Source organism: Spermophilus citellus (assembly GCF_964194105.1).
Source record: "Spermophilus citellus genome assembly, chromosome: 6".
NCBI lineage: Eukaryota > Metazoa > Chordata > Mammalia > Rodentia > Sciuridae > Spermophilus > Spermophilus citellus.
In genome coordinates, this window is record NC_138187.1 from 125,361,503 (window position 1) to 125,938,218 (window position 576,716).

General features: G+C 40.2%; 2 protein-coding genes across 4 annotated transcripts in view; one reads left to right on the plus strand and one right to left on the minus strand.

Annotated features, from left to right (window-relative positions):
* The first annotated feature begins 83,707 nt into the window (after positions 1–83,707).
* On the plus strand, positions 83,708–455,099 carry KCNH1 (potassium voltage-gated channel subfamily H member 1). 2 transcript variants are annotated; one of them, XM_081298846.1, is made up of 11 exons: positions 83,708–83,964; positions 107,815–107,938; positions 110,796–110,902; positions 122,179–122,307; positions 130,041–130,159; positions 165,681–166,154; positions 233,948–234,377; positions 339,881–340,080; positions 345,201–345,453; positions 365,630–365,826; positions 452,478–455,099. In XM_081298846.1, the coding sequence occupies exons 1-11, from the start codon at positions 83,886–83,888 to the stop codon at positions 453,333–453,335; spliced, it is 2,970 nt and encodes a 989-aa protein (XP_081154972.1). In that variant the 5' UTR covers positions 83,708–83,885; the 3' UTR covers positions 453,336–455,099. The 2 variants fall into 2 exon arrangements, with proteins under 2 accessions (XP_081154972.1, XP_081154973.1); XM_081298847.1 differs by having other exon boundaries at positions 165,681–166,073.
* Positions 455,100–460,685: 5,586 nt separating this feature from the next.
* Positions 460,686–576,716, minus strand: part of HHAT (hedgehog acyltransferase) — a 311,192-nt gene continuing 195,161 nt past the window's right edge. For both annotated transcript variants that reach the window (XM_081298856.1, XM_081298857.1), the window contains 3 exons: positions 539,011–539,212; positions 502,484–502,628; positions 460,686–462,069 (listed from right to left, as the gene is read on the minus strand). In XM_081298856.1, coding sequence (XP_081154982.1) covers positions 461,978–462,069; positions 502,484–502,628; positions 539,011–539,212 — 439 coding nt within the window. In that variant the 3' untranslated portion in view covers positions 460,686–461,977. The remainder of the gene's footprint in view (positions 462,070–502,483; positions 502,629–539,010; positions 539,213–576,716) is intronic.

A 576,716-nucleotide genomic window follows, 5' to 3' on the forward strand; every position in this document is an offset into this window, starting at 1 on the left:
GTTTGGAAGCGCTGCCTCTTTTTCTGTTTCCTGAAATAAATTGGAGGGTATGTGTATTAGTTCTTCTTTAAAGGTCTTGCAGAACTCTGCTGTGTATCCATCCAGTCCTAGGCTTTTCTTGGTTGGAAGACTTTTGATGGCATCTTCTATTTTGTCACTTGAAATTGATCTGTTTAAATTGTGTTTATCATCCTGATTCAATTTGGGCAAATTATATGACTCTAGAAATTTGTTGAGGCCCTCAATATTTTTTATTTTATTGGAGTACACGTTTTCATTCTGTAGTGTCTATTGTGATATTTCCTTTTTCATTATGTATGTTAATAATTTGAGTTTTCTCTCTCCTTCTTTTTGTTAGCATGGCTAATGGTCTGTCAATTTTATTTATTTTTTTAAAGAACCAACTTTTTGTTCTGTCAATTTTTTCAATTGTGTCTTTTGTTTTAATTTCATCGATTTCAGCTCTCATTTTAATTATTTTCTGTCTTCTACTGCTTTTGGTGTTGATTTGTTCTTCTTTTTTCTAGGGTTTGGAGACATAATGCTAAGTCATTTATTTGTTGACTTTTTCTTCTTTTAAGGAATGAACTTCATGCAATGAATTTTTCTCTTAGAACTGCTTTCATAGTGTCCCAGAGATTTCGATATGTTTTATCTGTGTTCTCATTCACCTCTAATTTTTTTTAAATCTCCTCCTTGATGTCTTCTGCAATCTATTGTTCATTCAGTATCATATTATTTAGTCTCCAGACATTGGAGTGGATTTTATTTCTTATTTTATCATTTATTTCTAATTTCATTCCTTTATGATCTGATAGAATGCAGGGTAGTATCTCTACTTTTTTATATTTGCTAAGAGTTGCTTTGTAGCATAGCGTATGGTCTATTTTAGAGAAGAATCCATATGCTGCTGAGAAGAAAGTGTATTCACTCATTGAAGGATGAAATATTCTATATATGTTAGTAAGCCAAAGTTATTGATTGTATTATTGAATTCTATAGTTTCTTTGTTCAGGTTTTGTTTGGAAGATCTATCTAGTGATTAAAGAGGTGTGTTAAAGTGACCCAAAATTACTGTGTTGTGGTCTATTTGATTCTTGAACTTGAGAAGAGTTTGTTTGATGAACATAGATGCTCCACTGTTTGGGGCATATATATTTATAATTGTCAAGTCTTGTTGGTGTATGGCTCCCTTGAGCAGTATGTAGTGTCCTTCTTTATCTTTTTTGATTGACTTTAGCTTGAAGTCTACTTTATTTCATATGAGGATGGAAACCCCTGCTTGCTTCTGCAGTCCGTGTGAGTAGTATGATTTTTCCTAACCCTTCACCTTCAGTCTGTGGATGTCTTTTTCTATGAGATAAGTCTCTTGGAGATAGCATATTGTTGGGTCTTTTTTTTTTTTTTATCCAATATGCTAGTCTATATCTTTTGATTGGTGAGTTTAGGCCATTAACATTCAGGGTTATTATTGAGGCATGATTTGTATTCCCCAGCCACTTTTGTTTATTTTTGGTATTTAATGTGACTTGGTTTCTCCTCTGATTAGATTTTCCTTTAGTGTAATACCTCCTTCAGCTGATTTTCATCATTGTTTTTTATTTCCTCTTCATGGAATATTTTACTGAGGATGTTTTATAGTGCAGGCTTTCTAGTTGTAAATTCTTTTAACTTTTGTTTATCATGGAAGGTTTTTATTTCAACATCAAATCTAAAGCTTAGTTTTGCTGGATATAAGATTCTTGGTTGGCATCCATTTTCTTTGAGAGCTTGGTATATGTTGTTCCACAATCTCCTGGCTTTGAGGTTCTGGGTTGAAAAATCTGCTGGGATACGAATTGGTCTCCCCCTCTGTGTAATCTGATTCCTCTCTCTTGTGGCTTTTAAGATTCTATCTTTATTCTGTATGCTAGGCATTTTTATTATAATGTGCCATGGTGTAGATCTGTTGTAATTTTGTACATTTCATGTCCTGAAAGCCTCTTATATTTGGTTTTCCTATTCATTCTTCATGCTTGGGAAAATTTCTGATATTATCTCATTAAATAGATTGTACATTCCTTTGGTTTGAAACTCTGTGCCTTTCCTCTATCCCAATAACTCTTAGATTTGGTCTTTTGATGCTGTCCCATAATTCTTGAATGTTCTGATTACAATCTTCACTGTGTGATCAACTTTATTTTCCAGTTTGTATACTTTGTCTTCATTATCTGATATTCTTTCTTCCAGTTGATCTAGTCTGTTGGTTATGCTTTCTATTGAGTTTTTAAATTTGATTTATTGTATCCTTTATTTCAAGAATTTCTGACTCGCTTTTTTTTCAGAGTCTCTATGTCTCTCTTGAAGTAATCTTTTGCTACCTGTATTTGCTCTCTTATCTCCTTGTTGGAGAGATCAATTTTTTAAGAGAGAGAGAGAAAGAGAGAGAGAGAGAGAGAGAGAGAGAGAGAGAGAGAGAGAGAGAATTTTTTAATATTTATTTTTTAGTTTTCTGTGGACACAACACCTTTTATTTTTTATGTGGTGCTGAGGATCGAACCCAGCGCCCTGCACATGCCAGGTGAGCGTGCTACTGCTTGAGCCACATCCCCAGCCCCTCAATTTTTGCCTGTATTTGCTTATTTATATCATTCTTTAATTCACAGATCATTTTAATTATGAATCTTCTGAACACCTTCTCTGACATTTCATCAACTTTGCTGTCCATGGGTTATTATTGCTTATTTAATAGCAAATATTATCAATTGCTTTCTATGTGCCTAGTACTATTCTTAAAAATATCTCTGTTTTTGTGGAGGTTATATCTTAGAAGTAGTGGACAATGAATAATAAAATATAAATACTGCATGATCTCACTTATAGGTGAAATCTAAAAAACATGAAGTTGTAGAAATAGAGAGCACAGAAGGGGTTACCAAGGGCTTTGGGTGAGGTGTGGAAGTTGGGGAAATGTTGGTCATAGGATTCTATTACTGTAGTGAAACACCTGAGACTGGGTAACTTTCTAAAGAAATGAGTTTTATTTACCTTACAGTCCTGGAGGTTCAAGGGCCCACATCTGGTAATGGCCTTCCAGACTTCATGCTGAGAGAGACATGGCAAAAATCAAGGAACGATATGTGTGTGTGTGTGTGTGTGTGTGTGTGTATACATCCTCTGGTCTCTCTTTCTCTCTTCTTCCATAGCCACTTGTATTCAGTTACAGGGCTCTACCTGATGAACTTATATATCTTATTCACCTCCCAAAGGCCTTTCTCTAAACACACAAACACACGTACACACGTATACACACACTTTGAAACAACATGTGTATATGATAAATACATACAATTTTTATTCAATTAAAAAGCGAATTTCAATTATTATAACATAGGATTATATTACATTATATTAGAAGGTGGTATGTTCTATAGAAAGAAATTAAAGGTAAGGCATGAAAGAAATTAAGAAATTAAAGGTACTGAGAGTGCTGGGGGGTGGATGGGTTCAAATACTAGATATGGTGTTCAAAGACTTTTAGCCGTAATACATTTTAACTTATTTTTATAAGAAACTAGGCAAAAGTAGTGAGGAAGTGTTATATAACAAAATTACAGACACTGAAAACAATTTGTTGATACAATATGGCAACAAAAACATTGGGTCTAATTTCATAGTTGTATAAACTCCTCTGAAGCATGTCAATCACATTCCTATAAACCCTGTTACATGAGTAATTCTATTTGAAAAATTTGGTAGATTTTAAGCATATAAAACAATACCCCATTAAATGAGGTCAGAAGAGGATTTTCTAAAGGTTTCTTCAAAAATTTTGAAGAATAATGTTCTTGTTCAAGAGCAAGTATTTATGAGGCCTTGATAATGCAATATAGAATCCTTGAAAAGGGAAATTCTTTTAAAATACCAATTATTCCCCTTTTCTAGGTTTTCTACACCATATTATCTTTGGTACTCTGGTAAGACTGATGTGGAAGGACTTTGAAACAAGAAGAAAATCTTCCCAATCTTGAACTTGAGGTGCTTCTTAAGTATCAAATCTGCAGGGGATTGTTCAAGAACACAAAAGCTACCTCATTTGCCTGTTCTTATGCATTTTAATGTATTGTATTCTAAGATTAAAGAAAAAAATTTTAAAAGCTTTTGACTTATGATTAAACTGTTTTGGTGGTGTTTTCCCATAAACATTTTATAACCCAGAGAGTTATGTAAGGATGTTGCTATTAGAAAAGTGTGTCAAGCTTCGGAAAGCATTCTTCCAAAATCTTAAAGCTGAACTGGATGCTTCCAGGTTTTAATATATTTCTGTGGTTAAATGGACACCGCAGTAGGGGGCATCAAAGATATGGCAAATTTGTACCTAGAAAAATAATTATATTTTTGTATTGAATAATAAATTTTACAAAGAGAATAAATTTACACTTTGAATAGCAAAAGCAAAACAGTCTGCAAAGAACTTTTACCACTTCCAGACCCAAGTTGTGTTTTTTTTTGCAAACATCTTCATGACTCCTTTGCCTATTATTCTGGATCTTCAGAAGTTTCTTCATTGAATGGGTACTTTAAGCACCATAAGGCATGCATTAACTTTAGAGATTATCAGTCAAGAATCTTAGAACTACAGGTTGTGTTTCTAAGATACCTTTTTCTGAAGAGGAGAGATTGTGGTCATTGACATGAAAAACACAGAAAACAGAGAATCACAAGAATGAAAGAATCCAACCAAATTTATGAATGAAGTGATGATCTGGCTCCTGCCTGCCTATTCAACCTCATACTGTTTCATATACAATCTGTATTAGGAGTAAGTTGTGTCAGAAGTAAACACAACTAATGTATTTTTATTGATCCTGAAAAGGAGAATGCCTGAATTCTCTTTTGGCCCACCCCAGAATCTGCAGTCTTGATAAGTTTATCCACTTAATGGACCTTAATTTTATTTTCTATAATCATAGATCTATAGAAAACATTATGTTTGGACCTTATGCGTAAATCATTCTTCATAAGTAGAATCTATTTTTTTTTTAGAGAGAGAGAGAGAGAGAGAGAGAGAGAGAGAGAATTTTAATATTTATTTTTTGGTTTTTGGCGGACACAACATCTTTGTTTTTGTATGTGGTGCTGAGGATCAAACCCTGGCCGCACGCATGCCGGGCGAGCGCGCTACCGCTTGAGCCACATCCCCAGCCCCATAAGTAGAACCTTATTTACTTACAAAAATAAAAGAAAAAAAACCCAGCATTTATAACTTATCCAGTTTACAAAGATAACATTTATGCAAGAGTAGAAAATACTAAAATACTAAAATGCTTTAATTATGAATTATCCTATTCCCATTTTCATGTTGGCTTTCTCTTTCTCTTTTGATATTTAAAATTTTTATTAGAGCCTTATATAGAGTAGTAGTTGGGTTCATCTAGACAAATTCATACATGATGGAATCAGATCTCCATTTTTGTTCCCCCTCTTTAAGCTTTGTTTGTACTCATGACGACTGCAGTGCTAACTATAGTGATCTGAAATTTCAGTGTAGCTTTGATTTACATTTTCCTAATTGCTAATGATGTTTAACATATTTTCATATATTTGTTGGCTATATGTATTCTTTTGAGAAGTGTATTTAATTATTTGGTTTACTTGCCTATTTATTAATTGGGTTATTTGTTGTCATTTTGTTAATTTTTTTATTTCTTTATATATTCTGAATATTAATCCTCTGTTAGAAGAATAGTTAGCAAAGATTTTTTTCCCATTCTGTAGGTTCTCTCTTCAGATTCTTAATTGTTTCTTTAATTGTGCAGAAACTTTTTGATGCCATTTCATTTATTAACTCTTGGCGTTATTTCATGAGCTTTTGGGGTCCTATTAAGAAAGTCATTGCCTGTGCTTATATGTTGTAGTGTTGACTCTATATTTTCTTCTAGGAGTTGCATAGTTTCTGGTCTAATTCCTAGGTATTATTCCGTTTTGAGTTAACTTTTGTTCAGGGTGAGAGATAAAGATCTAGGAAAACCAATTTACCAAGCACAATATATGTGCTTCAATATATGTTTTGGTAACTTTGTCAAGGATCAAGTAACTGTAAATGTGTGGGTTTGTCTTTGTGTCTTCTATTCTGTACCATTGTTCTATGTGCCTGTTCTTATACCGGTACCATGCAGTTTTTTTGTTTTTGTTCATACTGGGGATTGAATTCAGGGGAACTCGACCACATCCCCAGCCCTATTTTGTATTTTATTTAGAGACAGGGTCTCACTGAATTTCTAAGCACCTTGCTTTTGCTGAAGCTGGCTTTGAACTTGTCATCCTCCTGCCTTAGTCTATCAAGCCACCGGGATTACAGGCATGAGCCACCACACCCAACTTCAGTACCATGTAGTTTTTAATACCATAGCTCTGTAATATAATTTAAAATAAGGTGTTGAGAATGTTAGGTATTGTCCAGCATTGCCTTTAAAATAATAATAATTTATTTATTTTAATTAGGTATATATGATAGCAGAATGAATTTTGATTCATTGTACACAATTGCAGCACAACTTTTCATTTCTCTGGTTATACATGATGTAGCATCACTCCATATGCGCAGTCATATGTGTACCTGGGGTAATGATGTCCATCTCATTTCACCATCTTTCCTGCCCCTTTCCCCCTTCCTCATCACTCCTTCCCATTTCCTCCATGTTTCCCATGCTCCCCTGTTATGGATTGGCATCCACTTATCAGAGACAACATTCAGTCTTTTGGGGATTGGCTTACTTTGCTTAGCATGATATTCTCCAACTCCATTTATTTATCTGCAAATGCCATAATTTTATTCTCTTTTAATGCTGAGTAATATTCCATTGTGTATATATCCCACAGTTTCTTTATCCATTCATCTATTGAAGGGCATCTAGGTTGCTTCCACAGTTTATTGTGAATTGAGCTACTATAAACATTGATGTGGTTGCATTACTATAGTATGCTGATTTTAAGTCCTTTGGGTATAGACCAAGAATTATTTTGACTAGAATTATTTTCACTATTCTAGGTCTTCTATTCCTCCAAATGAGTTTTAGGACTGTTTGTTTTCTAGTTCTGTGAAGAATGTCATTGGTATATTGATGGGCATTCCACTGAATCTGGGTAGTATGGGCATTTTAACAATATTAATTCTATCTATCCATGAACATGGGAGGTCTGTTGATCTTCTTCAGTTTTTTTTCTTCAATGCTCTGTAGTTTTCATGTAGAGATCTTTCACCCCTTTGGTCAGACTTATTCTAGGTATTTAATTTTTTGAGCCTTTTGTGAATGGAATTGTTTACCTGATTTCTTTCTCAGCAGATACATTGTTCGTGTATAGAAAAGCTATTAATTTTTGTATGTTGATTTTGTAACCTGCTACTTTTCTGAGTTTATTAGCTCTAGCTAATAAACTTCTAGTGGAGCTTTTTGAATTTTATAATATAGGATCACTGCAAACAGAGGTAATTTCACTTCTTTATTTTCCTTTTAAATCTCTTTTGTTTCCTTGACTAATTCCTCTGATTGGAATTTCTGGTACTATGTTGAGTAGGATTGCTGAGAGTGGATATCCTTGTTGTGTTTTAGATTTTAAAATATGATTTCCATGAAGTTAGCTTTGGATTTGTCAGAGCTTTATGATGAGGAGGTAAGTATCTTCTGTCCATAATTTCTTCAATGTTTTTTTTTTTAATCATGAATGGATGGTGAATTCTGTCAATGACCTTCTCTGCACCTACTGAGAGGATTATGTGAATTTTTTCCCTAATTTGATTTATATGGTGAATTACATTTGATGATTTTACATTTAATAATTTGCATATGTTAAATCATCCTCACAGCCCTGGTGTAAAACCAACTTGATCATAATATACAATCTTCTTAATATGTCATTGAATATGATTTTCCAATATTTTATTAAAGATGTTTGCATCTAAGTTTATCAGGTATGTTGGTCTGTAGTTTTCTTTCCTTGACTTGTCCTTATTTGATTTTGGTGTGAGGGTGATACTAGCTTCATTGAATGAATTTGGAGGTGTTCCACCCATTTTCATTTCATGGAATAAATTATGGAGCATTGGCATTAGTTCTTCTTTAAAGGTCTGGTAGAATTCAGCTAGGAATTCCTCTGACCCAGGGCTTTTCTTTATTGAAAGGCTTTTTTTTTTTAAGAGAGAGTGAGAGAGGAGAGAGAGAGAGAGAGAGAGAGAGAGAGAGAGAGAGAGAAGAGAATTTTATTTTTAATATTTATTTTTTAGTTCTCGGCAGACACAACATCTTCGTTGGTGTGTGGTGCTGAGGATCGAACCCGGGCCGCACGCATGCCAGGCGAGCGCGCTACCGCTTGAGCCACATCCCCAGCCCTGAAAGGCTTTTTATTACTACCTCAATTTCATTGTTGTTTATTGGTATGTTTAGGTTTTCTATGTCCTCCTTATTCAAATTTGGCAGGTCATGTGTGTTCAGAAATCTATCGATTTCTTTTAGATTTTCCAATTTATTGGAGTATAAGTTTTCAAAATAGTACCTGATGATTCCCTGGTTTTCTTTAATGTTTTCTTCTAATTTTAATAATTTTGGGGTCTTCTCTCTTTTTCTTTTGGTTAGTTTGACTAAGGACTTATAAATCTTGTTTATTTTTTCAAAAAACGAACTCTTTGTTTCATTCTTACTTTGTTTTATATTTTTATTCATAATTTTAGTGATTTTTACCCTGACATTAATTATTTCCTTCATCCTATTGATTTTAGAATTGGTTTGTTCTTTTTTCAAAGGTCTTGAGATGTGTCATTAAGTTGTTTATTTGGGATCTTTCTGATTTTATTATGTAGGCACTCACAGCCAAACTTCTTACAATCACCTTCATATTATTCAGAGGTTCTGATATGTTATATCACAATCTCATTTGATTCTAAGTGTTTTAAAATTTCTCTCCTGATTTCTTCTATCACCAATTCATCATTCAAAAGTGTATTGTTCAGTCTCCATTTGTTTACATAATTTATATAGTGATTTTGGTGTTGCTTTCTAATTTTATTCTATTGTGATCACATCAGATGCAAAGATTTATATCAATTTTTTGGTGCTTGCTAAGAGGTCTTTTGTGGCCTAAAATATGGTCCATTTTGGAGAAGGTTCCATGAGCTACTGAGAAAAAAGTATATTTGATGTTGTTGGATAGTCTATATATATCTGTTAAGGGCATTTGATTTATAAAATTTTTCAAATCCAAAGAGCCTATACTGAGTTTATGTCTGGATGACCTATATATTGGTAAGAGAGGTGTGTTATAATTACCTACTATTATTGTATTGGGATCTGAGTCTTTTTAAAAAATTTTTAAATTTTTTTAGGTCTTTGTTTTTTTTCTTTAATTCAAGTCATATCTCTTTTATGTAATTAGGTGTGGCCATATATGGTGCATAAATATTTACTATCATCTTATCTTTTTGTTGGATTGCTTCTATTACCAGTGTTAAATGAACTTCTTTGCTTCTTCTGATTGAAGTCTGTTTGTCAGATATGCAAGTAGCTGCTTCTGCTTGCTTTCTGGCTCCATGTGCAAGCTATATCATTTTCTATTCTTTAACTTTTAGCCTGTGGTATCTTTGCTTGTAATATGAGCCTCTTGCAAAAATATAGGTGGGTCTTGTTTTTTAATCCATTTTACCAGCTTATGTCATTAATTGGAGAGTTGAGACCACTTTCATTCAATGTGATTATAGAGAGATGTTTATGAATTCCTGCTATTTTGACTAATTACAAATGTTTAATTTGGTCCTGTCCCTCATTTGCTTAGCTACTCTTCAAATGAGATTTGTTCATTTTTGAGCTTTGGGTTTAGTTTTTTATTTCTTTGATGTGAAGTTTTATTTCAAGTATTTCTCTCTAGTGCTGGCTTCATAGTGAGGAATTCCTTTAGTTTCTGCTTATCTTAGATGGTTTTGTTTCTTCTTTCATTCTGAAAAAATAGGTTTTCTGGATATAGAAATCTTGGTTGACAGTTATTTTCTTTCAGGACTTAGAACACATCATTCCAAGATGTCATGGCTTTTAGAGTTTGTGCTTAGAAGTCAGAAGTTATTTTATTGTCTTGCCTCTAAATGTGGCCTGATATTTTTCTCTTGAGGTTTTAAAAATTCTATCCTGTTCTCTACATTAAGGATTTTAAGTATAATGTGTTTCAGAGAGGTTCTTTTTTGATCTTGTCCCTGGGGGTTCTGAATACCTCCTGTATCTGGATGTCCATCTCATCCTCAATCTTTGAAAAATTCTTCCTTATTATTTTCCTGAAGAGATTATTCATTCTATTAGCCTACCTCTCTCTTTCATTTTCTTTAACATTTTCTTTTCTTTAATACTATCTGAATGTTCAAGGCTGGCCACTGTGTCTTTCAGTTCTGAGATTATGTCTTCAGCATGGTCTACTCTATTAGAAAGACTTTCAACAGTACACTTTCATTTCAAAGATTTCTGTTAAATTCTTTTTCAATATCTCTATCTCCTTATTGAATTTCTTCTTCATATTCTGTACTGACTTCATTAATTAATTCAGTTGTTTTTCTCTATTCTCTTAACATTCATTGATCATTTTATCATCTTTTCTTTAACTGATATTTTATCTATTTCAATATCTTTTGGGTCAGTTGCTTGTGAATTATGAACTTTAGGAGGTGCTGTGTAACCTTGTTTTTTTATATTTCTTGAATTCCCATGTTGGGTTTTATGCATCTGTTGGGATGAATTTCTCTTCCACTCTATGCATGGATCATTTTAGGCATGGTCTTCTCTTGCCAATATATCATAGAGTGACATATATTGAGTCCTCTCACAGTTGTGGTATCTACAATCTTTGTGCTAATTAATTAATTAATTATTTCTCTCTTCCTCTCTCTTTGTCTCTGTAGGAATGGGTGTCTGTGAGTGGGACCTGAGAACCCACTCTAGCCAGGAACTTATGGCTGGCCATTATTTGGGAGAGTTTTGTTTCTTCTATTCCTGTATTAAAATATCAATGAAGTTTTCGTGTGTTTAGTTTGTCTATGAAGCAAGACGTGTCTCTTGGCTCAGTTTAGTTCAGCAGCAGAGTCTCTACCCCGTGATCTTGTAGTGCCCCTTTCCACAATCTCATATAAAATGGTGAAATAAACAATAACAACGAAAGCAATCAATATACAACATTAAAATAAAAACCAGATACCTACTATGACATCTATAACCATAAGTACCACACAAAGAGGAATGCTGGGGTCATCAATTACCAATAGCAAAAAAAAAAAAAAAATTGAGCTAAGTTGGGCAGTAAAGTAAATCACAGGTGTCATCTATGCCATCCATAGTACAATAATTGCAACTAAATGAATGGTGGGGCAGGAGTTATATAAACCAAACAGTTCTTAAAGATGGTAAAAAAATAAGGGAAAATAAATTATGATAGGAAGGCAAAAAAAAGTTTAGAATGTTCAAAATACAAATAGAATGGAGAGAGAGAGAGAGAGAGAGAGAGAGAGAGAGAGAGAGAGAGAGATTAAATGATAGCTGGGAGGACAGAGGAGGAAAAAGAAAAAAGTAAAGTGAGAATGAGATAAGAAAATTTGGCTACTAGTGAGTGGAAGAACAAAAGAGAAAAATAAAGATAATAGAAACAAACAAAACCAAAAGAAACAAGCCAAAAACTCTAGCCCTTAAAAGACCAGGAAAAATAATTATTATAAGAATGAGAAAAAACTCAAGCATGTGTATGCACATACATTCACAAACAAGTCAGCACAGCAAGAACACACATATGCACACACAAAAAAAGAAAAGAAAAGAAAAAAAAAGAAAAGAAAGAAAGGAAGACAGAAAAGAAAAAGAAGAAAAAAGATTCTTATTGAAAAAAATGAAAGAATTGTCTCCACTGAGATGCTCTAAACTGTTGATGAGGATGGATGGATGGTCACTGCCTATGCCTGACCATCCTTCATTCTATTTCTTCTTGGGGCTATTTATGAGAAAGAGAGAGAGAGAGAAAGGGAGGGAGGGATGCTAACCTCTTCCTCTTTGGGGCACCACGATGCCAGTTGGAGGGTCCTAAGTCTGAAGCTGATTGAAATAGTTGTCAGCTTCCCTTCTCACCAGTATAAGGTAGGATGGAATAGAAAGTATTATCAATTGCAATTTCATCTGCACACACCAGATCCATGCATTCCCAGGCTGGGACTGCCGCAGAGTTCTGTGAGAGAAGTTCTGGTCTCTAGGATTTAGGTCTAATCAGGCCATAAGGATTTTTTGGGGGAGGGTAGTATCTGCTCTGAAGAGATTATATCAACACATCCCTAGGGGCAGGAAGATGCTGACCTCTTTTGGAAGTCTGGATCTCATTGGATAGGGAAGTCAACCTTCCACAGGTCTGCTGCCCATGAGTAGTCTTTGGAGGCTTAGTCCCTGAATATATTTGCACTTATCCATTCAGTTTCCTGACCCTCTTCAGCTGGTCACATGAGCTGCTAGACTCAAAGGGAAAGTGAGTTGCATGCCCCTCTGTATTTCTGACTTGAATTCACATGGATACAATCTGCTCTGTGGCTGTTTTATTCATATTCTGCTAGGCACACCCTAGGCCACATGGTAGGCACTTGCCAAGACACTATGGCTATGCTTTCTATGATCTCCTGGACTCCTACAGCAGGAAGCTGCCGCTTGACCTCCTTGCAACGGCTCCTGCTTCAGCTCTCTGCTTACCAGTTGACAAATACGGAGCACTTTTCGGGCATCAGTTCATTATGCAGCCTTGAGATTAGCTAAGTTCAGGCTGCTTTTCTGATCTGCAAGTTTTTCTGTGCCAAATTTGTTCTTTTTGTTTTTCTCTCTGTTTGTCTTATTCCCACTTCTCTGCTGAGAACCAGTGTCACTGCTGTTGCGGTAACTGGCTTGGCTACAATCTACTCTTCCTTGTTTTGTGTTTAATGTGCCCACATTTTTGAGTCTCTGAAATCTCTGAAGAGATTCTGATTGCATGATATTGAATTTTGGTGAATTCCCTCTTTCACCAAACTTCACCGAGAAGCATTTCTTCTAGTGCTTGGATTCTGAGTCATACAGCAATTATCATGCAGCCTTATTTTAATGTGCCATCTTGAATCTTTGCAAAGTTTCTGTTTTTTAAAACTTCTCTAGTTAACAATTGTGCTAATTAGCTTTGTGTTTTTATAACAAGTACTTGACATAATCAAGCAATAAAAAGGTTTATTTTTGCTCAAAATTTTAGAAGTTTCAGTACATGATTTGTTAGTCCTAAAATTTTTTAAAGATTTAAAATTTTTTAAAACCTTTTTGTTTTCCCTCTAAGATAGGGTCTTGCTATATTGAAGTGGCACCCTGTTTCTCCACAGAAAAGTTTTAACTGGGCTTCTCCAGAAATCTTCACCATGGCTGATTTTGGGACTGTCAGCAAAAGAGTCTCTGCAAAAGAGTTCAATGTAGATAAACTTTCTATTTTTGTGTCACCCTGTTTTATTTGGCCACTGGCCGGGAAGATACCAGCTCTCCAGGTACCTTACTAGTTTTTCACAAATGTATCCAGTATAGTAGTTTGTAGAAATGTGCAAACAAGGCCTCTGGCCTTGAGCTGGGCTTCATAGAGATGTCTACATTTTTAAAATAAGTTACCAATTGGGCTCCATGGTAACAGCTGGCAGGGGGAGGAAAAAAGGGGGATAAGAAGCTCTCTCCTTCTCAGGTATTGTCCTTGAAGGGTTAACCTGCCCAAAACAGTGAAAGAAAAAACTGCTTTTATGTGAACTTCTGTAGACTGTGAACTTCTGAGCCCCTTCCCTTAGATGCTGGGTATAAAACTCTGAAACTACCTGAACTCAGGGTTCAGAGGATTAATTGATTACAGCAAAAGCTGTGCCCTCTAAACCTGGCTGCAGCCAAATAAAACTATTTCCTGCTATCTTAGGTGCCTTGCCTCGTTTGTCCCTACAACAATAGAGCCCAGGCTGTCTTCAAACTTGGAGTCCTCCTGCCTTTACCTCCCAAGTATCTAAGATTAATTACAGCTGTGTGCCATCTCACTTTGGTGTCCTATTGCTCTGGGGATGTGGTGAGGTAGCATAGCACAGCAGGGATGTGAAGAGGAACACAATTGCTCACTTCATGACTGAGAAATAAAAGAGGGCAAGAGAAGAGACTGGGTTCTCACACCCCCTTCAAAAGCACATCGTCAATGACCCAAAGACTTCCCACTAGGCCTTGCCTCTGAAATGAGCTACCACCTGCCAACTGCACTACTTTGGGGAATGAGCCTTTAATACATGGGCCTTTGGGAGACATTAAGATCTACACTATAGGAGTGATTTATTATTGTTGTTCATCTTTCCCTTCTTTCCTTTTTCCCTCCCTCTCTTTCTCCCTTTTTACCTTCATTTTCTTTCTTTTCTTGCCTATTTCTTCCCTCCCTTTCTCTTTCCTTCCCTTCTGATTTCCCCTTTTCCCTTCCTTCCTTCATAGCAGTTCTTTCTTGTTTAGAGCCCTAAAACATTTACCAATCTTATGCGTTTCTATCACTTCTTTCTGGGCTCATTTTCATTTTACCAAAGAACATCTGCTAGTTGTTTTTTTTTTTTCACCAGGAACTTATTTGTACTGAACTTTTGTAGTTTTTTTATAACTGAAAATGCTTTTATTTTACAGTTATTCTGGAAAAATGATACATTAAAGTCTTTTTCTTCTTGTACCTATTTTTGTCATCAATGTCACATATCTTAATTCTACTTAGGTTGAACCCATATTTTAGCTTCTGTAAGATATTATCATTGTTTGATAGTCAGTATTCCTTTAGTTTAATTATATATCTGATTCTTTTATTCATTTTTTTTAGTGGAAGAAAAGTTTATTTTGGGGCTCATGTTTCAGAAGTCTCAATTCATAGATGGTTGAATCCATTGCTCTGGGCCCAAAGCAAGGCCCATACCATCATGATAGAAGATTGTGGTGGAAGAAAGCAACTGGAAACATGGCATCAGGAAGGGGAGAGAGAGAGAGAGAGAGAGAGAGAGAGAGAGAGAGAGAGAGAGAGCGCACTTCTCATACCACAGACAAAATATAAACCCCAAAGGCACATCCCCAGTGACCCAACTCCTCCAACTACATCCTAACTGCTACAGTTACCACTAAGTTAATCCCTATCAGGGGATTAATGCACTGATTAGGTCAAACCTCTTATAACCAAATCATTCACCTCTAAACTTTCTTACATTGTCTCACACATGAGCTTCTTGGGAACACTTCATATCTAAATCATCACATTCTATCCTTGGCCCCCAAAAGCTCATGCTCCTCTCATAATGCAAAATGCGTTTAGCCTATTTCCAAAAGTTTCCATAGTCTTAACATTTCCAGGGTTTCCCAAAAGTCCAATGTTGAACCATGACGCAAGAAAAGACCACTGACTCCAATTTTAAATAAAGTTAAAGCAGGCTTGTGTTGTGTACACAAAAGCTGCCAGTTACTGTCTCACCCAAAACCCAGGCCAGAGAACAGCCCCCCAGCTCTCTAGGGAAAAAGGTTTTATAGCACAAAAAGTTGCAAAGGGGGCTGTCTTGAGAACTTACAGCTAACAGGATTTTGACAAGCATAATACAAAGGCAGATAGCAGGTTAATGATCTACATGGCATGATGTTTTAAGGTAGAGAGTAAATTCAGATCCGAACATCAGAGTCTATGAGGCACCGCCCAGGTTTCAGAGAGGGTTGTTGTCTGGTCAGGGGGAGCCAGGATTTATGAGGTGCCCCTAAGGTTTTAGAGAGGGTTGTTATCTGGTCAAGGAAACCCGAGGCATGGGTGAGTTCAGAGCATGGGCAGGAATACCAAACAAGTTTAGAAATCTCAGTAATTTATAGTAAAACAGAAATTAACTTTTCATGACTTTGTGAGGAGATGGCTCCCAATCTTAAGAGGAAATTAGGCTGGGTTCATCATCCAAGCCCAAAGTCTCCTCTGAGACTGAAGGCAAAAGCTCAGCATGAGCCCCTGTGAAAATCAATACCAACTTACGTACATTCAATATATAAATGCACAGAGTAAACATTTCCATTCCAAATTGGAGAAATGGGGGCATGCAAAGAAGAGATGGGACCAAAGCAAGACTGAAATCCATCTGGGAAAACAAGTTCTGTAGATCCATGACCAGCATCTGGGGCATGTGGTACCCTAATGTTCTCTCTAAGGGCTTGTATAGCTCTGCCCCCATGACTTTGCTGGTTGTAGCTCAAATGGCTTGTCTTTGCTCAAGTCCTGGAGTTTTCCTCAGCATACCTCCCATGGTACTGCCATCTTTTTAATCTTGGGGGTCTCCACTGCACTTTCAGCTTCTTTCTCACATTTCCATGTATCACCCTCTTGGGTGGCTGTAGGAACTCTGACTCTGTTGCACTCTACCTGGCCTTCTAGGCCTTCCTTTGAAATCTAGGTGGAAGCCTTCATGACCCTAGAACTCCAGTATCATGCAATCCTGCAAAACCAGCACCACATAGTTGCTGCCAAGGTCTGCTGCCATCTGGAGCAGTAGCCAATCCTCCAGGAACCATGGCTTGCATCAGCTTCTGAGTGCCTGGCCATCTGAGCAGGGTGAAACAACTTCCTAGTCTGCTCTGTACAAGTAGGTTGACCCACTGGTCTCTGATCAAAGGAATTTTTACTTTTAAATTCTTCAGCCTGAGATGGATATAGTCTTGCCAATTCCTGAGATGCCCTTAAGCCATCTTTTTCATTGTCTCTGTGCAAGGTCCTTAAGATTTCTTTAATGGTTGCATTGTCTTTAACAACAAGGTCTTCCTTAGTCCCAGTTTTACACAGAGTTTTCTGGGAAAACTACAAGTTTCTCAAATCTTTCTGCTCCTAATTATCACAATAAACTTGGCTAAAGACTGCCAGCAATATCCATGCCACTGCTTGAATGCTATGCTGCCTAGAAATTTCTTCCACCAGATTAAGGAGTTTATTGCCTTTAAATTCAGCCTCACAGAATGTATCAGGACATAGACAAAATGCAGACAACTTCTTAGCCTGACTTAACGTGAATGGCCTCTAGTCTAATCTTTAATAGAGTCTTCTTTTTCTTCTGAAACCTTATGATCCCTGTCTTTACTGTCTACAGTCCTATCAGCATTCTGGTCTTCTGAACTCCCATCAGAATTACCCATTAATGTCCACTTACAACATTCTAAAGCTTTTGCAGTTTTCATCACTAAATGTTTCAAAAATCCTCCCACAAATTCCCAAAGCTCCAAAGCTTCTAAAACATGTGGTCAGGTTAATCACAGCAACAACCCCATTTCTCAGTACCTTTATTTGTTATAGTTAGCTGTTTTACTGCCATGACTAAAAGACCAGAGAAAAACAATTAGAGGAAGAAAAGTTTATTTTGGAACTCATGATTTCAGAGGTCTCAGCCCATAGATGGCTGACTCCATTACCCTGGGTCCAATGCAAGGCAGAACATCATGGTGGAAGAGCACGGTGGAGGAAAGCAGCTGGGAATATGGCATCAGAAGGCAGAGAGCGAGAGCGAGAGCGAGAGCGAGAGCGAGAGAGAGAGCGAGAGAGAGAGAGAGAGAGAGAACACTACCCATTTCTTAATTCTTTTTAAAAAATATATCTTTATTTTATTTTTATGTGGTGCTGAGGATTAAACGCAGTGCCTCCCTCATGCTAGGCAAGCACTCTACCACTTGAGCCACATCCCCAGCCCCATTTCTTAATTCTTTATACCTTGAGTTACTGAGCTTAATTAGGGAATATTTTTCTTTTTTTTTTTTCTGGAAACCTCTTGAGTATTTGGTGGCTATAGATCTGCTGGCATTAGCTTTCCCACAGATTTTTTTTATGTGTATGCAAATGTCTTTCTTTCACCTTTTACCTTCGAAGTGTGTTTTAACTGAGTAGGTTGACTGTTATTCTCTTTCAGAACTTTAAAGATTTTATTCCATTGTTTCTGGCTTCCATATTTTTTGTTGAAGACTCACCTATCAGTTTCAGTGTTACTTTTTAAAACATATGCAACTTTCCCTCTTTTCAAATGATTTTAAGATCTTTTCTTTCTCTTTAATTTTTAATATTTTTACTATGATGTATTTAGATACAATTTTCTTTGTTTTTATTCTACTTGGGGTTATTAAAGCTTGTTGAATCTGTGACTTATTGTGTTTCAACAATTTTGGAAAATTCTCAGTACTATCTCTTCAAATATTATGTTGCCTATTTATTATGTTGCCTATTTTTTTTTCCTTCCTGCCGCAGTCTGGCTGGGCACAAATCACAAGCCACTCAAGCAGGAACAAACTTTATTTCCAAACTCCCCCGAACGCTACCCACGCGGCCTTCCCAGCACACACCACACCACCTGGAACTCCTTCCACCGGAACTTCACCAACCAACTCGAACTCCCCAGGAATTCCCGAGAGAACTCCAAAGTAGTGGGCACCAGAGTCAGACAGTAAAGGTCTAATATACAATTGAATACACAGCCTGTTTCAATCCAGCATCATCCAGTCACAGCAATTATAGACAGCTTAACTTAATATCATCATCTTACCTTACTTCTGGCAAAATGCCAGGGGCCATTCCGACTGGCTGTGGCTCTCAGCACCTTCCCCTCTAGGACATCACCTATCATTTACAAATAAGTAAATATTTTGACTTAAAAAAACTGTATCTTATAAATCCATCCTACAAATTTCTTTTTTTTTTACCTTTGTGTTTCAGTCTTCTGACATATTATTCACTTCACTAGTCATCTCTTCTGCTGTTTATAATTTTTTGTTAATCCTACATATTACTGACATTTTATTTTTAATTTTAGGATTTATAATATATATATCCCAATCATCTAGAACAATTCTTTATGTTTTTAACTATTTTTTTTACCTTGATATGGGAATGCTATCAATCAAATTATTTTAAATTATTTACATGATAACTTCAAAATTTGAGTTGTGTGAGAATCACTTTCTACTTTTCTACTGCTTGTTTTTATTTTGCTTCTCCATTATTTAGTTTAGTGCAGTTTTAATTGAATGCTGAGCATTGTATATGGAACTATTTCAAAATACTGGATACTACACTTCCTCCAAAGGGGATTACATTTTCTACTTGTCAGCATTTAACTGGGGACAGATAACGTTGGTTCCTATCAATCTTTGTAAGGGATGGTATAATAATTTTATGTTCTTTAACCTATATTCACTTATAGATTTCTACTTACAACTTGGAATATTGTTCAATATTCCAACTCTGTTTCAAGTTCTGAACTCCAATTTCTGCCAATTGAGCTCCATGAGATTTCCCAAATCTCTCTTTATCTTTTAAACATCTTAACAATTGTGGGTTTTTGCTTGTTTGTTTTTACTGTTACTATTCCATCTGCTTCTTTTATTCTCTAGATATTTTGGATTCCTGGAGGTAAAGTTTTTGCAAAATGTCGTAGTCATTTCTCTGTGAGCTTTTTTCCCTTCAGGATCTTGGCTGCTCTATTTGTCTTGAACCCCAATTTTTCTCTCCTCATCACCATGAGGTTATTTAAAGCTCTTGAGGAGTGCTTTCTGTTGTGCCTCTACCTCCCATTAGGAAATGGAAAACATCCTGATAGGAGAAATTTGTGGGGAATATCTGGTATATTCCAATATGTTTCCCTGTCATTGGGGTCCTTGACTTCCCTGTCTGGCCACTTGGTTATTTTTTTTAATATCTTCAAATAACCATCTTTTAAAAAATCTTATCTAACTTTATAGTTGCTCTTGATAAAAGCACTAGATTGATAAGAGCTTCTTTTTTTAAAAAAACCATTTAAGTGAAGAAGTCTAAAGATTAGTGTATTATTTTTTCATTACTGTAATAAGATACTGACACAGGCTATCTTTATAGGGAAAGAGGTTTATTTAGCCCACAGTTTTGTGGTTTCAAGAATATGATGTTTGCATTGGCTTGATTCTGGTGATGACCCCTTGGTGAGTGATGGAGAATGATGAATGGCAATGATGGGGGAATATGTTAGAAGTGGTCACATATCCATCCAGGAAGAGGAAAGAGGATGTGAGTGGTCAGGCTTGCTTCTTTTGTAACAATCCTCTCATGAGAATTGAAGGGATTGAAGGAGAACTCCCCCAAAATCACACATGAACTACTTCATGCCCCCAATGACCTAAGAGACCACCTCCTAAGAGTTCCACTACCCCCCTAGAGACTAAGACTTTAATCACAGTGGACCCTAGAGGGACACTCAAACCATACTCAAAACACAATAATTATATAGCCTTTTGATGTTAAAAGAACTATGCCATTTCCAGTTGCTATTTATTAGACATCCTTAGCATCTTCTAGTTATACCAAATAGTAGATGAGTTTCAAAATTGTTCTTAAAGCATCTCTTTTGCCCTCTCCACTTGTGGGATAATCTCATAACTGCTCATTATGTATCTATCTCTTTCAATGCATCAGTCCCAACAGAAGAATTTTGATTAGTCATAAAATAAGAAGGCCCAAATAGATAACTAATCTATATACAGATATATAAAATATAAATACAGCTCCTCCTTAAGTAAAGAATGTTGAACCATAAGCTCACCTTGTGCCTACTGAAAATTAGGGCAGTAGACTGCTTTGATGCATTTTTGTTCTTAAGTAACTCAGGACCTACCTTCTATAGCATAGTCTTCAGTGCTTATTATAACAATGACTTTTCAAAATGTAATTGATAAATCTCTGCATTTTCCACTAGAATATATTGATCACAATTTTAAATACTTTTTGTGATTTGGCATCAATGTGGTTATCCATGATTCACTGTTTGTCCGTCTTGTTCCAGACATCAGGCATGTGGTGATAAACAGCAGACACATGGTTGTTCTAGTTTGTTTTAAAAATGACATTTCCCAAAGAGATGAGGCAAGGTAGAGCTCAACCCCTGAATACTTCCAGGCTGCTGTGCTATCTTAATTGACAGTTGTGCTATGTTCTCCCTCACTAATGCTTCTGAAATTGTATGGTTTTTAGGGTCAAGTACTTCCACATTTCATACTGCTATTCTGTTTTTGATGGGGATAATGTCTTCTTTCTTATTGGCACCTCTCTTCTCCATGGTAACTTCTTGAAACAGCCAGAATGAGGTAACATTTTTTTTTCTTTTCCTCTCTGTTCAGCCACTCCTGCCTGGTTGCTAAGGGAAACCAGATAAGTAAGTATTAAGTGTAATATTAATTCAAATATGCTGTGTATAGATAAAGTGCATGACTTTTAGGACATCTGTTTTGAACTAGCTTCAGGCTCTTTTTGCAATTACTGTTGGATTTTTATCAAGGTAACCGATGCTCCAGAGTTGAGGTTTCTAGAATGGAACATCAGAAGAAGGAGTCCAGACAAGGTTGTTGGAGAAACTGGGGGCAGGGTAAAGCATCATGGAATATTTAAAATTGTCCCGATTTTTCAACTATAACATGAACAAGTAAGCACAGACCTAAAGGCATATTTCACTCACTGTTAGAATCTTCTTCTGTGAATTCCCACATTGTCAAAAGTTAGAGGTAAAGAAAGCCACTCATTGAATACAGTACCATTACTTTGTCCTGCCTATCCTTCCACTTAAAGGAGCTCATCCATGTATTCCTGGCTTCTCAACTTCCCACTGTCTTTACTTCTGTGATTTTGATTTGCTTTTTCACATTTTGTTAGCTAATTTCTTCTTTAGTGCCAACATTCTATTTTTTCTATTTTCTGCTCTGTGTTGCTGGACTCCACAAGCCACTTTCTTTATTTTCCTGCCAGCTGCTTCCTTTTAGGTTGGCAATATGGCTGTCAGAAGAAGATTAGAAGGCTGGAGGAAAAAGGACTTGCTCCTTCCTCTTTATTGTCATCAAGGCAAATGGTTCTTCAACTTGACAGTGAAAATTGGTTGCTGTAGCACCAATGTTGCTGTTTGCTGTTTTCCCTTATTACCTTACTGTGCCAACTCAGAGATACTGATGCCAGCTGACCAGTATCCGTCTTGGAAGGACTGTTCCTCTCCATAAGGTTCCCATTTCAAGCCTCAACATTTTATAGTTATCAATATCTCCCTATTGCTCCCCCGGCCCTCAGATTACTACTTGCTTCTGACCGTGACAATCTTTGTGAAAATGTTGTAAGGACAAACAAGGCAAGGCACCGAAGATAGCAGGAAACAGTTTTATTTGGCTACAGCCAGGTCCAGAGGGTACAGCTTTTGCTGTAATCAATTAATCCCCTGAACCCCAAGTTCAGGGAGTTTCAGAGTTTTATACCCAGCGTGTAAGGGGAGGGGCTCAGAAGTTCACAGTCTGCAGAAGTTCACACAAAAGCAGCTTTTTCTTTTACTGTTCTGGGCAAGTTAACTCTTCAAGGACAACACCTGAGAAGGGGAGAGCTTCATCTCCCCTTTCTTTCCTCCCCCTGCCAGCTGTTACCATGGGCCCATCTGTAACTTATCTTAAAAATGTAGGCATCTCTGTGAAGCCCAGCTCAAGGCCAAAGGCCTTGTTTGCACAATTCTAACAAAGTACTATACTGGATACGTTTGTGAAAAACTAGTAAGGGGGTGTCCAGCACCTGGAGTGCTGGTATCTTCTTGGCCAGTGGCCAAGTAAGCAGGGCGACATGAAAATAGAAAGTTTATCTACAATGGACTCTTTTGCAGAGACTCTTTTGCTGACAGTCTTAAATCAGCCATGGTGAAGAGGGCTTTTCTGTGGAGAAAGGGGGTGCCACTTCAATACCTTAGCTTCTGTGTTTGAATTTTTAGTTCTCAATCCTTTCATAATCCTTTATGTGAAATTCTATCTGAAATAATTTTGGTAGTTCCTCTTTTACCTGGATCTGGACTGACACACGTGTGCCACCTTATCGTTTCTGAAAGAGGTACCAAGGTATACTAAAAGTACATGCAAGATGGCCAATATCTGTCTACTATATCACCTAATATTGGAAGTGCATGTCCTATTAGTTTTGCTGTATTCTATTAATTAGAAGCAAGTCACTAGGTTTAAATCACATTCACGGAGAGAGGATTGTACAAGGATATGAGCCAAAGTGTGGTCACTGTCAAGAACTGCCTACGCAGCTTGACTGGGATATATCTAGACATGGCTTTCTGTTATTTTTCCTTATTGAGTTTTCTTGAATCTGTTAATATATGTCTTTCACCATACTTGGAAAGTTTTGTTGCCATAAATTTCTTACACATTTTATTCTACCACATTCACTCTTTTTTTCCTTCTGGGATTCCTATTGCCTGTGTGTCAACCCTGTTGATATTATCCCTCAGGTTCCTAAAAAATCTGTTAATTTATAATTTCTCCCTTCTGTTTTCAGATAGGATAATTTCCATTGATCTAATTTGAAATTAACTAACTCTTTCCTGTCTTATCTTTGTGCTGTAAAGTCCACCCAGTGATTTTTTTTAAATTTTAGATATTCTTTTTAGTTCTAAAATTTCCACTTAAAGCATACAACAATGTTGTAAATGTTATGGCTTATTTCTCAAAATTCTTAAGTATAGCAGTATCCTCTAAAAATAGAAGTGGTTGGACCTCATACAACCTCTGCAAAGACTACTACTTAGAAGGTATCCAACAAATGTTGTTGATTTGAATGAAATTATAATGTAAGGGACCAGCGAACAACGGAGGAAGAGACCACCAAGAGACCGTCTCATGCAACAGCAAAAGGGGTTTATTGAAGATCCAGCGCGCTGGGGCTCTGTGCTCACTCAAGGAGGGAAAGCAGCCCAGAGCCCCGAGAACAACTTGAGCAGGGTTTATATACATTTGTTTAGAAAGGGCAGGGACTTTACATACATCATAGTCCCCTTTAACAAATCACCATGTACCACGGGAAAATCAAACAACAACTCTTAATCATGATTAGTACATTCATTGGTGGGAAGAGGTCGGGCGGGGGTGATAGGTCACTCCTAAAGCAGGGTATACATTCAAACTGATTGGTTTAGGCCCCGGGGTGCATACGTGCTGAGCTGCACGGGGGTCCGGGTTGTTAAGCAACTAAGTGGTCAGGGTTAAGCAGCTAAGTGGTCAGGGGGGATTTCGACACACATCTAATGGGCAGTTCCGGGAATTGTCTTAACAGCTACAGGAGTTTCAGGCTTTTAGTGTAGCTTAGAAACTTAACAATACCTGGTCCTTTACATTTTAACTTCAGTTTCTTTTACTCTTTCAATAACAAAGGAAGCAAAATCAACTTCAAGACATAGAAAGCCAAAGGTAGGGAGAAAGAAACACTAGTCATCTGGTGGCTTATTTTCATAAGTCAGACACATTGATAAAATTGATCAGTGGAATACCAAGAAAAGGTGTGCATCCTAATTCATAGATGAGGAAGGTTTTACCTGTGTGGCAGAGAGACTGTAATGTGGCTTCCATGATCTTCTACCTTTAATGACTTTGTGTAGTTCCTTCTCTTGAATGTGGATGGAATTTGTGACTTGCCTTTAGCCAATGGAATAAGACAAAGGTGATGGGATGTCACTCCTGTGTTTATATTATATTATATTAAAGACCGAATTGCCAATAGACTCACTTTAGAGGTTCTCCTTTTGGGCTTGGTGAAGTAAATGATAATATTGGGGACACCTGCATGGCAAAGAAACACAGGTGAACTCTAACCTCTAGTTAGCAAAAAGTTGTGGCCCTTACTCTTATGGGCACAAGTAAATGAATGCTGCCAATCATATGAATAAGCTAGAAAGCAAGTTTTTCCTCAGTTGAGCCTTTCAATGAAAACACAGCCCACATAACACCTTGATTGTAGCCTCTCAAAGAATCTAGCTAATCCATTCCCCTAGACTCCTGACCCACAGAAACTATGGGTTTCAACAACATGTGTGTTGTTTACAGCCACTAAATTTGTGTATTTTTTAAAGCAGCAATAGAAAACCAGCATAATCTGCACAGTTACAAAATTTTGCTACCTTTTATTTTGTTGAGAGTGATTTTTCTGAGCTAATTTATGAATTTTGGGGGGGGGGACATAGTTCAGCCCATAATAATAATTTTATGGTGCAGCTTAAAGATTACTTCCCTGGGGAAGGAAGTCTTTTATGACCCTGAGAAATATTTGCATCCTTCTCTCATATGCATGTGTATCAGCCTGCACTTCTCCTTTATGATGTTTATTTGTAATATTATCCCATTTTTGTAAAAACAAACCATGACAACTCTCTTTTACATATATATTTTGCAGGTTTATGTGTAGTTATATGGTATTATGGTTTGGATATGAGATATCCTCCCAAAGCTGATGTGTGACACAATGCAGGAATGTTCACAGGTGAAATGATTAATTGTGAGAGCTATGAACTAATCATTGGATCAATCAATTTGATGGATTAATAATTTGAAAGGGCAACTGTACTGAGTGGTAACTGTGGGCAGGTAGGGTGTGGCTCGAGGAAATAAACCTCTGGGTGTGTGCCTTTGAGATCTATATTTTGTCTCTGGTGCCTCAATCACCGTCTCTGCTTCCTGGCTGACCTGAACTGAGTAGCTTTGCTCTGCTGTATCCTCATGCTATGATGTTCTGCTTCACCTCGCACCCAGAGCAAAGGGATCAGCTGATCATGGACCGAACCTCTGAAATCCTGAGCCCCAAATGATTTTTTCCTCTTTAAAATTGTTCTCGTCAGATATTTTGGTCACAGTGACTTAAAGCTAACTAACACATATGGATATGGAGAAAATTAAAGAAAGATAAAACCTAGATTCGCAACATCAGTTACATGGGCATTGGAGGGGAGGATATGGCAAGGAGAGTAGGAAAGATGTAGCAAGCAAACAAAATTCAACAATAAAGAACTTGCAAGCACAAGGTGTTCATGCAACACAACATTTATATGTGGAGAATATAATGCAATGTATTATTTTAAAGCTGTTTTCATTGCCTAGCTATTGTGTAACAAAGACTTGCAAACTCTCAGTTCCATAGAACAATAAGCATTTATTTAGCTTCCACATCTGTGGGTTGACTGGGCTGGCATGGAAGGCTTTGCTCCACATGGCTCTCATCCTGGAATCGGCAGGCTGTCTCACAGGCTCTTCAATGGAATGGCAGAAACTTAAGAGGTCAAATGGAAACCTGAGTGACAGCTCGAAACCTAGGTTTGAAACTGGCATGTTATCATGTCCAGTGATTGCTTCAAATCACTACCACCAACAAACAGTTTCCAGGCTCTTCATGTTATGTGATTGTGTGGCCTTAGCAGCTAAATGAATAAGCGAGAAAGCTTGTTAGCATTTAGCAGCCATACAAAATGCAGATCTATCCTAAAGGCAAACCAGCTATGTACTTTTTGAGGAGACTGATTTTATTTGTAAGTGAAATTTCATATTTGGTAAAATTTTTGTCTAGGCTTCCCTTCATGAAGAATTTTTTTCTGATAGCCTTCAAAAACCTCTATGTAACATGAAGCAAACTTTCCTAAACTAAAAATGCAAGCTTTCCCTCTGACACCCAGGTATTGGCTCCATGAACCTGGAGGCACATGCCCTAGATACAGATATGGAATAATTTGCTGGCTTTGCGTTTTTAAGAATTATTTGATTCTTTTTACACTTGCTACTTAATGGCTAAGGTTTGAGCTTGTTTTTCCTCCAGTTAAGAACAGGGTCATGGACTGGGGATGTGGCTCAAGCAGTGGCGCGCTCGCCTGGCATGCATGCGGCCCGGGTTCGATCCTCAGCACCACATACCAACAAAGATGTTGTGTCCGCCGATAACTAAAAAATGAATATTAAAAAAAATTTTTTCTCTCTCTCTCTTTCTCTTTCTCTCTTTCTCTCTCTCTTAAAAAAAAAAAAAAGAAACAGGGTCATGCTGTTTGGAACAGAGGAGGAGACAAGCCTGTTCTTCACAGTCTGGCTAAGGAAATGGAGAAAATGTTGTTCAGAATTTGGGGGTCTTGAGGACATGGAAAAGACCTACAATACTTGGATAAACAGGAAGGGAAATTTGTAGAAAGAAAGTGGAAGCAAACCAAGGAGGCTACAGGCCCTCTGACAAGTATGTCAGGTTTATCTCAACGTGGAGAAAAAAATCAAATTAAGACACTTAACAATCTGGACCGTGTTCAAAATTTCTCTTAATTACAGCCAAAGAAGTTTGGAATTTACAGAGATCCAAGGTAAAGTAATTTCCCCCTCCTATTTCTTAGGGGCGAAATGTGCTGGGAAAAATTAGTCAAAGTAAATTAAAAGTAGAAGAATACATATTGCTTATCCTCTTGCCCATTTCAAGGACTGGAAAATTCCATCTCTACCCACTGCATCTTAAATATCTCTTTCTCATACCCTGGCTGTAAAAGATAAACATAAAGTCCTGTCAGGTATAAAGAATCGCACAAATTTGACCAAGTTGTTCCTTGTGTCAATAATTAGAAGCGCCAAGAAGAAAATGCAGAGCAAATAAAAATGTGATTAGAATTACAAATGAAAACAATTACCAAACACTGACCAGAGTTTGGTTCTGTTGAAACGTGCTGACTCTGGCCTGAGGGAATGCCACCATGTTGTGGCTAGCCCCAGAGAGTTCCAACGTGGCCCTCCTTCTCCTTCTCTTGATTTCTCTACCTCTTATTCTTTTCTCCCAGCATGCTATTCATCATTATACTAAAGTGGTGATTTCTTTAACAAACAACAACAAAACGTCCAGACTTCCCACAATATGCCATATAAAACCCAAGGTAACAACACTGCCTTCACTTCTTGAGGAACAGACATTCAATCACATAAAATCTTATTTCTCTTTAGATAGTTTTGGAGAATATTTTCATGTCCAAATTTACTCAGCAGTTTTTCAAAATCAGCTACACATTCAATTGCAGTTTGAACTGGTAAAGTGCTTTTAAAATGCTTTAAATTTATTTGACACTAAGATGTAATACCCATGTTCAATAAATGGGTTCAATTTGTGTTCAGATTTGGATTATTTCAATTTTGTTTCAGTGTCAGCCTATTTAATTGAAATAATTCTTAAACCACTTGTGGAAATAAAAGAATGAGTCCAGTCACATAATTTAATTTTTTCTAACATACTAGCATTTTGTCCTTGCTGAGAAAAGAGTTGTCTTTTTGTCCAAAAGAAAAGAAGATCTGAAAGTGGTTCAATGGTTCAATGGTTCTTATGTGCTAAAAAGATATGAACACATGAAAATGTATTATATTGTTATATTGTGTACATATATGAATATGTAACAATGAATCCCACTACTATGTATAATTATAATGCACCAATAAAATATTTAAAAGAACACTAATATAGCCTATCACACAAGGGATTAAAAAGGAAGCAGAATGTTGTGAGAAATTTTCCTTCCCCTTTCATGATAATTTTAACAATATATTAAATTGCATTTTTACTCCAGTCCCCAAGACAATGACAGAGGGAGAGATGACAGAAGGAAAGAAAAGGTTCAGGTCAGAGAACCATTCTGGAACGGTTTGACGACTGTTTGACTGTTTAAAAGTATTTAGTTAGGTGACATCATCATTTCTATCATTCTTCTTAAGTTCAAGTCCTTGAATACTTCTTGTTTCTCAAACAACCAAAGTTTGTTTTAACTTCAGAGAAGTTCAGGGAATTTTTTTAATGTTAAAAATCTTAATCAAAACTCTTTTATAAGTTACAGAATAATTCAGATTGTTCTCATTTGCTTTAAGAGGGCAAATAATCATGTAATAAACTGAATGTATCCCCATCCCTTAAATTTGTATATTGCAGCTCTAACTCTGAATATGATGGAGATGGGACCTCTGTGAAGTGTCAGGACCTTAACTGAATTATGGGTCTTGAACTGTCCTGTGACAGAAGCCTCTCTTTGGAATCTCGATGTGAAGGCCTGGATTTGGGACTGCCCAGTGATGATGGACCTTGATTTGAGACTGCCCAGTGATGGTGCTGCCCTGTTCAATAGGAGGTTCTGTGTTAGCCATGGAGCTATTCAATTCTTGAGGTTCAGGGGGCCAGCTGCTCTGGGGTAGGAAGTTATGGATGCAAGCTGTAAACATAATCATAATCGGACTGCTCATACTCATGACCTTGGTTCTGCTTACCTTGGAGAAACTTTCTCATAATAAATCCTTTTGATGTTTATATCTATATAATAAACAAGCTGGGCTTATTATGTGTCACTGCCTCCCTACAGGGTTGTTAGTGAACCACCAGGACCTAGCTTTTTCTCATTTGTGTGTCTGTCTGTCTTTTCTCCATCCCCTCACCACCGGGTCCAGGAACCTGAATTAACGGCCATGCAGGTCACAGCAGTGAAATAATTAGTTTTAGATTAGGTCATGAGGGTGGTGCCTTCCTAATGGGATTCCTATCCTTATAATAAGAGGAAGAGAGAGAACAGAGCTCTTTCTTTCTCCATCATGTAAGGACAGGCGCTGCAAGTCTGGAAGAAGGTCCCTAGAGAAAGTGAATCTTATAGCACTTGGTCTTAGACTTCTTAACCTCCAGAATTGGAAGAAATATATATCTGTTGTTTAAGTCACCTAGTCTATGTAATTTTGTTGTGGTAACTGGTACTGATTAATACAAATAGGTTAAAAGGAATAGAAGTCATGGGATGTACAGAGCAACACTAAAAGCCAGTGGTGAGGCACATAGAGTATAAAGATAGAATAAGTACAGGTCAATCAGCTGGTCTCATGATAACCAGATTTAAGAGTAGTATTTGAGTAGTACTTCTATTTCTTCTATTCTACTTGCATAATTGATTTTCAACCTTTACTGGAATACTTGGTTATATTCTACCACATATAATAAGGAAACAAGATAAAATATAAAATTTTGGATTTAATTTTTTTAACTTTTATCACTTTGACTTCTTATGTGGTATGTCACTGTAATTTGCTCTATATTTATCCTTCTCTGAATTTGTTGGTCTTATTGGACCTTTAGACTAACATTTTCCACCAAATTTGGGAGATTCTAAGTCTTTGTTCATCTTTTTTTTTTTTTTTTTCTCCCTGTCCCATTCTCTCTCTTCTCTTATTCTGGGACTCCTGTTACCTTGGCCCCTAGTTTTCTGAAATGGTTCCGTTTTTTTCTTAATGTTGAATACTTTTCTTTGTTTTCTTTTGAATTCCCTTATTTTTTCTTGTGCTATCTCAAAGTTACTATTGAGTCCATTAGTGAATTATCATCCTACTTTTCTCTCTAGAATTTATATTTTTTTTCTTTTTAAAAAATGTTTTCCATTTGCCTGTTGAGATTCTCTACCTGCTCAGATTTTGAGAAAGATTTTCCTTTAATTCTTTGAATGTGTTTTTTTAAATTAATTCTTCATAATAACTACTTTGAAATCTTTGATTTCCATGTACAACATCTAGGGCCACTTGGAGCCACTGCCTATTTACCTTTTTTGTTCCCAAGTCTGAGTCATGTTTTCCTGTTTCTTTGCATAGTTAGTAATTTGGGGTTGAAAACTGAATGCTATAGGTAATACACTATAGCAACTCTGACTAATTTTATGCTCTTTTGATGATTGCTGGCTTTTTTATTTTAATAGTTAAAGTGCTTGGACTAAAACAGGAATTGTCGCATCAGTACCTCCCATGAATTCAAAATTTACTGGTTTTCCAGGAATATGGGAAGATTTATGCTTAGGTTTTGATATCTGTACTTCTAGGGTTATGCTATTAAACTCTTTCTCAGGGAACTCTCTCCTGTTTCATATGGAGGAGGTACAGTCTCAGTTTTCTACTTTTGGATATATGGAGTATAGGGAATATTTAAGACCAAACCACCAAAAATTTTCAATTCTTACTCATTTCTAGACTTTCAAATGTAAACTTGCCTCTCATTTCCACCTCCTTCTGGTCCCATTTGAATACCTGTAAGTAGATGATTAAAAAAAATATTTCATCCAGATTCCATAATTGCTATCTGTGGAAGGAGTTGCTTGAACACTTTACCTTATAAATATGAGTAACCAGACTTTCAATACTATTTTTTTTAAATTGTAGTTGTAGATGGACAGCATGCCTTTATTTTATTTGTGCGTGTGTGTGTGTGTTTTTAATGTGGTGTTGAGGATCGTACCGGTGCCTCCCATGTGCAAGGCGAGTGCTCTGCCACTGAGCTACAGCCAGTAGGGAAGAAAGAAAGAAGTGAAGGACACATGGGACGAGGACTTATTTTAAGGCACCAGAAGTTTGAGTTCATCAATTCAGGGGCTGTGTTCTCCCTTCTTTCATACTCAGCATTTACTGTGGATTGATTTTATATTGGGCATTTTTTAATGAAAAATTTTTTAGTTGCCAATGGACGTTTATTTTATTTATTGATACGTGGTGCTGAGGATTGAATCTGGTGCCTCACATATGCTAGGCAAGTGCTCTGCCACTGAGCCACCACCCCAGCCCTATATTGGGCATTTTGCAAGACATCACAGCTATTGACACTGACCTCTACCCTTGGGGCAGTCTGGAAGTCACAGGGATAATGTAGGTATGTACAAAGTTTTCCTATTTCTGGGTATATAGACAATTTTCTGTCTCACTGTGTTTGTTCCCATTTAGATCCAATTACTCTTCCCTTTTATCCCTATCTGTTTCAATCTCTCATCAATAAAAATTTGTCTTTTATTTCCATAGCACTTAACCCAGTGTAAGCAGCATAGCAGTCCTGTCCTTAAATCTCAGCAAAGGGTCCCCCTGCTTGGGCCTGTGGCTCAGAGGGCTCTGTTTATCACAAACACAAAAATACAAATTTATTGAGGAACTGATGGTCAGGGTGTCTCTCATGAGATGGTCTCAGCCATGGAGCAGCATGACCTATGATTCTAAACCTTTTCAGACCAACAGCATTCATCTCCTCATTCCTGCCCTAAGTCCTCAAAATAAAAGGTGACCATGTCTGAGTGCTGTGAAGGTTGTAGACTGTACCGCTGCCAACATCAGAAGCAAACATTATTTATGAGAGAAGGATTTGAATAGTAGAAATACTTAGGTAAGAAAATAATCAAATTAATTTGCCAATTGTTTCCTCTCAGTGTTAGAGTCTGTAAACAAGTCAGGATGGCACCTAGCAAATGTTAGAGTCTGTAAACAAGTCTGGATGGCGCCTGGCATTTTGCCAGAGGGAGTGGTTTGTGAAGTAACACCAGCAAGCCATTAAGTGTGGAGATTTCTTATTGGTTGACTGATGTATCTAGTTTATGTTAATTAAGATAAGCTGTGTGGAATGTATATATACCCCTCCTGTCCTACAATAAATGGCTCCTACTCCTGCTATATCAATGTACACAAGTTCTTCATCACCCCCCGGTTATTTTGCTGCAGCCAGACTGCGGCATCTCAGATACTATGAATATATTTTGCATAATAAATGATCAAATACCAATGCTGTCTTGCCAGTGTCCATTTTCCTGCAGGCTCTCAATAGTTGAACATATCATTTGGGAAATATTTTGCAATAGTGAATGTGTCACAATGTTCTTATATTTATCTTTATGCAGGTCTTTATGTAACATGTATAAAGTGTGATACTGATTCTGTACATAAAATCTTGGATATAGATATTGATTTAAACTATGAAAATTATTATATGATAATGATTTATATGATGAATTTTGAATATTCTGTAATACTTTTATAATTATAATAATCTATCATATGATATATTAAAATGTTCGAACATGACTGTTATGGTTTAGATATGAGGTGTCCCCCAAAAGTTTATGAGTGAGACAATACAAGAAAGTTTAGAGATAAAATGATTGGGTTATGAGAGGCTTAACTCAATCAATAGATTAATCCTTGATATGGATTACAGTGGCAGGCAGGGCTTGGCTGGAGAAGGTAGGTCACTGGGGGCATGACTCTGGGGTCATGTTCCTGGCAAGCAGAGTTCATTCTATTTCCTTGTTGCCATGTCCTGAGCTGCTTTCTTCTGTCACGGTCCCTTGCCATGATGTTCTGCCTCACTTCAGGCCCAGAGCAATGGAGTCGGGAGTCATCTAGGACACAGACCTCTGAAATTGTGAGCCCTATATAAACTTTTCCTTCTCTAAAATTGTTCTTGTTGGGTCTTTTAGTCACAGCAATGAAAAAGCTGACAAAAGCAATGACACATAAAATTCAGTTAGTTTCTGAATAGTTTATTGTTTAGGGATTTTTATCTTAGTTTCTGTTGTCTCACTAAAATTTCAATTTACTAATTGAAATTGATAAAAACCAATTTTCAGAAAAAACTTGTATAGGGACTTCTGTGGGCCAAGAAAGGTTATTTAGTTTGGAATTACTTGAAGTAGAAGTAAATATGTGAAAAATCTTGATTACAACCATGCAATTTGTGATTTTGCTAAAATGAAAGCTAGAGAAGTAAAATTTACAGAATGAATGTAATTAATGAATTATCTCTGCTTTTTTCTGGTGACTCATCTAGTTAACACTGGCTCATCAGCAGAACACTGAGACAAAAATAATTATAATTAAATTTAATTATCTTTGGTATTTAACTGACTTGTGATTATAAAAAATAGTTTTATACATTTTATACTCCTCTAGACAGAGTAGGCACAGTATCAGTAAGGGGGAACTGATTACAAACAGAGGGATTGATCAAAAAGTAAAGATATTAAAACAAGAGGGAGTTAAGACTTTTATTGTCTACTAGGGAGACCACTGGAATGAACCAATTCTCAGACTGGACTTGGTTGTATTTATGTGCATTCATGGATTTCAGTAAGTATGACAAATCAAATCTGTGTGTGTGTAAGACAACCTTGTAGTAGAAACTCCCACTATTAGCAATGAGCACACATTTCAGTCAGGTTTTGAAATGTCATTTTCTAATAAAAACAATTAGGGATTTCTGAAACTATGATTATTCCAGGGCTGGGACAAAACTTTTGGAATATCTTGTTGAACAGAAAGCAGAATAGTTCTCTATGATGATCAGACCATGTCAAAAGGACAGAGAAGCCAACTTGAAGGAGTTCCCATTGGTCCTAGTGAGCATTGGATAAGTAATGGCACTGAACAGTTAAGGGATTGTAACCCACTGAATGTAACAGGAAGTCATGAGTCCTTGTTAATATGAATTAATAAGTGGAATGTCTGATAATAATGGTTATTTCCATTGTTTCAAAAATGACTCCATATAAAATAATAATTAATTACAAAGAGAAGAGTACATTTGTCGTGGAGAAATCTGCCAGATACATCAAATTATTAGAGCTGATTTTATTAGTAATGGAACAAATTTAAATGTACCATCTGATAGAATGCAATGAGAACACACAATTATTTTTGCTAAGGATGTGCAACCTGAATTTAATTATGAGAAAACATCATACAACTCCAAATTGAGAGACATTAAAAAAAATAACTGGTCTGTAATCTCCAACACTGTGAAGGCCATGAAAATTAAGAAAAGACTGAAGAATTGATCCTGGCTAAAGGAGACCAGAGACAGAACAACTAAATGCAATATATGCTTCTAAACGGTATCCTTAAAGGATTTAATGGGACCATTGAGATCTAAGAATTAAATTGTAGTGTAGTGAAAGTGTTCACTTTCTGATTTTTATGATTATATTATGAGTCTACAGAAGAATGTTCTTATTTATAGGAAACACAATAAAGTATTTGGGGAGTAATGAAATATCAAGTTGACCAATGTCTCAGATGGTTCAGGAAGAAAAGTTCTCTGACTTCTGTTTGAAGATTTTTGGTAAATTTGAGATTGTTCCAAAATAAAAAGTTATAAATGTAAAATATCAAAAATAATCCTTTAAATTGGATAATTATAATTATGAAAATGAATAGAAAATAACAAATTGGTTTGGGCCAACTAACCTTTATACTTCCAAGAGTGTAACTTACATAGGAAAACCCAGTTGTTCTAATGAAATAGCAGAAATCTAAAAGGTACCAAGTTTCAGATGGTCAGGAGAAATAAGTTCTAGAGATCTAAATTTAATTTATTTTTTCTTTGTGCATCATAATTATATATAAAAGTGGGATTCATTATGTCATATGGGTAACAAACAACTAATTTCATCAGTTTCATTCCCTAGTACCTTCCCTTTCCCTTCCCACCTCCATCCCTCCTTCATTCACTTGCTCTACTCTATTATCTCCCTTCTACTGTTATTATTATTTTAATTAGATTAATTTAATATGCTTAAATTAATAATGCTTAATTTAATAAGCATGCTTCCTTAGCTACAAGGTTAATAGAATTGTGACTTTACTTCTTCTTCTTTTTTCTTTGGGGATAGCAGGAGGGTAAGCTGAACAGGAAAGGGAAATTCAATATAATAATATGATTCATTGTGTTATATCCATACATGGGCATAGCATAGTTTGGTACTTTTCATTCCCCAGTATGTTCTCTCTTGATCTTCTTCCTTTACTGGTTTCTGGAGATCTATTAACAGCATGGTGACTATGGTTTATAATAATATACCATATATTTAAGAGCTGCTGAGTGTAGATTTTAAATAGCTCATCCTCAAAATAAGCATGTGATATGATAGATATGTTGATCAGTTTGAATTTATCTATGTCCATATAGCTCTATATTAAAAAATCATGTTGGACCCCATCAGTACATATAATAATAAAGAAACAGTGGGTGAAATACAAGAAATCATGTGCTTCATAAGTGATAAATAAGCACCAAGTACCAAAAGTAAGGAGAAGCCAATAGACTATGTAAATACTGAGGAGGACTCAGTACAAAGGTTGGAAGTAAACTGCTGAGGAAAGTATATTTCTACTCAAGAGCAAGTGGCTACATTTTTAATTGATTCATGTTGGCTCTGTCATTTTTTAAAAATATATATTTTCTTTGTCGTAGGTAGACACAATATCTTTATTTTAATTATTTATTTTTACGTGGTGCTAAGTGCTTCACATGTGCTAGGCAAGCGCTCTACTGCTGAGCCACATCCCCAGTCTCTGGCTCTGTCATTTCTGTGAGATCTGTACAAGTTACTTACTCACCCTGTGCCTCCGTTTCCTCATTGTAAAGATAACAGTACTTACCTCATGGGTGGACTCAGATGGATTAATTTATGTAAGACTCTTAGAACACAGCCTGGGGCAGAAAAAGTGCTACATGTGTGTCAGTTAGGTTGTTGTTGTTGTTATTTATTATTATTATTATTATTATTATTATTATTATTATTAGTTGTTCAAAACATTACAAAGCTCTTGACATATCATATTTCATACATTTGATTCAAGTGGATTATGAACTCCCATTTTTACCCCCGTGTACAAATTGCAGAATCACATGACTCATCAACAGTACAGTTAGCATTTTCAGATATTATAATGTTAATGTGGTGGTTGGTTTCTGTACCAAGAGTCCGGAGAAACTTTCCCTGCTATGCAAATTGCCTGCATTACTTTCCAGTGTGTGTTCCTTAAGATCTTCAATGGCAGAGTCAAGACTCACTAGGCCTCACTCCAGTTTTTCATCCTAACCCTAGAATCCCACTTTCAGAGCTGGAAACCCTTGGCCGGTATACTTCGAATGTATCTTCTATTTTCCGGCAAGGGTTTCATTGTTTTCTTTCACTTGACTCTGTCATTAGGATATTTACCCCTTCTCTACTTCCTTTTAAAATGAATCAAACTGTTTGGGACTATTGATTCACTCTGCCTCTCTCTGTATCCCAAAGAGTCTATTTATCTTGTTTCATTTTGAAGTCAATAAAGTATCTTCAATGCCTCTGGAATAGATATAATTTTGCATTTTATTTGATGTTTTGTGTTTTCAATAACTTCTCAATTTTCAGTCCCCTAAAACCTATGATTATAGAGCACATTGCCTAGTGACCCCAGAAGGCTTATGTGATTTTCTTAGGATCATGAGGAAAATTCTAAGCTTTCCTTTGTGCTATCAATCAATACTTAGACTTCAGATATTGTTTGTTTGCATCTGTTTATAGGACTCTTTGGGGAAACTCTTTTATGATCTGTGACTCATTTATTTATGCATTTTATTGCCATGTCACCGTGAAGAGCAGATGGCAATAAATAAATTTTGACTTGATTTAAGGACTTGAATTTCCCTTGTGTTTATAGATTGTCATTTTTAATGCTGCTGTCTCATCTTAAGTTGCTCACTTGTGAACTTCTGAGAATATATAATACAAGTCTGTGTTTTTTTAAAACTAATCTAACACTTATGCCTAAATGTATATGCCAGTAGATAAAATGTAAACTTCAGAGTTAGCTAGGCTTAACAGGTGGCTCTTCAAGAAGTAGTTCATAGTAGTTGTATGAGTTTGGGCAAATTTTGGCATCTGAAAAATATGGACTGTTGTCTCTCCAAAAAAAGCACGAGGAAAAAGATAAAATAAATCACTGGCAAACAAATCTAAGCATATTAGACTTACCGTAATAAAGCTAAACATAACCTTGACAGAGATTTAGTAATATCTCAGAAGGGGTTAGGCAGGGGAGGATATATAAAGGGTTTGGGGCTAGGGCTGAGTAAATTTAAAGTGAAGGATTTGTTGGGATTAGGCAGAAATTATGACATAATAGCTGTGGAGAGCAGGCTGAATTATTTCATACCACATAGAACATCAGCTTTCATGTTTGTCTCATCCTGAGTTACTCCATTTTATAAAGCAGTGGTTTTCCTTTAGCTACTCTATTTTGAGTACAAATGCTAAGGCAGAACGACTTGGTAACTTTTCTAGGCAAATAGATAATCACCAGATGTTGGACATATAGAAGTCATTGAAAAGAAAAACCCATATGTGCACAGCACAAACACAAGGCATAAACTGATAAATAAATGAATCTTTTGAATTAAAAAACAGACACATGGGATGCATGGATTTATCAAACCCATATCAGAAAAACCAGGCCTATGAGCTTATCAAAAACATCAGAACCCAAATGCAACCCCCTGATCTCAAACACCAAAAGGAAGGGCATCTAACATGGTGGTATGACATGGTGGCATGACATGGTGGCACACTGTGATTGGTCATCTTGTCAGAACCCCTGGTGAACTCTTCAAGAGGTCCACAGAACTCCCAACTTGGTTTCTAGGGCTTTGGCTCAGCTCCATCTCCTTGCTTGACTTGGCCCACTTTGAGATTGCCTGCTGTTTGGGCTTTCACCTTGAACAAGTTCTGAGCCTTGAACAGTTCCACATCTTGAATAGCTCTGCTCCTTGAACAAACTTCACTCCTCCAACATGTTCTTTGGCTGCTTCTGCCTCATCTGACCATCTGCAGTGACTCTTTTGCATCTCTACCAGCTCTTTGCCTTTTTTTTTCGTTGTGACTCTAAACCCTGTGGCTGTTAACCCCGAGCCACTCTGTAACTTATATATCATGGTGTAAAAATGTAATGTATGATACGAATGTTATAGATATTAACAATTAAGATTGCAATAAAATAAAAGAAATTGAGATTGCCCAAGTCATGGCACCAAGTGAACCATGAATACTTGGTGAATTAATATCGATGAAATTGATGTAGTTTGTGAATGTATTTTTATTCACTAAATTCTGACACAAATGTGTCCAGTCTGTGTTCATGGCATAGTTTGCTAATAACAGTGGGCTCAAGTGAGGCCAGCATGTACTTAATCTTGGAATTAAACTATTTTATTTGGCTCATGTTCTCATATTCCAGGATCAAGTAGCTAGGTTATTTTTGCTTGTTGTCAGTATTAGTTAATACACAGGTATGTCCAGTCCAAGACTGTTTAACACAGCCATAGGAATTTTATTAATTTCAGTCCTCAGTGACGGTATTTTGTTGTGGGATTATTGTGGGAAGAAATAGAATACTATGTAAAAATGAGAAATGCAGTGAGTAAGTGCTCATTTAAAAAAATTTCTTTGCAGTTGTAGATGGACAGCATATCTTTACTTTATTTGTTTATTCTTATGTGGTGCTGAGGATGGAACCCAGTGCGGACAAGTGCTCTGCCACTGAGCTACAACCCCAGTGCTCATTAAAATGTTAGTTTCTTTTCTCTCCTAGCCTAGCTGCTCCTCAACCCTTATTTAATGTGGGGATCTCCATATTAATAACATCTATGCAGTGGCAGTGCTTGCACTGGTGAAATGAGTTAATGGAAATCAAAAGGTAAAATTTAAAAAATCACAACCAAAATACTTTGTAATGTTTTAATACCAGTCTATGCCCACGAAACTGGTTTCTTCTAAACACAACTAATTAACTTATTGTTTTACTAAATGTGAACTTTCCCAGTAACTACTACTAGAAGAAGTAAGCAACAGGTAAGTTCTGGGAACTTGAATAACTAAGGGAAGTACTTAGATTTTCACCCCAAATATTTAGGTAAAATATTCAACTTTGTTAACTCTTTTTTTTTTATTGGTTGTTCACAACATTACAAAGCTCTTGACATATCATATTTCATACATTAGAATCAAGTGGGTTATGAACTCCCATTTTTACCCAAATACAGATTGCAGAATCACATCGGTTACACATCACATTTTTACATACTGCCATATTAGTGACTGTTGTATTCTGCTACCTTTCCTATCCTCTACTATCCCCCCCTCCCCTCCCCTCCCATCTTCTCTCTCTACCCCATCTACTGTAATTCATTTCCCTCCATGTTTGTTATCCCATTCCCCTCATAAACTCTTATATGTAATTTTGTATAACAATGAGGGTCTCCCTCCATTTCCATGTGATTTCCCTTTTTTTCTCCCTTTCCCTCCCACCTCATGTCTCTGTTTAATGTTAATCTTTTCTTCCTGCTCTTCCTCCATGTTCTGTTCTTAGTTGCTCTCATTATATCAAAGAAGACATTTGGTATTTGTTTTTTAGGGATTGGCTAGCTTCACTAAGCATAATCTGCTCTAGTGCCATCCATTTCCCTACAAATTCCATGATTTTGTCATTTTTTAGTGCTGCGTAATACTCCATGGTGTATAAATGCCACATTTTTTTTATCCATTCATCTATTGAAGGGCATCTGGGTTGATTCCACAGTCTAGCAATTGTGAATTGTGCTGCTATGAACATCGATGTGGCAGTATCCCTGTAGTGTGCTCTTTTAAGGTCTTCAGGAAATAGTCCGAGAAGGGCAATAGCTGGGTCAAATGGTGGTTCCATTCCCAGCTTTCCCAGGAATCTCCATACTGCTTTCCAAATTGGCTGCACCAGTTTGCAGTCCCACCAGCAGTGTACAAGGGTACCCTTTTCCCCACATCCTCGCCAGCACTCATTGTTGTTTGACTTCATCATGGCTGCCAATCTTACTGGGGTGAGGTGGTATCTTAGGGTGATTTTGATTTGCATTTCCTTGACTGCTAGAGATGGTGAGCATTTTTTCATGTACTTGTTGATTGATTGTATGTCCTCCTCTGTGAAGTGTTTGTTCATGTCCTTGGCCCATTTGTTGATTGGGTTGTTTGTTTTCTTATTGTCTAATTTTTTGAGTTCTTTGTATACTCTGGATATTAGGGCTCTATCTGAAGTGTGAGGAGTAAAAATTTGTTCCCAGGATGTAGGCTCCCTATTTACCTCTCTTATTGTTTCTCTTGCTGAGAAAAAACTTTTCAGTTTAAGAAAGTCCCATTTGTTGATTCTTGTTATTAACTCTTGTGCTATGGGTGTCCTATTAAGGAATTTGGGGCCCGACCCCACAATATGTAGATTGGAGCCAACTTTTTCTTCTATCAGACAGAGAGTCTCTGATTTGATATCTAGCTCCTTGATCCACTTTGAGTTGACTTTTGTGCATGGCGAGAGGAGGGGATTCAGTTTCATTTTGTTGCATATGGATTTCCAGTTTTCCCAACACCATTTGTTGAAGATGCTATCCTTTCTCCATTGCATGTTTTTAGCTCCTTTATCAAATATAAGACAGTTGTAGCTTTGTGGATTAGTCTCTGTGTCCTCTATTCTATACCATTGGTCCACCCGCCTGTTCTGGTACCAGTACCATGCTGTTTTTATTACTATTGCTCTGTAATATAGTTTGAAATCTGGTATCGCTATACCACCTGATTCACACTTCCTGCTTAGAATTGTTTTTGCTATTCTGGGTCTTTTATTTTTCCATATGAATTTCACGATTGCTTTATCTATTTCTACAAGAAATGCCATTGGGATTTTGATTGGCATTGCATTAAACCTATAGAGAACTTTTGGTAATATCGCCATTTTGATGATGTTAGTTCTGCCTATCCATGAACAAGGTATATTTTTCCATCTTCTAAGATCTTCTACTTCTCTCTTTAGGGTTCTGTGGTTTTCATTGTATAGGTCTTTCACCTCTTTTGTTAGGTTGATTCCCAAGTATTTTATTTTTTTTGAGGATATTGTGAATGGAGTGTTTTTCCTCATTTCCGTTTCAGAAGTTTTGTCGCTGATATGCAGAAATGCCTTTGATTTATGTGTGTTGATTTTATATCCTGCCACTTTGCTGAATTCAGTTATTAGTTCTAGTAGTTTTTTTGTAGACCCTTTTGGGTCTTCTAGGTATAGAATCATGTCATCCGCAAATAGTGATAATTTAAGTTCTTCTTTTCCTATTTTTATGCCTTTAATTTCTTTCGTCTGTCTAATTGCTCTGGCCAGTGTTTCAAGAACTATATTGAATAGAAGTGGTGAGAGAGGGCATCCCTGTCTTGTTCCAAATTTTAGAGGGAATGCCTTCAATTTTTCTCCATTCAGAATGATGCTAGCCTGAGGCTTAGCATAGATAGCTTTTACAATGTTGAGGTAAGTTCCTGTTATCCCTAGTTTTTCTAATGTTTTGAACATAAAGGGATGCTGTACTTTGTCGAATGCTTTCTTTGCGTCTATCGAGATGATCATATGGTTCTTATCTTTAAGTCTATTGAAGTGGTGAATAACATTTATTGATTTCCGTATATTGAACCAGCCTTGCATCCCAGGGATGAATCCTACTTGATCATGGTGCACAATTTTTTTGATGTGCCTTTGTATCCGATTCGCCAGAATTTTATTGAGGATTTTTGTATCTAGGTTCATCAGAGATATTGGTCTGTAGTTTTTTTTCTTTGAGGTGTCTTTGACTGGTTTCTGAATCAGGGTGATGTTGGCCTCATAGAATGAATTTGGCAGAGCTCCCTCTTTTTCTATTTCCTGAAATAACTTGAAAAGTATTGGTATTAATTCATCTTTAAAGGTTTTGTAAAACTCCGCTGTATACCCATCCAGTCCTGGGCTTTTCTTGGTTGGAAGTCTTTGATTGCTTCTTCTATTTCATCTATTGATATTGGTCTGTTTAAGTTGTGAGTATCCTCCTGACTCAGTCTGGGCAAATCATATGACTTAAGGAATTTATCGATGTCTTCATTATCTTCTATTTTATTGGAATATAGGTTTTCAAAATAATTTCTAGTTGTCTTCTGTATTTCTGTAGCATCTGTTGTGATATTGCCTTTTTCATCCTGTATGTTAGTAATTTGAGTTCTCTTTCTTCTTCTCTTTGTTAGTATGGCTAGGGGTCTGTCGATCTTATTTATTTTTTCAAAGAACCAACTTTTTGTTTTGTTAATATTTTCAATAGTTTCTTTTGTTTCAGTTTCATTGATTTCTGCTCTGATTTTAATTAATTCTTGCCTTCTGCTACATTTGCTGTTGTTTTGCTCTTCCTTTTCTAGGGATTTGAGATGAAGTGTGAGCTCATTTATTTGTTGGTTTTTCCTTTTTTTGAGGAATGACCTCCAGGCGATGAATTTCCCTCTTAAAACTGCTTTCATTGTGTCCCATAGATTCCGATATGTTGTGTCTGTATTTTCATTTATCTCTAAGAATTTTTTTATTTCCTCCTTTATGTCTTCTGTAACCCATTGATCATTCAGTAACGTATTGTTCATTTTCCATGTGATGTAGGATTTTTCCTTCCTTCTTTTATCATTGATTTCCAGTTTCATTCCATTATGATCTGATAAAGTGCATGGTATTACCTCCACCCCTTTATATTTACTGAGGGTTGCCCTATGGCATAATATATGATCTATTTTTGAGAAGGATCCATGTGCTGCTGAGAAAAAAGTATATCCACTTGATGATGGTTGATATATTCTATATATGTCAGTTAAGTCTAGGTTATTGATTGTGATATTGAGGTCAATAGTTTCTTTATTCAACTTTTGTTTGGAGGATCTGTCCAATGGTGAGAGAGGTGTGTTGAAGTCACCCATGATTATTGTGTTGTGGTCTATTTGATTCTTGAACTTGAGGAGAGTTTATTTTATGAACGTCGCAGCGCCATTATTTGGTGCATAAATATTGATAATTGTTATGTCTTGTTGATGAATGGTTCCTTTTAACAGTATATAATGTCCTTCTTTATCCCTTTTGATTAACTTAGTCTTGAAGTCGATTTTATTCGATATGAGAATGGCCACCCCTGCTTGCTTACGAGGACCGTGTGCATGGTATATTTTTTCCCAACCTTTTACCTTGAGCCTGTGTATGTCTTTTCCAATCAGATGTGTCTCCTGGAGGCAGCATATTGTTGGATTTGTTTTTTTAATCCATGTTACCAGCCTATGTCTCTTTATTGGATAGTTTAAGCCATTAACGTTTAGAGTTACTATTGATATATGGTTTGTACTTCCTGCCATGTTTGATTATTTATCTCTTTTTTTTTTTCTAATTTAGTTTGTTTCTCCATGATTAGCTTTCCCCCGTCCTCTGTCTTTACTGAGGCACTTCCCACTGATGGTTTTGGTTATTGTTTTTCATTTCTTCCTCGTGTAGAGTTTTGCTCAAGACGCTTTGCAATGCTGGTTTTCTGGCTACAAATTCTTTTAGCTTTTGTTTATCATGAAAGATTTTTATTTCGTTGTCGTATCTGAAGCTTAATTTTGCTGGATACAGAATTCTTGGTTGGCATCCACTGTCTTTCAGTGTTTGAAATATGTTCCAGGATCTTCTCGCTTTTAGCGTCTGTGATGAAAAATCCGTTGTTAACCTTATTGGTTTACCCCTAAATGTAATCTGCCTCTTTTCTCTTGTAGCTTTTAATATTTTCTCTTTGTTCTGTATATTGGATATCTTCATAACAATGTGTCTTGGCATTGGTCTACTGTGATTTTGTGTGCTCGGTGTCCTGTATGCATCTACAATTTGTATATCTGTTTCCTTTTTTATTTCTGGAAAGTTTTCTGTAATTATTTCATTCAGCAAGTTACTCATTCCCTTGGCATGAATCTCTGTGCCTTCCTCTATCCCGATGACTCGTAAGTTTGGTTTTTTTAAGTTATCCCAAATATCTTGGATGTTTTTCTCATGATTTTTTACCAGCCTATCTGAGTTGGCTAGACTCTTTTCAAGATGATATATTTTATCTTCATTATCTGACGTTCTGGCTTCTACTTGCTCCACTCTGTTAGTGATACTCTCGATTGAGTTTTTAATTTGGTTTATCGTTTACTTCATTTCTAGAATTATTGTTTGATTTTTTTTATAATCTCTATCTCCTGATAAAGATGCTTAACTTCTTCTTTTATCTGTTTATGTAATTCATTTTCAATGTGATCTTTAAGGTTCCTTTCCATCTGTCTAAGGTGTTCCTTGAGTTCTTTATATGGCCATTTTTCTGATGACTCCAGGTCCTCCTGAATATTTAGGCTGTCCTTCATTGTTTGTACTCCTTTTCTTCCTTGCTTTTTTATGCTCATGATACTTCTTGTTCTGTTTGACTGCTGAGTTACTGTTTACTCTTATAAATTTATTTGATGCTTGGGAGGAGAGGTATTAGAAGGGAAGGGAAGAAGTCACTAAAGAGAGTGAGTGTAGGCAGGTAGAATTCAAGAAAGGGGGAATAAGAAAATTGAAAAGAAATGAAAAGACAAAAGAAAAAAAGTGAAAAGAAAGAAAGAAAAAACGAAAAAATAAAAATTTAACCCCCCCAAAAAATTATAATGATAATAAACAAATGGAAATTAAAGTTTAAAAAATAATAGTAATAATAATAGAATAAAAAGAATTAAAAAATTGAAACCATTAATAAGAAAGTTGAAGAGCAACAACAACATCAACAACAAAAAGTGAAAATAAAATTAAAAAATACCAATAATAATCATTAAAAAAATCATAATAATAAATGCAGTCATAGAGCTCAATTAACTTCTCTTCCAGTAGGTGGGAACTGGGCCAGGCTTCTCTTCTTGATGGGTGGGAACCAATCACTGTTCCTCAGCTCTTCTTCCCAGACTGTGCGGGTCTCCAATCCTGAGTGCCTAGGGCCTTCTCTTGTGGTTCCTCAAGCCAGGCCCTGCTCACCTGTGAAGCTCGCCACAATACTGGCTACACGCTGGGTCTGCTGCTCCTGGGAGCCCTGTTTCCATGGATGCCTGCCTGGGCACACTCTTTCTGTTTGCCTCCCTCAGACCCTAAGTTTGTAGGGCTTGGGGCTGAGGACCCCCAGCGAATTTGTTTGCCCTCAGGTAGCAACTCCCCTGGTAGCTGGTGCAAGGGACCTCTGTTGTCAGCAGAGGGATACCCTGGGTCTGACTATCGTGCTCAGTTGGCTTTTACCTCTGTGAGTTCAGGTGGGCCGACTAGTTATTTCAGTGGGATCATTAGTGCTGAGTCACTAGAAGCAGGCGAACCAGAACTAGAATGCAGCCCAATCCGGGCTCGGTGTGTTCTGAGAGGGGCAGACTGTTCACCTGGGATCCCCTTCAGCTCAACAGTGCCTAGTGGTCCTGAGCGAACAGTATTTTGACAGTTTACTTCTCCCTATGCTCGCGCAGCTGAAGGGGTTAGAGACTTGATCTCTCTGCGTCCGCCGCCATGTTGGATCACTTAGACTTTAAATTGTCACTCATCTTATCAGCTGTTCCATTTTACTCGGCAGCTCACTTGCGCGGTGAAGAGTCTGCTCTATGGTGCTCCGCGGGAAGCGGCGGTGGCGGCGGCGGCGGCGGCGTGGTGGCGGCCCAGCTGTGGCCTTCGGGACCCCCAGGGAGGGGGTGCGGGCTGGGGGAGGGGAGGCAGTGCCTCGGGGCCCGCGCGGGCCGGGTACTGGACACCGGGAGAGCGGGTGGGGTGGGGGAAAGAAATTGAGATCTAGATTTAGGGACTGAGCGTGGGAGGAGAGACGGCGGGGGAGGAGCAAAGTGCAAAGGCGGAGAGGAGAAGGAGAAGGGGCCGAGGGAGCTGGGCAGCTCGGGGGCTGCAGCCTTACTGCTCGTGCTGAAGTTGTGATGGACTCACTCCACCTTGGCTGGAGTCGTGGCGGATTCACTCCACCTAGGCCCCTTTCTTGACACGGTGCTGAGTCTTTGTCGACAGATCTCCTTTAATGATCTTTACTTCATCTTTTAAGATGCGGCAACATACGCTGCGGGCGCGGCGGCGCAGAGCACAGAGCGGCTTACTCACTTCCCGCCGCCATCTTCTCCCTCAACTTTGTTAACTCTTGTGAGGAATAAAAGTTACCCAAATTAATTAAGGGACATTATTTAAAGACAATAAGGTATTCTAAACATGCCACAAAGTTAGAATAAAGTGGAAGGCATGAAGATGAGGTTTCTTTAGGGATTTTTCTCCTATTGGAACTTTTATCTTGCTTCTGTTAGAAAACCATTTCAGAAACTGCTCTGAAAGTAGCCAAATATAATTAGCCAATTGTCTACTTTTATTGATAAAATGGTTCAATAAAAGCTAAAATAATGTTCTATCCCCACTACCCGCTCCACACATACACTCTTCAGTATCTCTACAAACTCTTTGCCTTTGTTTTTAATTCTGACCCTAAACTAAACCCTGTGGTCTTAAGGACATTCCCAACCCAGAATTCCTGTAATTTCAGAAGAGCTTTCAGTCCTCTGAGAGCCATTCATAAACATCAGGTGCAATCGTTTGGATGTTTTTCTTTTCTGCTACCCATTCCAGTGTCAGTGAATCCAAGCAGGTCCCATCTGGTTGAAAGCATGCTTCGTTAGCTGCAAGGTTAATAGAATTGTGACTTTTCTTCTTCTTTTTTTCTTTAGGGATAGCAGGAGGGTAAGATGAACAGGAAAGGGAAGTTCAATACAATAAAATTCTATTCATATTTTAGAAACTAGAACTTCCTTTATTCATTCATATGCACCCGGTGTAAGGATTGAGGTCTTAGCTGACAACTGGTTATAAAAACCTTACTGAGAAATGTCTGAGTTTCTATAGAATTTAAAGATTCAGACTGATCTATTTTAGCTTATAGGCAGGAGCTAATTCTTATGGCTAATTCTTAGGCCTTTCTTACTCTTTCATGTGCATTGGCCTGATATAGCTGCCATTTATTGGCAGCTGCTATGTGCTGAGAAGAAATTCACCACTTTCTGTACTCTCATTTAATTCTCATTACAATATGGAGACCTGTGATCTTCATATCACAGAAGAAGGAACTGAGGCTTGGAGAGATGAAATAAACTCACCAACATTTAGACACCAAGTAAATTGCAGAGGCAGCCCAGGGACTCAGGCTTGTTAACTCTAAAACATGCCCCCTGGAGGCAAAACAGAAGAGTGATCAAGCCTGTGGATTTTGAGCCCTGCTGCCTGACTTCAACCCCAGCTGTGTAACCTTGGGCAAGTTGTGGAACTTCTCTTTGTCTCAGTTACTTCATCCAAATGATGAGGCTGTTAATGCAATTAAAAATGGGCAAAAGATCTGAACAGATGCCATATAAGCATCTTAAAAGACACTAATGGCCATTAGGGAGTTCCAAACTAAAACAACACTTCTATTAGAATAGTGAAAATCCAAAACATTGACAATACCAAATACTGGTGAGGACGTAGAACATCAAGACCACTAATTCATTGCTGGTGGGACTGCAAAGCTGTACAGCCATTTTGGAAGTTTGGCAGTTTCTTATTAAGCTGAACATATTTTTACCATATGATTTAGCAATCATGCTCTTTGGTAGGTACCCAAATGAGTTAAAAACTTATGTTTACCCAAAAACTTGCCCAGAATGTTCACATCAGCTTTATTCATAATTGCCAAAACCTAGAAGAAACCAGTATGTCCTTCAATAAGTGAGTGGATAAAGAAACATGTATATCCAGACAATAGAATATTATTCATGAAAAGACATAAAGGAACATTAATTTAAATTGTTAACCCCATTTTGTAGAGCAGGAAAGGAGGGTACAGAGAGTTCCTTTTATTTGTCCAAAGTCACACATCATTTCCAACCCAAAGTTCAGTCTTCCCTGTGCAAAATAGGGCAAATGTCTGGATCACCTACAGAGAAGAAATAGAGATGAAGAAGATGAAGATGAGGAGGAGGAAGAGAAGGAGTAGGAGGACAATGACCATGATAATTACTGTCCAGTAATTGGTAGATTTAATGCATTTAATTTAAAGCAGACTTAATGCATTTCACTTAATAAAATGTCTTTAAGAAAGAAGGCATTATGAAAAGGATACACATTGAAGGATTTCAACCACATGACATTCTATAAAATACAAATTATTAATAATGTAAAAACATCAGCGGTTGCAAACACAAACTATTAAGAAAGTAAAACCATCAAGATTTAAATGTGTGAGGGAGAGGGAGTAAGTGGAGTAGGTGGAGCATGAGGGATTTTGGGGACAGTGAAACTATTTTGTATGATACCGTGATGATGGATACATGTCACCATGTATTTGTCAAAACCCAAAGAACTGTACAGCACAGTGCAACTCTAATGTAGACTATTGACTTTGGTTAATAACAATGTGTCAATATTGGTTCATCAATTATAATTAAAGTACAACACTAACGCAAGATGTTCATAATAGGAGAAATTGTAGATGTAGTAAGGTTGGGGATAGGAAAAGGAAGGTGTGTGGGAACTGTCGTACTTTCAACAAAATTTTTCTGTAAACCTAAAACATGTTTAAAAATAAAGTCTACTAAAGGTGATCAAGACATTTGCCCTATTTTGCACAGGGCAGCCTGAACTTTTGGTTGAAAATGATGTATGACTTTGGACAAATAAAAGGAGCTCTCTGTACCCTCATTTCCTTCTCTATAAAATGGGATTAACAATTGCAACTCTTAGATTTTTGTGCAGATTTAATGAGCTAATCTATATGAAGCATTCAGTTCAGTGCCTGGCATGCAAATGTACACTAAATATTAGTTACTTTAACCAAGAGCTTGTTTCTATATTCTCTCAGCCCTTTGCACCACACAGGGCCCTGCCCAAGTACACCATCTATTTTTTTGTAAATTTTTCTTTTCCTTGTTTTCTTTTTATCTGAGTCTTTGAGCATCTTTTAGCTTTATATCTCTGGCCTTTGTATGGCCACAGCACTTGAATATCTGCAAACAAATACATTAATAGAGTTGTAGAACTGAGCCCTGGACATGCTTCTCCAGCAAGGAGATGTTTAGCGTTTAGTGTTGTGAAAGTGTTTAAGTTATAGGTCTTACATGCAATATAAATGGTAAGCAGTAAACTTACTTTCCTGAGGGTCCTCCTCCCTTTCAATCAAATATGTCTGGGGCTTTGTTTTGTTTTGGCTTCTTGGTTTTTTCTAACAGTTGAGCACTTTTCCTATACAACTCACTCACCACTTCTCCCCAGCTTTACTACGTGTACTACATACTACTTTGTACGTCAGCCATTGATGATCCCAGTGGTCTCGCCTCATACCTCCATGGTTGACTTTGAATTTGAAAAGTATCCTTTCTGCTAAGCTCCCTTTATCAAAACATGTTTGTCAATAGTTTAATTTCACAGTCTGATATGAATTCTAAATTTCAAATAACCCCAAATCTTTTAGAGAACAGAATTATAAGTATTACCATCAAGTTTTTTTTTCTAGGATGATCTATTATCTATCTAAATACCTATAAAAATATGTATTGTTTTGAGTGTTCTTATGAATTCTACAGATATGAAATTAAATATAAAAATTGAATATTCTCAAAACAAGCAGTCACTATTTTATGAGTGCATAAAGTTCGAAGTATTCAGGTATAGATTTTCTAAGAATCAATAAAAACAGTTTAAACAATAACAGAAAAAAATCTATTGCCTTGCATTTTTGTACTGGATAATTATGACTAATGTTACTATATGAAAATTGGGCTCAAGTTATTCTGAACTGAAATATATGTTTATTTTGTGCATATACACATAAAAGATATGGTATTATGATTAGTTATTATTCTTAGGTTGAAAAAATTTATGTCTTATCACAAGTAAATTAAATCATAGATGCTTATCGGTCCTCTTTATTTAGGAATCTTTAAAAGTTCTCAAATAAGAATCTTAATCTTTTAAGGTAGCCTGGAGGATCTTATAGTTTATCAATATTGATGGTGGAAAAAATCCTCAAAGGAGAGACCACTCCCTCTGTGTAGTTGATCAATTAGTCTGAAAATGGTCAACCCTGTTATTGAGTCAATAGACTATTGATTGACTATCTCAGCTTCTATTCTATTGGAAACCAATATAGTTTAAAAAAAATTTTTTTAGTTGTAGATGGACACAATACTATTATTATTATTATTATTATTATTATTATTATTATTATTATTATTTTATATGGTACTGGGGATTGAACCCAGTGCTTCACATATGCTAGGCAAGTGTTCTACCACTGAGCCACAATCCCAGCCACACCAATAGGGTTTTTAAACAATGCTGTAATTTTTTTTTTTTTCTGTAAAAGGAGGCACTTTTTTTCTTTTGCAGGGTTAGGGATTGAACCTAGGGCCTTGTGCATGCTAGGCAAGAATTCTACCACTGAACTACATTCCCAGCAAAGAAAGGCACTTCTGAGAATGGAAGAGGTATATGTTTAGTAATTTAAATTTCTTCAAAACATTAGAAGTTTACTCTACCCATGGTGTCTTGCACACAATAGGTTTTGTATACTTATGACAGGGGAGAGGGGAACACTGCAGGGCCAGGAATGATGGCAATATTGAAGATGAAAAGATTAAGACCCTAAACATTCAAATTACTTATATTTTTGGAGCTGGGGATTGAACCATAAGCCTTGTGCATGCTAAGCACATATTCTGCTGAATTATACCCTCAGTCCTCAAATGATTTTTCTATAGCTTATGTGAACCATGTCTGTCTGTCTGATTTCCCTACTCTTACTGTACCTCCTGCAAAGATGTAAATATCCCCTAACTTCCCTGAGTTTTCAACCATTAGGTTACTGCCAGTTGGTCCTACCATCTCTAGGCTTGGCTCATTCCAACATAGTCTTTATTTCGCAGCTGAAGTGATCATTTTAAAATGCAGATTTAATTCTATGACTTTTTTCCTTAAAATTCTTTGTGATTACCAAGGACGGTGGCTTATGCTTGTGATCCCAGTGGCTCAGGAAGCTGAGGCAGGAGGATTGCAAATTTGAGAACAGCCTCAGCAACTTAGTGAGGCCCTAAGCAACATAGTGAGACCCTGTCTCAAAATAAAAAATAAAAAGATCTGGGGATGTAACTCAGTAGTAAAGTGCCCCTGGTTCAATCTCTGGTACAAAAAAAAAAATTCTCTGTGGTCTTCTGTTCTCTTGGATAGGGTAAAAATTTAAACATGATAATAAGGTTGAACACGATCCCTCTTTTAACATCCACAAATATATCTCTACCCATGCCTCTTCTCATACTCTTAGACTAAGCTATACCACATCTTTTTCCTCCAGTAGTAGGGATGAATATGGGGTCTCACAATGCTCCGCAAGTGCTCTACCATTGACCTACACCCCCAGCCCACTATAACACATTTTGACCTTCTTTTTCCTCAACCTGTGATGTAACCTTCCCAACAACTGACGCTTAAAATGAGCAATTTATTTGGGTCTGAATTAAGTTCTCATTTCTACCCCATGAAACCCTACATTTCTGTTCTTGTTCTTCTTACCCATTTTCTCAATTTTGCATCATAGATCTAGAATCTGTGATGGCAAAGCCAGACACTATGTGATCTTTCTGGGGGTGCTGGGAAGTGGACAATCAGAAAGCACACAGAAGGAACAATCCTGCATTAATAACTTTTGTCCCCAGCACATATGTGACAGGGATTCCTATTCTAGCTAAAACCAAACCTGTTTGTCTTTCTTAAGACCTTGTATAGCCTCATGGTTCCTACAATGGATAAGAAGCTGTATTACATGGCATGCCAGATTCTCTGGTCTAAGAATCTAGACTTTATTCCTGGGTATCCCATCTTTTTCTTCCTAGGCTTACTATCATGTTTCTCTTGTGTTTCAAATTGTCTGATCTCAGGTAGCTGTAAGACTTGATGGAAAATATCAGTTGGAGAGGCAGTTGAATTCCTGTCAATTTGTCATTTCTGAAGTACTACCATCAGAGGTGTGCTGGTAAATGTGTAACAATCAGTCTTCTGGGGAGGAGGGAAAAGTCCTTATTTGCAATGTTTATTTGTTTCTGTGGTGTAAATACTTTTGCTACAGCTGATCTCAAACTACCAACTTGTGGTAGCCCACTAATACACAGCATTTCCATTGGAAGATGTCTTGGTCCAATTTCTGTTACTATAACAAAATGCCTGAGACCAGGGAACTTCTAGCTTCTGATATTCTATTTGTCTTATGGTTCCACAGAACAGGAAGTCCAAAAGTTTGGTACTACCATCTGCTTGACATTTGATGAAAACCTTCTTTGTTTCATCATTATGCAGAATCACCAGAGTAGACAGAATAGGTATGCTAACTTGGTTCTCTCCTCCTTTTCTTATAAAGCCATTGATACCATCATAACTTATTTAATCTTAATTACATCTCAAAAGCCTCACCTCCAACTATTAGATTATGAATTTTGGAATTAAGTTTGCAACATATGAACTCCTGAAAACCACATTCAAACCAAAGCATCAGCTAAAATAGATGCTAATAATCCCAAGAAGTTACCTAATAGTAAAGTAGTAAAAAAAAAGTTATGTCTAGCAAAAATAGTAAAGTTGTAAAATAATTGGGAAGTGGTGAGTTTATGTAGTTATCTTTATTTTAAATATAATTTAGTTATAATTTAATTTAATTTTGAATAATGACTGGATTTAACAACTGGCTCACAAAATTTCTGAAAATTTAACAATGAACTCTCATAAGTTAGTATGAATGAGCTCCAATATATCACTAAACACAATTTTCTCCCTTGTGAATAAATGTTCTATTCACGTTGAGACTTGGCAAATACAAAATTCACCCTCCTGAATGTGTCTCTAGGAAATTAACTTGTGTGTAAAGGTAGAGTTATCAGATACTGAAACTATTGGATGAAAATATAAAAGCTTAAGAGATATTACACTGGGCTGGGGATGTGGCTCAAGCGGTAGCGTGCTCGCCTGGCATGCGTGCGGCCCGGGTTCGATCCTCAGCACCACATACCAACAAAGATGTTGTGTCCGCCGAGAACTAAAATAAATAAATAAATTCTCTCTCTCTCTCTCTCTCTCTCTCTCTCTCTCTCTCTCCTCTCTCACTCTCTCTTAAAAAAAAAAAAGAGATATTACACTGATCCTTACTTGTTGTCAGGCTATTTCTTGTTTCTTCCAGTACAACTTTTCTCATGAAAGGAACACATGCCAAGTTAATAATGTATGGGGACATGTATCCATGGGTTTATAGCGTTATTCAAATACAGTCTGCTGACCTACAGCTTTTCATCAACTGGGATATTGCTAGAAATGAAGAAGCTCAAGTACCGAGCAGAATCCTGAACCAGAATCTATATTGCAACAAGATCCCCAGATGATCCAAAGGCACAATACATTTTGAGATGCATTGACAGACTAAATGAAGGCTTGAGGCCAGTTGAGTCCAAGTCTAGAACAACACTTCAGCATAGCACTCTTTGCAGTGCTAGAAATGTTCCAATATCTGTGCTGCCCCAAACATTGGCCAGTAATTACATATGGTAATTGAGATCATGAAATATGGCCAGTGCCTGAGAAAGGTATTAAGATTTAAGCATTAAGCAGAGTGTTTATTAATGGGTGTGTTTGAAGAAATTATCTAGACTGGATAAAGAACCATCCAAGAAGTTAAAAAGAATAGTGCCCAGTACCAGCACAGTCCAGGAATAGTACCTCGTCCTATAATTCAGTCTGGAAAATCTCATAATTAATGGAGCATTTGGTAAAATACTTGGACTGGTTTTGCCTTACTAGTGGGAAATAGTTAAGTCTGATTAAGTGCTGGTCTCACCTAACAAATCTTGAAAGCAAGACCCAATAAGACTAAACTAAACCCAATAAGATGTCTGCATCCTAGAAAACGTTCAAGAATGCTTATAGGAATAAAAGAATACACAATACCCATCATGTCTGGTACCCAAAGATTTCTTGCAAAGAAGCAAGAAAGTCAATCCTCCTTCAAAAAATCAGTCAGGCATAGTTAGCCAGATGTTAGACACAAAATGACATAGATTTTAGAATTAGCAGTCAAGGATACTAAAAGTCCTTGTAAATATTCTCTATACATTCAAAAAGTTAGATGTGGATAAGAAGACATATTAAAAATTTCCAAGCCAAACTTCTAGAAATGAAAACTACAATGTCTGAGAGGAAAGATACCATGAATAATATTAACAGTAGGTTATAAATACATAAGAAAAAATGAACCTGAACACTTACCAATAGTAATTGTTCAAAATAGCACCTATAATAACAGCTACTTGGAAAGTTGAAGCAGGAGGATCACTCAAATCCAGAAGTTTTATCCAGCCTGGGCAACATAGCAAAACTCTGTCTCAAAAATGAACAAACAAACAAAAAAGGAAACTTTTAAAAATAAACAAAAAGTGATTTTTTTAAAATTAAAAGAACAGTGAGTTGTGGAACAATTTCAGGCACAATTATATGTTTAGTTGAATTCCATGGAGTAGGGTGAAAAACAGAAAAAATTGAATAAAATAATGGCCAAATATTTTCTAAATGTGATGATATCCATGAATCTACAGGTCTAAGTTGCTCAAGGAATCCCAAATTCAAGAAACATAAAGAAAGATACATTAATTCACATCATAATCAAATCTCTAAAAATGATAGAAAATCTTCCAAGTATCCAGACACAAAAGACACATGAACAGAAAAACAATGATATAGACAGTCCCAGATTTATCATCAGAAACAATTGAAATAAGAAGAGTATGCAGTAATCTTTAAAACACACACACAAAAAAACAAACAAAACTTGTCACCTGGGGTTTTATACCTAGCAAAATTACCTTTCAAAAATGAAGGCAAAATGAAGACCTTCTCAGATATTTAAAAACTTAAAGAATTAATTACTAGAAGACCCTCACTACAAGAAAGGTTAAAGAACATCTTTTTTGTAGAAGGTAAATGTTACCAGGTAGAAAAGCAAAGTAGACAATAAATTCAAACACTGTTATGGTTTTACATAGTGTTTAAATCTACTTAAAAGATATCTTACACTTAAACAAACAAACTCCCAGTGTATGGTGGAGTTTATAACATACATATGAGATAGTCATCTCTTAATATCTTTGTGGATACCACAATTTGTGGATGCTCAAGCCCTTTGTATAAAATGATGTAGAGTTTGCATAAAACCTATGCACACACTCCTGTTTACTTTAAATCATCTCTAGATTACTTTTAATCTATAATAGAATGTATATGTAAATAGTTGTCATACTCTGTTGTTTAGGAAATAATGACAAGGAAAAATTCAGTACAGATGCAATTAAAAATATTCTTGACTTGAAGTGGATTGAACCTATGCATGCAGAAATCACAGGTGTGGAGGGCTGACTCTGTATCATAATAGGAAGAAATCATATCAATTCTATGAAAACTCTTCCAGAAAGTTGCTGAGGATGGATTATTTCTCAATCATTTTAGGAGGCCAGCATTACTCTAATTCAAAAATCAGACAAAGACAGTAAAAGAAAAGAAAACTGACAGGTTATTATCCCTACGTATAGACAAGCAAAATTTCTAAAATCTCTTTTTTTTTTTAATTTTTATTGTTGGTTGTTCAAAACATTACATAGTTCTTGATATATCATATTTCACACTTTGATTCAAGTGGGTTATGAACTCCTATTTTTACCCCGTATACAGATTGCAGAATCACATCGGTTAGACATCCATTGATTTACATATTGCCGTACTAGTGTCTATTGTATTCTGCTGCCTTTCCTATCCTCTACTATCCCCCCTCCCCTCCCCTCCCCTCCCCTCTTCTCTCTCTACCCCCTCTACTGTAATTCATTTCTCCCCCTTGTATTTTTCCCTTTCCCCTCACTTCCTCTTGTATGTAATCTTGTATACCCCTGAGGGTCTCCTTCCATTTCCATGCAATTTCCCTTCTCTCTCCCTTTCCCTCCCACCTCTCATCCCTGTTTAATGTTAATCTTCTTCTCATGCTCTTCGTCCCTACTCTGTTCTTAGTTACTCTCCTTGTATCAATGAAGACATTTGGCATTTGTTTTTTAGGGAGTGGCTAGCTTCACTTAGCATAATCTGCTCTAATGCCATCCATTTCCCTGCAAATTCTATGATTTTGTCATTTTTTAATGCAGAGTAATACTCCATTGTGTATAAATGCCACATTTTTTTATCCATTCGTCTATTGAAGGGCATCTAGGTTGGTTCCACAGTCTTGCTATTGTGAATTGTGCTGCTATGAACATCGATGTAGCAGTGTCCCTGTAGTATGCTCTTTTTAGGTCTTTAGGGAATAGACCCAGAAGGGGAATAGCTGGGTCAAATGGTGGTTCCATTCCCAGCTTTCCAAGAAATCTCCATACTGCTTTCCAAATTGGCTGCACCAATTTGCAGTCCCACCAGCAACGTACAAATGTACCCTTTTCCCCACATCCTCGCCAGCACTTGTTGTTGTTTGACTTCCTAATGGCTGCCAATCTTACTGGAGTGAGATGGTATCTTAGGGTGGTTTTGATTTGCATTTCTCTGACTGCTGGAGATGGTGAGCATTTTTTCATGTACTTGTTGATTGATTGTATGTCCTCCTCTGAGAAGTGTCTGTTCAGGTCCTTGGCCCATTTGTTGATTGGGTTATTTGTTATCTTATTGTCTAATTTTTTGAGTTCTTTGTATACTCTGGATATTAGGGCTCTATCTGAAGTGTGAGGAGTAAAGATTTGTTCCCAGGATGTAGGCTCCCTGTTTACCTCTCTTATTGTTTCTTTTGCTGAGAAAAAACTTTTTAGTTTGAGTAAGTCCCATTTGTTGATTCTTGTTATTAACTCTTGTGCTATGGGTGTCCTATTGAGGAATTTGGGGCCCGACCCCACAGTATGTAGATCGTAGCCAACTTTTTCTTCTATCAGACGCCGTGTCTCTGATTTGATATCAAGCTTCTTGATCCATTTTGAGTTAACTTTTGTGCATGGCGAGAGAAAGGGATTCAGTTTCATTTTGTTGCATATGGATTTCCAGTTTTCCCAACACCATTTGTTGAAGATGCTATCCTTCCTCCATTGCATGCTTTTAGCCCCTTTATCAAATATAAGATAGTTGTAGTTTTGTGGATTGGTTTCTGTATCCTCTATTCTGTTCCATTGGTCCACCCGCCTGTTTTGGTACCAGTACCATGCTGTTTTTGTTACTATTGCTCTGTAGTATAGTTTGAAGTCTGGTATCGCTATACCGCCTGATTCACACTTCCTGCTTAGCATTGTTTTTGCTATTCTGGGTCTTTTATTTTTCCATATGAATTTCATGATTGCTTTCTCTATTTCTACAAGAAATGCTGTTGGGATTTTGATTGGCATTGCATTAAACCTATAGAGAACTTTTGGTAATATCGCCATTTTGATGATGTTAGTTCTATCTATCCATGAACAGGGTATATTTTTCCATCTTCTAAGATCTTCTATCTCTCTCTTTAGGGTTCTGTAGTTTTCATTGTATAAGTCTTTCACCTCTTTTGTTAGGTTGATTCCCAAGTATTTTATTTTTTTTGAGGATATTGTGAATGGAGTGGTTGTCCTCATTTCCATTCAGAGGATTTGTCGCTGATATACAGGAATGCCCTTGATTTATGCGTGTTGATTTTATATCCTGAAACTCTGCTGAATTCATTTATTAGCTCTAATAGTTTCTTTGTAGACCTTTTTGGGTCTGCTAGGTATAGAATCATGTCATCTACAAATAGTGATAATTTGAGTTCTTCTTTTCCTATTTTTATGCCTTTAATTTCTTTCATCTATCTAATTGCTCTGGCCAGTGTTTCTAGAACTATGTTGAACAGAAGTGGTGAGAGAGGGCATCCCTGTCTTGTTCCAGATTTTAGAGGGAATGCCTTCAATTTTTCTCCATTCAGAATGATGCTAGCCTGAGGCTTAGCATAGATTGCTTTTACAATATTGAGGTATGTTCCTGTTATCCCTAGTTTTTCTAGAGTTTTGAACATAAAGGGATGCTGTACTTTGTCGAATGCTTTTTCCGCATCTATCGAGATGATCATATGGTTCTTATTTTTAAGTCTATTGATGTGGTGAATAACATTTATTGATTTCCATATATTGAACCAGCCTTGCATCCCAGGGATGAATCCTACTTGATCATGGTGTACAATTTTTTTGATATGTTTTTGTATCCAATTCGCCAGAATTTTATTGAGGATTTTTGCATCCAGGTTCATTAGAGATATTGGTCTGTAGTTTTCTTTCTTTGAAGTGTCTTTGTCTGGTTTAGGAATCAGGGTGATGTTGGCCTCGTAGAATGAATTTGGAAGTTCTCCCTCTTTTTCTATTTCCTGAAATAGCTTGAAAAGTATTGGTATTAGTTCCTCTTTAAAGGTTTTGTAAAACTCTGCTGTATACCCATCCAGTCCTGGGCTTTTCTTAGTTGGTAGTCTTTTGATGGTTTCTTTTATTTCCTCAATTGATATTGGTCTGTTTAGGTTGTCTATATCCTCCTGACTCAATCTGGGCAGATCATATGACTTAAGAAATTTATCGATGCCTTCACTATCTTCTATTTTATTGGAGTATAAGGATTCAAAATAATTTCTGATTATCTTCTGTATTTCTGAAGTGTCTGTTGTGATATTGCCTTTTTCATCCCGTATGCTAGTAATTTGAGTTCTCTCTCTTCTTCTCTTCATTAGCATGGCTAAGGGCCTGTTGGTTTTATTTATTTTTTCGAAGAACCAACTTTTAGTTTTGTCAATTTTTTCAATTGTTTCTTTTGTTTCGATTTCATTAATTTCAGCTCTGATTTTAATTATTTCTTGCCTTCTACTTCTTTTGCTGTTGTTTTGCTGTTCTTTTTCTAGGATTTTGAGATGAAGTATGAGATCATTTATTTGTTGGTTTTTTCTTTTTTTTAAGGAATGAACTCCAAGCAATGAATTTTCCTCTTAGAACTGCTTTCAATGTGTCCCATAGACTCCGATATGTTGTGTCTGTGTTTTCATTTATCTCTAAGAATTTTTTAATTTCCTCCTTGATGTCTTCTATATCCCATTGTTCATTCAGTAACCTATTGTTCATTCTCCAAGTGATGCATGATTTTTCCTTCCTTCTTTTATCATTGATTTTCAGTTTCATTCCATTATGATCAGATAAGATGCATGGTATTATCTCTATTCCTTTGTATTGTCTAAGAGTTGCCCTGTGACATAATATATGATCTATTTTTGAGAAGGATCCATGTGCTGCTGAGAAAAAAGTGTAACTGCTTGATGTTGGGTAGTATATTCTATATATGTCAGTTAAGTCTAGGGTTATTAATTGTGTTATTGAGTTCTATAGTTTCCTTATTCAACTTTTGTTTGGAAGATTTGTCCAGTGGTGAGAGAGGTGTGTTGAAGTCTCCCATGATTATTGTATGGTGGTCTATTAGACTCTTGAACTTGAGAAGAGTTTGTTTGATGAACATAGCTGCACTGTTTTTTGGAGCCTATATATTTATGATTGTTATGTCTTGTTGGTGTATGGTTCCCTTGAGCAGTATGTAGTGTCCCTCTTTATCCCTTTTGATTAACTTTGGCTTGAAATCTATTTTATTTGATATGAGTATGGACACTCCTGCTTGTTTCCGAAGTCCATATGAGTGATATGATTTTTCCCAACCTTTCACCTTCAGTCTATGTATGTCTTTTTCTATCAAATGCGTCTCCTGTAGGCAGCATATTGTTGAGTCTTGTTTTGTGATCCATTCTACTAGCCTGTGTCTCTTAATCGGTGAGTTTAAGCCATTAACATTTAGGGTTATTATTGAGATATGGGTTGTTCTTCCAGCCATATTTGTTTATTTATGTTACTAAACATGTTTTGTTTTCCTCTTTGATTATTTTTCCCCCCTTTACTGTACTACCTCCCACTGTTGGTTTTCATTGTTATTTTCCACTTCCTCTTCCTGTAATATTTTGCCGAGGATGTTTTGAAGAGATGGTTTTCTAGCTGCAAATTCTTTTAACTTTTGTTTATCGTGGAAGGTTTTAATTTCATCTTCCATCCTGAAGCTTAATTTCGCTGGATACACGATTCTTGGTTGGAACCCATTTTCTTTCAGTGTTTGAAATATGTTATTCCAGGATCTTCTAGCTTTCAGAGTCTGTGTTGAGAGATCAGCTGTCATCCTGATTGGTTTACCCCTAAATATAATTTGCTTCCTTTCTCTTGTAGCTTTTAAAATTCTCTCCTTATTCTGTATATTGGGCATCTTCATTATAATGTGTCTAGGTGTGGATCTCTTATGATTTTGCACATTCGGCGTCTTGTAGGTTTCTAGGATTTGGGATTCTGTCTCATTCTTCAAGTCTGGGAAGTTTTCTCGTATTATTTCATTGAATAGATTGCTCATTCCTTTGGTTTGGACCTCTATACCTTCCTGTATCCCAATGACTCTTAAGTTTGGTCTCTTTATGTTATTCCATATTTCTTGGATGTTCTGCTCATGGTTTCTTAACAGTCTTGCTGAGCTGTCTATGTTCTTTTGAAGTTGAAATACTTTGTCTTCATTGTCTGATGTTCTATCTTCTAAGTGTTCTACTCTGCTGGTAGTATTCTTAATTGAGTTTTTAAGTTGGTTTGTTGCTTCCTGCATTTCTAGTATTTCTGTTTGTTTTTTATAACCTCTATCTCTCTGTATAGTTGATCTTTTGCTTCTTGGATTTGTTTATGTAATTCATTGTCAAAGTCATCTTTCATTGTCTAATTTTGCTGTCTAAAGTCTTCCTTGAGACTCGAGATCATCTGAAGCATGTATATCCTGAATTCTTTATCTGACATTCCATCTGCTGCAGCTACTACCTCTTCTAAAGTTGAGTTGACCTGCATTGCTTGTGGTCCTTTCTTTCCTTGTCTTTTCATACTGCTCGCGTTTCTTTCTGCTTGGTGAAACTGTTGTGTTATTGAATTTTCCCCTTATATATTTATATTGCTCTTGTATAGTTGAAAAGTCTCCCTTGCAGGGGCGGGTGGTGGCTGTGCTCCTCCTCCAATTGGGGGTGATCTGTCTACCATGCTGACGGGCCGCTGGGCCTGTTCTGCCGGTCGGTCGCAGGTCTGCCTACCTTGCGGGCGCAGGCGGCGGCTCTGCTCTGCCCTTACTCCAATTTTGGTGACGTGTCTACCATGCCACCGGGTCACTGGGCCTGTTCCGGGTGCGGGAGGCGGCTCTGCTCTGCCCCTACTCCAATTGGAGTGACGTGACTACCACGCCAGCGGGCTTCTGGGCCTGTTCCGGGCGCAGGCGGCAGCTCTGGTATGCCCCTACTTCAATTGGGGTGACGTGACTACTATGCCAGCAGGTCGCTGGGACTGTTCCGGGTCTCTAAAATCTCTTAAAAATATTCTTTATATTACCGTATCTTTAGCTTACCTTATCTCTGCCAATATTAATATTATTTCCTAGCTGGTTTCTCTGCCTCCCTTTTATTACTCCTATTCCTTTTATATACCCTTGCCAAGTCAATGTTTCTTAAACATGCTTTAATCATGCCATTGTGCTATAGAAAAAATTTCTGATACCTTAATGCAGACTAAATAGATAAAAAGTGGTAGAATTACTGCAGAAAAAAAATTGAAAATCTCTCTTCTATCAGGCCACTAGATAGTGTCCAAGGGTGATAGATGTAGAAAAGGTCATGGGATGATCTCTGGCTCTTCTTTCTAACATTTGCTCTTTTACAAGAAACTTACCTGTAAGAATCTTAGTTTACATTTAGTGATAATGTACTATGTAAGTGCTTTGCATATATTATCTCATCTGTAAGATGAGGATTATAATAGTATCTGCCTCACAAGAGTTTTTATCTTTTTTATTTGTATATGACAGCAGAATGCATTACAATAAGTATTGTAATATCAAGCAAAATTTTTCATATCTATGGTTGTATACAAAGTATATTCACACCAATTCGTGTCTTCATACATGTACTTTGGATAATAATATCTATTACATTCCACCATCATTTCTAACCCCATGCCCCCTCCATTCCCCTACTACCCCTCTGCCCTATCTAGAGTTCGTCTGTTCCTCCCATGCTCCCTTCCCTACCCCACTATGAATCAGCCTGCTTATATAAAAGAAAGCATTCAGCATTTGTTTTTTTGGGATTGGCTAACTTCACTTAGCAATATCTTCTCTAACTCCATCCATTTACCTGAAAATGCCATGATTTCTAACAAGAGTTTTATGGAGATTAAAAGGTACATATAAAGTGCTTTACATAGTGTGGCAGATATTAAATGTAATAAGGTATTATTGTTTTTAAGTGCTTAAACATTCTTGTTGTTTAATTTTTATTATTCTTTTAATAAAGTTATTGTTATTAACTCTCACTTACAGATTTTTTAAAAAAAGAGTCATGGAGAGGTTAAAAGCTTGTCCAGGATCACACAATCAGTAAGGCATAGAGCATGGTCTAAACTGGATTTTGTTTAAACTCAAAACTCACGTTCTCAACTTCAGTGTTATACTGACTCCAAAAGGAGATTGGATTTTCTTTTTTTGCTCTTTAATACAAGTCACCTGGATCTATCAGTGTCTCAGTGCAAGTTCATCCTCAAAAAGTGTTTGTGGATGATAAGAAAGATGGCTCTTCCCTGAACCATTTCTGAGAAAATGTCAATGTTCTCTAAAAAAGTGTTCACACATCATTTCCTATTTGCCATGTGTTAATGTTAATAAGATTTCTTAAATGCTCTCAATATTTGAGAAGCTAATTTTAGGCTTTCCCTTTGCTAGAAATTTGAAGTATGAAACAATGAATCAGTGATCCAAACCATTATTTGGTCTCTTGTCACTCTGTCAGTCACAGCATTGTATTCTGTGCTGGATGAGTTTATTTTTAATGTCCCATATATAATAATTTTTCCCATTTATAATTTGCAACACTCTTCCATTGCTCTCCCAACCCTGAATCAGTGTTTAGTTATCATTCTTTTCATCTCTGAGCATGTCTATCTTGGCACACAAGTTACCTCTGTGGCTCTCTATCACTTCCAAGACAAAAATTGAAATTCTTCATGGTTGGTTTATGTAACCCATTTGTAAGCTGTAGAGCTGCCCACTGGGAGCTAAATAAGGTCACCTCAAACCCTAGGAAACTTGAATTCCTCTCTAAGATTTCTGTGTCTCTGTGGGGAGCATGTTTTGCATCACACCCTTCTTTTGGGCTCAGGTTTTCGTGGGTAGTGCGTTTGTAGCAACTCATGCGAAATTCTGTTCTTTTTTAAATCTCCAAATACTTATGGAATCTCCTAGAATTTGCCCATAAAATTAACTGACACAAAACTAATTTTGGAAGCGTTTACATTGCACCAATGCAAATGACTTCAAATTGAGCATTAGGCATCCTTTTTTTTTTTTTTTTGAAATGCTTTTTAACTGCTCTAATTCTGAAATTTCTTACTAGCTCTTTACTTTACATGGTCTTCAACTGCACATTATATTCCTGATTTTCCTTTTCCTTCCCTATTCAGGAATTAAGACTTTTTTTTTTCTTTTAGGAAGATCATTTTAGCCATTTCCTAAAATTTTTATTTTAGTCCCTGATGAAATTCATGTCTTGTCACCAACAGCAAAGAGCATTCAAAGTATTGCCTCAAAAAATATAGTAACCTCCCTGAGAGAAACTCTGATACCAGCTGTTAAAATAATTCATATTTTGCTTCCATTACATCACAGTGCCATTTTGATCTAACTTTTCCTTAAAATTCTAGCCTTACTTCCTGCAATACTTTGACTCTTAATGTCCTTTGAAGACCCCTGTGTTGAAGATTTGGCCCTCTGTTAGTGGCACCATTGGGAGGTGATAGAATCTTTAGGAGATAGGGCCTGGTGGAAGGAAGTTAGGAGTATGTTATTTTTTTTTAAATTAATTTTTCTTTTACTTATATATGACAGCAGAATGCAATATAATTCTTATTACATGTATCGAGCACAATTTTTCATATCTATGGTTGTATACAAAGTATATTCACACCAATTCGTGTCTTCATACATGTACTTTGGATAATAATGTCCATCACATTCGACCATCATTTCTGACCCCATGCCCCTTTCCTTCCCCTCCCACCCCTCTGCCCTATTTAGAGTTCATCTATTCCTCCCATGCTCCTGCTTCCTATCCTACTATGAATCAGCCTCCTTATATCAGAGAAAACATTCGGCATTTGGTTATTTGGGATTGACTAACTTCACTTAACTTTATCTTCTGTAACTCCATCCATTTACCTGCAAGTGCCATGATTTTATTCTCTTTTATTGCTGAGTAATATTCTATTGTGTATATATGCCACATTTTTAAAATCCATTAATCTATTGAAGGGCATCTAGGTTGGTTCCACAGTTTAGCTATTGTGAATTGTGCTGCTATAAACATTGATGTGGCTGTGTTCCTGTAGTATGCTGTTTTTAAGTCCTTTGGGAATAGACCAAAGAGAAGGATTGCTGGGTCAAATGGTGGTTCCATTCCCAATTTTCCAAAGAATCTCCATACTGCTTTCCATATCGGCTGCACCAATTTGCAGTCCCACCAGCAATGTATGAGTGTACCTTTTCCCCCACATCCTTGCCAATACTTACTGTTGTTTGTCTTCATAGTAGCTGTCATTCTGACTGGAGTGAGATGAAATCTTAGAGTGGTTTTAATTTGCATTTTTCTAATTGCTAGCAATGATGAACTTTTTTTTGGTATATTTGTTGATTGATTGTATATCATCTTCTGAGAAGTGTCTGTTCAGGTCCTTGGCCCAATTATTGATTGAGTTATTTGGTTTTTTTTGGTGTTTGATCTTTGAGTTCTTTATATATCCTAGAGATTAGTGCTCTATCTGTTGTGTTAGGGGTAAAGATTTGCTCCCAAGATATAGGCTCTCTATTCACCTCACAGTGAATATTATTATTTCGTTTGCTGAGAAGAAACGTTTTAGTTTGAGTCCATCCCATTTATTGATTCTTGATTTTAATTCTTGTGCCAAAGGGGTCTTATTAAGGAAGTTGGGGCCTAATTCCACATGATGGAAATTAGGGCCTACTTTTTCTTCTACTAGACACAGGGTCTCTGGTTTTATTCCAAAGTCCTTGATCCATTTTGAGTTGAGAGATAGGGGTTTAATTTCATTTTGTTGCATATGGATTTCCAGTTTTCCCAGCACCATTTGTTGAAGAGTCTATCTTTTGTCCAATGCATGTTTTTTGGCACCTTTGTCTAATATAAGATAATTGTAATTTTGTGGGTTAGTCTGTGACCTCTATTCTGTACTATTTGTCTACCAGTCTGTTTTGGTGCCAATACCATGCTGTTTTTGTTACTATTGCTCTGTAGTATAGTTTAGGTCTGATATATTGATGCCACATGCTTCACTTTTACTGCTAAGGATTGCTTTAGCTATTCTGGGTCTCTTATTTTTCCAATGAATTTTATAATTGCTTTTTTTTCTATTTCTATGAGGAATATCATTAGGATTTTGATTGAAATTGCTTTAAATCTGTATAGTGCTTTTGGAAGTATGGTCATTTTGATAATATTAATTCTGCCTATCCAAGAGCAAGGTAGATCTTTCCATCTTCTAAGGTCTTGTTTGATTTCTTTCTTTAGAGTCCTGTAGTTTTCATGGTACAGATCTTTAACCTCTTTTGTTAAGTTGATTTCCAAGTATTTTTTTGGGGGGAGGGCTATTGTAAATGGCATAGTTTTCCTCATTTCCCTTTCTGAAGATTTGTCACTGATATACTGAAATGCCTTTGAAGTATAGGTGTTGATTTTATATCCTGCAGGAGTATGTTCTTGGTAGGGATATTGGGACCCCAGCCTCTTCTTGTTCTCCTCTTTCTCTGCCTCTTAGCTGCTATAAGGTGAGCAGTTTCCTCAGTCACATGCTCCCATTATCATGTGCTCTCTTGTCAAAGGCCTGAAAGCAATGAAACCAACAGAGCATGGATTGAAACCTCTGAAATTATGACTGAAAACACACCTTTCCTCTTCTTAAGTTGTTTATCTTAGCTATTTTGTTATAGTGACAGAAAGCTAATGCCTTCCCACTACTTCTGTACCTCTTCTCTTGCCAACACACCATGTTCTTTCCAATGACTATATTTTCAATAATTCCTTCCACCCATTTCCCATAAAAGGACACATTAAAAAAACTCATGCATCTTGTACAAATGTAGACTAAACACAAGTCAAAGATTATATTTAATTTATTAATTAATGAGTTAACTAGTAAAATGCTATGAAAAAAAAAAGTTCAAAGGAGAATCCAAAAGCAGCACATGCAGAGGCTACTTAGGCCATCAGGGATACTTACATAAATAATCTCCTCAAAAATGCAAAACTGATGACTTCAACATTAGGAAAAGGAAATCAACTGAATCATCATCAGAAAAAAATCCATTAGTATGTCCATTAATATACTGGAAAAGAATAGTTTGTATTATTACTGGTTGTCTACAACTTATGGAGTTTGAAAGGCAAACTATAGAATCAGATGCCTTGGAAGTTATGTGCTAGACACTGACTAATTAATTAATTAATTAATTGGTACTGGGGATTGAACTCAGGGGCACTCAATCATTGAGCCACATCCTCAGGTCTATTTTGTATTTTATTTACAGACAGGGGCTCACTGAGTTGCTTAGTGCCTCACTGGTGCTGAGTCTGGCTTTGAATTCATGATCCTCCTGTCTCAGCCTCCTGAGCTGCTGGGATTACAGGCATGTGTCACCATGCCCAGCTCACAATTTTTTTTATACTCTCTCTTCTACCATCACCTGCTCTTCTTTTTCTGCTTAATTTCTTCATTCTGCTTCCCAGAGCTTAACTCTTTTCTTTGTAGGTCTGTTTAATAAACTATGAGCAATTTGTACAGGCAGCATCAATCTACACTGTGAGTTTCAAAATGTCAAGAGAAAATGTCAAAATTTCTTCCCCTTTTTGAATAAAATAGGGAAAAAATTTTCTTATGTTCAGGCTTCTAGGACTTCTAACTTTTTATTCAGCAGGGCTTGGAAACGAACTTCAGCTGTACAATTTCTAAATATGTTTTTCCATATTTAATAGCTCTTCTAATAATCATTTCTTTATTAGAATCATTCATAGGCCAATTGAATAATTCGTTCTATGTAATTCTTACTAAAAGAGAACTTATAAGTGACATGCTAGGTAGCAATTGTTAAGGTTTAAATATGACATTTCTCCCCAAAGCTCATGTGTAAGACAATGCAAGAAAGTTTAGAACAAAATGATTAGGTTATGATATCTTTAACCTAATCATTGCTTTAATCCCCCCATATGGATTAACTGGGCTATAACTGTATGCAGGTCAGGTGTGGTTGGAAGAGCTAGGTCATTGGGGTCATGATTTTGGAGGTTTATATTTTGTCCCTGGTGAGCAGAGCTAACTCTGCTTCCTGATTGTCATATCCTGAGTTGCTTTCCTTCTCCACACCCCTCTACCACGATGTTCTGCCTCCTTGGGCCCAAAGGTCTCTATGAATTGAGACCTCTGAAACGTGAGCCAAATAAACTTCCTAAATAAAATTCCTCCTCTGTCTTTCTTGTCAGGTCTTTTTGTCACAGCAGCAAAAATTCTGAGTAAAACAGCAACATAAGGGCCTGTAAATTCAGGGACATTATTTTTAGGAAAGATTGCCTTAGCAAATAGACAAAGTGGTGTTTGATGAGAGGAGGCAAGCAGATCAAGAATGGTGGAGAGAGAAATCTTGTGATAATAAGAACATGTGTAGGGTTACCAAATCAAAGCCATCCAAACACTTTTATAGTCATTCCCCAGTGATTTAAAAGCACAAGGAGGAATTAGTATTGATTTCCAGATCTTTCCCAATATTAGGTACAGAGAGGGAGGTCCTCTGGTGCACTTCTCTTGCATTTTCTGTTTGCAATTGGACAAACATTTGTGTAGTTCAGGTTATACAAACTGCTGCTCACAAGGCCATGGAGGATTCAGAATCCTTGGCATGGGGAGGAGGAGGAGGACACTGCCTGGGGTAGGCACTATAGTATGCACAGAGCCAAACTGGGTGGGTAGGTCTGTCCTTAGGTTTGTCCTGCAGTAGACACCCTCAAGGCCGCTGCCTCCTCTTCTCTTATAAGACCTCTGCTACAACTTCCTGGGAGACTAAAGGGAGAGGAAAAGACTTTAGATAAACTCCTAGAATTCTTGGTTTTTCTAGATTCTTTTCTCACAGTGCCCCTTCCCTCCGAAGTCCCTGAATTTCAGGCAGTTTAGTTGTATGTACTTTTTACTTTCAGAACAGAAAAGGGAAATAGTATGGCATAAAGTGTGTAATTGAAACTAAATAAAAAAATAAAGTAACAATAATGTGCCAGACATCCCTCTTAATGCTTTACATTTATTAATTTATTTAATCACTCTTTATTACAATCAAGTGAGGAGATAATAAATCATCTCCATTTTATAGATGTGTTGATTATATAAAATTATACATGCTATCGCCTGTTATTCAGTTATTTAGCCCCGTAAAGCTGTAATCCATTAAAAATGAAGAAACAAATAACCCAATCAATAAATGGGCTAAGGAAGTGAACAGATACTTCACAGAAGAAGAAATACAATTGATCAACAAATACATGAAAAAATGTTCAACATCTCTAGCAATTAGAGAAAAGCAAATCAAAACTACACTGATATTCCATCTCACTCCAGTCAGAATGGCAATTATCAAGAATACAAGCAACAATAAATGTTGGTGAGGCTGTGGGGGAAAAGATACACCGATACATTGCTTGTGGGAATGTAAATTGGTGCAACTACTCAGAAAACTTGGAATGGATCCACCATTTCACTTAGCTATCCCACTCCTTTGTTTATACTCAAAGGACTTAAAATCAGTATACTACAGTGATTCAGCCACGTAAATATTTATAGCAGATGAATTTACTACAGCTAAAATATGGAACCAACCTACATGCCCTTCAATAGATGAATGGATAAAGAAAATGTGGTAAACATACACAATGGACTGTTACTCAGCCATAAAAAGAATGAATTTATAGCATTTGCTGGTAAATGGATGGAACTGGAAAATATCATGCTAAGTGAAATAAGCCAATCCCCCTAAACCAATGGCTGAATGTTTTCTCTGATATGCAAATGCCAACTTCACAATGGAAGGAGGCAGGGTTAGGGAAGAATAGAAGTACATTGGATTAGAAAAAGGGAAATGAAGGGAAGGGAGGGGGGAATGGAAATAAGAAAGATAGTAGGCTGAATCAGACATTACTATCCTATGTGCATATATGATTATACAACCAATGTAATTCTACACCAGAAGAATGAGAAGTTATACTACATATATGTATAATATGTCAAAATACATTGTATTATCATGTATAACTAACTAGAACAAATTAAAAAAATGAATACTCAATACAAATTATAGTCATAGCTAATTCTAAACCTTAGCAGTAGAGAAGAGGTGCCCCTGTTTCTGGTTAAGTGAGTCAACTCTTGCCCTCAAACCCAAAGCATCCCATCCATTCCCCCAATCTTCTTTCAATTCCTGAGGGAATAAATTTCACCTTTGAAGGCTGACCATGTTGTCCTATAGCTAACCACACCCTGAAATGTGGATTTAACATTTGACTATTCAAATCAGAGTGAATCTTCTAACTCCCTAGAGATCCTGTTAAACCTATTCATCTATTTTCTTATTTGTTGACCTAGTCATGAACTTCTCTGGCATAAAGCCATACTAACAGGTCCTTAAATGACTCTGTGTGCCTCACATTTGATGAGGACCTTTGGCTGATATAGGAAATGTTAATTAGCTTTCTGTCACTATAACAAATACCTGAGATCATTCACAAAAAAAGAAAAAGTTAATTTTGGCTCACTGTTTTAGAAGTTCTATTTCAAGATCAGGTAGACCCATTGCTCTGGGTCCCTGGATGATGCACCGCATGGCAATTTGGGGAACATATGATGGAATAAACTGTTTATCTCTTGGCCAGGAAGCAAAAGAGAGGTGGGGGAAAGTGCTTGGGTCCCACAATCCCTTTCAAGGACACAGTTCTGATGGTTCCACCACCTTCCAATAGTCCTACCCTGGTGACAAAGATTTTAACACATGGACCTTTAAGGGACAATAAAGACCTAACCTATACCTTAAGGGGATAAGGGAACTCTAAAATATATTGGGGAGTTATTTGAAGCTGAATACAATAAAATAATGAGCCCCAAGCCTGGTTTTTGTGATTACTGAAGATATTTCTTGCTTCCCCCCAAAACATATTAGAACTATCATTCTTCCTTAAGGATAATAACAGCTAACACTATATTGGGCTTGAGTGGTGGCAAGCAATATTCTAATTACTTTGAATATAACCAAATTTGAGAGAAGGGAAATTGTATGGAAATGGTAGGAGACCCTCAATGTTACACAAAATTACATATAAGAGGTTTTGAGGGGAAAGGGGGGAAACAACAAGGGAGAGAACTGAACAACAGCAGATGAGGTAGAGAGGGAAGATGGGAGGGGAGGGGAGGGGAGGGGGGATAGTAGGGGATAGGAAAGGTAGCAGAATACAACAGTCACTAATATGGCATTATGTAAAAATGTGAATGTGTAACCAATGTGATCCTGCAATTTGTATTTGGGGTAAAAATGAGAGTTCATAAACCACTTGAATCAAATGTGCAAAAGATGATATGTCATGAGTTTTGTAATGTTTTGAACAACCAATAAAAAAAAAGAATATAACCAAATTTAACTCTTACTATAACCTATGTAAGGAAATGGGTTTGACTTGTTTCCTTTTCATGTCTAGTTGAGTCTCACGTGTGTGTAGCTGAGTAGTGGGACCTGAGTACTCACACTCAGTGGTGAGTGTAGGCAATGGAGGCCCAGTTTTTTTTTGCCATGGGGCATGGGACTCATACTGAAAGAAATGAGCACAACGCAGAAATGCATTTAAAAGATGCCGAGAAAGTATAAATATGAATCATAACACCACAGAGATTGTTCTAGTTAGCTTTTGTGTTTCTGTGACCAAAATACCTGACAGCAACTTAGAGGAGGAAAAGTTTATTTGAGCATCACGTTTCTGAGGTCTCATTCCACAGTTGGTTGACTTTATTGCTCTGAGCCCAAGGTGAGGCAGCACACTGTGGGAAAAGAGCCCAGTGGAGGAAAGCTGCTAAGTTGGTGGTAGGTCCAGGAAGGAAAGAAAGGGAGAGAGAGAGAGAGAGAGAGAGAGAGAGAGAGCAGCGAGGGAGAGATGTGTGTGTATGTGTGTGTGCACGCGCAGGAAGGGACCACAGGGAAGAAAGGGATAACAGGGAAGATGCACCATTCCAGAGCATGCTTCCAGTGACCTACCTCTCTAGCTATGTCCTACCTACCTATAGTTACCATCCATTCTGTCCATTCAAATAAGGATGGACTGATCATGTTACAGTTCTTAAAATCTAACCATTTTACCTCTGGACCTTCCTGCATTACCACAGGAACTTTGGGAGGATACCTCACATCCAAGCCATAACAGAGACACTGCAGATAAGTAAGAATGTGGGATCCAGAACTGAAGAGAAAAGTATATTTTAAATGCGGCCAAGATGTCCAGTAATATAAGGACTGAAAAATATTCATTGATTTCAGGGCTATGGAGATCCTTGGTGTCAAGCATTTCAGTGGAGTAATGGAAGGAGAAACAGACTGAAGAAACAAAAGGATATGAATAAATATAAATAGTGAGCTCAAGCAGTTATTTAAACATTATCAGTGAGGAAGAGGAGAAATGTAGGATAGCAACTGGTAGTTAGAGAGATAGGAAGAAGTTTTAAAATATAACATGAAAGGTTCAGTACAGAGGAAATGTTGAAGATGCAGGCTGAAGAAGGCATAGTGTTCCTTTCCAGGAAGATATGGGATTCAGAGAGCACTACTCTTTCAAAAGATGGAAGACATGAGAGTCTCATAGTAATTGTGTTTGTTGGTAGATGGAATTCCCATCATTGTCTTTTGTTTCTTGGAAAGTGGGGCACAAAATTAAAGTTGGGAAAGTGAAAATTAAGGAAGAAGGTTTCAAATGATGAAGAGTGAAAAATCAAGCTGACTGAGCATCAAGACTCTGTGGGGGTAGGAAATCCTAAGGCACAGCAATGCCAATGGCTCGTTTTACCATTTCCTCTAGTGTGGTGTAGCTGCCTGGATGCAGGCACAGAGAGATAGTGTGTTCAAGGTTGTGAAAAGATGGAGAAGCAAGAGAGTTTAAGATACTGATTAGAGAGTTCCTAAAATGTCAAACTGTCATCTAAGATGGATAACTTGGAGAATGAAGGTGACCTAATCTCAGAAGTAAAGAATGAAGGTCAAAGTGTGAAGGATTAGATGAATTCAGGGGCCTGAATACCCTAATGGTACAGAAAAATATTTGTGGTGGACAATGGTTGAATAATTGTATTAGAAAGATTGACATTTAAGGTCAAAAGTAGATATGGTAAGCTTCTGCAATGATTCTTGCCTCCTGACATTCATGTTCTTACATAATCCCTTCCTTCTGAGTATGGACTTGATTTTTATCTCTATTTTTTCATTTTTTTATTGGTGCATTGTAACTAAACATAATGGTGGGGTTCATTGTTACATATTCATACTTACACAGGATTTAACAATATAAGTTGTCAATGTATATAGCAATAAAGTATCATTTCCAAGTATTTCCCCTTTCCCTCCCCTCCTCCTTCCCCATGGTAGACTTGATTTTTTTTTTAAATTTGTTTTAGTTGTAGATGGACACAATACCTTTATTTTTATTTATTTATTTTTATGTGGTGCTGAGGATCGAACCCAGTGTCTCATATGTGCTAGGAAACTCTCTACCACTGATCTACAACCCCAACCCCTGGTCTTGATTTTTAATTAACAGAATATAGCACAAATAATGGGGATGAGATTTCACTTCTGAGATTAGGTCACAGAAAGACTGTGGCTCCCATCTTGGACACACTCTTGAGATCTCATGCACTCTATAGGGTTCCAGCAGCCATATTGGTAATAACCAGCATGGTAAGAAGTGGGAGGAGGTTTCAGCCTAGTGGCCTATGAGGATTTAAATCTTGCCAAAAGCAATCTGGAGGAGTTTAGACTCACTTTCTCTGCCAGTGGAGCCTACAGCTTCAGTCAACAGCTTGATTGCAATCTCAGAAACATCTGTACCAAAGCACCGAGGGCTAATTGCTTATGAATTCTTGACCCAAGTAAACAGCAAGTTAATAAATACTGGTTTGTTTTAAAGCTGCTAAATTGTGTGGTAATTTGTTATGCTGCAACTAATAGGATTTTTCAAAGAACTAATTAGATACTTCAATATTTTGTTAAAAGACAAAAAAGGTCTTTCAAACAAAAATCACTTTAGATTGAAAAAGACTAACATTTCATAGGTTCCAGTTCTATAAGTGATCTGAGGAAGTCCACTAGAAAAGACAATGTCAGAGGACCTTTCAGGAGGGCTAAAAAGCAACAGAGATAGCCCCATAATAAAATAGCACCCCTCCCAAGATTCCATACTGTAAAGTAATGTTGGTTGCTCATATTTCCTGTAATGATTATACCTGCTATAAGTCATTCTCCTTTAGTTCCATAATGAAATGATTAAAGTTGAGTGAAAAATATCTATGTTCTAACAGAAGAATTATCTGTCTGTTAATCTATCTAGGGGTAGTGAGGATAGCTACATCCCCAGCCATTTTTATTTTTCTTTTGAGATCGGGTCTTGCTAAGTTGCCCAGGCTGGTCTTGAACTTGAAATCCTCATACCTCAGTCTTCCCAGTTGTTGGGATTACAGGTGTATGCCACCATACCCCACTTATTTATTATTATTTTTGTTAGTCTCACCCAACCAGGGTTTAGCTCCTTAAAGGCAGAGACATTTTATTATTGTTTTTTTAGCCTCTTGAAAAGGTCCTTTGACATTTTCTTTGCTCCTCTCTAAAGGAATGTCTGCCTATCTGTCCAGGCAGAATACTGGCTATCATTTTGACTTTTGATCTGAGATTTTTGTATCCAGCCGACGTGGCTTAGCCACCAAGCTGTGTAGCCAGGCCACTGGTCTCTGTTGAGAAGCTGCCTCAGAGTGGTGGAGCACAGAGTGGCGACCCAGGTGAGCTGGAGGGTAAGTTGCAAGCACAGGGCTGCGGCCTTGTGGAGCCCACCATGCTGGAGCCCACCATGCTGGCATGTGCCTGAGGCCAGGTTGGCCTGAGGGACCCCCAAGGTGCACCAACCTGTTATTCCAGCGCATTGCACACAGCTGCTCCAAGCAGCACTACAGCTCTAGACACCCCCTCCCCCACCAAGCATGTACAATTCACTGACCTCAACCCTGGGGCTTCCAGAAGAAGGGAGAAAATGGACGTAAGATAAACCTGAATGGAATTCAAAGTTAACCAATAGAGTTCATACTTTTCTAAACCCCAATTAGCATAATTTTGGACCAACAGCATTGGTACTTTTATCAAACCCTGATTAGCATAAGTTTGGACCAACAGAGTTGACCCAGGTACTGTATAAACCCCCAGACTAGCATAGCCAAATGGCAACCCTTCTTGGGTCCCCTCTTCCCTCAAATGGGAGTTCTGTTCCTGTTTCTATTCTTTAATAAATCCTACTCTCACACTCACTCATCACAGTCTGTGAATTTCGTTCTTTGAATTCATAATTTAGAGTAAATAATAAGAAATGGATGGTGAGCTGCTGGGTTCTGCTACAGTGCTGGAGGCATGGCTCACCAAGATAATAAATACTAACAGCTGCAATCCTTCTTGGCTGCAGAGGCCTGTGGCTTGTGCAGACTCTACCTTCCAGCAGAAGGAAAGAACGAAGTTTCATCTCAGTTCCACAGGAATGCATGCACCAAATTCTGCTGATTCCATTTCAATTATGACTCTTACATTCATTCAATTCCTTTTTATTTTCCCTACTATTGTCTCAGCATAGGCTTTGCCTTCCTTATTCAGCTTCCTTGGTTAATCTTCCCATATGCCCAGGGACCCCAGGGCCATCAGAGATATTTTTATAAAATACAAACCATGTCATGCACTTTTAAAAGCTTTACCAGATAATTCACAGAATACACCCTAAAGTCATCATGACAACATGACTCTCCTTGACTTGGTCTTGATTGGTTTTCTATCTTCTCCTCCTCACCTTACATGGGCAGACAGTGTCAGATCACGCTGTTCATGTCATTGGTTTTTCAGTGCTGCCTCACTTTTGGTCTTTGAAGATTCCCCTTCATTTTACTTGAACTCAGCTATTCATTTAAATGTCTCTCTGTATGTATATGTATCACCATCCTTTTATCCAAGTAGGAGGGTTTTTATTTGATTTGAAATAGTCCCTGAATTCAAAATTCTTTTATATATTTTTCCACTTTTATTTTAAATATTTATGTCATCGTGTTCCAAATGAGATTCTTTTAAACTCCCGAAGATGGATTTTTTTATCTAATTAATAATTTAAGCAAATTTAATCCATTTACATTTATCATGATCATTGATATATTTGTGTTTATTTCTGTCATTTTAAATGTATTTTCTAGCTACCACATTTATTCTTTATATCTGCTTTTCTCTTTTCATGGCTTATTTTGGCTTAATTGTGTTTTCTTTATCTCCCTCCCCCCGTCTCATTTAGAAGTTATAAACTTTTCTAACAAGGCTTAAAATTTATTAGTGTTGTTATTTTAAGACAAGGACTATAGAATTCTTCTATATCCATCATTCATTTTACTATTGTCTAGCAGTTTAGTATTACCATATTTTTTCCAACATTCCTCTGATACATCTCTTATTGTCCTCATTATTCCTGAGTAAATATTCATTGAAATTCACTGATAGGTTTTTATCAGTTTCTCTGTTCATCATTGTGTTATGTACTCCATTTCTCTCTTCTAGGTTCATTTATTTTTTTCTATTAAGGCATATTGTTAAATAGTTCTTTTAGCAAATGTCCACATCTGAAAATGCCTTTATTTCATGTTTCTTTTTGACAGTTTAGATGAATAGGGAGAAAAATTCAAAAATTTGAAAGAATTGTGCAGTGAACACATGCCAACTATTTAGATATAGTAATTGTTAACTTTGGGCTGCTTTCGTTTTATCACACATGTGTCTACTGTACTTAAAAAGTTTTTTTTGCAAAATAAGTTGTCGACCTCCATATACTTCACCTCTGAACATTTGACTTGCACACTACAGAGTTCTGTAAGTATTTAGAAACTTATAGAATAAAATAAAATGTATATTATACACAAAACTTAAATGTATCATTTTATGAGTTTTGACAAGCACATACACTTTTATAACCCATACTCTTATGAAGACGGAGAATTACTTTTCTCCAAAAAGTTCCATGAAGCCTCTTCACAGGCAATCCCTAGTATCGTATCCTCTCTGAGAGTCTAACATGGCTTCAATTTCTTTTTCACTATAACTGTATCTAATTGTTCTATAATTTAGTATGAGCAGAATTAAACACCAAGTTCTTTTTTGTTTAATGATTTTTCACTCAGTATAATTGTCTTTTAGATTCATCTATGATGATTGCATTTATCCATAGTTTGTTCCACTTTGTTATCGCATAGTATTCTAGTGAAAGATTGTGCTGCAGTCCATGTATTAATTCTGTGGAAATGGACACATGCTATTTTCAATTTTTAACTATTCTGAATGAAGACAAAAAGAACATTCTTAAACAAGTCTTTTTGTGAATGTATGTGGAATTTGTGGTTTGTAAAGTGGGTGAATGTTAGCTTTTGTAAGAAACTGCCATGCTATTTTCCAAAGTGATTTTTAAAAAATATTTTTTAGTTATAGTGAACACAATGTCTTTATTTTACTTTACGTGGTGCTGAGGATCAAACCCAGTGCCTCATGCATGCTAGGTGAGCACTCTACCTCTGAGCCACAACCCCAGCCCCCAAAGTGGTTTTTAATCATTTTACAACAATATAGGAGGGTTCTGAGGGCTCCACAACCTGGTCAACATTTTGTGTTGTTAATTGTACTAACTTTAGTCATTCTATTGTGTATATATGGGAGCTTGTTGTGTATTCCAGTGTTTTCTGACTCTTTTGTTCATGTTGAGATGTTTAGTGTCAGTATAATTTTCACTTATTTGTAGATAATCTGTTTTTTTTCCAATGGTAGCTTTTAAGATTTTCTCCTTTCCTTTCATAAGTTTTAGGTCTTTCTTTGTTAGTTTTTATCCTCCCTATCAATTTGAGAATTAATTAATTATTGAAAATTCTGTCACATCATCCCTTCAAATATCATTTCTTCCCAATTCCATGGTTTTTATTTTTAGAGAATTCTTTTTAGACACATACGGAGCTTCTTGTTTTACTGGCTGTGTTATCATTTACATTTCTTTTTTTATTTCTCTGGAATATGCTGTGTATAATTTCCTCTCCAGTTAATTAGATCTGATTTACTATTTAATATACATGGACAGTTTTTTGTTTCTATAAACATTTTTTAAATTCTTTGATTTTTTCCAGAATGTTCTTTTTTTTTATCATGGTTTCACCTTAAGAGTACTATTTCTTTCTTATTCTCTGAATATTTAATAATATTCTCTTTGAGCAGTCTCTTTGCAATTGCTCCAGCATACATTATTCCTCAGTTATCCTTTATTTCTAATTTGTTAGGAAGTTTCATTTATGGTATTGATTTTTTTTTTTTTTGGTATAACTTGTAATTCTGTCTGTATGCTCAGTATTGGGAGGAATTTTCTGTCAGGGTCTTCAGGTGTACTGGTTGGCATAAGGTTCCCCTATGGGCCAGTTCCTTATTGTTTCTGAAAGGGTGTTATGAGGCTTCTGTATTAATATCTCGGCACAGTGTTCCCAGAAAATGAAGGTAGTTGAAAAAAGTCTATCCCATATTTGTGGAATGCTTAGTCTAGAGTTGCTTATTTTGAAGGTTAACTCTCTCTGCTCATATTCTGGGCAGGCTAAGGGCTCTACTGGTAGATCCTATTTTTCCAGGCTCTTGGCTCCCTCAGGGATCTGGTTCTAGGCTCTCTCCCATGCTTGAGGCCTGTATCCTCAGCACACATCATCACACAAACTCTAAACCCTCAGCCCCTAAAAGGAATTCCTATTTGAAATATTCTTTCCCCCCCAACCAACACCACGGACTGGCCCTAACTGCTGTGGACTTCTTATTTATTTATTTTGACATCTGAAATTTCCCTGTTTGCTTTTGAGCTTGGAAATACATTTAAAACATTTTAAAATAATTTATCTGGCATTTCTATGCTTGGGGTAAAAGACAATACTTAATTGCACCTTAGGTCAGTCTACCATTTTATTTGACTGTTTCTATTTAAGCTTTAAATCCATTGTATTTTGGTTTCCTGCCCCATTTCACTGAAAACGTTTCTGCTATGATCTCAACTCGCCAAGTAGTCATGAAAGCCAATGAGCCTTTTCCAGTGTTTATCTTTATAGTGTCCAACATATGATGCTACTCTTCACTTCTCCCCCTCTAAGCTTCTACAGAAACACTTCTCCCAGGTCTTCCACTTCAGAACTTTTTCTTGGTCTCCTTTGAAAACGACAAAGTGATCATTTCTAATCTCTGGCTCCATACAGAAGTTTTTTTGGGGGGCTAGACATGTCTGTCCAACTGCCTACTTAATATTTCTCTGCAACCTCCTTCAGATACAAGACAGAATACAATTTTCCCCAAATCTGTTGTAAGAATTGAAGAACAGAGTGACATCATTATTGATCATGCACTTCTAAGTCCAGAGAAATTCTACACAAATAGAGAATAGTGGTTTGGATATGGCAATGAGGACGCAAGTGTATTCTTTATTTTATTTTATTTTTTTTATTTTTATTTTTTTATTGGTTGTTCACAACATTACAAAGCTCTTGACATATCATATTTCATACATTAGATTGAAGTGGGTTATGAACCCCCAATTTTACCCCAAATGCAGATTGCAGAATCACGTCGGTTACACATCCACAATTTTACATAATGCCCTATTAGTAATTGTTGTATTCTGCTACCTTTCCTATCCCCTACTATCCCCTCTCCCCTCCCCTCCCATCTTCTCTCTCTACCCCATCTACTGTAATTCATTTCTCTCCTTGTTTATTTTCCCATTCCCCTCACAACCTCTTATATGTAATTTTGTATAGCAATGAGGGTCTCCCTTCATTTCCATGCAATTACCCTTTTCTCTCCCTTTCCCTCCCATCTCATGTCTCTGTTTAATGTTACTCTTTTCTTCCTACTCTTCCTCCCTGCTCTGTTCATAGTTGCTCTCATTATATCAAAGAAGACATTTGGTATTTGTTTTTTAGGGATTGGCTAGCTTCACTAAGCATAATCTGCTCTAGTGCCATCCATTCTCATCTCATCTTCTGACTTCTATGTACATGGACCATGGCAGAATAAATATCTTCCAAAGAACCAGGATCCCCAAGACCCCAAGACCTTAGGGAAGAACCAAGTCTCAGTTAAGAGGAGACTGGAAAGTCTTCAGTGAAGAGGTCAAATTTAATTATAGTTTATTTACATAAAAAACAAGATTAGGCAGCACAATGGAGAGATGAATGCAGTCAAAATGAAAGAAATCACAAAGAAAATAATTATCCACAAAGTATTCTGTTCAGTTTCTTGAGAGCAGGTGCCAATCACAACCCATTTTTTTCTTCCTTAGAACTTATCAAGCATGCTAGAGCATGCTTGACTGTGCATTTTTTAATCATAAAATGAAGCTTTATAAATGACTTTTAATTATTTTACACTAGGGGGAGGAATATGGTAAATGATCCTTTTCTCTTTTGATAACAGGAAGTGAGAAAGGACGATAATTGCTTTGGGCACTTAGGAAGGAAATAATCAGATTCTACAAACACTTAAAGATGTCTATTGGGTTAGCCACACTGGCTGGAACACTCACATGGTGCATCCTTTCCCCTGTCATCAAATTTATGGGCTAGAATTCCCACTGAGGAGATTCATTCCCTTTCCCCAGCATTTGTGAGCATTGTCTGTAATGCAGAACGGGGTTTTCCAACGGATATAGTTTGCCTGACACACTTCTTATAAGCCTATTAGAAGTTAATTAAAAAAACTACATGTAATAAACAATAAATCAGTGAAAAGGTTGTAGAAACGGAAATTTCCCATGCTGTGAATTCCTCCACTTTTAGATATGTCACTCCTGATGGTTGAGTATTGAAATCACCGCTTTGTCCAGTTTCTCTTCCTCTTATGTGGTTAAGGAGGAAAAGCCCTGTCCTGCCCCTTCTGGTTCCCTGGTCTTTTAGGACTCAGTAGCAATTCTCCTATATGTCTTGGGGGTTCTTGGTTTTCTAAAATCTCTCACCCACACCTCGTGGTCTTCATGACAGAAAAAATGCAGTTTCTGTTGTATGATACCACTTGCCCCTTCTGGTGGGTAGCATTGTCATCATCTTCTTGTGATAAGATTTTCTTTTTGCTGAGTAGATTTTTTTTATGTCTTCTCTTGGACTCTTTCCCCAGCTGATCTACAGACATCCATCTCTGTCTTTTCTCTGCATCTGCATTCTGCATCCATCGTTATCTACACCTTTTGTGAACTCACTCGTTGTAGCACAGTTTCATTACATTCATGAGAACAAAGATGGTTCAAGTTTGTCTTTACTTCAAGAAGCCCACAATCTATTGTACGACACAGTCATAAGTGGGTGTAGTGCTGAGGGAAACGAGAAGAGAAGCCCAGAAAATTTCTGCAGCTTTTCTTTCAGACTCTGCATCTTTCTAGGTGGAAGCTCTAGGTACTTACAGAAGTCCAACTGCAACTCTGGTGAATTATTTATAGCCATCCCTTTGATGAAAATGACTGTCATACGAAAGCACAGGACCTCTCAGCAGGCTTACCAAGGTACACTCTATACTGTGAATCCTTCACAAATGTGTTACCAAATTTTGACAAATTTGTAAGATGAAAATGTTCTCTCAGTGTCTTAAGTTACAGGGATAGATCCCAGACAGAAGTTCAAGTTCAGGAAGCGCTGAGATTGAATGTAGAGGAGGGAACAGAAGGTGGCAAGTAAGAGATGAGAAGCACAGCATCCTGCAAAACCAGCACCTGGAACGATGGAGTGTTCACTGGAATGTGTGCAAGCTGTTCCTGTAAATCTCCATGAGAACAGGGATGGAGAAGAATGTGATTCTATTCATAAGGTGAGATACATTGAGGTGAGCTCAGGGAATGGGGGAATGGCTGGAGGTTACACAGAGTTCAGGTTGAGAACCACAGTATTACTACATTTGAAAAGGAAGGCATCTCCTTGACCCTTTTGCTTATCCAGTACTACGAAGGTGTAAAGTATCCAACATATGACGAGGCTTTCACATCTCTCATTTCAAGCAATTATCATCTGTTTTTTTAAATCTAAGCCATAGTATGTAGGAACTCATTAAAATCTAAGTTTTATTAACTCTTTATGACAACTACCCAACTGCCATTCTTTATCTTCCTTTCATAAACAGGATTATGAAGTTGCTGATAAGTTTTTAATATCATCCTGAAAAATATCCCCTCGGGCATAGATAACACAACCTTAAGAGCCTTATTCAAGTCAACCTAAACAAATAAAGCGGATAGACACCAAATCAGCTGAACTCTGCACCAAATACATTTCAGAGTCAAATTCTATTCAACCATCCAGTTATCTTGCTTGTAATAGAACAAAAGACCACTAGAGGGAGCTAGGGTTTAAGAAATCACAGCTCTAAACTGGGTGCCTGGTATGATGGGTAGAACGTTATCCTAGGGAAGAAGAGTAGCATCACTTTCATTTCAAAGTCCTATACCAGCTGTACCTAACTGCTATCAGCAGTCATCTGCTTACAAGTAGACAAAGGATGATATTTGTAATGGCCCAATTTATTTGGTCACTCCAGTGATGATGTCCGACCTTGGTATAGTACTTTGAAACTTAAGAGTGCTGTTCCCTATGCAATCTCCTTTGTTCTTCACAGCATCTCTGTGAGATGGCTGGGAAGGAATTCTTCGATTTTTGAGATTGGCAAACTGAGGCAGAATGTCTTTGCAGTACATTGGGATACATCAGGATGGAAAACCCAGACAACTGAGCTTACAGGGTCAGTTTTGCCCTTTTTACATTTTCCTGTGGACTATTGACACAGTCTAGAAGTAACTAGTAAACTATCAACTCATCACGCATGCGGAGCATAGTTTAGTCTCCTGTCACACCCACTCATACAGTAAAAAGGCAGGCTATGTGCAAGTAGAAATCCCCCCAAATAAATGAACAAAGGATGATTGTCTTGGCTCCTGTCCAGAAACTTCAGGCACATGTGAAGGGGGTAGGTGTGAAGACCAGCACCTGCCTTGTTCTGTGCACGGTGAACTGCCCTTCAAGCGAAGGCTATGCTTGATGAATGGATGCCGAACAAAGTTTGTGAAGCTGCCCTCAAGCATCTACCCTCCCAGACAAATCCATTGCTTTGATGTTTGTCAGGCAGTTTGTTTCTGTTTCCTACTGACTGTAAGAAGTTGTGTTTTAACTACTTATGTTATGTAATGCTCATGAACTTTCTTGGTCTTTTGGTAAATTATTTGCTGGATAAGAATGGGCCCAAGATCGGTCAGTCAGGAAACTTATTGTCAGGATGCGGCTTGTGTACAGATAGTAAAGACAGCTCAAGACACCTGTGCTGAAGCTGTCAGTCACTTTGCAAGTCTGCCCTCTTCCAATATGATTTCTTTGAATACGGGCAAAACACTGGCTTGAGAATCAATGTGGAGGAAACTCACAAATCCAAATCGGGCTAACAAACCCAGTGGGAGGGCAGGGAGGTGTTCCAAGAGCCTCGGAGGTTCCAAGCCTCCTGTCTGAAACAGCAAAGAAAGTTATATCATGGTGTTCCCCTAGACTCTTAGGGACTTTTTATGGAGTGAATTTATCCAGAAAGCTGCTCACGACGTCCTCCTCTCCACCTAGGGTCTTGGACATATTTCCCAACTGTGCCCAGAGGGTGCCGCTGCCGTCCCAGCCTTAGTCCACTGCTGCGGGTCGCTCCTCGGCCTCGAAGGGAGCCCACTTCGGTCTCCCGCAGGCCGTTGGGCGAACGCGCGCCCGGTAGGGGGCGCCGCCGGCCCGGGCGCCGCGGCTCCCTCCGCCCACCCGAAGGCGGTTGCAGGGAGCGGAGCCCCGCGCGAGTGCACTGCGAGGCGGGCCGCAGGGAGGGAGGTACCGAGAGGGCGCGAGGGTGGCAGCCGGAGCGAGCCGCCGCCCCTGCCCGCCCGGGGCCCCGTGGGGCGCATGGGGTGCTTCGGGTCCGGATCGCTTGCGGGTCTTGCGCCCTGCTGCCTGCTGCGGTGAGAAGCCGCGTCGGGACGTCCCCAGACCCCGAGCTGCCGGGAGGATGACCATGGCCGGGGGCAGGAGGGGACTGGTGGCCCCGCAAAACACGTTTCTGGAGAATATTGTCCGGCGGTCCAATGGTAAGAGGTGCATTCAGATTTCGGTTTCCCAGATTTTTTTTTTTTTTGTTTTAATCGATGCCTTTATCACCGACGCCTCCCGCTGCACCGTGCCAGCAGACGCAGCAGAACCCCGGAGCTCTGCACCGCCACAGCGCGGGCGCCCGGGGCTGCCACCCGGAGGCAGGGGAAGGTGGGCAGGGCGGGGCGGTGTCCGATGCGCCCCATCCCAAGGGCAGAGAATCTAGGGGACACCTTTTGGGCCTTTCTAGTTTCCTCTCTGTCTTCATCGCCAAAAAAGCGTGACAGTTGATAAGCAAAGTACTGGGAAAAGTGACTGGAAGCTGGACGCAGCAGGAGCGGCAGCGCATCAGTACTGCCTACCACTCCGCGAAGGCTCTCGGAGCTGCTATCCGAGGTGCCTCCTTTCTCCCCTGGAGAGCCAGCAGTAAAGACGGGCAACTCTGGGTTCTGGCCCCTTCCGGATGGGAGGATGCAGCTGTCTCCACCTTCCGTCCCTGCAGTTGAAAAGTCTGAGGTGTAGGGATGTGGGGAGTTGGGACGTGCTGTCAGGGTTGCCTGATTCTGTCCTTTTGCCCACGCACCCTTTTCGAGGTGAAAGATCATGACGGTTCAGTGGTTTTGCTGGATTGAGGTGGGAAGTAGAGGGCACAGGAATAAAGCGGGCTAAGTGGCCACACAGGTACAAATCTCACATTTATTCTCTTCTAAACCCACAACAGTGTTTCATGCTCACCTGTCAATCCCCAAATTCACCAAGCCTATCTTTGGATCCATTACCCAATAAACCTGTACTCAGCACTCGTCTGTTTCCCTATGGTTAAGATGGACAGTGGCTTGAAGCTCCGGGAGGTGAGATTCCTAGGAGCAGGGATGGAAAGGGAACGGATTTCATATGCCTTTTGGACACGCAGCTGAGTGACCTGGGCTCAAGCACTTGCGGAGTCCTGGCTTTTGGAAGGTGCCGCATACACCTGTTCATCAAACAGCTACAACGAGAGGCAGCCAAGCCCCAGATGCTTGCTCTTTGCAGACGCTTGGACCCCTCTCCTTCCAGAGACAGATGCTATTCTACTAAGACTGAGGAACTAACTCAGGAAATGGGTTTTAATAAAGTGCAAGTATCACAGTTTCTGAGCCTTAGTATTTAAAACTATGTGTTTCTATTTGGATTTAGTTAGGGATTCATTCAGGGGAAGAGCATGAAAAGTGAACTTCTGCTACTAATAAATATTCTTTTATTAAAAAGTTATTTAAGTTCATCTTACAAGAAAAAAGTATGAACTGGGATAGCAGGCATCATGCATTACTTAAGTTTTTTTTTTTTTTGGAAACAATCATTCCTTTATTGTGTGCCTCTTAGGAGTAAGAATATTAAAGAGTGTTTCAGATAGCCCCCTTCCCTTCAAGATCTTCTCCAGTCAAACAGACTCAGAGGCTTTTTGAGCAAGGTCACAATCATTACTTGGGAATGTAATTACTGTATGAACAGTCACAATGAACTGTTCTGACATAAAGCTGGAAGTGTACATGGGTTTTTAAATAAAATCATCATTTAAGAGTCACTGTTATTGCCACTGTTAGGGAGTGTGGAGACAATTTGCAGGTGGGAGATTCCATTGTCAGTGATATCAACTTACATTTAAATATCAATGACAATTCCACCTTTTGGTGGAGAGGTAGTATCCTGTAAGTTGGAAAGCTCAGTATCTAATGTATATTATCTTAGGTTGTGAATAGGAGGAAGAGAATCCTACATGCAAGTCTCAGGGATCCTTGGGTTTGTAGGAGGACCTTGAGAAACCTGAGCTAAGCAGGCAGAATAGCTTCTAGTTTGCTGGCTCTAGAGCCCCTTCTGGGTAAGCATGTCAATAGAGGCAGCCGCTGGGGAATATTTTTAGCGCTGGCATTTTCATCTCAGCACCAGCTCCAACAGCTTGATTTCAATTAACCAACCAGACCAACAACATCAACAACAAAAACAAATCATCTTGGACCAGTTGGTTGAACTTTTAAAATGCTCTATTATTTCAGAAGAAGAAATGCTGATCTTGAAAAGTGGGATTTATATTTTTAGTGATCCGTTTCATAATATTCCCTGAACCCAAATGGACAAAAATGTGAACTCTCAGAAATATCACAATATCTGCATGCATTACGTTGTTTTACTGTGATGGCAAAGGTCTATTTAAAAAATATTGATTGTCTCTTCCTAAAATCCACCTGCTTATTTTTGGACACGACAGCATTTAAATAGCATTTTATCTTTAAATAGCAATACCTCATAATCGTTCTGTTAGGTATTCGTCCCAGTGGTCCTGTATTATATTATTGTTCCTCTTTTACAGATCAGAAAACTGAGCCCTAGACATATTAAGTGACTTATTCAAAGTGGCAGGGCAGATAGTTCCTGAAGCTGGTGTCCTTTAGAGAATATCATTCATACATCTTGTAGCAACATTATTACCTAGCCCTTAGGCCTTGGTCCATGGAACTATTTTTATCATCCTTAAAATATCTACTCATATTATATACTAATGGATAATAGAACTGGCCTTGTTTGGGGATGATTTTAATATCTAGTGTCTGAATATCATTGAACTATGAGATGGACCTTAGATACTATCTAGTATTTTCTTTCTTTTATATTCCTGTATCCATAAAGAAATTGCTGCAAGCAACTTTCCTAAAATATTTAATGGCAGAACTGGTCAGGCCCAGTCTCCTCCACTGCAGAGTCACATTCTCTCTAGTATGCCACACATCAGCATTCCTTGTATTACCATTATTTCCCTCAAGAAACATCATTCCCCAGTGGAGATTAAATAAAATGTTATAACAATAGGAACAAGATCCATTTTGGCTAACAGCCACACTACCCAATCAGACTAATAGGGCAAAGGAGAGGCCAATTATATTTCAAGGAATTGCAGTCTCCCCACCTTCCTCAGTGGCTTAGCAGAAGGCATGGGTGGGAGGAGCCATACTCCACACCTGTGTGCTCCTTCATGGAGTCCCAACTCACTTTTTTTTTGTAGTTGTTGATAGACCTTTATTATATATTTACTTATATGTTGTGCTGAGAATCGAACCCAGTTCCTCACACATGCCAGGCAAGTGTACTACCGCTGAGCCACAGCCTTAGCCCCCAACCCAACTTTTCATAGGCTGTCACGTTTGATCCTCATGAATCAGCAGAGGAGGAGCAGTGTCTCCAGGTTAGAGCTTATCGAGCTAGAATCTTCAGATTAAGTGATTCATATACAGTTAGCAAGAGGTAGTTAGAAAAAGATATTTAGAGGCAGATCAGGACTAGCCAGCATTTGTTATGGGCTTACCATTCAACAAAGATTTATTGAGCATATTTTATTGAACTCTGGAGATATAGTAAAAAACAAGAAACCCACCTTACTATTAGTAAGTCACATCCTAGTGAATCTTGGTCCAAGGTCCTTCCTCATATTCCACAGTGTTGAATGGCTGTGGCTCTTATTTAGGCCTATCATTGTACATTTTTAAGATGCTTACTGGTCTTACAGGCACTAAACCTAGTTTAGGTTTCTTTGGTACATTTTGAGTATGATTCAAAGAAAAGATTTGATCGTTATGTGTTTTTTTTTTTTGATTGTCATAAGTAGTCAGCAGGAATAATCAATACCCTATATTCTATCTGATTTTGCTTATAATCATATCATTGATCATTTCAAATCCTATTTGCCTTGTTGCCACATAGGCAAAACCAGTCTGCTTTGCTTGATCTTCATGATTGGAAAGTGTTGTTCTGAAATGTTTTTTGATGATTGCTTAAATCTGCAGGCACTCGTCACAATGCTTGTTGAAGTAAATAGGAGATATGTCTTAGAAAGGCTAGCAGACCTTGGTGCCAGGAAACTGCAAAAATATTACTCTAAATGGTCTAATTCTAGGCAGAACATATGTTTTAGTGTTCAGGAACCTATATCAAACAATCGTAGGTGCCAGTAAGAATCCATGAACGTTAACAGAAGTGAAATGCAGTACATTTTGGTACAGATTTATGTACATGTATAATATACAGATTGCTAAGTCAGCTGTGTTTTTGTATAGTGTTAAGTTGGTTCAGGTTGTTGATATAATTAGTTAGCAAACAGGATGAGAACCGTGGGTAATGTTGTGTCTCCTCAGAGATGTGTTGAGCCATGGTAATATTTATAAAACAGAAAACTGGTTAAAATACATGGGCTCTGAAAGGGGAATGGATGATAATCTGGGTTATTAACAGCTCAACAGTGCTTGCTTTTTCTTGCAATTGTTCTTAGGGTAACCTTCAGCTACCTTTCTTTGAAAGTGTCAAAAAGTTGAATCTAATGATCAATATTAGCAGAAGGATAGAGAAGATGAAGCCTTGTGATTTAACATAAGGCAATAAAGCTTCTGAACTTCATGACTTTTTTTTAAATCAAATCCATCTATTTAAATCATCTATTTCTAAAGAATACATGTGTTTGAGAGATATTGAGGATAAATGGAATCCTTCATTTTTTTTTTGATACCAGATCTTCATTTATGGCTGGACTTTCTATTTGGCTCTTGTCCCTTGAGCATGACCTTGAAGTTCCTCCGTTCTTTCCTTCTCTTTTATTTTTGGTTGATGATGGCTTGAAAATAAACATTTAAAATCTACTTCAGTTATTTATTTCAAGGAACTCTATTTATAAGGTGAGTATTTTCTTTATACATTTAGGACATTGGGACCATTTTTTGTTTTGTGTTTGTTTCTTTAAGTGGCCACAGCTATTACTGGTGAGGATGAGAAATAGAACCACAGAATCTTAGGGCTGAAGAGACATTCTGTACAACTCCTCTTTGAATCTTCTCTGGAACATCCCTCTCAGTGGTTATCCAGCCCATGCTTGATTAGCTTCAGGGAATGGGCTCTCATTTCTTATAAAGGAATATTCTGATTTTAAGCAACTATATAGTTTATTTTGTTTTCTTTCTTTCTACTCCTCTTTTGTTGCTTTTGCTTGATCTCGTGAAAATCTGCGCTCTAACAGCAACCACTCACTCAAGATTCATGCTTTGGAACAAATCTAGCTAGAACTTTGTTTTTCATTTTTTTTTAAATTTCTAAATTTGTTTTAATTAGTTATACATGATAGTAGAATGGATTTAGCACTTTGATATATCATACATAGATTGAATAAAATTTCTCACTTTTCTGAGTGTACATGTTGCAGAATCATATTGGTCATGTAGTCACATATATACATAGAGTAATAATGTCTGTTTCATTCTACTATCTTTCCTAGCCCCACAACCCCTCCTCTTCTCTCCCATCGCTTCCCTCTACCTAATCTAAGGTTGCTATTCTTCCATTGTGCCCCCCCCCCTTATTGTGAATTAGCATCCACATATTAAACATTTACTGGCAAATGCCAAAATTTTACTTTTCTTTAAAGCTGAGTAATATTCCATTGAGTATATACACCACATTTTCTTTATCCATTCATCTATTGAAGGACAACTAGGTTGGTTCCATCGTCTAGCTATTGTGAATTGAGCTGCTATAAACATTGATGTGGCTGTGTCACTATAGTATGCTGATTTTTAAGTCCTTTGGGTATAAACCAAGAAGGGGGATAGCTTTTTTGGTAATTCTATAAATTATCTTGTCTGGACTACATCTTTATTTTTAAACCTTTTAATTGGTTTAATAAGGTAAATAGAAAATCACATAAAACAAATTTTGTACAGCCCCCACCCTCTACCCCATTCCCGTGAAGTGTATTACCATGTCACTACCACCTTTATCATGAGACAGAATCTTGCCAGCACTCCAGAAGTCCCCAGGATCCTTCCGAATCCCTTGTTTCCCTCCCAGATGGAGCCATCTCCTGGTTCTATGGCCATCATTTCCTGCTTTTACTCATATTTTTACCACTTTGTTGTGCATTTGTGAATACTACAACTTATTGTTTGTGTTTTGAAGTGCTATGAGTACGGGACCATACGATATGTATTCTTTTGTGGGTCAGCAATTTCTCCACGTGTTCATCTGTCCTGTCGATCGACGTTCATGGCTACATAACACTTTATGGTATGACTACTTCACATATTTTTCTTTTCTATTTTGATGGTGATGCCTATGTGGTTCATTTCCAGTTTTGTGCCAAGAAAGCTGCTAGAGACATTCTCCTATGTGTTTTGGGGGTCACATGGGCACACATTTCTCTTGGAGATATACCTAGGGTGTATATATGTTTAACTGTGGTAGATCCTGCCAAACAGTTTTCCAATTTTTTTTAATCAATTTATAATCCACCCCAGCAGTGTGAGTTCTTATCACTCCACATCCTCATCAACATTTAATATTCTCTACTTAAAAAAAATAGTGACATTGACCAAGCAATCCAGTAATTAATGAAAAAGAGTCATTTAGGGTTGTATTACTAGTGAGCACATGATCAAAATGAAATGAAAACTAGCTCCTGTCCTTTGGGAAGCATCAGCATTTAGTGATGTTTAAATATTCTCGATGTTTGAGCATTCTTACACATGATTATGAATGACATGAGAGACTTATACCCTTAGAATTATGTGCAAAGGGCACATACAAGGTTTTTTGTTTTGTTTTTTTTAATGTGTGTGTTTAGGAGAAGCCAGTAAACTCTGGGGACAGAGATTATGCAAGAATCAGAGCTGAAAGGGCAAAGGAACTAGAAAGTGCATGATTTATCTTTATTTCAGTGAAAGAAATAAAACAAAATGATTGAAGGAAGGGCACAGATCCAGTGGAAAAATAAAAAAAAATCAAAGGAAAATTAAAACAAAAAGCAAAAGCTAACTTATAAAAGGTTCAGTCTTATAAGCATGGTGGACCTTCTATAAGCCCTGTTCTGTGCTTGAGAATATCAAGATGATTGAGACTTTGTGACCTTGGGCCTCTCTGGGAAATCCATGGTGAAGAGAAAATCACACTGTAAATCTCTCCAAAGATTTAAGAGATGCTATACTGACTCAATCCTTACTGCGTAGTTTTCCCTTATAAACATCTCACCCAAAATTATTCTTTGATTTTATATCTGTGTCTTTTTTTTGTATGAAGTTGGTTAGGAGATGACAAAATCCCAGAAGTTATTTAAAAGAAGATTGAAGAAGATTTGAAGCTTGGTTTTGATGTGCTTGAAGTGTCCTTTTGAAACCTCATTCTCTGGGGTATTCCACTACTCTGTCTTTTGGCATACTGTGGCTCACCCATCACTGTGGAGTTTTAGTGTATCTTAGAGGTTGGAATTTGTCTGATACTCTACTTGTTCTCTATGCAAGTGCAGTCTTGCTGAGTAGATATCAGTCTGGCCAACTTAAGCATCTCTCTTGGTTCTTATGGTCTCTGCTCCAACAATCAAGCACTCCTATTAATGAAAAAAAAAACTACTTAAGATTCTTCTGATTAGATATTACAGAGTTATGCCAATAGTCAGTTTGCTTACTCACACAATGATTATTCATTATGTAAATTAAAATGACAACTCTTTGATTACTCCTATGTTGCTTAAAACTGATGTTCTGAAATTAACTGTGTCAATCCTATCATTATTAATGTAATTATTAAGTGTGAGTACCTCAAAACCATCATTTCTCATAGTCCTTTAAAGGCTCTGCAGCGATATCTGGTGCTTTTGTAAAGAACAGCAATGGCCTCTCCTTTCCTCCTTCTTTCCTTAAAGCAGTGCTATGTGCATCCTCCACTGGCATTCTCAGTGTGTTGGAGTCAGCATTGGAAAGATGGTACCATATCAGCCAACTGACTGATATTTATTGCCTGCTTAACTTCAGCTTTTATTGTGAGTGGATTTGGAAAATGTATATTAGACCAGAATTTAACAACTATAGTAAAAAAAAATGAAGTTAATTTGAGTGATAAGACTTCTCATTTCAATTAAATGAATTTTTTAAGTTTTTATTTTACTTTGGTTGCCTTCTACAATCATTGGGACTGAATTGATGAGCATTGTGTGCTGCTCTCATCAGTGTTCTGTTTTGAGCCAGTGTTCTGTATATCTTCTGTGCGAAGCGTTAGGACCGATCTCTTTTCTTTTCCACCCTGCTTTGTGTCCTGGGAAGCCACTCTGTAGACATTAGATCACTAGGCACCACTGTTTCATGGGCTGGCTTCATTTAATCGAGGTATGGCATGAGATGGGAGGGAAGATCCCTCCCTGTGTGGTCCCTGGAGCCTGGTTGTTTTCCCTTGATTACAGATTGTATATTCAGCTCACTTTTTTTTTTTTTGGATTTGGATAGGATTGGCAGGCTTCAAGCTTCCTGCTGTTACTAGCTCCAGGATCCTGTACTATACCTTCAGGTTTTCCAGAAGTGGTGTGCCTCTTGAGAAGGACCAAGACTTCAAAGAGACTCCACCTTGGTAGCCTGAAATTGGACATGGTGGGAATATTTACACATTAGAAATTAGCAAATGCTGCACATCCGATCTGTTTCCTCCGGAGAGTGAGTTTACTAACATACTACTACCCATGTCTTACTCATGCCTTTGTAAATAGTTTTTTTATTCATTACTTTTCAAATCACCCGTGTGTCTTATTTTCCTGCCTCGACTGTCAGTTACTTGTACTCTGGATTAAAATAGTTTCTCAGTCGTTTGTCTACACCAGTGTCAATCAAGAGGATGGAATTGGTGAGGGATGTGCACTCAGGTTCTCCTTTCAACACAAAAAAACCACCTGAGTTCTGCCTGACAGAGGCAGTGCACGTTACCGTGGCCTCATTACAAGCTGAGTGATGTGCTTTCATGTTCCTTTTCATCTTTTATTAGTTTCATAATATCAGAAGTCGTGAAATCCCATAAAGAAATAGAGAGTTTGTCAATGACATTGGAAGTCCACTAATACTAGTTATAACCACCAATTATCATTATTAGTTCTAATCAGGATCTTGGATAAATTAAATAGATTTTTCTCACCTGTGTACCAGGCAGTGTGCCAAAAGTTTTATGTATGTCTTCTCCTCTGATTTTCCCTATAACTCTCTTTTGTGGGTACTTTTATTATTCCCATTTTATAAGGGCAGAAACTGGATTTGAAGAGATTAAATAAATTGTCCTTAGGTCAATTTCTAGTAGTAGAATTTCTAGAAACTTTACGGTAGAAATATAAATTCTCAGGCCTTACTTCAGATCTAGTGAATCAGAAACTCCGGGGATAGGCCCAATTTTCCATGTTTTAGTAAGTTGCCCCGGCCATTCTGATGGACATTACTATTGGAGATCGTGGGTGGACGGAGGAGTGGGTGTGTGTAGGAGTGTGAGTGAACTTTTTCTCTTCTATTGAATTTCATTTGTTTCCCAGTTTTGGTCAATATCCCATTTCTGTCTCAGGTAGTACCTAGCACTGCCATGTCTCAAGTCTCCTGGAACTTGCTAGGCTAATTAATTATTCTCTGCTTTGGCCTAAAATCATGCATGGTGTCCTCTGCCACACATTATCCCCCATCTACCTTTCATTTTTCGGAAACCGATTGAGCTTCTGTCTGCTGGTAGCTTCCTTCTCTTTGTTTCGGTGGGTCTGTTCCTTTTAACTTTTTAGCTGTCATTTGAGAATGGAGAATGAATATGTATGTTTCATCTCCTATTTTGAAATGATAACTGATAATTTTTGAAGGAAGGGGAGGTCCTACATTTCAGTCATGTTCCTTCTGTCACCTGACTAGAACAACCCGAGTTATGTTCCATTTGACCCAATGTCTTTGAGGGTGTATGTGTGTTTGTTACTTTCCTAATTTAAAACACCTCATCTCATCAACTTTTGAACCCCTGCTTCTCACTTGTCCTAGTGATGCCTGCTCTTTGGATTTTCTTGTTTCTTCTTCTTTCTCCTTATCCCCCTGTAGAGGTAGGAAAGACGGTGATTGCTTTCCCGTCTATCATAAAGTATCATCACCAACACTCCTATAAAAAAAGAAAAGGTTAACAAGAGAAAATCTGAATAAATTCATTAATGTGCATGTGTACATGGGAGCCATAAAAAACAAAAAAGTCAAAGAAAGGGCCAGATGGTTGAAGCTTAAATACTCTTTTCACAGGGAGCGGGGATGTGAGAGTGAGGGCTGTAGACAATTTTAGAAGGGTAAGAATAAATGATTTTTAGAGAAAATAAAAAGTCCAGGGAATACACAGTGGTCTGAGACAAAGTTTCTATGGGCTATGGATACGCTGTTTGATTTTATAGTCTTTTTCCCTGAGATATGAGTTTAATCTTCCTTGGTTAATGACATTTCAGTAAGAAGATTTAAAGGTAATTGTGTTCCTCTTTGGCAGATCCAGTCTTTAGGAAAATAAGAGAATGTCAGAGAAAGTTTCTTCCTGCACTTTACATAAAAAGAGGATCATAAAGGGTTGAGAGACTGGGGGTGGAGGGCTGGACATGGTGGTGGGGGCAAAGTCAGAGAGACATTGGTTCTGAGACTGTTCCTCTAGCTCCATGTGTCAGATCACTCCAGTCCAAGGTGCTGTTTTCTGAGCCCCAATATGGTTCTGGCTTGTGGTCTCTCTCTCCCCTCAGTCTCTGATGGACCCTCCCTGGTGGTCTCACACTCTTGCTGGATCTTGCTCTTGGTTTCTTGTTCTTGAGAGCCTATTCTTTAGTTCTGGGTCAAGCTTTTGCCTGCTCTGTTGGACTCTCCCCTCTTCCCATGCCTATGTGCCTCCACTCTCTCACTCTTTCCTTCCTTCTCTCCATCTGTCTCTGCCTGTCGCTGCCTGGGTTGCTCTCTGCCTTTTGCCTGTGTTGCTCTTTGCCACTGTCAGCCATCTATCTTCATCACTCTCAGTCTGTGGATGCTGATTGCCTCTGTCACTGTCCATCTGTCCCTATTCACTATCTGTCCCTGCATCTATATATTTCTGCCTCAGCTTTCTGTCCAGTTCTCCCTTCACCTGGCCTCCATAGTTGCTCCTCTGTGTATCTGTCTGAGCTCCCCATATCCCTCTCAAGACCACCTTTCTGTTTGTTCCCCAGCAAACAGAGTGATGAGTGATGTCTGCTCCACTCTATAGACCTCTCAGACTTAATGTCTTATTTTTTGCTCTGGAGAGAGAATCTACTCAAACCATGATGATGTTGTTTGACCAATAGTCCACTCCTGGTTTAGTCTTCTGTGGCAGGGCCTGGGTGGGAGAAGAGGGATAAAGAGCTATTTTATATGTAGAGTGGGGTGGATAAAGCTAGACAGGCATTTGGGCTTTGCTTTCCAATGGACTGGTGTGTCTCCTGCATTCCTTCCAGGTCTGGGACAAAGTAGATACTCAAATATTTGTTGTATTAAACTGAGCTACTCAGAGATTCCTTCCATCCATGCTAATGGGATATTCTGTGTTACCAAGAATTTTTTTTAAGTAACACACAGAAGCAAATGTAAAGCTATATGCAGAAAAAAAATCTTTTTTAGTATTAGCTAATATTTTTATAATGCCTATTTTGAATCACTTTCTTTTTTCACTTCTGGAAATGAATTATTTGTGTTATTCAATGATGATCTAAGACTTTTTGGTCAATGTGTCTATAATATCTATAGATATGTGTTAAGAAGTTATTATGACTGTGAAACTGAGAATAGAACACCTGATGGGTGAAACTATTGAACTACTTTTTAACCATCAACCACATATACCGATGATTCTTGGCAGTAATTCAATATATCACTGACTTCTTATTTTTTAAGTGAAATATCATTCAGTAATAAAAAAGTTTGTGTATTTCTAACACATTTTCATTCTTTTCCATACTGCTTGCAAAACCAATTCATCTATTTTACTGTTTTTAAATTTTTTATTTGATGCTGAATGAAGATGAAGTCATGCTTTTGAAACCATGTACTTAGGGGTAACCACCCAGGAAATGAAGTGTTTGAGTTTGCTTTTGAAATTGAAATCTCTCTCCCTATTGTAATTTACTAACTTAATAAAAATGTATTTCTGTAGGATATTAAAATCACAGACAAAGCAAATAACTATTGAAATCTCTTGGGAGTTCAGTTTGTTTTGTGCAAAGATTGGGCCCTTGACAATTTAGAAAAGTCATTTTCATGGAATTTTATTGTCCAAAAACACAAGAGAGCCACAAAATGACTTTGGCTGATATTAAGATTTTAGACCTTTTATTTAGGTGTAGCATACTGATTTAGCTTCTTTGTTTCTCATTCTGTCCTCTCCATTCTTCTAAATATTACCAATCTGATCTGCCTTTTTAAAAGTAATTTCTGGTATGGATTTTATTTAGGTTTAGATAAATCAAAATATTGTTTCCTGGTTTTTGTTTAGTGCTTATATCTGTAATTCTTGTTCTCATTTATCTAACTCATTATCTTTCTAATGTTCCATTGTTCTGTGAGAAAAGGAAACTGTATTTTTATTCAAACTTGCTTTTTGTAAGAGCACTGATAGCTTTTGAAATCTATAACATTATGAAACATCAAGAAGATGTGCTGTCCTCTAGGTAAAATATCTCAAGTTATTACAAGTGTATTGTGAAATATTTACTGCAGCCCTCTAAATAAGTGTTGCCAGGGAATAATACATTTGTGTGAACAGCTTGCTGAATGTTGCTTTATCTGTGTAATTGCCCAAACTGAGTCACTTCCCTAAGTCATTGCTTTAGTTAGTTTCTCCTTTGTTATTTGTGGTAATTATGATGAAAAGTAATTTTCTAATAATTTCTTTTTAGAATATCTCTGTATTACACTTTATGGGCAAATGGTAGGTTTGGGATGATTTTATCATGCATGAATACTGTGGTGGAGTTTGGTTCATGTCCCATCAGCTGAAGAAAACTTTTCATGAGAGGGGAAGGGGACTCTTTTCAATTTTTAAAGAATGTTTGTTTTATTCTCTGAACTAGAGGAAAACTGTGTGGGCTGGGGAAAGTTGAATTTAGGAAATCTTACATGTAATTGCATGCACTCTTGTTGCTCTGGACCCTTGGGGAGTAAAAAGGCATCAGAAGGAGGCAGGGGAATTGGCTCATTTTCATCAAAGACCTAGAGACCCTGGGAATTTTCAGATGAGAGCCAATGAATAAATCATGGCAAGGGCATTGGGGTTGAGTCTGCACATTTTTAACTGAACAATGTATTAGAGACTTGGTCAGTTTGTAAAATATAAATCTGGAGGCAGGTTTGGTGCTTCAGAATGGCCTATTGGCTGAATGGAAGTTACACTTTCTGCTTGCAAAAGACACAGTCTCCAGACCCATGGGTTCACATACAGTATAACAACTATTTTCCTAGTGTTTACATTGTATTAGTCATAAGTAATCTAGAGATGATTGAAGCATATGGGAAGATGAGTGCAGGTTATATGCAAATAAAACACCAGTTTAAGGGATCTGAACATCTGTGGGGTTAATGGAATCAATCCTTTGTGGGCACGAAGGTAATACTGTGCATATATTAAGAGAAGATTTACTGGCAGGGTTGTGGTAGCACATACCCGTAATCATAGTGACTCGTAAGTGACTCTTAGTTATTCAGGGGGCTAAGGCAGGAGGATTGCAAGTTCAAGGCAAGTCTTGGCAACCTACTGAGTCCTGAAGCAACTTTGTGAGATCCTATCTCAAAACAAAAAATAAAAAGGGCTGGGGATGTAGCTCAGTGGTAAAATGCCCCTGGGTTCAATCCCCAGTACAAAAAAATTAAATAAATAAAAGCAGATTTCTTGGATGGACTTAACTGTTTCTAAAGACACATTTAGGTGTTTTCAGTGTCTATGAATGGACCAATATGTGATTGATTTCTACTAAACAATCCTTTGACAATGTTGTACATTTTTACGTTAATATTGCATATCACATCATGCTCCAAGTCCAAACAAGTCCACTGAACAGAAGCCTGATACAACATGGTTTGCTTGAAATGTGAATATTGTTTTTAAAAGGTCTTTCTGCTATTTTTGAACTGACTCTAGCATTTACAGAAGTGGTATTTCAGGGTAATGATTGGTTGATGACTCCATATGGGCCTGCAGGTAGCAGAAGCATCATCTGATTTGATCTTTGTCATGAGCCCAGCTATTTAGAGAGTCAGATTTATTGCTTCCAAAAGTATAGAGATCTACTTTAGCATCCTTCCCCACCACCCTAGACCCACAGAGCCAAAGTGACTTACCCACACAGCTTAGAGACAGCACTCTAGCTGTCAACTCTGTTGTCCAATTTGTCAACTCCATTGTTCTTTCAAATGATGCTCTGGGAACCCTAGAGGTTGCTGGGAAAGGGAAGGGTGGATTATGGTGTTTGTTAACTATCATTCTTCTATTTCTTCCATTGAGGACTAGATTCCTTGATTCTCCATGTAATCTCATGACCTCTTTTTTACTAGGTGACCTGTGCTTACAGAGTCTCCACATGGCCTCATCAGTAGCATAGCTGGACTTGTCACATGACAGCTCAGGGCTCCCAAGAATGCAAAAGCAGAAGCCACTGGACATTGAGGCTTAGACCTGGGATTGGCACAGCATCAATTCTACAGCGGAAACAAATCACAGACACATCCAAATTCAAGGGGGAAAGCTCTACTCAAGGGCATAAATGTGAGGAGGCAGGTTTCCGGGGGGCTACCAATGTTAATTTCAACTGTTTTATAGTGATGCTTCGATTATACCAGTTATCATAGAATAAGGACCTGAAACATGTAAGGGGATGCTCTCTTCTAAAAAATATGTTTTAAAAAATGAGAAATAAAGTGAAAAAGGCTTGAACCACACTAGCAGAGCCTGGAAAGGATATTGCCTCTTCCTCTGGAGGTATTCATGAAGAGTCTCACCAGTGTGACTTGGCAGTGCCAGGAGTCAGGAAACTGGGTGACCCCTTAAAACCTTCAGGGTCTTGGAGCTCTGATCCTTGTTAATGTGTTGGAGACCATTTTGATCTCATTCCTATTTACTAGGCTAAAGGAGTCAAATGAGGGTGAAAAGTACAATACTATCTTTATTACTGGTTAGAGATAAACTGTCTTAGAGAACAGGGCAGGGTCCAGAGCCTAGACTTGCTTCTAGACTAGCTTCTAGACTAACAGTTACTGACCTAATTCTAGAGCAAGAAGCCAGAGCTGGCAGAGGTCTGGCAGGCCTGTCATAAGTAGGTTCTGAGTACCACAAGGAGACAGGTAGCTCACATGCTCTTTTTCTCTCCACCCTGAGGCACAGGCAAGTCCAAGAGATCAAGACACATACAGTGGATTCTTAGTGCTATTGAGTAACTACTGACAGCTCCATCAATGTGATTATGAAGGTAGACATGAGGGGGATAAAGAGAGGGATCAAAAGCATCTATGCCAGGGGCTGGGATTGTGGCTCAGTGGTAAAGCGTTTGCGTAGCATGTGTAAGGCACTGGGTTCGATCCTTAGCACCACATAAAAATAAGTAAATAAATAAAAGTATTGTGTCCATCTGCCGCAGTCTGGCTGGGCACAATTCAGGAGCCACTTGTCAAAAGAAACTAACTTTATTTTTAGAACCACACATGCCAAACAAAACAGCTCCTCAGGAAAAAACCCTCAGAGGCCAACTGCCACCACCGGCTTCCCACAAGCCTCTCACCCCTGCACAAGCCTCTCCACCTCCCACAATCCTCCTGCTCTTGAGGCCTATTGGCTGGGTCATGTGGGCGGAGCCAAAGAAGTCCCCCAATGAGCAGCTCCGTGGTCTGAAAGGGCAGGGAAACAGCTCAATGAGCATCACCACAGAGGAGCCAATCAGCTAGATGTTGCTGGGGCCGCTGTGAGCCAATCATCAGCTGGCATTCTGAAAGGCGGAGAAACAGCCCAATGAACATCACCACAGAGGAGCCAATCAGCTAGATGTTGCTGGGGCTGCTGTGAGCCAATCATCAGCTGGCAGTCTGAAAGGGTGGGGAAACAGCTCAATGAGCATCTCCAATGAGCATCACCACAGAGGAGCCAATCAGCTAGATGTTGCTGGGGCCGCTGTGAGCCAATCATCAGCCAGCAGCTGGAAGTTTGCTGGCAGCTGGAAGTTTGCTGGGGCCCCTTTGGCTGTGGCTCTCAACATCCATCTACAAAAAAAAAGCATCTAGGCCAACAACTTCATCTTTCCTGGGGTGGGTGGACACCACTTCTTCTCAGTGGAAACTCTAGATGTTGAAAGATGGGCATTGTCCTTGTAAACATCAAAATAGAGCTCTACAGCAGAACTCTATTCTGAAAAACCTAGAGTACTACCAGGGAGTTTGAGATAGTTGCAGAATTTATAAGTTGTGGTCCTGCTGGTTCCATTAAAGGTTACTACAGAAGTTACACTTAAGAGAATTGGCACTGTTTTTTTTTTTCATTAAAAAACAAAAACAAAAAACTTTTGTGATGCTGGGGATTGAACCCAGGACTTAGTTAATTTTATGTGTCAACTTGACTGGGTTATAGGTTGCCCAGGTAATGGGTGTTTCTATGAGGGTGTTTTAAGATAACATTTTTAATTCCCTTATGCATTTTAGGATTGTTTTTTTATTTTTGTAAAAAATGCTGTTGGGATTTATATAGGGATTGCATTCAATCTGTAGATTATTTTGGGTAGTATAGACATTTTAACAATGTTAATTCTTCCAATCCATGGGCACTGTTCATCTTTCCATTTATCTGTGTGGGAAATTATGGTTTTTGATGTTTTTTTTCAAGCAGTGGGTTGCTTTCCTAATTAAGTTTTGCTTGGCTTCAAATTAAGTTTCCATTTACTGAGTGTGGGAAATAGTAAATAATCCCAGAGTCATTTATGTTTGGATGTGGAGTGCATGTCTGCATTTGGCTAGAAACTGTCACTTTACCAGAGCTCTCGTGTTTGGCAATCTCAACCACTGGGAATATGGCCAGCCACCTGGAGGAATTGAGAAGCCTTGGCTAAGCACCGTGGCTTGCATGGAGTCCTTGCACAGAACCTATACACTTTTTTCAGGAGATTCCCACTTTCTGGGTCTGTCTATTCTTACAACAGGCAGGTTTCTAGACTCATTTGGGTTTGCTTTTTAATTTTATTTATTTAATCTTAATTCTGCTCCTGCCACACTAATCAACAGGGGGAAGCTGATTAAGGAGGACTTCCCATTTGGTGGTTTCTCAAGCTCTTGCAGTTGAAATTATTTTAGGGGTAACTTGGTTTCTTGTGGTTTCAGATTTCAGTTCTACTCATGGCATTGCTTCTCCCCAGGTTGACGTGTGTGGTAGAAGCAAGTTATACTTGTATGGACTCTGGAGCCTCAGATCTGAGTATCTGGAAATTGTCCCTATTCTGCTGGCCACTGGGGTCCAAGTTTGTCATGGTGAACCTACCTTCTCTTCTCTTGAACAGAACATGGTATCTGACCCACTCCCACCTGCTGCTGGTTCTGTACCTAGGCTCCCACTGGCCCTAAGGCTCGTCTCTAACATTTGCCTTTCCCCTTTCCCCTGGTTGATCCTAGGCTTTGGCAGTTTGACTGCAGCCCTTAGCTGTAGGGTCAGCTTCATGGGTTGTAATAACCATCTGTTGATGCAACCTCAACAACCGTAGGGAAAATGGGAACTTCTGCGTCATGTCCAGACCTCAAGGGAATGGAAAATGAAACCAGTCTCAGGAGTGCTCAGGTGGTCAGTTTGCTGTGCAGTAGCTTTAGGTCACCCAATATGATGTTCTGTCCCACCCGGAGTTTCAAAGAGGGAGCTAGGCACAAATTCTCCCCTCTTCTCTTTCCCTCTTTCCTTCTACTTGTGTGGAAGGAGGAAGGATCTAGAAATAGGTCAGTACATTTCATTTAGAAAGTAAAAGGGGATAGTTTTCAAGTGAAGGAGGACACCAAACATTGAGAAGACAGGGAAACCCAAGGAGGAACAATTGCTTGTACCCACCTCTATATTTACTGAAGGCATTGATGTATATCACATGGTAGAATTATAATATATGAGAACAATAATGGGACTGCTGGCTCATTGATTAAAGGTCTTATTATATACTTTGTCCTAAGGCAGATAAATCACAGAAATGGTCTGATTTTAGCACTTAATGGAAGAAGAAGGAGATCCTGTGATATAAAGATTAAAATCATAAATTTTGAAGTCAAATGGACCCAGGTTCAAGTTTCAACTCTATCCTGATATAACTGCCTATTCTGCATCCTTAGAGACTCAGTTTCCCCTTAAGTAAAATGATGAAATCTCTGCTATTTTGATCACCAAAGTAATACCATCTCATAAAAATTGTTGTAAAGGTTAAAAAAATCTAAATATATGAATTAATATATTAGTACAGTACTAAATACAGAGTAAATATCAATAAATGGTACCTGTTCTCAGGAATGCCTGAAAGATTACCTGGATTAAATACTTCAATTCTTACTTCACCAAAAGCCACATATTCTCAAGTTATCTCTTCTTATAATCTTGGCCATATCTCTAAAGAACACACATTTCTGCTATTTCTCTATTTGTCATTTTAGATATCACCTGTGGACTTCTGTTAGTTTAACTGAGGCTTTAGCTCACTTAATCTTACTCCCTTTCCTCTCCTGATAATAGAATTATATTACTCTCTTATTATCTCTGCAGCTTTAGTAAAATATTTATATCTTTCTTTTTATCTTAAAAAATATCTAGGCACCATCTCACGATTGTTCTCTTTTCTTTCTTTAAACTTTTATCATCTGTATTTTTACCATGTTAGGCTGATGAGGTTATGTTCATTACTTATGATAATTCAATGACCTATACTATGACTATGTGTTGGTTTTAAAAAATTCCAACAATGTGTGATTTGGTTTCTCTTCTTGTATGCTTTTTGTTTTTCTTCATGTTTTATATTTCTTTTCCTGTCATTGGCAACCCCCACCCCACTGTCCACCCCAAATGCACACCATTATTGCCTTTTTACATTGTTCCAAATCATCAGGAGCATCATCATATACTAGCCTACTTTACGCCTTGATAACTCTCTTTTGAAGCTTCTCTTCTCTGAACTACGTATATTAAATACTTTCTATTATCTTCCTTTTCTACTTTGACATTTGAAGCCACTTTTTTCCCAGTTCCCTTGTGTCTTATTTCTTGGAAAAAACAAAAAACAAAAAACAAAACCAAACAAAACACTTTTTCATTTTGCTGGTATACATCCTCAAGTAACTTTCTAAGAAAGAATGTGTGGAAAATAAATTCTCCAAATATTTGCATATCTGAAAATATCTTTATTTCCTGAATTTTTTCCCTCTCTCTCTTTCTTTCTCTCTCTCTTTTTTTGCTGTACATGTTAGGGTTCCTCTTGCTTATCATATTGAATAAATTTTTAGGTCTTATTTTTTCCCTCTATGCCTTGTCTCTTTCTCTTTCTGACCTACTTTTGGCTAGACTTTAGGTTTTAACATTTATGTTGAATTTTAAATTTCTACTTATTTTTAATTTATGAGAGCCCTTTATTCTGTAAGGGCTCTTTCCCTCATATTGGGTTTTTTTTTTTTTTTTTTTTTTTGTGGATGTAATACTTCTGGAATCTCTCAAGGAGACCAATTAGGGATGTTGGTCTTTAAAGTTCTTTTTCCTCTGTTACTCCTGCTTCTTTCACAGTGATTTATGTTGGCTCATATTTTATCATATTCTCATTTTTATGTTTTTTTAAGATCTTTGTAATCTGTTTACTTTTATTTTACTGGGGTCTACGATATCAAGACAATAAACACATCTAGAAATAGGTCAGTACACAACATTTTAGGAAGTCAAAGGTGAATAGTTTTCAAGTGAAGGAAAAGACAAAGCATGGAGAAGATAGTCAGGAAAACCCAGAGAACAATTGCTTCTACCCATATCTATATTTCCTGAGGGAACGTCTGTATTTCCTGTGATCAAACAGTTACTTGTAACTGGCTGTTTTTCCCTCTTACACATAGATAATATCAGTGGAGAATTAGCCATGAAAAAGTTCGCTCAGTTTCCCCTCCTATGTGTAGGTGTTCTGAGGGAATTTAATCACTATATTAGGAGTCAACAACAACAAAAAAAGATGGTTGAACTGACTAGAATTCATTTGCACTCAGGGATCATTTGGTGAATTTTGTATTTCTTTTTAAGGTTTAGTTGTTCATTTCAGGAAATGTGAGTTACTCGGGGAGAGAATACCAACATAAAGATTCTTCTGCCTCCATCATAAACTGGAAGCTTTGACATTCCAGACTCTTCCCAGCCTGGAGAAGCTCACTTCCCACCATCTTCCTACCTGTGCTCTCATCTGAAATGTTTGAATGAATCTTACTGTCCTCGTAGGCTAGAGCAAGTTAAATGTTGTCTGCTCTTATAAAAAGTCCTTTGCCTCCCTCAGAGTTAGTTGTTTTCTGACCCGTTTCTTTAGTTAGATGTGCACATGTCTTTTTGTCCCGTGAAGTTCCTGGAGTGCAGAGATCATGTCTTATCAATCTGTATAAACCCAGGGTCTTGCATTATACTGGGGTTCTAGTGGGTACTCCAGAAGTATCTATGTATATGTGGATCAGATAGTGGAAAGGGCTGGTTATAGATTTCTATTAAAGTTGTATTATAAAAATAGTAGGTTTACAGGTTCACTCCTTGAGGTTGTATTTTATATTCCTTTTAAATAGATCAAGAATGGACTACTCTCAAGAATGTACCACTGTATTTAGTTTCTCCTCCTCCCTGACCCTTCTCTGCAAGGTCCTGGCTCATATGACCTTTAGGCCCCTCTCCTTGTCTTCTTCACTAGTAGGTAAAAAAGTCTTCTGTCTCCTGTGCTGATTGTGTGAAGGGTAATTATTTTTCAAAACCTGATTAATCAATAAATAAATTCATCTATGAAGGGTGGAGAAGCCTGTTTGACCCAGACATAGTCACCTCCCGAGATAGTCAGGGATGGTTACCCATATTGTGAATAAATTATAAATGCTGTCCTTGAACAAAATTAGACACTCCATCACAATACCAGACCTTAAATTATGCTACAGAGCTATAGTAACAAAATGGCTCAGTATTGGCACCAAAATAGGCATGAAGACCAATGGTACAGATAGAAGACACAGAGACAAATCCACATAAATAGAGTTACCTCATACTAAACAAAGGCACCAAAAACATACATTGGAGAAAAGACAGCCTCTTCAACAAGTGGTGCTGGGAGAACTGGAAATCCATATATAGCAAAATAAAATTAACCTCCCATCTATCACCCTGCATAAAAGTCAACTCAAAGTAGATCAAGGATGTGGGCATTAGATGAGAAACACTGCACCTACTAGAAGAAAAAGTAGACTCAACTATCTATTATGTCTGCTTTGGAATCTAAAGCACAAGAAATGAAATCAAGCTGGGCGGGATGGTACACACCTATAATCCCAGTGACTTAGGAGGCTGAGGCAGGAGGATCACAAGTTCAAAGCCAGCCTCAGCAAAAATTGAGGCACTTAGCAACTCAGTGAGACCCTGTCTCTAAGTAAAATACAAAATAGGGCTGGGGATGTGGCTCAGTGGTCGAGTGCCTCAGAGTTCAATCCCTGGTGCTCCCCACCCCCACAAAAGAAAAGAAGTAAAATCAAGAATCAATAAATGGGATGGTATCAAACTAAAACGCTTCTTCACAGCAAAGAAAACAATCAAGAATGTGAAGAGAGAGCCTACAGAATTGGAGAAAATCTGTACCACCTGCACCTCAAATAGAGAACAAATCTCCAGAATATATAAAGAACCCAAAAAACTTAACACCCAAAACTACAAGTAACCCTATCAATAAATGGGCTAAGGAACTGAAACAGATATTTCACGTAAGAATAAATATGATCGGTTAACAAATATATGAAAAAATGTTTAACATGTCTAGGAATTAGAGAAATGCATATCAAAACTACACTGAGATTTCATTTCACTCCCGTCAGAATGGAAATTATCAAGAATACAAGTAACAATAAATGTTAGCGAGGATGTGGGGAAAAATGTACACTCATACATTGCTGGTAGGATTGCAAACTGGTGTAACCACTATGGAAAGCAGAATGGAGATTCCTCAGAAAACGTGGGATGGAACCACCATTTGACCCAGCTCTTCCACTCCTTGGTTTATACCCAAAGGATTTAAAATCAGTATACTACAGTGAATCAGCTACAGCAATGTTTATAGCAGCTTACTTCACAATAGCTAAGCTATTGAACCAACCAAGGTGCCCTTCAACAGATGAATGGATAAAGAAAATGTGACATATATACACAATGGAATATTACTTATCCATAAAAAGAATGGAATTATGACATTTGCCAGTAAATGGATAGAACTGCAGACTATTAGGCTAAGTGAAATAAGCCACCCCCCCAAAACCAAATGCTGAAAGTTCTCTCTGATATGTAGATGCTAACACACAATAAGGTGGGGGATGGAAAAATAGAAATTCATTGGATTAGATAAAGGTGAATGAAGGGAAGGGAAGGGAAATGGGAATAGGAAAGACAGAATGAATCAGATATAACTTTCCTATGTTCATATACGAATACGTGACCACTGTAACTTCACATCATGTACAACCACAAGAATGGGAAGTTATATATACTCCATATATGTATAATATGTCAAAATACATTCTACTGTCATGCATATCAAAAAAGAACAAATATAAAAATTGGCCTCTCAATTGGATAAGGGACTATTATTTCACTCTACATAGTGAACAGACACCACACACACACCACACAGACACACACACACACACACACCACACAGACACAGACACACACACACACACACCAATATGTACACTCTCCAATTATAACAAAAAAGAGTATGTATTATTTCTTTTTGGGAGGTGAAGGTGGGTGGTATTCTGTAGAGAGGAGGGAGCCAAGCTAAAACAGTGATTGCAAGTAAGTTTCAGGTGTTATTTAGTTAATTTAAATTCTTGAAAAGGATGGTTGATTTTCTGAGCATAAAAAAAATTGAATACTTTTGGTCTTCAAAAATGTCAGAAGTAATGACCTAGCCTGCCAGCTAGGTCTGTCCTACTTAATTGTTCCATCACCCACACCATGTGGAACACCCATGAAAACTTAAATTGAGCAACAAATACGACATCATGGTAACTTTGAAATAATTATGATGTTTGCAGAATTGAAAACTTGGTACTTACCCTCCTAAGTGAGTGGCAGGCTGGTGCTCTGCGAAAAAAGCACCAAGGTCCAGCTTAATGACCACAAAATTTCAAAATCAGTGAGAAGGAATTATGGTTTGAGCATCTTGATCTCCCTCTATGAGGGAGGTCTGAACACACTTCCCCACAGGGGGGAGGTTCCTGTACAGTGTGTGTGTGTGTGTGTGTGTGTGTGTGTTCCCGGAGAGAGTGCTCAGTATCCTTCCTCTGCCTTCTAAGAAGGTCCTCTCAGAATAGGGAAATGCTTGTCATGGTCAATACAGCCAATTTGTACCTTTTGGCCAAGAGACTCACAGGGCTAAGAGGCTGGACAGAGCCCAGAAGAAATTACTTTTGGGTTTTCTTCTGCTCTATATTATTGGTATGCTTTCACTTGGATGAAAAATTAGGACTTGAGTATGTATCATAGGAATCCGCTGGATTTCTGCAGGGCTCATTGGTCGGTGGGTTAAGTATGCTTCCTTTACTAAGCTGTTCCTGAAGTACAGTAATCTTAGCATTTGCATCCAAAGAATCAGTTCTAAAGCATTGTTCGTTCATATCATAAGGCCATATTACTGTTCAAGAGACTATTTTTTTAAGGGAAGTAGAAATACCTGGATTGGTTGACATTATTTACATTCCTTACTGAATCTCAGCTAATATCTTGCCTCACATGCCCTTTTCCTTTTTTCTTTCCTTTTATTTTAACAGATACTAATTTTGTGTTGGGGAATGCCCAGATAGTGGACTGGCCTATCGTGTACAGCAATGATGGATTTTGCAAGCTGTCTGGTTACCACAGGGCAGAAGTGATGCAAAAAAGCAGTACCTGCAGGTATTTATGTTTGGGCTTTGTTTTGGTGGATGATCTATCATGGTGTCTTTTGGAAAGATAAAATGGCTTTCTCAGTTTTGGAATTACCTTAACCTCATTTAGTTGTTTTTTTTAAAATTTTTTTAGTTGTAGATGTATACATCTATTTTTTTAGTTGTAGATGTATACATCTACAACTAAAATAAATAAAACACCTTTATTTTATTTATTTTTATGTGACGCTGAGGATCAAACCCAGTGCCTCACACTTGCTAGGCAAGCACTCTACCACTGAGCCACAACCCCAGCAGCCCTCATTCCATTTTTATTGAGGAGTTTTTATTGCAGCATGTTCTCTCATTCATGAATGTGCTAGGAAAATCAAAGAATATGTTCAACATGGTCCCTACAACTGACAAATTTGCCATCACTCAGTAAGACAGGGAGAAACTTAGAAAAGCTCAGAAAAACCATTTTATCTATTAAAAATGTGAACTCAAAAGCTTATGAAGTTTCATATTGAATAAATGTGAAAGTTAGACTATCAAATAAAATTAAATGAAAATGAAAAGAAAATTTAGATGATTGAATTAATGTTTAAGAATTTATGAACATTTTAGAGAAGAGTAATTTATAATGTTGGAGACAAAAGCCTTTTTAATAGAGTTTTTTTTTCTCAGCTCAAATTCTTTGTTTCAGAAAAAGAGAAGAGAACCAATATTTTGTGCCTTTGTAATTTGTACTGTTAGATCGCTCTTAGCAAATTGTGCTAATAGCAAATCTTGTGTATTTGAGCACTACCTTTGGGCCTGGGCATTGAGAAAGCTCTTTTAAAACATTTTCAAGGTGTTGAGCTGGGCATGGAGCCTGGATCTTGCCAGACATTCCTCTGCTGAGCCCTGGCAAGGTCTTGCTTGGTGCAGCATGGCCTCTGGCTCCTCTTTCTTCTCCTTCTTCAGCCTTTTCTCATCAGTGGTGTTTGCATGAAGTGGAATCATTTTTCCAAACCTGCCAAATTAAGAAATAAACTCATCTATGGAGGGTGGTAAAGCCTGCCTGGTCAGACATACTTGTCTGTTCTCAGGGGTTACATTTTCATGTATTAAATCAGACAAATAACAAGTTTGGTGAAAACATTAAATGTTTGGAAACATTTTAATTTTCTTAAATTTTATACTGTGACGACTGAGCAATGGAAAATTTAAGATTTTTTTCCCTACTGTTCAGAGGTTTAGAAATTATGACTCGAAATGCAATAGAATGCTGTTATATTCTTTCTGTGATGGTTTCCTCTTAAGTACCTATATATCTGCATACCTTCATCTACATTGCATCTGTACTTCATGTATATAATCAATAAATTGAGAAGATTACCTTCATTTTTTTGGTGTAAATTGAACAGCTTTTCCTTACCTTTCTTTCTTCTTATTGGGGATTACACTTTCAAAAAATCAAATAAAATATCTTGCTAATTTAGCAAACTTTTATACATAATTCAAAACAATTTATTTAATTACCTGGCTGGTCCCTTCTATAGGAATAAATAAACCTCTGTGCTAGCTATATTCCTAATAACTCAGGAACCTCTTTGGCTTATTTCCTATATGGTAGATATTTGCAATCTAATGTTCAGGTAAGGGAAACTTACATCTACCCTGCTTGAAAGAGTACCTAAGACTAGTAAAAACTGGGTGTAATTACAGCATTTCATCTATATGAAGACTCAATTTTGCAGTAATTTATGTTACTTTGGGAAGGAAATTGCTAGCATATATACTATCATTTCACTTAAATGATGATCATATATCTAGAAAATTAACTCAGAAAGAGAAAAAAGAGAAAATCTCTTGTTCTCAGGTAGGGCTAATTTAGTATTGATCTATTCTTCTTTTAAAAGATAGTTTAACAAAGTTAGTATTCTCTTTTCTTGGTATGTAGGAAAAGAGAACAACTTAAAAACAGAGACTTATATATGCAACAAAATGAAATTAAACCCGTATCTCTCAACATGCACAAAACTCACCTCAAAATGGATCAAGGACCTAGGAATAAAACCAGAGACCCTGTGTCTAATAGAAAAAAAAAAAGTAGGCCCTAATTTCCATCATGTGGGATTAGGCCCCAACTTCCTTAATAAGACTCCTATAGTGCAAGAATTAAAATTAAGAATCAATAAATGGGGGATGGATTCAAACTAAAAAGTTTCTTCTCAGCAGAAGAAACAATCTGTAAGGTGAATAGACAGCCTACATCTTGGGAGCAAATTTTACCGCTCACACATTAGATAGAGCACTAATCTCTAGGGTATATAAAGAACTCTAAAAGCTAAGCACCAAGAAAACCCCCCAAAAACAACAACAAAAAAACCCCCAAAACCAAAAAACAAATATCCCAATTAATAAATGGGCCAAGGACCTGAAAAGACACTTCTCAGAAGATGATATACAACAAATATATGAAAAAATGTTCATCATTGCTAGCAATTAGAGAAATGCAAATCAGAATCACTCTAAGATTTCATCTCACTCCAGTCAGACTGGCAGCTATGATGAAGACAAACAACAATAAGTGTTGGTGAGGATGTGGGGGAAAAGGCACACTCATACATTGCTGGTGGGACTGCAAATTGGTGCAGCCAATATGGAAAGCAGTATGGAGATTTCTTGGAAAATTGGGAATGGAACCACCATTTGACCCAGCTATCCCTTTCCTTGGTCTAAATCACTAAGTCTTTTTAATCCAACAAATGTTTTTGCATACATGTGCACATCACAGTGCCTAGCACAGAGCTGGGGTACAGAACAGATATTTAACATGTGCTCATAGAATAATAAATACCTGTTGATTTGCTAACTGGAGTTCTTTGGTTGATTTGCAGTTTTATGTATGGGGAGCTGACTGATAAAGACACAATTGAAAAGGTGCGGCAAACCTTTGAGAACTATGAGATGAATTCCTTTGAAATTCTGATGTACAAGAAGAACAGTGAGTATTCAAACCATTCTCAACCATATCTTTATGTGCTTGAAATAGCAAAATCTCTCCTTCTCCTCTATTGCTGTCTTGGTTTTTCTTCTTTCCCATCAAGTGAATGCAATTACTTGAAATCATTGTATATATTGGGATAAATATATGATTGATCAGTTATACTTCTCCTCACAGGAACATTTGATGAAGTTCTTGTCATTAACCTGTTAAGACTTCTTCATCTATTTTGCTGACAAGAGTTAGTGTTCTTCGTATGAGTTCCCTTATGGTGAGATGCTGGCTTAAGGCTCTTGTAGACTAAGCTTAAAGTGGGAGGGACATGGTAGGACAGAAACTGTTCAATTTATCTTTGTTTCTATCTTCCATAGTGCCTGTAGAGCAGTAATAACTTCACTAGAGGCCCAGTCAAGTTTCTGAATAAAATTTTGTTCTTCTCAGGGCCTTAGGAGATAGGTATTAATAATAATCCATTGTTTATTTGTGTTTGTTTTGGTTACTATTGTTTCCATCAAGTGTGTTAACGAGATTTCTAGGTCAATAGCCTAGAAACTTGCTTTTCTCTTAAGAAATTTCTTGTCAAGAGATATAGCTATGTTAATTTGCATGGAAAGTGATCACATGGTCCTAGCAGGCCTTCAGAGATGTTGAATGGTGCTTTGTTTCTGTTTTAAAACACTATTTTGTTTGTAGAGTCTTGTTTTTATATATAGGGTTGACTGGTAGGTTTTTGATTCAGTAGAACATCCCAGAATGGCCCAGATGGGCACAAGGATAAGTGTTTATTTGGTGGTATACTCAGGTCTCAGTGATTCTTCACTCTGGAAAGCAAAGGGCACGTGTTGCTTTTATCTGGAAGGAGCTGGGACTCTTTTGTCCTGTCTGGACTGTTGGAGCAACGGAGAGGACTGTTTGCTTGGTGGCCTGTGCAGATATTGATCTGAAAAATGAACCATGGCCTTCAATAGATTCAAGGGGGCTGTTCCCACAGCTTTCATTCTGCTCTAGCTTTTCCCCCCAGCCAGTAGATCTTGTTTCTATCCCACTTTTAGCTATAACAGGAAAGAGGGGAAAGATGGGGAGGAGCTCCATACCGGTCTTTCCCCTTGGGTGAGCACAGCTCAAGCAGCAGCTCTCACCAGGAGCACCTGGCAGCAGCCTTCTCATGGGCAGATGTGGTCTGCATGTGTGTCCTGAGCTGAATAAGCTGGTGGTTTTCTACACTGCAGCTCCATGTACTGCACAGTAGGACTTTCCCCACGACACAGAACACTGATTGGATAGGTGTATCACATAAAGAATACCTTGCATGTACATTTTACTTGAGAGTTCTCAAGCTTTATTAGACTATGCATTCTAACTATAACTCGCCCAGATTCTGACTATATGTATTTGGCACAAAAAGAGAGAGGGAAACATAGTTTAAATTGCATTAGTGGTCTGGGGTTGTGGCTCAATGGTAGAGTGCTTGCCTAGCACACGTGAGGCCCTAGCTTCGATCCTTAGCACCATGTAAAAATGAAGTAAAGATATTGTGTTCACCTACAATTAAAAAATAAATAAATATTAAAAAAATAAATTGCATTAGTGATTTTACTTGCCATTTCTTGTGGTGAGTATGAGTAAGAGATGGGAAAAGGGAACCTTCCATACTCCATCTGTCCTTGGAGCTGAAGGACCTGTATGATGAGTGTCTTACTGTACTGAAAATGAGTGTGAAATTGAAAGTTCTGTATTTCATATAGACATGAACTATCTATGTAAGCCAGCTAGTTCATGAACTATCCACATAAGCCAATTAGTCCAACTTATGGGTTACTGAAGAGTCGACATCTCTCCTCTCCCTGGAGGTTGTGGTAGGTTTATTGAGTGGTAAGTGACGACCTCCAAAGTGGCACATTGACCTGGGCACAGGACTCTATGGATATTAAGATGTTTTAAGAGTAATTATGGTTATACCCATTTTTAAAATATAGCCTTTAATTTTAGAAATTAAACTTTATGTAAGGTATGATTTGATCCTATTTTAACATTATTGATTCTCTAAGCCCTGTGAAGTAGGTATGGTGAAAGTTAAATTTTTCGTCTGAGGTCATGTAGTGCTGGGGCCTGACGTTCAGTGTTCACTCCGTGCCCTTTCTTCCCAGTCTAATTGTGGGACAAGGCAGGCCACCACATATAGTTATAAAGGCTACCCCCTGCCTGGGGCCAACAAGAAATCAGCTTGTCATTTGCTTGCTGAGTCTTCTACATGCCCTGGTCTGAAATTGCATCTATGGTAGGAAGGAGTTTCTCTGTGATTTACACAGAGACATCTACTGGGCCAACAGAAGTTCCATACAAGGTTAACCCTGTACATAACGCCTTGGGCAAGAAATTGAGGATATGAGACATGAAAATAAGGAAATGATTTCTTTCTAGGAGTATGATCACTGTCCCCCAACCCCCTCCAAGTCCCACCCTCTCCTGAGAAATTTAGAAACTTTACATTATTTGTTAAGCCTGGGAGTTATACAGTTGCACTGGACTCTTGTTTCTTTCAACAGCTTTTTATTGACCAGCTACATCAAATACGGGCCTTGCTGCTAGGGATACAGGTATGAAAAGAGATGCAATGTCTGCTCTTGCAGCATTTGTAGGGGTGGTGGCAGTCTCCACAACACAGAGCCATAAATATTTTGATGGAGACACTACGTAGGTGGGTCCCTTAACCCTAACTTAGGAGGTCAGGGAAGGAAGTCTTCTTAGAAGACATGAAATCATTGCAGAAATTGAAGGGAAGATGGGAGTTGGGCAAAGAACAGGGCAAGGAATATCCCTGGCTAGTTAAATGCATGTGTAGAGGACAGCAAGGGAGAGAAGGAGGACTGAGGGCTCCAGAGTTGCAGAGCAATGCTTCTCAGATTTGACCTACACAGGGACTCACCTGTGAATAGAAATGCAAATGTCTATGCAGCGAGTCTGAAGAAGGGTGTGAGGTTCTGCTCCCAGGCGATGCTGATGCTACTAGTCTACAGTCACACTCTTGAGGAGCCAGGACAGAAAGCAACTCCAGTGAAGACTGACTTCCTTGACTACTTGATGTGTACCTTTCGTGACTCTCTCTCTTGTATCTAGTGCGGTGCCTGACACTTAGAAAGTGCTCCATCAAAATTCATGGAGTAAATACATACATACATAAGTGAGGGGAAACTAGTGATATCCAAGAAGTTAGGAAGGGTCAAGTTACTGTTTTTAGAATCTGTATCAAGAGCAGTAGTGATGGGCAAGATGGTAGGGGTGCCAGGTTTCGAGGGGTCATGAGATTTTATTTTAGAAAGATGGCGCCAGTTAGATGGTAGGATTAGACAGGAGTTAGAGGAGTCATTAGGAGTTACCTGGTGACAAGATGACTGTGGCCAAGTCAGTGGAAGAGACATGAAGTGGAGAGCTGTCCCAGGGGGACAATGAGAAGAGATGGGGAGTAGGGACTTTTTGGTGGTTCCCAGGGACTGGCTCTTCCCTCATTGCTGAGCCCCAGGCAGACGCCAGGAAGTGGGAACCCAGGACTTCCAATTAGGAAACCATTTTCTGGCCTGAGGCAAATCATGCTGCTATCTAGTGACCAGCTTGAAGGCAACTGTGAATGTTGAGTGAGTTTGAAAGGAACCCAAGAGTTACCAAGAATCAGATGAATGGAAAAAAAAAATTACATGATTTAAAGTGAGGGCACTGAGCCAAGGCCTGAGCAGAGGGTGGGCCTTCTCTGCCCAACACCACCACCAGAGGAGGAGCGAAGGGGAGTAGGAATGGGTCCTCAGAGGGGAGGAGGGCCTTGTGTTTCCCTTCACCTCTGTGGAGGAGAGTTTGCTTCTGCTTTCAAACTTCTAGTTTATCAATAGAGTGAAACTTTCAGCCCTTTAAAGCAGCGTTGATTCCCATGAGGGAAAAGTCTATACTGTTGAGACTTTAAGAAGTAAAATGTTTCCATCTAAAATAATGTTTATTTTGCTCTCTTTTTAAATTAATGCATTTTTATCATGGAGGACACCCCAAAGAAAAGAACCCAAAAAACTCAGAGAAATACTATTATAATATGAATTTCTTGACGTGTTTCCCCATTACTTTTTGGCTGAGATTTGGACATGTATACACAATTAAAAATCATAGATTTATTTATCTTTTGTTGCAAAATATTTCCATTAAATTTCTTATAAAATAATTTAGAAAGAATTTTCTTACAGCTTCCTCTATTGCTGGACACTTATGAGGCTTTAAGTTTTCATTATTAAAAACAATTCTAGCCAGGTGTGGTGGGTCACATCTATAATCCCAGGAACTCAGAAGGCTGAGGCAGGAGGACCATGAGTCCAAAGCCAGCCTCCAGCAATTTAGTGAGGTCCTAAGCCACTCATAGAGAACTTGTCTCAAAGTAGAAAATAAAAAGGACTGCGGATGTGACTCAGTGGTTAAGTACCCCTGGGTTCAGTCCCTGGTACCAAAAAACAAAAACAAAACAAAAAACAATGCTTAACTAAATGTCAAAGGTATTTCATTGACATTGTGAAATAATTCCTAGAGGTTGAGAATTGCTGCATCAAAGACACAGGTTCCTGAGACATTTTATCAAGCAGCTGTCCATTTCCAAGTTCACATGCAGAATGGGTCTGGCTCACGGCACCTCACTGGTTTGAATAGTATAATTTTTAAATTATCAAATTGCCCACAGTTAACTTTTTTTGTTCAATAAGTTTTTAATGCTAATGAGATTGGAATATTTTTTTCTTCTTTCCAATCCATTTAAGATTACTTTTTAAAATGTTAATTGTTTAGATTCTTTGTCATATGTTCTGTTTTAATACAAGTGATTTTCTTATGGGTTTTTTATAAGCTCTTAATAATTTGTTTTTATTCCCCTCCCCATTTTCATTCTTTAGTATTTTCAAGGACATTCTTTAGTATTTACAAAGGTCTTTTATTGATAAACATTGATGTTTGTCCAACATTTTGGGTGAGTTGGGAGTAGTAGCAAATGGTTTCATGATGTGATGTGGAATGAGTATGTGGGAAAGTACTATGTATCTTGAAAGATGGATTATTTGATAGGTTCCTATCTATTGGTCAGTTGAAAACCCGTCATTTCTGTAAGTTACTTACCTCATATTCAGTAGGCTATATGACTTTCTTACACTGCTGCCAGACATCATTAATGAACTAATTCAGTGAATATTTATGGGATCACTCTTGTACCTGATAATTAGTTTTCTATTTTCTTTATCTTTTTTTAGTTGTAAATGGGCACAATATTTTTATTTATTTATTTTTACTTGGTGCTGAGGATCAAACCCAGTGCCTCACACGTGTGAGGTAAGCACTCTGCCACTGAGCTACAGCCCTAGCCCGGGTATTCCATTTTCCAACAAGAAAATCAAAAAGTATCTGGCCTGATAAAAGCAGCATACCCTCTGGACAATACTCTCTGCATTCTATTCGAATGGCTGGAGGCCTAGCATTTGGGAGCTCTGGTCAGCTTCCCAGTAAGAGAAGCCCAGGGAAAGGCAGCTCACAGCAGTTCTGCTGAGCCAGTACCTAGTGGAGAATCTTTTGGCCACCTGCTTATTGATCACCTTGACACTGGGTTAGACCCTCTGGGGTTCGGAGATACAGACATGAGCAACTGCCTCTACCTTTGAGGAGATTGCAGACTAACTGTGGGGACAAATCTAACAGGTATAGCAACCATATTTGCCTATTTTCCTAGTGGCTTGTCTTTTATCTATTCTGTAGGAGTCGTTTGTATAAAATGGATATTGGTCCAAAATCATACACATATTGAAAAATATTTTCCCCATTAACATTTTTTTCTTTTAACATTGTTTTTAAACAGAAGCTTTTTAATCACATAGAAGGTCAAAACTCTAATGGCAGTATTTTCCTTTATGGTTCTGAGTTTTATATAATACTTCGGAAGCTCTTCTCCTTACGTAAGCAATAAAAATGCTCTTCCTTTTTTTCCTTCTATACCACAATAGCTGTGTTAAAATGTTTAGGGCTAATGCCATTTGAAATTTGTTTTCATATATCATGTGAATTTTGCATTCTGACTTAATTTATTTTCCACATTGTTTAGGCAGTTGTCCTGATACTGTTTACTAAATAACACAGTCCTTCCTTTCTGATTTGAAATGGCCTCTTCTTTATATGCAAATTCTCATCTAAACATTGGTTTATTTCCATCCCCTCATTTTCCAGGAATTTTTTTGTAGTTTATTATCTATTTGAATTTGGTTCAGAGACTTGTCCACTTGGGTTCTCTGTATGCATAATGGGGACGATATTGTAGTAGCTATTTCACCTTAGAAGAGTTGTGAGAAGTAAGACACAATGTGTAAATCTTTAATAAATATTATTTTTTGTTGTTGTTGTTTGTTTTGGGAACAGTTCCAGTAACTCTGAAATGCTGTAATAGTCCCTGTCATTATTTTTTTTCTAAAAATTTCAAAGATTTCTTGGCCATGCTCACACCTTAATTTTTCTATTTATGTTGAATTTCAATTCATCAAACTCTGAGAAAAACATGAAAGCCCAATAAAGATTTCAAATGATAGTGCATTAGATTTATATATTAAATGGGGAAAGTTTGACATCTTAGAAAATTGAATCTTTTCATCTACAATGTAACATTTATTTAGGTTTTGTTTTATGCTCTTTAATTACATTGAGGCTGAAGAATTGATTTTCTCAGCTTTCTCCTTACTATCCTTGGGACTGGCTCTCTTCTCTCAGAACAGGCAGAGGCAGCTTCAGAATTTCATTAACACTTTGAGATATTGTTTCTTTCTAAGTCATTCAAACAGCCTTGTGAGGGGGAGATGGGGCATTTTGATCTCTTAGATGAGGATTATAAAAGGAAGGAACAAAGGAAAGTAATAGTTTCAAACACCTATGTATCAAATGTTTATATTTTTAATTAATCTTAGGTAGGTCTACTATCCCTATTTTTCATACAAGGAAACTGATGTTGAGAGAAGTGAAATCAGTGTGGCCACGGCACACAATTAATGAAGGGAAAGAGCTCAAACCCTGGAATTGGGACCTCCTGATCAGATGTTCTAAAAGACAGTGGCCACTACTCCCCTGCTTGTGCTGTCTCGTCCTCTGCATTTGTCTTTTATCTAAATAAAGTTGATTCCAGACAAATTGGTCTGGTTTTGGGGGCAAGCTGCCCTTCCCAAGTTTAGTTTTTGAACCTATCAGAATGGCAGTGCTTCCCAGGAGTCAACCAAGAGTGCTTGTCTTTCTGTTTCATTGAACATGGTCTGGGTGCCCAGAGGCCTAGTTGTGGACAGTACCTAGCAGGAACCCTGGGTAGAAGGAAAATTGACAAAGGTCCCCAGTTTTCTCATGCACTTGAGTCTTGCTGTTATTATTATTATTATTATTATTATTATTATTATTATTATTATTTTGGTACCAGGGATTGAACCCAGGAGCCACATCCCCAGCCCTTTTTAAACATATTTTACTTAGAGACAGGGTCTCACTGAGTTGTTTAGAGCCTTGCTAAGCCACTGAGGCTGGCTTTGAACTTGCAATCCTCCTGCCTCAACTTCCGGAGCCTCTGGGATTGCATGTGTTCACGGCACCCCGTGGGAACTTCCGTTATTAATAAGGGATGAGAATGAGAGTGACTAGGAACAGGTGTTTGATCTGGACTTTCCTTCCCACTAGGCATCCTCAGCCAGGAAAGAGCCTTTCTCCTAGCACAGCTGCCCTGGCCGTCAGCAGGGGTGTCTGATGCCCTATTGTTCCTGAGTATGTACACTGCAAGGGTCCATCACTTGCCCTTTTGTCATTTTTGCAGAAACAAGGTATCAAATGCTTGTCTTTCTATTTTTCACAGTGGACACTTGAGTGAGGAGGCAGAATTTTAATCTCCTCCCCGATTCTTCTTATGTATGTATGTGAATGTACATTTATTGCCTCTCTAATATTTCAATGGAATGGCTCCTGCTGCAGGATCCTGGCTCTGAGAAGGACCCTGGGAGGCCACCTGTCCCAGTGTCTGCTGGCTTCAGTTTCACTTGAAGAAACTGTTTCATATATTGAGACTTTGAGTAATATTTCATTAGATAAAAATACTTTTTTAAGAGGGAAGGAATTCCAGAGGTGCACATATATGTATTCTGCTTACTTTCCTAGATTGTTTGGATGGTGATAATTTGGGGTGAAGGCAGATCTGAATGACTGTGAGGACACTGGAAATAGGATTTATGTCTTGGAAACTCAGCAAGTATTTCTAGAGCACCCATCCTGCCAAGGATGTTGAACAGCTCCATAATGGCACTCCCTGGAGTTGAGCAATGCAATGACCTCACATGACCCTGTGTATAACTAACTATATTAGATGCCCTTTGATAGGGGTACAAGGTGGTAAGAGAGAAAATAGTTCAGGACTCTGCTCTTGGAGTGGATTATGATATATTTAAAGAAACAGTCCCTAGGTGTTAAGTTTGTTTTTTTTTTTTGCGGGGGGAGGGTCGTCAATACATAGGAGCACCCTGCACATGTCAGAACCCATCAGGATCAGGCAAACAGAGGTTGAAATATCACTTTTGTGACAAATAAAGCTGATCCTGGAGAGCACAGTTTATATCTATGAGCAAGAGAGTTTCTAAAAGTGAACCCTTCAATCTTAATTACCCACCTGTCTCAGGTAGCACTGGAGAACTGCAGGCTTCTCCTCCCACTAGCTATCACCGCTGCCCCTTGCTTTTCCCCCTAACATGTATAGCATGGGGGAGCATGCTGTTCTGAGTTACATGTCCAGTTCTTTCCAAGTCCACGGGAAAAGACTTGAGTGTTACATTCAAAGATGTCCCCCGCCCTCCACAGGGAAATACCCTATCAAAGAAAAGGAAATTCCTACCCTCAACAAGCCCCCTTGATGAACTCAAATTGAACTCTATGGCAATACATACCAATTTTATGAATTTTGGGTACTAGATATATTTTTAGACATGAAAGTGGAATGATCAGAGTAGTACATGTTTAATCAGGGAACATTCCTGGAAAAGGCAATGGGCACACTTTCATGGAGAGAGGCATACAATGTGAACAGATTGACCTGTTGAACTGGGTAGAGTTCGTGATGAACTTGAACTGTGGAAAAATGAAAAAGGCCTGCTAAAATGGCTAATATGGTGGCGTTCAAGATCTCAGAGATGTGGGTTAGCATCATCGACTGCAATAGCTGAAATATGAAGATTTAGATGGAATAGTTCCAACTGAACAAGTTCCTGGGCATCTGGCCAGATGGTGTGGTGTCACGCAGTAGATGGGCCATCTGACTTCATCTGAGAAGGGGACGGTACTGGGGACTTTAGCAAGATGACGCTCTTGGTATTAGACATGATGAGTGGTGCTTCTCTCATTGGACTTGTTACTAGTTTGATAAATTAGAAGTGTTTTCATCTGAAAAATAACTACCTAAAAATTTTTGAAACAAAAAGAAAATGGTTTTCTGGTTTGTTTCCTTTTTGTTTTACCAGCTAGGATACAACTGAAAGCTGTGAGTGTGTGGGCTCAATTGCCATGATGCTTTCTTTTGGGCTTTCTGTTGCTTTTTTGAAAATGGTTTAAAATCCCACAGATTCTGAGGAGGGGACTGGGAGAAATAATAACAGACCTTCCAAGAACAGTAAATAATTCAAAGGTCATATGTTTTGTTTTTGATCTTGAAATGCCATGTGTAATTTTTATATGGTAGATTTTTTCTTTCAAAACATGTTTTTCTTACAATGACATTACAGTCTCTTGGTTGTCACAGAACCCCTAGTAACTGACAGCTAAAATTATGCAAAGAAAAATGAAAGAAGATTTAAGGCAACCATGAATGAATACACACACACACACACACACACACACACAATCAAGATTTAAGAGAATACATTTCCATTGGATCTATTTTCTGCCTCTTTATACATTTTAGGGTTATTCATACTTCCTTATGAATAAATGGTATATCCAAATCTGTAAGCTAGTTATAGTCAGAGAAGTTCAGGAAACCTTCAGGGTGTCTATTTTCATCTCCAAGATTCAATGAGTTGTCTGTTCTGTATCTCATACTATGAAATAATCTATGGGAAATGTTAGCACAATGCCTGGAACACAGGAAACTCTCTAACACTTAACATCATGGGGAAATATTACTAGGCTTTAATTTGAAAATTGAAATAAATAGTATGTCAGATATTATCTCTTGTATACAAATTCAACAAATAGTTACTAATTTCATCTTATATGCCAGATGCTATTTTGGGAACTTGGATGCAGGAATTAGATAGGGAGGAACATACCACGGCTCTGTGTCTTATTTAATTGAGTATCACAGAATATATTGGTGCTTCTTGCTGTGTTGTCCTCTATGGATAGAAAGGGTTTATTTTTCCTATTTTTTTTTTGAAGCAAGAGAAGCACTATGAAGATACTTGATCATAGCTACCTGACAGAGTGCCTGTCTAAGAAGTCAGTGAAATGAACTCTGCCCATCTCCTTCTATGGCTATGGGCATAAAGAAGAAGAGATTGTTTATCCCCATATTAGCTCAGGAACAAGGATTGAATTTTCAACATTCACTAAGGCACTAATATGATCATAGTCCAACTTGTAATCTTTCCTTTCTGGGAGACTTTGCTAGGGAAATCATCATGGTCTTCCTTTCCTTCTTCAATTTCTTGTCACTTGCCATCATAGTGAACCTTTGGGATTTTTATTTTAGGGAGAAGAACTTAGAAATATAGTTTCTAACCCGTGATTGAATAATGTGAGCAAAGTTGATGGATTTGCAAACTGGACTTTGACCCTGGGGCCCCTTAGCAATGGACAGAGTTTGAAATTCAAGTTTGTAGGGTCTGCAGGCCATGGTTGGCAATACCCTTCTTGGCCTGCACTCTTTAATGTCTCCTATGTGGTCTAAGGTAAGTAGTTAGGTCTCCTTACTAAGTTTCTTCTCTATGATCAGATGAGGTTTTCAACCTATTTCCTGTTTTACAAGGGTTAAGAGATTTGTACTTACAAAGTTATTTGACCAGAAGAAAATCCCCACTGTGTTGTCACTAAGAAAGATTTTATTCCAGCAAGGAAAGAATTAATGGTGTAATACATCAGTACCTGAAGGAATGAGACCATTTAAAAAATGAATTAATATTTGTACCTATTTATTCCTAAGTCTTTGCTTCCATAGTCCCTCAAATGAGAATGCAAATTACTGACCAACCTTTTAATATTCCTTTCAGGGACACCTGTGTGGTTCTTTGTGAAAATTGCTCCAATTCGAAACGAACAGGATAAAGTGGTTTTATTTCTTTGCACTTTCAGTGACATAACTGCTTTCAAACAGCCGATTGAGGATGATTCATGTAAAGGTTTGTAATTCTGATTTGTACAAATACATTTATACCTTTCTTTATTTTCTCGCCTTGAGTGTAACTTTTGCTACAGAGAATTTGAGGTTGTCAAGGCAATCTCTGCACAAAGATCAAGATTTAAACTTTAATTTGTGTCTAGTAAAGTACTGTGCCATTCTACAATGTATTGGGGAAAGAAAGAGAGAGGAAAAATTGTTTCAAGTGAAGTATTTGATCAATTTCATACCTTCTAGAATGAACTCTTTCCGATTATGATTAGACAGAAGAAAGCAATTGACAAACCCAGTATCATCAGAATCTTTTTAGGTTTTAACATGACAAATGTCAGTCAACCAAATGGGACAGTCCAAGTCTATATTCTGATTTATATACAGATTTCCTTAGATTTGACTGAATTCTAGCACTTTAGGATTGTTGCACCTGATGTTAGCACATCTTTACTTCTGTGATCAATTGAATTAAGTCTGTGGCCAGTTAATTCATTTTGGAACATGGCATTATGAGGTCAGGGTGTTGAGGAACGTTTTCAAAGGGGTCATTAAATCAGCTCGAGACCACAGATTTTGTTTATATTGTATGCATGGGTTGTTTGAATTACGTTGGAGGCCTAGAAAAGGAGATGGCCGATTTTTTGAAACCATCTTATCCCTGAAGAGGTCCAGCTCATGGGATCAACAAAAGATATCATGCTGTTCCCACAGGCTTGGGATCAGGGAGTGCTATAGCACCTCCCTCCTCCACAGCTCGCACTGGAGGTAACCAACAGACTGGAAGCTATTTCATGTGACGGGACTACCTGACTCTATGGTTGATTTTCCAGCTCTACCTGAAAACTCTTCTCCTGTGGTCTCCTGAGCTGAGCAGAGGGATGAGAGTCAAGCATCAAACTGGGGCATATTATTCTGGATATGGCAGTAGTCTCATTGTTAAGTGGGCATTACAGGAGGAAATAAAAAAACATTATGTGGATATTCTTTCAGGGCCTGAGAGCATTTAAAATTCTGGCACATTTAGACACTCACATTTGTGGAGTTGGGAGCATAATACTGTGTATACCAATGTATCCTTAAAAAAAAAAAACCTGTCAGCTCAATGAATCAATTTCTACTTGCCTCTTGTTTTTAGGACTCTAGCAAATGCAAAATCTCTCAACCAGTGTCTCCATCTCCATTTTCCTGTAGGTTTGTGGTTGCCCAATTTCTAGTTTCTGATTTGAATATTCCTCAGTACATTAAGTACTAAGTGGTCATAGACTCACTTATTGTTATCATGTCACCAAATAGAAAGACTGTTTGCTTTTTTTAACCTGATAAGCTCATAAATAATTGTTTAAAGGCAATCTGATATTTTGACATTTAATTTTGCAAGTTTTCTCTTAAAAATTTAAAATATGTGATTTGGCCAAGTCAAAGTGCTTTCTTTTCATCCCTGCTGGAACATTTTTAAGTGATGTGTAGGTATTATTTAATAGAAAAGGCATATCTTATGGAGAATACTACTTACCTTCCATGTGAGTGTCTACATTTGATTCTCATAAAACCTGAAAGAAGTGATATAAATCAGAGTGATATAGTGAGACTCACTTAGGTTTATTTTCCAGGAATCATATACTCTACCTCATTTAACCTGTCTCAGTGATGCATTTTGTTGATTTTAAGAATCTTGATACACTCATTCAAGCATATGCACATACACATGCATTTATTCTACTCCCTATTAGCCAAGGTATTTTTTTATTTTTTTGGTCAGCTATTCTTTCTGCAATGAGCTAACATGAGTAACATGATTTCATTTGTAAATATGTTAGAATACACACACACACACACACACACACACACACACACACACACCCCTTGCTAGTGGATCATGCTTAGTGACTCCTCAAAGCCATGACTTTGTAAGCCTGTCCATATGGAAGGCCATGGCAGATGTGTCCAGGCCCTCCCACTTGTCATGTCACTGTGCCCCTGGCCAACACTGATTTGTTGGTTTGTTTAGGACAAACCCAAATTTTATATTAGCCTGTTTATGATGGAAGAGCATGATAATTCGCCAGGCCTTCTTAGTTGTAAGTCCATAAAATTTAGTTCTGGCTGAAAGAATCAACTCTAGATGGAAAATATGCTGCCATGTGGCAGGACTGTGATTGTTCTGGCTTGACATTTCTTCTTGGATGTGCTCTTCGTGGTTCATTTCCAGCTGACCCAGCTGGGTTTTCAGCACACCACCTCAGTCAGCATTAAGAGACTTAAGAGTCTTGCTGACCCATGCTTATTTAAAATTCACTTTAGGATGGACGGGAAGGGTGGATAATCTAAAACCACAGAGAATTCCCAAATAATTGCTCTTTGGCATAGATGCAAGAGGTGGTTTTCTACCATCAGGTTGGTCCTTTAAGTCAATTGGGCTCATATTATCTTGAAAATGCCTTTGTTTTCTTTGATTATATAGTGCCTAACTTTGGGGGTGGGGGAGGGTGAGTGCATCCTGATAGTGTTGTAAGAAACCAGTTTGTGCCTAACATTTTCCCGTAAACAACCCACAGAGGGGTAAAATATGTGATATGGAGAGTAAGATATTTTAGCATCTGATGCAAAGTCATTCCACTTCTATCCAGAGCCTCCGTTGCTGGTAGTGGGCCTTGGGAATGCTTTCTGAGCCCTCTCTTTGTTGATGGTTGTATCAGTTCTCAGAATGCTTTTTGTGAGCTACCCAGGTCCCTGAATTCTTCATCCTTCCTTTGCTGCCCACCTTTTGACTAATTCCCTTACTCTCTAACAGTGCCCATGGATGGTGTGGAACAGGAAATGAAAGTCAAGCTAGGGTTGCTGTTTGGTAACAGGTGGGAATTCCTGGCCAAAATGAGAATCTGTGATGCTCTGGGGGTTTCATTATTCCCTACTTTCTGCTTTTTCTTTTTTGGAGGTCAATGGGGAGTGAGCTGCAAGATGGTGTTCTCTGTCCCACTCTCCCTTCTGAACCAAAGGCCTGACAATTGAATAGAAGAGAATCAGAGCTTTCCCCCTGTTGCTCACCAAAGGAGGTCTTCCCTCTTGTTTTCTCTCTTAATCCACCAAATAATTTCAGAGTTAAGCTATGTTTACTTTTACATTCAGAGTTAAACTTGATGCAAACACGGACAACAAATGGAGTGTAAAACTCCAGAGGAGATTTTTTAAGGGCTGAAGATTTAGAATATGTGAGGATGTGGGTTCTGGCAGCTGCTGTGGCTGCCAGCCCTTCTCCATGTGTCTTCAAGTGGGATATTTATGAGACACTCTTGGGAAAGACACAGAGTAATTGTTAAAAGTTACAGCCTCTCCGCCTTCAGTACTAACATTTTATCTGTCTGCCTTTAGGGTGGTGGAAAAGTGATGAATTAGTGGCGGCTATTTGAAGAAGCCTTCCTAGGTTTTGGCATATTTGCACATTGACAGGGAAAAGACCATGAGAGACTTAAGGACATTAGTCTGAGGTCCACACTGGTTTTATATCTGGTCTAGTGTCTACTGCTTTCTGCTGGATGTTGGATTATGACTTCAGTTTCTCTAAGATAATCTGCAACTCTAAATCTCAGGACAAACCTGGCTTCCATCTTTTCTGGGATCCCCAGACTTGCTCTCTTAGAAGCTAGAACTCTAACTTATCCCAGACCTTCCTCTTCTGGCCTAGAGAGTATATAGGGTTTATGGGATAAAGTAACCTAGTGGGTAGCTCACCCAAGTTGAAATGCAATAGCATTTCAAGGGGTCAAGGGGTCAAGGCAAAGGGAACAGTCCTGCTTCCTGAGGATGGGAGACAGGACCCAGGAAATACCTTAGCTAGATTGCACACCGTGTTCTCCTCCTCCTGTCCTTCTTCTTCTTTCACTCTTCCTCTTCCCTTCATGCCCACCCCGTCTCATCTTTCCTGATCATGCAATGGTTTCAGTCTTCCCATAGCACCCACAGCCTTGCCCATGCCTAACTCTCTCATGACATTTGACAGAGTTGCAAGAACCCTGGGCCAGGAGTTTCTTCATTTGAGCTTGATTGAGTGTTGAATTCCCAAAGGGGATGCTCTAGGAGGAGTGGGTGCAGAAATGCCCGAGAAAGAGGGAGGCACAGAAATACTTCTTAAAACTTTAATAGAGTTTTTGAAAAAGGCTGGTATCCTTTGTAATTCATATCTGTTGGAAGCCCAGACAGAAGTAGGGCAATGAGAAAAAAAAAACTGGTTCCCTGTCTACATTTATTCAGTACACACATTTCTGAGTGTCACTTGGGCATCTATCCTTGTGCTTGGTGCTGGATATAAGGAAATGTCTCAGGTAGAGTCCCTATTCATTTGGAGACCACTTGGAGGATGGACAGCCAGGTTAGCAAATAAGGATGATGAATGATAATCAATGGTCTAATAGAAGTCTGTCTAAGGCAAGTTGGGGGGTACAACAGAGGGAGTGGACAGCTGTGCTGGGGGAGGCCAGTGTCTGGGAAAGACTTTTTTGGGGGGGAGAGTACATCTGCTGCCTTATTTTCCTTTTGGAATATGAATATGATCATCTGCCTTGCTGCAAGTGTGGTCATCTGAGCAGGGTTCCCATTGGATTATCCCTTCCCAACTGGCTCTTTGGACCATAGGAGGTTCCCTTTCTCTAGGGATGATTCCTCTGATGGTTCTGTTTCAAAGGCACCTTGGTCTAACTTGTATATATTATCTTTCACCAAACCTGTTTGCTTCTCCTCCTGTGTTTTTAATGTCATCTAATGGCTGTTACCCCAATCACCCCAACCAGAAATTTAGGGATCGCCTCATCTCTCACTCTCCAAACATTGTCTACAAATGTTGTTCACCAAGTTGTATTCATTGTGCCTCTGTCACTGCTCTTGTATCTCTCCTTGTCCCCCAGCTCATACAACAGCATTGGCCCAGCCCTGTATGACCTCTGGCCTGGAGTCCTGCCTGTCTTCTGTTAACCTTTTTTAAAAAGTCCAGTGTCCACTCTGCAGTTCTGTCCTTTTAGAATGCACGCCTCTCCCCCCTCGTATTTAAACTCCTTCAGTGGTCCCCCTTGGATTTCAGAACATAGTTCAAAGTTTTAAACTTATCTTCCAGGTTCTTAACTGCCTGTGTTCTTCCTGACCTGGCCCCTGAAAACCTCTTTAGCATCACTTGAGACCCCTCTCTCAACCTCCCATGCCGTATAAGCTGTGTCCTTTTACCCAGTCATGTAGAATGTCTTACTCTTCACTAGCATCTTGCTCTATTTTATGATTTCTTGTTTTTGTAGGTGTTGTTCTTTTGTGTGGAAATTCCTTTCATAGTGGAGTCCACCTAGCTCCTGCTGGTCTTCCAAAGTTTTCCTCTAGTGTTATCTCACCCCAGAAGCCTTCCTCTACTCTCCAGCCTGGATTAGATATGCCTTCCCTGGACAATCCTGTCCATGCTGTCTCTGCTATTGAACTTTGTCGTCAGTCTTTCCTACTAAAGTACATGGTGCCTGAGGCCTGAATTTATCTTATTCGTCTTATTGTCTCCAGTTACCTAGCATTGTGCTTGATACATAATAATTATGTTTATAGAATCAGTTCATGAATGAATGAATCTGTTCTTCCACCTGGTTAGGCATGATGGCTAACCATAGTCCAAAGCTGGGTGCAGGCTACACACCTGTAAACCCAGTGCCTTGGGAGGCTGAGGCAGGAGAATTGCAAGGTTGAGACTTGCCTCAGCAACTTAGAGAGATCCAGTGTCAAAATAAAATAAAAAAGGGCTAGGGATGTAGCTGAGTGGTAGAGTGCTTGCATAACATGCATGAGGCCTTGGGTTCAATCCCTAGTACTACAAGAAAAAGGAAGGAAGGAACAAATGAATGAATGAACGAATGAATGAACTATAGTCCAGAAAGAGAACTTGGGAGAGAACTTCTTTGTTTCTTTGTTATCCTGCTTGTCCTGGGTAGAAACATATTGGAAATTTCACACTGCCCATCCATTTCCCATCCAGCCCACACTCACTTTCCCATGCACTCCACTCAGCCAGCTAAGAGCCAGCTCCTTAAAGCACCATGTTCTTGGAAAGAGAATAAGGCTGTGCCAAAGAGAATGGGCTATGTTGAGTCCAGGAAAATGCCCAGAGGTACAGGAATCTTTTTTCCATAACTTTGTGGTAGTTCAACTGATAGTCCAGGGCCCTGAGTTCCCTGCCAGGAGAGATCTGGTATGTCTGTCCTGCTACCTCCTTCTCATCATTATTCCCACAGCGTGGGTTGCTGTGGTGGTGATCATGGTGTTAGAGTAGGTACAGAGCCCAGGCAAATGTTTTCATGAGTAATTGTTTCTACCTGATTAAAAAATATGCTTTCTTCTCTTCCTGAAAAGCTTTGAAGGACTCAGTTCCAACTTCATTTTGAGCTTGACTCTGAAAGAGATTTTTTGAAAATTCCTAGTCCATGCTTCCCACAAGCACAGTTCCAGGAGAGCATTAATAAATGGCAAATTTGGGAGAGATGTCATAGACCCCTGCAGAGTTTGGGCTGTCCTCTCCTGTTAGCATTAATGAGATCCCCACAGCCCAACTGCTATGCACCTCTTTTCAAAGTGACACTAGGAGTCCTCCATTTCTGCTTCATGGCATCAGAGTAGATGAAAGATTTTATTAAAACCCAGTACTTCTGGAATGAGATTAAAAAAAAAAAACAGTTGACTTAGTTATCTTGCTACACATTGGCAAATATTTACCCGGATCATGATTCTTAAAAACCATTCTTCTCCTTAATTCCATTGTCATCTGGATTCTGTCTTGGAAAGGCACTCCAGGGTAAAATTTGGAAGGTGATATTTCTGCTGGAAGGTGCTGAATGTTTCTAAACTCCTAAAAAAATGCCTAGTTCTGCTTTTAGCTGTCTTGCAAAAATAGTTGCATGCTCTGTTTACTTGCTGTACATTACACATTTGGGTTTTTGGAGCTCCTGAAACTCAGGCTTGGTCTTGAGATCTCTGACAGGTTTTCAGAGGTCTCACAGGATAACTGCTATGGTTATAACCTTAATACAGATGGATTGCTGGGTCTTAGAATGAATGGTTATCTTTGGGGGCCTCTGACAGCAGTGATCACTGACAGATTTTCAGAAGAGACCTGTCATTGACCATCCTTCCTTCTTCCCCAAGCTGACTAAAACTGGTCAGATTTTTTTCCCCACCTACTCAGGAGTTGAATTCGTTTTTTATTCCCCTGGTCTTGGAGAAGACCATGGAATGACCTTATGATTGACTTGTTCATTTAAAACCCCAAATCAGCTCCGTTTTTTTTTTCAAAATTAGACAGTATGGAGATTGGTACAGGCTGAGCCAATCTGCCAAGTCAGAGAAACTTCTGGAAGGCCTGATGTGAGCTGGTGGAAAAGCCTTAGGCCAGAGTGGAGAGATCTGAATTCTACACTTTCTCATTGTCTGGGTGCCCTGTGTCATTTTCCCCCCATTTGAGAAAGGTACTAAGACATACCTTAGCAACTTCTCAAACTTGTGATTAGGATAAGGTGAAAATTCATGGTAAAAGTAAATTGCTACACAAATCTGAGAATGTCAAGGTGCTTTTACGAGCAGCCAGTCTTGCTTGCAGGGATGAAGAGTGACTCATGGGAATTCAGAGGACATTGTGGGTGTGTTTCTGACAGTGTCACTGGTGATGTGAATGTCTGTGCTCCTTCAGGACATGGTTGAGCCTGTCTTTTTGCTCTTTCACATGTTCAGGCTGGGGGAAGTTTGCTCGGCTGACCAGAGCACTGACAAGCAGCAGGGGTGTCCTGCAGCAGCTGGCTCCCAGTGTGCAAAAGGGTGAGAACGTCCACAAGCACTCCCGCCTGGCAGAGGTAAGGGGAGTGGGAACTCTTCTCTAGTCACACTTCTTAGGGGCGTCTGGGCTAAGGAAATAGCACAAAGCTAGTATGCTGGCTTGGAGGGGGACCTTTGGGACTCCCAGAATTTTATTGTGGCTGGGCTTCACAATGTATGACTTTGGGTAAGTGACCTAACTTGTTTGAGCTTCCTACTTTCTCATATGTAAAACCAGGCCAGAGATGGCTGTATGCCAACTCACATGAGATGATAGTTGTCAATTTTTTTTATAAGTGTCAAACATTTTTGAAGGCAGAAAAAAGGAGGCAGAAGTATTTCCATATTCATGAAAGAGTTTTAACTCATAAACCACATGATGTTATTATTATAGTTGTTATTTGAGCAATACTTATGCTATTATAGGAAAAGAAGATATAATAATCAAAAAAGAAGAAAATAAAAGCCACCTGTAACCTTACTGACCTCATAGCATTGTTACATTTGTGTGTGTGTGTGTGTGTGTGTGCATTTATCTCTTTCCTTTGAGTATATCCTGTTTCCTAAGGACAAAGAAATTAGTTTTTTCACATGTTAATGCTTACGGTGTTGAGATGCATCTGAAAATCAATGTGCACATTGAATGAGGTCATGGTATCTTTTCTTCACTTTATATAATCAATAACCTCTTTCCAGGTTACTAAATATACTTAAAATCATTGCTTTTAATTTTTTTTGTAGTTGTAGATGAACAGCATGCCTTTATTTTATTTGTTCATTTTTTTGTGGTGCTAAGGATCAAACCCAATGCCTTTCATGTGCTAGGCAAGCACTCTGTAACTAGGCTACAGCCCCAGCCCCTAAAATGGTTGTTTTGATAACATTTGGAGAAAGGAAACTTTGTGGTGGGGTTATTTTCCTTGTTTGCTGGGACCAGTGAGAGTCTGGGAAGCCTGGAGAAGGTGTTTGATGAGGCTTAATGCAGCCATCACTATAATTTGCCATTGGTGGTGCCTGGTCTTCATTTTTCAAATGAGACCTGGGTGGAACCCCTTAGGGGTTTTAAATCCTTCACACAGAGAACCTTCATCTTACCCTTATGTAATAACATCATCTGTCCTTCTGTCTGGGGGATTTCTAGTTGGCCCTTGATGCATGGTTGGGTGGTGCAGCCTTTTCTGACCTGACTTCTGGCCCCCAGATTGTTCAGAGAAGAACTCCTGACATGACATGGCCACACAGCAGGTGCTTTTTTGTGGAGTGAATGGCAGCGAGTGAACTATGTTAGACCTCCTTGCAGCAGCCAGGAACTTTGGTCAACAGTGGGATGAGCATTAATTTATATCATGTTAAGAGAGAAGTACATTAGAATGATGGCAGTATGAGTTTTTTGGTCACGATGTGGGCCCAGTTTATAATAGATGCTGAAAGAGGCCTTTCAACTCACAGTCTGTACTTTCCCTGCTTCTTATTGTGGTTAATAATTGACCTTCTCTCTGGCTTCTTTCCCCTTGCTTACTCTCATCCTGCCACACTGGCCTTTTTGCTATTCTTTTGTCTACACATTGGCCTTACTCCTCCCACAGATATCTGCATGACTTCTCCTTTATTGCAAGCCTTTGCCAAAATATTGTTTCCTCTATGTAGTCACCTGTACTAGTCAGGGTTCTATCAGAGAAGCAGCCAGTGGAATATTTATAGGTGAATTCCTTCTTCCTCAGGAAAACCCAGTTCTGCTTCTTTAGGCCTTTCAAATAATTGGATGAGATACTCAGATGGCAGATGATATTCTTTCTCCCCTGAAAGTCAAGTGATGATAGATGTTAATCACATCTATGAAATAACTTCACAGGAACATGTAGGTTAGTGTTTGCTTGACAATTGCTTATCATGACCTGGCCAAGTTGACATATGAAACATCGAATTTTACCCTTTGTCAACTTCCTACCCTTACATGTTTCCTGAAGCCATATAATATAGTCAGTCTCAAGGTCATACTTCTGCCTTGCATGATATGGTTATCCTACATACAAAGGAAAACATGCCAACCCATTCACAGAAAAGGAGGCAAAGTCCTTGGTGATCGCTCTTTTCCTTCAGAACTTAAATACTGTGATATAAAGTTAAGTATTATCAATACATCTTTTATCATATAATAAAGGGATATGAAAGAAGATAATATTACCACAAAATAAGAAACACACCTCCTAATCTTCTTCTTAGCCGGTTGAGTTTTTTTTTTCCACTCCAGACTTTCTAATGTGCTGTACATTCATTTTATTTATCGTGTTTGTTGTTTACAGGCAAACCGTAGGCACTTAGAACCATGAATGGCCAATAGTATAGTTGCTTGGTTTATTTTATTTTTTAATTGATCGAATTCATGAAAGAAAGGAAATGATCTTAGTGTTTTTGCCTACTTGTCTGGCTTAAGTAATTGTTCATTGATTCAAATATGAGGCAAAAATCTAGGTCTCATCCCAGGCGTAAGCTTTAGTTAGCCTGGGTAAGGCTTATGGATTTTATTGATCTTTTCAGAGAACAAGATTTTATTTATGTTGATTTTCTCTATTGATTTCCTATTTTCAATTTCATTGCTTTCTGCTCCAATTTTTGTTACTTAATTGTAGTCTGCTTACTTTGGATTTACTTTGATTTTCTCTTTTTAGTTTCTTAAAGTAGAAGCTTAGATTATTGATTTTTAAATTTTTCTTCTCTTCTCATACATACATTCAATACTAGATATTTACCTTCTCACACTGTTTTCACTGAATACCACAAATTTTAATAAGTTGTATCTTTCTTTTCATTTAGTTAAAATATTTTTTAGTTTCTCTTGAGATTTCCTCTTCAACCCAGGCATTATTTAGAAGTGTGTTGTTTAATTGCCGAGTCTTTCTGGATTCTCTAGCTGTTTTCTCTGATTTTTAGCTGAATCCCATCATGGTCTGACAGCAGTGTTACAATTTTTATTCTTTTTTAAGGTGTGTTTTATGGCCCAGAATGTGCTGTATCATGGAGAATAATCTATGTGAGCTCAAGAGAATGTGTATTCTCTGTCCCTATAACAAAGTATCTGAGACAATTAACTAATAAAGAGAAAAGGTTTATTTTGGAGTCATGGTTCTAGAGCTTCCAGTCCATGAAGGGACAGATCCACTGGTTCTAGGCCTCTGGTGGAGGTGCTGGATGGCAATGTTGGGGATCACAGGCTGAGAAAATGGCTTACCTCATAGCCAGGAAGCAAAAGAGAATGAGAGAGGGTCTGGAGTCCCCTTCAAAGGCACACCTGCAATGACTGGAAGATCTCCCACTAGCCCTACCTCCTAAAGATTCCACTGATTTACAGTAGCACCAGGATGTTGACACATGAACCTTCAAGATCCAAGCTATTTGAGCTCTTGTGGTATGAACTTGACTGTATGTGTTTATATGTCCAGTTGCTTGATGGTGTTATTGGGTTAAACAATGTCCTTACTTATTTTCTACCTTCTGGATCAGTCCATTTCTGAGAGAGGGATGTTGAAGTCTCCAACTGTAATAATGAAGTCATCTATTTCTCCTTGCAGTTTTGCCTCCCATGTTTTTTTTTTTGAGGTTTTTAATTATTTTTATTTTAATTTTTTTATTGGTTGTTCACAACATTACAAAGCTCTTGACATATCATATTTCATACATTAGATTGAAGTGGGTTATGAACCCCCAATTTTACCCCAAATGCAGATTGCAGAATCACATCGGTTACACATCCACAATTTTACATAATGCCCTATTAGTAACTGTTGTATTCTGCTACCTTTCCTATCCCCTACTATCGCCCCTCCCCTCTCCTCCCAACTTCTCTCTCTATCCCATCTACTGTAATTCATTTCTCTCCTTGTTTATTTTCCTATTCCCCTCACAACCTCTTATATGTAATTTTGTATAGCAATGAGGGTGTCCCTTCATTTCCATGCAATTTCCCTTTTCTCTCCCTTTCCCTCCCATCTCATGTCTCTGTTTAATGTTAATCTTTTCTTCCTACTCTTCCTCCCTGCTCTGTTCATAGTTGCTCTCATTATATCAAAGAAGACATTTGGTATTTGTTTTTTAGGGATTGGCTAGCTTCACTAAGCATAATCTGCTCTAGTGCTATCCATTTCCCTGCAAATTCTATGATTTTGTCATTTTTTATTGCTGCATAGTACTCCATTGTGTATAGATGCCACATTTTTTTTATCCATTCATCTATTGAAGGGCATCTGGGTTGGTTCCACAGTCTAGCAATTGTGAATTGTGCTGCTATGAACATCGATGTGGCAGTATCCCTGTAGCATGCTCTTTTAAGGTCTTCAGGGAATAGTCCGAGAAGGGCAATAGCAGGGTCAAATGGTGGTTCCATTCCCATCTTTCCCAGGAATCTCCAAACTGCTTTCCAAATTGGCCGCACCAATTTGCAGTCCCACCAGCAATGTACAAGTGTACCCTTTTCTCCACATCCTCGCCAGCACTTGTTGTTGTTTGACTTCATAGTGGCTGCCAATCTTACTGGAGTGAGATGGTATCTTAGGGTGGTTTTGATTTGCATTTCTCTGACTGCTAGAGATGGAGAGCATTTTTTCATGTACTTGTTGATTGATTGTATGTCCTCCTCTGAGAAGTGTCTGTTCAGGTCCTTGGCCCATTTGTTGATTGGGTTATTTGTTATCTTATTGTCTAATTTTTTGAGTTCTTTGTATACTCTGGATATTAGGGCTCTATCTGAAGTGTGAGGAGTAAAAATTTGTTCCCAGGATGTAGGCTCCCTATTTACCTCTCTTATTGTTTCTTTTGCTGAGAAAAAACTTTTAAGTTTAATTAAGTCCCATTTGTTGATTCTAGTTGTTAACTCTTGTGCTATGGGTGTCCTATTAAGGAATTTGGAGCCCGACCCCATAATCTGTAGATCGTAGCCAACTTTTTCTTCTATCAGACGCAGAGTCTCTGATTTGATATCAAGCTCCTTGATCCATTTTGAGTTAACTTTTGTGCATGGCGAGAGAAAGGGATTCAGTTTCATTTTGTTGCATATGGATTTCCAGTTTTCCCAGCACCATTTGTTGAAGATGCTATCCTTCCTCCATTGCATGCTTTTAGCCCCTTTATCAAATATAAGATAGTTGTAACTTTGTGGATTAGTCTCTGTGTCCTCTATTCTATACCATTGGTCCACCCGCCTGTTTTGGTACCAGTACCAGGCTGTTTTTGTCACTATTGCTCTGTAATATAGTTTGAAATCTGGTATCGCTATACCGCCTGATTCACACTTCCTGCTTAGAATTGCTTTTGCTATTCTGGGTCTTTTATTTTTCCATATGAATTTCATGATTGCTTTATCTATTTCTACAAGAAATGCCGTTGGGATTTTGATTGGCATTGCATTAAATCTATAGAGAACTTTTGGTAATATCGCCATTTTGATGATGTTAGTTCTGCCTATCCATGAACAGGGTATATTTTTCCATCTTCTAAGATCTTCTTCTACTTCTCTCTTTAGGGTTCTGTAGTTTTCATTGTATAAATCTTTCACCTCTTTTGTTAGGTTGATTCCCAAGTATTTTATTTTTTTTTGAGGATATTGTGAATGGAGTGTTTTTCCTCATTTCCATTTCAGAAGTTTTGTCGCTGATCTACAGAAATGCCTTTGATTTATGCGTGTTGATTTTATATCCTGCCACTTTGCTGAATTCATTTATTAGTTCTAGTAGTTTCTTTGTAGACCCTTTTGGGTCTTCTAGGTATAGAATCATGTCATCTGCAAATAGTGATAATTTAAGTTCTTCTTTTCCAATTTTTATGCCTTTAATTTCTTTCATCTGTCTAATTGCTCTGGCCAGTGTTTCGAGAACTATATTGAATAGAAGTGGAGATAGAGGGCATCCCTGTCTTGTTCCGGATTTTAGAGGGAATGCCTTCAACTTTTGTCCATTCAGAATGATGCTAGCCTGAGGCTTAGCATAGATAGCTTTTACAATGTCAAGGTAAGTTCCTGTTATCCCTAGTTTTTCTAATGTTTTGAACATAAAGGGATGCTATACTTTGTCGAATGCTTTCTCTGCATCTATCGAGATGATCATATGGTTCTTATCTTTAAGTCTATTGATGTGGTGAATAACATTTATTGATTTCCGTATGTTGAACCATCCTTGCATCCCAGGGATGAATCCTACTTGATCATGGTGCACAATTTTTTTGATGTGTTTTTGTATTCGATTCGCCAGAATTTTATTGAGGATTTTTGCATCTAGGTTCATTAGAGATATTGGTCTGTAGTTTTCTTTCTTTGAGGTGTCTTTGTCTGGTTTCGGAATCAGGGTGATGTTGGCCTCATAGAATGAATTTGGAAGAGCTCCCTCTTTTTCTATTTCCTGAAATAACTTGAAAAGTATTGGTATTAATTCTTCTTTAAAGGTTTTGTAAAACTCCGCTGTATACCCATCCGGTCCTGGGCTTTTCTTGGTTGGTAGTCTTTTGATGGCTTCTTCAATTTCATCCATTGATATTGGTCTGTTCAGATTTTGTGTATCCTCCTGACTCAGTCTGGGCAAATCATATGACTTAAGAAATTTATCGATGTCTTCACTATCCTCTATTTTATTGGAATATAGGTTTTCAAAATAATTTCTAATTGTCTTCTGTATTTCTGTAGCATCTGTTGTGATATTGCCTTTTTCATCCCGTATGTTAGTAATTTGAGTTCTCTCTCTTCTTCTCTTCGTTAGCATGGCTAAAGGTCTGTCGATCTTATTTATTTTTTCGAAGAACCAACTTTTAGTTTTGTTAATTTTTTCAATAGTTTCTTTTGTTTCAATTTCATTGATTTCCGCTCTGATTTTAATTATTTCTTGCCTTCTGCTACATTTGCTGTTGTTTTGCTCTTCCTTTTCTAGGGCTTTGAGTTGGAGTGTGAGCTCATTTATTTGTTGGTTTTTTCTTTTTTTGAGGAATGACCACCAGGCGATGAATTTCCCTCTTAAAACTGCTTTCATTGTGTCCCATAGATTCCGATATGTTGTGTCTGTATTTTCGTTTATCTCTAAGAATTTTTTGATTTCCTCCTTTATGTCTTCTGTAACCCATTGATCATTCAGTAACATATTGTTCATTTTCCATGTGATGTAGGATTTTTCCTTCCTTCTTTTATCATTGATTTCCAGTTTCATTCCATTATGATCAGATAAGATGCATGGTATTATCTCCACCCCTTTATATTTACTGAGGGTTGCCCTATGGCATAATATATGGTCTATTTTTGAGAAGGATCCATGTGCTGCTGAGAAAAAAGTATAGCCATTTGATGATGGTTGATATATTCTATATAAGTCAGTTAAGTCTAGGTTATTGATTGTGGTATTGAGTTCTATAGTTTCTTTATTCAACTTTTGTTTGGAGGATCTGTCCAATGGTGAGAGAGGTGTGTTGAAGTCTCCCATAATTATTGTGTTGTGGTCTATTTGATTCTTGAATTTGAGGAGAATTTGTTTTATGAGTGTCGCAGCACCATTATTTGGTGCGTAAATATTGATAATTGTTATGTCTTGTTGGTGAATGGTTCCTTTTAACAGTATATAATGACCTTCTTTATCCCTTTTGATTAACTTAGTCTTGAAGTCGATTTTATTCGATATGAGGATGGCCACCCCTGCTTGCTTACGAGGACCGTGTGCGTGGTATATTTTTTCCCATCCTTTCACCTTGAGCCTGTGTATGTCTTTTCCAATCAGATGTGTCTCCTGGAGGCAGCATATTGTTGGATTTGTTTTTTTAATCCATGATACCAGCCTATGTCGCTTTATTGGAGAGTTTAAGCCATTAACTTTCAGAGTTACTATTGATATATGGTTTGAACTTCCATCCATGTTTGATTGTTTATCCTTTTTTTAAAAAAAATTTTAGTTTGTTTCTCCATGGTTGTCTTACCCCTCGCCCTCTGTCTTTACTGAGGCACTTCCCACTGATGGTTTTGGTTATTGTTTTTCATTTCTTCCTCGTGTAGTGTTTTGCTCCAAATGCTTTGCAATGCTGGTTTTCTGGCTGCAAATTCTTTTAACTTTTGTTTATCATGAAAGATTTTTATTTCGTTGTCATACCTGAAGCTTAATTTTGCTGGATACAGAATTCTTGGTTGGCATCCATTGTCTTTCAGTGTTTGAAATACATTGTTTCATGACCTTCTTGCTTTCAGTGTCTGTGATGAAAAATGCGTTGTTAACCTTATTGGGTTACCCCTGAATGTAATCTGTCTCCTTTCTCTTGTAGCTTTTAATATTTTCTCTTTGTTCTGTATATTGGATATCTTCATAACAATGTGTCTTGGCGTTGGTCTACTGTGATTTTGTGTGCTCGGTGTCCTGTATGCATCTTCAATTTGTATATCTGTTTCCTTTTTTATTTCTGGAAAGTTTTCTGTAATTATTTCATTCAGTAGGTTACTCATTCCCTTGGTTTGAATCTCTGTACCTTCTTCTATCCCGATGACTCATAAGTTTGGTTTTTTAATGTTATCCCATAACTCTTGGATGTTTTTCTCATGATTTTTTACCAGCCTTTCTGAGTTGGCTAGACTCTTTTCAAGATGATATATTTTGTCTTCATTATCTGACGTTCTGGCTTCTACTTGCTCCACTCTGTTAGTGATACTCTCAATTGAGTTTTTAATTTGGTTTATCATTTCCTTCATTTCTAGAATTATTGTTTGATTATTTTTTATAATCTCTATCTCCTGATAAAGATGCTTAACTTCTTCTTTTATCTGTTTATGAAATTCATTCTCAATGTGTTCTTTCGCTGCTTGAATTTGCTGTCTTGTATCCTCTTTAAGGTTCCATTCCATCTGTCTAAGGTGTTCCTTGAGTTCTTTATATGACCATTTTTCTGATGACTCTAGGTCCTCCTGAATATTTAGGCTGTCCTGCATTGTTTGTACTGCTTTTCTTCCTTGTTTTTTAAAGCTGCTCATGTTACTTCTTGTTCTGTTTGACTGCTGCGTTACTGTTTACTCCTATAAATTAATTTGATGCTTGGGAGGAAAGGTATTTGAAGGGAAGGGAAGAAGTCTCTAAAGAGAATGAGAGTAGGCAGGTAGAATTCAAGGAAGGGGGGATAAGAAAAATGAAAAGACTAAAGAAGAAAAAAATAGGAACTGAAAAAAGAAAAAAATTTAAAAAAATAATAATAATTAAAAAAAATTAAAATTAAAATTAAAATTAGTAGAAAAAAAATTAAAAAAATATTTTGTAAAAAAAATTAATAAAACAACAATAAAGAAAAATGAAAATGAAAGAAAAACCCAAATCAAAAAAAAGAGAAAAGAAAAAAAAAAAAACCTAATAAATGCCGTCTTACGAGTTTGATTAACTTCTCTTCCAGTAGGTAGCGCTGTGCCCACCAGGCCAAGTTTCTCCTGTCAATACACGGGAACCAATCACTGTGCAGCAGCTCCTCCCAGACAGGGCTAGTCTCTAGTCCTGAGTGTCTAGGGCCTCCTCTTGTGTCTAGTCACTTCCCGCTTTTTCTCTAGCCAGGCCCCTCTCACTACAATACTGGCTACACGCCAGATCTGCTGCTCCCAGGAGCCCTGTTTTCATGAACGACTGGGCACACTCTTCCAGTTTGCCATTCCCTCAAACCCTAAGTTTGTAGAGTTTGGGGCTGAGAATCCTCAGCGGATTTTACTTGCCCTCCGGTATCCACTTCCCCGTAGCTGGTGCAAGAGACCTCAGCAGTCAGCCCTGGTGGGAGCGGTAGTTCCGCGCTGCGGGTCCCGCACAACCTCTGATTCCCTCGGGCTGGCTGTAGCACTCACGGGAGAGCTGGGAGGGGCCCTTACGGGAGAGCTGGGAGGGGCCCTTAAGGTTTCCCCGATGTGTGGAGAGGGAAGGCTAGGGGATCACACACCTGTAGCTGCAGGTTTCAATGAAGTTATCTCCTCCGAAGCAGTCTGATGACGTCAGTTTTCTGCCATAGTGGTGTCTCTTGCAAATGGCGACAGTTCGTTTCCCTTTGCCGGGCGACCAATGCAACGGGTGGGTCCTTACTGTCTCTCCCAAGCCCCGTTTCAACCTGTGGCCACTACTTATGAAGGCTCGGTAGGCATTTACCTTCGTAGGATGAGAAGGGCTGACCAGTTGTTTCAGCCGGATGGATTAATGCTGAGTCATAGCTGTTTGTCTGCGGGAAGCAGGTGACTGGGTGTTTGAATTCAGCCGATCAGGGCTCAGTGCGTGTTCTCGGATCACTTGGATTTTAAATTGTCACTCATCTTATCCGCTGTTTCATTTAACTCGGCAGCTCACTTGCGCGGTGAAGAGTCTACTCTATGGTGCTCCGCTGGAGGCGGCGGCGGCGGCGGCGGCGGCGGCGGAGGCGGCCTTCGGGACCCCTGGGGAGGGGGTGCGGGTTGGGGGAGGGGAGGCGGCGCCTCGGGGCCGCGCGGGCCGGGTACCGGAGCGGGCGGGGTGGGGGAAAGAAATTGAGATCTAGATTTAGAGACTGAGCTTGGGAGGAGAGACAGCTGGGGAGAAGCAAAGCGGAGAGGCGGAGAGGAGAAGGAGATGGGGCAGATAGAGCCGTGCAGCCTGCCTCCCATGTTTTGATGATCTGTTGTTAGGTGCCTACGCATTAAGTATTCTTTAGGTCTTCATGGAGACTTGTCTCCGTATTATTATAAGGCCCCTCTTTCTCCTTGATCAGTGTACTTGCTCTAAGTCTGGTCTGCTGGATATTAACAGACATACTTTTGCTTTCTTTTGATTAGTATTAGCATGTTTCTTTCTCTATTTCTTTACTTTTAATGTCTATGTGTCTTCATATTGAAGTGGATATCTGTTGACAACATATGGTTAGATCTTATTTTTTTCACACATTCTGAAAAAAGTATCTTTTTAAAAATTGGTTATTTAGGCCATTGAAGTTTAAAGTGACTGTTGATATGTATTATGTTAATATTTATGATATTTGTTACTGTTTTCTATTAATTGCCATTGGTCTTTGTTCCTGTTTTATTGTCCACTATTTTTTTAATAAAGAATAGCCAAAGCAATCCTTAGCAATCCCCCCTTTTTTTGGGGGGTGGGGGGTACCAGAGGTTGAACTCAGGAGCACTCAACCACTGAGCCACATCCCCCTCCCTATTTTGTATTTTATTTAGAGACAGGATTTCACTGAATTACTTAGCACCTCACTTTTGCTGAGGCTGGCTTTGAACTCACATTTCTCCTGTCTCAGCTTCCAGAGCTGCTGGGACTACATGTGTACACCATCATGCCTGGCCCTGCTTTGGTTTTTATTGAGCATTTTTTATTTTATTTTTGCCCTTAAGCTATGCTTTACTTCCTCCTCATTATCCTTTTTTTTTTTTTGGTAGTTCCCCCTGAGTTTGCAACATTCATTTTCAACTAGTTCATATCCACATTCAAATAACTGTGTCATGGGCAGTGAAAACACCTTATAAAAAATATCCCTCCATCCTGCTGCTTGTATCATTCTTTCATTCATTCCACTTACACATGAGCCATACATTTATGCACACAATCAAACACGTTGTTGCTACTATTATTTTGATCAAATTAATCGATTAGATCCATTAAGAATTAGAAAAATTAAAATGATTATTTTACCTTCCCTTATTCCTTCTCTAATGGTCTTCCTATCTTTATATACATCTGTGCCTGATCTGTATCATTTCCTTTTTTCTGAAGAACTTCTTTTGCTATTCCTTCCAAGTAGTTCTACTGGCCACAATTCTCTCTCAATTTTGTTTCAATTTTTGTCTCAATATTTGTTGGAAGGTCTTTAATTTTCTTTCACTTTTAGGAGGATGAATTTCACAGGGTGCAGAATCTCTAGGCTGTTTTCTTTTTCTGTTTGAACACTTTAAATATTTCAGTTCATTGTCATCTTCTTGGTTTCTGAGGAGGCATCAGGTATACTTCTTACTGTTTCTTTCCTGTAGATTAGGTGATATTTCCTCCTCTGATTTTTTTCAGTATGTTTTATTATGCCGGGTTTCTGTTCTCGTGACTAAAAGGCTCAGGGGTCACTCCAGTTGAACTGGGATGACTGGACTGAGCAAAATAACCACAGAAGAGACACAAATACTTTTTTCTTTGGGGTTGCTGTGACGGCTCCTCTGACCATAAGGGTCCACAGGAAGAGAGAGAAAGAGAGCGCATGCACGCGCTGACCCCTTTTATTGAGGAGAAGCTATTCAAATGAGGCAAAGGGTCAGGTTTCATGGGGCTGTGTCTATCTTCATGATTTCAACTGTCAGCAGGTTGACTGACATCTGGGTAGGCCACACCCAAGGGCACAGTAAGAGGAGGGGACACACACAAGGCACTTCCATGAAAGATTCTACCCTAAATAGGGCAAGGGGTTATATTACAAAGGGACAGGTGAGCACAGCTTCACCCATGGGGCTGTAGCAAGACACACCCATGCACGAGACACCAACTCTGGAACTCAAGAAGGGTGGGGAAAGCTCTGCCACATTTCTTCGACTGAGTGCCTTAGCACCTAGCTGGGGAGTGTGACTCAGTCACGTGTAAGGTTGGTCTCCCACATTATTAGCTTTGATTTTTCTGCAGTTTTAATATTATATGCCCAGGTTTGTTTTGCTTTGTTTTTGTGGCATTTATCCTGGTTGGTATTCTTTCTGGTTTTGGGATCTGAGGTTTGGTGGCTGACATTGATGTGGATTAATTCTCAGTGATTTAGCTTTGAGTGCTTCTTCTGTTTCTTTATTCTCCTCCTGGTAGTCCCACTATATATATATTTACACCTTGCACATTTGTCCCACCAGTTTTGGATATTCCATTCTTATTCTTTTTCAGTTTTTCCCCGTCTTTGCTTTTCAGTTTTGGAGAGTTGAATCTTCATATCCTGAAGCTTGGAGCTTCTTCCTTTGCCAAGTCCCATCTACTAAAAAGTCCATCAAAGACATTCTTCATTTCTGTTATAGTATTCTTAAGGTTTAGTATTTCCTTTTGGTTCTTATAATTTCCATCTCTGTTTACGTTACCCATCTGTCCTCACTTGCTGCCTGCTTTATCCATTAGAACCCTTAGCACATTAATCATAGTTGTTTTAAATTCCCAGTCTGATAACTCAGGCCTCCTCTCCATGTCTGGGTCTTTTTATGGTGCTCATTCTCCTCCTTCAGGTGATGCCTTTTGCCTTTCAATGTGCCTTGTGGGTTTTGGTTGAAAGCAGTACATGATGTATTAGGAAATTGGAACTCAGGCAAATAGGCCTTTAGTAATGTGGTGATCAGATAGGGGCATGGGAAATGTTCTGTAGCCCTTGTCAGCAAGTCTCAATTCTTATGAGCCTGTGCTCTGGGCTGTGACTGTCAAATGCACATTCCTCAGTCTGCATTTCTGTCTCTCCCTAACCCCTTAGGAGGGACAGGATGACTAGAGGTGCTAGAGTTGGTTATTTTCCTTACGTAAGGTCAGCTGAGCTCTGATAAAACACCAGCAGGTTTAGGCCCTGAGAAGAGTTTTCCTGAGGTCTGCCTTTTTAAGAAGAAAATGCTGGCATATTTCAAAATTGCTTCTTTTCCTTACCTGTGCCAGAAGCACAAGGGAATTTTTCTCAGCCCTTCACTGTGAGAGACTGGTAGAGCCCCTGGAGGTAAAAGTCACAGAAGCACAGGGGCCTGCATGACTGGTCCCCTGGAGTTTTAAACTCTGGGACCTGTCCACACAGCCTACAGCAATTCTCCTGTTACAATTGTATTTACCTTATTCCCTCCTGTGGAGATTTCTTCTCTGAAAAATTATGTATTCACCTGTCTGCATTTTCAATGGGAAAGTCATCAGTTTGCTCTGTAACCTCATTTTCCTGGTGGATTTAAGAAAACCTGTTGATTTTTCAGATTGTTCAGCTTTTCGCTGTGTTGTAGTTCAGAGGATGACTTCCAAGCTCCTTCCATGGAAGTGGGCTAGGAAATTTTAAACAGAAAAAGCCGTTTTTCATCCATAACTTTACAGTCAGTACTCTGCTTATTTTTTTCTCATTGGCAAGTGCCATTGGTTGGGGTAATAAGAATGGAAATGAAGACTGGGTAAGAGAATGGAAGGGTCTGTGAACCTCTCACCTCTGGGCGAAAGAAGGTTGATACAAAGCACAAGTGTGCTGAAAATAGCAGTTTTGCATTTAAAAGTATGGCATGTGTATTTTTAAGGCCAATTTATTTCTTGATGAACTGTTCCTCTCTTCTGAGCTTGGGCAATAAGGCTTTGGTCCTCACTATAGTCTTCATATCTCCCTCCTGGATGATTCTAGAAAAGAAGGAAGCACTAACTGTGTGCCTAATCTCTTGCTTCTCATCTTCTCTAATCCTCTAAATAACTTGTAGTGGTTTTACAGAGAGGGAAACTGAGTCATGGGAAAGCTCACTGGCTTGAGGTCACCTGGCAATAAGTGCTTGACTGTAGATTAAGAACCAGGTTTATCTGACTTTAAACCTGTTTCCTCTTGGGGTGATTCCTTCTGGACAGTGTCCCTTCTCACCAGCTGTCTTCTATGGCTTATACCAGGGTGACTGGGTTTTCTGGTTTTAGATCTGTAAGGGCCTGCGATCACCCTCATTTTGGGATAAGAAACCAAATTTACTTTCTGGTCTTAAAAATAACTTATGTCAGCACCTAAGTCAGGCTGGAGGCCCCTTGTCGTGAGTTGAGTTTCCGGGGAAGCAGACACTGAGTAACATGGGGAAGGAAGCAGCACTGGGCAGGGGGAGCTTAGAGCACTATGGAGATCCCAGAGAGGCTCTGCCATTGGACAGGACAGAGAACTCTGGAGCAAGGACTGCCAGCCAGATGGGTCCACGAAGGGCAGAAATAGCTCTTAAACACCTTCCTGCTCAGTCGCTGGCCAGTGCTCGCTGGAAGCCTGGCTTTCCATCTCTTGGGGCATTAACAGCTGGAGGCTGTCAGCTAGCCGCATTCCCTGAAGTTGGGCAGAGAATCTTTCTTGAAGGGGGATCTGAAGGGCACAGCCCTGAGTTCACTGTAATCTGCTGCTGTAGCCTATTTCTTCCTTTTCAAGGAAAGCTGCAGTCTGAAGCAGAGAGCTGCAGCCCTGCTTGGCAGGAGTCACTGTGGCCTCCATGCAGAAGTTATCTAGGGTTTGGTGTGCCTGGGCCCACTCTGTGCGGCTAGCCTCTTTCTCCAGTGACCTCCATGGGGACGATGTGGAAGGGAACCCATCTTTTCCCATCACATGGTTTCTGACGTCTTCCCTGTGAGGAAGCTGTTAAGATGTAATCTGAGATAAGTGATTTTGATAGCTGAAGTACACATACATCCATTTAGGAGTGTGTGTGTGTGTGTGTGTGTGTGTGTGTGTGTGTGTTAGGGAGAGTGAGTGGTACCTAGATTATGACTCATGAATGAGAAAACATATCTGGCAAATACTGTATATGCTGCCATTTTCACATAGGTGACCGGAGTAGTGGGGCTGAAATAGCATTAAAGGTGACAAGCTATTTGGCAACTTGGCTGTGTGATTTAAGGCAAGTCAGTTCACCTCTAAGGGCTTCTCTTGTTTTCTCTTGCTTCTCTTCGAGCAGAAAGTCCATATGAAAATAATATGTACTCGTAGATTTATGACAAGTGAAGGAGATTCTGAATTTGCACACTGTGGCTTATCGTAAATGCTCCACAATATTAGATGTTGACTTTTGGCTTTTTATATCCCTTCTTGGAAAAATTCTCAATTTCGGAAATAAATCCATTTCTTTGTCGGACTCTGAAGCTTCAAGGTATATAAATAAATGTTGAAATGCCCATTGTTTCTTGGAAGTAACTATTTTTAAACAGTGTATACATTTTATTACAAGTGTTTGTACTTTTTCACATTGTTACTTATATATTAATACAGAAAATAAAATTTTTATATTGTTTAATACAAATAAAAATATGTTTATTGTATACAACATGTTTCAAAAATGTATATATACAGTAGATTGGTTAAATCAAGTGAACTAAAATGATAGTTACTACTCTCATTGTTTTGTGGTGAGAATACTTAAAATCTACTCCCCAAGGACCTCCCCTCCAATGAATCTGCTCTCCTAACAATTTTTGAGAACATAGTACATTGTTATTAATTATAAGTTACCATGTTGTAAGATAGATGCCTCCAATTTATTCCTCCTGTCTAACAGAAATTTTGTATCCTCTGACCAATAACTCCCAATTTCTCCACCTTATAGCCCTTCTCTACTTCTATGAATCTGATTATTTTTTGATTCTTCAAGATCATGCAGTATTTCTCTTTCTATGCTTGGTTTATTTCACTAAATATATTTTCTAGGTTCATCCATTTTGTTGCATATGACAGAATTTCTGTCTTTAAAAGGATATTTCATTAAATAGTATTTCAGTGTATATGTGTGTTTGTATCCATACCCCACATTTTCATAATTCATACATCCATTATAGGACATTTAGGTTAATTCCATATCTTATTGTGAATAATACTGCAATTAACACAGGAAGGCACATCTCTTTGACATATTGATTTCATTTCCTTTGGATGTATATACGGGGGTGCAATTGCTGAATCATATGGTAATTCTGTTTTTAATTTTTTGAGAAAACTCCATATTGTTTTTGGTAATGGGTATAATAAGCGCATTCCCACCAGCAAAGTGCAGGATTCTCTTTTCTTTACATCCTCTTCAACACTTGTTACCTTTCATCTTTTTTATTACAATCATTCTAATATACGTGAGGCACTATCATTGTGATTTTAATTTGCATTTCTCTATGAATTAGTGATTTTGAGCTTTTTGTTTTCAAATATTTGTTGGTCATTTTTGTATCTTCTTTTGATAAATGTCTTTTCAGGTCATCTCTTCATCTTTAAGTGGGTTGTATTTTTACTATTGAGTTGTATGAGTTCCTTAGATATTTTGGATATTAGCTTCTTATCAGATGTATTGTTTGCATATATGTTCCAAACCATAGAAGTCTTCATTTCATTGATTGTTTTATTGACTGTGCAGAATACAACACAGCATTTTGCATTGTAATTTTTGCATGACTATATCCAAACCTACTTTGCTATGCCTCAATAATGGACATCTAAATTGTTACCAATCTTTGGTTATTATAATAATGCTCGAGTAAACTTCTTGGTAGGTCTGTTCTTGGTTTTAATATAGAAACTATTCTAATGTTTAGAGTGGTAGAGAGCACTGTAACACACATCTATTTTTAAAATCCTTTATAGAAATTGTAAATGTTTGACACTTTCTCACTATGAATTTTTTTTCTTTAAATTAAAAAATTATGGGTAAAGATGAAGTGCTCTTAGAATTTCTTCCCAGAAGCAAATACTACTCTGAAGTTGTGTGTCACCTTTATTATGATATTTTTATGCTTATTTATTTACAAAATATATTAATATAATTGATATGTGATTTTCTTATATATTTGAACAAATGATGTCATACCATGATATCGACAATGTATATTTTACGCTCAATATTGATTTAAAAAAAACTTTTAACATTTTGAGTACTATATACTCAGAGGTAGTTGCAAAACTAGTAGAATGTACTGTACCCTTTACCCAGTTTGTTTCAATAGTAACATCTCATGTTACTAGATGCAGTACAATATCACAACCAGGAAATTGACAAGTATAGAATATTTTTAATTAAACTAAAAACATATTCAGATTTAATTAGTTTATGCATGCACCCATTTGTGTGTGGGAGTGTAGTCCTATGTACTTTTCTTTCTTCCTTTGTTTGCTTTTCTTTTTGGTGTTGGGTATTGAACACAGGTCCTCACACATGCTAAGTATGCCCTCTACCATTGAGCTATACCTCCAGCTCTGCAATTTCATTTCCTGTGTAGGTTTGTGTAAACATCACCACAATCAAGATACATATTTGAGCTGGGCATGGTGATGCACACCTGCAATCCCAGCGACTTGGGAGGCTGAGGTAGGAGGCTCAAAAATTTGAGGCCAGCCTGGGCAACTGAGAGAGAAGCTTTCTCAAAATTAAAAAAAAAAAAAGTTAAAAAGGGGTGGGGATGTGGCTCAGAGATAGAGCACTTGCCAACATGCATCAAATACTGTGTTCAATCTCTAGTACCTCAGAAACAAAACTAAACAAAATGAGATTTGTTTCATTACTAACATGGAATTCCCTTATTCAATCCATTTGTAGTCATGCCTACATCCCTATCCATGGTTCTAGAAAGCATTAATTTATTGTATAATTCTGTCAATTTGAGAATGTTATATAAGTGGGATTGTATGAAATGAACCCTTCAAAATAGCCTTTTCAGTATGCTCTTAATCTAGATAGATGCTCTTAACATCTATCCAGGTTGTTCCATACAATGATGGCTCATTCTTTTTTTCTATTAGATGGTTAGATCAATTTATTTAACCATCTACCCTTAAATGGACTATATGAGTTGTTTCCAATTTTTGACTACACAAATAAAGCTACTATGAACATACAGATTCTTGTGTGAACATATGTTTTCATTTTTCTGGGATAAATGCCCATGAGTGTGATAGCTGAATTTTGTGTGTGTATGCATACATGTAAATGTATATTTAGTTTTATAAGAAAACTGCCAAACTTATTTTCAGTTGTAGTTGGCCATATCATTTATTTGCATTTCCACCAGTAATGTATGTGGGATCTAGTTTCTTCATAACCTTGCTAGCATTTGGCATTCCACTCTAATACGTACGTAGAGATATATCTTCATGGTCTTAATATACATTTAAGTAATGGATAAAAAGTTGAACATCTTTACATGATCTTATTTTCAAACCATATTTCCTCTTTGGTGAAATTCCAGTTCATATAAAAAATATATTGTTAACACTCTTATCAGCAGTGTATAAGAAGACTATCCATCTTCTATTATCACTTGGTGGTATTAGAATTCTAAAGTTTTCCCAATCTTGTGAATGATAGAGAGCTAGAGTTCATATCATTTATCTGGTTGGAAACCCCAAGGCCAAAACCTTTACAGAAAAGTGAGACTTTATGGTATGCAGCATTGATAAACTCAACCACTACCTTCAGATGCTTAATCACCTGAACCCAGTGGTCTTGCATCAAAAACCATAATTGTGGATAAGTCCATCCTGGCAACTAAATACTGAGAGGCAGTGAAAGTCTGCCTAAATTTCTAGAGCAAAAAAAAAAAAAAAAGACAAGGTGTTAATGGATATAAACAAGGCATTATTTTTGAAGAACAGGAAGACTTACAAGAGAACTAAATAAATTTTCTAGAAATGAAAATTACAGACATTTAAAACAAACAACAACAACAAATAACAAAGTAAAAATAATCACGAACAGATTAAACAAAAGAAATTACTGTCAACCTAAAATTAAATACTCAACTAAGCTATAATTTAAGAGAGAAAGAAGAACAAAGACAAATTTAGACATGTAAACTAAAGGAATTTATTATCTTCAGATTCTTTTAAGGAAAGATATATTTACGAGAGATATATACTCATGGATATATAAATGAAATTATCTATTAAATATAAAAGAGAAAAATAATAATGGCCAGTGGGATAGTTAAAAATAAGGAAAAGCTAAAATGCCAAATAGTCTATAGATAGAAGTGCTTAAGAATTAAAGTATTCCAAGGTCCTTTTTTTAAAAAAAATATTTTTTAGTCATAGATGGACACAATACCTTTATTTATTTATTTATTTATTTATTTATTTATTTATTTATTTATTATGTGGTGCTGAGGATTGAACCCAGTGCCTCACATGTGCTAGGCAAGCGCTTTACCACTGAGCTATAGCTCCAGCCCCAAGATCTTCGTTTTATTCTGGGGGCAGTTAAAGTGATTACCTTTAAGACAGGTATACATGTTAAAAATATACAAATGTGAATCAATAAGAGAATGAAAATCAAATGCATGTCTTTCCAACCAATAGAGAGAAATGGAATTGTGTAGAAATCAAGGAAGAAAAGGAGGGAAGAAGGGAGATGTAAACAGGAAAAAAAAAACCCATAATAGATACCAGAAAGAAGTTTAAACATATCAGAAATGACAGTAAATATAAGCAAACTAAACTCTTTTGCTAAAGGTAGATAATCTCACCCAGTAGCTCATTTTACCTGTCATGATGAGTCTTTGAACACATGACTGTCTGGACATGGACAGCAAGGCAGTGGCCATAGGTCCTACGATTGCAGTTAATGGTGGTGTTTTGGATGACCACCTCAAGGTATGTTGAAAGTGAGCTTGAAAAGTGTTTGGAGATGGCCTTCCTGTTGCCTTCTAGCCCTGAAGACTGCTCATGACTGGTCACTGTATATGCACATAGGGGTCATGCAGTTCTATCAGGTCATTCCTCTCTTGTTTGAGGGATGGGGTTTTGTGTGTGTCTGGGAAGGGGAGTTGTTTTCTACTTTTTTCCCTAGGAGGGTTGTTTTGTGTACATGCTTATTATATTTTAGTTAATTTCACTGACTTAAATTAGAAAGGAGGGAACTCAAATGTTCAATGGATGCTGGGAGTGAACTCCACATTTGATTTTGGTGAAAAAGTCATAAAGTCAGTTAATTTAAGGATTTTCTACAGCCTGCCCTCCTTCCCTCCCTTCCTTCCTTCTTTTCTATTTTCTTTTCTTTTTTTCTCCCCCTTAGAGACAGGATGATGTAGTGGAAAGAGAGAGAGATTTGGAGTCAGATTGACCCAAATCCTCCTCCAAAACTCCCCAACATTCCAGCTGTGTGACTATAAAAGTTACTTAGCCTCCCTAATCTTTCCTTATCTTCATGAAATAAGGATATTACCTACCCTAAAAGACTCTTGTAAGGATTCGTGGTTCTTTAAATGACAAGTCTGATCTAATTACTCCCTGCTTCAAAATCTCTTAATGTCTTCTTATTGTCGTTGGATAAATTTAAATTTTACGTGTTGATACAAGACTGAACCCACCTCTCCGGCTCATCCCAGCTTCTCTGGCAGCCCTGTCCTCTGCCCCAAAGCCAGCCAGGCAGTGCTCACACTTGTCAAACTCTCACTTGCCTTTGGCCCTTGGAACATGCCCTCTCTTAGCCTGGTAGTTCTTGCTTGATCTCTTGGCTGGGGTACTTCCTGCTCATTCTTCAAGTCTTGACACAGATCTCACACTTATTTTCAAGGCCTTTGCAGCTGTCCGTGTCTATCGCAGGCCAGTGAGGCATCCCTTTCAGAAGCTCTTTTTTTCCAAGTGTGGTTTCCTCTTTGAGTGCTTCTGACACCAGGAATGCTTTGTTTTATCTCTGCCTTCTCTAGGGGATGAAAATTCCATGCAGGTGGGCTGGTGTCTCTCTTGCTTACTCTTATCTTTGCATGGAACACCATGCTAACATGGGGTAAGTGCTTGGCAAATGTTCATTAAATGAAAGGAAAAATATGAAGCTAGCACTTAGTTCATAGCCTGAGGCAAGGTCCTTAGTAAATTTTGTTTTTTCCTTTCACATTAACCCCTTCTTCCCCTCCTGGCAGTTGCCTGTCATGATCATGGATAATGGAAAACCATTTGTGACTGATTTGATAATGATGGTAACATTTCTAGGACTCAGCTGCACCTCTAATTCTTAATAGTCCTAAATTTTAAAAATGTAGTAATGGAAAATGTCAAAACAAGAAGTTAAAAGGATAATACAGCTGAAATACTTCTTAGCCAAATTGGAACAAACTAAGATTGTTGCCCAATTATATTTCAAGAAGAGATTTTTATTTGTGAAGGTATCATGTGAGTTCGTGCTCAACTATAGCAAAGTATATGGCTTAATACTTTTAATTGCTTCCCCCTGTCTTAATTTTTTTCCATTAAAGAACAAGTGCATCATGGAAAAAGTCCTAAAAATAGTACCTGCCCGGTTTTTATGGAGAATGGTGTTTATGACAGAAATTAAGCAGTTGTTTAGCTTGGGATGTCTGAAGCCCCAAATCAGGCTTTGTTTTGTGGCTAGAGCTCCACCCATCTGGTAACATCAAGCTCTTTCTTTCCCTTTGAATACGAGGACGGAATTTGTCCTCATTTTGTAGTCACAAAAACCCAAGTCAATTTTAACCCAGCGAGTTTGTGAAAGTTGTACTGACTAATGGAAAGAAATGAATATTCAGGTGCCAAGGTGGGTATGGTTGGAGCAAAGGATTTAGAGAATCAAGGTTTCTCTTCACCCACTGAGGGATGGTGTGTGAGGCTATTGTAGGTAATGGTGACTAGGGTGTTTTTGGAGAGTGTTTCTTCTGTGCCTTTAAATGACCAAGGTAGCCAATTTGGTAGGTGGATTGGTTAGTGTGTGTTTTTGTGTGTGTGTGTGTTGGGGGGTACTCTTAAAGAGGAAGTTTTCTGAGTTTGACTCCTGCTTTCTTCTGCTGCTGGTACCCAAGGTGGTACTCCCTAGAGATGATGATCTTGATGCTTCTGACTCCTCCCATTCTTGTTAGGGCCCATTCTGGCCATAGTGGCTTGGGTAAGTCTTTAAGCTTCCAGGAAGACTTCTGAGTTTGCTCACAGTTTTGTCCAGTGCTATCGCCCAGTTCAAGCCTGCATCTTCTCTTTCCTGGAATCCTGCAGTAGTCTCCTGTCAGACCTCCTTGTCTCCAGACTTACCTCTTCCAATCCTTCCTCCACATTGCTGCCTGGTTGGCTTCACCAAGAGATCAAACTATGGACCTCCTTTCTCTAAAATTCTTATCTGTGCACCAAGGGTATATCATTTCATTTCACTTCATTTCCCAATATTATATTTTCTAGTCCACCCCTACACAACAAAACCTCACCTCCCTTCCCCGCCCCTATGCTTCTGCCACACTTGAACATCTGTTTGCCAAAAATGTCCTGTGTGGAACTTGTGGGTCTTGAGGCTTTTCCTTCAAGGGGAAGCTTGACAATAGCCTCAGTCCTAAGTCTATTTGGACCACCTAAGGCAATTCATTTTCTCTTATCCTCTGCTGTCAAAGTACTTTTGTATATGCATTTCTTCCCATTTGTTGCTTTATATGTTAGTGATTTGTTTATACATCTCTCTCCTATTCTAAACTATGGGTTCCTTGTGGTCAAATTTTAGTGTCCAACAAACATTTAATCAATGGCTGTTTTTATTAGAATAAGAGCCCTTAAAATCTGTGGGGTACAAATAAATGCATTTAAACGGTCCCCATTTCTTTTTAGGTCACTTTAGTTTTGCTGTTCTTGACCCCTGATCCTTGGGAAAAGCCAAGGACTTCCCATATCACCCAGTGTGACTGAAAGAATGGATTCCTGGAGGACTCCAGGCTCCATGAACTGATAGCCAGAGCCTTTCTGATTCTCATCTGGAATTTCCTGAATTCTGCCTCAGCATTTACAAGAATATGAATATGCACTCATATCTATATTCTGAATTGGTCTTCATTGTATCTCTCTAATGTTGGTGGTATTGCCTTCATTTTTCAGGTGGAGAAGTTGAGGCATATAGAGACCTAACAATGAAACCAAAGTTAAGGGTCTGCCAGATTGAGCCTGTGGAACCTGTATCTTGATCAACTCGGTGTTTGCAGCCGTCTCTAATGATTTCCCCAGACAGCCCTCATTTTCTGCCAGCCTCCCACCTTCTGTCTCTCACACATTTACATGACACATATGCCCGTAGTCACATTTTTTAATCCACTTTTTATTGTCTTGTGTATACATTGCTTACTACACACTTACTTTTGTGTTGAAATGTGTTTGTTTACTACACACTTACCTACCTGTGTTGAAATGAGCTTAGGATGTTCTTGTGGTGCAGTATAACTTTCACAATTTAGACCTGTACTCTCCAGTATGCTAATTACTAGCCCAGTGCCACTATTGAGCAACTGAGATGTGGCTTGTCTGAATTGAGAGGTTTTAAATACACATCGAATTTACAACTTCCTATGAAATAAAGAAGGTAAAAAGCATCTTTATGTGTTAAAATCATATTTTGGATATATTGGGTTAAATAATTGGGTTAAATATTATTATAATTAATTTTACCTGTTTCCTCTTCTTATATGGTTACTAGAAAATTTGTGTGGCTCACATCATATTTCCATTGGATAGTGCTGGTTTAGAGTGTAGGCTTTTGAATTAGACTTGGATTTGAATTTTAGCTTCACCATATAATTAGATTTGTGGTTTGGGGGCAATTTACCCCCTCTGGAATAATTTTTCTTTTTCTATAAAATGAAGACCACTATCTACCTCACATTATTGTGTTAGGACTAAACTGTATTTTATATGTAAAGTACCACGGCCAGAGTCTGGCATGGGAGCATAAGGGTTAGAAGTAGGGCCTGCAGTTAAACTTGTCAAGGGTTTTAATACTGGATGCACCACTTAAAAACCTTTGTCCTTCTAAGTCTTAGAAAGGTAAGGTTTACAGCAAGGGAGAAACGGCAAAGTATACAAAGTATACAAAGTATACAAAGTCAAAGTATACAAAGCTTCAAAGTCTTCAAAGGTTAAAGTCTTACCTTTCTAAGACTTAGTTGCTTATTATAAAATGGGAATGATAATAGTAGGTATCACATGGAATCATGAGTTAAGTGAACTAAGGTGTATAAAGGGCTTATTAATTCAGAACGGGACATACAGTAAGCACCCCATAAATGATAACCAATAACATTGTACCCCATTCCTAAGAAATAGCATCTGTTAGAAACTTTCCTGATGTTAAGTGGTCTATGTGGACTCTGTTTTTTATTTTTACTTCTTTATGGAAGTAAATATAATTCTAATATGGCCCTAACACATAACATATCCTCCCTTGTCCATATCATGCTTATTATGGTGTGCTAAGAACATTCCTGATATTACAGATTTGTTACACATTATACTAATGGATTAAAATCAGGGTCTTAAAAAGATATCTACATGCCCATGTTCTTTACAGCGTTGTCTACAATAGCCAAGACATGAAAGCGACCTAACTATCCACTGATGGCTAAACTGATAAAGAAAATTATATAGACATACATTCAGTAGAATAATATTAAAATAGAGTCAAATTCTTCTATTTGCAATAGCACAGATGAACCTGAAAGGTTATTATGCTAAGTGAAATAAACCAGACAGAGAAGGACTAAATTACATGATAGCACTTACATGAAGAATATAAAATGGTCAGATTCATAGAAGCAGACAGTAGAGAGGTGGCTGCTCGGGGCTATAGCAAGGGAGAAATGGCAGGCATAAGTCAAAGTTATAAAGTTACAAATCTTCAGTTATAACAAGAAAAAGTCCTAGAGATATAGTATACAACACAGTGTCTATGGTTATCAACCCTATATTGATACTTAAAAGTGTAGGAGAGGATGGTGCGTAAGATAGAGTCATAAAAATGAGCTGCAGAATAGTGAATGGAGCCTGAGTTATGTTTACTTGGTGACAGAGAGTACAGAATTCCCTCATGTAATCGTTCTGGAGGTTTTCTTAAAGAGAGATCTGAGCTTCACATTTAGTGGCACCAGAACTGGAGAGGCATTAAAAAAGCCAAGCAAAGAGAGTGTTTTAAGAAAGAAAAAGTACTAAAATATATTAAATGTATGGAATAGTCCAATGGATTTAATAACATTGAGATCATTGGTAACCTGGACAAGAGCTATTTTATTAGGGGGTGGGAGTGGCTCATTCAGGAGGCAGTAGCCAGGTTGAGGTGTGAGGGGAAAAAGTGGAGATATTGTGTTTCAACTTCTCTTTCAAAAGTCTTAAAGGGAAATAGCAAAAGAAACTGTAGCAAGAAAGGGAAGTTGATTTATCTCTAAAGATGCTGATGGGATGATGCCTGGTCCAAGGAGAGGTTGAAGGGAAGAGAAGAGGGAGTCATAGGTAAGGACTGGGTGTAAAGTACTCCAGGGGGTGGAAGAAGGATGAGAGGAACTGGCCTTGGATGGAAGAGGACACTTCCTCTATTGAAACAGGATGAGGTAGGTGGGTGAGGATGGAGGTCAATTTGTAGATACATGACCATTGGAAGAGGCAGGAGTATTGCTGTGGTTCTGTCTTTTCAGTGATTCATAAGGCAGAAACATGAACTAAAAGTGAGGTGTAGTAGAAAATATTTAAGAACTTAAAGTTAAGACTATGGTCTCTCATCTACCTTAGCAAAAATCACTTTGCATGGTGACAGCCACTCGATTCATAAGTGTTTCTGGGTAGTCATAGTTTGATCTTACCTCTTTTATAACCTTACTAGGTATGGTTTTGGGACTGGGATTGGTACTCTTAAAGGTGACAGGCCCTGGCCAATGTGGCTCATTCAGGACTTTGAGAAGTCCTGAAGAAGGTCCACAGTGCAAGATGGTGCCTTCAACTAGTTCATAAGATGACAGGATGGCATGTTGCCATCGTTCATGGGTTTTATAGATAAGAAACAGTTTATTAAGAATTAGTATACAATAGAAGAAAAGCATTGAATCATAAAACTGCATTTGGACTTAAGGTCCTGTTTGTTATCTTGGATTTGGCTGTGAGCAAATCATTTACATTCTGGGTCTATTTTCCCAATCTGCAATATAAGCAAAATGCCAACCTTTTCCGCTCACGAGATGTGCTGATGTGTGTCAGGTAGCCCGCACAGATGGATTAGTGGTGAGACCTGGAGTCTTGGAGCTGGCAGCCCGCCTTCCACTCCCAGATTCTCTGCTTACTCACCCCTTGCATGACTCAGGGTGAGTCACTTCACCTCCATTATTCTGAGCCTCCCTTTTCCCATCTGTAGATAGATCTCCCTCACAGGGTGATCATAAGGATTCAAAAATGCAATAGAGGATTTTGGAAATAAAAATACCAGAGAAATGTGATTGACTAGTCAGTCTGATTTTCCTGCTCTTCCTCAAGGGAAAAATCCTAACCCTATTTTCTTTCCAGAAGCAGTGTTCAAAATGAGCATTCAATAAAGGCCTATAATGAGCACTTCCTGTGGGCAGATCCTGGCATGGGGTGTTGCATGGGGAGACAAGGGAGAGAGTGACATCATGCTAGGAGGAGTAGCATCTGCCTTTAGGGGGACTCCCAATCTGGCCGGGGAAAAGGACAGACACGAGCCCTCTCTTAGGAAGTACATCCCAAAGGGCTACTAGCTTTCTACTTCTGCAAGCTTCTGTTGCACAAGACTGACCAAAGGAAGAAACTAGAAGTATACATGATCATACTGATAATGGTAGAAAAGAGGTGGGAAAGAATACTCTGTAGTGGTTACCAGGACGACCAGACCAGCTTATTTTCCATGAGCACCCACTCTGCACCCTGGGTGAAGCCCAGTTGCACTGCAAGCTTTTGAGGCATCACCATACAGCTAACCCAGGGCACAGCTAAAATGGTTGGATGAGGTCTGTACTCTCTATTTTGACTCTGTACCCTGATATTCCCTCTTTTTGGAGGAAACTAATCAGTTTCCAGATAAGAATATACTGAAGAACCCTGAGAATGCTTTTGCTCCTGAAGGTGGCAGTCATAGAGCTCATCAAAGGGATCCTGGTACCTGACTTCCTAGTCTGAATCCATTCCCATACTCACTTCTGAGAAGGATGGGGGGGGTCAGTCTCATGGGAATCTTTCTGATCAATAAGAATAATTTGTCATTTATCACTGTACTACAAAAAGGCTATCACTGCCAGATAGTTAACTGGATGCAAAATACTCTTTGGGTCAGGGAATTTTTCTTAAGAATATTGATTTTCTGTAACGAAGTACTCACTGTGCAGAATTTCCATCTTGTTTCTGTTTTCCATAGTGTCATGATAACTACTAAGAGTTCATATCAGAGTGATGTGTACATATATAGGGTCTTAAATCAGACTCTAAAATCTTGATTTTATAGGAATCATTCGTAGACTTTTACATAAAGACTTGGAAAGAGAATGTCTCTTTTACTGATCAAATGTCCCAGTATCAATCTACTTCTATAAAGTTGATGCCCTGTGTTTTAAACTTAAGATGCTGCAACCCAGAGATAGGAAAAGAGAAAATGAATACACATTCCCATCAATCTCCCCTTTTTTTAGCTTAGCACCTTGGTTAATTTCTCTTTGAGTACATGTTGTAGAAATAGCAGCTGGAAGTCAACATGGCATTTTTGAGAGATAGGAAGAACTCTATTGACTCAGGCCTTCCCTCAGGCAGGGCCTAATAGTGTCCTAGAAAGAATCAGAATGGGAAATCCATTTAGAAATAATTATGGATTACATCAGATTGTCACAGTTACAACCATTTTTCTCTGAAAGGGCATTTCCTCCTCAGGGTTTGTTAGCAAGAACTATGGATCCCTAGGCAGCTTTGGTTCATAATCAGCAGGTGGTTTCTTACTGGTATATTCTTTGGAGTTCTTGCTGAATAGTCTTATAGATTCTTTAGAGATTTTGCTGAATAGTCTTATCACCCAGGCTGGATTTTGCAAACATATAATAAATTCCTAAAAAATACTCACCTCTCTTTTCCAGCTGCCTTTCCTTTGAATGCTCAGGACTCCTTCATCACAATATTTGGAATTCATCTATATTTGGTTTATTTTTATTATTTTAAAATTATTTTTTAAATGAAAAACAGGAAGGATAAAATTCAGAGATAATGAGTGTATTATCTTTGGGGGTCTTTTTCACATTTTTTCTCTTTCCATGTTTTTTGATGAGAGCTGATAGCTTGCCTTGCCCCTCATCTTCTTGAGGAACGTACTCAACATTATAGTTGTACATAATCATGGGATTTGTTGTTACATATTAATACATGCATGTAACATACCAATATAATTTGACCAATATCACTCCCCAGCACTCTCTTGTTCCGTCTCCACTTCCCAACCCCTGGTCCCTTTCCTCTGTTGATCTCCCTTCAATTCTCATGAGATCCCCACCCTCTACTTTTCTTTTTTCCTCTCTAGCTTCCACACATGAGAGAAAACATATGACCCTTGACATTCTGAATTTGGCTTATTTCACTTGACCTAATGGTCTCTAGTTCCATCCATGTTTCTGCAAATGACGTAATTTTATTTATTTTTTTTTATGGTTGAATAAAATTAAGTATGTGACTTGGGTTGGTGGTTGTTTTTTTTCAGTCTCTGGAGATCCCGCCAGGTGATTGTCTGTATCAATAGTTTATATCTTTTTTATTTCTGAACAGTGTTCTTTGGTATACATGTATCACAGTTTGTTTAACTATTCATCTACTGAGGGTGTTTGAGTTGTTTCCAGTTTTTTGTCTATTATGAATAAAGCTTCTATAAATATGCACATACAGTTTTTATGTGATTGTAAGTTTTCATTTTTTTCTGAATAAGTGCCTAGAAGTAAAATTGCTGGGTCATATGGTAATTGCATGTTTAGTGTAATAAACTGCCAAACTCTTTCACAGTAGTTGTGCCATTTTACATTCCTAGGGATCTAGTTTATCAGCATTTGGTATTGTCAATACTATTTTTATATTTTAGCCATTCCAATAGGTCTATAGTAATATCTCAGTTTTAATTTGTTTCCCTAATGGCTAATGATGTTTAACATTTTTTTAGGTGCTTATTTGCCATTCATGTATTTTTTTGAGTGGAATGTTTTGTTCATGCCTTTTACTCATTTTCTAATTGAATTTTTCTTCTTTATTGCTGAGTTTTGTGATTATATTTTGTAGAGTATGTGTTCTAAATACTGTTTGTTGGTTTGCAGATATGTCTGTTCTAGTCAGCATTTTTGTTGCTGTGGCTAAAAGATGCAATCAGAACAATTGTAGAGGAGGAATAGTTTATTTGTGGGCTCATGGGTTCAGAGGTCTTAATCTATAGAAGGCTGGTTCCATTCCTTGGGGCTCAAGGTGAGGCAGAACATCATGGCAGAAGAGTGTGGTGGAGGAAAGTGGCTCTCACGATGATCAGTGTCGGAGACCAGCTCCAACAGGGGGTCTCAGGAGACGAACGGATGGCGAGGAGTCGGCGAAAGAGGGGGTGGAGAAACAACACAGACACCAAAGTGAAGGTGTTGATCCCAATCTTTACTTGTGAAGTTGATCATATATACTTTTCATTTTGGCAGGCTCACAGTACTTTGTGGTTACAAAACAGGAATCATTATTCAAAGAAACAAAATATTACCTAGCTACAATTAGAATAGAAGAATGTATCTTGGCTTATGCATAAGCAAGCATTTGTACTTTCAGTTCGAGTTTTGCTTTGAGCTGTTTCTGCTTAGTTAACTTCTAATAATAGTTACAAATGTCCCAAACTATTGGCCTATACCTTGACTATTCTTTCTTGACTTACTGACTGGAACCGGTGCCATGGTTACGGCAAGTGGTTGACTTGTTATTACTTTTAATCAAACAAAACTAAGAGCACAAACCATTGTGCACAGGAACAAGAACAAGTTGGCCAGTACTAAGCACTAATCTGTCTTCTTAACATTAATTTTTCTTCTCTAGATTTTAATTTAATTTCTCAAAAACTTCCTTGACAGGAGTACAGGGAGTTTTTCATTAGACATTAACAATTTACACTCCACAGCTGAATCATTGCATTTAGAGCAAACAGATCTATGCTTTAGAAGTAATTGCATTAATTGGGAAAGTCATGTTTTTTCCTTCATACTTAATGGTCATATGAGAAATCGCAACTATACTTATTAAAGGAATACAAAAACAAATCAGCCCATTCCCAGAAACATACTGTGCTCCTCCAGAGGATGGACGCCTTGCGCCATCCACCTCAGTAGGGCCTTGCCATTGCCTGAGTCAGGAGAGGGGCGCAGCAGATCAGGAAGCTGAGAGAAACTCCGCTCACCAGTTACAAAATATATACCCCAAAGGCATGCCCCCAATGACCCACCTCCTCCAGCCACACCATACCCACCATACCCACCATCAGTTTCCACTCAATTAATCCCCATCAAGGGATTGATTCACTAATTGAATTAAAGCTCTCATAATTCTATCATTTCTCCTCTAAACCTTGCATTGTTTCACACATGAGCTTTTTGAGGGAAACCCCAAATCCAAAACAATAACAATTTCTTTCCAATCATAGTTTGTCTTTTGCAGAGTAAAAGTTTTACATTTTAATGGAGTCAAATTTGTCAGTTTTTCCTTATATGGATTGAGTTTGGGGCATCAAATCTAAAAACACTTTCCACAGACCTAGATCCTGAAGATTTTCTCCTACATTTTTTTTCTAAAGTTTTATGCTTTGCCTTTAAATCCACAGTCCATTTTTTAGTTAATTTTTACATACGGTGTTAGACTTAGACTTAGAGGTTCTTCCAGGCTATAAGCATAGTGTCTCCTTTTCTTTATCTTTATTTTAATCAACATTTTATTATTTTCTGCATTCACATCCTGTTCATGTTCTATGTATTTAAACCTAAGAATTTTTAAAAATGGTTATCAATGTATAATTTTTGTGTGAAATTCTATTATATAGAAATACGATGATTTTCATTTTTATCTTGCACTCCATGACCTTGCTGAACTCACCTATTTTAGGAGTTTCTATGTAGATTCTTAGGGATGTTCTATGTAGACCATTGTGTTGTTGGCTAATGGGGAGGGTTTAATTTCTTAATTTCTGATCTGGATGCCTTTTATTTCCTTCCTGGTTTATTGCAATGGCAGCCCAGTGTTGAATAAGAGTGATGAGAGCTGGTAGCTTGCCTTGCCCCTCATCTTTGTGAGGAATGTACTCAGTCTTCACCATGAAGTATAATGTTAGCTACAGGATTTTTCTGTAGATACTCTCTGACAAGCTTAGGAAATTTGCCTCTGTTCCTCTACATTTCCCTTTCACTACTGCTTTAGCTGTATCCTACACATTTCGATATGTGGAATTTTCATTTTCTTGAATTCAATCTATTTTAAAATTTCTCTTGACACTTTCTCTTTGGCCCAGGGGTTATTAAGAAGTGCACTTGGTTTTCAAGCATTTGGATATTTTCCTGTTATCTTTCTTTGATTGATTTCCAGTTTGATTCCATTGTAGTTGGAGAACACAGTCTGTATGATGTTCATTCTGTTAAATTTGTTGAGGTTTGTTTTATGGGTCACCATATGGTCTGTCCTGAGTGATGTTCTATGTGCCCTTGAGAAGAATGTGTATTCTGTTCCTGTTGAGGAGAACATTCTAGAAATGTCAATTAAGTCCTCTCTGGTTGAATTCATACCCTTGCTGATCTTCTATCTAGTTGTTGAGAGAGGTGTATTGTGTGTCTGTTTCTCCTTTCAGTTCAATCAGTTTTTGCTTCACATATTTTGTAATTCCTGTTTGTACAGACACATTAGGATTCCTGCTTCTTTTTAGTGGGTGGATCCTTTTATCACTATGAGTTGTACCTTCTTGTCTCTGTTGTACAGATAATTTCAATTACAGAACAACAATTGCAGAACAATTTCAATGGTTTTATCTTTGAGTTCACTGGTTCTTTCCTTTATCCCCTCTATTTTGCTATTGAGCTTACCCATTAGATTTTTTTTCTATTGGTTCTAAAACTTCCATTTGGTTCTTCTTTTTATCTTCTCTCTCTCTCTCTCTTTTTGCTGAAGTTGTTTTTCTTCATTTTTTTTTTAATGCTGTCCACAGTTGCTTGTTACAGCATTTTTATGATGGCTGTTTAAAAGTCTGTGATTGGATATTTCTGATATCTCTATCATTTTAGTATTGGCATCTATTTATTATCTATGCTTTATTCAGTTTGATATTTCCTTGTTTTTTTTTTGCATAATGATCATTTTTAAATTGAAATCTGGGCATTTTAAGCATCATGTTTTGAAACTCTGGATCCTACTTAGAGTTTTCATTGTAGTTGACTTTCTTTAACACTTATATGTCAGAGGCCACCTAGATTTCTGCCAGGTTGGGGTAAAAGAACACATTTTCCTCTCAGCCTCTTGGGACACCTGAGAGGGTGCTCCTTCTTGTGCTAGGTGGGAGCGGGAGCTCCAGCTCCCCACTAAGCTCACACTGATCCTCCCTGGGTTGTAGGGGACTAGGGGTGGTCTCATTACTGCTGGGTCCTAGTGGAAGTCCAGGCTCCTGGCTGGTCCTTCTCTGGGGCTTCATTGTAGCCTTGAGAAAGAGGAAGTCAGGTTTTCTAGACAGAGAACTTAGTGGGAGTGGGCCCACAACTTTTTCCTGTAGTGGATAGCTTTAATAGAGTGATTATTATCTAAAAGCTTTCTGTCTGGAGGCCATAACTTTCCTAGACTTTTGACTGGGGAGAATTTTTTTTTTAACCTTGTACTGGGGATTGAACCCAGACCTCTCACCTCCCACATGCTAGGCAAGCACTTTACCACTGAGCTATATCTCCAGCCCTTTTTACTGCAAGACAGGGTCTTCCTAAGTTGCTGAGTTGCTCAGACTGGCCTCCAGTTTCAGTTCTGATCTTCCTGCCTCAGCCTCTCTGGTAGGAGAAGGGACTTTTTGGTGGGCCTCTTTATCTCTACACACCCGTATCTTCATGGTCCTTGATTCTTTACCACCAAGTCTGGGAATATATGAGCCAAAGAGGAATCCTAGGGAACTCACTGCTGTGCTGTACCTAGCGGGTTTGCTTTCTTTTCTTCAATTTTCTGAGTCTTTTACATTTGTTTTATAGGCAGTGTCCAGGGCTTCTCCTTGTACTTGACTACTCCATCTTTTCAGAAGCAGATGTCCTACTTGGTTGTTATTCTTTGCTTTATTTTTAGAGGCCAATCTTCTTTCCTGCCTGAGGTCTTGGGGCCTGGCCTTCCTTGATTACACTTGTGTAAGTTCCTTTTCATGGGGAAGGGAAATTAAAATCCCCAGGCCTAGAAAAGCTGTGTGTGTTCGTGGAAGAGGTAGAAAGAGAACCCCTACCTGAAGATGCACGTGGTTACTCTGCATTTTTAGCTTTCCTTTGTCTCTTTTAAGGGCTGGGGTCAACCATAGGGAAAAGAGGGATGTTTATGTTTACTTAATGGCCTTCAACCTCTAGAGGTAAAAGGAAGTGGCTATGATGACATAAGATGGGGTCTCACCCTGAGATTCGCAGGAATCTGTCAGTGGCACAGAGGAGCGGCTAAGGACTCTTTTCTAGCTTGGCCTGTTCTCCGAAGGCGCTGCTTTTTGCCTCTGACTAGTTGATGGGAAAGGCCATCCATGAGCTTGTCGTAGAGCCAAACTTTTCCTTGCACAGTCTGCTGTCTTATAAGCCTGGGTTACTCAGAGAAACCTAATGAACCTTGATGTGGAACAGCATGAGTTTTGAAGCTAGATGGAGTTTGGGCTCCTGACTCCATCATTTGCTAGCTCTGTGTCTTTAGAGTTCATTCATTTACCTAAAACAACCCAGGGTACCTCCGCTGGGCTGGCCACTATTGCTGAGCTTGTGGCATATGGTGGTGGATTTGCTTCATTGTTCTTTTCTTCTCTTTTTAGCGACGAGGGGATCCAGCTGACTTCACTTCAAAAATATTTCCAAAATTTTTTTATTACTCCATATTTCCCTCAGTTTATTATAGGTACCCGGATTCTCTTCCCTTATCTAGGGTGACTTTTTAAAAAATACACCGGATTATTATCCCCTTGCATAAGACGCTCAATTTACATCCAGCTGATCTGAGAATAAAATCCAGTCCCTCCCCACAGCCAACCAGGGTCTGCATGATTTGGGTTGTACTTTCCTCGCTGGGCAACTCTAGCATCTCCAGTTTCCCCCAGCTTCCTCAGTGCCCTTCATCCACATGGGCTTTCTCTCTCTTCTTTTTAAATTTTAATTTTTATTGGCATATTATAATTATACATAAGAGTGGGATTCATTATGCCATATTCACGCACATACATACATAATTTGATCCACCTCATTCCCCGGTGCCTTCCCTTTCCCTCCCTTTCTCTCTCCCCACACTAGCCTTCTTTCTTTTCCTGAAAACATCAAGCTTGCTCCATTCTGAGTCATTACACCCTGGATGCTGTCTGCCTGGGATAATTTTTCCATACAACTTTGAATGGCTGGTTCTTTATGAGCAGTCGGGTTTCTCCCAGCCCTCCTCCTCAGCCACATTTGATCAATTTTCTGTTTTTTCCCCTCCCTCGCCTCTTATTTAGCTCAGAGCACAATATGAAACAACCTTTGATTTGTTTACTAGACTGAGCAGGGATTGGGTTGTTGTCTTCATTGCCATATGTCCAGGGCCTAGACCAGTTCTTGGCACAGAGCAATAAATATCTGATGAATCGAGTTGCTTGATTCTCTAGAGCCTCAGTTGCTCACCTGTCACACAGAGCAATGAACTAAAACAAGCTTGTATTTTTGTATCTTGGATTGATGAGATAATAAATCCACATGAAATATTTGGTATGCTTCTCAGTTCACGATAAGCCAAGTAATAGTTTCTCATTGTTTCGATACGATCATTTCTGTTATCATGTTCACGTACATTCTCCCATCCTCCTCTAGCAACTGTTATTGTAGCTAATGATCCATACAGAGTATTCTGTGCATTTTTCAGTGACATATGCTGACTGGTTAGATGCTTGAAATTAAATTCTAACTTAGTACTCTCTTGGTCCTATTTCTCATACAGGTCCTGCAGCTGGGCTCAGATATCCTTCCCCAATACAAGCAAGAGGCACCAAAGACTCCCCCTCACATCATCTTACACTATTGTGTTTTTAAAACCACGTGGGATTGGATCATCTTGATCTTGACCTTCTACACAGCCATCTTAGTCCCTTACAACGTCTCCTTTAAAACCAGGCAGAACAATGTGGCCTGGCTGGTTGTGGACAGCATCGTGGATGTCATTTTTTTGGTGGACATTGTGCTGAATTTTCATACCACCTTTGTTGGACCAGCGGGGGAGGTGATTTCTGACCCCAAACTTATCCGAATGAACTACCTGAAGACATGGTTTGTGATTGACCTTCTGTCCTGTTTGCCATATGACGTCATCAACGCTTTTGAGAACGTGGATGAGGTTAGTGCCTTTATGGGTGATCCAGGGAAGATTGGTTTTGCTGATCAGATTCCACCACCACTGGAGGGGAGAGAGAGTCAGGTACATCCCTCAAATCTCAGACCTTGTTGTCATGTCTTTAAAGCTGAATTAAATGTGGGTGGTCAACAAAAGAGTAATGAAATGGGTGGGAACTAGCATGACTGATGTCCACACCGGAGGGAGCATGCTGGGTAGCTATCCTTGCCTGCTGTTCCTATCCTTTGGAAGCTTGGAGGCCCTGCATGTCAGCGAATGGGTGTGGACGAGACCAAAGGCTTACTCTTTCTCCACGAGGAGTCAAGGCCACTGGCTGGGGAAGGTGAGGCTGCAGAAGCAGTCATGCATGACCACTGCACTGGTGAATCTTCCTCTTGGTTTTGAATGTGGAATGTCTACCTATTGATCACTCGAATTGTGGGAACTTTTTCTTTCATTTGCTTCTGATCTTTGGCTATTTCACAGACAATTAACTTGTGGTAACAGATATTGTTGTCACTCAATTTTTGTTTGTTTGTTTGTTTGTTGTTTTTGTTTTTCTCTGTCTCTCTCTTTGGTAAATGTTGGAATGATTTCTTTTTCCCTAAAATGAGTTTTGGAGGTGACCATTTGCTGGGGTAGTCAGGTTAAGAGTAAGTGGTTAAGAGTAGTGTTTTGAGATGGTTAATTTTGCAGGCAATGGAAGGACTCTAAAGAAAATAAAGACCTTATAAACGTGTTGGAATTAGGATGTGACTGAACAGTCATTGTCTGAATGAATGGGTGCCTGGGACAGTTTCAGCAAAAAGCAACTAACTGCTAGGATGGTTAGGAATGACTGTCTCCTTTGAAAAAGCAAAGGATGAAAAGGCAAAGGATGTCAAGTTATTGCAAAGAAAAACGCCATATTCTTATCTAGTTGGTGCTTTGTGGGAATTACTCCTGTTCTTATACCTCGTTGACACTCCAGATGGAATAAGATAAGGCAGTTCATTTGATTAACCTTCAGCCTTGTGCAGCTACTCAGGGCTCTTGTTGTATCAGATACAGAAGTTCACAAGGATTAACTGGGTAATGCAGGCCCACTCTTAGGGTCAACAGACTTGTGTTGCAGTCTTGGGACAGTTTAAAGGAACAGATTGCTCCCTGCTGGGATATGAAGACCTAGCAAGTAAATCTGTATCACACTGGTAGCATAGTGATGCCCCTCTGCCTTCAGATGAGTACGAATGGTTGCTGAGGATACCAGCCCCTTCCTCTGGAAGAACTTACCAACTGACCACTTCTCTTTGCAGGGAAGAGTAGCTCTTCTTGCAAAATGATGCCAAGTATGATCTGGGAAGATAAGAACTTGGATGCTCAGATGCTCTAGATTCAGAACAATCCCTGTGCCTGTCTGTGTGCTGTGTCTTAATATACTTTAAAATCCCTAGGACTAATTCTCTGGGTGGATTTTGCAAGGGATTAAATGAGTCAAGACTGATCGTTTACAACAGCAGAATCATCTGTAAAGTGAATGTTGGGATTCTTAAATGTGAATTTTAGTAGATGTTTGGAATGTTTTTCTCTGAAATCACTTTAGGAAATTTTATGTTAGTGAGGAAAATATGATCATTTTGGCTTAGGTAATTCACAAGAATTCTCTTAATCTGAAAGAGCTTCTCATACACATATGAGAAATAAAATTTAACTTTAAAAAAGTACTTGAGTTTGTGAAATAAATCATTTGTAGCAACGACACTGAAAATTTGCAGATAAATAGAACAGTTCTTCAGCTTGCATGGATTCTCATTAAGAATTGGCAGAGTTATAAACACATATGTAAATGCGCTAGATAACTTGATAGGTTGGTAGAGCAGACAGCTTGTCTTAAGGGACAGTGAATGTTGGGGGGGGGGGAACTCCTTGAGTTGTGAGTACCCTTGATGGTGATTTCTGAATTCTAGACTCATGAAATAGACTAGTAATAGGGGAAAAAAAGCTCCATTTTCTATGTCTTTTTTATTGGTAAAAGGTTTGGCATCCAAGCTCCTGATATTACTTCTTGACCAAAAATAAAAATATTAATTGAAAGGGTTACAGTTCTGATTGATTTTATATCTGGTGATATCTTTTAAAGCTTTGACTGACACCTATAATAATGCCCTTTCATAACAATCGTGGTGATGTGTAAAGAAACTGAAAATGTGGTTTCTTATCTTCTTGGTATTATCACCTATTAGGACTCTGGGGCCCTGGTGCATGTTATTGAACTTCTCTGGATCACAGTTTTCCTGTTTAGATCTTGGGAATGATCTTCAGGAGCTGCCTGAAAGGTGTAGTGGTTGGGCAGTGGATTAGTTGAGCTCCCTGTCAGCTGTAAAGGCTCAAGTCTGGTGTGTTCCAAGTCTCACCTGCATTAGTCCCACCTCCAGAAACTGAGTGTAAAAACAAGAGACTTTGCCCCTGACCTTCCTGGTGGGAGGAAGATGAGTGTGGCAAGGTTCTTAGCAGGTGGTGAATAGACCCGAGGGAGCTCAGAGCCTGATGGAGGTCTTCTAGTTCAACCTTCTCAGCTCACAAGTAAGAAAACAGACTGAGAGGGGACTTGACTCACTCAAGGTTTCATAATAAATCATATAATCACAGTAATAATGAGTCCCCTTCTGATTCTTCTCTATTCTAAATAATTACAGATTTGGTAAAATTGGAGCAAAACACTTATGAAGTGAGTCAAAAGTGACCAGGAAGCTTCCGATGTGTGTGTGACTCACCCTTTGGCATGGCGGCATGTGGTGGGAAAGTGGGGCACTGGGTATGGTGGTGGAGAGGAGGCAGCTGCATTTTCCCCAAGGCAGCTGTGTGGGGTGAGATGGCAGTTTCAGATGCTTGAGGAGGGTCAGAGCTGCTGGTTTTCAGGTGCAGTCCTTTTATGAAAAGGCATCATTAAATTAGTGGGGATAAAGGGCTGGTGGGGGTTAGAGGAGTTTGGGGAGGACATGAAGAGCACCCCACCTCTTGAACCTGAATGGAACTTGGAAAAAGCCTAGAGAAGTCCACTTAATAGGAGGATCAATGGCTTAGTGGTTCATATTCATCCCCTGCTCTTTGACTCTTACCCACAGTCAAAGTTGTGGAGTTGCATATCTAAGATGGTAGCTGCTTCTGCTCTAGATTCTTTCTCTGGGAGAGTGTGGGGAGAAATAAGAAACTGTTGACTCATTTCTCAAAAAATGCACAGAGCTTACTTGTCCCTGGTATCCTCCCAATTATACCAAAGGGCTGCATGCCCACGGAGACCACCAAAGAAGACAGGAAAGAGCAGTGGTGACTTTGCCATCTGTGCGTGTGTGGAGTGGGGGTGGGCACTCTTGAAGAAAAAAGATTGGATCCACCTTGGACCTGGGTCAAGAAAGAACAAGGATAAATTGCTGACACCTGCCATCATGAACTCAGCCCAATGGCTATCACCCAGCACCATGATTTAAGCCACACAACATTCCCTGTGGCTCAACTTGTTTCACTTATGTAGATGGTCTCCATTTGCGTCATTCTCCAGTCTGTTGGTAATAATCTGTTTTGGAGGCTGTTTGGGAGTATGTTTGCACATTAGTTAAACTGGTTAGAGGACAAAAAGGTCTGGAAACTGAGTGAACCAAAGCTTGGGATGGGAATGTTGAAGCAAAAGCTAAATTAGTTTCTTTCCAGTGTTTAGGGGATTATTGGCCTAAGATGCTTCATGGATTAAAGATAGAATTATTAGGAAGCCTTGTTGCTTATTGCTATTGGAGTGTGGAAGTGCAAAGGGGAGAATAGGGACAGTCATGCTATCTGCTGGGTCACAATTCTAGTTCCTTAGAGCCTGGTCACAATTCTAGTTCCTTAGCTAAGAAACTTTTCTGCGCCTGGCTCTGACATCAGACAGCAGCACAGACTGTCAGTGCTGGTCCTCCCCAAGACCCCTCTGTCACAGGAGATGCTCACCTTAGAGCGGGAGATGGGCAAGGCATGCGAATAACTAGGAATACCTCTGACAGCAGCAAGTGACTGCCATACTGTTAGCTTCCCCACCTCTACTCTGCATGGCCATAAAGAAATTGTATGGAAACAGGAGGAAGATGATGTGTCATCCAGTTCCACCTTGTACAAGTCACTCCACCTTGCTGGACTTGGTTTGCCTCACCTGTATGGTGAGTGCATCTCAGCTCTAACCTCCTGTGGCTCTAGGACAGGCATTGTCATGTTCTGCAGGTGAAAGGAAAGGAACAGGTTGTCATTTTGCCTGGTGGCAGCTGTTCTGAGGTGGTGAAACTGGCCTGGGGGTCTCCTGGTTCCCCCTCTTTTTTGGAGGGGCAGTGATGCTGGGGATTGAACCCAGGGCCTCTCACTTGCTAGGCAAGTGCTCTACCCACCTACAGACTATGATCTCCTGACTCCCAAGCCTGTGCTTTTTCCTGTAGATTCTGCTGCTTTTCCAGAGAACCTGAGGGCTGAGGAAACCAAACTCTGCATTTCAGTCACTGGGCCCCTTGTCAGTTCCTCCAATCACTGCTTTCTGGAAGCTACATAGGACCAATTTCCTACTGTAAAAAATGATCTCCCCCTTGCACCCAGGCCTGACGCAGTGGTGCATGTCAGTAATCCCAGCAACTCAGGAGCCTGAGGCAGGAGGATTGCAACTTTGAGACTAGCTTCAGCAGTTGAGCTAGGACCTATCTCAAAATTTAAAAAATTTTTAAAAAGGTTGGGGATGTAGTTCAGTGGTGAAGCACCTTTGGGCTCAATACCCTGGTCACTTCCCTGCTTCTGTGCACACACATGGCCAAGTCTGATCTTGACTCAGGTGTCTGGGCAGAGCACAGCACTTCCGGTCTTCCATCTGAACCTCTGCTTGAAGGAGAGATGCATCATCTCCACAGTCTTTTACACCATGAGCCCAAGTCAGGAAGAAGAAGAATCATCAATCAGTCAATCAAAGGAAAAGTTCCAGGCGGCATTCCCAGCAGCGGCATTGCTAACATCTCTGAAACCAGACTTTAGCCACTGGCCATTGCCAGCAAGTCACAATCATCAAGAGAGAAGCATGCCCATCAGCATTTCCTGCCACTAACGAGACCTGAGGATGAAAACTACAGTGTGTCTGTTTTTACCAAATTAATTGGGTGGCAGAAATACTAAGTACACACAAGATAAAGAGGAAAAAATATGAGACTGCAAGATAAAGAGGAAAAAATATGAGACTACAAGAGTAGGATTCAGTTTTGCTGTCCACAGAACCTCCAGACATAGCAACTTGTGTGAAAAGTCATTGGTTTTTATCCAGGAATTATGATTCTGGGGTGTATATCCAGGGTCTCCCCTCTCCTCCACTGTTAATGTCCAAGGGACTCATAGGAGAAGAAAAAATTCAGGATAAGGCCTGCACTGATCAGGACTGAAAAAAAAAAACAGTGCTACTGAGTAATGATTTCTTTTCTTTTATCTTTTTTTTATTTAATTTTTTAATTTTTTTTGTGTGTGTAGAGATTGAACCCAGGCTGCTCAATATCCCAGCCCTTTTGATTTTTTTACTTTTGAGACAAAGTCTTGCCAGGTTGTTGAACTTTAGCTAACAATAATGTATCCATACTGGCTCATCAATTATATATAACAAATGTCCACACTAATATAACACATTAATGATAGGTGTGTTTGGGGACTGTCTCTGTAGGTCCTATTCCTTTTTTTTTCTATAAAGTAAAATTGCCCTAAAAGGAGTCTATTTATTAACAAAACCCCAATTGCTATATGAGACCCAAGGATTGCCTGTGTTGTTGGAACTCTGAGAAAGAAAAGCCTGGATCACCTCATGACTTTCAGCTGGACAACAGAGAAGTCACCTGTGTGAAACTTGAAACAGCCATCTACCTAAAAGAAACCACAGGTGAAGGCAGGCAACCCTGAGTTAACAGAACGAGCAGTGCTGCACGTGGGCCCAGTTTGCATTGAGCACTGGTGATAAGAAAGCCCCGAAGAGCAGGGGATTGGGAACTCAGAAGAGCCTCGAGCTGAGACCGCTTGCAAGGGAGAGATGAGCAAGCTGGGTAACTGGACTCTGGAGTCGCTGTTGACCTCTACCCTCATCAGCCATCCCTGTACACATGCACCAGTGACCTCGGTGAGTCACTCAGGCTGCCCACCCAAACCGCTCACCCCTCGGGTTTGAGGGAGGTCCACCAATGCAAGGGGGGTGAAGGGGCCGTGCCAGAGATGTGGTCAATGGTGCTGCTGCCCCTCTGCTGGTAAAGCTGACTGGAACTTTCATTTATCAGTCTCCTTCCTGACCTGTGCTCACCGTGTGAGGGATGGGGCAGGGATGCACCTCTCCTTCAAGCAGAGGTTCGGATGAAAGACCTGGGCTTAGGTATCCTGTGCCTGCACAGGTGCCAAGTCATGATTTGGGATGTGTATCTACGGGAGCAGGAGAAGGGCCAGGGTGAGCATTTTTATAAGTAAGAAATTGACTCTGTGAGAGTTCCAGAAAGCAATGATTTACTATGAAACTGTGGTTCCAGAGTTAAGGAAAAATCGTAAAACATGATGCTTGGAGGTTATGCAAGGGTTCTACCCTTCAGAACAAAAGATTCAGCTGCTGTGCCAGTTCCCCTGTGCCATCACACCTCCCTTCTTTCCCAGACGCCTTTCTGGACAACCCAAGTTCTACATCTCTCTCGATTCTCCACCAGCGTTTCTTGGCATCTCTCCTGTGTTGGTCCTTCTTTAAAGACAAAACAAAACAAAACAAAACAAAAAAAAAACAACAAAAAATATCGTTGATTTAGATGAGGGGGAGGGGATACCGCTTTCCAAGGAGCTTCAGTCCAGCGTGGGCCACTAATCATGGGCCCTGGCAGAGAACATGAAGGATGCATTCCAGGGACCAGCTGAGGTTGTTGAGGCATTCAACAGGGAGAACTGAGACTAGTAGGAGCATCCAGGGAGGCTGTCTCCAGCTGTCTCCAGTCTGGTGATGAGAAGGGAGGAAAGAACGTGGGGAAGGGCCCTGCTCTTAGGAACCACAAGGGGTTCATTGTGCCCAAAGCAGAGTGTTGGGAAGGGGCAGGAAGCAGGATTCACTGATTAAAAAATCCCAACATCTTACCAAGGAGTTTATATTTTATTATGTGGGCAGAAAGAAACCTTCAAGGGCTTTCATTCAGGGCATGACATCTGATTTGGGGTTTTGAGGATGTACCCAGGCAGCAGTGATGAGAAGGAGCTTAGAAAATGACACACGTCCCCACTTTCTTTCCTCCTGCTGACATCTACTAGCACCCCGAATGCCTCTCCCTAACTCCGGCTCCTCGGCCCCTCAGCCTTAATGCCTGGCCAACACCCCCTCTCCAATTGGACCCCATTCTCTACCTCCCCTGGGCTGCACCAAGTGCCTGAAAGTGCCCGGAGAGCTGCAGCACCATGCACACCCTGCCCCCTTTGTCTTCTGAGGCCTGTGTGCATTTTCCCGGGCTCACGGGCAGGGCAAGCCTTCAGACCCTTTCCTAGTTCCTCAAACTGACCACACCTGGCCACAGCCGCCCCCCTCCCTTTTCTTCTCCTTTACCAACAAAAGAGGAAGGATATAAAGAGCTTCCACATACTCCCACCACCAAGTCCACTCTCTGCCCTGAGTGGACCCCACACACTCTAATCCCCTCCCTGTCAGGGGGTCAGCTTCAGTGCCCAGGCCACGTCCTCTCACCCACTCAAGGACTGTGCCCGTGTTTCCCTTCTCTGCACCATCAAGGAATATACCCAACCTTTGTAAAACCCTCTCGACTTGATCCAGCTCGGGCCTCCTTTTCCTGCTTCTCTTTGCTAAAATAGACCCAGGGAGAGTTTTCTCCATCTATTTACTTTCTTGAACCTGCTTTTAAGTTTCATTCTTGTCATTCTATTGAAACTAACTGCTCCAATCAAGGATACCTGGGACGTGCCCACTGCCAAATCCAATGGTTAAATCTCGGTTCTCATCTGACTATACCCATCAGCAGGGTATAGACCTGGGAGCCTGTCATCTCGAATACAGAAAAATCCAAAATTATGGCCCAGGGGATTCTCAGTAGTCCATCCCTTGGCCACCTTGTCTGGAGCATGTTGGCCTCAGGTCACTTGCTGTTCATTCTTCTTAAAATATTCTTCCCCTATAAGTCCACCTGTCTTTCTTCTTGTTTCATGAAGTGTCTGTTCAACGTCCCCAGATAGGAGTGACTTTCCCAGACCAACCTACCTAAAATCTCATTATTTAAAAAAAAATTTTTATAGCTCTCCTCATGTCTGATATTGTTAATCTCTCCATTATAATTTTGAAACTTAAAAAAATCAAGTATTAAATATGTATAATTAAGTGCAATAAAATGCATTAATCTTGGGTACATAGCTTAATTTTTATAGATGAGTATTTACACGTAATCGCTTCGTGAAAAAAATGTTGCTGTGTTTATTAAGGTACTATATTATATCAGCTATCTAATGCTGTGTAACAAACCACCCCAAAACTTAGTGATTGAATACAATAATCATTTTGTTGCTCTTTTGTTGAAATTTGGGTGTGGCTCATCTGAGAAGCTCTTCTGTTGACTGTTAGGTTTCTTTTTTTTATTGATTATTTAAAGCATTACATAGCTCATGATATATCATCTTTCATACATTTGATTCAAATTGTGTTTTTTTTTTAAAGAGAGTGAGAGAGGAGAGAGAGAGAGAGAGAATTTTTAATATTTATTTTCTAGTTCTCGGCGAACACAACATCTTTGTTGGTATGTGGTGCTGAGAATCGAACCCGGGCCGCACGCATGCCAGGCGAGCGCGCTACCGCTTGAGCCACATCCCCAGCCCTCAAATTGTGTTTTGAACTCCCATTTTCACCCCAAATACAGATTGCAGAATCACATCTGTTACATATTCACATTTTTACATAATACCATATTAGTGACTGTTGTATTCTGCTACCTTTCCTATCCCCTACTATCCCCCCTTCCCTCCCCTCCCCTCCCATCTTCCCTCTCTACCTCCCCTGCTGTTGTTCAATTCTCTCCCTTTTTTCCCTCCCCCTTGCCCCTCATAACCTCTTATAATTTTATGTATCATTGAAGGTCTCCTACTATTTCCATGTGCTTTCCCTTCTCTCTCCGTTTCTCTCCCCCCATTCGTCTTTGCTTACTGTAGTCTTTTCCTCATGCTCTTCCTTCCACACAATTCACAATAGCTAGACTGTGGAACCAATCTAGATGCCCCTCAATAGATGAATGGATAAAAAAATGTGGCATCTATACACAATGGAGTATTATGCAGCACTAAGAAATGACAAAATCATAGAATTTGCAGGGAAATTGATGGCATTAGAGCACATTATGCTAAGCGAAGCTAGCCAAGCCCTAAAAAACAAATGCCAAATGTCTGCTTTGATATAAAGAGAACAACTAAGAACAGAATAGGTTTCTTGTAATTGGAATAAGATAGTATGTCTTTTGGTGACTGACTTAATGTGTTCAAGGTTCATCTGTGTTATAATGTGTCAGAATTTCCTTTCTAAAGAATATTCCATTGTGTGTATATGTGTATGTGTAAAAATGTTATTCTTCCATCAGAGATGAAAACTTAGGTTACTTTTACCTTTTGGCTATTGTGAATGATGATGCTATGGACATTGGTGAACAAATATCTATTTATGATATCTATTTAAGATATTAACCCTACAGAGGTTCCAGTTTCTCCACATTGTTCCCAACACTTGTTCTTTTCTTTATATGGCCATCCTAACACATCCATAAAGTCATCATAATTAATATGATGTGGTATTTTATTTCCTTAGAAAAACATTCCCAGAGTTTTAAGACCATTTTCTTTCCTAGTCTTTCTTCTTTCTCATCCATCATCTAGATAGCGGCAGAACCATACACTCCGAGGTAGGAAAATGAGGCACTGGAAATTATAGAAGCCTGTGGAAGAGAAAGTTGCAACAAAGGAATGATTGCTGAGGGGTCCTATAGGACTTACACATACTGGGGAAACTTCTGAGTGCTTCTGGTCCTGGGGGATTGTGGGAGGCTTCCCTGAAGCAAAGCTTGTTTAGGAAGCTATGGAGAGAGGGGCGGGACTTTGAGGGGTGGGAAGGACTTCATGAGAGCAGGAAAGGTGAGGCACAAACGGGAATTTTCTTGGTTTTGTCCTTTGAAAGAAGACCAATGTTAGTGAAAAATATCTGGACCTGTTGGCTAATGAATCTCGACTCATGTAAAACTTGAGAGAAGGGGATAGGAACTCATCACTTGCTCCAAACGAAGGGCCCACTGATTGGGAGACTGTGTCGGAGATCTTGTGATTTCTTCCTATATTGTGTTATGTTTAACTGGATCTGTACATGTTAACTTAGTATTTCAGACTATGGGAGGAATATTCTGTTCCAATGATATGCTTCCAAGTATAGGCAGAACTGGCAAATATAAGAGCCTTTGGATAATATTCTAAAAAATGTTTTGACCTCATTTTTTTTAAGATTTTCATGTTATCTGTAAGATATTTTAAGAAAATATAGATGCAGAAATAGACACAGTGCTTATGATTTTTATCTTTGCTGGCATTTTGGCCTATGTCATCCCAGTTCTTCCCGCCACCCCCGGCCTTGGAACATGTGCATATATATCTTACATATTTTAATGAGATTATGCTGTATATAGTGAGTTGTAGCCCATTATATCTAAACAATAGGTTTGAAGTTTTACAAGAATTTAAATGATTACATAATAGTCCATTATGAGGATATCATAATTTAGTGTTTGACATTTAGTTTTATTTTTATATAATATTATAATAAATGATGGCACAGAATCTTTGTAAATCTGTGTCACATTCCTGATTATTTCTTTCCCTTTTTCTTCTGCAGTATAACACATGGGAAAATACTCGAATGTGCTGCTCAGTGAATTCTTAAAAAGCAAGTGTTGTCTATGTGGCCATCATGCAGATCAGGGAATAGAACATAACCACTCCTCTTACATCCCTCATCTCTCTTAATCCCCCTTCCTCTACCCCAAAGTAGCTATTATTCTAACTCTAGTTTTCTCTTGCCTACTTCTGAATTTTATAGAAGTGAAATAAGACAAGGTAATCCTTTTATATTGTGTGCAGTGCTACTTGAGAAAGACATGCTTTTCAGTAAGTATGTTAGATGTCAGTTCATTGTTGTATAATCTCTTGTATGAACAAACTTTAATTCAATCTACTGTTGATATTCACTTAGGTTACATTTTCTGTTACTTACTCTCTGAAAACCCTCATTTTTATTGGAAAGAGTGGACTTGCTGGCCATAGGTATTATGTGCGTTATTTGGTAAACACTGGCAGGCCGGTGTTTACAATGGTTGTGCTGAGTTGTTGCACGAAGTGGTCACAGTATGCTTTACTTCCTCCACAACATTGATGTGTTCAGTTTGTTTTGTTCCACCTAATAAAACAAATTTGTAGTGGTTTCTTTTTGTAGTTTATGTTTCCCTGATGCCTAAAAAGATCAAGCATCTTTTCGTAGATTTTTGTTGGGGGCAGTCATTTTTGGTTATTGTCTTTATTGAAGTGCCTGTAAGGTTCTGCTTCTCTCTACAATAGCTATTCTTTTAAAAATTGATTTTTAGAAGTCTTCTGTATTGTCTGGAAATGAGCCCTTTGGGGGTTATATGCTGTAAATACCCTTTTTTCCTTGCTGTGTCTTTCTCCTTTCCTCCTAAGAGTGCCTTTTTGATGTACCCTTTTGATTTTATTAGAGCAGCTTAAACTTTTCACTTAAATGCCTCTGTGTCTTGTTTAAATTTCATACTCAAAGTTTAAGATATTTTCCTGTATTGTCTTCCCAAAGTTCGACTGTTTTCTAGTCACAGATCTGAAATCCACTTGGAACCAATTATCATTTATAGTGTAGGGTAGAGATCAAATTTCATTTTTTTTTATCCTGCATGGATAGGGATATCAGGTTGACCTAGAGCCTTTATTAGAAAACACCATTCATTCTTGTCTGTAGTCCAACATTTTGCACATTAAGTGTCTTGATAGACATGGAACTTTACCTGGACTTGGTTTGTGTTTTTGTTCCTGCCTCAATATCACATTGTCTGAATTAATGCGGTTTTGTAATAAGTTTTAACACTGGTTTTAATTTTTAAATATTTGACAGAATTTACCAGTAAGGCAATTTGGGCTTGGAAATTTCTATTTCAAGGAGACTTTAAATTATGGATTTAATTCATTTAATAATCAAAGATTCATGAACATTTTCTGTTTCCGGAGTCAATTTTAGTGAGCTGTATTTTTCTATTGCATTTAAATTTTTATTATTGGTGTCAGTTGTTTGTAAATTATATTATCATTAATCATATTCTTTTATCATATCTATGGCATATGAAGTAGTACTTGACATTTTTAATTTCTGATATTGGTCAATTCTTTTGTCTTCTTATTCTTTATTCCTCTTTCCCTAATTAATATCCCTAGGATATTTATTATTAAATGCTTTTAAAGAAATGACTTTTGGAATCTTGGAATTTTCATAATTTCATAAAGTGATTTATCCCCCCCCCCCCAATAATCACTTTCTGGTGATTTGGATCTTTCTTTTTTTTTTAAACCCAGGGGCACTTAACTACTGAGCCATATCGCCAGCCCTTTTAAAAAATATTTAGAGACAAGGTCTTGATGAATTGCGGCGTTGCTGAGGCCAGCTTTGAACTTGTGATCCTCCTGCCTTAGCATCCCAAGACACTAGAATCATTTGAATCTTAATGTTATAAAATGTGTCTAGTAAAAATTTTCATTTAAAGCTACATTAACTTTTTAAATGTTCCCTTGGTACTTTTTTTTTCCATTCATACTATATTATTATGTTTTGAAAATTTCTCAGCAGCCTATTTTTAATTTCATCTGATATATTTGCCTTTCATTGGAGGGATATAATTCATAACCTTTAGTACATATAATGTGATCTTTTGGCTTGTACCTTCTACCTTGCTATTTGCTCTTATTTGTTTCACTTATCTTTTTGGTACTTTTGTCTTTGGGGATTATTTTGTATTATTCCACCTCTTATTAACCTTTTGCTTTCTTACTATTGTTTAGTGGACACTCTGTGCATGTACTTTTCAACTCCTAATGTAAATTAGTGCTGGTGCCTCTTCCCAGATTTTAGAACATTAAAATTTCTTCTTACCTGCCTTTTTAATGTTATTGGTGTCAAGTATATGTGTGTCTGAATGACACATTCATTATTTTTTTCAGCCAATACTCATTTATGTCTATTAACCTGGGCATTGTTCCTCTTCCCATCTTTCTTGAAACTTCCATCTGGTAAGCTTTTCTTTCTGCCTGGAGAGCACTCTTTAGTATTCAGTCTGCTGGTGATGAATTCTCTTATGTTGTTTGTCTGAAAGTATCTTTATTCAGTCTTTATTTAAAACTTAGAATGTGCATGGCTTTTCAGATTTTTTTTACAATGACTTGTGTTGACCCATTTGGTTGAGAGCCACTGTCCTCATCCATTTCTCATTTTGAATAAAGAAACCAACCAATGAAGTAACTTCCCCTAGGTCACTCCATAGTGGAAGACCTGTTCGTCCTTCAGTATTAGATATTTATATTTCAGCTAATTCTTATTTGAGCATATTTTGTGTCAGGCACTGGGGCACTGAGCTAAATGCTAGGAGTAAAGTAATGAAACATAGCCCAGCAGAAACTAGAAGGGCATAGGGAAACAAACGGGTTTCTAATTATACTGACCATAATTTTAAGTAGAGCCCATTCCTTATTACCAAGCTGCATTAGTCAGCTTTCTCTCATTATAACAAATCAACTCAGAAGAAGAAGAGTTTAATGGCACTCTTAAGATTCTGTTCTTCTGCTCATTCTTCTAACATTTCATGATAATACACTTGGGTATGGCCACCATCTGTCGGGAACCTTGTGGGTAAGAGATACTTTAAAAAGAGATGGTTGATTAGGTGTGAAGGGACTTAGGGGGCTATCACTTAAAACTGAAGCAGAGGCAGTGTGAAGAAAGCGACTGAGAAGGAACTGTCATCTATGGTTAAAGGATACAGGCTGGCTATGGTGACCTGTGGGAGGCAGCTGAGGAAATAAATACCCTGATCTTTTTCTCCTTCTTCTTGGCTTTTCTTAGAAACCTGGGACGCTGAGCACTAAGGGCTGCCTACTAAGCTCCACCTCCTAAAAATTTCTCCCAGTTCCCAATGGTGCTACCTTGGGAGGGGTGGGGGGCAAGCATTTAATACAGGGCTTTAGGGAATACTCCCCCTGTAAAAGCTCTTGTATTTTTTAAAGTTAGAATTGTCATTTTGTTTATTTTACTCTTGATCAAGAATTTAAGGAAAGGACTTTTATCTTGTCACTTATCTTGTTATTAAAGATAACTCCATAATCTAGAGTCTCTGATCTCATCCTATTGTATTTTTCCCATTTCTATTATGTTTCTTACAGATTGCCTGATCTCTTCATGTGCTGATCGTTTTTGATTGTGTACTAGAAAATCTGTGAAATTATAGAATTATTTTGGGGGTAAAGGCATTATTTTTCAGAAAACATTTAAATTTTGATGGGTAGTTGAGAACACTAGCAACCATACCCACCTGAATACATCTTCATGCTTGAGGTGATCTGAAGCTGTATTTCAAAAAAAAATTTTTTTTCTGGTTCACTTTGCTCTAAAAATGGTCATGGTGGGTCTAACTAAGAGCAAGATTACCAGGATGATTTTCTTTGATAGACTCCAGACTTTTACCAGTGTTCCCCTAAACTTTTTCAGAAGCAATGCTCAGATCATTATTAGCCTTTTAGCTGCCTGTGTGAAATTGGTAAATACTCCATGGGAAAAACTGCTCCAAAGCTGGACTCACTCTGGGTTTCCATCATCGCCTGGATTTTTGGCTCCATAATTCTTTGCCTTGCTACCTCCCTGATGCATTCAAGCTGATTTTTAAAAAAATCTGCCTAGAATTTGTAGACCCTCTCAATGGAAGAGTTCATCCAAATTTATTAGTCCACTATTACCAGAAGACTAATTATTTTGTCGGGAAAAATCATTAGAAGTAGAATTAATGAGGCAGTGGAAATGCACGTTATAAAGGATTTGATCCATACCATTTATTTATCAGTAAGATTGTAAAAGTTTGCTAAGGTTTATGCAAACTTATACCTCACCAATATTAGATATTAAATTAGCAATTTTGACAATTAATAGATAAAAATTGGAATCTCATTGGATTTTCTTTCAACTATCATTTAGATTGAGTTTGTGTTCTCCATAACCATATGACCTTAAGCAATTAAATTTAACATCTCTGTGCTCAGTTACTCATCTGGATTATTGGGATATGATTATATCCACCTCATGGGATTGAGATAAAAATGAAATGCATAAATCCTGATGAAGTGAGCAGAGAAGTAACTGATACATCAAAATCTCTCAGTAAATGTTAGCTTTATTTTCATTAATATTTATCTGTTTTCCACTAATGATCAATGGTATTAAGGTCTTTACTCATGCAATTCTTAATTAACAGATCTGTTTCTCAAAATCTTAATCATCCTTTATGGATTAGTTCAGATGTTCCTTCCCTTGTGATACTTTTTTTTTTAATTTCTCTGAACCATGTGTAATGTATTTTCCTATTCAAACTCCCAAAGACTATTATTTACCCTTGGATTATAGACTCATTCTATCTTGTACTACAGATAGGCAGTCTATTATTTACAACTCCAAAATCAAAATACCGAGGAATGAGTTTCTATAACCCATTTGAGCAAAATTTCCATTGACCTGAATGTCCTTAGAGAAACCCTATCTGACCTAATGTATACTTCTTAGTGTCTTCATGTATGTCACTTATTTGAATATTTGTACACTTATATGCAAAGAATATTAATGTTCTTGGGGATAAAGTGCTGTCCAACCCTTCTTAGGGGTATTTGGTCATATGATTTATGGACCTTATTACCTGTCCAAACTATGAAACTTATGGGCCTGAAGGGCTTTGGGTAAGGTGTATTGGGCCAGTTTAGATAGATGTGTGTACTGTAAATGCAGAAAATATGCCTTCATCCTCATCTAACTTGTCCAGTTTTATTCTTATAAGGTACGGGTGTGTGTGTGTGTGTGTGTGTGTTAATGGAATAAACTTGGGAGAGGAGGAATAATATTTATTACTTAGGTATTTAATTTGATGAACAGTAATTAATCAAGAAAACTTGAGAGCACTGGCCTGGAAATAGGGGGAATGTTTTGTACACTGTTAGAAATATTTTGGTAGGTATTTGCTAATATTGACTCAGTGGCATACGATTATCTGAACTGAGATTTCTGTGATTCTTTTTTTTTCCCCATGTGGTCACAAGATGGCTGTTCCATTTTTAGCCATCAAGTTCATGTTCAAAATAGAAAAGGGAAAATGGCAAGAGGCAAAAAAGGTGTGGTTCCTGAACTTGTTCCCTTAAGGATTTTTCTGAAGCCTGTGCGATGGCTTGTGCACATATCTGATGGGTCAGAATTGTGTCGTGTTGTCACCCCTCTCTGTAAGAGAATGAAGGAAATGCAATTTTTAGATTTTTACATTAGGGCACAATATACCAGAGTCCCTAGTAAGAAAGAAGGGAAAAGTGGATATTGGGTAGACAACTAGCACTCTTGGCTAATATTTTTTGAGAATTTAAGGTATATAAAATGCTTATCACTTATTACATACTAATATCTTGAACTCCCCATAAGAATCTTATGGATTTGGCAGTTTGTCATCCTATTTCATATATAAGGAAAGTGAGGGTCAGAGAGGTTGACCATTTGTCCCAGGTTACACTAATGGTTTTAGAGTAGGATCTGCATACAATCTGTTTTTGGTTCTAGATTACATTTTTCAACCAGTGTGCTACGCATCTAATGGAGTATGACATTGAACAATTAGGTAGAAGCCAGACTGGGAAGGGCTTTAACTATAAGAAATAAGAGTAGATTAAACCCTGACCCACATCATTATCTTCTAAGTGATTTCCGTTATGTGTCTGTGGTAACCAGGCCCACTGATTCATGCTATGAAACTTTTCTCTCATTTGTTGAACTCGGTGCTTTTCCTAGAAAGAACTTGGAAAGGGTCTGCAGGGATGGTGCCTTGTCCTTGAAGCCTCTCAGCCCAACAGGGACACTTTTCTGCATTTCTGTGCTCTTCTGTGCACACAAAACCAACATATCTTTATAGTGGTATAATCTCCTTATATGGTTAATTATAGCCAAACCAAATTTGGAGAGAAGGGATTGTATCTTACTGCTTTGTGATTGGTGGTACTTGGCACAACTTCTGGATAGCAAGGCACTCAAGTATGGATAGAATGAGGAAAACGATGAATAGGAGAATCAATATCACGCAATTCAGGATGGTAAGGAAAAAAACAGGTATTCATAAAGTATGTTTTTGTTTCAATTAAAATGCTAGACAATTGGTGGTATCATTTGGGTATGATTAATACCAGCTGTTCATAAATGGTGGCTTGGTATGTTTGTAGAGACTATCAGTGATTCTGTTTTGAGTTAATACTATGCTTTTATTTTATTGCCTTTTAGAGTTTAGAAAAGACTTTCTTATCTAATATTAAGATAGTTAATGTGTGTACAGTGCTATTTACTGTTTTTATATATCTTCTTTATGAACCTCACAAAATCCCTATAAATACAGGTTTGTATGTAACGCCTCCTGACTCTTGATGGAGTCTGAGAAGAGAAGATGTTGGTGACTGAAGGACAGACACATCTTGCCCTTTTTTCCCCCTAGAGGTTCCAGTAGTGTAACCAGGGGGAAATTGGCATCAAGGGTGGTACATCTACACAAGTCAAACCTGTTGATAAGACATAAGGTTTGAGGATTAGCTCATGTTTTAGCATATTGGTTAGGAGAGGAGAGCTCTGAACATTGATGTCAGGCTTTTGTAAGAACTAAATAATTTAAGCCTTCCTTATAAAGGAGTATTTTTGCTGTGTGTGCTGTTACTTTCTTAATATATTTTTTTTTTTGTACTAAGCATGGAATCCAGGGGAGCTTTACCACTGAGCTACATCCCCAGACATTTTTGTTTTATTTCACAGAGTTGCTTAGGGCCTCACTAAGTTGCTGAGATTGGCTTTGAACTTGGAATCCTCCTGCCCCTGTCCCCTGAGTCACTGGGATTACACACATGAGCCACTACACCAGATTTTTTATTTTTAAATTTGAGATAAAAGGGTCTTGCCAAGTTGCTGAGACTGGCTTTGAACTTGCAGTCCTCCTGCCTCAGTCTCCTGAGTCACTGGGATTATAAATGTGCACCCTTATTCCTAGCAATACATTGATAAAATGTTGAAGACAAGGTGGTACTTGCTGCTTATTAACTGACAGCACAAATGTCATTGTAAACACACTAGGAAATAGAATGTAGGGAGGTGTTTCAGGATGAATGAGAAACTCCAATGATTTCAGATAGTCAAGAAAAGTTCTTTAGAATTCTCTCCCACTTAAAATTCCATGACTACTTTTGCTCCTCGTCGCTATCCTTTTATACATTAATCAGAATAACACACCAAAATAGTGCATGCATTTATAATTTTGAAATTACGTGAATGTATTGGGGGACAGATGCAAGCAGAAAGGGCTGAGCAACTTTCAGTGAGCTGGAGAAATGTGTTGACTTCACAATTAGACCTTGGCCATGTGGGGGGAACCTAGTGGGGACCTGAAGGCAGGACTGGCTGGCTGCAGAGACATGGATGGAGGTGCTGAAGATGAGCTTGTCCCTTCCTGGTGGTCCAAGGATGTATGCATGAAAGTATTGAAAATAGTGTGTATTTAGATGTGTTGTAAGCAAATGGCAGATTCATTTGGGGCTAATGCAAATCTGCATTAAGAGGAAGCATAAAGAAACAAACAGAAAATAAAGAGTTCCAAGCAAGGAGACTTCTCTAAGTTTATAAAGAAATCTGTTTCTATTAAAATGTATAAAAGTGAAAAGATTCTATTTAAATAGAAAAGGCAATAAAACAGCATGGTAACACTTAGAGGAAAGAATGGAACTTTGTAAATAACTTCAATTTATGTGTTTTATAGACCCTCTTAGTTGTGTCTCAATCCAATAGAAGTGTTAAAAGGAAAACCAATAACTAGATTGGAGGAGATAGTAAATGTGGATATGTTTCGTGTCTCTGGAAAAAGTATGGCGGAAGTATGTTACCTCACCCCTGTGTTTTTTCAGTGGCTACTCATTGAACAACACCAGAAATGGAGCTCTGTATACGGTGTCCTGGGAATTCTAGAGAAAACAGTTTCTTCAGATTGAGGATTTTGAACCAGGTCTGGAAGGTCTAGTCAGAAATCAGCAGGTGGGATCATTGCCAGGTAGAATTGTCATGTAGTCAAATAACAGCACCTTTATACTTTGACCAGTGGACTCCCTTGGCACTCTCCTTCACAGTCAGACCTTCTCTGAGTACTTAGAGCCTATACCATTCTCCCAAATCTGAATTTACATTTACTGAGCTCCAGAGAGGTGAAGTGTAAAACTAGAAGGATAAACTTGACTCCTAGCTCTTTGTGCATTGTTCTGTTGCCTGTCTTTATGCTGTAGTGGGGGATAACAATTATGTGATTAAAAAAATAGGTACCATTTATTGGGCATTTACCCTGTACCAGGCAGATACTGGGCTTAGTGCTTTAATGCTTATCTAATTCTTTTCTTCACAACTCGATGAAGACGATTTAGGCCATTTTATAGAGGAGGTGATTTCCTGCTAGGATGTAAAGCTGATATTTTCATGGTTGGACTTCAAAGCCCTGCTCTTGGGGTTGGAAGTATAGCTCAAAGGTAGAGTGCTCTCCTAGTATGCCCAAGGTCCTGCGTTCGATCCTCAGTACCACTACTAGTAATGTGTGCAAACGCATGCACACACATGTGCACACACACACAACATGTTGATCCTGGCTTCGTAGATTCTGTGGTTGGTATTTATCTTCTATGTTGATAGGTCAAGCAGAACATGGAAACTTTAGGCCCTGGAGAACCTCTTACATGTCCTACATTGTACCCTAAATGTTGATGAAATGAATGAATGAGTGCAAGTGCTTGCAAAGTACTCCGAGAACAAAGAGAAAGGAGTTATTAAATCTGAGTATGAGCACCATGGGAGATTCCATGGTGGAAGTGGCAGATGGGCTGTGCCCTGAGGGAAAAGACGTGTTTTAACAGATGATACCACATCAAGCAGATTTTCTCCACTGCTCTGATTAGGATGATTCTCAATTAAAATACCAATGATCCATTAAAAACTTTAATGTCAATATTTCTGGTGACTTGGGTGGTTCTTAGACTCTGAAATCTGATGACTTAGTTCATTTGAATGCTAGACTTCCTTGAGCCAGGGTTTGAGGAGTTTAAAATGTGGAAGATGTGTACAGATGTTAAGATTTTTAAGCTTTTCGGAGGAAATGAGTGACTGTATAAAAGATGCACTTGCACTCATTCATTCATTTCATCAACATTTAGGGTACAATGTAGGACATGTAAGAGGTTCTCCAGGGCCTAAAGTTTCCAAGTTCTGCTTGACCTATCAACAGAGAAGATAAATAGCAACCACAGAATCTACAAAGCCACAATCAACATGTTGTGTGTGTGTGTGCGCATGTGTGTGCATGCATTTGCACACATTACTCTAAAAGACTGCTCATGTTTGAGAATCAGCTGAAGACCTGTATGTTGAGGCTGGTCCCTCTGAGAAGAGTCAGAAATTCCAAAAGATAAGAAGTATCATGAGGTAGCAGTGAGGAATGACCTTCGAAGTTGAGCAAATAGTATAGCCAAGATCTGGATGTGTGAGCATGCGCTGTGGAGTTCAGAGCGTGGTGTGCCCTGTGTGGCTGGAATGGTGTTGAAGAAAGAAGTGGGAGGTGAGGCCTGAATGTGTGATGGGAAGACGGTGGAGGGCTCTGAGTTCAGTCTTTCTTGATGTTGGTATGCGTGATATTCATTTTGACTTCTGTAACCAAGAGTGAGTATCTAGCCCAGGGTCTCACATAGGATTGATTTTTATCATATTCAGTAGAGACCAAAATAGGGAGTCCCTCTCTTGCCTATTTTCCCATAGTTCTTGCTGGTATGGCAGAAACAGATTATTCAGACTAGGTGGAGTTCTGAGTAAACTCCATTTTATAATGGTTTAGCATTTAATCTTTTATTATATCCCATTTGCATATGAAATTTAATTTTTGATTCTCATAGTCAAAATGAGTATAATACCAGTTGGAACCAGTATGCTATCACTGAGTTTCTAATATGTGCTAGGTGCTTAGCCAATGTTTTATAAACATCACATTGAATCCTCACAACTGTGCAAAGCGGTTGTCATTATTTTGCTGATGAGGAAACACAAGCTTAGAAAGGTTAAGTAATCTACGCTCAACTTCCAGGGCCCTTTAGGGGTAGAGCTGGGTTTAGAAACAAGCTCTGCTGCTTTCCCATCTTATTGATGGGAACCTGAGATCAAGAGTGAGTACTTAGTCTAGGGTCACACTGGGAATGATGAAGCAGTAGCTTGTTCAGGTGGTTCTAAATCTTCACTTGACCTGTGGACACGAGGCTAAAGTCACCCTAGCATAATACTTATTTTATAGCATAAATAAGCCCATCTGAAATGTTGCAATAATCATTCTTCTTCATTTGCTCCAAAGATCCATGGTCCTCTGTCCCTCAGTAGTTGGGACTTATAGCCCCCAGCATTGGCAGCTTAGTCATTCTATCGTCTTCTCGTATTTATAACTGAATTCTCCCATCCTCACTGTGTAAATCTGTAGAGACAGGCTGTTTATAAAGGGCACTTTGACAAGTCTGTAACTCCAGCCTGATTTGAGATGCTGCTATAATTAGTTATAGGTTGGCATTAGCTAAACTGAATATAATCCATCATGCTTATTAGATGTGCTGGGGAGATATACACCCTGAAGGATCAGCAGCAGGAAGGCCATATTAAATATAGATGAGCTGAGTATTTGCCTAGGCAATACATGTGCAAGGCAGGACAGTGTGTTCATCACACAATAGCTCCTCTGCTGTGGCACAGAAGAAACAGTAGAAGAGAAGGCACTTAGAATCTTTAAAAATAAAATTGAGCTAGTTACAAAGTGTCCCTTCTAAAAACCAAATAATAGTAAAGCATGAGAGTGGAAACAGAATAAGTGGCTCATTAACTAATTACTAAAGGGTTTTTTTTCTCCTTAAGGTTGTTAGAACATTCTCCAGGCACAGGTGCCTTGATACCTGTAGACTAATTCTTGTAGGCCCAAGTGGTTTTTACTGTATTTGGGAACTTTGTTTTCAAACTCTTATTAAAGTACTATGCATGAGATACTCTAGATCATAATTGCATGACATCATTCATTTAAAACATTGTTTTTTATTTTTTGATGAACATTTTTTTTAACTTGTGGTACTGAGAATCGAACCCAGTGCCTCACACATGCTAGGCAAGTGCTCTACCACTGAGCCACAACCCCAGCCCAGCATCATTCACTTTTATTTCCCAGCATGAAAACAAACTTTCATTAAGAACCTGATTTTAATAGGCACCAGTATACTTGGGATGTGGTTGCTCTTTTGACTCTGTATTTTGCAGGTTAGACCCTTGAAGACAGCATTAATGTGCCTGGCTCACAACATGTCAGAATCAACTGTGTACTGGCTATAACAAGAAAATTCAGATAGGTTTGAGTATTTCTATCCACAAAATTAGTATTTGGTGTTTTATTTTTGTTTCGTAAAACATTGGAAGTTTATTTTAAAAATTCTTTCATCAGCACAAGTTAATGTATCTAAGAGTCCTGAGACTGGAAGTGAATAATCCTTTGGGGGAGAAGATGCATTGAAAAATCTCAAGTCTTGGCCCATTGTACTTTCTTTTGTTATTGTGGAGCCAGCCCATAGACACAGAAATACTTAGAGAATGTAAAAATGTCACTGTTTGGCCAAACTCATTCCTGTAAAAGCAACCTAAATTGTATGAGAAGAGCATCAAAAATGGAAAAAGAACAACAGAGCTTAATTTACTGTTGGACATTGTGCCACCTTGATTTTTATTCTCCATCTCACCTTGTGGCTGAAAGCTAAGAAGAGATACATTGACCTTCTCTTGTTTTCATTTAACCATAAGCAGGTCAGTTTTCAAGCCAAGATGGAGACAGATAGAACTCGTTGTCCAGTGCCACCCCTGCACTGAATGAAATATATTTGCTTTATTGAATGTTGATTCTAATCTCAGGCAGCACCAAGTAAGAAACAGTTTCCACCTAATTCTTCCATTTTTATTCTTCTAGATAGAATTGAATTCTAGAAATGATTTTCTTTTTCCTGCACTATATTAGACATGGGTTCTGCTTTCCTCCTGGGTCTCATATATTAAATAGAAAAATATTTGTGTAGAGGGCTTATTGCTTTTCTGTTCTCACAGAATCCAATTCCAATTCTGGTTCCACAAATTAATCATTATGATCATTTATTATGTCTTGAGGAAACACTTTTGGATATGTTACTTCTAAATATTTAGCCCGTCATTAGGAGATGGATTTCCTAGGTTCATTGAAATAAGCCATCACCTATCTTATGTTACTGTGGTTAGCTTATTTTAGATTCATCTGAATTTTAAAATAGTTCCGGCATGGCTGACAATAATAAAACATTAATTTTCATGCCCTTTTATTAGCTGTTATTTAATTTTGTTCTCAACATCCCTTTTTGGATGTTGAAAAAGAAGGGGATTAGGAGTGATTGACTTACTTAGTCTCATAGCTAGTAGGACTCAAGATCAGATTTCTTGACCCCTAGACAAAAGTTTTTAATTCTTTCCTGATTTCTTGAGCCCCTTTTTTTTTGGAGTTGATGAATTTTGCTTTTGGCACCCACCTTCAAACCATACCTCCTGCCCCCACTATCTATATACCAGTCTTGTGCACACTTGTGCCCACATTAATGTGTTTATTCATATGCATTCCTCTGGCCCTCTCTCGCCTCCATGAGACTTTGAAAGTTTTGGTTCTTTACTGTCTCTAAACATCTCCACTTCTAGAATGAATGCAGCTTGAATAAAGGAAATGATAAGGAATAAATCTTAATTTTCTGCAAAGTTCTGCCCAAGTCATCGGAATGCTGGCTCCATTTCTGCTTCGTTTCAACAGTACAGATGGACTTTGGGCAATTGGAGCATAATTATAGAGGAAAGCCTGGTGTCACATTATGTAATTCTTAATTCAGATGGTATTGAGAACTAACCAACCAAAAGATTCTTATATTGAAAAAGTTTCCCCTGTATTAATGACCTGATTCACTGGGGACAGACAGTCACTCCTACTCAATCATTAAGAAAGCCAAACACTGATGAGTTATTTTTTCATGCTGGTGATTTTCTTCATGTAGCCATAGTTGTGATAAGAGATGATTCATTTTTTTTTGTTTGTTGTATGACTCATTCATGGACTGAGAAGCCCCTTGGATTTGATGTAGTTCTCAAAGCAATTTTCTCTCTCATGCTTGCTTCCTTTGACTGACAGGCAGTTCCCTGGCAGTTGAGTCCAAGATGGTGAATGTCTAGAGAAGACACGGTTTAGACTCCCTATCTGTTTCTGTGTGGCCTGAATATGCTGTAAGCACTGTAAGCACAGTAAGGCTAGATCCTTACTGGCTTTATTTTGGTGACTTTGGCCTGTTACACCCATTCATGGAATGGAATTGTTCCAGAGAGCCAAAGAATTAGAAGAGTCCCCATTCTGGAATATTCATAAAACCTCCCCACTCTCAAGATTTGGGGCATTTTTGGCATTGTCATTGTGGGGCGTGCATAGGACCAGGCTCTGGAGCTAGAGGACTGAGGCACTCTCTGTGACTAAGCAGTATCTTGAACTTGTTGTAGATGCACACATAAATATACATCTAAACACACACATTGCCTAATACATTGTGACATCTCTTCTCCTGGCTGCTTCTGTTGCTTCTCAGTATGTATCAGGTATCTTCCTGGCTGGAGAGCCTAGGAGTAGTGATGGAGAGACTATCTCCCTGCTACTGTTCATACCATATTCATAATTCAGGTCTGGCAAGCAATCTTTTTGGCCTTAGATTGCATCATAAAGTGATGCAAATTTATCAACTTTCACCAACATATTTTGTTACCATTGCAGCTTCTTATTTTACAAAACTTTCACCCAATCATCTCCTATACTATTTGCTTTCTGGTAGTGCTTTGGAGGGTAAGGACACCAGGCTCTCAATGTACTGCCTGTAAATCTCATGTTGGTGTTATTTCTGGGAAGATGTCATAGGTGGCAAGTCCTCTCATCAATGTGTCCGTTCCTGTGAACACCCATTATAGAAGGTGGTCTTTTCTGACTGTGGGCTCTTACCTGGTCTGTGTGATGGCTGTCTCGACATGTCTTGACTTGCATCTGGGGATCAGGTTTATGTTGGAGTTCATATACCTTGTCCAGCTTCCAAGTTCATGAAGTACTCATTTAGCAATTGTTTCAAACAATGCCTGTGCTAAATCTTTCCAACCACAAAGGAGGCCATTTCAAGGGTAAATGACCTGGGCGTAGTGGCACATATCTAAAAACCCAGAGACTTGGGAGATGGAGGCAGGAGGATCACAGATTCAGTCAGGACCAGCCTTGGCAACTTAGACCCTGTCCAAGTTCACAGACAAAACACAACAAACCCTGGAAAAAAAAAAAAAAACAAAAAGGAAAAACCCCAAACAAAAACGGAGTAAATGATATGGGAGAAATATATTCCAAAAGTAGACTAAATATGCTCCTTCCTTCAGAGCATATTTAGTCTACATTTTTGAATTTTTTTATATGTCCATAATATCAAATGAAAGTGATAAATTTAAAATATGAGCTGTCTCAGTAAGGAGGTTGATAAAACATCAACTCTTAACCTGGACAAATTGACAAAAATAACAATTTCGGTGCTCTAGAAATTACCCAGAGTTGTACAGCAATCTGGGGAGCCTTTATACTTAAAGAGCTTCAGAACTTGCAGTAAGAACAGAACTAGTCTCTGAAGTTCTTGCTGGGACTTCTCTCACATCCCTTCCCTAGAAGCTGAGTTGGCATGGAGGTGCTGGCTGGGCAAAGCAGGCTGTGAAGACCAGCACCTGTGCTGCTGATCTGACTTAATTTGATGTGTGTGATGCCCACACTCAACAGTATTCTGGGTGGAAGTGATGATCTCAATAGTAGGGTGCATGGGGAAGGCCACCACCTCCACCATCCTGAGGTTGCCAGGATGATTAAGGGAAGCACATCCTGAGTGATGCTAACAAACACTGGGAGGGGGGTTCAAGCTGGTTATACCTTCCTGGTCAATGTTGAGGCCATTTGCATATGCAGAGGGGATACTAAAGGACATAATAGAGGGTGCAGGCAGGCCTCCAAAAGCTCCAGCTTTGAACACTTTCCACCCACATAGATTCATTGGCCAAGGGTGAACATCTTATGGGCTTGAAGTGTTTGATTATATTATCTATCAATGACTAATTGCTATCCTTTGTAGACTTCAGAATCCAGCCTTGAAAATAGAATAATAGTTAAAAAAACATCAGCAAGAGATAAAATATTTACACATATCTGGAGACAGATTTCATGGATTTAGCTGAGGCAAGTTGTTAAAGAGCAATTGTAACCTTCAAAGGGAAAAATCATATCCAGAGTCACTACAGTATGCTATCGATAATGTCTAGGCATACAATGGAATGAAGTGTGACCCATATTCGGGAAATAAGGGCCATCAATACAAACTGTTTCTCAGTGCCCTTAAGACAGTGGGTTTGATAGACAAAGGCTTCAAGGAAGTTACTATAAATATATTCAAAGAGCTACATGCGTCTATGTTTGAAGAACTGAAGGAGAGTATAACAATGACTCAACTTGGAATTAAAAATTATAAAACGGAAGCAAATAAAAATTCTAGAGTTAAAGGATAACTGAAGTGAAAATTTCACTTTAGGGACTAAATCATAGATGAAAGATGGCAGAAGAATTGAATTTCAAGGCAGATTAATACAAATTATATAACCTGAAGAACAGAGAAAACAAATATTGAAGAAAAAGAGCAAAAGACAAATTATGAAAAGCTGCAAGAGAAAATGACTAACAGGCTTATGGATTTAATTGGAGGCAGACTTTTCAACTGAAATAATGGAGGCCAAAAAACAATAGAATGGCCTATTGAAAGTGCTGAAATTAAAAACAAACTGTTCAACCAAGAATTGACTATCAAAACTTTCCTTCATAAATGAAAGAAAGATGAAGACATTCCATATAAACAAGACCAGGAGAATTGGTTGCTGGTAGACATGCCTTATAAGGTCTATGAAATCTTTTGAGAATGAAAGGGGATTATACTAGATTAAACCCAAATCCCTAGGAAGAAATGAAGTCCCTTCATTCATTCATAAATGGTAAAAATAGGGCTAAGAAAAAAGAGCTTAAGTATATCATTTTATTATTTATTTTAATGTCTTTAAAAGACATTGTATAAAGCATTTATAATACATTGATTGATAATGTAGCTGGAACACAGATGACAATATAAGAGCACATAATCTTTTTAAAACAGGAAAACCTAAAACCTGTGGAACTAGTATTACTGATATCTTTGTTGTTTTTTGTACAATAACTACTATCCCTTAAGGATAAAGACAAAAAACACAACAAAATATTAGCAAACCAAACATGGTAATACATAAAAAGAATTATTCAAGACCAAAAAGGATTTATCCCAGGAATACATGGTTGATTTAATATCCCAAAATTAATATGCTATATTAACAGAATAAAGGACAAAATCCACATGATCATCTCAATGCAGAAAAGACCTTTAATAAAACGCAATGCTTTATTCATGATAAAAAAAAACTGCCAACACACTAGAAACAGTAATGGAACCTCCTTCTCAACCTGCTAAAGATCATTACAAATCACCTACAGCTACGTTATGATGGTGAAAGATGGAATAGAATGCTTAATTCTAAGATTGTAGAATGGGTCATAGATCACTGAACTGTAGGCTTGTACAAAAATGGTATTCATTTCTGGGGAGGTTGTAATGAAACTGATACTCACACTTAGAAAACTTATCAACCTTTGTAAAAATGATAAATGTTAAGATAAACATTGATTAATGCAAAGTTTTTTCTTTTTTAAAATATTTATTTGGAAAGAATTGAAGGAAAATAATCTTAATGCATGGCATGCTCCTTTCAGTATTAGCTTTAATTTTCTAAATTGACAGAATTGTATGTATTATGTAACACGTGTTTTGAATTATGTAAACAATATGGAATGAGTAAATTTAGCTAATTAATGCATACATCACCTGTCATCATTTTGGATATTCTGAGTTGAAGGACCGATGTGACTTCGAGGTTGAGATAGCCAAAGATCAGAATAAAATTAATATATAGAAGTTCGGAGAGAAGTTGGGCTGAAAGGGTAGATATGGGAATCATATATATATATATATATATATATATATATATGTGTGTATATGTGTGTGTGTATATGTGTGTGTGTATATGTGTGTGTGTATATGTGTGTGTGTATATGTGTGTGTGTATATGTGTGTGTGTGTGTGTGTGTGTGTGTACGTGTGTGTGTACGTGTGTGTGTACGTGTGTGTGTACGTGTGTGTGTACGTGTGTGTGTACGTGTGTGTGTGTGTGTACGTGTGTGTGTGTGTGTACGTGTGTGTGTGTACGTGTGTGTGTGTACGTGTGTACGTGTGTACGTGTGTACGTGTGTACGTGTGTATACGTGTGTATACGTGTGTGTGTGTGTATACGTGTGTGTGTGTGTGTATACGTGTGTGTGTGTGTATACGTGTGTGTGTGTGTGTATACGTGTGTGTGTGTGTATACGTGTGTGTGTGTATACGTGTGTGTATATACGTATATGTGTGTGTGTGTGTGTGTGTGTGTATGTATATATATATATATGTGCTAGAGAATGAGGAGGAGTTGACTGGGGGAGTTGTGCATTTGAGGAGAGCAGATGAAGTGGAATGATGGATGTTTTAAGGTCAAAGTGTAGAGAAGTAGATGGGAGTGGGCAGTCAGTCTGTCTTACTGTTCTTTCGAGGCATTTGACAGTAAACGAAGATGAGACAACACTCAAGTTAGTGTTTACTCAAGCAAGACAGTGGGGAAGACTTTGGGCTGAAACTCTCCTGTTGCTTAGAGGGCCGCCTAGACTCACCACTGCTGTGAATGCATTCCAACCCCCTCTGACTTGAACACACACTTGCCTGGCAGATATAGACCTCTTCCAATGAAGCACACACGATTCTATTGTGTTCTGGGACTGAAATGATTGTCTCTCTCATGATAATTTTCTACTGCAGTGAGAAATGAATTTTAAAAATCAGTCTCTCATTTTTTGGCTTCTTACAATGATTGTCTTCATCAGAAAACAAACTGGGGGCTGGGGATGTGGCTCAAGCGGTAGTGCGCTCGCCTGGCATGCGTGCGGCCCGGGTTCGATCCTCAGCACCACATACCAACAAAGATGTTGTGTCCACCGAAAACTAAAAAATAAATATTAAAAATTCTCTCTCTCTCTCTCTCTCTCTCTCTCTTTAAAAAAAAAAACTGGATTGACAATTTTGATAGCTTCTTTGTTAAGAGCAGGGTTTTCTTGTTTTTTTCTTTTAATCACAGTGTTTAAATAAGACTTCTAAAAGGTAACTTTAGGGCAACTGAAATCATTAAAGAGGTGGTGAGGTTTACAGATGAGGACCACTGATCAAAGGATTAAAACTCCTTATTCTGGTGTTGTGAAGGGGGAACATGACAGAATGAAAGTTTAAATTGACAAAAGCTCAGAGAAAATGTAATTGGATCCATAATTCTTAGGTGGGAGAATGAGGCAGCCTTTTAGAGGATAGTGGCTGCCTCCTAGGGTCTTTGTAAGGATTTAGAAATACTGTATATAAACATGCTTTGTAATCCATAAAGCACTATTCAAATGATATGATTGGAACTTGGTGATGTTTTGGGTAAAAAATGACAAACATGAAAGAAACTGCTTTAAAGTTGGATAGGAAGCCAACAAAGCAAAATAAAAGCTTTATCTGCTTACAGCACGTCACAGGTGTTTACTCCTGAGTAGAGTTCCAAGGACTGCTGTGTCATTTAGTATCTTTTGGCCTCTGAAGGTAATCTACCCACATGTTCCTCATAACCTCTTTTTGTTAGACACAATGACAGATACTAAATCCACCAATTCTGTCAACATTTTAAAATTCTTTTTAGATATACCTGACAATAGAATGTATTTTGACATTATACATACATGGAGTATAAGTTATTCTAATTTAGGATCCCATTCTTGTGGTTGAACATGGAGTTACAATGGCTGTGTATTGCTATATGAACATAGGAAAGTTATGTCCGATTCATTATCTTTCCTATTCCCTTCCATTTCACGTATGGCATTTTAAAAGCTCCTTTAAATAATAATACATTACTAGAAAACGCATTCAGGTAATATAACATGTGTAAATATTTAACTCTCCAGGCATTAGAAAAAAGTTCTAATTTGTAGAATTTGCCAGTTTCCATAGTATACATGCTTTGTCCATAGCTGACTTCAGCCTACCAGCATGACTACATGGACTATCAGAAAGAGATGCACAGTGGCATAGTATTGTATACTGTTGTCACCATCCAGATGATAGAAATTACCAGAGAACATGGATAATTGTAAATGGAGTAAAACAAAGTAATGTGTTTTGAGTATTTATCTTTGAAGAGAAGAAAAAACCCCTGAATTGTCCAAAAGCCATTACTAATTACAGGAGTAGTTAACAAACTTTTCACAAAGAAAATATAAAGGGCTGTGGTCATAACTTCAGTTGTAGAGCTCTTGACTAGCATACCCAAGGCCCTAGGTTCAATTCCTTGTATGGAGTGGGGATGGGGGGAAAATACATGAGTACCAGGTGATTTTATAAATGATATAAAACCTTCAAATCATATCTCATTAGAGCCTTAAGAGTATTTTTTCTATTCTCTAAAAGTCATTCTGTAAGACCAGCTAAATCCCACTATCAAAACACATAAGGATTGTATACAAAAATAAAATGAAAAAAACTCATGACCAAATAAGAATACATGAGTGCTTCAGTGTTGTACAGAAAAGGAAGTCTGTCATAACTGGGTTTATTCTAAGCAGGCATAGGTAGCTTACTATTAGAAAACTTAAATCTACTTTATTATATTAGATGAAAGGAGATAATCCATAAGATTATCTTTAAAATGCAAAAAAGACTTTTTATTAAAAGCCAGCCCTTTTCCCAATTAAAAAAAACTACTATTAGCAAATTGGAAACAGAAGCAGATGTTCTTAATTTGATAATATCTACTGAAAACCTCTGCAAATATTATTCTCATCATGAATGTTTTAGAAACTTAAAAAAAAAAATGGAAACGAGCTGGGTACAGTGGCACATACCTGCAACCCTGTTGACTCTGGGGGGCAAGGCAGGAAGATTGAAAATTTTGAGACCAACCTGGGCAACTTAGTGGGGCCCTGTTTCAAAATATAAAGAGCTGGGGAATGTAACTCAGTTGTGGAACACCCTAATGTTTAATCTCCCATACCACAAAAAATAAAAAAAAAATGAGACAGTGAGGTTGATTGTCACAGCTTCAAATCAACATTTTCCTAGAAGTTTTTTAACCACTACAGTAAGAGTAAAAGAAATATATACAGTATAACAGTTGGGAAGGGCGAGATGAAATAAGAAATTAGAATATTCTCTAACAGATTGAAGCTAGTCATAGCAGCACGATTCTTGGAACTATGTTGTGTTGATGCAGGATAGATGGATTGAGTGATAGAACTGAACAGACTCAGCCCCACAGGGGGAAATCTGATAAAGAACAAAGGTGGCTTCACAGGTCATTGGGGAAAGGGAGGACTACTTAGTAAGTGGTTCTGGGACACCCATGATTTGTATGGATATAAACAATTCTTATGCTGCACATAAAAATAAAAACTCCAGGTAAATGAAAATGTAAAAACTTTTACAAGAAGATGGAGGAAAATCTGCTATAGTTAGCTTTTTTAGTAATCACAAAAGGGCATAAGAGATTGCTGTATTTGACCAAATTAAAACTACAAATTAAGTTTGTATTCAGCCAGGCAGAAAGGATCAGCCCCTCTGAGTGAGAATATGAAACTAGGAGTACTGATGGGCTAAAGTGGAGCAGCAAGAGATGAGACCTGCAAAGTGTCCCCTTGCACCTTCAGCTGGGGACCAATCAGTGCAAATAAGTGAGGATGCTACTGTTGTGGGGAAAGAACCACCCAAGAGGAGTAGAGGAAGCAATACTCAGAACTCACATAGGGCTAGAAATGTTCCCACCAGCACATGTGGAAAATCTTCATAATTTGGTAGCGTGTACTCAGAAGGATTCTGCCTAGCACTGGGGCAAAATTAGCCCTCTGCTAAAATTACTGTGATTCTGCCTAGCAACTCTTAAAAGCAATACCAGAAAGGATAAAGTATGTCTAGCAAAATTATCAATATCCCAGAATGAAGTTCAATAATTAGAGAAATTCCAAAGTATTCAGAACTTAATAAAGCAAATTTATAGTTGTCTGGCATCACATAAAAAATTGTCCTACAAAGAAGTAGGAAAATATGATGTAATATGAGGGGGGGAAAATCCAATCTGGCAAATCTAACCCAGAAGTGATAACAGAAGATAAAATAAGGAGACAAGACATTCAAACAATTATAACTGTAGTATTCCATATGTTCAAGAAATAAAAGACTGAGCAATGTTAAGAGGAGTCACGAAAGATATAAAAAACTGTATCTAACTTCTTGGGATGAAAATTGATATAAAGTAGAAAAACATGCTGGGTGGATTTAAAAGTAGATTTGTGTTTTTAGAAGAAAGATTAGTAATCTTAGCTGGGTGTAGGGGACACGCCTGTAATTTCAGCTACTCCAGAAGCTGGGGGAAAGGGGATCACAAATTAAAGGAAAACAAAAAACTAGGGAAATGTCACTTGGTGGTCGAGTTCCCCTGGGTTCAATCCCTAGTAGTGAAAAAAACAGTCGTGGACATTTCAACAAACTGTCCATAATGAAACTCAGGGTGGGGGAATACTTAGAACAAGAAAATTCTGCTTTTTGGAAGGTACTGTTAAAAGATAAGCATTCTACTAGAGAGAAAGTATTTGAAAATCACATATTTAATAAGTGTTCTTAACCAAAATCTACAAAGAACTCTTCACACCCAATAAGAAAATATCCAATCAGAAAGAAAAGAGATTTTAACAGACACCTCATTGAGCAGATATAAAGGGGCCAAATAGGCACATGAAAAGGTATTCGATGTCATTGGTTGTTAAGAAATGACATCCGCCAGGTGTGGTGGTGCATGTCTGTAATCCTAATGGCGCAGGGGGCTGAGGAACGAAGACTGCAAGTTTGAGACCAGTCTCAGCAATTTAACTAGGCCCTAAGTAACTCAGATTGTCTTAAAACAATACAGGGCTGGGATTATGGCTCAGCGGTTAAGCATTTGTGTTAAATGCTAGTACTAAAATAAAAACAAAGGGCTGGGTATAACTCGGGGCTAAAGCTTCCATGGGTTCAATCCCCAATACTGCCCCCTGCAAAAAAAAGATTAGGAATGAAGCTCAGTAGTAAAGTAGCAAAGTTCCCCTGGGTTCTCAGTACCACAAAAACAAAACACATGAAAATAAAAAAATAGGTCTGGGGGTATAGCTCAGTGGACAGTGCCCTTGGATGAAATGTCACTCTCTCGGATGTGGTGATGGTTTAATGCATATGCAAAAGTTATTCTGCCTCAGTAAAATTTTAAGTAAAGCAAAAAAAAATTAAGGCAAAAGAGTTAGAAATGCATAATTTATGATAGTAGTTACTTTGGAGGAGGCTTGGAAGGAGCACAGAGGTGATGGTTGCTAGGATTGGTAATAACCTACTTCTTAGGGGAGGGGGGGTTCATCATTTTTATGTGACGCGTAAAAAAAAATTTGTTTTATGTACATGAATATTAAATGTTGCTGGCAATAAAAAGAAATTCCTGGCATCTTCTGCCGAGTTAGAGTCAGAAAAGCATGGCCTATGAGGAAGACTACAGGTAGTTCAACATATGCAGAGCTGAGAGTGCAAGAGGTCGGCAGCAAAATTGAATGAATCATGCCCTACAGGGTTGTGAAGTGGGCAAGCTAAGAAGTCTCAGCTATAGGTTAGGCTGAGATTAGAAACCATAAATTTCCAGTAAGAACAATTGGCTGTTTGATTTTTCTCTAAGACTTTTGGGAGCATAGACTGTAAAGATAAATGTACTGAATGTTGAAAATGGTGGTTAGAGGGCGATGGAAATGATGAAATTCCAGCTCAGATCTCTGTGTGCTCCCCTCCCCTCTTTGGTTGTCTCTTCCAAAAAGCTATAAGTAAGCTCCACAGTGATGTGACTAGTGCTCATGTCCACTCTATTCCCATGCATGGGTCAGTGCGTGTATTAAGCAGTGCATCCACGTCTGTTGGCTGCTGCTTGTAAGATAAGGTTTTATGGGGAGTGGAGTTACATCACCAACAGTCATAAGCCAGGCTAGATGTTTAAGACTTTGCCAGCATATGATGAAGTAGTAAAATGAGCACATTTTGTAAGAGGGTAATAAGCCAGTGGAAAACAAAAGATATGCTTGTGTATTTTGGAGTTTCGAGGATTGATGAAGTTAGAATAAAGTCATGAGGGAGTAGGGAGGGGCTTGTAACTGGATGAGGACATCTGTGTTTGAGATTTTTACAAATAGTACAAGCCTGTGAAGTGAAAAGTCCTAGACATTTCTGGGGCAGTGGGTGCTGCGGTGGAAGAGGATGTGCTTAGGTATTGAGAGGCAGAACTGAAGAAAATTACACAGGAAGTTGCTCTAAACTGATGACTGGAGCTGAACCCAAAGCAAGTGTCCTCATCGTGGCCGAAGATAGAGAGGGCTAGAGAGATCCAAAACAGGTGACTTAAACCTCAAAGAAGGGGCTTTTGCAAGAGGGAAGAAAAATAGTGTTCTAGAAAAGGCAGCAATATGTGGCGTATAGATAGCTGTTTGCATTTAACAGGGTGCGGGGGAGATGGCTTGAGTTCAGCAGGGTTATTCTGTTTGTAATGAGGTGGATTTTTGGCTCTAATCCTTGTCCTGAACCTCATATCTCTCTTTATATATGATGCACAGTCAATAGCTATAATGTGGATCTGACATTTGAATAAAATTAAAATCACACTGTTACAGGAAAAGCATCTACTGGATTTTATCCTGTTACCAATACATTTTCCCATGCCTGAGGATAGCTTATCCTATCAACCCCTAGAATCATGACCAGAAGGGTACCTAGAAAGAAACGCTTCTGCTGGGCAGCTTCGTAAACTCGGCTCAACAAGTAACTGGCAGATGGATAGCTTCCATTAGGTCAACTCCAGAGAAGCACCTTCTCGGCAGCTCTGCCCTGTTTTATAAATTACATATGCTGCAGGTTCAAAGGCTCTGAGCCTCAGCAGCATGCTCTTTGGCAGGTTAGCATAAGTGTCTCCATTTTATTCTTGCCTCTGGATCCCATGCTGTACAAACCCTATTGCATTTTGTTTTTCTGGCTGCACTGAGGCTTTCATTCCCATGCCCCACCCCCCTTTATATAATGCACCTGTATAGAGGATGTCAATATCGGTGGAGTCCTGTCAGTCCTGGACAACAGGGTATGTCCAGCCTGGCTCCTGGACCCCCTTCTGTGCTATTTGAGTCTGCAGAGAGTCTTACTGCACCTTTAGGATGAGACTTTCTAGAAAAACTTTCCTTCCTTCCCTTGTCATTAAGAATAACTCTTTATTGGCCTAATCTTTTTATGTCACTTATAGCACTTTACACATTCATGTATTATCTTGCTAAACCTTTTCACTCCAAGGTTTTTTTCCTTCATCTTCTAGAAGGTGAGTTCCATAAAGGAGGAGATCATTTGATTTGCTTAACATTGAATCTCCAGGTCCTAGCACAAGGCCTGGCACATGAGGCCACTCAATAAGCAGTTGTCTCAAGTCAGTGGTTGTTATCCTTTCCTACATCTTTATCAAAAGGAGGATAACAGTACCAACTCCGTAGAGTTATTGTGACAAATAGGTTGGGATGATACATGCAGAGCCCTTAGCACAGTATCTGCCACAGGAATTATTAGTCCCAATAAATGGCAGGTGGTGATTGGACACATTCTGGGGCCCTTGTTCAGGGTTGTCTTGGAGATATTTGAACTCTTGAGAAATGAGCAGCCACTTCCAGCTTCCCACTTGCCCTCCCCTTTCCTGAGCAGTAGGTGGCACTCTGGAGGGTGAGCACAAGGGCTCTGTTAGCTGGCACTAAGGGAACAGGCACATGGGGAAGACGCTGACCTCCTGTTTATACATCTGTTTTTGTTCTCCTTGTGTCTGTGCGGCTTGGCAAGAATTTCCTCATTGGATGCGTTTGATTAAAGCAGGTTTCACATTGTTAGTTTGCCTTTCTTCCATTCTTCCTTTTTAAAATCCTCCTTATACCCAGCCCATTGAGTCACAGTGTCTTTGTATAATGTTATCTCATAGTGTTGCAAAGGCCTGTAATTGGGGTGAGTGGCTGTGTGCACAGAATATAATTGCTTTTGCAGCAGCTTGAAATGTGCCAAAATAATGACCAGATGAACCATTATAATGGGCAGTATAGCTAATTGTGGCAGATCTTCAGAGAGCACTATCATAGCATTACTAAAACGAACAGCAGAAGCTTGGACTATTTGCTAGTGTACCCCTTCAGTACCTGAGTTGACTTATTTACTCCACTAGCATTTCTGAGGTGTTGTGTCATACCCAGGCTGCACGGAGGTGCTATGGGAGGCACATAAATAGTAGAAGGCACAAGTACTGCCTTTGATCCTGCCATCTTTGAGGGAGAGAGAAGGTACCCTGGGATGGAAGTGGGGGTGTTGGGTTTAAAGTTGTTTTACCAAGCAAAAGGGTGACCTGTATGGAATGTGGTTGGTTGGAGAATACTGCTTAGAAGAGGTAAGCTTAGGGTTTGGTCTTGAGGAAAGTGGGAATATAAGAGTTGAGAGCTAAGGCATTAGAAAGGAATCTAACGTGACAAAGTTAAAGAACAAGTATGCCAAGTGGTAGAGTCTCCAAGGAAACAAGGAGCCTAGAGATTTCAGGAGCTGTGACTTCTGTTACGTGGAGTTTGCAGAAAACATGAGAGCCAGAAGACTCGTGTATGAAACTGAACTTAGTTTTGAATGGTTGTAGTATACTCCAGGGAATTCCTGGCATTCCCCTTTCTCCCTTTTTATGTAAAAATAATTTAATAGTATAAAGAACTAAGACATGGTGGCACATGTAAAAATAATATAATAGTATAAATAACTAGACATGGTAGCACATGCCTATAATTCCAGCAACTCGGGAAGCTGAGACAGGATTGCAAGTTTGAGGCCTGCCTCAGCAATTTAGTGAGATCCTATCTTAAAATTTAAACATAAATAAATAAAAAGGACTGGAGATGTAGCTCAGAGGGAAAGCACCTCTGGGTTCAATCCCTAGTACCTAAAATAATAGTATTAGAGGATTATAATAAAAGAGAATTGTTCATTGCACATCACTCTAACCCAGGGGTCAGACAGCTATGGCCTGCCTAGAGGCTGAATCTGGCCTAACATTTGTTTTTGTACAGACTATTAACTAAGAACTAAGAACACTTTTTTTTCTTTTACATTTTAAAATAGTTGAAGAAAATCAAGAGTATTTTGTGACACATGAAAGTGATATCAAATTCAAATTTTAGTGTCCATAATGAAGTTTTATTTAGAACACAGGCATTTCCATCATTTATATCTTGTCTAGGGCCACTTTGGGCCACAATGGCAGAGCTGAGTCACTGTGCAAGAGACTGTACAGCCACCAAAGCCTAAAATATTTAATGTCTGACTCTATACAGAAAATACTTGCTGACCCTTGCCCTAGTCCAATCATTTTTCATTTCTTCCTATTTTCTTCCAGTCCTTACCTAGAATGTACACATAATTTATGTAGCTAGGCACACTTTTGTATACCATTTTTTTTTCATTGAGTCATAAACCTTTTCCTATTAGTAATCAAAATTATAATTTTAATGAGCTTGTATTTATATAGTGCTTTGAATGTAAAAGCTTCTTTATATCCATTGTCTTGGATGGCTATCACTACAACCCCCAGATAAGACAAAGTCCAGTTTGATGGGATTTTCACAGTGACTAAGATCAGAGTGAGCAAGTAAAGTCAGGGTTTCTTCAAGACCCTTTTTCATTTTACTTTACTGATAGTTTATGTTAACTTGGGGAAAGATTATACAGTTATTTTTAATTATTGTGGGATATATAGCCTGTTTTCTATCAGTTCATCCTTTTACTAGTTGTGTCTCAGTGAACTGTGTGCATTTGACGAATTTACATTTTATTTATTTTAAAGGGAGAAATTTAGACTGAACATTTACTTTTCACACAGAAGCATTGGTATGAATGGGGAAGGTTGAGCTATAAATGGGGGAGGAGGAATAACTCTAGGACAAGAGGTCTTGCCCTTGTTCAGAAGCTGCCTCCTTAGAGGCCAATCTAATTGTCAACATCATTTAGCAATTATTTGTGAGGTGCCTGTTCAAGCTAGGCATATGGGGATAAGTAACTTCTGGGGTCTTAGTATTGAAACAGAGTCCCTGTCCTGAAAAAGCTAATAGTTGCTGATGTAAAATAATGACCCTGCCTTAAAGGAAATAAGAAAATAGTTTATTCTGAACCAAATATGAATGACCATAACCTGGATACCTGGCTTTAACTTACACTGAATGACAAATTGAGCCATGGAAGAGGTTACATGAATTTTCTTAGTCACAGAACAAAAAGTCACAAATCACCAGTCACATTGGTGATAACATCAGAACATCAGGCAGGTGGGCTATAGCAAGTCATAGTGATCTCTTGTATAGCTTTCAGATGTCATAGCATCTTAACTTTAGGGTTGGTAGAGGCTAGAGGTCTTCTAGATAAGCTTCTCAGTGTGTAAAGCTTATCTATTAGTTAGAAGAATGTTAGTTCAAACACAAAATTAAGCTAAATGGTTATTAAAGGGCCAAAGATGGCCCAAGATCATTTTGGCTCTGGACTTTGAAATTTCATCTCTCCACAATTACAGTATTCTAGTCAGCCAGGGTTAAATGCTGTACAGGATCTTCAGTATAGTTGTGGTTTCTGCAGAGAACTTCACAGTTCCCCCATTGACTGAGCACCACACTGTATACATGTGGAGGACAAAAGTTGCTTTATGTCCCATCAGGCTCCGAAGTTTCATGGATAGGATCTGATAAAGATGTGTCCAAGTAGGCAGGAAAATGGTCTTCAGAAGAGGAAGGGAGATAGTTGTTAAAGCCATATTTGGGTATTACCAAGATTCTTGTCGGGGAGGTACAATCACATTACACTCAATATCTTCTTGAATATTTTTTTGGCAACAAAATCATTTCTTCATGTACCAAATATTGCTCATAATTGGGATAGAAACAAAAGGCTAGACTTACAAGAATTTGGGATTCCACAGGTTTTATAATCCTGGAAACTTGGATGCTGAGGTAGGAGGATGGCAATTTCAAGGCTAACCTCAGCCACACTATTTGCCCAGGTTGGCCTTGAACTTATGATCGTTCTGCCTCAGCCCCCAGATTCACTGGGACTAGGCAAGCAGGACTACACCCAGCTCATAATTTTAGGAGTTTCCCATCATTTTATTTCCTTGTGAAATAATGTCCCCTTATGTCTATTTTTCCCCCCAAAATTAATTCTTTTTAAAGAATATCTTCATTTACAGCAAGTAAAACTTGTCCTAAAATTTTGAGTCTCCAAAATTCCTAGTCTAAACCTCCAGTGAGGTCTCTTGGTTCTAATATTTAACCAATTTTGGTAAACTTGCCATGAATATTGTTGCCATGGAGACTATACAATAGGGCCCTGCCTGTCTAAAACCTAGAATTTTTCTTATCTAAAATGTACCATATAACGAGAGAATTATTTTCTGAGGGTTGCATAGAATTTGAAGCTTTCCAAGTGTAAAGACTTGGTTTAAATCGGGCGATTTGGGTAAGCAGTCATACAAAAGCATGCTTAATAGAAAAACATAATATCATCAGCATTTGTAGTTTCACTAAAAGTCATTAAGTTTAGCACTATTCTCATCATTTAAGGAAATGTACCAAAGCAAATTTCATATTTCAGACAATATACAAAGGTATTCAGGACTATAAGAAATGTTTGTTTGAGGGGTTTGGGGGCTCATTTACTTGGGGTTCCTGATTGTTGACATAGTTAAAGATGAGTATCACTCAGTTTTTCAGAACTCCAAGTAATCGGTGTCCTTATATCTGAATTTGGACACGTTTGAAGTAAAAAACGTGAACCCAAGAGTTTATCTCCTGAAATTTTGTGGAACAAGATGCTAACTTTTACTTGACAAGGAGAATCCTACAAAAATTTTTTTGTGGTTTCTCTTCCAACAGATGAAATAATCTAATTTTTGGTCTATTGTATTAGTTTTTCACCTCTGACAAAATGTCTGAGAAAATTCAACTTAGAAGAGGAAAGCTTTATTTTGGCTCATGGTTTTAGAGGTTTGGGTTAATGGTCAGCTGATGAGGTAACACTTCTTGGCAGAAGGCTGTAGCAGAGCAAAGCTGCTAACCTCATGGCTGCCAGGAAATAGGATGGGGCCCGAGACAAGAATAGGTCCCAAGGGCATACCCCTAGGAACATACTCCCTTGAACTAATTGCCACCCGCTGCAATTTCTACCAACTCCCAATGGTCTATTCACTACAAATCCATCAATGGATTAATCCACTGAGGCAGAGTCCTCATGATCCAACTGCTTCTTTGAACATTGCTGCATCCAAGGAGTCATGATCAAAATCATGACTCATATTTATTCAATCCTTTGATTCTTAGGTGATCTCTGTGGAAAAAATCTGGAGTTCCTTGTTGAGATCAACTTTGTGTGTTCCACAAGTAATGGGTATTATCTCAGAGCATTCAGCCAGCCTTTTTATTAGAAATTATACTTCTGTACAATTTTGATGGTTATCTGGTACAAAGTTTTTTAAAAAGAATAAAAACTAATAAGGGCAAAACAAGACCTGATTTGTGTAATTTTGAACCCCAAAACATATTTTTCTTATAAGAATATAATTTTTTTTTACCAAAGATAATCGAAGAAAAACTCATTTGTAAGGTGAGTTTAGTTTTTTTCAGAAAACTAAGAAAAACTGGATGGCAAAAGACTTAGAATGGCTACGATTAATGACTATTTATTATTGGCAGCAAAATGTGGTTATTATGTAGCACATAATAATTTGACATTAGGATTATGACTGACATCAGGGATGTCATATGACTTTGGAATATATATTAATAGTGTATTTATATAAACATAGGTCTAATGTGTCTTTTGGACTTCCAAGGGGCCTCTGGAAATACCAATGTCAGTTCTAGACAAAAAAGACTTAATTTCAGAATTTGTCAAATGTATAAAAATTTTAAAGCATTTTGTTAAATAAGTCATTGTGAAATAAAGTGAAACAAACTTTAAGGATAGGAGCATGAGAAATAATAGACTGTTCTAGATAAATTTCCTAATAAAATAAAGAAAATCTTCTCACAATTTCCTATTAAAGAGCAGATCACTACTCTAGGAAAACTCCTTGTCATTTAAACACAGATGATCAAACTTTAGTTTTGTGTCAGTGTACCTTTGGTAACTCTTCAGCCTCTGAAAAATGTATCAGCAACTTTCATCAACTTTATCACATGTAAAATCTTCCACAAGTTACTTTTCTTTTTTTTTAAATATTCCTTTACCAGATGTTTTGACAACTTTCTAAATCTTTCACAACTGGTGTGAACCCTTAGTTTTTACTAAACTTTGCTATTTTGGAGCCATAGTTATCTTTAGGGCCCCTCCCCACCAAATCTTTTTCCCTCAACACATTCTCATAATCTAACTTTTTAAAAAATATTTCCTTTTCCTCAGAGTTGTTGTTTTTCCCTTTCTATTTTTAGTTTTGGTTGTCAATTTTTAGCAATTAGGTAGACTAATGATTTTTTAAAAGTATATGCCTTCAGTAGGGCGCAGCTGTGCTTGCCTGTAATCTCAGCAGCTTGGGAGGCTGAGACAAGAGGATCTCCAGTTCAAAGCCAGGCTAACTCTCACTGCCAATCAATCAGTAAGACCCTGTCTCTAAATAAAATACAAAAAGGTTGGGGATGTGGCTCAGTGGTCAAGTGCCCCTGAGTTCAACCCCTGGTATCAAACAAAGCATGTGCTTTCTCACAACCGAGTTTTAAGGTGTGGAAATGGATCCAAATACATTTAATGTAGTTAATAAGCTAAATAAATGCTGCTTGTTCTGTGATACTGAGGGTTTGTAAGACTTTGTTACATAATAGCTAGACAATGAGAAAGACTTTAAAAATACTAAATTGAATTACATGATCCAGATATACATGGTTATTTCATGAACACCATGTGTTTGCAAGGTTTTTTGTTGATTTGTTTACTACATCTTTCCTAATCTACTTACCATTCCCTTCCATCCAGTCCCCATGTAGTCAATGTTCCCAATCTATTTACCTTACTCCATTTCCATGTGTGTTAGCTTTTCATTTTTATGATCAAAATGGCTGACAAGAACAATTTAGAGGAGGAAATGTTTATTTGGGGCTCATGGTTTCAGAGATTCAGTCCATAGTCACCCAGCTTCATTGCTCTGGGCCTGAGTAGGCAGAACATCATGGTGGAAGGGTATAGTGGAGGAAGGCTGCTCAGCTCATGGCAAGCTGGAATGAGAGGGAAAGGGGTGGAGAGAGAGAAAAGGCAGGGATGAATATAATCCCTACAGTTCCCTACCAGTAATCCATTCAAATTATGAATCCATTAAGTGGATTAATCCACTGATTAGATTGCAGCTCTCATAATTTAATCATTTCATCTCTGATTATTGCTGCATTGTTTATCACATGAGTTTATTGGAGCACACCTCAATCCAAGCAAACCATTACATAATAAAGGCAAAATGTCAAAGTTTATAGACCTTAAACCTGTTTAATAACTGATGTTTTAACATTTTAGTTTAACCAAGACATCTAATGACTATTACAGAATTTAGTGAAACATAACCTTAAGATTTTAGGTTATTGAAGATTTTTGAAGCTCTGAGGAATTCATTTGTAAATGTTTATCCCATTTGCATTTACCTAGTCTCAACCATTGAGTAGCTCATGGAAATTTTTATTTATTATAAATAGTCATACATGACAGTAGAATGCATTTTTGATACATCATACATAAATGGAGTATAAATTCTCATTCTTCTGATTGTACATGATATAGAATCATACCAGTCATGTAATCATATATGCACACAGGGTCATAGTCTGATTCATCCTACTATCCCTCCTACCCCCATACCCTCTTCTCTCCCTTCACTCCCCTCTGTCTAATCCCAAGTACCTCTATCCTTCCCTAGCCCCCCACTATTGTGATTTAGCATCTGCATATCAGAGAAAACATTCAGCCTTAGTTCATGGAAATTTTGAGACATAATAAAAAAGCTAGTTAGTTTCCATATAACCTTTTCTTTTTCTTAACAGCATATTGATGTTAGGCAGTCTTTACCTAGAAAGAGTTCTATAATGTTAAATGGATATTTTATTGGTTAAAAGACAGCTGCCCTTCCTTCCTTCCTTCCTTCCTTCCCTCCCTCCCTCCTTCCCTCCTTCCCTCCTTCCCTCCTCCCTGCCTCTCTTCCTCTCTTCCTTTCTTTTTCTTTCTCAAACCCAGGGGCAGCCTAACACTGAGCTACATCCCAGCCCATTATTTTTAGATAAGGTCTAAGTTGCCCAGGCTAGCCTCCAAATTTTGATCCTCCTGTCTCAGCTTCCTGAGTAGCTGCAATTGCAGGTATGTGCCATTGTGCCAGGCTCACAGCTGCTTTTCATTAAACCAATATTAAGTAGGTTTTAAGACTTTGTCAAGTCATATAAACCTTGATAAGCATTTAAGGTCATTTTTTAAAAAATTGAGTGCTAATTTATTTCTAGGTCAATTTGTTGCCAATTAAATATGAAAACATGAGCACATGTGTAAATGTAGCACACAACACATACATACAAAAACACATACATAAAAATAGAAAACAAAGATTTTTTATTGTTCTCATTTAGATTCATTATTTGACAGCTTTCAAAGTTTGGGGGTTTTATAATTTTTTTTTTTTAAATTCTGGATCTGCTCACCTTCTCCACATCCCTAAGCAATCCTTAACCCTAAATTTGTACTTCCAAAGGTATGACATGGTCGAAAAGAAGGCAGAAAATTTACATCTTGAAGACCTGAACAGAATCTGAACACCATTTGAGGAAGGCTAAATAAAAACTTCAGTTAACTCATGTGATAAATAATGCAGCAATATTCAGAGATAAAATGATGAGATCACAGCTCTATAATCACTGGATTAATCCATTTAAGGGATTTATAATTTGAATGGATTGCTGGGTGCAAATCGTAGGGATTATATTTTGTTCCTGCCTTAGGACCAAAAGGGCCCTAAGATGTTATCATAAACTAAATCAGAGTACAGGAAATATACCACATTTTTCTCTATCTATTTATCAATTGATGGGCATCTAGATTGGTTTCATAATTTGGCTATTGTGGATTGTCTGCTATAAATATTGGTATGTATCACTATAATATGCTGATTTGAGATTTTCTGGATAAATACCAAGGAGTGGGATAGCTAGGTCATATGATGGTTCTATTCCTCGTCTTTTGAGGAACCTTCATACTGCTTTCCAAAGTGGTTGTACTAATTTGTAGTCCCACCAACAGTGTATAAGTGTACTTTTCTTCCCACATCCTCATCAGCAATTATGGTTATTTGTATTCTTGATTGTTGTCATTCTGACTGGGGTGAGATGAAATCTCAGTGTAGTTTTGATTTGCATCTCCCTGATTGCTAAGAATGTTGAACATTTTTTTCCCACATATTTGTTAGCCATTTGTATTTTCCTTTTGAAAAATGTCTCTTTAGATATTTCACTCTATTTAGCCATTAAAAAGAATGAAATTATGTTATTTGTTGGTAAATGGATGGAACTGGAGAATGTCAGGCTAAGTGAAATAAGCCAGACTCAAAAAGTCAAAGGTTGAATGTTTTCTCTCATGTGGAAGCTAGCGAGAAAATAAGAATTAAAAAAAAAATATCGGGAAAGTAGAAGGGAGAATAGTAGAACAGAAGAAGGGCACCAAGGGGCAAGGTAGGTGAGGAGGCAAAGGGGAAGAACTGGGGAATAAAGTTGAACAAATTATGCTATGTGCATGTATGAATATATCAATGCATTCCCATTTTATATATACTGTACCAATTACAACCAAGTAAATGGAAGGGAGACCAGTAGAGGAAGGAGTCATGGGGAGGAAAGAGAAGAGAGAAGGGAATTGAAATGGAGAAAAACATGTTACATGCATTTATGACTATGTCAAAATGAACTCCACTCTTATATAACTATCGCACTTAAAAATTAAAAACAATTAAAGCATTGAATTCTTGAACTAAATAGTACAAGAGAAATTCCTGCCAAGCAATAGTGGAGTGGCTGGGGAACTCCCACCATCTATTCCTAGTAATTCCAGGAGCAGTTTACCCCGATGGGCTTGAATTAAAATCTGTGAATATTGTCTTTAGGACCATTTTCAGTCCATTTATCTCTTGATCCCAAAGAATATTGGTGCCAAGTATTACAAAAGAATGTTTTTTCTTTTCATTGATTCACTGTTGAAAGTTGCCCCAATTTTAGAGAATGTAACCCAGAAAACATGGGGACCAAATTAACATTTCTCATTGCATCGACATTTAGACATGACTGGTCCAAAGTGTGTGTGTGTGTGTGTGTGTGTGTGTGTGTTTAAGTAATTACTTTTTGTTTCAATGACCAAGGCCCCTAGTTCATGCAAGAAGGCCAAATTAGGAATAGTAAATGTTCCTCATTGAGGGAAACATAAAGCCAAGTCATCCTAAAAATTTCCAGTTTTTTTCTAAGTACTTATAAGTTGCAGCTTCATAATCATTAAACATAAAGCCAACTTGTACCAATTGACCATTTTTCTCCAAATATTTCCTCCTATAATGGAGGAGTGGCAAGATGAAGACTAAATATCTCAAGCAGTCGTTCTGAGAAAGGTTCTACAACAGCAAAGGATATCCAAATTTATCAGCTCAGAATGCATCAAAGATCAACCAAATAGAGGAGTTGATCTAGATTGTAGACACAAAGTACCCATTTTGTGCCTGGCACCAATCTAGGCAACTCCTTTGGTGCAAATGGATCATTCCTGGAGTCCCAGGTTGAGCATGAAAATTGATTATGTAAAATAACTCTGCTTTAAAGGAAATAAGAAAATAGTTGGTTCTGAGTTAAATGAGTGACCCTGGTCCAGGTACTTGGATTCAAGTTACACTGAATGACAAGTTACACCATGGAAGAGGTTACATGAATTTTTAAAGTCACAGAACAAAAGAAAGTCATAAATCAATAAATCTGTCAATCACATTGGTGGGAACATTGGATAGGTGTGCTACAGTAAAGCTAGGTGATCAATTCTGTAGTTTTCAGATGTCTTAGCTTTAAGATTGGAGGCTAGAGGGAATTCTAAGCTTAACTATACGTTCTGAAAAGCTTATTAGTTATAAGAATGTTATGTCAGATACAAAAATTAGGCTAAAAAGTTATTGAAGGGCCAGAGATAGTCCAAGATCAATTTAGCTCTATACTTCTCCATAATCATGAAGTCCTAGTCAGTCTGCAGAATTTTTAGTATAGATGCATCTTTTGCAGAGAATTGCAGTTCACATTGCTATGTATGGGGTGGTGAAGGGATAAAAAGTCAGGCTATGGCATGGTGGTGACTTCACAGCATAGGTTTGGGCTGGTACCTGGGCATTGGGGCTACTCTAGCTGAGAGGTCAAGGAAGAATTTTGAAATGAAGGATAAGTGGGGAGTTGGCCAGGTGAAAAGTGGGAGGAGATTGAGAAGAGACATTTCAGTCATGGGGACCAGCCCACATGAAGGAAGTGGTAAGACAGACCAGGACACATTTGAGAATTCAAGTCACCAAGTGAGCAGGTCTGAGAGAAGAAAGGAAGAAGGTAAGGGCCCATCCTAAAGGTGGGGAGGTGGGTGAGAATAGCACAGGTAGAGCATAGAGCATAAATTTGCTCCTTTGTTTATTCTGTCTCTTGTTCTGTCACTGAAGCCCCAGACAGTATATCTGCATCTGAGGTTGGATGAGTAATACAGGAGTTTCCAAAACCAGACCTGTCTCAGTGACTCTCTGCCTCCCAAACAGTGCCCTGGTTTTTATAACAGTGAAGCAAATGGAAAAGGATTTCCTATTCTGAAACATGATTTCTGCCTCTGGACTTTCGATAGGGAGGGGATGGGCATCTTGCCTCCTGAGGCCAGCCAGCATGCCTCTAGGCTGCCAAGACAACAGCTGTCCCCCAAATTCTCCAGAAAGTACAAATCATGCCTCTGGCCACAAGAACATGCTTGGACCTACAGAGGTATAAAGTCTGGCTTTCAGGGTGCTATTTCTAAGATGTTTGCAAAATTATTTTAAGAAGGCAGAGTAGGGTACTCTTGATGAAAGAGCTTCATGAACTGTTAAGCGGCAGGTAGATGCTGTGTATTCATGAAAGTCTGTGGCAGTGGCAGCATTCTGGGTGCTGAGGATAGGGCTATGCCCAGCAGTACAGTGTTTATATTCTAGTGTGCCCAAGGTCACAACATAAAACCTCTAGTGTGTTAATGGGCCAGATGCTTGGTTAAAAAAAAAAAATGAACCAGAGAAAGGGGAAAGGGTCTGTTGGGTTGAGGGTTGTAATTGAAGTGGAATGTCAGGAAAGGCCTCTTTGGAGAAGGTGACATTCGAGAAACAACCCAAAGTGAGTGAATGAGGGATATTGGAAGATCCTACTGGAAGGATTTTGGCCTTCATCCCTAGAGGACGCCCTTGGAAGGGCCTTTGTTAGGACTTTTTCTCTTGCACTGCTGTGGCCTGGTAGCCATTCGGAGCCAGGCAGCTTGAGTTTGAACCTGGCTTTGCCATGTACTCATTTTGTCATCTTGTATGTGTTACTTAACCTTTCTGTGCCAGTTTCCTTTGTAAAATGGAGGCAATAGTAATTCCTACCTTTCAGGAGATGATTTAAGTGAGGTCATGATTACAACACATGCTTTCAATGTGTTTGGCACATGGAAAACACTAACAGTTTATTTAAAAAAAAAATTTTTTTTAAGTACTATGGCCTAGGGACCCAAACAGGTATTTGTGGACCAATGGTTGTAGCAGTATTATTTACAGTGGTCAAAAGGTAGGGACAACTCAAGGGTCCATGGAAAGATGAATGAATAAGAAGTGTGGAATATATACACAATGAAAAATACTCATCCACAAAGAGAATAAAATTTAGACACATGTGATAGCACATTTTCAGGGTTCATCTGTATTATGTAGAATAACCAGATAGAAAAAGACATACTATAATCCATTTTCATAAGATACCTAGAATAGACCAATTCATAGAGACAAAGTAGATTCAAGGGTACCAGGGGTGAGGGAGGAGAGAATGGAGAGTTATCATTTCACAAATACCGAGTTTCAGTTTGGGAAGATGAGAATGTTCTGGAGGTGGTGATGGTTGTACTTTAGCATGAGTGTTGGGCTGGGGATTGTAGCTATGTGGTAGTGAAGTGGCACCCCCTTTCTCCACAGAAAAGACTTAACTTCTCCAGAAGTCTTCACCCAGACTGATTTTAGGACTGTCAACAAAAGAGTCTCTGCAGAAGATTTCAGTGTAGATAGACTTCCTATTTTCGTGTTGCCCTGTTTTACTTGGCCACTGGCCAAGAAGATAACAGCCCACTCCGGGTGCTAGACACTCCTGAACTAGGTTTTCACAAACATTTCCAATATAGTACGTTGAAGAAAATGTGCAAATAAGACCTCTGGCCTTGAACTGGGCTTCACAGAGATGTGTACATTTTTAAAATAAGTTACCAACTGGACTCCATGGTAACAACTGGCAGGGGGAGGAAAGAAAGGGGAGAAGCTCTCCCCTTCTCAGGTGTTGTCCTTGAAGGGTTAACTTGCCCAAAACAGTGAAAGAAAAAGCTGTTTTTATGTGAACTTCTGCAGACCGCACTTCTGAGCCCCTCCCCTAACTTGCTGAGTATAAAACTCAAACTACCCGAACTCGGTTCAGAGGATTAATTTATTACAGCAAAAGGTGAGTCCTCTGAACCTGGCTGCAGCCAAAGAAAACTGTTTCCTGCTATCTTCAGTGCCTTGCCTCTTTTGTCCCTACAACAATAGAGCACTTGCCTAGCATGCATGAGGCCCTGAGTAACACACAAATAATGTGAATGGACTTAATGCCACTGAAATACATGCTTAAAATAGTCATTCCTTGTGTATTTTAATGCAATAAGACATAGTGCAGCATGGTTATCTAGATTTGGCATATGGAATGAGGTGCAGTCTGGGAACCAAGGCTTTTGACTCAGTGTGTCATTTGATGCTGTGTCTGAAATGAGTCACCTCTGTCCTTATCTGTAAGATGGAGTTTATGGGCTAGGTGATCTCTGGGGTCCCCTCCTGATCCCAAGTTGTGTGATCCCAGAACTTCTGAACCAAGGTTTATGTCCTCAACCTCCATTTAGATCTGGGCTATTTAGCTGTCCCACCCGTTGGCAGCTTTCTTTGGCCATCTGCTTTCTGGCCTGGGGAACTGCGGCTGTTTGCTTGCCTCGAGGGCCTTTGCAGCTGATGATTCTGTTCTGTACAAATATGGGATCATATTTTAGTGTCACCAGGAAGGGATTTAAATTGCTATCCATAAATGCATCATGACTTTAAAAAACATTTTTTTAAAAACATCACCATTACCACAAGCACTCATTTGTAGAACTTTTAAACTTTCCAAACACTGTCTTTATGAATTATTTTGCTAGTGCCTCATCACTGTTCTGGGAGTGAGTTGAGAATTGGGGGACGTGAGTGGCCTTAGCAAGTCCTCTGACTTGCAGGTCAGTCTCCTTCCCTCTTTGGGCATCAGTGGCCTTGTCTGAGGTTGGGCTGAGAGTCCTGGGAGTCTCCTAGTGCCTACTTACTTCAGATGTGAAGTGATTTGGATAATAAACAGCACTGAAAGCTGAGGCAAGCTTCTTGGGCTTGGTATGTGGGGGTAAACCCACATCCACTGAGTCCTCAAATGAACATAAGGTACTGCCCTAGCTAGTCCAAGGAGGCCACTTTGCCTGTCTGCAGGTCACCTTTAAAGAGCTCAGAGTTCTCAGTATGCACAAAAACAGCAGGGATGAAAGCTAAGCTTTTTTTTGTGCATTTGTCTTTGGAAATGGATGGAGGTATATCTTTATTCTACCACAGTTTTAAAATTGTTTTCAATTCTGCTACCTGCTATATACACATAGCCTGCTCACTGCTTAGAAAGACAGACTTATCAGTTCTCTTTTACTATAGTCAGGTTGACTTCAGGAGAGTATTTCCTGAATGATTGGGAGAGCAGGAGGCTGGTTTGGCTTATATCTTGGGAACAGTCTTGGAGACTTTGATTTCTTTCTTTTTTTTTTTTTTTTTTGAGAGAGAGAGAGAGAGAGAGAGAGAGAATTTTTAATATTTATTTTTTAGTTCTCGGCGGACACAACATCTTTGATTGTATGTGGTGCTGAGGATCGAACCCGGGCCGCACGCATGCCAGGCGAGCGCGCTACGCTTGAGCCACATCCCCAGCCCGAGACTTTGATTTCATTGCTCACTTTTAAAAGTCTGATTGTAATCAACACACAATTTATTTCCTGTGGCTGCTTCTTTAATGGTTAGTTCATTAAAAATCCATATTTGTATAAAATGTAGAGAACTGTGATATTTATCCTATAGAGAGTTGTGAGAATTAAGTGAATGAATACATGTAAGACTAATAGGACAGGCTGGCATATTGCAAGCGCTGCATAAATTCTTGTTGTGATTGTTAACTTAGCAGGATTAGGTTGACAGGTCAAGGTCTATTTTACAACTTTTCCATTAAAAATAACAAGTGTTGGTGAGGATGTGGGGGGGGTGGAAGGCATACTCATACGTGGCTGGTGGGACTGCAAATTGGTGCAACCAATCTGGAAAGCAGTATGGAGATTCCTTTGAAAACTGAGAATGTAACCACCATTTGACCCAGCTATCTCTCTCCTCAGTTTATACCCAAAGGAATTAAAAATGGCATACTACAGTGACACAGCTACATCAGTGTTTGTAGCAGCACAATTCACAATAGCTAAATTGTGGAACCAACCTAGATGCCCTTCAATAGATGAATGGATAAAGAAATTGTGGTGTATATACACAATGGAATATTACTCAGCATTAAAAGAGAATAAAATCATGGCATTTGCATGGATGGAGTTGGAGAATATCATGCTAAGTGAAGTTAGCCAATACCCCAAAACCAAAGGCCAAATGTTTTCTCTGATATGTGGATGCTGACCCATAATGGGGGTGGCGGGGGAACATGGGAGGAATGGAGAAACTTTAGATAGGGCAAAGGGGAGGGAAGGGAATGGAGGGGGCACATAGGGGCTGGGAAAAATTGTGGAATGAGATGGACATCATTACCCTAAGTACAGGTATGAAGACACAAATGATGTGACTCTACTTACAATCAGAGAAATGAAAAATTGTGCTCTATACGTGTATTATGAATTGAAATTCATTCTGCTGTCATTTATAACAAATCAATTTTTTAAAAAAACTTTAAAGTGGTGTTATTTTAATAATTTCTAATCATTATGGTCAATGATCTTTTAAGGCAAAATTAGAAATGCAAAAACTTTGGGATAAATTGTATTGTTGATTTCCCTTTCAGACATTCTGGGTTTCTTGATACCCTTATCAAAATCAGATTAAGCTATTCCTTCCCTGCAGGGCTGTGTGTGTCCAGAAGCACAAGTCCAGGATTTCTGTCCACTTTCCTGCAGCTTACACAGCTGCTTTAGTTGAATTTGCTTTGTTGATCATTGCTTGGTTTGCAACTTTTCATAAGGGGGGCATTATATTCCCTCTTGATTAATCCTTATCTAGAGATGCCTACTTTCTGATAATTCAGCTCTTTTCACTGAGAAAGTAGGGAAGTAGTTTCTACTTTTGTGACTCCTCTTTTTTAGCTTATTTTATTTTTTAGCAGAAAGAGAATAAGGTAGCCAACACACTTGGGTACCAACAGTTAAGTAAGTGTTAAACTTATATACAGGCATTTCCCCAAGGTGAAGAAATGAATCTCAGGGGCTGGGAATTCTACTGGTCACAGAGCTAACCAAAGTACATCAGATGGGACCTGGCCCTAAGCCTGTGGATTGAAACCTATGTAAGACTCCTCACATTGGCCTTGTTTTTCTAACCAGAATATAATTTCTTCATATCAAATTCCCCAAAGTTGTAGCTATTGATTATTTTCCTCCACACAGAATGGTGACTCTCTTGACTTCTATTTCCAGAAACTTTAGAACTGTGTATTTACTGGAAGCCTCTTAAAGGTGCCATAATTTCTCTTCAGGACATTTACAGAGACTTATCCTCAGAAGGCCAGATGGCAGGACAGTGGAACTCTGTCCATGCCAGTTGCTCCAGGGAATGGAAGAGTCTGGAGTGATTGGTAGGCTCATCACCATTCACTGCCAAGGGAGGAGGAACGGCCCTCAAGAGCTTTAAATCTGCTTGTGAAGATTGGATAGTTAAAACTGAACAGCATGAAAGACAAAACACTGGCCCTTTTCCTAGTGCTAGGACCATGCTGAAAGTCTTTTTTTTCCCCAATCCCTTTCTCAATTATGCCAAGAACTGTCGTGGTGTACACATGGCATCCTCCATCAGAGCCTGCTTTGGTTTCCCTGTGGTCCCTGAGAGGTGTGCCCAGTGGTTTGACGAGTTCCTTTCTCCAGGGTGCCCTGCCACCCAGGGCTTTGTTTTTTTCCCCCTACAGGTGAGCTAGTCCCTGGGCATTAGGAATAGATAGCACTCTGCCCATAAAACCCAGGGGTTTGAGCTATTGACCGTGTCTGGTTCCTCAAATTCCAGGGGATCTTTTCCACGTCTAAATTGGCTGCTTGAACCTTCCCTCTTCATCTTCCAGCCTCCCTTTGGAGGCCTGTACAACAAATTCCTGGTGCTTGTTAGAAGCCTACACATTTAAGGGCTTCTAAAAAGCTTCGTCTTGGGTAAGGATGAGACTGGTGGTTTATGTTAGAGAGAGAGAACGCGAGAGAGTTTTAAAGCCACGTCAGACAGCACAGAAATTTGTGCATATCTTCTGTTTTAAATAGTGTTAGCTTGGTATGGAGGCAAAAGCCTGTAATCCCAGCAATTCAGGAGGCTGAGGCATGAAGATTGCAAGTTTGAGGCCAGACTGGACAACTAAATGAGATCCTGCCTCAAATAAAAAGGGCAGGGGTTGAGCTTAGTGGTAGAGTACCCCTGGGTTCAATCCCCAGTACCTAAATAAATAGTGTTATTGCTGTGACCAGGAGATATTAACTCCTCCCTTGCTTATTTAAATTTTACTAATCAAAGTAATGCTTTCCTAATGTCCATGTGGTTTTGTAGCAAGAGCTTAAGCCAGGGGAGTGATAAGTGGACCAATATTGTACTTTGGTTCCAATGCCAAAAATACCTACAGACCTGACCCTCATGAAAGTTATTGGGATTTTAACCTATGCTAGACCTTGACCTGCTGTCTTCTCTGAGAACTTAAATCAAATTAGCCTAAAGTAGATTAAGGGCACAGCTAACCCTGTTTCAATGTCACAGCTGTAGATATAATGTGATTTGACTCTCTCCCTCAGTTTGAGAGAAAATGCATTCAAAACCACTTGGATTCATTTCACTTTTTTGGAAGAAGAAAACCCTGAGATTAGTATTCTGAGATGATGGAGTTTGATAAAACCTGATTCTTTATTCCTTATCCTTGGGAATGTTTCTGGCCACTATAAAGATTTTAATTTTCAGAAAAGCCTGATAGTTACATCATCACTGAATGCAGTTTACTTTGTCATTTGAATTGTAAACAAAAAGAAAGTAGATGATTTTTAAGCAATTAATTTGAACCTTCCCTCAATGATTGTTTTCTATGGATACTGCGGATGTGCCTGTGGATAACATCATTGGCTTAAACAAATGGAAGGTTGAGATTCCATTTTTTTTTTTTTTAATGTAAAGCTCCCCTTACATGCAGTAACCCAACCTTTGTGGTCAACTAGACTTGTTAAATGAGAAGAAAACTCCCTTTTTATATAGCCACAGGATTTGCACGCATTCAATTCTACAGTCATAGCTAGCTTAGGTTTGATGCTGGGTTGTGGTTCATGGACTGTTGCTCTCTGGTCTGATTGTAGGCAAGGTGAGGGCAGGGGGGTGAGAGTTCCTTGCTTTGCCATCACTGGTAGCTCTCGGCTCTTTCTGTCCTAGGTTTTCAGGAAGTGATTGCTGAATTGAATTAAACAAGCCTAAAGTAAAATGTTGAAACAATGAAAGGGAAGCAAATTATATTTACGATTCAGTGAGTGACTTCCAATACAATCTGGTAAGCCCATTGACTCCATTATGCAGTTGAAATGGCCCTGCAGTTCTCAGAGTGGTGGGATCTTCATGGAACATTGGTCCTTGAAGCCATCTCTGTTTTAAAGATAACAAACAAGTCAATTTCTGTTAATAAAGTAGTAAATCCTGGATCAGTGGTCTTCGGAGAAAACGGAACCAACAGAATATAGATTGATATCACAGAATCTATTAGATTGGCCCACAGGATCACAAAGACTAAAAAAAAAAATTCCATGATGGCTGTCTGCAAGCTAGAGGGTCAGGGAAGCTAGTAGCATGGCTCCATCCAAGAAATGGGAAGCCTCAGAATGAGACTGATGTGGCCCCATCTGAGGCTGAAGACCTGAGAGGTGCCCCACCTAAGTCCTCTGGCACAACTCCATGTCCTAAGGTTGGAGAACCTGAGATTGATGCCCAAAGGGCAGAAGCAGAAAGTTCACCTGCTAGGTAAAGAAGAGCGAGAAAGAAAAAAGAGGCAAGTTTCCCAGCTCTGCTTCATTCATTCCCTTTGAGCCCCCCACTCATTGGCTGGTACTGTCCACATTCAGGATGGGTCTTTTCCACTCAGTTTGCTGATCCACATGCCAGTTCTCTCTGGAAACAACCTCACAGACATACCCAGAATTATGCTCTACCAGTTTTCTGGTCATCCCTCCAGCTAATCAAGTTGACATCCCAAATTAACCATCACAATCCTAATAACAAGATCACTGGACTTACTACCAACACAACTTCTTGTCAGTTACCATTCAACAAACACTTAAGGAGCATATGCAAGGAGCTAAAAACATCAAAGATTAGAGGTGGAGTCTTTAGAATGAAGGGCCAAATACATAAGCTTGGAAGTCAGTAGATCTGGGTTCAAATTCCAGTTCTGCCATTTTCACCTGTGCAATTCTGGACAAATGATACAGGGAATTGGTTTCTTCATCTGTAAATTGGGTATATGATACAACCTCAAAAGGTTATAATGATTGAGAGAAAAGTCACATAGTCCTTATTGTGCCTGGTGTTTAGGAAGTACTTGCTCCATGTTAATTATTCTCATTGAAGATGCTTCCTGACCTCAAGGGCCTTCAGTCTAACCTAAAGACGATGCCGTTTCTGCCTCAGATGTTTTGAACTTGCGGATCCTTTTGTCGGGAACACACTTCCCTTAGATGTTCTCACAGCCCTCATTCTCCTCTCCACTGGGCCTTGGCTTAAATGCTAACATCTCTGTCAATCTCTATTGGCTAACTCCAGCTTCCTGGCATTCTTTATTTTCTGCCCAAATTTTCAGCTTACAACATGGTATTTATGTTACTTATTATAATTACATTTATTGTCTATCTCCCTCAACTGAATGAAATTTCTAGAAGGATGAGAATTTTGGTCATGTTTCTCACTGGTATATTATCAGTGCTTAAAACTGCGTGTGTCTCTTATTGGGTATTATTAGCTCACTGAGTATTTATTGAAAGAATAAAGATCCATAGGAGCTGAGAGGAAGGGACACTAAGCTCTACCTGTGTGTGTCAGGGGAGGCTTCACAGTGAGGTGACTGTTTTGACTTTTGGACTAGTAGTTCTCAACATTTCTTCACATGCAGGATTGTGTTCCTGGGTGTGTGACCAATGCATCACAGTTTCTAAGATGCTGCCATATGTGTGCTCCTTTCACTACAGGCCCCAAACGCAAATTAAAGTGGAAGAATGATACTACTACTTGGATGAGGTTGAATCCACTCTAACATTTATTTTAAAAGGTAAACTGATTGCATACTTGATGCAGGGATAGTTTTAGTGATAAGTACCTTGTAACTCATGTGACCACCGGGGCCCTAAGGAATGTTTTGTGGATGGAAGGGAGTTTTCCAGGCAGATTTCTAGAAGGATTGTGTTTGAGGTAAAGGAAATGGCATGAGTGAAGATGAGAGGGCACAGCATGACCATGGGAATCTCAAGGAAGTTGGTTTGCCTACAACAGAGGATGCCCGGGAGGGGAGCAGGAGGCATGAAGCTTTGGAGGGACCAAATTACAAAGGACCTTGTTGGCTAATCTAATTGAATTTTATCCAGAAGGCTAATGGATGATGTGTCCTAGTGGTTCAGAAATGGTGCAAGATATGGAAACTTGGACCTGGTGACAGTAGGAACAAAAATCAGGCGAGTGAAAGTCTTGCCTGCATGTTCACTAGGCTGAGGTTTAGGAATGATAATAAGCTTTAGGTATACTTCAAAGTTGGGTTTTATCTTTTCCTATGAGGGCACTTTAACTCCAAAGAAGACATGGTCAGCCAAGAGTTAATTTTTCATAGCTCTGTCTCGCCCTGTACAAACATCTCTGCCTTGACATAAGGAGGAGCTGCTGGAGCTGTTGAGACAATACACAGGTGGGAAGTGAACGAGAGCACAAATCCTGGCAAGAGACAATTTGCCATTTTGATGGCTCCTCAATAGTTTTTACCCTCTATGTTGTTTGTCCTGGGAGAGTCATGGCAGGAGCATCCTGGCTTGCTATGCACCTGGCCTCTGAAGCTGATATGTTGGTTGAGCAGAATGGATGAGGCACGACCAAGCTTTGAATACCTAACAAGCCGAGTTAGGTGGGAGATCAGAGGCAAAGGAAAACAACAAAACATCATATACTGTATCTTTTAATGGCTGTCAGGCCATGAGTAAAGGCGTAGGGTGCATTTGCTCTCTGTCCCTGTGGTAGTCCCGGATGAGTAGGGATCTGTTGTATTTTTAAGTTTTTATTTATAACTTATTTTTTAAGATTAAAGAAGCAATAAATTCACGTGGCATTATGTTCAAAACAGCAAAAATTTCCCTTCCAGGGGCTAATCGATATCTGATATTTTATATGTATTTCTAGAGATAGACAAGAACATGTTTATTCCCTGTTTGTATCCAAATGGCAGCAAAATCGACCATTAGTATACTTACATACCCTATTATCACCCTTTTTTTTTTATTGGTTGTTCACAACGTTACAAAGCACTTGACATATCATACTTCATACATTAGACTGAAGTGGGTTATGAACTCCCAATTTTACCCCAAATGCAGATTGCAGAGTCACATCGGTTACACATCCACACTTTTACATAATGCCCTATTGGTAATTGTTGTACTCTGCTCCCTTTCCTATCCCCCACTATCCCCCCTCCCCTCCCCTCCCTTTTACTCTCTCTACCCCATCTACTGTAATCCTTCTTAACAGACCATTCAGCTGAGAAATGCTTGCATAACCAACTAGAATGATGACACCTTTATTTTTTTAAATTTTTTTATTTTTTTTCTTATTATTGGTTGTTCAAAACATTACATAGTTCTTGATATATCATATTTCACACTTTGATTCAAGTGGGTTATGAACTCCCATTTTTACCCCGTATATACAGATTGCAGAATCACATCAGTTACACTTCCATTGATTTACATATTGCCATACTCGTGTCTGTTGTATTCTGCTGCCTTTCCTATCCTCTACTATCCCCCCTCCCCTCCCCTCCCCACCCCTCTTCTCTCTCTACCCCCTCTACTGTAATTCATTTCTCCCCCTTGTATTATTTTTCCCTTTCCCCTCACTTCCTCTTGTATGTAATTTTGTATACCCCTGAGGGTCTCCTTCCATTTCCATGCAATTTCCCTTCTCTCTCCCTTTCCCTCCCACCTCTCATCCCTGTTTAATGTTAATCTTCTTCTCATGCTCTTCGTCCCTACTCTGTTCTTAGTTACTCTCCTTATATCAAATTTTGGCATTTGTTTTTTAGGGATTGGCTAGCTTCACTTAGCATAATCTGCTCTAATGCCATCCATTTCCCTCCAAATTCTATGATTTTCATTTTTTAATGAAGAGTAATACTCCATTGTGTATAAATGCCACATTTTTTAAATCCATTCGTCTATTGAAGGGCATCTAGGTTGCTTCCACAGTCTTGCTATTGTGAATTGTGCTGCTATGAACATCGATGTAGCAGCGTCCCTGTAGCATGCTCTTTTTAGGTCTTTAGGGAATAGACCCAGAAGGGGAATAGCTGGGTCAAATGGTGGTTCCATTCCCAGCTTTCCAAGAAATCTCCATACTGCTTTCCAAATTGGCTGCACCAATTTGCAGTCCCACCAACAATGTACAAGTGTACCCTTTTCCCCACATCCTCGCCAGCACTTGTTGTTGTTTGACTTCCTAATGGCTGCCAATCTTACTGGAGTGAGATGGTATCTTAGGGTGGTTTTGATTTGCATTTCTCTGACTGCTGGAGATGGTGAGCATTTTTCATGTACTTGTTGATTGATTGTATGTCCTCCTCTGAGAAGTGTCTGTTCAGGTCCTTGGCCCATTTGTTGATTGGGTTATTTGTTATCTTGTTGTCTAATTTTTTGAGTTCTTTGTATACTCTGGATATTAGGGCTCTATCTGAAGTGTGAGGAGTAAAGATTTGTTCCCAGGACGTAGGCTCCCTATTTACCTCTCTTATTGTTTCTTTTGCTGAGAAAAAACTTTTTAGTTTGAGTAAGTCCCATTTGTTGATTCTAGTTATTAACTCTTGCGATATGGGTGTCCTATTGAGGAATTTGGGGCCCGACCCCACAGTATGTAGATTGTAGCCAACTTTTTCTTCTATCGGATGCCATGTCTCTGATTTGATATCAAGCTCCTTGATCCATTTTGAGTTAACTTTTGTGCATGGCGAGAGAAAGGGATTCAGTTTCATTTTGTTGCATATGGATTTCCAGTTTTCCCAGCACCATTTGTTGAAGATGCTGTCCTTCCTCCATTGCATGCTTTTAGTCCCTTTATCAAATATAAGAAAGTTGTAATTTTGTGGATTGGTTTCTGTGTCCTCTATTCTGTACCATTGGTCCACCTGCCTGTTTTGGTACCAGTACCATGCTGTTTTTGTTACTATTGCTCTGTAGTATAGTTTGAAATCTGGTATCGCTATACTGCCTGATTCACACTTCCTGCTTAGCATTGTTTTTGCTATTCTGGGTCTTTTATTTTTCCATATGAATTTCATGATTGCTTTCTCTATTTCTATAAGAAATGCCGTTGGGATTTTGATTGGCATTGCATTAAACCTATAGAGAACTTTTGGTAATATCGCCATTTTGATGAAGTTAGTTCTGCCTATCCATGAACAGGGTATATTTTTCCATCTTCTAAGATCATCTTCTATTTCTCTCTTGAGGGTTCTGTAGTTTTCATTGTATAAGTTTTTCACCTCTTTTGTTAGGTTGATTCCCAAGTATTTTCACTTGAGACCCAGAGAGCCTTCTCTGAGTGAGGGAATAGGAGATGGACTGAGGGTTAAAAGTGCCAGACCCATGGGCATACCAGTGACATTCCTTAGAGGACTTAGGGTAAGAGGAAGGTCTAGTTGGAAAGATTTATAGGTCATTAATGAATAAATGGTGGTTAGGATCACCTTAATGGATGCAGCTACCCAGGGAAATGAGAAAAGTTGAAAAGAGAAGGCTAGAACCAAAGCCTTAGGGAATAATTAGATGCAATAAAAGTTGCTCAGAGGGTCAAGGGAGAAATCTCCATTCCACTTTGTTTTGGTAGTCAGTGCTCAATTCTGGCCAATAGAAGGGAAAAGAATGTTTTCAAAAGGATGTTAAGTACTTACAGAACTTTTGGAAAGACCAGGAAAACTTTTAGAGGCTATGTGGCCAAGAACAATGTCCAAACTCTTATTGCAGAACTAATCTCATTAATATTTCCACTGATGATACCACTGGACATGGGTCAAGATCCCACCATCAGTGGACTGGGTACTACTTGCATGGCTGCCACCGGCTGCCTCTGGGAACTGGTGATGCTGCTATGCTTTAGCAGAAAGAATGTTTGTTTGTTTTTGCCAACATTTATTATTATTTGTATTCTTCCATTTTTTACTGTTCAGTGACTGATATGGGTGTCTCAATGGGTCAGATGCTAGTACTATAGCAGCATGGGCGGCTAGAGAAGCAAGTATTCTGGCATACCTGACTTTTGTGGTTGGAGATTGGAAAGGCACGTAGACACTGTGACCACACAGATTGTCAAAAGTACATTAACAGGTGTCAAATGCTAAAGGTACAACAATTAGAAGGTCATTGGTAACCTTAGGAAGAGTAGATTTGGGGGAATGGTGGAAGTGGACATCTGATTGCAGTAGATTGAGGAATGAGTGGGAGATGAGCAAACTGAGCTTCATGTTGATTCTGGTTTCAGTTTGTGATTAATAGGAAATTGGATGGGACAAATGTGGCAGGTGGGCAGGTAGTAAGGTTGTTGGGGTATTGGGGGGAGAGTACCTGAAGTGCTGGACCAACACAGGATCTACTGTGATGGGAAAGGAAGTGGAGTCGGGAGAGTGTTGATGGTGGAAAAGAAGAGATGAGGAACAGGAATACCAAAGGAAGGCCAAAGAATAGCTAGTAGGGGATGGTGGGAGAGAATGGGAGGAATTAAGAGGTAGAGTGTTTTCTAGTCTAGGGATGATGTGGAGTAATTGTGGAAGGTCATGGCCATGAGGTCAAAGAGCAGAGAGTTGAATAGTGTTTTCCCCACTGACTTTGCAGTTATCGAAGCTGATGATTGGAGATAGATTGGAGACCCAGGCACAATGATCCAAGAAATGAAAGACAGGAGCCAAGGACTCGATGAACAAGAAAACTAATGAAAATGTTAAGACCAAATTCTGACATAGTTCCAAGCATTTAATAGGTATTACATATCAATCAGATTTCAATAATGAGTTGGTGGTATTGCTGGATAGCACAAATCTTGAAAGGGGAGACTTTTTCATTTGAAATAAGCTTACTAATATTTTTCTTAGTTATACCTAACATTATGATTCATTTTGACATAAGTATAAAAGCATGGAATATAATTTGCTCTAATTCAGTCCCCAGTATTTCCTCTTTCTCTCTCCTCTTCCTCATATTCTCTTCCCTCTATTCAACTGATCTTTCTGCTATTATAGTTGTTGTTTTTAGGTTAGTGTCTTGTGGATATATATAATGGTGAGATTCACTGTGGTATATTCATATGTAGATAGGAAAGTTAGGTCAGGTTCATTCCATTCTTCTTCTCTTATCCCTTCCCTCCACTCTTCCCCTTCATCTAGTCCAATGATCTTCTCTTTTGATGGAATTCATACCCCTCTTTTCCTTTCTTTTTCTCTCCCTTTCTCTTTGTCTCCCTTATTTTGGATTAACTTCTGCATATCAGAAAATATTTGACCTTTGACCTCTTGGGTCTGGCTTACTTAGTATAATAGTATCCAGTTTCACCCATTTACCAGAAAATGCCATAGTTGCATTCTTCTTTAGGCTGAGTAATACTCCATTGAGAATATTTACCACATTTTCTTTATCCATTCCTCTGATGAAGGGTGCCTAGGTTCATTTCATAGCTTGGCTATTGTGCATTGTGCTGCTATAACATTGATGTGGCTGTATCCCTATCGAATGCTGATTTTAGATCTTTTGGATATATACTGAGGAGTCTGATAGCTGGGCCATATGGTGGTTCCATTCTTCCAACAGTTGCAGAGTTTCTGCTCTAATTCCTAGGTGTTTGATCCACTTTTGAGTTTACCTTAGTGCAGGGTGACAGGTTAGGGGTCAAGTTTCATTCTTACGAGTTTCCAGTTTTTCCACCACCATTTGTTAAACAGGTTATCTTTTTCTCCATGTATGTATTTTTTTTCTTTTTTGGCATGTTTGTTTAGTATCAGATAACTATTCATGTTATCTCTGTGTCTTCTATTCCATTGGTCTTCATGTCTGTTTTGGTGACAGTCCCATGCTGTTTTTGTTGCTTTAGCTCTGTAGGATTATTTGAGATCGGGTATTGTGATGCCTGCAGCATCACTTTTTGCTCAGGATTGCTTTGGCTATTCTGAGTCTTATTTTTCCAAATGAATCTTAGAACTAGAAAAAGCACAGAATTTAAAAATTTCTGTGAAGAATGCCATTGGTATTTTGATAGGGATTGCATAGAATCTGCATAATGCTTCTTGGTAGTATGGCCATTTTAATTACATTGGTTCTGCCTATCCAAGAGCATGGGAAGTCTTTTCCATCTTCTAAGCAGGTGAGATATTTTTGTGAATACCAAATAGCATATGTTTGGAAGATACAAGTGTGAAACTACTCTTAACCCTGGAGAATAAGACAGAGAAATGGAGAAAGTAGGATGCTAGGAAAAATCCAGATTTCAACTAAAGGATGAAGATGGAGGGGAACAACCCACAGAGATAGAGATGCTGAGGCTTAGAATTTTCCTCCATGTGAAGATGGATTCTAACGGACCTCAGGGGAAAGAATGAAAAGGAGACTTTTAGTTGAAGAAGGATACAGAAAAATGGCCATAAATAAAGTGGGCTTGAAAACAAGTTTTTTTTTTTTTTTAAATCTTTAAAAGGCTACCTGCGGAATTTGCTAGGCAAGCCATTGTATCCTGATATAGACCTGGAAACCTGGTGGAACTATGTAAGAACCTGAAAGTTCTTTTCAATTACACATTGTCATCCATCTCTGACTTTTATGTCCATATGTATGGCAGGAGGGAAAAAAAGAAGAGCAGAGAATCAATGAATCTGGTTAGATGAGAAGGCAAGGTAAAGTCAAATTTAAGTGATTTGTTTAGGCTGAACAATTAGGTGAAACTCTAGTAGTTTGCACACGAATAATCCTGATGACTGCTAAGTGTCCATTTGATTTGAATTGCATCAGTATTATTAGAAGCAAAAGCTTTCCCTCCAGCTATAGTTGTTGGCTTTCAGGGATGAAGCTCAGCAGTATAGAGTCTCACTGTCCCTTCATCCATGTCCACCTGACTGGAAATTCTTGGTTCTTCATAATTCAAGGTTGTGATATCTGGAACTATTTGAAATGTGAGATGAGTTTTCTGATGCAAGAAATCTCTGAGGAAATGTAATTTTTTTCCTACCATATGGTGCTGTCATGTTTTCAGTGTACCAAAAAAAAAAAAAAAAGTTTGGAGTATTTTATTTATTGCATCTGCTTAACTTCAGGAAAGTAATGGGAAAACCCCAAAATTAATAGCTTGAAATGCTTTTAAAGAGCTAGAATTCCAGCTGTTAATAAAAGAGAACTTATGCAATCACTGTGTAATAGTTATCAGGGTAGACAGACACCACAGTGAAAAAGTTCTCGTTTTATATTTTTCCAGAACCTCCTTAAAATGAGAAAGAATTCTCTAATAACTCTTTATTTCAGTTTAGAAAATGTTCAAGATTTTTTCTGGAAAGACACTGTGCTCTAGACCTTGTGTGGGTATCTTAATTTTGGGGGGCTTCCAAACCAAATGACCACAAACCAGGTTTTCATGCAATAGAATCTGTCTCCTCACCATTCTGGAGGCTGCAAGTCTGAAATGAAGGTACCAGCAGACTGGGGGAGAATATGTTGCACACCTTTCTTTTTTCTCTTTCAACTATTTCTTTTTGTGGTTCTGGGGATTGACCCCAAGGATGCTCTATCCTCAGCCCTTTTTATTTTTTGAGATGGGACTTCACTAAGTTGCCCAGGCTGGCCTTGAACTTGTGATCCTCCTACCTCAGTGTTCCATGTGTGCCACCATGCCCAGTAACTGCATGCATTTTTCTTCTGATGATGCCAGCAATCCTTGGCATTCCAAGCCTTGAAAACACATCACCCCAACTCTGTACCTGCATCTGTAACATGCTCTTCTCTTTCTGTGTCCATCTCATCTCTTATAAAGACACCAGTCATGCTGAATTGATGGTTCACTCAACTCCAGTATGACCTTAAATAACGATACTCACAATGACCCCATTTCCAAATGAAATCACATTTTGAGATTCTGGGAATGAAATCACATTTTGAGATTCTAGTTCAGTTCAATACAGTGGGCTTCTAAAATTAATAGCAAGTGACTTCTGCCTTTAGGAAGATGTGGTTCCTGAATGTAGTTGGGGAAATGGGTACAGGAAACCATCATGAAAAGCAGTGTGTTCAAGTGGTTATGGGTACAGAACAGTAGACACAGGGAGTCGGTAAGAGATTGTGACTACACGGTAGTCACTGAAGGCTTCAGGGTGCAGTTGGTGACAAGCCTGTAGGATGACTTGTATTAGCTGGCAGTAACAGGACAGCAAAGCATTCTGGGATAAGGGGTTAGTCTGAGCCGGTGCAGTGATGCCTTAGTGTACCCACAATGTAGAATGCTCTGTGTGTCTGGAGGGTGTGGCTAGAGGACAGCATGACCTCTGAGTAGTGGTTTTGGGTACCAAGGTGGTCACTGGGAAGGGATAGAGAAGGGACGAGGGATGAATTTAGAAGGAGGTGAGGTAAAGTGATGGGGGCCTCTTCATTTATTTCCATGAAGTACCATCACAGAATGGGATCTCTGAGAGGCAGTGGGAGTGGCCAAGGGGAAAGGTCAAGGAGAGATAGGATGATCATTCCTTCAGGGATTCTGGAAGACAGAAATGTCACTGAGTTGAATAGGGGTGAATAAAAATGACAAGGCAGTTTTTGCTCTGGTGCCAAGTTCTGTTTCGGAGCTGAACTGCTTTGAAAGATGACTTCAGGGACCATCTTAGGAGGAGGTGGAGGGTAGGTGGCTGCTTACATGACGTTTGATTTCTGAGTCATCAGAAAGGCTCAGTTGCCTCCCAAAATATCTCCTTCATCTAGACACTGGGTACTGGTAATTCTACTACTGGAAGTTGGTTTCCTTAGGTTTTCCCCTCTGTTGCAATGCAAATGTCCTCTGGAGAGGGAATACCCATTCACCTTCATCTGTCTGAAGGGATTTTCTCGGCCTTTCTCTTTTTTAAAAAATAATTAATTGTCAATGGACCTTTATTTGTATGCAGTGCTGAGAAACAAACCCAGTGCACATGGTAGGCAGGCGCTCTCCCACTGAGCCACCACTTCAGCCCCTCTCAGCCTTTCTGTATGGTAGAAATTTGAGAAAAGCACATGGAGGGAAAAGGAAAGGAGACCATGGAAAGGATAGTGGACACACTGGTGGTAAACTTAGCCAAGGTAGCTGACCCTAAGGACGTACTCCCTTGGTCAAGAAAAATCCATTATGATTCTTACATCCAGCTGTTTCTTGCTCTGTGTTGGATAAGAAATGATTAGTTTTAAGTTATATGGCAACAACACTGTGTATTTGTTTTTGTTTTTTTAAAGGGTAATAAATCCCACCTCTCCCACCCTCACTTCAACAAAAATACTTTTTGCGGCAACCTGATTTCTGGTCTGTATTGGCAAGGCTATGCTACGTGAGATTGTGTTCATATGACAAAAGGGCTCTGTGCTTGTTGGAGAATGCTAATACTGTTTCAGTGGCTTATTGAGAGGTTTCCTTCTGGTTCACCACATTATAATCCAAGTGGATTGGGGGAAGGGGCCTTCCACATAGTCCTTCTGGATCTAGGTTCCTTGCAGGCTGTAATTCCACCATCTTCCATAGGTAGCTTCAAGGTCATAATGAGCCTTACCTCTAAGGCATGATGGGGGAAAGAGAAAGCATGCCTTTGCCTGCAAGTGACACATAAGTCATCTCACTTTTCATTGGTAGGATCTTGTCCCATGGTCACCCAGATGGAAGGTGACTGGGTAATGTCATTTCACTATGTGCCCAGAGAGAGGAAATGGCCTTGGAGAGTAAGAATACACAGATGCATCAGAAAGCATTTATCTGTTTTCCTTCTGACTGTGATGTAACTTGACCTTTGTGGGGGACAGGTTGTCATTAAATGACAGTGAATGAGAGAATAGCAGTGACCTAGAAACTGTCTGGTGTTTAGGATGGTAGAAAGTCATTCAATCCTCTTGGTGAAGGACATCATCCTTCCTTGGATTTTTGCCACTTAAAGGAGGACAAAGTCTTAAAAAAAAAAAGTCTGTTTTCTTATTTTTTTTTAAGTGGAATTTTGAAAAAGTTGAACTTTCCCCTGTATACATCTTGGATTTTCCTTAGAATAGGAGTTTTGGGGTTTTGAGTAGGTGTGGCTTCTGTAATATGTTTCATTTCCCTTTAGAGATGAGAGGATGTTAGTGTTTGGAGGAGAAGAAGAAACCTTGTAGTATATTCCCTTCACTGTCCAGACAAGGGAACCGAGAGGTAATGGAAGGGTCTACATTTACAGTATATATGGTCTCAAACGCCGTTTTCCAGATTTTTGCTCTGATGGCGTTTTTCACCACCACCATACTTTCATAGAAGGCTGTTGAACAGACCTGGCCTGGTGCGATTCATAAACACCAGTTCAAAAGGGAAGAGGATTGACCAGCTAAATCCAGGAGTCTCCCTGTAGCACTGTTTCCTCAGTTGATAATGTTTTAGTAGATGGTGTTTGATTATACAACCCCTAACCTGAAAGAAATGACAGTCTTTCAAGAATTTATAACTTTTCTCAGAAAACAATCTTAGTGCTTCTCAGCTCTTTAATTTATTTTAAATTTCCATGGTTTTTAAATACCTTTTTACTCATTATAAAAGTCATGATATAGAAAATAAGTGTATAAAAGTCTAACAAATATATACCAATATGTTTAAAAAATTACCTGTAATTTCATAACCTGACAATACAGCAATAACGACTGTTAAATTTTTTTGTGTGTTTCTTGACCATTTTGTAACCCATATTTATATGCCTGTGCACAATGGAATGTGAAATACAAATGTTGTGCAACCCTTAAAAATTGTTTAAAAATAAGTAATGATATAAAGATACTCCCTTATATTTGTATACTTTGGCACAACATAATTCCTATTAATTTGCTTTTTAAAGAAAGAAGGAAAAAGTTAAGAGAAATCTCCATACCATACTCTTGGGAATAAAATTATGATTTTAATTTTTAAGGGTTGCATAATATTGTATCTCATGAAAATACACTATGCTTAAAATAATGGCCCAAGTGGGGAGGAGGGGAGGGGCCGTATCTTCCATCCTGACCCTGTGTTCCTCTTCTCACAGGGCATCAGCAGCCTCTTCAGCTCTCTGAAAGTTGTTCGGCTGCTACGTCTTGGGCGGGTAGCCCGTAAGTTGGACCACTACATTGAATATGGAGCTGCCGTGCTGGTCCTGCTGGTGTGTGTGTTTGGGCTGGCTGCACACTGGATGGCCTGCATTTGGTACAGCATTGGGGACTATGAGATCTTTGACGAGGACACCAAGACGATCCGCAACAACAGCTGGCTCTACCAATTGGCAATGGACATTGGCACTCCTTACCAGTTTAATGGGTCTGGCTCAGGGAAGTGGGAAGGTGGTCCCAGCAAGAACTCTGTCTACATCTCCTCGTTGTATTTCACCATGACCAGCCTCACTAGCGTGGGCTTTGGGAATATTGCCCCATCCACAGACATTGAGAAGATCTTTGCAGTGGCTATCATGATGATTGGCTGTAAGTATGGCAGTGCTGGGATGGCGGGGTGGGACATAACTTTGGGCCATCGCTTCTGTTAGCTGGAAATAGGGCAGTGGCTCTTGTGCCAGCAGAATGGAGAGAGTTAAAATAAGGGACAGAGTTTTGTTGTTGTTGTTATTGGTGGTGTTGTTTTTAAAGACTAGCTTTATAGTTTTCATGATAATTAAACATGCTCACTGAAAAAAGTTTAGAAAATATAAGAGTATGAAGTAGAATGTGAGGACTATCCATAATTCTAGCTCTCGGATAAAGATAACTGTAACTTTTTGATGCCTTTCCTTAGACTACTTTCTGTATAAATCTGAACACATAGATACCAATTTTTATAAAGTTAAAATGAGATCGTGTTACTTGAATGCTTTAAATTTTCCTGTTGTAGAAATCTTCCCAAGACATTTTTCTTCTTAATAAGAGGTATATAACATGTTTTGCCATATACAGTGAACCATAGTGAAGCAAATTAACATATTCATCTTCTTGCTTAGTTACTCACCTTTTTTATTCAGTGAGAGTTCTTGAAATCTACTCTTAACCAGTTCTAACATTCAATATGGAATTAATTATTCTTATGTTATACATGTCAATTTGAACATAGCTCTAGTTCTACACAGCCCAATAGAATGAGAAGAATGTGAAAAAAGAATATAAAATGTCTCATTAATTCTTTGATGTTTATATGTTTAATGAATAATACTTTTGATATATTAGGTTAAATGAAATATTCTACAATAATTTTTTTATCCTTTTAAGTGTGGCTCCTGGGAAAATTTTTAAATCTTACTCCTTTTGGACAATGCTAATCTAGACCAACATTTTGGATATCTGCTAATGGTTGATAAATTTTCCAACTCAAAACAACAAAACAAAAATAAAACCACACAAGTAAAAGAAAGGTATGGGGGAAGTCCTTGTTTAATTGAGAAGGGAGAGATTAATGGAGTAACATGCCTGATCTGAAAAATAATCCTAGTTCTTGGGGCAGGTATTTAAATCTGAGTAACTAGCCCACTGACCATTGTGTAGCTATTCCTATTGTGGAGTATGAAAGTCACCTTGGGCTGCAGATAGCAATGAAGTCCCTTCATTAAAGGGAGTCTTAGGTAGGACGGCCCCAAGTGGGCCAGAAACTGCAAACTTGAGCAGATTGGACTCGCTCTGAAACCACCAGGCACACCCTGCCAATGCTTCAGTGACAGATTGGGTCATGGGAGAGGACAGCCCCAGTGAAGCATCAGTTTGGACAGTGTTCTGGTTACACTGAAGGACTTGGGGGCTCTGGTTCTGCTTTTGCTTGCTGTGCTCTGTTATGGTGGAGTTGACGAATTAACTGTTAAATCAACCAGAAGAAAATCTGAGGCTTCAGTTTATCCAGCTGACCGGAGATGGAGCATCTACTCTGGGAGTGGATTTTGTTACCCAGATTGTCACATTTGCTGCTTGTCACCTCCTTTCTGGCAACTGCCTCATCATGTCTAAGGGAGTCCTTTCATCAAAGCCCTCTGTGCAGGCAGAGTTTGCCTGAGCATATTTACAGAATGTGTCTAAAGGGGTAATGGATTGTGGGAAGCAGGAAGTGTCTGCCAGTGGAGCTTTGGGTTTGCTCCTTACTTTAAAAGGGGTTTTAATAGAGATGATTGCCTGGCCATGGGAAGCAGTGTTAAGGATCTGTGGGTGGCTAATTGTTTTGGTTTAATTAGAACTTGAGGTACTTTCTCATGTTGTAGGAAAGAATTAAAGACCTTTACTCTTCTAAAAGGGTTTCAGCCTTAAAAGCTGTGAGCCCTGGCTAAGAAACGGGTGCAGTCTTGGGGTGTGTGTATGTGTGTATGTGTGTGTCTCCAAAAGTGCTGGGATCCAGCTTAAGGCCTTATGCGTGCTAAGCATGGGCTCTACCACTGAGCAACACCCCTCACCTGCTGGTGGCATTCTTATGAGCCTTGGAGTATCCAGTAATCAACAAGATGCAGTATGCTTGGGAAAAGATTTCCTTCTCTTAGTGGGGAGATGAAACACTTTGTCAACTTGCACAGCTCATTATATCTGTTACAGAGAATTTGCCGAAAGTGTTCAGTTAGAAAATAGGCCCTGTTTCACGGCTCCCCCAAAGGCTTTCAAATACCAATCTCTCTGCAACTTCTTACCTAGAAGAAAGCAGCTCTGGTGGCATATAATCAGAATAAGCAATTTATTTTTCTTCCCAAAACCAATCTTCTATGAAGAGCATAATTTCTTGGGTATCCAGGGAGAACCTCAATTATTACCATTTTTTGTCTTTTCTCACCTTCTCAGAGTCAGGTGACATTTGCATTTCTTAATGTTTTTAAAAAGTGTAATACACAGGTAGTCACCTCTGCATTATGCAGCCATGCGTGACATTTAGTTAAGCATGGGCTATTTAACACTGTTTCCTGCTATTTGTCAGGCACTATGCTAAGGGCACTCCGTGGTTTCTATTGCTTATGACAACTGTGTACATTAGAGATTATTATCTTTGTTTTATACGGAAATGGACGCTCAGAGAAATTGACACAATTTCCCAAGGATGTGGGGCTGTGGTCAAGAGTGAGGATTCAGATCCAGACCCCTCTTGTGAAGGTGATGGGGTAACAGTGCAGATGTTGTGATGTGATGGAGTAGTTTAATAAGGCAGGTTCTGACTACCTCTCCATGTTTACTCCCTGACATATTGAAAATTCTCTCTTTAAACTTTAGCAAGCCAGCAGCTTCTGCAGTGGAAAGTTTTTCTATGCTTGTTTGTAGTTGTTGTCGTTTTAATTTAAGAACAAGATTATGTTACAGTCTCAGGGGACCAGGTGCTTAGGAAACCAGCCATTTTTCAGCAACCTGTCACTTACGGTTACAGCTGTTCCACTTCTCGTGTGACACACGTCTGACAAATTCTTGTGCTAACAAGAAAGTTATTGCACTCTGTGTAATGAGTGGTAATTATCCTTGTAAACTCATATTCTCAACAGCCTTTGTTCAGGACAACTGCTGATGTCTTGTTGGGTGTACGGGCTTCTTCTATCTTGCTTTGCCTGTGTGTACACATGTGAACACTTACCTGCTTCCTCATGGCACTGAACTATACCAGAATGGGGATCTCTAGCCATGGGGAATATTGGCTGCAGCCTGCCTTTACCCTGAGCTCTGTGCTGCCTCCATCCAAGGTCACCCCAGCAGCCTTTACAAAGTGGAAAAAAGACAAAAAAAAAAAAAAAAAAAAAACAGTGGACTTCTAAAATAGTGGTTACATTGTGATTTTTTTTTTCCCTCTGTGCTTTGAATTTTACATGCCCTGATAATAGTATGTCTTGCCTATTTGGTTACAGTGTATTAGCCATAATATAGATTATCCAAGCTTTCCTTTACTTCTCTTCACTGCAGTCAACATCTCATTACAACTGGGTTCATTCTCCAGAGGATGCCAGGAACTAAAAAAAAAAAAAAAAAAAAAAAAAAAAAAAAACCAAAAAACTAAATATTTGCAAGCTAGTCCACCTTGCTCAATTCTAATTTAAAAAAAAAATTGCATTAGGAAGAGGTGAAAACTATTGGCTAAAATAATTTTTTGCAGTTAGCCATGGGGGTAGGTGTTCTGTGGTGTCTCCAACTGTCTGGTTTTATTTCTGAGTCCTAGTATTAGGTCTTGGCCTTGACCAGGGGCAAGATAGCCCTTGCTCTGGCCTTCCTGCCCTCCCGACATAGGTCTGTGATGGTCTACAGTGGTCACCCTGGGATGTGGTGAATGGACGTACGTTTTTTTCCACATAAATCTCTCCTGCGTGTTATACCCTGAGACACATCTGACAGAGACTGTCCCCCATTCAACAGGCACATGCTGATTGCCTCACAATTATTGCTCTGAGTCTTCAGGTTGGTGGTGGATGTGGGTGGGAGGAACAAAGACAGGCCCTTATGGTCCACCAGTCAGTGATAAAGGTCTGGAAGTAGAGTCTTTATCCAATGTGGCTGAGCCTTGCCCCGCCTTTGAAGGATCCCTCAAAGGACGAAGAATGGTCAGAGGAAGAGCCCCTTTATCTGGAGGTCTCAGTCTGGGTAGAGACCTGGTGCTGTCTTGGGCAGCTCCCCAGGAGAACTTGATGGTGAAGAGACAGTTGCCATTTTCTAAATATGCGCTTGCACTTTTCTGCTTCTCTTCTCATAATGTCATTGCTGTCATCCTGTCATTTCAAGTAAGCTGCATTCATTCCTCTCCCTCTGATAATGGCAGGTGGTCTAGACACTGCACTCCCGCTCCACACGCTCTCCACCCTCAGGCCTCACGGGTGGCCTCCTGCCTCAGCCCTACACAATACCTGTTCCCACTCTGCCTCCACCTCGGCTCCTTAAAATCCTGGCTCAGTGCCAGTGCTGAGGGATTCTGATGAACATCTGCTCAGTCCTGCAGAGCTCCTCCTCCTCTTCCACCTGCTGGGCCAGATCCTATCCTGATGAAGGTTTCTGTCGCCCTACCCCCAAGCCTGGGAGCACCCAGACAGCAAAAGGGCTCACCCTTAATGGCTTCCTTTTATCACCTTCTGTTCTGGGGGAAGGGACATTAGTAACCTACACCTATGGATGTTTGACCCCACTACTTCACCCATTTATAACCTAACAGAGTCCTTTATGAAGCTTTTCATCTTGGATTGTCACTTGCATTCAAATACGGGGCTTCCCCCACCTCTAAATGACCTTACTCAAACATCTCTTATTTCTTTCCATCTCACCTTTGCTGAATATCCCTTCTTGCATTAGGTACTAGTTTTTCTAAAATGACATGGGTCACAACTCCCAGGAAAGAGGAAATGTAAGAATGCTCTTAGAAGACTTCAAACACTTTATGGACTCTTAGTTAAATATTAATTGGCTTATTGATTCTGAGTAATTGAGAAGGCCCTGGAATTTTGGAAGGGGTCTTCAGGGCTATCGAGAGAGCTTTATTATGGGAGATTGGTTTTTGCCTCTAAACAGACCCAAAATGTTTCCTAAAAGTTTAAGTTTCATCTGGATTCCTTACAGTCTTCAGAAGCCCTGCCTTCTCTGCTGTATTCACACATGAATTCCATATTGGGATCCCATATGGCTGTTCCAGCTTCAGCCATATGTTCTTTTTTTTCCCCTTCTTTTCCAGAAAGTAGAAGGGGAAAGGGAAGCCTGGCCACATGCCTTCTCTTGAAGAACAAGACTAGGAAGTTGGTTGTTAGTTTTGTTCACATCTTATAGGCTGGAACTGGGTCACCTGGCCACATCTCATTGCAAAGCAGGCTGGGAAATGGGGGCTTTACTTTGGGTGGTCATGTGCCCAGGTAGAAGTACAGTAATTTAGAAAGGAGAACAGATGCTGGCAGGTGGCCAGCAGTGTCTGCCTCAGCTCTCCTCCTCCTCATCTGTCCTCAGTTGATACCAGCAATACATGAAGCCCCCCACCAGGCACACCGTTTTGGAGTTAGTGGAGAGACTTTGACCCCAGTTCTAGATCTACTCCACCCTTTAGTTTTGGTGGACTGAAGGCAAGAGGCTATCCTGACAATCTTACAGGGTGGGAAGTAAAAATGAAATAATGGCGTATGACAGCTGTTTGAAAAGATGATAATTTTACGTTGAGTTGAAAAGGTCATGATTTTTTAGTGTCTTTAATGATAATAATTGCTCTTCCCAGTTAATTTTTTTCTTTCCTTAGAAAAAAAGAAAATAATAATTGCAGCTCTCTTCTCAGGAGCAGGGGAATGCTATTTGATTTCATTTTTGGTTTGTTTATTTTGGGAAATGGGGCAGTGTTCAGAATTCTGAGAGAAATTAGCACTCATTTCTCATTTATTCTTAGAGTTCTTTTCTAGCCAGCAAATCAGCTTGTTTTTCCTCTAGAACCATTTTTTTCTTTTTTAAAAAGTTTTGCCTGCCATAGTGCATTTTAGTTGATGTCCCCATCTTTGGCACAAACTTGGACTACCTTCTGTCTTCCACATCCCTTCTTCCTCTTCTCCAGAAAACTAATCCTGGATACTCCCACCATGTCCCTTGGTTTTATTAAGCTTTTATTGTGTTGACGGGCCCTGTGTTACTTCTTTATGAACATTCTCATGATATCATAGTTACTTTTCTCACCTGATTTATATTTCATCCAGCTCCAGTAAGACACTAGACCCCCAGATCTTCCTCTTCTCTTTTGTGCCTAGGCACATTCTGAAAGATTGTGGGAATGAGGATGGCTTTGTTACCCATCAGTTCTTGTTGCCTTATATATCTCTACCCCTGATTAGTGCTTTGACCTTTGGTAGCTTCTCCAACTGAATATGGAGGTACCATTTGGGGATGGAAAATAAGATGACATAAAGCACCCAACAGTGATTTCAAGCAATAGCAGTGCTGTCCCTGCTCTGTTTCCTCTCTTGAGCACATTTATAAGGCTCCACAATGATGTTTCTTAACCATTTTAGTCCTGTAGGTACAATCTAAGAGAACTTGAACTCGCATGAAATATAAGATGTGTTTTAGTATTTAATGTGCAGGTCATTAAATATAGCTGGATTTGATGTTCCATAGATATTAAGCATTAAAAAAATGGCTGGGCTTGGTGGCACACACCTGTAATCATGTGATTTGGGAGGCTGAGGCAGGAGTATTACAAGTTGGAGGCGAGCCTGAGCTACTTGGCGAGACTCTCAGCAATGTAGGGAGATTGGGGATGTAGCTCAGTGGTAAAGTGTCCCTGGGTTCACTCCCTAGTACCAAAACAATAAATAAATACTTTGAAAACAGTATGAGAGCAGAGAAGGATAGGAGAAGTTCTTAAGTGAGAAGTTGTGTCATGTGGCTGGGGAGGCACCCCAGTTGTCGCTGTCCAGGCCTGACTAGCAGGATTTTCACTGGGCAGGACAGGATATGAGAGTGACAGGAGAGCTCCCCCTAAAGAGGAGAGAAGGGACTAGAAACAGTCCTGAACTAGCACCAGAGACTGCTGGGTGTTAATTTTCACTACCCAACAACCCTACCTGCAGGTAGGTTTTCTTATCCCTGTTTTATAGGTAAGAAAACTGAGTTCAGAGACACAAAAGAACTTTTCCCAGATTGCCATTTAAGAGGGGGATGAACTGGGTTTTCACCCCAGTTTCATCTGTCTTCATGCTGTTGCTTCCCTTACTGATTATTTCGGGATGTGGCAGTGGAAAAATATGTTCTTTGTGATGATGTGCATGTTGGGTGCGGGAGGGGTGGAGAAGCTGGGAGTGAAGGGAGAGGGCTGTGGAGAGACAGCAGGGAGGGATTGCTTTTCCTGGGAGATAGTTCTATTATTTTGGATTACAATTATGGCGAAAAAAAATCTGATTGCATGTGCTGTAGGAAGACATCACCCTTGTTTGTAGTGGGATTTCTGCACTGGGTGAAGGAATTTACAAGCTTTGGATGTTAGGAAGCTGACGGTGGCATACAAGTGATGAGGTGTATTGTCTCTGATATCACAGGTACCCGTGTTATCTGCAAAATCCCTTTCCTTTTTTAAAAATTTTTTCCATTACATTAAAATGTGAAAACAGATGTTACAATCCAGTTGTTTCTACTTCTATATTTATTACCTCCTTTAAAATGTATAGTACTCTTTGGGCAGGGGATATTCCCCCATTTTACTGACTGGTGTGAATTGACAAAGGCCACACAGCTAGGAAGAAGTAGATCTGGGCTCATCTTTCCCAGCTGAGTGCTCTTGTTCTTAGAGGTCACTGTGGTGGCCATTGGTGTGGGTAGCCAGAGACCACAGGTTCTGCCACTGGATCTTAGGAGCTGCTCCCTTCTTGGGATGCCCTTAAACTCTGATGGGAAGGGGTGAAAATGTGGGCCAAGAGTGGCTAAAGTCTCCATCCCTACTTTCATCAGCGGAACTTGATTACTCACAGTTCACAGCTCTTCAGCTGCTTTTTGGCAAGCATTTATTGTGGTTCTCAACTGACAGTCGAACAAAAACAGACAGCTAAAGAGAAGTCAGACAGGAGAGAAACTTTCCCGTCTTCAAAACTGGAGGAAAAAGGAAACCTTATCGGGGACATCGTTTCTTTTTCTTTTTTTCTTTTTCCATACTGGGGACTGGGCTCAGAGAACTCTACCATTCAGCTATGTCCCCCGCCCTTGTTCATATTGAGACAGGGTCTTGGTAAATTGCAGAGGCTGGACTCAAACTTGTGGTCCTCTTGCCTCAACCTCCCAAGTCACAGGAATTACAAGTGTATGCCTCTGTGCCTGCTTAGGGATATAGTTTCTAAAAGCACATGAACCAGTCTGGTCCCTGAGAAAACAACTGTTGAATTTACCTGCAGTTCTCCAGAATCTCAATCAACAGTTCACCTGAGTTATCTGAGTGCCGCCCACGTACCAGGCATGAGTGAGCACTGAGGGTGGAACAGTGAGTGGGTTAATAGGTGAGATGTGTCTCCATGAAGGAGAGGATGGTTGTTACGGGGACATGTGCAGGAGACCCCTCCCCCAGGCAGAGGACGAAGGAAGAGGTCGGGGAGTACATACTCCAACTATTAGAAAAGAGCCTGGGCTGGGCATAGAGAGCCTCCCTGACATGTTCCCTCGAGCTGGACTCCATGGGGCCACGTGAACCAGTGCTGTACATGGTCCACCGTGAGCTCAATCAATAGTAAAGGCATGGAGGAAGGGAGGAAAAACGAGATATAATCCCTTTCTCTTTTTGCTTACAATCTGGTTTGGGAAATGCAGAGGCAAACAGGAAAAAACCCTGTGAAGCTGGAGAGCACTAAATGTTTGTGGAATAAGCTTTCAGACTTCCAGGAAGACGGTGATCCTTTCTGTAATGTGAAGGGGAAGGCGTCACAAAAGATCTTATTTGTCTAGTGAATAATGTATAGGATTCGCATCACTCACACAGATGAGTAGGTAGGAAAAGCATTACGGCTGATGGAGGGTGGAACCTACAGAGTGTGCAGAACACATTCTCATTCAACTCTAACACCCCTATGTTGGAGGTGTTATCCCAGTTTTATAGGTGAGGAACTGAAGAGCAGAGAGGTGAATTATTTTTCCCCCGAGTCAATGTTCCTGTGAATGATGGGGCCAGAGTGCAAGCCTAGATTTCTGACCCCTGAGCTCATCAACTTTCTACCAGTCTGTGCTGCATCCCCAGTTTTCAGCAGGAGTGAGGATGTCTCTGGGCCCAAAGGCAGCAGAGAAAACCATCCCCACTTCCTTTCGGCCAAGCAGTTCGAAGAAAGTAAGATGTGCTGATCAAACCGCTGAGCACCTGCTTTGAGCTTCCTGGCTTATCAGTCCCGTAGACTTCTTCCTACAGTGGGCTACTGCTTGGTGACCAACTGTGGACCCTCTATCATATGACAAGGGACAAGTGCCACAGTAAAAATTTGCTATTTTTTTTTCTTCTTTTGGAAGACCCATATCTCAATCTTATAGTCTTTCATTTAGAAGAGTCGCTGGGAAGCAGACTTTACTTTTCATCTTCAAGATTTGGGGATTTTATCACTCAGTTTAATAGGACCAACAGAGCCACAATTTATAATATTGGTTGGCTTGTTTTCATCAAAGATTGACCCCTCTCCTGGCCAGTCCCCCCTTTCAATTGATGCTCCCCAGGAGGAAACTGACCAGATGAGGAAGAGGATTTATGGAAGCCATCTCTACTGCCAACAAAACCAGTCAAACTGCATAGATGGCTGAGGTGAGGTCAGGAGTAAGATTTCCATTTCTGAAATCACAGACCATGGAAAGTCCATGGGAGCAAAGCAGAGAAGCACGGGTGTGAATTGTGCTCTGTGACTCAACAGGTGAACGAAAGACGTGCTTTCAGGGGCACCTCTGAAGGTAAAGGCTGTTCCTTCTCAGAACATTTGTCACTGCCAGGCATCCAGGCCAGAGCCACAGATGGCCTACTACTTGACATTGATGCCCTGTTTTTTTTTTTTTTTCATCACCTTTTGTTTGTGGTGTTTGCTCATTAATTTGATTGAATCCTTTAACAGTTCTCCCAAGGACTTTGGGAGGTGTTGGGTGAGGGTTTGAAGGTAAAGAGTTGTCATGTGCAAAGATAGTAACAAGGCTTAGGGACAGCACAGAGCTTTGTATAACACAAGCTTCGTTGTGTGTGGAGTAAACATCAAGAAGACAGTCTTGTGGCAAGGACGCTGCAAAATGAAGCACTCTTGGGGCCAACTCCATAAATCCTCACCTGACAGTGACTGTGCAGACTCAAAAAATGTTTCCATTTTCACTTTTCCCCATTGTGGTCCTCTGTGCATGCGTGAGAGAGAATAATTTTAGCTCTCAACAGCTAGAGGTCTGGCTCTGAATCATAGCTATGTGGTGATAAAAAACCCACCATTGCCTCAAGAAAGCTTGGCAGGGAGAGAGGTCTTGGTAGGAAGAGCAAAAATGAAAGAGGAGGAGGCTTTGAAAGAAAATCAAATATTTGAAAAATCATCAGTGAGCTCTGCAGAACTACAGGTACACCTGTTTGCAGGCTAACCTTGGTCAGATGGTCACAAGGACGGCCCTTTGTTTCCCTTTAGGGGAAAGGCTATGAGACAAGGGGCTGGGCTAGAGTGGGGGTGGCAGAGCCAGAGATGGTATTCCTTCTTGATCGTGACTGCATCACTGAAGGCCTGGACCCCTGCTTAGAGGTCTCCAGGTTTGACATGAGGGCAGCAGAGGGCACCATTGAAGAAATTACAGTGAACTCTAAGGAATCCTTACAAAGCCAGGCCCAAATGGGCAAATTATTATTATTATTGTATACATGATAGGCAAGCGCTTACCGCTGAGCTCCATCCCAGTTCCCAAGTGTGCAAATTAGCAGAGGACAGCAGCCTGACCACAGTCCTGCAGAGAACACAGTGACGGGGGCTGTTGGACCATGGAGCTGCCCACAGGGCCAAGCCCTGCAAGCAGGAAGGCGGAGAACACACAGAAGCCACAGGTTCTCCCCTGGCTGCCTTTTTGATTCTATCCCTCCTGGGAAGCTCAGGTGTTTAATTACTCTGAGCTGTGATCACATGCAGGCGCAGGAGGCCTTGGCTAGAATCCAGGTGCTTAACAAGTGAAAGGGAGGCAGGGTTTCAGAGCAGAGGCCTTTGGGATCACAGAATGTGTGGTTTAAAGCCTTTTGTCTCCACTTCCCTCTCTTCCTTCCGCAAATACTGATTAAACTTGCTAGGTGCCAACCACTTAGCAATGGTGTGTGGACAGATGAGTAATCAGACATTCTTTTTCTGAGATAATTAACCAGATCTCCAGTAGTCTCATGGGCACTCGCAAAGCTTTGGGATTGAGAACCCCAAAATCATTTTATGGGTTGTCCTGTGAATCATTTTCCTAGTGTTCTCTGCTTCTGCAGTTGGCTTTTTTGCACCCAACTACATGACCTGACATTTATCCAAACGTGTCTCCTATTTTCCTTCACTTCACCGATCTGGGAACACAGACATGGAATGGAGACATAGTAGCAGGAACAAAATGGCAAGATCATTACAACCCCACTCATGGTTTAAGAAGTTATCAATGGTCTTAGGTTGACTTGGCGGTGATCAGAGCTGCCTGTTCTTCCATGGGGTAGCATCTGGTCTCCATTCTTGGCCATTCCTGACACATACCATGTGGCTCCTCAGTTGCACTATGATCCTATTCTGCTGGGAGGGATCATTCTCTCCTTCAAAATGCCAATGTTACTCCTTTCATGTGACTCACAGTGACGTGCAGAACCTCGTACTTTGCCCAATGTGTGATTAAATGTCTTCTTCCACCTGTGCTGAGCTCTGGCCCTGGAGCAGACAGCATCCCATCATGCTACTGGTGATAGAACACGTTTGCTTTGATTCCTTATTTGTGGTCCTTTTTCATAGTCCCTGACTTGAGTTTGGACCCAATAGATGCCATTTTCAATGCTATACTCACTCTTCCTTCCCTGAGCCTCTCACAGAATCTCAGCCAGTGACAAAGTTCCTAGCAAAGGAACAAGTATCTATGCACGGGAAAACCACATTTCTACCATCCTCTGCTTTGGCAATTGGCTCTGTGGGCCCAACTCCATGGTTCCCTGTAGAGTGGGCTCTTCCCCACTGGGTACAACTTCTTGGCACTTACGCAGGGCTTTTGTTCCCTAACCACATGAAGGTATAATCCTGTGAAGTGGCCATTAATTCCCACAAACCACTCTTATCTGAGTGGTTCCTGGGGCCTCTCATTAAATAAATTTTCGCCTTTTTTGCTTCTCTGTGCTTGCATATAGCATCAACCAAGTCATAGTTTTAACTTTATTTTTATGATTATTTGATTGTCAGATATATGATTTGCAAGCATTTTCTTCCATTCTGTGGGTGGATTGCCTTTGCACTTTCTTAATGGTGTCTTCTGAGGCACAGACGTTTGAAATTTTGAAGAAGTTCAGTTTCTTTTGTTGCTTGTGCTTTTAGTGTCATTACTTAAGGATTTAGATCTTTGATCTACCTTCTTGGTTATGACCTCCCCAACCTCGAGTCACCCATGACTTTGAGGGGAGCATGGCACTGTTTTGAAGTGTTCTGGCCCAATTTCATTGTGTCTTCACATCATATCATATAAAAGCAGTGCCTGTTCTAGACCCACCCTTCCTCTCCACTCACTTCAGAAATTTGGAGAGTGGGACTTGCTGAATGTATCAGAGAATCAGAGTGAACATGAGAGAAAGCACTGAATTATTAGATGTATAATTCATAAATCCTTGACTTTCTTATGGATGCAAAATTTTGACATTTAAAAAAAAATTTACCCATCAAGTATCTCATTTCCAAGTTGTAAAGAAGACATAAGAAATGGTTATGAATATCTCTTAATTTTTCTGATATATTCCTGAAAGCTAGAGCCAAGACTATTGTGTGGAATGCCAATAAGTACCACTCCCCAATGGGTGCTCCTAAGAATTAAAGGTGTGGGCAGAGTCTGGAAGAAGCCATGCTGTGTTGAACAGTGATCTCTGACCCCACGGCCTCCTGACAGCTCCTCTGGCTTTCCATCTGCCATGATGCCCTGACAGTCGGGCATGGCTGTTGCTTGTCCCATATGGAGTCACGAACCTGCTTTTCCTTTAGGCCCCAGAAACCTGGTGGTTTCTTATCTCCGTACTTAGAAACTGAACATGAGGTTTGGGGCAGGGAGAAGACTCGCGTAAAGTCGCATAATGACCTTTCCCTCCTAGCTGGCTGAAAATGGAATGATGAATTCTGGGCATTCAGGCATGACTTCATTTGTCACCTCTTTGCCCCTTCAACCAGCCTCTCCCCAGAGACCCTGAAACCAACTAGTGAAAGAGGGAGAGCAGCAGTGTGCCTATGAGGTCTGATGTGAGAGAAGCAAGGCCTTCCGCTGGGCTGAGTGGGTTGGATTTAGTAACCATGTAAAACCTGATACACTGCTTTGCACAAGCACAGCGTTTCATCCACTCTCTGCCCCTCATAGTAACACGGCTGAAGTGAGGCTCAGCGGTTGACTGACTTTCCTGACATGACAGGACTACTAAGTAGAAGAACTAGAACTCACACCCGAGTCCTCAGAAGTGTTCCTTTGGCAGCCCACCGCTGCCCCTTTGGGAACCCCACTGGGAACAAGGCCTGTTCCTCCCCATTCTTTCCTCACTGAGATGAGAGACGCAGCACTCGCACAGAACTCTCCTGCTCTAAACTGTCAATGTGAACAGTTAATCGTGGGCAGTTGTCTCAGTCCCCTGGAGTCGGGGCTGTGTGTCAAGAATCAAGTTCAAACAACTTCCCATATGGAACCAACGCGCGGCTCCGGAGGTGTCTACAGGAGAGACACTCCAATCCTGATCAGACTAAGGGAGGAGAATTAGCTTCTGTCTGTATCGAAGCTCAGCAGTGCCCAGATGTCATGCTTTTGTATTAGGATTAGTAATGATGGCATTAATGATATTAAGATGTGTTGTACATTCACTAAGGCCACATACTCTTAACTCATATGTAAGAGTAACTCATACTATTATCATCCCTATTTTACAGTAAGAAAACTGAAGCATAGATGATTGGAGGCCAGAATCTAATTATCTAGGAAGAGAAGGAGCTGCAATACATAGATCCCAGCTCTGTGCTGCAGGCCTCCCTGTGTCCTAACCCCTGCAGTTCAGAGGTGGCTCATGTCCCCACCTCTGATGGTATAGGGAATTGTGACAGAGTGAGGTGGGTAGACCCTCTGATGAAAACAGGCAGTAGAGATAATCTCCGTTCTCTTTGTGTTCCCTTTACTTCTTATTATCTGTGTAACTCTGGAAAATTCCCAAAGCCAGGTGCTACCTTCTGAGCTCCAGCTTCCCCATCTGTAAGATGGAGATGATGCTATCTGCCTGGCAGGGTGGCTGCAAAGCTCTTTCCTGATGTCTGTGAAACCCCTGGCAGGCGCCTGACACATAATATGTGCTGAATAAATAACTGTTATCACTCCACTTCCTCTTTCTTTCTGTGCCCCAACCCAGACGGAGATGCAGGTGTTGTGTGGTGAGCACTGCCTAGAAGTTGTATGACCCCAGTCCTTCTTTCAAAATTGGTGTGGAGCCCATGAAGTACAAGAAGGTGGCCATCCCCCACGAAGCCTGGGCTCCAGCACCACCTCCTTTTGTCATGAAATGCAGGCATCCTTTACCTCAAAGAGAATTTCTACACATCCTCCACTGAGTATATTCACTCTCCTCACCACCTTCCAACCCTCTGGAGATGGAGGTTCTGCTGCAGGGACTGGGGGGGGGGGGAGGGGGGCTGGGGTGCAAGCTCATGGCCTCTGCAGGGTCAGAAGTCCAAAAAGGATACTCTGCTTTTCTGTTGTGATAGAGGCTTCTGATGAGCTGGTCTCCTTGTGGGGCTCTTTCTGCTGCTGCTTTCTCCTTGAATCCACTTCTTGCAAAGTATTTACATTGTTATTTATTCTCCAGTTGAATGTGCTCACATTTATAACTTAATAACCTTAATTATGCATATTAGTGAGACAAGTACCTGTGTTGCATTGCGCTGTCTGCTAGGAGGCCACAGGTTGGACTTATCAGTACACACTTCCTTGACAGGGACTTAAAGAAATCATACAACAGGAGAATGACTAAGGTACAATGTATTGCAGCACACTGTCCTCGGAGGTCGTTGTGCTTGGTGTGGCTGTGCTCTCTCAGGGTGAGGGTAGGAAGGAGACAGCAAGCATTTGGAGAGGGGTCAGTTCTTTTTCTTTTTTTAAAATTACTTACACATGACAGTAGGATGCATTTTGACATATTGTACACAAATGGAGCACAACTTCTTCCTCTGGATAAACATGGTGCAGAGTCACACTGTAGTATAGTCATACGTATATATAGGGTAATAATGTCTGTCTCATTCTACCATCCCCCCACACCTCTGCCAAATCCAAAGTCCCTCCATTCTTCCCTATCCCCTCCTCCTCCATTATAGATCAGCATCCGCTTATCAGAGAAAACATTTGGCCTTTGCTTTTTTGGCTTATTTCACTTGGCATGAGAGTCTCCAGTTCTATCCATTTACCTGCAAATGCCATAATTTTATTTACGGCTCAGTAATATTCAATTGTGTATATATACCACGTTTTCTTCCTCCATTCAACTGTTGAAGGGCATCTCGGTTGGTTCCATAGTTTAGCTATTGTGAATTGAGCTCCTATAAACATTGATGTGGCTAAGTCACTGAGGTATGTTGATTTTAAGTCTTTTGGGTATAGACCGAGGAGTGGGATAGCTAGGTCAAATGGTAGTTCTGTTCCAAATTTTCTGAGGAATCTCCATATGGCTTTCCAGAGTGGTTGCACCAATTTGCAGTCCCACCAGCAATGTATGAGTGTGCCTTTCTCACCACATTCTTGCCAACACTTATTGCTTGTATTCTTGATAATTATCATTCTGACTAACGTGAGATGAAATCTCAGTTTTTATTTGCATTTCTCAAATTGCTAGAGATGTTGAACATTTTTCCATATATTTATTGAACAATTATATTTGAAGTGTCTGTTCAGTTCCTTAGCCCATTTATTGTTTGGGTTATTTATTTATTATGTTCTGTGTCTGCCCACAAGGAACAGTTTTGCTTTTTCTGTGCCTCTGTGCTTCACCACCCAGAAATGAGAAAAATCACTTTCACTTCTGTCTTCCTGGGATACAGACAGATGGGGATAGTTTTGAGATCTGATCTATAACTTTTGGCCAGGACTTTCTCGGAAGGACTTCAGTGGGAAAAGCCACGGGAGTTGACTTGAGGTGTTATTCCAACGGGAAGGTGAGCGGGGTGTTAATTTCTTGGTCATGGTATTCCTTGTTTTCTAAATGTTTATTGAATGCTGACAGTGTGCAAAGCACATTGTAGTAAATAAGTCATTTTTACTCCACGTCTGCATATCTGCAAAAAGTTTTTGCTATTTGTTGATGTAATGAAATACTATATCCACCCTCCATGCTTAGCATAGATGGTAGGGATATTGCTGAATTATTAAAGTGAAGACAAATCTTCTTCCTAACAGTGCATCTATAGGAAAGCAGGGGACTGTCACCACATGCGGACATAATCCTGTGGTGCCATCAGTCCTTCCCAAATCCTCCCAGAGAGGTTATCAATTTTCTCCCTGTGGTTGCTGAATATATTTTATTCATTCATTTAACAAAAGATTGAGCTGCTAAATGCTGAGAATAAATGAAATGAAAAACTTGCCAAGAGGCAGCAGTCTAGAAAGGGAGAGTACACGATTTTCATACAGTGTGGGAAGACATAAGGCTACAGTAAAATATGGTTTTCTAAGGGAAGAATGGGAAAAGTTGCCCAAACCAGTCCTAGGGGGGGCCAAAGAATAATGGATGATTATTGTGACCTGGAGGCAAAATAGAAGTTAACCAGATGGAAGGAGGAGGGGAGGTGATGGAGGCAGAGCAAAGATGGGGTGCATTAGAAGAGCATGAGAGGAGATCACAGAGCTGAAATGGGGGATGAGAGCAACTAGCAAGAATCAAGGCTCAAGCAGGAAGTAGTGGTGACTTTTGAAGGGACACATGTGCTCAAGAGCTTGCACTTTCTCCTGGGAGCAGGAGGAGGTATCTAAAGATTTTTAAGCAGGGAATATGAATAGTAGAAATTGGAGGAAAGTGAAATGGGGGGTGGGTAGAAAGAGCAGGGAGTTCTGGTATATTTTAGTGGAAAAACTATACTGTGAGCTAAAGCAGTGGTATCAAGGACAGAAAGAACTGGAGAAATCCCAAAAATATTTAAAAAGTAGATGGACAGCTTTTGGCAACATCCTGCCTGGGGTTGGGGACATAATGTGTCACTGCACCATGGAGAGCCCACTTCACTGTGGGCTTCCTTCCCAGCCGGGCAGGTAGATGCAGCATTCTTAACAATGCCTGAAAGCACCACTCTCTGCCATATGGTGGGTCTGTGGGCGGCTGGGCAGCCACCGTGGGGAACAGACGGGCAGGCCAGCCGTGACGATGAACGAGCACATCTCCTGAAGCCAAGTCTTCCCTTTCAGACCTCAGACAGAGCCACTTCTCTCCCACCACCACTGTGAGCACAGAGGTGCAAGGGCCAGGGGGTCACCTGATGGTATTTTTGGCCATGTTTACTCATGCAGAGAAATATCACGGTCAACGGCAGAGCACCAGCTTTATCTTCTTTTTCATGCAGTGCCCTTTGCTTGAGCTCCTCGGGGGGCAAACGGAAGAAACACTCTGTCCTGATGGAATTATTTGACTAGAGGAACAATTGGTCAGATCCCAATAATTTCCCTCCAGCCATCACCACAGTTATATTTTGCCTGCTCTGCAGAGCTGGGGACCACCTGCTGCTGGTGAGGGTGTGTGTGTGGGGTGCTTTTCCCCCTCCTACCCTCCATCTGTTGCTTTGTCTATGGTGATGTTTCCTCAGGGTTGATCCATGGTGGCCTCCCCTGCATTCACCCTACCCTTGGGACCACCTTGGAAAGGGTACAGCTCAGGGTCTGAACCAGGGACACAATAAAGTCAGCCTTCAGTGCTGTGGAGTGCAGGGTTTGGACCTTCCCTTTGTTCTCTGAAGGCTGGAGATTTGGAGGTCCAAGTGCTCAGATAAGCAGTAACTTCAGAAGAATGATTATTTTTATTAGGGGCTCTGAGGGCTTTGCTGCAGGCTGGGCTTACCTTTGTATTCCTTACCCACCTTGTCCCCATCCTCCTCTTCCTCCACACGAGAGCCTCCCGTCTTCCTCCCCATGGGAATGACCACACTAAACCTGCCTGTTATAGTTTGGATCTTAAATGTTGCCCAAAGTTCTTGTGTTAAAGGTGTGGTCCCCGTCCTGGAGCACTATTGGGAGGCCATAGAACCCTTATGAGATGGCGCCTAGGGGAAGGAAGTGAGGTCACTAGGGCTGTGATATTGGGACTTGAAGGGGATATTGGGACTCCTACACCTTCCTGTTTGTGTGTCTCTTTTTTCTTTTTTGTTTATAAACTTCCTGGCTGCCTCATAGTGAATAAGCCTCCTCTGCCATGTGCTCTCACCATGATGCGCTGCACTGCCACAGCCCCAAAGCAGCAGGGCTGAGTAGCCCTGGACTGAAACCTTTGAAACAGCCCAGGTAAACCCTTCCTCCTTTTGAGTTGATTGACGGTTATTTTGTCACTGGGATGGAAAGCAGCCTCGCACACTTCCTGATCTCCAAGCATGGCCTTCTCTTCTGCTGGCTTTTCACCTTCCTTTCCCCACTTTCTCCGGGACAGTCTCTCACTCTCCTTTTGCTGAATTGCCCAGGGTCTCCATTCTGAGCTGCAGAATTATTGCCCAGTGGTTTCACGGGGTTCTGCAGGCACCATCCTCCCTCTCCTCTCAGCCAGGTTTTGGCCCCTGCTGCTTTGGTCTCAGTCTCTCCCCTGAGGAAGGAGACGGTGTTCAATTCTGTGGCTCTGAACCAGTCTGTCATGGAGCCTCTTGCCCCTGTTACTTGTGGAGGAAACTGCTCCAGGAGAAAGAGGCTCCTCCCTTCTTGATCTTCTGTATGACTCAGGGGCTGCTGTTGGTGCAGCTAAAAGTACCAGTGGGTGCAATTTGTTTTGAAAAACTCTTGGTCCGATTCATCCCCACCCGCTCCTACCCACAGTCCCAGTGCCCAAACTTGGAGCTTCCTTGAAGTCACTAGAAATAGAAATGGTTATGTCTACTTTAGAATTCTCTTGGAGCTTAGGGAGAAGGGTAGGTGGGGTAGGGTGTATCTGCCTGCCCCTGTTAAACAGCCTTGCTGAAATGCACTTCCAGCTTTTCCAGACTGGGGAACCCACAAAAATGTCTGATCAGAATGCTTGGTTCTGACTTTAGCCCCCCCCCCATCCTGTGGGGGGCTGAGACCTTATTGTGAGCCAGAGAGGAGCAGAAGTGTCTGTCTTGAGAACCTAATAGATGGTGGACAGGACATGTCTTGAAGGCCTGATTTGGGACCCTGGTTCCTTGAGTTGCAAACATTCTGCGCTCTCCCTTCTTCTTTGATGACTTTTGTGTGTGTGTGTTCGTCTGAGAGACTTCACCCTAATATATAGGAAGTCAAATTAGGGGTCCCTGTCTCCATAGGTCAGAAATTGGGGGAGAGGACCCTGGCCCTTGTAGGGGCTTTGCTAGAGTCCTCTGTAGAACCACCCAGACTCAGGGTCATTGGCAGAAGGAGACCCAGGACCCTCTCTCTGAGGTGCATGCCTCTTGACCAATTTTATTTGTCTTATGATATTATTTTGTCTTTATCTGGCAACATTCTTTCCAAGCCTCTAAGCATCACTGAGGTTTTAAAATGCACAGAGCTGTCTATGTGAACTGTGCTTCTTCATATATTCATTAATCATATATGAATGGAATCCTGTGTTCCCAGAGTTGGGCCAGGCTGTGGGGGGACCCAGAGATGAATCTGAGAGCCTGTGCTTAAAGAGTTTATAATCTAATGGTCTAGTAAATGACTCTAAAGCAAAACTGGCATGATGAATGCTGCAGAAAGTCTCTGGATAAAGAGCCACAGGAGTTTAGAGAATGAAAAGGGACTTGCAAGAAGAAATATCTCCTACAATTTTATGAGCAGACTTCTGAAAATACATGTTGATGGTAGCTGCTCCTCCAAGGTTTATTACTGTCATTACTGGTAAAGCAGGGATTAATTCATAGTTTCTGTGTTATTTGTGGTACATCTGAAGGCTCAGGGTAATTTTGAATATGAGGGATGAGCACTGATCTGTCCATCTGGCCAATGGATATATACCATGAACCTTAAGCAGTCAGAAGAGGAGTTAGTGGTCCTATCTGTTTGGAATTGGCTCATTTTGTGGGCTTAGGATGCATTTAAGCAAAGTAACTCACAAACGTGGATGGAATGCCAGTAAGTAGGACAAGTGGGTCCAGAACAGCTGAGCTGGACTGGTACAATGAATGAAGCTGTGCACAAGAGGCATAGAAAGGTATTTTGAAAGTGAGGCATGACTTTCAAAGGCCAAGGATCCCAAGCCACAGGAGATGCAATCCCAGCCCCAAGTAGCTCAGCATCCAAGTAACTATCAGATTCCCTCATGTAAAACATAACGGGTATAAGGCACAGTGTGAGGCTCCTCTATCACAGGATCAAGAAGTTGACACGAACCCCCAAAGTAGCTCATTCTCTTGACTTCCTTAACCTTCTCAGTAGCACCATCAGATGCTCAGCTACTAAGCCCCAACATCAGCCCTTGGGACTCTTTATCCTTTTTGTACCATCTCTTCCCTGGAGAGCTTATCTTCATGAGATCTCTGGTGTCTCACACTCTTCAGGCCCCTGTTAACATGTCCTTGTTCCTGGTTCACAACACACTCTTGGGAGTTCTGCAAGAGCCTCCTAATTTGGATTCCCCATGACTTGTTTTTCCCTCTTCCCACCATCCCAAACATCTCTCTCTGAAATGACCATTTGCTGCCCTGTGGAGAATAACTTGGAGGCGGAGAGTTGTGTGAAGAGGATGTGGTTGCCCAGGTGAGAGCTGAGGGGAGGTCTGACAATAGTGGTGGTAATGGGCATGGAGAGAGGTGGGAAGATCCAGGATGGACTTTGGAGGCAGACTCAATAGGACAAGGTAATAGGTTGGCTGTGGAAGGGTTAGGGAGAAAGGGCTTGTGATACTAGTGCCTTCCATGGAGCTGGGTAAATGGAAGTGAGCCAGGTGTGGAAATGGGGCAAGCGTACCAACATGAGCTCAGGTTCAAATATGTTGAGTTTGAGCTATCCAAGAGATGTAAGTGGTGAATTGGTTTATTGGACTAGGGCTAAGGGAGACTTTTGGCTCAGAGATATATCTAGAGGTCAGTGACATGTGACATCTCAGATCAAAATATTAAGTGTGTACGGTTATCAGAGGTCTTGGATGGGTATATGTGTGTTTTATTCTGCTAGATAGTATGAGCTATGCATTGGCTATAACAGAATACTAGAGCAGGGGCCTCTTTCTATCTGAATAGGTTGAGGATGAGGAAGAGAATAGTGGAGAACAAGGCACCATGTGGGTTAAAATGAAAAAGACCTTCAGGAATGGGGACTCAATTCTCTACCATAATCTACAAAGATGACTGTGACCCTTTCGTTGGTCCAATAGAAGGACAATTCTGTGAGCCAATCACATATAATCTTAGCTCCATTGTGACCTTAGCCTAGTGTTTGCATATTAGAATTAGTAATGTGGCTAATGACACGGATCCTCCATCAGCACTACCCACTGCCCTAGTTATTATTCCTGCCTCTGCCCAGAGTCCTGTTCAGAAAGTCTCTGAATAAACCCAAGTGCTTCACACCTCCCACAGCTGCCCCTGGCCCACCAGGCCTCACAAAACATATTTGCCCTTTCAAAGTGAAAACGTAATCTTGGCTTACCTAGATTCAGTAGTCCAAAGATGTCTATAGCTGGAAATAAAGAAACAAAAGAACTTCTAAGTGCCTTCCTGCCCAGACAATTTTGGGAACAGCTTCAGCTCAAGTCCTGATTGGAGCAGCAGGGATGATTGGTGCCAGATGCTCTGTTGCCTTCCAAGCTTCTTGGGACATGACTAGGGACCGTTCTGAGCAAGCCCCATTTCATCCATATCCTGCTGTATTTTTGAGCTGCTTTATGTTTGTGTAATTATTTGTTATAAGTGTGTCTCTGCTGTTCTACTCTCCCACTCTGTGTTAAAGGGAAGGAACTCGGTCTCCCTTGGTTACTACTGCATTCTTGGGGCATGGTATCCTGCCTCGCAGGCATTTAACATTAAAAAATAATGCTCATTTACTACCTGTGTCTAAGTTTCTTCCTTTATAGTGAGTCTTCTCTACTTATGAGAGGTGTGTTTGTGTGTGTGTGTGTGTGTGTGTGTGTGTGTGTGTGAAATCTGGCTTTAACACATAGCTTTGTGGTGTTGGCTTTGTGAGGACAAGGCAGTGGTATAAACAGCATTAGAGATACAGACTTGAGTTCTGTTCTGCTCACATAATAGCTTTGTGACCTTGGGCAAGCTGCTTAACCTCTGAGTCCCATTTGTCTAATCTGCAAAATGGAGACAAGAAGATGAAGTCACAATATAAATTCCCTAGTACAGTGTCTGGACTGCCAATTATTGGGAAACATAAACACATTTTAAGAGTTCCTTTCTCATTGTTCTTGTAGATTAGCAGTTCTCAAATTTTTTATTATCAAGACTCCTTTTAAACATTATCAAAACTCCCAAAGAACTTCAGTTTGTACGAACTTTTGTTTGCATATATATCAAAAAGACAGAAATTTTTAAAAAATATATATTTTGTTTATTTGTAGTTGGACACAATACCTTTATTTTATTTGTTTATTTTCATGTGGTGCTGAGGATCAAACCCAGTGCCTCATACTTGCGAGGCAAGGGCCCTACCACTGAGCTACATTCCCAGCCCCAAAAGGCAGAAATTTCAAAAGTAGCTGTTAATCACTCTAATGAACTCACTGCATGTTGGCTTTAACCATATTTTCAAAAATAATTCATGTCAAGACATTTTGTAAACCTCTCTAATGCTACCTTATAGATGATGTGACGGCTGGAATCTTGTGTCTATCTTTTGTCACTGTGATATCACACACCATGTGGCCACCAGAAGCTCTACTCACTGTGCAGTTTTGAAAATGAGCGAGAAAGAAGAATGTCTTAGTTCAAAATTATTTTTGTAATTATGCTAAGGATCCACCTGAAGGGATCTCGGGGACTCTCTGTTCCCTGGTCACATGTTGAAACATGTACAGGGTTCCACAGATAAGAGTCATGTTTGTATATGCGGGACTCATCTGAGCAAGGCAATCAGTAAGACTGACAGCCTTCACGAGTCGAGCCCTGGAAGGCACCATCAGAATCTCAGAGCCCAGGCATCTTCAGTTCATTTGTCGTTCCCCAACATTTAGGTGGCAGCTGGCTCTGTGAGGTGCTGCCTTTTTACCTTCATCCTCTCCATTATCTCCACCTGAGTCCAGGTGCTCATTACTCCACCTGAATGTCGACCCCAGGATTTTGCTCTTTGGTGTGACAATGTGACATAGGAGAAAGCATTCTGGAGTCATCCAGGCTGATTCATTTATGGTGAGGATCCCTGGTAAAAGGTGATTGACAAGACCCCCTCTCTTGGGGGGGTTTGTAGTTCTAAATGAGAGAATGATGCTACATACCTGCGTGTAGCAGCCACCAGCTCGCAGTGGGTCTCGAGTAGATAGTTCTTTCCTATGCTATGCAGGTAAAATTGCCAGTTGACCCTGTGGCCACCACTGAACACTCTCTTCTCAACCCTCATGGTGACAAAAACGAATACCACATGCATTTACCACTCACTTGTAGGTTGCATTGTTTCTTATCTTTTGTGTCTTGTTTCTGAAGACTGTAAGCTACTCAAGGCCAAAACCACACCTCTGAATATTTCTGTACCTTCCGTGGACCGAATATTATAAATATTTCTTGTGCTGTCTAAAAGAATTAGAGGATGCATATTCTGCCCTTGCCAGATGAACAGCTTAAATGGGATGACATATTTGTCAAGGAAATAGTCATTCTTACAAAGTGATATTATGAACAAGTAACAATCGTCAGGCGGATCGTTCCATTGACAACAGACACCTGCCACAAACACATCTGTTTAACAAAGGAGATTTCTAAGTCGTTGCTAATGGCAAGCACATTTTGAACATTTTTCAATATAATGCAACTCAGAGGGAAAAAATGAACATAGTGCCTTAGAGGTGTTTAGACAGGCATCAGACTAAGCCAGCGGTTATTGAGAAAGGCAGCTGAAAGGTGGTCCTGGCCAGCCACAGCATAATCACACTCCTACTCTTTCAGGGGCCTGGCCATCTCTTAGAGAAGACCATTTTTCTTACTGCACACTGTGCCCCTTTCTGGTCTTGGAGCATAGGATCACCCTCTCCCTGCATTGGCATCTCCACTTTCTCTGTAACATAAGCCCCTTTAAACTGTTCAGAATGGCATGAAACAAAGGTTCAGGAAAAGAAGTTGTTGTAGTTGGGTTTTGCTCTTCTGAGTACCATTGCCCCTCCCCCACATACTCCCAAAGGCAAGTGAATAAGCAGGGCCTGGTGCCTACTTTGAGCAGGGAAGGGAAAGCCTTAGTAGCAGTAATACAAATCCTAATTCAAATTAGGATCCTAGTTACTTATCTTACAGCATATGAAAATCACTATCGGGCTCTTGTCTAATTCATATTCCACAGGAGCCTGTAGGAGCTGCTGGGATATAGGGCTGGTATGTCATTGTCACATGTCCAAGATACACAGTTGATTTTCTTACCTACTCCGGCAGGGCACTGAAGAGTGTTTGAGACCAAGGTAGACTCTAAAGTGGATCCTATCGGTGTTAGTCTATCTTCTATTATAACGAAATACCTGAGGCTCAACACTTAATAAAGAAAAGAGGTTTATTTGGCTTACAGTTCTGAAGAGTTGAGACTTTGATGCTAGCTTCTCCTCAACTCTGGTGAAGACTTCGTGGTGAGTGGCATCAGAGTGGTGGGAGTAGATGCAGAAGAGATCCCAGGACAAGATGAGAAGCATGAGAATAGGGAGGAGCCAGGCTTGTTTTTATAACAACTGATAATCTGGGGGAACTACTCTCCTACCAGACCTGACCCATTCTACAAGTCCAAAATCCCTTTGAGGACAGTCAATGACCCAGTCACCTCCCACTAGGCCCCACTTCTTAAAGATTTCACTATCTCAACACTTCCACCCAGGGAACCAGGCCTCCAGCACTTGAACGTTCAGGGGACACACCCAGACACCATCCAAACCCCTCAGTGCCATCCAACCTTCTGATGAGTTTATAACCAACCAGTCAGCATGGGTAACTACTTATCTTGATTTTAAAGACTTTTGAGCTAAATGCTCTACCATCGCCCACACCTAGTTTGTCTTCAATCCATTCAGATTCATCTCCTCCTAGAAAGAGGATCTCTCCACTATGTTTTGCTGTAGGAAGGTCAGACTGGCAGACTCCTTCTCTTAGTGGTTCTTCTCTGACTTGAAGACCAACCCCTTACCATCCTCCAGTTCTGATCTCTGTGGTCAGGTGTTTTTCAAGACACCCAGGGGATAGTTAACCTAGTGCTGGCTCAGTGGAAGTGTTTCCGATTCCGTAGTGAGGAGGATGCCATTTAAAGATGTGGAGCTTAGTCACAGGCAACAGTTTGTTTGCCAAGTGCAAATAAACTTGTTTAGAAATGCTGCAGGGACATGCTCTGAGGGGAACCTTATTCTACTGCTGTTTGCTGGAAGAAGCCAGAAAAAGATGGCATTTTGTTATATACAGATACTCGCCACCCCCTCCGTGAGGCAATAGCAAGGAAAGGTTACCTTTCTCCTTTTCCTTTCTTTTTCTCTTTTATTCCTTGTTCTTTCCTCCTCACTCCCTCATTTCCTCTTTGTTTCTTAACTTCTCTGTTTCAGGTTAGTGTGAATTCTTTTTTTTTTATTGGTTGTTCAAAACATTACATAGTTCTTGATATATCATATTTCACACTTTGATTCAAGTGGGTTATGAACTCCCATTTTTACCCCGTATACAGATTGCAGAGTCACATCAGTTACACTTCCACTGATTTACATATTGCCATACTAGTGTCTGATGTATTCTGCTGCCTTTCCTATCCGCTACTATCCCCCCTCCCCTCCCCTCCCCTCCACTCTTCTCTCTCTACCCCCTCTACTGTAATTCATTTCTCCCCCTTGTATTATTTTTCCCTTTCCCCTCACTTCCTCTTGTATGTAATTTTGTATAACCCTAAGGGTCTCCTTCCATTTCCAAGAAATTTCCCTTCTCTCTCCCTGTCCCTCCCACCTCTCATCCCTGTTTAATGTTAGTCAGTCATCTTCTCATGCTCTTCTTCCCTACTCTGTTCTTAGTTACTCTCCTTATATCAAAGAAGACATTTGGCATTTGTTTTTTAGGGATTGGCTAGCTTCACTTAGCATAATCTGCTCTAATGCCATCCATTTCCCTACAAATTCTATGATTTTGTCATTTTTTAATGCAGAGTAATACTCCATTGTGTATAAATGCCACTTTTTTTATCCATTTGTCTATTGAAGGGCATCTAGGTTGCTTCCACAGTCTTGCTATTGTGAATTGTGCTGCTATGAACATCGATGTAGCAGTGTCCCTGTAGCATGCTCTTTTTAGGTCTTTAGGGAATAGACCCAGAAGGGGAATAGCTGGATCAAATGGTGGTTCCATTCTCAGCTTTCCAAGAAATCTCCATACTGCTTTCCAAATTGGTTGCACCAATTTGCAGTCCCACCAACAATGTACAAGTGTACCCTTTTCCCCACATCCTCGCCAGCACTTGTTGTTGTTTGACTTCATAATGGCTGCCAATCTTACTGGAGTGAGATGATATCTTAGGGTGGTTTTGATTTGCGTTTCTCTGACTGCTAGCGATGGTGAGCATTTTTTCATGTACTTGTTAATTGATTGTATGTCCTCCTCTGAGAAGTGTCTGTTTAGGTCCTTGGCCCATTTGTTGATTGGGTTATTTGTTATCTTATTATCTAATTTTTTGAGTTCTTTGTATACTCTGGATATTAGGGCTCTATCTGAAGTGTGAGGAGTAAAGATTTGTTCCCATGATGTAGGCTCCCTATTTACCTCTCTTATTGTTTCTTTTGCTGAGGAAAAAAACTTTTTAGTTTGAGCAAGTCCCATTTGTTGATTCTAGATATTAATTCTTGTGCTATGGGTGTCCTATTGAGGAATTTGGAGCCTGACCCCGCAGTATGTAGGTCGTAGCCAACTTTTTCTTCTATCAGATGCCTTGTCTCTGGTTTGATATCAAGCTCCTTGATCCATTTTGAATTAACTTTTGTGCATGGCGAGAGAAAGGGATTCAGTTTCATTTTGTTGCATATGGATTTCCAGTTTTCCCAGCACCATTTGTTGAAGATGCTATCCTTCCTCCATTGCATGCTTTTAGCCCCTTTATCAAATATAAGAAAGTTGTAGTTTTGTGGGTTGGTTTCTGTGTCCTCTATTCTGTACCATTGGTCCACCCACCTGTTTTGGTACCAATACCATGCTGTTTTTGTTACTATTGCTCTGTAGTATAGTTTGAAGTCTGGTATCGCTATACTGCCTGATTCACACTTCCTGCTTAGCATTGTTTTTGCTATTCTTGGTCTTTTATTTTTCCATATGAATTTCATGATTGCTTTATCTATTTCTACAAGAAATGCCATTGGGATTTTGATTGGCATTGCATTAAACCTATAGAGAACTTTTGGTAATATCGCCATTTTGATAATGTTAGTTCTGCCTATCCATGAACAGGGTATATTTTTCCATCTTCTAAGATCTTCTTCTACTTCTCTCTTTAGGGTTCTGTAGTTTTCATTGTATAAGTCTTTTACCTCTTTTGTTAGGTTGATTCCCAAGTATTCTATTATTTTTGAGGATATTGTGAATGGAGTGGTTGTCCTCATTTCCATTTCAGAGGGTTTGTCGCTGATATACAGGAATGCCTTTGATTTATGCGTGTTGATTTTATATCCTGCCACTTTGCTGAATTCATTTATTAGCTCTAATAGTTTCTTTGTAGACCCTTTTGGGTCTGCTAGGTATAGAATCATGTCATCTACAAATAGTGATAATTTAAGTTCTTCTTTTCCTATTTTTATGCCTTTAATTTCTTTCGTCTAATTGCTCTGGCCAGTGTTTCGAGGACTATGTTGAACAGAAGTGGTGAGAGAGGGCATCCCTGTCTTGTTCCAGATTTTAGAGGGAATGCCTTCAATTTTTCTCCATTCAGAATGATGCTAGCCTGGGGCTTAGCGTAGATTGCTTTTACAATGTTGAGGTATGTTCCTGTTATCCCTATTTTTTCGAGAGTTTTGAACAAAAAGGGATGCTGTGCTTTGTCAAATGCTTTTTCTGCATCTATCGAGATGATCATATGGCTCTTATTTTTAAGTCTATTGATGTGGTGAATAACATTTATTGATTTCCGTATATTGAACCAGCCTTGCATCCCAGGGATGAATCCTACTTGATCATGGTGTACAATTTTTTTGATATGATTTTGTATCCGATTCGCCAGAATTTTATTGAGGATTTTTGTGTATAGGTTCATTAGAGATATAGGTCTGTAGTTTTCTTTCTTTGAAGTGTCTTTGTCTGGTTTAGGAATCAGGGTGATGTTGGCCTCGTAGAATGAATTTGGAAGTTCTCCCTCTTTTTCTATTTCCTGAAATAGCTTGAAAAGTATTGGTATTAGTTCCTCTTTAAAGGTTTTGTAAAACTCTGCTGTATACCCATCCGGTCCTGGGCTTTTCTTAGTTGGTAATCTTTTGATGGTTTCTTCTATTTCCTCAATTGATATTGGTCTGTTTAGGTTTTCTATATCCTCCTGTTTCAATCTGGGCAGATCATATGACTTAAGAAATTTATCGATGCCTTCACTATCTTCTATTTTATTGGAGTATAAGGATTCAAAATAATTTCTGATTCTTCGGCAGCACATATACTAAAATTGGAACGATACAGAGAAGATTAGCATGGCCCCTGCGCAAGGATGACACGAAAATTCGTGAAGCGTTCCATATTTTTAGAAGATCCTGGAATAACATATTTCAAACACTGAAAGAAAATGGGTTCCAACCAAGAATTGTGTATCCAGCAAAATTAAGCTTCAAGATGGAAGATGAAATTAAAACCTTCCACGAAAACAAAAGTTAAAGGAATTTGCAGCTAGAAAACCATCTCTCCAAAAAATCCTCAGCAAAACATTACAGGAAGAGGAAATGGAAAATAAGAATGAAAACCAACAGTGGGAGGTAGGACAGTAAAGGGGGGAAAATAATCAAAGAGGAAAACAAACCATGTTCAGTAACATAAATAAACAAATATGGCTGGAAGGATAACCCATATCTCAATAATAACCCTAAATGTTAATAGCTTAAACTTGCCAATTAAGAGACACAGGCTAGTAGAATGGATCACAAAACATGACCCAACAATATGCTGCCTACAGGAGATGCATTTGATAGGAAAAGACATACATAGACTGAAGGTGAAAGGTTGGGAAAAATCATATCACTCATATGGACTTCAGAAACAAGCAGGAGTGTCCATACTCATATAGAATAAAATAGATTTCAAGCCAAAGTTAATCAAAAGGGATAAAGAGGGACACTACATACTGCTCAAGGGAACCATACACCAACAAGACATAACAATCATAAATATATATGCCCCCAAAAATGGTGCAGCTATGCTCATCAAACAAACTCTTCTCAAGTTCAAGAGTCTAATAGACCACCATACAATAATCATGGGAGACTTCAACACACCTCTCTCACCACTAGTGTGAATTCTATAGAAGGCTGAACTTTCCCCTGGGATGCTGGACTCCAGAAACCCAGAATGTCCCCATATCAGGTTGTTAGAGATTCCATCTAACCTTTTGGAAAAGGCCACCATTTTTATCCTGATATCCTTGATTCATATATTAAAAAATAGAAAATAATAAATAAATTCAATTACTCAGATTTAGTCCAGGAAATTCATCTTACTCTCTGGAAGGTTCTGCTCCTCAGTGTATAGTAGAAACCAGAAAAACAAAGGGCGAGAACCCTCCAGTCTCCTTGTCTTTGATGAAGGAGGGATCCCAGACTGAGGTGACACCAACTTTATCAGTTACCTGTGGTTTGGGGTCTTTCAGATGAGGGTGTTAAAATTAAGAACTAGGAAAACTAGTTCTGGATTTGTCATTGAATTGTTTTAAATTTTAGTTCCCTTGTGTAAAATGGGAGAGCAAGTTCCTATCTCAATATCTAGGAGTAGGGAGGCTTCGTTTGTAGCAAAGCTCCTTCATATTGGAGGTTCTTATCATATACCTACTCAGATAAACAATGGCCATGACAATCTTTGACATCCTAAATTATCTAGAATCTCTGGTGATGGTCTGAAGTGTTGCTGCAGGATTGCTTGTCTGGTGATCTTCATGTAAATCTCAGCCACATAGTGTGGTTAGGATGTGTGCATGTACCTTCATGGGATGTGATTCTGATGGAAGAGTGAAGGCAGAGATAAATGGTCCTGCTAATTTAGAAACTGTGAGAACCAAGGAGGAATGAAAATCTGGGAGACAAGGAGCCCCTGCCCTTGGTTTTTAATAGTCACCTCTTTGGTTTAGGTCATCTCTCTTTTCTGCTCTCCAACTTTTGTCCCTTTCCTATATTTGGCAGTCCTAGTGTCTTTGTCTCCAGACTCCTTTTGATAATTTCTCTGTGTGGGTAGATAATTATGGGCCAGAGAAGCCTTCTATTCCAAAGTGTTCTATATACAGATGAGACATGGTATCTCATCTCTTGTCTTCCTTCTCCACTTAGATACCAGGAGAGCTGCTTCTGCCTAGGTATGGATGCATTAGAGCACTTCATACTTCATAAAGAGATAAGCCAGGCGTAGGTGGTCCCTTACAGTCCTGAGGTGCTATAAATAAGCAGTGGTTCCCTCTTGCCACCCTCATTGTGATCTAGGTAATAGAAAATTGAAGCCTAGAGCTGTGATTCTGAATTAACCTTTGTTATGGTTTAGATATTAGGTGTCCCCAAAAACCTCATGTGTGGACAATGCAAGAAAGTTTAGAGATGAAAAGATTGGATTATAAGAGGTGTAGCCTAATCAGGACATTAATCCCCTGGTGGGGGTTAATTTGGTGGTAGCTATAGATAGGTAGGGAGTGGCTGAAGGAGGTGTCACTGGGGTGGGGGGGGCATACCTTTGGGGTTTATATTTTGTTCTGGTGAGGAGAGTTCTCTCTTTTTGATTGTCATGTCCTGAACTGATTTCCTCTAACACATGCTTCCTCTATGATCTGCTTCACCTTGAGTGAGACCTCTGAGAAGTTAAGCCCCAAGACATTTCCCTCCTCTAAAATTGTTCTTGTCTAGTCTTTTACTCACAGCAGTGAAAAAGATGATTTAAAAAACCACTTTCAATTATCATGTGTTTACATCGTATGCTAAGCACATGTGAGGATATAATAAAACATGAACTCTATCTTTAATGGAGTTCAGAGTCCAGTAGAAAGATAGACATATAAAGTATTAAAATGCAGTGTGATTAATCCCACCAAGATTAAGAGAGATTAAATTTACCTTCTTGCACAAATTGAAACAAAAAAACAGATAAGATATATGAAACAATGCTTTCAAGATGTTGATCATCGGGCTATAAAGGATAGTGATTCCTGAAGCACAAAGAGTAAATGAAGATAGCTCTGTGGCTGCCCCAGTTTACTGCCTTAGGATATTTTCCAGGATGTGAGGGAGGGTTAAACCAGGCAGAGGCCTAGGAGATGGAGGTGAGAGTGTGGGGTAGATAGAAGCAGCTAGATTTCATAGAATAGATTGTCAAACAAGTGGGGGCTATGCAGAGAGAGAACAATATAGATATGCAGAGGATCTCCTACAAGTTTTAATAGACTACTAATCATATGTGAATGAAGAAAATACTCAAGGCTAGGGAGGGGAAACACTGAAAAGTTTTAGAGAAAACAATGCTTGCTGGTCACAAAGGGCTAATGAGAGTTCTAGCTCCCACAAGGTAGACTGGATTCATGGAGCACATGAGTTCTCAGATGAGTCTTTTCCTTAGAAGTGGGGAATTAGCCCTAAACCAAATGTTGCTCTGATCTGACTTATAAAACCTTTTTAGCTTTGAGTATTTTTTTAGGAATAAAAAAAAAATGCAGTATCCCAAAATAAAAATTCACAGTGTTAGACATTCAATTAAAAAAAAAATCACCAGTTGTGCAAAGAGGGAGGAAAATACCAGGCATGACAAGGAGAAAAATCAGTCAATCAAAGTGGGCTCAGAACTGACACTGATGTTAGAATTAGCAAAGCCTTGTAGTTAGATATTATAACTATATTCCATGCGTTCTGATAGTTAAGATATGAGAAGTTTTTGCTTTTTTTTAAAAAAAAAAATCCAAATCAAACTTAGAGATGAAAAGAACAATGTCCAAGATAAAAACTGCACTGGATAGGATTAATGGCAGCACTAGATCTTGCAATAGAAAAGATGAATGAACTTTAAGACATAGCAATAGAAACTATCAAATGAAACAGAAAAGAATTTTAAAAATAAACAGAGCATCAGTGAGCCATGACACAACTTGAGGGCATTATTATACATGTAACTGGACTCCCTGAAGGATACGAGAATGGTAGGGAGCAAACATAATGTTTGAAGAAAAAACAGCAGCAAAGTTTCCAAACTCAATGAAAATTCTCAATTTGCAGATGGAAGAGCTCCACAAATTCCAAGCATAAGAAACATAAAAGGAAATCAAATTGCTCAAAACCAGTGATAAAAAGTAAATAGTGATGCTATAAGTAAGTAACTCTTGTGCTCAGGCCACCCTGTCCCACCTCCAACCCTGATGAGATGTGTGATGCTCAAGACTCTACCTCTGTCCCTGTGGTTAACACCCAGGTAAAGCTGGGGCCTGCTTCCATTCCCACCAGCACCCGGCCTTCCTCAGCTCCAACCTTTCCTTAACTTACTCAAATTCCAGTCATTCCTTTCTAAAGACTCCTGGTTCCAGATTTCAGATAAATATCTCCTGGCCCTGGTGCTTGTCTACTTCTGGCATGTCCACCTGTATTTCAGCAAGTATGGTGATAGGTGACAGACAGATGGGAGTGATGAGAACACAGATCAAAGGAATAATTCTATAACATGCGCCCACTGTGCTGACCTCTACATGCTTTCTTTTCCGAGGAGCAATGTACCTGCAGCCCTGCCTGGATTTAAGTAAACAGAATATGTCACATTCTTCAGCAAGCTACCTGTTATCTTCAGGAGAAATGTAGGCCCCAAATAATCTTGACAAGAGGAACCCAAGTTACCCTGAAGGGGGGGAGACTTTGGTGTGTCTTTTCAAAGACCAGATCTTGAAACTCAGGGAGATGAGAATAATTTTTCTTAACCATAAAATCTAAGAATTTGTGATTAAGAATCCAATTAGAACCAGTCAGCATGGGCCAATGTGACCTAGAGTTGCCATGCAGAGGGTATTTGAAAGTCTGATGTCATCCTGCTTTATGCCAAGAGGTAGACCTCGACAGGACTCTCAAGAAACTTCTCTGGGATCCCCAGTAAAACTGGAGTGCTAAAGAGGCATTATGTCCCTCTTTTTCTTAGAGGACCTACTCTCTCCCTTGAAGCTGTCCCCTCTCCCTTTTCTTATCTCTTCAATAAACTTGTTGCATGTTACTCTGAGCAACATGTCTGAAATACTTCTACCTTGATCACAAGAATCAAGATTTTAAAGGGTGAGGGGCAGAAGGCAGGTCTTCGCACTGTCTCCATTTCCCAGAAGACCCCAGCCCTGTAATAATAAGGGGTGGGGGAAGGGGGGAAACTTCAAAAGCTACCATAGAATTAAATATGTCACATACCAAGACATGAAGACATTAGATTTCTTATTTGAAACAATGGAAGTAGATGACAATGGAACACCTTTTTTAAAGTAGTGAAAATATTGTTTTGGGGGAGGGCTTCCTATCAACCAGAGTTCTATACCTGTCAAACATCTTTCAAAAACAAAGGTGAAATAAATACATTTCAGTCAAACAAAAACTGAAAACAAAAAAGTATCACAAACATATCAGCACTATTTAAAAAAAAATTGTAAATAGTCCCTCCAACAAAGAGAAAATGGGAGTGGGTGAAAATACAGGTCTCTGGTAAAGGACTATAGAGCACCAGAAGTGGCTGCCCCTCTGCCTGAACTTTCTACTTTGTGGCTGAGTACTTCCTCAGTCACCTCAGAGGACTGCTACTTTCGCCCAACCCCTGATTGAAATCCACCTGCCTCCCAAAGCACCTTGATGACTTGACATTGAATTCACCATACTGACATGGTTGTCTGCTCATTTATCTGACGCCTCTAGGAATTTGAGCCTCCTGAGAGCAGAGAACTTGGAAGGACTACACTGATAATTGGCAGTGATCAGCAAATGTTTATTGGGTAGTTCAATGTTCTGAATCAAGGCATAGCAGTGGTGATAATTGCATTTGCCTCAGTTTTTTGTCTTAAGACTCATGATAAGGCGATCAAGGGGCAGTAGAATTCACTTCGTTGTGGTGCAGACTTTAGCCAATCTGTTTCCTTTTGCCCTAAGTTCAACTGTATTGTGATTTACTTCATATTACTGTTTAAACTGAGTCGCACATTTTTACATAAATATATTTTTAAAAACGCAGCAGGACTAGTGCTGTGATGGAGGCATAAGTGGGGAACTGTTGGTGGAGGTGATGACTGTCCCTGAGGGATAGGAAGGCTTTGCTACTGTTTGCATGAATAAGTGACAGGAAGAAGGAATATGATGTCCTCAAGCAGCTCTGAGGCATTTTCTCAGGCAGAGAAATGGGGAAGGCTCTGTCTCTAGAGGGTATTGCACATGCCAAAGCAATAAAGCTTGTTTGCAAATAAGTTTCAGGCTTTGAGGGTAGAGTAAGTGTGTGACTGTGGGCAGGATGTAAGGAGTTTACCATCAAAAGACACTCTAGGTGACAGTACTGATCTATCAGTAGATCTATCAGATATGTAGTGCCTGTGGAAACCAAATGGGAAAAGTGTAGCTTCAGATATTAAATTGAGAACCTGCCTCTCAGAGGCTGAGTAACTGCCTAAGCCAAGTAATTGAACTTTGGCTCCCAGCTGGGCCTGGGACTGTAAATTTCACTCACAGTAGGCCAGTGACTGTCCTCTTTCCCTCTGCCCAGTGTCTCCTCCAGAAGGGGTCGAAGACATGTATCCAAATATGCCATGAAGACTCAGGCCAGGAACTGTGGTACAAACTGGCACGAATGCTTGGCAGAGAGCAAGGAAATTTGAGAAGAAGCCTCCAACAAATCTTCCCAGAAGTTTGGTAGGGGAGAAACTACTTCCCTGAAGCAAATATGGGGCCGGGCCAGGCCTGGGAATTAAGGGCAGGAATGGTATGTGCAGATAGATTACCGGGTTGCTGCTCCTCTTCTCCCTCCAAAGTCTGTGGAGTGATCCTAAAGGTGAGGAAAGATCATTCCAGAATCTGAAGCCAGGTTTGGTTTTTGAGCTCCATGGCTTTACAAGTTGTGTGTCCTTGGATTCTTCAACTATAAAACAGAACTGGAAAGAACAGCTCTGCCTGCCTCATGGGATTCATGCTGGCTTCAGGTCATAGGTGTGGTCGTGCTTTGCAAACCCTCAGGCACAACACAGGTGCAAGAATGTGGAGAAGAGGGTGGGGGTCCTTATGTTGATGGAGGAAAAGATGGCTGAGATGGGGCCTGGTCCTCACCTGCTTTTTGAGTGAGGTTTGCTAAGGGTCCTGTCTCTTCTAAAGGCTAATGGCCCTGCCTCTGTGTATGCCTGGGGGTATAACAGTTTCTGTGCTCTCTGCTGATCCCCAGATCTTTTTCTTTTTCTACCTCTCCCTAAATCTGCTATAGGTACCCAAGAGCACAGCTTCAAGCTTAGTGGCCTGAAAAAGGTTGAAAAGGTGCCTAGAGCGTGGGCCAGAAGGAGGTTAAATGAGGCCCTGGTTTAATCATCTATGTTTAATTCTTTGTTGAACCTTGTTTAGTCATTCATCAGAGCAACACATTTATTTCCACTGAATACCTTGCATTTCAAACTGTGCAGTAGATTCTCTTTTTTCTGGATGGTCCAACCTCCACCAACCTCACTTGGCATTGATGAAACTGGTTTCTCAAAACAGGACATCATAATCCTATGAATTTGCATAGCTCTTTCTTTATATGTTACAAAACCGTTCACAATGCCCTCTTTAATCCTTTCAACAATGTGAAGTCTATAATTTATGTGCACTTCAAATCAGGTTGGCTGGGGTGGTACAAAGAGATTAAGCAATTTGTTCAAGGTTGCACAGATAGTCTGGATTCAAACCTAGTTTCTGAATCTAGACTCCCAGTGCTATCCCATAATAGAACATAAAGCACATTATGCCTTGTCCATGAAGACTGCCAATAGTTTGGGGGACATGTGCTTTGTGATGGTTGTCTGGGGCCAAGAATGTTTTCATAGAGACATTTTCCCTGCCCAGATCTGGCCAGCAAGGACCAACATAGTGAGGCAGACAGACTAGGTCAGCCTTGAGCAGGTTGCCCAGTAGAGAAGAGCTCTTCTCTGTGGGAAGCAAATCCCGAGAGCATCCTTTGTCTCCATTAGCATGCATCCACAGCTCTGAGACGCTGAGCTTACCACCTATGACTAAATTCATTTACATTCATTCCTCTGAAATGCCTGGACCACCCATTGGAAGCTTTTCTAAATGCTTCCTTCCCCCAACATCATTTGGAGCACTTGTTTCTGGTCTATTGACTTTGTAATTTATGAAGAGAATGAGGTGACTTCATTTTTAGGGCAAGACTTATTCATTATATCCCCACCATGGCTACAGGAGCTTATCACTCAATCTTCTGTAATGCATTTCTCCTAGACACTGGTGGTAGCATGCTTCAGTCTTTTTCACAGTTTCTGTGTTTTCCTGGGTATTAATGACTCCATTTTGCAGAGTGATAATGTGGTGTTGCTTTTTCTTTTCAGGGCTGAAAAGGTTTAGAGATTTAGCCTGATGTGACTTCTAATTAGGACATAGTTTAGATGCAGGCATCGATTGCCTCTTTCCAAACAAAGAGAAACACCTCAGTCGTCTTCTAGCAAGCGCACACAGTCTGAAAAGGGAATGATTTTTCCCTCCTACTCCTCATCCTCCTTATGTTTGTGTTTTCCTCCCCCTCTGGGCTGCTCACGATTATACCAAAAGCTTCTCTGACTCAGAGCAAAGCAGCCAGAAAATTCCTTGTCTAGTCCTGAAAGTTCTGTACTTGGAGGTAAGGAAGGTGGGGGGAGTGGGTTTGTCTTCTGAGCCCTGCCAAAATCTGCAAGCCTCTCTGAGCTCCAGACTCCCGAGGGCTGTTTTCAATCCTGCAATCTGGGGAATGAGGTTAGATGTTGTCCAGGGTGAGATGATTCCTTCCAGAGTGATCTTTTTCTGAAGCTATCCTGTGATTCTGTCTTCCCTCAGTAAGATTTTTAACTTCTTTTTGTGATACACAGATGAGGATGAGCTTTTCCAAGGCACCATTTTGTAAGTATTGATTACCTGCTTGTTCTGTGCCCATGACGACATATGCCAATGAAAACCATCTCCTTTGTCATCTCTTTATAAAATTTTCAACAAAACATCTTAATAGCACTTGTTTTCCAAGTGATTTTGAGGTTAACAACAAAATCAAGTGTAAGCTACAGAGATTTCCATGTGTCTCCTACTTCACACGTACATGGCCTCCCTCACTCCCAACATCCCACCAGAAGGCAAAGTTGTTAGTAGATATTTTTATGTCTCTATAGTTTAGCCTTTTGCAGAATGTCATATGGTTAGAATCATATAGGAAGTAGCATTTATATTTTGACTTCATTCACATAATGTATATCTAATTTTGACTATGAACTTTTATGGCTTGATAGCTCACTTATTTTTAGCACTCTACAATGTCCTATTATCCAAATATATCACAGTTGTCCATTCACCTATTGAAGGACATCTTATTTGTTCTTCAAAGTCTTGGTAATTACAAATAAAGCTATTATAAACATCTATGTGCAAGTTTTTATGTGAGCATAAGTTTTCAATTCATGGGTATTTAATACCAAGAAACATGATTGCTGGGTTATATGGTAAGAATATGTTCAGCATTTTGAAAAACCATCAAATTGTCTTTAAAACTGGATATTCCATTTTGCATTCCCACCAAGGATGCTCCACATCCTTATCAGCATTTGTTGTGATCAGTTCTAGATTTTGACCAAACAGATATATAGTGGTGGTATCTCATGCTTGTTTTAATTAACATATCCCTAATGATAATGATGTGGAATATTTTTCATATGCTTATTTTCCATCTGTTTATACCTTTCTCTAAGGTGGCCATTATAGTCTTTGGCTATTTTTGTTGTTGTTGTTGTTATCATGGATTGAACACTTGGGGGCACTGAACCACTGAGCCACATCCCCAGCCCTTTTTATATTTCACTAAGTTGCTTAGGGCCTCACTAAATTGCTGAGGCTGGCTTTGAATTTGATATCCTCCTGCCTCAGCCTCCTGAGCCGCTGTGATTCCAGGCACATTTAAAATTGGGTTATTTGTGTTCTTGTTGTTCAATGTTAGGGGTTCTCATATATTTCTCATATCTTTTGTCTGCTATGTCTTTTGAAAATATTCTTTCCCAATCTGTGGCATGTTGTTTTAATTAACTTTTTTGCCACTGTAACTAAAGACCCGACCAATTGTATGAAGAAATTTTATTTGGGGGCTCACAGTTTCAGAGGTCTCAATCCATAGACATCAGGCTCCATTTCTTGGGGCTCAAGGGGAGGCTAAATCATGGCAGAAGAGTGTGGCCGAGGGAAGTGGCTCACATGATGATCTCAGTATTAAGCATAATGTAGCAATAGGTTTTTTATGTAGGTATTTTGTTATGATGATCAGAAAGCAGAGAGAGTGTTCTCCACTTACTAGATACAAACATATACCCCACAGCCATACCCACAATGCCCCTCTTCCTCTATCCACACGCACCTGCCTTCAATTGCCATTCAATCCCATTAGGTGATCAGTTCATCAATTAAGGCTTGTTAACCCAATCATTTATCCTCCAAATCATCTTGCATTGTCTCACACGTGAGCTTTGGATACCTCACATTCAAACCACAACACTTGTGTTCTCATATTTTTTTCCACAGTATCTTTTGAAGAGCAGAATATTTTACTGAAATTCAGCTTATCAGTTATTTCTTTTATGAATGTAGTTTCAGTGTTGCAACTAAATCAAGATCATCTATATTTGTCTCCTATATTCTGGGAATTGGATAGTTTTGTGTTACATTTCATTCAGTTGGGAATACATTGAGTTAATTTTTTGAAGAGTGCAAGGTCTGACTCAATCCAGTTTTTCTATGTCGCTATCCACTTGATGAAGTACTATTTGTTGAAAAGATTGTTATTCCATGGTATTGCCTTTGCTCTTTTTTTTTCAGAGATCAGTTGAATATATTCATGTTGGTCTATTTCTGGGTTCTCTATTCTGTTGCAATGATCTATTTGTATATTCTTTTGCCAATAGTGATTACTATAGCTTTATACTGAGTTTTAAAGTTGTGTAATGTTAATCCTCTAATTATTATTCTCCTTAATACTGTGTTGGCCATTGTGGATCTTTTACCTGTCTATTTAAACTTTAGAATCAATTGGTCGATATCCCCAAAATAACTGGAAAAAATTATAGAATTTTGATTGAAATTGCATTGAATCTATAGACTGACACCTTGACAATATAGATGCTCCTTAACTTATGATGGGGTTACATCTTGATAAACCCATCCTATGTTGAAAGTCATAAGTGAAAATGCATTTAATACACCTAATCTACCAAGCATCAAGCTTAGTCTAGTCTACCTTAAACACTCAGAACACTTAATTGACTATAGTTGATTAAAATCATCTGACTCAAAGCCTTTTTTAATTGTAAAGTGTTTAATATATCATGTAATTTAATGAATTCTGAGAAAAAACAATGTTATGAGTATGGTTTGTATCATAATAAAGTAAAAAAATCATAAATTGAAACATTATAAATTAGGCACTATTTGTATTGTACCATCCATGAATATGAACATCTCTCCATTATTTAGCTCTTATTTTAGAGTTTTGTAGTAGTCTTGTACACATTTTGTTATTTATGCCTAAGTATTTTATTTTGGAGGACTAACATAAAATATATTGTTTTTAATTCCAAATTATGCTTTTTCATTTCTGACACAAATAGGGAAGCAATTAATTTTTTTTGTATATTAACCTTGTATTTTGTGGTCCTACTATAATTACCTATTATTTCCAGAAAGCTTTTTTTGTTGTTGATTCCTACAGATTTTCTACATAAACAATTGTGACATCTACAAAAAAGACAGTTTGATTTCTTATTTCCCAATTTTTTTTTTTTTTCAGTAGCAGGGATTGAACCCGTGGGGGCTTAACCACTGAGTCACATCCCCAACCCTTTTTATATTTTATGTAGAGACAGGGTCTCACTGATTTGCTAAGTGCCTTGATAATCTGCTGAGGCTGGCTTTGAACTTGCAGTCCTCCTGCCTCAGCCTCCAGAGTTGCTGGGATTAAAAGCGTGGGCCACCAAGCCCAGCTCTTCCTTCTCAATCTTTAAACTTCCTTTTCTTATGAATTATCTAGGACTTCTGATATGATGTTGCAAAGTGGTGGTGGTAAGGGACATTCTTGCCTTGCTCTTGATCTTGGTGAGAAAGCTTTGTTCTCACCATTAAGTATAATGTTAGCTATAGGTTTTTTATGTAGGTATTTTATTTTCAAGTTGTGGAAATTCTTCTCTATTCCTAGTTTTCTGGAAGTTTTTATCATGAAGTGGGGTATCATGTGCTTTTCCTACATCTATTGAAATAAGCATGTGGTCTGTTGATCTGATGGATTAGAATTAGTTGGGTTTTAGATGTTGAACCAAACTTGCATACCTGGAATGAATCTCTTGGCTTATAATTCTTTTTGTACATTGCTAAATTCAATTTGCTAGATTTTTAGGAAATTTGCATATATATTACTGAGAAATATTGGTGTGCAGTTTTCTTTTCTCTAATGTTTTTGTCTGGTTTAGGTATAAGCATAATGCTGGCCTTGTAGAATGAGTTCAGAAATATTCCTTCTATCTTCTGAAAGATTTTGTAGAGAACTGATATTTTTTTTTTGAATGATTCGCTTTTTATCTCTCATGGGGTAATATTAAAAATGTGCATAACACAGTATATCTGTAACTGTTTCATTCTTTTTTTTTTTTGTATTTGCAGTCTACTTGAGAACTGATATAACTTTTTAAACATTTGGTGGAATTCACCAGTGATTATATATGGGCCTGGTGCTATTTCAGATTATTTATTGTTTCTCCAGTTTTTTAACATTTGTCCAGTTTCTTAAAAGGATATAAGATTCATTTATTTCTTTTTTTCTGTACCCAGGGTCACTCTACCACTGCACTACCTCCCCACTCTTATTTATTATTGCTTACTTTGAGACAGGGTCTTGCTAAGTTACCCAGGCTAGTGTTGTACTTGTGGTCCTCCTGCCTCAGCTTCCCAACCAAATAGTTCTTATGTGAGTTTTAGCATATTGTCTTTCAAGGAATTGGTCCATTTATCTAGATGCCCAGAGTATTCCTTTATTATCCTTTTAATAAAATCTGAAGTGATGCATTCTCTTTCATTTTTGATATTAATTTGTGTCCTTTGTCTTTTTGTCTGAGTGTGATAGGAGGTTTATCAATTTTACTGATGTGTTCAAACAACCAGCTTCTGGTCTTGTGAATTTCTCTATTGATTTTTAATTGTTATCTGCTCTAAGTTTTAAAATATTTTTTAAATTTTACATGTTTATGGGGGTATAGGGTGATTTGATACATGTATACAATGTGAAATGATCAAATCATTGTATTCAGCATGTTTATCTTGAACTATTTATTATTTCTTTGGAAAGCTCTGAACTCATTTCTTCTAGTTCTTCATACTATTTGTAATAAATTGTTGCAAATGATAGTCACTGTACTGTGCTATCAAACAGTAGAACTTATTCCTCCTATGTAACCTATCATCCAACATCCTTCTATTTTTTTCTCTCCCCAACCCATGCAAGCCTCTGGTGACCACTATTATACTTTCTTCTATGAAATCAATTTTTTAAGCCTCCACATATGAGTGAGATCAGGTAGTATTCATCTTTCTGTGTCTGGTTTATTTCACTTAACATAATATTCTCCAGTGTCATCCATGCTTCTAAAAGTGACAGGATTTCATTCTTTTTTTATGGCTAATATTCCTGTGTGTGGCCTACCCTTTCCTCCTCTCTCCTTCCCCTCCAATTCTAGGAATGGAACTCAGGGCCTTGTACGTGGTGGGCAAAAGCTCTACCCCTGAGTTATATGCCCAGCCCTTCCTATTTTTTGATTTGACACAGGGTCTTGATAAGTTTCCCAGGCTGGTCTCAAATTGATGATCCTCTTCCCTCAGCCTCCTGAGTAGTTGAAATGACAGATAAGTGCCATCATACCCATTATTTGTATGCTTTAAGTTTCTCCTTGAGCATTATTTTTATTGCATTCCATCAATTTTGAAAAATTTTGTTTTCATTTTCATTTAGTTCAAAGTATCTTACAATTTCTCTGGGGACTTCTTGTTTTATGTAGAATTGTATTGTTTAATCACCAAGCATTTTTAAATTTTCTAGCTATATTTTTTATGATTTCTATTTCAATTCCCTTTTTTCTGAGCACAGACGCTGTATGATTTCTGTTCTTTTAAATTTGTACAGGTGTTTTTTTTTTTTTTTTTTTTTGGTGGTCTTGACTGTGATCTGTTTTAGTGAATGTTCCATGTGAGTCGGAGAAGAATTTGTATTCTGCTGGTGTAGGGTGAAGTAGTCTATATATGTCCATTACATTCAGGTGATTGATGGTGTTATTGAGTTCAACTGTGTCCTTACTGATTTTTTTTTTTACCTCCTGGATCTTTCCATTTTTAACAGAGGGGTGTTAAAGTCTCCAGCTATAATAATGGATTGATTAATCTATTTCTCCTTTCAGTTCTATGAGTTTTTTTCCCTCACGTACTTTAACACTCTATGATTAGGTGCATACATACTGTTATGTCTTCTTGGAGAATTGACCCACTTGTAATTGTGTCATTTGAAACCTCTGTTTAGCACACTATCTAAAGGACTTCCTCCAGCTGTAAACTTAGTAAAGTCCAAAGATGGCCAACAAATAGAAATAGATGAGGAAAATATTGAATTCATACTCTGAGTTACAATTCAGGAAGAGAACTAAGTGCCTTCATTATTTATGAATTTAATTAGTTTCTTGTATTTGTATGTTTGGCTTACCTTGGTAATGACAGGAGGAAAGAGATCATTCATGATTACTTATGTGGCAGGCCTTTTACTGGAAATACAATAATAATGAGCAAGAAAGGCATGATTCCTGCCATCTAGAGTAAATGGTCTGGTGGAGAAAACAGAAAATTAAATAATCATTCCCAGTGGTAAGAGATCTTTGAGCATGAGATGTAGACATCTTTTATATCTTTTTTTTTTCAGAGGGTATACAGTAATATAAACGTAGTGGTTTCATTATACAGTAAATATATTGAATAAATTGTGCAAGATAATTTGGTGATAAAATAGGAGCAGACATGGGGAGGAAGTTTTGGATGGTGATAGGTTCCATCATTGTCAGTGTTGTTGATGCAGAAGCCTACAGGCTCTGATGTAGGTGTGGAAAATGGTACACCCTGTGACTTCAAGTTGAAGGAAATGCATCCTGAGCCCCGCCATCTAAAGGCTTCAAGAACCTTCCAGATTCCTGAGGTCACAGCTTCATCCATCTTTCTCCATGGGAGCTGGGACTTGGAGAAGCCTGACTGGTTTGCACACCTGTGATAGTCCTGTGAGATTGCACTCAGTGTCCTGATTAAAACTTCTGCCACCAGATCTTCCACCCTCCCTGCCCGTTTCTTTTTCTGCATATAAATACCACATAATTACAGGTCTAATTAGGCATAACATAGCTAAATTTCTAGAAAGTTTTCTGCCTCTAAAGTATATAGTACTTCTAACAAACAAGTCACTTATCCTGATGGGTGAACTGCAGAAATAAGGCTTCGTATCTCTCTTTCTCTCTCCCCAATCTTTATCACTTTATTTTTTTTTTCAATTCTGGGGAGAAGCTGCATCCTAAATTGGCTTAGATCTCTCTCAAAAAAGGGAGTCATTATGAACTCATCTCTAAGGCTGAGAGCTAGGGTTAAATGCTGGGGAAGTCATGGTGGAGTTAGTGAGCTGACATGCTTAATCCATTTTGAGTTGGTTTTTACTGTGACCCACTATAAATCACGCTGCATTTGGCTGTGCATTTAGAGGGGCATGATGGCACTGACACTAAGGATACTGAGTGATTCCACATGAGAGGACCATATGTCCTTCATTGAATATAAAGCTGGGCACTTTATGTTCCTCATTGCTTTAGTGTACCTTCAAAGAATCGGGAAGGCCCTGGTTTCCTTCTTCAGGAAGGTCCTTAATGTTGACATTAAGGACCACCCCTTTTTGTGCCTTTCAAGACAAGGAATAAAAATCAAAGGTTCCACAGAGACAAAAGAGCCTTAGGGGACCTCAGTAGTTTTGAGGAGAAAAATAAAGAGAAGATTTCAGTTTTCCCAATAGACCAAGTTATCCCTGGTCATTCCAGTAAAACTTCAAGGAACATGTCATAACCCGTCCTCATTACAGCAGAGAAAGGAATTGAATCCTAAGATGATGGATATTTCTTGTTATTTTATTTATTTATTTTGGTACCAGGATTGAACTCAGGGTCACTGAACCACTAAGCCATATCCCTATCCCTATTTTGAATTTTATTTAGAGACAGGGTCTTAGTGAGTTGCTTAGTTTCTCACCGTTGCTGAGACTGGCTTTGAACTCAAGATCCTCCTGCCTCAGCCTCCTGAGTCACTGGGATTATAGGCATGTGCCAGTGGATATTTCTTATTTTAAACAATTAAATTCCAACAGTGTCTGTCAACTGAAATGAGGAAGATAGAAGAATAGCTTTAGAAGAATAGCTTTAGTTAGTGATTCATGAGGGGATCAGGTTTAGATCTGTTAAGTTTGATATACCAAAGGTGTAATCTGATATACCAATCTGTTTTGTACTACTACAGCCATACCTAATATTTTAATTAACATAGATTTTAATTTATTTTAATTATCAGGTCAGTTATCTTTTAAACTTTGTCTTAATTATTCATATAATATTATCTATGTATTTGATTTTAAAATTAGGTTAAGTGCCCTAGAAACTCATGGGAGTTTTCTTGGAATCAGTTTTAATACACACAGCAATTTAAGAAGAATAGAGATTTTAATACTATTGTTAATAATAACTATTTCTCCATTTACTCAAGAATTTAAAAAGACTTTCTAAGGCCAAGGTTTGATAATTTTCTCCATACATATTCTGCACATTTTCAGTCGAAATATTTTCAAATTAAAAATAAAACTTAAAATATAACATTGTGTATATTTATCATGTATAACATGTTTTGAGGTAGATAAATACTGTGAAATGGTTAACTGTTGCTAATTGACAAATGCATTACCTCACACAGTTGTCCTTTTCATGGTGATATCATCCACTTTGTATTTTTTAAGAATGCAATGTACCGTTGTTAACTATAGTTACCCTGCTCAACCACAGATCTCTTGAATTGATTCTTCCTTCCTGTCCCATCCTCTACCCTATCAATTCCAGGTTCTGGTAACCACTATTTTACTCTCTACTTTCATGAGATTAACTTTTTTAGATTTCATGTATGAGGGAAATCATGCACTATTTGTCTGTTTCTGGCTTATTTCATTTACAGCCTCCAAATTTCATCCATGTTGTCACAAATGACAAAATTTCCTTCATTTTAAACACCAAATACTATTGTACTCCATTGTGTATAAATAGTACATTTTCTTTATCTGTTCATTTATTGATGGACATTTAGGTTGATTGCATATTACATCTACAACTTACATCTACAATTGAGTACCATATGTAGGCAAAAATGCAGACAAAGAATGACTACGTAATGTAAGTTGGATATTCCTTGAGGCCAGATAAGACTTATAGAAGTTTGAGTTCTGGTCAGAGTGGAGGATCCTTATTGAGGGCATGTGAACCAATTCCACTACAGCTACAGCTTATTAAGAGGACTAAATAATCCCTAACATCTACTTGCTAAAATTTTCAGAAAGCTTTAAAAGGATCAAGCTTATATGCAAGTAAATTGATACTTTATAGACACAGTGTGCTCATCAGAGGACAACAAAATCCAACATTCAACAACAGAAGCTTAATGTTCAGCATGCGGCCCCAAATTACTAGGCATTCATAAAAGCAGAAGAATGTGATTCATAACTAGGATAAAAGTTAGTAGTTTTTAGAAACAAACCCAAAACGACAGAAAACAGGATTAACAGATAAGGTCCTTAAAAAAACAGCTATTATAAAAATGCATGTAATTAGAGTTGCAGGAGTAGGGCATAGGAAAAAGCTAAAAACTTTCCAAACTTTGTGAAAATTATAAACTGACAGACCCAAGCATCTCAACAGTCCCTAGAAGAAAAAACACACAAACACAAATCATACCAACATGTTCAAACTCAAATTATTGAAAACAATTGATAGAGACATATTTGAGGACAAGAAAAATATTGTTCAGAGATAGGGATATATTTGTTACAGAGGAACAGATGATAATTCTCACACATTAGAAATTTTTTAAGTCACAAGAATGACATCTTTAAAATGCTGAAACAAAAATGATAAACTATCAATCTGAAACTCTAAATCCACCGAAGTCATTCAAAAACCTGATTTAAAAAAAAAATTTTTCAGATAAACAAAAGCTGACCAAATACTATTTTAATTTAAATTCAACTGATACCTAAAAATCAAAAATTATGCATATAAATGGGATAGCATGTAATACTTCAACACATGTATACACTGTGCTATGTTTGAGTCAGGTTATACATGTCTATCTCCTCAGAAGGAGATATTTCAAAATGATTTCTCCTGATTTTTTAAAATACATAGTTCATTATTGTCATTGTTATCACCTTCTTGCTTCTACCTAAGTTGGTACCCACGGATCAACCTCTCCTCATCTTTTTCCCTCTTCCTTCTCTGGCCTCTGGTAATTATCATTCTACTCTTAACTTCTATGTGATCAACGTGTTTTAGATTCCACATGAGGACTGACAGAATTCTTTGCTAGCAGACTTGAAATGCAAGTTACTCGGATGCAAGGAAAATAATCACTTAGATCTACACAAATGAAGGAAAGTATCACCGGGGGAGCCAATGTGACAGATTTTGCATTTTATGATTCCATTCATGAAACAGTCTCGAAAAAACAATTATTGAAATAGAGACCACTTGATGTTGCCAGGAGTCGAGGAGAGGAGGGAGGGAAATCAGTGGCTACTAAGGGGACATTTGAAGGATCCTCAAAATTTTGACCAAATTCTATTTAATTTAAATTAATTTCAACTGCTTTGAAGGGGAAAATTGAGGGAACCAAGAGGGCATTTCAGGGGGGGAAACCGTATTTCTGCAAATGATGTTACAAAACCCCATATTCATATTCAAAATTGGAATCCTAATGCTTGCTTCACACTGACAAAAAATAACCTTGAGGTAAGCAGCATGCTGAAAGATTGGAATTAAAAGTATAAAACTTCATAGGAAATCTGAGGATAGGCAAAAATGTCTTAAGACACAAAACATTTGAAACAAAAGAAAATATTGATATACTTGGCTTCATTAAAGACACTATTAAGAAAAACAATGAGATTTTGAGCTATATATTAGGATAAAATACCTGATAAAGTATTTGAATCTAGAGTATACTTAAAAACTCATGTAACTCAACAATGGAAAATTAATTTTCAAAATACATAAGAGATTTGGACAGACACTTTACAGAGGATGTATAAATAGCCAAAGGCACATGAAAAGATAATTAGTTATCAAGGAAATGCAGTTTAGAACTATGAGATCCCCACTATAATGGTTAAAGTTAAAACAAACCTTCATATATTACTGGTGGGTTTGTTAAATGGTATTGACATTTAGAATTCAGTTTGACAGTTTTTTATAGTCAAGAATATACTTATCATAAGAGCCAGTGTTTCCACTTCTATTTGCCAAACAGCAATGAAAACCTGTTTTCAGAGAAAATTTGTAGATTATTGCATTATTGTTCACAATATCTCAATTCGAGAAAAACCCCAAATGTCCATAAGCAGACGCTTAGATAAACAAATTTTAATACATTTGTACAATGGAATACTATCAGCAATAAAAATCAGTGAATCAGAAATATGCATAATGGCTTGGTTGAATATCAAATATATTATGCTGAGTTTTTTAAGAAAGAAAGCCAGACCCAAAACAATATTCACGGTATGATTTTATTTATATGAAATCAGAGGGAAGGCAAAACTAACTTGTAAGTATATAAAGGCAGATCAATGGTTGCTTAGGGATGGGCATTGAGGGACTGACAAGACACAAGGGAACTTTTTGGGATAGTACAACGTTGTATTTCTTGGTTGTGTTGGTGATTATATCTGTCAAAACTGATCAAACTATAAATTTCAGATGGGAAGTGTGATGGGTATGGGGACCAGCAGGGCAGCCCACACATATCCCTCCCCTCTCATCTGGAAATAGTGTTTACTAAAGTCTTTGGTATATGAAATGCATTTATTAGCCAGAGAAACAACATTTATGTGTTATGAGGCTTAGGTGAATGTTGTATGTATGCTGTCAACATTTAGGCATCGAAGGAACGATTTCTAATCAAAGGCTGACTTTTCATTTTTTTTTAATCTTGTTTCCACTGCCTTTAAAACCCAAGACCATTTGGTTTGCAAACTATGAACTTTAACATCTGAGTAATTCAGTAACAGAGTTAGATCTGGATTTCATACCACTGTGATTAACAAGTATGTGACTTTGGGTAAGTTATCCTAAATATTTTGAGCTTGGTTTCAGATACAAAATGGGATAATGAAAAATTGTCTTGCATCATTGTGGTATGAAATAAATGAATGAGCTATTAGGTGAAAATATTTGTTGCAGACCCTACACTTAACAGCTCTGCATTGGAAGACCATAAGTGCATTTACTTAGCTGTTAACAAATGGAGAATAGTGTATATTTCAAAGATGATTTTGGTATCATCTCCCATTCAATATGCCCTTTGTTAATGTGCCTTTGACATCCATTCCCTGCCCTTGAATCAATCACTACGGTGAAAATGACATTATGATATATGAGGCAAAGTCAAAGAATATTATACAGCTTCCACCTGAATTGTCTAGGACATTTGCTGTTAGAACCTGGCTACCATGCACTGAAGATACCCTGTAGGTGTTCCAGCTGACAGCATGGGGAGTCCCGCCTTCAGAGACTTACCAACCAGGAATCTGCATTTTCACACAATCCTGCGTGAGAGGCATTGGTGTCAAAGTCGGCCCGGACAAAATGCCTCCCAGAGTGCTCTCCCTGCCCACCTGAAATCCTACCAATGAGAAATCCATTGTAGTTAATCAGCCTTTGAAAAGGGAGCACCTGTGGGTGGTTTAATGACCCAGCCCCAAGGAGAATGTACTCAAGGAGATTGCCTTCTTCCCTAGCCACCTGTCATTGGAGTGAGCACACCCATGAAGGAGTCCAATCAAGTCACCCCAGTCTTTGAGTCTTTTCAGCTGAGGCTCCAGATACCAAGAAGCAGGGACAAGCTGTATCTTTTTCAAATTGCCTGTGAACATAATAAAATGGTGGTGGTTTTATGCTGTTAAGGTTGAGGTGATTTGTTCTACAGCAATCCCAATTAGAAATCCCTATGCCCCCTTTGACTATGATTGTCCAAGTGTCCTACTTTGTCCACAGGGTCAAGGAAGAGGATGTGGGTACCAAAGCCCAAATCACTAAGTTACCATCTGCTGAGGATGACTATGTCCTAGCAGCTGCCACGTGCTTTGCATGCAGTTAGTGCTCACAACTGCACAGGAAGCTGTCTTTCTCCCTCTTTCTTTCATTTTCCCTTTTCCATTTCTATTGTACTGAGTCAAAAGTGGTAACGGGGTGAAAATCTCTTACCACTAACAGTTCTCATGACGCGGACCTTACCCTGTGACCCCTTGAGCTGTTCACTCCTAAGCTGTGCCTGGTCCCCTGTGTGCCCACCACCTTGGTTCTGCCACCATCCTGAGGAGGCAGAGATGCCATTCTAGGGTCACTGCTGACTTGGTTCAGCAATTGAGGCAGCTCCTGTGCTGTGAGGCCTGCCTGGCACTACCCTCCCTGTGCTGTAGGCATGTGAGAGCAGGGCTGAGTGGGCATCAGAGGGGAGTTCCAGCTAAATACTGTGTCTCTTATAAGTTAGCTCTGCTTCCTATCAATGGACTTTTTTTCTTTTTAATTTTTTAATTCTTTTTTAGATGTACATAACAATAGAGTATATTTTAAAAAAGAAATATTTTATTAGTTGTTGGTGGACCTTTATTTCTATGTGGTGCCGAGAATTTAACCCAGTGCCTCACACGTGCTAGGCAAGCACTCTAACCACTGAGCCACAACCCCAGCCCAGTAGAGTATATTTTGACAAATTATACATACATGGAGTATAACTTGCCATTCTTGTGGTTGAACGTGATGTGGATTTCGCTGGTTATGTATTCATATATGGAGGTAGGAGAGTTATGTCTGATTTATTCTACTGTCTTTTTTATTCCCTTCCCTTCCCTTCCTTCCCCTGTTTAATCCAATGAATTCCTGTTCTTCCCTCTCCCCACTTACTGTGTGCTAACATCTGCGTATCAGAACATTCAGCCCTTTGGTTTTTTGGGGGATTGGCTTATTTCACTTAGCACAATAGTCTCCAGTTCCATCCATTTACTGGCAAATGCCATAATTTCATTATTTTTTATGGTTGAGTAATATTCCATGGCATATATGTACTACATTTCTTTATCAATTAATCTGCTGAGGGAACATAGACCATAGCTTAGCTGTTGTGAATTGAGCTGCTATAAACATTGATGTGGCTGTTTCACAATAGTATGCTGGTTTTAAGTCCTATGGGAATATGCCAAGGAGTGGGATAACTGGATCAAATGTTGGTTCCATTCCAAGTTTTCTGAGGAATCTCTATACAGTTTTCCAGAGTGGTTGCACCAATTTGCAGTCCCACCAGCAATGCATAAATGTACCTTTTCCCCCACATCCTCACCAACATTTACTTGTAGGGGTTCTGTGTTTGGGATTGGGGTCTCTAATAAACTTCATGATTGTGGCATGCTTGGTGGCTAGGAAGTTTCTGTGCAAAGATGCAGAATGCCTGGCTGCTGGGAAAGTTCTGTGTAAAGACACAGGATGCCTGGCTGCTATAGCGATGTCCTTCATGAGGAAGCTCTGTGTTAGTCTTATCAGCTTCAGGTTTCATCTCAGGCACACAGCTCCTCGGAATATAGGGACACTCTTGTTAGAAAGTCACAGTGTTTCATGGAACCTAAATCTGTCCATGTTACAGTAACTTTATTTTTTTTCCTTTCTTTTTTAATTGATTTTTTTAAAAAATGACAGCAGAATGCATTACAATTCTTATTACACATATATACCACAATTTTTCATATCTGTTTATATATAGTAACTTTATACAATGGACTTTCTTGAGAGCAACACAAAGCTCCTAACATTGCATACTGCAACTTAGTATGTAACTGAGGAATAAGCTACACAATGCTGCTAAGTCTGTAACTTGACTAGTAATACATTGAATAATACATACTAATGATGCCAGGGAACTATTGATATAAATAAAGCTTGGCAGCTTGACCTCTCTGCCATTCTGCCATCTTTCTTTCCTCTGCATCTTGTCTGTGCATCTCCCTTATTATTTTTCCTTACATTTACTCTTACTTGTATTCTTGATAACTACCATTCTGTCTGGAGTGAGACAGAATCTCAGTGTAGTTTTAATTTGTATTTTTCTAATTGCTAGTGATATTGAAGATGTTTTCATATATTGTTGAAAGTACCTGCTAAGTTCCTTAGCCCATTTATGATTGGATTTTTTGTGGGTTTTTTGTTGTGTGTGTGTGTGCGCGCACATGCACATGCACATGCACAGTTTTTTTGAGTTCTTTATATCCTGGAGATTAATGCTCTGAGTTGCAGGTGGCAAAGATTTTATCCCATTCTGTAGGCTGTCTCTTCAGATTCTTCATTGTTTACTTTGCCATGAAGAAGCCTTTTAGTTTGATACCATCCCATGTATTGATTCTCCTATCAAAGGACTTCTGAGGCTCTCTGGAATGGGCTGTTTTCTTCTGTACTATTCCAGTCAGGGTGCCTGCCCTTGGGCTTCTGGTAAGATGGTTCTCTAATTGTCCATTTCTGAAGAAAGTGCCTGTGTTTGTTCTTATCCATAGCTTTAAGGACCTACCATTTATGGTCCTTCGACATAGCAAGAGAGAGGCCAGGTAATTGCATAGTTTGAGAGCACTTCAAGGGAACAGCTTGTGTTGTGGGACAGAGGGTTTGCATGGTTAGCATAGAGACCCACACTGGAAAAGGGAGACCTAGTTCTCCTGGCTGTAACCCTTCCTGTGGGAACATTGATGAGGTTCAGCTCCTACAGGTTCAGCATCTGATTTTCCCGGATTACCCAATGAGAGCAGAGAAGGCTTGAGAAACAAAAATAATTCCAGTGTTGGGGATCCCATTCAGATCTGTCACACAAACATGAAAACATTCCTTAAAATCTGTCATCTGAAACAAAGCTAGAGATGCTATTTACAGGTAAGCTCTTCCCGAGGTCAATAAAGGAAAGAGGTCTAGAGGTGCAGAGAGGTGGTGGTGAGCAGCAGAAATCTTACCCAATTGCCCAAATAATGAAGAGCAGCAGACATTCAGCCTCTTTTCAGGGGGTGTTTCTAGCTCTCCAGTGGTAACGGAAGCAGGGATTACTCTAGGCAGGCTCTGGTTTGTGAGCACTACATGAAACATCCCTCACAGTATGTCTTTCTAAAAGGTGGCTGGTACTCATGCTAAGAATGAGTTCAGTGAAAAATCTGAACTATAGCTATCTATGGAAAATGGGGCTTTTAGATGGAAGGATGCACAAAGCATTTAGGACTCTTGTTCTGTCACAAAATCTGTTAAGATCTCAAGATTCAGTAGTGGGGGGATGTTTGAAAGGGACTTGGAGATGGAATGACATATAAAGCAAGAGGCAGAAATGACTTCAGATTATCAGCATCGTTGCCTTGGGCATGAGCTCACTTGTCAACAAGGTGGAAGATAGGATTAAGAATAAACTAATTGCCAGATTGTTACCAAAAAAAGGCTTCTGAAATTATTCTTTGAAAATAAATGAGCGGGGTAGGGATGTGGCTCAAGCGGTAGCACGCTCACTTGGCATGCATGCGGCTCGGGTTCGATCCTCAGCACCACATATAAACAAAGATATTGTGTTCGCTGAAAACTAAAACATAAATATTAAAAATTCTCTCTCTAAAAAAAAAAAAAGAAAATAAATGAGCTATCAACTATAGTTCAGGTACTTGCAGGTAGAATGAATCACTGCAGGTAGAAAATATAAAGGGGGAAAGTAGATTATAGTGCCCAGCCCCCTAGACTATGTGTGAAAGCTTCTCCATGGGGCTTTGCTGTGGAAGGACAGAGATGAGTGGGTAAGGCAGGAGACTCTGGTAACCCACAAGGCCCCTGAGACAGGGCTTCGCTCTCCATGGTACTGACGAGCAGCTATGAACTCTCTGGCTAAACAATTTTCTTGATACCCTTACCTGCTCTGTTTTATGTTTAATTCTCAGCCTAAAGAAGAACATGGTCAAGGCCACATCCTTAAAAATAAACAGATGTATAGAGGCTGGGCTTCCCTCTTCTTCCTAGGTGTTCCCTATAGTGATGGCTATGATACTTACACTTTTACTGATGCCACTGATCACCAGAGGAGGAGTACCGTTAGGGGAGAAAATCAACTTTGCTTAGGATTATATAGTACATAATTTGGGTTTTGAGAGAGATGGGTTCATGTCTCTTTTAAAAATTTAGTTGAGTGCTCGCTTCGGCAGCACATATACTAAAATTGGAATGATACAGAGAAGATTAGCATGGCCCCTGCGCAAGGATGACACGCAAATTCGTGAAGCGTTCCATATTTTAAAAAAATAATAATAATAAAATAAAAAAATAAAAATTTAGTTGAAAAAATTGTGGGAGAGGGCTGGGGTTGTGGCTCAGTGGTAAAGCACTTGTCTTACTTGAGGCACTGGGTTCGATCCTCAGCACCACATAAATAAAATAAAGGTATTGTGCCCATACCAAAAAAAAAAAAAAAAAAACTGTGCGAGAGTCAAAGTATTGGTCGCCCTCCTGCAATTTCCAACGTCTCTGGCTGTCGGTGGGTACTTTCTACTATGGCTAGTAATGTCTCTGTCCTGGGCTATGGACTGGTTTGGGAGAAGAATCTCCTGGGAGGAGATTCCTCTGGGGGGGACGGACTTCCAGAACTTTCCCACACTGGTACCTTTAAATTCTTTGTCACTTACCATTTGTGTCCAGGTGACATAAATGAGGGAAAGAAATTGAAAAGGATGGGTTGAGAAGGGAACCCAGGTATTTTTAGCTAAAAAATCTACCGTCAGATTTATCTGTCTTAGCAGTCATCATGACACAATGCAAGGGTTAAGGACAGTTGCCCAGTTCCCAATACTTGTATGGGTATAGGTCAGATACCAGGTGCAACTTTCACCTTAGGCTGGCCCCAGGCATATGACGTACTCGGTTGTCCCTGGTTGTGCCTGGTGAACAGGTACCACTTCCCAGCCTAGTCTTCATGTCTCCCAGACATAAGTTCTGCCATATTCCCTCATATTCTGCTTTAGGAGATGTTCACAGGTGCATGGGAAAGACCAGCTCTGGAGACCCAGGTCTAGGGAGTCTGGGTCTTCAGTGGAAGATTATCCAGATCCCTTTCTTTCCATTTTCTTCTTTCTGATCATATTGGAATCAGGTATTCATCAATCATCCTTCCGCTTGGACTAGCCAAACTATCTGAGTCAATCCATTCTGAGACTATTTCCACATTTGTAAATAGAGGGGATACCCTTCTATTTTTGTTATTATGTGAAATGAGGTATAAACTTTCTCATTACAACTCGATAACAAATTAAGATTGGAAGAAGGAACCCATTATCAAATAAAATAAGGCTGTGGTTTTTAAGCTAATGAATAGATTACAAATAGAAGGCCTCCTTATTACTAATAATGAGTCATTTGCTGAATTCTCCTACTATAAACCTAAGATCATAGATAAAAGGGGCAACATGTTTCTGGAATAACATGACTTTGACCTTGGTTATTTCATCCACGTGATGAAACTCATCAAGATAATCAAATCCACTGTTCTAAGCAGGTAAAACTTCCATCTCCTTTGTTCCCCCTAAATAAGTCCTTTTACTGCTAGGAATATTAAAATGTCACCTGATTCAGACTCATCAGACTCCCAGAAGAATTGAAATGTTGACCAAAGAATTTACAAGAGGCAGAAGAGAATTGGGCTGGCTTTAATAAGGGTGGGTTGGGTCTGCAGGCAGCATCTAGTGTTCTAAATGTGTTCATTAATCAGAAAGGAAGGACTAGAAAGAAAGGTAGAAGCCAGGATCGTGGTGAGACCTGAGAACTTACCCAAAGATTGGGTTGCTCCAAGACAGGGATCCTTAAGATCTTAAAGGTAAATTCTTTAGTTAGTTTCTCCCAGGCAGACTGTGTGGTGGGGCTCTCTGGAGTGCCCTGGTCCCAGGGAAAGAGTGACAGTGCCTTCGTCCCTTCTGGAGACAGAGTCCCTGGAAGGAGCAGGGTCTCGTGCAGGTTTCTGACTTTGGCAAGTGGATTTGGCCTTCTATGACAAACTCTCCATCTCTCTGTTCCACATCTGTCTCAGTGGCCAAACCATTGGAGAACAGTCCTGGCAGCAAGAACTTGGCTACATTCCAAACGTGGACCATCTTTAAACCTGCCCTGTTGTTACTTTGGGCCTCTTAGGGTCCATACACAGGGCTAGGGGCTTAGATGTGATCTTTCTTAAGCCACACAGGTCCTGCCCTGGAGGTATCTTTGTTTAACAGGAAGGAAACTGACTCAAAAAGGAACAAAAGTTCACATGGTCAGGAAGTGACAGAGCTGGGGTTGAATCCAGCTCTGTCTCACTGCAAATCCCTTACTTGTTCTATCCCAGCTGGCAGACATTGCCTTGTAAAAATGAATGTTTCAATAGTTTTCAATCTTTTTTCTCTTTTTGCTTTAATTCATGCTTAATTTCCAGTGGAAAAGCTACCCTATGATAGAAATGTTGGAATGAGGGGCTGGGGATGTGGCTCAAGTGGTAGCGCGCTCGCCTGGCATGCGTGCGGCCCGGGTTTGATCCTCTAGCACCACATACCAACAAAGATGTTGTGTCCGCCGAGAACTAAAAAATAAATAAATATTTAAAAAAAAAAAGAAATGTTGGAATGAAGAAAACAAAGGTCCCAAAAGAGGACATGTCACTAAGCTATGGTTCTAAAATGGAATTCTTTTGAAAATAAATAAATGGCATGATTATACAGTTTCTAAATTCCATTGAGCTGTATGGATTTTTTTTTAATTTTTGTTAACTGGGTATTAAACCCAGAACTTTGCACATGTCAGGCAAGCACTCTACCACTGAACCACATCCCCAGCCCCCCCCCCCCTTTTATTTTTTTAAATTTTGAGATAGGGTCTCTGTACGTTACTCAGGCTGGCCTCACACTTCCAATCCTCCTTCCTCAGCTTCCTAAGTAGCTGGGATTACCGATGTGCACCACCACACCCAGTGTATATATGAATCTTTTTGATATGATACATAAGAAATTCTAATACCTTTCCTGATGAGTCAGTCTAATGTCTGTTCATGAAGGAAGGGGAACCATGAAATAATTTTAACTTGCAACCTGCAGAGTGTTCCTAGTTATAAGTGCACCTGTTGCTTCTCTTAGACCAAACACGCTTGCTTAAACACCATTTAAGTGGGGTACCCTTGTCTTTGGTGTGTGGGGAAGTGGTGGGCTCCAAGAGAGAAATCCCCCTTCCTCGGATACTATGTATTTTATGGTTCATAAGAACAAGGGGCTCTTTAAGAATTTTTCCTTGGCAATTTGTGGATTAGAATCATTAAATTTGAAAAGTTCATAGAGATCACTTGGATTACAAATTAAAATATACCAGCCAAAAAAAAAAAATCCTTCCATGTAGCCTTTATTACTTGAGAGGCTACCATCGGCGAATAGAGTGCTAGGGATTGGTGGGAGTCGCCTCACTTGACCAGCCATCTCTCCAGCTTCCTCCCTACCCTTTCTGACGGCTCCCAACACCTGAGCTTCTCTCAGTTGTTGAACAGGCCAGCCCTACCTTTCCCCTGGGCCTTTGCTGATGATGTCCCTATGGCCTTAAATCTCTGAGGTTTCCTTAGCCAGCTTTTCCTCTTTGCACAACACACACCTTCTCTTAGAGATGCCTCTTTTCCCCCCAGTTGAAAGAAACACCCTAGCCCCACACCCATCTTGCTGCCTTTCTAAATATAAATATAAATATATTATAAAATATAAATATATTTTAACCCTTAAAACACTTCTACTTTGTAATTATAATTTCTCTGTTTAAGGATTAACTGTCCTTTCTTCCCTGCTAGTATTTAAGCTGTGTGAGGGCAAAAGCTGGGTCAGATTGGTTCACAGACTAGCATGATTCCTAGCACAGAATAGGCAGGTACTCGATAAGTTTTGATTTTTTTGAATGGGTATTATTATCCCCAGCTGATGAACCTGAAGGTCAGAGAGATCCTGTGGCTTCTGAAAGTCCCCACCTTATAAATAGTAGAGCTAGGACTCTATTCTAGTTCCTGGCTCTCGAGTCCAGTGCTTACTTTTCTTTACAGTGCTGGGTGACTTTTTATTATTTTGAGAATGTGGCTTTCTTGCCACATACTTGGGCTGGTAGGGAGCAGATTCTTTTGTCTGTTGTGGTTATATTTAGTTCAACATTAGAGAAAATCCAAGAGTGAGGTCCTTAGGCACATCAGGTGGAGGACACCAAGGGAGTAGATGGCATGTCCTGTGTCAATGGGGAGGCCTTGCTGGGCTGAGGACTCACAGCCCTCCAAAGGCTGGCAGTGCTGTAACCAGAGAGTGTGCTGGGTCAACTCTTACGTGTCCCAGAGCGCATGGTACTGGCTTTATCTTCTGGAGACTCATGGGCCAGGAATACTGATTTTTTAACAGCCCCATAGGGGAGTAAGGTGGATTTGAGAGGTGTTAAGAGACGGCTTTCTTACTGGGCCTGAAATGGTCTTTTTGTGCATGAAACAGAGTTATGAGCATGGCTGCTGGGGGCCAATGGGCTCTTAAAGAGATGACAGAACCATCTGGAACAAGCTCTAGAAAGCGGGCTTTTTATCTCCCCCAGAATGACAAGCAAAGACCATTTCCCTGTCTTCTGACAAGAGGTATTGTGATTTCCAGCTCATTATAAATCATGCTAGAGTGTTCTGCCTCTTGGCTTGCCATCAGGGCTGCTGCTACAGGCCTGAGCTGGTGCCCTGAAATCCCTCAGGAGGCTCTGCTTTGTCATGGCCTCTGTTTTGCCAAGGCCTAGCAAGCAGAACTGTGGGAGGAGTGCGATGCCTGCCCATCTTTGGAGCTCCATTTGGATTTAGCCATTAGTTGCTGGGTTCTACATTTAACATGGATCCAAATGCTCTTAGAGCAAACCATTTCTTTTCTTTTTTCTACCACTTTCCACTGACCAGTATATTTACCAGCTCATGGCTCCTTTGTTCCTTCTATGAAGTCTTCCTGGCTTTTCTTCCTTTTCTGAAAGACTTCCTTGCTGGTACAGACACTTCAACAGATGCTTGGCTTCCCTTCTTCTCACATATGTTTGGCTTCCTTCTCCACCTCCAGGGAGTGCTCCCCAGGGAAAACTCCAAGTCTCCTGCACCAAGCTGTTCCTTCCAGGCCACCCAGTGCTGCAGTCTGCCAGGTGCTCCATAGAGACTCAGACTGAGTCAAAGACTGGCAGCCATCTTGCCATCTGGTTTCCACTGTGGTTCTGGGAATTTGAGGGGAAGGGGCAGGGCAGGTGGAGCGTCCTTCCTCTCCTACCTAAGCATCCATTCTTTGTTTTACATATTGAACTTCTATTTTTTTAACTGATTTTATTTTTTTAAATACATGACAGCGGAATGCATTACAATTCTTATTATACATATAGAGCACAATTTTTCATATCTTTGTATATAAAGTATGTTCATGCCAATTCATGCCTTTAGACATGTACATTTTTTGCATTACAATTCTTATTACACATATATCACAATTTTTCATCTCTGTATATAAAGTATGTTGACACCCAATTCATGTCTTCATAATGTACTATACATAATGATGTCCATCACATTCCACTGACCTTGCTAATCCCCTGCCGCTCCCTTTCCCTCTCACCCCTCTTCCCTATCTAGAATTTATCTATTCTTCCCATGCTCCCCCTCTATACCACACTATGAGTCAGCCTCCTTAGATCAGAGAAAACATTTGGCATTTTTTTTTTTTTTTTGGAGATTGGCTAACTTCACTTAGCATTATCTTCCCAAAGCCATCCATTTACCTGTAAATGCCATGATTTTATTCTCTTTTATTGCTGAGTAAAATTTCATTGTGTACATATGCCACATTTTCTTAATCTATTCATCCACTTAAGGGCATCTAGGTTGGCTCCACAGTTTAGCTATTGTGAATTGTGCTGTTACAAACACTGATGTGGCTCTGTCACTGTAGTATGCTGTTTTTAAGTCCTTTGGGTATAGTCTGAGGAGAGGGATAGCTGGGTCAAATTGTGGTTTCATTCCCAGATTTCCAAGGAATCTCCATACTGCTTTCCATATTTGCTGAACCAATTTGCAGTCCCTCCAGCAGTGCATGAGTGTGCCTTTTTCCCCACATCTTTACCAACACTTGTTGTTTGTCTTCATAATAGCTGACATTCTGACTGGAGTGAGATGATATCTTAGAGTAGTTTCGATTTGCATTTTTCTGATTGCTAGAGATGATGAGCATTGTTTCATATATTTGTTGATTGATTGTATATACTCTTCTGAGAAGTGTTTGTTCAGGTCCTTGGCCCATCTGTTGATTGGGTTATTTGTTTTTTTTGGTGCTTAGCTTTTTGAGTTCTTTACATACCCTAGAGAGTAGTGATCTATCTGATGTGTGAGGGGTAAAAATCTGTTCCCAGGATGTAGGCTCTCTGTTCACCTCAGATTATTTCTTTTGCTGAGAAGAAACTTTTTACTTTGAATTCATCCCATTTATTGATTCTTGGTTTTAATTCTTGCACTATAGGAGTCTTATTAAGGAAGTTGGGGCCTAATCTCACATGAAGGTTAGGGCCTACTTTTTCTTCTATTAGTCTCTGGTTTAACTCCTAGGTCCTCGATCTGTTTTGAGTTAAGTTTTGTGCATGGTGAGAGAGAGGAGTTTAATTTCATCTTGTTGCATCTGGATTTCCAGTTTTCCCAGCACCATTTGTTGAAGATGCTATCTTTTCTCCAGTGCATTTTTTGGCACCTTTGTCTAATATAAGATAATTTAAGATGTTGCTTCATCAAAATGCTTATGGCTTGACAAATACTAACCTTGTTCAAATCCTCCAGGAAGACAAAAGTGACCCCAACGAATGTTTATTACAATTCTTCTAAATGGAGATGTTGAGCTTTTAGTTATCAGTCTATTGTTTTTAATCATATCAAGACACTAGAATATTTTTAGGACTCTGTACAAGTAGATATGTATTTTATTATATGCACATAATACATACAAACACATTCGTATAAAGCCAGGTTCCAATGCCCACATCTTTAAAGAAAATGTTGCTATCCTTCCACCTGGAAGTAACCCTGCATGGCTCTGTAGCATGCCATTTTAACTTACTTTTTCTCTTACAGTAATTTTACTCTGCCTTGAATTGTAATTAGTTATGTGCATTTCTCTCCCTGTCATACTGTAGGTTTCTTTTAAAGAATTTTCTATTTTATTTAAATATTTTATTAGTTGTTGATGGACCTTTATTTATATATATGTGGTGCTGAGAATCAAACCCAGTGCCTCACACATGCTAGGCAAGTGCTCTACCACTGAGCCACAACCCCAGCCCCACCCTAAGTTCTTTAGGGTCACAGACACTTAGGTCTTTATTTTTATTCACCTAGCAACATGCTTTGCTCGTGCAATTGAGGCATTATTTTATCTGAGAAGAATTATAAAGTAGAAAAAATATTGACTAGGGAGTCCATTTAGTAAAAATATAGAGGATTATTATAAAGCCAAAATTTTAGGCTTGGGCCTCATAAGGACCTAGTTAACTTTTCACACAGGAAAAAAAAAATTCTAGTTGACCAAAGAGGAGAGCATACGGATATATAATGTTATTCACAATGTGGGACAGACAAAGTTGGTACCGCTGGCTCGGTGCAAATTAATTTCCATCCTGGCAAAAAAAACTTTAGCTACAGGGATTATTATGGAAGGCCAGGAATCTGTGTTATAAGAAACTCCTGTTGAGTGGAGGGTTCTGGGAGATCACATTTGTGCTCATGATATTGATGTGTGTGGTTAATGTGGACAATTGAGTCTTGATGGAACTCAACTTGTTGTAGGGACAAACAAGGCAAGGCACCAAAGATAAAAGGAAATGGTTTTATTTGGCTGCAGCCAGGTTCAGAGGGCACAGCTTTTGCTGTAATCAATTAATCCCCCGAACTCAGAGTTCAGGTAGGTTCAGAGTTTTATACCCAGCATCTAAGGGGAGGGACTCAGAAGTTCACAGTCTGCAGAAGTTCACATAAAAGCAACTTTTTCTTTTACTGTTTTGGGCAAGTTAACCCTTCAAGGACCCCACCTGAGAAGGGGAGAGCTTCTCCCCTTTCCTTCCTTCCCCTGCTAGTTGTTACCATGGAGCCCAGTTGGTAACTTATTTTGAAAATGTAGATATCTCTGTGAAGCCCCAGCTCAAGGCCAGAGGCCTTGTTTTCACATTTCTACAAACTACTATACTGGATATGTTTGTTTAAAAAAAAAAAAAAAAAACTAGTAAGGGGTTGTCCAGCACCTGGAGTGCTGATATCTTCTCAGCCAATGGCCAAGTAAAACAGGGTGACACAAAAATAGGAAGCTTATCTACATTGAACTCTTTTGCAGAGACTCTTTTGTTGACAGTCCTAAAATCAGCCATGGTAAAGATTTCTGGAGAATCCCAGTTAAGACTTTTCTGTGGAGAAAGGGCGTGCCACTTCAAACTCAACTGTATGTTAAATTAAATTGAACTGACTAAGGCAAGGGTCAAGAAAACAGTGAGAATGACCCACCAGCCAAGTAGAGGAGCATGAGTATTGGAAAATTAGTATGGTCCATTCCCCAGATTCTCTATGTCAAATCACTTTCTAAATTATGCAGTGTTAGAAATGATGTAAAATGTAATCTAACGACCATTTGTTAAAGGTCCATTATCTATAAAGCACCTTGCTAAGCTTGAGTAGAAGGTATTAAGCTAGATAGTATTATAGATTCTTGGGAGAACCTATAATTCTTTTCAACAGTTGTGCTTCACAAATTCTTCACCACCTATGTGGACATTATCAGCTTTGAATACTCAAGGTTGAGATTACCCAGCAATTATTACTGTGGTTCATCTTAAAGGACAGTGGTCTTTAAGAATCCAATCTGGCCCAGCCTGTCTTTCAGTCTTCTACTCTTCATCCCTAGACTGTACCCTGACAGCTTGAGGAATAGTTACTTTCTATCTAGTTTTGCCCATGGTAATTTTGGTCCTTAGGAAAACATTGAAAAATGTCTAGAAAAAGAGGTAAGAACTCCACATGGGATAAAACTATTGCTGGGAAATTTGACTTAATTTAGATCCCTCTGTTACCAAAGTCCCAGATTAGAGGACTTATTTTGGGAGTCCCAAAGAACCAGGTTTGGCTACTTGCCCTGGGGTGGGGGGAAGGAAAAAGAAATAGTGAAAAGCAGAAAAGGAACTTTAATCAAAATGGTCACATTGGGAAGGTGAGATCAAGCATCTCAGCCCTGTCTTTGAGGCACTGATATGATCTTTAGGTTTAAATGGACTGACTGTAGTCCGGTTGATCATTACTCAGTTGTGGTTCTAAGAGGTGGCTCTATAGAAATACTTATCACTTCAGGAGGCAATTTGGTTCCCATGAGATGATTGCTCTTACTTAGGAGGGTAGCCCTACTTCTCGCCATGGGGTAATTGTTTCCATTTAGAGGAGTGATTTTTTTATCATGGGGTGATCTGTCAGTCTCTGCTGTTCCTGGTATTCAGGGTGCCCATGGGGATAGGGCAATGTCTAGAGACATCTAGGCACTCATCCAGTGGGTCTGGAATAGGAAGTTGTAAGAGCTGGAAGTTGAACATTCCTGAAAATCTTAAATACTTTAGTTACTCTTATCTTGGTGTCTTCAGCTTTGAAGAGGATATGTTACTTGCTTTGGGTGAACACCCCTTTAATGGTTGACGTGCATATGTGCAGAGTTGATCCGGAATCAGACCCAAAGTTTAAAGCAAAGAGAACAGATATGAAATGAGGGCAGAGATGCTTTTATCCTGCTTTTAGTTACCCATCAGGCATCTGCAGGTCTAAGTGCAGAGTCAGTGCTTTTAGTAGAAGTAGTCTCTAATTCCCTGTTACACCTACAGGAAGTATTAGAAGATGAAATTTAAATATAAATGTATTATGATGTCCTAATAGATACTGTTTTAATTTAATCTGTTGTTTTGGTGGATTTTTTTTCTGCTATGACTAAAAGACCTGACAAGAACAATTTTAGAGGAAAAAAAAAGCTTATTTGGGACTCACAATTTCAGAGGTCTCAGTCTTTGGAGGCCTGAGGTGAGGCAGAACATCATGGCGGAAGTGTGTGTTGGAGGAAAGAAGCTGGGAGCATGACACCAGGAAGTAGAGACTTTTCCTCTCACCAAAGACAAAATATGTTCTCCAAGGCCATACCCCAAGACCCACCTCCTCCAGCCACACCCTACCTTCCTAGAGTTACCACGCAGTTATTCCCTGTCAGGGGATTAATCCGCTGATTGGGTAAGAGTTTTAACCTAATCATTTCACCTCTAAACTTTCTTGCATTGTCTCACCCATGATCTTCTGGGGCACACTTCATATCTAAACCATACCATTCCACCTCTGGCCCCCAAAGCTCATGCCCATTTCACAATGTAAAATACACTTAGTCCGTTTCCAAGAGTCGCCATAGTCTTAAGTTCCATCACTGCCAAAAGTCCAAGTCTTCTGAGACTCAAGACAAACTCTCAGCATCAACTGTTTAAAAAAAATTTTTTTAAGTCAAGGCATGTTACATAAATTCCAATATATAAAGGCACACAGTAAACATTTCCACAAGGGAGAAACGGAGACATAGAAATACCCTATATACAAACAGAGATATGAAAAATTATGGGGTATATGTGTATTAAGAATTGTAATGCAAAAAAGTACATGTATAAGGGCAAAAAAATAAGTATATATATATATATATATATATACACACCACCTTAATATTTTAAAAAGAGAGAGAAGGGCTGAAGCCAAAGCAAGAACAACATTCAACTGGGAAAATGAGTTCTGTGGCTCCATGTCCAGCATCTGGGGCACATGGCATTGTAATGTTCTCTACAAAGCCTCTGCTTCTGTGGCCTTGCTGGTTGCAGCCTATGTGGTCTCTCTGTTGGCCTGTCTCTGCTCAAGTCCTGCATCTTTGCTAGGCAGACATTCCACAGTTCTGGCATTGCTTAATCTTGGGGGGATCTCCACTGCAGCTCTGGCTTCTTTCTCACACCTCCATGCATTGCTCTCTGAAGGGCTACTTGCAGGGACTCCAACTCCGCTGCACTTTGCCTGGCCTCCCAGGCCTTCTGTTGAAATCTTGGTGGAAGCCATAATGAAACTTCTAACCAGTGATGATGATCTCTGGTGGAAGCAACATGACCCTAATTAATGGAGGCATCCATTGTGCTTCTTTGCCATTGTCTTCATTGGCTCTTCAGACATGACATGAATGACAGGCCACTTTAGCCTTTGCATTGGATATTCTGGTGCATGCAAATAAAATTTTGTCACTTTGCCCTTAATACTTCATGTGAGGATTTTGAGGGGCAGGGATATCTTTTGACTTTCCCATAAATAATATATGAAGAACTTGCCTTTCTTGTTGCCATTGCTTTTCCCCTCCTTCAACAATTAAAAAGGGTATAATTTTTAGATTTGTGGGAAAATTGGACATTTGTTGGTTAATTGGCAAGATCTGCATGCCACAATTAGTCTCATTATGTTTTGATGACATTAATTAAACTCTTGTCCTGGCAGTAGGCATTCACTCATTTTTCTTCCTTGCCTCCCTCCAAATGTGCATCTGGAAGCTGCTTCCCTGTGGTTTTGTGAGCATATGGGGAAGGGTCCCCATGCATTTTTGTCCTCATATTACCAGCACAGTTAAGTACTAACAAATGTTTGCTGAGTTGAATCAAACAGGTAGGGGCATCGATTGGAAAACCCATGATGGTAACCCAGTGACTTCTACACTTGTTCTCCAAAGTACAGCAAATGCTTACACTTGCTGGCCCACACAAATGCTTTCAAGTCTCCCCATTCCCATCCATTTTACTGCATTAATAAAATAAATCAATCAACTTTCTGTGTGTAAGGAGAGAGAGGGAAAAGATGAGTGAACCTACTCAAAAGCCAGTTTTAAGCCAAGCACAGTGTTAGGAATTTTCATACACATTATATTATCATGAAGGTGTGTTTCCTTGCCTCAGTAGGTTGTTTTTATTAAAAAGACAGCTACAACCAAAGGAAGTTTTAACTCGGCTTGCTGTAAATCCCTTAGAGTACCAGATGTTGCTGAAAGGGGTTGACGTAGACATGAGCCATGGCAGAAGTCCTTCCTTATGGACTATCACAAAATCAGCATTTGTTGGGGGGAAGATTTCTAGTTGATAATGATGGTAAACCATGATGACTACAAAATGCTTATTGTTTCTTATTCAGGACTCAATTGCTATTCACTTGGCCAAGGCAACTGTTGGTGAAGCAGGGCTGATGTAAAGTAGAAGTGAGAAGCAAGTTGCCTCTTTAGTGTGTGTTTCAAAAGCTAACGAACTAGGTGACACAGTGGTCTATGTGCTCCTCAAACAAAACAGAATCAAAGATAAGTAATTGCTTTTAACCTGTGACTTTGAATGTGAATATTAATGTTATACACAAACAAGCATCCAATGAACTTGATCCTGTGACTTTCTGGTAAGCACTGCTGTTTTTCATCAGTCTTGGCCTCCTCGGGCTTCCCTTAATGTCCACTTAAGGGCAGTTTACACTTAATATCAGGTGTTGGGAGATTTGATTTCAAAGAGAAGAATTCCAACAAAAAAAAAACTTACTGATAACTGATACCAGAATGGAGGTATAGAACAGAAAGATCAGCATTCGGCAGTAACAGATTACTTGGCATTTCCACCTTCTAATGAGGTAAGCATATTAGTGGTTAGTTTCTTAATAAATTATACAAGGGCTGCGCCAGGGGTCTATTTCCTAAAGGTGATTGCTCAGCATCTGGAGTGCCAAGCACGGTTAGCACCGTTAATGGTCTTGAGAATGTCCGAGTGGTCTAGGAAGGCCACTCCCGTATTTCTTGGAAGCACATTAACTCGGCCTAAGAAGCAGAGATATGCACTGACAGTTGATCCACTATAGTGTCATCCCTGATCCTTGCTGCTTCTGAGAGAATCATCCCTATCTTCTGTGGTCTGGTGATGGGTTCATATTAGATGACTTTGAATGCTTTGAAAGCACATTTCTTATCTGTTTCACTTATGGCATTTGGGAAGAACTACTTTTTCCTTAACTTTGGCTTTTTGATTTGTCAATACATGTGATGAATAAAGTAATATGGGTGGTGGGACACCCATCTCCAGCTGGGAGGTGATGGCCCTTTAGCATTCTTGCAGTCCACTAAGGTTGTCAACCTCATCATTGAGAAGGCTTTAAGCCTAGGGTCCTCAAACCTCCTTTTTTGTCACCTGAAATCTGAAAATGGAGACGCCGCATGGAGTGATGTGATAAATGCATATCATGATTAACAGATCTAGTCCCGTGCCTGAGGCCTTAGCAGACATTCAATAAATGTGACTTGAATTTGAATTCCCCAACATCCCTGGCTGATCACCTCGTTAAGTTATTGCACCTTTGGCGAGCATATAATGGGTATTTTTCATCAGGTCCATTTGTTAGTTCAGTCCCTTGCCATCTATGTCCCCTGCCTAACTGCCAACTTAAAAACAATCCTCATGTCTATGAATGAAGAGTTTGACTTTTTTTTTAGAAAATACTTTTTTATTTTAGGCTTCATTATGGTAAAGTGCTATAGAGTATTACTGTTTTTACGGAATTATTTAGTGTGGTTTATGAGTGAGCTTCCACAGTCTCAGTAGGGGGAAGAAAGCAACATGCTCTTGTGTCGGGTGTTATCTTTGGCTAACAGAGAAAATGAGAAATTCAGAACTGGTGGGGACAAAGCCAAATTTGTGAGTATGCTAGATTTTCTCTGTCCATTCCAGTAATTGGAATTGGAGCACTTGATGGGTATTCCTTTGGAAAAAAGTTGGTTAAGAAAGGAACTCAGATTAAGTCCTATGTAAAACCTACCTGTCAGAAGTTTTCAGGATTTTTCTCATTTCTTCAACATATTCCTTAATCCCCTTCAGAAGGTGTGGGGGAGGGTTTGAAGACAATACCAAGACCCAGTTCCTACGCCCTACCACATCTCCAAGGTGCCTGCATTTCAGTAGTATTTGTAACCTACTAGGGATACTTAAACTTGAAGGTTCAGTGGTCTTTGGGGTGCAGAGAAGACCAATCCTTGGTATAAATATATATATTTATATAACATTACATAACACACATCATACATAATATACAACATATGACACACATGCAATATGTGACATATGATATATGACAAATATTATATAATATATGGTGTGATATTATGTGTTAAATGTTATATATTATATAGTGTGCATGTTGCATATAGCATGTATTGTGTTATATGTAATACATGTTACATGTTTTATAACATGCAAATATCACATATGCTATGTATTATACACAATATATTATGTTTTTATGATATATTGTATGTGACATGTATCATATGTGTGACATGTATCATAATGTGTGACATATATATATCCACAGGTTTTCCCCTATCAGTGGACATTTTTCTTCATATCTAAACCAGAGATTGTAGCAATCTTGAGATATGATATGTTAGCAGCTATTATTCCAACATAGATTCAAGATTCTGGATCCTCGTGGCCCTATTACCTTTTTTATGTCCTCACTCTTATAAAGTTGTCATAGTGAGAAAAAGATGAAAATTTTTTTTGTAATCTTAAGAATATCTACATTTAATCTAGCAATATTAGCTAGGAATAAAATGTAAACATCTCAGTTTTTATTTTCCCCTGCCTGACCTAATATTCTAAAATTCATCCTTTACTGTGAAGAGAGTAGCAAAAAAGTCCTATTCCCTGATGGTTCTCTTGATAGTGCAGAGAATCCTAAAAGCTGAGAGCTCATAGTTCCCAGGATTTTACAGAGGCCCTTGAAGGCTGATCTCATAGTATTAATATGATATTGAGCCATTGTGGCTCTTTTAGAAGAGGACAGGTGTAAATGACAAAGCATGTAACTGAAGTTGAAGGATCTATTTTGAAAGAGGATGAAGCACAAGGCAATGATTCTCTTAAACCCTTAATTGCTAGTTAACGGGAAACAGCCCAATATGTTATCCATTAACTGATGACCGTTTTCGAGACCCAAGTTTTGAGTTGTTTTTTAAGTAGCAGGGACAGACTTTTGCAGAGGCTAAAGCTCTGCTTTGCCTGATCTTTCTGTCTAAAGGCCCACATTCGTGAGACAGCTGACCTGATGTCCCTGTGTAGAGAGAAAGACAACAGGCCTGCATAGAGTGTAAATCCACCACTTGGACCTGTTTAGAAGTATGCTTCCCAGGGTTTTATATATATATATATATTCATTCATACATATGGATTATGTTTCCTAATATCTTTGAGCCTACAACTTGAATTGCGTTATTTTAATAGTAGTGGGGAAGTAATAGTAACTTGAGAGCTTTTGAGTCTGAAATGATACCTCCACAGAAAATAGAAAGCTACTGATACAGGCCATCCCCTTGCCTTTCCACCATCCTTTGAAAATACATTTAACTTGCCCTCAACACTGCTTCAGAAAGCTCAAATTTGCTTTTGCAATCCTGCTTTGCAAAATTCGAGAAAACAAGTTCTTCCAAATAACTCATCCCTGGCCCACCTGAGCTGATGCAATCATTTCCATGTTGGCTTTTCCCGATAGGCTGCAGAGCAGAGTCTCCACACTTCTCAGGCTGTCCCTTCACACCCAAACTCCCCCTTCTGCCTTGCCCCAGGCATGTGTGCAAATTACTGTGAAGCGGCCCTTTCAGTTTTACCTTCATAATTTTTTTTCTTTTCCCTTGTGATGATCTTCTCAAAGACTGGGAACATACAGAGATTTTTTTTTTCTTCCCTCCTCACAGATCTAGGATGACTTTTTAAACAAAAAACAGATCTCCAGAGTCATTATCTGAAGTTGTATGTTGCAGTTACTGAAAGAAAAATATCCCATTGCAGTCAATTCTATGGCTGAGCCACATCGACTCTTTGATCATGTTGTCATAATAAACTGAATATGGGATCAGTTATTTCCTGGAGAAACCTTTCAGAGAGCATCAAGACACATACCCATATCCACATTCCTCACTCTCCCAGCCCAGGTCAGCTGGGGCCATTCTCTTATTTTTAAGACCAGCAGTCATGTATTTATGCATTTCTTCCAGGGAAGGTAGAATCCAGCCTAAGAATACTAAAGTGATTCTTTCCACCATGAATACACATTTTGTTTTTCATTAACAGTATATCTTCTAAGTTTAAAAAACATATAGAATATTTCTAAAGAAAACGGAGTAGGGTATCATGTTAAAACTGGAGTTAAATTTGATGTAAATTATTTTGTCCTAAAGCCCTCTGGGGACTTTGCTTACTATTAGATTGAAAAGGCTATTTTATTTTTTAAGAAAAACACATTTGTATGGCAATTTGCAAAGCATTTGCCCAAAGCCATATCAACAGTAGCAATTGATTGTAATCTGGCATTTATTGACTGCTGCAAATGTAGACACTTTTCTAAATGCTTTCTGGGCACTAGCTTGTTTAGTCCTCTCAATCATTCCATCTTATACATACTATTATTATCTCCACTACACATTTGGAAACTGAGGCATCAGGGTGTTGAGAGACTTCCCCCAACCATACAGCCAGCAGATGCTGAGGCAAAGGGTTAAACTCTAGGTGTAGCTGATTCCAAGATTCTTCTACCTTCTAGTCCTTGTGTGACCTCTTCATCAACATTGTCAAATGAGAATCCTGAGTTTTGAACAATTAAGTGATTTGATTCTGGTTCTCTAGGGAGAAGTGATAGAATAAAATTTAAGACTTTTTCCTTTGTTTATTGATATTTTCCCCCTCCTCCTTGGTCATACTACAGCAATATTCTACTGGATCCAAGAACTCATTGAGTTGCTATTATATGTAAAGTACTGCACTAACTTTTGGTGACACGAAATTAATGAAACTTCCTGACCTTAAGAAAATCAGAGTCTGGGGAGTTATGTACATAAAAATACCATGACAGATGTAAGCAAGGTGATAAATAATAGAACTAAGCACAGGGAGCTTTGGCAACATGAGACAGGTGGCCCACTCAGCTTAGGAATTGCCCAAACTTCTTAGTTGAGCTCGGACTTCAAGAATGAATGGGAGTTAACCAGATGGAAATTAGGAAGTTGTTTTGAACAGAAGAATCATCTTGTGCAAAGGACCAGACGTATTTGAGAGCAGGAGCCTTTGGGAACCTCCAAGAACTTCATTGTGAACTAAAGTTTAGAAGAAAGGAAGTCAAAGAGAGGAGCAGAATTTAGATCACGAAGAACATTGTGAGCCATGCTAACCAGTGCTACAGTTGGCTGAAAGCCATTGAAAGATTTTAAGAAGGAGTTGTAGGAAATGGGCTAGAATAGATAACGTGTGCTTGGAGGCAGGGAGACCCACTTAAAGTCAATTAGAATTGTCTAGATAAGAAACGATGAGGGTCCCCACCTAAGGCAGAGACAGTGAGCTAAGCTTTTCCTGCTTCCTCAGGATGCACTTAATGGATTTGTTGCATTAGGCTTGCCACCCTGCTACCACTGAACATTCAGTCCCTTGTCTTCATAGAATTTTATAGTATATAGTCTTCCTGGACGATTCATGTCCCTCTCCAATTGTCATGAGTTCTAGACCACAGGTCTAACTCTGGGTGTGCCCCCAAATTAGGTCTGACCGTTCACCCCCAAATAAAAATGGTAATGGTAAAAAGCAGGAAAGGAATTTTAGTCAATATGGCCACATTGGAAAGGCCAGGGGAGATGAGTGTCTTTGGAATCCTGGCATGAGCTTTGGTTTAAATAGAGGAAGAATTGGAGCAGAGGGTGAAAGGTATAATTAAGAAATCTTGGTCAAACTGTGATCTGGTTGATCATTATCCTAGTTCTGTTTCTGTGAGCTGACTTCAGAGAAAGTCTTGTCTCTTGAAGGTGCAATGTCCATTTCTTGCTCAGAAGGTTTATCAGATCTGTGATCTTGGAAGGGGGCATCTAGGTTCCCATGAGTGATTGCTGCTGCTGTCTCATCATGGGGTGATCTTTCTGCAGGGCTCTGCTATTCCTGGAAGGTATCAAGCAATGGCTGGGGACTTGCAGGAACCATGCCAGGGATCTAGAACAGGATGTTGTGAAAATGGCAGGGAAATGTTCCTGCAAATCTTGAAAACACCTTTGGTATTCTTATCTTGATGCCCTCAATCTTGAAGGGGGGCAGGACAGGTCAGGTAATTTTAAGACTAATAAATGTTGCATTACTCGTTTTTTGGTGGACGTTCCCTAAGAGATGAACATGCCTACATGCAGAACTGAGCAGGAATCTGAAGATGGGTACAAATAAAGGCAGAAATGACTAGCTTCATCCTGCTTTTATTTGCCCACGGGGCATCTGCAGGCCCAAAAGAAGAGGCAGTGGTTTTAACAAAAGCAGCTTCTAATTTTCTGCTGTACAGTAAGGCCCCAGCTCTTACAGGGCAGCTACTTAATCTTTATCCGTGTATTTGCTGAAGAAGTACTATGCCTGGTCCCTGTGTTTCCAGCTCCTGGTAGGGATAGTATTCATTGAACATGGCTGTAGGTAGCATTCTTCTTTGGTCAGTGCTTGGAAGAAGTCATTGGAAAGGAAAGATTAGGAAGGAGAATTATTTTGCTCTTCAATAAATTGAGAGGTGTCAACAGATGAGAATTTTATTAGGCTCCACTTGGACTCTGCCAGTGTGTATTACCATACTTCTGAGACTTAAGGTAACTTCCCTACAGGCTAATTGTTTGCTTTCAGTAATGTGATACAACTTCTGGGCCATCTCTTAAAACTAAATTAGATTTCAGAGCAAATAATTACAGGTAGGAATAGCACTTGCTGGTTCTATTACTTATATTTCCAAGTACAAACCTATCCTCTTCACTGTAATGAAACATGCTCTCTTCCCTAGAAATTTTATGGAGGACAGTCATTTAGCACAGTGACTTTGAAAATTTCTTTATCTTATTAAATGAAAGCTCAATATAGAAATCAAATTTTTCCAAGGAGCTGTTTTTTTTCCTTAAAACTGGAATCCAGATGAGGGGACCAGAAGCCCTGTACCATGGTCATTTTTTTCTTTGCAGCCCCACCTCTGTCCAAAGGGACTATGAAAACCACTAATTAAAAGCAGCTGCAATTTTTGCCCAATTATTCACTTTCACCCAATTTCTCTTGTTTGACTGTTACGCATAATTTTTCACAATCACTTGGTGGTTTTGTTTTTATCATCTAAATTGTTTTACCACTCTCTGGATCCTAGTATCTTCCAAAAAAGTTGGGGGGAGTCTGACATCCCTCTTCTGCCTGCCTGCCTCCCTCTCAGGTTTTTGTACAGGATTCTCCAGGATTGTCTGCAAGACATTTGTGCACCTACCAATAGATGCCTGCAAAGAGACCCTAAGTCAGAAATGATCATCCCTTAAATAAAAGATTTTCTTGAAAGAATAAGCATTAAAAAGCATTAAAAATTCTCTTGAATTTATGCAGTTTAGTGTTCTGCTTAACATTTAATTATGCCTGAAGGAGTTCTAGAACATGTGGATGGATTTAATGGCCTTTGTGCTTTTATCGAATGTGTTAAAATTAATACTTGGTCTTACAGAATAAGAGGCTGAACTCTGTGCCTAAAGATTTTTTCAAGGTAACTAAAAGGTTTTGAGATATCAGGGAGACCTCGGCTTGTTTGTGCCTACATGTGAATATGTATGCATTTATTTTTATTCAATACACACAAAAAGGATCTGCATGCATAATTTTGGTAAAGGATTACTCATTAGAATACACAATAGGCATTCTGTGGCTATGAGTTTTTAAGTTCTATTTTGAAGATGAGAAGCCTGATTCTCCCCTTTTATCTTCAGAAAGTTTTGAAACTCATGGGTAGAGGTTCACCAAAGTGGGATCTGTAAATGTTCTCTCTGTTGGCCATAGAAGATGGATGTCTAATTAGTCAGTTGGGCTGTTCTAATTAAATACCATGAACTGGATAACTTTTAAATAATAGAAATGTATTATTTCCAACATCAAGGTGGCAGCAGATTCATTGCCTGGTGAGGGCCCATTTCCTGGTTCACAGACAGCCAGGTTTTCTCCATGCCCTACATGGCCTGAGGACATGGAAACACTCGGGGTCTCTTTTTTTATTATTGGTTGTTCACAACATTACAAAGCTCTTGACATATCATATTTCATACATTTGATTCAAGTGGGTTATGAACTCCCATTTTTACCCCGTATACAGATTGCAGAATCACATCGGTTACACATCCACTGTTTCACATACTGCCATACTAGTGACTGTTGTATTCTGCTGCCTTTCCTATCCTCTACTATCCCCCCTCCCCTCCCCTTCCATCCCCTCCCATGTTCTCTCTCTACCCCATCTACTGTAATTCATTTCTCTCCCTTGTTTTTTTTTCCCTTTCCCCTCACATCCTCTTATATGTAATTTTGTATAACCCTGAGGGTCTCCTTCCATTTCCATGCAATTTCCCTTCTCTCTCCCTTTCCCTCCCCTTCTCGTCCCTGTTTAATGTTAATCTTTTTTTCATGCTCTTCCTCCCTGCTGTGTTATTAGTTGCTCTCCTTATATCAATGAAGACATTTGGCATTTGTTTTTTAGGGATTGTCTAGCTTCACGTAGCATAGTCGGCTCTAATGCCATCCATTTCCCTGCAAATGCCATGATTTTGTCATTTTTTTAGTGCTGAGTAATACTCCATTGTGTATAAATGCCACATTTTTTTTTATCCATTCATCTATTGAAGGGCATCTAGGTTGGTTCCACAGTCTAGCTATTGTGAATTGTGCTGCTATGAACATCGATGTAGCAGTATCCCTATAGTACGCTCTTTTAAGGTCTTCAGAGAATAGTCCGAGAAGGGCAAAAGCTGGGTCAAATGGTGGTTCCATTCCCAGCTTTCCCAGGAATCTCCATACTGCTTTCCAAATTGGCCCCACCAATTTGCAGTCCTCTTTTTTAAGGGCATGAAATCTCATTCATGAGGGTCTTGCCCTCATAGCCTAATTTCCTACCAAACCCCACCTTCTAATGCCATCACATTGGGGATTAGGATTTCAATGCTATATGAATTTTGGAGGGGCATACAATTTAGCATTAACTTGGGAATGTGCAATGAACTCTTTTTATCCAGTAGAATCATTTTCATGTTGTACCCTACTTTGAGAAATCTGATTTATAAGCATAACATGTTCAATAATTCTCAGATCTATTAGTGTGATTATTCACCTTGAAAATAAGTATATTTATCAAAATTCCTTAAAATAGTCCCCTCTCACTACCTCTCAGGGATTGATTACATATCATTAACAATCTAGAATTGGAAGATAAAGCTAAGATGTTTAGAAACCTTCTGGCTTTCTGAAGAACAACAGGAAGCAATGGTGATAAACTAGTATCTGTGACATGATTTAACTTCAAGTTCAACATATGCATACTATTATTTTTTTGTACTAATGATTAAATTTGAGGCACTCAACCACTGAGCCACATCCCAGGCCCTATTTGGTATTTTATTTAGAGACAGGGTCTTACTGAGTTGCTTAGAGCCTCACTTTTGCTGAAGCTGGCTCTGAACTTCTGATTCTCCTGCCTCAGCCTCCCAAGCCTCTAGGATTTCAGTCTTGCGCCACCATGCCTGGCTCATACTGCTTTTTGAGAAAACCAACACTAATTTAATAAGCTTCCTTATTAAATAAGCAACATTGTAATTTGCTAATATGTGACTAATGTTTAATCTATAAGACATTCAGCACATAGAATATCTGTATCACCCTTCTGAGGCAGAGTTCCTGTCATCCACAGAGAATTTAACTTTCTTTGACTTTGATTAATGTCACTTGTGACATCTAAAAGGAGATGTTTACCTAGAAGTTTTATTCTCCTGCAGAAAGTATTTTATTTTGATATTACTTTTTGTTATCTACTCCTAGAGGCAGACCAAATGATCCTGATTATTCTTAAAATGTGTATTTAATGTGTTTTTATACAACTTTAACATGAGACTATCTGATATTCTTGAGAGGCACAAACCCTCAAAGTTAACAAAATATAAAGACAAAAGAAAAAGAAATGTATAAATTCTGAGAAGACTGTGGAGAACTGGGAAAATGGGCTCATCAAATTACGCCAAGATATCTGGAATATTCATTTAAGCTTCAGTATTTCTTGAGTGCTTAGTATTCCAAACTCTTCCTGATTTGGGTCCAAACAGAGGGTTATCAAACACTTGAGCCTGCTTAAGTCAGAGGTCATCATCTTAGGGTAGACTTCAATTAGGAGTTCTGGGGGGTTTTGTCTTTGGTGCTAAAGATTGAACAAAGGGTTTCTTCTATGCTAAACGTGTGCTCAAAGTTCTCTGTTCTAATACTTTGTCAGAATTTGGCAGATTGGAACACATAAATAGATGACTCACAGGCTAGAGAAGATTTTAGAAGTCGTTTTTTAAGAAATAAGTCCTGTTTACCTGGAAAAAGGGAAGATTTGGGGGAGCAAAGAGGTCATGAGAAATGTCTATAAATCTGAACTGTTCAATAAGCCATCAACCATATGTGGCTATTATCATTTAAATTAATTAAAATTAAATACAAAATTTAAAGATTATTTTCTCAGTTGCACCAGTATATTTCAAGAGCTCGATGGCCTCATGTGGCTACCAGTAGTTCTGTTCGTGCACAGGTATAGTACATTTCCATCATCACAGAATGTTCTTTTAGACAGTGCTGCTCTAAATATTTCAAGAATTTTGAATAAGAAAAAAGATTGATCCAGAAGGTTCATAATGCCCAATGGAAAAGGGCTCGAGTGGAAATTTTTCCAACACTTGAGCTGCTCAGTAACAGAGCATCAGGGTAGGAAGGTTTCTAAGTAGGGGAATATCCTTGGTGGGCCCCATCAAGGATGTTGGAGAAGAAAGCATGAGGAGAGGACATCTGGAGCTGTCAGTCTTTGACTGCTCCATGCCAAGTGCTGTACCACCACCCAGTGAGCCCACACAGGCACCTGTTCCTGATGCTCGGCAACTTCCTCCATTATTCAGTAGGAAGTCCCTGGTGGCATGGCAGACCTGAATCTCAACTCCCCCTCTGTCTGACTTAATCTGATTCAAGCCCTTCCTTGGAAGGATGGCAATTTACAAAGCTCACTAAAAACTTTCAATGAAATTATGGGTAGAAATTATTTCAGGAAATCCAAAACTGAGGATATATTTTCTGGACACTAACTTGGATGAATGAGGATAATTAAGAGACCTCATTCTGTAACCCCTACCTAGGCTTGAGTCATCCAAGTTTCTGTATATTTAAACACTCTAACTGAAGCAGAATAAATCATCAATTAAAAGTTAGGAGTATTTTCCTTGGATAAGTCACCAAGTATTTGGCCTGTGTGTTTGCAAGGTATATCTCTTTATGGCAAAGTCCCACTTTCTCAAATGCTTGGTCAGATATAGAGAATTGAGGGAGTATCATTGCTAGGTATTTCCAAAGCTTTTTAACCTGAGAACTCAAAGAATTACTCTGGCCATCTACAACCAGAACTGGTTACATGAGCACACTCTTCAGCTGACACTTGATGGCATTGCCCTGAGTAAGAACCTCAAGTCTGGTCAAGCTTGGGCAGCTTTATTGGTCTTTTAGAGTTCTAAAATGACACTTTCAAGCCACCTGAGAGTACCAGAGGAGGGAAACAATGTGAATTAAATACATTAGGATTGTCTCTCCATGAAGCAAAAAGAAAGAATTACAGTTCTACAGAGTCACTGGAGACAGCTTGAGGTCTGAACTCCTCGGTCATCTTGGACTGACCTTGTCATTGTCTACTTTCCCCCCCCCCCTTTGCTGTTTATTTTTAAACAACTTTTAATTTTACTTCTTTAGATGGTGCAGCTGATCTCTCCTCTTTTCTCTCCTTTGCTTTCTCCTGTTCAACAGAGTCTGATTACTACCAATGGGTAGATGGGGCACATTTTGTATGGGGAAATGTTTTGTTCTTGTGCATTCCAACTCAACCTGCCCTGGTTGGTCAGGTGTCAGCTCTGTCCTCTGGAGGAAGTGCCTCCTTGAGGCAAACACAGACACATTTATTTGCCAGAGCTGAGTGCCCTCAGGAAAGCATCTTTGATTTGATCCAGCCTCACTGACAAAGGACCTCTTGACTATGCCTGCTCACAGTCAAAGCAAAGTTCTCTTGGGAGGTGATGCTGGAATGAAGTTGAAGAATGAGTAGGAGTTTGTGGGGGAGATGACCACGGAGAGGGAGTGGCCAGTGCACAAAGAAACAGACACCAGACCTTGGGACACTTAAGGGAAACTGAAGGCTGTTCCATGAAAAGAACTAGCAGGGTATCATTCATTGATTAACAATTACGTACTGAGTATCCTGATGTGTGAAGTCTAGGTACCAGAGGTGCATTACTGAGTAACAAAGGTACGACCCTATGGAACTGATGTTTGGGTGGTAGAGGGAGGAGTCAGAAAATAATACACATAATACAAATATAAAATTAGCTCTTTCTAAAGAGATGAGAATAATCCTTTCCCCATTCTAAGGGTTATGTGTTTGATTCATAAATGGGAGATTTGGGTGTGTTTTTTGAGGTGGAAAGTGTTGGGCAGGGATATTAGAGTTCTGTAAAGGAAATTGCAAGTACCAGAGGTGGGTGTTGGGAGTAGGATGTGAGGTTACAATCTCTTTTGGAACCAAGACTTGGAAGAGGTGTGGCTAGTGATGTGGATATTTGAGGGAGGAGTCGTCCTGTGAAGGTAACAGCCAGACACCCAGGAGAGTGTCTTCGAGGATGCCAGGTCGAAAGATGAGGTTGGAGGACTAGAAAGGCAGAAGGGCCAGGTCAGAGGGACTTCCAGGTCACCGTAAGGCTGGGCTTTCCTTCTGAGTGAAATGTGGAGTACTGGTAATGTGACTAAAGGGACCATTCTGGTTTCTGGTTTCTCTGAGAATTGCTCTAGGAGGGCCACATCCAATGGCCCCATAGAGAGGTAACCAACCCGGCAGCTCTACAGGGCACCAGTCTGTAAAGGGCCCTGAAATTACACTGGGAAATGAAATAAATTGTTCCTGCCGGAGCTCACCTTAAAGAAAGTACTGTACATAGGGAGGGAAACAACCCAGGGTTGTGTTTAACTGGGTAACAAATACATCTATTATACCTTCTAGGGGAGGATGGGCTGGTTAACTGCAGGCCATTTGTTTTTCTGACTGGAAACTGCCATTCACCTCTTAAAATAGGGTTCTTACTGATTCCGTCCCCTGTGAGTCTTGTCAGTTCCCCCTAAGGAGACAGGCAGGGGCCAGATCCTAAATGACCTTGAATATCCTCTGCAACCTGCTTAGAGTCATAAGCCATGATGGCCTTCCTTTCCCACCTCCAGAACCACAAGAGGGGTAATGTTCTAATCCATCCCGGAAGTGTTTCATTGAACTCTTTAGGAATAATGAGATTCCTCTTCATTCTTATTCAGAAAGTCGTTCCTGAAAGGGCGTGCTTGTGGACACTGGGATTTAGCTGAGGATGGCTTAGAGGATTAGCTACTGTGGTGCTAACAGATGTGGATCCCACCTGGGAGTGGAGCCCTAGGGATCTTTGACATGGACGAGCAGCCCCCTAAGCCATGTTGAAGGAAGGACAGTCTGGTCATCAAGAACACACCTTACTAAAGCGCCCTTTTAGTCTGTCCAGGCTGCCATAACAGAATACATGGACTAGGTAATTTATAAATCATAGAAATTGATTTGTCACAGTTCCAGGGACTGGGAAGTTCAAAATCAAGGTGCCAAAAGATATAGTATATGGTGAAAACTTGCTCTCTGCTCTGAGGGTGGTGCTTATGGCTGTGTCCTCACTTGATGGCAAAAGGGAGAGATGAACTTCCTGTAGCTGATTACAAGGCACTAACCCAACAGTCCCAATTCTTAATACTGTGTGTGACACTAGACATTCAAGCCATAGAAGTATGTTTTTGTCTAGTGCTTGCTGCACAGCACAGGTCGCAAGGGAGAGAATCATGGCTTTATGTCCTCACTCATTCTCTGGCTGATGATGGGTCAGTGCTTGTACCATAAGGATTTAGCAAAAGAGTTGATCTTACTTGGAGCTCATAATTTTCTTGGGGGAGGAAGAGCAATCGGGGAACATCCTGACAATGAATGGATCTCTGGAAAGTGCTCTAAGACCTAGATGTTACTGTGGGAACACCAAGGAGGCAGTTGTAATCAAAGCCCAGTTAGATGCTTTTATTTTATTATGTTATATCCTTTGCCTAGTTACTTTTGTATCACATGGTGAGTTCCTGAATCTACATTGTTTTCCACATACTGCAGGGTATGTAAGTAGGAGCTTAAATAAAGGAATTTTGAAATAGTGATAGCTACCAATAATTAAGTTCCTCTCATCTTCATAATTAATCCTCCCATAGCCTAGTGAGGCAGGTGTCATTTATCTCCATTTAATAGAAAAGAAAACTGAGGCACAAAACCTAGATCCATCTGATTAAAGTGAGGCTCCTCACCACCATTGTGTTCTGGATGTGCCCTCTTGTGGTGTGAATATAAGGAGGTTCTTTAATTCCTCCTGGTCTCCAGTTTCTCTTTGAGAAAATGGGAATAGTCCTTCCCTGTTTCATTGGAATGAGGGCAGTAGCGATGCTCAAATGTGAACTGTAATGTACAAATATAAGGAATTAAAATAATCACCTCCTCATTATATAGTAAAAGCTCCTAGCACAGAAATCATCTTATTTATCTTTGATCTAACCAAGCCACATTCTTGCAAAGTAGCAGTACTTGTTTTTCACTTGAATACAGAGTCCTAAAGAGTTTTGCAGCTGAACAAAAATAAAATTAATTTTTAAATGTTGGAAGTGTGGTAATAAAACTGTAAAATGTAAATTTATATTCAGTCTAGACTTCAGGAACTTATGAGTTCCTTAAGAGTCTGCCTATGTTTCCCACCAGCCTCCAAGTGTCCCTGTGCCAACTCTGCAGGTGCCAAGCAGCCCTGATGCAGTGCTGCTGGGTTCTGCCGCACAGCCTGGTCAGGAGGGAGAGGTGATTTCTCGCTGGGCTCTGCACACAAAGGCACATTTACAAAGCTGTTTTTCGCATGTTGTCAGTTGGAAATGTAACTTTCAGAGTATAAGTCATTTTAGTTTTTGTGTATTCAGGGTGACTGCAGAATTGCTTTAGCAGGTAATTTCATGGTGAGAAGAAGAAATACTTCTAAGATATTCTCAACTGAAATTCTGGAAGCTGAGGTGGGTTTTCAGCTCTCTTCTTCTTGATGTCTGTGCTCTTTTGAAAAGAAGGAAAAGAAACAATTCTCTTTGAGCTCTCCTTCACATAAGGGGTAAGATGTCATGCCCCCTGCATCAGTTGACCTTTTTGATGGGCTTTCTATATATCTGGCTTCATCATCTAATAGGCACTAGACTGACATGGGGTTCCATTTCTACTCTTTTCACTTTATTCTTTGTGGGTGGCATTACTAACTCTGCAGGGAGTCATCTTGTGTAAAGTCAAGGGTGCAGTGAAAGGAGAGGAGAATGGGTATAGACGGATCCCCACAAACCCACTGTTGCAAAGAGAAAGCAGCTCTGAGCCCACCTGCTGCCGATGGGTCTGGGAGTCATCCACAAATAAAAAGTGACATTAGTCGTCTGTGGCTCCTTCCTAGTCCTCTAGTTCAGTGCTGATAAAATGAGCTGTGGTGAAGAACTGGTTTTTGACCTTTTAAAAAATCTTCAATCCATTTTGGACAAATACTTTTGTCAAAATATAAGTGAACGTTAGAAAACCTTAAAAAAGATGAATAAAATACGAACTCCATTTTTTATTAGACTCAACAGACATAAATTTATATTGAAGTAAACACATTCAGTAAAGAATGTGAACCCTGCACTTTCTTTTTATTGAAGGGGACACTCAAGTGATTAATAGAATTCCTTTCACACTTGTACTTTTGTCTTCCCTGATCATAATTAAGCAGTTACAAATGAAATCACAATTGCTCATATTAAGCAACTCTATGTACACTCTGCATGAATATCATGTATACATGAGCTTGCTTCTTGCTTGCTAATTTATCTAATCAAGGTTGGAATTGACGAAAAATACTATTCTCAGGGCACAGACCACAGAGCCTGACTGATTGCACCAGGGACACAAAGCCATGGTGCTTGCCTGTGGGGACCTGCTGTGACAATGTGATCTGTGAATGTAAGCTGGTAATTTAGCTGGAACATGACCCAGGGACCCAGGTTTCTTGCCATGTAGACCTCTTCATGGGCTGCCTGGACTTGTCGACTATATGAGGGCTGGGTTCCAAGTGTGAGTGTCCCAAGAGATCAAGGAAGAAATGCATGGCTCTTTAGGAACCTAATCTCAGAAGTCACACATCTTTTTTAATCATGGCCTATTGGTTGATAAAGTCTCAAAGACCTACCAGATTAAAGGGGAGGGGAATACAGGCTTCTTGAAGGAGAAGTGATTAGATTGTGGAAGAATGTGTGTGTTGGGGACATAGGACTGTGATCTCATTTAGAAAGTGCAGACTTCTATATTAGCTATTCATTCAACCAATAGTTATCAAGCGCTTACCTTGGGTCTGGCACTGTTAAAGTCTGGGGACTCACAAATAAAATAGGACATGGTTTCTGCCCTAAATTAACTGCTAGTTGTTGGAGAAAGGATGCTGTAATGATCTATAATCAAAGGGAAAAGTTTGCACAGGATGCAGTGGCAGCACAGAAGAGGAAGCAGTAAACATCCTCAGGGAAGTGACGTTTGTTTGGCTCTAAAAATGTGTGTGGTGGGGTTGGGGGCTAGTTCTCAAAGATTTGCAGATCCATGGGATCTCTGGGACCTTTACAGGGAGACCATGAAGTCGAGCCTCTTTTCATAATAATACTAAGGTATTACTTGCCTGTTAAACTGTGTTGATGTTTGCACAAAATTGATGGTGTAAAATGATGCATGGCACAAATCAGGTAGCTCTGAATGGTACTAGTGTCACTATTCCTCTCTACCAAAAAAAAAAAAGCCAGATCACTTAAATTATTAATTTCAACCCTTGAGTTGAAATTAATAATTTATTAATAAAAAATATATTAATATTTAGTGTGACAAAAATGAGAAAGATACATCAAGCACTTCTGTTCACTGAAATACTATAGTTGTTTAAAGGAAAAGCCTTTGTGCAATTGAATTCCAAGATGAATTCATGTTATTTTCCTGGACACTGTTTTTACCTGAAAGATTGACAGATGAGCTACTGTAATCCAGACTCCAGTATTTGGTAGAACATTTTCTTGAAAATAAAGCCCATCACTTCAAGGAAAATGACTGACAGTATTTGTTACTAATGATAAAATTAAGGCTTTTAAGCAAAATGCCTTATGGAAAACAGGGCTTTGCTACTGTGGTGTTGGCAGTTTCCAAGGCTATAGACTGTTTTCATGAGCTTGATGGTGATAAGTGAATGTGACTTTTAAAATACATATGGTTTAATGAAATGTATGGACATTTGGGAGATCTGTAAGAGCCAATAAATCTGTGTTTTCCTAAGGATTAATGCTTGTTACAAAATCATGCTGAGTTCAAGAGCCACTCAGTGTGAGACCGACAAATGAATTAGTTTCAGATTCTACCCGGGAAACTAAGTCATAAGAGACAATCTCTCATACTCTCTTGTTAAATTTAAGATAATATCAAAGACGATTGTTCTCAATTACCTGAAAAGGCTATTAAAATACTCTTCCTCTTCCCAAATCACATGTCTCTATAAAGCAGGATTTCCTTCTTCAGCGGAAATGACATCAGATTAAGCACAGAAGCAGGTGTAAGAATGAAGTTGCCATCCATTAAGTTAGACATTAAAATGATTTGGCCAGATATACAGCAATAATATTCTCCTTACTAATTGGTTTCCCTTTGGGATGATGCTCTTGATTTCAAAAATATCTACATTAATATGCAAGAAGTACATTTTTATTTTTATATGAACAAAAAAATATCTTAAAAGTTTCCCAGGTTTAATTTCTAGTATCGTAAATATCAATAGCTATAATCCACACAAACAACAGCTCTTTGTGGTTCTCAGTCTTTTAAAAGTGGAAACAAGTCCTGAGACCAATTTAAGACCCCGATTTAAGGGGGGTCACATTCACTAGGATAATGGCTGTGCTGAGATCAAGGTTAAGAAACCTGCATGAGAGAACTGGGCCCACTGGAGCACTGCGCACAGATCATCAGGACTTCAGTGAGGACAGGAGATGGGACAGGAGTGAAAGATGAGGTTGGTGCCTGGCATAGAGAAGGACCAGCACCATGATAAAGCATTTGGGACTTAGACTGCCAAAGTTCAAATCTTGGCTCTACCACTTTGTTGCAGTGTGATTCGGGGCAAGTTACTGAACCTCTCTGTATCTTAGTTTGTAAATATTTAAAATAGGCATGATAATACCATCTATGAGAACTGAAATAATCTCTGTCAATTTTTTGGCATGATATTTGGCACAAAGCATTCCATAAATGTTTGCTTTTTATTATTATTATTATTATTATTATTATTATTATTATTATTATTATTAAGGCCTTTGGACCCTGTTCTCTAGTAAGAGTTTGGAAGGTTCTAAGCAAGAAAGGGGTCCAAATAGGTGGAGGTATGCCATAAGAGAAATGCAAGAAATGTGGTTGGGACTTCTTATGCAGCATGGGCTCCGAGGGAAAGTAACCACAGCTGAGTTCTACTGGCTACTCAGGAAGGCTCTTGGGCCTCTCAGTGTGCCACTTACTTGATCAAGGAGTAATTTTATACACAATTCAGAATCAGCTCTCCTTTGTGGAAAATTTCACTGACCTATTGACTTTCAAATTTGGGATGATTTTTTCCCCCTTGTCATCCTGGCAGCTCTTCCTGTGCATTACCACTTACAAAATCACTGCACTCTCTTCAAGTAACTGCTGCCTAGTTCCCATTTTTTACTTTACCATGTTTTCTGAGGTCACCAGAAGTGACTACAGGCACAGGCAGCAGTCCTGGAGCTGTGCCAGGAGCAGCTCATGTAGAGAAAATAGTTTTGACTTCATGAACACCCTGTAGAGGTCTCAGAGACCCCATGGAGGTCAAGAGATCACTGGGTTGTACAGGGAGTGGAATTCAGGCCATCAGTAATGTCTTGAGAGTTTACTGTGTTCCAGGCATGGAGGAGCAACAGAGGTGAGAGGTACCTCCCATTCCCATCCTAGGGAAGCCTGCTTTCCCTTCTGGAAGGGGGATCTAGGCATGCTTGCACATAACAGTTCAAGTATCATGTGACAAACATTAAAACAGAAGTAAAATCAAAGCTCTTTGGGAGCCTGGAGGAGAGCTTGTGTTGGGTGCGTGGAGACAGGCAAAGACTCAATGGCATTTGAGCTCAGTCTTGAGGGAGGGAGGGATGAAGTTTCAGCAGGTAAGAATGGACAGATGAAGGTTTTGATGTGGAAAGGACATGAATAAAGACAGTGTGCAAAGCAGGCAGAATCAACCACATCACTTGTAAGAACCAGTGCATGTGGGAGAGTGGGTAGTTCAAGGCTACTGTCCAAAGATAGGTTGGCGCCATATGTTTGGGTGCCATGGCTAGGAGAACAGTTCTTGGGGGGAACTTCTGAAGTTTGAAACGGGAAAGGATATGACTATAAGTGTTTGGGATGATGGCTACCATAGTGTAGAGGCAGGATTGGGAGGGTTGGGGAGGTTCTGAAGGAGGACAAAAACCTGGGAAGCTATGTGGACCTTTGAAAAGGCATGATTTTCAAGTCTAGAGGGAGCAGCAGGGGTGGAATGGGAAGAATGGAGCTCAGGGGCATAGGAAAAGCAGAGTTTGCAGGTAACTGAATTGAGAAGGGGGAGGAAAGGGACATGAGGAAAAGATAGAAAGATGCCCCACTGGGGAATAGCGCACAGTGTGGATCACTTCTCTCAAGGCTCTTTCTATAAGCTTGAGTCACTTGGAGTTCCCGCTTTCCTCCTTCTAGCCCAGGAATCAGGGTTGCATGTGGACAGCTCTATCCTAGTCACCTACCTGGGACAGTCCTGGCTCTTCTAGGACTCTCTGCATCCTTCAGATTCAGGGAGGCATCCAGAGGGCCTATTGACTTAGAGGATCCTCTCTGAGTAGAGTTGAAAGTTTTAGAAGAGAGGTAAAAGGACTCTCATTTCTCTGCATAAATAATGCTGCCTGCTCCTGCATGTATGGCTGAGAAGAGAAATTTATGAGGGAGGAATGAGGCTGTATTTCTGGTCTGTCATCACTTGGATGACTTGTACATGTCACTGGGTGAAAACATCTTTCCAAAACTTCTCCCATTGTGCCATATTAAGCTGGAAAACATTTCAACAGCTACAGGAGCTATGCCAATTTGAAAGTTGTTACTAGCCAACATTTTGTATCAGAATTAACAAACCATAAATTAATTCTATAATATACGTGGACCCTCTGCCTTGGCAAACCAAATCAGCAAGTATAATGGCACAGTAGGTCACTCATAAATGAACAGATGGTGTGTCCTGTTGGCCTTAGTTTGGCCATTAGAATGAGCATCCAGTAAGTGGGCTGCTCAGATCCTTCCCCTGGAGGCCAGGAGCAGAGGAGCATCTGCATCCTGGGATACTGGGTCAGAGGTCATTGACTCTGTACAGAGACCAAGGGTAGAGATACCAGAAACAATAGGAGTCTGCAATTTAAACCCAAATGACACCCTTCATCATTGAGTTCTCTCTTAGGATCATACCACCACCACCACCACCCTTGAGTTCTAGGCACCAGCAATGCTGAGACTTGGATATCTTCAAACAAAATTTAGTTTTTCAACCTTCCCTCTTGGCCATGGTGTTTCTTTGGTGTGGAATTTTTCATTTTCTCTCCATACCCTCATTTACCAGCATAATGCAAGATTGAGTTGCAGCTTCTTATCTGGAAGGCCTTTCTTTGCTTAGTCCCTCAAACAGAAGCAGTTAGATGTTGCTTCCTCTTGATCCAAGTATATATCGTAAGTCATCTGCTTCCTTTTTTCTGCCACAAGATTATATGCTCCTACAGGTCAGTGAACCATATTATATTAATCTTTGTGTCAATCTCTCTCATGCCTAGCTGACTGCTCACATGGAGATAGTAGGCAAGTCTGTTCTACCTAGAAGCTTCCCGAGATACCTCCGTGGGGCAGCCTACTCAGCCTGGCCCTCTGTAGAACAGGAATTTTCTCTGGGCCCCTTCTGTAGGAAGGGGATGGAGGAAGTCTACCCTCAGTTCCATTTGGATGACTGGATCAGGCCTCTGTTCTTTTCAGGTGTCTGTTTTAGGGGCTCCATCCTCATCTCTGTCCTGCCCTTTACATAGGGAATTTTTTGCATTTAATTCTGTATCTGATGTTCTGACCCTCTATTCTAAACTTAGCTCTGAAATAGATCTCAAATTGTGGCCTTTTTCTGAGTGTGTCCATGTGTACCAGGGACACCTTGCCAGACTCACTCCTTCCCCCTCCCCACACCTTGCCAGACTCGCTCTTCTGGGCTCTCCTGCATGGTCACTGAGGATTCACACACTAAAGATGTTGTTGTGTGGCTCACCAACATGACTGTGGTCCGTCCACCTTCTGTGTGTATGTGAAACAGAGTGAGGCCCAGAATATTCTAGTGAGTCATCTTAAATTTCAACCACTTCCAGGTCCCCCCCCCATTGCCTATGAATATGTAATCATTCTCATTTGAAAAATTTAGGATGATTTCATCTTATGTATGTAGGCTCTGTTTCTCAATTAGTTTCTCATTGCTGCTGTAACAAAATTAACATGAACTTAGTAGCTTAGATCACACAAGTTATTCCCTTATACTTTTGGAGGTCAAAAGACTGTTTCAAATGTTCCTTCTAGAAGTTTCAGGGGAGGAAGTTAATTATTCTGTGGCCTCTCTCAGCACTTAGGGGTCTGACATCCCTTGGCTCTTGGCACCTTCTTTGCATCACTCCAATGTTTTGCTTCAGTCATTATATCTTTTTTTTCTTTTTTTTTATTGGTTGTTCAAAACATTACATAGTTCTTGATATATCATATTTCACACTTTGATTCAAGTGGGTTATGAACTCCCATTTTTACCCCGTATACAGATTGCAGAATCACATCAGTTACACTTCCATTGACTTACATATTGACATACTAGTGTCTGTTGTATTCTGCTGCCTTTCCTATCCTCTACTATCCCCCATCCCCACCCCTCCCCTCCCCTCTTCTCTCTCTACCCCCTCTACTGTAATTCATTTCTCCCCTTGTATTATTTTTCCCTTTCCCCTCACTTCCTCTTATATGTAATTTTGTATAACCCTGAGGGTCTCCTTCCATTTCCATGCAATTTCGTTCTCTCTCCCTTTCCCTCCCACCTCTCATCCCTGTTTAATGTTAGTCGTCTTCTCATGCTCTTCTTCCCTACTCTGTTCTTAGTTATTCTCCTTATATCAAAGAAGACATTTGGCATTTGTTTTTTAGGGATTGGCTAGCTTCACTTAGCATAATCTGCTCTAATGCCATCCATTTCCCTCCAAATTCTATGATTTTGTCATTTTTTAATGCAGAGTAATACTCCATTGTGTATAAATGCCACATTTTTTTTATCCATTCGTCTATTGAAGGGCATCTAGGTTGCTTCCACAGTCTTGCTATTGTGAATTGTGCTGCTATGAACATCGATGTAGCAGTGTCCCTGTAGCATGCTCTTTTTAGGTCTTTAGGGAATAGACCCAGAAGGGGAATAGCTGGGTCTAATGGTGGTTCCATTCCCAGCTTTCCAAGCAATCTCCATACTGCTTTCCAAATTGGCCGCACCAATTTGCAGTCCCACCAGCAATGTACAAGTGTACCCTTTTCCCCACATCCTCGCCAGCACTTGTTGTTTGACTTCCTAATGGCTGCCAATCTTACTGGAGTGAGATGGTATCTTAGGGTGGTTTTGATTTGCATTTCTCTGACTGCTAGCGATGGTGAGCATTTTTTCATGTACTTGTTGATTGATTGTATGTCCTCCTCTGAGAAGTGTCTGTTTAGGTCCTTGGCCCATTTGTTGATTGGGTTATTTGTTATCTCATTGTCTAATTTTTTGAGTTCTTTGTATACTCTGGATATTAGGGCTGTATCTGAAGTGTGAGGAGTAAAGATTTGTTCCCAGGACATAGGCTCCCTATTTGCCTCTCTTATTGTTTCTTTTGCTGAGAAAAACTTTTTAGTTTGAGTAAGTCCCATTTGTTGATTCTAGTTATTAACTCTTGTGCTATGGGTGTCCTATTGAGGAATTTGGAGCCCGACCCCACAGTATGTAGATTGTAGCCAACTTTTTCTTCTATCAGACGCAGAGTCTCTGATTTGATATCAAGCTCCTTGATCCATTTTGAGTTAACTTTTGTGAAAGGGATTCAGTTTCATTTTCTTGCATATGGATTTCCAGTTTTCCCAGCACCATTTGTTGAAGATGCTATATTTCCTCCATTGCATGCTTTTAGCCCCTTTATCAAATATAAGAAAGTTGTAGTTTTGTGGATTGGTTTCTGTGTCCTCTATTCTGTGCCATTGGTCTACCCGCCTGTTTTGGTACCAGTACCATGCTGTTTTTGTTACTATTGCTCTGTAGTATAGTTTGAAGTCTGGTATTGCTATACCGCCTGATTCACACTTCCTGCTTAGCATTGTTTTTGCTATTCTGGGTCTTTTATTTTTCCATATGAATTTCATGATTGCTTTCTCTATTTCTACAAGAAATGCCGTTGGGATTTTGATTGGCATTGCATTAAACCTATAGAGAACTTTTGGTAATATCGCCATTTTGATGATGTTAGTTCTGCCTATCCATGAACAGGGTATATTTTTCCATCTTCTAAGATCTTCAATTTCTCTTTAGAGTTCTGTAGTTTTCATTGTATAAGTCTTTCACCTCTTTTGTTAGGTTGATTCCCAAGTATTTTATTTTATTTTTGAGGATATTGTGAATGGAGTGGTTGACCTCATTTCCATTTCAGAGGATTTGTCGCTGATATACAGGAATGCCTTTGATTTATGCGTGTTGATTTTATATCCTGCCATTATATCCAGTCATTATATCTTTTACTTCTGCCTTTTAGTTTCTTGCCTCTCGCTTATAAAGACCTTTGTGGAGACCCCCTTAGTGAAACAAATTTCAGAAGGCATGACCAGGACTGGAGGATCCACTACATAGGTGACTCCTGCACATGATAGGTGTCTCCTGCACATAATAGGTGTCTACTTGTGGTTGCTGTGTCTTTATGACATAGCTGCTGACTTTCCACAGAGCAAGCAATCTAGAAGGACAACACAGAAACTGAATGATATTTTTTAAGACCTTTCCTGTGCTATTTTTTCCTACATTCTCACTCTTCCTATCGTCCTTGGTAGTTACCACTGAGTAAACTGCTCTGTGGTGATGCTGTGGTAAAACTGAATGAAAAACCTGGAGGAATTGACCATTCAGGCCTTCTTTCTTTTTCTTTTTTTTTTTTTTTTTTTTTTTTTTTGTACTGGGAGTTGAATCCAGTGGGCACTCAACCACTGAGTTGAATCCAGTGGGCACTCAATCTCAGTGGGCACTCAACCACTAAGCCACATCCCCAGCCCTCCCCCCCCTTTTTTTTTTGGTCTCTGTGTGTGTGTTTTATTTAGAGACAGGGTCTCACTAAGTTGCTGAGGCTGGCTTTGACCTCTCAATCCTCCTACCTCAGCCTCCTGAGTTGCTGGGATTACAAGCAGGTACCATCCAGTGATTTCTGATTGATATTTTTTGACATTTATCATGGTGTGTAAATACCTTATCTAGCAGCTAAATACAAGTTAGACTTTGGTTTTTCTTCCCCCCCCCACCCCCACCAGTTACTGCCTAGCTTTTCATTTTTCTCTCTACTCCCAGGATAACCTTGATTGCTTTGCATTCCCAGTGATTCAGGGCAGGAAACCTCTCCAGGGTGTCATGGCAGACACTTCCTGCCTGTTCAGACCCTGTGAGGGCCCCTTCCTTCCTCCCTCCTGACTCTCAGCCAGCTCTCCCTAGCCATGTCTCTTCCTTGGAAAATAATGACCTTTCTATCTTGAAGGCCCAAAATTACCCTTTTCTCTACACATTGTTCTTTAATCTTTTTCTCTTTCAACGAAGAAAAAAAGAGAAAAACTAAAGATCATGATCATTTCCTAGTCTCTGTAAAATCAGAATCTAGTCTGATTATTTCCTCTCAACAAGAAAAAAATTCCTTAACTTAGATGCTAATTTCCTCAATCAATTACTTTTTCTCTTATATATTTTTTTTTTCAATCATCACTACCCAATTAGCATTGAGCACTCCTGTGGCTAAGTCTGGAATCTGTTTCATAGAACATCACATGTGACACCTTACACATTTTAAAACAATTGAAAATAGCCAGAGTTATTCAAAATCAGGTACTCAGTGGATTATCCAAAGACCAAATGTGAGGCTGACAGGTGGGGATGAGGTTATGATGCCTGTGAGAATCCTGGGGAATTTGAAGAAAATCTTCTTGCTCATCCTCTTCCCACCCTAAAAATGTAATTTTAAAAAGTGCCTTCCCAGTGATTCTATATGTCACTGGCTGATCATCATGGCCATGGTAGTCCTAGGTACCAAGTAGGGTCCCATTTGGTATGCTATTGTTCATCACATAGGAGCCACCCGGGGGGTAACACAGTACAGGTGTGGGTGGGATGGTCTGGGAAACTTCAGGAAGAATTATGTTTTGAGATGGATTAGGAATGATAACAGCAAGAAACTGACATGTGTTGAGAATATACTACTGAAATAATTATATATCTATCTCATCACATTTATATATATATATATATATATATATATATATATATATATATATATATAATATATATAAATCTCATCACATTTAATCCTTACTAAAATCCTGTGAGGCAGATGGTATTACCCCATGCTTACAGTTGAGAAAGAAAAGTTGAGGGAGGCTGAATACTTTGCCCAAAGTTACATAGCAGGTAGGTATCAGAGCTGGAGTAATAAGCGGGTTTACATGATGTGCTGGTTTTGGTGGACAGGAAGTGGCAGAGACTCTTGCTGTGGGTAATGGTGAGAGAATTATTTCCCACCTGATCAAATCTTTGTGACATACAGATAAGTGTGCTTATAAGAAGTCCTCAATGTCAGTAATGGGCTTCACCATTAGATTAAAAATTGTCTCCAGGAAAATGAAAAAGTTGAAGTTTTTATCATAATGAATAGACCTGGTCTAATGTCATATCTATAAAATTTTCTTTCTCATTCAATAAGCATAATTTATGATCACAGTCATATTGGAGCTCAAAAGAACTTTAGATCCCAAGGAGTTGTACTTTTTGTCCAACTTCCACATTGGACAGGTTTGAGGAAAATGAGCAGTGCATAGAGCCATGTTCTCAACTGGGAGCTGATTTGCCTTTTATAGGATATATGGTAACGTCTGGAGACTTTTCATCTCTCAGCTGGGATGTGCTACTGGCATGTAGTGGAGAAGGCCAGGGAGCTGTTAAACATTCTGTAATGTGCAGTAAAGTGCCCCACAACAGAGTTACCTGACTCCAAATGTCTATGGTGCCAAGGCTGAGAAACCACTGTGGAAAGGCAGAGGGCATGGACGTCATATCTGGACTTCCTGAGTTTATATCCAGCTCTAGGCTATCTAGCTATGTGACCTTGGCCAAGCTACTTCTCTTGTGTCCCATCTCCAGATGAGGCTAGTGACAGTTCCTACCTCTTAAGGTGGCTAGGAGATTTACACCATTTGGTGTATATGAAGCACTAGAATAGTATCTGGCACATAGTTGGCATGTGTGTTTAGAGTTTCCAGAGGTGTTTGGTGCAGTGGTTGAGTAGTTTCCAAGCCAACTTGCCTGAGTGTGAAAGCTTCATCTGTTTCTCACTGACTGTGTGACTCTGAGGAAGTGACTTAAACATTCATGAGTCAGAATACCAGTAAAATGGAGATAGAGTAACTACCATTGATATACATCGTGTATGCAAAGTGGTCACAACAATGACTCCTGCATAAGAGTTACGTAAACATTAGTTGTTAATGTTGTCATGATTCATTCATTCATTGTACAAATATTTGAACTTCTTATAGGCCAAAGGGTGCAGTCACTTGCCTAGAGCTACTCAGCAGCAGAGCTCTGATTAGGACCACTGATTCATGCAGGAAGAGCTTTGTCAGGTACAAAGGATTGACAGACCTCTACTTCTTGGCATCTTATGTGATAGAAAGTTTAGGGAATCTATCTTTCTGGGTAATGATTATTTTGGAGGCAACAAGGAGAGAGGCATTTGGACCTACAGTGTCACTTAGCAACTAAATGGCCCCAATTCTGCCTTTGAAAAATGAAAAGGCTGATTTATTCACTGAGGAAAATCAACAAAGGCTAGAGGGACTGAGATTGGAGTTGTGAATTGGCAAAGTGATTTTAATTTCTTCCCATTATCATTGGAAGAGGCATTTCTTTAAAAGCTATTCTCTGCCCAATCATCTTGATGTTCCAGTTTAGTCGGTCTTGATGGTAGTGGCTTATCAAAAGTTTCCCATTTATATTTTGAGATGTAGAAGGAAAAGTTCGAGTTTTGTGAGCGCTTAGAACTTAGACATAACTAATGATTGGAAAATGAGCCGAGTTGAGGTTACCATGCTTGTTCCAATGGCTTTAAAAATTGTTATTTTAAACGGCTTTGTTAATTTGATTCTCTTTGACTCTTGTTGGTGAAATATAAACCTCGGGATCTCATCAAGAAGTGAAGCAGACCCTGGGTTTGTGTACCTTGTGCTGCAGGTCGCCTTGTTGCAGTTAAGAACTCTTGGCAAACTCAAAATAAGCAAAAGTAACAAATTATCTGAAGACCTTTGCAACCTGTGTCTGACCTTTTTGATTCATTTGCAGAAGTAATTGCCTCTGGAAATGGCTGTGCTTTTTATCTGTGGTGCTATTAAAATACTGGCTGAAATGAGGTGGTGCAGACTGCATTGTTAATGGGTTACGGTGAAGTGGGAGCTGTTGTTTTATTCGTTAGATGAGAAGTAGCTGAAAATAACCTTATATCTCCCCTGTAAGAATTGTGCTTGTTAAGTGACATTCCCCAACACGGCTGAGTTTGAATGTCGTACAGGAATTTGTGCTATTCTTAGCAGGATATTAAATGAAAAGTTTTCAGGCTTGTCATAAAATAGGGGAAAGTAGATGCATTTTATATTCTCCATTTTGGGAGGCTACTTTCTGTGCCCAAGGCAGTGACTGATCAGGACAAGGATAAATGGGGGGATAGAGCTAGCTGGCATTTCGGAACTGAGAATAGTCATCTCCATCTCAGCATCCCATGCATGGAGGTGTTGCTAACCTGTGGCATGGCCTTCTCCCCCCCACCGCCATGTTCATTGCCTTTGTTCCCTCCAATGGAGTAAAGGATAGTCACTTCTGAGCCTCTTTCTGCATCCTCAGTATGACCCAGTATCTTTCTCCTCTCTGACCATCCTCCCAGTCTGGAATGGAAGGAACATCATACTTAAATTCATTAGGGAAACATTGAGGATCAATGTGACATAAAATGGTGCTTCTCAAAGTCACCTGAAGTATATAAAAAACACACAAATTCCTGAACCTCCTCTCAGAGATTCTGATCTGGGAGGTCTGGGGTAGGGATGGAAATTTGCATTTCTACCAAAGTCCTAGATGATGTAATGCTGCTGGTCTAAGACCGTACTTTAAGAAGCCCCTGTCTAACTGAACATAAGCAGACTCACCTCTCTGAGATAATCCCTTTAAGAGTTTGTCAACAGCATTTATTGTGTGCCTCCTGAGTGCAGCGGAAGATGCCCCTGACATGACTCCACAGTTTCTGCACCCCAGAAAGCCTCCTATTTAAGGAAAAGCACAGGCCAGCATAGACCACTCGGGTGTACCAGTCCCCAACAGGGGAGATGAGGGGACCTGAGTCCTTGTGTGGTTGGTGGACAGAAACGAACACTGGATGGTTCAGAAGTGAAAACCAAGATTCACTGTGGATCTGCCTCATGCCACCATCATGTTTGCACTTATCACAATAATGCATCAAATCTTCCCATTACTCTGAGAGATGAGGATTATCCTTCCCCTCTCATGGATGAGGGAACTGAGGCACTTAAAAGAATATTTTCTCAATACCATATTGCTTCCTAGCATAGCACATGACATACCTGGATATTCAATAAATGTTTGATGAATTAAAACAGCTATCCGATTAAGTCAGCAAGGTAATGTTTCCAGGAAATAACTAGAGGCATTTGTGTTTCTAGACTGTAACCATCCTTTTAACTATTGTTATTTACTGAGCATTTATTATTATATAATAATAAATTATTGTATAATTTATTATTATATAATAATATTATTATATTAATATATTTATATATATTATTGCACTTATTTAAAATAAAGCCACAAAGTAATTATAAGCCCCATTATTTGTGAAGAAGTTTAGAGAAGGTCAATTATCCTGAGATCAGGAGTGGAACCAGAAATATCTCCAGAACACATACTCTGCCTTCTCCTGGGCACCACCCTCCTCTATGGATTGATCTGCTAGCATGACAGCCAGTGGGTATTTCATTTTCTTCCCATTTCACTACCCATTTTTGCCCAGTGGATATTATAAAGTCATAGAAAGTAAGAATTTCCAAGTTAGTTGTTGGTTACCATGCCAATATAAACAGGATTCTCACACCCACTCCATCATTATCACGTTAGAATAAGCAACAACAGCAAAGTCCAAAAATACTGCATTAACAAAATTAGATGTGTTGCTCTCAACTGGACCGAAAGGAATGGAATAGCGACTAAGTCTGGTTCCCAGGCCTTATTCCCTCGCGTTCCTCTCCCCGGGGTTTATACTTGCTCTTCAGCCTTTCCTCATCAGTGAAGAGTTTTATCAAAATCACTGATCAGTCTTTTAGCTGAAGTGTAAAAAATCTTAACATCTACGGATTTCAGAGATGTATTGGAAGGTCTCCATATTTGATGAGTTTGCCTAAATATTTCTCTTCAGGACCCAAATGGGTAAATTGGGGGGTCTATATTTGCAACTAAAAGCAATATTGTGTTACAGGTTACTGTCTTAATGAAATGCTGTCTGGCATGTGTCAACTGCCTTGACATTTGACTCCAGGCCTGTTAACTCAAAGATAAAATAACATTAAGGTTCTGTGTGGAAAGTACCCAGAATATTAAGTTGGTCATAGAGACCTGCATTTTTCCATCACTATCATGAAATCTCTGCCACAGGATACTTATGAAGAAAAGAGATGTATTTACCTCACAGTTTTGGAGATTCAAAGGCACAGCACCCTCACTGGCTTGTTCTGGTGAGGGCCTCATGGTGGATGGCAGATGGCAGTGATGAGAACATGTATCTGGACAAGTAGTCACATCTTGAACCAGGAAGCAGAGAGGCCAGAGCCAGGCCTGCTCCTTTAATAACAACCATCTCTTAAGAACTACCTAAGGGCAGCTGGATGTCACTCAGTGGGACAGTGCTTGCCTAGCATGTACAGGGCCTGGGTGTGATCCAGCACCACAGGAACTACTAATGGGTCCCATGAAAAATACCTTCATCTGTTCTGATGTCACACCCCCTGATGACCCAACTCTCTCTCACTAGGTCCTACCTCTTAAAGTTTCTACCAGACTTTTAACCTCTGGGCCCTTGGAGGACAGCCAAATCATGGCACACCATATCTCATTTAATTCTGCCACCAATTCGGGGAAGTAAGCAGGTATTTTTCTCTTTGCCAGACTGAGAGGGGAAAAAGAATATGCCTGTGGCCACATAGTCCTGGGCTGTTGAGCTGAAATTTAAATCCAAGAGGGTATAATGCTAAAAATCCCTTCTTTATGCTCTTAACAAGAGATAATATTGTGTATAGACATCGCTGAGTTCACCTGTAGAGATATGTAGGCTGCCCTTAACGTAGCAGAAAATTCAACTTCTAAACTCCTGCTCTGCCTTTTTAGACCCTATTTTTGTACCTCATTAATGACTTGGAAGTGACAGTGTTTCTGGACTGCATCTGAGCTCCCAATGCCAATGTTGTGTGTTATTAAGCCCCTCTCCACGGACACAGCAACTAGTGCAGCTACAGTTTAATGAGCAGTTCATTCTAATCACGTGACTGGCTAATAGGGAGTTGAGGACTGTAAAACTGAAGATTTTATTTTAAGTGAAATTCATACAACAAAATCCTTTATGGGTAGCCAAAGGTAGGAGTAGAGTTGAAAGAGTGGGAGAGAAGGCATGTTGCTGTCCATTTTTAGAAAATGGTCTTCTAATACATAAATAGCTATCCCCCTCACACCAACTGGGGAATCGACCCCTAAAGCACATCCCCATCTCCCTACCCCTTTTTGTTGTTCCCATTTCTTTTTTTTTTAATTAGAGCTTTATGGTTCTGCATAGTAGTTGGGTTCATCCCAACAGTCTCATTTATTTTGAGACAGGGTTTTGCTAAGTTGCTCACTGATCTTGAACTTGTGATCTTCCTACCTCAGCCTCCTGAGTTGCTGGAATTACAGGTGTGCACTACCAGGCCCAGCTAAGTGGCTCTTTTCTTTTTAAATATCTGTCCTTACTCCAGAAGAAGTAACCTATAAAAAACCAAACAGCCTTGGCCATGAAAATCAACATTTGTATCCAGTTTCATGACATTCTGAAATTAAACAAGGATTGGCAATAGAAGATAGTCCTACTTCAGGTTGGGCCATCCCTAATCCCAACTGGACCACACACCATTAAATTTCAAAATGATACAAAACCTGGAATCTTTTGAGCATCCTTGAGGTCATGTGTGCAAAATTCTACACCATGAAACCTTGAGACATAATTTTATTCAATATTTTTAATAATTTTATCTCCAGCTATGTATATATGAAACATAAATGAATTTTGGGTTTTGACTTGGGTTCCATCCCCCAAAATATCTCCATATATGTATGCAAATATTCTAAAATCCAAAAGATTCCAAAATCTGAAACACTTCTGGTCCCAAGCATTTGACATAAAGGATACTCCACCTGTGCCATGTTTCTTTAAGTTCCTAACAGTAACTGCATCACTTGAGAATTTGTTAGAAATGTAAATTGTCTAGGGACCACCCATGACCTCCTCAATCATATACCCTGGAGGTAAGGCCCAAACACTGTTTTGAAAAGGTGATTGTGGCCCACACTGAAGTTTGAGGAGGGACGAGTTAGTGGATACAATGTGGCGCTAAGCAGATCCTAGGTTCTCAGTATGTACTGTTCCTTTGATCTTGGACTTTAGTTTCTTTATTGGCTAGATAGTGATAGCAACCATACCTCAAGGCAGGTATTATTTATTATTATAGTATTGCCTTGAGCTCTTGAATTTGAAGATTTTGAAACTATTTCTTTCATATGGGCCACCTTTGGTCAAAGCAGAAATTCTAAAAGCCTTTGCAAACTGTTCACTGTTGTAATGGTGTGTGGTCCAGTCAGTCATGCCTAACATCTGGCCACCCCTGAAACTCCACTAATGCCACAGCAAGGGAAGGTTTTCTCAGAGTACAAATCCACAAAGAGAATGAGAGGGGAGACAGCAGAAGGGACAAAATATGAAAACTGAAAATCAATGATCAGCTTGGTAGACTCAATAAAGCTGAACCCTAAGGTGACACAGGGGAAATAAATAATTTGATTTGTTCCAAGACCTTTAAAGAACTCAAACACTAGTGTCAATAAATGCCTCCAGAAGGGAGAGTGAAGGCAGTTCTGAGAAAATGAGGGCTGGATGAAAACTTAAGAGGCACTTAGACCCCCAGATCTCTTTCTTGATCTACGCAGCTGCCCCTCCTCCAAAAATCAAAAACCCTAGTTTGTTTTGGGGTCTCTGGATTGGAGATAGCAGGCACTGTGGAAGCAGAGGTACTATAAGAAAACGGGGATTAAGAAAAAGTTCATTCACTGATTGTGGAGACCTCTAGATGCCTTCTCCTCCCATGGTCACTGAGCACTGTCAGCATTTTCCAGACAGGCGATCAAGTCTTCCCTGGGGACTCAGCAGTCCCAAAAGGACAATAGCAAAGTCAATTGCATTGTTGGTTCTTCAACACTACCTCCAGCCAGGTTACTCTACAGTAATTTGTCACAATTGGTAACTCTCAATCACACAAAACTCTTAAATCAGTTTTCTAGAGCCCCATTCTTAAATCCAAGTGGGCATCTAAGAATTTTCATTTCTAATGTGAAAGGCAGACAAATATGATTATAAATAAGTGAGGAAACAGAAGCCAAGCAGGGAGAAGAAAACTTAAAAATACATCTATCATTTTTATCCTCTAAGAAAGTAAGAAAAGAGATACCTATGAAACAGAATGGCATGCTATTCAGAACAAAATGGTCATGGAAATTAAGGCACGAGAACAAATTAGAAACTCAGTAAAAAGAATAGAAGACAACAGTTTAAGAAAGCTCTCACAAAATATAGAAAATAAGAGAGAAACAGAAGAAAATTAGATTCCAGGAGCTCAACACCTGAAAATTGGAGGCCTAGAGGGGAAGAAATCATAAAAGAAACAATCCAAGAAAATTTGCTTGAAATGTAGGACATACATTTTTCACATTGAAAGGGTTTGTTGAAAGATTAGCACAATGCTATGCAAATATGCAACACAGAGCCCCACTTATGTATGTAAATTATGTTTAATTATAATGCACCAATAAAAATATGAAAACAAAGCTTAGCACAAAAGAGGAAAATGTAACCATTGCAAAATGTATATCATTATATAATTGTTAGAACATTGTAGAAAGTTTTTGAGAGAAAAAAAATGTTTTATATGGTTTTCACTTCTCAAGAGTAGAGAAATATTTCCAAAATCTGAGAAGAATTATTTCCAGACTATAATTCTATACCTAGCCAAACTATTCATAAACTATAATAGCATACATATTTCATCTCAAAAGCTCTGATCCTATTCCCTTTCTCAGTAACCTACTAGGAGAAGAAAGGGGTGGGGCATGGGATGCAGGAATGAGGGAGTCTGTCCTGAGTAAGGTTACTAATGAACAGAGTCACAGAACTGGCAATGGAACAGATTCAGAAGGCTCCAGGAAAGACTGCTTTAAGAAAATGAAATTGATAGTCAATGTGCTCTAATACATTAAGAGATTTATCTGTGGGAAATTTTGGAATCAAATGAAATGATAAGAAAATTAAGCAAATGAAAAGACAGACCGTTAAGAGCTACAGGTAAAAGAGAACACTGCAGAGAAGCAAGTGCTGTTACGTACATGGTTCAGCTGTGGGTAGCAGTCATCTGGACACTGGAACATAAACACAGATGTGGATCTAACCCAAATCATCAGCTCTACCAGGAGAGTGGAGTAATGAGAAAAGGTGTGTGAAATGAGTGGGATGATGGAGGAAAGTGCTAAATTCTCAGCAGGCAAGGATAACGCCTCCAATGGAATATCAGGACATAGCAATTTGAGCCTGATATTCAAACAGAGAGATAAATACCAAAACAATTAGCTAAACAATTGCAAGTTGCATGAAAAGGAAAAGTCAAAGGATCATTTTTTTTCAATGTCTTGACCTCTTAACTCTTTGAACTATGATTATTTATATTTTAGACCAAAAAAAATTTAGGCTTAAAAATTTAAAACTTAAAAATTTAGACCTAGTGGGGAGGAACATCTCAAGTTCTGTACAGTCATTTCTAGTTAAGGACTAGAGAACACAATCTTATTTTTCCTTGGATGGGACCCAGAGCTCTTGCTATGATACAATATAAAACTTTAAACCACATGGATAAAAAAAAAAAAAATTCTTTTTCTCCAAATCAGCATTTTGCCTTGTAGTTGGGAGAAGTCTCTTTCCTTTCCCCAAATGGAAGGACTGAACGAATCCATGTTTAGAGGGTTCCAAGACACCCTTTGCATGGCCAGATTCAGTCTGGCTTTCCACCCCCCTCCCCCCAAACTCATGACAGTGACATTACACACCCCTCCCTTTCTCCCCATATCACACTCATATATCCATTTGGGTGTAACCTGAATTAACATGTCTTCTCTCCTAGTTAGGTATTAAGAATTGCAGGTACAAAGCTTGATACAGATATTGAGATATTAACAAATGTCATATGCATGAGAAATATGTATCCAACCTGAATTTAGAGTAAAATTATATACTTTTAATATAAAATTACATCATCGTCATCATCATTCTAGAATTTGGCCCTCCTGCAGACCTTTAACCTCAGAATGCCACAGGAGCAGTCTGAACCATGGAACATTCCATGATAACACTGCTTTTGACTGACCAGCATGTTGGTGTCTAGGACCTGCTACTTGGCACTCGATCATGGTCAACAGAGCTATTTTTACTATATTACTGATTTGGTGTAACTACTTTTTAAAGCTCAGGGTTAGATTAGTTTTCTAGCAAGCATTCCATGAAGAGACCCTTCTACTCTTTGCCCATGAGCCCTGGTTCATTGTCGATAAGAAAACAGCCGAGGCAAGTCTGCCTTCCAAGGTTTGTTGAGTTAGGATCAGACTCTCTGGGAACAAGGCAACCAGCCTGGCCTAGTCCCTGGGAGGAGGATGCTGAGCATACTCAGTGACATTACTGGCATGGGGAGAGCTGGTGCTTTGCCTCTCCTTTGTTTATGAAGTAATTCTGAGCTTAGAATAACTGGTATCTACGTTATTCAGGCTTTGCACTATTTCTGCTTTCTGTCTGGCTTCTCCTCTTTATACTGACAGTACTCCCTGGTGTCTTTCCAGAGCTTGGTAGTGCTCTTTCCTTCCTCATTTATAATTCTCTTCAGGTTTGTTTAGTTTTTCCCTTGCCTCTAGATCCATGCACTTGTCTCTTTCCCTTCCATAGGCAGCTAAATCTGAATAAGATCATTTGAAAGAAATGACAGTGGTGCATCCATGATAGCCATCATGAATTAAAAGCAAAGGGATTACATTTTCCAGTAAATGCATGGAGTTGGAGGATATTTGGCTAAATGAAATAATCCCCCAAAACCAAAGGCTGAATATTTTCTCTAATATGTGGATGCTAATTCACAATGGGGAGAGGGCACTAGAGAAGAGTAGTGTTACCTTAAGTAACACTAAGAATTGCAGGTACAGGGATAGTGTTACCTTAGGTAACACTATTCTTCAGTATAGGGATTCTTAGGTATAAGGTATTCTTAGGTAGAGGGAAGTGAAGGGGGAGGGGAAGTGGGAGTGTGGGATAGGAAGGAGAGTAGAAAGAAACAGACATAAATTAATAATATATACACTCTGCATGACCAACATGATTCTACAACAGGTATTCTCAAAAAAAATGAGAAATTATATCCCATCTATGTATGATATATCAAAAGTGCAAAAATGCATTGTATTGTTATACATAAATAATTAAAACAAATTTTAAAAAGTAAAAATTACAACCTGGATGGACCTTAAGTTTACTGAGTGGAAACAACCAATCTCAAAAGGTTACATATTGTATGATCTATTTTATATTCTTAAAATGGCATAATAGAGGGGGAAAGACTTGTGGTTGCCAGGGGGAAGTGTGACTATAAAGGGACAGCACGAGGGAGGTCTCTGGTGGTAGAATACTTCTCTCTAGTGCTAGTTACATAAATCTACACATGTAATAAAATGACACAGAACTATACGTATACTTCATAGCAATGCCAGTCTTCTGATTTTGACATTCTACTCTTGTTATATGAAATGTAATGGGGAAACTCAGAGAAAGGTAACTGGAATTTCTCTGTTTGAATCTTCCTGTGAATATCTAATTATTTCCAGATATTTGCATTTAAAAAAATGAACTACTGACACCATAACAGAGAAGAAAAAATAATCATGCTTAAAGAAGCCAGTCAAAAATGAATACTAAAGAAAAAGTAGATAAATTGAACTACATCAAAACCAAAAGCTTTTGTGCTACAAATGATATGGTAGAGGAAGTGAAGACCACCCTTGGATGTGAGGAAGTATTTGCAAGTCATATATCTGATAAGGAATCTATATCAAAATATATGAAGGACTCTTGAAACTCAAAAGGACAGTCAACCCAGTTGAAAAACGTGAATGGCCAATTCTCCAAAGTAGATATACAACTGGCAACTGAGCACAGGGAAAGAGGTTCAACACTATTATCAATTATGGAAGTGTAAATCAATGAGACACTTCACAATGGACAGTTCACACCCACTAGGATGCCAATCAAAAAGATAGGTGATAACAAGTGTGAATAAGGATGCAGAGATTCTGGGACACTCACACACTGCTGGTAGGAATGTCAAAAGGTGGAGCTACTTTGGAAAATAGTTGGGCAGTTTCTCAACATTTTAAATGTAGTTAAACGTGAACGTTTATAATGGTAGTATTCATAATAGCCAAAAAGGAAAAAAAATCTAATATCCAATAACCAATGAGTGAATAAATGTAGGCAATCCATTACAATGGAGTATGATTCAACAATAAAAATGAAGTATTGATACATGGTACAATGTGAAAGAAGTTAGTTACAGGCAGCCACATATTGTATAATTCTAATTTATATAAGATGTCCAGAATAGCAGTCTATAGAGACAGAAAGTAGTTTATGGATAGGGGGCTGGGGGGAAATAAGAACAGCTGATAATGGGTATGGAATTTCTTTGGGGGGAGGGAATGAAAATATTTTAAACTTGGATTGTGGTGATGGTTGCACAAGTCTGTAGATAAATTAAAAACCACTGAATTTTGCACTTTAAATGGATACATTTCATGTTGTATGAATTATATCGATGATATTAAAAAGGAGAATATGCTATATGATTCCATGTACATAAAACTATTTAAAAAAATGCAGGCTGATGTGTGGTGTTAAAAAAAGAGCTCAGAGGTTGCTTGGGGACGGGAGGGTGAAGAGCAGGTGTGGGCAGGAGGGAAGGATTTCCAAGGGAAATGACAAAACTTTTTGGAGTGATGGATATATTCACCGTCTTATTTGCAGTAATGGTTTTATGTCAACGTTGATTAAATTACATATTTTAATCCTATCTGGTTTATCAATTATTTTTAAAAAGCGGGAAGAAAAAAAGCATGTGGAAACTCAGTAGAGGAATAGTATTTAGAGTCTAGGGGTACAATGGCAAGGAAAAGAGGTGTCCGGCCTTCAAGCAGCAACTCGTACTCTGTCAGGCAACAGGCCAGGAAAGAAGCATATATAGATTGCACAATAGAATAATATGAGCTCTGTAGAAATAGGCCTAGTAAGTTATGGTCACCTTCCTGGTGACAGATGGAGGGGAGAGGGGATTGGGGAAGTCCTCCTGGAAGTGATGGATGTGTGATGATGTAACAGTCCTCCTTGGTGATGCTAACGTAAGGGGAGCAGTGGTGACACATACTACATAGTTGTTACATCTCAGAGGGCACCTGATTTTGTTTGCACTGTATCAAAGCCATGCTTTTCCCTCTAATGAGCCTCGTTAGCGAAGCAGACTGTTAAGTGCAAAACAAGGATTTAACAATAAGTGGAAAACAAGGATAAAACACCTTCCGTTGCCCTCTGAAGACTGTTAAATAAGTTCTGATTACATATTCAGAGTCTGTCCTTCCTGCTGTGATCTTTGAGGGCCAAAACTGAATGTCTTATTCACCATCCTGTCCCCTGTAGGTAGCATAGGGCTTGGCACACAGCAGAGCTTGATGAAGATTGTTAGCTCATAGGTTTGGATTTGGACCGCAGCGCATGGGCAGACATTTGACTGGTGTCTCAGACATGTGTCAAAGTTTTGTGAAAAGAGGTACTAAGTGAAGCAGTACAACTGCCTTCCCCAATTCATGGCCGCTGCTTGTGTCTGAGCTCTGGCCCTCGCTCCCAACCAGTCTGGCCCTGTCTCCCCATGTTTTTTTCCTAGTGGACGGACATCAGAAAACTCTTGCTTTGAGTCCACCTCCCCAAAGGTTCCAGGCATGAAGTTTTCCTGAGAAGGACCTTGGCCATCTCTTCTAGGGAGAGGCAGCTGGCCTGGCCTGCTCAGAACACATTGGGCATTCTGGGACCTGACTCAAGGACCACTCTTGCATTATTTCTTTTCCTTTTCTCCTCCTTGCTTCTAGCACTTCTCTATGCCACCATCTTCGGGAATGTGACGACAATTTTCCAACAGATGTACGCCAATACCAACAGGTACCACGAGATGCTCAACAGTGTTCGGGACTTCCTGAAACTCTACCAGGTGCCCAAAGGACTGAGTGAGCGAGTCATGGACTATATTGTGTCTACCTGGTCCATGTCTAGAGGCATCGACACAGAGAAGGTAAGGAGTGCCAGGAAATCACCTGGGGAAATCTCTTGTCTGTTGGCTTTCTCAAGGTGGGCTGAGACCCTCAAACCTAGCTGAGTTCAGACTTCATCTGGGTGATCCTAGATTCTCAGATCCCTTCTCCCAAGGTTTGGTTGCTTCCACATCAGCCTTGCCCAAAGAGCAGCAATTAAGAGTCATTATTTAAGAAACTGGAAAAGCGAGGTGTGCCTCCTGGAAAAGAGAAAAACTGGAAGTCTAACTATCCAGAACAGAATTTCCCAGATTTGGACAATGATGAGAATCAGGTCATGATAAGAGAAGGTTGTTAGTACTACTGATTTTTTCCTTTTGTTTCACATTCTAAGGTAGCACATCACTGTTACTAATCTAGTCTTTATTCCAACTTTTGATTTTTGTTCAATGGGAATTTACTTGCATGAACATTGACTTTTTTTTAATCGCATTAAAATTAGCTATTTCCTGTTAAATGAGGTTTATTGCCTTCCCCTTAAATCATGTGCTGTAGGATATTGCCCCACTCATCTTCCCTCCTGTCAATCTAGATAAAAGTTCTATTATTCATTTATGAATTGTCTCCTTTGTACATTTTCTAAAAGCAAAGATTCCATCCTGGCTCAATTTTTCTCTACTTAGTCTTTTCTACCACACTTCCTCCCTTTATTGCCAATCTGTACATACTTGGGGAAATACCGATTCCTTTTCTCTGTTAGAATTAGGAAAACAAAAACACTATTGCAGAAATACCTATTGACATATTCAAGTCCGAATTCAACTAGCCTTTGGGATCAGCTGTCCATGTTCCTATCTTTCTTCATTGGAATAGTTGGTTGAGAAGTGACAGTGTAAAAGGAAAAATGAACTAAAATCAGCCCTCAACTTTAAAAGAAATGTCACTTTGGATCTGTTGACTGTGCCATGAGACCTACAGCAGCACCGCCACAGCATCGGCTATCATGTCTTGACCGTGCATTGACAATAAATGTATGTTTTTATTTCTCCTGCCTGTCTGCCCCTGCAACAGAGCCTTATTTGGCCTTCAGTAGCCGTGGGAGGGAGTTGCTGCGATCTCTGTTGACAGGATGAGGACAAGAAGGCCAAATCCTTTTACTAATTGCCCCTGGTCATGGAGCAAAGAACAGCAAAACTAGGATTTGAACCCAGTTTCCCTTTGACTCCAAAGTTTTTTCCTTCGATTCCCTCCCCTACCCTTTTAAAATTTAAAACATGTACTGGAGGGAAGAAGCAGGAGTCTTGATGATGAGGTTCTTATTTCCCGGATGGGCAGGTTGGGAGTTGGAGCCGCACTGAGTCCCCAGCTTTGCCAACCCCCTGCCCCAGTTGTCCCTATTTTTTCTGTGCCTCTCTCTCAACAATGCCTGTAGGCTCTGTGGGTTCCTGGCCGGTGATGGAGCAGAAAGGAACTTTGATCTCTCTGCCCTGGAGCTCCTTTTCCCAGGCCCCAGAATGCCTTTGTAAATCTGGTTGTCTGGAAAGAAGCCCTTCCCCACCACCCTCCCTGCAGGGCTAGGCTGGGCCTTTGCCCATGAGAGATGACACAGTCAGCATTTACCTTCCCTCTCCCTCCCTGCTGTGGAGGGCTTTGGGATTTGTCCCATTTCCTGGCCCAGATGAGAGAGGAAATAGCCATGAACTTCACTATGGTTACTTACTACAGAGCCCAGTGTGGCCCGAATGGCTGTTCCCCTTGGCAGGGGCTTATGACGGGCAACTGCTAGGGAGAGAACCTACCAGGGTAGTTCTGGAACACTCTGGATTTAGTGGTAAGTAGCTGGTGACTTTGAGCACATGCTTGTCTCTCTGAACCTCAGTTTTCTTACCTATAATACCTGGAAACTAGATGTCCTCTAAGGTCCTTTAGCTACGAACTTCTGAACTACAAAGACTCCCTCTGATGACATGATGTTGCTGCTACAATAGCATCAAAAATGACAACTCGGGCACTGAATATTTGCTTATTCTAGGACCTTCCATACAACAGCTCATGGAATCCTTGCAAAATTCTCACGCATGATGGAGTCAGGTGCAGGATGCACTCCTGTAACCCCAGCTACTTGGGAGGATCACAATTTCAAGGCTAGCCTGGGAAACTTGGACCTTGTCTTGAATTTAAGGAAAGCAAAAATTCTGGGGATATAGCTCAGTGGTAGAGCATCCCTGGCTTCAGTCTCTAGTACTTGGGGGGGGGGGGAATCCACACACAAATTCAAAAATGAAAACTCAGTAAGCTAAGTATTGCTTCCAGCAAATGCTGAGGCTGTGATTGGATCCAGATCTGCCTGAATCTAAGTCTTCTCTCTTAACCTTGACGCAGTCCTGCCTAGCTGGGGGAGGCTATGAGCCTTCAGTGACATATCCCTGTGGCCTCTGAGGCTCTCGAGGAAAAGGAGGTATCTCCTCCTATAAGCAGTAGGGAGGGTATTGCCAGTGGGGTTGAGGACCGTCCACCCCTCTGTGGAGCTAGTAGATGAGAAGATGGAAATGCCCAAAGGCTACAGCAGTCTGCAGTTCCTCCACTCCAGATTCTCTCACCTCCTCATATTGTGGGCTCTGGGATCAGAGCCCATGAATAAAACATTGCCTCCATGCCTTGCCTTGTTTGCTAGCAGTCTCTGCCAGCAAAGCCCAAGTCAGAGGAAACCAAATATTTAAAGGTGAACTCACCTGCAGAATAAATCTTGGTTCCTAACTACCGAGCACCATTTTGACATGACATGCACCTGCTCCCTGCCCTCTGGTGATCTGCTTGGAAAGAAGAAACCCAAATTAAATCTTCACTTCTGCAGGAGCCTTGTTTTTCATAAGCCTTACGGAGCGAGGCACTTAGCAAACACTCTGCCAAAGGTTTGGCAGCCTGAGCTCTGTGTGCCTCTGAGTCCTCCATCCCCACTCCCAGAAAGCGGGTACCCAGAAGGAGGGGATGTTCATTAAGTCACCTGCTGGGGCTACGCTGCCCTGAGCTGTGTACGGGTAGATGTGATTTTATTTAACCTTTGCAAGTCAATGTTACCAGTCTGTGTTTTACAAGAAAACAAAGGTACAGAGCTGTTAAGTCACTTGATGGGGAAGGAGTCGGGATTTCGACTCTGACCTTTTCCCACTGCTGCGCTTCCACGCAGAGACCCGGTGGGTGGGTGGATAGGAAATAAAGTTGTCAAGAGCAAGGTGCTATTTGAGCTCAGCAAATGGCCTGTGCTAAGGCAGAGAAGCAGGGGCAGAAAAGTTCCCAGCACTGCAAGGAAAAGTTTTCACTGAACGAATGTTTGATTGTAGGTCCCATGCTGTGTTCACAGACGAGGGTGGGAGCAATTATTTCAGAACCACTCCTGAATTCACTGGAAAAGTCCACTTGAAGGTGTTCTATTGTGTTACTGAATGCTTGCTATGTAAGAGGCCATGCAGAGGTTTCATAACAAAAATTCAGTTCAGGGAAATATTTCTCCTTCTAGAAAAAGCTGAAAATGTTTTCATTGTTTGAGAAGATGAGACCTATATGTCCCCTTACAGTTCCCATTTTTCTTTGAAAATGCTGCAAGTAAAATTACAAGCCCAGCTGTTTTGTGTATCTGCCTAATATAAGAGTTTGTTAAGATGTGACCAACAGGTTTGAGATCCCTCCTATCCTATTTCCTGCTTGTGCAACTCTGGGCAAGTTATGTCATTTCCCTGAGCAACAGTTTCTTCATCTGAAAAACTGACACAATAACATTATATCATGGGGTTTATATGAAGACCACATTAGCTATTGCACACAACACTTTTAAAGTGTAAATTTGGGTCCCTCATCTGCTTTCCCTTTCCTTCTTTGTTATTCTCTTTGGCACTCACCACTAGATATTATTTGTCTGTCTGTTTGCTCCTACTAGATGGTAAATTGCAAAAGGGTTAGGATTTTTGTCTATATCTTTTTCACTGCCTCATCCTCAGAACTAAAAATGATGCCTGTTATACCATAAGGTACTCAATAAATAGGTATTAAGTGAATAATTTTAAAGTATTTAACAATGCCTGTTACACAGTAAGTGTTCAATAAATGTTATTTTATGCATCTCTTTCAATAATACCCCATATTTAGTCCATCAGCAGGTCATGTCAGTTCTACATTCATAACATATTCTTTAGTCTATAATCAACCCACTGGGCTATGGAATACTAGAAGTTATTCCTTCTATCCAACTGTAATTTTGTACCTGCTAACAACAAATTTACCATATATTTCAAAAGAACTAAGTGTATTTTGAATGTTCTCAACACAAAGAAATGATAAATACTGCAGGATGTTGATTGCCCTGATTTGATCAAGACTCACTGTATACATGTATCAAAGTACCATGCTGTACCCCATAAGTGTGTGCGTTTTGTTACATGTCAATTTAATTTTTTTTTTTTTTTTTACTTATTTATGAACGTAACCTGAATTTGGCTCTACTGACAAAGTTCCACAGGTCCCTAGCCTCATACTGGGATGTTTGTAGGAGTGACCTAAACAAATTCCTTGATTCCACTGTCTCTACCCTACAATCAGGGCTCTCTAAACCCACTCTGTGGCTGCAGTATTCCTCTTAAAATATGTCAGCTCATCCCGCCCCTGCTAAAATGTTTTCCAGTGCTCCTCCCATCAAAGCCAGAATGAAACCAAAGGCTGACCTAGAGTCCTGACCTAGAGTCCCTTGAGCTTGTTGTTCTCTCTGAGCCTCTTCTCCTCACCCTCCCCTTCCCTCCTTCCATGATGGCTACTGCTCAGGCCCCCTCAGAACCATTCTGTTTGCCAGCCTGCTGGAATGTTGTTCTTCCACGTGGCTCACTCGCATCTGCAAGTGTTGGCTTCAATGTCACCTTAGAGAAGACTTCCCGGATGGAGTCCCACACACTCCCAGTCCCAACCCTCAGACCTGTGTCCTGAGCAATCAGCATAGATTATTTTAGACTCTGTTTGTCTTTCCCACAGAATGAGAGCACCACCAGGGCAGGATTTGGCTAGAAGAGTAAAGTCGGGCTTTGTGGGGTGTTGCTGCTGCCCCAGGGGTGCTGAAGGAAGTGAACTGGAGGTTGCAGTGGGGACCCTCACACTGTTTCTTTCTGTGCCCATCCAGGTCCTGCAGATCTGCCCCAAGGACATGAGGGCTGACATCTGCGTGCATCTGAACCGCAAGGTGTTCAAGGAGCACCCAGCCTTCCGACTGGCCAGCGATGGCTGCCTGCGGGCACTGGCCATGGAGTTCCAGACAGTGCACTGTGCCCCAGGGGACCTCATCTACCACGCTGGAGAGAGTGTCGACAGCCTCTGCTTTGTGGTCTCTGGCTCTCTGGAGGTGATTCAAGATGATGAGGTGGTGGCTATCCTAGGTAGGCATTTCCCCTGCTGAATGGACAGGTTCTAGTACCCAAGATTGGCTTAGCTGCTGGACAGTTCAGTGTCATCGTCACCTTCAACCAGAGGTTGCTCCACAGAGCAGGGCCAATTGGTGCAGCCTCAAACAAATATTTAAGTGCCTGTTTTGTGCCAGTGCTGTCTGAGGCTCTTGGGGTATTCAATGACAAGAATGGTTTTGTCCTTAGGGCTCCGAGTCTAGGAGAAAAATGAACAAACAGATATTTGCAATACATTGAAAGGGGTATCCAATCCAGTATCCAAGAGGGAAGAAAGGACACCTAAGTTAAAACCGAAAAATTGAGAACTAGTTAGCATAGAGAATAAAAGGAATGAAGGAATAGTCTAAGAGGAGGGGATGACAGAGACATCTATTGGAGACAGAGACAGATTCATTATGGGAACTGCTAGTTACTCAGTGTTTCCAAAATGATAGAGGCTCTGACAAGATATGAAGCTGGAGACAGCGGAGCACTGGCAGATCACATCCAGCTCTGGAAGCCACATAAAGGGCCTTGGATGTGACCTGGGGAAGCCAATGTGGATAGGGAAGATGAAAGGCATAGTCAGATTTAGTCTTTAGAAAGATGACAGAAGTTGCAGCTTGGAGATTGGATTGAAGGAGGGAGGCTGGGGCCTGGAGACCAGGTTGTGTAGGCATGTTATCTAGGGACAAGTTGATGGTGGCCTGAACTAGGATGGTAACAGGCAGATGGAGAGAAGATGGAATTGGGATATTAACAAGTAGAATCAATAGAGCCTGGAGATGAATTTGTTGTTGGGGGAGACAGAGCAGTCAAGAGGACTGTAGGATTTCTCACTTGGAGAACGGGGAAGCTGGAACACCATACACAGTGATAGGGAACATGAAAGAAAGAGCAGGGACAGGGGGGACATGTTGATATTTGGAACACTGAACATCAGTGGCTTTCGAGGAACTCATCAGGAACTCACGTTTTTCTTGGGGTTCTGTCCCTCTGAGGGAAACGAGCCATAACCATCATCATAATAGCCATCATTTGTGGGCATCTACTCTGTGCCAAACAGCTTACATACAGATTCTCATTTAATCCTCATGGTAACCCTATAAAATGGCTTTATTATCCTCATTTTGTAGATGAGACATTAAAGTTCAGAGAGGTGAAGGGAATTTCCTCATGGCTGATGGAGCCCATGGAATCCTCTGATTAGACCATCACCTTGTACCTATATAACATACCTCTGCTCTTACCCATTTTGTGCCATAATCCTAATGATAATTAACGTCATGTTCTGGCCCTTGATGTTGCCAGGTAATGCTAGATATTATTTTTTTTTTAAAGAGAGAGTGAGAGAGGAGAGAGAGAGAGAGAGAGAGAGAGAAAGAGACATTTTTTTAATATTTTTTAGTTTTTGGCAGACACAACATCTTTCTTTGTATGTGGTGCTGAGGATCAAACCCGGGCTGCACGCCTGCCAGGCAAGCGCGCTACCGCTTGAGCCACATCCCCAGCCCAATGCTAGATATTATAAGCACGTGTTTTATCTTTGATATATGATCTCTCTGGAAACTAAGGCATGGAGAGATTGAGTTACACTGAAGTCCCAAGCTATTTGCTCCCTAGAAACTTAGAGTTTTATTGAGATACAAACTACATAGAGACGGATAGAATTATTTGTTTAAAAGGTCCAAACTGAAGCTGGACATGGTGGCACATGCCTGTAATCCCAGTAACTAGGGAGCCTGAGACAGAAGGTGTCCCGACCGGCTGGACACATCAACGTGGGCAGCGAACCTAGATGGGGAGGAATGAAGGGACAAGAGACACGAAAGGTGACAGCAAGACAGGAGTCTGATCAAGCTGCAAATTTTTATTGTTCACACAGGGGTATTTATATGCTTGGGATGGGGAAGCTCTCTTATCGGCAGTTGCTGGGGGTAGGTTGTGAAACTGCAGGCCCTAATCCCAGCAGGATCCACACCCTAAACCTGGAACCACCCTAAAACCGGATCCGCCCTGGTCCTTGAGCAGGGTCACCTTTCTCAAACATTCCCTCTGGCAAAAATGACATGCGTCCTACTTGGTTATGGTTCTCTGCAAGAAGGATCACAAGTTCAAGTCAAGCTTCAGCAACTTAGTGTGGCCCTAAGCAACTTAGTGAGACACGTCTCTAAAAAGGAGTGGGGACACAGCTCAGTGGTTAAGCACTGTTGGATTCAATCCCTAGTGCAAGAAAACAACAACAACAAAAATATTCCCAAACTTTGTTACTGCGTGGAGCTGGAGTATACAATCTGCAGCCTCTCTCTCTCTCCCTGGGCCCCAAGCCAACTTGCCCTCTTGATTCCATTTGATTCAGGGTAAACCCAGGATGATTTATATTCCTTCAGCATATGCTGGCAGATGGTCAGAGGGAGACTGGAGTAGCTTCTGGGAGGGGCCTGGAGACTGAGCCTGTTTGCTAAGTGTTCTGGGATCTGTGATATCCATTGACCTGCGGACCAGATACTCTGCTCCTTGCCTTGTCACAGAAGAGTGAGGTTTGATAGAGCATAAGGAACAGGACTCGGGAAGGTTAAAGACTTTGCTTTGGTATATCTGAAGGGAAAGGGCTTTTATCTCCACCTTTAATACCCATCCATACCCTTGATAGAACTTTTTTAATTTTTGTATTGGTAATAGCTGTCAGGATGTTTACCTGGCTGAGAAAGACTAGTGACTAGGAGCAATCCTTTGAATTTGAATTTGGGTTAACGCTTGGTGCAGGTCATCTTTCATTTCTCCACTGATAACTCACCATGTGCCTTTCCAAGGAATCCAGCCTGAGACCAGCACCCTCTACCTAATACACTCATACTCTGGCCATCCTTAACAACCCATCCTAACCTGCTCAGTTAGAAATTGGTTTGGACACCTAGACTCTGGCATGGAGGATGGAACTGAGCAGAGGTGAGGAAGCAAGTGGCACTTCCTACCCCTCCTTGCTTCCCCTCAGTCTGGCTGACCTGGTCCATTGACTGCTTCTCCAAATCCAGACCCTCCTGGGCATCTGCCTGCTCGAGGTGGCAATGTGGTTGGAAACTCGAATAGCTCTTTGGCTTTGGATTCACAGTGTTTGCTGCCCTCAAGCTGTCCAGACTAGAAAAGGCACCTCCTATGTTCCCTGGCAGCCAGGTTTTGGGTCCTAAAATTAGGTCCAAGACTTTATATCCTGAATAATCTGTTAAGAGGTCCTTATTCTGTAAAAGGACATGACAAGTCCTTGAATTAGCCTTTCCTCGGAGTCAAGAGGCATAAGAGAGCCCAAGCTATTTGCTCCCTAGAAACTTAGAGTTTTCATATTGTTTTGCTCTCAGTAGAACTTTTTTCCATATTGGGGATTGAACCCAGGAGTGCTTTTACCACTGAGCCACATCCACTGCCCTTTTTATATTTTGAGACTGGGTCTCACTAAGTTTCTTAGGGCTTCTCTTAAGTTGCTGAGGCTGGCTTTAAACTTGCAATCTTCCTGCCTCAGCCTCCTGAGCCACTGGGATTACAGGCGTGTGCCTACCACCCCCAACAGAATAACTTTTGCTCAATGATCCAAAATCAGTTTGTTCTTGCAAAGGGGTTCAAACATCAAATGGGTGTTGGAACTAGATATTTATGGTCTTTTGATGCCCTTCACTTAAATCTAACAAAACCTAATTGAACACCTGCTTTACATCAGGTACTTTCATGTGGGGGTGAGGGTGACAGCAGTGGCCCAAACATTGCCCCAGCCTTCTAAGAACTGTAATGGAGGGGACAGACATTTAAAGGACAGCAATCACTCTGTGACAAGTATTACCACAGAGAAAATGCAAGTGCTTCTAGGGGCTCATTGAACAAATGCTCATTGAGCAGCTGCGATATATCCGTGCTCCAGTGAGGAAGGATAATATCCAGGGAATCTTTATCACAAGTCAGAGACTTTAGAAAAATATCCAGAGCTCATCTATCTCATTCTTTTGCTCTCTGGTCTCTTGTTATCAGTTGACTCATTTACTTTCTGCTAATTTGCTTCCTCTTTCCAGTTCCAATATTCCACCCCCATTCTCTGATTAATTTTAGCACCGACTCCAAGAATGAAGAAAAGGTCAGTACTCATAACTGAATGTATTTAGTATGTGTTAAAAATAGAACCTTTGCTAATGAAAGTCTTCTAGATTTTTCATGATTGCAACCCACCACATGAAATGTGCATGATGTTGCAAACTAATACATGTGTATACACAGTGCTACATAAAATCTAGTATTTCTTTCACTGTATGAAATGCAACATGGTGTTTTTTATTAGTTGCTCTTTTATTTTTTATTTTATTTATTTATTTATTTTTGGTACTGGGGATTGAACCCAGGGGCATTAAACCACTAAGCCACATAGGCAGCCCTTTATTTTTTTGAGTTTCTTAGGATCTCATTAAGTTGATGAGGCTGGCCTCGAACTGGAAATCCTCCTTCCTCATCCTTCCAAGCCGCTGGTATTACAGGCATATGCCACTTCACCCAGCTGTTATTTTTTTTTAAATGAACATCATAACCTACTAAATTGCTTTCTTGACATGATCAAAATCCACAATTTAAAAACATAGTTCCACAAACCTAGACAACATCCTTTTTGTATTGAAAGCCATGCTGCCCTCTGACAACAGAATATTCTAGAAATCTCCTTCCCTCTGTTCTTCTCTGTGCCTTATATTTAATATGACACCCTCCCCCAATCTCCTTTTGGAATTTTCTTAGAAATTACTTAGCAGTTTCTCAAACTTAGTTTCTTGACTCCTTGAAATAAATTCACACTTTAATATGCCCATTCTATTTATTAGATTCTTGAGAGGTAGATTTCTTCTGAATCTTTAAAGATGTTAGAATAAAAAGACATAAGTATCATTTTGTCCCTACCCAAAAGTGCTGTTGGCTTCTACATGTAGATTCACGTCTTGGTGTTCAGTTCCTTGACCAGCATAGATGAGTCGGAGATCAGGGTGGTGCTTATCTCACTGTGTTTCCATCCTATAAGTGCCGTATTTATAAAATCTCACTTCATTGTAACTAATGGGTTTTGCATTTTAGTACTAAATTTGCATTTTGTTCATGGGTCATCTTGTGTCTTGTTTTTTCATTTTGCTTTCATTCTGTTGGAACATCGGAAGTCTTTTGGCCAGGCTGCGTCAAGTAGTAGAAAGAGGCCTGGATCTAGACTTGAGATTTAGTCATAGCCTTGAAAAAGTGAACCACTAGTTTGGTTAAGAGTCTCAAGTCCTCCTGTGTTTCTACTGAGCCCATCATACTGCATCTGTTTGCATTATTCATATCTCTGTTCTGTGAGTCCAGGTCCCTTTGATTTCACATCTCTGGCATTTATCGCAGGGTCCAGTACATAGAAGGTACCAGGGACTGTTTACTGAATGAAGTGGAATTGGGAGACAGAGGCTGGACTGTGATTGGCTCCATGGGTCAAAGTAAGAGTCTTGTGTTAGGTATTTTGTCACAGCAATAGAAAGCTGAGCAAAACAACTTAAAGGAGGAAAGATTTAGTTTGGCTCATGGGTTCGGGTTTTAGTCAATGGTTGATTGGTCCCATGCCTGTGAGCTTATGGTGAGGTAGAACATCATGTTGGGATATGCATGGAGGAGCAAAACTGCTTACCTCATGATAGCTAGGAAACAGATTAGGGACCAGGGAAAAAATACACCCTTCAAATTTGCACCTCAGTGACCTCCTCCTTCCACCTAGACCCCACTATCTAAAGGTGGCACCACCTCCTAATAGTGCCACAGGCTGGTAACTAAGCCTTTAGCACATAACCATAACAAGTTTGAACTTGACCTTGTGAGGATGAGGGACCCAGAGAGAACGTTAAGCAGGTGAGTGACATGAGGATTTGGGTTCCACAAATGCAGAGGCATGGAGAAGAGCTGGAAGGCACGGAAGAAAGGGTGAGGCCCAGAGTGGGCGGTAGAAGGGAGATGAGTAGGAGAGTCAGAGTCCAGAGGTATTGGGAGAAGGATAACCTGCAAGATTTAGAAGGGGATTGGAGAGTCAAAAGGGGAGGAGGAGGAGGGATGGGGTGGAAGGGGAGGGAAGGAGGAATTTGCAGTGTCTTTTTGAAACAGATCCAGGTATAACTGTCACCTAGAGACAGGTCAATTTCTAGATGAGCCAAAGCCTAATCAAAGGGTTGGGGTGGGGCAGGAATGGCCATGGGGGGAAGGTTAATGGGCAAGACTGACTTATGTGACACAAGTCCTATCTGCAGTCCTGTCATGGTTAGAATTTACAAGTACATCCTTCCTAAACATACAGGAGTATGTCCTTCTCACAGTTATTACATTGGAGGGCACTCATCTTTGCTTGACAGTTAGCTTCTTTGGGCTGTTGACTTTGTTTGGATATTAATGCAGCATCTATTTATCTGGAAATTAGGAAGTTTTAACATATGAAATTAACATAGTGTTAGTTTCATTGGGAATACAGAAAGACATCTTAGTCTTGGGGGAATGTTCTGTCAAATTAAGTGAGACCAATGCATGGTTAGTGACCATAAGCAGCACAGTACCTCTATCTGTATACTTCCTGGTGATCAGGGAAATGTTCGTGGAGGAGGTAGAAGTTGAGCAGGGTGTGGGTTGCCCATGAGGAGTTTGATGGGTTGAGTCTTGATGTGGTCAGAGCAGCAAAGCCTCTAGAGGCATCAGGATGGGAATGTGCAGGACATGATCAGGGACCAGTGTTGGCCGACTAGACTGAGCCACTTTTCAATGGATCCAGGGATTCTCAGCTTCATTGAGTACAGGACTCATCTGGGAAGCATGTTCACAATACTGAGTCTCAGCTGTTCCCCGAGATTCTCATTTTGTAGTGCTATAGCCTCAGAGACTACAGTGCCAAGAAGCCCTAAATGTGATTCCACACCTGTGGCTTGAGGACCACACTTTGAGAAGCATTGCTTTAGGCAGTCAGTACTTGATGTTTGTTGTGGGATGGAGTGGGATGATGAATGGGGAAGGCAAGACGCTCCAGGCAGGGGACCTTTTATTACTTTAGCTTAAACAGCATGAAGCTGCCAATTTTCAACTTTCCTAGACCTATCAAATGGTAGGATAAACTTCCTCATGATCTATATACCAGGTGATGAGGGTATGCTAAATGGCAAGGAGGGTACATAACAGATCAGGGGAAGGAAAATGTGGGGTGGGTTACCTAATCACAAGATCAGCACTTGAGCTGGAGCCAAGGACCATGCAGGGAAGCAGTAAATTATGGGAACAGCAGGCATGTCAGGGCTCATCTGTGGATGGCTCTGAATGTCAGCATGAGGAGACCACCAAAGGTAGTGAGAGAGGTATGCCACAGTTAGCACTATGATTTGTAAAGAGAGAGGGAGATGGGGGGGAGGCATCTGGTGCCTTTGGCTTATGATAGGAACAAAGCACATATGTAGACAAGGAAAGTGGGGTTTGGAGGGGCTCCCAAGTTAAGTGCAGAATGGCCAGGGGAATTTGAATTCATATAAATGGGAAGTCCTTATTAGCATAAGTTTTTCCCAAACACAAACAAGATATGTTTTTTGAGGGAAATTATTCACTCACTGAAATTCAATTTTAACTGGACATCCTATTTTTGCTAAATCTGCTAATATTTGTTGGGAGGGACAGATGGATAAAAATAAATCACCAGGGAGAAGTCTTTAGGGTTTTAAATACTAGGATGTGGGGAGCAAGTGGAGGAGAGGTGATTCTGATGTCTGGGTAAGTGTTTACTGGAGGAAAGGGAGGTATTGGCATAGAAGGTTAAGTCGGCAGGAAGAGGCTGTGTGAGAGTCGATGATAAGATTGTTTGGCTTGTTGCATCTAAAGGCCAGTAGGATATCCAAGTGGAGGGTCCAGCATCACTCAGAAAGATGGCTCTGAAACAGGAAAAGAAGTCAGAGCTCATGACAGATTGAGAAATCCATGGAAGGAATAGGAAATAGAAATGCGGGGGGGGGGCAGGGACTAAAGATGGACATATCATTTTTTTCCTAAATGATCAGTTTTTTACCAGAGGATTTTTAATGGGCATGCAGCCAATCAAATGCTCACAAGGAATTTTATGCAGTAATTAGTTCATTGATCAGAAGAATTTCTAAGTAAAACACAATTTTAAAATGCAATATGGTCTCACTGATGATGGGGGGAAAACTTTTGTGGATGAAAGCCCATCAACATCTTTACCACTGTGTTATACTGGATATCTTCTTTGTGAGGCTGTAGGAAATTTTAATTTTCTTTTTTAAAATATTTTTCTGTTTTTCAAGTCTATTTAAAAGAGCATATGCTAGTTTCAAAATGAGAAAATTTAACTTTTCAAATAGACTTTGAGAAAGTCAGCATTATTTCAAGTTTCTAAGATGCTTTTGGTTAAAAGACATAATTTAAAAGAATGATATTTAGGGTTGGGGTGTAGCTTAGTGATAGAGCACTTGCCTACCACGTGCAAGGCCCTGGATTCAATCCCCAGTACTATAAAAAGAATAGTATTTCATTTTTTGAATAGATGTCTTTTGTTATTTACTTATCTAGACAGAAAATAAACGGCATTAATTTTCCATGCACGATCTAACCCCTCCCTTCAGTGTTCTTGGAAAGGAGGATGGCCAGACCATGAAGATAGAATGCTTAACTAACAAAGATTTTAAACAACCACAACAGCTTTGTGTAAACCCTCATGACTTTAGAGATAGGGAAGCTAAATCCTTCCTGGAGATGCTTCCCACGATTCTTGTGAGTTGGGGTAGGGGAGAAGAGGGATCCCCACTGCCTACCCTCCCTGCACTCCCTTGCTCTACATTCCACCCAGGACCTGGTGAAGTTTCTGGATGGATGTTACTGACACTCAGCACATGAGCTTGCACTTGGCACAGGGAGAGAAGGCTACGCTGGTGTGTCTCTCTACACACTCCAACCAAGCATTAATATTTATAAATCTGTTCCATCAACCAAAGCAATTACATTAAATCTACACTCCTAGAGAGGAGTGATAGCATGAAAAATCTAGAACCTCAAAAACACAAAAATACTTCTATTAGGTGATGCACACATTATCTGATTAAGAGTGGGGCAGAGACCAGGTTCTCTTTCTTAATTCTGCTTTTGCTTGAGCAATTTAAAAAATTGGTGTACAGTCCCTGAAGGCACTGGAAGTTATATCTGTCATTCCTTTCTAAAGGAAATTCTTAAACATTTAGTGTCCAGACAGAGAAATTGGTGGAATAATAAATTATAAGGCATTTATTATAAAGATAGGAAGTTTTATTGACATGAAAAATGTTTCAAACATAATCTTAAATGGGAAAAAGTCAGAATATATGACTATATAATAACCTCAACTACATAAAAATGCATATATGCTTGGAAGAAAAGATTTATCAAAATATTAACACTTTCTGAATGGTAGACTCAATAATTTTTATTTTTTAATATATCTCAATTATTTTCTGCAATGCATGTCATATTCTTTTATAAATAACCATAAGGAGGAAGATAAAGACAATTTTCAGCTCTCATCTGCAGGGATCTTAGAAAACTTTCACCTGCTTCCAGTGGAAAATTTATAATCTGCTTGGTGGAGAGACGTTGGGCTAATTTAATTTTATCTAATTGCAGTCGTGAAGAATAGAAGGAGAACTGTCATGCTTTTTCCAAATCACTGTTTTAGCTTCACCATTTAGCTGGGAGCCCCCATTAAGCTAGAGATGCTAGCCTTTGGCTCATGCTCAGTAAGGTCCCCACAAGGAAGGCTGGTGACCCATTTTTAGATGAAGTCTTAACACTTTAGAAGAGCAATTATTATCATAGGGTAATTTCTAACATGCATTTCATTTATTTGTTCTTAAGTTTACCTGAAAACCACATCTTGGCATTAAAGCAAATTACAGTGAATTAAGGGAGCATTCCTGAGCAAGTCGGCAAATTCTTTTCTTTTGGGTCAGGCTGACTATGTAGGTACCTGAGGTTACCTGGGTTCTTACACTTAGATTGGGGACCAGTCTTCCCCTCAAAGTCATGCAGCTTCATGCATTCTGGGTCTTTTGTATTCTAGCCCTCCTTACTCTGTGTCACTCAGTCCTATCTGTTCACTGATAGCTCCATATCGTGCCAGGTGTGGTGTTCAGGAGTTGGGGATACAAGAGTGAACTACACAGACCCATCTCTCATGGAGTGAACCTTCTTATCAAAGAAATGAATGTGCATTTTATGGTTCCAAGGGGTTATAATAGGAGTGGGAGTAGGGTGCTCTTGGGATTTATAGTCGGGCCTCTTCTCTGGCCCAGCCATGGGAAGACAGGGGATGTCTGAGTTGAGTTCCCCCAGGTGCAGCAGGGACTATAGGGGGTTGGGAGAGGAGATTACAGAATGAGTGCTCCAGGGAGAGGGGACAGCATCTGCAAAGGTTTAGGAGACACTTCTGGGAATGAAAAGTAGTCAACATACTCGAGGCCCAGCATTCTGAAGCGGGTGGACAAGGCCTTAAACTTTGTTCAGGATTTGGATGGATGGCAGCGGAGATCCAGTGAAAATTTCAAAGGAGAAAAAGACAGAATTGCATTTGTGTTTAGAAAAATCATCCTGGTAGTTTGGAAAATGGGTCAGAGCCAAGATGAGAGGCAGGGAGACCAGCAAGGAGGATGCTGAGATGAGAGTGGTCTGACCTGACTTTACAACAGCGGAAAATTGGACAGACTCGAGAGATGTTTCTTAGGTCAAATAACTGAACTTAGTCACATATTGTCTTTGGAGAAGGGCAAGATGGAGCTTGGGATGACTCAAAGAATTCACTGGGGTGGGCAGCTCTGGAGGATAGGCAGGATTTCCCAGAAAGAGACTAATTCCAGCATCAGATCTGGGGGGTTTCACTGAGTCAATGTGGGAAAATTGTGGATTTAGAAGAGAGATCAAGGCTTGAAGTATAAATGTCCAGTTTGCAATTGGAAACGGAGGAGAGGATGGAAACGCCCAAGGACAGAGGGGAGGGTAAGAAGGAATAAGGTCCAGAGCAGAGCCCGAGGAATACCAGTTGGAGCCTGAGAGGGACTGACTGAAGAGGGGCAGAGAACAGGAAAGCAGGAGCCAAGAAGGAAAGCAAAGCAGCCAAGGTGTGGTGGGGGGGAGGCTGTGGGCATTTGCAAATGTCACAGAATTACATTTAATGAAATAGAAGGTATCATGGATTGCAAGACACAGCTATATTTTATGGTCTCCTAAGACATTCGATTCAAAGTTTTACAAATTGCTAAATCACATACATACATACTAGAACCACAGTTCTTCACTACATTGAGGACTAAAAATTGCCTTTTAGGGTGATCAGAGGACTTACGTAGACCATGGGGAGAGCAGTGTTAGTAGACTGTGAAGGTCAGGAGCAAGAGTGGGGTGACTGGAGAAATGAAGATGGCAGGTTCTAGCCTTAGGTATGCTTAGTAATTCGTATCCATCTCCCCAGAGTTCTGAACCAAGATAGGAACAATAAGTTACACAGGTAGGGGCCCAAACATCCTCCATCCAGATCTAATATTAGAGATGATGCTTTCTGTCTACATCTAAGGATTCCCAGTAGCGAGGCCCACCTCCTGGTGCTCACTTACCCTGAAGTGGGTCTTTCCCATAAATATTAGGTATTGGAGGCACAGAGCGCATGCTTCCTGCAGGCAGTGGGTCCCTGAGGGGAGAACAAGGGCCTGACCCACACACAGGAGAATATTTTCCTTCCAAGCGAATCAATCAGATGAATGGAAGAGGACAGTTAAGGGCACGATGCGGCTAGAGCTGCCCTCCCATGGGAGGAAATAGTGGGAGTGGGGACAATAATTCAAATCAACCATTGGCAACAGTAGGAGTATGCAATCAGTGTAAATAAGACTACACAGGAGTTGAGCTGATAAAGGAACGTGAACATAGCAGAAGCCGGCTCTTAGTTCCCAACTATTCAGTTTTTTTCCCCGCTGTTTGGAAAATATCATCTGCAACTTTCATGTTTATCTAAATCCTCTTGCCTTACCTTGTAAGGTCAGATGTCTCCTCATCTTCTCCGAGAAATTTCCATAGTTCTGCCTAGCCCAACCTCCCCCACCTCTGAGTATTACATTATTTTATTGTTTTATTTTATCTTTAGTGTTACACATATATATGAGTTTGGTCTTCTTACATTATAAGCCTCTTGAATATAGACAACCTCATATGTTCCAGTTTTGTCCTCTTGAATTTCTGGGGTGCTGCCTGGTCCATAGTAGGCATGGCCAAGTGGTTGAGCTGCATTGGAGTGTGTGCAAAGACATGGTGAGACACAACCCACCTATGGGAACTTGAGTCTGATAGCTGCCTGGGAAAGACAAAGTCAGAAGCAGTTCCCTTAAGACCCAGCCTATGACGTCAAGGTTCTCACTGACCAGATAAACATGTGACACATTCCAGAGTCCCAACTCTGGTATGGAGGTGGTTTGAAGACAGGCATAACTATTGCTTTTTTCTGTACTAACCGCCAAAGAGAAAAATGTTTTTAACATCTCTGAGCTCTCCTACATAAACCTAAAAGGAAAATCAACTTTTCTAGAAATAGATAAACCCTCTGAGAAGTAGGAAGAAATGCAGTCCTGTCCCTGGAGCCAAGGCCACCTCTGCATTTCCAGTCCTTGCTTTCTTCATTGGCCTAAGAAATCCAATAACACATGTGGGCTAAGCACACAATGCCCCAACACAATCAGATAAGCCCCGGAGCTTATAGCTGAAGCTTTATCCCTATTAGCGTGTTTTCACAACTCAGACAGGAAGGCGAGTTGACAAGACTTCCACTGTGTCTGTCTGTCTTTGATGTGTGTTCTCACATCTGTAAATGGTAGCAGATGAAACAGAGGTCAGAGACTGCCAACAGCATTTGGTTTTTGCATTGAGGATAAAAAAAGGGCTTTGTAGCTTGACTGCAGATAAGAGAAAGCAACATTTACAAGATGTCAGAACTTTGCTTACCTACCAGTTGGGGAAATAGCCCCAAATATGCATGGGAGAGTTACTAAGTGTTCCTCAAAAAACTTGAAAGGCTGGACTTCAATACCTTTGGGTGAGGCAGACTGGGTGCTTGGAGCCTGGCACAGTGAATCCTCAGCAATCCAGGCTCTCTGGTCAGTCAGAGTTGGGCAGAGAAGCGGGTGGATCTGCCAAGGCACCCAGGCGAAGTCATTATAGCTCTTGCTTTGAATGTTCTGCCTGAGACTCTGTCAACACTTTACACCTGGTCCCCCAGACATCTGGAAGTCCACAACTTCTCACCTTATGCAAGCACCTTGCCGTGGAGCCCAACATATTATTCTGCCCTGCCAGACCACGGACTCTCACATCAGCTAGGACCTGGGTTCAGCTGCTCTAACTAAAGCCCCAAATGATAGATGCTGACACACGACTGAAGTTTATTCTTCCATGTAGCAGTCCAGGTATAAGGGAGTGGGCATGGCAACTTCCTGTGTCCGGCACCCAGGCTCCTCCCAGTATTGCTTCACTTTCAATAGATCATTGCCCTGGGCCTTCTGGTCCAGAATAACTCACATCCTTCTTCCTGTCAGCAGGAAAGTGGGAAGCAAAAGAGCAGTTCGTGATCCTCCCCCTTTAAGTGTATTTTCATGAATCTCACACATCCCTTCTCCTCCCTTAACCAGAACCTGGACAAAGGGCCACACCTAACTGGGATGTAGTCTGCATTCTTTTCTGGCTCTATTACCATAAGAGGAGAGTGCTCATTTGGAGGAACAACTGAAATCCTAGCCCATAGTTCTTTAGGGTCAAAGCTCTCCTGCTCGTTTATTCTTCTATCACCTAGTGTGCTGCCTGTCCAAGGCCGGTTTCACAGACGACTGATTCAGTGGGGAGGGCCGCATGACGAAGAGGATGCAGGGGGCAGCCCACTGGGAGCACTGTGTAGCCTCTCCTGGTATGGAGGCCACATCACAGTCTGGGGAAAACTTATGGGTCACAGGCAGTCACTGAACCTCTCTGGAACTCACTTTCCTCCCTTTAAAATGGGACTGGTAATCCTCTGGGATGTGAAGAGGATGGTTCTTTTGTGGCGGCTGCTGTTTTTGAGGCACCCACTGTGTTCCAAGAACAGTACTAAGTGCTTTACCTTTTTTCACATAAACCTTACAAGAGCTCTAAAGTAGGCATTTTTACCCATGTTTTATAGCTGGGTGATTCAAGGCTGGGAGAGGTTTCGTAAGTCGCCCATTGTTTCTGGACTCCCCAACCACTGAGTGGCTGCTATATGCCAGAGACAGAGCTGGGACGCACATTTACAGGTATCATAGATGTTTCCAAAGGGAAACCGTGAAAAGGGCCCACATGGTGGGAAGCTTCTCCAGCCAAGGGATCAGGGAGGAAATTTGGATGTAATCAAAGAATGAGCAGGAGTTATCCAGGCCAAGGAGCAGGATGGGTTTTGGAGGGTATGCTGGGAAGGCCCTGAGGAAAGAGGAAAGCCAGCCTTGGTGGGACCCTAAGAGCCCTAGTGTGACTGGAGGGTGGAGAGGGGCCAGCAAAAGCCCCCAGCAAGGTGGAGCTGGGCTCACAGCCAGCCTGTCTGCCCGGAAAACTCATGTGGAGAGAATGGTTGGTCCAGTTCTTGGAAAACCTAATAGATCAGTTCCAGGAAAGAGGAGATTTGGGAACGTTCTCTTTGTGTCTTAGTTAAATCTGGGTCCTATCTTCATGTCTAGCATGTATGGTGAATGGAGGTGACATCCTCGTCACTGTCTTCCTGAACTATCTAGTCCAGTGCAGGTGCACATTCTGCCAAGACCGATCTGCCAAGATTAATCCAGTCCCCTTTCTATGTCTCACCAGCAGAGTGCTTCCTAGGGCCAGGAGACAGATTGCCTCTTCCTCAGAGCCTCCCTTTACTTTGCCAGGATTTCTGCAGTTGCATTTTGCCATCCTGGGAAAGTGAACGAAAGGCCTCTCTTGTCTTGAAATGACTTGAGGGCAAAGGACTTCCTGATGTCCTGGGGACAAGGTATAAAAGGGATGGGGTAGGCAGAGAAGAGCAGCCCTCGGTGCACCCTGTGTTCTCGGCAACTCTCTCAGTACTTCCCTAGAAGCCCCCCCACCCCCAACAGAATCAGAATCAGAGCCAGAGCTATAGACAGCTACACAAGAATTTAGTGTTGGCCACTCTCAGTGTAGAGAGGATGGAAGGTACCTAGGTGAGCTTGCCTGCCACATGAGGGGACCAGGGTCTTCCCTCAAAGGATTACAAAATATACGGGTAACACTCATTGCTAAAGGTGAGTGAGGGAGAAGATAATCCAAAATATGAGTAATCCAGAGGCTTCTGAATGGTTTTCACTTCCACTGGAGTCAGATTCTTGCGCCTCAGGACATTTGCAGAGCTCTGCTGGCTAATTTGAACTATCCTTCAATTCTCAGGTGTCACATCTTTGAAGACTCCCTTACCCTTGAGCCTGAGTTGGATGCCCCCTCCCACGATTTCCTATCTCATAGTCCCCAACAGTACCCCGAGTCTCCAGCCCTTTCTGTAGCTGTTGTTCCACTGTGACACTTCAGCTCCCAGAATAGTGCCTAACAATTGTTGCAGGAATGACTGAGGTTTTTCTAATTGTTTTGAGCCTAGAAATGGTTAGTGATTAGAGTAGCAGAGAGTGATTTTTACTTTGGAGTTTTGTTTAGTTCAAGATTTCACCATAAGCACTTCTTTAAGGAGAACATAATAGGGAACAGTAAAGAGAAAAGGTCAGAAACATCACTTTTGCTTTGATCCCCCTGGCCTGTCAAGCTCACCAAGTCTGTCTTTGAATAAACAGGGCCTTCTCTAGAGAGCTCCAAACTCGGATGTAAGGTTTAGATCAGAATTTCTTCCCTGCAACTCCTGAACATGCTGGAAGGCTGTTGGATGCTTTCAGTGACCTGTTCAGAACCTCTTAAATGTGCCCTGGGAACGCCCTCCAAACCCAAGCCCTCCCTTTGCCTTTCCCTAAACCAAATTGCCAGTCTGGGTTTGCTGGTCTCCTGCGCTGTGCCCCTGCAGAGATCACCCCTGCCAGTCCTGTGCACCTCTGCTCTTGTCCTGCCTCCCACCTGTGCCTTGTGACTGTTCTTCATTCCCCGTTGGTGCTCCACAGGGCTGCTTGGGTCCACTGCAGGAGTCAAGGTTGAGCAGAGGCAGCTGTGTCTAACTGGGTGCAGGGGAGGAAGAATGATTGATGATTATAGGGATGTTTGCCTGGAGTTTTAATTAGACTGCCTTTTCTTGCTCCCCACCCCACCCTCCTTTCATCCCCAGCTCAGAACATCCACTTAGAACATTAGTGTTTTAGAGACTTGGAACATTAGGTTTTGCATTCTGCACCCACCGTCTCTATGCAATAAATAAATCAATAAGCTGATTGGTCCGAGTCGTTTGATTGCCCGGCGCATTGGGGTACTTTTATTGTTCTAGAGTGAGGGATCATTTATCACTAGCAAATGAGAGGGAAATGTGGGTGTAGGGTTTGTCTTGGCTTCTGATTTGCAATTCTGACCTGGGCGGGTGGTCATTCTTCCTAGCAACGTGTGTAACTTGCGAGAGGCCTGCCAAATGCCCTGCAGCCTGCCTTTTGACAGTTTTCCTAACTCGTGCATGTCATAAAAACATTTCTCATTTGCCAGAATAGTCCTGGGTTTGTTTTTGAATCTGACAGGTCCTCTGATACCACATTCTTAAGTCTCACTAACAGACAGTTTAAACCCCAGATGCTGCCTTGACAGGAAGGAAGATTGTATGATTTTCAATTTGGGTTGAAAACCAAATCCAACATATGACAACACTGAGACTCCAGGACCCTACAGATTAATTGTGATTATCTTACCGTGAAATGCTTTTTGTGGTAGAAAATGCCCTCCATTGATTGTTTCTGTCAAAAATCTTTGATTGGAAAACTTTTTATAATAAGAACACTGTCATTTCTAAAACACTTATTTGTGTCTTGGGTTTTTCTTTGTTTTATGCAGTGGGTATGCCCCTGAAGAATTATTTATAAACTGAACTTCTACAGCAAAATTCATACATTAAATGCATTTGAGGAATTATTATTTTACTTGAAGGATGTTCCTATAATTAGAAAAATGACTTCCAAATTCACTTAAGAAGAGTAATGCTTATATATTGGGTCTTGTTTAAATGAGATAATAAGAATCAGACAGTCACCAGTAGGCTTCTTCTAGATCTCAATTGTTCTGACTTAATTACACTGCATTTCAACCCAGTAGAGTGCAGGTTTTGTAAATTATACATTTCTCACTGATCTTCAAAATTTGTATGCCCAGGAAAATCTTCCCCTGTCAAAGCTACTCCTTGTTTTTTCTTGTCTCATTTCTCTAGTGAAGGATGTGGCTCGGAGCTTAGAGCTTGGAAGCTTTGGAATGTTCTGCTAAATAGTAGGGAATGTATTAGTTTCCCAGAGCTACCCTATTAGGGTCTCATAAGCTTCTCTCGCCCTATACTTTTATGCTTCTGTATATTCTCCATTATCTGTTGCTGATTATCCATAAATGTGATTTTTGTCTTGCCATTCCGTGCTGGGGCTGCAGTCATTTGAAGGCTTGCCTAGGCAGGGTCAGCAAGATGGCTGATGGACATGATAGGCAGTTGAGGCTGAGTGTCAGCTGAGTGCTCAGCTGGGCTAAGGACCACAGCACTCATATGTGACCCCCTTTTTAGCTTCTGTTTCCCACATAGTAATTGGATTCTAAGAGGGACAGTCCCAAAAGAGTAAGTATTGCAAGAGGCAGAAGCCACAAGGCTCCTTATGATCTTGCCTCAAAATCCCAGAACTTCATGTCTGTCAGATTTTATTCATCCAGTGACTAAGGCCAACCCTAATTTAAGGGGAGGAGAATTAAGTTCCTCCTCTTGGTATGAGTTGCAGCATGTGACGACAGAGAAGGGAATGGTTGGAGTCCTTTTTAAAACTATCTACGTTCCTGTTTCAGAGGAAGGGCATTCTCTAGAGGAGCAGGACTGTGTGACTATACAGGGAACATAGGTTATTGTGGACAGTGTAGAAGTGTTACAGCATGTTTAATATGTACAAATGAGTTGGGCAGCACTGATGGTTCGAACTCGTGCTGGAGAGTTCTATTTGGACCCATTTCCACAACAGCCAGTAGCATACCACAGAAAAAAATGCTCCCAACCATTAATGCCAGCCATAACTTATCCCACCTATATTAAAGATATTTGAAAAAAGAACTTGCTAAGGGACTGTAAATAGCACAGTTTCAAAGATGTGTTTACCTAGAAGCTACGCCAAGCTTGTATCCAACTTACATTGAGCCCGTCAAACCATGTTCATATTGGAACCATAGACACACAGGGAGATGACGTAACACATCTGGTCCATTTGGTTTTTGCTTGCATTTGGGAGGTACTTAGACAAGGCTGTGTCCATGAGTATCTTATATTCTTGGAATGGACACGTTTTGGTGTTTGATTAAAAAAAAAGTCAACTCTGTCCATGAGCTTGAAAGTATAATTGCCTCCTAAACTGTAATTGACAGCTGTCCTGTTAATCACATGAGCCATAGGTTCCTGGATTCCAGCTCTGCAGCTTGGCTGATTTGGATGTGAAGGCTGACAGCTCCCTTGAATATATTATTTTTCACCATTTGTAACATTTTTCCTATCCCTTGAATATTTCTCTCTGGGGATTTAAATTTGTGTTGTGTCTGTGCTGACCATTTAGAAACAAGATAAACATTTTAATGTATTTATAGCCGGAGACTCTGCCAGAATTAATTAGGCTTAGCATTGGACGTACATTGAAGTATTAGTCTTTAGGAAAGGTCAGAAGAATATCCCTAGGTGGGAAAAGCAGATGTTTAGAGGAGATTGATAGCCGTATTCTGAGTCAAACTTCTACGTGGGATTAGTACTTGTCTTAGTTTGGGCTGCTATAGTAAATACCGTAGACTGGATTGGCATATAAACAACAGAAAATTCTCACAGTTCTGGAGGCTAGAAGTTCAAGGTCAGGGTGCCAGCATAGTTGGGTTCTCATGAGAGCCCTCTTCCACATTGCAGACTGCCTGCTTCCTAGTATAGCCTCACATGACAGAAAGAGCGCCGGAGAATTCTTTGGGATCCCTTTTATAAAGACAGTAATCCCATTCATGCGTGAATTCATGGGATCCCTCATGACTTAACCAATTCCCAAAGGCTTCAGCTCATGATATTATTACATTAGGGGTTGGGATTTCAACATACGAATTTGGGGGGAACATTAGCATTTAGTTTGTAACATTGCTCTTGATTTATTAAATGTACTGGTGGAGCTCTAGAGGTAGTTCCTGGAGATGACAATTCTATTAGGCTTGCATTTTTATGCTACTATGAAGGCATTTGGAAAGGGTAAGGAACATTCTTTGGAAGAGGGTATGGGAGAGAAAAAGGAAGCATCACATAAATATAAACCTTAGGACAGTGGACAGTGGGGGGGGGGGTGCTGAAATCCACACTTGCCTGACCTTTTCTATGTAGATCATTTCACATAGAGACCTGTCCTGTTCTTTGCTCCCTGATAGAGCCCACCCCTCCCCACCAGCAGTCTAACCATTCACCTTTCAGTCACACTGATGTAGACACACAGTCTACTTTCTTCCCTCATTTCTCTTCTGCCCACGAATATTAATTGAACTCCTACTATGTGACAGGCACTATTACATGGAGGAATGTCACATGAACTCTCAAATTGGGAGACACACAGTAAACCAGCAAACAAATAATAAAATTACAGATTGATTGGTGCTATGGGATAAATGGAATTAGGATAAAGGATAATAGGAAGGGAATTCCTTTCAGTAGGGTGATAGGGATAACCCTTCAAGGAGGTGACATTGCGAATTCTAACCCCACTGGCTAAACATGAAAATTGTAGTATGTGATGTTTTCAAGTTTCTTAAATCACATGTTGTTAAGATTAAAATTAAAATCCTTTTTGCCTTTCCTGAGCCCAAACTGTAGAACGTCAAATGGACATCAGTTCTGGGGAGTAGAGGGAAGCCAGCTGCATGGCCAGGTCCCCTCCCGGCTGACTTTCTGCTCATGACAACTTTTTCTCCTTAGGGAAAGGAGACGTGTTTGGAGATGTGTTCTGGAAGGAAGCCACACTTGCCCAGTCCTGTGCTAACGTGAGGGCCTTGACCTACTGTGACCTGCATGTGATCAAGCGGGACGCCCTACAGAAAGTGCTGGAGTTCTACACAGCCTTCTCCCACTCCTTCTCCCGGAACCTGATCCTCACCTACAACTTGAGGAAGAGGGTGAGCTGACAGTTTTAGTACTTTTCTATACTTTGCCATGTTCACATTGGAGGCCAGGAGAGTCCTTGTGCTATTTATTTTCAGTGGAGTAATGGATGCTAACAAGGTTCTGCATGTTTCTTGCTCTGCAAAGTTTTTGCTGTCCAATGGAGGAGAGAGGGAATGTTGCTTGATTAGAAGATGGATGGATTTGGTGCAAAAGGCATTTGATAATGCACGGTAGAGGCTTTTTCTTCCTACCAATATCTAGACCTTCTAGCATTGGGAAAAGATGAGTAAAACATGAGGTTGCTCATCAATGAAATGGCAGCATGGAGCTGTTTAATTAATGTAAACTGAGTTCTCCCCAGTACTGGAACCCACTGAGTAGTGTGGTGCAACCAATTGGCAATGACACTTTCTACAATGATATAAAGATACTTTAATTGGGCCCAGGAAATGGAAAAAGATCTGGAATTTGGTTGTCTAGAGAACAGTTTGTAAACGGCTGCCAAAGAATTGATCAGTAGTTTAAGAATCTGGAAGATGTCTCCTCTGAAATTATTTTTTCATGCTTAAATCATCAAAATTTTTCCATGTGTTTTATAAGGATTAAAATATTTGTCCTCTTTAGGTTTTCATGATTGATTTTCTTGTACTTCAATGATCTCTTTTGGTCAAATCAGTAATGCAGTAGTTCTGGACCTAAAAGAACCATCTGGAAAGACTCATAAAAATCTTCCCCCAAATGACCTCTAGTCTTTCCTCTACCCTGTTTCTTGTCATGTGGTCTCTGTTTCTGTTTACATTGTCTGATTTGTCCTGGGTTCCAAGTGAGAAATCCTAGTATCAATGTTGCTCCTCTCTCTCCCCCATGCCTTGGGTTCTCATTAGATCCTATTGGCTCCACCTAAGCTCTCAAATCAGAAATCATACTTTGCTTTCTTCCTAAGGACACAAAGCCCCTTTCTTATAGCCCAGACCCAGTAGGATCATGCATTGGGTTCCACACTTACCAACTCACCTTCCTGCCTTGTGTCCATCCCCTGTTCAGTGCTTTCTTCTTATGCTCACTCAAACAATCTGATCCTGTACAGGATCATGTCAGTACACTTTAGCATGGCTTATGTGTGCTGTCCACATGTGACCCAAACTTAACTCCTGATCCCTGTCCTCAGCCACTCCTGGCCATACCTGGCACCCTGAATGGCCAAATGAATTAGACCATGCCCAGTGTGCCAAGTAGTCTATAAAAAAAATGAAACCAAATGGTATTCAGTTCTCTATCTCCAAGGATCTAAAGCCTAATGGATCCAACATGGAAAGGTAACTTTCAGTTCGCAATGCTAATACAATGATTGTGATTCACCCAGGGCATCCTGGGACAATACAGGGGTAGGGCAGCTAAATGGGGAGTCAGGGAGAATGTGTGGAAAGGATGAGCTGAGTCCAAAGCATGCGTTTCCCAAACAGAAGGGCAGGCGTTCTACTTGGAGCAACAATTTGAACAAGGTCTAGAGAAAGGAAACAAGTTTTTGTTCTCTAAGTTCTTTGTATAAGGCTTGAATTACCTGTCTTTGGATTACCCAACCACTGTGTTTCCTCCTCTTTCAAACCCCTTGCATTTCATTGCTTTGCAAATTCCTACTCAGAGACCTGAGAGTTCTTATCTCAGAGTGCTTAATTGAGTACCAAGCATTTGAGGGTGGAAAAGGAGAAAGAAATGAGCTCTCTAAGCCTCAGTTTCCTCCTCATAAAATGTAAGGTTGTGGTTAGATGATTTTTAGGGATCTGTGATTTGAAATCTGTTGTCTGAGAACATGGAATGCTAGCTGGTGATACTTTTAGCCAAATGGATTTTCTTAAAATTTATTTTTTGATTTATTCCTGCTTTCTATGAAAGAAAGTTGATTATAATCAGCTTTCGGTGTTGCTGATAATATAAGTTGAAAAATATGCAGTTCGGTTTATTTAGAGATGTAATCATCTTGGAATAACTGTCTTTAAGAAGACAACAAAAAGAATAAACCCTCGGGGGTCAGCTCATTTTTATAAGTACAGAGTGATTGACAACTTGGAACAAGAGAAGACTGGAAACCACAGCTTTGAAGGACTGAGTCTACAGAGCCACAATTGCAGAGGAAGAAGCAAAACTATGGACAGACAGCTTTGGCACAGTATAAGAATATTCTTTGAAAGAGCAGCACTCCCCCAAAGCATGCAACGGGCTGCCTTGAGTGGTCTCAGGTTTGTTGACCTGAGGGTATCCATTATTTGTGCTCAGGAACATTGTGGAAGGAACTTAGGCCTCCATTGGAGAGCCAAATTTTCTTCCCATCTCAAGTGCCTATAAGTCTGGTCCTAATCCAAAGGAATTTTAGTGAGAGCCTTGATATAAAGAGGTAGCCATTCTTTTCTTAGAAAAAGGAGACTTGTCATTTTGGTATTGCCATTTTTGTCTCCAATTGTGTCCTTCTGAGAAACAATTTCTAGTTGCATGGGGCATGGGTGATGAGAACATTATACACATGAATTATTCTTGTAGCTTTTTTTTTTTTTTGGTCTGGCAAAATGAAGTATATTCTTAGGGCTGTTTCTATCTTGGCAAAATCAAGCAAGTTATTTGCTAAGATTTCTGAGAACACAGTCCCTTAGACATCTGTTTGGGGAATTGTTTGATCCTGTAGACCTCATCCTGTACATAGCAAAAACTCTGAACTGGAAAGTGCCTCAGTAGCCAACCAGTCTGTCTCCCATGTCCCTACCACTTGCCTGTCAAAAATGTGATATTTTATAGGAAGGTTACATAGCTGGGCTGGTAATTAAAGAATTGGAGTCAGAAATCACTTCTGGACCAGGAAACTTCCTGCTTCTTACCACCTCTTGGCCCCTTCAGAAGTCTGTGTTCTAGGCCTCATTTCTCTATCCCTGAATTCAAGTATATAAGCAACACCCAGCTGTCAATACTGCTCTTGGGATTCAACTCAGGAAGAGACCTTTCACTCCTTCCATTTCCACTGAAGTCATACAACGAGGATCTGGGCAAAAATGAGGAAGGAGATGCCTGGAAGCCAATTTGGCATTCAGACCTTTAGTTTTTCTTGGCTGAGCCAGATAAGACTTTGACCTAGGTCCTGTCTTTGATGCTTAGTGCTACTGCAATTCTGGACAAGTTATGAAAGCTTTGTCATCTTTAAAATGATGACAATTTTACTGTGTAGGACCATGGATTAAATAAGATAGTACTCAATAAAGTTATTACAGAGCCTAGAACACATAGTAAGGGCTAGTTAAGCTGTGGGTGTGTGTCTGCTTGAGTGCTATCCTAGTCTACTTCATCTTGTATTTTTTTGAAAAATAAACAGAAGGCAGATCCCCTGCCTTTGCTCAGAGTTCCTGCTCTGCAGGATGTTCTGTGGTGTGTGTATTGTGTGTATTGTTCCAGGGTTCTCTGCACTTTTTGCAACAGAGGAACAACTGGCCACTCTGGAAAATGGAACCCAGCATGGGCCTTGCTGACCCTTCAGCTCCTGCCAGTGGAGAGGCCAGTATTTGCCCATCGTTTTGATCAGTTCTGTTCTTGGAAGGAAAAATCAGATTATCTTGAGACCTTGAAGCAATCACCAGGGAGCCAAGAGGAACACTATGTGGAGAGCTCAGCATCCTTATTTCTTAAAGGAGGTAGCTACAGTTAATAGTGAAAAGAAGAGGAAGGTAGAAACTTCTACAACTCAAACTCTTGCCTATCTAGGGTACCAGGCTCTAAAAATATTTTCCTGTAGGCCACCAGTCTTCCTCTGTCATCATACTTGCTCACTATCAATAGTAAAATTATTTCCAAGTCTAGACAATGCAAGCTACAGCAGGGCCTCACTGAGTTGCTTGGGGCCTTGCTAAGTTGCTGAGGCTGACTTTGAACTTGAACTCCTCCTGCCTCAGCCTCCCAAGCCACTGGGATTACAGGTGTGAGCCACTTCGCCTGGCTTGGTGTGTGCTTTATGTCAGCTTACCAAGCCTTCAGAGCAGCTTCATGACACTAATGTTCCCACTTTTGTGGGAATAAACTAGGGTCCTGTGCAGAAGAGAATCCCTTTCCCCCAGCTACTAAACTGGCAGACTCCAACGCTGTTCCTCCTGCTAAAAAGCATCACATCCTGTAGCTAGCCTTTGGGAGTGTGACTGTCAGCTCTTCCCATGGTAGTTTTCTTTGATTTCTTCCAGTGTGTTGACTTTTTCCGGATGGCACAGTTGTCTCCTGTGTATCTACAATGGCTTTTGTCACATCAGTGTTACACTCGGAAACTTGCCTAAAACCACAGCCATACTCAAGATTTGGAGACATAAGAAGTGTACCCTTAGTAGTGACAGGCACTTAGTAATGACAGCTTGGTTGGACAGCAGACAAACCAGGCCATGAGAATAGCTTTCTAGAAAGAGCAGTCTTGGGTCTAAGAACCTATTTGAATGCTGGTTTGGCTACTGACTAGCTATGAACTCACAGGCAAGTTGCTGAACTGTTAAGGAGGACCTAATATGAGTCCTTCCTAATTAGAATTATTGAGAATCTCATATACAATAAAACAAAAATAAAGGTGATCTAGTGCTTGTAAGAATCATTCAGTTGGTATTTACCCCTTTCTTTCCCCCACTACCTGTCCCTTACCTCCACCTCCAATCTAGAAGATTCTGAATTCTTGTTTTTTTTTTCCCCCTTGATTTATAAGCAGATCCATTTCTTCAGTCAGCATCCCTCTGGGCTCTACTTTTCTTTCAACCTGAGATGAGGTTTCACTTCCCGGGTGCCAGGGAATTGGGTCTTCCTGCAGATCATTAGGACAGTAAGGAAGAGTACCACAATTAAATGATGTACTACAGACAAGCAATTAGGTAATTAACAATAGTGAGTGCACAGGATAATTGACATGTAGGTAATTGGTAGGGTGGTTCTCATTCTCAGTGTAGGGTTTTATTTTTAAAGCCAATATTGTTGTGTATTTGAGTGTGTTTTGCAGTGTTTGCTTTTATTAATTTGTTCCAAAATGGATTTTTTAAAATCCTGATTAAGGTTCCAACCTAGTGAGTTGGGGAGATAGCTGGAACTGCAGTTACTAGGGCTTTTAAAGCCAGTTTTCTAAAACTGAGGTTGCCATAGTGAACTGTCTTGGACACCATATGTACATTTCTAGACCATTTTAACCAAAGGGCTTTTTTTTTTTTTCTTGAGAAGAGGAAAGCATGGGAGGGTGGGAAAGTGCTTGGCTCATAAGTGGCATTGGGAAGCCTTTCAATTTTCTCCAAATTCTTGTGGAAGGTTTATCAGAAAAGACCATAAAGCTGGGTGTTTAGAAATGTCACCCATTTTCCCATTGAAACATCATAGCCTGAGTTTTTAAAATGATCTCTGCATAGCCCATATTTTCCTTGTCATCCCTCCATCGTGAAGCTTCTGTGAAATTAAAATTACCTGTTAGACTGTCAAGCTGAAGAGATAATAAAATCAGGGTTGAGATTAGGGGTGGTAGAAAGGGGGTGATGATGTGAGTGACATGTCCATAATTTTTTCAGAACAACAAAATAAAAATCAGTTTCCTTTTTCCTCAAAAGGATCAAGAAGTGATGGTAGGGACCTAGCAGTCTCCCATGGGCCCCAGATACTCTTCCCCAGCAATCCCCCCACCCAAAAAAAGAAAACACCTCACAGAGCCCCCACCTTGGGAGCCTGGGGGGGAGGCAGAGAATGAAATGCTCCATGGTTCATTGTCTACATAGGTCAAGCTTCAATTGGTCACAGACTGTGTCTGGCCATTTCTGAGGAAGCAGCAAAGTTCTAAAATGAACCTGGGCTCCACAGGGAGAACCTCCCATCTAGGCTGGGGCCAGGGTGAGAGCAAACAAGTGGATCGGTTCCTTTTCTGTGGATTCACGCTGCCTACCCAGTGGGAAGCCCATTGCTTCCAGGCCTCGGGTGTATAGTCCTGTTATTTCCCTTCCATTATCTGTAGGAATGGGGCAGCAGAGCAAAGGAGACTTGGTCATAATAGTTGGGTCATTGAATAATAAATTGGAGGCAGTAGATATTGGTGGTTAAAAATATGAACTCTAGTGAGAGCACTCGAGTTCAAGTCCTAACTCTACTTAATAACCTTGGGCCAGTTATCTAAATTCTCTGGTGCCCAATTTGCTCATTTATAAAATACAGGTAATAACAGCACCTTAGAAAGAGGCTCTGACATAGCAATTCTCGGTGTATGTGTTGCTGTCTTTATTGATGATAAAGATGATGATGGTGATAGGAGGATAGTCATCAAACGTGTCATTTAACTTCAGAGATTCTCAGGGAGCCCATCAAATGCTTCAAAAAAATTTTAAGGGAAGTAAGGAATTTTATTTATTTTTTTGTTACACACACACACACACACACACACACACACACACATACACATGAACCAGGGATGCTTAACTACTTAGCCACATCCCCAGCCCTTTATTTTTTATTTTGAGACAGTGTCTCACTAAATTGTTTTGGGCCTGGCTAGGTTGCTGAAGCTGACTTTGAACTTGAGATCCTCCTGCCTCTGCCTCCGAGCCCCTGGATTTACAGGTGTGTGCCACCGCACACAGCAGAGACTGAATTTTAACACCTATAAATCTCCTGGGCTATTCTAAACTCTGTTTGGGTCCCTTAAGTAGCAACAGAGAACCAGGTTATTCATCAGCAAGGTGGGGTAAGGCATGGTGCTGCTGAACTCACTGTGGATTCGATCCTCTGGCAATGAATGGCTGGAAGAAGGGCTACAGGAAGGCAGTGATAATTTATCTTAACCGTATTAAGTTACTTTCTGTACTGTGATGTATTGTGTTTACCACAAAGTGGAAAAGATCTGGTCTAGTTTAGAGAAGCGTGAGGCCATTGCCGTCCTTTGGAGAGTAGCCTACCTTAATCATATTTTCCTAGGTGTGTGTGAATAGGGTTTTGCTAACAAGTCCCAGTTCATGGGACCTAAGTGAGCAAGTTGACTTGATGTCAGTAGCCCAACATTTCTCATTTATTGGGCTCCTGAACTTTTTAAAGTTAGTGTTTTCCTGTATGTATTATTTTCTACAAATTATCCACATCTGTCAGAGCTTGTGTTTTACAGTTTATTTTTAGTAAACAGGGAGGAGACGCTCTTTAATGTCTCTTCCAGCTCAAATCATCACTGACCTGTAGAATGGACAAGTCTTGCCTGCAAAACCTCAAGAAGCAATTTAATAGCAAGACTGGGGGGTGGTATCACTTGGCAGATCCTCAACAGAGATGATGGGCAGGGCTCTCTGCTTTCTGAACTTCCTCCTGAACTCGAGTCCCTCTTCTCAAGTGCCCAGTAACCCATTCATTTTTGATTGCCACCAGCCTTATGTTTTCAAAGAGCATTTTGTCCTCTGTCAGTCTGCACATGTGCTAACACTAGAAGCTGATGAAGGATATTCTAACTTGTTTCAAAGTCGGGTTACTTTCTCATTCTTCTTTTGGCCTAAATTTTATGTTTCTAACTCATCTGCCATATGTTGGACTTCCTTATATATTCCATACCATCCCTTTCCCCTTGTTCCTCTTTAAGTGTTCCTTCTGCTCTTAAAAATTTGCTCTATGGTGTTGAAAAATGTTCTTCCAGTCAGGGAAGTTGTTGTTCTAGCCCCTGCTCTCAGAAAGCAGAAATCTGACTCTAGTCTAGGTTACATCTTAGTTCTCATAACATCCACTTTCTATGAGGTCAGAAGTAATAGACGTAAATGTTAATTTATCCCCTCCAAGGGGACTTTGAATGCCTGCATTAAGAGCCCACATACAAACTCTATTCAGACCAGATATCAGGCAGACCCTATCTGGTGTAATGTGCCCGTCCTATTTGGGGACTTTGCCCTGCAAACTTTGTTGGCTGCAGTTTACTTCTTACTAATGTCATTTAATGGTCTTGCCCTGCCTGTTCTTAACTTGGACTTCTGCAGTGAAATTTGGAATTCATAATGGGCCCCTCACTCCACATATCTTCTCTTTAATCTCTCTAGTTTAGGTTAAGTCTCTGGTCTTTTAATCTAAGAAGCACCTGTCATTTCTTCGGAGCTCTCATTTTACTTCATTTTCACTGTTTGCTGTACATCTCTCCTGCTGTCTACAAGTTCACAAGCTTGGACCATGTCTGTGTGGTTCACTTCTCTGTCCTGATCTGCTCTTTTAGAGGTTGGTACAAAGTAAACATTCTGCGATAGAATGAACAGGTGAAATGAAGGAACCAACCAACCATTCAAAAAAACAAATATACAAATCCAGAAACCAATTTGGGGCATGTGCCTCCCTCTATTGTTATTGCTATAGGTTTGTAAAGCCTTAGTTGCAAGATGGTATCTGCAGAGAAACCCTTCCTTCTTTCTCCCTCTGAAGCTTTGCTCACATATTCCATAGCATCTTTTTCCCCTTTTTCTCCCTCAGATATAGATACCGAGGTCTCTCAGTCTCCACAGGTACACTGATGCCAGGAACCAATAATAATCACCTTCATTTAGTGGATGTCGTCTTTCCCATGATATGCTAAAGTCTTTCTAGGTGTTATTATCTCATTTAGGTACTAAGGAAACTGGACACCAAAGAGTTTGAATAATTTTCATCCAATAAGCTAATTAAAGCTAGAATATAAGCAAAAGTCTGGAAATGAGCAAGACCATACTCCTACTTTTGTGTTGTACCCCTTCCGTGTGGTGACCCTATGTGTCTGATCTCTGAGCGCAGCCCTGGGTGATGCACCATCAGTACCACCAGAGGAGATGGCTACCAACCCAAGGATGCCTGAAGGCTGCAGCATGCTCTGCCTGTCTCCTATGTAATTTCATGGCAGCAGCAGGTCCTTGGCCACAGCCTAAATGCATCTGGGCCTCATAGAGACACCCTGGGGCTTGATGGGTGAAGGCATTTGAAAGTTTGTTCTTTGTTCAGAGATGGAGAAAGGAGATGAAGGTGAGGATGAGTTCACATTAGCCAACAATGGGACAAAATGAGGCCAAGTGATCTTCCTGACAGGTTTCTGTTTGGCTTGTGGTTCAGCTCTGCTATCACAGACAGCACGAAAGCCTCATGATGATCCTGTGATGGTCCATTGGCAGGAATATCAGGGCTGCAGTTTGCTTCTGTTCATTTTGAGAGGCCAGAGAATGACCTTTAGCTGATAGCTTGTGGCCAGGATGACTGGAGGTTTGCAGCTGGGCAGGTCCCAGAAGACACAGGTGAAGCCTAGAATCTGGCTAGGGTTGGGAAGAAGCCTTCAAGTGAGAGTGGGAATATGATAATAGAGTCTAAGGTCCAAGGAGTAAGTTAGGAAAAGCTTTAAGGAAGTAAATGTTGAATTGGGTCTTGATGGAAACATAGGAATTGACCAGCCTTAGAATCTCAGACCCTTCTGGGTATCTCAAGAAGGGTACCTCATGAGGGACAGACAGAGATTGTCAATTTAATTGACAATCCAGGAAAGAAGGGGTCTTTCCTGGATTGGCTTATATGAGAACAGTGGATTTGAATTGCAAATCAATAAGCACCTTTGAAAAGAGCCTGCTAAAGGAAATCTCTGCCCAGTTTCCCCATCCCCTCCATCCAAGAGGGGGGTGCAGGGGAATGCCTAGAGACTCCAGAGGAAATTCTCTCAGACATTCAGGGTAGGGCAGCCTTCAGGATGAGTCATTTCTGGAGTTGACTACAGCCCCTAAAAACAAGTAGATCAGCATGAACTGGGAAGTGATGTTCCCAAGAGGCCAGGGTGAGCCCAATTCTTCTGGTACATGGCAATGCAATAGGGACCCAGCAGCTCTCCAACCCTTTAACTTCACGGGATTTTACATCCACCTGACTGTCTCTGAGCTGCAGCATATTTTTCATGACAGATTTAATTTTTAAAAAGCCCCCTGCTGCAGGCAGCATGCTGATGATTGTGTTGCACCCCTTAGAGATCTATTTGCTGACAACTTCTGTGTTCTGGTGTATTTTCCAGCATACTTTTTGCAAATGCTTAAACTAGACATAAGAATAGCTTCTGGTTCAGAGTATGAATTCTTAAAAGGGGAAACTTCATGTGATGGCATCTAAAACCTGGCACCCTCAGGCTGGAGCAGTCTTACATTTGACACCTCCTAGTGGTGATGTGTGATATTGCATCCTAACTCTATTAGACCTCTGTTAGCATTTGGATGAGTCAGATGTGAAAACTTGGTTTCCATCATTGTAAGCCAGGAGAGGGCTTCTTCAGGAACAGAATACATCATATGGCAGATGGCAGGGGTAAAAAGATGTATGTGGAGAGAAGAGAACATCTTCAGAATTAGGAAACAGAGTATTGAAAATCCCCAAAACAGTATGCTTGCTTTGTGGTTAGCCATATGCCATGCAGCTCACACCTGCAGCCATTCCTTCCCCAAAGTCTATAACTTAAGCAGTTGGAGAAATTATTCAATAAGAATTTTTGATTGAACCCTATTTCATAAGAAGTTATAAAATTATTACGTAAAGCTTCAGGAAGTATTCAGTGCTGCTTTTGATATCTTCTTCATTTGGTTTTCACTTGGCAGTGGGGAGGCTTCAGAAAACTTGGTGAGTGGAAGCCATTTTCTTCTGCCCTGGGAAGGTGAGGATCTGGGGAAAGGATTGGGCTAAAGGAAAGGAAGGCCAATGAGGAGAAAAAAAGGCGAAGATACCGGTAATTATAGAGTCTCAGGAGAAAGAGTAGATTTTGCCAGAATTAAAGAGAGGAACCTGGTACTTGCTCTCTCTGCACAAACTTCTTGCCTAGGGAGGCAGATGTCTTTTCAAACCCCAAACTGTGAGCTGAGCTAGAAGTAAAACCCAGAGAAAAGAATTCATGCCAAATCCAATTTTTCCCACTCCTTTCACCTCATGGCCAGATGAATCCAGCAGCAGAGTGGCTTTGTTCAGCTATTACGCTGCGTGTTGAGGCAGCTGGGGAGCTGCCAGGATTTTCATCCTGGGCTTTATGTTTAAGCACTTCCTAATTCCTCTCTGACATTTCTTTCAGGTTAGAACCTGAACTGGAATGCTTTCAGCTCTAAGCTTGTTGACTAGTGCTGGAGGCACCTTCTAATTATTCGTGGTCATGAACAACAAAACTCCTTGGAATCCATAAGCAATGGTTTCAAGCAGCACCTCCATTTCCACCAGCCTCAACTAACCTGTTAGCAGAGCTACTTTCCGTGCCTGTGAGCAGGGGCAGAACCCTGCACTCTGCTTTCTTCCTCCTTCTGCCAGTGCTAGTGGCTGCTATGGGTGCACAGAGGTCACAGGGGATTAGGGCGTAAGCAGCTGTTCCTTTGTCATTGCACAAGCTTTGGCTGCTACTGCCTCCTGCAGAGCAAGACACCATCTGCACATGTGTGTACCTGTTCCTCCCACACCTGACTGGAAGTTTGCTTGCTACTCCAATGTACTGGTCTTTCTGCTAGCATTATTCCCACTTGTATGTGTGATTGTGTGGTGGGGGTGGGGGTGGGGGGTGTGTTTCTTCCTATCAGTGACTAGTCCTTAAAGAGGCAGCCATTCCTTGGATCCAGTTACCCCAAGTGTCCTGTTCTTTTGCTCAGAAAGCATGAGGCCCTGGGTTTGATCCCCCATACTGAAAAAAATAAATGGGGAGTGGCACACCCCCAGTATGCACTGAGCAGGGGATTCCCAAGGGTATCAGTTTTCTTGTGACTTCTACAACAGATTGCTACAAACTTGATGGCTTAAAACAAATAGAAAATTGAAATATTTTCCTCCTACCTCTGTAGACTGAGGTCAGAAATCTAAGTGCTGGTCTCTGAAGTCTCTAGGGAAGAATCCTTCCTTTCTTCTGGTGTTTCTTGGCAATCCTTGGCTTGTGGAAGCATAACTCTAGTCTCTCCCTCTGTGGATAGATGACCTTCACCTTTGTGGCTCTGTGTGTCAAATCTCTTCTCCTTTCTCTTATTAGGACATCAGTCATGGGACTTGGGGCCCACCCTAATTCCAGAATGAGTTCATTTTTAAGATCCTTAAGTTAATTGTATCTGCAGAGGCCTTATTTCTGAACATCACATTCACTTGTGCCAGGATTTAGGACTTGGACATTATCTTTTGGGGGAAACACAATTAAACCCACCAGAGCACCCCTTTGGAGGAAAGGGTTTTTGTTGTTGTTTCTTTCTTCTTTTCCTGTTCCTTTCTGTTTCTCTTCCTTCTCTTTTCCCTCTTCTTCTGCTCCCTTTCTCTCCTCTTCCTCTCCATTGTTAACTCCTGCGATGGGCTCGAAGACTTTTCTTTCTTTCTTTTCTTTTCTTTTTTTTTTTTTTTGGCAAAGACTATTCTTCTATAAGGTGTGTTTATTTTTTTCAGTGGATCTTGGAATGTTCAAGTGTTTGGTTCATTGCTAGCTCCTTGGACTCTCAGTAAAATATCAGTTTCTTTTACCTTATGAGCAATGTCTACCTAAAACCCAAAGGACTTCAGGAAAAGAGACTTGAATTAGGCAGTAGCAAGAGCTTCCTTCCAGCAGGACTGTGAGACAGTGGTAGGAACAAACCAAGGAGTCACATAATTGCTTTAATTTCAGATGATTAAAAACAATATTTTGTTGGATTCATGGCTCTGTCATTTTCTGGTTCTAAATCTTCTGAGGATGAATGACAGCCTCAGAAAATAAGGTCCAGACCCAGGGATCTGGCAAACACTTGTACTTCTAATCGAAGTTCAGATTGCATCTCCACACAATTGCCTGACAGCTCAGCCCCACTGGGCAGTGACAGTTTCAAAACATGCTGTGTCCTTACATCTGTCTGTCTTCTCTCTTGGGATATCTTCACCCTGCTTATCTCCTCCCATCCAGTGTTCAGGCCCCAGTTCCACTCTCCTTCCTGCCTACAGCTTCCCCTATCCATCCAGGTGGAACTTCTCTCTTCTCTCGTTTGTTTCCATGGTATTTAAAAAAAAAATTTTATTAGTTATTGATGGTCCTTTATTTATTGGGTCAGACAGCACAACTAGGAAGGAGGGTCAGGTGGCCACAAAGCCAAGCCCACCCCTCTGGTAGGAAAAGCGCATTAGAAGAGATGCCTGCCTGGGGTGGGCTAGGAGGGTCTCTGGTGCAATGGGCAGGGTCTATTTTGGGAGGGCCTGTGCCTGTTCTTGGCCACATTAAGAGCAGCAGGTTTGGGTAGAGGAGTTATTACAATTATATAATTTATACAATTCCATAACATTTTGTCATCTTATTACCATCCTCTGATAAGGTTTCTCCCTAATGTATAGCCCTGTGTTCAATGCTGTGTTGTTTCTAAAAGAAATCTAAAGATTTTGAGAGAAGGAGTTATGGTTTGGGAACACTATACACAATAGTTGTTCAGTAAATGCTCCATTAATCAAGGGTTTCTTTCTCTTTTAAAAGTATCTGGCTGTGAGGCCAGTTGAGTGTGGGGTGTGCATTTTGGTTTTGATGGCTAAAGCTGGGAATGAAGTTGTGTTCATGGGATAAGAAAGCTCGGAATCCACCCTTCCAATCCCGCCCCATCCCCACACAGGGGGCTGTAAGCCACCTGGATGTGGGAGCATGTGGCATGCTGGTTCCTGTGGGCCTTCTAGATCTCACACAATGTGCTCAGCCTGAGACCTGGCTTCACAGCTTTGTACCTGTGCTCCTTGATGGAGTCAAACCAGAGCCCTGCTCAGAGCCGAGCCAAGGCATGGTTCCAGTGAGGCCCTTACACCCAGACACAGGTACACACTCTGGCAGATGCACACACTCAGGCACTTCCAAAGCTGCTCTACTCTCTTGTCCCGTTAAAGGATCTCATCTCAGGAGTTAAATATGTATATATATGTACTAGGGGTTGAACTTGGGGACACTTGACCACTGAGCCACATCCCCAGCCCTATTTTGTATTTTATTTAGAAACAGAGTCTCACTGAGTTGCTTAGTGCTTCACTTTTGCTGAGGCTGGCTTTGAACTTGTGTTCCTCCTGTCTCAGCCTCCCAAGCCACTGGGATTATAGGCATGCGCCACTTCACCCAGCTCAGGAGATAAATTATATAGAAGTGGTTTTCTTGGGATAATTCCATGGTACAATTGGGGTGACTATACTTTTTTATGATGATAAATAGGCCCGATTTCACAAATATGAACCAGTTGGTGGAACAGTCAAGTTGGATTAGTGAAATCTTGAACTACAGAATAGTATTAAAGAGCCAGATAGAACACTGTGCACTCAAGCATGCTTAGTAATAAATTAAGGACAACAAATGTTCCCTTTTAGGAGGGCCAACTTTAACCAAAAGGTGAAACAGTTTGCTATTTAGTAGAGCAATTATTTTCATGTAAAACACAGGATAAACTAGGCATTTCTTTATGCTCTTCTTCCCAAGTCTTTGCTGTCTGTCAATCTGCTCATTAAATCTCCCGTGCATCCAATGGCATCAGCTGTCCTTTCCAACCTAAACGCTAACTCATGGGGTCCGAGTTGAAAATATTCTGTTAAGCACTCTTTTCTTGCCTTCCTCATTCTGCGCTCAGAAACAGTGGTATGAGATGAAAGCTCCCAGAAGGGCCCTGAAATATGTACCCCTCTCCAAGTCCCCACCTTGTCAGACCTTGAATCCACAGAACAGGTGGAAGTGACCCAGGCCAGTATTAGTCACTCCTCTCGGTAGCTCTCCAAGACCATTCTAACCTTAGTCATGTTAGGGGAGGCAGGCACATAGAATTCAGACAATTATATAGTAGAGACCCATTTTAAAAATTATTTTGGGAATTCCTCTTGACTTAATTCATTTTTTTTTTCTTCTTAAAACTCATCCCCTACAAACCCCCTGGTCCCCAAGTTGCGATCTCCCACAGTGAAGTCATCTTATGTGTTTCTTGAGTTTCTCTAATGTAGTTTGTCTGCATTACTGGGCCAAGAGACTCCCCAAACTGGAGGGCTGTGCTGGCTGGGGTCAACACTCCCCATCTTCCTCTGTGAAATTCTTCAGAAAACCCTGGCATGCCTTTTCCCCAGGGCCTGAAAAATTGCATGACATCATAGTCTGCAGATTGTAGCCCTCTGCCATCCTGGGGGTCCAGTGAAGGACAGGGGTATGGGCAGTGGCATAGGCGCTTCAAGAAGCACAGGGGTGGGTTCGAAGGAGGACTGAACTTCAAGCCAAGGTTCATGTCCTCATGCTACTGCTTAGCAATTGTATGACCTTGAGCAAATCTTTTAACCTCCAGAGCCTCCCTCTCCTCATCTGTGAAATGAGAGGGGCTGTATCTCTGCCTTTACTAATTGATCTGAGGTTTATATGAGAGCGTGAAAGGTGGTTTTCACATTGTAAAACCCTGAGTGTAAAGTACATCCTAGGTCTTGCTTCAGAGCAGGGCAGGCTGTGTGTGCATAGGCACAGCAGGTGCCATTCACACAGTGTTATGGGATGGAGAAAGGGGCTCCTAGAGCTGAGTGACAGCCCTAAATTTCAACCTCTTCGGAGAGTTTCTGGACCAAGTTCAGTGATAGCACCTACTAGATCCCAGGATGTTGACCTGAGGGGAATTGACGCACCCCAGCTTCTCCCTATGTGGCTGCTTCAGCTGTCTATGAACGGACCTCTTCTGCCTTGCCCCTAAGTTGCTGGGGTGCGCAGCTCTCTGAATAGAAGCACCACCCTAGTCCAAGGCCTGAGATTATCACCTATACCTTTCGCTGCTATTCTATCACAGGGCCAGGTCTGCTCCCCCAAAATCCACATGGCTACCATGGATACCCTCCTAAATCCTACCTCTTTCCCCATGCTCTGCCCTGAAAATCCATCTAGAACTGACAGTGGGAGAAGGATTGCTTGGGGGAAGGTAGGTACAGTGGGAGCAGGTTTATCTGACTAACTTTGGGGCAGTGGGGAAAATGTCGATGGGTTTGAAGCATTTGCACCAGCCATACTTTCCAGACAGCCGGGGTCTCCTAGCGTCTCCGTCCTATCCCAAAATCCCTGCTTTACATCTCATTATAGATCAGATAAATGATTTGTAAGTCTGGTAACCATAGTTTCTTAATTGGCATACATGGTCAAAGGTCTTTTCGGCTTCTTTCAGAAGCAAACAGCCATTTGAACACAGGGTTTGTGATGCTAAAATACCAGAATTTCTAGGCTAAAATATGCAGCAAACCATTTGAATCCTGGCTACCCTAGAAAAAAAAAATTGAAGGGCTGGGCTATACCCCTAAAACCATTCTCTCAGAGATCTCCCTGCTCTCATGCTCCCAATCCAAGTTAAGTCCCTCAGATTTTATTCATTACACCCTTTTTTTTATAGCACTTAAACAATTTATAATTTTACATATAAAATCTTAATTTTTTTTTCAAAGTGGTTTTGTCCCCTACTGTGTCCCAGTAATTAGTGGGGCTTGTGTCTTGTAGGGTAGGTCCAATCTTTGTGTTTCAGTCACTAGGAATAGTTCTCAATATGTGACTCCAGTTAAAAAGGCAAGTCTTGGCTCTACCCGAGGCCTATTGAATTAGAATCCTGGGGTCAGGCAAGGCCCAAGAATCTGTTTTATTAGGTCATGCGGGTGATTCTGGTTCACCCTAACCTGAATCACTGCCTTAGGGTTTGGAACAAATTTTATAATGCCACACAGGTTACAAAGTAGCTATACCTAAGCCGAAGGTCAATAAGGAGAGAGACATCCTCAGCCTCACAGAGGTGCTGGGGTCCCGGCATATTCTGGTGCATTCCAATGATCGGATTTCCTTCCCCTGCTCATCCTCCTCTTACAGGACAAGGGAGAGAACAAGCTAGTATTGAAGGGACATAGAAGGGCACAGGCAGAGTAGGATGGATCTGGAATGCTGATTGTTGATAGGAGGATCTGGGTAAGTCAACTGCCAGGCAACTAAAAAGCTCTAGACCCCATGAGAGGCTATAGACTACCCACAAATATTGGAGAGTGGAAGCCCGGAGATCCTGCAGTTTAAATGCAGTCCTTCACACAAGAGGAAGGGGAAGTTCCCAGTCCCAGTCAGCTGAGTGTCTAGACAATATAGAGTGACCTTCAGCATCAGGATATTTCTGCTGACGGCTCCATACAGAGGAGGCCCTTGATTTTTGAGACGTGAATGAGTGACTTTACTTCCAACTCCAAGTCTAGTTCTGCTTTTTCAGATTGTGTTTGTCACCAATAGACTTGAGAGTGTTCAAATAATAAACAGTAAATGTGTTTGTTAGTCAACTTTCAGATACTGTGACAAGATACTTGAGGTAAGTCAGCTTGTAAGGATAAAAGCTTTAATATGGCTCACAGTCTGAGGCTTTGGTTCATAGGTGTTTGGTCCCATTGCTCTGGGCCTATGGTGAGGCAGAACATTGCAGCAGGGAGCTTGTGGAATAGCAAGGCTTCTCACCCCATGGTGGCCAGGAAGCAGAGAAAGGGACTAGGGTCTCCACATTCCCTTCTAAGGCAGCCCCCTCTACTAGGCAAATCTCCTGAAGGTTCCACTACCACATAACAGCCCCATCAGCTGGAGAACAGACCTTCAACACATGAGCCTTTGGGGGGACATTCAAGATCCAAACCATACAGTAAAGACCTCCCTTGACTGGCAGGCCAGAGGCTGCATTAGCCCCAGGCCTGTTCCCTCACCTAGACACAGGGGCTCGAATGCTGGACCTTCAGATTCCTCAGTCCCATGTTGTCACAATCAACTGCGCTTCCTGGGAGGGTCTGAGTTTCCTCAGCTCCACTGTGTTGGGTATAACCAGCTCCCCCAGGTTACCAGGCCGACTCAGGCCAGCGGAGAGTGACAGTGTCTCTGGCCAACCAGATCGAGGCGATGACTGGGAGTATGTTTTCTACCTGATCCCAAAGGCTTTCTGAGAGGCTGCCTGGCCTCTGGGGAAAGCTGCTCTGGCCTTGATCCCAGTGTCTACTCTAGATCCTCTCCAAGGGTACTCTGATTGATTTTTGACTGTTTATCTACAAGTCTGAACAACTGGAGAGAGACCAAGCACACAGACCTCCCTGACAGCTCCAGGTTCTCCCCTCTTTCTGCCCTCCTCTTCTCCCTGGGCTCTTTGCTTTGACCATAAGATCACTTTTCTCCCCATCTTTTGTGAAGTCGACTCTATTTAATTGATCTCATGAAACATTTACAAAGGGCCTCTTTTCTTGACTTGTAATTTCTTCTCGTTGCTTTAATCTTCCTTCTTTTTTTTTTTTTTCTCTTCCTGCTGGGAAACATTTCTGGGCCTATAAATAATGTGCCTGAATGCTTTGATGCTTTTTTGTAGTATCTACCATACCTGACCCACCACACACACACACACACACACACACACACACACACACACACTCTCACGGATCTAAGCTTTCCCAATCTGTTTTCAAAACTTGCATCTTTGCCTCTCTCAGGTTCATTCTTCTTCCTCTTTCTCTGTATTTGGATTCCAGAAGCCCATCCCACCAGCTCCCAGGTACGATTACCTTTCAAATAGCCTTTCCTTGAGCAGAGCTGAGAGGTGGGAGGATAGGGCATGGGGGGACATAATCAGGGCATTTTTAGTTTATAACGCTTTACTAGGGAAGTGCCTAGGGTGGTAGGCTCAAACCCAGATCATATGCTCTCACTCAAAGCCCCATCCAACCACCCCCCCCAGCATGCCCCCACCCCCTACCAGAGATACCATGGTCTCTGTGCTGCCTCCTGGAGCCCAGAAGAAACTGTGGACTATGAACTATCAAAACAGGAATCTTATTTCCCATCAGATATGCCCCAGCATGGTTCCACTAGGAACACAGAGATAAAGCCCCAGGGGCCAGTGTTATGAGGATGAAGGAAGGAAACCCTTTGAGGAAAAATCACTCTGGCTGAAGTTCACCCTGAATGAAAGGTTCCCTTTTGCTGAGATTTGGCCCAGCCCAATTCCCAGAAATAACATGAAATTTATTCCAGCCAGATTCTCAGAAATGATTCTTTCAGAGTTCATGGTGACTAGATATGATCCTTTGTCCTTTTCTTCCTTGTTTTTATTTTCTGAGCCCTTCTGAGAAGGCCTTCAGTTATGCATGGCCCATCCCTTCTGCCCTCTGCTCTAACAGGTGACTTCCTGACTCAGCCCTGGCAGCTCACACAGTTGTCTTCCTTCCAGGAGTTCTGAGAGCACTGTGTCTAATCAATTGACTTCAGGAAAATTAAGCAATATTTAGCTTGCCAGGAATCCCATCCACTCTCTTCAATCTAGCTGCTCCCTTCTGCCCACACCCCAATGCAGTTCCTTTAAGTACTTCTTTTGACTCTCTCCACACTGATATCAAGTTAAGCAATGAAGATCAGCATTGCAGTGACCCTCACTGTGCCCTGGACACCTGTCGGATGGCTACCTGTTGACTGTTACCATTTGGTAGCTAAGGCAGGGCTCATCCCCAGGACACAGAACACTGGCTGTCCTTGTAATTGGCAGCAGGGTTTTCTGTGAGGGCCTCCCATTCACCACCTGTGTCTCCATCCTCGTCATGTGTGCTGCCTTGCAGAGTGGCTTGGGTAGAACAGTTGCTCCTGTGCAGCTTGGTGTCAAGATCTCCAGGAAGGCCAGGTACCATAGCACATGCCTATAGTCCCAACAACTCAGGGGGCTGAGGTAGGAGGATGGCTTGGGGTGCAGAAGTTCAAGGTCAACCTGGGCATCATAGAGCCTAAGGGAAAAAATATATATATATGGTCAGAGTATAACTTCAGGTTTCACCTCTGCCTGTCTCCATCTTTCATAACTCTTGCTTTTCCCAATCTTCATTCCTTCAATTGCCTCATCCACCTGTACAGGCAGAAGGACTGAGGAAAGAGTTTGCTGAAGAGGAGCTGGCTTGGCCCAGATCTCCCTGCATTCTTCTTGCCTTGGGGGATTTTTTTTTTGTACCATTTATATGAAGTATATTTAACAGCTTGTTTCCAGTTTAGTAAAATGAATTCATTTATCCCATTGTTGGTAAACTCTGTTTACACAAGCCAAAATGAAAAGGAAGTTTGCAATATTTCATTATTTTTTTATGTCTTTATTGTCATGAATCCCATGGTAACGTGATTCAGAAAGCCCTTCTGCTCATAGTCAACAACACACACCCCAGCCATTTGAAGAATCTCAGTTACCATTTTACCACAGCCTGCAATGCACCAATTTAAATTAGACTGTGTCTCTGTAGGTAGATGTTATCTAGTCCTTATAGAGACTTGGTATTATATGAGAGTAAAGCAGGCACCTTGATCACTCTGATTAGAAATGATGAAAGCGATTGGTTTCAATTTTGGCTTCCAAACTGCTTATTCTGCCTGTTTTAGCCTCTGAAACTGGCTTTGCTATAAGAGCCTTGATTCTCATCCCTCTTGTTTCAATTGCTGCAGAAATGCTCTCTGTCCTTCCCTCCCCTTCCTCTTTATTCTTGTCATTATAATGTAAAAGAGACATGGTGAGTGCCTTTCAGCTCTGGAGATCATGAATTTCCTTCCACTGAATGCTCTTTGAATAAAGGAAAAATATTTTTTTTAATCACAAACCTTAATCAGAGACTTTTTTTCTCAGAGCAGGGAGAAAAGGAAAGCAAAGGCAGCTAACCCGAGGAAATGATGATGATTCCAAATCCACTGAATTAAGTCCCAACAGATAAGTAAAAAAGGGTGAGGGGGAAAGATAGTGGCAACCTATAAGTAAAATTCTAAAAGCTTTCCAGAAGAGACCAGCTTCTGGCAGAGCATAGGACTGAAGATCTTGGCATAAAAGAAGGAAAAGTAAACCCAGAAACAATAGAATTAGGTAATCGGGAGAGACAGAAACAGAACTGAATACAGACACCTCATATCCTGGTTACTATTTCTTTGATTCTAAATATAGTCACAATTGTTAGAAGGTAAAAGTATGTTTATTTCAAAAGAAGAAGAAAGATAGGAAGGCATGAAAAGAGCTTTATCACAGCATTGATTTTATGACTATATGTGAAGAAAACTGGGGTGGGGCATTCTTTTTCAGAGATGGTATTTCCTGAAGTGGTTAGGATTACTTCGAGTGTATCAACGGAAATATGTGTAGGTCTGGATTGTCGTCTTAATCTTTGCCTGTCTGTGCCGTCCTGCCTCCTGTAACCTTCCATCTGGGATATCAAACTCCTTCCTTTAAATTCCTGGGTAGGTCTCACTTTTTCCAGGAAGCTCTCTTTATTTAGTTCTCATTCCTCCAGCAGCACCACATTTAATTCTATGGAGTTCCTGCAGATTAAGCTTTTGTTTATGGTTCATATTCATTTTACCCCCCAGTATCCAGGATTAACCATTAGGACTGAGACCAAGGTGGAACAACTGGGCTTCTCCACCTGCAGAGAATAGGACTTGGTCTCCTGGAGCTGGTTCCTCTCGGTCTGGGAGACCTATCCTTCTTTAGCTTATGGAGGACACTGTCCAGGGTGCTGATTTTCTGTTTGTACTGAGTTGAGGTGACTTCTAAACTTGCCTTAGCCTGAAAATTAATCTTAGGTAAAGCCCTATGGCTGGTTTCCAAATAAAACTACAAGAATTTTTTAGAGTTGAGAAAGGCTGTTGTTGGTGGGAATTCATGCCAGACTGCATGAATATGAGAGTTATCACTTTTTCCCTGATTGTTGCTTGGCTCCATTTGGTAACAATAAGCATGGTGATGTCATTGAAATAATACAGGACCAGTCCAATGGAGAACATTCATGGTGGGGTTGGGTCCTGCCAGGTTAGAATTATCTCTGAGAACTTTCCGTGGCCAGATGTGGCCTCTCAAAGGCAAGCAAGCAAACTGTGCAGACTAGTGGAGCCCTCTAGCTGTTGCTTGAGGATGTGCCTCATTACAGAAGAACCAACATGCAATGTATGGACTTTGGCTCTTACTCTGAGATGTAACACTTTTGTAGGGTTTTGAGCAAGGCAATGATGTGTTATATCTTGGGCTTTGAAAAGATCCATCTGGAAGCTTTGTTGAGAACAGAGTGGGAGAAAGGCAAAATCAGGAAGGTCAGTTAGGTGAACATCATAATAATCCAGATAACAAACAATGGTGACTTAGTCCAGGTGGTAGCAGAGGCTGGGTGGGGAGAGTGGCCAGGTGCTACGGTGGGATTTTCTGTGGGGCTCCCAGAGTGAATAAATACAGGACCTTGAGCCTGACTCACTGCAATGATGAAGGTACCACTGGGTTAACAAAGACCTGGAGGATCAAGTTTGCAGGGCAGGGGGTGTTGATGGGTAGCAGAGGTGGGAATAAAGAGTTCAGATTCAGACATAGGAGGGGCATTCCAGCCTAAGCATGTTTATCCAGGAACTGTCAGCACATTGATGGTATTTAAAGTCATAAGACTGGGTTAAATGATCTGAGGAGTATATACAGATAAAGAAAGGAAGAGATGAGAGTCTGAATCTCAAGTGCAGAGTATAAAAGCTCACCAATTCAATATTAATTGAATGAAGGAAAATAGTTCTAAATATAGCTTCATAGTTCTAAATGCCAAAATGTAAGACAGTGAACAAGCATATAGTATTTTGCTCCAAAACAAAAAGAGTAAAGATACACATCCAGACTACAAAAGCCCACTTTTCATTAGCATAAGATGACTTCCTTTTTCTCCTCCTCACTGTATTCCCTTTGGGTGTCCTTCCTCCTAGTTGCTCTCTGTTAGTGGACGAATTAGTCCTAAGACCACTCCCCACTAATATCTGGAGAATAAGTGCTTATTACTGTGTCCTCTGGCTACCCAGTGACCACCCTTCCTCTCTCCTTATTTCCTGTTGGAAATACTCCAGTGGAAATTCAGGTTTTAGGGCATGATGAGGCTGAAAATGAAAGACCTGATCCCTGCCTGGCTTTGTCCACTCCTGGAGTGCCTTTCCTTCTTTGCTTTGGTATTTTACCAGAAAGCAACTACAAACTCCTTTCAGAAGAACTGACTCAGGTAATTCAGTATAAATGGTGATGTTGCCTGGGAGGAGGGTGTAGGAGGGTAGCCAATGCTCTTGGAGAAGTGAGCAGCCCTGTACCAGCCTCAGTAATATGCCTTGTGGTTGCCCATGCTGTGCAAAGAACCCAGAAGTCCAAGTACTGCGAGGACTGGAACCTGATGATGGCTTCAGCATTCCACCCCTGGCTCCCCACAGCTACTCTGACCCGCTTCACTCATGTTCCTGGAACCTGGATCCTGAGATGCTCCAGGTTATTTGGAGCAAATTTACATCAACAGTTTGTCTTTTTTCCCTTGGACTTTCCTCATCCCTGCAATGAATCTGGGGGTTCCCAAAGGCAAGGATTACATGGAGCCCCTGGGTCCCAGTTATGAGTAATCTTTATAGCCACTCATCCTTTACTCAGAAACAACCCATTTTTTAAAATTTAAGGGTTCGTAAAGGACATAAAATAATGCAGAAGAACAATAAGCTAAAATGCGTCCTGTAGGAAGAAAAATAGATGATGAAAATGACTTTAATGTACAAATATAAAGTCTTAGACAAAACACCCACACAGGAGCAAAGAAGCAGGGTTAGCAAAACTGAAGGGGCAGGAAAGAGCTAAAGGACTGTGTGAGAGAGTGTGTGGGGGGGGTGTGTAGGGAGACAGGCACCCTGAACCTATGCACTCAAGTGAGGAGAAGAGATGATGTAGATTGATTCAAAAGCAAATAAAACCCTGTAACAATTTTTGGTCAGTGTACAGAAACCTTTTGGGGAGCCTTTTGGTCTGGTAGCACTTTTGGAGGTAAAATCCCTGTCCTCTGGTGCATGACAATCCATTTTTACAGGTTCCATCTCCTATAGCACCCATCACTACGTGCTCAGCATTACACACGCACATGCACACATTCATCAAACGTTTGTTGGCTGTCCTGTATGTGTGGACAATACCTTAAACGATGAAGTTCCATTCCCAAGGAGCTGGACATCTGACGGTTGTTATGAGGCAAACAATAGAGTCTTGGGGATTTTAATGGACATAAGATCATTATGTCAGGTTATTAGAATACACACACTCTGTAAAGCAAATGTGGTCATAATTCCACTGGATTTGTCCTGATGTGGCCACACAGGGAACTTGGAGTCACTTGGAGAATCATGTGATAAACTAAAATTCCTCCTAAGAAAGTGATCAGGGTGACTTAGGTTGGAAACCATTGGGAAAAGATTAAAAGAAACTAAAGGTAAACTAAATTAAAGAAACTTAGGTAACATCCCCAATTTAAAAAAAAAACCCTTTTTTGATGTTATTGTTGTATGTGGGTGGGGATAGTGTGGCTCCTCTAAGAGTATATATTATTACAAATATTTAATGGAGTTTGGATAGGAAGGTGTTTACAGAATTCAACTGAATCAAACAACTTCTTTAAACATTAAAAAATAATAATAGCTGTAGAGCAGAAATGGTACTGCCTGGGGTGCCCCTCGCTTGGGTCTGTGGAAGTGGGGGTGGAGAAATGCTGAGAAGTCTTCATGGGAAAGGTGCTGCCTCCTCTTGGTCTCCTCAAGTGAGGGGCGTTCACTGGTGGAATGGAAGGCTGTGGAGGGGGCGTTCCAGGTAGAGCGTGGAAAGTGAGGGGAACTCTAAATTGTTCCAGACTCCGACAGCGGGGTCTGAGGCAGGGGTGACTGGGAAGATAAGCAGAAAATGAAGACAGAAAGTCAGGCAGTGGCCAGTGGTGGAGACCTTGTAGCCTTAAAGAGCCACAAAAAGACCTTCCATGGGAGAAAGAGGTTCGATTTTTTTTTCTTTCATGTTTTGTTTTCCTAAAATGGGGTCTCACTGGGCTGCCCAGGCTGACCTTGAACTCATGGGCTCAAGCAGTCATCCTGCTTCAGCCTCCCAAATAGGTGGAATGACGTATGTCAATCACTATGCCTGGCAAAAAGTTACTGTTTTTTAAACTAGATAGAAGGGAAAGAAATATTAACAGCTACCATTTCTTAAGTACCTAACTGTAAGCATTTCATATTGATGATTTCCTTTAATCCTTCAACTTTGTGGGGTAGGTGTTATTAGGGCTTCCTGCTCAAGGGGGGTACCTTCTTCAGGTCCCAGGAAGCCCCATGAGCAGAAGGCCAGTCATCACAGAGCCAGAAGCCTGCAGCCTGCAGCAAGTACATCTGATCTCCACCCCTCACCCCCTCCCACCCATGCCTCAGAGTGGCAGAAGAGAAGGCCGAGCTACTGCTGCTTTGGGGCTGGGCCTCTGATCTCAAAATGCTGCCTTTTGGAGCATCCACTTTACCCAGACATTTTGGGGAAGAATTATATTAGGATAAAAATAGATGCTTTATGAAGTAGAATGCAAAGTTCACCTAATTCTAAAATAAAATATAGGGCTTGAAGAAAGAAATGCTGTGTTTTTAACGAGGGCCCCGAGTTGAGCCTTTTTCCCTCTGAAACATTTTGGAGAGAAGGCTTAAGAAATGCAGCAAACCAGTGTTGCAACCCTCAGAGACAGCTGCTGGTGAGGCCCCAGCAGGTGGGTGCTGTCTGGGCACAGTTGGGACTGGTGGAGGGAGGGGGCTCAATCCTATTTAAGGGGACTCAGCAGGAAATCCTTTCATGTAATCAATTCCCACCACTTCCCCCAATTCATCTGCTTTATGAGTTAATCAGCTTTAATCCTTTCGAATCCGGTGCAGTGTAAATAATGATAGACATGTAAATTTGGCTTTGATGTCTATAATTCCCTGTGGGAAGATTTCGTAACCTCGCCTGCTAGAACCATGGACAGAGCCTTGGGAATCTACTCTAGGGACGCTGAATAAGACTTCTGAAATTTGAGAGAGAAATTATTTGAAGATGCTTCAGGCATTAACTTGTTAGAGACTACAGGTGAAGCAAACTCGTGACGAGATCCTGCACAGGGAAGAGGAAGGGCATAGCTAACACTTGTCTTCTACCCATAGTATTTCTCTTTATCTTGTGCACTCTGGATGAATTTGAATCCCCCACTCCAGCCTCCCTATGTAGTTAGCTGTCCTCTGAAGCATCTGTTCTCCTTTCCCTACCAAAATTGGCCTCCCTGAGTGTCGTTCAGCTGAAGTCTTCCTGCCACCTAATCCAAAAAGTACTGGGGGTCTTGCTATGGTCTGATATTTGGAGTTCCCTCAAATGTATATGTTGAAACCTAATCACTAAGGTGATGGTATCAGAAGGTGGGTCCTTCAACAGATAATTATGTCATAAGGCCTCTGTCCTTGTAGATGGGATGAGTACCATTATAAAAGAGGCCTCAGAGAGTTGATTTTACTCTCCCACCAAGGTGCGGTCTCAGCAAGATGGTCCTGTTTATGAAACAGAGACCTCCCCAGACAAGAGATCTGCTGGCACTTTGACCTGGGACTTCTCAGTCTCCAGAAGTATGAACAATAATTTCCTGTTTATAAATTACCAAGTCTCAAGTATTTTGTTATAGCTGTCCTAACAGACCCGGACACCTCCTCTGTGTTGAACACTTGATAAGATTCTGTCCAAGATTGCAGAGAGAAAGCAGAGCTTCTGCCCTTGAGCCATGATGAGATGTAGATGAGATGGCTGATTTGTGATACAGCGCCAAGCAAGGATGTCTGCTGTAAGAACTCGGAAAGCACAAAGTCAGTGCAGACTCTGGTACTTGGGAAGAACCCTGAAGCCTGTATATCAATTGTGCCCCTTGTCTAAGCCACTGTGGCTCAGTTACCTCTCCCAGACTGTTGTTCATGGTATCACACTAGGCCACCTAGATTCTGAACAGGAGGTTATTGAGAGCCGATGGTGCCTCCCTGGGCTACTAGGTTTTGCTAGTGGGGGTGCAACTCGGGAGGCAGTTATCGTCAACATAGTCTGAGCTGTGGCTTGATATTAGCAGCCGCTATTTTGGATGTTCTTAGGGCCACAGCTGGCCTGGACCCCTTTGCTCTGATGATGAGCTTCTAAATGCTTTTTTGAGTTGCTCGGGGGCCTGCATGCCACCATGCCACACCAGCCTTAGGCCATAAGAAAGCACTTATTTGCTTCATTTGTTCCAACCTGACACAAGTGAGCTTTGCACAGAAAATGAAAAGTGGCCGAGGTAAAAGGCATGATCTCTCCTTCTCAGCTTGGATGGTGGGGCACCCTGCCGAGCCTGGAGGAGGACTTCAGGCAGGGCGGACTTGTCACATATTGATTTTCTCCCTTGCTTAGTGCTTGCTCAGTTAATGATTAGTGGGCTTACTAAATCAACCTAGAGCTTTGTTGCTTTGCTTGAAAACTCTGAGCCTCCCTAAGACAGTTGTTTATTGAAAAGCTACGTATGGGTTTTTAAAGAGGTAATTTGATCTAGATTTATACCATTTGTTGTTTTTCAAAGGTTGGTGGCATTTCTGATAATCCACCTCTTTTATTATTTTTCTCCCACTAACTAGAAATAAGCCCTTGAGTTCATCTCCTTCTTGGCTTCTGTAACACATCCGCTTTTACTTACTTAAACTCACTTAAGCCTCTGTAAAAAAAAAAAAAAAAAATATATATATATATATATATATTAATGGAGACAGAGATGCTGTTAAAGAGCACAGTGAGCCACCCTTTTGAGGGACAGGACAATGTGGATGAAGATGCAGGTTCTGTAGCTGTACAACCTGGGGTAAGACCTCAGCTCTGCCATATCCTATCCAGTCCTGTGGGCAGATTTCTTAATTGCTCTGTGGGAAGTGACAGACTTGGGATTTTTTACTCCAAGTATAATGGCATTTATAAGACATACGTACACATTATTACTATAACATCAAATAATATAGGAAGTCAGAGAAGATGGAGGGAGGGCTGGGAATATTTCAGCATCATTTCTATTCTTACAAAGCTTGTACTTAACTGGAGATGAGAAAGCAGGTGGGAGACGATATTCCCACCTTTGCTCTTGGGTCAGGTGAGCACTTCCATATTGCATATAGATTCAGCTCTTTTTCAAACAACAGACTCCTCATCTTGAATAAGGAAGAGAGGAGTTTGTCGGAGAGAACAAGTAAGGTAAATGGCCAGGTGCCTGCTTGGATGGTGTTTGGAGGAAAGGGTTAAAACAGCCATTGAGTCTTTCAGAGCCCTGTTGAAAATAGAAGGGTGGTGGTTACTTTGGGGCACAAGTAAGCAACATGGTGTTCCAAATTGTCTTAAGTATCATTTGGAAGGGAAAAAGCTAAAACTTGGGGTGTTGATGGGCTCCAGCCCAACGAAGAGCCTTCCTGCAGGACCAGGCAGCTCTTGAGGTCAGGTCTGGAATCCAGACAGTTTGTAATCACCTTAGCTTTTGATGCCACATCTGGCCTCCTGCCATCTCAAAGTCATCCTGCCCCACTTACCTTTGATTTTCTCTCAAAACATGACACCAGAAGGGTTGCCCTGGGAAAAGTTAGAAAAGCAAGGGGAAAATGGCAAGTTTTTTCATTGATCACTAAAATTTTTTTGGTGGTACTGGTGATTAAACCCGGAGGTGCTCTACCGATGAGTTATGTCCCCAACCCTTTTTATTTTCTGAAACATTGTTTTGCTTAGTTGTCCAGGTTGGCCTCAAACTTACAATCCTCCTGCCTTGGTCCCCCAAATCACTGGGATTATAGGTGTGTTCCACCATGCCTGGGGCCATATTTAAAATTTTAGAGGGTCAGAAGTAGAGAGTGAGACTGGTTTATCCAGCTGATTCTTAGCTTGAAGCCAATTTGCTACCTTAAAACAACAACTTTTGAAAAAACCACTGTGCTACTGAGATTACCTGGCAAATAATTTGAGCTATTTCACGCCCCCATGCCAAGAGTTCTTTCTGACATAGATAAGTGTGTTTTCACACCCAGGGACTTAGCCCTAAATGTGATCCTTTGGAAATAGGTAGCATTTGCCTTTTAGAAAGAAGGGCATTTGGACATTGAGTCTCATTTTCCTGCCTCACCCAAGGCAATGATAGTTCTTCTCTGCAGCTTTAAACTGCCATCATCATAATGGTAAATATTGAAATAGCATTTATTGTGGATAAGGCCCTGTCCTTACACTTTCCAGATGTATCTATTTTAATCTTATCCATGTGCCAAAGAGAAAATGAGACCACTGACAAATTGTTTTAGAGTAAAACGTTCAGCTTCATTGAGAGCAGGCTGCAGGAAAGAAGGGGTGGAAGGGGAGGACCTGATCTGAAGCTGGGGAACTCTAAATTCCATCCCTTAACTGACCTACCCAGGCTTGGGTGGTTTATACTCACAAAAGAGGATGGGTGTGCAAACAACACAGTGGATGTCCTTTAGATACAGTAGGTCCCAAAGCTCCCTGAGTGGCAAAGCAGTAGCATTACACAGCTCTGGTGTTGGCCTAAACCCTGCACTTCCAGATTCTGAGAGGTCTTTGTAGAGAATTGATCATAAGTTTTAGAGAGGGGTCGTCATCTTCATTGAGGAGGAGGGTCTTATTAATTTCCTATGATTTTTTCCCTCTGGTAGCCAGAGGAATAAGTACTCTGTTATCAAGTTAGCTAGACTGATGGATTTTTCATGAAAAGTTATGAGGCCTTTTGTGAATAGATTACTAATAACAGTCAACTACACATGCTTTCACATGATTTGCTCTAAAAATTCTATTGCCTTCAAGGTTAGACCTATAATCCATTCTCATCCACTTGTGTTTCAGTGTGCTTTACTGAGTGAAGTGTACTGTGGTAAATCCCAAGCTGGGGGATTCCTGAGTGTGTTTGAACACTCTCTGCCATGTGTCAGGATGGACATGATTGCTCTAAGTACTTATTGCTAGATGTTTCTACCAGAAACTTCCCTTTGACCTCAAAGCATGGGGAAAAGACAACTGAATTTTTTCCTTGATAGTCTCTTAACCAAAGTTCAGGGAAGCAGCAGGAGCAGTAAGAAAATACTACTACTACTACTACTAATACTACTACTACTACTACTAGTACTACTACTACTACTACTACTAATAATAATAATTTTTTAAAAGAATAATTTAAAAAATGATTGATTTGGTCTCTCGATTCATAAATGTCTCCTGTACCCTAAATTCCTTGCCTTCTGCACTTGCATGCTGTGGGGCTTAAAAATTCAGAATGGCTTAAGGGAAATCATTCCTTCCCTAACCCCTTTCTGCCCACATGGAAGCCTAGCTTCATGTTCTCATTTATAATTCAACTCCAGCCACCAGACAGCCTACCCTGAGCTTTCTTTTTTCCTTTGGTTCTTTTTTTTTTTTTTTCAAATTTTATTTTTCTGCAATTTAATAATAAGCCTTTGGTGACTTCACAAGATAATTAATTTTTTTTTAATTATTTTATTGTTGGTTGTTCAAAACATTACATAGTTCTTAATATACCATATTTCACAGATTGATTCAAGTGGGTTATGAACTCCCATTTTTACCCCGTATACAGATTGCTGTGTCACATCAGTTACATTTCCATTGATTTACAAATTGCCTTTCTAGTGACTGATGTATTCTGCTGTCTATCCCATTCTCCATTGTCCCCTCACCCCTCCCCTCCCCTCCCCTTCTCTCTCTCCACCCCCTCTACTATAAATCGTTTCTTCCACTTATATAATTTTTCTCCTACTCCTCCTTTCCTCTTATATGTAATTGTGTATAACCCTGAGGCTCTTAACCTGACAGTATTGGCTTTGGCTTTGGCTTATAAGTCTTCAGGTGGTAGGACATCATATGAATTGTAGTGCATTGAACAAGAAAGTGCCTAATGAAGGCCCTTTGGCAAATTGGGATGCAGATGAAGGATCAGAGAAGAGTGGCATGCACAGCCCAGCTGGTTTCCAACAAGACATTTGCTGGCTCTATCTGTGCACCCCAGGTAAAGTGTCAAAGCCATCAAAATGTAAAGCTACACTTTATTCTTAAGGAGCTGGCTATGTGAAGTTGTTTTTCTTTTGTAAATATGTTTAGAGATGGTTCCTCCTGCGGAACTGTTAAATATTGAGTGGGGCAGTTGGGCCTCTAGGTGTCTCTCTGTGCGTGCGTGCATGCATGCATGCGTGTGTGTGTTTGCCTGTGTGTACATGTGTGTGTCTGCATACATACTTGAAATTGAGCGTCCCCACTGTCTTTCCTATTTTAAGTACATTATGTAGAATTGCCATACAGAAATTTATTTATGATTTCCATTACAGCAAGGCAGAAAACTAATTCTAAGTTTATGTTTTAGCAATTGCCATATTGGAATCTATTATTTTTCCATTAGCCTCTGTTCGTTATTTCATCTATACAATCATCTGTCCTTTGTGACCTTTCCTTATTCACTCATCCTACCAATCACTTATCCAGCATTCATAAGGAATTCTTTCTGTGTAGGCTGGTCCCAGATTGTGAGGTTATCATAAAGAGGCCATCAAGACAGTCTGGAGATTCAGAACACATGAGAATCGGCAGAGGGACCAAGAATCTTCAGACTCCTGGGAGGTTCATATGGTTTAGAGTAGTTTGTCTGCCAATTTTCCTTCCTGAAGAACTTATTTTAAAATGTAGGTTCTGGTGTCAACGCCAGGGATTAAAGTTCAGTAGATGCTTGGTGTTCTCAGGGAGTCTGCATTTTAACAAGTACCAGGTGATGCTGACGCAGATTGTCTGCTGACCACAAAGAACCCAGAGTTACATCCCCCGAGTCCCACTTGTCCTTCCTTACTGGTTTATCCACAGTTGCTTCACTTTGCTCTCAAATTCAGATTCATCTCTTTTGTTTGGAAGATCATTGAAATCCCTGTGGGATTATAGTATAAGCCCCACTGAGACGGGAGACATGCTTCGGGGGGGGGGGGGTTATTTCTGTAGATTTTGCTGCTGCTTCCTATTTCACAACAGTACTTTTTTTTTTAATATCAGAGGGAGCATAAAAATGCACCTGGTTCTTGCACCTTAGCTGACTCTCGACTCCAGAGATAGCTTGACAAGTCATTTCCAGAGGATGATACTCCTTCATGCCTTGATTGAAAGGATCTTGTTTGGCTTGAAATCAGGACAATTTGTTGAATGTCTGATGGCAGAACATCTAGATGCATTCTTTGATATTATCAATATCTCATTGTGTTGCTGTGGCCATAAAAGTTGTACACAGCTTCTCTACCATTTTGTCCTGCACGATGAAAAGTTGGCCAAAGGCCTTTCTCCTTAGGCTCCTTGAATGAGGTGAACCTCCATGCACACATTGGAACTGTCAAATACAGTATGGAGGAGACCCAGTGGGAATACACAGTAGACTTGCTGATATATAAAAATAGGGCTTCAGTACTGAAGTAAATGCTTTTCTTTTCCCCTTTGAAATACTTCTCTCTCTCTCTCCCCCCACCCCCGCCATGTTCAAAATAATGTCCTCTATGATATGAAGAACTTGTGATAGAGCAAGAAGACCTTTGTGCCCTTCTTAATACCACTTAGCATCAAGACATAAATAATAATTTATCACTCATTTATAGATGTTGACCTTGTAACACACAAGTAGTGGCTGGGGTTGACAGTGTGGTGGCAAAGGCATGGCCTTACCGTCCATGAATTCACTCTGGTTTCTCTCAGTATTGGTGGTGAAAGAGTCAGGGAGGGTTTCCATACCCACGCCTCCCTAGTGAGGCTTCTGCACTACACTTTTGAATAAATGGAGAAAAGTAGCCTGACCCATTGCCCATCCCTTGGGCACTGTCTGTGGTCCTGAAATAATAAGTATATTTTTCACTTTGCTCACTCTCTTTGGGGGTTCATTGCAGTACATGAACAGAAAAATATTTTTGTCAAATCCATCTACTTTATTATCTCATCCTGTATCTGAGGATTCTGTCATTAAAATAAAAATAAATTTGGGAAACCTGGCTTTGGTAAGGGGGTTCAGGCTCTGGCCACTGGAAGAGTATGCCTTGTGTTATGAACTGGCCAAAGGACTTGAGCCTGACCTTGATCCTGCTAGCATCAGGTCTGAAGAATTGATCTGGCCTGCCTGCAATGATTCACCCCATTCCTGCCTCAGCTCCCTGACACTTCAGCATCCAGATGCCAACCTGGCAGGATTCCCTCTGTTCTCTGCATGAATTATTGCAGGCATCTGAGAGAGGCCTTTCTTGAACTGTTAGTTGTAATTGGATTCATGAATAATCAGTTTGCTCCCAAGTCTCCCCGTTTGTTTCTACTTGCTTAAGCTATAATTGAGCATGGGCAAATCACCAAAAGGCCACCTTTGCAGAAGTCAGGCAAGTGCAACTGACTGGCTTGTCAGGAGCTGGGACCAAGCTCCTCCTCTTTGTTACCCTATTCGTAGCCTGTGATGAGGATACTCTGCCTTCTACTTTGGAACAGATGAAAATAATTCTGGTGAATATTTGATGTGTTGCTTTGTTCTCTCATCCCTTTTTGAAAAAAAAAAAAAGCATACAATACATCTCCTATCTGCCAAACCTAGGGAAAGTGCGAATAATTAAGAGATAGTCATGTCCTCCAGAAACTTATAGCTCAGACAGGGAAACAGATAAATATTATATAATATCACAAATACTGCGATTGCCCAGAGGTAGGGAAGTCTTCACAGAGACAGTGACATTTGTACTAGACCTTGAAGGATGAGTAAGAACTCAACAGACAGGAAATTGATACGTTGGGCTTCCTAACAAAGAACACAGCCCCAGAAAGATGAAAAGATACAGATGTGCAAGGCCTGATCAGGGAACTGAGTGTTGTTGTAGAGGTTGGTACAGGGGACTGGGAAACAGAAGGGGCCAGAAAGCCAATTGTGAAGCACCTTGAGAGTCATTTGAAACTCGAATTAGGCAAGTAAATTCCTGGCTGTCCTGCAGAAGTGAGCCTACAGTTGGTCATTACATTCCAGTTCATCCTTGATAGCTCTGTGTAGATTTCCTCCACTCAGATTTCCTTATGCCCAGGGGGCTTGCCTTCATCATCCTTCTGTTTTCTCCTAGACTGGATTTAGTAATCCTTGGGTAGATCCATCATTTAGCCAAAGCATTAGGTTCTAATTACCTTCCATGTCTCTAACTTCCATGTCAGACTGGACACTTCCTTAGGTCTGAGGATTGGGCTTTAGTTGTTCTTTGTTTTTGTTTTTGTTTTTGTCCAGTATCTAGGTAGCATAGAAAGGGTGCTGGATAATGTATCTTGGATGAATTTATAAAAAAACTGAATTAATGCTCTAAATACCACTGAAAGATGGAGCTCAATATTGTTATAACTAAAAGTTCAGAGATACTTTCATAAGTAATCCAGAGTTTAAAAAAAAAAACAAACTAGTGTATCATGTAGCTGTAGGCAGCAGGAAGCCATTTCAGAACAGAATTTCCATGAGATGGATTATTAGCCAGGGGGACCTTAAAGCATTTAGAAGCTATAATCTAGGCTGCAGGAAAGAGTTAATTAGATGACAGTTATGGCTGGCAGTTTGAGTAGTCAAGCTTTTATGTCTCAACCAAGTTGTCTCAGCTAAAATGGCTGTGGTAAGCTCCATCCCCAGGAAAGCAGGCATTTAAATAGGGAAATGGTTTTCCATCATTTCCTCATGACAGGAAAAGTCAGGGAGATGGAATGTTCTGTACCATGTTCAGCTGGAGGAAGATGTTTCAATTCTGATGATTTTGCCCTAGAAAATGAGAACTAGAACTGAAGCATTCATTGGAATTGGCAGCAGGGTCTGTCTGTCTGAACAGATAAGGTATGCGAGGGTGCTGTTGGCCTCGAATGCCCTTTTGAATCAGTACTCTCTCTGGAGGCCTCCCGAGGTAGTATGAGATGCTGAAGTCAAACTCCAGTTAAACACTCTAGCACATAGCTGGAAATTTATGGCAGAATAAATATTGGAGATTCTATTCACAAAGTTCATGAACACAACTGTTTGTGAACCCCCCCCCCGAACACACACTTTTTTATGCTTTTATGGGTGTGTTACAGTAGAACATAATAGTTGCATTCATTTTGACATAATCATATACATATGGAATTTAATTTACTTCATTTTAGTCCCCAGTATCTCCCCCTTCCCTCCAAACTCCTATTTACCTTTCTCTACTGATCTACCTTGTACTCACTTATAAATTTTTAATTGGTGCTTTATGTATATTTGAAATCTATTATGCTGAATACATACACATACCCTGATTTTGTCAAATGCATTCTGCATTGGCTTCCCTTTCCTGTCCCTCCTCCCTTCCCATCTTTCTCCTCCTACTCTGCTGATCTTCTCTCTCTTTATGATACCTGCCACCCTGTCTCCCCACCCCCTTTATTTTGCACTACCCTCTGTATATAAGACAGAACATTTGACACTTGATTTTCTGAGTCTGGCTTATTTTACTTAGAATGATGTTCTCCAAATCCAACCATTTACCAGCAAATGTCATAATTTCGTTTTTCTTTATGGCTGAGTAAAACTCCATTGTGTATACAGACTCCGTGTTTTCTTAATCCATTCATGTATTGACAGATACCTGGGCTGGTTTCAGAGGTTGGCCATTGTGAATTGGGCTGCTATAAACACGGATGTGGCTCTTAACCCTCAGCCTGTTTCTTATCCTATTTATAAGGAAAGTAAACATGATACCAAGGTGATTTTGTTCTTCTGAATCCAAAGTCTCTCACTTCTGGTAGGAAAGCTATTTGATAAATATTTCCTTAAATCTCTGGAATATTCCCTCATGATCAATGTCACAGAGAAAAAATGAGGTAGGGACCCAGTCTCAGATCCTAACTCTTCCCTTGACTGGATCAATGTTCTTCAGCTATAGCTGCATGTTAGAATCATTTGGGAGCTCTAAAAAAAATACTCCACCCCCAGAGGTTCTGATCTAAGTTCAGCCTGGGCCCTGTGATTTGAGGTTCTAAAGTACATCTAAGGTTAAGAACTACTGTGCTAAGAAAATCACCTTAGAAAAGTTACCCAACCTCTCTGAGTCATCCTTCTTGCTTGCAGATTTGAAATTATGTGAACCTTACAGGCTTGTGAGAATGAAATCAGATAATATCTGTTCCGTGAGTGATGACTACTGCTATCGTGTTTCTAAAGATGGGATGACAGATGACCCACGTAAGCCAGTTACTTTGAGTCTCCCATGTGAATGACACAGGCCACACTTTTTTTTCCAGTGATGGCAGAGAACGTGAGAGGCTGTAGATGGATCAGATATTGGCTTCACTAAGCCATGATGAAGAGTCCTCATCTCACTCCAAGGTCAGATCACAGGCCTTCTGTCCCTGGTCCATGGACCACAGGTGTACTGTCTGTGTTAGCCACAACAGCGTCAGTGCTACCCAAGATACATCAGCTTACATGTGTCCCTTTGTTAACCTTTCAAATGATGTATTCTTTTATGCCCATGGCTAATTCGTTTGTCTTCTTTGTTGGAGAATTATTATTGTCATTTTATTTTATCATCCTTTAAGCTTAAAGAAACAGATCCTAAAGCCAGAGGAACTAAGGGAATGAAAAACTTTGATTTTTATTTTACATTTTGCTTAGCACACTGACTGAGAGTCCCCAGACTCAGTCATCAGAAGGCCTTTCTTTGTTTTGATGAGGTCATCAGGTTTCCAATTAACTTTATTTTAAAGGGAAGGAGTTTTTTCTCAGTTGATCTCTGGAGAGGGCTTTCTGGGGGCCAGGATGGACCTTCCCTGCTCCTTTGCCTTCTGAAGCTCTGAGGAGTGGCTGGTTCCCTGTGGTAGTCTCTCCTAAGGCAGAGCTTATTCACATGGACCACATCATGAACATCACCACCCATACAACAAAAGGACATTTTTCTGATGGCTAAAGGATAACAGAGGCCCAGTTTTATGCTATATAACATGGTTTTTTAATCTTAAATTTTAAAAACTTTTTTTTTTTTTAAAGGAAATGATCTAAGAGGGTACCCGGTATGGATAATGCCAGGCAGTTTTTCTGTCCAGTCTTCCCTGCTTATTTAAGTGCTTTGATCAAACATCTTTAGTGATTTTCCCCTTACAGTTGTGTGCCCTTCAGAAGTCTATTTACATTTCCATAAACTGGTGTTGATTTTATCAGGTTACATTGTCTCCTCTGTGGCCTGTCAGGAAAAGAAAGCACATTAACCCCAGCAAGACAAGTGTGGAACTTTTCCAAAACGTCTCAGTTCTGCTACACAAATGGGGTTACAGCAAACAGTGAACTGCCGGCAGGGGGGTTGGGAGGAGTCCTCTGCCATTATATAAATGAGTTTCTCTCTTTGTTCCCTGAAGGCTATCCTGGACCCAGTTCTAAGACATATTTTAAAAACTTGGAGAGGGACAACAATCCATTACTACCTCTTTTACTGAGTCCCTTACACTGTGCAAAACAGGGCTTAGAAGTCGAACCAGACCCCAAGGAGCCCAGGTGGTTAAGAGAGGAAAGAGACACATCAACTATCTATCACAGTCCCAGGGAGAAGGGTGACAGAGGAGGAGTGCACAGAGGTACGAGTGGTGGAGGGTGCCATTCCTCTGTGCCCTCACAGCACCAGACCCTCCTCAATATCTGGCCCCCTTCTCTAGGAACTCTGGCCTTCACTGCCTGGCTTTTTCAACAGGTTCCTGCTATGTGCCTGTGTAGCTAACAGGACAGCCGCAATCTCCTTAATGGGCAAAGTAATTATTGGTGGGGGCGGGGGACACATCTGAAAAATTAGCCAGTAATATATGAATATATGTGACTGTATGTAACCGCACATAACAACAAAAACTAAAGCCAGAGCAGCTCTTGAGCCCCAGAAGAATTTTTGGGAAAGAATCAAAAGTCCCTTCTCTGTTTTTTTGTTTGTTTGTTTGTTTGTTTGTTTTTTAAGCACCTTCCCCTCCTTACCTTTTGAGCTCCACTCCACCCCCTGAAGCAACTTGGCAGAGATCCTTATCCCTATCCACAGAGGACAGGGAGGGACTTGCTTGCTTTGGGGAAGTAAAATGTTTTGACTTTGGGCGGATTTTTTCTTTACGTCTTTGTGAAGTTGCTCGTAGACCCTCATGAGGATCTGGCCCAGCGCCTTGGCCTCCTTACAAAGCTCAGGTTGAAACCCATCAGGAAATTTGCTCACTGATGAATTGATTGACAGTGGAGGGAAGTGGCTGGGTATGTGTGGAGAGGGCCATCTTCAGCAGATCCTGGGGAGTTTAGAAACAGAAGGACAAAAAGCTGGGCCCCTGTGTGGCCTCTTCCTGGAGTTGTAGGAAAGACAGCTTAGACCTAACCACAGCTTCTCCTCACAGCTGCTGACATCTCTCAAAAAAAGCATGAGGGGTGAGACAGAGTTTACTCTGTGCCTTGTGTCTGGGAGTAATGATGTCCCTCCATTGAGAGAGAGTCTAAATTTTATTCTGGTCATCTATTTCTTCCAGGCAGACTCTTGTTAAATCTTGGAGTATATCTGGAATCTCATTATTCTAAAAAAAATAACACAAGAATATCCCCAAGAGAAAGTGATTTTTATAAGATCTAAAAAATTTTATTAACCCAAACCACCAAGTGTTTATATAGCTGGCGGCAGCCTTTGTGAGCCAGAGCTCTTTCATTCAAGAATTTTCTATAAAGTTAAAAAGAACCACTGGTTATTAAGCTAGCTCATGGAGGGTGGCTAGGAACCCAAGCAGTAGGGCCTGGGTGGAGCGGGTTAAATTTAGGAGCTTTTAGTCAATAAGGATATTAAGCACCCATTGTGAGTGCAAACCCGGTACCAGATAGAGGAGCCCCAAGGCATAGTGGGAAGAGTCCTGAATTGAAGCAGGAGGCCTGGTCTGGTGTCCTGGCCTTGGTTCCCATGTGCTAAGGGCTCTAATGCACAGCACTTCCCTGAACTCTGAGTCACTGAATCCTAGCTGTAAAATGAGAGCCTAGCACAATGGTGCACATCTGTAATCCCAGCGGCTTGGGAGGCAGAGGCAGGATGATTACAAGTTGAAAGCCAGCCCTAGCAACTTAGTGAGACCCTATCTCAAAATAAAAAGGGTTGGGGATGTTGCTCAGTGGCTAAGTACCCCAACCCCCAAAGAAGAATGGAGTATGCATCTTAGGGTCCTCCTAACTCCAAAGCTCCAGAGGAAGTTGTACGGATTGCTAAAGCTTTAAAGGAAGAGGATGTAGAAGGCAGGGACGATATTAATGTCACAGCAGCTCTCTCATCAGGACATGTATAGTTTTTGTTGACTGATCTATTCCATTACCCTGTGAAGAAGCCTAATTTTCCTGGACAATGGGCAAGGAGAAGGGTGAACAACCTAAGCTATTATACTTGTTCCTAGTGCCAGCCGAGAGAAATCTGCTACCTCTTCCCAGGTTAGGGTCTCTTAGGCAGGGATTCCAGTAAGAAAAACAGTGGAGATGGCACTTCATATTGTTTGGTCAGAATTATTAGAGAAAACAATACATCTAGCTTATTTCCAGTTCTTTTGAGCAAGCAAGCTCAAGTCCACCAATTTAGATATAGTTTAAATTCTATTCCTTATGATTTTACCCTCTGTGTTCTGCACAGCTCCACTCCATGTTCTTTCTGACTCTGTTCCCAAGCTAACCTGACATTGAGGGACTCCACTTTATTTACTGTTTTATTTAATTGAAGGTGGTTATTCTTAATTTGATACCATTGCCATAAGATGAGCATTTGGGGCTGGGGATGAAACTCAATGGTAGAGTGCTTACCTAGTGTATGTGAGGCCCTGGTTTAGATGCTTAGCATGGGGTGCCAAGGAGTGAAAATGAGGATATGTTGATAAGCATGTGCAATGTCAGCCTTCACTGAAATTTTATCAGTTATACTCTCTTCCCCTTTCGACTCTCTCTCATTAGAAAATTGCAAAAAAAAAAAAAAAAAAAAAAAAAACTCAGTTCCCAACCCTCTACTTCCCACTCACCTTTGTTCTTTTTTTTCCCTCTTCTAAGTTCTGGAGACCAAACTTAGAAATATTTCCTAAAAATGTTGATGTTCTTTCTACCTTGTAGAAAGTTGTTCTCTCCGGCAGTTCTGCCCACTGCTTTCTCACAAGTTCTGTCTGGCCAGAGCACATCCCATCTGTGGAAGTGTTTACAATGCAGTGCTGGAATGGGGACCTTGGTTTCAAGGAGACAAAGGTCTGTCTGCTTCTCCATTTAGGAAGAATGGAGGAAAGAGAGCAAGGACACAGACATGGGCACATAGCCCAAGAAGAGAGGGGGAAGCCACCCTAATGGGCCAGGCCTGGGGTCAGATGTTGACCACTGTGACTCACTTGATCCTCATCACCACCTTAGATGTTGATTCAAGTTGTTTTCCAGATTTATAAATGAAGCAGTGTACTTCAAGAGTTAAAAGAAATATCTATTTTAAAGAAAGTCTGCATCTCATTCCATATATTCAGTTATACGACGAAGATTATTTTTCTATAATTCAATTTAAGTTTCATTATATTATTTGGGTCCACTCCTCACATTTCTCAGGGGTTGATCTGAGTTCTAACTAGTGCTGTCCAGCAGAACTTTCTGTGATGATGGAAATATATTTGGCTTGTTCTATAAAGCAATCGCTAGTCATATGGCTAATAAGCACTTAGAAGATGACTATTAAAACTAAGCTAATGACTTTTTATTTTTACTTAAATTAATTGCTAAATTAATTTAAGTCAATGTGGCTAAATGGTTACCATGTCAGAATGCAGTTGTGGGAAATCTTACTTGATACAAAGACATTTGGTGGGTCTTTGGAGTTTATCTTGGGAGTTGTCACCTACCACTTTAGGAAACTTAAAAACGATTTTGTTCGCATTAACATGTCCAAGTGGTTGATTCTCACAGGCTCTGGCTTTTGAAAAGATGGCTTTAGCCATCTCTTTGCACTTCACTGGCTCAGGGGCTATGTATGCTAACATGGTTACTGCCGGACTCATGTGCCTATTGAACTTGAAATGTAGCTAGTTAGAACTTAGCTGTTCTATAAACATGAAATATACAAAGGATTTTGAAGATTCCGTGTAAGTACACGTATGAAGACACAAATGGTGTGACTCTACTTTGTGTACAACCAGAGACATGAAAAATTCTGCTTCTATATATGTACTGTGAATTGAAATGCATTCTATTGTCATATATAACAAATTAGAATACATAAATAACAAGATACATTATATTCCTTTTTTCCTTTTATTAGTTTTAATGTTGACTACCTATTAAAATATGTCTTGAACATATTGGGTTAAATATTAAAATTTGACCTATTAAATTTTTTAATGGCAATATTAGAAAATCCATATACATGGCTCACATTTGTGCTTCCATCGATATCCTCAAGCAGCTCTGTATAAGGGACTCATTCTGCTGATCCTGAGCTCCTCTAGGGAGATGTAAATCCATTGTCTGGGAGTGTGGCCTGCGAGAAGAACAAGTGTCCTGGGGTAACAGCAAATACCAGAGGGAGTATTTTAAAATGTTACTTCACCACCCCAGCAACTGAGTTCTCTGATGAATAATGTAAGAAGAGCGTTCTCAGCCCTTTGGATCTATGATGCAGGGTTTGGGGATACTTACAGGCTGACACTGTTCCCAGGAGGAAGGTGAGGCCCAAGGCGGAAGGGAGGAAGAGACAAGTCAACCTTAGAGCAGGATCAGTGGTTCAAAGCTGAGTCCCTGAGGGTCCGAGAGCAGCAGAAGTCATGCTCAGCAGCAGTCTGGGGACTCAAGTGTGTCCATTTCCTAAGACATCAGGATGTAGCTGATGGCTCCCCTCACAGCCCCCAGTGTTGCAGCACGGTCGTAAATGACAGCTGATGTATTCAGTCCCCCAGCCAGAAATTGGATCATTTGTCTAATGTCTGAGACTCTTAACTCTTCCAAATTATTAGGGAAAGGGCAAGTTAGACAAATGACGGCAGCTTTTTCTTCCTATACTATCTCACCTAATTCCAGAGGCTCCCTGGGAAGCGGAGATGGGCCACTTGAGGAGCAAAATGATTTTTAAAATTAATCAGCATGTAGTCAAATAGAAGACACAACTCAAACAGAAAATATGAACTCCCTTTTATTCCCCTGAGATCGTTAATCAACTATAACCCTAGCACTTACTCTTTGGATAGCCCTAGTAGTTTCTATAGCTGGGGGTGGGGGAGGGGAAAGCAGGACTCCTCGGGTAGCTGGCTGGAGAGGCAGGATGTGCCACCAGAGACAACTTCGTCACCATGCCCAGTGGCACATACAAACTCTGAAGATTAGCACAGGAGGCTCAATGAATGTTGTAGACAAGCTTGGGGGAAGGTGAAGTTTCACACAATGGCTCAAATTCCATTTTGAATGTTCAAAGGGAGGCACCACTATTTGGAGAACTCTGCAGTAAATCATTCTGTTACGTAAACACTTTAATAATAGCATGCAGTTGTTAGAGGTGTTTCTGAAAATTATGTATTATGGAATAATGTGCTTTTTAAAAAGCAATACACACACCTGAGTGTTGCATATCTGAATAGGGATGGGGGGTACTCGGAAGATGGGGTGCCAGGGAATGTGGCATATGAACGTGCAGGTTACTCTCTCAAGTGGCTGTTCTCATTGTCCCAGGATCTGCTTCCTTTGGGAGCCCTAAAGCTAAGGCAGAGGGCCCCTAGAGCTTCCTCTGAAGTCTCTGTTCTTCCATCTGAGACCTGCCTTGCCAACACCCCAATCCAAAGCTATCCTAGCACCCCCAACCAAAGGCTGTGTTTGTTCCATCGCTACCTCAGGGAATCTTTCATCTTTCTTCTGCAGGTCCCACAGAGGGTCACCTGTCTTGTTTATGTTGTTGCTAACATTAAACTAGAGTCTATATTTCTACTTTCTCAATGCTAAAAATCATAGGAACTCAAGAGTGTCTCGATAGAAAACAATATGCCCTAGTGGTGGGAGTACTAATCTATTTTATGAAATAGATTAGTAATGCAAAGTCGAACCAAGACAAACCCAATTATATCATGTGTTGTTTAAATCTGACCTTTGAGAACTGAGGCTCAAGACAAAAGAGAACTTCATCCTCCTCCAGGAAGTGGCAGGAGACTCACTTAGTGTCTGGGAGTGCGGGCAGCACATTGGTTCTCCCAGAAATGGCCATGTAGCCAAAGTGGGTGGAAATCTGTCCTTGATCCTACTGGGGAAAGATTTAGAGGTTTCTATCCCCAGAACTGTGACTGAACCATCACAGGTCTTTTCTGCTGTCAGTTCCTCCCCTATCTGTGCCACGGAGGCAGATCCTTCCTGTGACCTGAACTGAGGATTTCTCTGCAGGTCTCACTGCTTATACCTTCCCCAGGACCAATGCAGGCCTCTCATGAGGTCTGGGCTGATCAGACATCTCCATGGTTTGGACCCTTTGGAAACAGGCCTCTGCTTGAGGAGATAGTACACACCCCAATTCGTGCTAGAACACCATGAGACAATAGCCAGGGGCCAGGGGGGAGCTGCAGCATCAGCCTCACGGAGGCCCTGTGTGAATCAAGTGACTGAGTCACGTTTCTTACTTTCTTGGTCATGTCCTCCAGAGCTGACTCCCTGAAAGACCAAGTGCATACAGTGGAGTGTGGAATACACAAAGATCAAAACAATAGGCAAGTGTGGGGGAGGTCAGGGTCCTCTGTGTCTCTAGCACTGTGCACAGTGGCTGGCATACATGACACAGCTACCTATTTGATTGAATGGATGAGTGAATGGATGAATTAAGACCTAATTTATGATTATGCTGCATGTGTACAGTCTGTCCCCTTGTGTGGCTATAACAGGTTCATCTTGTGCCTCCTTTTGATTCTCAACAGTCCATTCACTGATGGGGACACTGAGTTTGGGGTTGGGCAACTTGCCTTAAGTCACATGATTAAGACTCACAAACCCAGGTAAAGGCATAACCAACAACAACCAACAACCTAGGAAGTTCTTCTATTTAACATGCATCTATCCTGAGCCAGCTTTTATTACAAACCTTGGAACATGGATGTTTCATAAAATTCTATGAGCTGGACTTTACTCTCCTTGTTGAAACTGAGCTTAAGTGATATACCCTATGTGCACCCAGCCATCCACCATTAAACAAAGAAGCTGAATTAATAGTCCACGTGCAATTCTACAGCCCAGAACTCTTTGTGGTCCCCACTGCCCTCCCCTCCTCGACACATTCTAGATAAAAGGACACCTCTTCTCCACATGTTGCTCTCTGTAAGAGCAACACAGGCAGCGTTTTAGTCTGTAGGCTTGTGGCTATGAATATTCACACCATTTTGTTTAGGGAAATCACAAGAAGTCACCTACCTGAGTGGCAGAAGAATGTGTGAACTCCTCAAGGTGCTCAGGATATGGGTCTGATTTCTTGGTCCTGAATTGTGCTTGCTCCACTCAGAGGTGCCTGGATCCTGAACGACATGAGGATCTTGTATTTGACCTCTGCATTTCCCACTCCATGGAAATAGATGATCAAATAACACAAGCAGACACATATTAATGGCTTATGTGCCTGGCCTGAGGCTGTGTCCTGACTAGAGGGAAAGGTAAAAGTTGATGACAGAAGAAAGAATAAGTGCCAAGTAGAGGCACTTGTCATGTGCTATACAGAGTTAATTAATTTGGCATGAAAATATGAGAAGAAAAAAGTTGCAGGCAATTAGAAGATGCTCATTCACAGACCATATTCCCAAAAGCCAGAACACAGCTGCCTCTTCAGTACCAAAGAGTGATCTGGCCCCTTGAAATCTTAGAAATGAAGGGCTTGGTACTCTTAATTTCTGTCTTCTCATATTAGCAGGTTAGGCACATCTGTCAGAATCTTATGCTTGGCATTTGGCTATATCTCATTTCCCACTTTTCTTTTTTTTTTTTTAGAGAGATAATTTTTTTAATATTTATTTTTTAGTTTTCGGTAGATACAACATCTTTATTTTTATGTGGTGCTGAGGATCGAACCCAGCGCCCTGCGCATGCCAGGCGAGCGCACTACCGCTTGAGCCACATCCCCAGCCCCCCACTTTTATTTTCTTTCAGTTTTCATTTTATTATGTTATATCTTATTTCATTTTATGCATCTAAGCCAAAACCTTCCAACCTGTTATTTTTTAGAATTTCAGTAAGAAGAAGAAAAAATCCTTTGAATAAAGTAAGTTGGTAAACCCCAATTAAAAGCATAGTGCCTACAGGATAGTATCTCTCATGAGGCAGAAGATTGAGAGGGATACACAGGAGTCACCTACATGAGTGTCAGGGAGCCGGGCAGAAGGGAAAGCAGGCAGCCTGGGCCTTGGAATGGGTGTGGGGCACACAGGCAGAAATTTAAAAACATACAGGTGGGCACAGACTCCTGTTATTGAGGATGTGTAGTTCTCAGACCCCTTCAAATGAATTGAAACAGGAAACCAAGGCAATAGGGGTGCTTCAGGTGAGAAAGATGAGTCTCCTGAATGGATTGTAGTGGGTGAATGTGTTCCTGAATGTGACAGCAGCAACCTGTTCTGCTGTTACCTCCTTCCCCTGGCATTGCTTTTAGAGGAATGGACAGTCATGGCCAAAGGGAAAAAAATAAACTCTAGCATCAAAAGTGCTACTCTCCTTGCTGGAAAGAATAAACTCTGAACCAGATGGACTTGGAAACATCCCTCTCCCCTCCTCCTTCCTGGGCTGTGAGGTTCCAGGTAGTGTCCTGGGTTTTCTCTTCCCACTCTCTCTCCCTGCTCACTCTTCCAGCCCAAAGCCAGTAAGCCAGGCAGGATTTTGATTTGCGTGAATGGAGCTGTCAGAAAGATTCCCCTAAGGACGTGTTGGTTCAATCTGCAAACTTCCTTTCACATTGTTTTGTTTCCTTTTTAGCTCATAGAAGTACTGTTGTCATTTGTGAGTTGTTTTGAGAGGAAAGGTCAATATTGGTCATTGTGGGACAGGTGAGAGAAGAACCAGATGCCATGGGCCCTGGACTGAAGTTTAACACATCCCTGACAGGCCAAAGCCTGGGGATGGTAGTACCACTTAGGGAGATGAAGGGGAACCAGGCCTGGGTCCCTGAACAGGGTATCAGACTCCTGAGTTTTTAAGATTCAGGCACATAATAGTAGAGGCTTATGCTATGATCGCCAGTGTGATGGCAGGGGGCAAGATTTGTGATACGTGGGGTATGATGGCATCTACATTAGTGAGAGTATGTGGCCTCCTCTCCCCCTGTCCATGGAAGGGCTAGAACAGGCCAGAAAGACTGGCTTGATTAAAAGTGGCCAGGATGCATTCCATGGGCCAGGAACAGAAGCAAAAACAAAAGATTCCAAAGCCAAGGAGGCAGACTGAGCCAGAACTTGTGTGGGAGGGCAGAATCCATGCCAGGACAGGTGGGAGCATCAGCCTGGCCCTGAGGGCCAGAATTTCAAAGGAAGTAAGGTAGAATCACAGAGCAGAGGGCAGAGGCTTTGAGATGACCTTTGATGGTACTCTGGTCACTATAGAGGTATAGTGGACAGGGCTACGATGAGAGGGGGCAAAGGTGAAATCCATCACCTTCAGAGTCTGAATCTCTGAGTCAGGATTATTTAACTCACTGATTTGAGCATGGAGTCCATGAGAGCAGGGTTTGCATAGTTCAGCAGATGTAACAAAAGGAGCCCATGTTTGGGAACAAGCAGATGCTAGTGTGACCCCCAGGTCTGCCACTCACTAAACACATGGCCTTAAAGCTCAAAGAAATTAATTATTTGCTTATCTTCCTAATATGTAAAATGGAGATAAGAATATCTATATCACAGGATGCTCATGAGGACTGATTAGCATAGTGATTTGGAGTGTGTCTCCCATGATCTCCTTATGGGATGTTTTTCCCAAAACTCTCAATAATGGCCAGCAGTCTCTCCCCAGCACCATCTGGGAGGTTTCCTGGGATGGGGAGGAGCCAGGTACCATGCCTGTACAGTAGTAAGAGATGTCACTTCTCTGTCCATTTATGCATGCACCAGACATCTATCCATTTCTATTTCCCTACATGTATGTTAATATTTTAAAACTAATAGGAGTATGGGTCTGATCCATACTCCTTAGTTTTGATGTCATAACCAATACAAATGATCTATCTTAAATCTGTATTGCTTTGTGAGGACTGCTATAACACAATACCACAAAAGGAACATCTTGGGTAACAAAAAATTTATTGTCACATAGTTCTGGAGGTTTGAAGTCCGAGACCAAGATATCTGCATGGCTGGTTCCCTCTGAAGGCTGAGGAAGAAGCTACTCATGCACATCCTTGGCTTCTGGTGGTTTTCCTGCCATCTTTGTCAAGCATAGGATTGTCCTCTTCTGCATCACCCTGATCTCTAACTTTACCATGACATGGTGTTCTCCCTGTGCAAATATGTCTATGTCCAGATTTCCCCTTTGTGATAAGAACACCTGCATATTATTCATCTCATTCAAGTATGGTCTCATTCTTAATGGAACACATATGCAACTACCCTATTTTCAGAAAAGGCAACATTCTGAGATACTGGGGGTTGGGACTTCAACATGTGAATTTTTGAGGAATACAATTCAACTCATAATGGTTTTTCATTCTCTTAGAGATCTTGTGTACTTTCAAGGTGCCTGTATAAGGTCCTAGTCCTAGTGCCTGTGAAGCACCTATTGTCCTAACAGAACAAGGTGGAGTTTGTAGATTCAAGTCAAATGAACACCTAAAACTTCAATTCACCCTCGACTATCTAGGACTTTAAAAAGTCCTTATCATTTAGAGTTATTTATGCCTCTCTTCTCCCATGTACAAGAGAAAACAAGGTGATAGGCTATCCTCAGTCCACATATACCTCCCAGAATCATCCTAGCCCCTAGTCTTGGCCTCAAGTACAAATACCTCCCTGCCCTGTTCCCCTTCTAGGGGAATGAGAATCATGCTGGCAAGAGGATGTTAAATAGTGGGGGGCTATTAAAGTAACCCAACAGAGATTTTCCTTTTGGAATTTGAAATCTGAATGTTGCAATAAAACCAAATGAAGCACCTATTGTCCTAACAGGAACTCTTCCCAGAAAGGAGTCCAGTCTAGTTGAGATGATTCCTTATTTCAGCCTGCACCTGTGCTTGTGCCTGTGCCTGCAATGGCTGAGTGGATGAAAGAATGAGTAAGGTAATCTTCAACCTAGAGGTCTAGCCAGTAGCCCAACAAAAGGAAAAGAACAGAATATAACCCAAGAGTGACCTGCAAGTTAAAAAGATCAGTTTATAGGAATTGTATATAGGAAAGCTGCTTATGACTGCTACTATGTAAATATAAGATTGAATGGTGTTTACTGTTTCATTAAACATCCAGGCACAGAAGGGAAATGGTCTCTTTTAGAGGTTCAGAATTCCTAGGCAGCCACAGTTTCCATGAGCTGAGAGTCACTCAGGTCCTCGCGTGCTACCTGGGCTCTGTAGGGCCACCAGAAGCCTCAGCTACCTTGCAATCAGGTTCTGTCTGGGATGAGTGCTATCTTAGTGTCAGACTTGGGAGAACAGAGGAGGCCAAACATTTCAGGAAGGTCCCTGCAGGGAGGCCTTTCTCACAGCCCCCACCCTCTCCTGAGAGGTCTGGATTTACCCCCACAGGGCTACAGTGAACACCCAATTTTTTCATGGAGCAGGTGCCTGCCTTTTTCAAGTCTTGAGAAAGGAGCATCTACCCGACTGTCAGGCCATAAACTTTCTTTTTGCTAATACTACTCCCGTCTCTCCTTGCACAAATTTGATATGAAATTTAACGGTTCAATACAAAATCAAAGGGCCATCCATCAGAAGTGTGTACAAAAAAGAGTGAAGCAAATGAGGGGGATCAGAAAATCTTTCCATTTCTCTTATGTGCACTTGACTCATGTCCATATAAGAAGGTCATGTTCATCATTCAACAGACTGAGCTTCTACTGGGTGCCAAGACTGTGCTCAGCCCTGAGAGCATGCCAAAATGACACAAATTCTGCTCAGCAGAGTTGACAAGTTGGTTTGTATGTATGGGGGTGGGTGTCGGTGTCTCAAATATTTATATCAAAGACTAATTCAAGGCAGAAGGCTGTGGTTAGAGATCATGCTATGTTCAGAAGAGGGTTGTGCACCTCTGGCTTGGAGGATGGAGGAAGACTTGGGGAAGAAGTGGTTCTCCTCAATCCTTTGCAGAAGAGGGAGGTTTTTAACCAATAGAAATTGAGGTGGGGAAAAGGAAGAGCAGCCCATGCAAAAGGCCACATAAATAGGCTCCAGATGGGGTGAATGGTGGGCATGATGTATATGGAGGGGTGAATGGTGGGCATGATGCATGTGGAATCCTCTGCGTGGAAGATAAGGTTGTAAAGGGCTATTTCAAGCATGTGAGGGTCCATGTTTCTCTATTGTGTGACATGCTATTGTCCATGTTTGCATTATTGAGTCCACTCTCACCAAGAACCTGATGAGCATATTTGGTAGGTGGGGGCAAAAAAGAAAGCTATGTTTGCAAATCTGTGAAAACTGTGTTGGCCTGAGTAGATTCATCTGACATTTGGAGGAAGGGCAGAGAATACTCCTTTTATTCTGTCCCCAGGACAAGACACACTGATGGCCCTTTTATAGGCTCCTAAGGCGAAGGAATGGCCTGGCTGTAAGACTTTCATCTTTGTTAGTGCTGAGTGACGTTTTAGAAAACTTTCTGCAGACAGGTCACATCTGGAATCCAAAGCCTGCCCGTGCCGGGGCATAGAACAGCAACACAATGACAGTGTTCCCTTCTCACCATGCTGCAGGTGGGCTTCCCTAACCTCTACTTGCCAAGAGCACAAATCAGGCAGCTGCTTCATTGACCATATAAAGAACAGTGTGCTGGGAGTGAGCAGAGCCTGGCTTGGGTTTTTACTGCCAGTAACTGCTTGTGCTGTCCCCATCCTTGAACAGTTCTTGATGTAAATAGCTCTCTCTTGGAGGAGACTCTGGGTCAAGCCAGGGTAAATGCCCGCCTGCCTTATTATAGGCAGATTTTGTGTGTACCTGGTAGTGGCAACGGCTTAGTGTCTCTCATTGCTGTGGGGCCTGGACAGAGACCTTCTGCAGAACCGCAGAGTATTTCCAGGGTGGGTGGCCCTGCCCATCAACCTATTATACGGCTTTTCTTCCTACTCAGCCAGAATTCAATTGCCCATACCTACCAGACTCCTCTCAGATAATGGTTAAGCAGCAAGGGAAAATTGACCTCAGTACCTTTTTAAACCAGTCCCTGCAAGCGTGTGCAGGTACACACCCCACTGCAGAGTGGGGATTATGATTTATCCTTTGCATCCGACCTTATCTGTGGTATGACATAACTTGGATTTAGTATACATTGGCCAAGTGTGAGATGATGGAGAAAAGCATAATTCAGTCAGGAACCTTCCCCAGCACGGGGGTTCTTCCAGTTACTTGCTGGCATATCATTAAGCCTCAGTGTTCTCATCTGTAAGATGAAAATAACAGCATCTTCTTGGTGTGGTGCGATGTGAGAACTAGACACTGTGCTTGACAAAAATAGCTAGTAAGTGCTAGTCTTCCACCTACTACACCTTTAGAGGCCTGGCCTAAGACTAAGAACTGGCTACCAGGTCAGATTGCCATTTCCTGACTCTGAGGACTGGAGGATGTCTTTATCCTCTCCTGGGCCTCACTTTCCTCGATTCTTACTCAGATGAAGCTAAAGTAATGCAGTCTTTTCCAGTCACATAGGTTTGTGTTTCAATTAAATCATTAGGAAGCCGTCAAACAGATTGTGAGTCACCAGCAAGGGCTCAAAAAAATCCCAAATAGTGGCTAAAAGCAAAGGTCAGCTTTATTTGACTTTCAGATGCTTTGCTTATTTTGTTAAATTTTACCTTCCCTGCTGAGTTTGCTCCTGCAAATATTAAAGATTGTTTGCCATCCCTGAGCATCAGTGGCTGGAGGGCAAGGAAACGAATGTATAATGAATCTAAGGAACACTCCCCAGCTACAGGCAGAATCTGCAGGCAAAGTACTGGTGTCTGAATTCTGTGATGCTGATGGTAGTAAGGGCTGAGTAAGTCCAAAGGGACACTTCCTCTCCTCCTGTTTGTCACAGAAGGCTTTGTGGAGGAGCTGAGATTTCAGGATGAATATCACTAGTGACAAGGAGGAACACTGACTGGAAAAAGCCAGGAGTTGGAACCCAATTCTGGGTTTGACTCTCTGTACTTCCACTTAACCATTTGTCCAAGTCTCAATTTCTTCATCTGTAAAATGGGACCAATGATAGTACCTCTTTTTGGATTATTGTAAGAATTAAATATAATGCAATATGCAAAGATTGTGGCTTATCACCAGCCTCTTGGCAGTCAGTGCTTTTGCAGCTGATGGTGATTATGGTTGGAGGAACACTGTTTAGGGGTGGCATGCTGTGAGAGCAGAATGGAATTGGGATTGGGATGCCCAGATATTGGGGAGACACACAGTATAACCTAGGAGCCAGAGAGCAAGGAAGGAGGGAGATTGATACGAGAAGGACCTTGACTTTGAACCTCAGAGCAAGGGGGAAATGCTGATCTCCTAGGGGGGAGGGAAGACAAAGGAGATTGTGAAGCCTCAGAGCTGAGAGCCCTGCCATCTGTCCACTGAACCCTTTCCTTCTATTGAATCTTCAGAATAATCGTGCCATGGATAGAGGTGGTTTCAGTCATCATCACTCCTTTTTGGCTATGGCAGCCAAATGGGAATCTACCTCTGGGCTACGGTTAACCCTTTGGCTTTTCTGGACTAGAACTCAGCTCCTGGGCTTCCAACAGCCACCCACAAGACTATCATTGTCACTCTGATGGAGGCTTCTTGGTTATCCAAAAATTGCACATCTCTGGAAACTGGTTTTCTCTCTCTGGCCACAGATTTCCATGTGTTATTGTAGGAAAGATGTAGCCCCCAGTAAGAGAGACTTAGAGGCCTGTACTTCTTCTCTGCCACTTGGTCAGCTCCTCACATGCTCCAGCCAGTGGACTAAGAGTCTGCAAGCTATAGAATAGTTCAGGATCGAAGGCTTAGAAGAAGGGTTTTCTGACCAGATGGGGCTAAGGGTTCCTTTCCCAGGGAGAGGCAGGTCTTGCCTAGCCCAACTACTTCTCAGCAGGTGCCCCTCTGCTTTTCCCTCCACCCTCAGCCTGGCAGGGATTGGTGGAGGGGAGGAACAAGAAGTCAGTTCTCCTTCAAAGTTCTCAATGCCAGTGAGATAAATTCCCACCTGAGCTCCCCACCTCCCCCTCCCTGCAAGCCTGACTTAGAAAACTCAGACCAAAGCTGCTTCCCCACCTTACCCTGGGACCCCAACTAACTAGGGAGGAAAGGAAGGCTGGGGCTTGCAGACTGGCACAGAGAAGGCTCCCAGATGAGTCATTTTCTGTCCTTAGAAATGTACATAGGAAGAGAGGGCCCTAATCAGCTTTCTCCCTGTGAAGAAGTGAGCGAATGGAATTGGATTTAAACAAAAGCAGACAAAATTGTATATTAAAAATTGACCATTAGATAATTAACTACAGGAATGGATTCTGAGGGTATATTATGGACTTTTACTCTACAGATCTTCAAGAAAGAGAATAGCCTTTAGGGTCTGAAGAACCGGGGAGCTTGCCTCACTCTGTCTCCTCACTTAGATAAGAACGCTTGCCCCATCTGCACAGTCTCAAATGAGACAACGTGTGGGTGCCAGCCTTTTGTCCCCTGTAAAGTGGCAACAAATGCACTTGTCAGATTGTTAATAGTAGCAGGAGTATTGACCATCTGCACAGAGTGAGTTAGAAAGTCTTCTAGCCTGAAAACTGAGGAAGGAGACAGGCGACCCTTTGAGGTCCCTTTTGGTTCCTTCGTCATCCTCAGGCTCCTCTTTGTGATCAGAGGAAACAAAGGAAGAGAAGTGGAAGTGAGTTGGTGGAAAGACAGTGTCAGGCCGAGGTCTCTAATCTTCCAGGCTAGAGATTGTTATTAGAAATGAATATGATAACTTAAACATTGAAGTGGTCAGGAAGTCAAGACGGTTCTCCTATTGAGACACTGGGGCATTGTGCAGCTCCTCTGTCCCCTCCCTTCCTTTAGACTTCCCAGCAGGAGGCAGGAAGGGTCCCTGCCATTGAGACATGTTTTCAGGTGGCACCAGAAGCTTCCCCACCTTTGACCCAGGGAGATTGCATTATGGTATCTACCATGGCCCAGGGCACCCTCTCCCTGCCTGGGTGTTGCTTCCTTATATGAATATCTGGGTATTGTGACAGTCCCAGAGTGATGTGCCTCATCTCTTTTGTGGCTGTCAGCTGACTGGGGTACACCCTCCACTTCATCTCAGAGTACTATCATTTAATTCTGACCTCCCTCTGCCTGGCCCCTGGATTTTAGTTGTTCATTTTAGCTGCTGACCTATATCTGCCCTTCTGCTTTGGGGGTTGGGCCACTTCACAGCATAATTAGAAACTAAGAGCACAAGCCCAAAATTACAAGTGTAGCCTAAAAATGGACTATTTTACTTGAAAATCAAGTGTTCAATGAGCACAAGCTGTGTTCCTTACACTGTGCTGGGCCTGGAGAGGGACAAAGACATGTAAGACATAGTCTCTGTCCCCAGAGGTCTCACTGGAGAATTTGGAAGGGAGCATTTAAACTAGCAGCATCAGTGAAGAAAACATAATGGCATATATGTTAATGTATTAATAGGTAGCAGTGGTAAGACTGGGGGCATGTGTTAGGCACTTTACATGTGCTATTTATTTCTTAGAGTTATTTCTCTTCCTTGCAATCCTATAAAGTAGGCAGGCACTATTGCTAGCACTGTTTTGCAGATGAGGAAACTGATATTCAAAGAGGTAATTTGTCAGTGATGTGTGAGAACACAAATTACACCACACCCTTTTCAACAAAGTGGGCATTATGGTGTCTATCCTGGCCTAGGTTTCTGGGATTCTGGCAATCTCATCACTTAAAAAAAAAAAAAAAGAGAGAGAGAGAGACCCTACAACAGTTTTATTTGTAGTTCTCCTAATCATGAGTGAGGTTCAGCAAGTTTTTTCCTAAACATTTAGCAGTCATTTAGATATCCATTTCTGTGACCTCTTCATCTCTGGGTCCATTTTAAAAACTGGAATATTGGGGATTTTTTTTTCTTGTCAATTTCTAGAAGTTATTTTGTCATAAGTTACAAATATTTTCCTATTTTGTCATTTTCCATTAACTCAACATAAAATATGTTCACTTTCTGGTTTCTGGATTCTACGTCAGAAAGGGTTTACAGTATATCATTTAAATTTTTTTTAAGATTTTTTTTTAAAGAGAGAATTTTTAATATTTATTTTTTAGTTCTCGGCGGACACAACATCTTTGTTTGTATGTGGTGCTGAGGATCGAACCCAGGCCGCACACATGCCAGGCGAGCGCGCTACTGCTTGAGCCACACCCCAGCCCTATCATTTAAATTTTTAAAAAGTAAAATCATGTTAAATCTGGGGAATTGGACACAATGTCTATTTTTCTGTTTTCCTGAAACTCTATGCAATGATGCTAAATGAATTTTTTAAAAAAGAAAAAAAGAAACCTATAAGGATACAAAAACTGGGAGAAGTAGGTAAGTGATTTCTGTAAATTTTTGGAAGATAACTGATAAAGTGCAGGAATCTGTAGCTCAGAGGCAGAAGGGGCTAAAGATATAAAAGGGAGCCATTATGTTTCTCCTGCAAAACTCAATAAAATCTCTGGTCTTGGAGACACAAATCACCATGGTGTGGAGGGAAGGTAAACTAACTCTACATCGCTACCTCCTCCACTCTAGTGACTGTAGAGAGAATGAAGACATCAAAAGAAAAATGCTTAAAACAAGAACATTAACATATGTGTCCATGAAACAAAACAGGTTGTGATAAAAAGAAATCATCCACAAATAGTCAAGATCTTGGAGCTTAAAAAAAAATTGGGTAACTGAAAGTTTAAAACACAGTAAAGAGTCTAGAAGATAAAGTCGGAGAAAATCTTTCAGAAGGTAATAAAATAATAAAAAAGAGATGATGGGAATGTAATGAAATACCAATGCCACTCTTCGAATCACAGAAGTTCAAAGGAAGCCAGATAGAGTGGTGCATGCTTGTAATCCCAGCAGTGGGGAAGCTGAGGCAGGAGGATGGCAAGGTCAAAGCCAGCCTCAACAATATAGTGAAGCCCTAAGCAACTTAACTAGACCCTGTCTCAAAATAAAAATAAAAGTTTTAAAAAAGAGGGGTTAGGGGATGTGGCTCAGTAGATACCCCTGGGTTCAGTCTTGGTACCCACCCCGTCACACACACAAAAAGGCTTAAAGGAAAAATAAGAAAATAAGACTTTTCATTATTAAAGAACAGGAATCCTTCAATTAGGATGCTATTCAATGCACATCCAAGTATAGCACTGTGGGATTCTTCATCTACAGTAGGGTAAAAAAAAGATCCTAAAAAACTTCCAAAAGAGAGACAAGAAGATAAACTCAAAGGATTAGTAATAGGAGTGGATATCACTGATATATGTAAGTTAGTGAACCGATATTTCCATAATTCTGATGGAAAAATTAGTTACAACCCAGAATTCTGTAGCCTAACTATGAGTCAATGATGAAAATTAAAACATTTTTAAGATTGTATGGATTCCAATGACTTTCATGACATTTTTTCTTGGGGATCCACTAGAGGATGTGTTACTGCAAAACAAGGCAAAAAAAAATTACAGTGATGTAGGACAGACGAGGCTGGGCACCCAAGGAATTAGCAGGAAGCAGGTTTATTGGCTGCAGCCCATCCAGAGTGGCTCATGCCTTTCCTCCTCTGGACAATGAGTGTAGAAATACCTAGTTGGAGGGGGTGGGGGTTGGAGATTTACATTTTTGCAGGAGTATATATAAAGGTATTTTTTTTTTTGAGTTCTCAAGAGTTTTTTTGGTCTTTTTTTTTTTTTCTTTTTTAGAAGAGCCAGAGGTTTTACAGCAAAAGCAGGAATAACATCAGCAAGTTCATGGTTAAACTTACCTCTTGCAAGACAGCATCAGGAAACAGGAAGTTCTAACCACACTGAGCTCTTTTGCAGAAATCTTTGCTGATATTCTGTTAATAAAAATAGTTAATGGTGGGGGTCTCTGACGTGCTTGAACAGGACCATAGGACAGCAATGGGGGTGGGGGAGATGTAGGCCTGGAAAACAGCCAGACCAGATTAGAATAAAGAGACAGAGGACTTACAAAATGATGTCTCTGGGGCGGGGGGCACTAATGTATTTAGATACATAGAAAGTATTATTGATGGGCATGTAACAGAGATTTAGGACTTGTGAAATAAATTAGTGATGGGTTTGTGGACAACCATGCATAAGAAAGAAAGAAGAAAGCAAAAAGCTGAACTCTCAGAAAAAGAAAGATTTGGTATTTTTTAAAAAAATAAGTTAGATCTTGCCCAAGTGTAGCTAAGTGACAGTCAAAATTCAAAGCCAAGGCTATGTGTTCCCACAATTGGTCCCCTTGTAAACCACTTTCCCTCTCTGGGTTGCAATGTCCTCTTCTATAGAGTATGTGGGCTCTACAAAAAGCACAAACCAAGGTAAAAAGATAATTCTGATTATATCAAACTGAAAAACCTTAGTACAAGAGACCACAGAAAATAATGATTGAGACACAAATTATGGACTAAGTCTACAGTTAGCAATCTATGGCCTTAGCCAAGTCTGGCCCACCACCTGCTTTTATAAATAAAGTTTTATTGGAACACATCAGTGCCCATTTGCTTACATATTGTCTGACTATTTTTGTGCTACAGTTGCAGAGTTAAGTAGTTGCAAGAGTATGGGCCTACAAAGCTAAAGATATTTGTCCTTCAGCTGTTTAGAGAAAGGCTCTACCAAGTGTTGGACTAGGAGACTTTTTGAACATAAGTGAGCAGCAACAAATTGAAGCAAAAATATATAAAGAAGGATAACAAATCAATAAGAAAAATCAAAGAACAAGAATTCAGGGTTGGAGTGGGAAGAAAGGCATCAGATTGTGGATCTGGAAACTCTGGCAGGAAGCAGGTTTGTTGGCTGCAGCCCAATGAAGGAGAGGAAGAGTTTCTAGACAGGTGTTCTCCTCCTGAGTCCTGGACCAACGGGCCCAGGTGAGAGGGTGAGGCTGCCTATGAACATCCCATACCTGCTGTGAGGAATATAGGAGGAGATTGTGAGTCTTGCCATTGGGCAGTAAAGTGTCTGCTACCCACACCAAGGAAAGCAGTGTGCCGGCCCCTGCTCAGTGCCTGTGTAAGCTGTTAGTGTGGTTTAGTTCCTAATAGCCTTGGGGGGCAGTCTAATTGTTGCAACTACTGCATATAAAAAGATGTCTCATGAGCAGTACCTTCCGTGGCTCATCACTTTGTGACATGCTTTAATTGGCTCCCTTGTTGGCTGGCTGGTTTTCAAGGGGTAGTAGCAGCAGGCTGACTCTTTCTGAGACGGGAGGGGGACCAGCTGCTCTTGCTATCCCGGTCAGTTTAATTCTTGGCCTCATCAGTGAACCGTGATTGAGTTTAGAAACTGGGTAGGAAGAAACCAAATTAAGCCTGGGTTTGTAAATTCATATCTGGTATCAAATTCTGGCCAGTTCTTCCACTTATTACCCATAAACCTCTTTGAGCCTTACTGTTTACATTCATAGAATAATTGTTATATCCCAGTTTCCAGCTATACTCATCTTAGGTTTGTTTTTTTTTTTTTTTTTTTTTTTTTTTTTGGTGCTGGGATTGAACCCAGGGGCACTTGACCACTGAGCTGTATCCCTACTCCTTTTTATTTTGAGTCAGGTCTCACTAAGTTGTTGAGACTTCTCAAACTCGCAATTCTCCTGCCTTAGGTTCCCAAGTTGCTGGGATTACAGGTGTGCACCACTTCACCTGGTTTGTTGAAATGTTTTTGAAATAACACCGAAAACTGGGGACATCAGGAAGTGGAGCAGGGGAAGGCACACAGGAACTTGCAGGTGAAGCTCTTCTCCATCCCCTCCTGATTCCCAGCATTCTCCTGTGATAATCCATCACCTCTTTGGTACTACCACCTAAGGCTGAAGGTTCTGCTCCTGCACCAAAGATGGTTCTATGAAGTTCCTCCTCCACAGTCTAGGGCTCTCTCTTGGCCATTCTTGTGCTCACTTTATGAAAGTATTCCTCTTCTGTCTTGGTGTGAACAGGTCACGACATACACACAGGCCCAAGTTTAAATAGACACAGCTCCTTTGACAAAGTGGCAGGACTGTCCCTCCCACTGAATTAGTGATGTACAAGGGCTATGTTCTCTGAAAAGGCAAAACCTTAAATCCAGAGTGGAACACAGCAGACACTGTATTTCTGCATTGGGGGAGGGGGTGCCATGTACTTTATGTACATTGACCTCATTTAATCCAAATGCCATCCTGGGAACACGTTCTCTTTTTTTGGTGGGGATTGGGGGGGGGATATCAGGGATTGAACTAAGAGGCACTTGACCACTGACCCATATCCTTGCCCTATTTTATATTTTGTTTAGAGACAGGGCCTCACTAAGTTGCTTAGTGCCTCGCTTTTGCTGAGGCTGGCTTTGAACTCACAAACCTCCTGCCTTAGCCTCCCGAGCCACTGGGATTATAGGCATGCACCACCACGCTCGGCCCATATTGTTCTCTTCCAGCGGGTACAAAGATGGCACAAAAGAGACGCACTTTGGAGAGAGATGCTCCAAAATACAGAATATGGGTGGAAACCCAGCTAAAGAATTCAACTTGGCCTACAGGTATCTGTTACACAGTAGGCTGGGGGTGAGAGCGGCCCAAAGGAAAGCACATCTATTTACAACCAGGTTGAGAGCACTGTTTGCTACTCCCAGTGAGAACCAAGGAGGAAGCAGCAGGTGCCCCTGGCCTCCACAGGAGGATGTAGCCTGGTAGCAGGCAGATGCTGCAGCCCATAGGCTTGGGATTCATGTAAGTGGGGCTGAGCCTTGCTCACTATTGTAGCCTCTTGTTTCCATCATCTGGAGTACATAACCCAGAACCCAGAGGCCACCATCATCATCAGATAATTCTGGGCCCCCTCTGTGGTGCAGCCCTTCTCCCCTCTGATTTGGGGTCACAAGGGCTCATTTCTCTGCCATTATGATGTCTCTGTGGGCTTCTCTGCCCATTCTCTAGCTATGTTTTATTTCATTTCGCCTTCATGTGAGTTCCTCCTGCAAGGGATTCTTCTCTTTGCTGTCTATCTTCTCTCCATCTCATTAAATCTTGTCCTAATTATCTTTCTCTTAGGGTCTTGTCACTCTTAGATGCCCTGTTCCACTGGAGCTAGAACTCCCTTCTCCCACTTCCTGCAGACCCCTAGCTTACTGGGGATTTCACATGGGGTAAGCTGTGGGAGGCCCCAGGCCTCTGTGGGAATGATACATCCTGGTGGGGCTGGTTTGCAGGGTATTCTTCCTCCGTCTCCTCTTCCACAAGAAAACCAAATATATGGTAGGCATATCTGCTTCAACTTTGTGGACTGAATAGCCTATCGTGTGGGACAGGAAAGCTAAGTTTTCCAGTGCCTTAACTGATGTCAACTCTGGGTCAACTCAAATGCCAAAGGTTACTCCTAGAATGAATACCCCAGCCTTCATATTCTGTATTGGATAAAGGTCTAACTTCTGCCATTTGGGTATATCGGAGAAGGAAAGAAATGCAATCCCTAGACGGTATCCATGTACCTTGTGTCTGCAATGGTATCACATGGGGGAAAAAAAAGAGTAAGGAGATGGAAGTGATGTAAACACTTGATGTGCACCCTTTGTCCCCTAATTTTGTAACAGTTGCTTTGTGAAGTTACAGTGCCATTTCCAGAGATGTGCTGATGTGGATTATTTTATTGGCTTGCCTGGTATGTGACTGATGGGGACAGAAGTAGGTTTTTGGAAAGATTGCCATTAGAAGGCTGCATGGCCAGACAAGTTTGAAAAGGGGTTGGTCCCTGAGCCCTCATCATGGGCTAGAAAGAGGGCACACTCCTGCACCGAAGCATAGTATGCAGACCTCAGTCAGCCTGCAGAGCTACTGAGTATGTCATCTGGGGGTGAAATTAGCATATCCCCTGTCTTATGAGGCCAGAAATCCTTATAAGCCTGGAAGAGAGGCAGCTGGAGACTCCTGAGGGCAAAGTTGAATTCTCAGCCCCCAGACTTGGAGCCAGTCCCCATGTGGAAGGCAGCACTGGGTCTGGGTCATCAGTGTTGGTCACACTTGATCAACTCACAAATCCTCAAGGGAGTGCAGTGCATATCACAGCACAAGCTCAAAGCCTGGCCTAAGCAGGTGTCCTGACCATATTTCTTGTGTTCATTCCATCAGGAAAGTCCTCTCTAGGCATCTGGTGTTCTGCTTGTACCAGGGCCCTGGTGTCGTCCTCAGGTACAGAAAAACAAACCCTTCTCTTCCCCTTCACAGTAAAATCTACAGGATGCCGGGCCTGGAGATTGGATCGGTTACCTTGGTCTCTGGTTACAGCTCTGTCCATTCATTAACTGAACAAACCATCAGCAATGGACTTAACCTCTTTGAACCTGAGATTCCTCACCTTTGAAAGAAGAGAAATAATACTTTGTATTACATAGGTTTATGGTTGAGGATTAATAAGGTAAAACAGGCAAAATGCTCGGTAAACAGCTACACATTACAGGATTTCACCCAAACCACAGTTGGGCAGCAGATGAGTCATCAAAAGACAGGTATCTAAGACCAGGGTGAAAATCTGCCACCTTCTGCATAGGCCTCTGAATGAGACGACCAGACAGAGGAATTGAAGGAAGGGGACCTGCCAGTCCCCTTCTCTTGTAACCAAGAGAATAGAATAGACATTCAAGACCTTGACTAGTGACAGCATCAGGAGTGACTTTAGCCAGTACCACCAATAAAACAAGGACTGTAGGACACCAGGTGGGAGTTCAAGTTCCTTTTCTTCTGGTGCTATTGGCTGCTTTAGGAGAAAAAGGTAAATATTGGCTCCTCATGGGTTTCAGTGGGAGCATCCCCTTCCTCCTACTGTGCCCGAACTTGAACCCCTTCCCCACCCAACTAGTTAAGAAAACAGAAACTACATTGTTTTCTAAGAGGTTTTAAATCAAGAGTTGGTGCTAGAAGGCTAAAAGAGTGAAAAGGAGATGCCAAGGACACACGGAGGTTAATGAATTGAAAGCAGCAGCTTCCTGTCCAGGGCTGGGTGCCCAAAAGGGCAGTGTGACCAACCTCAGAGGTTAGGGGAGGGGCCTGGGTCTTTGGAGGATATGCTCTATGCCCTCTGGGGAGGACCGCTATACATCTGATGCTAGGACCTCTGAGAAGCAGGTGCCCAGATATCTGGAAGGGGGCTTAGTTTGGTGGGTGCTCCAGGAAGGAGGCAGCAGTTGAGTTGGGCTCTGATCACCAAGGCACACAGCTGAATCCTGCAAAGCTTGTGCTGGAGGATCCCAAAGTAGCTGCTGGAGGATGAGGCTGAAGCTGATCAATTGTCCTGGAGCCACGGCAACAGGAGCCCAAAGTAGGCTCCTTTCATCCTCTACTTTTCAGTCTCTTCCAGGGCTGTCATTGGCAAATCCTAACCAAAAGCTCCCCTGGCAAAGAAGTCTGGGAAAGTGATTGGCCAACTCACAGCATCGGGGTCTCCTAGAAGAGTCTGGAGGGTAGATGTGGTGCTGATTGATAATGTGGGGGGAAAAAAAAGATGCACTTCTGAGGGCAAGACTCCTTTTGCATTCTTTCAATGTGGCTCTACCATCTCATACTCCCTCTGTATTCAGTAGGCACTGCATAAAGATTTTTTGAATGGTTGGTCAGAGCTACTTCCTTGTGCAGTAATAGGTTTAGCAGAGTGTGTCATCTCTCCATGAGAAATGACCTGAGGCTTGAAACTCCAGTGAGGAAGTTAGCTTAGGTCAAAAACGGGAGCACACAGCTGTGAAGTCTGTCATGGCACCAAGGCCTCTTGAAGGGGCTTAGGCCAGGGGATGATTCACAGGGCCCTTTGCCACCAGAGGGTAGACTATATATCCCCAGCCTCTTTCCATCCCTAGAATTCCAGGAAGGTTTCCACTGCAGACCCCAGGCTAAGAGCTCCTCCCCACCAGGGGGACAGGATGTGGCTCTGTTCCCCAGGGCTCACATGCTGCAGGCATAGGGCTCAGGCCAGTGGAGATATAAATAACCTGAGGCCCTAGCAGAGCTATTTTTGTCTTCAGATCCAGTGCCTCAGGCCTCTACTGAGGACAGGAGTAGTGACTGGGGAGACAGACTAGGGATACGTGGTGGCCTGGAGGAGCAGAGAAAAAGAGAAGGCTGAGGATAGTTAGGTAGGGGGCCCTGTGTGCGCTGCTTGTATTCTGGCATTGAGAAAGGGCAACATAGCACGCGTGCACATCTGCCCATGTGTACCCTCTAAACAGTGTGAAACATGACCTGTGTGGCAATGTGGCCCTATTTCCCAGTATAAGTCTTAACTGGCACAATCTCTACTTCTAGACTAGGAGGCTGGTTCTTGAAGTAGAGGTGGGGGATTGGGATGCGATGGGAGTGGTGGATTGGTGTGTATTTAGAGAAAGTTCCCTGAATGATTCACCAGCCTCCCAGTTGACAACTGCTGCTGGGAGAGGGGAAAGATAGCGACTGCAGTCTTCTTTCTATAATGCACTGCTGCAGAGGAACCCAGTCAGAGCAAAAGTTTCCAGGAGCTTTTGATGGAAGCAGGAAGAGGTGAAAAGCTCTCCAATTTGTAAGATGCGCCACTTAAGACTGGTCTCCCCAGGATTTCATCTTCTCTAATAAAGTGGGATCCCTGGGAAGTGGAAGCCTAGGCAGGCAGAATGCAAAATCTGCCTCTGGAAGGGTTAAGGGAAGCTGCAGGGTTTGCACGCAGTTCCATCTGGGTCCTAGGGTGGGAGACAACATGGACAATAAGTCCATGTTTCCTGGGGTGCTTACTCCGCTGCAAATGCTCATTAGGAGTGTGGCACAGGTGAAGTTGCAGGCTGAGGTTCACAGTTGACATTCTCGTAGTATCATAAACTGGCAGTATGCCTAAAAGTGAGTCAGGGAGGGCTTCATCTGTCTGCTCCTCTGCTTCCCCGGGCCGCCACCTCCATATTTGTCCCTAAAGTCACAGCGGTCTACCTGGCCTTTCTCCTACCCACCCACTCAAGTCAGGAGTCCTCATGGCCTGATTGGTGATGGGGTCTAGGAGACACTGAGGTCTCATGCTGAGTGCTGGAATGTTTACATTTAGAACCAGAACCACCAAGAAAAGCAGCATTGGTTTGTAAATGTGAAAGCAGAGAGGGTTGTTGCAAAAAGATTGTCTTGACAATTCCACAACAAAGCTTTTTTTTTTTAAAGAAAAAATCATATACACATTAATGGGGTTGAATATAATATTTCCATAAATGCATACAGTATGTGCTGATAAATCCATCTTCTTTTTCCACCCCTTCCCAATCTACAGCAATCACATCTACTTTCAGGTCAATGTGATCTGTGTCTGGCTTATTTCACATAAAAAGTCCTTCGGTTCCATCCATTATATAGTGTGTGTGTATATAATATAAAATATACCACATTTTCTTTATCAATCTATTGATGGGCACCTAGGTTAATGACATATACCCCAAAGTGGGATAGCTAGGTCATATGGCAGATCTATTTGCAATTTTTTGAGGATCTGTTTTCCATAATGACTATATGAATTTACATTCCTACCACCAGTATATAAAATTTCCTTTTTCTCTGCTTCCTCAACAACTTCATTTTTTGATAATGGCCATTCTAGCTGGGTTTAGATAGTATGACATTGTAGGTTTTATTAGCATTTCCCTATTTTTTCATATATTTGTTGATAATTTGCCCCACTTTTAAATTGAATTTCTTATATTGTATTTTGAGTTACATATATTTTGGTTAATACCCTCTGTCAGATAACCTGCAGGAAATATTTGCCAGCTATTTATCTCTTCATTTTGTTGAGTATGCCATGCAGAATACTTTAATTGATATAATTCCATTTCTCAATTTTTGCTTTTGTTCCCTATACCTCTGGAGATCTATACAGAAAATCCTTGCCTGTATTGATGTATTAGGTGTTTCATCTATGTTTTCTTCTAGTATTTTTGGTTCTACTTGTTTTTTGTACAGGATGAGAGGGGTCAAGATTGAGTCTTCTACATGCCGATATCCAGTTTTCTGTTTTATTGAAGGGTCTGTATTTGTCAAGAATCAATTGCTATAGAAATGTGGGTCTATTTCTGAGATCTCTATTCTATTCCATTCTCTATGTATGTTTTAACTGCATTTCTACACTGTGTTGGTTCTGGAGCATGTTTTGAAATGAGGTATTGTGATATCTCCAGCTGTGTGCCTTTTCCTCAAGATTACTTTGGCTATTCAGTGTCTTGTGCTGCCATGTGAAATTTGGGAGTGTATTTTCTAGATTACTTGGGTAGCATGGGCAATTAAGCAATTCCTCCAGTCCATCAACAAAAGTGTTTCTTTTTTGTGTCTTCTTTAGTTCTTTCATAAGCATGTTGTAATTTGCATTGTAGATTTTTCACTTCCTTGGTTAAGCTTATTCCTAGGTATTTTTGGTAGCGCTTTCACAATGTCTTTTTCAGCAAATTCATTATTAGCATATAGAAAAGCTACTGATTTTTGTATGTTGATTTATCAATTCTAAGTCTTTTGGTGGAGTCTTGATTTTTTTGTGTGTGTATAGAATGACATCAGCACCCAGGGATAATTTTACTTCTTCCCTTCTTATTTGTATGCTGTTTCTTTATCTTCCCTAATTGCTTTGGCTAAAACTTGTAATACTAAATGTTTTCTATGGGTTTGCCATAAATAGTCTTTATTGTGTTACTGTAAAATTCTTCTATACCTAATTTGTTCAGGGCTTTCTATCAATGAAGCAATGCCGAATTTTATCAAATGCTTTTTCTGCATCTATTGAGATGATCATATGATGTATCACATCCACAGTGAAAATATATTGATTCACAGATGTTGAAATATCCTTTCGGCCCTGGGATAAAACCAAGTTGATTGTTACGAATGGTCTTTTAGATGTGCTGTTGAATTTAATTTGCATTTATATTCACTAGGAATACTGGTCCATTGTTATACCCTTGTCTAGTTTTGGTAATAGGGTAAGGCTAGCCTCATAGAACAAATTTGAAATAGCTTTCTTGGTTAGTGTAGCTGAAAGTTGGTTTGGCTTTTTTTTTTCCCCAAAAAACCAATTCATTGATAATTTATATCATTTTTATTCCTGTTTCTTTTCTTTAAAGATCTGCTGATTTATTATTTCTTTCTACTACTTTGGGGTTTGATTTTTTTTTAACTTAAGCACTCATTAAACTTAGTCCTACCTTTGAAAGTTGTTTCCATTCTCATTTGAGAAATTTCAATTTCTTTGACCTACTGTTTGTTCAAAAGCATGTTGTTTAACCTATGTAGTTGTGTATTTTTGTTCCCGTGGGGATCAGAAAAGACAGGGTATGATTTCAACTTTTCAAATTTAAAACTTGTTTTGTGGCCTAATATATTCTTTGTTAAATTATTTGAAAATTTATTATATAAATTTTCATATCAGCATTATTTATAATATACAAAGGAGTGAAATCTGATTTGAAAAACTATGTAGTTAAATGAAACATTTTTGTGTATTTTAAAGTTTACATATATACACATAAACATTCATATACACCCAACTGTTTACCTTATGTTAAGATTTCAGGAAATATAGAAACATAATATTCCTTTGACCTAATTTATAATTTTAACAATTTTTATTTTTTAAATACATGACAGAGGAATGCATCACAATTCTTATTTAACATAGAACACAATTTTTCATCTCTGTATATAAAGTATGTTCACATAAATTCATGTCTTCATACATGTACTTTGGATAATGATGTCCATCATTGCTAACCCCCGGCCCCCTCCCACTATGAGACAGTCATATCAGAGATTTTATGGGATTGGCTAACTTAACATTATCTTATCTAATTGCATCCATTTACCTGCAAATGCCATGATTTTTATTTTTTTTTTATTGATTATTTAAAGCATTACATAGCTCATGATATATCATCTAAATGCCATGATTTTATTCTTTTATTGCTGAGTAAGATTCCATTGTATATATAAGCCACAATTTTTTTAATCCATCCATCTACCGAAGGGCATTTAGGTTGGTTCCACAGTTCAGCTATTGTGAATTATGCTGCAAAAACATTGATGTGGCTGTGTCCCTGTAGTATGCTGTTTTTAAGTCCTTTGGGTATAGACCAAGCAGTGGGATTGCTGGGTCAAATGGTGGTTAAAAGGATCTCTATACTACTTTCCAAATTGGCTGCACCAACTTGCAGTCCCACCAGCAATGTATGAGTGTGCCTTTTCCCCCCGACATCCTCACCAACACTTATTGTTGTATGTCTTCATAATAGCTGCCATGCTGACTGGAGGGAGATGGTATCTTAGAGTAGTTTTGATTTGCATTTTTCTAATTGGTAGAAATGAACATTTTTCATATTTGTTGATTGACTGAATAGCCTCTTCTGAGAAGTGTCTGTTCATGTCCTTGTCCCATTTATTGATTGGGTTTTTTTTTTTTTTTAGGGAGTACAAAGAACTCAAAAAAGCTAGAGATTAATGCTCTGTGTGAGGAGTAAAGATTTGCTCCCAAGATGTAGGTTCTCTATTCACCTCACATATTGTTTCTTTTGCTGAGAAGAAACTTTTTAGTTCGAGTCCATTCCATTTATTGATTCTTGGTTTTAATTCCTGTACTATAGGAGTCTTATTAAGGAAGTTGGGGTCTAATCCCACATGATGAAGATTAGGGCCTACTTTTTCTTCTCTGTCTCTTGTTTAATTCCTAGGTCCTTGATCCACTTTGAGTTTTGTGCATGGTGAGAGATAGGGGTTTAATTTGATTTTGTTGCATCTGGATTTCCAGTTTTCTCAGCACCATTTGTTTTTTTTTTTTTTATTGGTTGTTCACAACATTACAAAGCTCTTGACATATCATATTTCATACATTAGATTGAAGTGGGTTATGAACACCCAATTTTACCCCAAATGCAGATTGCAGAATCACGTCGGTTACACATCCACAATTTTACATAATGCCCTATTAGTAATTGTTGTATTCTGCTACCTTTCCTATCCCCTACTATCCCCCCTCCCCTCCCCTCCCATCTTCTCTCTCTACCCCATCTACTGTAATTCATTTCTCTCCTTGTTTATTTTCCCATTCCCCTCACAACCCCTTATATGTAATTTTGTATAGCAATGAGGGTCTCCCTTCATTTCCATGCAATTTCCCTTTTCGCTCCCTTTCCCTCCCATCTCATGTCTCTGTTTAATGTTACTCTTTTCTTCCTACTCTTCCTCCCTGCTCTGTTCATAGTTGCTCTCATTATATCAAACAAGACATTTGGTATTTGCTTTTTAGGGATTGGCTAGCTTCACTAAGCATAATCTGCTCTAGTGCCATCCATTTCCCTGCAAATTCTATGATTTTGTCATTTTTTTATTGCTGCATAGTACTCCATTGTGTATAGATGCCACATTTTTATCCATTCATCTATTGAAGGGCATCTGGGTTGGTTCCAGTCTAGCTATTGTGAATTGTGCTGCTATGAACATCGATGTGGCACTATCCCTGTAGCATGCTCTTTTAAGGTCTTCAGGGAATAGTCCGAGAAGGGCAATAGCAGGGTCAAATGGTGGTTCCATTCCCAGCTTTCCCAGGAATCTCCATACTGCTTTTCAAATTGGCCGCACCAGTTTGCAGTCCCACCAGCAATGTACAAGCGTACCCTTTTCTCCACATCCTCGCCAGCACTTGTTGTTGTTTGACTTCATAGTGGCTGCCAATCTTACTGGAGTGAGATGGTATCTTTGGGTGGTTTTGATTTGCATTTCTCTGACTGCTAGAGATGGTGAGCATTTTTTCATGTACTTGTTGATTGATTGTATATCCTCCTCTGAGAAGTGTCTGTTCAGGTCCTTGGCCCATTTGTTGATTGGGTTATTTGTTATCTTATTGTCTAATTTTTTGAGTTCTTTGTGTACTCTGGATATTAGGGCTCTATCTGAAGTGTGAGGAGTAAAAATTTGTTCCCAGGATGTAGGCTCCCTATTTACCTCTCTTATTGTTTCTCTTGCTGAGAAAAAACTTTTTAGTTTAAGTAAGTCCCATTTGTTTATTCTTGTTATTAACTCTTGAGCTATGGGTGTCCTATTAAGGAATTTGGAGCCCGACCCCACAATCTGTAGATCGGAGCCAACTTTTTCTTCTATCAGACGCAGAGTCTCTGATTTGATATCAAGCTCCTTGATCCATTTTGAGTTAACTTTTGTGCATGGCGAGAGAAAGGGATTCAGTTTCATTTTGTTGCATATGGATTTCCAGTTTTCCCAGCACCATTTGTTGAAGATGCTATCCTTCCTCCATTGCATGCTTTTAGCCCCTTTATCAAATATAAGATAGTTGTAACTTTGTGGATTAGTCTCTGTGTCCTCTATTCTATACCATTGGTCCACCCGCCTGTTTTGGTACCTATTGCTCTGTAATATAGTTTGAAATCTGGTATCGCTATACCGCCTGATTCATACTTCCTGTTTAGAATTGCTTTTGCTCTTCTGGGTCTTTTATTTTTCCATATGAATTTCATGATTGCTTTATCTATTTCTACAAGAAATGCTGTTGGGATTTTGATTGGCATCGCATTAAACCTATAGAGAACTTTTGGTAATATCGCCATTTTGATGTTAGTTCTGCCTATCCATGAACAGGGTATATTTTTCCATCTTCTAAGATCTTCTTCTACTTCTCTCTTTAGGGTTCTGTAGTTTTCATTGTATAAATCTTTCACCTCTTTTGTTAGGTTGATTCCCAAGTATTTTATTTTTTTTGAGGATATTGTGAATGGAGTGTTTTTCCTCATTTCCGTTTCAGAAGTTTTGTCGCTGATATACAGAAATGCCTGTGATGTATGCGTGTTGATTTTATATCCTGCCACTTTGCTGAATTCATTTATTAGTTCTAGTAGTTTCTTTGTAGACCCTTTTGGGTCTTCTAGGTATAGAATCATGTCATCTGCAAATAGTGATCATTTAAGTTCTTGTTTTCCAATTTTTATGCCTTTAATTTCTTTCATCTAATTGCTCTGGCCAGTGTTTTGAGAACTATATTGAATAGAAGTGGAGATAGAGGGCATCCCTGTCTTGTTCCAGGTTTTAGAGGGAATGCCTTCAACTTTTGTCCATTCAGAATGATGCTAGCCTGAGGCTTAGCATAGATAGCTTTTACAATGTCAAGGTAAGTTCCTGTTATCCCTAGTTTTTCTAATGTTTTGAACATAAAGGGATGCTGTACTTTGTCGAATGCTTTCTCTGCATCTATCGAGATGATCATATGGTTCTTGTCTTTAAGTCTATTGATGTGGTGAATAGTATTTATTGATTTCCGTATATTGAACCAGCCTTGCATCCCAGGGATGAATCCTACTTGATCATGGTACACAATTTTTTTGATGTGTTTTTGTACTCGATTCGCCAGAATTTCATTGAGGATTTTTGCATCTAGGTTCATTAGAGATATTGGTCTGTAGTTTTCTTTCTTTGAGGTGTCTTTGTCTGGTTTCGGAATCAGGGTGATGTTGGCCTCATAGAATGAATTTGGAAGAGCTCCCGTTTTCTATTTCCTGAAATAACTTGAAAAGTATTGGGATTAATTCTTCTTTAAAGGTTTTGTAAAACTCTGCTGTATACCCATCCAGTCCTGGGCTTTTCTTGGTTGGTAGTCTTTTGATGGCTTCTTCAATTTCATCCATTGATATTGGTCTGTTCAAATTGTGCGTATCCTCCTGACTCAGTCTGGGCAAATCATATGACCTGAGAAATTTATCGATGTCTTCACTATCTTCTATTTTATTGGAATATAGGTTTTCAAACTAATTTCTAATTGTCTTCTGTATTTCTGTAGCATCTGTTGTGATATTGCCTTTTTCATCCTGTATGTTAGTAATTTGAGTTCTCTCTCTTCTTCTCTTCGTTAGCATGGCTAAAGGTCTGTCGATCTTATTTATTTTTTTGAAGAAGCAACTTTTAGTTTTGTTAATTTTTTCAATAGTTTCTTTTGTTTCAATTTCGTTGATTTCTGCTCTGATTTTAATTATTTCTTGCCTTCTGCTACATTTGCTGTTGTTTTGCTCTTCCTTTTCTAGGGCTTTGAGATGAAGTGTGAGTTCATTTATTTGTTGGTTTTTCCTTTTTTTGAGGAATGACCACCAGGCGATGAATTTTCCTCTTAAAACTGCTTTCATTGTGTCCCATAGATTCCGATATGTTGTGTCTGTATTTTCATTTATCTCTAAGAACTTTTTTATTTCCTCCTTTATGTCTTCTGTAACCCATTGATCATTCAGTAACATATTGTTCATTTTCCATGTGATGTAGGATTTTTCCTTCCTTCTTTTATCATTGATTTCCAGTTTCATTCCATTATGATCAGATAAAATGCATGGTATTATCTCCACCCCTTTATATTTACTGAGGGCTGCCCTATGGCATAATATATGGTCTATTTTTGAGAAGGATCCATGTGCTGCTGAGAAAAAAGTATATCCATTTGATGATGGTTGATATATTCTATATATGTCAGTTAAGTCTAGGTTATTGATTGTGGTATTGAGTTCTATAGTTTCTTTATTCAACTTTTGTTTGGAGGATCTGTCCAAAGGTGAGAGAGGTGTGTTGAAGTCACCCATAATTGTTGTGTTGTGGACTATTTGATTCTTGAACTTGAGGAGAATTTGTTTTATGAATGTCGCAGCACCATTATTTGGTGCATAAATATTGATAATTATTATGTCTTGTTGGTGAATGATTCCTTTTAACAGTATATAATGACCTTCTTTATCCCTTTTGATTAACTTAGTCTTGAAGTCGATTTTATTCAATATGAGGATGGCCACCCCTGCTTGCTTACGAGGACCGTGTGCGTGGTATATTTTTTCCCATCCTTTCACCTTCAGCCTGTGTATGTCTTTTCCAATCAGATGTGTCTCCTGGAGGCAGCATATTGTTGGATTTGTTTTTTTTAATCCATGATAGCAGCCTATGTCGCTTTATTGGAGAGTTTAAGCCATTAACATTCAGAGTTACTATTGATATATGGTTTGTACTTCCATCCATGTTTGATTGTTTATCCTTTTTTTAAAAAATTTAGTTTGTTTCTCCATGATTATCTTTCCCCTCGCGCTCTGTCTTTACCGAGGCACTTCCCCCTGATGGTTTTGGTTATTGTTTTTCATTTCTTCCTCGTGTAGTGTTTTGCTCAAAATGCTTTGCAATGCTGGTTTTCTGGCTGCAAATTCTTTTAACTTTTGTTTATCATGAAAGATTTGTATTTCATTGTCATACCTGAAGCTTAATTTTGCTGGATACAGAATTCTTGGTTGGCATCCATTGTCTTTCAGTGTTTGAAATACGTTGTTCCATGACCTTCTTGCTTTCAGTGTCTGTGAAAAATCCATTGTTTACATTCAGGGGTAAACCAATAAGGTTATCTGTCTCCTTTCTCTTGTAGCTTTTACTATTTTCTCTTTGTTCTGTATATTGGATATCTTCATAACAATGTGTCTTGGCGTTGGTCTACTGTGATTTTGTGTGCTCGGTGTCCTGTATGCATCTTCAATTTGTATATCCGTTTCCTTTTTTATTTCTGGAAAGTTTTCTGTAATTATTTCATTCAGCAGGTTACTCATTCCCTTGGTTTGAATCTCTGTACCTTCTTCTATCCCGATGACTCGTAAGTTTGGTTTTTTTATGTTATCCCAAAACTCTTGGATGTTTTTCTCGTGATTTTTTTACCAGCCTTTCTGAGTTGGCTAGACTCTTTTCAAGATGGTATATTTTGTCTTCATTATCTGACGTTCTGGCTTCTACTTGCTCCACTCTGTTAGTGATACTCTCAATTGAGTTTTTAATTTGGTTTATCGTTTCCTTCATTTCTAGAATTATTGTTTGATTATTTTTTATAATCTCTATCTCTTGATAAAGATGCTTAACTTCTTCTTTTATCTGTTTATGTAATTCATTCTCAATGTGTTCTTTCGCTGCTTGAATTTGCTGTCTTGTATCCTCTTTAAGGTTCCATTCCATCTGTCTAAGGTGTTCCTTGAGTTCTTTATATGACCATTTTTCTGATGACTCTAGGTCCTCCTGAATATTTAGGCTGTCCTGCATTGTTTGTACTCCTTTTCTTCCTTTCAGCACCATTTGTTAAAGTGACTATCTTTTCTCCAATGCAAGTTTTTGGTAACTTTCTCTAATATAAGATAATTATAATTTGGGGGGTTAGTCTCTGTGTCCTCTATTCTGTACCATTGTTTTACCAGTCTGTTTTGGTTGCTCTGTAGAGTGATGCCCCCTGCTTCACTCTTCCTGCTAAGGATTGTTTTAGGTAATCTGGGTCACTTATTTTTCCAGATGAATTTTATGACTGCTTTTTCTATGAGGAATGCCATTGGGATTTTGATCAGAATTGCATTAAATCTGTATAGTATGCTTTTGGTAGTAAGGCAGAATTAATATTAAGAACAAGGTAGATCTTCCAAGGTCTTTGATTTCTTTCTTTAGGGTTCTGTAGTTTTCATTGTATAGATCTTTCACCTCTTTCATTAAGCTGATTCCCAAGTATTTTGTTAAGCTATTGTAAGTGGAATTGTTTCCCTCATTTCCCTCTCAGGATTTGTCACTGATATACTAAAATGCCTTTGATTTATGGGTATTGATTTTATAACCTGCTACTTTGCTGGATTCATTTATTAGTTCTAGAAGTTTTCTGGTGGGTCTTCTAGGTATAGAATCATATCATTAACAAATAATTCTAATTTAAGTTCTTTTCCTGTATGTATCCCTTTAATTTCTTTTGTCTAATTGCTCTGCCCAGTGTTTCAAGGATTATGTTAAATAGAAGTTTTCTTTCTTTGGTGAAAGAAGGCATCCCGTGTCTTTTTCCAGTTTTTAGAGGGAATGCCTTCAACTTTTCTCCATTTAGAACGATGTGGGCTGGGGCTTAATGTAGACAGCCTTTATGATGTTGAGATATGTTCTTATTATCCCTAGTTTTTCTAGTGTTTTGAACATGAAGGGGTGCTCTATTTTGCCAAATGCTTTTACTGCATCTATTGATGATCACATGATTCTTGAGTCTATTGATGAATTACGTTTACTGATTTCCTTATGTTGAACCAACCATGCATCCCTGGGATGAATCCCACTTGATCATGGTGTACCATGTTTTTGTATTCAATTTGCCAGAATGTCATTGAAAATTTTTGCATCTATTAGAGATACTAGTCTAAAGTTTTCGTTTTTTGATGTCTTTACCCAATTTTGGAATCAGGGTGATATTGGCCTCATAGAATGAGTTTGGAAATACTGTCTCTATTTCCTGAAATAAATTTAAGGAAGAACTAATATAAATACTCTTTAAAGGTCTTGTAGAACTCGGCTGTGTAACCGTCACAGTCCATGTGAGTGGTATGATTTTTCAGTGTAAGTATGTCTTTACCTATCAGATGAGGGAGCATGTTGTTGGGCCTTTTTTAAAAATCCTGTATGCTAGCCTATGTCTTTTGATTATTAATGGCTTAAACTCACCATTCAGGGTTACTATTGAGACATGGTTTGTATTCCAAGCTGTATTTGTTATTTAACTTTACTTCTTTGATTAGTATGCTCCCTTCTCCTGATTTTCGGTGTTTTTTGTAGTGTTGGTTTTCTAGGTATAAACTCTTAACTTTCGTTTATTATGGAAGGTTTTTATTTCATCTTCAAATCTAAAGCTTAATTTTATGGATATGAGATTCTTGGTTGACACCCATTGTGTTTCAGAGTTTGATACATGTTGTTTCAGGGTCTGTTAAAATCTACCATTATACTAATTGGTTTTCCCTTGTATGTAATCTGATTCTCTTATGGCTTTTAAAATTCTCTTTATTCTGTATGTTGGGCATTATTATAATGTGCCTTGGTGTGGATCTGTTGTGATTTTGTACATTCAGCATCCTGTAGGCTTCTTGAATTGAATTTCCAATTCATTCTTCATGTTTGGAAAATTTTCTGATATTTCATTGAACAGAGTGTTCATTCCCCTTTGGACCTCTATGCCAATAACTCTTCAATTTGGTCTTTTTATGCTCTCCCATATTTCTTAACCATTATTACTGTGTGGTGTATATTCTTTTCAAGATAAAATATATAATCTTCATTGTCTGTCCTATCTTCCAAGTGGGCTACTCTGTTGGTGTCACTTTTAATGTGGTTTACCATTTCAAGGATTTCTGTTTGTTTTAGCACCTCTATCTTGATGTTGAGGTGATCTTTTGCTTCCTGTATTTGTTTATGTAGCTCCTTGTCGAAGTTATCTTTCACTTCTTGTATTTGCTCTTATATCTTCCTTGAGTTCACAGAACATTTAAACATTCTAAACTCCTTCTCTATAATTTCTTCTGCTGTGGGGCACTTTCTTCCCTTGTCTTTTCATGGTTTCTCGTGTGTGTCTAGATTGTTTTTACCTTGTAGGGTTCCAAGACCTCTCCTGTGTGGGGAAGGACAATGTTAATAGGTGGTATATTGTTGATATTGGGATTTATGAACAACATGTTGTTATTAAGACATTTACAGTTTCTACAGTGGACAATAAACTGGGAGTGGGGCTGAGGAGGTAGGACAGAGTTAACGTATCTTAGGAACTACGGAGAACTCTAATGAAGAGGGTGAGTAGCAAGAGAATAGACAGGGTAGGCAAGTACATGGGATGAGTAGAATACATAAAACAAACACCGATGTTAAAACAGTAAAATTTGGAGGCGGAAAGAATAAAAAGGGCATATATAATTTCTCTCTTACATTATTCAGATGACTCAGTTCTCAAAGTTTTTGGTTTCACAGATGTTGCGGATGTGAGGGCCAGCGAATGGAGGAATAGATGAGAAAAAACCTGTCAACACACAAACTCGAAGGAAGAAGCCAGGGTTGTAGCTAGCTTTAGAGATCCGTATCGTTCCTGCTTCTCTTCTCATCCAGTAGGTGGCGTCGTCTGTTGTAAGCTGGTAACAGGGTGGAAGACTGGTCCTGGCATCCACCAGTTCCTGCAGAAAGACTGCACCTCACGGGTCTCTTTTTGGGACTGGTACTATCTCCCTCTGCCCTGGCAGCACCGGGGTGTTGGGTGGCAATTGCATTGTGCCATGGGGAGGTGGGAGCTAAGTCTTGGCGATCACAGAGTCTTGTGTGGGCTAGAACTTCTGGGCTTTGGGTCCTACATGAATGCTGAGTCCCACAGCCCCACGTGGGGTCACAGTGCTGGTAATTTCTGCGGAGAGCAGCTGGATGGGGGTCCTCTAACACTCAGAGATGGTGAGATCTGCGGGCACAGAGCACTTCCTTCCTGCCGCCATGTTTTTTCCTTGTGGCCTAACATATTGTAAAGAAAATTCCATGCATTGAAAATAATTTGGATGTTGTACCTGTTAGGATTTGATATTTACAGAGACTTCCATCTATTTGACCTGTAGTATAATTATGTTGATTTCTTATCTGGATGATCTATCCATTACTCAAAGTGGTGCATTGGACCTCCCCCACTTTTATTGTAGTGAACCTCTCTTCCTTGTTTTATAATCACTGTTATCTTGCCTGCCAGATATGAGCTCCTCCTGTGCACTTGGGCTTCCATGTTATTGGAATGTTTTTTTTTCTTTCTGTGTCTTTACTGATGAAATGAGTTTCTTGGATGACCCAGCAATCTTTGAATTTAAATTGACTAAATTTAATTCAAAGTAATTATTGACAGTTAAGGATTTTTCTTTTGTGTGATTTATGCTTTCATGATGGTAGTTATGTTTCTTCTAGATGTAAGAATCCTTAAGCATACTTTTTAAGGCTGGTTTGGTAGTCATGAATTTCCTTAATATTTTCTGGATGATATTCTTGGTTGGCAGTTGTTTCAGGAGGTGGTGCCTCTGTTGCAGATTTTATGAACTTTCTTAAGACAGTTGGATTAGAAATATGCCATCGTGAAGATCTTTTCTGGTCATGTCTATGGGGGGGGGGGGTTCTAAAAGCCTCCTGTACTTGGATGTCCATATTTTCTACACCATTATTGTTTCTCTTGAGCTTTTTGTGTGTGTGGAATTTCTCTCTTATCCTTTTCTTCCACACTGTATTTTGAGCGGCCGGTTGCTATTCTTGTAGAGCCATTTTACTTGTGCTCCTACATTGAGATTTGTGCATCTGATAGATATCACTACCACTTTACAGGGCAGTTGTCTTCATGTTATGTCCAGTTGGGCACCATAGCAGTCTCCTGATGGCTTCTTTGATTGTGATTAACGACTTGAGACACAGTGTGCACTATGGCAGAGTAAGAGACCTACTGTCTTTGGGGGCCACTAGCAGTTCGGGTGGCTGCTCCTATGAAGCAAGGGCTTCTGGTATAGGCTGTCCTAGCAGTGGTGAGGGCCTGAAGTCCTTGTCAGTGGTTTGGACCCAGATGCTGCCTGGAAAGAGGCAGGAACACTTTTTGTTGAACTTACCCACCAGCTCGGATAAGGTTGGGGGGCAGTGCTGGGAACCACATAGGTGGTGGCACAGGAACTGTGGTGCTCCTCTGCTTCTTCAGTGGTACTTCCTCCATGGAAGTGGGGCTGGAGCCAGGCAGCGTTGTACTTGACCTCTCCTAGTTGTGCACCTGAGGGCAGGGAAACAGCATTCCCTTCATTAATGGGAAGTATGGCTGGCCACATCTTTCGTCACAGAGGCAAGCTTTTTTACCTCCTGCTTCTCAAGGTCAGCACACTCTGGGGTTCCTTCTAAGCTGCAACATCCATTTCCTAAAGTGCATAGGTGGTTCCAGTCTCTCACCCACAGATACTCCACAAATTCTCTCCCAGTACTGAAACCCACAGACATTCCCTTCTAAAAGCAGCTAAATACTTTTTACTTGTGGACAATCAGGTTAGGTGCTAGATGCCTCCATGCTGCCATCTTGGATCCTCTTCCATGCAAAGCTTTAAGTAGATATTTTGTACAAACAACAACTAAGGCTTAGAAAGGGCAAGTGAATTCCTCAGGGTGGGCACCTATACCTAGCTCTTGCCACTGACTCTTAGGGTAAATACTGATGTGGAAGAACCCAGGAAAACAGCCAACAGGGTTACACAGGTAATGGAAAGAGGACGTGGTAAAGTAAACCCTGTATTCTAAACTTGGAGATTCAAAATGACAAATTCTCTCTCAGGGATGGAAGCCAAAAATCTGAAACTAGCATTGGTTCATCCTAGAGGTTCTGAGGAAGGATCCATGCCTCCCTCTTAAATTCTGGTTGTTCTTGTAGTAACCTGTGGCTCATAGTTATGTAACTCCTTCCTGGGGACTGAACCCAAGGATACATAACCTCCTTCCCCAGCCCTTGTAAGGACATCAATCGTTGAATGAGAGCCATTCGAATGTAGGATAATATTTCAAAATCCTTATATATGCAAAGACTCCAACTACGATAACATTCCGAGGTTTTAGATGAACATGTCTTTGGTGGGGGTATACTTTAATCTACTACACCAGGAGCACAAAGCAAGGAGAAGGTAACAAATATGGCCCCTACCAAAATATCCAACTCTTGCACAGCAGTGTCCTCTCTTCCCTGAGCAGTGCTGATAAGGAAGAATTCTATGTTCCCAGGGTCCAAGCCCAAGAAAGATGAGACACCTTAAGTATCCCATGTTCCTAAAAAACAGGAACTGATGAATCTATGGAAGAAATTCAGGCCCCTAGGGTAGTCTGTCCAAAGAATGACCGTGCTGGTTTACCTATTCGCAGTACCTACTCATCTATGGGGATCCTTGCACCAGTGAATGAGATGTCAGTCTTCAGGGGACATTAGTGCGGGGTAAGAAAGCTCTGTCTGCATGGTAGTGGGAGGGAGCCAATGGACCAGGTCGCCTGAGAGGACGACATCTCTGGCCTCTAGATTTTTCCTGTACCAAGTCCACTGGGGCCTCTATCCATTCTACTTCTACTATTTAGTGCTGTGCCCCAAGGTCACCAGCATCCTTCAGGGAGGCAGTATTTTCCAATAACCAAAACACTCAGGCTCTTAAGTTACCTGACCTGTCAAAATCTGGATTTTGCCCTAAGTCACTCCATCCTGATGAATTCAAGGGCCACTCAGTCTAACACAACTAGCATCATGTCCTCTTCAAACATTGACTTAGTAGATGCTGATGATTTCTATCCTGCCCTACCACTAGGTTCCTTAAGAGAAATTCTCCACAGCAGAGTGGCTGAGAACAGGGGTCTGGAAGGGACCTAGCCTGTCTGGGTTTGGGCTGTAGCTTTCAAATGTACCCATTGTCGAGGATTGCTGTAAGGAATGGCCTATGGCGGCACCTGTCCAATGTTTAATATTGTGCTTGGACACTGCAGGTCTGATGTTTGTCTGACAGCAGTCACTGACATTCTGAACACCTTCACCCAAGTCGTTCACCTTTTATACCCAAGTCCAGTTCATCCTTCAACAACTTTACAGAGCAACAGTTAAATGAAGCACTCATTTTTGAGGATCTTAAATGGCCTATGAGGCAGTTGTATTTTGTTGATAGATGAGGAAATCAAGACTTGGCAGCAGGGGGTGCACTGTGACTTCATGACCTCCCTTCTCCTACGCTGGGCCCACCTAAAGTTTAACCTGCGAGTTTACGTGACTGGCATCCCCTGCCTCAATCCTTAGCATCACTGAGTTTTAGTTCATTGACGATTACTGACCCTCTCCTCCTCACATTCACAATGCAGATGAAGGAAAAACATTAGATTCCATAATAATCAAAGTGGTCAGTTTGTTTTTTTACATGTTTTATGTTCTGCATTAAAACTAGGCAGGGTTGCTGGGGGGGGGGGGTGAGGAAAACGACGTCACCAAGGCCTGTAGGGATGTTGGGGTGGAGGGAGGGGGGCTCCAGCAGGAACCTAAGCCCCAAGGGGAAAGGAGGCCTGGCGCCATGAGGCCACCCTATGTGTGCAGTTATATAGTTGCGTATATATTTGCTTGGCTTTATGTCCTCTACTGAAGTTAATTTGTCAAGTCTATGGGAAGAAGAACCACAAAATGATTGAATCTGCCAACACCCCTGCCTGCTCAGTCATCTTCCAGATGCCAACAGACTCACTGGGGACAACAGAGCTAGAAGTGTGGACAGAGGAGCTATGGGGCCACACATAATGGCAGTGACCTCATGGTCAGGCTTACCTGCATCAGAATCACCTGAGCGCTTATTAGAAATGCCAGTTTCTAACCTTGCCATAGGAAATTCTCACTTAGTAGATAATACTCTCTCCAGATGGTTCTGAAGCACAGCCAGATATGAGAACTGTTGATTTGGTCCAATTGTAGAAAGACATGACTTCCCCAAGGTCACCCAGCCACCTGCAGTGGTCAAATTTGAAACCATTCCAAGGCTGTGTTCTTTCTGTCTATGGCTCTCTGGTGAAGGAGGTGGTCTGCATTCAATATACATGGTTTTCTATGACTCATACCTCAGTTCCTGCTCATTTATGCAAACCACTGAGAAATGACATTGTATTTTTATTCCATAGTCTGAACTCTTTTAAATAACTGTTCCTGCTCGAGTCTCCTCTTTCTTCCACTCATACTGTTGGCCAAGGGGAGCAGCAGTCCCCTGGAGCAAGAGTGTGCCAAGTCTAGCGCCAGAGCTGGGAGAAGAATTTAGACTTAAGAGAGGCAAGGCCTTCTTTCACGGCAATCTGGAACAGGTGGTCAATTGTCCTAACGTACCTCAGATCCCAGGATTGTTGTTTTTAAACTTAAAAATAGTTGCTCACAAAACCCTGTAGCTTAAGGATCTGTCAATTCAGTTCAGCTCAACAACCATTTATAATATGCTCCTCCCTCATCTGGGACCATTAGTGAGTGCAGTCTCAGAAGGATGGCAAGCTGTATGAGCAAGATACAGTGGCCATACTTACCTTGGAGGCATCCTCTGGCTTCCCCCACCCCAATGTTGCAAAAACTTAAGAGCTGCTCAACATTCTGCATGAACTTTCCAGGCCCAATAAATTAAGAAAATGCATTACCTTGTGGACTGGCAGGATTGTGACTTTACTCATGATGCTCTATCGTCAGGACTGGGCCTTTCCAGAGGGAACAACCTCTCCATGACAGGAAAGAAAGAACACTGACCCCCCACCCTCAAGTACTGCTTCAAATTAACTGTGATGAAGACCACTGCACAGGAAACATGGGTTGAATGAGATAATGCTCCAGAATATATGGAATAAACCACAGTTTTGTATTTTTATAGTGTTTTTTTTTAAAGAGAGAGTGGGGAGAGAGAGAATTTTTAATATTTATTTTTTAGTTCTCGGCGGACACAACATCTTTGGTATGTGGTGCTGAGGATCGAACCCGGGCGAGCGCGCTACCGCTTGAGCCACATCCCCAGCCCATTTATAGTGTCTTATAGTAAAACCTTTCCCTGAAATGAAATTGTACAAGAAAACCTGCAGACAAACCCAAATACAGTCATCTAATCCTAAACAAATATTGGGAAAAATAATGAAACTAGATCATTCTCTCTTACACTTGCAAAAATCAACTCAAAATGGATGAAAGACCTCAGATTTAGAGGAAAACATAGGCTAAAACCCCAGCTTTTAGGCAACCACTTTTTCTATAGGACCCCTAATACTTAGGAAATAATGCCAAGAGCTACTGGGACAGCATCAGATTGCACAGCAAAGGAAACAATCAGGAGAATGGGTGAAAATCTTTGCTAGCTATTCTTCTGATAACAAAGATCAAATAACCCATCTCAAAGAAACACATGAAAAATATTCATTAGCAATTAGAGAACTGCTAATCAAAACTACACCAAGATTTCATCTCACACCAGTCAGACTGGCAGTCATCAAGAAGACAAATAATAAATTCTGGAGAGGATGTGGAGAAAGAGAACACTTTTACACCATTGCTGGGACTGTAAAGTAGTACAACCACTATGGAAATCAATATGGAGGATCCTCAAAAGACTAGATATTATTCAGAAGAATAATATCATCTTACTATAGTGAAACATGCATGCCCATGCTTATAGCAGCAAATTCACAATAGCCACATCAACACATAAATCAATGGAGTTTAACTCAAAGAAAAATGAAATTATGGCATCTGCAGGAAAATGGATGGAATTAGAGACCATGTTAAGTGAAATAAGGATGAGTTTCCTTTCATATGGAAGTTAGAAAAAAGGAAAAGGTGGGGGTGGATCTCATGCAAATCAAAGGGAGATCAGTAGAGGAAAGGGATCAAGGGGTGAAAGGGAGGTAGGGGAGAAGTGCTAGACAGTGAGATTGGCCAAATTATATTTTTATACTGTGCACCTGTATATACCATCATTATGGACGATTATAATGCACCAATTAAAAAAAATGGGGGGTGGGGAGAACTATCCCTGCACTGACCAGGTGGTAGCAGGGCTAAAACGGGCACTATACATACCCACTGTCCTTCCCTTGGAAGATAACAGTTTATGCAGAAAAGTTCAGGAGCAGTTGTCCTCATTGCAAAAAAAAAAAAAAGCTCTCTGAGCTTATGTAAGATTTTAAAAAAATTAGATGATGAAATCAGTATGAGGTCAGTCTGAAGTAACAGTGGAAATCTTTTTGAATTTTATTTACACACTACCCTTCAGCACCTTTTGTGGTGTACATGGAATAAATCTACCTGCAATCTCCTCTCCCCATTAGATCACAAACATCAGAAGCAGCCTTTGGGGCAGGGTCTGTCACTTATTTTGCCCTGGCATAGGCTTCATAAATGAGAATGGCCCTAATTCAACAACACATGATCATTTATTGAGCCCTTTATAGGCTAGGCATGATGTGGAACATGAAAAATGTAATAGCACCTGCCTTCGGGGAGCTACAGGAAAGGACACACCAAAAGTGGCTTCTCAAGATAGATAGCTGTCCCCTGTTTGGCACCACCAGGAAGGGTGTTCATCCTTGTAATGGTCAGGGAGCTTGTTGATAAAGGTGGCATGTAAGCTGAATCCCAAAGGTAACCCAGGACCTGAAATTATTCAGCATCATTGGAGAATATACGACGCAGAGATGACCAGGGATAATACACATCTGAAATTTCAAGGTCTCAAAGAGCCTGGAACAGGACACAATATACAAATGACACCCAAGCTGTACATATTGACATAATTTGGGAGTTTGTTAGAGGGAATTCTGGGTGGAATACAGTCCGAAATATCATCTGCATTGTCTTTCCCTCAGATGCGCATTAGCATTTTAAGTCTGCATTTAACAATGTAAATATAGCTCAAATTTATTTTACCTTGAAACTCTTCCTCCTCTTGTAGCATCCATTAAAGCCTCATGGAACACTTTGGAAAAGCTGGATAGCCTGATGTGCACAGAAGGAGTCTTGGAGTTGTGCCCACCATCCCTAAGGCACACTCCTGTTCTAGGGAACTGTAAGCATCTCCAAGTAGACAGAGGGCTAGTGGCATAGACCTCATTGTTGCGAGTCACGCAGCCACCCCTGCCCACTCGGGTCTAAAATACTTGTCAAAATGCATGGTCATAGCTGCCTCTGAGGCAGACTATGATTAACTTCTCCAAAAAAGCAACTGAAATAAGCCCTCAATCCCAGATCAGCAGAGCTGTTAGGCCACATGAGCTCTGTAACAACTCCTGTGCCTTGTCCCCTGGGGGTTGTTGGTCTTACTGATTCCCAAGAGAGAGTACAGACATCGCTGCAGGGTATGAAGCTTCAGTTCACTTGCCCACTGGTTGAGACAGGGCCATTCAGATGGGCTGCCTCAGGCACGTAAGATAATAACACTTTGGAAGCCAAGAGGATTCAGATGAGTCTATGTAGACCCAGAGACACATGTCCCCTCCCAAGGTACATGTGACATCTGAATATGCCGTCTGGGTCAGTCCACGATTCTGATCCATGGGCCACCCAACTAAAGAGCAAGTACAGGGTAGCCACACATCCCCCCCCCCCCCCCGCCAGGAACATCCACCTCAAATTTATATCAAACCTTCGTAAACCTACCTTAATACTCCTGCTGAACAGCTTCTCAGGATAAGTTTTGTGTTGCAGCCCCTAGTCATAGCACATCTCTTCTCAAGGGCTGCCCCTGATGTTGGGTATAAGGAGTATTAATAAAGGACCAAGGGTGTTCTGAGCAAACCCTATTATAATGTGGACTATGATGCCTGTGATTTCATCTTTCCAGGCCAAAAACATCCTCCTACTGACAGTATTTACCTGTTATTCATTTATTCCACAAAGAGTTTTTTTTTTTCCCAAATCCAACATCAGTTATATTTGTTCATTAAAAACTACAATCTGAAATTTGTAATACTGACAAAACACTTGATAAACCTGTAAAATGAAAACTACAAATAACTGGGAAGAAATACCTTGTTTATAGGTCAAAAGAGTCAAGATGTCAGCCCACATCAGAACAGATCTGAGGACCCAGAAATATACCTGCTCATACATTTTTTTTTAAAAAATGCAAAGGTAATAGAGCAGAGAAATAATAGCCTTTTCAACAAATGGCAATGTTACAATTGGATCTCTATGCCCAGGGGAGAAAAACAAAAGTGAACGTGGTAGTATAAATTAAAATTGATTATAGACTTAAGTGTAAAACCAAAAAACTCTTGAAAAAAAGGAAATAAATCATGACCTTAAATGGGAAAGAGTTCATAGACATAATACAGATTAGATTTCACCAAAATTAAAAAAGGTCTGCTCTTGCCGTGTGCACACTTGTAACAACCACTCAGGAGGATGTGGCTCGGTGGTTGGGTGCCTGAGTGGATTGCACAAGGCCTTAGATTCAATCCTGAGCACTAGGGGGTGGGGGAGAACAGAATGAGCACCCTCTCATTTCACATGACAAGAACAGTGACACCAAATTTGTGTCTGGTGACCATTCAGTGTTCCACCCTCACCACAAATAGTTATCGAGGCTGCCCTAGACACCAGACACTCTGAAGAGCTGGGAATCATGAACATAAGAGATAATTCTTGTTCTCTTAAAGCAGATAATAAGCAGCTTCTAAGTGTGAAAAAGTTCTGTTCTAAACCTTACGAACTTTCAGAGTGGGGTGAGAGATGGATTAAACAACTGTTATCTTGTTCAGGAACTGTTGCTTATAAGGAATAAAACCTGATTAAAGTAGCTCAAGTTAAAAAGGGAGGAGAGAGAGTTCTGACAGAAATAAGGAGCACAAACCAAAGTAATTATCTCCAAAAGTTCTCTCTCCTCTTGGAGACATTCATATTCAAATCCTCTTTCCTTACCTCCATCCTCCCTTACTCGCTGTTCCCCTCCTGCCCTAAAAAGGGATGTGAGTAGGAAAGAAATTAATGCATCTCTACCACAAATGGTTACAAGATGGAGTAAGAAGGACAGGAGGGTACAAGCAGAGAGTGCTGTTCAAGTTGGGAGGCAGAAAGATAACTTAAAGCTCAGGGAAGGCTTTCTGGAGGAGAAGGTGCTATTTGAGCTGGGCCCTGGTGTGGGGAGAATTTGACACCCCTGGAGAACAGAGGTTACATATGCAGAAGAATGGGTGGAAGGGGCAAGTGTCTGTACTTGCCACCACCCCTGTGTCATTACCTGGGTCTCTTTGGAGCACACAGGATTCTCGGGAGTTCTAGGATTTTGATCTATAGCCTAGATAATAGGGGAACAAGTGTAGAGCAAGCAGAAAGGGGTTGACTGGTAAGGTGAGAAATGCTGCCCCTCAGAGGTTAGAAAGCCACATACAGGGTGGGACCCAGGTAAGTAACTTGAAGATTTAACCAGGTGGCAAGAGGTAATACCTTAATACCCACCTCCGACTTCAGTGTAAAGTCATCCAGTGTCGGACGCTTAAACCAAGTAGTCAGACTACAGGCAGCCAATGATTTATGATTTGCCAACTGATTCATTGCAGTAAGCAATGAATGTTTATTGGGCTCCTCTGTGCTGGGCACTATAAAATGATCATCTTTTGGTCATACCCGAAAACCTACAGAGCAGTACCATCAGGTGTCAGAAAGCTCAGGGAGGTGGTGAGTCTCATACTGTCTGCATCTAGGGACCTTAACAGGGTGGGAAAAGATTCATGTGAGCATCTGCCGTGGGTCAGTGCTTTTACCTTGGTCACCTCATGTCCACTTCATACCCAAGTCTAAAAAGTACAGATTTTCATGTTTTCTAGGGAGGAAGCCAAGATACCTATCTGAGGTGACAGGACTAGGTGTTAGACCTGGGACTTAAACCAAAGTTTATGTCCCCGGCACACCAGGGTCCTAGGGCAAGTCCTCAAGGCAGACTGGGTTGGTCCAGGGCTGTGTACAGGGCATAAGGTGTTCCAGATTGGGATGATGGAAAAGCTGGTCCTCTCCCGTATGTGGGGTCTTGTTGCTACTTTTCCATCTGCAATCCCTCTGGTCCTAAAATGAACACAACCTATTGGGCTGGGGGTGTGGCTCAGTGGGAGAGCACTTGCCTGCCGTGTGTGAGGCACTGGGTTTAACTCTCAGCACCATGTATCAATAAATAAAATAAAGGTTCACTGACAACTAAAAAAATATTAAAAAGACAACCTATTGCTTCCCTCACCTCCAGATATGGCATGGGTCAAGACATATATTCGAGTCTAAATGTCACATGCAATGAAAGTTAGAAATTATAGGCCTTCCCAATAACCAGATGATGGCCAAGGGAAAACCCTGTAATTTTCAGCTTATACATACTCAGAGCCAGAATCTCAAATCTACTGTCTGTTCTCTTCATGCAGTATGGATCTATGGTTTCTTACAGGCAATTTACCTGTTATGTGACGTTTTCCAATTTCAGAGGGTAATAGTGTATGTCTCAATAATCTTACATGAGTGAAGTAGCATTGAACTTCCCTTATGCACTGCACACAATGCCCAAGTATTGGGTACTATTGTTAGATCAAGTGTATATTCAAGGATCTTTGTTCTACTGTAAACTCTCCAAGAAAAGGAGGGCTTCTGGAGGAGGTGAACTGTTACTTGTCACAAACAAGCATGGGTAGGATTCAGATCTACAGTTGTCAGTGGCAGCCCTAGCTGCAGTCATACCTAGAGACTCACTTGAACTTTCTGGCTCTAGAGTGTGGTTTAGATCAGCAATGCTCCAATTTTTGTGTATCAGAATCTCTAGGGAACTGCTGCTTTTAGATTCAAGAGCTTCCCCTATTGAAGATTCTAATGGAGGTCATAAGAGGAAAGTGATTTTTTTAAACCCTTACCAGATAATTCTGAATTGCAGGTAAAAACATGCTAAATGCGGACCAAGGTCAAAAGCTAGGACAATCTGCTGGGAGGATACTATTTGGGGTCTCCAGATTCCCAGAAAATGGGGGGAAATCAAGGATGGAATTTCTTCCTCCTGAAGATGTCAGTGGGTGCCAACTCCCTGTTCTAGAGAAAAGGAAAGTGATATCAGCTAGGAGAACAGTCCCAGAGGCCTGTGATATGGACAGAGTCGCTGGGCTGCTGGAGCCTGTTAACACAGCATGTCATTCTCTCTTTCCAGATCGTGTTCCGGAAGATTAGCGACGTGAAACGGGAAGAGGAGGAGCGCATGAAACGGAAGAATGAAGCCCCCCTGATTCTGCCCCCTGACCATCCTGTCCGGCGACTCTTCCAGAGGTTCCGACAGCAGAAAGAGGCCAGGCTGGCGGCAGAGAGAGGGGGCCGCGACCTGGATGACCTGGACGTGGAGAAGGGCAACACCCTCCCGGAGCATGGCTCAGCCAACCACTGCCTGGTGAAGGCCAGCGTGGTCACGGTCCGAGAGAGCCCCGCCACACCCGTGTCCTTCCAGGCGGCCTCCACCTCTGTGGTGTCAGACCACGCCAAGCTGCACGCCCCGGGGTCTGAGTGCCTGGGCCCCAAGGGAGGTGGCGGCGACTGTGCCAAGCGCAAAGGCTGGGCCCGCTTCAAAGATGCTTGTGGGAAGGGCGAGGACTGGAACAAGGTGTCCAAGGCCGAGTCGATGGAGACGCTCCCCGAGAGGTCAAAGGCGTCAGGCGAGGCCACCCTGAAGAAGACAGACTCATGTGACAGCGGCATCACCAAGAGCGACTTGCGCCTGGACAACGCGGGCGAGGCCAGGAGTCCCCAGGACCGGAGCCCCATCCTGGCAGAGGTCAAGCACTCTTTCTACCCCATCCCCGAGCAGACGCTGCAGGCCACCGTTCTGGAGGTGAAGCACGAGCTAAAGGAGGACATCAAGGCCTTGAACACCAAAATGACCAATATCGAGAAACAGCTCTCGGAGATACTCAGGATATTAACTTCCAGAAGATCCTCTCAGTCGCCTCAGGAGCTGTTTGAAATATCGAGGCCTCAGTCCCCAGATTCAGAGAGAGACATTTTTGGGGCCAGCTGAGAGGTTTGTTTAAAAAGGTCAAAAAAGAAAAAAATCTGCACCCCTGCCCTAGACAACACCCCACCACACCTGACCAACAATTTTCAAAGTGGGACCAGTGGCTCAGGTGGGGTCATGCTCTTTTCAGAAAAAAAAAGAAGCCACCCTGCAAGATGGCAGCCACATCTGAACAGTCTTTGCACAATTCTGGAAGCAGGGTGTGCTGTCTAAAGGGTATTTAAAATTTTTTACTACCGTGATATTTATAAAAGGTTACGATTACCAGAAAAGAAGAACCAGCCATTTAGGGATTAACGGGAGAGTATAGAGAACCCCTCATGTATATACCACGCAGAGCTCCTTCACGGACACCCCCAAAGACCAAGGTATGGGCAGGGACTTCCCAGCGTTCCCCAACCTTGTACAGCCTGTCTTACGTCACCATCTGTTTTCCTGTTGTCATCATTTGGGACAAGGGGAGCTGGGAGTACAGAGCCTTTCACACGTCTCTGCTGAAGGCTGAACAGTAGGTACAGGTAGGGCCCTTTGGCCTCCAAGGACTCTATTGTCCGAGTCATAGCTTGCTCCCATGGGACCATTGACAGGGAGGCTGCGGGTGGCCCTCTGGCCCTGCTCCATGCCGCAGGCCTCACTGCACAGACTACTCTCCTACCCGACCTCTTCCCGAGTGTTCCCATGGCATTCCTCAGGGTATGGAGCATCGGCAGGATGGGGCATGAGCCCAGAGTTGCTTTACTAACAGACACACACATGACCTCAGTAAAATGATTGTAGCAAGTGCTATGTTTATATTTTGATTCTCATGGGGATTGTCCTTCAGAAGTTTGTATTTTGTACACTGCATGGGGTCATTAAAGGACACTTGGGAGCCATGCTTGGCCTTATTTGAAAGCAACCTCTTTCCTACTAAATGAAGACAGGACCGTGATAAACAAGAACACAACAGCAGAGTTTTGAGTTGTTTCAGTAACCGGTCCCTGGGGGAATATCTGATCAGAGAACTGTCTGTGGGCTGCCCCAGTCCCATGATGCTCAGGGACACTTGCTGCTTCATTAGCTAGGATCAGGTTACTCAAGGTTCAGGAAAAGAAAGAACTGCACACCCTCAAGTGAGGTGTTGGGACACTAACCCTCTAAACAAGCAAGGCAGAAGTGCAGCTCTGAAGTCGGACCACAGCTAGCCCTTGTCCAGGCTGTTGACTTTTGCCACACTGTCCTGACCCTGTCCCTGGTTTTGCTTTGCTGTCAAGATTCTGAATTCCAGTGCCCCTAGGGAACCTGATAGGTGGAGACCTGCCCTACCAAAGATAGTTAGCATTTCCAAAATGAGCCTGCCCGTCCACACAGCATTGCCCAGGACTTGGATCTCACCTGTCTGTGCGGAGCTTCCAGAGATGGCCCCGAGAGGTCAAAGGCATGTCCACATGTAGCTTTTGGCCTCAAATGGCCTCCAGGAAAGTGTCATTTCCCAAGGCCAAGTCACACCTGGTTGTGACCAGCTAAAGCTGGGTGAGCATTAGACTCTAACTTGAGCAGCTGCTAATGAATCCTTGGGGCATAGGCTATAAAATATCTGGAATAATCCTATCTGCCCCCTAAATGTTCCACTTCGCTATTCCTTCAACATGCTCACGGACCTGCTACTTTAGGGCAGAACCCCTAATCACCCCAGCTTTAGAAACACCTGTCTAGGTTTTTCTTTGCTTCTCTGGCCACTTCATGACAGGCTTCTATCCGCACCTCACAGCCAGTGGGGAGAGGCTCTGCCTATTAAGAAATATCTACCCCTGCTACACCACCTGCCCGAGAGCAAAGATGCTAATGAAGCTCTGAAGTCCAGACCTGCTTTGGGAAAGAGCTTCAGAAATACATTCTAGTATCAAAGTGAGATAATGACGGGAAGCCCAGACCCCTCAGGGGGACTCTGCTCATCTCTGGACTACAGAGCCTACAATGTAAGTTCCTGGAGGGGACAGAACACCAGGAGTATGGTTGCATCTGCATTTATTGTCCATTTAAGGATCTTAGAAAGTTTTTTTTTTTTCCATTGAAAAAACAGTTCTAAATGAGCCATTCCTTTTTTCCTTTTGATGACGTGTATTTGGCCACAGGCTGCTTTGTGCTACCTACCTAACTCTTGCCAGGATACAACTCCGCATTCCCAAGCAAGGACTACAAATCTCAGATATCACTGACCTGCACCTTCCAGCAGAAACCATCTGGTGGCTGAAAAGAATTAAGGACACCAAAGGTTGCTAGGGATTAGACCCAACATTTAGACTTCAGGAAAATTAGAGATATTTTTACAACAATATTTTTCATTTTGGAGGGGACAGGCATCCAATATGTTGCACCGTTGTCCAGTAAGTGCTGGTTACCTGATCTCTGCATATTTTGAATGTCATTCATGGGGGAGGTCCTGCCCCTGTCACTTAGGGCTGCCTGTTGAACATACTCTTCTTCCCTGCTGATGGGTGTGTGGGGTATAGATTAAGTCTGAGAAACAAGATGATGTGTTGGTTCTTGGTAGAAAGTACCAATTCCAGCAACATGTGCTGCCATCCCACAGCCCACAAAGAGTTGTTCTGCTGGATAGAGGCAGCCATTTGGTTGAAAAGCTCTTGTCTAGTGCACAATTAATGCAAATACTTGATTGCATTAATGCAGTGCTACATCTGCTAAAAAGGCTACAACATGTCCCGAGTGTTTTAAAACTGTGCTCATTGTTTTGGAAATACATTTATTGCTTTTGATCTCTTGGGCCCAATTCCTGAGTCCTGTTTTACACTTGACCTCCTGGATCTTCTGTGTTAATAATACATCAGCTCCTTTCCTAGAATCTTCTAAAGTGGAAGTAGCTGGGCAAGGGGCAAAAATACACTTCACCATCTTACCCCATGTGTCAAGCTTTATCTTCCAAATCTTAGGTGTAAAGTGAAAGTATTAAGCCAAGTTGGTGTGAGGATGCTGTCAGAACTCTTCAGGAATACTAATTGGAGAATATTCTTATTTCCACTTGCTGCACCAACCAAATCTCACATACACTCTAGGACATTTTAAGAGCCCTGGTGGTGATAGAAGTTGCTGATATGCATTTGATTAACAGAATGTACTATGTTTTGCAATAAAGATGTTTAGCCTTAAGACCTTTGAATGACACTCCAGTTGTGATGGAGCTGCCAATGCCCCTTCCTCTCCTCTCTCTTACTGTTGCTTAAAGAGGAAGTCCATTGAGGGTACACTCTAACCCCGGGATACCCTCTCCTCTAAGTCATTGTTACTGCCTTCTCACTTGCTTCAATAAGAATTACCTTCACCAGCTCCTCCTCAACCCTGCACCAGGAGGAGAATTCACTCTCCGTTTAGAGCCAACTGCAGCCATCAGAGAAAGCTTAGTTTTCTCACCAAAGGTGGTGAAAAGTTTTGATGTCTACCCCTGCCCCCACACTTCAAGAGCATCAATGTGAATTTACCTGAAGCTTAAATGAGTTTCAAATGAAACTTCATTCTCATACAAGCATATCAGACTTATTCTGGAACCTCTAAAACTGTACTTGTATACTCTGGAGGTGCCCCCTCTGCCTGCCATTCAACTTTTCTTAGACTCATTGTCTCTTTGTCGGTGATTTCTGAGTCATCCAGTGCATCCATTAGTTGTTCAATGACAAGTTCACAGATCTTGTATCAGGAGATGAACTCCTAGTATGTTAAGGATGCAACCCCTTACCCGAATGAATGTATTCTCTTCGTATTCAGACACTGTATGTATGCATCAGTTGGAGACTGTCCACATTTCATTGCAAGGACATTTCTACTCATGAGCAGTTCATCATTCTGGGGCTTCTCCTTATATTAACGATCTTTCCATTGAGTCCTGCCAAATCCTTTTTTGGTATTTTTTTTTTCCTTTGCCCAAATGAACATGAATAAGCAAGTGCAAATAAGCTGATACTATTTTTGTGGTCAGCTGAGGATGCTGCCAGGAACTCCACCGTATATCTGCAGCTTGGGAATGTTAAGAGGAACACACGGGCCCCTCCCTTGATGATATTCCCTTCAACATTTTTAAACAAGCACAAATGATATTTGTAAAAAAAAAAAAAGTTTAATTTTATTTATTATGGTAATAAACTATTTTATACATGATGCTTGCTTTTGCCTTTCCTTATATAATAATAAATCATTGAATTGGGCGTTCTGACCTAAGATGATAGAGCAAGGATGGCATTTTCTATTCCAAGACGTGGTTTTTGGAGAACTTAAAATTCTAGAGACACCAAGGTTGTGTCAAAGTGCTGCTTCGCCATGTTGTCTTGAGGTAGAGCTGCATTTGCTTTATAAGTGTATAGAGATCACCTTTAAAATGTGTCTTAACAACTTCTGTTGCTATAAAAAGAACTTATAATGAAATTTATAAAGATAAGAAATTAATTAAGGCTCACAGTTCTGGAGGATGGAAGGTTCTGGAAGTCCATGACAGGATGGTCACATCTGGTGAGGGCCTCATACTGCTTTATAACATGCTGGAAATTGGAAGGGCAAGTTGGTATGGGCCACCAAGACAAGATGAGGCAGGCTTGCTTTATGACAAAAACTAACCCAGTTCCACAATAAAGGTATTAATCTCTCTTAACAATCTAATCGCCTCTTGAAGGTTCTGCCTCCTAACTACGCCACAGTGGCGTCAAATTTTAAGCCACAGCAATTTGGAACCACTGAAATTTGCGTGACATGTTAATTTAACACACTGAAAGTTGAACTCCCACTGAGAAGTTACCTTCCAAAATGGATGAAGGGTTTATAACTCAATCTTTCTAAATGACTCAGTGTCAATAATACAAGTTCTGGACCTTGCTCTACTTCACTGATAGCTTTTGAAGCTATTAAGATGAAGACTTCTTACTCTAAATTGGCCTACACACCAACACGATTTCAGTTCTGCTATAATTTTAATAGGTATCGTTTCTTGCTCATGGCAAGACTCCACAATATTGCCAATCTGAATTCTTATTTAATACCCAATGGACTACATCTCAAAAATGGCACTTCTGTTTTAACAGAAAATATAACTAAATTCAGAGATGAGGCATCTATGACATACAAGCTAAACTCAGGTCTCTGCTTCATCTCCTAATGCCATAATATGAATATAGTACTTTTAATGATTTTCCCCAGTCTCTATTAAATTACCCTGCATAATATCATAATGAAAATAATTCAAGGGTGATATTAAAATTGCAAATGATTGACATTAATCTCAAAAATGTCACTTAATAGATGCACTGAACATCACAATTTTTTAGTTGTTCTTAATGGTGACAAAATACTATCTTTGTGAATGACTTTTGTAATTAGTCAAAAGGACTAGTAATATAGAACACAGATATTACATTTTGGGTGACAAATGGGGTTGAACTATTTTTAAATGAAGACTTTTTTGTTTCCAAATAAAACATTTCTCTGAAGAAAGGCCTCAGAGAGGCCCGTACTGAGAGTACTACACGGTGAAGGCCAGCACTGTTGATAATCTGGCTTCTCATGTTGGCCACACTGAAGCAAACCCTACAGTATGGATCTGTACTGGTGTGTCTGTTTTAGTCAGCTTTTTCACTGCTGTGACTAAAGAACCTGACAAAAACAATTAGAGAAGGAAAAGTTGATCTGGGGCTCATAGTTTCAGAGGTCCCAATCCACAACTGACTCCATTCCTTGGGGCTCAAGGTGAGACAGAACATCATGGCAGAAGAGTGTGGCAGAAGAAAGCAGCTAAACTCAGCTCACAAAATACAAACTCCAAAGGCAAACCCACAGGGACCCACTTCCTCCAGCCACACCCTACCTGCTTCCAATTACCACCCAGTTAACCCCTATGAGGAGATTAATATACTGATTGGGTTAATACTCTCAAAACCCAATCATTTCACTTCTAAACCTTCTTACATTGTCTCTCACATGAGCTTTTGGGGGACACCTAATATCTAAACCATAAGAGTCAGCTAAATGCAAAAGCATTATATTACAGTTCACTTCTGATATTTAGTCTAAAGTAAAGTAAGCACTCTCAAATTCTCTAAGAGGATCTCCCATTTCTACACTCACACTAAATTGCTATTCTCCTAGTACGTAGATCTTCATATGTCTGATACATTTCTCTCTCTAGGCCTGTGGTCTTTAACAGAACAAAACATTCTGTGCTGTCACTTCCAACAAATTAATCTGAAAACAACAAATTAATCCATGAAAAAAGAAGTATTGTCATTTCTACATTACAGTTGGGGATCAGGAAAAGGTTAAAGAAAACAGTAGTACTACATAACACATACCCTGTTTAACCAGGCTTCAAATAGAGTTAAACACAGTAATCTTACTAATTACCAAGAACCATTCTGAATCACAGCATAAATACTTTTCTCTTTTGTGGTTCCAGGAATTAATCAGAGTGATAGAGGTTTCACTGACCTTCAGGTGTCTTACTTCTCTCCTTGGGCGTCATCTTGGCAGTAAAGTGCAGAGCCAGGTCTTGCCCATAGAGCCAGGTTGAGGTCAGAAGATCCTGGGGCTGGAAGTGACCCTGGGACATTGTCCATTCTCTTCCCCACACCCTGTCTGAAGTTGCCCAGGGCTAGTGACACATCTGATGCTCCTCAATTGAACAGCTCTGCATGCCCAGCCACCTCAAGGGTCTTTTGTTTAAAGCAACTCCAGGATTTTAATTCATATCCATAAAAAAAGTATTGTCATTTTTACATTACAGTTGGGGATCAGGAAAAGGTTAAAGAAAACAGTAGTACTACATAACATACACTGGTTAACCAGGCTTCAAATAGAGTTAAACACAATAAGCTTGCTAATTACCAAGAACCATTCTGAATCACAGCATAAAAGTAATTCAGGATTATTACTTTCAAACACATCTACTGCCTTGTCCAGGACAGTTTACTGATTGACTAAATGTGTTTTTATATAAATGGTCTTTTTTGGAAGACCTCAAATCTTTTGTTTTACATACCTACATATATTAGACACTTCCCAACAATCATTTTTGTACTTTTTCTTAGCAAGCCCTTTCCTTCCAAGTAAACTTCAGCCACACTCCTTCCAGGTGAACCACAAATCCTGACTCAGTGTTCCTCCAAGTTCTACTGCATTCCCTCAGGCTCATTCCTTCAATTAAAACCTCTCAGCACCCCGCAATCTCCTGCCGTGTGTCTTCTCCTTTACCCAGCCAGCTGTGGAGTCTACTGCTGCCAGGTCTGCCAGCTGCTCTGTTCTGTCCTGTTTCAAGTAATACATTGTGCCCATGCCAGCTCATCAATGTCTGGTTCCCTCCCATCTCTCTTCCAATCAGAGCAGCTAGGAAGAAAGGGAGTCAACAAGATAACTGGTCCTGCACTTAGGAGTTTAAGTCTCATCAAGTTGATAACCACAGCCAAGACCCAAGGCAATATCATATAACAAATGAAAGACAGTAGCTAGGTTCAAGTGAACCTTCACCTGTCACTCAACGACAATTCGTGTACTAAGGATGTTACTAATTCTCCCAAAATTAGATACACTATAAATTCAAATTGTAAACCTTCAATGTCTGTTCCACAGATAAATCCAAAATCAAATAAATTTTCTAAGCTATCTACCACTTGGATATTGGTAGCCTGTCCAGCATTTTTTTCTAGAGTTATATAACTGCTAAGATTTTAAACATTTTTCTTAAGAATACTCTAATTCTAGAAAAATCTGAATTTTCTATGTAACACAAAGACTCCATTTTATTTGAATCAAAATGGGGCAACATACACCAGCAAACATGAACTACTGAGTAGGATGGTGACTGGGGACCTGAGTGGAGATGGAGACCACAGGATGCCATCCTCACCTTTTGTGACTTGCCCAGTGTCACCCAGCTGTGGACACACTGATTCCCTGGTTTTCATATTGCTTCTTTATTAGAAAACAGAGGAATTACCATGTTTATATATCCCTGCAAATCTCAGGAATGAATAGGCAAAGGTAGATTACCCTAATGAAATTCAAGTCATGGAGCTCCTTGGGTATAGACTCCCTAGAATGCCACAAGACTGCCTTCATCTTTGCATAGGTCATCAGAACCAGCTGTGTCTTTGTCACCTCCTTGCTGAGGAGCTGATGTGTGGAAGTCCAACTCTGCTTCTGGTTCTAGAGCCCACAATGTAGATCATGGGAAAGAAGTCACCAAAATGGCGGTAAAATGTTTCAGAAATACTATGCAGTGGAGGACAGGCCTATCACTAGTCAGGATTTCTGTGCTCCATCAAGAAATATCCATTCCAGGTAATTCTTGGTAAAGGCGAAAGAACTCAAAGGGTCAATGGGGCTGGGTTCTAGACCAAATTGTTGCCCTGTATAGCTATGCAAGATGATCTATTGCCCTGCACTTCAGCTTACCCAACAGGAAACTGACAATATTTGGATAGAAAATTTCTTAAGACCCAGAAGTCAGAAGATAGTCTGGTTATAAAATTTCTATGAGAGCTTAAGCTGCCAGTCTTGAAGTGAGGTATCTTCAACAGAAGATGAGTAGGAGATAATCCCTTGGAGATTATCTTGGAGTAGGAGGTCACGGTGAAGAACCATTTGCTTTGGATGTTGGCCTGGGCCTGGTGGCACTAGTCCATGGTATATGTCTGTTCCCAGGCAATGCCCACATGGGAATAGCAATACAGGAATCCCAGGACAGAGAGGGTCACCCACGGCCAGCCTGTAGGGGGAGAACAGAGATGGAAGAATGGTCAGAAGTTTGGGGGCAAACTTTCCCACATGGGCAAACTGTCCCCTGGGGAGAAGGCAACATGAGAAACAGCACAGGCATTGTTGTACACCAGCTCTTTAGCTCCTGAAAGTGCTCTTGTTGGAATCCCAGTAAGCAGAGTCCCACAGTCCAACGGGCTCAGTATAAAAAGACAGGTGTCCTGTGACAAATGCAAACACTTAGAATAGGGCATGCTTTTAAATAATATATACTTAGAAGACTGAAGCTTTAGATAATCAACCCCCCCAAAAAAAATGTTCCTGAGGCCCACAGTATATCTCAAAATATAGATTGGCCATTATATTGAATTGAGTGACATTTGTATGTACACAGAAATCGAAACTCCAGATTTAACATTTGATTTCAAGACTCAAAGCTTTTAGTGATTCCTTCTACAAATATTTGTCTTAGAATATCTTTTCTTCATCTTTTAAAATTAATGTTTCTGCTGAGCATTTGTTTTTAATGATCCTCATGTCTTCTACATGTTTCACTTGTTCAAAGTTTGGTTGGGGATTTTGGAGAACATGAGGGACCAAAATCAAAAGACTCTGTATTGTGTTAAAGGTACTCTCATTCCATCTTGGGAAAGACAAACACACAGTAGGATTTATGATTCAGTTTCCAGAGCACATTTAAACTGAGTCAGTTGGGATGAACAATAGTTTTCTGGGGTGGAAAGGGACAAGGACAAACTACCAGAGAAACCACCCAAAATGTGACCATCAGGCCATCCTAGGAAAGGGCAGGTAGACAGGCAGGGATAGAAATATGAGAGAAAATGTAGTACACATACACAATGGAATATTACTCAGCCTTAAAGAAGAACGAAAGTATAGCATTTTGTAGGAAATAGATGGAACTGGAGACTATTATCCTAAGTGAAATAAGCCAATCCCAAAGAACCAAAGGCCGAATATTCTCCGATATGTAGATGCTAACGTAATATGGGGAGTGGGGAGGCAACCCTAGAAGTTCACTGAATTAGACAAAGGGGATTGAAGGAAAAGGAGAGGAGATGGAAATATAAAGAATGAACTGGATATACATTTCCTATGTTTATGTATGAATCCATAAGCAGTGTAACTCCACATCATGTACAACCACAAGAATGGGAAGTTATTCTACATGTATGTATAATATGTCATAATACATTCTACTGTCATGTAAAACTAAAAGGAACATATAAAAATTTTTTAAAAAGAGGGACCCATTCTGCCTGGGGGTCCTTAGATGTCTCTGTGGCTCAGACATAGAAATCAGGGGACTTGTCAGCACGAGCTCCTCAGTGGGCTCAAGGTACTGGATGAGGGGAGAGGGCTTGGACACAGGAAGCACTCCAGGACTTCAGCTGTGTTTGGGGTGAGACATCAATGGGTATTTGGTAAACAGAGAGCCCAGAGGCCAGCTCAGAGGTGGGCAAATAGGGGTGTTTCCTGCACAAAGCTGGGCCTAGGGCATTGCACAGCTATGCTTGACCACTATCCTCCTAGTCTACGTGTAAGAGATGAGCCTACACGTAGACTAGGAGGAGGAACAGCCCCAATACCAACCAGAGGTGAGGTGCCATCACATTTAGTGTGCGCCATATGTAGGCCCTGAAAGATCTCCCTACTCTTACTGTATGTATATGCCATCCAGTTAAAAGACTCAAAACCCTACCATACTATGCAACCCCAGTCGATACCAGCTTTCCCAGGAATAAGAAAATTAATGAAAAAAAAGTTCTCTAGTCACTTTTCCACAACCAACCAACCAACACTTCATGTCTGGCCCTGTCCTAGACCCTAACATCACCCTCTTTTTGGTTGCCTATTTGCACAAGGTTTGACTGAGGTAGCTGCTACCCAAGTACTAATGTGACCCAGGCAGGTGGAAGTGGCCTTTGGGCAGACCCTCCTCCCTCTGGGCTCAGATGAGGACAGAAGACCAAAACTGAACAGCAAATGGGATGGGCCGTTGTTCTGGCAACTTTCCCAGAGCCTCTATGATGAGCAGTCACACAGCCTTGTCAGTCATCACAAAATGATGGTGTCAAAAAGGGTTCTGTTGTGACAAAGAAACATTGACCTCTCCCCGGCTTTCCTTGCTCAGACTTCCATGATCTTGCTCCTCACCCAGCTTCCTATTTTCCAACCTTCATTCCCAACACTGAGCAGCCCCTCAACACACCCCAAGCACATGTGCATGCTCTCCCCCCCGACCACTAAGATGACTCATGCAGCCTGATAAACAGTACAGCACTGGTCAAAGGAAAAGAGCCTTCTTAAAAGGGTGTTTTAGAACTGAGACCCTCTACATTCTCTGTACATTCAAGGTCGAGTCCCTAGAATCAGTGATACGTTTAACTTCCTACTGGGTTTTTGATACCCGGACAAAACAAGATCTAAGTGAGTGATGAGTTTTAACAGATCATACCTCGGCAGCATTGAAGGTATTATGAACAGGTTGCTAGGAAGTCAAACCACAGTTGCAAAAGATTGGGTAACATAGTTAAAATGGATTACTTAACATAGCTAAACACATATAAGTATGATGTATGGCACAATAGTCTCTCTCAAAAAGGCTAATGTAGGTGGAAAGAGTTAATAGGATGTAGATAGTTGTATAATGATACAGGTAATAGGATAACAAGGAATTTTTCCAATAACTATAGCTAATGAGCACCAGGTAGGACACAGAGGGAAATAACTAGAGCTAAGAGAAATTAAGCAGTAAAATTTTACTTGAAGTTATCTTGACTCAGCAATGTTCTGAGCAATTAAATCAGTCTGAAAGACCTGGAAAGGCAGAAACTCAGATACTGAAGAAAAAGATCATCATCACACAGGAGTACAAGAAGTCCAAGGGTGTGTCTTTTGTAAAGTAAGGAAATAATCAGAACAAGAAGTCTGATGAGCCAGGCACAGTGGTGAATGCCTGTAATCCCAGAGGCTAAGACAGGAGGATCGAAAGATCAAAGCCAGCCCCAGCAATGGCAAGGTGCTAAGCAGCTCAGTTAAACCCTGTCTCTAAATAAAATGTAAAATGGGGCTGGAGATGTGGCTCAGTGGCTGCGTGTCCCCAAGTTCAATTCCCAGTATCCTCCCCGACAAAAAAAAAAAAAAAAAAAAAAAAAGCTGATGAAAAACTTTGTTTAAAACACAATATTGTCAATGAAACCCACCATTCTGTGTAATTATTATGGACCAATAAAATGTTTTGAAAAACTTACAAAAACAAAACATACCAAAGGCAATGTTGTAAGATGGTGCAGCCACATTATGGATATTCCTTAAAAAAATTCAACATAGAATTACGAAACACACACCCCAAAGCATTGGCAGAGGAACTGGGAAAGACAGTCGTACACCAATGCTCACAGCACAATTATTCAAAATTTCCAAAAGGTAGAAGCAACCTAAGTGTCTATCAATAGATGAGAGGATACACAGATTGTGGTATATATGTACAATGAGATATTTTCAGCCTTTAGAAAAGGAAGTAAATGCTGACCCAGGTTACAACATGAGCGAACCTCGAAGATATCACAGTAAGTCAGACCCAAAAGAAAGAAGTCCATAATTCCACTTGCGTGACCTTCCTAGAGTAGTCAAATTCACAAGCAATTTCCAGCCAGGATCTAGAAGGTAGAGAGGAATGGGAAGCTAGTGTTTAAAGGTTACAAAGGTTTAGTTTTGCAAAGTGAGAAAAGTTCCAGGTATGGTAGATGGTGATGGCTGAAAAACAGTGAGAATATACTTCAGGCCCTTGAACGGTACCTAAAATTGGTTAAAATCCTATTTTTTATGTTGTGTACAATAAACAAAAATTATGCTAAAAGAAGCCCTTAACAAAATAATCCATTTACATAAAATGCAAACTCATTTATAACCACACACAAAAAAATCAAAGGTTATGAAGAGCTGGGTCAGAGGGAGAGGGACTGCAAAGGGACACTAGGAACCTTCTGTGATGAGAAATATTTTGTATCTTGATTGCAGGAATGGTATTTACAAGTGGCAAATTCATTCTGTTGCATGCCTCAAATGGATGCCTCTTACTGTGCATTATTTAATTTTTCATAAAGCTGACATTAACAAAAGGTGGCACTGGGACCATGTTAGCTTGTGCCATTGCAACAAATACCTGAGAAAAACTTACAGGAGTAAAGATTTATCTTGGCTCCCATTTTCAGAGGTTTCAGTTCAATGTCAGCTGACTTCTTTGATTTTAGGCTTCTTTGCAGTGAGGCAGAAACATGGCCAAGGGCATAGCAGAGAAAAGCTGTTCACCTCATGGCAGCCAGGAGGCAGAGACACACACCAGGGGCAAAAAATATCCTTGCAGGGCATGCCCCCAATGACCTACTTCCTCCAACTAGGTCCCACCTCCCCCAGAGCCTATTCACCTATCAATGGATTAATCCACTAATGAGATCAGAACCCTCATGATGCAACCATTTCCCCAAAGTCCCTCCTCTGAACACTGCTGCACTGGGGACCAAGCCCTCAACACATGAGCCTTTGACTGATATTCCAGATCTAAACCATAAGAGGAACGTTAGCAAATCACAGACTTGCAGCATTGGGGTACAATGTCCTGGGCCGTTTATATCCCCAAAACATTCAAACAGAAATTATAAGGGAACACAGTTTTTTAAGTGATGATGTGTTTTCACTCCAACTCCCTCCAGACAGGGGGACTGAGTTATAGGACCAAATATTGGGCTCCTCTAATCGTGCCTTCTTCCACTGGGGCCTTGAAAGAGGAATAGGAGAACCAAAGGACTCTTTCTTTTTTTAAATATTTATTTTTTTTTTAGTTGTAGTTGGACACAATACCTCTGTTTTATATTTTCATTTTTATGTAGTGCTGAGGATTGAATCCAGGGCCAGGTGAGCGCTCTACCACTGAGCCACACCCCAGCCCTGAGGACTCTTTCTTCACTATGCAAATCAGTTCAGGAGGAGGAAAGCTGTGACCGCTGAATCAGCACAAACTCCTATCCCACGAAGAAATCAATCCCTCCTAATGGGAGAGGAGTTAACAGAGTTGCTGAATTGTGTAGGAGCCATCAATTACCCTATCAAAGGTTCACTCAGCCGTCATGTTGGGCAATACTCCTGAGGCCCTGACTGCCATCTTGGCTCTCGCAGGGCTTTTTCAAAGGCCATATCCTACTGTTAACCATTTCTACAAGAAAACGGCTTATAATCGGCTTATGAACAGGCTTTGCAGGGACGCCTGCTTCCTGCCTAGCTTCTCAGCCATCTAGCATCAGAGTCTCTGTCCTCATGAAAAGAGTTTACAAAGACTAAGCAATGTACTGTAGAGTTTACAAGGGTTATGCAATCTTCGTTACTTTTCACAACCCTCTGAGGTAGAAATTACTGTTCTCATTTTAAGAGGGAAAAGTAGAGGCTCATGAATGTAAATAACTTATCACAGACCACACAGCTAGCAGATTCCAGAACTGGGAGAGGCTCTTGATATGAGAAAAGGGATGATGTCTGAGGTCTCATGTACCTGCTCCTGCATCAGACCCCCAGCTCCTGGCATGCTGGCTCAGGTCTTGGAGACATCCCCACCGTTGCCCTGACATTCTGCACCATCCCGCCAAGTTCACTACCATCATCCATTAATTATTCAGATAACTTTAGGCACACTGCCTTTATTAAAATCGCTGGCTCCTGACAGCACTTTACGTTTAACAATGTTCAGATATGGAGAGGGGAATTGATAAGGTGCTTTATTTAAATCATATTTACTCCAGTAGCTGTAGCCAGGAGATATTCTGGAGCCATGCATCAAATAGTCCTAAGCCTAAAGTCCTTCTACCAGGGCTAATTGAGAGCTTTAATTTTAATAAAGCAATAGGGCAGGAACCTTTTCCAGTCAGAGGGCTGGCTCCCTTATTGAAGGATGGACAAGGGGAGGATACAGCTGCCCAGATTTCTAAGCCTATAAATTGGTAGGCCTATTTCTAAACAGATGGGGATATGGACAGATATTGAGGAATGGGCTCTTGATACTTTAGGATTCTACTGAAAGTTTCTGACCTTTATGTAAGTTACAAACCTGGGACTCAAACCCAGGCTTCTAGGCCTGAGTTTTCAAAAACTCTGCTCTTTTATATCCCGAGAGAGGAGAACTAGATGGTTCTTGTGTGTTTACAACTGAAGCAGGGAACCCTAAAATAGTCTGCACCTGCATCACTGGGAAGGCATGCTAAACCCAGATTACAGGGCCCTACCCCAGAGTTTCTGATGCAGCAGGTCTGGGCAGTCCTGAGGATGTGCATTTCTAACAAGTTCCCTGGTGATGTGAATGTTGATAATCCAGGGGTCACACTTTGGAAACCACTCTTCTAAGGGGAACCTGAAGAAAGCCAAGGGAAGGGCTTTCTAATGACAGACCTTGTTAATAGACTGCACTCTCATGACCAGAGGAGATTACTGAGCATTATTTGTTGCCAAGTACTCTGCTTGGCTCATTTCAGTCCTACAACCTCCTTCTCAGGCAAGTATTGTTAGCTCCATTTCTCAGTTCTCACAGATATGGAAATTAAGGCTCAAAGGAGTGAAGTCACTTTCCCAGGGTCTAACAGCTAATTGTCATCAAACTACACTTGAGCTTGAGGCTGTGTAACTCCTTTGGCCACCAAAGCTCAGGAAATAGTTGTTTTGGGTCACCTGATGGAAAGACTCAAACCAGGTTCCTCTGCCTTCTAACAGGTCTCACTTCCTTTAATTCCTCAGCCTGTAAATCTCCTGCCATTCCCCTACTCCTGGTGATCATCTCATAATAGGCAGAAGCAAAATGTTTGTTTCTCAGACCTCAGCCATCACTAATTCACTTGGGTCAGCCCACCTCCTGGGGCCTCTATTTCTCTACGTAAGGGGACAGAAGCAGCATGGGTGGGCATGCTTACATTCTTTGTCTTGGTTACTGCTTAATTTAGACCAAGGGCACTGCAGAGCACGTTCCCAGTACCTGAATGACCCTTTATTAAAATTGCCAAAGCACAATTATTTGCGCCCTGATATTGGCTGATACTCCATAGGGGATTCAGCAGGGAGATGAAGGAAGCAGGTAGCTGCGGTCATCCTCAGGGAGCTTGCTCCATTCTGCACAAGAGTCCCTTGCTAGGTGCCATGTGCACATTGTAACCAGCACCAACAGTGGTCTTTAATAAATCACATTGTTCACAGTCAATTTCACATCCTGATGAAGCCAACCTCCGCCACATTTTTCATCCTTCACCCAGCTCCCCCTACAAGCCCTGCAGGGAGACACTTGGCGAAGCACTCACTGCCATCAAGTAAAATCATTTCACATGAAATTGAGGAAGCGGGAAGAATAAGCCAGAGCCACTTTTCTTATTCTGACAGCACAAGCAGAAGGTGGTACTGGAAAACGCACATTTTTTCCTGTCTCTCTAGGATCAATGGGGACCTATTTCCCACAAAATTGTCCTCTGCAGTTGACGCCACAGCCCAACTTCAGCCACTGGGGCCAGAGGCTGCACAGTCGGAACATTTTTTTCCACAGATGTTTCTCTTCTCTAACTTGGGTTTCTAATACAGCCTAATTAGGACTATGGTTCATTGGTAATTCATGACATGCCATATAACACAGCAGATGCTGCATAGCAAAAGAGCTAAGAAAGCCACTTTCCTCAAACAAAGGGGCAGTGTGCTGTGAGTCAGGCCCCTTACTCTGACAACCACTCACCCACACCTGTATAGCCGTCCTCCCTTATCTGCAGGGAGTACATTCTAAGACCCACAAGGGATGCCTGAAACTGTGGATAGTACTCAATCCTACATATGCTATTTCTTATACATAATACAATATTTAAAAATTAGGTGCTGTAAGAGATTTACAATAAAGACAATTATAAATGTACTGTAATAAGAGTTATGTGAATATGGCATCTCTCTCTGTTCATACTTTATTGTCCTATATTCCTGCTTCTTGCGACATGAGATGATATAATGCCTACCTGACAAGATGAAGTGAGATAAGTGACATAGATATTGTGACATGGTGTTGGGATACTATAGGTCTTTTGACGATCCATCACAAGGAGGATCATCTGCTTTGGGTAATCGTGGAGTCATGAGGATGTTGGGTAGGAAGCATGTACAGTGTGAATACAGTGAACAAAGGAGTAACTCATGTCCCAGGTACAAAGCAAGCTGGCACAGGATTTCATCATGATACTCGGAACAGCATACAATTTAAACCTAGTGAATTGTTTATTTCTATAATTTTCCATTAAGATGTTTGGGATGAAATTGACCACAGTTTACTACAATCTCAGAAAAAATACATCCAAGATGGGTCTATTGTAATTATGAAGCACCTACTGCGAGCTTAGCATTTAGACAGGCAGCCTCAATTCTTCTTACAGGCACAGTCTGCACCTTCATTTGAGGCCTTATCAGAATGCCACTGAAGCCCGAGGGCAGACCAGGAACACCAAGCATTTCACCCATAGAATAAGTTCACTTCCACTACTGCTCTGTGATCCAGACATGGAGATGATAAAAGGCATGGAGGAAACAGGAAGGAGACAGGATTCCAAGTCTGAGTAGGCTGGGATGATAGGCTGACACTAATATTTAAGATAAAATTGAACAAGATCAAAAACAGTTGAACTTATTAGCACTTTTTGTTTCCAAATCCACCACACAAAGGTGGAATTGGGAAAGGTCTGGAACCATGTTACAGGAAGAGTGGCTGATAGATCTAGTGACATTTGCCTGGAAACACAAAGACTATGGAGAAGCGAAAATGGCTGACCCCCAAACAAACAGCTAACCCTGGAAGAGCCGAGAAAACACCTGAGCATGCAGAGGACAGGGCTAGGAGGAAGGAATGGGGGCAAAGGGACACTTTGCCAGCTGAAGCACTCTGGCACTGAAGCCAACCCAAAAGAATGAGTTTCCTGTTCCTGGGGGAATATGGACAGGGACAGGATGGCCAGTGAGCCAGAACACAATGACAGAGATTCTTCCTTTGGACCAGAAGTAGAACCGGATCTAAGTGCCTAAGAATCTGCTGCCTTCTTCCCAGGTGACTGGGACCAGGACATGCATGGTAAATTGGTCAATGAAGAAACATATGCATTGTTAATTCAGAGTACTCATTTAGGAGACTGCCAAGGCTTACTTCAGATAACTGAAAATCATGATTGTGGCAAAGACCATGTACAAGAAACCATACCCCATATGTCCATTTGGCCTCCATTTTCCCAGCCTGCAGGACACTCGGTCAACTGGCAGAAGCGCTCTCAATCTAGGCATCATCAACTCCTGTGGATGTGACTTGGAGGAAGAGGCATCTGGCATTTGCTGACCATGATCACCTGGACTTAAAGAGACAGCAGTGCAGAAACACATCCACTCACCCAATTCCTACCACCCCCAAACCAATCTGCCAGGAGTGGAAAAGGGGTGAGGGGGCAAAGAGAAAGAATAATGTCTGAACTTTGTGTATATCTGAAAAGATGACATCAGCAAGTGCATCTGACATGTCCCTCTTCTAAAGCTGTTGTGAAACAATTCCAAATTACTAAACTTGAATTTTGAAGCAAAGAACAGAACGCTAAGACCAAACTCCCAGCAGCAGCAGCTGGATGCTCCCAGAGCTCTCAGAAGCCACTGTGGGTTATGAATGCCAGACACCACTGGGACGAGGAAGGGAATGTTCCTGCCTGCTGTCAAAGATGGCTTTGTTCTTACCTTGCTGCACCCACTAGCTGTGTCTGCAAAAATCTAGTTTGCTCATCAACATACTGAGAAGCATGATCGGTTTGAAAGCTGGAGGTATCAGGGAACAAGACTTAAATATGTAACTATCTTCCAGTGCTTGCTGCCAGGTTAGTCAGGCCCACTCCAGGCTCGCCCTGCTCCTACGGGCTAGTCACAGGCAGGCTGGCTGTGTCTGGGATTCAGCTGGTGGCCAGGGTTTCTTTGGAGAATACCGAGTCCATTGTCTCTTTGGTGTTGATTAAATACGTGAGCCTCCCCTTGCCTTCCTCCAAAGGAACTTGACAGAAGCACAGAACAGTTCTGAGTTCAGAAAAATATAGTTTGAACTTTACAAATGCTATTTGGAAAAGGCAGCTCATCTCCTAGGTCCTGGAATAAGAAGGGTGTGGGAGATGGATGAGAAGAGTGTCCTAGCTCAGGGGATGCTATGATGGTGGCACTATCCATAAATGCCCCTCCAGCCTCTAGCTCACAGGCAGCAGGGTGCTTATCCCGCAGGAGCAAAGACCACTCAGGCAGTCCTGGGCATCAGGAGGTGGCAGCACAGGGACAGGTCAAATGAATGTCAAGATATCTCTGCTAAAGAGGAATCAGAATGGCCCAGGGATGAAGTAAGGGCTCTTATGTCATTGTCCAGGGGAGGGAAATGACCCCATAGGGCCCTCCATCAAAGTCACCCACTCCAGAGACCAAGGGCTTTGCTTAGAGTCAGAGTTGCTGACACCATAGCTGCTCTTCCTCAGATTAACCCACAGCAGGAGCATAGGTTATGAAGCCATGTGGGAGCATGGCTGCCTGGCCCTGGACAGTAGCCATGGTCACTGCTGTTGTCATCTCAGGCCACATGGGAATCAGGGGACTAGTGGGGGAACATAGCTTAGCTCAGCCTGAGAATAAGTAAAAGCTCATGCACATGACTGTAGACTCAAACAAGGCTGACCAATTCCAAGCGCCACGCCTAACCAGCAGCTCTGTCACACATAAGCCACTTCCAGGAGGTCTAGAAAGGGTCCGCTATTTGGGCATACAAATAAACCAACATTCAGCCTGGAAGAAGGCCACAAAGTCACATAGAGAGGGAATTACACTTATGCCACATCACTCCAGATGACAAAATGAGACCGGCAGGTAAAAGTTTTGAGAGGCAGATTTTCAAGAGGTTACTACAAAAGACAATCTATAGTGGTTAGAGCCTACAGATGAGCGGGCACCTGAGTTCCCAGCACTCGGCTTTGAGGAACTTTGAGCAACTCTTCAGTAGGAAGGACTTCCCGAAAAATGTCTGCCTCTGATGGGAGGCTCCTCCTTAGGCCCTTCTGATTCTAAGAGAGTATAGTCCTAAAATATTCACATCCCTAGTCATCTTTCCTTCCCCAGGGAAGTGCATAATAAGACAAGCTCACATCCTGAGGGACCACTTGGTCAGGAGGGGGTGGGGGTGTCCCATCCTGGAACAGAAGGCAGTGTTCCAGCTCACTGCAGCAACGTCAGAAGAACACGGCACAGTTTTAGTGACGTACTTATGAGGCTATCTACCTGACGTATACAATGACTCACACACTTTTTTCAACTAAGGTGACAAAGACATTTTTGTGCCTAAAAGACTTCACTCTGAAGGAACACTGTGTTCCCCTTTGGCTCTCTGTTCTGGATGATGGCCCCAAGGGTGGGTCTGCTGGGGACAGCAGGCAAGTATTGCCAGATACACCACACCACACCAGCTGGGGGTGGTGCCCCCTCATTCCTTTGAGGCCCCCCTAACTCCTTGGGCAGCCTGGATTTCCTAATCCTCTAGGAGACCTGGCAGGAGCAAATACTGGGCAATCTGAGACACACTCACAGGGAAGTTTTGTTTTGTTTTTTTTTTTTTCACCTGCGACTGTGCTTGGAATCCAACACCTGGAGCCAGTTGATCACCGGGGCAGAGAAGACAATACAGAGGGTGGAGGAGAAGTGAATCCCAAGCATCTGAGCAAAGCTATTTTATGTTCCTGGAGTATGTTGGCACCACTTGCCTCCTTGTACTGCCTGTTCAGAGAGCAGTGGGACAGGAAGGCTGAAATTCTTCAGAATTTTTTTTTCCCAGTTGTTTATTCTCTTCTGGTAGCATCTACATGGGGTTAATTATTGGCCTCCAGGGAAGGGGTCTCAGCTGCTGCAGCAGCATCTGGTGGATGTTTGTGACCTCAGAGCCCAATATTTATATGATGGACTCCTTGTAGGGTTTCCAGATACTCCCTCAGTTGTGGGTCACTTCAGGGCGTGGAACCAGCCTTCCATCTGCTCTCTGATTTTGCTCAAGTGACAGGCAATGTCCGCAAGGGTCAGCTATGTGGCCTGGATCTATCCAGTTTTTCCTAATGATGTCTCAGCACCTGGAGCTTGAGGTCATGGCTCCAGAAGAACCTGTGACAGTCCCCCTCTGCATGTTCCTAGTCCACTTCTGACAATACACATAGGTCAAATGCTAATTTAGGCTTGGAGAAGCTTTGCATTCAGAGCCTGCCACCGCCCCTTCCTAGAGGCTGCCTGATATCCACAGGGAAAATGTGGCTCTGTTCTTGCCATTTGGCTGGGAAGGATCCGAGATTAATCATTGTTGTGATTCTTATCATTGAACATTTACTGAGCTCTTTCTATGTTCGGGGCACTAGGTTACATTCAGGGGATACCAGAGAGAGTAAAAGGCTGACTTACACTGAGACAAGAATTAGACATGAAAAGACAAATCATGACCCCAGGGTGTTCCCAATGTGAAAGAATGAAAAGTTGCTGTACCATTTCTTAGCTTTCCCCGTGTGCTGAGTGCTATGCCAAGGGTTGGGGGTCTGGAAAGAGAAGAGCTGGCTTCTGAGAGGAGGGGGCTGCAAGCACACAGGGCATAGCCATTTGTGGTGCAGGCTCCAGAGAACCGAGAGCCTGGCTGGTGGGAGAACAGTGCTAAGGAAACATGGAGATGAACGCTCTGATGCTAGAGCAGGGAGATTCCACTTTCTAGTAGTTTCATCTACCCTTCCCTCCACAGGAGACAGCCTGCCTTCAAAGCTCCTGTCCTCTTCAGGTCTCCTCCAGCAAGACTTAGAAAGGACCAACAACTACCACCCCCATTTCATCTACTATTTTTTTTGGGGGGGGTGGTATGGACAGGTAAGGCATAACATAAATTCCAAAAGTTAGGGAAAAGAAATGTCCTCCCACTCCCACAAATCCAAGCCCTCAATTCCTCTCTCCCTAGAGGTTCCTTTCTGGCTCCTCATTTGTCCTCCTAGATATTCCATGCACAAAACTATAATATATAACCTTTCATTCTTAAATACATATTGTACTTGAATGCAAATGCCACAGATACTATTGGCTGTGAAAAATTCTGCTGAACGTGCCATCATACATTTACTCAGTGGCTTGATACACCTGTGTCTATTCCAATCTCTTGCTCTTATGTACAAGAGTATTCAATGCTGCGTTACTCATATCTCATTTCATACATGTGAAATTATACGTGAATGGTAAAATCCTAGAAGTGAAATTGCCAGATCACTTTTCATAGGTATTGCAAACCATTCTCAAGAAGAGTCGCCACTTTATATTTCTGCCTGAATGTAGGAAGGGAAACTGCTAGATCTATGCCAACCTGGGGCAGCACATTGTCACACTCTGAATTTGCATTTTTCTCATTAAGGGGGAGGCTGAGGTGCTGGGTGCAGTTCAGTGATAGAACATGTGCTTAACATGTGTGTAAGCCTGGGTTCTATTTCCAGCACCAAGGGTGAGAAAAAGAAAACAGTTGAACATCTTTCCACTTGTTTCAGTATTTCTTTTTCCCAGGAAATATTTGTTTACATCTTTTCCCCATTTTTCTACCAGTTTGGGGCTGTTTTCTTACAGTTTGATAGGAGGGAGGCCATTATTATGGTGTTCAGCATGGACGATGTTCTGCAATAGTCTACAGGATAGTGAGGAAAAGGGCACTAACTCAGAGGGGAGTTGACACAGAAGGGACATGCCCAGCACAGTCTGCTTAGCCAGGAGCTGGCTGCGATGGCCAGGCAGCACGAGTGCTGTTGGTGTGCACAGCAGGAATTTATGCAAAGAAAATGACAGGCACCTGCTTCTGTCCTCCAGAGCAGCTCTAGTTTTTCACCATTTCTTAAACCTCATTAACTAAGGAAATAAAAATGAATTTATGGCATCACGATCTCTATAAGGGGTTCACAGTGAGCCAGGCAGGACTTCCTCTGCTTTTACTCTATAGGACCCTTCAGCTGGAGAGCCAGGGACAAATGTCTTTAACCGCCTTCCTTTCCTTCCTTCTCCTATCTATCCATTCCATCAACCCACCAATTTAATACGGACTGGTAGGGCAGGCAAGGCCTTTCTCGCTAAACCTTTTATGGAAGTCCCATGATTGAGCCAGTGAGATAAACCCAGCATGTCTTCCAATTATTTCCCCTAGCTCTTCACAGTTAGGTCTTCCTTCAAGTTTAAAGCAAAACATGACAGACCACAACAGGGATTATACTAATTAGCCTCAGTCGCCCCATCTAGGGGCCTCACATTCAGTGTTGCTTTGGGACTCGCATCCATGAGCCCCTTTTCTGGGTTTCCCTCTTTTTTTTTCCAACCAAGTCCTTGAGATCTCCAGGGGGAAGTCCAGGTGCCTATTTTATTTACTTTAAGGCCCAGGTTTCCCATGCTCATCTGTAGATGGTCTTGGACCTACCACTAAGATGTTTAGGTCCTCGATTCTGAACAATTTCTACTGGAATAAAGGAGGTGGGAAGAGTGGACTCCCTGCTGCCAGGTCTTATCAGTGTTCCTCCAGTGCCGGAGGCAGCAGTACCCCCAGGTTCCAGCTTCCACTGACGCTCAACCTCAGCAGGAGTCACCTCCTTGGGGTCTGACAACCAGCCATACAGCACTCCTTGGTCCAAGGTTCCAGCACAAGACAAAGCACCCCCTCAGAAATCTGAGTGCCACTGCCTAGGGTCCTCTTCTCTAAACTTCTAGATTCTAGGAATCACATCTCTGTCTCCCCCCCAAATCTTAGGGAATGTCACTATTTTCTACTCTTATTAATACCTGGATTGTGTCAATGTGTCTTTTTGTTTCTTCCTAATACTAATATTTCCCCTGTATTAGATGCCTTTTGTTTGAAATAGCTAGCATAATCTTTGTTTTCCAAGCAAGACTTCAACAGATATATTGTCTTAACTTCCAATTATAGACCGGAGGCTCAGTGTTCTTGTGATAACAGGAGGACCCAGGGAAGTAGCAGCAATAATTATGCCGAATCTTGAGAGATGAGTACTTGCCATTTACAGAGGAAAGTATCTGTCCTCCAGAGCAGCTCTGAGTTGTATCTGAATCCTCTTAAATGTGTTTAAATTAGTTGTCTAAATTCCAAAGCTACCAATTAAAGGACCTTGTATTATACTTGCCCTTATAAATGAAACTAAAAAATAATCAGACTATGTTCCCTTCTGTTAGACCCAAGGAATGCACTAATAGTTCAAGCTGATAGAACCTTTAAAATAAATTTTTGAAAATTCCTTCTATTTCAGCATAGTACCTATGACGATGAACCACAAAGAAGAAAATAATATTCAATATTTCCATACATGGGGCCAGTTTCAGATCATAGAACTTGTAGCCCCATACAACAAAAATAATGCCAAGCTCCACTACTTGTTAGCACTACACACCAACTTCTGAGTCTTGACTTAAAAATGAGGATTATTAATTCCTAACCTCAAAACCATGAAAATTAGAGCCATTTGATTTTCTATTATCTTAACAGGGTGCCCAAGTGAAAACGAGTAAGGAGCCTAAATCCCAAGTGACAAATTTGAGCTGCATCAGAAAGTTCCAGAATTTAATATTCTAGTCCTCAACATCATACACACTAAAAACAATTTCATTCCCCTTTCTACTAGGGAGGTAGGGGCAAAACTCTAGCAAGAATGTCCTTTAACATTTCACAATTCTAAGGCTAAAAAGATTTTCTTAAAGCCTAATTCTTGCCACTGAACAAGCCCATCTTTTAAACCCAATGATATGAGTGGCTTACACAGTTAAGGAGAAATAAGCCCTGAATACACTCTTCCAGCATGAACATCTTGCCATTTTGTTTTCTCTAACCCCCAAACTAACTTCAAGCTGATTGTACCACATAAGACAGGCCAAGGTCATTCTTATCTCTGATCCCCAGATAGCTCCTGCAGGGATGACATGTCTGCAGGCAGACATCTCTCATACACAGCCTGAACCGTGTGATGATGGTTCCAAGCAGCCCATCTTCACAAGTGAAAATATCCTGCATGACTACATCCACTATCTCAAGGTCCTATTTGTGCACAAAGTTCTACCTCAACCATTAGCATGATTAATCATTGCTGCATTCAGAGTGACTAACAGCACTGTGCTAGGACTACCTTGGTATAACCCACACAAGCCTATAGAGCTTACCTCCTTAGAATCTGACATGCAACCATGGCTGACTTTGCGATTCCCTTTGCAATGATGTTATATGCTTAGACTCCTGAGAAATCAGTCTATATTCCTGAGTCAAAATTCTTAGACATGGGGAGGAAAAGGGTCTATTAGGGAGCTAGAATGTGATTCCAAACACTATCTGAAGACAGCCATGCTCAACTGAGGATAAGCCCTATGTATGGACATATACCTAGAGGTATGCTATATTACCCTTCTACCATCCTCAAGTATTTGCTGAGGCCAAGATTATACAGTTGGGCTGATTCCAAGGGTTTAAATTATAGGAAGCTGTTTTCATATACACCAATTGGGTTATTTAACACAGAATTCAACAGTGCTGGATGTCTGAGGCTGAATAAATTATAGAATCATTATGCTGAGAATGGTCTGTTTTTAAAAGGCTCAATCCTGGTGTCACTTGAACTGAACCACAAATCCCCTGAACATTTCTGCATGCCGGCATGTTAACTCAAACGTTCATAATACAAGCTATTTTTGCATAATGCACACTCAGACCTCCATGTACTTTTCAAATTAATCCTGCATTATACATTAACACACGCACAATACACACAGCCACCAATTTCTCTATAGAACAAATAAATCCTTACCTAGAAGGGGAAAAAAATAAGTGCCAGAGAATGCATTTGGTGCCCAACATAATCAATCAGCTTTCACATTAAGTGTATATGGATATAGGGTCTTGGGATAACACCCAAATAGCATTGAGCAAGCAGACTGGATTTCAAGGGCAAGATTTAAGATCTTTACCAATGAGTGATGAGCCCAGAGCAGGGCAATAGCAGAACCTTCTCCCCACCATCAGCTCCACCAAGTACACTGCTGGGGAGGAAGGGCCTGAATACTAAATGCATGGCTTCAAGTCTCCTCTAGCCAAATATATGGCGACTACATGCTCATACTAGTCCTCTGAAGATCAACAAAGCAGCACTCAATTGACTTGAATGTTTTTATCTGTGGTTGCAAAAGTGGTACAGATGTGGAGAGAGATGATGTCACATATGCGCCAAAGGGCTGAAAAAGTTATCCCTCACCTAATGAGGCTTTCTGGAGAGAGCAAGAGTAGACACTAAGCCATTCAAAACAGTTTAAGCAAAGGGAGTAGGGAGGTAGCTTTGGTTTATACTGTAGTTGGGACAAGGCCAGAGTGAGCAACAGCTGGGTGTGCATGGTTTGAACTTCTGCTTACACCAGGGAAGGATCAAGTCCATTTTCTTATTGACTTGCCTGAGGTAGGACCCAAGAGGAAGAGGGGGCAAGGCTTAAAAGCCTGTCAGCTGTCAAAGGTCAAAAACAGACTCATTATTTCAATTTCTATACTTTCAATTGCCATTGGGGATGTAAAGCCTAGTCTGAGATTTACCTACTGTGTGACTCAACCTACCTCAAAAGGAATCCTCATCAGGAAAAGCTATATAATGCTTTAAATAAATGATGTTATATTTAGAGGAAACTGGCTTAATGCCTGTACATAACAGATGTTCAATGACGGTTTCTGAATCAAAATCTGGAAATTTAAGAAGAAAAATATTTCTTCTCCAAAATTCCCCATTTACCCTCAGATTTTTGTTCTTGTGAACACCAGAGATCTCAATTCTAGTAAGCTTCTAACTCTAATTTACCAGAGATCCAGGGACAGGGAGTGGGGAAGAAAGGGGAGTGGAAGGGGTTATAAGGCTGGTAGAGGTGGGAAGCAGGGAAGGTGGTGACCAGGGCATTGCATCAAGAGAGACCCCCAGGATGTGCCACACATTTCAGTCCGAATCCTCTCTACTGGTCACAGTGATTAGGTAGGTGTCCTGGTTAGAGGAAAATGTTCCCAGTGGAATGGGGTAAAGGACGGGAAATGGCAGGTACTGTGGGTTTAATTATGTCTCCCATATGTAAAAGATGAAGTCATAAGCCTTAGTACCTCAGGATGTAAACTTCATTTGGAAATAGGATCTCTACAAATAGAGATAATCAAGTTAAGATGGGGGTTATGCTCAATTAGGATAGGCCCCAAATCTCGTGTCCTTTGTAAGAAGGGAAAACAGGGAGAAGGCCATGTGACAGGGCAGACTGGAGTGACCCAACTTTAAGTCAAGGAATAGAAAGGACCGACAGCTGGCAACATTGCAGGAAGAGAGAAAAAGGATTCCACCCAGAGTCTCAAAGACAGCGAGCCCTGCTGATGGGTGCTTTGCCTATTCAACTTCCAGCCTCCAGAACCATCTAAGCCACCTGTGGGTGGTTCTTTGTTACAGCAGCTCTAGGAAGCTAACATAGTAGGGAAGAAATCGTCCATGATTTTCATTTTTCTTTTGGGGGAAGATTTTGGGTGTAATTTTACTCAAAATTGGAATAAGTGGGATGTTACAGTGTTTTGTTTTAGAATAATGAACTGCACATCTGTATATACTGAATTAAATCTGTTACTAAATTCTTCAAAATTATTTTAAAGGTGTGTATTTTATATGTATAAAGTATCTGGAGTTGATGCTCAATCCTTTTTTCTATTCCAGGGCTAATCTTATGGCAAATTTGCCAACAAAAGCTAAAGATGCATTTCTCCAAGCTGTGCAAGCAAAGAGAAAATGTCAAACGATCATCTCTGGATTATGAGATTATAGTTCATTTTCATTGTCGTTTTGTTACTTTAAAATCCTCCACATTATAAGAAATATTTTCAAGAGGAACACATTTTTACTTTCCAAGGGATATTATTTTCATAAAAGCAATGAAGAGGATGCAATGCTTTCTAGCATAGGAGTTTGTGTCTTAACTTTTGATCCTGGGTTTCAAGGATATATTCATAGAGACTTGTGATCAGACCTAAAATGATTAGGATAGAACACATAGTGGCAAGAACATGTATTTGATCCTTCAGAGACTGGGAAAAAGTGAACTTACCCTGCCAGTACAAGAGGCTCAAGCCAAGGAGCTTGTGAATAATTTTTTCCCTGATTTAGTTGACTAATATAGTAAGTTCTTACTTTCAGGAGTATTTACAAACAGGCCTTAAAGTCCAGCTGTTTCATCTATTAATTGTCTTATAATAAAAATTAAGTACATTTAAAAGTAAATGGAGTGTTCTGGTCCCTCTATGGAGGCCCATACCCATCACAACCCCCATCTATTGCTACTTACAACCAGACAAAAAATACATATCAATTACTGAGCTCTCAAAAAAAGCAAACAAAACTAGGATATTTTGGAGCAATCAAAATTTGGAGAAGCCTAGTGATTTTCCCACCATCTCTTCTCTTTTTTTCTCCAGGCTATATCCAAACAGCAGGCAGCAATTGTGGAAAAGCAGGGTGAAGCAACAAGACGGGGACTAAAACTCAAACAGGAATCTTGTCTTTCTGGCCAGAGAAATCTGTAAAAAGAGGTCCCTATGAACTGGAGAGAACCAGGGGAACCCCAGAGGGGAGTGAGTTGGCAAAGGAATTCTTGATGTGTGAACCCCACAAGTTTAAGGCTCATGTGTGACCTGCACAGGAGGGACACAAACCATCATTAGGAAGGCGGGGGCAACTGATCAACCTTTCAGTCATGGCCAAGTCCCTGACTAAACCCTGATTTGTACAAAGCAGACCCAACACACCATAGCAAGACTGAACTGAGAATAAAAGCACAGAACTTGCAGTTAGAGCATTTCATCTGGCTTAGGTTCAATCTACTGATGGCGGAAGTAACTACACAATGCGTACACTTGACCAAATTCATCACATAGTATACAGTACTAAATGACATTTTATTGTATGTAAATTCTATCTAAATAAAGTTGATTTATAAAAGAACAGTAACACATGGTAGCATCTCCACAATAGTAAAGGTAAATCTGGGAAAGACAGCCAGGTATGATGAAATCATATCCTCTCTGCTAAGTTGAATGGCTTTGAACAAATTCTTGAAAGTAAAAAATTTCCAAGAGGTTCATCTATGAAATAGAAATTATAATAACTACCCTTCTAAAGAAGTTTTTGAGGACTAAATGGAGTAATATAAGCAAAAGCTCAGGCAAGTGCAATTAATAAATGTTAGAGGATTTTTGCATCCAAATGACCACTTGAGGATATGGCCTACAGTTATATAGAGAGCCTTTATCACAGGCAAAGTCTGTTAGGCAGATCCACATACCTACCTCAGGTTTCTTTAAGAGAGCCCCATGCCTTAAACTGTCATTTTAAGCAAAAACTGTTCCACAGTTAAGTGTTTAGGACACACTGGATTAAAGTTAAACAGACATCTTTGTGATATAGCAAAAACGCTAATGTTTATCATAGATTTCCAAAAGAGGACATGCTATGCACAAGTTCCTAAACTTTGCCAAAGATTCCTTTTTTAAATGGAGTATTTCATTCCCCCGATACTATTTTTCATGGATTATACCTTGAGACTACTTTGGGAAGTGCTGATGTCTTGAAATGAGCACTGAAGTGAGAGTCAGGAGACCTGGCCTCTAGTACTGGTTAGGTACTAATAACTTTACCTCTCTGAGCCTCAGTGTTCCATTCTACAAAATTGGAGGGCCAGGTCAGAATCTCTCTTCCAAGGTCTTTTTGAAATTAATGGTCCATAATTCTACAGCTTCTGCAAAGTACACCTGAAATCTGTCCTGCACTGGGAGTCAGATGGACCAGAAGACTAAAAATGTTCATGTAATTCTGCAAAGATGTCAACTTCTGGCTCTTAATCTCAAGAAAATAAATTCCGTGTGGCATGAAAATTTCCAGAAGCATCACATCTCAATTCTTAGCATATGAATACATCATTTTCCACAAGTTCCGAGTACCACTGGCTCATTTATGTAATTTTTCCAGATGCTTCTACAATTAGCTGTTGTATCTAAATTCTGTCCATTAAATTGAATAAGATGTTCCCTCTTCCAACAAAGCTGTCTGATGGAAAAAAAAATAATGGAGCTAATAAGGGATGACATGAAAGCCACTCTTTGCAGGCAGGTGGTTGACACAAACCCCACAAGGGATTCATTTTCCAGTAGTAAATTGTATTCCCCCTCAATTTCTGTATCTCCAACTTTAACTGGCATTGTTATAATGGTGCCTGAAAATTATGGAGTGACTCACCCTGCATCTGAGCAGTACATTCCAGAACATCTTGGAATATATTGTCTGTATCACCATTTGTATAAATATGATTTCATTTATAATTGATCTAAGATACTATGAGTTTTATATTTCTTTGTTTTCTAAATAAGTCAAGGGATATACTTACATTGTAGAGTTGTTAGTTCTCACATTTGTATACATATTTTATGTGACTTCAATCTAAAGACAACCAAGTTATGATTTTTTTGGGTAGAAATTTGCAAGATGTTTCCAACGTCAAAGGTCTATGAGTAACCAAGACAATCTTGAAGAATGAAGGTGGTTACATTAGCAGGTAACAAGAATTAAAATTTTACTTAGTATTAATGCTGAAAGAGACAAATAGGTCATGAATATTTGATTTATGATAAAGACTGAACAGTGCAACTGTGCAAAAATGATCGTCTTTTCCATGGATGCTGCTGGATCAACTTGATATCAAAAAAAACCTTCCAAAATCTTGATCCCTATTGCACCTCATACACAAAATTAATTCCAAGATCTAAATAGGAAAAAAAGGTAAGGAAAGAAATTTTCCAGAAAATATGAGATCTTTGTGAATTCAGGTAAAAATTTCTTAACTGAGGCAGAGAAAGTAGTAATGATGAAGGAAATAATGGATAAACAATTGGACAGATTCTTGTTCATCAGTAAACATCATTAAAGGAGTAAAAAAAAAATGGAAGTCTCAGTAGGAGAATGTATTTACTATAAGGCTCTTACACAGAATATGTAAAGAATGCCTCTAGATCAAGAAGAAAAAGGCAATGACTCAACTTCTTTAAATGGCTCAAGAAACTTTTAAAGAAATCTTACAAAAGAGAGCGTGCACATGTCCAGTAAGCACATGGAAAGATTCTGAAAGTTTTATTATTGAGGAAATGCAAATTAAACTTACATTGAGATGCCACACACATATACAAGCAGAGTTAAAATTAAGAGGAACAATGGAAAAATAATGCCTTTTCACAAAGCTGACTGGGTTTTTTTCAGTCTAGTGATGAGATTTCTCTACCCCCTTAAAAGAACTCTCCAGCTCCTTCCCAGAACCCCTCATACTCTCATGACTGATACTCATGTCACAAACAATACAGCTTTTTAAAAGCAGTGCTTAGTAGATCATTCATACCTGAAGAATAGCAAAGTGGAACTCTGTACATTATCAAACCCCAGCATTTTCTTAGCAGTGTGGATGTGGTGAAAATGACACTGAAGAAACTAGATGACAGGTTCCAATTTCAGCTCTGCCACTTACTACATAGAGCTGGCAGGTCATTGAATTCTAGGTCAATCTACAACACAGGGCCACAATGCAAATGCAACTACTTTATAAATTGTAAAAAGAGATGTACATTTGTAAGATGCTACTGCAGTATTTACTCACATTCAAATAAAACTTAGTTTAAGCCTCCTATTCCCCTGAGTGAGCATATTCAGGATGTTTTGGACATCAAGATCCTAAATAAGAAGCATGGCTGGCATTAGCCAAGTTTTTTTTTTAAACTGGAACATTGATGTTATAGTGTGATATTCTGATAAATGTATATAAGGTGCAATGATCAAATCAGGGTAATTAGTATATCACCTTGAAAAATCAAGAAGCTGGGAAGCATAGGGGAGGGAAGAGTTTGGTCAACAGGTACTGATAGAAGAAAGCAGTTTCAGTGTTTTATACCACAGTAGATAACAGTAACTTATTGTATATTTCAAAATATACTAGAAGAGAATAAAAAGTGTGCTTAAGTTTTAAAAATATAATCCCTTGTGTAATTGGGGCTTCTGCAAAGTCTTTTTGATGGTGAGGAATTGGTGCCCTGGTATTCACATCTTCATCAGGAAAAGAAGAATCTACATACAACATCTTGAGGTCTATGCAGATCCAGAGGCATTTATTTATTTTTACCAGGGGCATTTTAAAATTATCTGGTGACCTTATTAGAGCAAGAATTGGGTTATCTACTTGCAAAGACAGTTTCCATTGCAGCTAACAGCCTCCCCAACCCACCTGGGCAATTCTCTCCCTGAGACCCCTCCCTGTCGTCTCCAGAAATTGAAGTTTTCTACCAAGTTGAGCCAATTAGAAGGAGCAAAAATCTGATATTTATCATATGTTTCTAAACCCAGAGGCCAGTTGTTTGGATAAATTAGTCAGGATTATCTACACCATTGAATATACAAAAGTTTCTCAGATGGGTTCTCGTCTCCTCCAAGAATCTTTAAGCACATTGTAGCTCATACTCATTAAACTCCAGGGATGAGAGGAGGTTCCCACAGAATGATGCTTGTCCTTCTTAGCCATAGATCATCCTTCCCAGGCTCAAAGAAATGGTCACCGATAGGTAAATTGGAGTTTCCCATATTGCCAACGAATGCTGGCATTAGCAGACCAATTATGGTAGAGTATCTCAGGGTGATACAAGGAGCATTGTAATCAGTCACTAGAGGTAACTCTTTAAAATACAGATTTTGGGGTGCTAGCCTAGACCCACTGAATCAAACTCAGTATATGGACTCAAGAGTCTGCATTTTATTTATTTTTTATTATTTTTTATTGTTGGTTGTTCAAAACATTACATAGTTCTTGATATATCATATTTCACACTTTGATTCAAGTGGGTTTTTAACTCCCATTTTTACCCCATATACAGATTGCAGAATCACATCAGTTACACTGCCATTGATTTACATATTGCCATACTAGTGTCTGTTGTATTCTGCTGCCTTTCCTATCCTCTACTATCCCCCCTCCCCTCCCCTCCCCTCTTCTCTCTCTACCCCCTCTATTGTAATTCATTTCTCCCCCTTGTATTATTTTTCCCTTACCCCTCACTTCCTCTTGTATGTAATTTTGTATAACCCTGAGGGTCTCCTTCCATTTCCATGCAATTTCCCTTCTCTCTCCCTTTCCCTCCCACCTCTCATCCCTGTTTAATGTTAATCTTCTTCTCATGCTCTTCGTCCCTACTCTGTTCTTACTCTCTTTATATCAAAGAAGACATTTGGCATTTGTTTTTTAGGGAGTGGCTAGCTTCACTTAGCATAATCTGCTCTAATGCCATCCATTTCCCTACAAATTCTATGATCTTGTCATTTTTTAATGCAGAGTAATACTCCATTGCGTATAAATGCCACATTTTTTAATCCATTTGTCTACTGAAGGGCATCTAGGTTGTTTCCACAGTCTTGCTATTGTGAATTGTGCTGCTACGAACATCGATGTAGCAGTGTCCCTGTAGCATGCTCTTTTTAGGTCTTTAGGGAATAGACCGAGAAGGGGAATAGCTGGGTCAAATGGTGGTTCCATTCCCAGCTTTCCAAGAAATCTCCATACTGCTTTCCAAATTGGCCGCACCAATTTGCAGTCCCACCAGCAATGTACAAGTGTACCCTTTTCCCCACATCCTCGCCAGCACTTGTTGTTTGACTTCCTAATGGCTGCCAATCTTACTGGAGTGAGATGGTATCTTAGGGTGGTTTTGATTTGCATTTCTCTGACTGCTAGCGATGGCGAGCATTTTTTCATGTACTTATTGATTGTATGTCCTCCTCTGAGAAGTGTCTGTTCAGGTCCTTGGCCCATTTGTTGATTGGGTTATTTGTTATCTTATTGTCTAATTTTTTGAGTTCTTTGTATACTCTGGATATTAGGGCTCTATCTGAAGTGTGTGGAGTAAAGATTTGTTCCCAGGATGTAGGCTCCCTATTTACCTCTCTTATTGTTTCTTTTGCTGAGAAAAAACTTTTTAGCTTGAGTAAGAGTCCCATTTGTTGATTCTAGTTATTAACTCTTGCGCTATGGGTGTCCTATTGAGGAATTTGGAGCCCGACCCCACAGTATGTAGATCGTAGCCAACTTTTTCTTCTATCAGACGCCATGTCTCTGATTTGATATCAAGCTCCTTGATCCATTTTGAGTTAACTTTTGTGCATGGTGAGAGAAAGGGATTCAGTTTCATTTTGTTGCATATGGATTTCCAGTTTGAGTCTGCATTTTAAAAATAAGGTTTCCAGGTGATTCTGATGGATTACAAAGTTAGGAAACAACTGTACTGGAGACTGGGCAAGAAAATGGCTGACATCATATTGATTAATGAATGGCAGAAAGGGGAGCAATCTCATTAAAGAAGCTGTTATAGACCAGGTCAACCTTGAAATCACTCAACACTGTGTAAATAATGAGGAGTGCAGCTACCAGGCATCAAACCTGCACTGAGCCACAGACAGAAGGCAGGAGCAAGTGTCATACATATTTAACATTGAGCTGTCACAGTCCACAAACAAAACCAGAAAATTTCCTACACATCATTCTGAGCACTCAGAGGTAAGATGTGACCCAGGTGTTCTTACCGTTTCAGCAAGCCCCTGGCTATGGATCAAACTCCAAACAGCCCCCACTTGTAAGCATCCATGTGTTTCTGGATGGATGGATATAAAAAAAAAAATGTCTTTCCTCTGCAGAGCCTGGAAAAGTCACCCTATGCTAAGTCACAAAGCATAAGATGACCAAAAATACCCAACTAGAATGATGAAAAGCAAGAGTAGCATGACTCCCAGTCTTTATTAGACGAGTATTGAATGGTTTTGGGGGGAGTGGAGTGGGGAGTGGACAGTGAGAAAGGGAGGAGAAAATAGGATGGCATCTGATAGGAAGGTAGAGGAAAGGGTATATGGATAAATGAATTAATTTATGGAAAACTGATGGACAAGTGGAAAGATGGATGATGGAAGACCAGAGACATCAGTTCAGACCAATTATTATATAGCCCTAAACTATTTTTAACAGCTTACTGAGATATAATTCACATGCCACACAATTCATCTATTTAAAATATACAACTTAATGGCTTTTAGTATATTTGCAGAGTTGTACAACCATCACCACAATCAATTTTAGAATGTTTTATCATCCTCAAAAAAGAAACTCATGCCCATTAGCCATCACCCTACAAACCCATATCCCTCTAAGTTCCAGGCAACTACTATTCTACTGTGTTCATAGATTTCTCTATTTTGGACACTTATATAAATAGAATCACTCAATACATGGTTATTTTTGACTGGTTTCTTTCACTTAGCATGTTTTAAAGGTTCATCCATGTTGTAACATGTATCAGTGATCTATTTTTAAAATAATATTTCATTGCAAGGATATTTCATATGCCCTTTATTCAATCCACGGACAACTAACTGGTTTGCTTCTACATTTTGACTATTATGCCTTACATTACTATGAGCATCCAGGTACAATTTTTGTGTGAACTTATGTCTTCATTTGTCTCAGTATATAACTAAGAGTGGAACTGCTAGGTCATGTGCTTAACTTTTTAAGGACATGCCAGATTATATTCCAAAGTATCTTTTCCCATTTCACATCCCCATCAGCAGTATATAATGTTTTCAATTTCCGTATATGCTCACCAAAACTTATTTTGTATTTTTGGGTTTTTTTCTACTACAGCCATCCTAGTGGTTGTGAAATGGCATCTCACTGAGGTTTTGATTTGCATTTTCCCAATATCTAATGATATGGGAAATCTCTTCATGTGCTTATTGGTCATTTGTACATCTTCTTTGAAGAACTGTGTATTCAGAGCCTTTAGCCATTTTTAATTGTGTTATTCATTTTTTAAAAAAATATATATTTTTTTAGTTGTAGTTGGACAAGATATCTTTTTACCATTTTATTTATTTATTGTTATGTGGTGCTGAGGATCCAACCCAGGGCCTCGCAGGTGATAGGGAGTGTTCTAATGCTGAGCCACAACCCCAGCCCTATTTGTCTTTTTTTATTATGGAGTTACATATTCTAGATACAAGTTCCTTATCAGTTATATGATTTGCAAAACCTTTCTCACAGTCTGGTTGTATTTTCAAAATCTTTGTCTTTTAAGATACAAAAGTTCTAATTTTTGGTGATATCCAATTGATATGCCTTTTCATTGGTTACTTCTCTCTTCCATGTCATATTAAAAATTGTCTTAAGATTTAACCATTGATTCAAGGTCAGGATAATCTATGTTCATGTTTTCTCAGAGTTTTATATAGCTTTATCTCTTAAGGTTTTTCAACATACTTTAACCTTTTGTATATGGTATGAGATAGGAGTCTGTGTTAGTCAGCTTTGTGTTGTGGTGACCAAGATACCCAACAAGAACAACTTAGCGGAGGAAAATGTTATTTTGACTTATGGTTTCAGAGGCTCAGTCTATGTTAGCCAGCTCCATTACTCTGGGCCTAAGGTGAGACAGAACATCCTAACCAAAGGGATGTGATGGAGAAAAGTTGCTCAGCTCTCATCAGGTGATCATGTGGCAGCTGGGAAACGGAGAGAGAAAGAGGCACCTGGGGTAAAGTATAATCCCTAATGGCATCCACTGACCTATCTCCTTCAGCCATGCTCCACCTACCCACAGTTACCACCCAAATTATTAATCCATCAAATGGATCAATCCACTGACTATATTACAGCTCTCGGAATTTAATCATTTCACCGCTGAACTTTCCTGCATTGACACAGGAGCTTTGGGGGGACACCTCACAGCCAAACCATAACAGGGTCCAATTTCATTCCTTTGCATGTAGAGTCCCACCCAAGTTATTTTTAATAGAAGAAAAAAAGAGCCTTGTGGAATAATAATGTTAATATAACAAACTATAATTAGTAAGGGCATAGCACATACCAGGGACTGTTCAAGATTATATTCATTACATTAATCCCCACAACCACAGCAGGTAGGTATTTTTCTCAAGTTACAGGTGATAATGTGAGCATTAGAATTGGATATCTTGCCCAAAGGTCCCATGCTAGAAATGACTCAACTGCGTGACTCGAAAGCCCCTTACCACCTTTCTTCCTACACTGTCAATGCCACACAGCTGTCAGCAATTTGGGGCTGCGTTAAACACTCCTAACCTCTCGGTTTACTATCTCTACAAAGGAACCCTCTTTGCTTTGGCATTTTCCTTGGCACTTGGACACTCCCTCAAATTCCTGGGCAAAGAACAAACATATCCATAATGGCCTTCTTTTTCCAAAATTCAGAAATTAATCTATGACAACCTGGGGAAATCAAAGATCAAGCAAGCAAACAAACCTGAAGAACTTTTCCAGTTTCAGGAACCAAAAGCATTACATTGCACAAGTAATGAAGACATAGCTGATTCCCTAAAAATCCTCCCTGGGAGAATTCAAGATTTCTTCTGTTCCCTCTCCTTTGCATCCTGGCACCCTTAACCTAGGCTCTTATCCTTCCTCACACAGCCTCCAAACTGTCTGCTAGTACTACTCCCCTCCAAATAGGCCTCCATGTTTCTTCCACAGAAGTGATTGTTCAAAACTGAGAATCTTGTCACTCTGCAAAATGCCTTGTGACCCATCCCCTCCTCCCATGTACTAAGGATGAAGACCACAGCCCTTGGCATGGCATGTATGACCTTCATAATCTGGTCTTTAAGTTAGATTTTTAGTGTATCTTTTGGTTCATCCAGCTTATTCCCCAACATCACACCTTGCATCCTCACCTGCTAATACCCTAAGAAACTTGAATTTCCTGAATGTGCCGTTATGCCTCTATGACATGTACCTGCTGTGCCCATCCTCCAAGTCTGGTCCTTACTCATCCTTCAATCCCATATCTGATGTCATCTACTCTATGATGACTTTCTCATGCAGATGATAAAATTAAGGAGAAGACAAATATTAAGGAAAGTGTTGGCTGGAAGTTTGGCTTGTAGGTGTCTCTCTGAACCATTTACTTTTGTGTCCCTACTGCACTCATTAAAGTCCTATGCCTCAGAGACCTGCAGAGTATTTTGCCTGGTCTGAATACTACATCTCATTATCATGTGTCCTCCACACAGGGCAGGGACCAGCAGGAGTTCAGGGAGGCTCTTCTAGCAATTTTTCTCCATAAAAAGATCTTAGCCTTATACCTAGACTCATTTGACTACTCCCTCTCCTTCCTGGCTCTGATAAGCTGAGATGCTTCCCACATTTCTTATTTCCTTGCTGTGTGATTCTGTTTCTTTTAGTAAAACCCTCATTGATAGCAATTTTGTATAGCAATGTAAAATGTATGACCCGACCCTCCAGCAATCTTATTGGGGCAGCCAGGAGATGAGAAAAGTAATCAAGACACTAGCTTCAAATATGAGAAAACAAAGTTATAGGTAACTGTGGACACAAATGGAATTTTAAAACAGGAACAATTTTGTTAAGTTAAAAGTTATCTGGTTTCTTTGAGCTTAGTGGCTAGGGGTGGGGCTTTTTGAGGAAAAAAAGCTCATGTCTAGACAGGTTTGGGTAACAAGATGTTCTGGTATGGTTTGGCTATAATGCCCATTAATATTGCCTGACATCTTTTGGATTTTCTGTGATTGACAATACTCAGAAAGCAAATGGTTGCTTCCTATATGTGACTCACAAATGTGTTGAGAGGACCAAGGAGTATCAACTCAAAATCAAGACAAACAGGAGGGTGCCATCCACCCAACACATAAAGAAACAAACAATGGGGACAAGAGAAATCAGGTTTATCAAGGAAAAATCCACATTCCTGAAACTGGATGGTGCAGCCTCCCCCAAGCAGGCCAGAGACATCTTCCTAATGCTTTCTAAGTAGAATGTTCTATTCACTGGCTTAGCCCTCAATTGTCTGCTTCCTTCTGTCCCGAAAAGCCACAGGTTAGAGGTTAGAGGTAATTCTCTTAGGTGCCTGCCTCTGGTCCCTGGGAGATTTCTCACAGCTAAGAAACACAATTACTTTGTAAAACACAGTATTACATTTCCCATTTTATTTTACTAATAGCAGGTGACCTTTCTACTTTGCTCCGCCATACACACACACACACACACCTGCAAGGTCACAAGAGAATACAACCAGGAAAAAAAAAAAAAAAAAGCCCTGAATCATGCTGCCTGGAGACCTAAATAAGGCTAAAATTAGCAGCTGCCTCCATCTCTGGGCCATGTGGGCAGCAGCTGGAGCATTACAGTGGCCAGAGGAGGACAGACAGGAGCAGAAAGGCATTGCAGGTCACTGTTCAGGCTGGCACCCAGGGAGCAAAGGCTTTGGGCCTCGGGATAGCCTCGGGATAGCTGGAAGCAGGGCAGCTCCCCAGTGGAGCGGCACCTCCACTTGTCTTCCCAGAAAGTCTCGACCTGACAACCTGATAGTGCAACACACGCTTCCAGGCCAGTCCGTTCTTTCTGCTGCTTCCTGTGTAATTGATGTCTTGGGATAGAGAATAATGCACAGGACAGTAACAGACATGAGGTCATGTCGGGGTGGAAGTTTAGCTTTTTCTTGTGTGTGCGCATGCTTGTGTGTGTGTGTGTGTGTGCGCGTGCTAGGGTTTGAAGCCAGGACCTTGCATTGGCTAACAATGCACCTTATCCTTGAGCAACACTCCCAGCCCTTGATCGGAAAGTCAGCTTGCAGGTGCTCATGTGGACAGTCACTGCGAGTTTGGGTTTCTGCAGGCTCACCTTCCCCTATCACATCCATGACAGACAAGAGGCTCCCCAGAAACTAAGCCAACTTTCCTTGTTCCTCATTTTCCCAGGGCCCTCACTACTGTGCTTTTAGCCCAGGAGGTCTTGCTTTGGATTGCCATATGACATTGTTGTGACTGGGCATACATCTATTGTCACTCTGTTGGAACATCTGTCCAGAAGCCCCTGTCCACCCTACCTACTGAAACACTTGAACTGAAACACTTGAAGTGGGTGCATATGAACGGCCAGTCCTGGACTCATGCCCCAAACTGTTTCTACAGTAGGGAAGGAGTCACTGCCAGCCCATCCAAGTCCCTTGTCCCGCCTCTCCCCACTTCCCATACCACACACTATATGGAGCCACCCCTAGGGCTGCTAGAACCAAGTACCTCAAACCGAATGGCTCACGTCAATAGAAATGCATCATCTCATAGTTCTGAGTCTAGAAGTGTGCAACCTGGTATTGGCAGGACCACGTTCCCTCAAACTTCTACATGAGGCTCCTTCTTTACTTCTTCTAGCTTCTGGTAGTCCTGGGCATTCCTTAACTGTGGCAGCATTGATCTGATCTGCCTTCACCCTCACTTGGTCACTTTCTCCCTGTGCTTTCCTATCATCTTCTCTTTCAGAGCATCTCTGAAATTTCTGCACCCAAATCTCCCTTTGTTATAAGGACACCCATCATACTGGATTAGGGCCCACCCTAATGACCTCATTGTAATTTCACACCTCTGTAAAGTCCCTATTTCCAGATGAGGTTATGTTTAGAGGTTCTGGAGATAAGGACTTCAACATACCTGTTTGGGGGACACAATTCAACCCAGAACAGCTTCCTTGCTAAGCTTTACCCTCTTGGTAAGTCCCTTTGCAAAGAATCCTCTGCAGTAGCAGGTGATGGGAGCAGGGCAGCAACTGAGAGGCTGCAGGAAGCTGAAGTCAGTGAAGCAAACAATGATCCAGATGAGGCTCCAACACTTGGGAAAAAGAGCTCTGACCCTTGAACTGGCACTAAACAGGTGCTGACAACACAGGACTTTTTTTTCCCCCCTATCTTTATTTCAAGACAATGAAAAGCTTTTGATAAGAGTTTCACTCTGACAGAGTATTTGCTGAAATACCTGAGTGCCTTAATGACACTCAAGAAATGTGATCACGTGCCAGGCAGAATTCTCAAGGCAAAGAAAATGTCCCCTGAATTCCACTCTTTGATCTTTACAACAAAAACAACAACAAAAACCAAACCACAGCCAGCCCACAATGCTGCTCTAAATACATCATAATCACAGGCCTTCAGCTCTAGTGACAGCCACCCTGAGATCATTGTTTCTCTGGTCATTTGGATAGCATGCCAAGACAAAATGACTGTCTCCTTGCATTGCTTGTGTTCTAGATAAGGGAGATTATATTAGAAACAGAACTTATGAGCAACCTAGCAATGTCCGAGAAAGACTGCAAGAAGCATTCAGCAACACCCTGAATGCTGACTATCCTGTGACCAAGAGTCCTTCACCAACTAGCAGGCTTCCATAAAAATAGTTGTAGTTACGCAGACCTGTAAGTGGCTAATGCACCTAGCAGGCTGAGGCCCACTGGCCACAGAAAACTGGAAGTTCTGAGACTCATCTTCCTCCCACTCCAAATGACAAGTACTAAGCATCAGAACAGCAAAACCTAGACTGCTTCTGACAGTAGCATCCAGGAATAATCTGCAATGGATCATTGTTTGACAGTAATGATTTAAGTTTCCTAACTCAGAAAGGGAGAATGAGTAAGATGCAAAGAACATGGGATTTTGGAGTCAAAGGGCTTGCAATACTATCTGGTTCGCTGCTTATGAGCTATACAATTCTGAGCAAGTTTTCCAACCTCTGAGTCACAGGGGTATTAGTAATGCCACAAAGTTGTCTGCCTCAACTATCTCACAGGCCTGTTGAGAAGATCAACTCAACTGTAAAAGGGAAATTACTTCAAAAACAACAAAGAGTTCAAACACTGGGAGTAGATGCTACTTAGAACAATTAAATATTCTATTTAGTTGGAAGACTCACGAAAATTTAAACATCGGGTATCCAAGCCATTTATGCAAAGTAAAGGAATACTTGATTACTAGCTGGGTCTGTAGCCCCACACACTGCACACAATTTCACCTGTACCGTGGGAAAACTCCTTTGAGCTAGGTCAGCCTGAATGCCCTAGTTCTTAACAGTATGAACAACTCTCTTTCTCACCCCAGCCCCTGCTCCCTGCCAAGTGCATTTGTGATTATTTCATTGCTACATGCAGAACTGGTGCAGGACTTGGCCCCTAACCATCTCCTGGCTTTCATCAGCCAAAACAACACAAGGGTCCCCTTCATCACATGGCAGGCAAAGAAAGCCTCTATAGGGAGGAGGAGGAGAGATGGCCACAAGAAATGGATTCAGAGAGGTGGCAGAATGGGACCAGTGAGACTTACTACTTCTACAGCCTTATAGGATCATATACCCTGGACTACACTCCTGTGCCAGCTCTTCTCAATATGATTTTGCAGCTCCTCTCTTCTGGGGATGGAGGCTATTCTCCTTCTCCTTGAATTCGGGTTTGTTTAAAAGTTTATGACGTGCTTGGGCCAAAAAAAATGCATAAGTGATCATGTAAACCAGAGAGGGCCTTATGTACTTTCTGCTTTTTTATAACTTCTATATATTTTTTATTGAGCCAGTGACTGTCATGTGAACCAGCTTGGGCAAGTCAACTGAAGGATAAGAAACAAACCTGATCTCTTATCAGAAGCAGAAAGGAGTCAGCCAATTCATCCCAGCTAAGCATCTAGCTAAGATCAATAAATCCAACCCATGGCTAACCTATAGATGAGGCTGTCCCAGATAAGCTAGCCTTCAGTTGGTACAGAGAGTATTGGACTAAATAAATTCTTGTATTCAGCCATTAAGTCTTAGGGTGGTTTGTTATACAGCAGTAGCTAACTAATAAATGCTAACCTCAACAGCTCTCTGAGTCTAGACCAATAATTCTTTTCCTTTGGGCTATGGTAAAGATAAGAAGATGGGACCCAAAGAGCAATGTGGCCTTTTCCCCCTTACAGAGCAGTAGTCTTCAAACTGTCATGCATACCACAGGAGACAAACAGGACGTCCCAGAGTGTAAACCATATGTTTAACTTTAGAATAACTGACTTCAAGATTCTCAACTTCTATATGTATTTACTCTTCCCTAAAAATTAATCTGTCTACTACTAAGATTCTCCTTTCCCCTTCTTTTTTTAAAACAGCTTTTATTCCATATTACAAAGGAAAAGCAAGCCTCTCACCCATCCTTATCCTATTCCAGGATATTAGTCCAGGACATAAAACCCTCAAGGGAACTGGTACTACTTCTTGAAAAACAGTCATTCTGCATGTATATGATTGGGGGCAGGAAGACTAGAGAGCCAAAGAGAAATCAAATAATTCCAAATATTATATGCTCATTTATCAGTAAAGATACAAAATTACTTCATTTGCATTTGGTTGTGGTCTAAACTACATCAGCTTTCCTAAATATTAAGATATTTTAAAACCACCCCATCTTCTATGAAACTCTTCAAAATGAATTCAGGGAAACCCCTAATAGCAGTAAAAAAATTCACAGAAAACAACATTTGATGCATTCTGGTTGAAAAGTCTGGAATTTCTAATATTTTAGATACCTTTTAGCTTTAATACCCACCCAAGGACTCCTGTGCCTGGTGACCTGGCCTGAAATCCTTCTAGGACAACTGATGCCCAAGACATCTGGGTGACAACATGGCACAGAATAAAAATACCAAGGCTTCTGAGAGTCTTAAATTCAGATTCCAAGTATGGCCACAAAAGGAGCAGTGTATGACCATAGATAAATGCACGAACTGCTTAACTGACTTCTACGTATCAGTTTTACCATTAGTACCATGGACAAACCCTCCTGCTCCTCAAACTTTTTTTTTTTTTTTTAAATTGGTACCAGAATTGAACCCAGTTGTGCTTACTCACCAAGTCACATCCCTAGCCCTTTTTTGTATCTCATTTAGAGACAGGGCCTCACCAAGTTGCTGAGGCTGGCTTTGACATTACAATTCTGTCTCAGGCTCCAGAGCTTCTGGGATTACAGGCATGCACCACCGCACCCAGCTCCTCAAATTCTACAACTTTCAGAGGACCCCATGAGGCAATAGTAGAATCCATGAAAGCCATGGAAACTCCATTGAAAGGAGTTTTATTAAGGGCTCATACAGATGGCAAAGTGAAGGACATTGATATTAAAGCATAAGTGAATTCCTTCAGTAAACAGTTGAATATAGCTCTGTAATTCAAACATAGCAACAAGCTTTAGCTCTAGGTTGGCAAGGCCAGTCCCCACAAACCACCTGTGGCCCAAGCATGCTTGCAGTGTGCTCTCCATAGTAAGGACTTGTGCAGATGGCAAAATGAAGTAATCACAGAGGAAGGCCTCTGAGACGTTGACATCTGCCCTCTGTCTTCTCTCATCAGCAATGATATTTTACTCCCAAGAAAATGCGAAGGGAATGAGTTTCTACTTAACTACAACCATCTAGAATTTCCAGTGCAATATTCCAGCTCAGCTTTAAATAAAAAGCCTGTCCACAACCATTTGAGTCAAGAGAAAAATAAACTGTCTGGACAAGCTGGTAATCAGGGATAAAAGATATTTTCTTCTTGCTCAGCTAGAAATAGAAGCAAATATGAGGAGGGTTAAGGTTCTGATCTGCATAAAAAATGAGTAGCTCCTCTCTCATTGCAATCTGGAGGAAAAAAACCAAATACTCCTTGCCTTGGCAAGGGGCCGCTGTGGAAGATAAGTGTGGAGATGGGTTTGTCAAACTAGAACAGGTAATGAGAGAAAACCAGCATGTGTGTGAACATGTGCAGGTATACATGCGTGCACAATGAGGAGTTGATCAGAATGTTTGGTGGATGCTGTGTGTCTACTAAGTTCCTACCAATGTAAAATCTTAGATGCAGGAGCTGAGGCCCCAACTCTTATGAGACATTTTAGGTCCTTTGCTACAAAGTCAATGCCTTCCCTGGACCAAAGCAGACAGAGTTTTCAGAAGGAACACCATCCTGCACCCAAACACAGAGCCCTTATCCCTCTCAAAGACAGATACAGTTCCAATAATATAACCACCCCCCTTGAATATCTTTCCTCCCCACCACTCTAGGTCTCTAGAGAGCACCATAAGGATAGCTGGGGCCACAGGTGGATTGAAGGGACTAGCCCTTGTCAATCTAAGGGTTACAACTTATGGTTCCCTTTGAATTACAGAGCTGTATTCAACTGCTTGTTGAAAAAATTAACTTAGACTTCATTGTCAAGGTGTAAGGTAGACAGAAGAAAGATTTTCCCATCTTTTTAAAGACAAAGCATTATGTAAGTAACACCTTGCACTTGTCTGCAAAGCATGACAGCAGTTTCCTAGAGTGAGCAGGTGAACCAATCCCCAGCTACATCCTTCTCAGATCCATGAAAATTTCTCAAGCAGCTAGAAGCAAATTTCAACAGTAGAAAATTGGAGATTTTTCAAAAGCAAAAATACTGACTCCTTATATTCTGCTGAATTAACTGAACATCACTTCTCCAACTTCAGAAGTTATGCTTATTGATAAAGTGCTATGTGTATTACTACAGGGACACAGCCACATCAGTGTTTATAGCAGCACAATTCACAATTGCTAAACTGTGGAACCAACCTAGATGCCCTTCAATAGATGAATGAATTTAAAAAATGGGACATATATACACAATGGAATATTACTCAGCAATAAAAGAGAATAAAATCATGGCATTTGCAGGTAAGTGGATAGAGTTAGAGGAGATAATGCTAAGTGAAGTTAGCCAGTCCCAAATAACCAAATGCCAAATGTTTTATCTGATATAAGAAGGCTGATTCATAGTGGGATACGGAGAGGGAGCATGGGAGGACTAGATGAACTCTAGATATGGCAGAAGGGTTGGAGGGGAAGGGAGGGGTCATGGGGTTATTAATGATGGTGGAATGTGATGATCATTATTATCCAAAGTACATGTACGAGGACATGAATTGGTGTGAATATACTATGTATACAACCAGAGATATGAAAAATTGTGCTCTCTATATAAGAATTGTAATGCATTCTGCTGTCATATATAAATTTAATTTTTTTAAAAAATACTATATGTATAACACATACTAGAAACCAAGATTTACAGCTCAGAATTGCTGCCTTCTACTCTTGGGGAGAGCAGTGCAGGTACACAGTAGAAAGGAAAGGGTCTGGTTTAGAAGTCTTCTATCCACCATCTATGTCACCCACAGAGATAAAGATTTTTATGAAGGCACTCTAGTAAACTTTGTATATTATAATAATATAGTATATAATATTATAAACTTTGAAGCCTAGAGCAAGTCAATCTATGGCCAAATTCAGTGAACTGGAGACCAAGACAACTCCCTCAGCAAACCATGATACATCTTCTAGGAACATCCATAAAGCTGGGAAATGACTTCCTGAGAATTAGTGAGCATCTCTATGTGGAGCCCTGTACCATCAACTAGGAGACATTTGCAAATCTCCTCAATAATCCCCATTGCCCAGACACCAGCCTGTCACTTCCTGGCTCTGCCCAGACTCCATAGGTGAGTTCTAAAAAAGGGGTGCAGCACTAATAGCTCCTCATCACTGTAGCAGGTTCCAGTCCCGAAGGCACAGAGAGAAGGGCCTGCTTTTATTAAACCTTGAAAATTAGATACTGAGCTTAAATGCTCTCCCTTCACTACAGACCGGTTTACTCACTCACTGTGTGTGTAGAGAGATGGGTCTTGGAGCAATGGGAACTGATCATGTACCCAAAGGGAGAGGCCAGAGGCTACCAGGCTATCAAGGTCCTAGCTCATTCATTAGAGGCTACCTGTACAGGTAAACAATCCCTCATCTGAAACCTTATGGTCAGAAGAATGTCAGAATTCAGATTTTGTTTTTAATTTTTAGAAAGCCAATATAGTAACATTCTCAGCAGGGCCTGGGGAAGCATTCTATAGACTCATTTTTTTTTTTGCACCAATCTTCAATTGGGTCAATAAAATTAGATATAAGATAAAATCTGAAGTTTTCAAGGATGGGAGATTTGGCACCATCTGTTTCACTTTCCTCCAAAAGACTTCTAAACCCAGCCATTCAGAGGCAAGAACCCTCAGCAGGAAATAAACAATGCAACTGCCAAAACCCCAGCCAACATTCCCCAACTCAGGGGGCCCATGGGACAGACCAGCTGAGATCCAAACAGGTTCATTTAGAGAATTCCTGACACAGTAAATGCTTCTAAGCTGAGCTTCCCTAGCCACAGAACCTGGAAAGAAAATGATTCCACAACATTCTCCATAATGGGAGAATCAGAGTTTCCAAGACCCCAAGACTTTTCCAAGGTGGAGGCAAATAGTATATCCTATCAGACCACAGAGGGACCAGACCACAGTAGCAGACCCTATATTTCAGAGCCTTGATAACCTGAGACTCATAACTCTACAGGGTGCCAAGCAAATCATGCTGTGATCTTTCCACCATTGAGAAGCAGAAAGAACACCTCCTAGCTATCATCTCTCTCTGCCTACTTAAACACCAACATGCCTGAAGCTTTGCCTCCTACCCTGTTGTCTTCTCACTCTATGATGTTCCCTGAATCACTGATCCTACAAGCTTTATGCACTTGATGCTCACATCTCAATCATTAGTTTTCTGTGTTACACATCACCAACTTTTTTTTTTAAGGTACTAGGGATCAAACCCAATGGTGCTGTACCACTAAGATACATCTCCAATCCCTTTTTAAAAAAATTTTTAGATTTGAGAACAGTCTTTTTTTTCTTAATTTTTTAAATTTATTTTAGTTATAGTTGACAGTAGAACACATTTATGCTCTGATATACATAGATGGGATATAATTTCTCATTTTCAGAGTGTACATGTTGCATACTCAGAATCATATTGGTCATGCAGTCACACAGTAGAAAGAAACAGACATTATTTATCTAACTTTCCTATTCCCACATCTCCTGCCCTCCCCTCCCCTCCCATTACTTCCCTTCATACATTTGTCACAACAAAACCCAGAATCAACTATCACATTTTGATGTGCATGTGTGGCCCAACATGTGTGCACCTCTTTTTGTCTCCCTGTATTCTTAGTGCTTTGCAAATAACCAACACCTAATATGTCTGATGCACTGAAGGAAAAAATCAGAGCCTTTTCACTAGGTGACAAGAAAACTCCAAGTCAGGGTTTCCCTCTGCACCACAGTGTTCTCAGCATTGTGCAAGGTTCTGCAATTGGGGATGGCGAGAAAAGTAAAAGATACTCTACCTCTCCTTTATTGCTTTTATCTTTAGATTCTCACACCTTATTATCTCCCATCCTTATGAAAGGACAGCTCCTAGTCAAAAAGCGTATGGTCTTTTCAGGAACTATCAGTTAAAACACCTCTCAGATCAAAGAGGAGATTTTTAGTGTGAGATTATAGCAGCATTCTTTCCTGGCCCCTTTGAGTCTGCTCCCCAGTTACAATTCATGACCTGGCATCCTGGAATCATGCAGCTGTGTATGGGCTATTTTTGATGTGCAAGAGTCCACCAAAAACTAAAAACTATTAAAAAATTTAAAAAAAAAAGAGTTACATCTAAAGCATCACTGGCTCCTCAAGAACCCAGATGTAGAGATGACAAGCCATCCTGTAAAATCATATCACCAGAATTTGACAAAGCTTCCCCAAACCTCCCAACACAACACCATGCTACTGGTCAGAGAAAAAGAACAGGGAATCTTTTCTTTTAAACCATCATGAATTGGTTATAGTAAAGTTTACTGAGAATACTTCAATTCTCTTAAGGACATTGTGTATCTCTCTTAGTTCCAGTCCAGAGGAAATGGTGACCATAAATAAATAATGGTAAGTTATGACTGTAGTCTTTTGACAACTCCCACATACTAGCAATTGACCTATTGGAGGTGTGGCTTTGCTATGGATAATGAGACAATCCACAGAATGCACATGAAACGTAAGCTTGGCCACTAGTGTTCAGACAAAAGCATCTACAAGTTAGAGATATACAAACACAAGGACCATACTCACAGCTTCAGGAGAGCAGAGTGGGACTTCTAGGACATGTTTCTCTAGGACAGTCAGAGCAGTAAGCGAAGCAAGGTTAGATTTTACTGTATACTGAGACAGATTTAGTAGGAAAGAAAAAAAATTAATTGAAAAAGTTGGGGCAGTACAGTTTGATGTCAAGTATCACATGTGGTAGATATGAAGTGTATCAAAAATAGAAAACACTTAGTCATATCTAAACATGGGAAATTATTCCTGATACTTTTCACATACCATGAATGTAACGACAAATAACTCCCAAATCCTATTCATGCTATCAACTGCGTACACAGAAAACAAGAAATTGGCTGAACACAGCACTCACCATCTGGCAACTTACCTTGTATGAAGATCCTATCCCAGTAGGTTTTCCCAACTTGATTGCCCCCAAGAAACACCAGGTTGAACAGGATCAGCATTGAGGTGGCACAAGATGCAAGGGCAGCATGCAGTCGACGGCGAGCTTGTGGGGAGAGGTGTCGAGCCTACGAGGACAACGACAAGAAGGCACCTCATCATAAGGGTGCAAGAAATATGGCTAAGACACCACCCTATTAACACCATCCCAGGATGCCAAGTTGTTATTGAAACAGATATTAAAACTTCTATCCTTGCAATATTCTGGTCTTACGAAAGAAGGTGATGTATCATTAATGTTCCTTTGTCCTCCCATAATGGACTTCTTCTGACTCATATAATACATGTGTGGAATCTAGTTGTGTTAGTTTTCATCACTGTGACCAAATACATGACAAAAACAATTTAGGAGAACAAGTATTTATTTTAGCTCAGGGTTTCAGAGGATTAAGGCTATGGTTGGCTGGATCCAAGGCATAAACATCATGGTGGAGGAAAGTTGCTTAGCTCAAGGCATATGTGAAATCGGGGGGGGGGGGGTGTTCAGGGACAGATACAGTCCCCAGGGTCATGCCCCCAGTGACGGATTTGCTCCAGTCATGCTCTACCTGTCTACAGTTTTTACCACTTCTTAGTTCATTCATTATTGCTTCATCATCAAATGGATTAATCCACTGATGAGGTCAAGTCCTCAAAATTCAATCACTTTACCTCTGGATGTTACTGTATTGCTTAATACACAACTTTGGAGAGGCATTCCAAATTCAAACCATAGCTCTAGTTAAGACTCAGTAGCACCTCCTCCTGTCATTGAAACATCTTCATGTCTTCTGCATATAAATCTGTAGGTGCTCTCCACAAAAACTAATATAAATAGGTTCATGTCAAGATCAGTGTGATCAGAACTCAAGGTCAGAGTGATCTTGACTCTGGGAAGCCAGCCACCCACCCTGTAAACCTGATATATTATTAGGAGGAATCCCAAAACAAAGGTGCAAGAGAATCGATATGAGACAACTCCCCTGCTGGAATCAAGCACAGGACACATGTTCCACTGAGAGCACACAACACCATCTAACATGGTGGCTGATCACAGTGCCTGAAGTATTCAAGGCTTGGGGAATGCTTTCCAGCAATCATGATAAAGAATTCTCCACATCCTTCCAAGCTCTTCATTGTACTCCCTCTGCTATTCATCTTTCCTCAGATATTTCATAAAGCAAACAAAGACTTTATTCCTTATCACTGACTATTCTGGTGGCCTCTCCAGCGTGAGGTCACTGTGCTGTGTGGAGCACACGAGTCCCATCAGCACAACTGTGCATCTGTATTTTCAGAATGAAAATCAGATATAGCACTACAGCCATGTACACAGGGCCCCAGAGTTTCTAACAAATACCTTAGCTTAACACAACACAGAAAAGAGAACCAAATGTCACAAGGTATTTCCTGAATATCCTCCAGAAACCTCTACATGCATCTTAACCTCAACTATGCTATAATTACAAACAGAATTCTGGCCAACACAATGGCAGCAGTGTATGCAATATATGACAGCAAAAAGGACTCCCCTAGAAGGTGAGTCCCCAGCAGGAAGTTCACGAATCTCAGGCAACACCACCACAGGTCACCTGTATTCATTCTGTACTTTGGTCAGAGTCCTCTCAATCTAGAGAAACAAATTCCTGACTCTTCCTTTTTCTCTCCTGTGAACCTCAGGGTTGACTGTGTATGCTCAGATCTAGCTGTCACCATGTATGTCCCCGCAGGGTTCTCTCTTCCAACACCACTTTAGAGCATACTTATGGGCACAGCATGTTTTCTTTACATAAAAAAAAATGTGTAGCAGACTTAGCTGACTGCCTGGACATGATGTACAAAGCTCTCCAGTGCAGTGGCCATGTCTTGCTTGGAGACTCCAGACCAGCCGACCCCTATTGACTCTCTCTGCTCTAAGAGGCCATGAATGTGGACCAGAGATTAGATAAGAGATAAGTACATGATGTACAAATTTGAAATGAGTGAAGGGGAAAGTTACCAGCTTACTATCAGTGATCTTCACCTCTCAGAATAAAGAGACATTAATCTACCAGTTTGTGTATTTTAAAACAGGAAGATTTTTTGAGGATTACTGAATCAATTAGCAGTAATGAGAAGGTGAGAAGTAGTCAGGGGAAAAAAGAATCCAAAATAAATCAAGAAAGCATGACTATCTTAATTGGCATAGTATATCCAAATAATTCCCTCCAGGTACAGGGGCCAAAGATAACACATTTTATTTCTCAGGGACCCAGTGAATCAAAAGTGACCCTCTGTTTTCACCCAGGCAGTCTGCTCCAAACCTGTTGCCCTTGAAGGAGAATTCAAGGGCCCTGCATTATCTTTCCTTTATTAATGTCAACTTCAGAGAGTGGTCATAGTGTGATTAATCTCAAAGTGGTTCTCCTTTTATACAGAAGGATAATAATTGATAAAAGAATCAACAGGTACTAAGAGGGGGACTGTCTTCCAAGGGGTTGCTAAGCAAGACTATGTGCTGAGGGGCCTGCCTTTCCAGCATCCACTGTGGGGAGCTTGAGGACATGGAGAAACCCCTCCAGAGATGGTTTCAGAGAATAGGGTCTGCTTTATTGTGTAGTGAAAATGGCTTTTATGGTGGATATGGGCCAATTTACACTTAACAGTCATGATAGGCCAGAGGTGATATACAACACATCATCCTACGCAAGTCCAGACATCAAGAGTTCAGAAACTGCCACATAGGCTGACCTTGCACCAAAAGAGGAATAACTTCTTGTCAAAGGAGCAAAGAAATTGCACTTGCCAGCGTTATGACAGCACTGTCCCCAAAACATTAGGACTTCTCTGCTGCACAATGAGCAAAATAAGCATGAGGGTCCAAGGTTAGGCTCTGTAACAACTGTGGTGTTGTTACCCGATACAGGGAGAGCGCCCACACTGAGGGGTGGGGCAAGGGAGAATGAGCGGGCTCACCTGAAGCCCATGGTTTTACAGATCTTCCCTGGATTCTGTGATCACCCCAGTCTCTCGCCTACATGATTCAATGCATTTCTGGTTTTGTTTAGGAAATAAAAAGTCAAAATAATAGCAACTGTGAAGGAGCCTCTCTGATCTCAGTAACAAGGTGGGGTGGCTCTAAACTCTGAAATGACTAACAATTCAATTTTTAGACCTGGCTTTTTCTTTTTGTTGTTTCAGCGAGCAGCATTATTAAAGGCATGGGTTGTTAGAATCAGTAAACTGCAAGTATGCAAAAGAGAAGGCACAATGCTTATAGGCAATCCTTGATTATCCCCCAGGGAGAGTGGGTGGGAGACAAAATAGACAATGATCAAGAAAAATCCCCTTGTATTTAATTTTGTATAACCCTGAGGATTACCTTCCATTTCCATGCAATTTCCCTTCTCTCTCCCTTTCCCTCGCACCTCTCATCCCCGTTTAATGTTAATCTTTTTCTCAAGCTCTTCGTCCCTACTCTGTCCTTAGTTACTCGCCTTATATCAAAAAAGACATTTGGCATTTGTTTTTTAGGGATTGGCTAGCTTCACTTAGCATAAATGATGTGATTCAGCAATCTGTGTACGGGGTAAAAATGGGAGTTCATAACCCACTTGAACTATGTAATGTTTTGAACGACCAACAATAAAAAAAGAAAAAGAAAAATCCCCAAACCTAATTTTAACTAATAGCAGCAGCTCTGAGAAAACTAGCTATGCCAATCAGCAGCACAATCCAGAAAGCATTGCCTCTTTTCATTGTGAATCAGTGGAAGAAAGTCATGACAGGCTATGAAGGAAAAAGAGGCTTTATCTGAAAATCCACAGAAGAGTAATTCAGCAGTGTCCCCTTCTCCACAGGGATGTGTGTTCCGAGATGGACTATGAATGCCTGCAACTGTAAATAGTACCAAACCCCATATATACTAGTTTTTTCTTCTTTCTGTGCCTATTTCCTATGAGAGTTTAACTTATAAAGCAGGCACAGTTAGAGATTAATGACAATAGAGCAATTAATACACTGTAATGAAAGTCATGTGAATGTGGTCTGTCATCAAAATACCTTAATGTACTATATTCACTCTTTTGATGATGATGAGGTGAGATCCTCATATTTCTGAGGAGAGGAAGGGAGGTGAAGGATGTTGGCACCATGATATAGCATTAGCTTACGACAAAAGGGTTTCTTGAACACAAACACCAGCAGTCTGGTACCTAGAGGGCTACCAAGTGACCACCTGGTGGGTAGCTACATGCTCACATGCTCGACAAAGGGATGATTCATGGTCCAGGTGGGAGAGAATGGCTCAAGAGTTTATCAAACCACTCAGGACTGTGAGAAATCTGCAACTTTGAATTGTTCATTTCTGGAATTTTCAGATTGCAGTTGGCTACAGGTAACAAACTGGAAAGGTGAACTGTAGAAAAGAGGAAACTATCATAATAACTATCCAAAGTAGAGAGATCCCTGTCACTTTCAGTAGTGTGTTTGGAGAATCCAAAGAGGAGAGACATTGGCAGCTGAGACTTATATCACTTTACTTTGGAGCCAAGGTCTTAGCCATTGACTTATAGGAACTCTGGGGGAAGTATCATACTGAGGTGTTCCCAGAAGAAAAATGCCATATGAGCAAGGCCAGAGGGTGTACTCCTCTGAACCAGCTAACTCCAACAATAAATATGACTTTCTAAATTCCCCACTTTGTTTCTTTTTAACCTGCTCTCCCGCAGTCTGGCTGGGCACAAAATAACCGAGCCACCACACAAGCCTTGTAGATTCCAACAGCAACTCTTTATTCCCGAACTCTCACCGGCACTCTACTTGCACGTTCTGGGGAAAATACACACCCTCCACCAGGCTCTGCGTACCAAGTACCCTCTGAATCCCACAAGAACTCAACGGGAACTCAAGGAGCAGGTGCCTGAGGCAGCAGGATATGCCCTATTCCCAGCAGGATCCACCCTAAACCTGGAGCCACCCTAATCCCTGAGCAAGGTCACCTTTCAAACCAAAACTCTCAAACATTCATGCAATGTCGCTGCAAATGACCTGGGTCCAAGGCAAGCCTATTTCCACAATGGAGAGTCCTCCCTCTAAGCAACACTGGGTAGGCTGACAAGGAAATTGCCATGACAAGGAAATTCCTACTTGGCTATGGCTCTCAGCACTGCTCCTCTGAAGTCCTGTAGCTATTACTCCTGTGTCCCTTCACATCTAGGATGCAGGCTGCTATGAGTGGGAGCCATGCCTCATAGGTCAGCCATCCATTTTCCTAGCTCAGATGCTTGAAAATGCCCTTAAGAGAATTCATGTGGAGGAAATGTAAAGTAAATAGGAAAATATCACACTACAATGAAGAGCCATGAGGTATGCAAATGAGAATTACCAACATGATCAGATAAGGCCATGTCTGACAAACAGAACTTGAATCTTATTAATGAATTTATCAGGATAAAAGAAAAAGAGCTCTGGTCTGGTCATGATCTTTCCCCCGAGAATACTCGAGTCTGTGGCAATCCAATATTTTGGAAGCAGGGAAAAAAAAAAAACACCTAGAAGTGGCATTCTCCCATGGGGAATGTTTGTAAAGTTTCTGAGCAGTTTTCATTTGTCTCAATGAATAAGAGGCAATTGTGGATTTTGGTGGGTAGTGACCTGGAACAATAAACATAGTGCAACAAAAATACCAAGTAGAGTGTTTTGATTTAACATTTGAACAGCCATCTTAAATGTTAACCACCATCTTATAAGTTTTGCTTTCCTGTACTTCCTTTTACCTGAACTCCTCCCATCCTCATCAGTGACCTACCCCATGGCACCAGAACCCTAAGCCAATCTCAGAAGGACACGACCCCTTTGCTCTGGAAAGCCCCATGGTGCCATCGACCTAAGCCAATCCCATGCTATTCCCCACCTGCCTAGCTCCGATGTAGCACCAGCAGCCTATCCCATAGTGCCACAGCTACAACTTCTAACCTTCACCCCACAAAAGCTGGACACCCAAACATCTCGGGGCCTCTCTCCACTCTATAGAGCTCTGACAAACTCTCGTGTGTCTCTCTGCCTGGTCTACATCTTTCATTTCTCAATTACCTGCTTATCCATCTCTTGTTCCTTGCTTTTCCTTCACCAAGTCCTGCCCAAAATATTTAGATGAATTCTTTTCTTCCATATTCTTCACAGAACAGAGTTCCTGCTCAGCCTATGGGGGCATTAAGAGCAATTCACAAAACATGTCCCCTCTCCTCTGGGACCCAGAGAAATACAATCTGGAGCAAGGAAGTGTTCTGGCACCCAGTGCTAGGCCCCTCCCACCCACGACACCACAGGAGCATCAACTGGAGGAGCTTCCTGCACCTTTAGCTACTGATAGACAAGGTATTGCCACCAGAGCCAAGTGCCCTCATCTCAACACCCCTCAAACTCACAAGATGGGGGAAGAATGGGAGGTGGGGCAAGTTAGAATCACTGCCCCATGCCCGTGTGGTCAGTTCTCTCTAGAGTCTAACTTATGGCAGAAAGGTGGAGTGGGGCAGTTTTTCCCTGTGAATGTTGATATAGCCCATTCTTCAGGTTCAAGTACAGGTAACTAGACAGACAGCCTCACAGAGCACCAGGAAACTCAGATCTAGGATACAATTTCAATTCTGCTGTCCAAGTGCACCGTCTCTGACCACAGGAACAGATGGGATGCAGAAATGTAATAACAGCTTAGCACTGTCTTTACTAATACACTGATTTCCAAAGGTGAGGACTGTGACCCAAACCCACTAAACCTTAGGGGCTGAACTTAACTTCGTCAAACTAGTTTGTATTTCCTCCTATGACGTGTCCATGTTCCATTTGTTTATTCACCTCTCCATGGCACCTCCATCTTTTTGAGGTCAACATCCTGTCTTTGGAAATCCCAGGATTGCGTGGGGTCAACAAGCCCCAATCTGGAGGTAGAGGCTGTGAAATCTGAGGACGTATGAGGTGTGAGAGGCAGATAGTGCTTTGGTGCTGGAGGCTGCCAAGCCTGATAGGTCCCTCACTTATCCACAGAGGGGCTGCTTGTGGGACCAAGCTGGGAGGAGGGGACAGGCCGAGCATCTGGGGAAGCAGATGGCTGAAGGCATGGCTGCTGGAGACTGTGACAAAGGCTTGGCATGAGGGACCTGATGCTTTTTATTTTTCAGTGGGGGGAAAGCTAAAAAAAGAAACTGGGTGGGTTTGAGCAGCTGGACACAGTTCTTCCATATAATCACTGACGTTCTTCATTTTCTAATGAAATCCTAACCGGAGAGTAGGAGAGATGAATAAGGCAATGGCAAGGGAGGAGGCTGGTAAAGACCAAGGAGAGCAAAATGAGGCATGGACACCTATGAGTTAAGATGAGACCTGAGAATGGCCAGAGTGAAACACTCAAGGTCAGGAGGACTCAGGTTACAAAGACATTTCAGGGCCTCCTGTTCCATCTCTGTATCAATCTGAAGGATACTACACTTGCTCCTTTCCTCAAAACATTTCCATTACTTTCAGTTAGAAATCTGTGTTCTACTCATCTCCCCTCCCCCTCATGCTCCTACTAACAAGTTCCTGAAGAATGGTACAAGGCCAAATCTTCATTATTTGTCCCCCAAACTAATGCATACTCTGCAGGTAGCCAATAATTATCTAACACCTATCCCTCTCTGCTGTACATCAGTCACAGAATCTCCTGAGCCCTTAGCATCTCTCCCATCCCAAGTCTAAGTTAAATGAATACATGAAGATATCAAGAAAGTAATATTTCCTCCTTTTAAGTGTACAAAAGTTAAAAAAAAAATAGGGTCACTGAAGTTACATTTTTTCCATCAGTGTGGTACCGAGTTCTAAATAATGCATGGCCATAGGAGAGAATTCAATATCTGCAGTGATAAAGTCAAAAGCAGTCTTGCTTAACCTGCACAGGTAACTTGGAACATGTAATTCCACTGCCCAGAACATGCTCAGGCTCTTCTACTCAGTTCACAATTGGAAATAGATAAACATAAGTTGTCCTAATCTTGGCAGAGTCAATCATCTATTTGCATGTGCTGGTATAAACCAAGGGACAGATCACATCAACCTGTATGTTTTAGATAACTTCAGTTTGTAGTACAAAAAGTTCACTGTTCTGAGGAGCTTTACGTATATTTTGAGTAGTTTAAAACCATTCATACTTTACCAGTGAAGAATAAGAAGAATGGAGAGATTCAGTCCTGACCCTCAGCTACATATTGACAAGTACAGTTAAGGGATTTGCCCACATTTCACTAACTCACATCTGTGTAACAGGATGTACTCTCATTTCTAACCTAGAACCATCATGATCTTTGATTCTTCCATGCCAGCTACAAAATTTTGCACGAAATGTTAATGTTTGTTCAAAAAATACATCATGCATGCATTTTTCTAGCAAGAGTTGAGTGGATAACAAGTGTCGATTTCAGAAGAACATATGGTTTACAGTGTCACTGTAATTGGAATTCACAGTTACAGTAAGGTTTAGCATATTCTCCAGAAAGTGTCAGACCAAAAGAAAACATAATATCTTAAAAAATAGTAAAAGTTAATAGACCCTAGTGGCTTGGGGTCATGTTGACCAAAGGATACAAAATTTCAGTTAAATTAAAAAAAAAACAACTATTGAACAATACGGTGGTATGGTAAATAACAATATATTGTATTTGTAAATCTACTTTTTAAAGCAATTTTCAAGTGTTCTCACTACAAAATAATGAGAGGCAAGTCTTGCATTAATTAGCTCAATTTAACCATTTGACAATATATACATATTTTCATATATAATTCTTACATGATGAATATATAAATAATTTTCATCTGTGCAATTTAAATTTTTAAAAAATGTTTAGTACCTAAACTGTAAAGAAAGTAGTAAATTTATTTATTCAGATTACATGAAAACGTAGCTTTGTAAAAAGCCTAAATATTCTACAAAAACGAGCAATAAAACTGCATTAAAGCTAATGAAAGAACTCAGCAAAATTTCAGGATACAAAAATCAATATGCAACAATCAGTTGTGTTATATATACAGTTGACATTCTAAGAAAGAAAAATTCTACTTGTAGTATTAAAAAAATATTTAGATGTAAACTAAGGAGGCAAGATATTTGTATACTGGAACTATAAAACAGAAAAACATCCCATATGCATGAATTGGAAGATTCAATGCTATGAAAACTTATCTACAGATTCAATGTAATCACTACCAAAATGCCAATTATTTTTTTTCTTGCAAAAATAGGAAAACTCATCCTATAATTGATATGGAATCTCAGGGGACCTGAATGGCCAAAATGATCTTGAAAATGAACAATGCTGAAGGAACTCTAATTTTCTGATTTCATAACTTGCTACAAAGCTACAATTATCAAAATACTGGCAAAAGACAGGCATATAAAAAATTTGAATATAAAACCCAGAAATAAACCTTCAAACATGGCTTAATAATGTTCAACAAAGCTGAATGATTTTCAACAAGAGCACTAAGAATGCTTAATTTAAAAAAGGACTTTTTTTCCAGCTATGGTTCTGGGAAAAGTGGATATTCATATGAATGAAGTTTGACACTGTATTACACTATATATGTATGTGCGCATATATATACTTAACTCAAAATGGATCAAAGATATAAACATAAGAAAATTATACAACTCTTAAAGTAAAATATATAGTAAAATCTTCATTGAATTGAATTTGACAATGATTTCTTGGATATGACTGTGAAAAAATCGTTAAAAATAGATAAAATCCGATTTATCAAAACGCACAACCTTTGTACATCACAGTACACTGTCAACAGAATGAAAAGGCAACCCAGGAATAGCATAAAATATTTGCAATCACATATCACTAAGGGAGTAAGTAAGATCAAGAATATACAAAGAACCCATGCAATTCAACAAAATATGTACTTGAAAAATGGGCGAAGAACTTGAATAGATTTTTATCTAAAGAAGTTATACAAATGCCCAATGAGCACAGCAAGACATTCAACATCAGTAATAATACAGGAAATTCAAATTAAAACAGAAGATATTATCCACATCTTTGAAGATGGCTATAATTTAAACAAAATATATTAAATGGGGGTAAGGATGTGAAGAAATTGGAATCCTTACAGTTTTCTTGGATTTGCAAATATTTATTAAAGAATTTGAATTGATAATTGCTGACCTCCAAAAAAAATGAAGCATCATATACACACGATTTCCTTGGTAAACCCTACCAAACATGTAAGGAAGAAATTATACCAATTCACCGTAATCAGTAGAAGAGGAAACACTTCCTAACTCATTCTATGTGGTCACCACTACCTTAACATCAATGTCATATAAAGAAAAAAATCAAGGCGGAAAATTGAAGACCATACTTTTTTATGAACATTGACAAAAAATTTCCTCAACTTGATCTACTAAAAAATTCCTATAGCTAAAATTAAGAACAAGGCAAGAATGTTCCTTCTTAGTTTTCCTTGGACTTCCATCATAGTGGAAATTCAAGCCATTGTAATAAGACAAGAAGGGGAAATAAAAGCCACACATATGGGTAAGGAAGAAATAAAGCTATGTTAGCTTCCAGTTGAGATGATTGTCTATGTATATAATCCCAAAAGTTTCAACAACAACAAAAATCCTGGAAATAACAAGTGAGGATACCAAGGACACAAGGGAGTCCTCACATTTTATGGAAAAAGTATCTCCATTTAAAAAAAATAAAATTCTATATTAGCAAGAAAGTCCACTTCTACATATATAACCTAAAGAAATGATAGCATGTATACTATCATGTTCCCAGCAATATTATTCACAGTAAGCAAAAGATAGAAGCAATCCAAGTATATATCAGTGAATTAATACAGAAACAAAATATGGCATATAAAGGATTATTATTCAACCTTAAAAAGGAAGGAAATTCTGACACCTACTACAATATGGATAAAATTTAAAGACATTATGCTCAAGGGGGAGAAATGCATTACAGTAGAGGGGGTAGAGAGAGAAGAGTGGAGGGGAGGGGAGGGGAGGGGGGATAGTAGAGGATAGGAAAGGCAGCAGAATACAACAGACACTAGTATGGCAATATGTAAATCAGTGGAAGTGTAACTGATGTGATTCTGCAATCTGTATACGGGGTAAAAATGGGAGTTCATAACCCACTTGAATCAAAGTGTGAAATATGATATATCAAGAACTATGTAATGTTTTGAACAACCAATAAAAAATTTTTTTTAAAAAAGACATTATGCTAAGTGAAATAAGCCATAAAATAAAAGATACACTGTATGACTTTACTGATGTAACTAGAAATGTCAAATTCAGAGAGACAAAATAGGATAGTGGTTTCAGGAACTGGGAGGAGGGATAGGGAGTTATTTCAAAGGTATAGAATTTTAGTTTGATGCCGGGATAAGCTAGGGATGAAAGGAACAGACCTCAACAACATAAAAACTATTTATGACAAATCCAAAGCCTGCATCATATTGAGTAAAGAAAAATTAAAAGTATTTTTTTCTAAAATCAGAAACAAGTCTATCCATTCTCTTCATCCTTTTCAATATGGTTCTCTAAACACCTGCCAGAGCAATCAGGCAAGAAAAGTAAGATATAAATAGAAAAAGAAGTAAAACAATCTATTCACGGATGACAGGATCTTATATCTAGAAGACCAAAAAAAAAAAAAAAAAAAAAACAAATCTCTACCAGAAGACTTCTAAAGCTTGTAAATGAGTTCAGCCAAGTAGTAGGATACAAGATTAACATCAATAAATCAGTAGCTTTCCTATTCTCTGACAGTAATTCAGGCAAGGAAGAATTCAAGGAAACCATCCCATTCATGATAACCTGATTAAAAAAAACTGGGAATTAATAACCAAGCAGGTAAAAGAGAACAGTGAAAAAAAATTGAAAAATACTTTAAAAGATGGAAAGATCTCCCATATTCTTGGATAGGCATAATTAATATTGTCAAAATGGCCTTAATGTGACTACTGATTCCACTCCTTGGTACTTTAAAAAAATTACAGATTTAATATACACATAATGCAATATTAAGCAATATACATATTTAATAATTCCTATAACACCAATGACATTCTTCACAAAATTTAAAAAATCCTTACATTCATTTGGAAGAATAAGAGATCCAGAATAGCCAAAGTACTGACCAAGAAAAGCAATGCAGAAAACATCACAATATTGGATCTGAAATTATACCACAAGCTATAGTAACAAAGACAGCATGGTATCGGCATCAAAATAGACAAGACCTGCAAATGTCATGAAATTTTTTTTTAATTGTTGGTCATTCAAAACATTACATAGTTCTTTATATATCATATTTCACATTTTGATTCAAGTGGGTTATGAACTCCCATTATTACCCCATATACAGATTGCTGTATCACATCAGTTACACTGCCATTGATTTACATATTGCCATTCTAGTGTCTGATGTATTCTGCTGTCTATCCTATTCTCTACTATCACCCCTCCCCTCCCCTCTTCTCTCTCTACCCCCTCTACTGTAAATCATTTCTTCCACTTATATTATTCTTCTCTTACCACTCATTCCTCTTATATGTAATTTTGTATAACCCTGAGGATCACCTTCCATTTCCATGCAATTTCCCTTCTCTCTCCCTTTCCCTCCCACCTCTCATCCCTGTTTAATGTTGATCTTTTTCTCAAGCTCTTCGTCCCTACCCTGTCCTTGGTTACTCCCCTTATATCAAAACAGTCATTTGGCATTTGTTTTTTAAGGACTGTCTAGCTTCACTTAGCATAATCTGTTCTAATGCCACCCATTTCCCTCCAAATTCTATGATTTTGTCATTTTTTAATGCAGAGTAATACTCCATTGTGTATAAATGCCACATTTTTTATCCATTCATCTATTGAAGGGCATCTAGGTTGGTTCCACAATCTTGCTATCGTGAATTGTGCTGCTATGAACATCGATGTAGCAGTGTCCCTGTAGCATGCTCTTATTAGGTCTTTAGGGAATAGACCGAGAAGGGGAATAGCTGGGTCTAATGGTGGTTCCATTCCCAGCTTTCCAAGAAATCTCCATACTGCTTTCCAAATTGGCTGCACCAATTTGCAGTCCCACCAGCAATGAACAAGTGTACCCTTTTCCCCACATCCTCGCCAGCACTTGTTTGACTTCCTAATGGCTGCCAATCTTACTGGAGTGAGATGGTATCTTAGGGTGGTTTTGATTTGCATTTCTCTGACTGCTAGCAATGGTGAGCATTTTTTCATGTGCTTGTTGATTGATAGTATGTCCTCCTCTGAGAAGTGTCTGTTCAGGTCCTTGGCCCATTTGTTGATTGGGTTATTTGTTATCTTATTGTCTAATTTTTTGAGTTCTTTGTATACTCTGGATATTAGGGCTCTATCTGAAGTGTGAGGAGTAAAGATTTGTTCCCAGGACATAGGCTCCCTATTTGCCTCTCTTATTGTTTCTTTTGCTGAGAAAAAACTTTTTAGTTTGAGTAAGTCCCATTTGTTGATTCTAGTTATTAACTCTTGCGCTATGGGTGTCCTATTGAGGAATTTGGAGCCCGACCCCACAGTATGTAGATCATAGCCAACTTTTTCTTCTATCAGACGCCGCGTCTCTGATTTAATATTAAGCTCCTTGATCCATTTTGAGTTTACTTTTGTGCATGGCGAGAGAAAGGGATTCAGTTTCATTTTGATGCAAATGGATTTCCAATTTTCCCAGCACCATTTGTTGAAGATGCTATACTTCCTCCATTGCATGCTTTTAGCCCCTTTATCAAATATAAGATAGTTGTAGTTTTGTGGATTGGTTTCTGTGTCCTCTATTCTGTACCATTGGTCCACCTGCCTGTTTTGGTACCAGTACCATGCTGTTTTTGTCACTATTGCTCTGTAATATAGTTTGAAGTCTGGTATCGCTATACCGCCTGATTCACACTTCCTGCTTAGCATTGTTTTTGCTATTCTTGGTCTTTTATTTTTCCATATGAATTTCATGATTGCTTTATTTCTACAAGAAATGCCATTGGGATTTTGATTGGCATTGCATTAAACCTATAGAGAACTTTTGGTAATATCGCCATTTTGATGATGTTAGTTCTGCCTATCCATGAACAGGGTATATTTTTCCATCTTCTAAGGTCTTCTTCTATATCTCTCTTTAGGGTTCTGTAGTTTTCATTGTATAAGTATTTCACCTCTTTTGTTAGGTTGATTCCCAAGTATTTTGGGGGGGGATATTGTGAATGGAGTGGTTGTTCTCATTTCCATTCAGAGGATTTGTCGCTGATATACAGGAATGCCCTTGATTTATGTGTGTTGATTTTATATCCTGCCACTTTGCTGAATTCATTTATTAGCTCTAATAGTTTCTTTGTAGACCCTTTTGGGTCTGCTAGGTATAAAATCATGTCATCTGCAAATAGTGATAATTTAAGTTCTTTTCCTATTTTTATGCCTTTAATTTCTTTCGTCTGTCTAATTGCTCTGGCCAGTGTTTCGAGGACTATGTTGAACAGAAGTGGTGAGAGAGGGCATCCCTGTCTTGTTCCAGATTTTAGAGGGAATGCCTTCAATTTTTCTCGATTCAGAATGATGCTGGCCTGTGGCTTATCATAGATTGCTTTTACTATATTGAGGTATGATCCTGTTATCCCTAATTTTTCTAGAGTTTTGAACATAAAGGGATGCTGTACTTTGTCGAATGCTTTTCTGCGTCTATCGAGATGATCATATGGTTCTTATTTTTAAGTCTATTGATGTGGTGAATAACATTTATTGTTTTCCGTATATTGAACCAGCCTTGCATCCCAGGGATGAATCTTACTTGATCATGGTGTATAATTTTTTTGATATGTTTTTTAATCCGATTTGCCAGAATTTTATTGAGGATTTTTGCATCTAGGTTCATTAGAGATATTGGTCTGTAGTTTTCTTTCTTTGAAGTGTCTTTGTCTGGTTTAGGTATCAGGGTGATGTTGGCCTCGTAGAATGTATTTGGAAGTTCTCCCTCTTTTTCTATTTCCTGAAATAGCTTGAAAAGTATTGGTGTTAGTTCCTCTTTAAAGGTTTTGTAAAACTCTGCTGTATACCCATCCGGTCCTGGGCTTTTCTTAGTTGGTAGTCTTTTGATGGTTTCTTCTATTTCCTCTATTGTTATTGGTCTGTTTAGGTTGTCTATATCCTCCTGTCTCAATCTGGGCAGATCATATGACTTAAGAAATTTATCTATGCCTTCACTGTCTTCTATTTTATTGGAGTATAAGGATTCAAAATAATTTCTGATTATCTTCTGTATTTCTGAAGTGTCTGTTGTGATATTGCCTTTTTCATCCCATATGCTAGTAATTTGAGTTCTCTCTCTTCTTCTCTTCGTTAGCATGGCTAAGGGTCTGTCAATCTTATTTATTTTTTCAAAGAACCAACTTTTGGTTTTGTCAATTTTTTCAATTGTTTCTTTTGTTTCGATTTCATTAATTTCAGCTCTGATTTTAATTATTTCTTGCCTTCTACTTCTTTTGCTGTTGTTTTGCTCTTCTTTTTCTAGGATTTTGAGATGAAGTATGAGATCATTTATTTGTTGGTTTTTTCTTTTTTAAAGGAATGAACTCCAAGCAATGAATTTTCCTCTTAGAACTGCTTTCAATGTGTCCCATAGATTCCGATATGTTGTGTCTGTGTTTTCATTTAACTCTAAGAAGTTTTTAATTTCCTCCTTGATGTCTTCTAAAACCCATTGATCATTCAGTAACCTATTGTTCATTCTCCAAGTGATGCATGATTTTTCCTTCCTTCTTTTATCGTTGATTTTCAGTTTCATTCCATTATGATCAGATAAGATGCATGGTATTATCTCTACTATTTTATATTGTCTAAGAGTTGCCCTGTGACATAATATATGATCTATTTTTGAGAAGGATCCATGTGCTGCTGAGAAAAAAGTGTAACTGCTTGATGTTGGGTGGTATATTCTATATATGTCAATTAAGTCTAGGTTATTAATTGTGTTATTGAGTTCTATAGTTTCCTTATTCAACTTTTGTTTGGAAGATCTGTCCAGTGGTGAGAGAGGTGTGTTGAAGTCTCCCATGATTATTGTATGGTGGTCTATTAGACTCTTGAACTTGAGAAGAGTTTGATTGATGAACATAGCTGCTCCATTGTTTGGGGCATATATATTTATGATTGTTATGTCTTGTTGGTGTATGGTTCCCTTGAGCAGTATGTAGTGTCCCTCTTTATCCCTTTTGATTAACTTTGGCTTGAAATCTATTTTATTTTGTATGAGTATGGACACTCCTGCTCGTTTCCGCAGTCCATATGAGTGGTATGATTTTTCCCAACCTTTCACCTTCAGTCTATGTATATCTTTTCCTATCAAATGCGTCTCCTGTAGCCAGCATATTGTTGGGTCTTGTTTTGTGATCCATTCAACTAGCCTGTGTCTCTTAATTGGTGAGTTTAAGCCATTAACATTTAGGGTTATTATTGAGATATGGTTTGTTCTTCCAGCCATATTTGTTTATTAATGTTACTAAACCTGATTTGTTTTCCTCTTTGATTACTTTCCCCCCTTTACTGTCCTACCTCCCACTGTTGGTTTTCATTGTTATTTTCCATTTCCTCTTCCTGTAATGTTTTTGCCAAGGATTTTTTGAAGAGATGGTTTTCTAGCTGCGAATTCTTTTAACTTTTGTTTATCGTGGAAGGTTTTAATTTCATCTTCCATCCTGAAGCTTAATTTCGCCGGATACACGATTCTTGGTTGGAACCCATTTTCTTTCAGTGTTTGAAATATGTTATTCCAGGATCTTCTAGCTTTCAGAGTCTGTGTTGAGAGATCAGCTGTTATCCTGATTGGTTTACCCCTAAATGTAATCTGCTTCCTTTCTCTTGTAGCTTTTAAAATTCTCTCCTTATTCTGTATGTTGGGCATCTTCATTATAATGTGTCTAGGTGTGGATCTCTTATGATTTTGCACATTCGGCGTCCTGTAGGCTTCTAGGATTTGGGATTCTGTCTCATTCTTCAAGTCTGGGAAGTTTTCTCATATTATTTCATTGAATAGATTGTTTATTCCTTTGGTTTGGAGCTCTGTGCCTTCCTGTATCCCAATGACTCTTAAGTTTGGTCTTTTAATGTTATCCCATATCTCTTGGATGTTCTGCTCATGGTTTCTTAGCAGTCTTGCTGAGCTGTCTATTTTCAAGTTGAAATACTTTGTCTTCATTGTTTGATGTTCTATCTTCTAAGTGATCTACTCTGCTGATAGTATTCTCAATTGAGTTTTTAAGTTGGTTTATTGCTTCCTGCATTTCTAGGATTTCTATTTGTTTTTTATTACCTCTATCTCCCTGTGTAATTGATCTTTTGCTTCCTGGATTTGTTTATGTAGTTCCTTGTCAAAGTGATCTTTCATTGTCTGATTTTGCTGTCTCATGTCTTCCTTGAGACTCCAGATCATCTGAAGCATGTATATCCTGAACTCTTTATCTGACATTCCATCTGTTGCAGCTATTACCTCTTCTAAAGTTGAGTTGACCTGCATTGCTTCTGGTCCTTTCTTTCCTTGTCGTTTCATACTGCTCGCGTTTCTTTCTGCTTGGTGAAACTGTTGTGTTTTTGAAATTTTCCCCCTATTTATTTATATTGCTCTTGTATAGTTGGAAAATCTCCCTTGCAGGGTGGGTAGTGGCTGTGCTCCTCCTCTAATTAGGGTGATCTGTCTACCACGCTGGTCGGTCGCAGGTCTGCCCACCCTGCGGGCGCGGGTGGCGGCTCTGCTCTGCCCCCACTCCAATTGTGGTGACGTGTGACGTGTCTACCATGCTGGCAGGCCTCTAGGCCTGTTCCGCCGGTGGGTTGCAGGTCTGCCTACCTTGCGGGCTCGGGCGGCAGTTCTGCTCGGCCCCCACTCCGAATGGGGCTCCCTGACTGCCTCTCCAACGGTTGCTGGGCCTTTTCCGGACACGGGCAGCGGCTCTGCTCCACCCCCACTCCAACCAGTGTGACGTGACTGCCTCGGTGCTACGTGTCCACCACGCTGGCAGGCTACCAGGCCTGTCCTGCCAGTGGGTCGCAGGTCTGCCTACCTTGCAGGCTCATACGGCGGTTCTACACAGCCCCTACTCCAAATGGGGTGACTTGGCTACCGCACAGTCGGGTCGCTGGTCCTGTTCCAGGCTTAGGCAGCTACTCTCTTCGGTCCCAGCTGCAGTTGGGGTGTCGTGATACCATGCTGGCGGGTCACTTGGCCTGTTCTGGGCGCAGGCGGCAGCTCCCCTCTGCCCCTCTGGCCCCCACTGCACCCAGCAGGACCCGGACCGAGAAGCAGTTACCGCGGGGTCCCCATCCCTGGGCCAAAGCCGCTCAGGGAGCCAGAACCCGGCCTCTCCGAGCCCGGTGCACGCTTCACTAGGAGCAGGCTCCAAGGAGCGATCTCTGCGGGTTCCCCAGCCCTAGGCCAAAGCAGCTCCGGGAGCCAGAGCCCGGTCGCTCCAAGCTCTCCAAGCTCGGTGCACGCTCTGCTGGGAGCAGGCTCAAAGACGCAGACCCCGCGTGTTCCCCAGCCCTGGGCCAAAACTGTTCCGGGGGTCAGAACCCAGCCGCTTCGAGCTCGATGCACGCTCCACTAGGAGCTGGCTTCAATACGCAGTCTCCGTGGGTTCCCCAGCCCTGGGCCAAAGCAGCTGCGGGAACCAGAACCCGGCCGCTCAGAGCTCGGTGCACGCTTTGCTAGCAGCGAGCCCTAAGGAGTATTCTCCACAGGTTCTCTAGCCCTGAGCCTGAGCGATCTGTCTGCGAGACGCAGGCAAATGCCAGCCTGAAATCACCTGTTCTGTAGCTGAATGCGCTGAGATCAGTAGAAAACAGGGATGATTCCATCAGCTCTCCAAGATGGCGGCCACTGTCCTCCTCCGTGGTCCGACCGGTGTCGAGAACCGAACTGGACCGCTTCTCTCCTCCGTCTCAAAGCCGGAACTCAGCACTAAGCACGGCCATTACTCCGCTGGCAGGAGCCCCCAGAATCCGCATCGCTGCACCCCTGCTCCTGCACCTCGCCGCTTCCCAGCGCGCGCCGCAGACTCCAGCCGCGGGGTTATCCGCCGATCAGGCAATGCGACCCTCCGTGCGGAGAAATCGCCCACGTCCGAGCCCCGGCGCTGAACCTGACGCGATGGAAATCCCTCTACTAGATTCTGGAGCACCTCAATTTCGCTGGAATTTCCCAACAAGACAGCCTTCAGCTGTTTCACCTCGTCTTTCTCCCGCACAGTGACTCGGCGCACGGGGGTGATGCACTCCCTTCGCCGCCATCTTCAATCCACTCAAATGTCATGAAATTATGGCATTTGCAGGTAAATGAATGGAACTGGAGAACATCATGCTAAGCAAAATAAGTCAATCCCCCCAAACCAAAGGCTCAATTTTTTTTTTTCTGATAAGCAAATGCGAATCCATAATGAAGGGTTGGTGGGTAGGGGAAAATGAAGGAAACTTGGATTGTGCAGAGGGGAGGGGAGGGGGATTGTGCAGAGGGGATGGGATGGTGGAATTAGACATTATTACCCTATATACATGTATGATTACACTACTGGTGTGACTCTACACACTGATCTGTCAGAGGAAGGAGAAGTTGTGCTCCATTTGTGCACAATGTGTCAAAATGCATTCTACTGTCATGTATAGCTAATTAAATTTAAAAAAAAATAGAAAAGACCACCAACGGAACAGAATAAAAGAAAGAGAAACCTACATACTTACAGTTACCCAATATTTGACAAAGTTGCTAAAAATATTTTTGAGGAAAAGACAGCCTCTTTACTGGTGCTGGGAAAGCTGGAAAGTCATGGATCTAATTTTACTTTTTTACATATATCTTTCACCATACACAAAAGTCAAATCTAAGTAGATCAACAAGTAAGTAGATCAGGAACATTACAACTGGTACAAGAAAACACGGGGTCAATACTCCATTATCCTGGTACTGACACTAACTTATTAACAAGACCCTGAAAGCGCAAGAAATAAAATCAAGACTAAATAAATGGGATACCATCAAGTTAAAAAACTTCTGTGCAGCAAATGATTAAGAATATGAAGCGCGCCTACAGAATAGGAGAAAATCTTTGCCAGCTGCTCTTTTGACAAGGGATTAAAATACAGAATATAAAAAGAATTCAAAAAACTTAACACTGAAGAAACAAATAACCCATCAATAAATGAACGAAAGAACTGACTTCTCAGAAGAAGAAATACTAATGGCCAACAAATACATGAAAAAATGTTCAACATCTCTAGCAATCAGGGAAATGCAAACCAAACTAATATTTTGTTCAACTCCAATTAGAATGGCAATTATCAAGAATATAAACAATAGCCAGGTGTGGTGGTGTATGCCTGTAATTCCAAGGCTTGGGAGGCTGAGGCAGGAAGATCGCAAGTTCAGATCCAGCCTCAGCAACTTAGCAAAGCCCTAAACAACTCTGAGACCCCCTATGTCTAAAAGGGGCTGAAAATGTGACTCAGTGGTCAAGAACCACTGGGTTCAATCCCCATTACTAAAATAAACAAAAAAAGGTACAAACAATAATAAATGCTAGCAAGGATGTTGAGGAAAAAAGGTACACTTGTGCATTGTTGGTGGGATTACAGACTAACCACTCTGGAAAGCAATATGGAGATTCCTCAAAAATCTAGGAATGGAACCATAATATGACTACCTATTCTACTCCTTGGTACTTTCCAAAAAAAGACTAAGAATCAACCTACTACAGTGATATAGCCACCTCAATATTTAGAGAAGCACAATTTACTATAGCTAAGTGATAGAATCAACCCAGATGCCAATCAGTAGATGAATAGATTAAGTAACTGTGGTACATAAAACTCAGTGGAGTTTTACTCAGTCATAAGAATGAAGTTATGGCATTTTCTGGCAAATGGAAAATGGGAATGGAGAACATCATTAAGTGAAATAAGCCAGACTCAAAAACTGCAAGGTCAAATGTTTTCTGTTATATGAAAGTTCGTATAAAATAAAGGAAAGGAGGGAAAGATAAAAAGGGAAGATCAGTAACATAGGAGGAGGAGATCAAGAGGCAGAGTGGAGGGATTGGAAAAACAACGTAGAATGAATTCATCATGTTATGTACATATATAAATATACCACAGGAAATTTCACCTTTATATATAAAAAGAACCAATCAAAAATAGATGAGCAAAAACAAGTCTAGTCGAATTGAGGAAGGAGAATGGCAGATAAAGGAGAATGGGAGGGAAAAGGAAGGGGGGTTGTGAAACTGAATTCCATGCATGCAGGACTTTGTTAGGAGGAGCCCAAATACTATGCATAAACTAATGCTCTAATTTTTAAAAAAATCAGTTTGAGATGATGAAATAGTTCTGGAGACTGACATGATAGCTGTACAACAATGTGAATATACCTAATGCTACTGAATTTTACACCTAACAGTGATTTAAATAGTATATTGCATGTTTTATCACAATGAAAAAATTAATTGGCCTTGTCTAATATCTATACAGAAATGAATGCATGCAATCTTCAAACACATCTGGACCATAATCAAACTGAGTATGTACTAAGCCAGGAAGGAATCATTGCATTCTGAAACGTTACAAAGGCTATGATCACTAATAGTTTAATCCAGCAAGAAATGAGTAAAAGTTACCTAAAACATACCATTAAATTTCTTAAATGTGTTCCCATTCAAAGCAAAAGTTTTTATTTAAGAAGTAGATAAACTTAGTTATGACCAATTAAGAAAAAAAAACAAATCAATATATAGATTTTGAAATTTGAGATAATATAGAAGGATGTTTGGAAATATAGCTGAAAAAGAATATCTTGAAAATATAAGACTTAAATTTCAAATTAAAAAAAGTAGAGACACTTAAAAGGCATAACTATAGAAGAATTGAAGCAGTGGTAAAAGCTCCATACTCCAAGAAAATTTACTTAGATGATTTTAATGGGCACATTTCCTCCTTTGTTATCCAAAACCAATTAAAGACCTAGTTATTACAGTAAGACAATTAAATGTAGTAAGAGTTATAACCGTTAGTAAGAACAAAACTGTGGCTTTGTGAGTGATGTGACTAGAAAATTTGAAAGAAACAACTGACAAGAGCTAAAAAAAAAATTCATATAAGATAGAGGCAAACAAAAAAGCAATGACATCACAATACCCGAGTTCAAATTATACTACAGAGCTATAGTAACAAAAACTGCATGGTACTGGCATAAAAATAGACCAATGCTACAGAATAGAAGCACAGAGGCAAATCCACACATCTATATGATCCTTGAAAAAGGGGCCAAATAATATGTTGGAGAAAAGACAACCTTTTTAAAGCAAGTGGTGCTGGGAAAACTGGTTATTTATGTGTGAGAAAAAATGAAACTATATCGTTTCTCTCTCACCCTGAACAAAAACCAACTCAAAATGGAGCAAAGGTCTAGGAATAAGACCAGAAACTATGCAACTCTTAGAGGGAAACAAAAGGTCAACATTTCAGTATACAGGTACAAGCAATGACTTTGTCAGTTGGACCTCAAAAGCTCAGGAAATAATGCCAAGAGTTAATAAATGGGATGGCATCAAAATGAACAAGTTCTGCACTAAATAGGAAACAATTAGAAATGTGAAGAGAGCCTACAAAGTGGGAGATAATCTTTATGAGCTACTCCTTTGACAAAGGATTACTATCTACAATATGTAATTTAAAAAATTTACACCAAAAATATCAAATAACCCAATGAATAAATATGCAAACAAATTAGACACTTCCATAAAGATACAAGTGGTCAACAAATATATGAAAAAAATTCATCACCATTAGCAATTAGGAAATGCAAATCAGGAAGTACAAGGAGATTCACCTTACTCCAACCAAAATGACCATCATCAAGAACACAAGTAACAATAAATGTTAGCAAGGACATGGGGAAAAAGTACACTCAAACATTGTAGGTGGGACTGCAAATTAGTGCAACTACTCTGAAAAGCAGTATGGAGAGTCCCCAAAAAACTAGGAATGGAACCATTTGACCTAGTATATATGCAAAAGAGTTCAAAAATTCAGCATACTACAATGATGCAGCCACATCAATGTTTGTATCAGCACAATTCACAATAGCTAAGCTATGGAACACAGCATAGGTGTCCTTCAACAGATGAATGGATAAAGAAATTGTGGTGTGTATATAACACAATGGAATATTCACTCAGCTATAAAGAAAAATGACTGACATTCACCAGTAAATGGATGGATGGATCTGGAGACTATCATGCTAAGTCAAATATGCCAATAACCTCAAAAAACAAATGTCAAATGTTTACTTTGAATGTGCATGTTAACCCACAATGGGCAGGGGGGACAAGAACAGAAGTTCAGTGGATAATACAAAGGGGAATGAAGAGAAAGGAAGGAGGACAGGAATATGAAAGACAATGGAATTGACCTGACATAACTTTCCTGTGTTCATATATGAATACACCACAGTGACTCTTACCATCATGCACATCCATGAGACTGGGATCCTAATTAGAAGATATATTCCATGCTTGTATAAAGATTTCAAAATATATTCTATTGTCACACATATCTGAACTAAGCTGCAATCTATCTTCAAAATATTTGTGGCTAATTGATTAAATGAATATAATCTGGAAAAAGTCTACACTGAGATTTAATCTCACACCATTTTGATTGGCAGTCATCAAGAATTCAAATAATAATAAATGTTAGAAAGGATGTGGAGAAAAAGGAACACATGTACAATGTTGGTGGGACTGTAAATTAGCATAATCACTATGGAAATCAGCATGGAGGGTCCTCAAAAGACTAGTCATGGAACCACCATATGACCCAGTTCTACCACTCCTCACTATTTATTCTAAATAATTAAAAGTCATCTTATTACAATGATACATGCATACTCATGTGTATAGCAGCACGATTCACAATTGCGAAACTGTGGAACCAGCCTAGGTGTCCATCAGTAGGTGAAAAGGTAAAGAAAATGTATATATACACAATGGAGTTCCATTCAACCATAAAAATTAAGTAAAATTATGTCATTTTCAGGAAAATGGGAGAACTTCCTACCATTATATTAAGCAAAATAAGCCAAACTCAGAAGGGCAGGGGTCATATGTTTTGTCTCATATGCAGAAGATAAAAAGGGAAAGTAAGGTTGGGTAGGGTGGGCACCTCAAAAATCAAAGAATATCCATAGAGGAAAGGTACCAAGGGGCAGGAGTCAGGAAGTGTTGGGGAGTGATATTTGACAAATTATATTGGTCTACTGTGAGCATGTACACATATGTAACAAGAAATGCTATCATTATGTACAAGTATAATGCAGCAATAAGAATTAGAAATAGAAAAAAGAGGCAAAACAATTAACCCAAGACAAAAATCAGTACCTTTTCTAGACACATGCTTTCCACCCACATGCTTTACAATGATGCAACAATCTGAAAAGTATGCAAGACTACCAAGAAGAAATGATAAAATCTGACTTAACATAAAGACTTGAATAAAAATATTTGCTATGGTTTGAATGATAGTGTTCCCTCCAAAATTCAAACTTCATTCCCATTGTGGAGGTATCAGGAGGTAGGGTCTTTTGAGAAGTGATTAAGTCATAAGGGTTCTACCCTCAAATGGATTAGGGCTTTATAAAAGAGGCTTTCAGGAGTGGGTGTCTCTCTCGCTCTTCTCCCTTCTGAACAAAAGGACATAGTGTTCATGCCCCATGAAAGATGTAACAAGCCACCATTTTTTTTAAATAATTTTTTTTAGTTTTAGATAAATAAATATTTATTGTGATGCTGAGGATCAAACCCAGTACCTCCCGCATGCTAGGCAATAGCTCTACCACTGAGCCACAATCCCAGCTCCAACAAGGCACCATTTTGAAAGCGAAGAACAGACCCTCACTAGACAATGAACCCCAAAGTTCTTGATATTGGGCTTCTAGCCTCCAGGACTGTGAGAAATCAATTTCTGTTCTTTACAAATTTCTTAATCTCAAGTATTTTGTTACAAAAGCACAAACTAAAGTAATATTAACTACCAAAATTAAGTTATGATTCAGTGCAGATCTAATAAGTGCCAAAAAAAATAACGCAAAGGGAGTTTTGGAGAACTTCACGTATTCTAAGATTCATATGAAAAAGTCAGCATGCAAAAATAGGCAATGTAATTCTGAAAAGAAACCAAAAGGGACCAGAGCTCCTACCAGGAATCAAGATATATTATAAAACGCCAGTCTTTAAAATAGGGATAATACAAATAATATATTGATGGAACAGAATAGAGATACCAGAAATGAATCCACTTATATTTGGATGTTTCTATTATAGGTGGTCTTTCAAATCAGTGGAGAAAGGATGAGGCTTTTGCTAAAAACAACTTTTAAATGTAAAAATCATTCTTAGTTGCAGGCTATACAAAAATAGACAGTGGGCCAGATTTGGCCATGAGACATAGTTTGCCAATTCTCACCCTATTCCATTCTTGGTATCTGCCCTAAAGAAACACTTGCACATATGTACAAGGAAGCTTGAATTAGAAACTTCAAGGCTGCATTTGCAAAAGGACAAAATTAGAAGCAACCTAAATTTTCAATACAAGAATGGCCAAATTGTGATATATCCCAACCAGGCCTGATTATGCATATGTACACATTTACAGAACCTTCTTCATAATTTTATCATTGATGATGAAAATAAGTTTTAGAATACTTATTTCTCAAACCACATATAGCATGCATGCACAGCAGCAAAGGTCTGGAAGGCTGTAACAACTCATAACCATGGTTATTTGAAGGGGGAGGAAAGTGAGTGGGGTATGTTTATTGGGAGATGAATATTTAAGAGGATTGAAGGTTTTTCTTTACATTTTTATAGAGCTCAGTTATGAATAACTACAAAAGCTAAAAAGAAGAAAAAGGAAATCTAGAAATCTTTCCACTAAATGACCTTAGACCCTGGCCACCTCCCCTGAGCATAGTTCAGGCATGTGGGTGGGAAATTGAAAGACTGATGACCAATCTCACCCAAGTCATGGCTGCTCATGGCCCTGAGGGCCTTCCTCTTCAGGCAACATTGAGGTCATTTGGGATTACTATACAAGCCAAGGATATGGCAATAATGGCCTCAGCTATATCCTGTTCAACAAAAACAAAACACAACACAACACAACAACAACAAAACAGCTTAAGAGAAGGCCTGCCTTTTAAACAACCTGGATATTTAACACATTTAGACTGAGAAACAGGTAAAACACTCTAAAATTATTCACCAAGTCATAACAGAATTCTGGGGATATCTAGTTAAACATAGAAGATTCAGCTTCTTGTTCCTTTCACAAACCCTATTAAAATCAGAGTAAACACTTGAAAAAGTTATATAACCCCAAATAAGAAATGGAAGAAAAAAGCAGGTTAGCCTAGTCAACCTATTTTTATAAGCCAGAGAAGATGGAGGAATTAGCAGATCTGATGTAACTGAACACTAGATGCCAAAGACAAGACATTCACACAAAAGAATACCATAAAACCCAAACAAAAAGGCAGGATGTGCCACAGAAGGCGAGAGTAATCCCTGCAAGAAAATAGGTAAAAGCTTAAGTCATGAGCACGTAGACCTCCAGGTTTCCCTCCTCCTCCTCCACAACCATTGCGACAAGTATTTTCCCTGGATAAATTGCATCAGAAGGACTCTAAGAACAACAGGCACAGTGTAATTTCAGAATGCCACAGATATTTGCATTCAAGCTTCTAGTATGAAGAAGAAATTGCACATAAACAAGAAACAAAATGGCATTTTTAAGAGTCAAGTCCAAAGTTGACGACAGTATCTTCCCAGTTTTCAAGATAAATAGCTCTTTAATCAGAAATCCAATGTCCAATCAATTAAGTGTGAGGGCAAAATAAGACAAACTTGGAAACGAAAGTTCTCAAAACATTTATCTCCTAAAGATCCTTTTCTAAGAAAACTACAAAAGGATGTGCTCCATCAAATCAAGGGTTAGGGAGTCAAGATGACACAGGACACAAATGGATTTAGTATAGGAGAAAGAAGGGAAATTCAGGAAAATATCAGAATAGCAAGTCTAAAGTGAAATGATCCAGGTGGCAAAGAAGGAGGGGAGAGTTTCAAGAGAGATTTTTCTAGGAAACGAAGATTGCCAAATACATCTGACCAGGTAGAAATTATTATGTGAGGGATTTTTTGCTTCTATCAGTCTGTAAAGAAGTGGGAACAGTCAACAAGTCTAACAAAAAATGTAAAGCATTCTTAAGTGGGAGAAAGGATTGTACAAGAAAGGCAAATACCTGTATTAAATGGGTTGGCACTGAACCACACTTATTATGGCAATGACATAAACACTTAGAGCTGAATTAACCAAAATGAGTTATAGTAGAAGAAATAGGGAGATAAGATGCTAAAAGCTTGTGTAGAAGGCTTTGTATTTGTAAATCATAAATGAGGAGATAATGGGAGAAGTGTTGACTTTCAAAAGATAGAAGTCAATACCAGAAACAACCAAGAATTAAACATTTCCATTTCTGGGAAAAGGACACAGGAATGATAGTAACACAATAAAGGCTTGTGTAATTTGGGTGTAACATCTTGCTCAAGGGTGAACCAAGGATACAATGGTGGCCTTGTAAGATTCTATCACGCAGTGCCATTGTGGCCGCCTTAGTTTGTGTGAGCACATGTATGAAGTTCCAACAACTACAGAATCACCTGATGAATTTCTCTGACTGTATCATGACTCTACTTTTATAATACTTAAACCTTCTGAGTTTCAGTTCATATGGTAAAGTAGGAATATTAGTAACACTGTTTTACCTAGAGGACTTTCATCAAAAAGTCACATGAAATAACATGACCAAATTGTCTTTGTGAATGATCCCACATACTTGGGCCAATTTCTCAAATTGGTCATTCCACAAGCAGGTTGCATGGAACCACAATTAAATCCCATGTTATCTGAAATTGAAAAGCAGGAATGCAGTTAGTCCCAAGATGCCTAAGCAACCAAGACTTGCAAAACAAGCAGGTGCTCTAAGTGGGAGGGTTTATCAAGGGAGTCTCCAGCTCTTTGAACTCCAGGAAGCTCAGAAATTACTTACCTCCCCAGTCTCCAGCTTCCTTATCTGTAAAATTGGGAATAGTCACACCTACCCTGAAGGGTCACTGGAATGTTTGAGTAAAATAATGTGAAAGATCTGTCTTTCTGACAGTATCTGGTCTAGTCTCTGGCCAATGATAGCAACTACAACAGCCCTATGCTAGCTTGCTCCTGAGAATGACAGCTCTACCCTTCAACTTCTAATATAAATCAAGATTTAAGGGTTAATCGGGCAAATCCTTCAAAGATGAGTCCACCTGGCTTGGCTCTCTCAGTAACCTTTGATTAGACACAATATGGTGAAAAATATAAACACACACACACACACACACACACACACACACACTGTAAATAGTCCCACCAGTAAGAGTTAAGCACCATTAAACTTTCAGTGCGTAACTATCATGCACTTGTTGCATTTGTGTTTTTAAATAAGTTTTTACTGGGCTTTATACTTAATTTTCACTTAATATTTCAAGAACATGTGTCTTCACAATAACATTTCTCCAGCACTCTTTTTTTTAATCTGTTCAAGACTTTCTTATCCAATATTCTAATCAAAACTATAAAGAGAATTAGAAGGATTAATAGCAAGTAGTAACTCTTGCACTTAAAACCTTGATTGCACTACAGACAAGAGAGGACAGCATCACTTTCAATAACTGCATAGCCAGCTTGATAAAGGACCTGCACTTTTTATTCTGTATTCTTTCCTATCACCCTCAGGGGACAATCAGTGGTTATTCCAGCTTTTACACCAACCTGCTGGGTGAACTACAGGGTCAACACCAGAGCAAGAGTGAGCTCCAACTTAAATTGCTTTTCAATACATGTTGGTAGTCACAAGCACATTGATACCAACCAGCTGATCTCGAACAAGGCCAGCAGCTGCTGGATATGCTTTTTTTAAGCAGTTTATTTCTAGATCTTGGGAGGAATGTGAGACACTTTGAAAGAATTATTTTAGGAGTCCTGCACATCTCTGCCTTTTTAGAGCTTTAAAAAACTAACACACACATACATGCTGTATACACATATACTCTCAGCATATATATATATATACATATGCACATATATAAATACATGTTGTAAAAATATATTGCACCAAGTATGTGCATATTGTTTTGGGAAGCAGCAAAGGGCTGTTTTCCACCTTCTCTCAACAACAAGAACACTGGCAACTCAAGCTCAGTAACATCTAGTGGGTAATTTGGATTTTCCTGGGAAGAAAAAGACCACATTTGGAAACATACATCCAACCCTTCAACATGTATACTAAAATAATTTTTTTTCTTTTTCTTAAGTTCATTTGTGGAAAGCTGTACCAACTGGTTAGAGTAACCATCATTCATCTGCTATAGAAGAAACCAGGGATTCTTAGATCAAGAATCTAATTCCAGAAGCCACCTTTATCTAAATTCAAGCCATAGATCTCACCTTTGGCTTGATAATCTTTTCTGAGATTACAATTTCCAAGGTGAGTGTGTGTGCTATGCCTTTAGCAGGGGGGAAGGGACAACAGTGCCATCAGAGTGGCAAATTACCGGAGCAGGACCCCTGCCCTACTGTAGCCTGAATTCAGCAGGGTGGGAAAGGCAGCAGAGGCCCAAGAGCTGGTGCACACCAGTCTGGGAATAACTGAAAATGAACTCTATTCCAAAAGCTTCTGTCAGATAGCAGACTCAGTAATGCAAAGTTAAAAAGAACCTCTGAAATGCTTCACCTATTTTAACTGAAAGGTGCAATTATTTCCAGAATTCTACCTCTTAGACCAGAGAGGTTAATACTTGAACTTCAGATTCCCACAGTGAAGAAAATATATACCCAGTGAATTGCACAGTGTGTTTCCAGCATCATTAATGATCCTTGGGAGTGGGAGACAATAAAGGGGGGTGCCAACTAGTCATAATCCATCAAGGAACACACTGTTCACAACCATGTGCATTGCTTTCTCCAGACCCACAGGTTGGAGGTTCGGGTGAGCACTAACAAGCTGGTACAACAGGCTAATTTGATGTGTGGGATTAATATGTTAATTTAATGCTCTTCTGTTTGGTTAAGTCATTTGCATTTCTAAATTTCTAAGCATATCATTGAAAGTCCTTTTAATATGGGGGATCATTCGGCCTAATTCCCTTTCTCCCACTTGTCCTGTCTGACTTCAGCCCCAAACACAGCAAGCTCATTCCCAACTTTGGGCTGTGTGTGCCATTTCCCTGGCCCGGAATGTTAGTCTTCTGCCTCCTCCCTACCCACATAGCCAAATCCTCCTCTAAATGTGTCATGGTCTTACTCATATCCCAGCTCTTTAATAAACCATTACCAAAAGCCAAGTTCACACTCACCACCACTCTCACACGTGAGCTGCCTCCACGCCTCATTCTGGTTACTCTGCATGTAACACCTTCCATTGGTCCTCAACTGGTTTTCACACATCTTGCTCCCCCTTCCCCCCAACTACATCATTAACTCCTGGAGAATAGAGATGATGACTCGCTGTTCTTTCATTGCGAGTCCTCTCACAAGGAGACATAACTATTCTTTAGCCTCACTTACTTGACCTCTGAATAGTATCACCACCATTGACTTTTCCCCCTCCATGAAATTTTTTCTTAGGTCCAGGAAGATCACCTCTACTTCTTTGTTCCTCCTCCTCCATCCAGATTCAGTTCTGGCAGGTGCCTCTTTCTCTCAAATTTCTCAAATATTGCGATGGCTCCAAAATAACATCCAATGCTCCTGAATTTCTATTTTTAGCCTGAACTTTTCTTCTGAGCTATGCCTGGGAAGGCAAGTCAATCAGTTTTTTATGAAAATAACTCCATTTTCCACAAAGATCAGTTAGCTCTCCATAGAGAGAAGCTCTCATTCTATGGTAATATTGTCTCTTTAATCCAAAGCATCTACCACAAAAACGATCATCTTCATGGTCCAAATTAATATAGGCTCTATAGTTGCACAATGATAAACTAATACATATCTGCATCTAAGTAGCAAAGGAGGGTGCAAAAAAGGGGGTGGGGCATTAGGAGGTAGGGATGATGGTACATTTGGTTTAGAGTCCTCCAGTGCTCAATGAACTTTCTCCCATATAGCACATGGTCCCCACACACACACACACACAATGAACAAATTAAGACATGAAGGACCAGGCTGACTAAGCTTCAGTGGGCTCGGTCTAGGAAAGGTTCTGCTCTGGAGTGGCTTATGTCCAATAAGCACATCATCTCTATTTGCCGAAATGAATCCAATCGGTGGAGAAATGTCAAATATATGGAAGATGGCCACATGTCAAGCAGCACAACTCTGAGAAGTTTGCTGTTTCCTCAGTGAGTGAGTTGGGGCCACGACCTCTGACCCCCAATGAAAAGGTTTTCTAATCAGGCCAAAAGACACATACTCCTTGCCAATTGTTGAGTTAGTATTCCAGAGAGCTAACGTACCATAATTTGGATCATGTTGATTATTTTATAGTCAACTCTCTCTAACTAATTGGATTTCTCTACCTGTATCTTCAAAATAAAACAGATTAGTAGAGCCAATAAACTGAATGGATAGCATCATAATGAACCTGGTCTTTGGGTTCTTCCTGACAATCAGAATATCAAATCCTTTCTAGGACCACCACGCTGACCCTTGAGGGTATCCACTGGAGGTGTGTTTCCTAAAGTAAGTATAAATAGAAACTTCTTCAGAAAGGCTCTGTCAGCTCAGTAGGACACTCCTAGGGAGAAAAAGAGGGGATAAGGGCTGGGAGAGGAAGATATAATTATAAAATGAAATGGGAACCAGGGGTGGGGTGGATAAACTGTTTGACATATGGATCCTCCTTTTTGCAGGAATAACCCCCAATCAGCCTGAAGGTGACTTCTTCCAAGGGAGAGATCAAATCAGCAATTGGCAAGAAGCAGTGCTACTCTACTGATGCTTCAAATTGTTTCCACTTACTAAAGATTTCAATGCTGAACACAAATTCCGGCTCCATGGAGAGTACTTGTGTGGAGAAAAAAAAATCATGTCACTGCAGGAGTAACTCCTCTACAGCCACCCAGATGGGGTGCTTTGAGAAAACGCCTTTTGTCAGCTTCCCACAGCTCTGTGCCTCAGTGAGTCACAACCAATACTGCCCTCCCCCAATAAAGCAGCAGGGTACCAAGAAGGCTAATTCTTCCCTATTCCTTTTTTTTTCCTATATATATTTTTGTGCACTGATCAGTAAACTACCATTTTTCCATCACTAGACCTATTAGTATCTACATAGCTATAAAATAAAGTTCCAGCATAGGCCTTAGTAGGTTCTTCCAGGATTCAACCTGTACTGCCTTGCTGCCTGCCTAAGCCGGTTCTCTCTCCTACTCCACCTCAGTGAAGTCAGAAAACAGCATTCATTCTTTCATTGTCCCAGGTATTGTGGAAAGCATCAAGGATATAGTGTATTTGACCTTATGAGAGTACAGCTCAGTGAGGAAGATACGGATTAAACAAGTTATCCCCATTGTAATGAAATATTTAATATGATAAGTATGACAGAACATGAGATGTCCAAAAGAAACTGTCTAATGGGACCTGACTGAGTGAGGGTGAGCAAAACTTTTACAAGGGGCTGGGGATGTGGCTGAAGCGGTAGCGCGCTCGCCTGGCATGCGTGCAGCCCGAGTTCGATCCTCAGCACCACATACAAAGATGTTGTGTCCGCCGAAAACTAAAAAATTCTCTTAAAAAAAAAAAAACTTTCACAAGCAAGGCACCATTCAAGCTGAAATCAGAGGGATGAGCAGCAGAGGAGGCAAAGGGGAGCGAGCACCCAAGGAGGTAGAGGAGTCTATGTGGGAATGCTGAAAGCAGGAGGGGCCCAGGTTCCTAAACCAATAGAAGGAAGAACAGAGAATCAGGGGACGGGGGCAGTGGGAGGTCTCAAGATGACAATGAGGCAGGGCTTCATATTAAATATGACATCCTCTTCAACACTGAGGACAGTTCTAAGACAACAGGAAGCCAGTAAATGTGATTCTGAAGAGCAATATACTCAGGGTTTCGTTGTTATTTGAGAAACATCACTCAGCACTAAGGGAAAATCTAGTTCCTCAAGGCACAAGTCATCAAGTAACCCTGTACCTCCCCCCTCCTTGGTCTCACCTGTACATATTGTACATTCTATTTTCTAAGTAGATCTTGACTTTCAGTTGTTTGCATTACCACTAAAATCATCCTAATCCAAGCTGGTCAATAAACCAACACCAAGAATTTCTGTATTCTGAGCCCCGATAAGGCCTTGAAGTTGAGATTGAAGATATGAAAAAAGAAGGAATAATAATCTTTGTTGTTCAGATATCCATCAATCTAAATGAAACAGATGAAGGATACTTGCCATGGAGAAAGAGTATGATGGTTTATTTTATTTGTCACTTGATTAAGCCACAAGGTGCCCACGTACTTGGTTAAACATTATTTAAGGGGGGTGCTACGAAAGTATTTCTGGATGGTAGTAACATTTGAATCAGAAGACAGAATAAAGCAGATTTCTCTCCCCAATATCGGTGGGCCTCACCCAATTCTTTCAAAGCCTAAATAGAATAAAAGGTCAAGAAAATATTTGAGAGAGAGAGAGAGAGAGAAAGAGAGAGAGAGAGAATTTTTTAGTATTTATTTTTTACTTTTTCGGCGGACACAACATCTTTGTATGTGGTGCTGAGGATCCAACCTGGGCGGCACGCATGCCAGGCAAGTGCGCTACCGCATGAGCCACATCCCCAGCCTGAGAAAAATATTCTTTCCTCTGCGTGGCTGGGACACAGACCTTCTCTAGAAGACAAACTTCAGACAGACTGAAACTTATACCATATCAGCTCTCCCGAGTCTCAGCTTCCATAATCATGAATTAATTCTGTATACTAAATTTTGTCTTGCACATATGTGCACACACTCCTTATTGGTTCTGTGTCTTGGGAGAACCCTGAATAATTCTGAGGATGTGGGGGACACATCCTTGCTTGCGAAACTTTTACTCATCTTCTTCATTCAGTTATCAGTGAATTCACAATGTGATTACACTATCAAATGAGCTGGGGAGACTCAAGTCAGATCTAATTAGGTACCAAGAGGGCATTAAATATTTATTTGGATTTTCGCAAAAGTAAGGGAAACAAAAGCTTAAAAATCAAGAAGTTGTGTGCGTTTAGAAGGCCAGTTTGTTTTTTGGCAAAGGAAAACAGATTTTCTCCTGAACTATTCAAGGAGGAGGGTAGTAGAGGAAGATTCTGAACAGTGAAAGAAGACCTGAAAAAACAAACAAAAAACCCAAAAAAACTCCAACTTGGGAGCAATTAATTGTACAGTGATATATTGAGAATAACTCAGATAAACAATGTGCATAAAAAACAGGATCCTGATCCTGTAACTCAAGGAGGACACCATCTAAAAAGCTATTAATTCCCAGACTCCTAAGAGAAAAGATAGGTGAGAAAATTTCTATAAAATAGGTTCTAAATAAATTTGTAAACTGAACACAACATTTGCAGCATGTAAGGCAAATATCTCACTAAACATGCACATAAAAATTTCTCTGTACCTCCTCAACACCTGAACCATGGACAGAAGTTTAAATAAGGAATATATATGAGAGTCCTGGGTTACACTCTCAATGCTTCATCCAGTGAACAAGTGTATTTGTTGTCTTGACTTGGTTTTAATCAAAATTAAACAGCCATAGGTTACATACTACAGTTTGGTTATTGCTTCAATGTTTTAGGTTTTTAAAAAATGCAGTAATAGCAAAAACTATGACTCAAAGGCCACAGAACCCCGCTTAACATTACACTCAAGGTGAAAGTTGGACCATTGATGAAACACAGAAACATGGCTTCAGACAGGACTGAAAAGATTTAAATATGCTCATGCATATTTAAATTCCTTCAAATGTGTTTTCAGTAGGTACTTTGGATCAGTCTTCATTGAAATAACTGTCCATTTGCACTCTATATAGATACATACTCAAGCGTACTCTGTTTTAGTGTGCGTGTGTGTGTGTGTGTGTGTGTGTGTTTTAATCTACTGCTTTAGTTGTATGTACTGGGGGGAATTTATCCATGAGAATCATTTTTTTCCCATAAATGTCTTCTGTTTTATAATCTGTCACAAAGATTGATACTAGCTTATTTCTTTTTAGCTACTTTTTTTCATGGCTAGTAGAATATTGCTGCATATTTAGAAGGAGTGATTTCCTATAAGATTCTAATACATCCTGTACCACACTTACAAGATAAAGTGTGTGCTCATTTTTTTAAAAATCACTTAAAATATGTGTGTGAAGTTCTTAATTTTCCCACAGAATTGGGGTGTGTATTAAAACTTTAGCTTTTTTTTAAAAAAAGAGGGGTGGAGGGTGGCACTTCTATCTACAGTACCTATCAGTTTAAAAATAATCATACCACTTAGTATTGGCAAGGGTTTCCCACACAGTGTTTAGAGGATATTAAGTTGATATATTTTGTCTATAGGGTGGATACTAGTTGATATGCAGGATGCAAAACCTAAAAGATGAGAAGACTTTACCCAGGCAATTTTACCTATGAGAATTTACCTTGGTTATGATATTCACATCAATTAAATTGACAGTTGAAAAAAATATAATTATATGATTAATAAGAGAAAAATTAAGTAAATTATGGCATATCCATATTAAAACTCTTGTAGCCATTAAAAGGGATTGCTAGAAATACTTTCAGCAATTTGGAAAAGTGGTCCCAATACAACAATCTCTCTGGATTATTTTCTTTAAATGTTACCTGTCCATACACAGAAAAAAGTGAGTGTTAACATAATGATTATTCAAGAGATATTTTTCTCTTTTCTTGTCTGAATTTTATAATTTTTATATAACAAAACACGTATGGCTAAAATTAGCATATTACAGTGATACAGCCACATCAATGTTTATAGTAGCTCAATTCACAATAGCTAGACTATGGAACCAACCTAGGTGTCCTTCAACAGATAAATGAATTTTAAAAATGTGGTAAATACACACAATAGAGTATTACTGTACCTTAAAGAAGAATGAAATTTGCCAGTAAACAGATATAGCTGGAGAACATTATGCTAAGTGAAATAAGCCAATCCTAAAAAAACAACAGCGGAATGTTTTCTCTGATATATAGAAGCTAATTCACAATGGGGGGCCAGATAGGGAATAATAGAGTTACTTCAGATTAGGTAGAGGGGAGTGAATGGAAGGGAAACCTCTTCTTCTAACTCAGCTGTCCCCAACAACCAAGGACCCTGCTCACCAAACTGTCCCGGATGCAGGGCTTCTCCACCAGCCTCCGGACTCCATTCTCCACGATGATTCCCAGCCAGTTGAGTGCTGCCCAGCACCAGAGGTAGTCATAACCACCATGCCAGAAGCTCACAAATGCAAACGTGATTGCAGTGGAAAAGAGCATCCACAACAGGCCATGCTGGGACCCACCCAGTGGAATGTACACGTACCTAGAGAAAGAAAATGCGGTGAGAAGCCATGACGGGGGACATACCTGCAACATTTCCTGCTCCTGGGCTTACCTCTCCCTGGCCACTCACCGAACCCAGACCCTTTGCTACTTCCCAAAGGCCACAGACCACTCCAAATTCTCTGTCATGCAAGGAATTGGCCAAAAACCCAAACCTGTAGGGCTTTAGGTTAAATGAACACAGAGGCTCAAGAGCTCTCATTACCAGAGCAATGTAGCACTTACAAGAGGCAGGGAGAGAAGTAATGAGTTCACTTCTGAAAGGGATGCACCCAACCCTGGAAACCCAATCTCAGAATGGCAATTAAGCTGCTGGTTACATGGGGGCACCAACCTTCAAAGCAGGAAAGTACTCTGTAGCCCAAAATATTTAAGTTCAATTGCTAAAACCAGGCCCCTAAATGATAGGACCTGGGTGAAGAAGAGGGGTGCAAAGGCTGGTTTCCTTAGTTTTCCAGGAAAGCTGCCCAGAAGCCAGAGTGAATTTGCTAATAGAAAGAAAAGCTCTGTGCTTACAAGGCAGCCAAATCACCACCGAAACACGGAACCATCCTCCAGTTACGGTCTTCACTGCTAACAGAGCTGCAGGGAAAGGGGCAGAACTACATTCTTTCATCAGGACCTTGCTTCTTGGGAGGGACAAAGCTCACACCTTGGGTTTTAGAACCAAGGGGAGCTAGGAGCATGCCCTAGCACGCAGCAGCCTTTTAAAGAACCCATAGGCCTTTATTGATTGATGGTTAGTGCTTCTTTATCCCACCTTCCTCCAGGAAAGAAAAAGAAGCACCATTCTCATTCTACACAGTGTATTCCAAGAACTAGACACTTCATGTACACTTTTTGATTCTTCAAAGCACCATATGGTTTACACTACTGTCCTAGCACCTTGAAGAGGTCAGCATTTGTCCTGTTTATATGTTACTGTATTTTTTGGAACAAACCTTAGTTTGAAAATCATTTTTAATAGAATCATTTACAGACAGGCAAGTCAAAAAATAAATGAAAACAAATTAGCTCAAAAATAAATAAGTAAAAAAATTATAATGTAATTTTTGGCATAAGACAAAAAATGTACATATTAATAGGGTACTGTGTGTTTAATATGTTATACTAGCTATTCAAACTTTTGTCATTTATTGATGATGAAAACTTTCAAACTCTTATTCTAATTTTTTTTTTTAAAAAATGCATGCACATTACTAATTATTGCTGCCTACTGTACAATAGCACCAGAATGTCTTGCTCCTATCTGTGATTATAATTATTCATAAATATCCTCCTTCACAAAGACTATCTCCTTGGCTAAACTTCAGTGAAGCTCCGATAAACCCTCCAGACCTTGACCATAGTGTCATATTTTGGGGGCATCATCCAGTTGCAGCAAGAATCCTGCTTGGTCTAGAGAAGACCCCTGACCTTTGATGATATCTGGTCACCCTCACCTGCTTTCAGCAATTTTTTTTTAACCCAGGATGCTTAATCACTGAGCCACATCCTCAGCCATTTTTTATATTTTATTTAGAGATAGGGTCTTGATAAGATGCTGAGGCTAGCTTTGAACATCACAATCCTACGGCTTTAGCTTTTTGAGTCACTGGGAATAGAGGTGTGTGCCACTGTGTCCGGCTCAGCAAGAATCTTGTTACGTCTGTTTAACCAGAATCTCCCTCTAATCCAACATCTCCTCTTACTATTCTTTCATCCGAAGACCCCCACTCTGCTTGTTGGCTATATCTCATTTGTGCAAGTTATATTCAGAATTCAATATAACACTGAAGTCTCTTTTTGCCCTGATTTAATAGTTCTTCATAAAATTTGTCTTTATAGAAGCCAAGCAGGGTGACACATGCCTATAATCCCAGTGAGTCAGGACACTGAGGATGATCACAAGTCTGAGGCCACACTGACCAATTTAGGGAATTAAGAAAAAATAAAAGGCTTTTGATGTGGCTGAGTAGTAAAGCACCCTTGGGTTGAATTCCTTGTATGGGGGACAGAAGGAGAGAAAGGGAAAGTGCGTTGAAGGAAACAGTCATTATGGATAGGTATGGTGATACACACCTGTAAGTCCCAGCCACTTGAGAGGCTGAGGTAGGAGGATTCCCAAGTTCAAACTCAGCCTTAACAACCCTGTTTCAAAGTTTAAAAAAATCAAAAGGGATAAAAGATACAGCTCAGTGGTAGAGCAACCCTGGGCTCACTCTTCAGTAATCCTACCCCCCAAATTTTTGTTTTTACCACTTTAAAGCACCGTCTAGGTCTGGTTTTCCCTTAAATGCCCTTTAGTCTCAAACATACTGTAATTTAGAGAATAATCATATGCTCACCTTAGAAAATCCCATTTTATAAATAAGAAAACTGAGGTTGTGAGTTAATTTGTCCATGATACACAGCTGGGAAGGGGAAGAACCAAAATATAAATCTGTATCATACTTAAAGGTTAACTCTCAAAGCCCTCTTTCATACTAGTTGGAAATGATTAAGCCCAAAGGAGAAAGTACTCGTTTCTAAAATAAGCAGAGAAAATACTTCCTCTCATACAAAACCAAGACCATCTTCACGACCAACTCAGCAAACACACACCCAGGACTCCTTACATTAAGGGATCATACTTCTGCAGTACTGTAGCTATTTAGGCCTTCCGGGCAATTTTGTATTTAGGAGAATCAGAGACAAAAGATGTGGTTCCTGCCATGAGGACAGGTACACCTGACTATGGTTTAAGACTATGGAAGAGAAGGGGACAGATGAAGCAGAATGGCCAAGTCACCACTTAACTCAGGCTTAGAGGATGAGATTCTTTCTCTAGGCAAAGGAGAAAAGGGGATGTTGCACCAAGGACACACAAGAGTCGTGGGGGGCATTTGCTCAAAAAGCCCAGGAAAGCTGGGGGCACAGGTCTTAGTTGGTGTTCTGCTGCCCCCTAGAGGCTGAGTGGTTATTGGTGTGAACACTCAGCAATGGCAAAACATGGGCTACAAATCCCAGGCTGCCTCCTACCTGCACCAAGGTAAGTGCTGCCCTTCACTTCCCACAGTGTTGGTAACAGCCGGTACACATTTAGTAATGATGACTAAGTGACCACCTTCAAAAGTATGAGGAATGACTGTAGTTTAAGGGAATTTCGCAAGTACTGATTTACAAAACAATTTATCTAATACTCCCCTCCCCCAACACACCTGTTTTCACATAGAGATTTTTATAGTGTGTAAAAGTGAGCTGTACTGTGTATGTCCAATACTCCTGGAAAGAATCAGACCCTCTTTTGCTACATATGGATAGCACTCAACAGCTGATTCAACTCCAAAAGGGACATGTTTTTCCAGCTTGTGATGAGGACGCATCTAACCCCATGATCACATGCACAACTATTTTAGGCGTCTCCTGGAACCACAGCTCTGTTACTTTGCCTTCAAAATGACAGCTGACAAAAATCTCTGAGAATGCTTTATTCCAGAAATTCATATATGGCAGATCTCCAAGGACATGAGGCTGCTTGTTCCAAACCGTAAGAGGGTATCCTTTCCAGACTGGAAGATAAAATCTCCTCTTCCTTCTTATTTTCTAGAGGGCAGTGCACCAGTTTGGTAAGGGGGGAGTGAACGGGTGAGTTTTACAAATTCTATCGCTCTTGTGTCTGTTCTGTGATTAATAAAATCAGAAACATGTCTCTGTTTTTGAAAAGCAGTCATGAGACCCCACTTACTGAGATGTGCTGCACGGTGAAATTGATTTCCCACTGGAAGAAGGCAATCAGAACCACCCTCTCAGCAAAAGCAAAAATAAAAGATTTTTTTTCTTGCCAGAGATTATGCGAGTCTGAGTCTGTCCAATGCCTCTCCCTGCCTGGCCAATTTCATATGGTCACTAATGCAGAGAATGTCGCTTGAGGAAGTGAGCATCCATCTACAGCCACCTTAATCAAAAACCATCTCATGAAATCAATGCTACATACCAAACCCCCAACCGAGGAGACTGAATTGATATAAAATATGAATGGTACGGATAATACCCACCTTTCACTGAGTGCCCATGATCTGGGTTCTTTATATATTCTGTTTCAAATCATTAATACAACCTGCAAGGAAATAATAACTTTTTTTTAAACACACAGGAGATATAGAATCTGAACCTAGAATGTTCTACTGCGCTATTTATCACAAAGGGAGGATTTCTTTGGATAAAATAAAAGGAACATTTATCCCTATCTTCAAATCAGTTTCCACAGAAATATTTACTAGTCTTGACTGAAAAAAAAATGTCCTTTCTAGGGAAGAAGACTTGCTCAGAAAAATAAAGCTTGTTATTTATTAAAGGAATTGGACCAGTAACCTGTTAGCTACTATTCAGGGCCAGAAGGTCAGAAGTAAAACTTCCATTGCTGAACCGACTTAATAGTTGTCTTGATCCCACAGAGATGACACCTGCTATCATGGCATCTTAAAAACATCTGTGTCAGAAGTGGGACATAAGAATTTGGTTGGGGGGAGCTGCTGAGTGGATATACATGAAAACAATCTCCACCTCCCTCACATCCACAATGAAAAACAACTCAAGAACATGCCCTGAGCATGGGAGATGGGCAGTGGGAATCCACATGGTAAAATCCTTTGCTTACAAAATAATTTCATGTCTTTCCATGTTATCTCTGATAATAATTTCTCCATAATAACCCCAAGGCTCCATCAAGGTAAGAAGATGAAGCACCCAAGATATTCATGGACTTGGCTTTCACTGTCCCATGGACTGAGCCCAGGTGAGCTTGCAGGTCTCCAATCTCCCATCTCCAAGGACTTTTTGCTTGGCCAAGTTGGGCAGGCAGCTGCTGCCATCCTACTCAAGCTCTGCCTTATCTTTCCATCTGTATTTCCTTTATTCTCAATTTAGCACTCTCAGCAAATCCTAAATCCTAAACAGAGGGAACTTTCTCATTACCATGCTTTTAGTCATTCCATTTTTACATTTAGAATTCATTCCTCTTCCCCGATTTCTTTTTTTTTTTTTTTAAAGAGAGAGAGAGGAGAGAGAGTGAGAGAGAGAGAGAATTTTTAATATTTATTTTTTTTTAGTTCTCGGCGGACACAACATCTTTGTTGGTATGTGGTGCTGAGGATCGAACCCGGGCCGCACGCATGCAAGGCGAGTGCGCTACCGCTTGAGCCACATCCCCAGCCCCCAACCCCGATTTCTTACTTGTACTTAGTCTATAAAATCCAGTTGACTGTCCACCTTCTCCGGGAAGCATATTTCGAATTTTCCAACTTATTGTTCACCAAAAGACATCTTTTCCACTATGGCTGTCAATTTAAAGTATAAGATTTATGTGATGTGATGTGCCTGTATTATCCAGCTGCTTATCAACAGCATACCTAACAACATAATTGCCACATATTGTTCAGAGTTTTCATTCATTTTTAAACTTGTGATTGTCACCGTTGTCACAGGCCCATTATGACCAATTAGAAACTAAGAGATGACGACAAGGTCCTGCACTAGTTACTGGAAGAGACTCTGGAAGACACCTATCTCCACAGAGTACACACATTTGAACTACCCTGAGGTCTTTCCATACCCTGAAATCCTACTTCTGCTACTAAAGTCAAAAGCATGTATTTCCAAACCTCTAGAACTAATCCAACCCCAAGAAATATATTACTAAGAATGAAAGTACTAGCTCTTTCATAATCAGAGTCTTTGGTAGCCAGGAAGGACAAGACTAGTGGCTGTGTTACACTGGTGGCAAGGTGACCTGGCTGTGGCCACCTGTGGACTGAAAGGAGCTCCTGTTTAGATCACTTAAGAGTTGGCTGTGTTCTCCTAAACCCATTTCTCATAGGTAGTGGTTCCTTGACCCAATCCTGGCTCTGGATTTTGGCCTCAGCCCAAATTTTAGTGTTCGTTAGCCAATGATGGCCCAGTCACTTCTCCATCCTACAGGTAATGGATAAAGTGTTGGTTTATTCCTCACAAAGAGGCTAAAGATCTACTTGTAAGAAGTTTTCTAAGAAGATGCACTCAGAAAATATAATTTACTTTTAATATCTTTCTGTCCGGTACGGATCATAATGGGATTTTAATAAGTAAAAAAGCAGCAGTTGGTTAATGGGTAACCATAGACTATTCTCTCCAGAAGGCTACAAGGGGTCTACTTTCAAGGCAGAGGGAATATTTTGAGCTGGGCTAATTCTCAATTCATTTACTGAGAGATGTTAGATGTAAGTTTCATACTTAAGTCTAAAAAGTTAACTATTAAGAATTCTATGTCCTATTTGGCGACAGAACATTGGGGAATTTGTGTAATTTATGTTAAACTCCAGCTATATTTAGTCTACACTTCAAAATCTACATTTCATGTGCATTTAAAAATTTGAATATTTATCTTTAAAAAGTAATCCTCCTCGCTTGATATCAAATCAGAGACTCTGCGTCTGATAGAAGAAAAAGTTGGCTCTGATCTACAGATTGTGGGGTCGGGCTCCAAATTCCTTAATAGGACACCCATAGCACAAGAGTTAATAACAAGAATCAACAAATGGGACTTACTCAAACTAAAAAGTTTTTTCTCAGCAAGAGAAAAAACAACAGAGGTAAATAGGGAGCCTACATCCTGGGAACAAATTTTTACTCCTCACACTTCAGATAGAGCCCTAATATCCAGAGTATACGAAGAACTCAAAAAAATAGACAATAAGATAACAAATAACCATATCAACAAATGGGCCAAGGACCTGAACAGACACTTCTCAGAGGAGGACATACAATCAATCAACAAGTACATGAAAAAATGCTCTCCATCTCTAGCAGTCAGAGAAATGCAAATCAAAACCACCCTAAGATACCATCTCACTCCAGTAAGATTGGCAGCCACTATGAAGTCAAACAACAACAAGTGCTGGCGAGGATGTGGAGAAAAGGGTACACTTGTACATTGCTGGTGGGACTGCAAATTGATGCGGCCAATTTGTAAAGCAGTATGGAGATTCCTGGGAAAGCTGGGAATGGAACCACCATTTGACCCTGCTATTGCCCTTCTCGGACTATTCCCCGAAGACTTTAAAAGAGCATGCTATAGGGATACTGCCACATCGATGTTCATGGCAGCACAATTCACAATAGCTAGACTGTGGAACCAACCCAGATGCCCTTCAATAGATAAATGGATAAAAAAAAAGTGGCATTTATACACCATGGAATATTACGCAGCACTAAAAAATGACAAAATCATGGAATTTGCAGGGAAATGGATGGCACTAGAGCAGATTATACTTAGTGAAGCTAGCCAATCCCTAAAAAACAAATACCAAATGTCTTCTTTGATATAATGAGAGCAACTATGAACAGAGCAGGGAGGAAGAGCAGGAAGAAAAGATTAACTTTAAACAAAGATATGAGATGGGAGGGAAAGGGAGAGAAAAGGGAAATTGCATGGAAATGAAGGGAGACCCTCATTGCTATACAAAATTACATATAAGAGGTTGTGAGGGGAATGGGAAAATAAACAAGGAGAGAAATGAATTACAGTAGATGGGGTAGAGAGAAGATGGGAGGGGAGGGGAGGGGGGATAGTAGGGGATAGGAAAGGTAGCAGAATACAACAATTACTAATAGGGCATTATGTAAAAATGTGGATGTGTAACCGACATTATTCTGCAATCTGCATTTGGGGTAAAATTGGGAGTTCATAACCCACTTCAATCTAATGTATGAAATATGATATGTCAAGAGCTTTGTAATGTTGTGAACAACCAATAAAAAAATTTAAAAAAAAGAAAAAAAAGAAAAAAAAGAAACGCTAGAAGGAAACATGAAAATATTACTAGTGTTATTTTTAGGTTGGGCTAAAAAAAAAAGAAAGAAAATGGATGCCAACCAAGAATCTCATATCCAGCAAAGCTAATCTTTAGATTTAATGACAAAATTAAAACCTTTTGTGATAAACAAAAGTTAAAAGAATTTACAGTGAGAAAGCCCACACAACATAGTATCCTCAGCAAAATATTCCAGGAGAAGGAAATGAAAATTAGCAAAGGGAGGAACTACACTAAAGGAAAAGCCAATCAAAGGAGAAACCAAGTCAAGCTAAAAATAAAAAATAAACCCAAATGTCTGGGAATAGAAACATATTTCAATAATAACCCTGAAAGTGAATGACCTAAACTCAATTAAAAGACATATGGATAGATTGGATTTAAAAAAAAAAAAGACCCAACAATAGGTTTCCTTCAAGAGACTCATCTCACAGGAGAAGACACCCACAGACTGAAGGTGAAAGGATAGGAAAAAAATGTACCATTCACATGGACCACATAAACAAGCAGGGTTTTCTATCCTCATATCAGATAAAGTGTACCAAAGCTAGTGAAAAGGGATAAAGAAGGACATTTTATACTGCTTAAAGGATTCATACATCAACAAGACATCATAAATATCTATGCCCCAAATAATGGGGCAATCTGTGTCAAGCAAAGCCTTCTCAAGTACAAAACCAAACAGACCACAACACAATTATGCTGGGTAACTAACACACCTTTCTCATCACTGAATAGATCTTCCAACAAAAACTAAACAATTAAACTATAGAACTCAATAATACAATCAGTAATTTGGACTTAACAGTCATAAATATTCAATCTATAAGAGAATACACTTTTTTCCCTGCAGCACTTGCATCTTTCTCAAAAACAGACAACATGTCACAAAGCAAGTCTTAGCAAATACAAAACAATAGATCAGATGACAATGTAGGGGGAGACCAATTCGTATCTCAGCATATTTTTCAACCCAGACACTCCAAGACAGGAGATCCTGGAACAACATATAGCAAGCTCTGAAAGAAAATGGATGCCAACCAAGAATCTCATATCCAAAGAATGATATGAGACACTAGCCTGCATTCTATCTGACCGTAATGGAATGGAATTAGAAATCAATGATAAAATTAAGAAGAGGAGCTACTCCCACACCTGGAGACTAAACAATACGCTATGGAATGAAACATAGATAACAGAAGACATAAGGGAGGAGATTAAAAAATATCCTTAGAGGTGAATGAGAACTCTGATACAACTTATCAAAACCTCTGGGACACTATGAAGGCAGTGCTAGGAGGAAAGTTCATTGCATGGAGTTCATTCATTAAAAGAAGAAAAAGTCAACAAATGAAGAACCTGAAATTGCATCTCAAAGCCCTAGAAAAACAAGAACAAACACCAGAAGTAGTAGAAAACAGGAAATAATTAAAATCAGGGTGGAAATCAATTAAATTAAAACTAAAGAAATTCAAAAAAAGTAATAAAAAGCTGGTTCTTTGAAAAAATAAAATTGACAAACCCTTAGCCACCCTAAAGGAGAGAGTAAACTCAAATTACTAAAATTTGTGATGAAAAAGGAAATATCACGACAGACTATTTAAATACAGAAGATAATTAAACTATTTTGAAAACATATACTCCAGTAAAATAGAAAACCACAAAGACAAATTTCTAGAGGCATACGATCAAATCAATCTGAGTCAAGAGGACATACACAATGCAAACACATCGATTTTAAGGAAATTGAAGACACCATCAAAAGCCTACCAACCAAGAAAAGGCTGGGACCAGAAAGATTCATTGCTGAGTCCTACAACACCTGCAAAGAAGAACTAATACCAATACTCCTCAAAATATTCCATGAAATACAAAAGGAACCCTTCCAAACTCATTCTACAAAGCTAGTATCATCCCGATTCCAAAACCAGGCAAAGACACATTTAAGGAAAGAAAATTTCAGAACAATATCCCTGATGAACATAGATGTAAAAATTCTCAATAAAATTCTGGCAAATCACATTCAAAAACATTTTTTAAAAAAGTGCACCATGATCAAGTGGGGTTCATTCCAGGGATGCAAGTTTGGTTCAATAAATATTATTCATCACACCAGTAGACTTAAAGATCAGAATGACGTAATTATATCAATTGATGCAGAGAAAGCATTTGACAAAATACAGCATGCTTTCAAGTTCAAAACACTAGAAAAACTAGAAATAGTAGGAACATCAGCATTGTTAAAGCTATCTATGCTAAACCCAAGGCCAACATCATTCTAAATGGAAAAAAATTGGAAGTATTCTCTAAAAATTGGAATACAGGGATATACCTCTTTTATTCAACATAGCCCTTAAAACTCCAGACAGAGAAAGTAAATGAAAGAAATTAGAGGGATACAAATAAGAACTAAAATTATTATTTGCTGATGACATGAGAATCCAAAATCCCCACCAGAAAACTTCTAGAATTAATGAATTCAGCAAAATAGCAGGATATAAAATAAATACCCATAAATCAAATACATTTCTAGTGATGAATCCTCTGAAAGATAAATTAGGAAAACTACCCTATTACACAGACTCAAAAAAAAAAAAAAACTTGGGAATCAACAAAGAGGTGAAAGACATCTGAAGTGAAAACTACAGAACACTAAAGAAAGAAATTGAAGAATACCTTAGAAGATGGAAAGATCTCCCATGCTCTTGGATAGGCAAAATTAATATTGTCAAAATAGCCATACTACCCAAAGTGCTATACCAATTCAATGTGATTCCAATTAAAATCCCATTGTAATTCCTTATAGAAATAGAAAAAAAAAACAATCATGAAATTCATTTGGAAAAATAAGAGACCCAGAATAGCCAAAGCAATCCTTAGCAAGAAGAGTGAAGCAGGAGGCATCACAATACCAGATCTTAAACTATACTATAAAGCCATAGTAACAAAATCAGCATGGTATTGGCACAAAAATAGACTTGTAGACCAATGGAACAGAATAGAAGACACAGAGACAAATCCATATAAATACAGTTATCTCATACTAGACAAAGGCATCAAAAACATACAGAGGAGAAAATATAGCCTATTCAACAAATGGTGCTGGGAGAACTGGAAATCCACACACAGAAAAATGAAATTAAACTCCTCTTACCATGAAAAAAAACTCAATTCCTAGGTCCTTGATCTACTATTTCAAAGACCATGCACCTAATAGGGGAAAAAGTATGCCCAAATCTCATGTCAGATTAGGCCCCGACTTCTTTAACAAGACTCCTAAAGTGCAAGAAATAATATCAAGAATTAATAAATGGGATGGACTCAAACTAAAATGCTTCTCAGCAAAAGAAACAATCAGTGAGGTGAAGAGAGCCGACAGCTTGGGAGCAAATTTTTTGCCACATGCACAGATAGAGCACTAATCTTTAGGATAAGAACTCAAAAAACTAAACACCAAAAAAACAAACAACCCAATCAATAAATGGGCTAAGGAGGTGAACAGACACTTCTCAGAAGATATACATTGAATCAAGAAATATATGAAAAAATGTTCAACATCTCTAGCAATTAAAGAAATGCAAATCAAAACTAAGATTCCATCACACACTAGTCAGAATGGCAGTTATCGAGAATACAAAATAACAAGTGTTGGTGAGGATGTCAGGGAAAAAGGAACTCATATTGCTGGTGGGACTACAAACTGGTGCAACCAATCTGGAAAGCAATATGGAGATTCCTTAGAAAACTTGGAATGGAACCACCATTTGACCCAGCTATCCCACTCTTTAGTCTATAACCAAAGGATTTAAAAATCAGCATACCATAGTAACGCAGCCACATCAATGTTCATAGCAGCTCAATTCACAATTGCTAAACTGTGGAACCAACCTAGATGCCCTTCAATAGACGAATGGATAAAGAAACTGTGGTGTGTATATATATACATTCAATATTACTCAGCATTAAAAGAGAATAAATCTACGGCATTTGCAGGTAAACGTATGGAGTTGAAGAATATCATAATAAGCAAAGTAAGCCAATTCCAAAAAAAAACCAAAGGCCTGTTATGGGCCAGGCAATATGCGCAATGACCAAATAGACTCCATACCATGTAAGAAATGCTTTTCCCATGGGAAACCCCCATATTTGCACCCATTTTTCTTTCTTTTTTTTTATTGGTTGTTCACAACATTACAAAGCTCTTGACATATCATATTTCATACATTAGATTGAAGTGGGTTATGAACCCCCAATTTTACCCCAAATGCAGATTGCAGAATCACGTCGGTTACACATCCACAATTTTACATAATGCCCCATTAGTAATTGTTGTATTCTGCTACCTTTCCTATCCCCTACTATCCCCCTTCCCCTCCCCTCCCACCTTCTCTCTCTACCCCATCTACTGTAATTCATTTCTCTCCTTGTTTATTTTCCCATTCCCCTCACAACCCCTTATATGTAATTTTGTATAGCAATGAGGGTCTCCCTTCATTTCCATGCAATTTCCCTTTTCTCTCCCTTTCCCTCCCATCTCATGTCTCTGTTTAAAGTTAATCTTTTCTTCCTGCTCTTCCTCCCTGCTCTGTTCATAGTTGCTCTCATTATATCAAAGAAGACATTTGGTATTTGTTTTTTAGGGATTGGCTAGCTTCACTAAGCATAATCTGCTCTAGTGCCATCCATTTCACTGCAAATTCTATGATTCTGTCATTTCTTATTGCTGCATAGTACTCCATTGTGTATAGATGCCACATTTTTTAATCCATTCATCTATTGAAGGGCACCTGGGTTGGCTCCACAGTCTAGCTATTGTGAATTGTGCTGCCATGAACATCGATGTGGCAGTATCCCTGTAGCATGCTCTTTTAAGGTCTTCAGGGAATAGTCCGAGAAGGGCAATAGCAGGGTCAAATGGTGGTTCCATTCCCAGCTTTCCCAGGAATCTCCAAACTGCTTTCCACACTGGCTGCACCAATTTGCAGTCCCACCAGCAATATACAAGTGTACCCTTTTCTCCACATCCTCACCAGCACTTGTTGTTTGACTTCATAGTGGCTGCCAATCTTACTGGAGTGAGATGGTATCTTAGGGTGGTTTTGATTTGCATTTCTCTGACTGCTAGAGATGGAGAGCATTTTTTCATGTACTTGTTGATTGATTGTATATCCTCCTCTGAGAAGTGTCTGTTCAGGTCCTTGGCCCATTTGTTGATTGGGTTATTTGTTTTCTTATTGTCTAATTTTTTGAGTTCTTCGTATACTCTGGATATTAGGGCTCTATCTGAAGTGTGAGGAGTAAAAATTTGTTCCCAGGATGTAGGCTCCCTATTTACCTCTCTTATAGTTTCTCTTGCTGAGAAAAAACTTTTTAGTTTGAGTAAGTCCCATTTGTTGATTCTAGTTATTAACTCTTGTGCTATGGGTGTCCTATTAAGGAATTTGGAGCCCGACCCCACAATCTGTAGATCGGAGCCAACTTTTTCTTCTATCAGACGCAGAGTCTCTGATTTGATATCAAGCTCCTTGATCCATTTTGAGTTAACTTTTGTGCATGGCGAGAGAAAGGGATTCAGTTTCATTTTGTTGCATATGGATTTCCAGTTTTCCCAACACCATTTGTTGAAGATGCTATCCTTCCTCCATTGCATGCTTTTAGCCCCTTTATCAAATATAAGATAGTTGTAACTTTGTGGATTAGTCTCTGTGTCCTCTATTCTATACCATTGGTCCGCCCGCCTGTTTTAGTACCAGTACCATGCTGATTTTGTCACTATTGCTCTGTAATATATTTTGAAATCTGGTATCGCTATACCGCCTGATTCACACTTCCTGTTTAGAATTGCTTTTGCTCTTCTGGGTCTTTTATTTTTCCATATGAATTTCATGATTGCGTTATCTATTTCTACAAGAAATGCTGTTGGGATTTTGATTGGCATCGCATTAAACCTATAGAGAACTTTTGGTAATATCGCCATTTTGATGATGTTAGTTCTGCCTATCCATGAACAGGGTATATTTTTCCATCTTCTAAGATCTTCTTCTACTTCTCTCTATAGGGTTCTGTAGTTTTCATTGTATAAATCTTTCACCTCTTTTGTTAGGTTGATTCCCAAGTATTTTATTTTTTTTTTGAGGATATTGTGAATGGAGTGTTTTTCCTCATTTCCGTTTCAGAAGTTTTGTCGCTGATATATAGAAATGCTTTTGATTTATGCGTGTTGATTTTATATCCTGCCACTTTGCTGAATTCATTTATTAGTTCTAGTAATTTCTTTGTAGACCCTTTTGGGTCTTCTAGGTATAGAATCATGTCATCTGCAAATAGTGATAATTTAAGTTCTTCTTTTCCAATTTTTATCCCTTTAATTTCTTTCATCTAATTGCTCTGGCCAGTGGTTCGAGAACTATATTGAATAGAAGTGGAGATAAAGGGCATCCCTGTCTTGTTCCGGATTTTAGAGGGAATGCCTTTAACTTTTGTCCATTCAGAATGATGCTAGCCTGAGGCTTAGCATAGATAGCTTTTACAATGTCAAGGTAAGTTCCCGTTATCCCTAGTTTTTCTAATGTTTTGAACATAAAGGGATGCTGTACTTTGTCGAATGCTTTCTCTGCATCTATCGAGATGATCATATGGTTCTTGTCTTTAAGTCTATTGATGTGGTGAGTAACATTTATTGATTTCCGTATGTTGAACCATCCTTGCATCCCAGGGATGAATCCTACTTGATCATGGTGCACAATGTTTTTGATGTGTTTTTGTATTCGATTCGCCAGAATTTCATTGAGGATTTTTGCATCTAGGTTCATTAGAAATATTGGTCTGTAGTTTTCTTTCTTTGAGGTGTCTTTGTCTGGTTTCGGAATCAGGGTGATGTTGGCCTCATAGAATGAATATGGAAGAGCTCCCTCTTTTTCTATTTCCTGAAATAACTTGAAAAGTATTGGTATTAATTCTTCTTTAAAGGTTTTGTAAAACTCCGCTGTATACCCATCTGGTAATGGGCTTTTCTTGGTTGGTAGTCTTTTGATGCCTTCTTCAATTTCATCCATTGATATTAGTCTGTTCAAATTGTGTGTATCCTCCTGACTCAGTCTGGGCAAATCATATGACTTATGAAATTTATCGATGTCTTCACTATCTTCTATTTTATTGGAATATAGGTTTTCAAAATAATTTCTAATTGTCTTCTGTATTTCTGTAGCATCTGTTGTGATATTGCCTTTTTCATCCTGTATGTTAGTAATTTGAGTTCTCTCTCTTCTTCTCTTCGTTAGCATGGCTAAAGGTCTGTCGATCTTATTTATTTTTTCGAAGAACCAACTTTTAGTTTTGTTAATTTTTTCAATAGTTTCTTTTGTTTCAATTTCATTGATTTCAGCTCTGATTTTAATTATTTCTTGCCTTCTGCTACATTTGCTGTTGTTTTGCTCTTCCTTTTCTAGGGCTTTGAGATGAAGTGTGAGCTCATTTATTTGTTGGTTTTTTCTTTTTTTGAGGAATGACCACCAGGCGATGAATTTTCCTCTTAAAACTGCTTTCATTGTGTCCCATAGATTCCGATATGTTGTGTCTGTATTTTCATTTATCTGTAAGAATTTTTTGATTTCCTCCTTTATGTCTTCTGTAACCCCTCGATCATTCAGTAACATATTGTTCATTTTCCATGTGATGTAGGATTTTTCCTTCCTTCTTTCATCATTGATTTCCAGTTTCATTCCATTATGATCAGATAAAATGCAAGGTATTATCTCCACCCCTTTATATTTACTGAGGGTTGCCCTATGTCATAATATATGGTCTATTTTTGAGAAGGATCCATGTGCTGCTGAGAAAAAAGTATATCCAGTTGATGATGGTTGATATATTCTGTATATGTCAGTTAAGTCTAGGTTATTGATTGTGGTATTGAGTTCTATAGTTTCTTTATTCAACTTTTGTTGGGAGGGTCTGTTCAATGGTGAGAGGTGTGTTGTAGTCACCCATAATTATGGTGTTGTGGTCTTTTTGAATCTTGAACTTGAGGAGAATTTGTTTTATGAATGTCGCAGCACCATTATTTGGTGCATAAATATTGATAATTGTTATGTCTTGTTGGTGAATGGTTCCTTTTAACAGTATATAATGTCCTTCTATATCCCTTTAGATTAACTTAGTCTTGAAGTCGATTTTATTCGATATGAGGATGGCCACCCCTGCTTGCTTACGAGGACCGTGTGCGTGGTATTTTTTTTCCCATCCTTTCACCTTCAGCCTGTGTATGTCTTTTCCAATCAGATGTGTCTCCTGGAGGCAGCATATTGTTGGATTTGTTTTTTTAATCCATGATACCAGCCTATGTCGCTTTATTGGAGAGTTTAAGCCATTAACATTCAGAGTTACTATTGATATATGGTTTGTACTTCCATCCATGTTTGATTATTTATCCCTTTTTTAAAAAATTTAGTTTGTTTCTCCATGATTATCTTTCCCCTCGCCCTCTGTCTTTACCGAGGCACTTCCCACTGATGGTTTTGGTTATTGTTTTTCATTTCTTCCTCGTGTAGTGTTTTGCTCAAAATGCTTTGCAATGCTGGTTTTCTGGCTGCAAATTCTTTTAACTTTTGTTTATCATGAAAGATTTTTATTTCGTTGTCATACCTGAAGCTTAATTTTGCTGGATACAGAATTCTTGGTTGGCATCCATTGTCTTTCAGTGTTTGAAATACATTGTTCCATGACCTTCTTGCTTTCAGTGTCTGTGATGAAAAATCCGTTGTTAACCTTATTGGTTTACCCCTGAATGTAATCTGCCTCCTTTCTCTTGTAGCTTTTAATATTTTCTCTTTGTTCTGTATATTGGATATCTTCATAACAATGTGTCTTGGCATTGGTCTACTGTGATTTTGTGTGCTCGGTGTCCTGTATGCATCTTCAATTTGTATATCTGTTTCCTTTTTTATTTCTGGAAAGTTTTCTGTGATTATTTCATTCAGCAGGTTACTCATTCCCTTGGTTTGAATCTCTGTACCTTCTTCTATCCCGATGACTCGTAAGTTTGGTTTTTTTATGTTATCCCGTAACTCTTGGATGTTTTTCTTGTGATTTTTTTTTTACCAGCCTTTCTGAGTTGGCTAGACTCTTTTCAAGATGATATATTTTGTCTTCATTATCTGACGTTCTGGCTTCTACTTGCTCCACTCTGTTAGTGACACTCTCAATTGAGTTTTTAATTTGGTTTATCGTTTCCTTCATTTCTAGAATTATTGTTTGATTATTTTTTATAATCTCTATCTCCTGATAAAGATGCTTAACTTCTTCTTTTATCTGTTTATGTAATTCATTTTCAATGTGTTCTTTCGCTGCTTGAATTTGCTGTCTTGTATCCTCTTTAAGGTTCCATTCCATCTGTCTAAGGTCTTCCTTGAGTTCTTTATATGACCATTTCTCTGATGACTCTAGATCCTCCTGAATATTTAGGCTGTCCTTCATTGTTTGTACTCCTTTTCTTCCTTGCTTTTTGAAGCTGCTCATGTTACTTCTTGTTCTGTTTGACTGATGAGTTACTGTTTACTCCTATAAATTCATTAGATGCTTGGGAGGAAAGGTATTAGAAGGGAAAGGAAGAAGTCACTGTAGCCGCAGGTTTCAATGAAGTTATCTCCTCTGCCGCAGTCTGATGACGTCAGTTCTCTGCCATGGTGGTATCTCTTGCAAATGGTGACAGGTCGTTTCCCTTTGCCGGGTGACCAATGCAACGGGTGGGTCCTTACTGTCTCTCCCAAGCCCCGTTTCAAACCTGTGGCCACTACCTATGAAGGCTCGGTAGGCATTTACCTCCGTAGGATGAGAAGGGCTGACCAGTTGTTTCAGCCAGATGGATTAGTGCTGAGTCACAGCTGTTTGTCTGCGGGAAGCAGGCGAACGGGAGCTTGAATTCAGCCGATCCGGGCTCAGTGTGTGTTCTGAGAGGCCCAGATTGTTCGCCCCAGATCCACGTCAGCTCAGCATTGCCTAGTGATCCTGAGCAAACAGATTTAGGTTGTTTACAACTCCCTATTTCTGCACAGCTGAAGAGGTCACAGACTTGATCTCTGCGCCCGCCGCCATGTTGGAATCCCCTAGAAATATATTTGTACCCATTAATAGTTACCTAGCATAACATACTTGGCATCACAAAAGAGCAATTCTTATACAATGTAATATTGTTCTCTTTGCTTTCCATTTTTCTTGGGCAATGTACCTTGCCAGAAATTGATTGTCTAGACTTAATAACCATTCTCTAACTTGTACTCAACTAGGGTCATTTTGACCCACTTCCCTTTTGCTTGCTTTCTGCTACGCCAACCTGGAAATTCCTGTGGGAAATACACATTGCATTGCCTTACTAACTGCCCAATCCAGCTTCTGTACCAGTTTGCTTACAGCTACGTCAACCCAGATGTAGTTTTTGCCTTTAAATATCCTAAAATGCTCAGGCTTGGGGCTGTTCCTTGCAGAAACAGTTATGGGTCCTCCGGGGAGCAGTCGCCGGCTGGCTAAATAAAGACTTCAATTTCGACAAAACTGGGACTTGGTGTATTTTCTGAGTGACCTGCCCCACAACAGGCTGAATGTTCTCTCTGATAAGTGGATGCCGATTCATAACGAGGCAGGAGGGGGTACAATGGAAAAGTGGAAGAAATTTGGGCAAAGGAGAGGGAGGAGTGGGGAGGGTTCGTGGGGGCAGGAAAGATGGTGGAATGAGATGGACACCATTATCCTAGGTACATGTATGACTGTACATGTGGTGTGATGCTACATCTTGTACAACCAGAGAAATGAAAATGGAATTGGGCTGCAATTGTGTACCATGAACCAAAATGCATTCTGCAGTCATATATACCTAATTAACAAACTTTTTAAAATGTTCTATCACAAAAACAAAAGGAATGTAAGGAAACTTTTGGAAGTGACAGATGTACTTATTACTTTGATCATGGTGATAGTTTCATGCATGTAAATACATCAAAAGTCAACTTAGTCACAATACATGCAGTTTTAAAATATCAAATACACCTCATAAGGGTGCTTTAATGCCATTATGATGATTCGCATCCTTCTATCTTTCACAAGCCTTTGAACAATTCTGGCCTGCTTGGTAGTTGCTTTTTTCTGAACACCATTGAGAAAAAGCCAGGTCACTGGTGTTACGTGGTCAAAGCTATGGATTCAACATCCACATAGACCTGTTAATGATTTGTAACACAGATGACAGCAAACATCTGGAATTAAGCATACATCTGGAATTCAGGATATATGGATCAGGGAAAGGCAGCCTCTACCACACCCTCACCCACCTGCAACACTGACATCCAATCACTGCCATCCTTCCAACTAGGTTCCCCTTACCTATCAAGTAAAAACAGCACCTGACTGCTGTGTGATCAGGGTTTAAAGCATGTTCTTATACAGATTTCCTCATTCTGCAGCCACCCAATCACGCTCTGGAAAGTCACTGACTTGGTGATACACGATTCTTTTTTTTTTATTGATTTTTCAAAACATTACAGAGCTCATGATATATCATCTTTCATACATTAGACTCAATTGGGTTTTGAACTCCCATTTTTACCCCAAATACAGATTGCAGAATCACATCTGTTACATACTCACATTATTACATAATGGCATATTAGTTACTATTGTATTCTGCTACCTTTCCTATCCCCTACTATCCCCCCTCCCCTCCCCTCCCGTCTTCCCTCTCTACCTCCTCTGCTGCTGTTCAATTCTCTCCCCCTTTTCCCCCTCCCCCTTGCCCCTCATAACCTCTTATAATTTTGTGTATCATTGAAGGTCTCCTACCATTTCCATATGCTTTCCCTTCTCTCTCCCTTTCTCTCCCCCCATTCGTCTTTGTTTACTGTTAGTCTTTTCCTCATGCTCTTCCTTCCTGTTCTGTTCTTAGTTGCTCTCTTTATATCAAAGACGACACTTGGCATTTGTTTTTTAGGGCTTGGCTAGCTTCACTTAGCATAATCTGCTCTAATGCCATCCATTTCCCTGCAGATTCTATGATTTTGTCATTTCTTAGTGCTGCATAATACTCCATTGTGTATAGATGCCACATTTTTTTTTATCCATACATCTATTGAAGGGCATCTAGGTTGGTTCCACAGTCTAGCTATTGTGAATTGTGCTGCAATAATCATTGATGTGGCCATATCCCTATAGTGCGCTCTTTTAAGGTCCTCAGGGAATAGTCCGAGAAGGGCGATAGCTGGGTCAAATGGTGGATCCATTCCCAGCTTTCCCAGGAATCTCCATACTGCTTTCCAAATTGGCCGCACCAATTTGCAGTCCCACCAGCTGTGTACAAGTGTACCCTTTTCCCCACATCCTCGACAGCACTTGTTGTTGTTTGACTTCATAATGGCTGCCAAACATACTGGAGTGAGATGGTATCTTAGGGTGGTTTTGATTTGCATTTCTCTGACTGCTAGCAATGGTGAGCATTTTTTCCTGTATTTGTTGGTTGACTGTATGTCCTCCTCTGAGAAGTGTCTGTTCAGGTCCTTGGCCCATTTGTTGATTGGGTTATTTGTTATATTATTGTCTAATTTTTTGAGTTCTTCGTATACTCTGGATATTAGGGCTCTATCTGAAGTGTGAGGAGTAAAAATGTGTTCCCAGGATGTAGGCTCCCTATTTACCTCGTTTATTCTTTCTCTTGCTGAGAAAAAACTTTTTAGTTTAAGTAAGTCCCATTTGTTGATTCTTGTTATTAACTCTTGTGCTATGGGTGTCCTATTAAGGAATTTGGAGCCCTACCCCACAATATGTAGATCGTAGCCAACTTTTCTTCTATCAGATGCAGAGTCTCTAATTTGATATCAAGCTCCTTGATCCATTTTGAGTTAACTTTTGTGCATGGCGAGACAAAGGGATTCAGTTTCATTTTGTTGCATATGGATTTCCAATTTTCCCAGCACCATTTGTTAAAGATGCTATCCTTCCTCCATTGCATGCTTTTAGCCCCTTTATCAAATATAAGATAGTTGTAACTTTGTGGATTAGTCTCTGTGTCCTCTATTCTGTACCATTGGTCCACCTGCCTGTTTTGGTACCAGTACCATGCTGTTTTTGTTACTATTGCTCTGTAATATATTTTGAAATCTGGTATCGCTATACCGCCTGATTCACACTTCCTGCTTACAATTGCTTTTGCTATTCTGGGTCTTTTGTTTTTCCATATGAATTTCATGATTGCTTTATCTATTTCTACAAGAAATGCGGTTGGGATTTTGATTGGCATCGCATTAAACCTGTAGACAACTTTGGGTAATATCGCCATTTTGATGATGTTAGTTCTGCCTATCCATGAACAGGGTACATTTTTCCATCTTCTGAGATCTTCTATCTCTCTCTTTAGGGTTCTGTAGTTTTCACTGTATAAATCTTTCACCTCTTTTGTTAGGTTGATTCCCAAGTATCTTATTTTCTTTGAGGATATTGTGAATGGAGTGGTTTTCCTTATTTCCATTTCAGAGGTTTTGTTGCTGATACACAGAAATGCCTTTGATTTATGCGTGTTGATTTTATAACCTGCCACTTTGCAGAATTCATTTAATAACTCTAGCAGCTTCTTTGTAGACCCTTTTGGGTCTGTTAAGTATATTATCATGTCATCCGCAAATAGCGATAATTTAATTTCTTCTTTTCCTATTTTTATGCCTTTAATTTCTTTTGTCTGTCTAATTGCTCTGGCTAGTACTTCAAGAACTAAATTGAATAGAAGTGGTGATAGAGGGCATCCCTGTCTTGTTCCCGATTTTAGAGGGAATGCCTTCAGTTTTTCTCCATTTAGGATGATGCTAGCCTGAGGTTTAGCATAGATTGCTTTTACAATGTTGAGGTAAGTTCCTGTTATCCCTAGTTTTTCTAGTGTTTTGAACATAAAGGGATGCTGTACTTTGTCAAATGCTTTTTCTGCATCTATCGAGATGATCATATAGTTCTTGTCTTTAAGTCTACTGATGTGGTGAATAGCATTTATTGATTTCTGTATATTGAACCATCCTTGCATCCCAGGGATGAATCCTACTTCATTATGGTGCACAAGTTTGTTGATATGTTTTTGTATTCGATTCGCCAGAATTTTATTGAGAATTTTTGCATCCAAGTTCATTAGAGATATTGGTCTATAGTTTTCTTTCTTTGAAATGTCTTTGTCTGGTTGTGTGATCAGAGTGATGTTGGCCTCATAGAATGAATTTGGAAGAGCTCCCTCTTTTTCTATTTCCTGAAATTACTTGAAAAGAATTGGTATTAATTCTTCTTTAAAGGTTTTGTAAAACTCCGCTGTATACCCATCCGGTCCAGGGCTTTTCTTGGTTGGTAGTCTTTTGATGGCTTCTTCTATTTCTTCCTTTGTTATTGGTCTGTTTAAATTGTGTGTGTCTTCCTGTCTCAATCTGGGCAGATCATATGCCTTAAGAAATTTATCGATATCTTCACTATCTTCTATTTTATTGGAATATAGGGTTTCAAAATACTTTCTAATTATTTTCTGTATTTCTGTAGTGTCTGTTGTGATATTGCCTTTTTCATCCCGTATGTTGGTCATTTGAGTTTTCTCTCTTCTCTTCGTTAGTATGGCTAAGGGCCTGTCTATCTTATTTATTTTTTCAAAGAACCAACTTTTAGTTTTATCAATTTTTTCAATGGTTTTTTTTTGTTTCAATTTCATTGATTTCTTCTCTAATTTTAATTATTTCTTGTCTTCTACTACATTTGCTGTTGTTTTGCTCTTCCTTTTCTAGGTTTTTGAGGTGTAGTGTGAGTTCATTCATTTGTTGGTTTTTTTCTTTTTTTGAGGAAAGAACTCCAAGAAATGAATTTCCCTCTTAAAACTGCTTTCATTGTGTCCCATAGATTCCAGTATGGTGTGTCTGTATTTTCTTTTGTCTCTAAGAATTTTTTCATCTCCTCCTTTATGTTCTGTAACCCATTGATCATTCAGTAACATATTGTTCATTTTCCATGTGATGTAGGATTTTTCCTTCCTTCTTTTATCATTGATTTCCAGTTTCATTCCATTGTGATCAGATATGGTGCATGGTATTATCTCCATGCCTTTATACTTACTAAGAGTTGCCTTATGGCATAATATATGGTCTATCTTTGAGTAGGATCCATGTGCTGCCGAGAAGAACGTGTATCCACTTGATGATGGTTGATATATTCTATATATGTCGGTTAAGTCTAGGTTATTGATTGTGCTGTTGAGGTCTATAGTTTCTTTATTCAGTTTTTGTCTAGAGGATCTGTCTAATTGTGAGAGCGGTGTGTTGAAGTCACCCATAATTATTGTGTTGTGGTCTATTTGACTCTTGAACTTGAGGAGAGTTTGTTTTATGAACGTTGCAGCTCCATTGTTTGGTGCATACAAATTGATGATTGTTATGTCTTGTTGGTGGATGGTTCCTTTTAACAGTATATAGTGACCTTCTTTATCCTTCTTGATTAACTTAGGTTTGAAGTTGATTTTATTCGATATGAGTATGGCCACTCCTGCTTGCTTCCGAGGGCCATGTGAGTGGTATGATTTTTCCCAACCTTTTACTTTCAGCCTGTGTATGTCTTTTCCTATCATATGAGTCTCCTGAAGGCAGCATATTGTTGGATTTGTTTTTTTGATCCAGGTTACTAGCCTATGTCTCTTGATTGGTGAGTTTAGGCCATTAACATTTAAGGTTACAATTGAGATATGATTTGTACTTCCAGTCATGCTTCTTTATTTATTTATTTTAGTTTGGCTGGTTTTACTTTTTGGTTATTTTCCTCCCCCTTTACTGAGATACCTCCTGCTGTTAGTTTGGGGCACTATTTTTCAATTCCTCTTCTTGTAGTATTTTGCTCAAAATGCTTTGCAGTGCTGGTTTTCTTGCTGCGAATTCTTTTAGCTTTTGTTTATCGTGAAAGATTTTGATTTCATTGTCAAATCTGAAGCTTAATTTTGCTGGATACAGTATTCTTGGTTGGAATCCATCATTTTTCAGCGTTTGAAATACATTGTTCCAGGATCTTCTCGTTTTCAAAGTCTGATGAGAAATCAGTCGTTAACCTAATTGGTTTACCCCTGAATGTAATCTGCCTCCTTTCTCTCATAGCTTTTAATATTCTCTCCTTGTTCTGTACGTTGGCTATCTTCATAATTATATGTCTTGGAGTTGGTCTATTATGGTTTTGAATGTTTGGGGTCCTGTAGGCTTCCAGGATTTGGCAATCCATTTCATCTTTCATCTCTGGGAAGTTTTCTAGAATTATTTCATTTAATATGCTGTCCATTCCTTTGGTTTGAGTCTCTGTGCCTCCTTCTATCCCGATGACCCTCAAATTTGGTTTTTTTATGACATCCCATATCTCTTGAATAGATTGCTCGTGGGATTTAAGAATATAGTCAACACAGAAAAGATGCTTTTCAAGTTGATAAACCTTGTCTTCATTATCTGATGTTCTGACTTCTACTTGATCAAGTCTATTTGTAATATTCTCGTTTGAGTTTTTAATTTGGTTTATATTTTCCTGCAATTCTAGGATTATTGTTTGATTTTTTTTTAAGATCTCTATCTCCTGGTAGAGCTCATTCTTTGCCATTTGAATTTGTTTGTTTAATTCATTTTCAAAATATACTTTTATTGCTTGGACTTGCTGTCTCATGTCTTCTCTAATATTCCTTTCCATTCGAGTTAGGTATGCCCTGAGTTCTTTCCCTATCCCTGCTTCTGATGTTTGTATGTCCTCCTGTAGAATTAAGTTGTCCTGCATTGTTTGTACTCCTTTTTTCCCTTGTTTTCTCATGTTGTCCACGTTACTTTCCAGCTCTATTTGATTGCCGTGTTTCTGCTCTCTTCTATAGATTTGTTTTGGTTCTGTATTACTCTGTTGTTTCTTCTTTGTGTTGTTAAACTGTGCCTGCTAACATGGATTCTGCTGGGAAGGAATTCCGACGGCCGAGCTCCAGTGACGTCACTACTCTGCTATGACGGGCCCCAGGCTCCTTGCTGGGGTGTCCTAATGGGGCTGTGTGACTGGACTGTCTCTGTTTGGTTTCAGCTCCCCGTCGAGGCAGGCGGGCAGTCTCCAGCCGCCCAGTATCTCAGGCAGCGGGTGGGTGATCGGTCGCGGCGGGGGAGTGGACTACAGCCGCCCAGTCGTGCGGGCAGCGGGCCGGCTGTCTCCGGTGGGCGGGCGATCTCTAGGCACCCAGTCGAGCAGTCGGTAGTCGGCGGGCAGGCGTTCTCCTACCGCCCAGTTACGCGGGCAGTGGGCGAACTGTTGCCTGCGGGCCTGCGGTTTCCAGCCGCCCAGTCGCGAGGGCCTGGCCTCTAGTCCCCTAGTTTCTCCTGCTAGTCTTGGTTTCTCCTGCTAGACCAGATTTCCCCTGAGTGATGGCTCTCGGCAGTTCAAACTGTACTCTGGACCTGCCGTTTGTTGGGTGTGGAGGGTGTCTATTGGGGACCCCGGCACTCTATTGTTTTGTTTCCGTTGTGGGGGATAGAACTGTACCGCTTCCTTCCCCCTCTGAAATCCCGCACTCAGCCCGGGGGTCAGTGCGGGCTCATCCGGCAGGATTCCACATAATTGCAGCCACTTTTCTCCCTGCTTGCTAATTAATCGCTTCTCTGTGGCATCCCGCCTTCTGTAGCCACGGGGAAGGCGGGGTGAATCAGTCAGCCCGGATCTCCAGGGTCGCACAATTGGGTATTGGGATCCTTGGCACTCTATCGTTTTGATTTTTTCTGCTTGCCCCTCCCCCAGCGCTGGCTAGACAGGTTTCGTTTTGGCTGCTGATGGGAGGGGGAGTTGAAGGTCAGGTGTCTCTAGTTTTCCCCTAGTCTTTATGCAGGCTCACTCTGATACTCCCTCCCCCGGAAAGATACACAATTCTTTACGTTATTATAATCTTCATACATTCAGACTCCAGAACACAACACAACACACAACACTCTAAAGATGTTATCTTCAAAACTAGCTCCCAGTCACAAATAGGGGCACAGGAAGGCCCTGGGGAGGATGAACACCAAAAAGGCGGCCATGCTATTTCCCTCCATGGGGTTTTTAACCTTCTCCTTCTGCTCGAGAGCACACTGAAGCTTCAGCCACCCCCAGGGCTCCCAGGCCCACATCTATTTGGGGCTATAAATAAACACCATATAAAGCAAATCCTTTGGAGGCTTGAGCAAAGGAGACAGAGGGAGTTTATATTCTTTAGTGCTGTGGAGCTGGGTCTAATCACTAATAAAAAGGTCCTTGAAGACTCAGTTTAATAACCACCAAGATTTCCTGGCTGCCTGCCTGTCTTCCCACCTTCCTCCCAAGAGGATGTTAAAAGCACTTCTAAGCTTTCCTAGGCCAGATGAAAGGGGGCAGTGTATGGAAAGGCAGAGGGGCAAATCCGGATGTGTATATGATAAAGGGCTGTGCGACTTCCCCTACAGTGAAAAGCAGGAAGGTGGAGGGAAAGACCCCATCCTTCCCACCCTTCACACATTCCCCAACCTTGGTTCCATCAGCAGATCCCAAGGTTGGGGATTAACATTACAACCATTGGGCACATAGCTCCCCGTGAGCAACTGTACTGTTTGTTTCTCCCAGATGTTCCCCTTCTATCTCTGCCTGTCACCCCATCCTACCTGGTGCCAACCCTGCTGGACCTAATCTTCAAACTCATCCATCATAGCTGTTAGGAAAATATTCACTATAAAAGGAACTCATAGAACTTAAGGGTTACTTTGCTGGTACAATGCCTTGGGGTCTCCAGGAGAAAGTATTCTGAAGACAAGTGATAAAGGAATGACCGACTCCTGAAGCATTTGATTCTCCATCTGGGTGTATGGTACAATGACTCACAGCCATGCAGGACTAGGGTCTCACAGAGGCAGTACCCACAGCCTTGGTAAGTGTAGACTATGTTCCCATGGCAACACACAAAGTTCAGGCAGTCAGGAAAAAAAAATAGCAATTAACAGTTGAGGTATACAACTGGGAGGAAAAGAGGCAAATACATTTTTAAAAAAAAGTTCTTTATCCTCAGGAAGGATCTACTCTGATAATGGTAGCCTAGTCTTTACCTGCAAAGGTGTCTTACTTACAATGGGGCTTCCTACTGCATATGCCCCAATTGTGTTAGTCAGCTTTCCATCATTGTGATCAAAATACCTGATGGGCTCAAGGTTTCAGAGGTCCAGTCCATGGTTAGCCAGCTCCATTGCTCTGGGTCTGAGGTAAGGCATGGTGGAAGGGAAGCAAAGAGTGCATGAGGCCCCAGGGACACACCCCTGGTGAGCTACTTCCTGTAGCCATCCCCCACCTGCTATAGTTACCACTCAGTCCATTCAAATGATTAATCCATCAAATGGATTAAACCACTGATTAGGTTACAAGTCTCAATCTATTCATTTTACTTTTTGCATTAACACAGGAGCTTTTGAGGGGATGCCTCATGTGCAAACCATAACATAAAACCCATCTACAAGGCTTTCTCAAAAGTCATTATCCAGCCGACTCCCCCTTTACCACCAACTCCATTTTATATTCTCAAATCCAGTCACATAGCTTTACTGCTGTACAAATCTGGGCCTTGTGACCAGGCCCCCTACCCACCTTCAACCACAGAAGGCCCCTGCCATCTTTTTCACTATTTCATCTTTCTAAAGAAGTTCAAGATTCACTTCAAGAAAATTTCACCAGCCAATGTTGCCCTTTGGTTCTCCATCTCTTTAGGATTTGTGTATTTCAGCCTAAATTATTTCTTTGGACTTTATGTGCCATGCTTTTAGTGCTTCTAAGGGGCCACATCAGGTCTCAGAACGAGAAGTAGTCCTCATATTACATCAAAATACAGAACAGAAAACTTTCTCTTTGCATTTCCCTCAGAGTCTAAGTTACACTCTGACTCCAGGGGTGCTCAGTAAATCCTGACCACCTTCGTCGTCCTCCTATTTTCCTCGTCATTCCCCCGATTCATTTTCCTTTTCTTTCTTCTTTTGACTACCACTCTCTGCAAACTAAAGATGACTCTCCAACTACAAACTGTGACCTTGTAAGTAAATATTGTTGTTTACGTCTACTGCTGCCAAGTTCTCCTTGAAAGTGCAGTGGAGTTTGGAGGTAATATTCAGAAAATCAGAACTAAATCTCAGACACCAACAGAAGGTGCCCTGAGCAAAGGGGACAGCTGGTATAGACTGACAGGTGGGATGCCTGCCAACACCTATGCCCCCATGGAAGCCACCAGAATTCCCAAAAGAAAAGATATTTTCTTTTGTAAGGTTAAGTATTTTTTAAATTAAAGTATTCAAGTGAGGATACTTAAGTTTTATGAACTGGACTTTAAAAGCCCCCAATTAAACCATCAGCATTAGATATGTGAGGCAGATTGCTCACGAGGCCAAGGGTATGGTTTGACCCATTGCTGAATTACGTGGGTTAACTTTCCTGGCAGACACTTTTTGCCATGCACATCACACACAACCCCAGTGTACTCATTGGTCACAAGAGTAGTGCAGGGTCATATCATTGCTGGAAACGAACAGAGACAACAAAAAAATTGCCTTAGAGCATGGAGTAATGATGAAAGTGAGGATGCCAAAGTTAGGGTCACAGATTTCAGAGACACTCACTTGCTGGAGCTTCGATTTACAACTGTAAACAATCAAAGGCTGGGAGAGAACTGAGAAACGAGGTCTCTATATAGGTTTTAAAGGGTCTTGGAATATTTGTGACTTTAGCATAGGTGCTCTTGAAGGACTAAATAGGTGTGCTGTTTTGCTATTTCTTTATTAGAGAGGATCTGTCTTCCCTAATTGGTTTTGAGGACACAGAGCTCCTGAAACATCAACTTTTGCTCCAGGGTTCCCCATTTTCCCCACCCATCAGCTGTCATAAAGTTAACTCTGGTCTTTTTAAACATACTAAAAATGCTCAGAGAAGTGTGAAATCATGGGTAAGGGGGGATTTGAAGGAAACCCCCTGTGACTCATGACTCAAGGTGACAAATCCTCTACTAGCAAACATCCATTCTGTAATAATGTGCTTTATCAGTTCAGACATTTGTATTCTGGACTTTGTTAAAGGGCACACTGATAATGAAAATGCTCATCTGTGGTGGCCACAGATGAGGTTCAATGCCCAGAAAGGGAGGAAAGTCAGAGAATATGCCAGCAGATGTCATACGGGCACCAATCTGAAAACACTGCCAATCATGAATGTTTTCAGGAGAAAAGTAAGGCAAGATCTCAGGAGTTGAGGCTATTTTCAAAAAATAAAATAATACAAGTGAAATGGCTGTTGGTGGTAATAATGAGGCGATTCCCTTCCTGGATTGAAATCAGCACTCTGATGAATCAGCTTTGACAGATCTGTTTCAACTCCCTCTCGTTTATCATGATTATGATTCACACTCCCTATCAGGAACAATGCTTTTTTAAAAAAGCTGGGCAGTGGAAGAGAAAACTGATAATGTTTGAGGTTAGGCATGAATGACAATAAATCTGCAGTAGTACGACACACGTGTCAGTGTAACATTTACGGAAACAAAGCAAGAATATCTTCCCAAACTCGGGAAACAATGGCCCGGTAAGCATTTTTCCCTGAATGCAATGAGTGCTGCCCGGATGATACTGCTTATTAAAAAAAAAAATCCCATGGTAATTAAATAAACTCTTGAGTGCACATTAGAGATTAATATTTTAAGAGCCGGCATTTTAGACAGACAATCTAAGGATGACATTATTTGTGTCACACAAGGCAGAGTCTTCTATAGATTAAAATGCCACCATTCATGCAATAAAATCATCAGTGATAGAACTCGATATTAACATGGTAATTCCTTCTGGGAAACAGCCACCACCCAAGGGCTGGGGGAAGAAGTGACCATACTATTGGCATTTCACTCTCAAGGATCCCTCTCAAGATGGGTCAAGAAGAGAAAAGTTTTATGGATACAAAGTACTAAGCTTGACTTTTACCTTATCCCTAAAAAGGCAGGCAGAGGAATTGAGAGGTAATCCATCACTCTCCCCAGCTTCAGTGGCTAATGTGGCTTCAGAGAAGAAGCCAGGTCTTGAATTTGCAGAAGCAGCAGGGTCCCCATGAGAGAAGTGCTGTTCCCAGTTCTTCCCTCCCACATTATGGTCCTGCCTTCTAAACACCTCTCAAAAGTAAAGCCATTTCTTGGAGGTCAAAAAGCTAATATATTCCCTCCAAGCTCCTGCATGCCTATGGAGTCGTTTACCCAGACTACATCCACCAACATGAACATGGGGGCCAGTAACCAACTGAGCAGGCTGGCCCTCCAACACCACTGGCTTTCCTGAGAAGAAAGGGCGGGCCTGGAGGAGACGCAATGTACCTGGTTTACATCCAAAGGCAAGGTGGGAGGACACGAAGTAGCTAAAAGAGTTCACCCTTTGCCTTAGGTGGCTCAACTCAGGCTGCTTATTTTGAGAGCTCAACAAGCAGAACTTTTGATTTCGTGGCCAAGGCTAGAAGATAGGTAGCCTCCTTCAAGAGCTCACCTAAAATGAGAGGCCTATGAGAGAAGGGTGGCTTTCCAGCAAAGAGTGGGGGTGCAGAGATGTAGACAGGTGCTTTAAACATCTATTCATCCTACAGCAGCAGGAGAACCATGCACAGGGATGCTAGAAGGGACCAGACTGAGGGAAGCAAGCCACCTACTCTGAAGAGTTCAGCTGTGGGACCAACATTCCCAGCACATCTGGTCAGCATGATGTTGGCAGCTATTTCCTGCTGCATCACGATCACACCAAGACCCCAAAGCCTAGGTCTGGGCTTGAGAGCACTGCTCAGGGAGCCTCTCCTACAGGCTGGTGACTCCAGTCCACAGCTTCCTACCTCCTCAGCAAGGAATCTGCTGAGAGAATGGAAATCTCTATGCTATAGTGAATGTCAAGGGTCACTCCCAACTCACACAGGTGAGCAGATAACTTAGTTAATGCCCTTTCTGCTGCTCCTGCTATACACAACCAGGTGGTCGATCTGTGGCTTGTCTTCTCCCTTGGTGTGACCACCCCTGGGCTGTGGCTGCCTCTGGCACAATTTCAGAGAGCTCAGTATTCTCTCCAGCATGTCGTGCTCTCTCCAGCCCACTGTCACATCTGTCACGACCCTTGAAGGAGACTCACATCAAGTCTCTATGGAGCCCAACAGGGCTGCACAGTTCCTGGGAGGACCCTAGTCTAAAATCATGGAAGAGAGACACCTCACCAGACCAGTCTGAGCAGGGCAGGGCTTGGCAAAAGACCAGGCCTCTCCATGGCTCTGGATGAGCTCAGATACTCCTGCAGATGGACTCCCAGAGGGGAATGCAGGCTAGAGGTCATTCTCCCTTTTGACAATACTCAAGGTAAAATGCCTCTCTTCAGTGCACAGGTTCCTAGGAACAAAAATGTGTAAAACTCAAATGGTGGCTCTGAATTTTACCTGTGTAAACTATAGAACATCAATTGTACAGCAACTTGCCACTAGAATCAGGTCAAGTTACTCCCTGCTCCCAAATCGTATGTGCATTCGTGTTTGTAAAAAGAATGTGCTTTGCAAAAAAAATATGCTGAGTACCAGCTTGGCTAGCTACTGTGATTGACACAAGAATAATAAGATGAATAGAAACATCCAGCACTTGCCTACAGCAGATAGTCTTATGATAAGTTAAACATCTAAAGGTACCATTTTAAAAAGGAATCAAAGCAGAATGAAATAAATGCAGCTAGGAAATATAGACCATGTGCACATGCAGGGGTGCGTAGAGAATGAAGGGGTTGATTCTGATGAGGTGGGAGTCACAGAAAAGACTACAACTAAAACAGAAGAACGTGCAGATAGAAGGGCCTTGTTTTAGCCTCACTGACTACTTGATATCATATCCTAATGCAAACCTAGTAACAAACTCTTACAAAGCCAATGGCAGAGAAAAAAAGATTACCATCACCCCACCTCAGTCTTTCAAGAAAAAAGTAGACAAATATTTTTAAAATGCAATTGGACATTTCACTTTGGAAAAATCTAAGTAGTAGTTTACCAACAGATAATTGAGCACATGATACTAAAATTAAAGGAAGCTTTCTTAATGAGTTATCTAAGAACTAAGGGATATGACATCTGGATATTATAGCTGCCCCAGGAATGAGCTTGGCTTGGCAGGCATGTCCCTGGGCACAAGCCAGGCTGTCTCCACCTACACAACCCTGGATGGCTGTGTCTCTTTCAAGTGTTTATCATCTGGGTCTGGCTCACCTTATACAATCTCATTGGATTGCATGTGATGATCAAAGAGGGTCAAAGTTATGGAAAGGAACTGAAACACAATGCAAAACAAGTGATTATTATGCTAACAATATTTGTATCATAGTATATTAGTAACTAGGAAAGGAAACTCCATTAAATATTTTGCTTACTAAAGAAGAGAAAACATCAACTGCTTACTGTGAGCCAGGCACTGTGCTAAACATTTTACTGGTGTTATCGAATTTGCAAAACTACTCTGGGAATTTTCCCCCAGTTTGCAGATAAGGAAAATAAAGCTCAGACAAGTTATTTATTTCCCTAATTGAAGAGCTGGCAGACTTGTTCCATGTTCCATCAGACAGCAGAACTTGGATCAACGGGTAAAAATGAGTGAAGTATGTTCTCTTCAATTTCAAATGTCTCACAAGAGAAAAGCCTACAGGACTAATGGAAAGAAAACAGATGCAGGTTTGTTGGTTTCAAAACAAAAGCTTTTCCCATCTTTTTCTATGATAACTATGAATAACAGCTACAGAAAACCTATACACCTACCACTAAAATGTCAGCTAATATTTAATCTGTTTTTTAAAGATTTATTAAGCTGTTAGTCAATGATAATCACCATGTTTGTGGATTTGTATGGTTTTTCATTTGATTTAGATAGTTCTTTAGCATCTCTTGGTACCTCCGAGTCATGTTTAGGAACCTATGTTATTGTGGCAGCAAAGCATGAAACTTCTAGATAATAAAGTTGCAAACTCATAAGATGACAAAAAATGCAATGCATTTCTACTCAAATGAAACTAGTAGACACTTAACACCACAAAGTTGAGAAGCCAAGAATGATCCCCCACTGTGGGCACAGAAAATATCAGAAATGGATCCATAAGCCCATTTAAATACATAGACCCCTGTACTATATCCACACTGGGAGTTATCCAATCTCTGCCCTCAAGACACTTGGTGAATGAGAAATCTCATCTTCTGAAAGTCTTTTTTCTACTTTTCGACAACTTGTAAAAAGTTGATACTCCTCTTCATAGCAATATGAAGCAAGTTCTAGGTCACCAGCCCAGCTGACAGCCTGTCAAGTATCTGATGAAGGTTCTCATCTCTCAAGACCCACTTTGGAGCAAGGCATGGTATATATCTCCAATTTCTTTGTTCATTATTTTATGCATAAGGCTAAATCCCTTCACTATCATAGTTTTTCTCTAGATATTTCATAGGTCATCTGATTATAGTGCCCAATGTCAACTGAACATTTCTGGAACATAAATAATGAAGAACAGACTAGGAGTGCCATATTCTTTTTCCAATCATATTCTTATCAAATATTTTCTAAAGCATCTGCTTTGTACCAAAGAAGCAACTTTCACCACGTAAACATCTACTTTGTACCAGGTCCTATGCTAAGCACTGGGGACAAATGTGAATGTACCAGATAAGGTCGTTTTCAGAGCTTACACCCTTAATATTGATGAAGCCTCTGGCGACATTTGTTTCTAGCTGACTTATTCCAAAGCTTGCACCTACTATTTTTCTGAGAAAGTTAAACCATCACCCAAGAGTGGTCTCTTCTTTTTCCCTAATCATGTACATCCTTATCTTCATTCACACCTATCCACCCATTCATCCCTTCTTCCACAAAAGATATGTCCTTTCTATGACTAAGCTTGATTCTTCTCTTTAGTCCTATCCCTTCTTCCTCCGAGGGACCATGTTTTGTTTATCTCACTGCCTCTAGCTTCAGTCCTTTCTCCATTGATAAGTATTTCAAGAGTCTGGACAGAAGACCCTTGATTCTTCCCCTCCGATTCACTCTTTAACCTGTTTCAATCTGACTTCTGCTCCTCACCATTCTAACAATTTCATCAATGTTATCCACGAGCACCCTATTGCCAGAGCTGATGGGTACATCTGTGTCCTTTTGTTATCTATTACCCTTTGCATGGACTGTGCCTTGGATTTTCTTCTGATAATCACTGCTTTATGCCCTACCACTACAGTACCATTTGGTACTCAGAAGAATGAGAGGTTATACTCCATTTATGTATGACATGTCAAAAAATGCCTTCTATTGTCATGTATAACTATTTAGAATTTTTAAGTAAATTACTTTTAAAACTTACAGAAATTATTACCTGATTATATATGCCCTAACATTGCTCCATAAATTCATGGTCACATACTTCTTATAAGAACAGTATCACATCGCACCATTTTAGAATTTTCCTGTTCCCCTCATTCATCTTGAGCATACTGCCACATCTCCACCTTCCTTATTCATGTTCTAGTCTTCCTTGGCTCCTGGGGATTCACTCTGTTTTCTTTTTACTTTTAAGCCATTGCTCTCATTCTCAACTACAGTCTTCTCATTCTCTCTGAGCTCTAAAAATGTCAGCAACCACCTAGGGTTCTGCTCCTTGACTTCCAGGTTCCCACACTGGGAGACTACATCAGCACATTAACACTAACACTATAGCACAGATACATTCATTATATTAGCCAGGGTGTTGCACCGCATGTACAGCAGGTAAACATTGGTGCCAGTATTCAGGAGATGTTCAAGGAATGGTTGCCAAATTAATTAGGAGGCCAGAGAACAGGAGCTAGAGGAGGGAGAGGTACTACTGGACAGGCCACCCCAAAGGACTCAGCTCAGGCAAAGATCCACATGGGATCACAGCAAAGAAGAAAGAAGAGCTGAGGAAAAAATATCTAAGAAAGCTTAAAACCAAACTCTCTCCTTCATACCTTTGCTGAGGGTTGGATCTGCCATGCAGTTACTGAAAACACCACTGAATGAGCAAGAAGTCGCTTCCAGTGGCCCCTGAAAATCATACTCATCATTTTAAGAATGTCCTTGCGAGAGGACACTGAACGGGACTTCATTGTTGAAGAATAAATCTACCATGCTTCTATCCATAAACTGCCTTCCACCCTACTCCCCCCACTTCACCTTTGGGCTCCTTCTGAAAACCTTCCCAGATTACCACCATTCCACCAAACCCTAACTATCATCCCTGCCCTCTAACAAACTCTTCTACTGTGCCCAAGTTTGTTTTTACAGTTTCTATACCTAAGACTTGCTCAGTTGCTTCATTGTCTTGGCTATACTGGAACCCCAGAGGGCTGAGACTTTGTCAGCTACATAATCCATAGCCCCAATCCCAGCGCCCTGCTGCATTACCCTCTGGGTACTTGCCACAGGCATGGTTGCTCCACCAGAAGCATTAAAATAAGGAGCAACCTCAAAGTATAATGGTGGGGCTGGAGTTGTGTCCAACTACAACTAAAATAAAATATTAGAAAAAAAAGCATAATGTTGAGGGCACAGATTCTCCTGAGTCCTAATTATGGGTTAGAAAGATTTGCTAAATATATTCTTCATGGCCTTCACTTTCCTTAATAAATTGTATAAGTGGGAACACCCAATGTCAACAATTCAGATTAGGAAAAAAACCCACATTATTCCAAAGTACCTTCTCTCATTAGTGTTTGTATGATTTGTACTCATGATATATTTTCCAAAGGGTGCTCTAGAAACAGCAGTAAACTCTCCAGCTCCCGAGAGCTCTACAGCTCCTTAAAAGTGAGCTGGCTTATTGAATGAAATTTTTGAGTTATAATCCTGTAATTAAGGCTTCACCAGTGCTCTGCAGCAGTTGATATAGCATAATGAAAGTTTACATTATATTGTGAGTTTGTCATATTCATTCGTTAATTAATTCAACATCTACTGTGAGCACCCACGATGCACCTTCATTAAGGACTCATTAAGTGGCTCTTAGGTGTCAGGCAGAGTGCCAGGAAGAATGAGGAATAGAAAGATGCTACAATCCTCACCTTCAGGGAATCTATCATCTGGTTGACAAACCTTGAAAATAACAGCAAAACGTAGGTTTTAAATATTCTCATAAGAAAGTGAGAAATATGTGAGGTTATGGTCATTAGTTTGATTAATCATTCTACCATGAATACATATCTCAGAATACTGCCTGGTACCCCATAAATATATGCACACATTGTCAATTAAAAATAAAATGCAAAAAAAAGAATGAAATTGACATCAGATCAAGCAACAGGATTAGCAGGAAAACAAAAACATTTACCAAGTACCCAAATACCTTCTAGGCACCAAGCAGTTGGCTGGGCACTCACTACATTTCAATCTCTGCCAAAAGTTACAAAACTATCATTGCCCAGATGAAGAACCAGACTTGGACTCAGATCTGTCTCAAAGATAGAACAAGTTTTAAAAACTGACATCCTGTCACCACACCATGCTAAATATTAGTTTGACCCCTTTGGACATATTTATACATTTAGATTTATTTAAACATTTAGACTTATTTATGCAAAGTTTATGTATAACAAGGCACAGAATGGTTAAATACCTTGTCTACATCTTTAAAACGTGGATGGGTTTATTTGAGAGGTTTTTTTTTTTTTTTAAGAGAATGAGAGAGAATTTTTTTAATATTTAATTTTTTTTAGTTTTCGGTGGACACAACATCTTTATTTTTTGTGTGGTGCTGAGGATCGAACCCAGTACCCCACGCATGCCAGGTGAGCACGCTACTTCTTGAGCCACATCCCCAGCCCTATTTGAGAGTTTTTAGTCCTATCAACTATTCATGAGGAAACTAAAGGGTCTTTTATCAGCCCAGCATCATCTGAAAGACATGCCAAGATCAAGGGCACAACAGGCCAGGGAGAAAATGAGTAGTCCCCTGAAGCTCACCCTAAATCTCAGCCCAAGACTGGAACAAAGCAGTGAATCATTCCTAACCCAGGAAAAGTGGCAATTATTACATCTTTCTCTTCACTCTTTGAGAAAAGGTATATGAAAGAATTTGGTGGTTCTTCCTGGCCCTCAGTAATCATGAGCTTTCTTCTGTATCTATTATCATCAGTACAGCCCAAGAGTTAAGTTTTTCTTCATCTGAAAGACCTTTGAAGTCAAAAAGGGGAAAACACGGATCCTTCACACCTCTGCTCATCTTAAATAAGAATGTTACTTTTGTCCTCTTTCCATTGGTTCTTTCTAACCTGTAGCTACATGTTCTTTACAGGGCTACCTTCAAAGAAACCAGAGGTATCCTCCAGAGAATAACTTCCCAGCACAAACATGCCTAAGAGCAATTGGATTTGGGGAACCAACAAAGCATGAGATAAGGCAAAAAAACAGGCATGTACATATACTGCCTAAGTTAGCAGAAACATTTTTGACTCTAAGAAAGTCAGATATACCCTCACCCTGTTCTTTCTTTTTCACAGTTCTAATGGGGAATAACAAGCAAAGAAATACAGGACCATCTTAATACCATTTGAGAAGGGAGGATTAGTTCCTAGAGAGATGCAAAAGAGAAATGAGAGGACTGAGCACCCAGCACCAAG

What these genes read in the sequence shown, in the direction of transcription:
- KCNH1 (XM_081298846.1), top strand. Translation starts at nt 83,886, where the DNA reads ATGACCATGGCCGGGGGCAGGAGGGGACTGGTGGCCCCGCAAAACACG. An exon ending in TATTGTCCGGCGGTCCAATG is followed by an intron (nt 83,965 to 107,814) that starts GTAAGAGGTGCA and finishes TTATTTTAACAG; the next exon opens with ATACTAATTTTGTGTTGGGG. An exon ending in CCTACAACTTGAGGAAGAGG is followed by an intron (nt 365,827 to 452,477) that starts GTGAGCTGACAG and finishes CTCTCTTTCCAG; the next exon opens with ATCGTGTTCCGGAAGATTAG.